This window comes from Macaca nemestrina, chromosome 1, assembly GCF_043159975.1.
Source record: "Macaca nemestrina isolate mMacNem1 chromosome 1, mMacNem.hap1, whole genome shotgun sequence".
NCBI lineage: Eukaryota > Metazoa > Chordata > Mammalia > Primates > Cercopithecidae > Macaca > Macaca nemestrina.
In genome coordinates this window covers 132,933,213-133,509,928 of record NC_092125.1, presented here as the reverse complement: position 1 = coordinate 133,509,928, position 576,716 = coordinate 132,933,213, and the positions used below count along the sequence as shown (strand labels likewise).

General features: G+C 38.5%; 9 protein-coding genes and 2 non-coding genes across 44 annotated transcripts in view; 5 read left to right on the top strand and 6 right to left on the bottom strand.

The window, feature by feature from the left end:
* The window catches only part of LOC105485457 (ferric chelate reductase 1), a 138,695-nt gene extending 21,277 nt beyond the window's left edge, over positions 1–117,418 (bottom strand). Inside the window, exons 1-11 of one of the 7 annotated variants that reach the window (XM_071073876.1) lie at positions 116,584–116,761; positions 46,871–47,049; positions 46,370–46,470; positions 21,011–21,115; positions 20,677–20,872; positions 19,441–19,577; positions 14,066–14,160; positions 12,678–12,825; positions 9,950–10,132; positions 2,124–2,222; positions 967–1,114 (exon numbers count right to left, since the gene is read on the bottom strand). In XM_071073876.1, the coding sequence (XP_070929977.1) occupies positions 967–1,114; positions 2,124–2,222; positions 9,950–10,132; positions 12,678–12,825; positions 14,066–14,160; positions 19,441–19,577; positions 20,677–20,872 (1,006 nt within the window). In that variant the 5' untranslated portion in view covers positions 21,011–21,115; positions 46,370–46,470; positions 46,871–47,049; positions 116,584–116,761. Of the gene's footprint in view, positions 1–966; positions 1,115–2,123; positions 2,223–9,949; positions 10,133–12,677; positions 12,826–14,065; positions 14,161–19,440; positions 19,578–20,676; positions 20,873–21,010; positions 21,116–36,563; positions 36,635–39,400; positions 39,456–46,369; positions 46,471–46,870; positions 47,310–116,583; positions 116,762–117,358 lie in introns of those variants that run through there. The other 6 variants (XR_011610339.1, XM_071073922.1, XM_071073951.1 and 3 more) reach the window with 6 other exon arrangements.
* On the bottom strand, positions 58,173–58,318 carry LOC112427364 (U4 spliceosomal RNA). The gene has a single exon (XR_003018890.1). It is a non-coding gene; the product is annotated as a U4 spliceosomal RNA (small nuclear RNA).
* LOC105485456 (amylo-alpha-1,6-glucosidase and 4-alpha-glucanotransferase) lies at positions 116,950–188,353 on the top strand. Of its 5 annotated transcripts, XR_011610240.1 has the most exons (35): positions 116,950–117,183; positions 117,744–117,893; positions 126,421–126,631; positions 127,179–127,345; positions 129,744–129,947; positions 135,786–135,967; positions 136,144–136,255; positions 140,002–140,125; positions 140,470–140,572; positions 140,677–140,774; positions 141,785–141,924; positions 142,970–143,157; positions 145,388–145,511; positions 146,097–146,260; positions 146,538–146,639; positions 146,753–146,908; positions 147,002–147,152; positions 149,565–149,689; positions 149,784–149,896; positions 150,009–150,143; positions 153,455–153,585; positions 156,623–156,759; positions 157,006–157,139; positions 157,831–158,006; positions 161,985–162,087; positions 165,962–166,187; positions 168,003–168,114; positions 175,052–175,187; positions 176,760–176,872; positions 177,866–178,077; positions 179,732–179,829; positions 180,765–180,852; positions 180,970–181,103; positions 183,392–183,536; positions 185,870–188,353. XR_011610240.1 is itself a non-coding variant. In XM_011747818.3 (34 exons), exons 2-34 carry the CDS (start codon positions 117,812–117,814, stop codon positions 185,985–185,987), a joined length of 4,599 nt encoding a protein of 1,532 aa, XP_011746120.2. In that variant the 5' UTR covers positions 116,951–117,183; positions 117,744–117,811; the 3' UTR covers positions 185,988–188,353. The 5 variants fall into 5 exon arrangements, 4 of the variants coding, with proteins under 4 accessions (XP_011746120.2, XP_011746122.2, XP_011746121.2 ...); XM_011747818.3 differs by lacking the exon at positions 183,392–183,536 and having other exon boundaries at positions 116,951–117,183; XM_011747820.3 differs by lacking the exon at positions 183,392–183,536 and having other exon boundaries at positions 116,951–117,386.
* A 55,511-nt stretch (positions 188,354–243,864) lies between these two features.
* On the top strand, positions 243,865–308,248 carry LOC105485465 (solute carrier family 35 member A3). Of its 5 annotated transcripts, none has more exons than XM_011747843.3 (8): positions 243,865–243,997; positions 264,435–264,639; positions 270,093–270,247; positions 277,209–277,331; positions 281,777–281,945; positions 286,839–286,957; positions 289,252–289,385; positions 299,446–299,887. In XM_011747843.3, exons 2-8 carry the CDS (start codon positions 264,453–264,455, stop codon positions 299,570–299,572), a joined length of 1,014 nt encoding a protein of 337 aa, XP_011746145.1. In that variant the 5' UTR covers positions 243,865–243,997; positions 264,435–264,452; the 3' UTR covers positions 299,573–299,887. The 5 variants fall into 5 exon arrangements, with proteins under 5 accessions (XP_011746145.1, XP_011746140.1, XP_011746141.1 ...); XM_011747838.2 differs by lacking the exon at positions 243,865–243,997 and adding an exon at positions 244,120–244,483 and having other exon boundaries at positions 299,446–307,922; XM_011747839.3 differs by lacking the exons at positions 243,865–243,997; positions 299,446–299,887 and adding exons at positions 244,121–244,483; positions 308,143–308,248.
* On the bottom strand, positions 271,477–271,579 carry LOC112427367 (U6 spliceosomal RNA). Its single transcript, XR_003018892.1, has one exon. It is a non-coding gene; the product is annotated as a U6 spliceosomal RNA (small nuclear RNA).
* A 1,050-nt stretch (positions 308,249–309,298) lies between the features above and the next one.
* On the top strand, positions 309,299–356,906 carry LOC105485463 (major facilitator superfamily domain containing 14A). The gene is made up of 12 exons (XM_011747836.3): positions 309,299–309,521; positions 322,922–323,017; positions 331,849–331,911; positions 333,321–333,448; positions 335,271–335,385; positions 340,469–340,687; positions 340,963–341,076; positions 342,109–342,180; positions 350,351–350,463; positions 351,631–351,728; positions 353,685–353,848; positions 355,163–356,906. Exons 1-12 carry the CDS (start codon positions 309,438–309,440, stop codon positions 355,367–355,369), a joined length of 1,473 nt encoding a protein of 490 aa, XP_011746138.1. The 5' UTR covers positions 309,299–309,437; the 3' UTR covers positions 355,370–356,906.
* A 144-nt stretch (positions 356,907–357,050) lies between these two features.
* LOC105485462 (SAS-6 centriolar assembly protein) lies at positions 357,051–405,382 on the bottom strand. Of its 5 annotated transcripts, none has more exons than XM_011747832.3 (18): positions 405,143–405,382; positions 399,054–399,172; positions 398,278–398,338; positions 395,658–395,737; positions 394,859–394,963; positions 393,834–394,005; positions 393,163–393,228; positions 391,779–391,898; positions 385,821–386,012; positions 383,335–383,529; positions 383,153–383,242; positions 382,899–383,078; positions 382,452–382,533; positions 381,295–381,431; positions 378,792–378,920; positions 361,231–361,328; positions 358,672–358,766; positions 357,051–358,571 (listed from the first exon to the last, which is right to left on the bottom strand). In XM_011747832.3, exons 1-18 carry the CDS (start codon positions 405,161–405,163, stop codon positions 358,465–358,467), a joined length of 2,049 nt encoding a protein of 682 aa, XP_011746134.3. In that variant the 5' UTR covers positions 405,164–405,382; the 3' UTR covers positions 357,051–358,464. The 5 variants fall into 5 exon arrangements, with proteins under 5 accessions (XP_011746134.3, XP_024649743.2, XP_011746135.2 ...); XM_024793975.2 differs by having other exon boundaries at positions 358,672–358,763; positions 405,143–405,309; XM_011747833.3 differs by lacking the exon at positions 399,054–399,172 and having other exon boundaries at positions 405,143–405,332.
* Positions 405,379–421,386, top strand: LOC105485461 (tRNA methyltransferase 13 homolog). Of its 4 annotated transcripts, XM_011747830.3 has the most exons (11): positions 405,379–405,707; positions 409,137–409,183; positions 409,280–409,346; positions 411,889–411,951; positions 412,420–412,489; positions 412,646–412,752; positions 413,091–413,258; positions 415,374–415,446; positions 416,308–416,382; positions 420,221–420,653; positions 420,950–421,386. In XM_011747830.3, exons 1-11 carry the CDS (start codon positions 405,561–405,563, stop codon positions 421,143–421,145), a joined length of 1,446 nt encoding a protein of 481 aa, XP_011746132.2. In that variant the 5' UTR covers positions 405,379–405,560; the 3' UTR covers positions 421,146–421,386. The 4 variants fall into 4 exon arrangements, with proteins under 4 accessions (XP_011746132.2, XP_070929268.1, XP_070929239.1 ...); XM_071073167.1 differs by lacking the exon at positions 420,221–420,653; XM_071073138.1 differs by lacking the exon at positions 420,950–421,386 and having other exon boundaries at positions 420,420–420,614.
* Positions 421,224–440,816, bottom strand: LOC105485460 (leucine rich repeat containing 39). Of its 2 annotated transcripts, none has more exons than XM_011747827.3 (8): positions 440,698–440,816; positions 432,471–432,576; positions 431,293–431,449; positions 430,549–430,685; positions 428,488–428,633; positions 427,367–427,519; positions 424,709–424,848; positions 421,224–421,420 (listed from the first exon to the last, which is right to left on the bottom strand). In XM_011747827.3, the coding sequence occupies exons 1-8, from the start codon at positions 440,808–440,810 to the stop codon at positions 421,365–421,367; spliced, it is 1,008 nt and encodes a 335-aa protein (XP_011746129.1). In that variant the 5' UTR covers positions 440,811–440,816; the 3' UTR covers positions 421,224–421,364. The 2 variants fall into 2 exon arrangements, with proteins under 2 accessions (XP_011746129.1, XP_070929676.1); XM_071073575.1 differs by lacking the exon at positions 421,224–421,420 and adding an exon at positions 421,427–421,749.
* LOC105485459 (dihydrolipoamide branched chain transacylase E2) lies at positions 440,713–538,608 on the bottom strand. Of its 10 annotated transcripts, none has more exons than XM_071072866.1 (16): positions 538,473–538,608; positions 538,269–538,386; positions 522,886–522,963; positions 513,752–513,875; positions 507,898–507,973; positions 503,171–503,352; positions 490,953–491,074; positions 487,961–488,177; positions 486,805–486,971; positions 483,943–484,020; positions 479,712–479,903; positions 479,490–479,561; positions 469,431–469,639; positions 452,208–452,324; positions 445,287–445,330; positions 440,713–440,890 (listed from the first exon to the last, which is right to left on the bottom strand). In XM_071072866.1, exons 2-13 carry the CDS (start codon positions 538,365–538,367, stop codon positions 469,472–469,474), a joined length of 1,575 nt encoding a protein of 524 aa, XP_070928967.1. In that variant the 5' UTR covers positions 538,368–538,386; positions 538,473–538,608; the 3' UTR covers positions 440,713–440,890; positions 445,287–445,330; positions 452,208–452,324; positions 469,431–469,471. The 10 variants fall into 10 exon arrangements, with proteins under 10 accessions (XP_070928967.1, XP_070928995.1, XP_070928883.1 ...); XM_071072894.1 differs by having other exon boundaries at positions 538,298–538,386; XM_071072782.1 differs by lacking the exon at positions 538,473–538,608 and adding an exon at positions 537,513–537,681 and having other exon boundaries at positions 538,267–538,386.
* A 56-nt stretch (positions 538,609–538,664) lies between these two features.
* LOC105485466 (RNA 3'-terminal phosphate cyclase) lies at positions 538,665–565,251 on the top strand. Of its 3 annotated transcripts, XM_011747847.3 has the most exons (11): positions 538,665–538,890; positions 538,994–539,094; positions 540,939–541,082; positions 543,778–543,901; positions 546,639–546,697; positions 548,064–548,205; positions 548,839–548,963; positions 550,501–550,559; positions 557,656–557,750; positions 559,206–559,310; positions 563,536–565,251. In XM_011747847.3, the coding sequence occupies exons 1-11, from the start codon at positions 538,846–538,848 to the stop codon at positions 563,635–563,637; spliced, it is 1,101 nt and encodes a 366-aa protein (XP_011746149.1). In that variant the 5' UTR covers positions 538,665–538,845; the 3' UTR covers positions 563,638–565,251. The 3 variants fall into 3 exon arrangements, with proteins under 3 accessions (XP_011746149.1, XP_011746151.1, XP_011746150.1); XM_011747849.2 differs by lacking the exon at positions 538,665–538,890 and having other exon boundaries at positions 538,996–539,094; positions 540,924–541,082; positions 563,536–563,924; XM_011747848.2 differs by lacking the exon at positions 538,665–538,890 and having other exon boundaries at positions 538,998–539,094; positions 540,861–541,082; positions 563,536–563,924.
* The last annotated feature ends 11,465 nt before the right edge of the window (positions 565,252–576,716 follow it).

Sequence of the window (576,716 nt, the reverse complement as noted above, 5' to 3'; positions counted from 1 at the left end):
ATCCTGCTTCAAAACTTTTTGAGAGTCTGCTTTACCAAGATTAAAAAGTCTTAAACACATGATAGAATTGTAGGCTTTTCACAGTTTGCCTGTATCACATTTCCTGTTCTTCCTTTCCTTTACCCCATCCCTGTCTCTCTACTGTAGACATCTACCTTCTCACCATTTTCAAAGTGGGCTGTATTCTCAAAGTTCTGGCGCAGTGTTATCTCCTAAGAGATGAGTCATTAAATACGACATTGGCGTTTCCTGCAGTTCCTCAAAAACCATTAGCCAAGACCTCAAACAAAATCGAATTATTCCTATTAATATGTGTTGCAATATCCACCAGGGTAGCCTTCTTGAGAATAAAGATTCAGACTCATAAAACTACATTAGGCTGTACTTGGCATCAGTCATGTAGAAAGATGTGAGACAGGAAACATACCACACCCAGGGCAGTGGGAGGCATTCTCCCCTCAATGGGAGGTCTCACAGCAGCTTACTCAGCTGTCCAGGAGCTATTCTCTCTTTCCCCTCCCCACCTCCCTAGAGAAAGCTCAGGTCTAAGGATTTGAGATTCATATTGGGCAAGTTTCCCCACAGGAGCCAATATCTCTTGCAACAACCCCAAAGGTACCGTTTCTAGGTCCCCTGCAATGTTAATCTACTATCACTACACTCAGGGAAGCCCAAATAAATGGCTTCTTATTAGGTATTTATAGTTCTTCTGGTCACACGCATTTTACTAATCAGAAGCCATTTTGATCATGAGCAGTGTTGTCTCATAACACAGTGGACACTCTACCTCTAGTTTCCAGCAAAATTTTTCTTCCTTTATCCAGTTTCTGGCAAATTTTGACATTTATAGGGAAGTGTGTGCCTTAAAAATGGGCAATTACAGTAGTTTTTCCAAAAATGGGGGAAAGAGAGGGAAGAAGAGAGAAAAAGAAAATACTTGAAAAGACAGCTTGACAATATACTTACCATCATTAGCTGCACCATCTGCTAGAAATATATAATAGCTTGTGTTTAGATCAAATCTATTCTTAACTCCAGGAAGGGTAATGTTTCTTCTAAAAGAACACTGCATAACACCATCCACCAACCTCCAAGCCATATCCTCAAGGGTATCCTATAAACACACACAATGGGTCTTCTCAGCACTTTCCAAAGATTTGCTAAAAATAAGATATGATCAAAATCCTGCCCTGTTCAGTTTCCTTTCTCTAGATCATATGTGCATGCTTTGTCTGCAGTGTCATTGTTTTTCCACTTCCGCTTTGAAGAGAACAAGAAACATTTTCTCCCAGTTTATTTGTCTTTATCCCATTTGGCAAAAAGGAAAAATATTATTTTTACTTTGAGCCAGAACCCCACAATTCCTCTACCTAGGTTAGAAATTTTAGCAGATGTACTAACTCCATCTGGCCACGAGTATACAATCAAAAACACTGAAAAAAACAGTTAACGAGTACTACCTTAGTGGCCAAAATGCAACATGTAACTGGGGAGAAGTTCAAACCAGCCATGGGAGTCAGCCCCATGGGAAAGCTGTGCACAGTTATGTCATTGAATGACAGCTACTGCTCAGTCAGAGCTCATTTGCTCTGTCATTAAGTGATAGCTACTGCTCTTTCAGAGCTCATTTGCTTGTCAACTGTCCTGCAAAAAGGACACTTTTGTACCAGAAATAGCCCACCTTCAATACACATGCCAACGAAGGGCACTTAAGACAACTGTCCAAGGCATCTCCAGCCTTCGCCAAATGTGCTCCTCTTTCTCACTAGTCAAGAAATTTTGTCACTAATGTCATCCTCTTCTTAGAAACCTGTCTGTAAGCTTTTGAAAGGAAGCTGATGCCCTGACCATCTTAATAAACCACAAAGTACTTTTTTGTGAGATAACAACCAAAAGGATGGAAGTGACACAAGCAAGAATTCATGTTTTCCTACAAGAGAAACTTCTGAAGTGTAGAAAAGTTTCTCAGAGATCATTACGAGAGGAGCCCTGCTGGCAGGCCCCCGCTCAGGCTAGGTGTAACTGTGGGGGTTGGAGGCGATCTAGTAGCACAGCCACGCCAGTGATAGCCACACAGCCGGAAAGCGAGTCTCAGGTGGAGGTTCCAGAATTTTCACACCTACCCTGGAGTCCATTACAGGGTGACTTCGCCCCGTTAAATGGGAAGGCTGGATGTACACAGTCTGATCTTCATGAATACACAGATATGCATCATCATCACCCTGAAAAACAATTGTGAATGAGAAAAAAAAAAGTTCAAAGGAATTTCAGCATTTTATTTTCTTTTTATAAAAAAGTACCTCAGGAAACCAAGTATTATTTGATGCTTTTAAAACATAATTTATTGAATCGTGAATGATGCTATGAATTCTAGAGAATTGGTTGTCTAATTTGCGAGTTGCAAATAATTTTGCTATAATACAAAAGGAATAGAATTTCAGTGTAAAATAATAGATTAAGATAGATATATAACGTTTATATGTTCATAAACCCATCACTAATCGAACACCACTTTAATATTTTCATGTATATGCATCCAAACCTATTTGTATTATACCTATTTTTTCCTTCCCTAATGGGAAAATACAGAGTTCTGTTATCTTTTTTCAATTAACTTACCATAACCAATATTCCAAATATTTATTTATTTATAAACATCTATATCCTACACACTTTAATGACCAAATACACCGCATTGTACTGGATATTTTTTGGTAACTTCTAAGATGGAAGACACTGTAAAGAAATATTGCTACACAGTGTACATATTCAATAGATTTAATGCTATATAACTGAGGTAAAAATACCTGTACTCAAGGAGGAATTAGTCTACCTCTTACCTATCCTTTAGTCTCCAAGAATCCTTAACTCTGAAAGTTAGATCTTATTCTTTAAAGTGATAATCAAGCCAGGCATAGTGACTCACACCCATAATTCAAGCACTTTGGGAGGCCAAGGCAGGAGGATTTCTTGAAGCCAGGAGTTAGAGATCAGCCTGGGCAATATGGTGAGACTTCGTCCTAGAAAAAATTTTTTTAAAATCAGCCAAGCATGGTGATGCATGCCTGTGGTCCCAGCTACTCAGAAGGCTAAGGCAGGAGAATCACTTGAGCCCAGAAGGTCAAGTCTGCAGAGTGCCATGATCATGCCACTGCACACCAGCCTGGGCAACTGAGGGAGACCTTGTCTCCAAAATATAGAAATAAAATAGAATAAAATAAAGTGATAATCAAAAAACAGACTGTCAATTAATAGGGGAAAAAAGAATGAAAAAGAATACCAAAAAAAGAAGCAGACTGTAACTTCAAAGTACATTTAAACAATGGTACAAAGGAATAATCTTGATTTTAAGTTATTGTCCATGGTTTGGTCTTTCACTTGGTTTCTCCATAAACTATCTAACAAGGTTCTTTATGTGGGTTAGTCATCCAGTTCCTTATACAAGGTCCAAGACTACCCGGTTATAACAAATCTTGTTATAAATTCCAATATTAGATTCTAACATATTTCTATACTTTCAGATTCAACTTTATTTTTAAATGTTCCACTTTTGAAAACTCTCAAGGATATACTCTTAGCAAAGCAATTATGTACTGTTACACATATTACAGTAAAATCAGAATTAGCCCAATTCAAGATAAGAAATTTGGAGCAATCATGACTTAAACCAGGAGTCAACAAACTATGGCCTGCAAATCAAATTCAACCTAGAGCTTGTTTCTATACAGCTCATAGTTTAAGAATGACTTCTACATAATTAAGTGGTGAAAAGAAGAATATTTCATGACAAATGAAAATACATCAAACTGAAATTCAATGTACATGTTTCATTGGAACACAGCCACATTTATTCATATACATATCATCTATGGCTGCTTTTATACTACAACAGAGTTTAGTAGCTACAACAGAGGCCATATTGCCCACAAACTCTAAAATAGTTACTATCTGGTCCTTATAGAAAACGTTTTCTGAACCCTGATTTATTTTTTATTTTTTAAAAAAGTAGAGATGGATTCTCGCCCTGTTGCCCAGGCTGGTCTTGAAATCTTGGGCTTAAGCAATCCTCCTGCCTCAGCTGCCCAAAGTGATGAGATTACAGGTGTGAGCCACCATGCTAGGCCTGAACCCTGATTTAAACAATGCATATTTTCTAGAATATCATGAATGAGACATAGAAATTCTTGTTACATAAAAAAATTAATACAAATAATGATTGATTTGAGGCAAACTGAGGATAAGAAAGCAAATAAAATCAATACAAGTAGACCTCCCAAATAATGGAGAAGATGATGGGGATAGAGAGCAGGTAACTCTCAGTCCTCACTATTCCAAATGAAGAGTAAGTGAAGGTGCTACTGCAACCTCAGGCTCCAGGCAGTTCTAGAAACCTCAAGTTTGAAAGCATAAAAGTACACCATATAAGAACTTCCACCAAATCCCTGGATTTTAATGAAGCTCTCTCCCCAGTTTCCTCTCTCAAGTCAAGCATTTAGAGAGCATCCTATGAGAAAACATTATGCTGGACACTGTGGGAGAAACAAAGATGACTTTGTTATAAGAATATGGCTCTCACAACCTAAAGCTATGTTTTAATGAGGCAGACAGATAGAATAAGTGACACAAAAAGACAAATTATGTATGGCCAGAGAATTGAAAATGGCTTACCAGAAAAGAGAGTAATTAAGCAGACCTTAGAAGATAAAACATATTTATAGGAGGACAAGGTAAAGATGATATTAAAGGAAAGGTTTTCCAAGTTGAAGAACTTCTAGGACCAATGATATAGAAATATGAAAATTTTAAGAAACAGCTAGTTTTGCTAGCTAAAATACGTAAAGGATAAAAAGAAAGCTCTAAGGCTGAAAATTCCAGAAGTATTCCCAAAGTAGTGAGTACCATGCTTTAAGAAAAAGAATAGCTTTTCTATAATTACTGAAGTTTTGCCAAAGGTTTGGAGGGATATTTTTGAGACAATTTTTTTTCTTTTCCTTTTTTTTTTTTTTTTTTTTTTTTTGAGACAGGATCTTGCTCTGTCACCCAGGCTGGAATGCAGTGGTGCAAATACAGCTTACTGCAGCTTTGACCTCCTGGGATCAAGTGATCCTCCCACTTCAGCCTCCCAAGTATCTGGGACCACAGGTGCATGCCACCAAGCCCAGCTAATTTTTTATGAATTTTTTGTAGAGATGAGGGTCTCGCCATGTTGCCCAGGCTCATCTTGAATTCCTGGGCTCAAGCAATCCTTCCACCACAGTCTCCCAAAGTGCTGGGATTATAGGCATAAGCCGCCACGCCCAGCCAAGACGATCTTAAATGTGGCTTGGGGAGAAAATTCCAATGGCTGTATGAAGGATGAAATGGAAGAAGAAATCATGGAAGCAAGGGGACTAATGACAGGTTACTGGAGCAGTCCAGGAAGCAGACAGTACAGCTACAAGCCAAATCAGAGATAGTGACAATGCAATAAAGAGAATGAAAGAGGTGTGTCAAAGATAAAATCAGAAGTACCTGGGAGATCAGTAGCAATGAACATATTAGTACCCAAATCTTGATTTCTAGATACTATTCCTACTAAAAGGAAATAAAGTCCTTTTGAGAAATGATGAAATGCATGAAAGTATGAATGGAGAACATTTTGTTACACCAGAAACAAAGATACGCTCAAAAGTGGTAGAGACATCAAAAGGGCACAGAAGCCTGCTTGAAAGGGCTCCCATTGGCCACATTTGGGTCAATATGACCCTCTAAAAGAATGAATAGTGGTAACGAACTACAACACAATGGACAAAAGAAACCCATTAGTCCATAGTGTTACTATAAAAGGGAAGGGTAAGTGCAGAGAAAAAAAAACTCGTATTTTCATAAAAACGTCAGCTAAGAAGTAAGTTAGATGATCAGTATTTTGCAACCACAAATGTAACAACTGATTCATACGAGAAACATCAATAAATGCAAAAACCTAGTTACAGGCTATTGGGGAACAGAATATTCATACAGACTCAAAGTATCATCCCACATATTACTTATTACAAAAAGAAAATGGACTTCATGGTACAGAAATCTGACAGACACCAGTGATCAAACATAGTATCATCAATAATAGAACAATTGGACATTATGAAACTTTCGAAATAATGCACTGATGTGGAAATAATATCCCTTATGTAGCATTTGTGCCAAAAAGTCTTAACACAAATCTATTATATAAATTGTAGAATATTCTACAAATAACTGGCCTGAATTTAATTTATAAAAAGGAAAAAGGATAAAATAACTGTTCTGAAGTAAAGGAGATCCAAGAGATATAACAACTAAATGCCCTGAGTAATAACTGATTGGATCCTGAATAAGAAATATTTTTAAAAAACAAAGGACTTTATTGGGACAACTGGGAAAACTGGAATACAGATTGTATGTTACATAAAAGTATTATATCATTATTAAATTTTCTTAATGTGATAAAAATATTGCGGTAATTGTAGAATGCCCATGTTCTTAGGAGACACATGTTGAAAACCTTAGAGATGAAATGTCATGATTATCTATAATTTACTTTCAAATAATTCAAGACAAAAATATGTATTTATATACACCACATAAATCAACTGAGATAGATGGAAATAGACAAAGTGGCAAATCTAGGTGAAGGACTTATGGGTGTTCATTGTACTATCTTTTTAACTTTTATTGAGGTTTAAAACTTTTCAAAACAAAAAGTTGGAAATGGCAGGAGGAAGGATCTGAGAGATGGATGAAAGGAAGGAATCCAAGTCACAACCAACATTTCTCTGAATACCAGAGAAGATGCTGGCAGCAGTAAATGAGGTGTTTATAAACTGCCTAGGACAGCACCCAACAAGAAGCAAGCCATCGACAATGGTAGCTGCTTTCCTGACATTGCTGATCACCAAGAATGGGGAAGACAAGGAGACATCAGGAGGCATAATAAAAAGTTCAGTCTTTTAGATGTTGCTTTGTGCTGTCCAGGAACACACATCTGGATGAGACCAGCCTGCAGCTGGAAATCAAAGTCTGGAGTCCAAGGGAGTTCAGGATTGGGGACATCCTGGAATTGGGGCATGGAGAGATCATGTATGGAGTAAGATGATAAAGCACAGTGGAAGGAGAAGGAAGGAAGCTAATAATGTGCATACTTGATAGACTTTACATTATTTAACAAAATATCTCAAATAGGAAAGAGGCATGTACAGTACATCTTCAATTAAAGTCATAGGCAAGTTCTTGAAAACTGTGACTTTAAGCAAAACAACATACAACATGGCCAATATTTTTTTCCTCATCAATGTCATAACAAAACGATATTGAAGGAAATGATATTATTCAAGGGACTGCTGTATGTAGCCTCACTTAAAGTTAGAGGCTCCAAGAACCTATTGACGACATTAAGTAAGGACTTATTGTACTTGGAAATTCGGTTAAAATTCACACATTAGCAAGTCATTATTATCAGAAATAGGGTAAATTACACATTTTGATTTTAGTGATGAGGTCTATCATACCAAAATAATTGCTAACATTAATTTACAAGCCAAATTGAAAATGGGTATAATTTGGTTATCGAATGAGTATTCGTGACATCAGATACCTTCAGTATTTAAATTTACATTATACACTCCAAAGGAACAGCAGGTCACAAAAATACCCGAAAGTTTCAAAAGTATAACCAAAAATAGAAATAACCACTTAAAAAATATATTTTGAGGATGATTCATTTCCCCCAAGTTAGGCAAACAGGTGTACAGATTATTTTAATCATTAAACAGGATTGCTCTGTAAATCAACTGCACCTGCGTAATTAAGTCTTTTTTGTAAACATTTTTGATGAGTACTATACTGGAAACAGATAAGATTTCTAAGTAAGATAAATATATCTTGAATTAGAGATAAATGCTTTTGTGCCATCAATGCCTACAATTTAGAACAGAATAACTGACCTACCTGTGGGCTACTCATTACCATACTGAATGCAGTAATAGTCTTTCCCTCTTGCTTACAGGTTTTATGTAACCAGTAAAAGGAAATGTATCCATACACTATGGCATGAATTTTGGCTATAAAGTGACTGGAATAAGTTGGGTGTTTGGTTTGTTTTTTTTTTTTTTTAAGTGACTAGAGCATATATCTAAATGAGTGCTGTAACTCAGAGATGAACCTTAATTAAAATATACATTCATTCAACAGGTTAATCCTTTTTGGACTCATTTTCAGAATTTCCTTTCTAGCCAATTTTATCACATTCACATGACAGCAGCACTACCACCACCTATCATTATTGCTTTATAGTCACACTTTATTTTTAACTCAACCTCATTCACCTTATATACTAAATGTAGTTCATTTTTACCAACACTAAGAATATCCAAAAGAACATGCTACAGGTCTGATGGCAATCACAAAAGGAAGTGGGGAAAATGTTTTGAACAATCACCGCATCAGCTGAGCAAGTATAAAATTCCCTATACAAGCAACTTGGAATGGGAAGGTTTCATTATTTCTTATGTTATTTTTTTAAGTACATGATATCTTTTGTATCTCATAGACTTAAGGTATATCTTTTGTTGAATGAAAGAGGATGGCAAGTGCATTCCAGAGGTGTCTAGCGAAATACGTAGGTCATGCATACATACTGAAATGGTATCCTATTAAAGAAAGTTAGTTACATCCAGTGTCCTACAATACTTGCAAACGCTGCTCCAGGACCAATGTGATCAAGAGTATTTTCAGGATAAGCATTAGTTCTTCTATTACAGCCATGTCAGAGTTCCTTTTCTTTTTCTGAAATATGATTCCCTAAAGAGGTGGTGTTAAGTTTAAATCCTGATAAGAAGAAAACCCTCAGGACAAGACCCCTTGCCTGTGTTAATAAGGGGCTTTCTCCATTTCTGGTCCTCCCTATGCCCCAGGCCCACTCTGCTTGAACAGGACTTATATGTGTCCTGGCCACAATACTCTTCCTGCTTCCTAGGAAACCAAGGTGCTTATGCGGGCCTCTGCTCTTCCACACCACAGCACAAGGCTGCCACCTACAGAATCACTGAATCCATTTCAGCACTACCCAGGGTGAGTGAGAATCTGCTTAAAATAAATGCTGCCTTCTGCTGATTTGACAAAGGAGCCTACTGTAATACATGCCACCTGGATATACAAGTTTAATTCTCTGTTTAGGAAATGCACTGATGACTACTAAAATAGGACACCAAGAGCAGGAACACATGCTTTAGTTCTGGCCACGTGAATAAATAATTCTGGTTTGAAAAGCATTACAAAAAACACGACATTTTGAGTAGAAAAACTTTTCTTAACTGTATTTCCTGCTTTATCGCAAAGAGATAGACATATAAAATAGCAAATACACTGGAAATAAAATGATCTTCCTAACTTTCCTTAGGACAGCCTGTTCTTGGAAGTAATTGTCAAACTGTTAAAATCACACAGTACTCAAAGCTGTTTAACTTAGAATCTGTTCTAAGTTAGTTTCTCCTTTCTTATTCCACCCTTACGTATGATCATTTGACCCTGGAACAAACACCTTCAGTGATTCTCCTTTTGGTTTTTGGGGGGTTCTTTTGGATTTTTTTTTTTTTTTTTTTTTTTTTTTTTGAGATGGAGTCTCGCTCTGTCACCCAGGCTGGAGTGCACTGGCGCAATCTTGGCTCACTGCAACCTCTGCCTCCCAGGTTCAAGTGATTCTCCTGCCTCAGCCCCCCAAGCAGCTGGGATTACAGGCACCCGCCATGACGCCTGGCTAATTTTTGTATTTTTAGTAGAGATGGGGTTTCACCATCTCGGCCAGGCTGGTCTTGAATTCCTGACCTCGCAATCCACCCTCCTCAGCCTCCCAAAGTGCTCGGATTACAGGCATGAGTCACTGCGCCCAGCCGTGATTCTCCTTTTGTTACCACTTATGTAAGTGAGAGGTACCAACCATCCATTGGTCATGAGACAATGCAAAGGATAAATAGCCTTTACTGGGGCCACTCATTTCAACCATCACCGATTGGTCATCTCTTGTGAAGGATAAGAAGACACAGGAAGCCTCCTTCTCTGGGTCACAGTTCAAAGGACTCCTAATACAGAACTTCTTGTTCCCACAATCTGAGGCACTGAACTAGAAAAATGACAGAGGAAAAAAAATCTTAATTATCAAACAAGCAGTTCATTGGCAATGACAGAAGAATAACTACCTTCAAGTACGGGTAGCTCCCAAATTAACGAGAATACCTTTCAATAATAAGCATTCAAATGGAAACAAAAGACACATCCCAAATTAAAAATGATCGGAGCAGTAGTTAGGTTATGAACTTTTAAACTTAATTAATTTTAATTAAAATTTGGAAAACACACACTTGTTGGACTGTAATTGTTCAAGACTATTAAAGCTCCTGTAATACACAAAACATTTCACATTAAGTATGTTTTGGAGCAAAGTTTCTGATAAGTTTTGAGAAATTTTTGAGGTAATATTTCAGTCCCTAAGACTTAAATGACACTAACATTCCTGCCTAAAGGGTATCCTCTAATTCTCAGAGATGAAGTTTTAAAAAGCAACAAACAAAACTTAGCAAGTTATTATATTTAGATTGTGGATTCTGCTTCTAGAAATCAGATTCAAATTTCATACTAAAATTATATAAGAAAAAAATGGTTGCCCCAATTTACCAGCATTCCAAATAACCGTAGTGATTTATTGGGGGAGAAATTAGCAACAATCAGATGACTTAATCCAGAGCTTCTTGATAAGGAAAATAAGACAAAGAGTCTTAGGAAAAAACAAACAGCTGTATAATCAGACTTTGTTGGAATGAGCTGTGACAGTAAATCTCAGAAGAGATCTAAACATTATATAACTAGAGTTCATGGAAATGTAAAGCCAGATCATACTAGGGTGAAGAGAACAAGCCACTGGGGACTAAGAAACTTGGACTTTGATCTCTGCTCTCCCCTTCCCTACATCATGTTTGCCAAAGGACTTGTTCTCTCAGGATCCCTGAACCTTCAACTACACAACAGGAAAACTGTAAGAAATAGACCCTAAGGTATCTTCCAGCTCTAAACATGCTATAATCCTTTGACTTTGAATGAACTTCCCTATAATTAGAGATTATAAACATGGCACAAAGACACAATAAATGTTCCAACAAGAGCTTTTTATTGAATATATGGAAAGATAACAATAATGTCAACCGATTCCTACTGGGAAGCCCAGGTCCAAATTGACTGTGTATTTCCCTAAAGCAGCTTTTAATTAAATAAAGCATTAAGCCTAAACTGAGAGCTAGTACAAATAACAGATCTAATTGCATGGTCAAACAAAAGTACAACAATCATAATAATGTAATTAAACATAGTGCTCATATGCTATAAAATGTTGAAGAGAAGAAAAATAAAATAAGGAGCAAAGTGCATTACTTTGTCTTCTCTATGCGAATAAAAAGGTACAAAAGGATAATAAAAAGAAGGAAAAAGTAAAGGAACTAATGTTTACCGAATATCTATTAAATGCAAGACACAGTTCTAGAAAACGTGCATTCATTATTTTGTTTAATTCTTACAGTGATATTAAGAGCTAAATATTATTACGTCTCTTTCTCTAGGTGAGGAAACTGAGACTGAAAATTAAGTAATTTGCCCAAAGACACACAAAAATTAAGCAAGTCAGTATTTAGGCCCTCATTTATTCTTTCAACTGAAACAACCTGCCTCAACATGTTTTTTTGTTTGTTTGTTTTTTGTTGTATCCACTTCTGAATTAAGAAGTCTAACTTATCAGAATTTCCTGCAGTAAAATCCTTCTTCCTAATGTTTCTAATATGCATAACACTTTCCAAGATATTTCTTGTCAATCATAAATCTTTCGAATCGGAGGGCCTAGATGAAATTATAACTGATGAATTTACAAGAGATTTTCTGTTGTTCAGCATATACAATTCCCTAGGACTCTTTGACCTTAATGAAATGAGATCTAAGAGTTATATCACCACTTTAAGAATCTCCTCCAAATCTTGTCTAAATTTAACTTAAGCTCTTTGTTTGATATCTGGCTGTGTTTAAAAGAAGAAAAAAAAGAAAGAAAGAAAAAAAAAAAAAACTATTGCTTCATCAGAGTTATTTTCAAATGAAAACATATCCACTACCAGTAGAGACTACAGGTGAATGTCATGACCACACCTTGAACATGCAGGGTCTTGCTTTCCTTTCATTCTAACCTATAAGTCATAAGGTTGCAATGAAGGCTTCCTTCAGATTCCTACAGAGGACCCAAAAACATGCTACCACTATGCAGCACAGCTTCTTCTCTGCGCACTTCACCACACAAAGTACACAGAACCACAATTTCCAACCACAAATTTACCTCTTTGCTCACATAGAGAAAACTAAGTACAGCACTTTACTCCTATGTAATGTCTTATTTTGTTTACCTTCTCTTCTGTATTTTATAACATATGGACATTATATTTGGCTACATATTATTTAGATTGCATTTAATGAAGCTATAAAAATGTTACTTAAGCTGGGCACAGTGGCTCACACCTGTAATCCTAAACACCTTGTGACTCCAAGGTAGGAGCATCACTTGAGTTCAGGAGTTCGAGACTGGCCTGGGCAACATGGTGAAACCCCATCTCTACAGAGAAAATAAAATTGTTACTTACTGGTTTGGTTAAGTGGGAAGCTGGAGGTAATGTTGGCAAAGGTACTATTGTAGCTTTAGGTGTTGTGAAAGGAAATGCGTTTGGTTGTGAAATTATAGGACCAGGAATCTTCACCCAGTAGATTTTGTACTTCTCAACAACTGTGACTCTGAAATGCAATACCAGTGAGATTAGAACCCTCATTGTGTCCTGTCACAATCAGATCAAAACATTAAAGGAAAAAAAAAGAGAGACTAAACTAGAAAAACATGACTTACTACCTAACAGGACTATTAATTTTGTCTGAGGCAAATCTTTAACCACTCTCCTCCACCCCATCACTTGATGAATTTGTATTGCTTTCTCTCCCTCTGTCCCTCTTTTCTTACTTGTCTGTTTTGGGGGCATATTCCAATAGCCATGATGTCAGACCCAGGGACAAAACTGCACAGATTTCTATTTCCTGGCATATGAAGAACATATTACTACTCATTTCAGAGTGCAGTATTCAATTCTTCCAAAGGGCATGTGTAGCAAGCAACTACAGCAAGAAGCTGTAACAGAGGCTGCATCGGTAACCATCGGCTTTCACTGGGGTCACATCCCCTTTTTCACATTCCACCTAACATACCGGGGCAGAGTTGTGCTACTGTGTGTTGGGGACCTATGCACAAAGTGAAGAAAACAGATATATCACGATAGCAATCCTTCTCTTAAAATATATGTCCATATCACCACTCAGGAATCATTACAAGGCATTATAACATTCCATTTCCCCTTGTATGTAGGATAAGGAAGAAGTACTGTTTTAATTCTACTGAGTTTCATAACTCTGAGAGGCACGCAGTCTTTTCTGAGAGTCTAATCTGCAAGTTGTAACACTGCAAAAGAGTCATCCAAATTTCAGGACTTCCATTTGTATTCTCATGCTAATACAGGAGCAAGTCTAATAGTAGTGTTATATAACATAAAGACTCAAGTATTAATTGATAGCTCTTGTTAGGATTAAGGCCTTGCAAGATTTCATTCACTCAACAAATGTCTATTAAGTGCCTATTTGGTGCCAGGTCCTGTGCTAGGTGCTAAGTATACACTGGTAAAAAGCAAAACAAACTCCTACATCAGGAAGGGGGTGTTATTACTATACCAAAACTCTCCTACATGGGTGAATGTCCAATAGGTACAGAAAATGATACATACTAATTATGGTTTCAGTTATACTAATAGTTACAGAGTTGTAAACTCTTTTTTTTTTTTTTTTTTTTTTAAGAGATGGGGTTTCACCACGTTGCCCAGGCCAGTCTCAAAGCCCGGGGCTCAAGTGATCCACTGCCTTGGCCTCCCAAAGTGCTGCGATTATAGGCAGAAGCCACCATGACTTGCCCAGAATTATAAACTCTTATACTCACAGAAACTGTGTGTGATTTGGAGCACTGCTTGGAGCATTCCAGTAGACTTTAACTTCTGTTTTTTTAGATGCACTTCTGTGACTCACAGCTGATCCCTGAAATAAAAAGGAAAAGAGCTACCATTCAGTCACTCAATAGCTCAGCATGGGAACTTCTATCATTTTGCAAAGTAATTTATCGTTGCATGACATAAGCATTCTGGTGAGGACTATTTTATTTAGAAGAAGGACTTGGCCGGGTGCGGTGGCTCACCCCTGTAATCCCAGCACTTTGGGAGGCTGAGGCGGGCGGATCACGAGGTCAGTAGATCGAGACCATCCTGGCTAACACGATGAAACCCCATCTCTACTAAAAATACAAAAAATTAGCCAGGCATGGTGGTGGGTGCTTGTAGTCCCAGCTACTCGGGAGGCTGAGGTAGGAGAATGGTGTGAACCCGGGAGGCAGAGCTTGCGGTGAGCAGAGATCGCACCACTGCACTCCAGCCTGGGAGACAGAGCGAGACTCCGTCTCAAAAAAAAGAAAAAGAAGGATTCAGGCACTCCATAAATGAAATGTTGATTGGTTGACAATATATTAGCAGCTGGCTCTGTGAATAAATGAGAGTCAACAGAAATCTAAGAACTGAAGAGAGTTGTGAACACTGGGTACGTTAACACTAGATAGAGCTTGCTCACTGTTTCATGTACATTATAAATTTATATCTCTTCCATTAATAGACGCAAATAGAATACAGAAGATTCATTGAAAGAGAAAAACCTCCTGCCTTCAAATACGTAGCATGATATTTTAGTAATTCTTTCTCTTGAACAATCTTGTTTCCCACTTTCATGCACCTGGCCAACTCCTACTCATTCTTTGAGGCCTCACTTGAAGATCACCTGCTCCAAGAAGCTCCCTCCCAGTTCCTTCCAGCCTGTGTGTGGCTCCCTCTGCTATGCTTCCCACTCACTGTGTATGGTTCTAACCAAAGTTATCACACAGTTCTACTTATATGTTCATAGATGTGCTTATACGTAAGGTAAGGAGTTCTTCAAGGAACAAGAGTAAGTCTTGTCCATCACCTGTCCCTCCCATTCAGGACCATTTTTGGTATAATAAATAAATGAATGAATGAATGAAAAAAATTAGACTCCTTTCATACTCTAGATCTCTGTCTTCAATATTAAAACCCTTCAAAAATTAATATAATAGAGCCAATATTAATATAAAACATCACAAGCTATAAATTCTTCAAACTACTTTACCTTTTATAGAGTGCTGATGTGTAAAAACATATTGCAAGTAAAATTAAGGAAAAAGTCTGATCGTTGTGAATCTATTTAGATGTTTACAATACATGGTTAATGTCATTTATCTTGCAACCACCACCTTATAGTGCAAAGACCCCCCAAAAAACTGACAGAGAACAATTTCAAGCTACAGTTGACCCTTGAACAACACAGGTTTGAATTGCATAGGTCCACTTATATGCAGATTTTTATTTCAATAAATATATTAGAAAAATGTTTGGAGGTTTTCAACAATTTGAAAAAACTCAGACAAACTGCATAGGCTAGAAATATTGAAAAAATTAAAAAGTTAGGTATGCCTTGAATGCACAAAATATGTAGGTATTAGTCTATTTTATCATTTACTACCATAAAATATACACACACCTATTACAAAAAGTTAAAATTTATCAAAACATACATACACAAACAGACCGCACATGTGCCATTCATAGCCCAGAGACATACAAACAAATGTAAAACTGCAGTATTAAATCATAACTGCGTAAAATTACGGTAGTTGGGACTACAAGCACGTGCCACCTTGCCCAGCTAATTTTTGTATTTTTTTATAGAGATGGGGTTTCGTCATGTTTACCAATCTGGTCTCAAACTCCTGAGCTCAAGCAATCCACCAGCCTCAGCCTCCCAAAGTGCTGAGATTAGAGGTATGAGCCACTGCACCCAGCTTTTATTGTGTTTTGTGCACTACTATAAACCTTGAATAACACCATGGGACCCACATGAAGTGCCACTAGTGATGCGGTAAGTGTTCCCAAGAAGCACAGAAAACTTGTGACATTACAAGAAAAAGTTGAATTGCTTGATATATACTGTAGATTAAGGTCTGCTGCTGCAGTTGCCTGCCATATCAAGATAAATGAATCCAGTATAAGAATCATTGCAAAAAAAAAAAGAAAAGAAAAGAAAATTCGTGAAGCTGTCACTGCAGCTATGCCAACAGATGCAAAAACCTCACACTTTTTGTGAAAGACCTTTTCATCTCATATCGGAAATGCAGCTTTTATGCAGGTGAAGAATTGCTATAAGAAGGGGATACTTATAGACTAATATTATTCAAGAAAAAGCAAAGTCATTATGTGACAACTTAAAGCAAAAGGAAGGTGAAGGGTCTAAAGCTGGAGAATTTAATGCCAGCAAAGCATAGTTTGACAATTTTAGAAAAAATGTTTGGCCTTTAAAATGTCAAGATAACAAGAGAAGCAGCTTCTATTGACCAAGAGGCAGCAGGCAAGTTCCCAGGCATCATTAAGAAAACCATTGATGATACCACCCTGGCTAACACGGTGAAACACTATCTCTACTAAAAATACAAAAGGCCGGGCACAGTGGCTCATGCCTGTAATCCCAGCACTCTGGGAGACCGAGTGGGCGGATCACCTGAAGTCAGGAGTTCAAGACCAGACTGGTCAACATGGAGAAACCCCATCTCTACTACAAATACAAAATTAGCCAGGCGTGGTGGCACATGCCTGTAATCCCAGCTACTCAGGAGGCTGAGGCAGGAGAATCGCTTGAACCCAGTAAGTGGAGTTTGCAGTAAGCCAAGATCCCACCATTATACTCCAGCCTGGGCAACAAGAGTGACACTCCGTCCGAAAATAATAATAGTAATACAAAAAATTAGTCGGGCATGGTGGCGGGCACCTGTAGTCCCAGCTACTCGAGGCTGAAGCAGGAGAATGGCGTAAACCCAGGAGGTGGAGCTTGCAGTGAGCCCAGATCGTGCCACGACACTCCAGCCTGGGCGACAGAGCAAGACTCCATCTCAAAAAAAGAAAATCATTGAGGAGAAAGTGTATCTGCTTGAACAGGTTTTTAATGCAGACAAAGGTGCCCGATTTTGGAAATAAATGCCACAAAGGGCACTTATTAGTAAAGAAGAGAAGCAAGCACCAGGATTTAAGGCAAGAAGGAGCAGGCTATCTTTACTGTTTTGTGCAAATACAGTCAGTTTATGATCAGGACTGCTCTTACCTATAAAGCTGCTAGCTGCTAATCCCCAAGCCTTGAAGGGAAAAGATAAACATCAGCTGCCAGTGTTTTGGTTGTAACTATAAGAAGTACTGGACAATGAGAAACCTGTCTGGATTGGCTCCATGGACGTTTTACCTCTGAAGACAAGAAGCACCTTGCCAGTAAAAGACTGTCTTTTAAAGGTTGTTTTGGCCAGGCATGGTGGGTCATGTATGTAATCCCAGTGCTTTGGGAGACTGAGGCGGGTGGATCACTTGAGGTCAGGAGTTCAAGACCAGCCTGGCCAACATGATGAAACCCCATTTCTACCAAAAATACAAAAATTAGCCATGCATGGTGGTGGGTGCCTATAATCCCAGCTACTCAGGAGGCTGAGGCAGGAGAATCACTTGAACCCAGGAGGCAAAGCCTGCAGTGAGCTGAGATCGTGCCACTGCACTCCAGCCTAGATGACAGAGCAAGACTCTGCCTCTAACTACATAAATAAATAAATAAATAAACAAATAAAGGTTCTATTGATATTTGATATAGTTTGGATATTTGTCCCCACCCAACTCTCATGTTAAATTGCAATCCCCAATGTTGCAGGTGGGAACTGGTGGGAGGTGTCTGGGTCAGGAGAACAGATTCCTCATGGCTTGATGCTGTTCCTCAGGATAGTGAGCAAGATCTGGTTGTTGTAAGATATGGCATCTCCCCCCCACCTCCACCAGCTCTGTCTCTTGCTCTTGCTTTCACCATGTGAAGTGCCTGTTCCCGCTTCAGCTTCTGCTGTGAGTAAAAGGCCATGAGGCCTCCCTAAGGCCTCCCCAGAAGCTGAGCAGATGCCAGTGCCATGCTTGTACAGCCTGCAGAACAGTGAGCCAATTAAGTCTCTTTCCTTATTAAATTACCTAGTCTTAGACACTTCTTTTAGAAACACAGGAACAGCCTAATACAATATCAGACAATGCCCCTGCTACCCAGAACCCCATGAGCTCATCACCGAAGCCACTGAAGTGGCCTCCTTGCCTCCAAATACAATGTCTCTAACTCAGTCCCTAGCTCAGGAAGTCTTAAGGACATTTAAGGCTCTTTACACACAGTACTCGATGGAAAGGATTGTCAATGCTATGGAAGAGAATGCTGATAGAACATCATGAAAGTCGGGAAGGATTACACCATTGAAGACACTATCATTGTTATAGAAAAAGCCAAGAGAGCCATCAAGCCTAAAACAATAAATTCCTGCTGGAGAAACACTGTATTAAGATTTTGTGCATGACTTTAAAAGATTTACAGAGCCAATCAAGGAATCATAAAAGGGACTGTGGATATGGCAAAAAAGGTGGGGGATGGAGGGTTTCAAGATATGAATCTTCAAGAAATTCAAGAGCTAATAGTCACCACAACAGAAGAATTAACAGAAGACAACTTGATGGTGAGTGTTTCCAAACCAGTGCCAGATGACAATGAGGACTATGGAGAAGAAGCAGTTCCAGAAAACAAACTGACATTAGACAACCTGGCAGAAGGGTTCAAATTATCCAACACTGCTTTTGCCTTCTTCTACAACATGGACCCTCCTATGATACAGCACTGAAACTAAAGCAAAGCAGGGAAGAATTGGTACCACATAGAAACATTTTTAAGAAAATGAAAAAACAAGTCAGACAGAAATTACAATGTATTTCCATAAAGTTACACCAGTGTGGCGCCTCTCCTGCCTCCCCTTTCACCTCCTCCACCTACCCCAAGACAGCAAGACCAGCCCCTCCTCTTCCTTCTCATCTTCAGCCCATTCAACATGAAGGCAATGAGAATAAAAACCTTTATGATGATCCACTTCCATTTAATGAATAGTAAATATATTTTCTCTTATTTTCTTAATAAGATTTTTCTCTTGTCTAGTTTACTTTATTGTAAGAATACAGCGTATAACACATATAAATACAAAATACGTGTTAACCAACTATTTGTTATCAGTAAGGCTTCTGGTCAACAATAGGCTATTTGTAGTTAAGTTTGTGGGGAGTCAAAAGTTATACACAGAATTCCAATTTCCCCAGGGGTGGGGTCAGCACCTGTAACCTCTACATTGTTCAAGGATCAACTCTAAACACAAACCTGTATATCTTCACAAGTCAAAAGTTGTGACACTTCACTGTCAATCAATGTGAAGGAGCCAACAGGAGGGCCATTCAGATCCTCAGCATTACGCGCTTCTAGGAGAAAGCCTTTAAATGGATGCCCTGACAAAGTAACTGAGAAAAAGACAAAAGGATTGGTTAAAAAGCTTAGCAATATCAAAAAGAAAATGTTTAGAGGTCGTACATTACAATTAGAATGAGGTGTATGTATGCAAAACTACTCCTGGAGAGAAAAGAGTCATCCTATAGGCAAAGAAGCTCTAAACTGTGTTCCATAAGATGTTCACTCCGTGAGCCATTCCGCAAAGAGAAGAGAAAAACAGGTGATGGTCCAGGGGCAGTCCATAAGGCTAAGTTAGTTTATACCTATTGGGTACTATGCTTATCACCCGAGTGATGAAATAATCTGTACACCAAACCCTCGTGACATGGAATTTACCTATAAACAAACCTGCACATGTACCCCTGAACCCAAAATAAAAGTTTAAAAAAAAATGTTTACTTGACCTCATTAGGGGAAAAAACATGAGGTGTTTTCTTTTGAATTCCAGTATTTAATACAGTGTCTGGCTCATAGTGACACTCAATAAATTCTTACTGAATTTAAAAAAAAAAGAAAAACACTAGATGAAAGTAAATACTTGTTTCTTTGCTGCAAATTTCTTAGGGTATTTAATATCCTACTGTACAGTGTGAACTCTAAGGTATATTATATATCACACAGAATATTCCAAACTTACTTTTCTATATACTCTCTATGTAACAGAGTACCTATCAACATTTTGCATTTCTAGAGCTGCAAAAAATAAAGTTTGCAAAATGCTGTTACAGATTTATCTTTAATAATCAGCCTACATTTTACCAGAGAAATTAGAGAATTATTCTTAAAATTATATGATGTTAAGAAGGACAAGGGTTTATATATTTTAAACAAGATAAAATAAACTTTATTTTTCTCTTCTCTTGAAGTAATAGCACAATTAATAAAAACAGTAAATAATGACAAAAACTTATTTTAAAGCCTGTTCTGGAGGGGGAATACACAGACTACTTAAGTAATATAGTTATCTGGAACCAAAAATAAGAAGTATGATAGTATCTTACAAAAGAAAACAGATTTAAATGAAATAGTCAAAATCAAATAATAATAAAGATTCAATAAACAGTAAAAGAGTGAAATCCAAAATGTAAACAGTTAATCCCAGCCCGGTACCTTCAATCTGATCTCCTGGTCTGAATGTCATCTGACTCACGGAAATGTCATGAACAAGAACAGACTGTGGACTATGACCATGTTCAGGAATCATTCCATGGCATGACTGTGTTACTTTTCCATTGGGATAATTAGCCACATAACTAATGTGCAACAGAAGTATGCAGGTACCAAGAGTAAATCCAGAAACTGCCATCTCAAAAAGAAGATTAAAAGCCCATTATTGTCATATATAATTAAAGTAAAATATAAAAGCTTTTACACCACAGGACTATAATTCTAGATAACTACTTGCTTTCTGTGTTCAGCAAACCAAAGCATATTCTCAACATACCTGATAAAAAGAAAGTGATATGTGAAGTTTCACCTGAATTTCAATCTCAGCTCTACAAATTACCGTGAGACTTTGGGCAAATAGTTTAATCTTCCACTTCCTTACCTGAAAAGTAAGGAAACAAAGACCCTCTTTTCAATGTTTTTTATTTTTTGTTTTTAATTAAGACAGAGATCTCGCTCTGTTGCCCAAGCTGGAGTGCAGTGGTGCGATCTTGGCTCACTGCAACCTCCACCTCCCGGGTTCAAGTGATTCTCCTGCCTCAGCCTCCCTAGTAGCTGGGAATACAGGCATGCGCCACCACACCTGGCTAATTTTTGAATGTTAGTAGAGACGGAATTACACCAAGCTGGTCTCGAACTCCTAACCTTAGGTGATCCTCCCACCTTGGCCTCCGAAAGTTCTGGGATTACAGGCACGAGACACTGTGCCTGGCCCAATGTTGTTTAAATAAAAATGAAAATATAGCTCAAACTCTGACAAGGACGATAATAAATAATAACTTTCATTATTATCAATTGGAAATAATAAACTAGTCAATAAAAGCAAAAAGTTTTACTCCACCTCATCCTAGAAAGCTTAAAGAACAAAGAAGAAATGTTTCTTCTGGATTTAAATATCATCACCCGAATAAATCTATGATAAGACTTTTCCCAACTTCCTATTAAACTGATCATGATGACTGGATGGATAATTTAATTTGCAATACTGAAAACTGAGGATAACAGAGAACCAATTGGTAGAGATAATATTTCTACTACCTGTAGCCCAGATACTTCTGAATTAAGAAACACAATTGTCAGCCCACACAATCTTCTTCCCTCCCACGGCTCCAATTTTCCTCTTACCATCTGGATAATAGAAAACCAGCTACTTTACCTCAGTCCCACCCTCTTGTAGCCCAGATCAGCCACTTTGCCTGATGCATGTATTCAAAACCTGCAAATCACAGGACTCAATAAGGGGGGAGGTGATGAGCAGTGACACGTTGCATGGCAGTAAATAAAGTTAACACCATGGACAGGTTAAAGATGGGAAATGCCTAAAGGCAGTTAATTATTTATAGAAAATGAGTTTTCTATATCATATATCTGGTCATAGACAAAAATAATAGCAGCCTTAGAATCACTAGAAAAAATTATTGTGTTTTTAGTTCTGTCAATCAGGAGCAAATATTTAACTGCAGCCTAACTTGCTGGGGTTTTATCAGAGTCTATACGACCTGGAGGAGGGGAAATACCCAATTCCTGCCCACATTAGCCATCCTGTTTCACCTAAGTGGGGGAAGAACCTTGAAGCAGTTGTGAGGTTCACACTTCAGGGGCATAAGCTCACTAAAAGACTGAGGTCTATTCATGGGGCTACAGAGAACAGTTCTCCTCCTCCCACTCCTTACCACCACATCATTAAAGGCCTATTTACAGCAGTTCCTTTTACCCACTGCATCATGTCCAGTTATTAAGAACAAATTACAAGGCATACTGAAAGTCAGAAAACACAATTTGAAGAAACAGGGCAAGCCTCAGAACCAGACTTAGATATGATGGAGATGTTGGAATTATTAGACCAGGAATTTAAAACATTATGATTAAGATACTAAATGCTTTAATGGATAAAGTAGATGGTACATAAGAACAAATGCACAGAGATGGAAATTCTCAGAACCAAAAAGAAATGCTAGAGATCAAAAACACTTTAAAAGAAGTGAAGTATGGGCTTATGGGTAGACTGGACATATCTGAGATAAGAATCTCTTAGCTTGAAGATATCTTAATAGAAAAATACCAAACTGAAAAGAAAAAACAAAAAGACTGAAAAAAAGAGAACAGATCCAAGAACTGTGGAACTACAAAAGCTACAACATACATGGAATAGGAATTTCAGAAGGAGAAGAGGGAAGGAAACAGGAGAATTATTTGAAACAATAATGACTGAGAATTTCCCCCAAACTATTATCAGACACACAATACCAAGTGGGATAAATACAAAAAAAAAAAAAAAATCCTACATCTAGGTATATATGATGGTTAATTTATATGTCAACTTGACTGGGCTGAGGGATGTTCTAATAGCTGATAAAATACTGGAGTGTCTATGAGTGTATTTCTGAAAGAAGTTAGCATCTCAATCAGGAAACTGGGTAACAAAGATCACCTCACCAAAGCGGGTAAGTATCATCTAATCCTCTGAGGGCCTAAATGGAATAAAAAAGCAGAAGACGAGGGAATTACTCTTTCTTCTTGATCTGAGATATCCCTCCTCTTGCACTCAAACATCAAGGCTCCTGGTCCTGGGGTCTTAAAACCATAGGACTTACACCAGCAATCCTTTCCCCAACCCAAGGCCCTCAGACCTGACCAGGAGGTACACTATGGGCTGACCTGGTTCTTAGGCCTTTGGGCTTACACTGAACTACCCCAGCAGCTTTCCTGGTTCTCCAGCTTGTAGACAGCAGATTTTGAGACTCGTGGGCTTTCAGAATCACAAGTCAATTTCCATAATAAATATCTATAATAAATATAAATAAAATCTTATTTTATTCTGTCACTTTGGAAAACCCTGATTAATATGGCATATCATTTTCAAACTACAGAAATCTAAGTTTTTTTTCAAATCCTGAAAGAAGCCAGAGGAAAAAGATAGGAACAAAGATAAGAACTATATCTGACTTTTGCTCAGAAACCACACAAGCAAGAAGAGAGTAGGGTGAAATATTTAAAGTGTTGAGAGAAAATTTAAAGTGTTGAGAGAAAAGTATAGACTTCTATACCCCAAGAAATTATCTCTCAAAAGTGAAGAAGAAATATGAAGACTTTCTCAGACAAACAAAAATTGAGGGAATGTGTTGCCAGTAAGACCTATCTTGCAAGAAAAGTGAAAAGAAATTCTTAAGAGGAAAGGAAAACAATAAAGGTCAGAAATTCAGATCTACATAAAGAAAGAAGAGCATTGGAGAAGAAATAAGTCAAGGTAAAGTAAAAATGCTTTTCTTCCACTTAATCTAACATGAAAGTTTGTTTGAAATAATAATACTTATAATTCTCTGTAGATGCTTATGTATGCTTATTTTCATATGCTTCTATATCAGCAAAATAAATGACAAGATATAAGGGATGGTGAGATAGAGCAGGGACCTCTCTCTTAGGGACCTACCTCTCTCAGCCTTCATAGAATTAAAGAAAGGTAGGACCTTGCTCTGGACTAGACTTTGGCTTAAGGAAATGTGATTGGTTTGCTCTTCTATCCAGACCACTAAAACGTTCTCCATATCAACAATAAGGCTGTTTTGCCTTCTTATCATTCGTATGTTCACTGGAGTAACCATTTTCTTCAAGAACTTCCTGTTTGCATTTACAACTTGGCTGACTGGAACAAGAGGCCTAATTTTCAGCCAGTCTGGGCTTTTGACATGCCTTCCTCACTAAGCTTAATCATTTCCAGCTTTTGATTGAAAGTGAAAGACATATGACTCTTCCTTTCACTTGAATACTGACAGGCCATTACAGGGTTTTTTGTTTTTGTTTTTGTTTTTGTTTTTGTTTTGTTTTCTGAGACAGAGTCTGGCTCTGTGGCCCAGGCTGGAGTGCAGTGGCGCCATTTCGGCTCACTGCAAGCTCCGCCTCCCGGGTTCATGCCATTCTCCTGCCTCAGCGTCCCGAGTGTCTGGGACTACAGGCGCCTGCCACCTCGCCCTGCTAATTTTTGTGTATTTTTAGTAGAGACAGGGTTTCATCGTGTTAGCCAGGATGATCTCGATCTCCTGACCTCGTGATCCACTCACCTCGGCCTCCCAAAGTGCTGGGATTACAGGCGTGAGCCACCCCGCCCGGCCTATAGAGTTCTTAATTGGCCCAATTTCAATATTGTTGTGCCTCAGGGAATAGGGAGGCCTGAGGAGGAGAGAGATTGAAGAATAGCCAGTTGGTAGAGCAGTCGGAAGACACACAGTTATCAATTAAATTTGCCATCTTATACGGGTGCAGTTTGTGTCTCTACAAAACAATAGAAACATCAAAGATCACTGATCACAGATCACCATAACAGATAATGAAAAAGTTTATAAACTTACAAAAGTGTGGCCAAGCGTGGTGGCTCACACCTGTAATTCCAGCATTTTGGGAGGATCACTTGAGCCCAGTAGTTCAAGACCGGCCTGGGCAATATAATGAGATCCCCATCTCTATTTTTTAATTAAAAATAAAAATAACAAATAATAAATAACAAAATAGAAATTTACCGAAATGTGACATAGAGACACAAAGTGAGCACGTGCTGCTGGAAAAATGGTGCCGACAGACTTGCTCAACGAGGAGTTGCCACAAGCCTTCAATTTGTAGCCAGGCACAGGACAAGGGGGCTGGCCTCCAAACCCTGGGCTCAAGGGAACCTCACCCCTATTATCCCAACACTTTGAGAGGCTGGGGATGAAGGATCCCTTGAGTTCAGGAGTTCGAGACCAGCCTGGGCAACATGGTGAGACCTCATCTCTACAAAAAAATTTAAAAATTAGCTGGCTGTTGTGGCACATGCCTATGACCCCAGTCACTTAAGAGGCTAAGGCAGGAGGATCCTTTGAGCCCAAAAATTCAAGGTGGCAGTGAGCTATGATCACACCACTGCACTCCACCCTAGGTAATAAAGCAAGACCTCTGTCTCAATTAAAAAAAAAAAAAAAAAAAGGCAGGGTGCGGTGGCTCATGCCTATAATCCCAGCACTTTGGGAGGGAAGGGCAGGAAGATTGCTTGAGCCCAGGATTTCGAAACCAGCCTGGCTGGGCAACATAACAAGACCCTTTTTCTTTTTTTAATGATTTTATACTTTTTTTATAATTTAATTTTTTTAAAAAAGACAAACCTTCAATTTGTAAAAAAACACAATATCTGCAAAGCACAATAAAGTGAAGTGCCATAAAACAAGCTATCCCTGGCCGGGCACGGTGGCTTACGCCTATAATCCCAGCACTTTGGGAGGCCAAGGAGGGTGGATCACGAGATCAAGAGATCGAGACCATCCTGGCTAACTGGTGAAACCCCGGGTCTACTAAAAAAATACAAAAAAATTAGCTGGGCCTTGTGGGTGGGCGCCTGTAGTCCCAGCTACTCAGGAGGCTGAGGCAAGAGAATGGCGTGAACCCGGGAGGCGGAGCTTGCAGTGAGCCTTGATCATGCCACTGCACTCCAGCCTGGGTGACAGAGCAAGACTCTGGGAAAAAAAAAAAAAAAAGAGCCGTCCCTCTATATTACTAATCACTTTAAATGTCAATTGTCTAAATGTAGCAATTAAAAGACAGATTGTCAAAGTGGATCAGGAAGCAGAACCTATTACATGTTTTCTACAGGATACCCACTTTAAATATAAAGACACATTTACTTTTAATAGATTAAAATGGATAGAGAAAAATATACTATGTTAACACTAATTTAAAGAAAGCAGGAGTAGCTACATTAATTTCAGACAGCAGACTTCAAACCAAGGAAATTTATCAGAGATAAAGAGAGCTTTACCTGATAATAAAAGGGTCAGTTCTCCAAGAAGACATAACAATCCTGAATGTGTATGCACCTAACAATACAGCACCAAAATAAGTGAGGCAAAAACTAATAGAACTATATGGAGAAATAGATGAATCCACTATTAGAAATGGACAGATCCGGCCGGGCGCGGTGGCTCAAGCCTGTAATCCCAGCACTTTGGGAGGCCGAGACGGGCGGATCACGAGGTCGGGAGATCGAGACCATCCTGGTTAACACGGTGAAACCCCGTCTCTACTAAAAAAAATACAAAAAACTAGCCGGGCGAGGTGGCGGGCGCCTGTAGTCCCAGCTACTCGGGAGGCTGAGGCAGGAGAATGGCGTGAACCCGGGAGGCGGAGCTTGCAGTGAGCTGAGATCCGGCCACTGCACTCCAGCCTGGGTGACAGAGCGAGACTCCGTCTCAAAAAAAAAAAAAAAAAAGAAATGGACAGATCCAGGCTGGGTACCGTGGCTCACGCCTATAATCCCAGCACTTTGCTAGGCCAAGGTGGGAAGATCACATGAGACCAGGAGTTCGAGACCAGCCTGGGCAACATAATGAGACTGTCTGTAAAAACAAACAAACAAATAAATAAGTAAATAAATAGTTGGGTGCAGTGGACTACACAAGTAGTCTCAAATACTCAAGAGGCTTAGGAGGAAGGATGACTTGAACAGAGGAGTTCAAGGTTGCAGTAAGCTATGGTCACACCACACCACTGCGCTCCTGCCTGAGCAACAGAGAGTGAGACCTTGTCTCAAAGACAGAGAGAGAGAGAGAAAGAAATGCACAGATCCAGAAGGCAGAAAATCATTAAGGACATGGGTGAATTCAACAACATCAGTCAACTGGATATAATGGATATCTGTAGACTATTTCAGCCAACAACAGAATACACATTCTTCTCAAGCTCACATGGAATGTTCACCAAGATAGACTACATTCTGGGCCATAAGATACAACTCAATAAATTTAAGAGAATAAATTTGTGGGATGCAGCAAAAGCAGTGCTTAAGGGGAAATTTACAGCATTAAACGCATATATAGTTACATAAACAAATCCCTCACTAAATTAAACTACAGGAATTCCTGTTAAACCCCAGATATTGTGCTGGGAGATACACACTTTAACCAGCCCTGCACCTAATGCCAGGAGCTGCTAAGTAAACAGCATAGGGTCCAAGAGTACCATATACCCCACTATTTAGCAAACATGAAAGCTGGGGAGAATTCTTTTCATTTAAGGAGGAATGAAAGAAACAAATGAGCCAACTGAGAACTTTTGAAAAATATCTACAACATAAAAGGAGCTTAAGATTTCTCCGTGGAGAAAAAAATAATAATAATAATGGTTGATTATTATAGGAAACAGAATATTTAAGGAAATAACTGCAGCCAGGTACAGCAGTTCACACCTATAATCCCAACACTTTGGGAGACAAAGGCAGGAGAATTGCTTGAAGCCAGGAGTTTGAGACCAGCCTGGGCAACAAGGGAGACCCCGTCTCTCCAGAAATTAAAAAATAATAATAATAATAATCAGGCACAGTGGCATGCCTGTAGTCTCAGCTACTCAAGAGGTTGAGGTGGGAGGTGGGCTCCTTGAACCCAAGAGATCAAACCTGCAGTGAGCTATGATTGTGACACTGCACTCCAGCCTGGGGTTGGAGGGAGACAGAGAGAAAGGGAGGGAGGAACAGAGAGAGGGAGGAAAGGAAGAGAAGGAACATCACTATTTAATCGACTTCATCATTATTAAGAAGATTAAATGTAGTCATGTGCCACTTACCTAAAGAATGGTATAGTGAAAATAGTTACTTCAGTTTAACAAATATTTATTTGGCACTAACTTTCTGTCAGTGAAAATGGAAAAAAAAAAACAAAAACAAAAACTTGATATGGAGTCTCTGCTATGCACTAAACAGCTGAACAGCATCAACCAAGTCACTAAATCTGTTTCATCAGTTGGAAATACACCAAGTGAACCAGAAGAAATTCAAGGCCACCTTCAATTCTACTATTGTATGATTTTAGAAAAGCAAAGTGGAAAAGCATATTGGGAATTACTTGAGCAAGAAGTATAAGACAAAAAAGGGAAGTGACTAAGACACCACCACCCATCATCGATTAGGAAAATATAACAAGGTCAGAGAGGAACCTGTACAATGGCAACTTCTTTATCCTCTGTCAAATGCTGACTGTTCAAGGTAAAGTTCTATTTTCATTATAATAGCTAATTATGGTTTTCCAGTTAATGTTTTAAAGTACAACTATTTTTCAAACGGATACATTAATTCATTAGTCAACCTATACTAACAGATCACATAATTATGACAGAATAGGAGTTAATCATGGAAACATTTAACTTAAAATTATAGATTGTCAACAATGAGCTATTACATTATGAAATCATCCTTTAAGCACAGAAAGGACTCCTACCAATTATGTGTGATTTTCTTAAATTAATATTCACATTCTATTGTCTATACAAAATAGAAGATAAAACAAAAAAGATTTATTTTGTCCACCCAAGACAGAGATTTATTATTTTAGAAGACTAAAAGAGCAGTTATCCTGATTCTCTAAATAAAATATTCCCAAACGTGATGAGATTTATACAGTTTTCTTTCTTACCTGAAAGACAAGTGCTTAGTAAAAGGGTATGATGACTGCTTACACCATGTTCTACATATATCTCACATAAAGATAAAACCTCAAAGCAAGTATATTTTTTATTATGTAAATATAAAATTCTTGTACTTAGATGAAAATGTAATTATTATTTGATTGTGGGCCACAGGAGCAAGTGATGTTAATCATGAGACTATATTTATTACAAAGTAAAAATTCAGACAAAACTAGAATTCAATCAAAAATATTTAGATGTAGGAAAGTCATTGGAAAAAGGAGTATGTGTTAACAAAAGACTTTTTAAAATAAATCGGTCATTAAACGTCTTAGTATTGTGCAACTCTAAGAACATGTGAGAATAAGAAAAAAGGAGGAAAACTATCTTTTAAAACCATGTCAGATGATTAAGCTAGCAAATAGTGAATCATGTCTAGTTATATTGCATTCAAGTTCTAGCTCTTGTTAGTCATTTATTTTAAATTAAAGCATCAAAGGAGTTCAAAAGTTGACATGCATACAAAAAAACTGTGGGAACTCAGCCCAGTTACACCCACCCTACATTACCTAAGATATGAGTGAAGCATGTACTGAGTCTTAATTAATGCATAGGTATGAAGCAGCAAGGAATTCTTAATTATGAAGAATGAGATGCAAAAAAGCAAAAACTTAGCCAAAATAATTCACTATAAAATATCTACATAATTTAGAAAAGGGTGTCTTTTTTTTTTTTGCAATATATAGTGGTTTTAATTTTTGTTTACTACATCCAAAGTAAGAAATATTTTTACATTATAGCCCAACAAACATTTCATGAAACATTATTTACCTTTACTACTTGTTATAGATGTATATGTTTCCTATTTCTTCCTTTTTTGTTTTATGCTGGTTACACCCTACTGCATTGTTTCACAATCTACCAATGGATCTTAACCTGCAATCTGATGAACATTACTTTATGGCATGCATAGACCCTTAAGTTTCAGCCTTGAATCAAATTCTAAATTAGGAGTATCAAGAATTTTAGTAAAAAAGAAAAGTTCTCAGAATCAAAGGAACAAACAGGCTAAGCAACAGGGAAAATTTTTGGAGATAGGAGCTGGATTTATCAAAAGGAAAATGCCTTATTCTCACTTCATTCCACTTGTGAGTCTGGACAAAAAGTATAAATATGGCTCATATATCAGCATTCTCACAGTAATCTTCTGTATGATAAAGGTTGTTGTTTAACTACCCATAATATAAAAATGCAGCAATCCTTAAGTCACTTGGAAGCTCCTTTCAGAATTTCCATTGGTTGCAAATGTTTAAGGTAAATAGCCGCTTCCAACTAAATACTGTTTTCATTTTATTTTATTATGAGAAATACAATGGCATTATTTTCTTTTATTTTGGCACAAGTGCAATACATTTTAATTAATTTATGTCTTAAACATGCTTTTATTTCTAGGCTTTTGGCCTGAAAACAGAACCACCATTTATAATATTTGGAAACCAAAAAGTATATAGGACAGGTTTTAATCAACTTAGAAATATATTTTGCCAGGCTAAGGACAATGCCTGGGAGAGAAAAAAAAAAAAGAAAACACAGAATCACAGAAACAGTCTATTGTCTGTGCCTTTCTCCCAAGATGACTTTGAGGACTTCAACATCTAAAGGGGAAAAGTGGGCTGGAGGGGAAAGTGGGCTTGGAACATGTCATTCACATGTTCCAAGACAAAATGAGCAGGTAGGGGAATAGTCAAGTATGTATTGGCTTATGCTCAGTAAGCTGGCACTTTACGTAAGATAAGGTAACTATCTTGTGGAGATATCTAACCTTTTATCTGTAGCTCTCTTCTTTGAAACAAAAGGAAAGGCAGTTGCTTGCATGACTCAGCTTTCAGCTTAATTTCTTCCTCTTGGCATAATGAACTGAGGTCAAGTTTTTGGTTTTCTTTCACATATTGCTTCTATTAGAAAATGAAATTGAAATTCCAAACTGAGTGAGAAACTAATCTGGTGTTGCAGGAAGCCAGGGACCCCAAATGCAGGGACCAGCTGGGGCCATGGCAGAGGAACATAAATTGTGAAGATTTCATTTTAATATGGATATTTATCAGTTCCCAAATAATACTTTTATAATTTCTTACACCTGTCTTTAATCTCTTAATCCTGTTATCTTCATAAACTGAGGATGTACGTCACCTCAGGACCACTGTGATAATTGTGTTAACTGTACAAATTGATTGTAAAACACGTGTGTTTGAGCAATATGAAATCAGTGCATCTTGAAAAAGAACAGAATAACAATGATTTTTATGGAACAAGGGAAGACAACCATAAGGTCTGACTGCCTGTGGAGTCAGGCAAAAAGAGCCAGATTTTTCTTCTTGCAGAGAGCCTATAAACGGAAGTGCAAGTAGGGAAAATATAGCTAAATTCTTATCCTAGCAAGGAATATTAATATTAATACCCTGGGAAAGGAATACATTCCTGGGGGGAGGTCTATAAACGGCCACTCTGGGAATACCTGTTTTATGTGGTTGAGATAAGGACTGAGATACGCCCTGGTCTCCTGCAGTACCCTCAGGCTTACTAGGGTGGGGAAAAACTCCACCCTGGTAAATCTGTGGTCAGACCAGTTCTCTGCTCTTGAACCCTGTTTTCTGTTGTTTAAGATGTTTATCAAGACAATAGGTGCACTGCTGAACATAGATCCTTATCAGCAGTTCTGCTTTTGCCTTTTGTCCTGTTCCCTCAGAAGCATGTGATCTTTGTTAGACCCTTATTAGTAGTTCTGCTTTTTGCCCTTTGAAGCATGTGATCTTTGTACCTACTCCCTGTTCTTACATCCCCTCCCATTTTGAAACCCTTAATGAAAACTTGCTGGTTTTGAGACTCAGGCGGGCATCACGGTCCTACAGATAGGTGATGTCACCCCCCGCAGCCCAGCTGTAAAATTCCTCTCTTTATACTGTCCCTCTTTATTTCTCAGCTGGCCGACACTTATGGAAAATATAAAGAACCTATGTTGAAATATTGGGGGTGGGTTCCCCCAATAATCTGGGGACAGTGTAAATTTGTTAGCTCAGCATTTCATCTAGGATTTGGGGCAAACCTGGTGAGCTTAGCACTGTCACCAAAAACCTAGACTGAGGATAGAGGTGGAAATAGGTGTTCACCTGTTGAGTTGCAGAATTAGGTAGGAAGACTTTTAGAAAAATAGGTAAAACCACAGAAGGATAAGGAGATTGATAGAGTCAGCAAGTTAAGACTAAGCACAAGATATATACAGACAGCAATAAAACTTTTGGGACAAAGGGAAAGAAAAGGATTGTAGTTTTATCGTAGAGTTGAAGGAAAGGAGACATAGAAAAAGAGGAAAAGAAATGAACACTTGGTGATGACCTGGCAGTTAGAGACCACGTCTGATGGAATCTTTATAAGCAGCAGATTTCTCTTCATATTAGAGATGAGGAAACTGAGGTTAAGGAATATACCCTAAATCACGCATACTTAGGATTTGAACCAAAATCTAACTGCAATAGCCATGTTCTTTTCACTCTTCATCACTGTTCCCTGTTTAGAGAGAAGGTGAAAAGTAAACAGGTCCAGCAAGGATCCATGTTTCACAGGGACAAACAATGTGAGTGGGGAGCTATTGGGACAAAGGTTGAAATCTAAGTTCACCTACCTAATTCAGAATGTTAAATCTGCTTTATAAGAGACTGAATAGCAATGTAGAGATTTATTTCACAGAACTAAAGCTCCAGAAAGAATGAATGTAAAGATCCATAGATGCCTGAAAACATAAGTTGTGAATAAGTGGTAATTGCCACTATTTATAACATCACTATTAACTTTCCATCTCCTCAATATGTACTAATTTTTTCTGAAAACTACTGGGCTTAGATAAACTGAGATTTTTGCATGTTTCTTGCATCTGTATTTGATTTGTTCAAACGTAAAATATTTCAGAAAATATGCTCCTTTTCTTTCTAGTAATTTAATTTTACCTACATAGAAAACTTCTACACCAAAAACTAAGATGACTTTGATAGCTGAATCTCAAATTATAGGGAAATTGAAAAATAGGTCAAGTATTTCCACTTCCCCAGATAAAAATGTTTCAGACTCCATTTTCACAGAAGGAAGTGAAGAAAAAATGATTTTTTTTAATTAACAATCAGCGTTATGACATTTTCAGAGAAGGTTCTAAAAGACAAAGGGCATAAAAGTGGCACATTCAATACCAGTTTAAGATCTGTCAGATCTGACAACTTAAGATGGTAGGAAATACTTCTTTTCTTTTTTCTTTTTGTTTTTTTTTTTGGGGGGGGGGACAGAGTCTCACTCTGTCACCCAGGCTGCAGTACCATGGTGTGATCTCAGATCACTGCAACCTCTGCCTCCCAGGTTCAAGCAATTCTCCTGCCTCAGCCTCCCAAGTAGCTGGGATTAATTGCAGGCACCTGCCACCATGCCCGGCTAATTTTTGTATTTTTAGTAGAGACGGGGTTTCACCATGTTGGCCAGGCTGGTCTTGAACTCCTGACCTCAGGTGATACACCTGCCTTGGCCTCCCAAAGTGCTGGGATTATAGGAATGAGCCACCATGCCTGGTCAGTAGGAAAGACTTCTGAAAAATATTTTAGAGTTTGAGTGAAAGTAAGACAAAGTAAGGGGAAAGGAAGAAAAAAACACTCGAAAAAAAAGTAATTTGAAACTCTACAATCTAATCCTAGTTTCTCTAATCACAGCACCATCAGCAAGTAATCTTTCAATTTTCTTTTTAATTTTGTTTTGGGGGGATGGGGGGAGGGTCTCATCTCACTCTGGCACCCAGGATAGAGAGCAGTGGTGCGATCTCTCAGCTCACTACAACCTCCACGTATCAGACTCAAGCAATCCTCCCACCTCACCCTCCGAGTAGCTGGGACCACAGGTGCATACCACCACGCCCAGCTAATTTTTAAATTTTTTTGTAGAGACAGGGTCTCACTATGTCACCCAGGCTGGTCTTGATCTCCTGAGCTCAAGCAATCCTCCCGCTCGGCCTCCCAAAGTCTTAGGATTACAGACGTAAGCCACCTCACCTGACCAATTTTTCCATTTTCTTTATTAATTTTCTGGAAACATGATTGGAAACAAATATCTTATTACATGATATACAGGTTTCATTTGAATCACTCCATGTAGCCCTCACAATAATTCTTTCCTTAAAATAAAATTCAGAGCTAAGTGGAATGGCCCCTTCTCTAAAGACCCAAAACTAAGAGATAAAACAATAGCAAATACTATTAACCTATAATTTAATAATGTTATTATTTATTAAGTGCCTGCTCTATTCCAGTCATTACAGTCCTGCTTTACATGTATGAATGCTAATCCTTGGAAGAAACATACAAGGGTTTTTGTTGTTGTTGTTGTTGTTGTTGTTTTTTACTGGTATGGAAACTGAAGCTCACAGAGCTTATAAAAATAAATAGTGCCTATGATCACACTGGGACAGAAATTTTAAAACTGCATTTCATTATAGTAATTCAGAGGTATGGAAGAAATAATAGTAGAAGAGCTAACAATTACTAAGGGCTTACAACATATTAGACATCATGTCAAGGACTTAGTATGCATTCCTCACAACAACCTAGGGAGCTATGGGAGGTATTATTGTCCCCATATGTAAAATAGGAGTTACAGAAAATGAGAGGTGAAAAGTATGGCCTCTGGCCTACTTTGTGAGGTTTTGATCACCAAACTATCCATAGCTTCAAATCAGACCCTTAAGGCTGACATGGTAAGTAAATAAGGCATTATGGAGAAAGAGGGATTCTGAATAAGCATGATTTGAATTGGAGCAATGGGAGAATCAAAGGTAGAAAGAAAAAAGTGAGAATGGACTTCTGGGGGGACTGCTCTCTCCGCAGAAACTCCATAAGCGTCAGTTTTTCCTAATAAAGTTTATCACGTTTTTCTGCCACATTTTTTGGAGGCAGTAAGGAAGTCTAACTAGAACAGAAATCAAATGTCAGAAATAGTCATTGTAAAAATATTTTAATGAAGTCTGGTTCCTCTTTTACGTCTCTTTCATGAAGATATCCTTCTCCAAGACTTTTTCACTCGGCTTTTTTTTGTCTTTTTTTTTCTTTTTTTTTTTCTTTTTTCTCTTTTTTGCCCTATTTCTCTGTAGGATCATCACTTCCACAGCCTCAATTATAACCTCTAGGATAGTATTTCTTAAATCTTTCAATTGCTCCACCCCACAGCTCTACAATGCTGTGACACAGATTTCCAACTGGGTATGGACTTCTGTTTAGATGACGAAAAACTTAATTTGTCTGAAGTGGAATTCGTTTTTTCCTCCAGACTAGTTCTTGAACCTCACTTTCCTAATGTGATGGTGGTCTGTCAACACATTTCTCATCAGCAGGATTTCAAACCCTGAACTCTCAGGATTGGATTCCAAACACTCTTTTGGTCCCCAACTTGCACCCAAGCTCTGCAGATTCTACCTCCACCAATTCTGCACTCTACCTATCCCTCTTGCAACTCTCTTCTACTTTCCATTCTATTACATTTGTCTACTGTTTTCCTTTCTGCCACCACCTCCAAGCATGAAGACTTCCTTACCTTCACCCAGATTAATAAAACACTTTCAATTGGTCTCCCTGTTTCTGTATCTCCTTAACACAGGATTATTTTCCTAAGGTACAATTCTCATTATATCTCTCCTCTCCCCACAAAACACTCGGTGGCTTCCCAAGAATTATTAGATTAAGGAGCAAAGGCACTCAACACTTAATGTTTTATACTTTTCTGCACAACCCAAATTTCAAGGACTTTTTTTCCCTATACTGTAATAACAATGTGCCGTCTGCTATTCCAGAAATAAGCTTCTCTTGTTTCTCCTGAAGTTTTGCCTTCTAAATGGGACCCCTATTTTTCCGCTAAATGGGACATTTATTTTTACATGGACAGGAATTTGGCCAAATTCCTGTCCATGTAAAAATAAAGGTTACACTGAAAAATAAGATACAAAAATCTCTGTACACTATCCCAAACTAGGTAGAATTGTGTATTCCCCATTATTTCACATAATACGCAAAAGAGTAATAATATCTGATATAAGCAAGGATGTGAAGAAACGAGCACTCTCATACACAGGGACAATGGTAAACTGTCACATTTTTAGATGTTAACAATATCTTAGTAAATTAAAAATGTTTATCCTCTGACCTGAAAATTTCATTTCTAGAAATGTATCTTACAGGCTGGGCGCCGTGGCTGCCGCCTGTAATCCCAGCGCTTTGGGAAGCCGAGGCGGGGGCGGATCACCTAAGGTTGGAAGTTCGAGACCAGCCTGACCAATGTGGAGAATCCCCATCTCTACTAAATATACAAAAGTAGCCGGGCTTGGGGGTGCATACCTGTAATCCCAGCTACTCAAGAGGCTGAGGCAGGAGAATCGCTTGAACCCAGGAGGCGGAGGATGAGGTGAGCCAAGATGGCACCATTGCGCCCCAGCCTAGGCAACAAGAGTGAAATGCTGTCTCAAAAAAAAAAAAAAAGAAATGCATCTTACAGGAAAACCCATACAGTTATGCAAGGATAATTTCCAGTAGCAAAAATGTTGGATAATTTAAGTGGTTACAAAAATAAACTACACTATACCCAAATTATATAACACTTGCTAACCATTAACAAGAATGAAATAGAGTAAAAAGATAACAAATACATCAGCTAATAATTATTGAGTGCATTCTAGGAGGTAGGCATTGTTTTAAGTACTTTTCAAGTATCATTTCACAAAAATCCCAAGACATGAATCTGCATGTTCTTAAGAAGATACATGCTCGTGCTCCACTGAGGAATCAAAACAAGAAAACTGCAAAATGATATGGAATGTACCAAAATATACATAACTTAAAAGGAAAAGAAAAAAAAAAACCTTTATACATGCTTCCGATTGTTCTCAACAGTGTTTACTGCTTAGGATGGTATGTGTTTTCAGGATGGGAAGAGGAGTGGACTTCCTTTCTTTAATCCACTTTATAATGTGCATTTTTTTAAAGGATGTAGTGTTTTATAATTTTAAATAACACTACAAAGTATGTATATGTAAAGACCGTACAGAAACTGATGTGAAGGTGGTTAGATTTTTTCTTTTTTCTATTTTCAAACGTTCTATGTTATTTTTACTATTTTTGTTTGTTTTGATAAAGAAGACCTTTACTCCTCTTTCAAGATCCATTTAAAATGCCATCAACTACTGTCCTATGATACAATGAAGTGTATGGACTTTGAAATATCACAGACTTAGGTTTGAATCTGTCCATTGATGTAATCCAGTAGGCACCACCATAGTGACCCTGGACAAATTATTTAACCTTACTGAGTCTTAGTTTTCTCACTTGTTAGAGACAATGCCACCAATATCAACGGCTTGCATGAGGATTAAATAAAATACTATCTCCAAAATATCTAGCACAATGACCACCATTAACAAAGTCTCCCGTATAAAATTGTCTTCCTTTCTTGGAATCTTGCCTAATTCCACCAACCTAAAATAACCGTTCACCCCAAAAGCGTTAGTTTTTCCTAATAAATTTTATCATGTTTTTCTGCCACGTTGGGTGACTTGTCTTGTGGTAAACCTCTGGATATCAGTAAAGATGTCCTACACATTGATCTCCATTCATTCTGACTAGCAGACAACCTTCAAAACAGTACTCATACAATGTGATTGTTACGTGAATTTTGAGAAAATCTGACATTAAAAAAGCAGACAGGTGTGAAACAGAGAGTACACTTCACCAAAAAAATCAACATGCTGGCTAACTAAATGAAGAATTAAAACTCACTTCTCCAACCTAACAAAACCATCTTTTAAAAGGTCTTTGTTTTCAATAAGCTGATAGATCAAATTAAGCCCCCCACTTCAGTTCTATCCCAGTATAATACTCAAATCTTACCACTTTTTTAAAAACACAGAAGTGGCTGGGCGCGGTGGCTCACGCCTGTAATCCCAGCACTTTGGCAGGCCGAGGCGGGAGGATGACTTGACCTTGGGAGTTCAAAACCAGACTGACCAACATGGAGAAACCCCCTCTCTACTAAAAATACAAAATTAGCCGGGTGTGGAGGCGCCTGCCTGTAATCCCAGCTACTCAGGAGGCTGAGGCAGGAGAATTGCTTGAACCAGGGAGGCAGAGGTTGCAGTGAGCCGAAATCCCGCCGTTACACTCCAGCCTGGGCAACAAGATCAACACTCCGTCTAAAAAATAAATAAATAAATAGGGCGGGCGCGGTGGCTCACATCTGTAATCCCAGCACTTTGGGAGGCCGAGCCGGGCGGATCAGGAGATCAGGAGATTGAGACCATCCTGGCTAACACAGTGAAGCCCCGTCTCTACTAAAAATACAAAAAATTAGCCCGGCGTGGTGGCGGGCGCCTGTAATCCCAGCTACTCGGGAAACTGAGGCAGAAGAATGGCGTGAACCCGGGAGGCGGAGCTTGCAGTGAGCCGAGATCGCGCCACTGCACTCCAGCCTGGGCGACAGAGCGAGACTCCGTCTCAAAAATAAACAAACAAATAAATAAAATTAAAATGCAGAAGCAAATGAAAATATCTGAACTGAAAAGTTTAGCTATATTAAGAAATATTCCTAATAACACATTTACAATTTGAAAAATCCCCTTTCCCCTTTAGGGCAGCAAGACAAGCACACACAAACGTTTAAGTGCAGCCATAACTCCTTGCCACCCTGGAGTCTTTCTGAAATTTTAACGACGCTCCAGGGTTAGGGAGTTGGGGGGTAAGGGGACTAAAAGTTCTAGGTAAAAAGACACTTTAAAAACCAAATAAGGCTCTAAGTATCCCTGATATAGGTAACCATGCCATTAGCTTTAAATATGAAACAGAGTTCCCATAGTTTTAAATTTAAAATTAAAAACACAAAACTCCTACAAGAATAAAGTCGATGATTTTCAGGATCCCAAACACTTCTCTACTTATAAACACCCATTTCTTGGAATTAAAGCTTGTTAGTCAAAGTCACGGGACATAATAACCTAACTCGTTAGTGAACACTCATTAGCTCAATTCAAGCTCCAGAACATAGTTTGGGAATAGAGCACCCGTTCTGCCTGGCCGACTGCCCTGGTCAGCACAGGCGCTGGCTCTCCAGTCTGTAGCTAAGCTGGATTTGATTTTTAACGCTTTGCAAAGAGCTCTGAATTTAAGGAAAAAGACGTGACACTCACCTTGAGAAGCGAAGGCAGCCTAACCAACTTCCGGTTTTGTTACAACTTGTATCACATTTCAGCAGCTGGGTGGAGCCAGTTAAGCCGTAAGCCAAAAGGGAACCTTTCCCAAACTAAGCTACAGAACTTGATTTGCAAGACCAGTGCTAGTTTTAGGACTCCATTTCTGAGAATTTAGAATACTGTTTTACACAAAGGGACACTATTTGCCAACCAGTACTTATTTAGCCACAAAATTATGATTTTTGTCTTTCATTGCAAAACTATACCTGTCCTATAATAGTGCTAAGCAAAAGCAAATTAACTTTTAAAAAGTGGGGAAAGATCAGATTGCATAGAACTGAAACCTTTCTGAAGTGTGAATGATATAATGCAAAATAAATCTTTTATTTTGCAAACCCTGAAATTTAGGAGTTTTGTTTTCTTTCTTTTTAAGCCTTTAATCTGTTTCACAAGACTCTTTTGCAAAAGAAAAATTTTAGGGCTAGGAAAAGACAATGGAATTGAATTTTTTTAAATCTTTTTTTATTTTGTTTTTTGTTTTTCTGTTTTTTACTTTGTTTCTTCTCTTTAATGTAATTGAAAATTTTTTTTTTTTTTTTTTTTTTTTTTTTTTTTTTTTTTGAGACGGAGTCTCGCTCTGTAGCCCAGGCTGGAGTGCAGTGGCCGGATCTCAGCTCACTGCAAGCTCCGCCTCCCGGGTTCACGCCATTCTCCGGCCTCAGCCTCCCGAGTAGCTGGGACTACAGGCGCCCGCCACCTCGCCCGGCTAGTTTTTGTATTTCTTAGTAGAGACGGGGTTTCACCGTGTTAGCCAGGATGGTCTCGATCTCCTGACCTCGTGATCCGCCCATCTCGGCCTCCCAAAGTGCTGGGATTACAGGCTTGAGCCACCGCGCCCGGCCAATGTAATTGAAAATATTAAACATTCCATTTCAGACCTTGAGTGACATTGTAATTGCCCAGTGGGTTCACCTTGCCCGCTGTCTAGACAGAGTTGATTTATCAAGATAGGGGAATTGTAATGGAGAAAGAGTAATTCACGCGGAGCTGGCTGTGCAGGAGACCGGAATCTTTTGTTTTGTTTGTTTGTTTGTTTTGTTTGAGATGGAGTCTCCGTCTGTCGCCCAGGCTGGAGTGCGGTGGCGTGATCTCAGTTCACTGCAGCCTCCCCCTCCCGGGTTCAAACGATTCTCCTACCTCAGCCTCCCGAGTAGCTGGGACTACAGTCGCCCGTCACCACGCCCAGCTAATTTTTGTATTTTAGCAGAGACGGGGTTTCACCATGTTGACCAGGCTAGTTTTGAACTCCTGACCTTAAGTGATCCACCTGCCTCAGCCTCCCAAAGCGCTGAGATTACAGACATGAGCCATGGCGCCCAGCCCAGAGTTTTATTATTACTCAACATAGTCTCCTCAGGATTGGGAGATCAGAATTTTTAAAGATAATTTAGCGGGTAGGGGCTTGGGAAGTGGGAGTGCTGATTGGTCAGGTTGGAGATGGAATCACGGGGGGTCGAAGTCAGGTTTTCTTGCTGTCTTCTGTTCCTGGGTGGGATGGCAGAATGGGTGAGCCCGATTACCGGTCTGGGTGGTATCAGCTGATCCACCGAGTCCAGGGTCTGCAAAATATCTCAAGCACTGATCTTAGGTTTTCCAATAGTGATGTTATCCCCAGGAGCAATTAGGGGAGGTTTAGACTCTTGGAGCTAGAGGCTGCATGACCCCTAAACCACAATTTCTAATGTTGTAGCTAATTTGTTGGTCCTGCAAAAGCAGACTGGTCCCCAGGCAAGAAGGGGGTCCATTCAGGAAAGGGCTATTACCAATTTTGTTTCAGAGTCAAAACATGAACTGGATTCCATCCCAAAATTAGTTTGGCCTATGCCCAGAAATGAATAAGGACAGCTTAAAAGATTAGAAGCAAGATGGAGTCAGTTAGGTCTGATCTCATTTATTGTCATAATTTCCTCAGTTATAAACTTTTTGCAAAGGCACTTTCAACACATGCAGACTGGAAAATAGATTATGACCCATGCCTTGACCTGTGAGTGCTGGTTATCAATCAACACCAGTAAATTCTTGAAACCATTTTTAAAGAGAGAACAGAGAAAGCAACACCATCACATTACTCTTTCTCTTAAAGAACTAGTCACAATTAACAAAAGCCCCTCTCTACAGGATTTTAAAGAGAGGCTTTAAATAAAGATGACCCAGAGTTGGTTTGCTATCCTAAAGCTGCTGGGAACATGAATAGTTTTAAACTAAGTCAGCTGATCTTCAGTTCTTCAAAGCCTCAAGTGGTGAAATAGCCTTCTGCAGATAACAGACCCTTTCCAGGAACTGTCCCCATTGCATGCCAAAAGTATGATATGTCTATAAAACAAGAACTCTTCGACTGTATTGTCAGAATCCTACATCCTAAAGCACTCTTGTGGTACGACATAGTGGGAAGAACTGAATGGAGAGAGAGGCTACCTCTGTCTAAAACAACCAAGCTCAGTGGCTCACACCTGTAATCCCAACACTTTGGGAGGCCGAGTGGGGTGGATCACAAGACTAGGAGGTCAAGACCAGCCTGGCCAAGATGATGAAAACCTGTCTGTACTAAAAATACAAAAATTCGCTGGATGTGGTGGCACATACCTGTAATCCCCGCTACTCAGGAGGCTGAGGCAGGAGAATTGCTTGAACCCAGGTGGCAGAGGTTGCAGTGAGCAGAGATCACACCACTGCACTCCAGCCTGGCCAATAGAGCAAGACTCCATCTCAATCAATCAATAGATAAATAAATAAAACACCACCCTTTCTAAGCCTACCATTTCTCTCCATGTCCCCAGCTATAATTCCACCTTATCATTCCCTTCCAGATCACCTCTACCAGACTCTTCATCAACTCGTCAGTTGTCACAAAGGAGACCAATTTTATTAAAATCAGTTTAGTGGAGCTTAGATCCTAGGAAGTTAAAGCTACCCTACTGGTTACCACTCTCACGCCTCTATATCAGCAGTTCTCAAACTTTTCTTATTTCAGGGTTCCTTCACAACTTTCAAAGATTATTATGTACATCAGAGATGTTTCTTTGTGTGGGTGATATCTATGAATATTTTTTGTATTAAAAATTAACAGAAAAAGTTAAATATTCATAAATTTGTTTTTAAGTGACAATAATAGTTACATGTTAACACAGTATCTTTTCTGTTGCTTATATGATTGTTTTTCAACAATAAAAAATTTAATGAAAATGTATAGCACTTGACTAGTCTAAAAAAAGAAAAGAAAAAGTATCATTGTTTAAACTGTTACAAATCTCTTTAATGTGTGGCTTAATAGAAGACAGTAGGATTCTCATATCTGCCTCTGCATTCAATCTTTTGTGACATAATGTAACACCTCAGGTAGCCACTGGAAAACTCCACTGTATATTCATGAGAAAATGAGAATGAAGAAGGCAAATAAAGTATAGCAAGAACAATAATTATCATTTATTGAACACCCATTTTAACCAAAGCACATATAGTATCCTATCTATTATGAACATCCTACAGCTGAGAATGTTAAGGACCTGCGTGGCTAAGTAAATTGCTGAAAATTAGACAGAGAAGTGGTAGACAGGATCCTAAGTCAGAACCACTGTCTCCACTGAGCGCCACTGCCAAGTCTGAATGAGGTCTGATGGACTAAACTTAGGAACTTCCCTTCCCTATTATACTCAGCATTTCAAACAAGTTTACATTCAAAGAGAACATCTCCAGTTGATTAGACACAGCCTCAACTCAATACATCCAAAACCCACCATCTAAAATAAACTCATTCTCACTTGGCCTTTAATTATGTTCATCTCACCCAAACAGCCAAATTCACCCCCTCTTCTCCATCTCCACTGCCACTATTCTGTTTTCTGTCCTGGACTGTAGTCTCAACTGAACTATCGTCATTATCTACTAAGTGCTTCCAGTTTCTCATAAACCTAATTAGCTATCCCACATAATATGGGATAACTAATCTTTCTTTTTTTTTTTTTTTTTTTTGAGACAGAGTCTCACCCTGTCACCCAGGCTAGAGTGCAATGGCACAATCTCAGCTCACTGCAACCTCCACTTCCTTGGCTCAAGCAATTCTCCTGCCTCATCCTCCTGAGTAGCTGGGATTACAGGTGCGCACCACCACATCCAATAATTTTTGTATTTTTAGTACAGACTGGGTTTCACCGTGTTGGCCAGGCTGGTCTCAAACTCCTGACATCAGGTGATCTGCCCACATCAGCCTCCCACAGTGCTGGGATTACAGGCATGAACCACTGTGCCCTGCCTGGGAGAGCTAATCTTTCTCAAGTATAACTCACATCTTGTAATTCCTATGCTCAAAAAAATCTTTATTTACCTACTTATTACTTATTACTGCATAAATGAATGTCCAGATTCCACAGACAGACACTGTGCCAAACCTCTATCGATTCCAGTGGGGATGGCAGCAGGTTCAAGAGGGTGACAAAGAGACCCAGAGCCAGAAAATGAGATATGGGGTTTTACTGGGGGCTTACACACAGGGGAGAATTCAGTGGCAGTAAGCTGGAAAGGATAACTCCATGGACCAGTGGCAGCAGGATGGACAGGACAGCGGCTACAGGCTGGACAGAAGAACCTCAACCAATTGCAAAAAGCATGCAGTTTATATGGCATTTTCACTTAGCACCTTCCCCTAACAACTTCCACCTGCCAATCTTCATTCAGCCCAAAACTTGGGGCCTCAATCCCCTGGACGGCCTGTGTTCCACAGGATGGACATGGGGCACAGATGTTCCTCATAGACAGGGAACAAATCTGCAGGTTTGCCACTCTCAGATTCCCTAGCTCGGAACTCTGAATACACATTCAGGTGAGTCTGCGATACGGGGTCATTCTCAGGGTACGCTTAAGTTACTGCTATCAGGTTGCATTTACCAAATAACAGAGGGCCAAATGAAATAATTTCTGTAAAGCACAGTGCTTGGCACAAAAATAACTATTTGATAAATAGAAGTCAATAGCAAAAAAGTTTTCATGGTGGCTTTTTAAATGAAATGTCCCTTCTTTGCAGTGCTATAAATAATACATTGTTCCAAAATTATCCATGGACTTCTGACCAAACTCTGGTCAGTAAATCCATGTTTTACTTTCTGACAACATAAAGCCATTCTCAACATTCAATTAGTGGTAGTAACATTCATCTTCATATTTTTCTTACCCACCAGTTCAAGGTCACCTTACATTATGCTTCTCTAAACACTACCCAATCCTTACTCAAAGTAATGTGACCTCCCTATAATAACAGATCTGAAGAATATCCGCCCCTTCATCCTCACCCCTAGCTACAGCTGTCTGTGTCTTCCAGAAAGAGCTAACCTTATTACTGAAACCCAGTTTTGAATAATCTGGATAGAACTAAACTCTTCAAAATATTTTGTCCACCTAAAAAAAAAAAGACACTAGAGAAAATTGTCTCTAACTGTGTTGGGTTTACTCAAAAATAGAAATAAGGATTATATTCTGGAATGTATGAAATGGCAAGCCATCAGTGCCTTTGGCTTGGGAAGGGTAAGGGAAGCTATTATTAGCAAAAACGATTTACATAAACTGCTTAGAAACAGTTCATTGTTTCCAGAGGCAGAGTTATTGTCATTTCTTTGGTAGAGATGACATTACTGGGCAAGTGTTCTTCCAAGATCATCTTATCTGAATTCCTGCAGGCCTAAAGAATGCCTAACGATAAACTATCAAAGCAGGAGATGTATGAAGGACAGAAAGTGTTTTTAGAAAGTTCTTGGAAACAGTTCTTATCTCAGACATGTAAGCATGAACCTCCTTTTTGGGGGGCAGGCTTTCTGGTCCTATTTTGTCTGAGTATGACAAAAGTGATTTCACCCTGGTATCTGCAACTTTCACAATTTTCACCATTTTTTAAAAAATTATAAAGTCAGTTGGAGATTATCTGAAGTCATAAAAGTCTACTCCAATGCAAATACATAGAAGATAGCTCTTTGGTGGGATAGGATGTGGCCTTCCATTTATTATTTTCAAGTGAGATATTTCTGGCCTGGTATGGTGGTTCATGCCTGTAATCCCAGCACTTTGGGAGGCGGAGGCAAGCAGGTCACTTGAGGTCAAGAGTTCAAGACAAGCCTGGCCAATGTGGTGAAATCCCGTCTCTACTAAAAATACAAAAATTAGCCGGGCATGGTGGGGGTTGCCTGTAATCCCAGCTACTTGGAAGGCTGAGGCAGGAGAATCGCTTGAACCCAGGAGGTGGAGGTTGCAATGAGCAGAGATTGAGCCACGCACTCCAGCCTGGGTGACAGAGGGAGACTTTAACTCAAAGAGAGAGAGAGAGAGAGAGAGAGAGAGATGTCTTTGTTCTAAGAGACTGTCCTTTGCATTACTGTCCTTTGCATTACAGAATATATAAGCATCCCTAATCCTAGCTATGAAATCCCAAAAGCCCTCTTCTTCCCCATAGTGGTAATAAAAAAAATAAAAGGGCAACAACACATTTCCAAAGTTGTGACCAGAAGCAAGAATAATGCCTCATTCCACTCTGTAAGGCTTTGATTAGATAGATGACTCTGGGTCCTAATGGAACAAAGCATTTTGCTTTCGAAGAAAATAAATGCCAAGATAGAAAATAACTAGAACACTATCTCTTCCTAGTGAAGAATAGTGCAGCTTCTTCAAGTTGACACAAAACTTCAAAAGAAGCTTGACTTAAAATAAGTCTAAAAAGGCAGAGGTATGTAGTGAAAAGAGCATTAGATCATTCTGGAGAAATCACTTATCGTCTCTATTTTTGTTACCAGAACAGTAAAGATGAGGAGTTACAACCAGAACTGTGTATTCTCTAAGTTCCCATCCAAATTCTGAATGCAGGTTTCCCATGGACAAGAAGAGACAGAAAATAAGTCAGACTTTCTGGGCGGGTGTGGTGACCCGTACCTGTAGTCCCAGCTGTTCCAAGGGGCTGAGGCAGAGGAATCACTTGAGCCCAGGAGACTGCACCACTGCACTCCAACCTGGGTGACACAGCAAGATTCTGTCTTAAAAAAAAAAAAAAAAGAAAAAAGATTGAGAAAGATTGAGAGGCACTACATTCAATATATATTTTGTCAAGCACCTACTATATGGCAGATCCTGCTAGGCCCTACTTGTATAAAGTGGTTCCACATCTACACTAATATAGTGTGATTTCCTAGGTGGGTAATATATGAATAGATGATTGAGAGACTGATAATTACCTAATAGATAAATAACCTGATAAATACACAGTTCTCTTTGCTTTCCAGATATCTGACCTGAGCATACTCTTTGTCCAATATCCAAGAGTGTATGTTTTATGAAGGTGAGTTCATTTTGTACTTGCATAAGCACACATACTCTCACAGCTTCAACTATCATGTTGATATTAATAAACACCCAATATATAATTACAACACTTACCTTTTATATATTAGTAAATGCAAGTACTGTTTTCCTAATGGCTTTCAAGGCAGTTGAACATCTCTCCATTCAAAAACTGAATTCACTATATTTTCTCTTCTCTCAACATGTGCGGTAGATTGAATGATGGCCCCCAGAAAGATATCCACATCTAAATCTCTGGAACCTATGAATGTTACCTAATAGCAAAAAAGGACTTTGCAGATATTCTTAAATTAGGACCTTGAGATTAAAAAATTATTCTGGATTATCCAGGTGGGCCCTAAATGCAATCACAAGTGCCCTTAAGAAAGAAAGGCAGAGGGAGATTACACATGGTTGCAGTTTATGATAATCATCATTAAGAATAGGCGGCCAGGTGCGGTGCCTCATGCCTGTAATCCCAGCACTTTGGGAGGCCCAGGAGGGTGGATCACCTTAGGTTGGGAGTTTGAGACCAACCTGACCAACATGGAAAAACCCTACCTCTACTAAAAATACAAAATTAGCCTGGTCTGGTGGTGGGTGCCTGTAATCCCAGCTACTCCGGAAGCGGAGGCAGGAGAATCACTTGAAGCCTGGAGGCGGAGGTTGCAGTGAGCCTAGATCGCGCCATTGCACTCCAGCCTGGGTAACAAGAGCAAGATTCTGTCTCAAAAAAAAAAAAAAAAAAAAAAAAAAACTGGAAGAGGCAAGAAAAAATTCTGAAAATTCTGCCCTAGAGTCTCTGGAGGAGTATGTTTTCACTGACACGTTAACTGTGGCCCAGTGATACTGTCTGTGAACTTCTGGCCTCCAGAAGTGTGAGAATTTAGTTTCTGTTGTATTAGCCACCAAGTTTATACCAATTTGTTACAGCAGCCTCAGGAAACTAGTAACTTCTCTTTCTAATTTCTCCTTGTTTATCAATCAGTGGTACCCATTCTTTTCAACACTCAAACTAAAACTAGAAATAATTTTCCATTTTTTATCCTTTTCATAGCTTATAGCTCTGAGTTTTTCGGCCAGGAGCCACAGCCCATTTATCAGTGGATTGTAAAATCTTTAATGAGTATACCCAAAAGAATTGAAAGCACAGTCTCAAAGAAAGATTTGTACACCCATGTTCATAGCAGCATTATTCACAATAGCTAAAACATGAAGGCAACCCAAGCGTCTAATAGAAAAATAAGTAAAATATAGTAAATATATACAATGAAACATTAGCCTTAAAAAAGAAATTCTGACATATACTACATGAATGAGCCTTAAAGATAGTCACAGAAAGACAAATACTGTATGACTCCACTTACATAATGTTGTTAAAGGAGTCGAAATCATAAAGTAGAACAGTGGTTTCCTGAGGCTGGGGGGACAGAGAAATAGGGAATTGTTGTTTAACGGATAGTTTCAGTTTTACAAGATGAAAAGTGTTCTGGAAATGGATGGTGGTGATGAATACACAATATCATGAATGTGCTGAGTATCACTGAATTATACACTTAAAAAATGGTTAGGATGGTAAATGTTATGTTACGTGGATTTTACCACAATTTTAAAAAATCTTTAGTGAATCACCACCAAAAACATTTTAGTAAAATAGAAAAGAAAATGTCAGAGTGTGTTATATATGATAAGGGTAAATAAACTTTTTCTAATTGTATCTGTGAGTAGATATGTCCTGATTTATGAAATAAACTGGATGACAGCCCAAAATCTTGAAACAAACTGCTTTTAATATCTCATCAAGTCAATTATCAATCCATTTCTTCTTTCTCAATACTCACACGCAAGTGTTTTCCCCACTTATTGATTTTAAGCAGGGCGATGTGGTGCTGTGGAATCAGATGACCCAGGATTTGAAGATAAACTCCATCCCTAACTTTGTGACCTGGGGGTCTCTGAATCTGTTTCGTCAGAGTAAAATGAATATCATGTTACTCTCCTCATAATGCTGCTGTGAGGATTAATTGAGATAATAAATGTAAAGTGCTTAGTTCAATGCCTGCAGATAAAAATTGTTCGAGAAAAGATATGCACTATAATTATCTATGCTCTAAATCTTTAGACTATAGCGGTAACTTTCTAACTAATCTAACTTCATCTCTCATCACTCCCATCAACCGTGTCCACAATGGCCCAACCTCAGTTTAATCTTCCTAAAAGATTGCTTTTATCAATAATGTACTGTGATTTATCATGGTTTGTACAGTGATATCTGTACTCTGTCTGGCATTCAAAGCACTCCACAGTCACACTTTGAGCATTCTTACTGCATTTCCAGCTGGTACAGCTAACTCAGTCTATTAAACACTCATTTTCATCTTTTCCCCTTTGCTCATGCTGTTCCCTTATCTCCTTTCTTTTCTTTTTTTCAACTATCCAGACACTGTTGAGAATCTCCTTTCTTTCCACCTATTTAATACCAAACATTCTTCAAGGTTTAGCAAAAAAGTCACAATTTATCTATGGAATTTTCTGGCAATTTAAACTAATACTAGTTCTGCCATGTAAAAAATGACTTCATGCTTTCTGAAATCAAATTAACTCAGGCTGAAATCCCAGCTCTGCTCAATAATAGCTGGTTGACTTCAGGCAAGTTTCTTAACCCCCTAATTTTACTTCATTCACTTGTATAAAAAAGATGATACATAAGTGGGGTTGTTGTGATTATCTCATGACAGAATATTTCATCACACTAGCACTGGAGTGACCTCAAAGACTTGCTCATAACACAATCTTTAATGTCTTAAACACAATCTTTAATGTCTTATATCAAAGTGAGAAAATACACATTACATGAGTTGCCATTCCCACACTCGAGCAGCCATCATTGATTACTTGCAATACTCTTTATTACTGACCCTAGACATGGTGTCAGAACTCTTCTCAATCCACCAAACAGTCAATAACAATGGATGAAAATTCAGCCACTCTAAGCAATCACTGGGGCAGTCACTCTGTCATTACTTTCAACTTCCCTTTTTAGAAACTGGAAAAATAGATGCTAAATAGAAGGCCTTACCTTAATTTAAGTGGCAGAAACATAGAAAGCTCCTTCTTTTATTTTTTACCTCTCTTCAAATTCTGTTTGAATGTCAGTTCATTTTAAAGCCAGATTTATTGACTATAATGAAAGGATGGCAGACATGTTTTATCCTCTTTAATTATGTAATTTTCTTTTGTGGCATTTTAATTAAGTACGAGACAATATTAATGCTTTGTGATTATGTGCCACAGAGATGGTAACACTGGTCAAAGTAAAAATATTAAAAGGTTGACTCAACTCTGCCAAATAATAAAATCTCTGTCAATTACCTATAGACATAACATAAAATCAAAAGTTGTGATAATGATCAGTGGCTTTTACTATTTCCCATCAGTTAGGGTCATACTACATTCAAATTTCTATCATTTCTCTTATTTAATCTATAAAGCAAATAAGAAATAAAAGTCAAGGAAAAGAGTAAAATAGCTCTTAGATCTATTCAGTAATAACCTAATTTTTTTATTTACCAAATTTTAACAATAAAAAGGTACCATTTACTATAGAATTTTTGCTTTAGCAGCTCTTGAGCTACGTGACTTATTTAAATGTCATTTATTTACAGCATGGCTCAAGTGCCAATCTGTTAAGTGACAACCGTTAATATATACAAAAGTAAAGTAGTCTCAATACTGAAAGAAACTGTACTCTCACAAGCAGATTGAGAATAGATTTAATGATTGAGTAAAAAGTCAGTTTATTTTATTTTTTTTCTATTTTGTTTTCTTTTATTTATTTTTTATTTTTATTTTTATTTACTTATTTATTTTTGAGTTAGAGTTTTGCTCTTGTTGCACAGGCTGGAATGCAATGGCGTGATCTCAGCTCACTGCAACATCCGCCTTCTGGGTTCAAACAATTCTCCTGCCTCAGCCTCTCGAGTCACTGGGATTACAGGCACCTGCTACCATGCCCAGCTAATTTTTGTTATTTTTAGTAGAGACAGGGTTCGCCATGTTGGCCAGGCTGGTCTCAAACTCCTGACCTCAGGTGACCACCCGCCTCTGCCTCCCAAAGTGCTGGGATTACAGGCATGAGCCACTGTGCCCAGCCAAAAGTCAGTTTACTATGCACAAAATATTATATAGTCAGGGTAACGTTTATCATGAAAGCTGATCGCTTATCTAACCATTTTTTTCAAGAATCCTTTTTCTCCACTGGGTAAACTTTCAAAGTTGTAGGATTTAAACTTTAACAAATATAAAGCATAAAGATAAATAAGACAAGGTCCACCTTTCAGGAGCTCCTAGTTTAGCAGGACAGACAGAAATCTAATTAAATCATCAGTGTAAATGGTGTGCCACTTGCTGTGGAAGATTGTATAAGAACGTATGGAAGCTGAGAAAGCAATTCCCAGATGCTTGCATGAGTCTGCACAGAGAAGAAAACACAAGATGGGTGTCTCCTAGCAGACTAGCAGGACAAGGGCATCCTAGACAGGAAAAATGAGACAAGAAACACCAGTTACTTCACAGAGGTATAAACAGCATCATGCATTTTGGGAATGGGAAATAATCCTAGAATATGAGTGAATCACAGGGAACATGAGTCCTACCCTTCAGCACACCAGAGGAAGCAGAAGTTTGTCTTACCCTATAGTGTCCCAAAGTTGAATGTAGGAGTAAAAGTCTTTAAAATTTCCATGAAAACTGACAGCAGATACCAAACATGGTATCCTGACAAGGCAACAATATCAAAACAAAAAGAGCAAATCTAAATTTGGTCATTAATCAAAGCAACCATTGGGAAGACATGCATGGAAATAAGTGGCCAAAATAAGGAACCCTGAGAACCAAGAACAGCTGGAGTAAGCAATAATGGAACAGGATAGAAGCGAGGGTCCAGATGCATTCTGGGATGGCACACAGAAGTCTTCAGTGACTTTTTATGCAACAGTGGGCTGGCCATGGACCAGTCAAAACCTCCTAATAAGATAAAATGGAATGAACAATAAATTTAAAAATTTTTAAATTAGAAAATAATGTTTTGAAGATAAAATGAACACTACCCATTCCACAAAATTCCCAGATTCTCCTAAAATGTTCAGTGCAATTTTTTTTGTCTTCTCCCTTCTTTTTTTTTTTTTTTTTTTTTTTTTTTAAGACAGGGTCTCACTCTGTCACCCAGGCTGGAGTGCAGTGGTGTGATCGCAGTTCACTGCAACCTCCGTTTCCCAGACTCAAGCCATCCTCCTGTCTCAGTCTCCTAAGTAGCTGGGATTACAGACGTGTGCCACCACACCCAGCTAATTTCTATATTTTTAGTAGAGATGGGCTTTTGCCATGTTGGCCAGGCTGGTCTCAAACTTATGGGCTCAAGTGATCCAACCACTCAGCCTCCTAAAGTGCTGGGATTACAGGTGTGAGCCACCAAGCCCGGCCTTTAAATTATTTTTTAATTCGATGGGTACTATATCTAGACATTTTTATTGTAAAAAATTGAAACAGAGTAAATTTTAAAAGTAATTTACCACCCAATCCCAAATTATTTCCCAAAAAAACAATTATTGTTATCAGTGTGCTACCTCCTAAGCATTTGTGTTTTATGTACTTGCAAAAACATACAGCTTTGGTTTTGTAACATCAGTAGCATCATTCTCTGCATGTTACTCTTCATTTTTTTTCACGTAATGATATATTGTCAAAGAATAACTCAGAGACCTTTAATTATTTTGCATGCTTTTTATTTCTTACATGAGGAAGATAGACATTAGACTGTCAAGGGACAAAGGCAAAAAACAGGACTTATAAGAAAAATGGGAAAGCAAATAAAACTGTAGGCAGTCTGGGAATAGTGCACCCTTTTCTCCATTTTTGGTGTAAGCTCTTTCACCAGCAATTAGCTAAAAGACCACTCTGGACAGTCTGCCATTGAACAAGTTGGCTAGGGTCAATGGAGAAAATAATTTCAGTAGTTTATGGATTCTCCCGAAAACCTTGAGAGCCCTTGAGGAACTTACAGGAGCAGCTGTTTCTCTGTGAGGTCTGCTGTGTCTGTCCATTGTCTCCCTACCCCTACCTACTCTCCAAGAACTACTTCTGCACCATTTCCTGCATCCCAATTTCTTCATCTCCCCTAATACTCAGCACCACCAAGGTCAGGAACCTTAGGTTCTCTTTGATTCCTCCTTCGAGGCTGCCCATTACGGACTATATATTTGTGATCTGCCAAAATTCATATGTTGAAAACCTAACTCCCAGTGGGATGGTATTATGAGGTAGAGGCTTTGGGAGGTAATTAGGTTTAGATAAGGTCTCGAGGGTAGAGCCCCCAAGATGGGATTAGTGCCCTTACAAGAAGAGAAAGAGACGAGAGCTGTTCTATCCTGGCCATGTGATGATATGAGAAGGTGGCTGTCCACAAGCCAGGAAGCACTCCCTCATTAGACACTGAATCTGGCAGCACCTTGATCTTGGACTTCCCAGACTCCAGGACTGTGACCAATAAATGTTTCTTATTTAAGCCATTTAGCCTATGGTATTATTACAGCAGCCTAAACTGATGGAGACAGCCCCATTAGCTAAAATATCTTCACACCTATTCTCCTAAATATTTCTCTAATCTTTCCTCTCCTAGTTAGGTTTTCATCATTATTTGCCTAAAGAATTATAACAGTGTCCTAATTAGTTTTCCTGCTTCTCAATTTTTTCCCCTTCAAATCCATCCTCTGTCCAGCTGTCAGATCTACTTACCCAGAAATTGAAATAAGACTATACCCACTCATCAGCTTAAAATCTTTAATAGGTCCCAGGGGCCTAATGAACATTATGCATTAAAACCTTGTTAAAATGGCAAAGCCTTCCAAGAACTGGGTCTCCAATCTCATCTTTCCACAGTCCCTGCCTCACATTTTATGCTCCAGTAACACTCAACTGCTTATAATCCATTGTGCTATTTTTTAAGCCAATGCCTCTCCTAATGCCATCCCCTTCGCCTGGAATTCAGACTCTCATCCATCCTTCTCTGTCAATGAAAGAGCCCAAATCAACAGTTAAAATAGTCACTCACATGTAGTAAGCTCTTTCCGGGAATTGGTATGGTTGTACAGGGTTTTCTGATCACTCACTCCTTCTTTTCCTTTAATTCTTTTTTCCTGATAGAAATCTTTCTCCAAAAAAAGGCAAAAAAAAAAAAATTCAGTAAGAGCCTATAAATATTGAAACTATTGGAATAATCTAAAAACTCTCAGCCCATGTCTAGGAGAATTTGAAGGACTCAGTGTCATAGACAGTGTTCCCAAACTTGATCTTACAGAGCATCACCAGGATGGATTCAGTATCCAGGGTGCATGCATGAAGATGACACTGAAGTAGGCAGTAGAGAGAGGTAGGAAAAAATGAGGAAGACAGACTAGAAACGACTGAGAACTCCAAAATGCCCATTTGATGCTAGCTCTGCATGGACTGGGAGGCAACCTGAGAGGAAATAAATAATGTTTTCCACCATTCTCTGGGCTACACGAGTGTGCCTCAACACTGGCTAGTATTAAGATTGTTTTCTTAACAATGACAGCTGCAACCCTTCCAGACATCACAGGGCATTCAGAGGATTACATGCCTATTGTCACATAGATTCAATGCATCAAAGTGCTCACTTGCCACTGCAGCAGCAAAGCCAACTATATTCTTGTGTCCTTAACCTGCAATTTTACACTTAGCACCTCCTTGTATAACCAAAATATGTGTGGATCATTTGCACCCACCTCCTGCCCTTTACTTCCTAACTTCTGCCTTTGAGATGCTATAGGATTTTGTTCTACCACTTTTCACATTAAAAAAAAAAAAAAACCTAGTTAGCCAGGCTTTCGGGTTCATGCTTTCCATGTCTCTTCAACTATTCATTCCTCATTTATTCCATCTCCCTTGCACTTTTGGCACTACAAATGAACTTCTCTTTCCCTTTTGTCAATTCCTTTGTCATCCTCCAAAAGGTCATAAAATAAAAATATTCTGAGGTTGGAGGTCATCAAACTCATTGGCAAAACATGGAAAAACATGGCCCAGTGGAGGAAAGTATGGAGAAGTTTTGTTTTGCTTTAAGAGACAGGGTCTCACTCTGTCACCCAGGCTGGAGTGTGTAGCATGATCATAGCTCACTGCAGCCTCAAACTCCTGAGCTCAAGGGATCCTCCCACTTCAACCTCCTGAGTAGCTGGGACTACAGGCATGTGCCACTGTTACCAGATGGAAGGTCTTGCCTGTGAGTTGTCCAGGTTCTTGGCATGTTGAACAAAGAATTGAATAAAGTGCACACAGCAACAAAAGAAGCAATGAAGATGAACAAAATAACAAAACAATGGAGTAACAATGGCACAGATTTATCGAAGAAGCAACAGTACAATTCACAGAGCGGGAGCAGGCTCAAGCAAGCAGCTCAAGAACCTCCCCCCCACCCCCGATTGCAATGGTCCCCAGGGTTTTTGTAAAGCTAAAAGAATTTCGTAACACCCCTAGGTGCTCTTTAGAAGCCTCCCATTGGTTACACCCCATGAAGGACTGGCCTGAGACCAACCAGAGGCTGAAGTGGAGACTTGGCCTGCAGTCAATTAGAAGCTGAAGTGGAAACTTCTGTCTCGTTATCACAGGAGTGCTGATGTGGCCTGTATGCTGCCTAATTTTGCCTAGAACTGTCTGCACCTGCTGTTCCTTTGCTTATGCCTTAACCCTTAGTTGCCCTAATTCCATATTCTGCCTCATTACCATGCCCAGCTGATTTATTTTTATTTTTTTAGAGCTAGGGTCTTGCTATGTTGCCCAGGCTGGTCTTGAACTCCTGGCCTCAAGTAATTCTCCTGTCTCAGCCTCCCAAAGAACTGGGATTACAGGCATTGAGTCACCGCACCCAGCCAAGAAGATTTTATGAACCCCATAGCTTAGTCCATCTACCTAACTACCTCAACACACACACATGCTCCACCTTCTCTCAGCAAATTAGATGAGATTAATGTTAGGCAGGAGTCCACTCCTTCAACTATCTACCTCCACCCCTGCAAGGTATTTATATCTACATCTAGTTTGTAAGAAAAAGATGTCCCTACTGCAGTTTCAGACCAACTTTTGCATCTATTTTCTTGCTATGATGACATAGTTGTTCCATCTACCTCTTCTATCTATCCTTGGGGAACCCAAGCACCAATCAAACTAAACTGCTTTCAATTCCCCAAATGTGCAAGCTCTATCATGCGTTGGTATCTTTGTTCACACTGCTCCCCTTCCTTCAATGACACCCTCCTAACCCCCACATTGAATGCTGCTCAACCCATGAGTCAGGGTCCAATTCAAAAATCATCTTCTCTATAAAGTCTTCCATGAAACTTCCAGTAGGATCAGCCATTCCTCCCTTGTTTCCCACTACACCCTGTGCACTCTCCATCCTGTCATCTATGACTTTTTCCTGCACTTATTGTTTTACATGTCTCCTCCCATTATTCTTTATATTTTTTAATTAAAAAAAATAATAGAGACAGGGTCTCATTAATGTTGCCCAGGCTGGTCTCAAACTCCTGACTCAAGTGATTCTCCCATCTTGGCCTCCCAAGACAACAGTAGTGCTCATACTACAGATGTGAGCCTCCATGACTAGCCCCATTATTTTTTTAAATGTAGAACATTTTTATATTGCCTTTATTTGCTTTTGTATTGATAGCAGTGTCTAGCACATAGTAGGCATTTAAATGCTGGTTGCATGAATGAATGATAAAACAAAAGAATATCCTTTACCAAAACAATACATGTATGATTTTTAAAAAGAGATAGAAGAATAGCACTTGACTTGTATGAACCTCACATTTTCCACAACCACCCCTCCAGTTCCCAAGTTTGGGAGCATAATAAGCAGCACTTGAGGCAGGGTCCTGTGGCTCATGCCTGTAATCTCAGCACTTTGGGAGACCAAAGAAGGGAACTGCTTGAGGCCAGAGGTTTGAGACCAGCCTGAACAACATAGCAAGACCCCTGACCCTGTCTCTACAAAAAAAAAAAAAAGCAAATTAGCCAGCATGGTGGTGCATACCTGTAGTCCTAACACGGTAGAGGGATCACTTGAGCCCAAAAGTTTGAGGTTGCAGTGAGCTACGATCGCCACTGTACTCCAGCCTGGTTGACAGAGCAAGATCCTGTCTTGAAAAAAGCACTTGAGGGATAAAAAGAAGTAGAAATAAAAGCAAGTGATAGTGTGGGAATTAGACAAGCCAGTCATACAAATGACATGAATGGCATGTCCCTAATAAAAGTAACAAAAGCAGCATAAGACTGTGACACTGCACCTGGCCACATCCGCACATATGACTTGTGTAAGGTAGGGACGAAATGCTTCCTTAGGAGACTAAGAATTCAGACTTGCTAGTTTACTTTGCCTTGTTTTACCTTGGTAAAAAATCAAGATCTAATGATCTGATTTTTCTATTTCTTGGCAAATCTAGTTTGGCTTTTTTTTTTTTTTAAGACAGGGTCTCACTCTGTTTCCAGGCTGGAGTGCAGTGGTGCAATCACAGCTCACTTGCAGCCTCGACCTCCTAGGCTTAAGCCATCCTCCCACCTCAGCCACCCAAGTAGCTGGGACTTAGGCACGCAGCACCATGCCCAGCTAATTTATTATTATTATTATTTGTAGAGACGAGGTCTTGCTATGTTGCCCAGACTGGTCCTGAACTCCTGGGCTCAAGCAATCCACCTGCCTCAGCCTCCCAAAGTGCTAGGATTACAGGTGTGAGCCACTGCATTCAGCCTAAATCTAGTTTGGCTTCTAGCATACTAAAAATCAGAGTTGGTTTTTTTTTCATATTCCAATCCTAGCCTGGTTTTGTTTCTCCTTCTTTCATCAGTCACCTGACACTCTCACTCCAGTCTCTTCCCTGTCATCAGCCAACAACAGGGCTGAGTACTGATCATACCAGTTATCTAGGTGCTTAGGAAAGCTGTTTGGTAACCAAACACTTTCAGCTGCCTTCTCCAGGTCTAAACAGCTAACAGACTGTTTTTTTGCTGTCCCTGAAGGGCCAAGTTTGCTCTTCTCTGCCCTATAATGAGGTATTTTAAGATGCTGGCAATAATTCTCTAAAACAGAGCATTGGATAAATTCTTGAATTGAATTACTGATAACTTTACCCCACTGAGGTCAAGGAAAGCAACAACCAGCACTATTTCTCTTAACGCTGATCAGCATGAAAAGTTGGTAAATGCAGAGATAGAAAACTTGAGAAAAATAGAACATGTTTTTCTCAAGACCATGTTATGTTAAAGTTTCTAGCCAAGGAAGAGGCCACATTTCTTTTTTTGTTTGTTTGTTCAGTCTCCATATAGACTGTCAAATTCAAAAATTGCCGATGCCGACTACATTTTTAGTTTTCATGGAGGGGTATTGGGAAAAGTTTTCAATTAGCAATAATCACACCTTTGATAAACCTCATTGGCTACGATACTATGATACTGCCCCTGCACAAAACTACAGATCACATTTCTTTTTCTTTTCTTTTCTTTCTTTTTTTAAAAAAACAAATATGCTATTTTATTCTAAGGGAATATTTCTGTGGTTTCTGCCAGGGGAAAACCCAAAAGTGGTTGCAAACCACAAAAGAATAGAAAGAATGATTTGGATATTTCTCTTTTTGTTTTCTTGATGTTTTCTCCTCACCTGAGGGGAAAAAAAAAAAAGTAATTTTACGAAATTTTAGAAGATACTTTTTTTTTTTTTTTTTTGAGACAGGGTTTTGCTCTGTCACCCAGGCTAGCATGCAGGGGCACAATCAGAGCTCACTGCAGCCTCCACCTCCCAGGCTCAAGAAATCCTCCCACCTCAGCCTCCCAAGTAGCTGGACCACAGGCACACACCACCATCCCCAACTAATTTTTAAATTTTTTATTGAGACAGGTTATCACTATTTTACCCAGGCTGGTCTTGAACTCCCATACTCAAGCAGTCCTCCTGCCTCAGCCCCCTAAAGTGCTGGGATTACAGGCCTGAGCCACTGTGTCCAGCCAGTTTTAGTAAAATTCAAAAAGCAAATAATAGGCACACAGATCAAAAGTTACATTTATGTGGAATGACCAATAATCAATATCTTCTCTTATGAATAAATTTAGTGTTCTGGGCTACTCTATGGACTAACAGGCAAATAAAATCCCGATGCAGTCATTGATCAGTGTATTGGTTGTTCTCAGCTAAAAGATACTGACACTTTTTTCTTTCTGGTATTTTATAACAATTTATCTACTATGCTAACAATATTTGTTTTTTCATACAACTACAGAAAGGGAAAATGTTAGTGTTTAGACAAACCATAAAATTCATATAGTGGGAACTATTTCATATGATGTTTCTGAATAGTTTATTGGCAGACTTATCAGACAATCCAATTATTTGTTCTTCATATCAAACAACGTATGGAATAAGTTTTCCAGTCAGAAATAACAAACAGATGGAATTAATTACATAGAATTGGGGCAAATTTACTTTTTTCATTCAGTTCATGGTAACAAAAATGAGATTTGTTACAGGCAGAGACAGAACCACCAAGTACACAATGTCAAAAGTACTTTTTCATTTTTATTTTACTTAAGTGCCTTTCATCTGCTAAAAAAAAAAAAAAAAAAAAAAAACAACAACAACAAAAAAAAAAACCCTGCCACCCCCACCTAAAAATTAAGACATCTTGAAAAGTCTCTTAAAATTAAAATGTCTAAGAGGTTTTATGATATCTCTAAATTTTGTCATAGAGTCAAATTAACCTCAGCTAAAGCAGTTTCATGATTGGCCAACATCATAAAAGCTTTCATTCAAAATTTTGTGGGGGCTGGGCACAGTGTAATCCCAGCACTTTGGGAGGCCAAGGCAGGAGGATCACCTAAGGTTAGGTGTTCGAGACGAGCCTGGCCAACATGGCGAAACCCCGTCTCTACTAAAAACACAAAAATTAGCTGGGCATGGTGAACGCCTGTAATCTCAACTACTTGGGAGGCTGAGGCAGGAGAATCGCTTGAACCCGGGAGGCAGAAGTTGCAGTAAGCCGAGATCGCACCACTGCACTCCAGCCTGGGCGACAGAGCGAGACTCCATCTCAAAAAAAAAAAAAAAAAAAAAAAGAAAAAGAAAAAGAAAAGAAAATTGCAGGGAAGAAACTGAAAATAGAGATGAGAGAAATGGACTGATATGCCACACACGTCTATGACTTGCAATAGAGACCACGTTTCTTAATTATATTTTTATTCTACTTTTGAAGGGCCTATTTAAAAAGGTTTGGCCCAATGGTTGTCAAAGTGTAGTCCCCCAACCAGTAACATCAATATTTCTAGGGAACTTGTTAGACATGTCGTTTTTGAGGCTCACCTCCGTCTTCCTGACTCAGGAACTCTGGGGTGGGACCTAGTAATCTTTTTAAGGAGCCCATCAGGGATTCTGGGGATTCTGGGGTAAGTAAAGTCTGGAGAAAAGATTGATATGCGTCCATGCACAAAGACTCTCAGGCAGCAGCTTCCAGGTTCACAAGAACCACCTGGTGCTTTTGTTTTCGGTTTTGTTCTCCAACAAGCCTTTTGTACTCCTAATCCTGTGCTTGTTTAAGTGCAGGTTCCTGGGCTTCTCCCCAAGAGAATCTGATCCAGTAGGTCTGGAGTGGGCCCAGAAATCTCATTTTAAGACACTAGCTGGGTAATTCTGATGCAGGTGGTCCACAGAGGACTCTGGGAAGCCCTACTTATTGGTCAGCTCTTAGTCCATAATATAGTTTGGGACTAACTATATATATTATAATATTAATAGAATTTGACACAATTGACCACACCTGCCTCCTGGAAGCACCTTCTGCTCACTATTCTCTCTAGGTATTATGCCTGCCTTACAGAACACTTAATCTCAGTTTCCATTACTGAATTTACCTGTTCTTCCCAACCTGTAAATACTAGTGTCTCCTAAGGCACACTCTTCATACCTATTCTCTTTTCCATCCATGCTCACTTCCTTTTTTTTTTTTTTTTTTTTTTTTTGAGACAGAGTTGGCTCTGTCACTCAGGTTGGAGTGAAATGGTGCAATCTTGGCTCACTGTACCCTCTGCCTCCCTGGCTCAAGTCATCCTCCCACCACCTCAGCCTCCCAAGTAGCTGGGACTACAGGTGTGCACCACCACGCCCAGCTAATGTTTGTATTTTTTATAGAGATAGAGTTTGGCTATGTTGCCCAGGTTGGTCTCCAACTCCTAGGCTCAAGTGATCCACCCAGCTCAGTATCCCAAAGTGCTGGGATTACAGGCGTGAGCCACCGTGCCTGGCCCATGCTCACTTCCTAAGTGCCAATGACACAAACGTATTTAATATATCTCAAGAAATATGTACCAAACAGATACCTATACTTGGATATTTTAATGACATCTAAAATTTAATATGTCCAACACTGAATTCTTGCTTTCCACCTTTCACAGCTGTTCTACCCCTCTCTCTCAATAATTTTCCCATCCCCACAGATACCACCACCAGTTTCTTCTAGTTTCTCAGGCTAAAACCCTAGAAATCATTCTTTTTTTATTCCACTTTTATATTCTCACTCCAAATTCAACCCTTTAGCAAATTTTTTTAGCTCTCTCTCTCCCTTTAAAATTTGTCCTAAATCAGACCAGGTCCAGTGGCTCACGCCTGTAATCCCAGTATTTGGGGAGGCCAAGGCCAGTGGACTGCTTGAGTCCAGGACTTTGAGACCAACCTGGGCGATATGGTGAAACGTCATCTCTACAAAAAAAAAAAAAAATCAAAAAGTTGCCAGACATGGTGGCACCTACCTGTAGTCCCAGCTACTCTGGAGCCTGAAGTGGGAGGATTGCTTAAGCCCAGGAGGTGGAGGTTGCAACGAGCTGAGCTTGCGCCACTGTACTCCAGCCTGCGCAACAGAGACCCCATCTCAAAAACAAAAACAAAAATATGTCCTAAATCTGTCTATTTCTAACCTTTTTCACCACTGCCACTCTATTCCAAGCCACTAGTATTTCCTCCCTAGACAACTGTGATAGCCCTCTAATTGGTCTCCCTGATCTTCTCTTGCATGATAGGTTACATGCCCCTTCTAAATTTACAGCATGTCATTGCTCTGCTCAACACCCTCTACTAGCTTCCCAGCTCACTTGAATATAATCCAAAGTTCTTATCATGACCTATGCATGATCCAGCTCCTGCCCCATTCCCAAACTCAGCACTACCATGCTCTGCCTTACTCTGTTCTCCAACCTTTCTGCCCTCCTTGCTCTTCCTCTATCAAGACAAACACATTTCCACGACAGGGTCTTTGCACTAGATGCTTCTTCTTCCTAGAATCTACCGTTGCCACCCTCGCCCCTACACCAGATATTTGTACCCTCCTCATTCTGTTTCTACTCAAGTATGATACCCAGGAGACCCTCCTGACTACTTGGATCGGCAAGGGTTCAACTAGAGAAATAGAACCAGTAGGAGATACATATTAAAAAGTTGATTGCAAGGAATTGGCTTACATGATTGTGGGGGCTAGCTGGGCGAGTCTGAAATCCAAAGGCTAGGCTGTCAAGAAGTGTAGGCTGAAACTCTTATGTGCAGGCTGAAGCTGCTGTCCGGAGCTGGAATTTCCTCTTCTTCAAGGAAGCCTCAGCTTTGCTCTTAACTGATTGACTCAGGCCCACACAGATTACCTAGGATGATCTCCCTTTCTTGATGCCACCTGATTATGGTCTTTGATTATCTCTACAAAATATCTTCATAGCAACACCTAGATCTGTGTCTGATTGAATAACTGAGGACTGCAGCCCGGAGAAGTTGACAGATAAAACTGACCGTCACAGTATTATATTTAAAATAGAGTTCCTTATATCTCTCTACCCCTCTACCTTGCTTTACTTTCTTCACAGAATTTATCACTTCCTGACATCATTTTTATATGTTTATTTCTTTATTTATGTATTAGCTACATCACCTACTATAATGTAAGGTTCACCAGGAAAATAATTGTGTCTTTTGATTGATTTAACTAATATTTATTAGAATAATCTACTTTTGGACATACACACACACATATCTTGGGTCACTTTTCCAATTTTTAATTTTTAAAAGTAATTTTGGTTTTTCCAATCTAGTTTTTCTGTTAGATTTTGATATCAGACTTATAGAGATATAATTCTATGTTGAGTAAAATGTGCCCTTTTAAATGTACAGCTCTATGAATTCTGAAAGCACATGCAGTCCGTAACCACCATGACCAAGACATAGAGCATTTCCACCTCCCTAAACATTTCCTTCGTGCCCCTTTGTAGTCAACCCTTGCTTCACCTCGTCTGTAGAAACCACTTGTATTAGTTTGCTAGGACTGCCATAACCAAATACCACAGACTGAGTGGTTTACCTAACATAAATGTATCACTTCACAATTCTGGAGTCTAGAAGTCCAAAATGAAGGTCTTGGCAGGGTTAGTTCCTGGTTCCATACTCTGAGGAGTATGAGGGAAGGATCTTCTTTTCCCGGCCTCTCCCCTTGCCTTGTAGATGGTTGTCTCTTTGCACCATCTTCCCTCTATGCATATCTCTGTCCAAATTTCCCTCTTTTATAAGGATATCAATCATGATGAATTACGGCCCATCCTAGTGAACTCATTTTAACCTGATTAGCTCTGTAAAGGCCCTATATCCAAATAAGGTCACATTCTGAGGTACCATATGTTAAGTTAGGACTTCAACACATGAATTTTGGAGCAACACAATTTAATCCATAACACCACTGATCTGTTTTTCTCCATGTAGATTTATCTTTTCCAGACTATCCTACGAATGGAATCATTTATGTGGCCTTTTGCATCTATCTTCTTTCACTTCACATAATGCCTAAGAGATTCATCCAAGATGCCTGTGTCAGAAGTTCATTCCTTGCTGAGTAATATTCCATTGGAGGTATTCCAGTTTGTTTATCCATTCACCAGCTGAAGGCCATTTGGGTTGTTTCCAGTTTAGAGCAGTTATGAATAAAGCCACTATAAACATTCACATACTGGTTTTGTGTGCACATATGTTTTCATTTTTTTTTTTTTTTTTTTTTTGAGACAGAGTCTCGCTCTGTCACCCAGGCTGGAGTGCAGTGGCCCAATCTCGGCTCACTGCAAGCTCTGCCTCCCGAGTTCACGCCATTCTCCTGCCTCAGCCTCACGTGTAGCTGGGACTACAGGTGCCCGCCACCGCACCCGGCTAATTTTTGTTTTGTATTTTTAGTAGAGATGGGGTTTCACCATGTCAGCCAGGATGGTCTCGATCTCCTGACCTTGTGATCCGCCCGTCTCGGCCTCCCAAAGTGCTGGGATTACAGGCTTGAGCCACCGCGCCCGGCCTGTTTTCATTCTTTTTAAGTAAATACCTAGGAATGTGATTATAAGTTTTGTTTAAAATTTTAAGAAACTACCAAGTTATTTTCCAAAGTGCATCATTGCTCATTCCAACCAATGTGTGAGGACTTAGTTATGAAAATTATACTTTATGACATCATTCAATAATTTAAGGATATTACTTCAGTACTGCAGAAACAATGGAAGGCAGGAGGTATGGTTTTAAAAAATAGCTTATCTCTTTAACAAAGAGCTTATCTGCCTATGCTACCTCATCCCAAGAAAAGCTCTTGGTAAACACATTATTCTAAGAGAAACAGAGAGACTCTTCTAACTGAAGCAAGTTGTTTTTTAAAAAACATATTTAATCTTAAAATTTTTTATCAAAATCAAATCTGTACATAGTTTATTTTAAAATCAAATAATAAAGAAGGATGTGTAATAAAAATTAATTGTTCTGTGTTCCTCTGTCCTCTACCACCAGTCCCTGAACCTGGAGGCAAATCTTTTACATATGTCTGTTTTAGTTCTTCTGGTGGCTACTTCCATTTCTCTTAATAATATACCCTTCCTACTATCTTTTTATATGATACCTTCCTTCAGGTTTTTTTTTTTTTAATTTCCTGCTACTTTCCCCTGCTCATCTCCACTCTTTTTATGTTCATGTCACTATGTTTAGTTTCAGTATTGTCTACTTTTTAAACTTAATATAATACTCACTCTTTCTTTCCTTCCTTCTTTCCTTCCTTTCTTCTTTCTTCTTCCTTCCTCCTTCCTTCCTCTTTCCTTCCTCCTCCCTCCCTCCCTCCCTCTCTCTCTCTCTCTTTCTCTCTTTCTCTTTTTCTCTCCTTCTCTCTTTCTTTCTTTCTTGAAACAGAGTCCTACTCTGTTTCCCAGGCTGAAGTGAGTGACGCCATCACAGCTCACTGTAGCCTTCACCTCCCGGGCTCCCACCTATGCCTCCCAAGTAGCTGGGACTACAGGTGTGCACTACCACACTCAGTTATTTTTTGTATTTTTAGTAGAATTGGGGTTCGCCATGTTGCCCAGGTTGGTTTCGAACTGCCACGCTCAAGCAATCTGCCTGCCTCAGCCTCCCAGAGAGCTAGGATTACAGGCATGAGCCACCATGCCTGGCTCCAAACTTCTTTTTATTAATAATTATCTCATATATATATATTATCCTTTGAATTTTTCCTACACAAGATTAGGATAATAGGGCTGGTCCAAGTGCAGTGGTGTTTACAACTAATTAATCACAGATTTCTTTGTCCCTTCTCCACTCCCACTGGTTCACTTGGCTAGCCTTTAAAAAATAATAAAAATTAAAAATAAAGTTTAAAATAAATAAAAAGAAGATTAGGATAATAGGACCTCCAACATTCTATTTACATTCCCTTCTTATCTTCTGTCAATAACTCCCATATGGGCCAGGTGGATAACATTCATATTCTATTCTGTAACCATAACTATATCATCCATGTTTTGCCTATAAATTGATTTCAAAGTTGAAACTATCAACAGGACTTATATTATGATTATTGACTATTTTAATACTGTTCAATGAAGACTGGTAAGAAGATTAGTAAAGGCTTGCCTGTTAAGGAATGTTTAAAGTACAAAACTAAGGAAGATATCTGCCTAAGAGAGGCAGGTGGCAATTAAAAGATGGCAGTGGAAAATAGAACTTTTCAATACCTGTTTTCTTCTCTCTTGAAGAAAATGATTTTGAAAGTGAAGAGACTAAAACAGACTTGATCAGGGGAGAAAAAAGGAACAAGAAAGAGGGTGAGGAGCAACCTCTGTATACCCAGTCCCAGTTATTTCTAGTCACTGACGTCCTTCACCTGAAGCCTTGGTCTTCCTCAGTTTATAAAGCAGCTCTCAACAGAGAATGTGTCATACGATAGATTCAAACAGAGGTGCCCTAAAAAGACTGTCAAAAATATGTCCTTAAAGGTAGAGATCAAGGCCTTCAAATGATGTACAGAACAAATGGTCTGGTTCATTAAAATTACTTGGATTTAAACTCATTTCATTTTTTTCATGTTTATTTGTTCATTGACTGTCTCCCTTATACACTATGCAACATGCCTCTATTTAAATGTGAGCTTCAAAAGAGCAGAGGCATTGTTAGTCTTGTTTTCACTGTGCCCAGAATAGTGAACCACTAAGAGAAGTGTTTCATTCACTTTCTCTGGATCATTTCTGTTGGCATACAAACTGCTGTTTATCTCCACAAAATTTTCCTTGATTCTATTTCCTGTACCTGCAACTGCCCCATCACCACCACTTTTTTTTTCCTCTTTGTTGTGGCAAAATAAAAGAATTGCTTATATTCCTGGCCAGGCGCAGTAGCTCACGCCTGTAATCCCAGCACTTTGGGAGGCTGAGGCAGGCGGATCACTTGACGTCAGGAGTTCGAGACCAGCCTGGCCAACATGGTGAAACCCCTGAAACCCCATCTCTACTAAAAATGTAAACATTAGCTGGGCGTGGTGGCGCATGCCTGTAGTCCCAGCTACTCCGGAGGCTGAGGCAACAGAATTGCTTGAACCCAGGAGGCAGAAGTTGCAGCGAGCAGAGATCGTGCCATTGCACTCCAGCCTGGGTGACAGAGCGAGACTCTGTCTCAAATTAAAAAAAAAAAAAAAAAAAAAAAAGAATTGCTTATATTCTTTGTATTAATCTGCTCTAGCTGCTATAACAAAATACCATAGACTGGGTGGCTAAAACGACAGGAATTTTTTCTCACAATACTGAAGGCTGAGAAGTCCAAGATGAAGGTGTTGATTTGGTTTCTCGTGAGGATTCTCTCTCCTGGCTTGTAGATGGCCACCTTCTTGCTGTGTCTTCATATGGCCTTTCCTCAGTGTGTACCCTAGGAGATACCTTTCTCTTTTTCTATTCTTATAAGGCCACTAATCCCATCATGAGAACCCACACTTATGACCAAATCTAACTCTAATTGCCTCCCAAAGTCCCCATTTCCAAATAACATCACAGAGGAGGTTAGGGCTTCAACATATGAACCTGGGTGAGACACTAATATTCAGCCCATGACATTCCACGTATGGCCTCCAGAAATGCATGTCCTTATTGTATGCAAAATAAGCCATCCTGATAGCCCCAAAGTCTTTATTATTATTATTATTATACTTTAAGTTCTGGGTTACATGTGCAGAACGTGCAGTTTTGTTACACAGGTATACATGTGCCATGGTGGTTTGCCACACCCATCACCCCGTCACATACATTAAGTATTTCTCCTAATGTTATCCCTCCCCTAGCCCTCCAACCCCCACAGGCCCGGGTGTGTCATGTTCCCCTCCCTGTGTCCATGTGTTCTTGTTGTTCATCTCCCACTTATGAGTGAGAACATGCAGTGTTTGGTTTTCTGATCTTCCAATAGTTTGCTGAGAATGATGGTTTCCAGCTTCATCCACGTCCCTGCAAAGGACAGGAACTCATCCTTTTTATGGCTGTATATTATTCCATGGTGTATATGTGCCACATTTTCTTAATCCAGTCTATCATTGATGGACATTTGGGTTGGTTCCAAGTCTTTGCTTTTGTGAATAGTGCTGCAATAAACATGTGTGCATGTGTCTTTATTGTAGAATGATTTATAATCCTTTGGGTGTATGCCCAGTAATGGGATGGCTGGGTCAAATGGTATTTCTAGCTCTAGATCCTTGAGGAATCACCACACTGTCTTCCACAATGGTTGAACTAATTTATACTCCTACCAACAGTGTAAAAGCGTTCCTATTTCTCCACAACCTCTCCAGCATCTGTTGTTTCCTGACTTTTTAATGATCGCCATTCTAACTGGCATGAGATGGTATCTCATTGTGGTTTGGATTTGCATTTCTCTAATGACCAGTGATGACAAGCGTTTTTTCATATGTCTGTTGGCTGCATAAATGTCTTCTTTTGATAAGTGTCTATTCATATCCTTTGCCCATTTTTTGATGCAGTTGTTTGCTTTTTTCTTGCAAATTTGTTTATGTTCTTTGTAGATTCTGAATATTAGCCCTTTGTCAGATGGATAGATTGCAAAAATTTTCTCCCATTCTGTAGGTGGCCTGTTCACTCTGATGATAGTTTCTTTTGCTGCACAGAAGCTCTTTAGTTTAATTAGATCCCATTTGTCAATTTTGGCTTTTGTTGCCATTGCTTTTGGTATTTTAGACATGAAGTCTTTGCCCATGCCTATGTCCTGAATGCTACTGCCCAGGTTTTCTTCTAGGATTTTTATGGTCCTAGGTCTTATGTTTAAGTCTTTGATCCATCTAGAGTTGATTTTTGTATAAGGCATAAGGAAGGGGTCCAGTTTCAGTTTTCTGCATTTAACTAGCCAGTTTTCCCAACACCATTTATTAAATAGGGAATCTTTTCCCCATTACTTGTGTGTGTCAGGTCTGTCAAAGATCAGATGGTTGTAGATGTGTGGTGTTATTTCTGAGGCCTCTGTTCTGTTCCATTGGTCTATACATCTGTCTTGGTACCAGTACCATGCTGTTTCGGTTACTGCAGCCTTGTAGTAAAGTGTGAAGTCTGGTAGCGTGATGCCTCCACCTTTGTTCTTCTTGCCCAGGACTGCCTTGGCTATGTGGGCTCTTTTCGGATTCCATATGAACTTTAAATTAGTTTTTTCCAATTCTGTGAAGAAAGTCAGTGGTAGCTTGATGGCGATATAAATTACTTTGGGCAGTAAGGCCATTTTCATTATACTGATTCTTCCTATCCATGAGCATGGAATGTTTTTCCCTTTGTTTGTGTCCTCTCTTATTTTGTTGAGCAGTGGTTTGTAGTTCTCCTTGAAGAGGTCCTTCACATCCCTTGTAAGTTGTTTTCCTAGGTATTTTATTGCCTTTGCAGCAGTTGTGAATGGAAGTTCACTCACAGTTTGGCTTGTTATTGGTGTATAGGAATGCTTGTGATTTTTGCACATTGATTTTGTATCCTGAGAATTTGCTGAAGTTGCTTATCAGCTTAAGGAGATTTGGGGCTGAGACGATGGGGTTTTCTAAACATACAATCATGTCATCTGCAAACAGAGACAATTGGACTTCCTCTCTTCCTATTTGAATACGCTTTATTTCTTTCTTTTGCCTGATTGCTCTGGCCAGAACTTTCAATACTATGTTGAATAGGAGTGGTGAGAAGAAGGGGCATCCTTGTCTTGTGCCAGTTTTCAAAGGGAATGCTTCCAGTTTTTGCCCATTCAGTATGATACTGGCTGTGGGTTTGTCATAAATAGCTCTAATTATTTTGAGATACGTTCCACCGATACCTACTTTATTGAGAGTTTTTAGCATGAAAGGCTGCTAAATTTTGTTTAAGGCCTTTTCTGCATCTATTGAGATAATCATCATGTTTTTTGTCATTGGTTCTGTTTATGTGATGGATTACGTTTATTGATTTGTGTATGTTGAACCAGCCTTGCATCCCAGGGATGAAGCCAACTTGATCATGGTGGATAAGCTTTTTGATGTGCTGCTGAATTCAGTTTGCCAGTATTTTATTGAGAATTTTTGCATCGATGTTCTTCAGGGATGTTGGCCTGAAATTCTCTTTTTTTTGGTTGTGTCTCTGCCAGGCTTTAGTGTCAGGATGATGCTGGCCTCATAAAATGAGTTAGGGAGGATTCCCTCTTTTTCTATTGATCAGAATAGTTTCAGAAGGAATGGTACCAGCTCCTCTTTGTACCTCTGGTAGAATTTGGCGGTGAATCCATCTGGTCCTGGACTTTTTTTGGTTGGTAGGCTATCAATTATTGCCTTAATTTCAGGACCTGTTATTGGTCTATTCAGAGATTCAGCTTCTTCCTTGTTTAGTCTTGGGAGGGTGTTTGTGTCCAGGAATGTATCCATTTCTTATAGATTTTCTAGTTTATTTGTGTAGAGGTGTTTACAGTATTATCTGATGGTAGTTTGTATTTCTGTGGGATCAGTGGTGATATCCCCTTTATCATTTTTTATTGTGTCTATTTGATTCTTCTCTCTTTCCTTCTTTATTAGTCTTGCTAGTGGTCTAATTATTTTGTTGATCTTTTCGAAAAACCAGCCCCTGGATTCATTGATTTTTTGAAGGTTTTTTTGTGTCTCTATCTCCTTCAGTCCTGCTCTGATCTTAGTTAGTTCTTATCTTCTGCTAGCTTTTAAATTTCTTTGCTCTTGTTTCTCTAGTTCTTTTCATGTGATGTTAGGGTGTTGATTTCAGATCTCTCTTACTTTCTCTTGTGGGCATTTAGTGCTATAAATTTTCCTCTATACACTGCTTTAAATGTGTCCCAGAGATTCATACCAGAATCTTTGTCTCATTGGCTTCAAAGAACATCTTTATTTCTGCCTTCATTTCGTTATTTACCCAGTAGTCATTCAGGAGCAGGTTGTTCAGTTTCCATGTAGTTGTGCGGTTTTGAGTGAGATTCTTAATCCTGAGTTCTAATTTGATTGCACTGTGGTCTGAGCAACTGTTATGATTTCCGTTGTTTTACATTTGCTGAGGAGTGTTTTACTTCCAACTATGTGGTCAATTTTAGAATAAGTGTGATGTAGTGCTGAGAATAATGTATATTCTGTTGATTTGGGGTGGAGAGTTCTGTAGATGTCTATTAGATCTGCTTGGTCCAGAGCTGAGTTCAAGTTCTGGATATCCTTGTTAATTTGCTGTCTCATTGATCTGTCTAATATCGACAGTGGGGTGTTAAAGTCTCTCATTATTATTGTATAGGAGTCTAAGTCTCTTTGTAGGTCTCTAAGAACTTGCTTTGTGAATCTGGATGCTCCTGTATTGGGTGCACATATATTTAGGATAGTTAGCTCTTCTTGTTGAATTGATCCCTTTACCATTATGTAATGGCCTTCTTTGTCTCTTTTCATCTTTGTTGGTTTAAAGTGTGTTTTATCAGAGACCAGGATTGCAACCCATGCTTCTATTTATTTTTTTTATTATTATTATTTTTTGCTTTCCATTTGCTTGGTAGATCTTCCTCCATCCCTTTATTTTAAGCCTATGTGTGTCTTTGCACATGAGATGGGTCTCCTGAATACAGCACACTGGTGAGTCTTGACTGTTTATCCAACTTGCCAGTCTGTGTCTTTTAATTGGGGCACTTAGCCCATTTACATTTAAGATTAATATTGTTATGTGTGAATTTGATCCTGTCATTATGGTGCTAGCTGGTTATTTTGCCCGTTAAATTGATGCAGTTTCTTCATAGCATCGATGGTCTTTACAATTTTTGCAGTGGCTGGTACTGGTTGTTCCTTTCCATGTTTAGTGCTTCCTTCAGGAGCTCTTGTAAGGCAGGCCTGGTGGTAACAAAATCTCTCAGCATTTGCTTGTCTGTAAAGGATTTTATTTCTCCTTCAATTATGAAGCTTAGTTTGGCTGGATATGAAATTCTGGGTTGAAAATTATTCTCTTTAAGAATGTTGAATATTGGCCCCCACTCTCTTCTGGCTTGTAGGGTTTCTGCAGAGAGATCCATCCACTGTAAGTCTGATGGGCTTCCCTTTGTGGGTAATCCAACCTTTCTCTCTGGCTGCCCTTAACATTTTTTCCTTCATTTCAACCTGGTGAATCTGACAATTACATGTCTTGGGGTTGCCGTTCTCAAGGAGTATCTTCGTGGTGTTCTCTGTATTACCTGAATTTGAATGTTGGCCTGCCTTGGTAGGCTGGGGAAGTTCTCCTAGATAATACCCTGAAGAGTGTTTTCTAACTTGGTTCCATTCTCCCTGTCACTTTCAGGTACACCTGAAACAAACATAGATTTGGTATCAAACATAGATTTGGTCGTTCACTTAGTCCCATATTTCTTGGAGGCTTTGTTCATTTCTTTTCACTTTTTTCTCTAATCTTGTCTTCTCCCTTTAATTTCATTAATTTGATGTTCAATCACTGATATCCTTTCTTCCACTTGATTGAATCGGCTATTGAAGCTTGTATATGCTTCACAAAGTTCTCATACTGTGATTTTCAGCTCCATCAGGTCATTTAAGCTCTTTTCCACATTGGTAATTCTAGTTAGCCATTCATCTAACCTTTTTTTCACAGTTTTTAGCTTCCTTGTGATGAGTTACAACATGCTCCTTTAGCTCAGAGAAGTTTGTTATTGCCAACCTTCTGAAGCCTACTTCTGTCAACTCATCAAACTCATTCTCCATCTAGTTTTTTTCCCTTCCTGGTGAGAAATTGTGTTCATTTGGAGAAGAGGTGTTTTAGTTTTTGGAATTTTCAGCCTTTCTCCTCTGGTTTCTCCCTATCTTTGTGGTCTTATCTACCTTTGGTCTTTGATGTTGGTGGCCTACCAATGGGGTTTTGGTGTGGATGTCCTTTTTCTTGATGTTGATGCTATTCCTTTCTGTTTGTTAGTTTTCCTTCTAACAGACAGGCCCCTTAGTTGCAAGTCCACTTCAGACCCTGTTTGCCTGGGTATCACCAGGTATCACCAGTGAAGGCTGCAGAACAGAAAATATTGCTGCTTGATCCTTCCTCTGAAAGCTTCATCCCAGAGGGGCACCTGCCTGTTTGAGGTGTCTATTGGCCCCTACTGGGAGGTGTCTCCCAGTCAGGCTACACGGGGGTCAGGGACCCACTTAAGAAGGCAGTCTGTCTGTTATCGGAGTTCGAACACCATGCTGGGAGAACCTCTGCTCTCTTCAGAGCTGTCAGGCAGGGACATTTAAGTATGGAGAAGCTGTCTGCTGCCTTTTGTTCAGATATGCCCTGCCCCCAGAGGTGGAATTTAGAGAGGCAGTAGGGCTTGCTGAGCTGTGGTGGGCTCTGCCCATTTTGAGCTTCCTTGCCACTTTGTTTACACTGTGAACATAGAACCGCCTACTCAAGTCTCAGCAATGGTGGACGCCCCCCTACCCACCAAGCTCCCCCTTCACAGGTCCATCTCAGACAGCTGCGCTAGCAGCAAGCAAAGGTCCCTGGGTGTGGGATACGCCAAGCCAGGCACAGGAGGGGATCTCCTGTTCTGCTAGTTGCGAAGACCATGGGAAAAGTTCCGTATTTGGGCAGATGTGTACCGCTCCTCCAGGTACAGTCACCCATGGTTTCCCTTGGCTAAGAAAGGGAAATCCCCCAACCTCTTGTGCTTCCCGGGTGAGGCGATGCCCTGCCCTGCTTCAGCTTACCCTCCTTCGGCTGCACCCACTGTCTAACCAGTACCAATGAGATGAACCAGGTACCTCAGTTGGAAATGCAGAAATCACCCATCTTCTGCATCGATCTTGCTGGGAGCTGTAGACCAGAGCTGTTGCTATTCAGCCATCTTGGAAGCAACCAGCACCCCTAAAGTCTTAATGCATTCCAGTTTCAACTCTAAAGTCTAACATTTAAAGTCTCATCTTTTTTCTTAATAAGGTTTTCTTTAACTTTTGCTTTAAGTTCAGAGGTACATGTGCAGGTTTGTTATTAAAATCTCTCTAAAAATCATCTAAATTGGATATGGCTGAGACTTGAGATGTAATTCATTATCAGGCAAAATTTTTCTCCAGATATGAACCTTTGAAACCAAATAAGCTATCTACTTCCAAAATACAATAGTGGGACAGACACAGGATAAGCATTCCCATTCCAAAAGAAGAAGTAGGGAAGAAGGAAAGGTAGTTGGTTTCAAGCCAGTTCAAAACCTAACAAGGTGAATTCCATCAGATATTAAGCCCTGAGAATAATCCTCTTCGATGCTCTGCCTTCTAGGCCTGGTGATGTGTGGGTGAGAGAGTCATCCTTTTAAGGCTGTACATGGTGGTCTTGGCCCCACAGCTCTGCAGAGAGTTCCTGGCTCCCAGAGGCCATCTGGCCTTTTAAAACTGAGATGGTGACCATGATAATCTCTGAATTGCCTTTGGGGTAATTTTTCTCTGTCTTTGAACAGTGCACTTTTATACCCAGATAGCTCTATCGTCTTGTCTTAACAAATCCAAGAAGTCAAATATCCTTTCTTCATTTTGTGTAACCTCCATCCCCAGTTCAAGCTGACCATGCTTCTCCTCCTATAATCTCATAAACTCTTTATTGAGTGAAAGTCCAGCCACACCCTTGATGTTCCTTTCAGAACATTTTTTGTAATATCTATAGGCTGAATTTTCCAAATATTTAAGATCTAGTTTCTTGTTGCTTAACAATCCTTTCTTCAGTTCATCTCTGTCCTCTCATATGTTACTATAAACAGTCAGGAGGAACTAAGATACTCCTTTAACACTTTGCTTAGAAATATTCTCAGCGAAATATCCAGTTTCATTGCTTACCAATTCTACTTTCCGAAAAAACACTAGAACACAAACACAATTCAGTAAGGTTCTTTCCCTCTTTATAACAAGTATTGCCTCTCCTTCAGGTTCCTACATGATCTTCGTCACCATTTGAGACTTCACAAGAATCACTCTTAATATCTATATTTATAGTATGCACCTTAAAGCTCTTCCAGCCTCTACCCATTACCCAGTTCCAAAGCGACTTCCACGGGTTTAAGCATCTGTTACAGTAGCACCTCACTTCTCAGTACCAAAATCTGTATTAGTCTGGGTTATCCATAGAAACAGAACTGCTAAGAGATATAAATAGATAGATATAAAGAGGCTTATAAGAAATTGGGCCAGGTGCAGTGGCTCACAGCTGTAATCCCAGCACTTTGAGAGGTCGAGGTGGGTGGATCACTTGAGGTCAAGAGTTCAAGACCAGCCTGGTCAACATGGTGAAACCCCATCTCTACTAAAAATACAAAAATCAGCTGTGACATTCATCTCTGGTCCCAGCTACTCAGGAGGCTGAGGCAGGAGAATCACTTGAACCTGGGGGGCAGAGGTTGCAGTGAGTCAAGATTGTGCCACTGCACTCCAGCCTAGGCAACAGAGGAAGACTCAAAAAAAAAAGAAATTGGGTCATGTGATTATGAAGACAGATATCCCAAGATCTATAGTCAGGACAAAGGAGAGCCAATGGTATGAGTACCAGTCTAAGTATCAGTCCACAGTCTGACATCCCAGTTTGAAGATCATCAGGCAGGGAGAGAATCCTGCCTTACTCAGCCCTGTGTTCCATTCAGGCCTTCAGTGGATTTGCATGAGACCCACCCACATTGGGGAAGACAATCTGCTTTATTCAGTCTACCAATTCAAATGTTAATCTTGGCCAGGTGCGGTGGCTCCTGCCTGTCATCCCAGCACTTTGGGATTGAGGTGTGTAGAGGCCAGGAGTTCAAGACCAGCCTGGGCAACATGGCAAAACCTTGTCTCTACTAAAAAATACAAAAAAAAAAAAAAAAAATTTGCTGGGCGTCGTGGCACATGCCTGGATCCCAGCTACTAGGGAGGATGAGGTGGGAGGATCACCTGAGCCCTGGAAGTCGAGGCTGTAGTGAGCTGAGATCATGTGCCACTGCAGTCTGGCCTGAACAATGAAAGCGAGACCCTTTTGCCCAAAATAATAATAATAATAATAATAATAATAAAATAAAATAAACTGTGACTCCTATGGTCCAGTCAAGTTGACACATAAAATTAACCATCACATCCCCTGACTCCAATTCTCCTCCCATACTCAGTTAAATCCACCCACATACATGTCTGTCCTCACTACTTCATGGAAACTACTTTAGTTGAAGGAGTCTTGCACTTTGATCTAGAACTTTGATCTAACAATGCCCTCTGCTTCGTTAAATTAAAATTGCTTATCTTACTTGACAAATTAGGAGGATTTGACACCATCGATGATCTCCTCTTGACATATTTCATTTGACTCTCAGGACCCCACACTTTTAGTGTGAACCTGAAATCATGCTGGTTCATCTTTCTCATCCTTTGCTGGCTCCTCAATTTTTCCATGACTTCTTAATATTAGGATAGCTTTAGTTCTTGAACATTTCTTCTTGTTACACTTTTTCCGTCGAAAATTATATTTACTCTCTTGACTGTAAGCAAATCTGTATATCCACAACTCTTAAAGATATCTTTAGCCCCAACTTCTCTGCTCAGCTCTCTACTCCTTTATGCTATTACCTCTAATAGATTTCTCAACCTCAGAATGTCCAAAATTGACCTCTTAATTGCCCCTACCTCCAAATCGGCTCCACTCACAGCCTTCTCCAACTCAGGTTACAACTTAATTTCATCTTACTTGATTTCTTGGTGGCACTGGATACTATTACTCACTCCAGGTTTTCTGACACTTACTTTCTCAGCTTTGGTATATCCACTTTCTCCTAGCTTTCTCCCAATGGCTCTGACATCCTGTACTCAGGCTCCCACATGGACTTCTTCTTATACTCTAAAATTTTAGGCTTTAAACATTAATGTTTCTCAGACTTCCACTCTCAACTCTATTTCTCCAACCACCCATTCTCCAAGCTAGAAACCTGACATTATTCATGGTCTTCTCTTTTCATTTAGCCTCCATGTTTTATTGATCAATTCTGATCAAAAATTCCTCCATAATTATTCACATTCTTTCACGATTTTCTATTCCCACTACCACTATCTTAATTTAGTTTCTCATTGCTTCTTACCTCCTGACTTATCTCCCTGCCTCTAATCTTAACCCTCTCGATCCATCCACAACACAACAATGGCTATATCCTTCTAAAATACAAATCATCATATAAAATATTTGCCTGTTTAAAATAGCAATCATATTTTAAATCTTCTGTTTTCATGATCAAGTCCAAGCTCTATATAACATATCACTCAAAACCTGTGGAATATGAACCCTGCTTACCTCTCTGGCATCATCTGCCACTTGCACACACACACATTCTTTGCTCCCACCACTCAAAATTGTTTGCAGTGCCCCATGATGTTTCAGGCAGCTTCATGTCTCCAGATTGTCCCACCTAATGTTTCCTCCGAGTTCTCCGTCATCTTTCATCTAGCCAATTATTCCTTCCTGTCCTTCAAAACACAGCTCCATTACCATCTCCTCAGTTGATGAGTTAGGCTTATCTGCTTTCCACTTGAGACTGTAAGATCATTATGGGCCAGATCTATGTCTTACTAGACCTTATGACTCCTCCGCTTAGCCAACAAAAAGCAGTTGTATGGCTAATTGATTAATAACCTGTCCACATCTTTGAATCTCCAACCTTAAACCCAACTACTGCTCCACATAAATTAGCACATGCTGGGTCTTTGGATAGGTCAGTCTTTGCCCCTCCTTCCACCCCCAGTTTTGCCTTTTCCATGTCTGTCTTAGTGCTCTAAGGATTTACCTGAGTCCCATCTTTCTATGAGGCTAATAAAAGATGGAGGAATATATCGGGAGTTCAGTCTTTCCAGTGACTAGGATCTAAATCTAGGTTTAATATCCAAAGTGCCCTGGGCATATGTGTTTCCATAAGTAATCTGGCTGTGCTAGCCTCTGTCCCTGTTTTGTTGACCCCGTTTGTGCACCTGGGCTTTAGCCTGGGCCTCCCTTCCTACTATTCTACAGAAACTTTAGAGACATACCATGATAACTTTTGTAGCCTGTTCTAAGCTTTTTCTCTGGGATATGAGATCTTCTTTCTCACACCTCAGTCAGTGGCTGGAGTACTCATGACCAAAAGGATTTTTTGAAACCACAATGACACCTCATCTGAATTCAAATATCGCCTCTGGTCTAAGTCTTCCACGCCTTATTGAACAATGGAGTTTTCTCTAGGCTGAGATGCCAAACCAGAGGTGGGGGAAAGGTGGAGAATAAAGACTGAAGTATCAGAAGATGGCAGCATGGGCAAGTTCATGCTGAGGAATAGTCTGGTTTAGGGTCAAATACTGCAGCATACTATACTTCGGACAGCAAGTTACCCATCAAGAGTTATTTCCATAGATTGATTGATTCTGCACAGAACTACACAGAACTACTGTATTAGTTTGTTCTCACACTGCTATGAAGAAATACATGAGACTGAGTAATTTATAAAGGAAAGTTTCATGAGAAAAACAAATGGTAATTACTAGGAGCAGTTTGGTCCATAAATAACTGATCACTCTAGGTTAACCTCTTTTATATTAACCTCTTTATTCAAACTAGTTTCTCAGAAGCATGCCATTGACATAGTACAATTGGCCATCCAATTCCATTTATTGAGTTTTATGTCTTTTTAAAACTCCTGGTTTTATTTTGGGATCAAGTTGAATGTCTGTGATGAGGAGAGTAAATCCCCGTCTCCACCCCTGCCTTTTGGCACCACTATGATGCTCTTACACAAGTGTTCCATTCAAATGAAACATTTTTTTAAATTAAGAAAGCAGATTACATATGCAGGCCCCACAAAACTTTCTTTGTATGAGGAGTTGAGATAGCTCCTGAAAGAGAACTTATTTTAAAGAAATCAGGCACAACCTGATTCAGTAACAGAGCCTTGTTGGGAGAGGAGGGAAAATTCTGAACACAGAATGGTGTTTGACAATTACATTTATTTATAAAAACAGTCCACAAGGACTTATATTGCAGTCCTAGGAAGAGGGGAATGATGTAAGTAAAACCAAAGAACTGTGTATTAATTATTGCTGTGTAACAAATTACCACACATTTAATGGCTGAAAACAGTATACATTTACAGATGCTCCTCAACTTACAATGGGGTTACATCTCAATAAGCCCACCATAAGTTGAAAATATCGTAAGTCAAAAATGCATTAAATATATCTAACTTACCAAACAGCATAGCTTAGCCTAGCCTACCTTAAACATGCTTGGAACACTTACATTAGCCCACTATCAGGCCAAATCATCTGGAAACACAGTACACTGTAGAGTACCAGTTGTTTACCCTTCTGATTGTGTGGCTGACTGGGAGCTGTGGCTTGCTGCTACTGCCCAGCATGGAGAGAGAATATCATACTGTATATCAATAGCCTGTGAAAATATCAAAATTCGAAATACAGTTTCTACTGAATATTTATGTCCTTTGTCCCATCATGAAGTCGCAAAATCATTAAGCTGAACCACAGTAAGTCAAGGACTGTCTGTATAAGCTCACAGAATCCAGGTATAACTTAACTGGGTCCTCTCCTTCAAGAGAGATTGCAACTGTCTCTTGAAGCTGCAATCAAGGTGCTGGCCAGGGCTGTAATCTCCTCTGAAAGCTCAACTGAAGAGGATGATCTGCTTCCAAGTACATATGGTTGTTAGCAATATACGATTCCCTATGTTCTGTTGGACAGAGAGCCTCAATTTCTTGCAGCTGACAGCCAGCAGCCACACTCAGTCTCTTTTCACTGAGTCTCCCTAGCATGGCTGCTCACTTCATGCATGCAAACCCAGAAGGTGATCAAGAGAGTCTGCTAGCATGTAAATTAGTGCAACCACTATGGAGAACAGTTTGGTGGTTCCTCAAAAAACTAAAAATTGAGTTACCATATGATCCAGCAATCCCATTGCTGGGTATACCCCAAAGAAAGGAAGTCAGTATATTGAAGAGATATCTGCACCCCAATGTTTGTTGCAGCACTGTTTACAATAGCAAAGATTTGGACAACCTAAATGTCCACCAACAGAAGAATGGATAAAGAATATGTTATACATATACACAATGGAGTACTATTCAGCCATAAAAAATAATGAGATCCCATCACTTACCACAACATGGATGGAAATGGAGATCATTTTACTAAGTGAAATAAGCCAGGCACACAAAGACAAACAGTGCATGTTTTTGCTTATTTGTGGGATATAAAAATAAAAACAGTTGAACTTATGGACATAGAAAGTAAAAGGACAGTTACCAGAGGTTGGAAAGGATAGTACGGGGGACAGGGAGAAGGTTGGCATGGCTAATGGGTACAAGAAAATAGAGAGAATGAATAAGACCTATTTGATAGCAGAACAGAGTGACTATAGTTAATAATAACTAAGTTGCACATTTTAAAATAACTCAAAGAGTGTAAATGGATTGTTTGTTACTCAAAGAATAAATGCTTGAGGGGATGGATACCCTATTCTCCATGACGTGGTTATATCACATTGCATCCTGTAATCAAAACATCTCATGCACCCCATAAATATATACACCTACTATACCCACAAAAATTCAAAAAAAAAAAAAAACTAAAAAAGAGAGTCTGTTAGCAATACAGAAGTTACAATACTGTCTAGTGTAATCACGGTGTGACATCCCATCACCTCAGCCATATTCTGTTGGTTAAAAGCTAGTCACAGGTCTCATCCACACTCCGGTGAGGGGATTACATAAGGCATGAATATCAAGGACAGAGACTCATGGAGCCCATTTTAGAATCTTTCTGCCTCAAACTGGTTCATAAAAGCTCTGAGTATCAGCAGCATGCTTTAGTAGAGCATAACATAAGAGAAGAAGAAAGTATTTAGTAGTGGAATCTTGTTGTGAATGTAAGAGCACAGAGAACCTAGAGGGACTTGGGAACAATCTGAGGCTGAAGGATACTAAAACAAACTAGAATTCCTTGTATTTTTGCTTCGGACCAGCCTTAAAAGGGAAACACAAGGTTAAAGTCAATAAATGTAAGTAACCACATGGTGGCAGTAGAGGCCAAGAAATTGTAAGTGTTACGTGAAACTGAGGGCACGGAAGAGCAAGTTTATCTCCCTATATGGCAACCTGCGTTTTCCTTTCTGTCTGGCTGCTGGAAGAAAAGGGGGAGGTAACTAGAATCTTTCCACACACTTATCCCTGAAGCACTATCCATAAAGTATTACCACGGAAGAGTGAGGACATAGAGAGATCACTGTATCCCTCCCCCAATTCCTAGAAGAGTAGTAAGGGTCTTAAGGCGGGAGAATGAGACCTCCTGAAATACTTATGAAGACTTCCCTTATCAAGTACTCACAGCCACATGTTTCAGAGTGGCATTAATTAAAACAATGTCATACTTGGTCTGCTGTGAAGTCAGTCTAGTTCAGAGTTGATACCACTGGGGAAATCCCAGGGGGAAAGAAGTGTCAAATAAAAGAAGGAATATTATTTCTACAAATGAGAGACATGAAGGATAAAGGCTTAACACCATATAGGCATGACTCATATATATATATACAACACATACACACACAGTGCATATATTCACACGTACCCTGTACAGAATTTCATAATTAGCATTACCCAGTCAGAGTCACTAGATCTGGCATTAATAAAAGAGGAGGTAATTCAACAGAATTGAGTGCTCCAAAGAAGTTTTATTATGAGAGATTTTATTTTCTGAGTTTATGTATAAACTGAGAAATCTTAATAAGACTTTTTCTGATTGTCTTATGTCTTCTTAATTAGTCCATATCCAAAGGGGTTAATACCTGGCACTGTTCAAATTTGTTTAATCCTGAGATATTCTACAAAGGCAGTTTGGTTTTACAAAAGTGAAAGTTCCTTACATGTTTAGGTTTTCTTTTTTACATAGACAGGGTCTCACTATGTTGCCCAGGTTGGTCTCAAACTCCTGGACTCAAGCTATCCTCCCACCTCAACCTCCCAAAGTGCTGGGATTACAGGCACCGACCTACTGTGTCCAGCTAGGTTCTTTTTCTAGGTAATATAACATTCTCTTTTGCTAATAGATAGGCCAAAGAGTTTGAAAGTGCCTCATCAAATCTAAAACGGTTGTGGTTGTTTTATATAAATGACAATGGTCCAGTAGTTGGCTAGTTTCGGAGGGTTGGCAAATTTCTTTCTTTCTTTTTTTTTTTTTTTTCTGAGATAGGGTCTCACTCTGTCACACACGATGGAGTGCAGTGGTATGAACACAGCTCACTGTAGCCTCTATCTCCCAAGCTCAAGTGATTCTCCCGCCTCAGGCCCACAGGTAGCTGGGACCAAAGGTGCAATCCTCCCACCTCAGCCCCTCCAAGTAGCTGGGACTACAGGCATGCGCCACCAAGCCCAGCTAATTTTTGTATTTTTGTAGAGACCATGTTCCACCATGTTGCCCAGGCTGGTCTCCAACTCCTGAGCTCAGGCAATCTGCCCAACTCAGCTCCCCAAAGTGCTGGGATTACAGGTGTGAGCCACCGTTTCTGCCCAAGGGTTGGTAAATTTTTAACATTATCTTTTGCCAACTATATACCCATACAAATCACAATAATATGTAATCACCTGAGGAGTTAATTTGAGCAAAGATCTGAATCAATTGAAAAGGTGAGCTATGTAGAAATATGGGGAAAAGATTATTCTAGAATGAGAAAACAGCAAGAGCATGTTTGTTACATTCAAGGAACAGCAACATGGCCAACCTGCTTGGAGTGCAATGAGAATGGGATCATTTGCTAGACTCCACAGAGAAAATTTTTAAAATAAGAAATAAAAATTTAAAAAAGAAAAGGAAAGAGTGGTGGGTGATGAGGTCAGAGGGAGAAGTAGAACCAGATTGTGTAGAGCCTTGCAAGTCACACCAAGGGCTCTGGATTTTACTCTACATGTGATGAAAACCAGTGGAGTTTTCTGAGCACAATTCATAGTTTTAAGAGGTAACAATAAAAGACATATTCTTTTTTTTTTTAGGTTTGAAAAAGGAAAGTTTATTAGAAAGGAAGAACACTGCAAAAGGATACAGGGGGGTGCCTCAGCAAGAGAACCAAGTATGCCCCTGATGTATTCTAAATCTTACACAAAATGTATGTGATATCTATGATTCGTACTTATTTGAAGAACTGGACAAGCGAAGAGGTCTGAATTACAATACATTTGTAGGAAGAACTGACAGAACTGGATGAATTCAATGTGAAAATGGGAGATGGAAAAATCAAGAATTATTTCAAGGTTTAGAATTGCTATGGTCTGAATATTTGCGTGCCCTCACCGCCTGCCAATTTACATATTGAAACTTAATTCAACTCCCAATGTGATAGTATTAGGAGGTGAGGCTTTTAGGGGGTGATTAGGTCCTTCAGGATAAGAGATTAATCCCATTTGTGCCACTTGACAAATGGAATTAGTGTCCTTGTAAAACAGGCTGCCTTGCCCTTTCTACCGTGTGAGGACACAGGAAGGAGGTGCCATTTATGAACTAGGAATGTGCCCTCATCAGACACAAAATCTGCTGGCGCCTTAATCTGAGACTTCCCAGCCTGCAGAATTGTAAGAAATAAATTTCTGTTGTTTATAAGCCACCCAGTTTTTGGTATTTTGTTCTAGCAGCCCAAATGGACTAAGATAAGGGAGATGGGGAGGGAGTGGAGCATGTTAGGGAGCATATCAAGATATGGTTTCAGACAAGTCAAACTTAAGATGCCCAGGGAGTTAAGAGTCATGTCAGACCTAGAATCAGCAGAACTTGGTGACTAGCTAGATTGGAGTTAGCAAGGAGAAGAAAAGTCTCTTGAGCTTGCTATGTTTGTCTCTTAGATGAACCATTCCTAATACCTTCAGGTTTCATCCAGGCCCATAACCAATACAACCAGGACTGAAAGTCTCCATACTATGACAAACTCAGAATATTTTCCCACAATAATTGTAATATGTTGAGTAAATGCACCTGGTGCATTTTTAGCTATAACTTCTTATTTAACTAAATCAAAAACAGTCATTGGAGAGGACATTGTTCGCCTTTCAGTTGATAGTCACCATGTCCTTTGCATTATATAGCTAAAAAACAAAACTGTTCAAATCACTGCCATCCTAGTTACTTCAGAATTGTTGTGGACTCTGAGTGGATATTGGGTGTAATAAGTATTGAGCAATAACTACTGAGTAATAACAATGAGCAATTATTTCAAGCCTGTCACTCATCATAGTGAGAGGATGACCAAAAGGAAAAATGGTTTCTGCTAGATGACCTTACAATCCAGTTCAGAGATCAAGAATAACAGGAAGCAATTAGAAAACAAAGCTGGACATCTGTGGCATTCACTACAAGTTAGAGTACATAGAGGGGAAAGGATAGCATGAGATGGAGAAGTTAATAAGGGCTTCATGAAGGAAGTATTCCTTGAATTCGACATTGCACATGGATAGACAAAGAGATAGGTAGTTTATTTTAGACAAAAGCATGCAAAAACATTAACTTGGAAGGTACTGGAGTTGTGAGGAGATGGTTCTGACTAGAAAAAAAGAGTTATGTTTTTGAGGACACAGAGCAATAAAGATAAATGGCAGAAGTACAAAAGTATAGACAGTCCCCAACTGGCAAACAGCTCACAATTACAAATGTACTCCAGCTTCTTTAATATCATGCACACATACAAATACCTCATGCCTGGCCAGGCATGGTGGTTCACGCCTGTAATCCCAGCACTTTGGGAGGCTGAGGCGGGCGGATCACGAGGTCAGGAGATCAAGACCATCCTGGCTAACACGGTGAAACCCTGTCTCTACTAAAAATACAAAAAATTAGCCCAGTGTGGTGGCGGGCACCTGTAGTACCAGCTACCGAGAGGCTGAGGCAGGAGAATGGCATGAACCCAGGAGGCGGAGCGTGCAGTGAGCCGAGATCATGCTACAGCACTCCAGCCTGGGCGACAGAGTGAGACTCCATCTCAAAAAAAAAACTCATGCTCAAGCTGATGACCTTGTTTTTTACCTCACTGAGAAACTCGAAGGAATCCAAAGAGAAAAACAACCTTTTCCCCCAAACTACCAGCATTTGCACCTACCAGCATTTGCACCCTGGCATTCTGCCTTCTCTCCTATCCTCAGCATAAACTGTAGGTGTCCTATCTAAGGCTAATCCCTCTACTTGTACACCAAGTTCCTTCAACCTCGCCTATTCAAGGGCATTGTCCCAGCAACTCCCCCTCCGTGGATTTCTTGTATTTGCCCCTCCAGATCCATTTTCTACCCTGCTGTATGCCTGAATCGACATGCTCCCCTGGTCTCTGGCTTCCAAACTGTTTTGGTCAATGAGAAGGACTGGGGATCCCAGGAAAGGGCTGGCGACGTGTGGGAAGAAGCGAAGTGAAGTTGGAGCATTTATTTTTCCAGCTCCATCCCGGTGGGCTGGCTGAGTTCATCCACCAAATGGTACAAGCAGGCCCCTCCATACAGCGCTCCCATTCCAAGTTCTGGAATCCTTTCCCTTTCCCTCGTCACTTCATGCTGAAAGGTGGTGTTGATGCCAAACTGTAACTAACCCCAGGGCACTGCGCTAATCATTTCCTTACACTACAACCACAGTTTTATATAATAAATAGTCCTTCTTAAAACTCTCCTCAAAACTTTCCTCAATGGCTAGGCGCGACGGCTCACATCTGTAATCCTAGCATTTTGGAAGGCTAAGCTGGGTGGATAGCTTGAGCTCAGGAGTTCGAGACCAACATAGTGAAACCCTGTCTCTACTAAAAAATACAAAAATTAGCTGGGCGTGGTGGTGTGTGCCTGTAATCCCAGCTACTCAGTAGGCTGAGGTGGGAGAATCACCTGAGCCTGGGAAGTTGAGGTTGCAGTGAGCCGAGATCTGTGCACCCAACCTGGGTGACAGAGCCAAACCCTGTCTAAAAAAACAAAAAAAAACAAAAATAAAAACTCTCCTTAAATTACCCAATTTGCAGGCACCATCTGCTTCTCGCCAGGACCTAGACTGATATATTCTCCTTTCCTCTCCTACATCATAAATTTTCCCGTTCTACTGATGTCACTCCCATCAGTAAATAGATGTGCTGTTATTTCTCCCATATTAAAAACAAAGATGGTCCTAACCCCATTATCCTGGTTCAGGTGCCACATCATTTCTCTGCTCTAACTTACAGCAAATCTCCTTTTAAGAGTTATCTTACTAGTAGACTTAGTAGAAACCTGTCAGGTTCTTCCTCACCTGTCCAGCTTTCGGTTCTTCTTCAAACTTGCTCCATCTGTAATTTTCCTCATCTCGTTTAATGGCAATCCCATATATCCAATTTCTGGGGCTAAAAATTTGGAGTCATGCTTGACTCCTCTGTCTTTCTCACTTTCAATCCATTAAGAAGTCCCGTTGGCTCTACCTTTGAAATACAACCCAGAATTTGACCCCTTTTCACTACCTCTGCCGTTACCATCCCAGTCAAATGCACCATGATCTCACCTGGATTCTTGCAACAGGTCCCAACTAGTCTCCCTGATTATGTATTTTCCTCCTATGGACTTCTGTCAACGAAGTAGCCACAATGACAGTGTTAAAATGCAAATCAGATCAGGTCACTTATCTGTTCAAAAGGCCCTAGTGGTGCCCTCTTTCACGCCTAGTAAAAGCAGTCTTTCCAATTGTCTACAAAGCTCTATACAATCAGACCCTTGTTTCATCTCTTACTTCTCTCTTATTCTTCTCCAGCCACAGTGGTTGCTCAAACACATTTGTTATGCTCTTGCCTCAGTACTTTGTACTGGCCCAATTCCATTTCCTGGTGCACTCTTCCCTGAGATCTTTCAAAAGCCTATGAGAGAGGTAATTTTATTATACCCATTTTATAGAGGAAGAAATGGAGGCCTACAAGGGTTAAATAGCTTTTATCTGAACCCTGGTGGTATGATCTATAGGTCACTAATTCACAAGCCCTGCCTATGCAAATTAATGTCTTATGAGGAGACAAAAGCAACTCAGAAGATATAGAAATATTGCAGGAAACAGAAAGAATTTTTTTTTTTTAAATCAAAGACATAGGAGAAAATATTCACTAAAAAAAAGAATAGGTGAATATGAATAAGGAATAAACGAGGACTTTTTTTAATTTTTAAGACAGAGTCTCGCTCTGTCACCAGGCTGGAGTAAAGTGGTACGATCTCAGCTCATTGCAACCTCTGCCTCCCGGGGTCAAGTGATTCTCCCTTCTCAGCCTCCCAAGTAGCCGAGACTACAGGCACATGCCACCACGCCCAGATAATTTTTTTTATTTTTAGTAGAGACGGGTTTTCACCATGTTGGCCAGGATGATCTCAATCTCTTGACCTCATGATTTGCCCCTCTCGGCCTCCCAAAGTGCTGGGGATTACAGGCATGAGCCACCACACCCAGCCAACAAGGACTTTTAAAAATTCTTGAAATTAAAAATATAAGAGTCAAAAGAAAGATTTAAGTAAAAACTATGAAAGATAAAGTTGAAAGAAAGAAAAATACCTTCAAATGAACAGAACGAAAAGACAAGCAGATGGAATATATGGAAAAACCAGTAAGAGATTTAGAGGACTTAAATAGAGAATCAAATATTTGATTAGTAGGAGCTGGGTGAGAGAAAGAGAAAATGTAGATGAAGCATATTCTCAAAATAATAATACAAGAAAATTTCTCAATACCAAAATATATTAATCTCCAGATTAACAAGAAAATGTCCCAATACCAAAGTGTATTAATCTCCAAATTAAAATTGGCCCACCAAGTTCCCACTACAGTGAATGGTCTCCCGGTAGAAATAGAACAGAATAGATTTCTTAGATAGAATATATTTCTTAGAACAGTCTTACCAGCAACCTGTCATTGAGAACCAACTCAAATAAAGGCAGTCTTCTTTTGGCCTATTAGAGGCTGAGGACCACAGCACCTCCTCCAGATTGGGTACATCATCAGTTGGTTCAGTGGCCACCAGAAAAGTTCTGAGCTCCTCCTCTTCACCTGTCTTCCATGCATCTTCCAGAGAAGCCTCAAGAACTGGGTCCTCCCCAGTTGAATACATTAAGAGATTGCCCTTTCTTCCTTTAGATATACTATGCCACAGTCACCTCGAGCCCCACAGTCCTGGGCTAACCAAGAGAGACTCTCTCAGAAATCTCTAGACTAAGAAATAGGCAGAGTCTCTATATTCTTATTTACCCAAACTCCAGGGGACACAAGCCAAGCTCTTCCCAAAATTTCGTTACCATACTTTCAGCTCCAAGGCAGACCTACTGGTTCTGCACCTCAGCAAGAATTCATCCGAGAAATAGGATGCCCCCTCCCAATTTTTGCAGGCTTACCAATATTAACTCTTAGAACAAGCACACCATTACCTGTATGTGTGTGTGCACACGCACACATGCATGCACACGCATACTTTACATTAGAGCAACTCTGCCTCCCAATACTGCTTTCACTCCCCACTAATTTTGCCTCTGAAGAATCCCACCCCTCCACTCTCCTTAAGCCCCCAATCCCTAAAGGAAGAAAAGGACAAGCCGTTATCATATCCAGCTGGAGAGGACCCAGTTCTTGAGGCTCCCAAGGAAGGAACATGGAACACGATAAAGAGTAGGAGTCCAGAAGTTCGCCTTGGCCACTGACCAACCGATGGGGCTGAGTTGGTGGCTCTCTTAAGAGTGTGGAGAACTAAGTGCCTCTGGGCCTCACATCTGTACTTTAGTTGTTATTCTGGGACAACAGGAAAACTCTCACTTAGCAACCACCGTGTTACACCTCGGATCCTATTACACTGAGTTTAACCCAGGAGACCAGCCAGGTGAAGGCCCTCATGAAGGCTGTGGGGCAGCCTAGAGAGTGATCTGTCCTGAGTGGAGCAGAGGAAAGAGGGTTCTAGGAGAGAGGTCTCCGGGAACAAAATGGTGACAGGGGAGGGACTGGAATTATTTAAAGATAAGTTTGCCAAATATGATGCAGTGTATTTGGGAAACATGTGTTTAAAACTAACTCTACAGACTTTTCAGAAATAAATTTGCCATAAGTTGGATATGATCTAGGAGGAGGTAAGTAAAGAGAGGCCAAATATACAAGTGGAATGCATGCCTTTCACTCCCCCTTCAGAGTGGTCTTAGCATTACCTAGATAAGTGAGTGCCCTACCATCACTTGGTTTTATCATTACTAGCATTATTCCTTTTGCTGTACTGTGCTCCCAGAATAAGAGGAAATAGAAGATAACCTTGGAATGGTTTTTGGTGGTGTGGTGGGGTGGAGGGGGATTGTTTGTTTTGTTGTTTTTTGCTCTGCAAAATAATACAAATACATTTAACACAGAATGATGCATAACTAAGAATTCATTCTCATTTTAGCAAAGTCAGCAACCCCTCTTAGTACATCTGTGGGAAGGAAAATTTTACTCAAGGGAACTTGAGACCTTTTTCAAAGAAAGAAATCAGTACCCTACTCCCTTTTCTCTGAGATTTGGAGTTAGGGAGCTTGGGCTGTGTGTATTTAGGCTGGTTACAGTGAAAGTCAATGAGTTTTCTGAAATAAAGTTATTGCAACAGCATAAAGAGGGGACCAATGCTCAGCGCCGAGCCCCAGAACTGAGCCAAGGGAGAGAAACTATGATTTTTGGAATCCATGAGGCAGTGTATGGTGGAATCTACCCTAATCCAGCCCACCTGAGGGTAAATATGCACTCAGGAGAAGTCACTGCATGCTATTTCAAAGATTTGATTACTGAAGTCTAATCTGTAGGACCCAGGCTTACTACAACAGAAAGTCCATAAGTAATAAATTCCAGAATCCAAACTGAACCTGCTCTCCTGGATAGATTTGAATAGATTCAAATCCTGGAAAACTGGTTGGGGGAAGAAATAAAAAGAGCCATGAGTCTCGAGTTATGGTCAGTTTGGATAGACCCTTTTTCACTAAGAGTAACACCAAGAAAACATGATTGCTTATCCTTAAAAATCACCTACTGTAGGTGCTCCAGCCTCCTTGACAGGGGATTTCAACCCAGTTATGCAGGGAAGACACTCCAAACTGAGGACGAGGAGTCTCTAGTGTAGACACTTCAACAAGATAACATCAAGGCAGTCTAGATCAATCACAACATCACTCTTACTTGCTCCTAAGTACTGGTAATAAGTACACAGGATTCCTGGAAAAACAAAAGAAGGGCATTGAGGGAAATAGATCAGAACTGCTGCCAGTGTAGGCTCGTAGATTCCAGTGGTCTGTGTCCCGTAGCACTAAAGGGAACTATTTCCACTTCAAACTATAAAAGCGTTCACCTCAAGTATTTTGTTTTGTATATTAGGGTTTGAAAAGAGAGTTTCACCACTAAAAATAACTCAGCCAACATAGTGTTCTTCCACACCCTCAGGCAGCCTCCATCATTTGATACAGCTGTCTGTTCAAGTCTGCCAACAGGACAGTTAAAAATAGATGGTCAGTCTCCTTTAAGGGTGTTGCATAATTGATTTATATAGTTTTCCATATTCATTTTGCTAGATTAGTTGTCTCTAAACATTTTTGCTTGTGCTCCATTAACAGACATTGGAAAAATTCATGTATCCTTCATAAATGTTCAAAGTTGACCACTTAATATTTTTAATATGTTTAGATAATTGAAAGGTTTATTTGTCCATGGGGTAATATTAGCTTATGGCTAAAATCAGTCAGGATTTAGCTATTCCTGTTTTTCATTTATATCTATAGCACTAAAAAACCTTGTTCTAATACGTAAGTAAATGAGATTAGAAATTTTGTTAGCAATGCCAATCAATTCTTTAAACCTTTCAAGTTAAATGACAAATAACATATAGTGATCAATTGTCAAAGATCTTTAGACGACCATCTATTCAAGGTCAACTTAAATTTTGATAAAAGCAATGAATTAGAAACCATCTGACTTATAAATGTGTTTATTACTCTGTCATTTGAATCATTCATTTTCAGAGTTTCTAGGAAGTATATGTGAAAGATTATATCAGCATTTACCAAATGACTATTAATTTGTTTGTCTTTCACCTTGTTATAGCACTAAAATCAGATGAAACGGGTATAAGTACAATCTCTTGAATTATAAATCGTGTATTTTCGGTCAGGCACAGTGATTTACACCTGTAATCCCAGCACTTTCGGAGGCCAAGGCGAGAGGATCGCTTAAGCTCGGGAGTTCAAGACCAGCCTGGGTGACATGGTGAAACCCTGTCTCTACCAAAAATACAAAAATTAGCTGGCCATGGTGGTGCACACCCGTAGTCCCAGCTACTCAGGAGGCTGAGGTGGGAGGATGGTTTGAGCCCAGGGGGTAGAGGTTGCAGTGAGCCAAGATCATACCACTGCACTCCAGCCTGAGCAACAGAGTCAGATCCTATCTCAAAATAAATAAATAAATAAAAATTAAAATTTTTTAAAAAAAGAAATTGTACGTTTTCATATTTTTCCTATTGGATGTGAACAAAGACTATACATATTTTGCATCTGATAATATTAGTATCTGGGAGTGGGGAATTAATCTTAATTTAATACAACTGGTTTTCTAAAGTTTAGGGCACTATATCATAGGTTATATTTTTTGATATTTTGTTCCACATCTCATATATATTAGTGTAGATCCTGTTTTTAAGAGCGTGATATCATGAAAAGCAATGATAAGAGAAACAGGCCAGACTCAGTGGCTTACACACCTGTAATCCGAGCACTTTGGGAGGACAAGGCAGGCGTATTGCTTGAGCCCAGGAGTTCAAGACCAGCCTAGGCAATATAGTAAGACCCCTATCTCTATAAAAAAAATAGAAAGAAATTATCCAAGCTTGGTGGCACACACCTGTAGCCCCAGCTACTTACATGGCTAAGGTGGGAAGATGGCTTGGGCCCAGAAAGTTGAGGCTGCAGTGAGCCGTGATTATGCCATTGCATTCCAGCCTGAGCAACAGAGTGAGACTGTGTCCAAAAAAAAAAAGAAAGAAAGAAAAGAAGGAAAGAAAGAAAGAAAAGAAATGAAAAGAAAAGAAAACAAAAGAAAAACAGACAAAGAGAAAGAGCAACAGAGAAAAGGTATCAGGCCCAGGGATGGATTTTAGTTTTTTCAGCCTGAAGCCTATATAATTTGAGGTGCAGACCTCTTACAGAAAAATAATACAACATTATGAATAAAAAAATTAGGTATGTTTTCTCAGGAGAAAACAGTGGGATAAAAGAAAAAAATTAAGTGTGAAAGTAAATATTTAATAGGAGAACAAAATCTCAACAAATTATAGAATTTTAAAAGATAAATTCTACAAACATCATATAACTCAGAAAAATTATATAACAATGATGTTCATTAATACATCTATGACACTTCTTTTATAATTTTTGACTGGACACTTTTAATCACCACTTCAAATGGTAATGACTTTCTACATCATTTTCTCTGAGGAAAATAGAAAGCTAATCGAGACTTTTCTTCTGCATAGGTGATGTATTTTCATTTTATTATTGATAGTTTAGACAAGCTTCTGTTTCATCATTATTGGTAACTAGTGGTTAAGCCACATCTGTCATTTCCTCCCAGTTTCTAGTCAGGAAGTGCTTTTTGCCAGAGCAACTCTCAGAGACTCCAGCCCATTGATTGACAAGGCTACTGTTATGGTACCTGGGCCAGTCCTTCCAAGTCCTTCCTGTCCCCCATTCTCATTCACCTAAGTGAATGTTGCTCTGATATGACTCTCTTAAGTGTAACTCATGGTTTGGTAATAGTGGGAGTATGACAGGTGAGGTAGTCAGGCAAAAACTGTCATCACTCCAACTAGTGAATTCAGTTATCCCCCAAAGTATGAAATTACCCCATTTCTAATATTATGTTTCATCCTTAACAGACATTCGTATCAGTCATGGAAAGACAATGGCCTAGAAGGGTATATGTGCTATGATTAAAAGAGGCTTCTTCAACACCACTATTTTAATTTTTTTCTGAAGTTTTTTAATACTAAAGGGGAATGCATCATAGAAAATTTCAAATGGTGGCCGGGTGCGGTGGCTCACTCCTGTAATCGCAACACTTCAGGAGGCCAAGGTGAGAGGGTCATTTGAGGTCAGGAGTTTGAGACCAGCCTGGCCAACATGGTGAAGCCCTGTCCCTATTAAAAATACAAAAATTAGCCAGGCATGGTGGTGCATGCCTGTAGTCTCAGCTACCGGGAAGCTGAGGCAGGAGAATCACTTGAAACCGGGAGGCAGAGGTTGCAGTGAGTCGAGATCACGCCACCACACTCCAGCTTGGGCGACAGAGCAAGACTCTGTCTCAAAAAAAAAGAAAGAAAATTTTGAATGAATAAGAGGTATCCCTTTCTTTTGACAAGAGAATGGTAACAGTGAAAAAGAATTTGGGCAAGGGGAAAGGAGAAACAACATTAATGTGTGTTCTCTAGTTCTCTTGTTCTCTGAGCCAATAATACTTTTCTCTGTACTGAGCCTACGTCAATACAGCTACTTGTGTTATTCAAATCTTCTATGTCTTTCATACATTTCCTCTGCTTAACCTACCTTGAATTATTCCACTGTGACTGTGGATTTGTCCATTTCTCTCTACAGTTCTATTTATATAATTTTTGGTTTGTAAATATTGAGGATATTTTACTATGTAATCAAGTTTAGAACTGTTACATATTTCTGGGGAATTGAATCTTACCATAGTACTTGTCTCATTACATTGTAATTATTAGTTTATTTGTATGTTTCACCCATTAGAGTGCTGGCTTATTAAGGAAGGGCTGATGTTTGACTCACTGGTGAATACCTTGGTACCACTAGTACAGATCAGGTTCTCATCAACTCCTGGCTGTTAATATAGCCCCCTAACCAGACCAGTACTAAGCTGCCAATTTCACACACTTAAAGGCCCTGTCAGATTAAATCTTCCTAGAAAGTAATTCTGATCATAGCACTCTTTTTAAAAATAGTAGGTTCCTGTTGTTCACAGAATAAAACACAAACTCCACAGCTTTTCATTCATCTTCCTCAAAGACTTGAAATCACCCTATTTTTCACTCACTTTCTTCTCATATCTAGGAGGTCAATCAAACTGAAATCCCCACTACTCCCACACAGATCCTGCATTCCTTCTGCTGTCCCCACATAATATCCAAATCCTAGTATAATTTTCCATCCCACTCTGCACGTCCAAACCCTTCAGAGCCAGTCTTAAAAGTCTCCTCCTTTGAAAGCTTTCAGCATTTTCACCCAAATTGAAATATTCTCTCCTTCTTTCGAATAGTGTTATGGGCTGAACGTGTCCTCTCCAAAAATGCTATGTTGACTGTATTCAGAGACAGGGCCTGTGAGGAAGTGATAAATGTTAAATGAGGTCATAAGGATGGGGATCTAATCAGACAGGTCTGGTGTCCTTATAAGAAAATAAAGAAACACCAGACTTCTCTCTCTCTGTCATGTGATGACACAGTGAGAAAGCAGCCATCTGCAAGCCAGGAAGTCAGCACTTGCTAGGAATCAAATTGACTGGCAGCCTGATCTTGGACTTCCCAGCCTCCAGAACCATGAGAAATAATTTTTTGTTGTTTAAGCCACAAAGTCTGTAGTATTTTGTTATGGCAGCCTGAGTTGACTAATACAAATAGAAATACAGTACTGTTTTGTCAATATTTCTTCAGGGCTTTAGATCTGGCAAGCTATTTGTCAAATTATTAATGTCAAAAAATTCTTGCAGCCAGGTGCGTTGGATCACGCCTATAATCCCAACACTTTTGGAGGCCGAAGCAGGTGGATCATTTGAGCTCAGGAGTTTGAGATCAGCTTGGGAAAATGGTGAAACTCCATCTCTACCAAAAATACAAAAATTAGCTAAGCATGGTGGTGTGTGCCTGTGGTGCCAGATACTCAGGGTGGCTGAGGTGGAAAGATTGCTGGAGCCCCAGAAGTCAAGGCTGCAGTGAGCCAGGATCATGCCACTGCACTCCAGCCTGGGTGACAGGCCAAGACCCTCTCTCATAAAGAAATATATACAAAAATAATTCTTAATAATTCAAAGAATGTAGTAACCTCAGTGCCAGAAAAATATTCTTATGTGCATATTTGCAGAGTCAGGTTTTCTTGTCAGATTAATATTTATTTGGTATCATGTCATCATAAAATTGAGTTCTTGAGAGTTTACAAGATCTTTTGTAACATATTGTTTTATTTACTTATTTTCCCCTCTTAAGCATATACTCATATATTTTCAAAGCTAAAATGATTCATTGTTATATAATCCTGAACTTCCAAGATGAAGATGTTTGTTTTTATTGTGTTATGAAAAAATTGTATCTACTTTTTATGTATTTAATACAGGAATTTAAATTTGAATATATTCTTCCAATTTGTAATAGTTTAACTCAAAGACTCTGACTTCACTCATTCTCTTTTAATCAACTCAACCAACATAAAATATTGTTTGAATTCTCCTAGAATTAGGAAATCTATTTCCTAGCATAATCTGTACAAATAAAAATAGTGACTATATCTACATTCAGAATGTCTGTCCTGGAAAGAAATGAAATATAAGAAAAAAAAAATAGTGACTATAGCAAGGTTGTACAACTAAAAATAGTATAGTAGAATCATTTTTTAACTTATTTTCAAAGGGCAGAAGAAGAGAATACCAGCATTTAAATGTCAGTTGGGAGTGGATAAACCTACAAATGAAATTTTTGTAAGAGAGAGAGAGAACAATCCAAAAGGTAAGAAGAAAATTAAGAGAATGTTGTCATTGGAGGTAAGAGAAAATGTTTCAAGAAAGAAGAGGTTGTGGGGCCGGATGCAGTGGCTCATGCCTGTAATTCCAACACTTTGGGAGGCCGAAGCGGATGGGTCACGAGGTCAAGAGATCGAGATCATCCTGGCCAACATGGTGAAACCCCGTCTCTACTAAAAATACAAAAATTAGCCAGGTGTAGTGGCGGGTGCCTGTAGTCCCAGCTATTTGGGAGGCCGAGGCAGGAGGATCACTTGAATCCAGGAGGTGGAGGTTGCAGTGAGCTAAGATTGTGCCTCTAAACTCCAGCCTAGGCAACATAGAGACTTTGTTGAAAGAAAGCAAGAAAGCAAGAAAGAGAAGGAAGGAAGGAGATTGACAATGTCAGATGCCAATGAGATATTAAGATGAGAAATGGGATTTAACAATGTGAAAGTCATTACTAACCTTAGCAGAAGTTGTTACAAAAGACTGAGCAATGGTTCTCAACCAGGGGTGATTTTGCCCTGCAGGGGTCATTTGGCAATGCCTGAAGACATTATTGGTTGTCACTACTGGGGAGAGAGGACTGCTACTGGCATGGAGTGGATAAAGTCCAGGGGTACCCTCCTTCTCTGACATAATAAGGGAGAGAGACAGCTTAGGCCACACAAAGGACCTGTCACAGGTCCTTTGATTCTCCCACCGTTCCCATGAAGCGGAATGCAGGGGCCAGGATCATCTGATGGAGACTCAGTCTAGTATTCCAGGGAAGGGGCGCCACCCCACTGCTGCTCTCCTTTCTCACAGAGCAAGTATTTATCAGAAGAGATCATCAGACAACTTGAATGCTCGGAAGTCTGGGTTGGCAGTTAGCTAGTTGGAGGAGGCGACTGAAAGCTAGCTGTCTAGCACCCAAGAACAGTGGGGACCATGGGAAGTTGTGGCTCCTGCAAGAGGGTGAAATAATGTCATCAGTTTTCTAGGAAGTTGAGTTTAAGCATGGCTTCTTCAACCAGTCGAAGATAATTCCTGGTTCTAGGTAGTCCATTGGTTCAGATAACCAAGAGTGAGCTATGGGAGGCACTTTCAGACAATGCCACTCCATGTTATGAAATTCTGTATATCATTCAATAAACGACATTTAGAATAGCTTGTTGTACGTATATTTCAGCAAACTTCTCTCATTTTATTTCTTCATCACCCTGTGTGGTTTTTAGAGAAAATTAAGAAACAAAGGATGTGGCTTCAAATTGAAGAGGATTCTTATGAAACAAACCATAATGTTGTTGACACTTACCAACTAAAATGGTTTAAGCTTAACTTACAGAGAATATTTCTAAATGTGACTTCTGATACATAAGCAAAAATAGCATATATAAATACCTACATTCCAAAATGGTGACATGCTCCATGAGGGATTTTTTTTCCTTTTATAACAAAGATGGTGGGGGTGGGGCGGAATAGAAAACAAAGCTAAAAAAACAGAAAGGAGAAAATGCCCAAAAGAGATTTTTTTCCCTTAATTGGCTTGGAGTGGTAGAATAAAATAACAGAAGACCTATGGCTAAGACAGAAAATATAGCTACTGCTGGAAGAGATGAAATTTCTAAAGTCCTAAAATTTCTATTATGTTGTGAAAAGTCAAACAAAACAAAAAGTTGGACTTGACAGAAAGCTACCAAGTAGTCTTTGTCTGTGGCATTTTTTATTTAAAAGGTACTCTGAAGCTGCCTAAAAATATGCAATATTGAAATTAATGGGCAACTTGCCTTTTCTGATAGAATTCAACAATAAACAGAACTTCAATATAACAATGTTCTTAAGGGAGATGCCATGGGGGGAAAAATAGTCGTCAGGTTGATAATAGAGCAAATGTGTCCCTTGAAAGCTAAAGGTAATGCTTTGCCTCCAAAAAATAAAAATCATCTAGGAGAAAGAGGTAAATGATACAGGGAATGCAAAAGAAAAGAAGCCCTCCTTCTCTGACATAATAAGGGAGAGAGACAGCTTAGGCCACACAAAGTTATAGTTTTAGAATGTTGAAAGTATTCAAGTGAATTGGCTATCTAATGGTCTACAGATCTGAGACAAGTAGGAAGTAAAGAATCCCAAAAAAGCACTTGAGGCACAATGGCATGACAAGTGCTTCTCAAACTTGAGTGTACTTACAAATCATCCAGAGATCTTGTTACAATGCACACTCTGATTCAGCAGGTCTCACACTAGGCCTGAGATTCTGCATTTCTAACAAGTTCCCAGATGACACCAATACTGCTGGTCCTTGGGTCACACTTTGAATAGCAAAGTATTGATGACTCCTCACTTAACATAGCATCCACGGAACCCAAATAGCAAATCTCCACATATTTGTTCAGTCATAGAAACGTGCAGACCTACATAAGATTAGTATATTGGTGGCATGGGAAAACAGAGCTTGCTACCTTTACCTATGAGTCATTGAATTAATTTTTGCTCATGCCAATCAAACCTACTAACATAACACTGTCATGAGAATACCTGTGCTATTTTTCAGATAGTCCTAGAAGCACTGATAAAGCAGTACATGTTCACCTGGCAACATGCCATGAAAATATACGTGGCGATTATTATAAAATGCAGTAGCTCATATTTTACACAGGTAACATGTGGAAACTTCACAGTTATAAATCTGTGGACTTACTTGAGCAGAACATCTCATTTAAGTCTCAGGTAAAGCACATGCCTTGTAAGTTAAACCATGTGCTCAAGTGCCAATAGAGCAGTTTCTTGCTCCCTGCTCACTTGTATTCTGTCCAGCAGGGAGAATTAAAGATATGTGATCAGCAGATGAAGGTCTGCCAATGAGAACCATGTCTAGGATATGTTTTAAAATCTACAATTGGTCTGTTTTCCCTGTGTCTCACATCGAGGTAATATTCCCCAGCCTATTAAATAGCAGCAGTCTCCTTCCTAAACCCCAAACCCAATTTCCTCTGTTTCTCCAGCTACTCCAGGCCTGATTTGTGTTCCAATTCTGCAACTAAGGTTAGAGCCTGGTGGAGAATGCTAGATAATACAATAGAGAATCCTAGGCAATATGACTTCCGGGATCCTGATATTATGTCTGGTCCTTGTAGCCCCTTCCCAACCTCCTCACTGTAGGATCTCTTTGTATCTATGACCTTGGTCTAACTCCAACCCCAAGAACAAATATGCTGCCATTCAACTAAAAGTAGTGCTATTTAAGGCTACTACTATGTCTCACCCAATGAGACTGAATCCTGCCTACTTATGTCAGCCTGGATGCAATCCATGCCATCTCTGAAATGGTGCTGTTTTATTCTACAAAAAATCAGTCATATTGCCTAACCTGTCCCCTTCATCTTTATGTGATTCCATAATACCCTGTACATATGAAAATTATAAATTGGTTCCCACAATATTCATACAACAAAAACATCCCATTACTTTCCTAAATATTTCTCAGAATTGCTGAGATATTCCATTTTTGGATCCAAGTTCATGGTACCTGAAATGAAGAGATGGACACAAGATACCTGGGGGGCTAGAACTAAACATTATTGCTTTGAGAGTGGTGATGAAAATCCCTGTGGCTGAGCCTCCAGTTAATGGACAGAACAGCTGTAAAGAGCATCCCTAAGCTTGCCAGAAGCACTGCCTGATCCACATGTAGGACAAGCACATAACAGGAGTATTATGTTGCAGAAAGTACAACGCCATCCCATCCTAGCCAGAGAAATTAGACAAGAGAAGGAAATAAAGGGCAACAAAACCTGTAAGGAGGAAGTCAAACTGTCACAGTTATATGATCATATATATACAAAACCCTAAGGACTCATTCAAAAAGCTCCTAAGCTGGGCATAGTGGCTCATGCCTATAATATCATCACTTTAGGAAGCCAAGGCAGGTGGATTGCTTGAGCTCAGGAATTTGAGACCAGCTTGGGCAACATGGTGAAACCCCATCTCTACCAAAAATACAAAAAAATTAGCCGGGCATGGTGGTGCATGCCTGTAGTTCCAGTTACTCAGGAGACTGAGGTGGGAGAATCGCTTGAGCCCAGGGGGCGGAGGTTGCAGTGAGCCAAGATCACACCACTGCACTCCAGCCTGGGCAATAGAGCAAAACTCCATCTCAAAAATAAATAAATAAATAACTTAAAAAAAAAAATTCTCCTAGATCTGATAAATGGATTCAGTAAAGTTTCAGTATACAAAAATCAATGTTCACAAATCAGTAGCACTGCTATATGCCAACAATGGCCAAGCTGAGAATCAAATCAAGAACTCAATCCCTTTTACAACAGTTGCAAAATAAAAAAAAATAAAATAAAATAAAATAAAATAAAATAAAATACTTAGGAATATACCTAATCAAGGAGGTGAAAGATCTCTACGAGGAAAACTATAAAACACTACTGAAAGAAATCCATTGATGACACAAACAAGTGGAAACATATCCCATGCTCATGTATCAGGATGACTATATGGCCAAAAGCAATCTACAGATTTAATGCAATTCCCATCAAAATACCATTATCATTCTTTACAGAACTAGAAAAAAATCCTAAATTCATATGGAACCAAAAAAGAGCCCACATATTCATAGCAAGACTAAGCAAAAAGGACAAATCTGGATGCCTCACATTACTTGACTTAAAACTATACTACAAGGCTATAGTCACCAAAACAGCATGGTATTGTATAAAAATAGGCACATAGACCAATGGAACAGAATAGAGAACCCAGAAACAAAGTCAAATACTTACAGCCAACTGATCTTAGACAAAGCAAGCATAATGTAAGGTGGGGAAAGGATATCCTTTTCAACAAAGGGTGCCGAGATAATTGGCAAGCCATACACAGAAGAATGAAACTGGATCTTCATCTCTCACTTTATACAAAAATCAACTCAAGGTGGATCAAGGCTTAAATCTAAGACCTGAAACCATAAAATTCTAGAAGATAACACTGGAAAAACCCTCCTGGATGTTGGCTTAGGCAAAGACTTCATGAGAAAGAACTCAAAAGCAAATGCAGCAAAAACAAAGATAGATGAAACTTAATTAAACTAAAAAGCTCTATACAGCAAAAGAAATAATCAGCAGAGTAAACATGCAACCCACAGAATGGGAGAAAATATTCACAAACTATGCATCCAACAAAGTACTAATACCCAGAATCTACAAGGAACTCAAACAAACCAGCAAGAGAAAGCAAATAATCTCATCGAAAAGCGGGCAAAGAACGAGAATAGAAAATTCTCAAAAGAAGATATACAAATGGCCAAAAAACATATAAAAAATGTTCAACATCACTTATTATTAGGGAAATGCAAATTAAAACCACAATGAGATACCATCTTACTCCTGCAAGAATGGCCATAATTAAAAAATAAAAAAATAATAGATGTTAGTGTGGATGTGGTGAAAAATAAACACTTTCACACTGCTAGTGGGAATATAAACTAGTACAACCACTGTGGAAAACAGCATGGAGATTCCTTAAAGGACTAGATGTAGAACTACCATTTGATCCAGCAATCCCTCTACTGGGTATCTACCCAAGGAAACGAAGTCATTATAAAGAAAGGATACTTGCACATGCATGTTTATAGCAGCACAATTTGCAATTGCAAAAATATGGAACCAGCCCAAATGCCCATCAACCAGTGTGATGTAGGCCGGGTGTGGTGGCTCATGCCTGTAATCCCAGCACTTTGGGAGGCTGGGGAAGGCGGATCACCTGAGGTCAGGAGTTTGAGACCTGCCTGGCCAACATGGTGAAACCCCGCCTCTACTATAAATACAAAAATTAGCTGGGCGCAGTGGCGGACACCTGTAATCCCAGCTACTCCAGAGGCTGAGGCAGGAGAATCATTTGAACCTGGGAGGCAGAGGTTGCAGTGAGCCAAGACCATGCCATTGTACTTTAGCCTGGGCAACAGAGCAAGACTCTGTCTCAAAACAAAACAAAACAAATAAAAGAAAGTGTGATGTAGGCCGGGCACAGTGGCTCACGCCTGTAATCCCAGCATTTTGGGAGGCCAAGGCAGGCAGATCACCTGAAGTTGGGAGTTTGAGACCAGCCTGACCAACAGGGACAAACCGCATCTCTACAAAAAATACAAAATTAGCCAGGCGTGGTGGCACATGCCTGTAATCCCAGCTACTTGGGAGGCTTAGGCAGGAGAATTGCTTGAACTGGGGAGGCAAAGGTTGCAGTGAGCCGAGATCGCACCATTGCACTCCATTCCAGCCTGGGCAACAAGAACGAAACTTCATCTCAAAAGAAAAAAAAAAAGAAAAAGAAAAAGAAAGGGTGATACACACACACACACGCACGCACGCACGCACACCATGGAATACTACTCAACCCTGAAAAGGAACAAAATAATGGCATTCACATCAACATGGATGGAGTTGGAGACCATTATTCTAAGTGAAGTAACTCAGGAAAGGAAAACCAAACATCATATGTTCTCACTTAGAAGTGGGAGCTTAGCTGGGCGTGGTGGCGGGCGCCTGTAGTCCCAGCTACTTGGGAGGCTGAGGCAGGAGAACGGGGTGAACCCAGGAGGCGGAGCTTGCAGTGAGCCGAGATTGCGCCACTGCACTCCAGTCTGGGTGACAGAGTGAGACTCCGTGGCCCCCCCAAAAAAAACAAAACAAAAAACCAAAACAAACAAAACAAAACAAAACAAAAAAGAAGTGGGAGCTAAGCTATGAGGACACAAAGGTGCAAGAATGATAAAATGGACTTTGAGGACTTTAGTGGAAGTTTGGGAGGGCAGTGAGGGGTAAAAGACTACACGCTGGGTACAGTGTACACTGCTTGGGTGACTGGTTCACCAAAATCTCAAAAATCATCACTAAAGAACTTACCCATGTAACCAAAACAACCTGTTCCTCCCAAACTATTGAAATAAAATAAAATAAAATAAAAATAAAGTACAATGCAATAATGGACTAAAGATCAGAACTCTCTCCTACATTTTTGGTTCCATGTGGGTCCCCCAGGATTCCTATAACTTCTATGGGAAAGGGAGACCTGCTAGGAGTCTCAACATCCCCAAAACCTTTTCTCATCCCATGACTACTTACATCACTGAATAAGGGCAAGTCAGTGAGGGCATGCCAGTGCTTCCTTGATATTCTGCCCAGCAAGCAGCTATCTCATGGACTAGGTTGCCCAAAAGCCCTTCAAGTCTTCCTAAAATGCAGTATCATCAGCACTGTGTCTAGCACAAATTCCTCTGATTTCCGAAGTATGGCTAGTACCTCACTGTACATTCTACTCATGATGTAGATTTTCTCTTATTTATCCATTCTCTATTAGAGATCATCGTATTGATACAAAAGTAAGGCTCTGAGAGTGGCTGACCTACACAGCTAGTCGGTGGCTCAGCAGGGTCTGCAATCATCTTTCCTGATATGCACCCAAGTGATCTTTTAATGTCACCATACCTTCTAAACGGTACAGAATTATGAACACAAGAATGTTGCTTGATATTTTGATTTTAGTTTTACTATTAAGATATAACATGAGAGAACTAGAAAGTATCTCAAATTTTTATGACTTTTAAAGTTTTATTTTACAACATAAAAAATTATTTTATAATATCAAAAGCCTTGAGAAGGAAAGAGATAAGTTAAGGGCCAGGTGCAGTGGCTCACCCGGCAGCCGGATCGCCTGAGGTTGGGAATTGGAGACCAGCCTGACCAACACGGCAAAACCCTGTCTCTACTAAAAAATACAAAAATTAGCCAGGAGTGGTGACAGGTGCCTGTAATCCCAGCAACACAGGAGGCTGACGCAAGAGAATTGGTTGAACCTGGGAGGTGGAGGTTGCAGTGAGCCGAGGTCACACCACTGCACTCCAGCCTGGGCAACAGAGCAAGATTCTGTCAAAAAAAAAAAGGAAAGAGATAAGTCAAGATGTATCCTACAGAATAGATTAAATAAAAATGGCATGATTTACAAAATGAGTTCAAAGGCTAAATTTTGAACTGGTTCCGAATTTAAAGTATATTTCATACATTTGTACTTCGAAATACCATTATTATCCAATTTAAGCTTCACATCTTTTTAATATGTAGCCTTATTATGTTTGATTCTCTATATAAATTATTTCCAGTAAAATACTTTTTTAAAAATAGAAAATAAAAACATATTAGTATTTTTCGTGTAACCAATGAAGTATTTACCTTGTCAGAACATGTATTCTATGTTCATGGAATAAACTTTCCAAGTGCTGATGAATTTAATTTAATGTTCTGTTGAGTTTTTACTATGTTGCATTTAAGATATACAAACCTTTTACCACTGTGTAAGCAGGAAAATGACTCTCACAGTCACTGTAAATTGAGAAGAGGGCTTTTTTTAAACCTTAGGTAGTTAAAATAGATTGGCCTTTGTAGTTACACCACTGACCTTTCCCCTAAGTTTACTTGATCGGCAGTGGAATAGTTTTTTCAAGTGCTCTGGAAAGTTAGGTTGCGTTGGTCATCAAACTGAGAATCTATACAGGTATCACTCATAGATTATACTTCATCTATTTTTATTTTTACACAATGTACTGTGTGATGATCTATATGAAATAATGACCTGCGTGGAGAGGTTAGACAAATTACTTTTATTTTCCAATTCAGACTTTAATTACTGGTTAGCCATGTACCCTCAGACAATCTATCAACTTAATTCTTAAGAAGTGAATAATGCATGAGTCTATATAGCTTTGGAAAAAGAAAGCAATCAATTATGACATGGAGTACATGAGAGTACAGTCCTTTCTTAATACCAAACTCTAAACTTTTCAACTCAACAATACTTTGTCAAATGTCATAACTGCTCACTTTTGCACTATTTGTAGAACTTGAATGTTTTCATATTTATACTTCACAGTAAATTAACTGTATGGAAGTTACTGAGTTTGATGTACTCTCTTTTGGGAAAAGGAGAGAGAAGAAAGGGCAAGAGATACACTGTTCTTGGATTCCTTCTCAAGACGTTATTAAGTGTTTTCTATACCACAGGCAATGTTCTAGGTGCTGGGGATTCCGGAGAAAAGATATTCTCTCCTCTCAATAAGCTCACCTTCTAGTAGGACAGACATTTAATTATTAGGTCAGGATACCTGATGCATTCTTAGGAATTCTTACACTCTGAGAGCTTTGTTTTGAGAGGTTTGTTTTCCACCCTTCTAAGCTGGGCAAAGGACACACAAAATCAGCTGTCAAATCAATTCCTATTCAAAACTGAAGAAAAAAAAAAGCCTAACCAAACTTAATGAGAAGAGGGCTGCTTTTGAAAAGACAGTAAATGCATCATGGTTAGCATCATACAAATCATAAATTTTCCATGCTGCTATGAGATATAGCAAATTCAAGCCCCTTAGCCTTTCCTGTGATACTTCAAAAAGGAAAAGTAAATGTGTATTCTTTAAAAAATAAAGAGGCTGGGCACTATAGCTCACGCCTATATTCCCAGCATTTTGGGAGGCCGAGGCGGGCAGATCATTTGAGGTCAGGAGTTCAAGACCAACCTGGCCAACATGGTGAAACCCTGTCTCTACTAAAAATATAAAAATTAGACAGGCGTGGTGGCACACACCTGTAGTCCCAGCTACTCAGGAGGCTGAGGCAAGAGAATCACTTGAACCCGGAGGCAGAGGTTGCAGTGAGCCGAGATCATGCCACTGCATGCCTGGGCAACAGAGTAAGACTCTGTCTCAAAAAAAAAAAATTTAAACATAAAAAATAAAGAATTATCTCAATTGATGCAGAAAAAGCTTTTGACAAAATTCAACATCCTTTCATGATACAAACACTCAGCAAACTAGAAGAAACCTACCTCAACATAATAAAAGCCGCATGTAAAAAAATCTACAGCAAACATCATATTCAATAGTGAAAGACTGAAAGCTTTTCTTCTAAGGTCAGGAACAAAGCAAGGATAACCACTTTCACCACTTCTATTCAACATACTGAAAGTCCTAACCATAACAATTGATCAAGACAAATAAATAAAAGGCATCCAAATTGAAAAGGAACAAGTAAAATTATCTCTGTTCACAGATATGATATGTAGGAAACTCTAAAGATACCCCACACACACACACAAACTGTTAGAATAAATGAATTCAGCAAAGCAGCAGGATACAAAGTCAATGCACAAAAATCAGTTGCATTTTGATACACTACCAATGAACAATCTGAAAGGAAATTAAGAAAACAATTCTATTTAAAATAGTATTTAAAAACTTAGTAATTAACTAAACCGAGAAGAGACTTGTACGCTGAAAACGATAAAACATTGCTAAAAGAAATTAAGAAAGACACAAATAAATGGAAAACCATCCCATGGTTCATGGATTAGAAGGCTTAATATTGTCAAAATGTCAGTACTACCCAAAGTGATCTACAGATTCAATGCAATCCCTATCAAAATCCTGGTAACCTTTTTTTTTACAGAAATAGAAAAATCAGTTTTAATATTCATATGGAATCTTAAGGGACCCTGAATAGCCAAAACAATCTTGAAAAAGAACAAAATTGGAGGACTCACATTTCCTGATTTTAAAACTTACTACAAAACTTTGGTAATTAACAGTGTGGTTGGTACTGGCATAAAGACAGATATATAGATAAACAAATGAAATAGAATAGAGAGCCCAGAAATAAACCCCAATATATATAGTCAAATGTTTTCCAACAACAGTACCAAGACCATTCAGGGGAAAGGACACTCTTTTCAACAAATAGTGCTGGGAAAACTGAATAGCCACAAGCAAAATAATGAAAATGGACTGTTACCTAACCCCATATACAAAAATTAATTCAAAATGAATCAAAGACCTAACGAAAGAGCTAAAACGATATAATTCCTAGAAGAAAATATAGGGCAAAACCTTCATGATACTGAATTTGGCAATGAATATGACACCAAAGACACAGGCAAAAAGCAAATAGATAAATTGGATTTCATTAAAATGTAAAACTTTTGTGCATCAAAGGACACTATCAATATCTTGAAAAGACAGCCTACAGAATGGGAGAAAATATTTTAAAATTATACATCTGATAAGGGATTAATATCTACAATATGTAATGAACTAACCTAAAACTCAACAACAACAACAGAAATTCAAAAGTGGGCAAAGGACTTAAATAGACACATCTCCAAAAGATATACAAATGGCCAGTAAGCACATAAAAAAATGTTCAACATCGCTACCCATTAGGGAAATGCAAATCAAAAACACAATGAAATACCATCTCACATCTACCAGGATGGCTACTATAAAAAACAAAAAATAGAAAACAAGTGTTGGTAAGGATGTGGAGAAATTGAAATCTTTGTGCACTGTTGATGGGAAGATAAAATGTTACAGCCACTGTGGAACACATTATGGTGGTTACTCAAAAAGTTAAAAATAGAATTACTATATGATCCAGCAATTCTACCTCTGGGTATGTACTCAAAAGAATGAAAAGTATGATCTCAAAGAGATCATTGTCTGCCCATTGATATGGTTTGGCTGTGTCCCCACCCAAATCTCATCTTGAATTTCCACATGTTGTGAGAGAGACCTAGTGGGTGGTAATTGAATCATAGCGGCGGGTCTTTCCCTACTGTTCTCGTGTTGGTGAATAAGTCTCACAAGATCTGATGGTTCTGTAAGGGGAAGTTTCCCTGCACAAGCTCTTTCTTTGCCTACCACCATCCATGTAAGATGTGACTTGCTCCTCCTTGCCTTCCACCATGATTGTGAGGCCTCCCCAGCCACGTGGAACTGTAAGTCCATTAAACCTCTTTCCTGTATAAATTACCCAGTCTCAGGTGTGTCTTCATCAGCAGTGTGAAAACAAACTAATACACTCACGTTCCTAACAGCATTATTCATAAGAGCCAAGAGCAAACCACATGTCCATTAACAGATGACTAAATGTGGTATGTACATACAATGGAATATTAGGCAGCCTTAAAAAAGTAATCTTAGACCAGGCATGGTGGTTTATGCCTGTAATCTCTGCACTTTGGGAGGCCCAGGTGGGAGGATTGCTTGAGTCCAGGAGTTTGAGACAGGCCTGGCAACATAATGAGAACTCATCTCAACAAAATAAATAAATAAAAATAAACAAAATTAGCTAGGCATGGTGGCATGAGCCTACAGTCCCAGCTATTCGGGAGGCTGAGGTGGGAGGATCACTTGAGCCTGGAAGGATGAGGCTTCAGTGAGTCAAGATCATGCCACTGCACTCCCCGCTAGGCAATAGAGTGAGACCCTGTCCAGAAAGAAGGAAGGAAGGAAGGAAGGAAGGAAGGAAGGAAGGAAGGAAGGAAGGAAGGAAGGAAGGGAGGGGAAAGAGAGAAAGAGAAAAAGACTATCACATGCTACAACATGCATGAACCTCAATATTTTGCTAAGTGAAATAAATCAGTAACAAAAACTACTGTATGATTTTATTATATGAGGTACCTAGGGTCATCAACATCATAGAGACAGAAAGGAGCAGTTGCCAGGAGTCTGGGAGCAGGGGAATGGCACATTATTGTTTCTGATATATGAAGTTAATATTTCTAAAGATCTTATTTGCCTTTGCAACATGCAAGACTTTCTCCATTCAGCCTAAGACACCCATCTGTCTCTGCAGGAGATTTGGATTGTTATAGAAAAAATGCATAGAGAAAGGAGAGTTAATGTTTAACACCTGACATTCAAAATAGGATTTTGCAGCAAGACTATGAGCATTTTTGAGAAACAAAAATATTTCTAAGGGAAACCCATTCTCTTAAGAAAGGGTTTGAAAGATTGTAAACATGAAAAACCTAAAGAAAAGAGAAGGAGGTGAAAGAAACGGTCTGATGCGTCATGATAGAAGCAAGTCAGATAGGTTGAGGGGATTACTAGATTATAAATTCCATGCAGGCAAGAATTTTTGTGTGTTTTAATCATTACTGTATCCCCAGTGCATAGAACAGTGCTCAGTACACAGCAGACACAGTATTTACTGAATGCACACAGGGCTTTTTCTTCTGCTCCCTGTTCTGAACTCTGGTTGTAGAATGCTATGCTAGGCAAAAAGGGTTGGGGGGAGGGGGTCCAAAAAGAGGGATCCTAGAATGATTAAGAGGGTAAAGCAAGGAGATCAGTTACGGATAGGACCTGGGTTTCAGTCCCAGTACACATTTTATGGATCCACCATGACAGAGGTGAGGTCATTCCAGTAAAGGCTTATGAAATGGATGTCTTGGGTCTTGGACCAGGCGGAATACATTTTAGATACTCAGAGAAGGGTCTGCAGTGAAAGTAGGATCAAGAAAGGCTGAGACAGTAGGGGAGGAGGGTGCCTTTAGACTCCGGCCAAGCCAAGAAAGAATGACCAGGAAGTTATCAGCTACAGACATCAATAGCTTGTGCCAACAGGATAACCAGGAACAGGACTAGACAGACATACATTAGGTGATGCCAGCCCCTGCACAACAACCAGTTTCAAGGTCACAGAGTTCAGCTCCCCCAGTGCAACCAGTTCATGTAAGATCCTGCTCCTTGTACTAGACATCTCTTAGAACAAAGTAGAGAGAGAAAGGGGCGTCGAAACGATAGAAAAATGATTTCAAAGAGACTGGGTTAAAGACATTATTTAAATAATTCACTCAGAATTAGTTTCCAATCAGATTAGACTAAAACTATTTTTGTTTTCCCATACCTGCCTAACAGTTAGGAAATGGTAAAGGAAATTGGAGAAGCTTTTAAGAATAAAATATACTTTCTTCCTTTCTCTGCCATCGTGGTGTGTGCTTGACTCTGCTTTTTGCCATGTCTTCTCACAAGACTTTCAGGATTAAGCATTTCCTGGTCAAGAAACAAAAGCAAAATCATCCCATCCCCCAGTGGATCCAGATGAAAACTGGTAAATCAGGTAGAACTCCAAAAGGAGACACTGGAGAAGAACAAAGCTGGGTCTGTAAGGAATTACACACGAGATGGCACACATATTTATGCTGTGTCAAGGTCACAACCATCTTACCATATCAAGCTGAAAATGTCACCACTATCTGGACAGTTGGACATGTTTTATCGGGAATGTAATTTTTTCTCTGTGTATGTGCTGTTTGTGCACTGGTAGGCCAGATTCAGCAATAAATATGTGAGACCTTTCATTTCAAACAAACAAAAAGAACAAAATATACTTTTCTTAGTATATCAAAGTAGTGTAGATAGTTTTATAATTCTGTTCTCCAGAGACAGAAAACACAGTCCCTGTCTTAAGAAATCTAGTGGGATAATGAGTTATTACACAACATGGCACAATATATCCATAGCAAAGGAGCTCCAGGGAGCACCTAACATAGACCCATGGGAGGGAGGGCACAGCAGGCAGAGATTTCCTGAAGGATGTCTGAGATGCTAGAGTCTTACATTAGCAAGAATATCCTAGAATCAAGAAAACAGACTCACTGTTGGCATAGCCATATACAAAGTCAACAACATTCCAATTCAATTTCTAAAACCGTATTGATTACCAGGCCATGGACGTAGCATCAGTGCCTCAGATGTAGGGTTTACTGAACAGAATCACTGAGGATGCAATTGAAGTCACATTCTTTCACTTGTTCACTGTGATCTTAAACAAGTTACTTAACTTTGGGGACTCAGTTTCCTTGTCTTTATAGTGGGGGTAAATAATAGTGTTGTTCTGGAAATTGAGTTAACTTAGAACAGTACCTGGCACCTCTTAAAAGCTCATTAATATTAGTTGTTACCATTTATAGAGCATGTATTAATTTTCGAAACATGTCAGACATTTTATGTTTGCGATTCTTGGTAGATAAATTAACAGCTGAGGGATTAGTGCCTAAAAGAGGTTAAATGGCTTATATTATGTTTGATGACAGTACTTTTCCCTAATTCCTGTTTTCTTTGAAGAGAGAGTGTCCCAAAACAGTATCTTGGATTTTCTTTGTCCTTTAACTCGCTCCATTCCTGAGGAGGAAAAGTGACTTCTCTGGTTGGGAAATTGGGGAAGAATAACTGTGAGCTTGGCTCACCTCTATCCCTCTTCCTTTTAGGAGTGACCATGAAATGACCAAGCACGATTCTTCCAGTCCTTCTGTGACTGGGAGAGGAAGTTGGCCCAGTTCTAGAGTTTAGTTCTAGCAAACTCATTTATCTGTCAGGTCTAAAGCATCATTCTCCAACAGGACTTTTTTTTTTTTTCAATGTGGTCACGCTCATTAAATAATCAGTTTCTCCCCCGCCTCCCCCCATCCCTTGGAGACATTCCTCCAAGAGCCTTCCATTCTCCTGCTGCAAACTGTGTCACTTTGATAACAATTAAATTTTAAAATAAAATACCACGCAAACTGTGTCAGAGACTACTAGTCGTCTACCAAAATTATTCCCTCTTTCCTGAACAACAAAACCTGGGTTTTAGCTAGTCTCATTGCTGCCTACATAAAGGTTACATTTGCATGTACCTTGGGATTAAGTTTTAATTAACATGAGACAAGCAGAAATGTACAGTATTTTCAATAATTATCCTTAAAGGAAGAAGGTTCGCCCTTCTTTTTCTCTTCCTCCATCCTGATGCCTGAATTTGGATATGACAGCTGGAGTTCTGGAAGCCTTGTTGTATAATGAAGATGAGATCCACAACACAAAACGGAGGAAGCTATGGGCTGAAAGGAGCCTGGGTTCCTGATAACATTACAGAGCTGCCCCACCAGCTTCGAAGAGCTTACCTCTAGGCCTTTTTTTTTTTTTTTTTGAGACAGAGTCTCGCACTGTCGCCCAGGCTGGAGGGCAGTAGCATGATCCCGGCTCACTGCAGCCTCTGCCTCCTGGGTTCAAGGAATTCTCCTGCCTCAGCCTCCCAAGTAGCTGAGATTACAGGGGCACGCGCCACCAGGCCTGGCTAATTTTTGTATTTTTAATACAGACAAAGTTTCACCATGTGGGCCAGGCTGTTCTCAAATTCCTAACCTCCAGTTATCTGCCCGCCTAGGCCTTCCAAAGTGCTGGGATTACAGGCGTGAGCCACTGGGCCCAGCATCCTCTATACTTGTATGTGAGAGAAAAATAAACTTATCTCTTGTTTAAGCCACTGGGGTGTGTGTGTGTGTGTGTGTGTGTGTGTGTGTGTGTGTGTGTGTGTTCCTGCCATCTGCAGCTGAGGTAATGCTAATAAATACAGCAAATCAGCTTGAAGTCCCCCTTTCCCGGTCTTTTCTCTTCAACTAGACTGCCAACCCTAAGCCCTCATTTATGGAAACTCTGGAGCTCACAATTTTAAGAAGCAGCTAAATTTACTCGCAAGAGTAAAATGATTTTGTTTTTAAATTCAGGCCAAACAACATTTTAAAAGATCTACTCTAAGAAAAAAGGAAACATCACCACCAAAAAAAAGCCTCTTGAGTGTCCTCCTGTCATGCATTCAAAGCATTCCATATATTGTTCTTGATTAATTTATTATATCAATGATCAGGAATTTTTAAAGGACTTTTCCTATGCAAACTCTAAGAGCTCAAGTTTTGTTTTGAATAGAAATACAACTATATTGATCACTCTTTATGTACATCTCAATACATTTTCTAATAAATATTTATTGTATACTGACTAATCCTCATTTCATTCCCCAATTTCCCAACCAGAGATATCACTTTTCCTCCTCAGGAATGGAGCGAGTTAAAGGGCAAAGAAAATCCAAGATATTGTTTTGGGACACTCTCTCTTCAAAGAAAACAGGAATTAGGGACAAGTACTTTTGTCAAACATAATAGAACTCATTTAACCTCTTAGGCACTAATTCCTCAGCTGTTATTCATCTACCAAGGATCACAAAAACAAAATGTCTGAAATTCTTAGGTTCCACCTTTCCTCTGTTTTCTAATTTGGGCTGAAACACTGGGCTCTGACTTTGCTCTCTAAATTCACTCTTACATCCCCTCTTCACAAAGTAAGAAACTTTCTGAAACCTTTGGCCTCTGCCATGCACTGGGAATCTCCTCTTCATCTGATTTGTCTGACTACCATCTTTAACCCAGCAAGGACAACTAGATGTAACCCCTTCTTTAAAAAAAAAAAAAAAAAAAATTATTAAAAGTCTACCATATGCTAAGTGCTAGAATAGATGCTTCAAATGCTTTCATTTTTTCATCTAATCTTCACGCCAAACTTGCAAGCGAGATCTTGTTCTCTCCATTTTATGGGTGAATCAACTGTGATTCAGAGTGATTAAAACGAATCCAAGGTTTGTTTGCCTCTGAAGTCTGTTTTCTATCTCATTTTAAAAAGATCTCTCTCCAATTTTCCATACCTCTATATCATTATATTCAAGTCTTCCACTTCAACTTCAACTCTATTTCTTTTCCCAGCTTCCCTTTTGCTTCTCACTGACTGTATCTGGATATTTCAAAAGTACAGAATAAATGGTTCAATTCGGAAGGGATTCTGAAAACAGAACTCCGAATTTTACAAAGTAAAATTATGACATGATAATAATGGTGCACTATGAAATAAAGTGCACAGAAAATGCCAAAGAATATAAAAACCAAATATAAGGCAGCCCCATCCATTTCAGATCCACAAGGTCACAGGATTAGGACCTAATTATAAATAATAACCCAAATAACTCTTTTCCTTTCAGAAAGCATACACGCATACACACAACCCTGGAGAAAGTCTTTTCCAACTACAGTCCTCCTCCCACTCCCCAAATGCATTAACATCAATGTTTTAGAAAGCACTAGAGTCACTGCCAAATAGTTGAGGTTATCCATCAGATGTTCCTCAAGGCGAGCCTTCTCCTGACAACTACAGCATGAGATTATTGTGTATATATAGATCACTGTCATGCACAGGACAGGCACACGACAAATGTGCATTAAAACGAAGGCTGCACATGGCACCACTGTAGCCCTAGGCTGCAAATTCATTGGCATTCCAAGAACTTCACAAATAGCACAATAATGTGACTTTTTAAAAATGGACACTATGTAGCTTGTGTAAAATTAATCTTAGAGGCACATCATATTAATCATGGTTCCATTACTTAACAGTCTTCATTTTCATTCAAAATATGAAATTTCCAAGATTAAGATCATTTGGATTTACAAATCTTGTAAAATTCAAGCATTTGTATGAGAATAAATCACTACTAAAGGAATTGATGTCATCGATCTCTTTTACTTCTTATGTCTAATTGCAACACTGGGCATTAAAGTGAGAGTTTTACTGGAGGAAGGACAGCAGGAAAGGCTAATTTTGGAGCCCCGGAAAACAGTGATCAACAGGAGGGCAGTGTAATGAGACAGTCATAGGAGAGACTGAAAGTGGGAGGGGGCATGAAAAGGGAGAACTTGAAGACAAACGTAAATGTGATCTGTTTTCACAACATGGTCAGGGCCTCACTCTGCTAACATTTGTTTGTACACTAGTACTTAGTCTCTATCAGGCACAATTTTAAGCCCTCATTTACTTAACAATAGATACTACTTTCATCCCCATTTTACAGTTGGAAAAACCAAAGCCCAAAGAGGTTGAGTACCATCCAAAGCTTCACAGCTAGTTAGTGGCAGAGCTAGGATTCAACACCAGGCACCACTTCATAATCATGAATTATCATTTTACACAGCATGCAATCTAGAACAATCACTTTCAATCTTGTTTTTAACCATAATCCTTCCAGTAAGAATATATGACTCAGTACACCAAAACATAAGTAACAGACACAGAAGCTTTGTGAAATAATATTTTTACCAAATGTAATGCATTTGGTAATCCCAGCTACTGGGGATGGATGAGGAAGGCTGAGGGAGGAGGTTGAGGCTGCAGTGAGCCATGATTGCATCATTGTACTTCAGCCTGGGTGACAACAAGACCCTGTTTCAACAAGTAAAATAAAATAAAATAATATAACTTTTTTTATTGGTTGTATGTTGAAACGATGTCTTGGATATATTGAGTTAAGTAAATTATATTGCTAAAATTAATTTTACCTTTTTCAAACCTTTTTTTTTTTTTTTTTTGAGACAGTCTCACTCTGTCATCCACGCTGGAGTGCAGTGACATGATCTGGGTTCACTGCAACCTCCACCTCCCAGGTTGAAGCGATCCTCCTGCCTCAGCCTCTGGAGTAGTTGGGACTACAGATATGTGCCACCACGCCTGGCTAGTTTTTGTATTTAAAAAACTTTTTTGATGTGGCTACTTGAAAATTTTAAATGACCTATGTGGAACTTAATATTTCTATTGGACAGTGCTTTCTGGTCATTCAGGCCAAAAACTTTGGAATCATCCTTGACTCCTTTCTCCACTAGTCAATTCTGTAGGCTCTACCTTCAAAATAGTCCAGAATTCAGCACCTGCTATACCACCTGCTATACCACCTCCCTCCCATCCCCCCAACCCTCCCCCCACACACAAAACACACACAAGTCATTTTCTCTTGCTTGGATAACTAAAATCGCTTTCTAACTGGTCTTCTTGCTTCCTTCCTTGCTACACTCTACAGTTTATTCAACTATTTACCATAAAGTTGCAGAGCGATCCTTTTAAAAGGTCAGATTATGTCACTCCTCTGTTCAAAATCTCCATGGCTCTTTTTCCAAAGTTTAAAAGCCCAAGTCCTTGCAATGGCCTACAAAGCCTTATAAGATCTGGTCACCTGCCCGTGCTCCTGACCCCCTCTCCTGCCCCATCTGTCTGTCCTAATCTCTTACCACTCTCTTCTTCACTCAACTATGGTGACCTTCTTCGGTTCACCAAGTATGCTCCTGCCTCATGGTCTTTGTACTTCCTATACCTCTACATGTAACCCTCTACCTTAGACATCCTCTTCCTTCTTTCTCTCAGTTTGGCATCACTTTACTAAACGTTGTATTTAGAAATACAAACCTCTCTCTGCTTACTCTTCCACACTTTCCCCTTCTTATTCTATATAGGATATAATACATCCTTATTATATAGGATATATCATAGCCTATATAGAATAAGAAGGGGAAAGTGTGGAATAAATTATACAGGATATAATATATCCTGTATAATTAAATAAATTATAATTTATCTGTCTCCCACCAATAAAATGTAGGAGTTCTCTGAGGGCAGTGACTGTTTTATTGCTGCATTCCCAGCACTTTATGTGCCTGGAAAATAATAGGGGCCAGAAAATGAGCTGTGGGTTCCCAAAGTCAGTTACGGACCATTTGCAATTAGCCATTCTCAGAAATCTACAAAACAAACAAATACTTCAGTATGGGTTTTTTTTAACCTATACCCTCTTTAGACCTACAGTCATACCACAATAAAAAATGCAAGAATCTTCTCCACACCCCACAAGGCTTAGTTAACCAAATCTTCTGTCCATTTTCTCATGACCATTAGGAACCCTCCAAAAGCCTTGTTAGATGGGTTTTCCTTTACCCTCAGGCATTAAATCTCCTTAACCATCTGCAAAAAGTTCTGTGTTACTGGCCTAACAGAAGTGCAACTTAATCTCAGATGATCTCCAGGTCTATCTAGGGTAACTTAGGTACACGCAGCTATGTATCAGTAGGTTCTAGACACCGTTAAGTATCAGTGGTGTTTGCATGATCGATGGTTTGCAGACTGGCCATACCTTACCTACTGTATCCGCATTCAGGAACATGTGTCCTGTCTGTTAGCACTAGAAATGATGGACATGTGTTGGATGGAATGTCAAGGCTGTAGCCAGGACTCTTATTTTATTTTATTTTATTTTATTTTATTTTATTTTATTGAGACAGAGTCTAGCTCTGTTGCCAGGCTGGAGTGCAGTGGCGCGGTCTCGGCTCACTGCAACCTCCGCCTCCTGGGTTCGAGCAATTCTCCTGCCTCAGCCTCCCGAGTAGCTGGGACCACAGGCACCCGCCACCGTGCCCGGCTAATTTTTTTTTTTTTTTTTTTTTTTTTTTTTTAGTAGAGACAGGGTTTCACCAACGTGGCCAGGCTGGTCTTGAACTCCTGACCTCGTAATCAACCCGCGTTGGCCTCCAAAAGTGCTGGGATTACAGGCGTGAGCCACCGTGCCCGGCCGGGACTCTTATTTTAGACACTTAGAAATCAGGGCTCTGAGAACTTAGGCCAAGTAAAAATTATCAAAACAAAGAAATATATCACGCGGTGGTACAAAAGTCACCAGAAGCCAGTCGTTTGCCCCTCACCATTCAGCCCTTCCCACCAAAAAATCCTACTGTGCAGCTCCACCTAGCTCGCAGCCTGGTACCGCGGGATTTTCATGTGCAACTGTGAGCTCGCAGGTTGTTAAAGGAAGGCCGCGCCTTGGCCGCCGCACCCTCCCCGTGGCGAGGAGAAAATGCGGCTCCCGGCCTCGGCCGCAGCGGGATCCAGGTCTCTGGGCCCGGAGCCGACTGAGACAGTGCGGTGACCACGCTCTCGCGAGACTAGCGGTCGGGGCGAGCGGGTCGAGCCTCCCGGAAATGGGCCAGCGGACTAGTCCGCTCCCACCTGGAGCGAGTGTGAGCACGGCCCGGTAGGGTCCCAGGTGTGCCCCGGACCCCGCGCGAGGCGGAGTCGCTGAGACGCCACTTGCTCCTCACCCAGCCTCCTCGGCCCTGCCCCAGCCGCCCGCCGCCCCTCCCTTTGCCCTTCAAGGTGCCCGGCCCTCCTTGGGCTGCGGCTTCTGTGCGCGGCTGGGCAGCCAGCCTTTCCCCTTCTGTTTCTCCTGGTCCCCTCCCCCGACCGTAGCACCAGAGTCGCGGGTCCTGCAGTGCCCCAGAAGTCGCACGTATAACTCTCTCGGCGTAAGTGCTAGGAATGCCGCTGGCCTCGCGGGGAAGCGCATTCTTTCTATCTATAGCTCGCTCTGTACATCTTCTGTCTACGGCAACTATTCCAGAGGCAACAACTGCTTCCCTCTGTTCTCATCTCCCCATTGGTGGCTGACGACCCGAATTTGGGAATGGGGAGATCGCCCACCTGTTATCTTTGAGCAGACTAATCTCTTGTAAGCTGAAGTGCCATTCGGAGTCTCCAGAGCCCTGTGGCTTGGGGCTGGGAATGTCCCCCTGACCTCAGGCTTTCCTGAATGTGTTGCTTTTCTCTGAGAATGCTCTAGGTTTTTAATTTTTTTAATTGTAAGAATCTATAATACAGCATTTTTATTTCGGTTTTATTCGTTGTGCTCAAAGGCAGGAAACAAGTATTAATTTGCCTTCTCGAATCTTATTAGTTATAAGATTCGTTCTCTTTCGTTGCTTTGCTAGGCATAAAACACACTTCGAACATGTAAGTGCCGCTGTCAGCTCTGGAGAGTTTAAGGCAATAGTTATGTTCGATATTTTAATTCCTTTTTGTTTCATAGGGGTAACTCATTCGACTGTGGAGTTCTTTTAATTCTTCTGAAAGATTTCAAATCCTCCAGAAGCCAAAATGGGGCACAGTAAACAGATTCGAATTTTACTTCTGAACGAAATGGAGAAGCTGGAAAAGACCCTCTTCAGACTTGAACAAGGTCAGTAGCAAGTTGTTTGACTTGCTCATTTGCATCTTTTAAACTTTTAATTCATTGGCAGTCCTGTTAATTTTTTTAAAGGTTTAAGATAAATATTATTTCCAAGATCTAAAACTTGCTTTGTACAAAGATGGTGCTGTGTTCTTCATGTATCACTAATGAATGTTGATTTAAATTAAAACTATTTTATATCCCTCATGTTAGGATAAGGATAAAATAGCTCACTTTTCTCTGCATACTAATTCCCACTTAAGATTGAAGTTAAATATGTGATCAGAAGATTGACCATATCATTTCTAATAACATTTACTATTAAAACTTGATAAATTACTTCGTATGTAATTTTGCTTTGGGTATGTGTGTAGTTTAGCCTTTATATAGCTCTGCCTCTTTTCCTTTGTTGAGCCTTTGAATTGACAAAATAGATTACAGCAAAAAGTATAGTAAACTATTGCTTATGTATATCAAAAACCTCTCAAATGTGGAGAAGGTAAAAACTGAAAATATTTTCTTACCAAATAAAAAGTGCAATAGCTCATCTGGTTATGTTGAAATATAGTTGATCTGTATTTAAAAGATCAAATTACTTTTCTACAAGACTAGTTAATAGATGTTTTATTTTCTTCACCTTTGTAATTTTTCAACATTGAAGAAGTGTAATATATGAAAAATGCAATCACCCTTATTAATGTACCAAATGGATGTTGATAGTCATAAACCCTTCGAAGGAATTTTTTAGTTTCCCTAATGTTTTAAGAGTTAAATTTTTGGGAAAAAAAATGTCACACATACAATGTGTTATCTTCATGCCAAATCCGTGTCTTTTTCCAACTTTGGCATTTAAAATCACTGAGTACCTACTCCATTTTTGGCTTTCCTGACTCTGCACTTTTCTGGTTTTGATTTTTTTTTTTTCCCCTACCCTGTTGTGTATTCTTGTCAACTTGGTGTCTCTTACTGGGCTCTCTTCCTTTCACTTTTTAATTAATTATGGGTATCTGCTAGGAATTCTTTCTTTTTCTGTTCTCCTTCAAAGAATTAGTTACACAGTCTCATGGCCTCAACTGTTGCCTCTCTGCTGACGACTCCTTTTGGAGGAAAGGCCTTGAGCTTGCTTCTTCTTGGAAGCTTTCAGTGTTTGATGACAAGGATAGAGAGCCAGAATTCTCCTGGCTCTGCGGCTAACAAGCTGACTTGGGGCAAGTTACATTAATTCGGAGCGTTCATTTCTTTTTTTTTCTTTTCTCTTTTTCTGAAACAGGGTCTTACTCTCTTGCCCAAGCTGAGTGCTGTGGCATGATCACGGCTCACTGTGGCCTCGACTTCCTAGGCTCAGGCAATTCTCCTGCCTCAGCCTCCCAAGTATCTGGTACGACAGGCATGCACCACTATGCCCAGCTAATTTTTTTTTTTTTTTTTTTTTTGTAGACTGGGTCTCACTGTGTTGCCCAGGTTGATTTTGAACTCCTGGTCTCAAGCAACCCTCCATCCTTGGCCTCTCAAAGTACTGGGATTACAAGCATAAGCCACCGGACGTGGCCCCAATTCTGAGCATTAATTTATTAGTGAAATGAAAGTGGTAATGTCTGTTCTACCTTTCTAGGTTTTGAGACTCAAAATTAATAATACATGAATTTCTAGTGACAAAGCCCTAAATAAATATAAGGCATTTATATGAATCACTCCATGTATTCCCACCCTGGACCTTGGCTTCAACCTGATATTATGCAATAGAATAGCATTAGGATAGCTCAACTTGGATATGCTTAAATCTGGCATGTCCAAAAATATCCCCTCCCCATTCTCAATCCTTTATTTCTCAGCTTCCCTGTTTATTTCGTGGCATCTCCATTTTTATAGTTCCCAGGGTAGAAACCTTATATTCTTCTTTGACGATTTCTTCTTTTTTCCTGCAGTCTCTTTTTAAGCTTGCAATTTCTTTCCAAATATCCCTGATTGCCTGTCTGTTCTATATGGCTGAATATAGATGCCAGAATAATCTTATGCAGTCTCTTCTCTTTTTATTAAGTGGTATGTATAAAATCAAATTTAAATACTTCTGTCTGACTTCCAAGACATTCTGTAATGAGACTACACCTTCCTTAACCAAGATTGTATCTCATTATTCTCCATCATTAATGTTATAGATCTTTACAGTTGCCCAAGTCATCCATATCAATTCCCTTCTCAGCAGCTTTTCTCATGCGTGTCCTTATACCGCTGCTCCCATCAGATTCCTTTATATCTGTTAAATCCCATTTGACATCAGTCTATGTGTTGCCTAAGTTTCAACTTTCAGCTAGAATTCTACCTCCTTTGTGAAGTCTTTCCCTAATTTTTCACTGTCTGCTTCCTTTGACTTCCAACTACACAATGAGCACAGAACTATTAAGTGCTGAATAATGAAGCAGTGTCTAAAAGCTTGTTAGTCTTACAGTGTCAGACTAGGGTTTAAAATCTGTGAGAATTGATGAGGACAGGTGACTCACACTTGTAATCTCAGTGCTTTGGGAGGCTGAGGCTGGAGGATCACTTGAGGCCAGGAGTTCATGGTCAGCTTGGACAACATAGTAAGACTTTATCTCTACAAAAAAAGAAACAAAATTAGCTAGGCATGATGGTGCTTGGCTGTGGTCCCCAGCAACTTAGGAGGGTGAGGCAGAAGGATCTCTTGAGCCCAGGAGTTAAAGGCTGTAGTGAGCTATGATCCCAACATTGCCCTCCAGCCTGGGTGACAGAGTGAGACCCTGTCTTTAAAAAACAAAAATAAAAGGCCTTGGTGCGGTGGCTCACACCTATAATCCCAGCACTTTGGGAGGCCAAGGCAGGTGGGTCACCTGAGGTCAGGATTTCGAGACCATCCAACCTGGTCAACATGGTGAAGCCCCGTCTCTACTAAAAATACAAAAATTAGCCAGGTGTGGTAGCACATGCCTGTAATCCCATCTACTTGGAAGGCTGAGGCAGGAGAATCGCTTGAACCTGGGATGCAGAGGTTGCAGTGAGCCGAGATCACGCCATTGCACTCCAGCCTGGGCAACAAGAGCAAAACTCTGTCTTAAAAAATATATAAAACAAAAAAAATAAAATAAAATAAAAATTCTGTGAGGATAAGGACAACCTTACAAATCTAGTGCAGTGTACAACAGTTAAATACTTGTTGATTTATTACTAAGACTCTAGTTAAAACTAACAAAAATTATAAATTCAGCTAACTTATTTGAAGAGGGAAATGTGAAGAATTTATGAAAAAAGAATGATGTGGTTGACTTTATAACTCTGGTTAAAACCAGTAAATATGTCCAAATGTTATAAATGAGAATATGTCACCTATTTTTGCAGTAATGGTGTGATCATATTATTTTAGAAGATAATTTGAAATGTGAAAGATGAGTTGAAGAGAAGGGACATTGGAGACAAGAAGCATTGAGAAAGCTATTTTAAAAACACATCTGGTTAAAGAAAAGGGTTTAACAGTCTGAGTTGAAAAAGAGAGGACAAGGCCAGGCGCAGTAACTCACACCTGTAATCTTGGCACTTTAGGAGGCCAAGGCAGGCGGATCACCTGAGTTCAGGAGTTTGAGACCTGCCTGGCCAACATGGTGAAACTCTGTCTCTCCTAAAAATACAAAAATTAGCCGGGCATGGTGGTGGGTGCCTATAATCCCAGCTACTCAGGAGGCTGAGGCAGGAGAATCGCTGGAATCCAGGAGGCAGAGGTTGCAGTAAGCCGAGATCATGCCACTGCACTCCAGCCTGGGCAACAGAGCGAGACTCCGACTCAAAAAAAAAGAAAAGAAAAAGAGAGGACAAAGTATGAGTTATTTTAAAGTTCAGAGGACTTGGTAACCAATCAAATGTGAAGAAAAACTGGCAATTTTTGGCTCTTTCATATTTAATTGGTCACCAAAGCCCTCGTATTTCTTTCCTTCTCTCTTTTCTACAAGAAGGAATTCCTCCTCGTTTTTAAGACTGATATTTCTATAGATTCTTCCAATTCAGCAAGTACAAGACTAAATAATGATCTTTCCTAGACAAAATCATAACTTTTTCTTTTATTTCCTATCTCATTTAGTGGTAGAATAATGAATAAAATCAGACCCGACACGGTGGCTTACTCCTGTAATACCGCACTTTGGGAGGCCGAGGTGGGTGGTTCACCTGAGATCAGGAGTTCAAGACCAGCCTGGGCAACATGGTGAAACCCCATCTCTACCAAAAATACAAAAATTAGCTGGGTGTGGTGACATGCGCCTGTAGTCCTAGCTATTCAGGAGGCTGAGGCAGGAGAATCACTTGAACCCAGGAGGCAGAGGTTGCAGAGAGCCAAGATCATGCCACTGTACTCTAGCCTGGGCAACAGAGCGAGACTCAGTCTCAAAAAAAAAAAAAAAAAAAAAGAGTGAACAAAATAAGTACTTCCCAAATCTGAAATTCTTCCATCTTTTAAATAGGTTGATGAAATTTATAATTTTTACTATTTTTTAAAGAAAACATTTATACATAAAGGTTCTTTGATTAGATTGAGTTTCTATAAATTGAGTGGAGGGGAAAAGATAGAACATATTTATTTACAATAATAGTTTAATCCCTCATCATGCTAGTTGCCTACAAGAGAGATATGGCTAATACAAGTAAAGTATCCTAGCGTTAGTATGAGGAATAAGATAGCCACACCATGTACTGCTATGACCTCAGCTAATTTTAACAAACTTAGTCATGGAATCTGACCTACTCTAGGTCCTCTGATGTTTCCTTTACTGTATATAAAAATTTTAGTTTCAGTGATTTGCATTAGAGGTCTACAGAGTGGCTGTGTATCCCTCGGGGTATGTGCTGATATATCTATTGGGCTACAGAAGGAAAATGTAACATCTATCCCTCCCTCCCTCCCTCCCTCCCTCCCTTCCTTCCTTCCTTCCTTCCTTCCTTCTTCCCTTTCTTTTATTTTCTTTCTACCTATTTTAGTTTTTCAGTCTGTGTTAACAACATTGAATTATGTTAATATATGAATTACACTCTCAGTTTGTATGTCAGGTAAGTTATAAACAAAAAAGGCATACTCAGAAGATAACGTAGGGGTTATAGGTCTGGAAGGGGTTGACAATCACACCCTCATTTGTTTGCAGTATGTTGCCATGAATTGCACTTTTACTTAAGCTAGGTTAAGTAGCTTTACAGGTTATATTATCTTAAATAACGGAGTCTCTATATTACTTCATAAGGAGAAGTAGAGTAACCAAGAATAGTTCTTTTACCTCACAGAAGTGATCAAACTTAAAAGATGAGTTAGAAAGTGTTTGAGATTTGTCCTTTTCAGGAATAGCAAGTAGTCTTAGATAGTATGATACTTAGAAAATATTTTCAGAAAAAATAATAACTCTTTGATGTAAACATGAGTGAGAAAGTTAAGTGCTTTTTTGAAGGAAATTGATGCGGCGGAGCAGAGTTTGGCACATATTTTCCTGTAAAAGTTCAGATCGCAAATCTTTGTAGCTCTTCAGGCAATGCATTCCCTATTGCAGCAACTCGACTCCTATTGTAGCAGGAAAGCAGCCATAGGCAAACATACATGAATGGATGTAGCTGTGTTCCAGTAAAACTTCATTTACAGAAATGGGGATTGGGCTGGATATACTTTGCCAGCCCTTGCTATAGCGAAAGCATTTTGAATATATATTTTTAGAAATGCTTCTTCCATCATTGTATGATTTTACCCAAAATAAACAGAACTTGAAATCTTTGAATCACTTTATTATAAAATATTAAAATCAAGACTTTTTAAGGTAATGAAATTTATTTAGTTACATTGTTTTCACTGAGAGATATTATCAGTATTAATTTTTAGTGAGAACTAAATAAAGTATATTATTTATTTCATTTATATCTTATTAAGTTAACTTTTGTGTTTGGTAATTTACATAATCTATTAGAACATATATATTATAGAAATAAAGGACTTAGTTTGGGAATTATTGGGGTTTTTTCCTGAAGGTAGAGCACTGATCCAAATACTATTTTGGAGATTTTAGATGAGTTTTAACCTTTGCACTGCAAATTCTCTGAATCCTTGTGTAATTGTAAAAACAATATTTGTATAAACTTAATGGGGACAGGTTGTACACATATACCCAGACAGCTAATCTCTGCTATTTGTACTTGTTCAAAATGACACTATTTCTCCTAATGATAAATTTAGTCATTCTTGTGAGATGTAAATGTTTATGCTTCTCAGTCACTAAATATTTTAGTTCATGTTTTAATTCTTTGTGTAATTATTTCTTAGTCTATCCCTTCATAATTGTAACTCTAATTTTAGAATGATTTCCCCAATTATAAAATTATGAAAATGTATAAAAAGCATTTTTTCTGTGTTTTGTTTTTAAAAAATTAGGATTATACTATCTAAACAATGTTGTAACCTGCCTTTTTCCCCTATTTGTAGTAGTAGTATGGTATACGTACTCTACCTCCCTGCCTACTGCCACGTTTCAGCCATGCTTTTTTCCAGAAGATATTTTAAAAGCTCTACATAAATATGTAAAATGTAACAAAATAAAATAAATTAAAAGTAGTTATTATTATTGCTTTTTTTAATGGAGTCTTACTGTGTCACCCATGCTGGAGTGCAGTCGCGTGATCTTGGCTCACTGCAACCTCTGCCTCCTGGGTTGAAGCAATTCTCCTGCCTCAGCCTCCTAAGTAGCTGGGATTACAGGTGGACACCACCACACCCAGCTATTTTTGCATTGTTAGTAGAGACAGGGTTTTGCCATGTTGGTCAGGCTGGTCTCAAACTTCTGACCTCAGGTGATCCTCCTGCCTCGGCCTCCCAGAGTGTTGGGATTACAGGCGTGAGCTATTGTATCTGGCCAAATATCTTTTGATAACATGATTTGTAATGGCTTTATAATATGCCAACTTGTAGATTTACCATAATTTATTTAATCATTGCGAATCATTAGATATTTAGGTTGTTGTCAGTTTATTTAATTTCAATAATTGAGGCTGTGATAAATATCTTTATACATAATCGCTGTTTATATCACTGATACTTTTCTCAAAAAATCTATATAAAATTCCTAGATCAAAAAATATAAACATTCTTAATATATTAATGCCAAATTATATTATAGAAAAAGTACTTGTAGTTGCTTAGAGAAGAAATTCTTAGTTTCATTATACAGCATTCTCTTAGTGTCTCTTACTGAAGTATTTTCTTCACAGAAAATATTCCTGTTAGTATATCCTCTTTTATTACTTTGTTGGATGTTTAATAAATCAAGGATTATAAATTATAAATAATATATATTAAATATATAAAAGTTTTTTTCCTCTCAAAGAAATTCCTTAGATATTAAAGATTTTACTCAGTGCAACTAAACTTCCCTGCCTCATCAGTTATTATTGCCCATTACTAATTGAAAGTTATATTCATATTTAACATTTATATGTATTATATTTCTAATAGACTTGACCATAGTATTTTCATATTCTAATAATTGTAAAGGAAGTTTAAAGTCTGCTTTAAACCAACCAAAATGTTTCTTTCACAGTACAGTTTTAACTGTAATGTGCTTATTTGTTTTCTCTTATGGCAAAATACTTGCAGCACAATGCACAAGTCTAAGGTATGTTTTTTAAAAAATAACCTAACTTGGGCAAAAGTAGAAGTAAATGCATTGGCTCTCAGGATTACAAGAACAGCTTTAAGAGCTAAACCATGAAGCATAGGGATATAGGCAGTAGTGTGTTGGAGGTGCTTATGCTGGCTCACAAGAGCTGATTGTGCACATCCCTTCCCACTTCCACGTTCAATGTTGTCGTGTTGGTAGCTTAAGATTGTCCACGTCAGGATTATTTCCACCAGAAAGTCAGCAAACACTCCAAGTCAGAGGTTCCCACCACCCTAGTCAGTTGCTAAATCTTTATTAGCACATCACTGGACTTGAGCAGACATCAATCAGGTTCAGTTGCCTTCAGAACTCCTGTTAGAATCCTGAATTCTGCCTCTATAGAGGTTGACTTCTGTCAGTGAAGACTAGCTTTCTCAGTATAGTGAGATAATTGTCCCATGGCAGCTCCCAAGTTTTACATACTATCACATACTTTCTGACACCATAGAGAAACCAGCTTTCTCTGTTGCAGTTAGAAAAATACTAGAGAAGGCCTCTCCTCAGATGCCCACCATTGGGTACTTAATTCAGGGTTGAGGATGGGGGATCATGGTAAATGGGGTTGTATAAAAATTTGCACATCCCAGAGTTGCTATGTGAATGGGATTGAGTTTCCAGGGGAAGGAGAAAGAGACATTACAGAGCAGACAGCTCTATGATGTTTACTATACTTGCTAAAATATGAAATTCAGCTAAATTGGAATACAAAGTAGTGCCAAAACAGCATTAGGTTTGTGGAGTTATGTTAAACATAATTGAAAAATCAAGATTTTTTAAATAAAACATGTATATTTTCAATCATGGTAATTTAAGTCCTACAATGAGTTTATTAAAATGTGCTTTTTATTTAGGGTTTGAACTACAGTTCCGATTAGGCCCAACTTTACAGGGAAAAGCAGTTACCGTGTTTACAAATTACCCATTTCCTGGAGAAACATTTAATAGACAAAAATTCCGTTCTCTGAATTGGGAAAATCCAACAGAAAGAGAAGATGATTCTGATAAATACTGTAAACTTAATCTGCAACAATCTGGTTCATTTCAGTATTATTTCCTTCAAGGGTAAGTCAGGTGTTTTGTTTGCGAGAAAAAAAAAGTTAATTTATTCTGTAATTTGAAGTTACCTAACTTGTAAATGTTACTGTATGAACCATGGCAGTGCAATTTTTACAATGCTTCCTTGAGATGCAAATAGAATATTCTTTGATTTCTAGGAGGTAATTGTATGGCCCATTGCAGAGCTAAAGTATCATGTAAATGTATTTTAAGTAACATCTTAAAAACTGTAGTCATTTCATGCAATCTGATTATAGGTTGCTGTTTATTTGCATGCCATTGTTATTACTGATAGGTTTTAGTATACTTATTTTTCATGAAACCAACATTATTGGATATTTTGTGTATTATACATGTAATTATGTAGATTGTGAAAGGGTAAAAGTAGCTTTTCCATTAAGTTTTGTTGCAACTTTTAAAATGATTTTATGTGCTTAGAAATAAATATATTTTATTTGGGACAATTAACCTTTTAGTTAGAGTCAGACTATATTATATGAGGATTATTTTTCTATCAATGACTGAAAAGTTTTTGTTTTGTTTTTTCCCTTAGAAATGAGAAAAGTGGTGGAGGTTACATAGTTGTGGACCCCATTTTACGTGTTGGTGCTGATAATCATATGCTACCCTTGGACTGTGTTACTCTTCAGACATTTTTAGCTAAGTGTTTGGGACCTTTTGATGAATGGGAAAGCAGACTTAGGGTTGCAAAAGAATCAGGTAATGTCAGCTTGCTTTTTCTTATTTAAAAAAATAAATGTAATTATCCTCTGTGATACAGATTTCAAAAGTTTTGTGTATTAGTTCATTCTCTCATTGCTATAAAGAACTACCTGAGACTGGGTAATTGATAAAGAAAAGAGGTTTGACTCACAGTTCTGCAGGCTGTACAGGAAGCATGGCTGGAAAGGCCTCAAGAAACTTCCAGTCATGGCAGAAGGCAGAGGGGAAGCAGGCACGTCTTACATGGCTAGAGAAGGAGGAAGAGAACAAACCAGGAGGTCCTACATGCTTTTTTTTTTTTTTTTTTTTTTTTTTTTTTTTTTTGGAGACGGCAGTCTCGCTCTGTCGCCCAGGCTGGAGTGCAGTGGCCGGATCTCAGCTCACTGCAAGCTCCGCCTCCCGGGTTCACGCCCTTCTCCTGCCTCAGCCTCCCGAGTAGCTGGGATTACAGGCGCCCGCCACCTCGCCCGGCTAGTTTTTTTGTATTTTGTAGTAGAGACGGGGTTTCACCGTGTTAGCCAGGATGGTCTCGATCTCCTGACCTTGTGATCCGCCCGTTTCAGCCTCCCAAAGTGCTGGGATTACAGGCTTGAGCCACCGCGCCCGGCCTCCTACATGCTTTTAAACAACCAGATCTTGTGAAAACTCACTCACTATCATGAGAACAAGGGGGAAATCCACCAGCTTTCTCTCACCAGGCCCTTCCTGCAACACTGGGGATTACAATTTGAAGTGAGATTTGGGCAGGGACACAAATCCAAACCATATCTTTTTGCCTCTACGTTTAATTTTGTTTCTTATTATATTTGGTAATATAAGTAGATAGAACCATATTTTAAAAAAAATTTTTTTTTTTTTGAGATGGAGTCTTGCCCTGTCACCTAGGCTGGAGTGCAATGGCGTGATCTTGGCTCACTGCAACCTCCACCTCCTGGGTTCAAATGATTCTCCCGCCTCAGCCTCCTGAGTAGCTGGGATTACAGGTGCCCACTGCCAAGCCCAGCTCATTTTTGTATTTTTAGTAGAGACGGGGTTTCACCATGTTGGCCAGGCTGGTCTCAAACTTCTGACCTCGTGATCCACCTGCCTCGGCCTCCCAAAGTGCTGGGATTATAGACATGAACCACTGCACCCAGCCCATATTAAATTTTGGATACTTAACCATTTTTAACCTATAAAAATGGCAAATTTTGTGGTTCATCTTAAGAAATGAAAGAACTCCATAATGAAATAATTATCATTTCTAGGACTTTACCATATAAAAATCAGAAGTAAGCTATTGAAAAGTGAAGGAAAATGTGTTATCATTATATATCATTTTAATTCAACAAGCATTGCTTAACCATCTTTTATGTAGAAGACATATGCTATCATCCATATCAAGAGCAAAATGAAACTTAAGTTGTATTTTGCTCTTAAGCAAAGGGCAAGATTAATTTTTTCTTTTCTTTGTTTTTTTTTTGTTTGTTTTTTTTTTTTTTTTTTTTTTTTTTTGAGACAGGGTCTGACTCTGTCACCCAGGCTGGAGTGCAGTGGTGCAATCTCAGCTCACTGCAGCCTCCTGGGTTCAAGTAATTCCTGTGTTGCAGCCTCCCTAGTAGCTGGGATTACAGGCATGCACCACCACGCCTGGCTAATTTTTGTATTTTTAGTAGAGATGGGGTTTCACCATGTTGCCCAGGCTGGTCTCAAACTTCTGACCTCAAGTGATATGCCCACCTCAGCTTCCCAAGGTGCTGGGATTACAGGCATGAACCACCGTGCCCAGCCATATATATATATTTTAAGACAAGGTCTCACTCTGTCACCCAGACTGGAGTGCAGTGGCCTGATCTATTTTTTGTAGAGACAAAAGTCGCACTGTGTTGCCCAGGCTGGTCTTGAATTCCTGGGCTCAAGCAGTCCTCTTGCCTTGGCCTCCCAAAGTGCTGGAATTACAGGTGCAAGCCACTGCACCTGATCTCAATTTTAATTTTCTGCTTTTAAATTGAATAATATATGAAGAAAGGAATGAGAAGTTCACTGACATAACTAAAACAATACAAGTACTATGGAACATTAAAAGTAGCTGAAAGACATATGTTGATATACTCGTAGAGGATAGATTTACTACACGTAAGTATATACATTTTCTAATAGGCAGTATGTGTGAATTTTTTCAAATATTACCTCATTATCTCTGTCTTGTATATAAGGACACTGATATCTTGAAAGATTTAAATAAACTTGCTTAAAGTCTGTTAAACTCTTGGTATTGGAACCCAAGTGTTTGACTTCTTTTTTAGTAGCATGCTTGCCTTGCTATTTATAATTAAGAAAGTTTAAATTTATATTTTCTTCATTTTAGGCTGGTTTTGTTTGTTTGTTTTTACAGTGGTTTTTATTTGTTTTGCAGGCTACAACATGATTCATTTTACCCCATTGCAGACTCTTGGACTATCTAGGTCATCCTACTCCCTTGCCAATCAGTTAGAATTAAATCCTGACTTTTCAAGACCTAATAGAAAGTATACCTGGAATGATGTTGGACAGCTAGTGGAAAAATTAAAAAAGGAATGGAATATTATTTGTATTACTGATGTTGTCTACAATCATACTGGTATGAGCTTCATTGACTGCCTTTATTAATTTTGATGAGAATTTATACACACACACATACACACACAAACAGGAGAAGGGAAGGGAGGAAAGAAAGGGAAAGGAAAGGGGCTAACATAAATTTTAAAAACACAAATGATGATTAGGTGTCCTTCCATTTAAAAAATTAGTATTTTTCCTTTCAAAGAAAACATTCTTAATTGAGGATAAAGTCAATATATAAGTATCTTGCATCTGATGTTTATAAATACAGGAGAGTGATCATAGAAGGAACATAATGATCACATATTTCAACTTAGAGTACAGTAGTCCCCCCTTATTCACAGTTTTGCTTTCTGAGGTTTCAGTTACCTGCAGTCAGTCACATTTCAAAAATATTGAATAATTCCAGAAATAAGCAATTTGTAAGTTTTAATTTTCATGCTGTTTTAAGTAACATGATGAACTCCCATGCCATCCTGCTCTCTCCCACCTGGAATGTGACTCATCCCTTTGTCCAGTGCATCCATGCTGTAAACACTACCTGCCCACGAGTCACTTAATAGCCTGCTCAGTTATCAGATCAAAAAAACAAAATATCAAAAAATATATATGTAGGGTTTGATACTATCTATAGTTTAACACATTGACTTGGAGTCTTGGAAGGTATCCTTTAAGGATAAGAGGGGACTACTCTGTTAATACTTTCTCAGGTAACACATGGATCCTATATTAGCAGGAGCTCTAGTACTATAGTGCTATAGCATATATTAAAAAACTAAATGACTTCTATTATTTGGAGAGAAACTTATTAGTAAACTCTCAGAAGGTGTATCTGGAAATTATGTCTTCTACATGTTAAAAGAGCTTATTAAAGTTAGTCTGTTTTGGTTCCCAAGATTCCTTAGTGATATATAATTCTATTAAAATATATCAGATTTTTCCAGCTAGCGATCCTTGAGGAAATGGTTCCTCCCCTCACCTGTCAGAGGAGCTGAGCCTGGCCTGGCCTAGCCTGACAAGGCCTGGCCTAGCCTGACAAAGCCTGGCCATGAGCAGCTTTGGGTTTAACCCAGTTTACCTTACAAATGTTATCTTGGATGTATGCTACAATGTAGAAAAGTTTGGAAAACACTGTTTTGCATATGTAAAGAAAAAGAATTCTAGTTGGTACAAACATTTAAAAGATATAATCTGCTGTTTCATAAAACAGTTCTCCAAGTAACCATAGGAACTATGAAGATATTTAAAAGCTTATATATCTGGTTCATCAATATAAATAAAAATCTCTAATCATAATGGCAAAGTTAGGTAAAGAAATAGGTACATTCTAAAATTTGGTGTTTCTGCATGTACCTAGAAACCAAGCCTCCAATTCTACAGTGAAAACTTTGCAATACCCAAGAACTCAGTATTCTTCACGTGAATATTTGACATTATTAAGCCAGGTGCTGTCGCTTGCACCTGTAATCCCAGCTACTTGAGAGGCTGAAGTGCGAGGATCACTTGAGGCCAGGAGTTTGAAACCAGCCTTAGCAACATAATGAGACCCCATCTCTTACAAAATAATGTAAAAAAATTAAAGGAAAATTTGACAGTCTTGATAATCACTTTGAGATCTGTAATATTATTGAAATCAAATTTATCAAACCACATAATGGCATTTTATGAGTTACAAATTGTATGAGTTAGGATATGGCTTAAGCAGCTGTAACAGAAAAATATAGGGACTAACAGCTAAAATTGTATTTATTTCTTACTAAAAGATTAAATAGGCATTCCTGGACTAGAATGGTAGTTCAGTGGTGATAGGGAACTAATTTCTCTCATGTTGCTCAGCAGTCTCCAACACTTTGCTTCAAATTCTTAGTCAGATATGGCTATTCCAGCTCATGCTACCACATTCTCCCCAGTGGAAATGGGGAAAGGGCAGGCCTGTCTTTTCGGTATGATATGATATATATTACCGTGTTCACATTGCGTCACAGGAATTTGTCTCTTGCCATACCTACCTTAAAGGAGACCTGCAATGTAGTCTTGAATTTGTCAGCTATGTGTAAAGTTGAACCTTGGGAATTTTATTACTAAAGAAAGAATGGGAGAATAAAATTGAGTACAGCAGCAGTCTCTGCCACAAACTATATTTCTGAGACATTTGAGAGGTTCTATGCAACGTACAAGAAGTAAACCTTGCCACAGCCTTACTTGAAAAGTGTTGCAAATCATAATATCCTTTCTGTGAAACAAGTTTTCTTTTAAAAAAAAAAAGTATTATCTAGCAGAATTCAGCCTCCAGAATGGTTATGTGAAGTCTTCACACACTTTATGCAGTGAAACAACCCTAACTGGTGAAAATTATTTGAAGACAATCACTTAAATCCCCTGGAAATTGTCCTATGGACATTTAGCATATGGAGAAACATACGAAAATCTATTACATCTTTTTTTTTTTTTTTTTTTTTTTTTTGAGACGGAGTCTCGCTCTGTCGCCCAGGCTGGAGTGCAGTGGCCGGATCTCAGCTCACTGCAAGCTCCGCCTCCCGGGTTCACACCATTCTCCTGCCTCAGCCTCCCGAGTAGCTGGGACTACAGGCGCCTGCCACCTCGCCTGGCTAGTTTTTTGTATTTTTTAGTAGAGACGGGATTTCATCGTGTTAGCCAGGATGGTCTCGATCTCCTGACCTCGTGATCCACCCGTCTCGGCCTCCCAAAGTGCTGGGATTACAGGCTTGAGCCACCGCGCCCGGCGAAAATCTATTACATCTTAATAAGAACAAGTATCCTTGGTGATTGAACCAAGACCTGCTCCATTATCTTACACAGATGCCTCTGTTATGGAAGCTCTATCACAGGCGCACCACTCCTGGTAGGTGTGGTCAAGAGGAGACATTCTCTCCTCCCAACTTCCAGCCTGGGGTTACAGTTCCACCCTAAGAGGCACAGTCTATGAGTGTTTCTAATTCTCCCTGCCGGCCCTGTCTTGCAGAAGTTCTTTTTTTTTTCTCTTTTTTTTTTTTTTTTTTTTTTTTGAGACAGAGTCTCCTTCTGTCACCCAGGCTGGAGTGCAGTGGTGCAATCTCAGCTCACTGCAGCCTCCACCTCCCGGGTTCAAGTGATTCTCATGCCTCAGCCTCCCGAGTAGTTGGTATTACAGGTATGAGCCACCACGCCTAGCTAATTTTTATATTTTTAGTAGAGATGGAGTCCCGTCATATTGGCCAGGTTTGTCTCAAACTCCTGACCTCAGGTGATCCACCCCGCCTTGGCTTCCCAAAGTGCTGGGATTACAGGGGTGAGGCACCGCACCCGGCCATGTTGCAGAAGTTCTATTCAAGTAGGTAGGTGGAGAAAAATCTCCCTTTCTCCACCCAGCCCCTACTTGCAGAGCTGACATCCTTTCCCAGATGTAGCAGGCCAAGAACACTGGGAACCCAGTTGCCCTGGAAAAGGTCTTGGTTCAAATGCCAAGAATGTTTCTCCTTATGCTGAATGCCCTAGGATAATTTCCAGGGACTAAATGATTGTTTTTAAAATATTTTCACCAGTCAAATTGTTTTGCTGGGGACAGTGTTTGTTGAGTTTCTTCCTGTATCACTCCAAAAGTCCACATTTATTTTTTAATGTTGATGTGTGTTAAAATATAGTTTGGAGTTTGACTCTTCTTTCATGTAGAATTAGAAAAAAATATTTTCACTACCTGTTGTTTAGAATTCTTTCATTTTACAGTTGATTTTTGTTTCCAAATATTGAGAAAAGAAACAGTTTTAGGATTTTGCTATTTTAAAAATTGGGGATGGATGGAGTGGCTCACACCAGTAATCCCAGCACTTTGGGAGGCCGTGGCGGATGGGTCACCTGAGGTCATGAATTCGAGACCTGCCTGGACAATATGGTGAAAACCCATCTCTACTAAAAATACAAAAATTAGCCGGGCATGGTGCTGGGTACCTGTAATCCCAGCTACTCCAGAGGATGAGGCAGAAGAATCACTTGAACCAAAGAGGTGGAGGTTACAGTGAGCCGAGATTGTGCCACTGTACTCCAGCCTGGGTGACAAAGCAAGACTCTGTCTCAAAAAAAAAGAAAAATTCAAATTAGCAGGGTGTGTTGGCATACACTTGTCGTCCTGACTACTTGGGAGGCTGAGGCAGGAGGATCACTTGAGCTCAAGGCTACAGTGAGCTATGGTTGCACCACTGCACTCCTGCACTCCTGGGTGATAGAGAAAGACCCTGTCTCAAAACTAAATGAATGAATGAGGGCAGCATTGGTATTTATTCTCTTTTTTTTTGAGACAGGGTCTCATTCTATATGTCACCCAGGCTGTAGTGCAGTGGTACCATCTCAGTTCACTGCAGCCTCCACTTATTGGGCTCAAGCAGCCCTCCCACCTTAACCTCCTGAGTAGCTGGGACTTTAGGCACATGCCACCATGCTGAGCTAATTTTTAAAAGATTTTGTAGAGATGAGGTCTCACTATGTTGCCCAGGCTGTCTCCAGCTCCTGGGCTCAAGTGATACTCCCTCCTCGACCTCCCAAAGTGCTGGGATTACAGGCGTGAGCCAGCGCACCTAGCCCCAGTATTTATTCTTTATAAGTGAAAATCCTATTTGGATATAAGTTATTACTACATTTTGTGTTTTTGAAAAATACCTTGAATTTCAGTGATTGTGTTGATGAATCTCGGAGGAACTATCTTGATGCAAGTTTTGAGAATTACCAGTTTAACTTTTATTACAACTTCTCTGCTCCTTACATAGCCTCTCTTCATCTGAGTGTTTATTATGGGTATGAATAAATACTAAGTAAATAAATGATTTAATAAACAAATGACTGAAACTAGAAATAATAATGATTGTAAAATTATATAAGAGTGCTCAGCTGAGTGAATGAAGCATGAACACGTGCATCTCAGCAGCAGAGCAATGTGGTTAAGATTGCACATTCTGAAAAAGGACTTGGCCAAGTTAATTCCTGACTGTATGACTTGGGCTGAGTTACTTAACTCTCCATGCTTCAGTTCCTCATTTGTTAAGAGAACTTAACAGTACATCCTAATTTGTGTGGTAGGAAGTGAGGAATAATAAATTGGCGTATTTAACTGCTTAGAACAATTTCTGGTATGTGGTAAATATTCAGTAATTGTTACTACTTTTTGTTTTATGTACATTAATCACTCATGCTCTTCAATATGAATTCAGGGATAATTAGTCCATTTTAAAGATCAAACAAATTCCATGTAACTTTCTTTTTTTATTTTAAAATTAAAACAAATTATCTTTTTTTAAATAAGTAGATACAGGGTTTCACTTTGTTGCCCAAGCTGGTCTTGAACTCCTGCAGGCTATCCTACTTCCACTCCCACAAAGTGCTGGGGTTGAGCCACCATGCCTGGCCAAAACAAATTATCTTCAATGCTGTAAATATTTGGAATACTTTGCCAAACTCTTGATTCTGATTCTGAACTGTAAGCTAGATTCATATTCCTTGAGCATATTTCTTTTAGCACTTTCTCAGCCTCGCTTTTATCCAACTTATCAAAACAACATATTTCATTAATGCTTTAGGATTAGCCATACAAAAGTATTACCTATGAGAGAGTTGCTTTTTGTTGCATCGGATTTTCTAAGCAGAATTAAAGTTTAAAAAAAAAAAAAAAAGTATGGTGAAGCGAATGATAGGATACCATAACCAAAGAAAAAATGTTTCCTATAACAGTATCATTGTAAAATACTGATATCTAATATAGAAAAAAATGAGTGGTGGTAGATGTTTCTATTTTATTTCACCTCTAAACTTAACATAGATACAGTTTCAATTTAATTATGAGATACTCCTTTGTGTCTCCTTTTTCCTTCAGCTGCTAATAGTAAATGGATCCAGGAACATCCAGAATGTGCCTATAATCTTGTGAATTCTCCACACTTAAAACCTGCCTGGGTTTTAGACAGAGCACTTTGGCATTTTTCCTGTGATGTTGCAGAAGGGAAATACAAAGAAAAGGGAATACCTGCTTTGATTGAAAATGATCACCATATGAATGTCAGTATGTACAGAGGAGTATCACACTAAAACAGAAAAAATTTCTAAAGTACACATTAAATATATGTTTGAAAATTACTTACAATCTGTATTTTAATATGATAAACAGTATTTGGTTAAATGATTTGAAATAAATATATGTATATATGTGTTTTTTAACTATTGACATTTTTCAGTCCATCCGAAAAATGATTTGGGAGGATATTTTTCCAAAGCTTAAACTCTGGGAATTTTTCCAAGTAGACGTCAACAAAGCAGTTGAGCAATTTAGAAGACTTCTTACACAAGGTAAAGGATATATGCTAGAATGTTCCTATCAATTTTAAGAAATTTAATATTATAAAGGGAAAACTCTTTTGCGTAATGTCGTTATTAAATATGTCATTGTATGATATTTGTGTTATTGTTGATATTATAAAACTGTGATTCTGTAAGCTGAGAGTTAGCAGAGACATCTAAAGGGCACGTCATAATAACACATAACACAATTATTTCCCCTGGGTACTGTATCTTACTGTTAGTTCCATAGAATGCTCAGAATTCTGTGGAACCCAGTATATAGTTATTAAATGTATGAATGGGAAGTAGGTAGAACAGGTTATTTCAACTGAGAATGGCTTGAAACAAGTTTTGAAACTGAGAGATGTGATAGTCTCCTGTTGTCTATAGTAAGAATCTTAACTGACATAGAGGGGCTTCCAGCTGATTTTCCCCACTATTAAGGCCACCTAACCACTAGTGATACTGAAGCCAGATATTGGTGAGATAACAAAAGGTAACGAAGTGAGTCTTCTGTTAAGGACACAACTAATCAAGAAGGTAATGTGCCCCCAACAAAATAGGGTAGGAAAAAATAGGTGAAATGAGAAAGTAGGGTTTGTAGGAGACAAATTAAAAAGGATTATTAAGAGCTATCTGCATTTCATGTAGGACAACCTAGCAGTGAGGATTTGGAGAAGATCTTAAAATAAATATTTTTTTCTCTTCCAGAAAACAGAACTAGAGTAGGACTCAGAAATAGTGCCTTTGAAATAGAATGAGCTCTAGGATCCTCAGTCAGCTTCATATATCAACTTTTGCAATTGTGTAACACCTTAGTACAGGAATTTTTAATATTAACCTTTTTCCTGTTTCATTTTACTAAAGGGCCTCTGTCTTCCCTTCCCCCAGTAAGCTGTATTATTTACATGAAATAATATGTGCTCATTATAAAGAGAAAAAGCCCAATAGTTCGAATGTGTAAGAAAATAGAATGTATGACCTCCTCTCTCCCAAAACCCACATCTCAGCTACTACATATTGTTTCTTGTATTTAAGACTCTTCTTGAAAAAAATTCAATTTGATATATAATTGTATGTAATTCTATATATGGTATGTGTATAAGTTTTATATTTATATTATTTTTACACATGCAAATAAGACTAGAACATAAACCGTCAACAACTTGTTCTTTTAGTTGACAATATAAATTTATAGCTAATTATTTCTTTTAACCTCTGTATAGCAATATGCTGTTTTTAAAGTACTTGAATTTATTTAGCCTTTTTGATAGGTTGTTTCCAGATTTTTCATTTTTCATTCATTCATTCAATGCATATTCATTGAACCACCTACTGCTGTGTGCTAGACATTCCTCCAGGCATGAGGATTCAGTGGTAAACAGAACAAAGTCCTTTCCCTGGATAAACTTCCAGTCTCATAAGCTGTACTTGCAGAAAATACGTCCCCGTACATGTTATGTTTACTTGCTTACGTGAGTCAATCTGAAGGATAAATTGTTAAACATGGAATTATTGAGTCAAAGGGTATATAGATTTCAAATATAATAAATTTATTTTCACAGCAAGTTATACCAACTTAATATTATCACTAACGTTAGATATCATTAACCTTTATCATGTTTGTCAATGAGGCGAAACATAACCTTATTTTAATTTACATTTCTTTCTTTTATTTATTTTTTTTGAGATGGAGTCTCGCTTTGTCACCAGGCTAGAGTGCAGTGGTGTGATCTCAGCTCACTGCAACCTCCACCTCCCAGGTTCAAGTGATTCTCCTGCCTCAGCCTCCCAAGTAACTGAAACTACAGGCATGCGCCACCACACCCAGCTAATTTTTATATTTTTAGTAGAGACAGGGTTTCACCATGTTGGCCAGAATGGTCTCGATCTCTTGACCTCATGATCCGCCTGCCTCGGCCTCCCAGAGTGCTGGGATTACAGGCGTGAGCCACCGTGCCCAGCCTTTTAAGTTACATTTATTTGCTTATTAATGAAGTATATTTTTACATGTTAATTAGCTATTTATATTTCTTCCATTAATTGCCGTTAATGTTTCTTCTCATTTTTCTATTGAGTTGTCAGTTTTTTATATTGACATTATTATTGATTATTACACAGGCCTCAAATATATCCTCCTAGGATGCTCTTGATCTTTCAACTCTTGTTTATGGTGACATTTTTTTTCAATGTAGTCAAACTTTTCAATTTCTGATGGCTTCCAATTTTATATCATGCTTAGAAAAGACCTTCCATCAACATTCTCTTTTCTTCTAATTTGTATTTTTACATTTGAGTATTTAATATACCTGAAATTTATTTTTGTATATTATATAAAGAAGATATTTAACTTGATCTGTATTTTTAAAATTATATTGAGTTGAAAATCCATCCTTTTATACTGATTGGAAGTACCACCGTAATACTTCATAGTGTATGGTAATATACAAAATATACATCTGTTGTCTGTGCTCTTCCACTGATCCATCTCTTTTATTCTATCAATACTAAAGACTAAATACTAAATACTAAAGTTTATACTGATGGCATAGCTTTTTCTGTTTTTCAAACATTTCATTTCTTGGCAGTGTTCTTTTTTTTTTTTTTTTTTTTTTTTTTTTTTTTGAGATGGAGTTTCACTCTTATTGCCTAGGCTGAAGTGCAGTGGCGTGATCTCCGCTCACTGCAACTTCCACTTCCTGAATTCAAGCGATTTTCCTGCCTCAGCCTCCCGAGTAGCTGGGATTACAGGCATGTGCCACTACACCCAGCGAATTCTGTATTTTTAGTAGAGATGGGGTTTCTCCATGTTGGTCTCGAACTGGCTGGTCTCGAACTCCTGACCTCAGGTGATCCGCCTGCCTCAGCCTCCCAAAATGCTGGGATTACAGGTGTTAGCCATCATGCCCGCGGCAGTTTTCATATATTTACTCTTGCAGATGAACCTTAGAAACTGGATTTTAAGAATCGATTTGTATTTTATGCTGTTTTGTGAGGCGAACATGAATAACCACTACACTATGGAAACCCATTATTTTATGTTTTTTGTGTTTTTATAAGCCATTTCAAAGTCTCTTTGGAATAAGCCAGATAGAAATTAATTAGTTAATATAAAATCAAGTTCAATGGAGGCAATCCTGTACCAATTCTTAATTTTATTACAAACAAGTGCCAGAAAAAGAGTGAAAATTTCCCCAAAAACTATTTATTTCCCTTTTAATTTTTAAGTTATTATCTAAGGAATATGGTTGATGAAAAGGGAAAGAAAGTATTAAGCCTGTGTGCTTCTTTTAGAGAATACAAAGAAAGTCAGGTTGTTAATAAGACTTTAGGAAGCAAACTTTGAAAGCAATCTTGAAAAAGAACTCCTAATGTTAGAATATTGGTAGCACATGGGAGGAAAACACGTTCCACTAAAGTCCTTAATGTGTTTAAAAAAAAAAAAGAATAGAATAAGTGAATGCTGACGTAGGCAGAAAAGTGGTGCTGGGATTGAATTGATAGGAATCTTTGTGTCTTTCTTTTATGTTATTTTTGTGTCTCTGTGTTTCTTTCTCCACACGCCTCGTGTGTGTGTGTGTGTCTGTGTGTGTGTGTGTACACACACAGCAAGATGAGGAGAGGAGGTAGAACGATACTTGTGAAATACTTGTTTTATTTTCAATGAAAAAATTATAGGCCCCAAATTAGAAAATAGTAACAGTTATAATCTTTGTGGATAGTTGCATTTAAGATACCATCTTTTTTTCTTTTAGAAAATAGGAGAGTAACCAAGTCTGATCCAAACCAACATCTTAAGATTATTCAAGATCCTGAATACAGACGGTTTGGCTGTACTGTAGATATGAACATTGCACTAACGACTTTCATACCACATGAGTATGTAATGTGTTTTTTTCTGTGAAATAAAGAATATTACTTATAAACCTTTATGGCTAGTATGATTTTCATACTACTTATTAAAAATGCTTAATAGAAAATGAAATAAAGTAATTCACTGTAATTCTACTATTTCAGCACATGACATTTTCCCACTTTTTCTGTGCGTTGGCCATGTTTCTATATTTGTGTATAAACATTTTTACAATTGAAAAACATCATCAGCCATAATTGAAATCCTGATGAATATATTTAAGGTTTCTGTGACCTTTGTTAGGAAGTTTTTAAATGTAGAATCTGTAAAGCCATTAAATACTATATCTGCATTTCTCCATCTGCTCTAGCAATGGGCCAGCAGCAATTGAAGAATGCTGTAATTGGTTTCGTAAGAGAATTGAGGAATTAAATTCAGAGAAGCATCGACTCATTAACTATCATCAGGAACAGGTTTTACTTATTTTTGAACTCCTGCTTTTCCTTGCATCTTATTACTATTTTTTTGTTGTCTTGATGATGATGATGATGATCTAACACAATTTAATGTTTTTCAGGCAGTTAATTGCCTTTTGGGAAATGTGTTTTATGAACGACTGGCTGGCCATGGTCCAAAACTAGGACCTGTCACTAGAAAGCATCCTTTAGTTACCAGGTGTTGCATTTTTGTTGTTGTTTTTTTTTCTTATTGATGGTTGAACATTGAAAATTGTATTTAACATCTGAAATTAACCTAAATGTTTTCTTTAACATGTGACTTCAGTACATTTCTTAAATTGAAATAGAAGTTTTGATTTGGACATAGGCTTAATATTAACTCATTTTATTAGGCAAATATTTTGTTAGAGAAACTGTCATCAGTATGAACCAATTTATAGTTATCATTTACTTTAATGTTTCTGGAGGACTGCATACTTAGTGATAAATTCAATATTAATCAATTTAAGCAAGCATCTAGCTCCTTACTTTGTAAGTGACATGAAGCATAGGTTGGGCAACTAGAGTGTAGTAAAAGCCTTTGCATAACTTTACTTAAGAGTCTTTTTTTAAAACGTCTTTGCAAAGTAACATCAATGCCTCAATTATTTTTTTTTTTTTCTTTGAGATGGAGTCTCGTTGTGTCACCCAGGCTGGAGTGCAGTGGCGCGATCTCAGCTCACTGCAACCTCTGCCTCCCGGGTTCAAGCGATTCTCCTGCCTCAGCCACCCAAGTAGCCAGGCTACAGGGGTGCACCACCATGCCCAGCTAATTTTTGTAGTTTTAGTAGAAACGGGGTTTCCCCATGTTGGCCAGGCTGGTCTCAAACTCCTGACCTCAGGTAATCTGCCTGCCTCAGCCTCCCAAAGTTCTGGGATTGCATTCATGAGCCACCATGCCTGGCTACCTCAATGATTTTTTAAAATAGTTTTATGAAGTTTTAAACATTATTTTAAATGTTAGCCAGCTATCCTGTTGTGTTAACTCCCTATTTCTCACATTCTACTAGATTTACTCAAAAAGTCTATTGAAGATTCTTGACCTATGTTGAACTTTTTTTCTATAAATAGCATCAAACTAATTTTATTCTATTCATTAGAGAAGAAGTTTAGTTTTAATGTTGCAAATTCATATTCTCTCCAAGGAGTTTCTTTGTATGGATTTAATATTTAATTATATTTTCATAGGTATTTTACTTTCCCATTTGAAGAAATGGACTTCTCCGTGGAAGAATCTATGATTCATCTCCCAAATAAAGCTTGTTTTCTGATGGCACACAACGGATGGGTAATGGGAGATGATCCTCTTCGAAACTTTGCTGAACCAGGTATATAATTTTTAACTTCTCTATGAATAGGGAAAGAATAGTTCATGGCAAGGTCAAGATAAAATCTGCTTTATTGATTTTCTTCCCCATTATTCTATTGGTTTTTAAACTATTTCACCAATAAAGGTACCAAAGGTACATACAATTTGAGAAAGAAAACATGGAGTCAACAAATAAAAAAGTTCATCTTCTTTCCTCTCCTTTGCCTTCCTACCTTTTATCCTCTCAAACGGAATAACTTTTATGTATCTATTTTCTATACTGTGGGTCTATGTAAGCTTTTATTTGGACAAAATATTATTGCATTTTTACAAACAAGTTTGAAACCACTGCTATTACAAATACATTGCCATAAGAGAGATTTTCACTCATTGGCCAGAGGTATTAAGACATTTCAGTGGCAATTAAACTAGAACCTAATGGTTTGAGGTCCCCCCTCACTCTTAGTGTCTTGTTTTTCTATAGCTATTTCATTACCAGGAAGAATGTTGCAGGAGCTCATTGATATATTTATTTTTTAACATTTCAAAACTAGAAGTCTATTTTAGTGACATCAGAATTTATTCAGAAATCTTATGCTTTTTTTTAAGAGTATAAATTTGGGTGTAAGTATCTCTGCCCTCTTTTTTCTAGCCATTCTAAACAAAATCAAGCCATTCTGCTGTATGCCATGGATCTAATATAACCTGTTGCCGAAAATAAGTAGGAGGTGGAAATGGAGCTTTAAATGTCTTGGTAGAACTATGGTTTTGAAAGGCCTATGATATTAACATTTCTGTTTTCCCTTATGAAGTGACTTGGGTTTTTGAAATTGAGGACACATTTTTAGAAGAAACTATAAGCTAGAGTTTTTTCAGAGTAGCTATGAGAAATAAATTATTATTAATTTTTTAAAACATTATCTCATACCACTTTAGATACAATTTTAACCAATATATCATTCGTGGCAGAAATGATCAAAGCAATTTAAAAATCAGTGTTTCCATGAAGTAATTGTTTTCATTTTATTTCTTGAACTATTGAAAGCAATCTCTTTTCTGAACAGGCTCAGAAGTTTACCTAAGGAGAGAACTTATTTGCTGGGGAGACAGTGTTAAATTGCGCTATGGGAATAAACCAGAGGACTGTCCTTTTCTCTGGGCACACATGAAAAAATACACTGAAATAACTGCAACTTATTTCCAGGGAGTACGTCTTGATAACTGCCACTCAACACCTCTTCATGTAGCTGAGGTACAGAAAAACAATTTATCTACATTAAGAAAAGAAATTCAGTGTTCTTTCCTAGCTTTCCTTAAGTAGACTATGCAGGTAAATGTTTCCTTTTGCTAGTTGGACACTGACATTGATTTGGTGGTAGTGTTTATCACTATTGCATAATTAACATAATTCTAACAATCTTTTGATGCAGTTGTTATGGAATACCGGGCTACAAAATATTTAACTAGTTAATTTTAAAATTTTAATTTAGGGAAGTTGATCATATTGTTTCTGATAATATGGAGCGCTATTGTAAATACATGAAATGTGTTTACAATACATAAAATGTATATTGGCTACTGTAAATACATAAATGTTAATTTTTCTTATTTTTAGGTTGCTTTCAATATATTTAGAAGTGACTGTGAAGGTGAATAGCTTATTACACATTATAGTGGTGTGCATCTGTAGTGCCAGCTACTCATGAGGCTGAGGCAAGAGAATCACTTGAACCCAGGAGGCGAGGGTTGCAGTGAACTGAGATCACACCACTGCACTCCAGCGTAGCGACACAGTGAGACTCTGTCTAAAAAAATAAATAAATAAAATAAAATTTTAAAAAAATTAACGTTATAGCATATTGAAGCCAGTCTAGCCTCATCGATTTAATTTTTATTATTTATAAAAATATAAGTGTAAACATAAACATTGTCTATTCCTCTTTGAGCTCTTTACAATAACTTCTGAACAATGCCAATACTTACAATATTACCTTCTATCTAATACAACTTTGTAATTAAACTCATAATTTTCATCCTGCTTATAAGATTTTTTTTAATTTATTAGTTTTAGAAACCCTACAGTAGCACTGCTTGTAAGATTTTTGATAGCTTCCTAGTGACCGGTGTCACCTAGGTGTTCTTTGGAAATGTGTGTTTACCTGAAAAATATCTTATTTGTATGATATTAAAGCAGTATTATAATGTATATGTTTCAAGTCCTGTGATGAAAAATTGATTTGATTTGGAGGGATTTAGTGAACATTAGTTAAGCTGATAGAACATTGTCTAGTTCCAAAAAATGACGGCTTTATTTTATTGTGCTTTTAGCAACAGCAAAAAAAAAAAAATGCTTCTAAGATTATTATATGGCAGAAAAGAATGTTCAAACTTAATTTTAAATTACAAAACTAGGATTCTACTTGTTAGCTGAGAGAATTTCAAGTATTTTATTAATCTTTGTGCAAATGTTATGTTTAACAGTTTGGAACCTATCTGATTTTTTATTATAAACCAGTGTTTATAATAAACAGCTAGGTAGATAGCACCAGTGTTAAATATAAATCACACAAGTAGAAATTGTAAGGTATGAGAGTTTTTAAGAGTTTTATCATCATCTGTAGGAGAAACTGGCTTCAATCTGGTCAGGCAGACCTAATCTTTCCAACAGCTACGTAATTCATCAGGGAATTTGTGAATAATTGTTTAGTCAACCACCTGGAAATTAAGTCTGATTAAAGTTTTAAAAATAAGCACATAGGCCCTGGCACAGTGGCTCACGTCTGTAATCCCAGCACTTTTAGGCCAAGGCAGGCGGATCACCTGAGGTTGGAAGTTTGCGACCAGCCTGACCAACGTGGAGAAACCCTGTCTCTACTAAAAATACAAAATTAGCTGGGTGTGGTGGCACATGCTTGTAATCCCAGCTACTCAGGAGGCTGAGGCGGGAGAATCGCTTGAACCTGGAGGCAGAAGTTGTGGTGAGCTCAGATCACGCCATTGCACTCCAGCCTGGGCAACAAGAAAGAAACTCGGTCTCAAAAATAAATTAGATAGATAGATAGATAGATAGATAGATAGATAGATAGATAGATAGATAGATAGATAGATAGATAGATAAGCAAACAGGGAGAAAGCCTAACAGAATTGTAGTGTTATGATTTACATTTAGTAATATGAAACTAACATTTTTCTTCTTCTTTTTCTCTCTCATGTCTCAATATCTTTGCAAAATCTAATCTTCCTTTTTAACTGTTTTCTTCTCTTTATAAATTCTCTTGTTTCTATGTGTTTTGGTATGTTTGATATTTTCTTACATATGTACAATGAAATTTTATTTGGAAATTCTTCTTGAATTTCCATTTTATCTTGCTGCATATTTTTCTATGTGAAATCCATGCCTCCTTTTGTCTCCTTCCTTCCTCCTATCTTGCTTTTCTCTTTGTTACATTTATTTGTTACATTTGTCGCTGTGCTTTTTACAGTACATGTTGGATGCTGCTAGGAATTTGCAACCCAATTTATATGTAGTAGCTGAACTGTTCACAGGAAGTGAAGATCTGGACAATATCTTTGTTACTAGACTGGGCATTAGTTCCTTAATAAGAGGTAGGCTTGTTGGAGTGTATTTCCCATCTAAAACTTTAGCTTTTGTTTAAGTAGATTAAAGGATTTAATAGCTTCATATGCAATGCTTAATAATTTTTTAACACAGTTAATGTTCTTTTAAATAGTTTGTATGACATATTCTAATATGACTCATTCTATTTTTATCAGTATAAATTTCTGCTTGGGGGTAAGGTACCTCATTTCAAATTGAAAGACCAGTAGGATGAACTGAAGACTCACTAACAAAACCATTTTTTGTTGCTGAAAATACGTAAACCTGTTTTTCATCTTCTACTGGGAGATATGATGTAAAGTTTAGATGTTTTACACTGAATTTTGTGTGGCTTACATCCCAGTAAACAACGTATGTTCCCTTTTCCTTACATGAGCCATTTCTCCAGTTAAGTTACGGGGAAAACTTTTTTGTCACTTAAACTAGTAGACATTTGTTTAAATCCTTAAAGCAGTTTTTTTTTTATAATGTTGATGTGGTCTGTATTTTGAAAATCATTTATGATAAGAAATCTAACCTCTTCCTGGACATAAATAATGAAGATTGTTAAAATATTCTGTAATGCTCTGCAGAGGCAATGAGTGCATATAATAGTCATGAAGAGGGCAGATTAGTTTACCGATATGGAGGAGAACCTGTTGGATCCTTTGTTCAGCCCTGTTTGAGGCCTTTAATGCCAGCTATTGCACATGCCTTGTTTATGGATATTACCCATGATAATGAGTGTCCTATTGTGGTAAGCACCTCATCTTTTTCATGTACTTATTTTGCTGAATGCTTTGATACTTAACTCTCTAACACTTGGTCACAATCATTTCTATATACTTCAAACTAGTGTCTTAGATTTATAACTGATTTATAATACATAGTTTTCAGAATGTTTTGCTTGTTTAAAAGCAAATTAATTTACCTTATGAATTTATTTATGTAATTATCCTTTTACTTCATTATGCTATAGAATGGCATTTTGCATTTGAAAGAAAGCAAACTTTTGCTTTGTTGTTGTCTTCTAGCATAGATCAGCATATGATGCTCTTCCAAGTACTACAATTGTTTCTATGGCGTGTTGTGCTAGTGGAAGTACAAGAGGCTATGATGAATTAGTGCCTCATCAGGTTTGTTTATATGTTGTTTTTTAAAACCTACATGGCCAATAACTTTGGGCATTTTTATCAAAAAAATTCATTATAATTAAAATGTATCCATGCTAAATTTTACCTTTGTCTAGATTTCAGTGGTTTCTGAGGAACGGTTTTACACTAAGTGGAATCCTGAAGCATTGCCTTCAAATACAGGTGAAGTTAATTTCCAAAGCGGCATTATTGCAGCCAGGTGTGCTATCAATAAGCTTCATCAGGAGCTTGGAGCCAAGGGTTTTATTCAGGCAAGAAATTATTAAATTTGTTTCTTCAGGTTCAATTTCAGAGTAAGTCTTTCCAGTTTGAAAGCTAATCTAGGTGCTCTTTCTGCTTCTCAGGTGTATGTGGATCAAGTTGATGAAGACATAGTGGCAGTGACAAGACACTCACCTAGCATCCATCAGTCTGTTGTGGCTGTATCTAGAACTGCTTTCAGGAATCCCAAGACTTCATTTTACAGCAAGGAAGTGCCTCAGATGTGCATCCCTGGTAATGCAATCTGAAAATTGTTATTGTATTTGTATTATATCATTATATTAAATTATACTATAACATTATAGTTACATATCATATATATATCATATATATTATAACACAGTGCTACTGTGGATGTACTTGAGAAAAAGAATTTAAACTTTTGCCAGGCATGATGGCTCACACCTATAATCCCAACACTTCAGGAGGCTGAGGCAGGCAGATCACTTGAATTCAGGAGTTCAAGACCAGCCTCAGCATTATGGTAAAACTCTGTCTCTATCAAAAAAAGTACAAAAAATTAGGTGGACATGGTGGCAAATGCCTGTAGTCTCAGCTACTCCTGAGGCTGAGGTGGGAGGATTGCTTGAGCCCAGGAGGCAGTGGTTGCAGTGAGTCCAGATCCCACCACTGCACTCTAGCCTGGGTGATAGAGTGAGACCCTGTCTCAAAAAAAAAAAAAAAAAGAAAGAAATTTTTGGCAACTTATATTTTTACTGGGTGGAACAAAACCTAGACAGAAATACTTTCAAATATTAACATTTTTTGAGTTGTGAAATATTTTTGTTTATATTTTATTTCCTAATTTGTGTAAAATGAACATTTATTTCTCTTCTAGCAGAACAATATATATATTTGTGTTAGTGTATATGTATATACATGTATAAATATATGTCTTTGTGTATATGCACAGACATACATACAAATATATAAACTAAAATGGCAAATAATATAACCTTATGTTTAAGGCTTTTCATAATCCATCCTCATCTACAATCCTAGCCCTATGTCAGTCCACTATTTCAGCCAAATAGGTATTTTTACTTCTTCCCAAATACTATGTGAATTGTCTGGATCTTTCAAGGTCTCAAGTTGCACCTTCTTTGTTCAGTGATCTCTCTTTCTTCGGAACATACAGCAATTATAGTCTCTATGTACTCCCTTGGCATAGAGAGTCAAAAATTATAAAATACATCCCTGAGGTGTGTCCTCAATATTACTTGATTTTTTTCTGGATATGTGTATTTCATTGTCTTACTATTATATGTGGTATAGCATACCGTGCTCCTGTTCATGCAGCAGCTGTCAAAGTTTGTTGATTGATTGACCAAATGAAAATTCCCAGAAAAATCATCATATTCTATATTGGTTGCTAGTTGCTGAGTATGCATAGTTCCTGTTTTTAAAAATTATCAACCTGAATACCTAAAAGTTTCTTTAATTGTTCACAAATTTATATTCACTATCCTTATCTGATCTTTGCTAATGTACATATTTAGTTTTATAGGACAACAATCACAATGTACAATATTATCTCTGGTTTTGTTTTGGTCACGGATCATTCCTAAAACATTTCCTCTTGTCAGTCCACAAAATTGTGATTATTGTTTTGTTAAATGTTTCATACATTGTTGTTATGCCGTTTTTAATATTCTTTAGTATGTTTAGTAGTGTTTTAAATATACACTAAGGATAATTGTTTTTTCTTTTAAGCAATTTTCTTAGTGTATATTTACAGAGGTAGAATTTCTAGATCAAAAGGTTCTGTTACCTATTGCCAGATTAATGACCTAAAGCTTAAGTTATTTAAAGTAAGGTTGTAATTTTATATAATCCATTGACCCTGCAGTTCTATCCCTAGGTATATATCTGGGAAATTTTCATACATTTCCATTTGAAGATATGCACAAGAATATTTATTGCAACATTGTTTATAATAGAGAAAAATTAGAGACAACCGTAATAGAACAGATGTATTTTGGTATATTCATACAGTAGAATATTATTTGACATTTGAAGTAAATGTGCTAGAGCTGATGTAGCAGTGTGAATGAATCTAAAAAATACATTGTTGACCAGTAAAAAGCAAGTTGCAAATATATGTAATTTGAATTCATTTTAATAAAACTTGGAAATAGGGAAAATAATATATGTTGTTTAAGGAAACAGGCATGTGTAGTGAAAATGCCAGGAATAGTGAGCACCAAACTGAATTGAGGTTACCTCTGAAAGTGAAGAATGGGTACACGGACGCTTTACTTGTATTTGTAAATTTTTCTTTAAGTGAGGAAGTGGAACCTGGGTTTTTAATTTTTTTTTTGTATCTGAAATATTCCAATTTTTTAAAAAATGTATGCCTTTCAAGTGATTTTTTTTTTCTGCTCAAAATTAGGTAGTTGTTCGCCAGAGCTAAGCTATTATTTTGATACATCTCTACTTCAAAAAAAGCTTTGTTAACTAAGTCGTAATTTTTTTTTTTTAATGTAAAATGCACCTTGGTTAGAATCATCTACTTTCAGACTTCTAAAAAAAATTAACTGATATTTTCTTTTCAACTTTAAGTTAAATGATTTGAAACCACTTTAGCCTTCCTAATTTTGATGATTCCATATGAAATTTTGTTAAAATGTTTTTATATATTCCTAGGCAAAATTGAAGAAGTAGTTCTTGAAGCTAGAACTATTGAGAGAAATACGAAACCTTATAGGAAGGATGAGAATTCAATCAATGGAATGCCAGATATCACAGTAGAAATTAGAGAACATATTCAGGTATTTAGGACTCTCATCTTACTACTATGTTTAGCATTTTAAGGACATTAGAACTATTTGTTGAATGGATTTTTTTAATGTAATTTTTTTCAAGCTTAATGAAAGTAAAATTGTTAAACAAGCTGGAGTTGCCACAAAAGGGCCCAATGAATATATTCAAGAAATAGAATTTGAAAACTTGTCTCCAGGAAGCGTTATTATATTCAGGTATGTTAACTGAGCTCAAACTGTTGACTTATATTTAAAATAGTTTGCATATCCTGTTAAATTTGAATAAATTACTCCTAAAAATTAACCACTTTTTAATTAACTTTTTCAGAGTTAGTCTTGATCCACACGCACAAGTCGCTGTTGGAATTCTTCGAAATCATCTGACCCAATTCAGTCCTCACTTTAAATCTGGGAGCCTAGCTGTTGACAATTCAGATCCTATATTAAAAATTCCCTTTGCTTCGTAAGTATGCCTTGTTTGATAGAGATTTGCCACTTTAATAAGTGAGTTACCACTAGACTGAATTAAGCAGTTTTAAGGGTCGTCTATATCCTTGCTACTCAAAGTACCGTCCAAGGACCAGCAGTGTCAGCATCACCTGTTGTTAACATTTTACCGTATTGCTTTATAATTTGTGTGTGTACCTGCATGTGTATTCTCTCTATAGATATAGATACACACATGCCTACATGCATACATACACACACACATGCATCTCTCTGTACACACACACACACAATTTATCCAAAGTATTTGAGATTAAGTTGCATACCTCATAGCCTTTACCACATCATTTTTAAAAAATGTCAACATATGATTCTACTTTATGGCTTTACTGTAATTTATTTAAACAGTTTCCATTTTTGGATATCTAGATTGCTTCTAATTATTCCCTATTAGTATGTCTTTGTACATTCATCCTTAGTTATTCCCTTTCTAGATGTCACTGCATACTACAGAAGAATATCAGTTTTGAGGTTTAGACCTGGGTTAAACTTTAGCTTCATTACTGTCAGTATGATCTTGGATAATTTGTTTAGAACTTTCATCATCTCAGTCTCCCATCTGGAAAATTTTGTAAGAATTAAATAGGATAACACATATAAAGCACTTAACACAATGCTTGGCACATAGTAAATGCTCATAGTTTGTCATCATTAGTACTAGTATAAATTTTCAGAAATGGAATTTTTGGGTTAGACGAGGGGTCCCCAACCACTGGGCCACGGACCAGTACTGGTCCATGGCCCATTAGGAACCAGGCCGCATAGCAGGAAGTGAGTGGCAGGTGAGCTTTATCTGTATTTACAGCTGCGCCCCATCACTCGCATTACGGCCTGAACTCCGCCTCCTGTCAGATCAGTGGCTGCATTAAATTCTCATAGGGGCGTGAACCCTATTGTGAATTGTCCATGCAAGGGATTTAGATTGCATGCTGCCTATGAGAATCTAATGCCTGATGATCTTTCACTGTTTCCCATCACCCCCATATGGCACTGTCTAGTTGCAGGAAAACAAGCTTAGGGATCCCACTGACTCCACATTATGATGAGTTGTATAGTTATTTCACTATATATTACAATATAATGATAGTAGAAATAAAGTACACAATAAATGTAATGCACTTGAATCATTCCAAAACCACACTCCCTCACCCTCAGTCCATGAAAAAGTGTCTTCTGTGAAACCAGTCCCTGGTGCCAAAAAGGTTAAGGACCATTGGGTTAGACTATATCCATATGTTTGAGGCTTTTAATACATACTGCCAAATTGCCTCCAGAAAGATTATATTAATTAATACTTTCAGCTCTATCCAAGAATTTCCATCATTACCAATACCAATATATTATACCACAATATAATATAGTGTTTAAGGGCATCGAGTATAGAACCAGACTAACTGGGTTTGAATTCCATTGCAGACTCTTATTAGCTATAAGAAGTAAGACCTGGCTGAGTGCAGTGGCTCACTCCTATAATCTCAGCACTTTGGTAGGCCAAAAGGATTAGGCCAAGGATTTGGTAGGCCAAGGATTACTTGAGCCCAGGAGTTTAAGACCAGCCTGGGCAACATAGTGAAACCCTATCTCTAAAAACTGTTTTTAAAAAATTAGCTGGGAGTTGTGGCATACACCTGTGGTCACAGCTGCTCAGGAAGCTGAAGTAGGAGCATCAGCATCAGTTGAGCCCAGGAGGTCTAGGCTGCAATGAGCCATGATTGTGCCACTGCTCTCCAGCCTGGGCAACAGAGCAAGACCCCTGTCTCTAGAAAAAAAGAGACCTTTGAGAATTTATGATAGACATAATTATAGCACCTTTCTTCCAGAGTTGTGAGGATTACTTGAGTAAAACACAATAGTTTTTGACACATAGTGATTGATAAGTGTTAGCTGTTACTAATCAAACTGGTATATATAAAATAGTTAAAAATAACATCTCATATAATTTAAATATTAGTTAAGCTAAATATTTTGTTCATTGGCCATTTGTATTTGTTGAAGTGTAGTTTTATGTATTACTCCATTTTGCTATTGTGTTCAGCTTTTTTTGTTGTTTTGTAAGACTTTATTGTTAAGGATATTAACTCTTAATTCAAACTATTCTTAATAAAGTAGTTGCATTCTTAACCAAAAAATCTGTGATGAAGCAGCTTTGTGTTGGGTGAACTGCTTGTAAAATGCATGTTCCTCCTCAGACCTGCTCAGATTATTCTGGAGCAAGGCCAAAAAATTTGCAGTTTTATAAGATCCCCAAGTAATTTTTAGGCAAGGAGTCCACTGGCTGTGTGTTGAAAAATATTGCCCTAGAATGGAGTTGATACTGAGGCTTCTGAATGATTTGACTCAGGCCTGACTCACAAACTAGCTCTGAGGAGGAAAGCTGAGATGGAGAGAACAAAGCACAGATGACAATGATTTTCTAAATTGAGCCAGAACTAAAAGAGAAAGAAGAATATACATTCAAGTGGATATGTGTTCACATAAAATGGCAGTCATGTAAAATGAAATTACCTGAGCATCTATTATAGAAGCACAGGAAAATACAGTTTCAGCTGTATTCAGGTGTGGTCAGTTATACAGTCTTACTGCTGACCAAACAAAGGGAAATCAAGGCCATGATAGTCAGTCTTCCCTCTAACAGTTATCAGGAGGCATCTTAATCTGAGAAAATCCTGGTTTCTTGAATAAACAAGCTGAGAGGCAGTGCAGCCTTAGAGAAGAGAAGAGAAGAGGAGGGACGTGGAGAATAGTATAAAGGCAGAGAGCACATGATTTCCTAGGCAGTTAACTGACTTTTTATTATTCCTTTAGTGATCTTCTGATAAGTATTCTTAGTATACAATAACTAGCATAAAAAGTTCTTGATGTCTCACTTAGGGAAATATAAAGGAGGGAAATCAGATAAGAACACATAAATAAATAATAGAAGGAAGGAAAACACTAAGTCCAAACTAGAAAGGCTAAAAAAACAAATTTATAAGATCAAGGATATAGAAGCCAAAATATTTTCCCAGCATACTTCTAATCAATACAATTTGGTACTTGATTATTTCCTTGGTTTGGAAGTATTGTTGCTTCTAATTGAATCTTTTGCATAATTTGTCCTTTAATAATTACTTATAATGTATGACTGTAATGTTTATTTGAATGCTGAGTTCCTAAAACATATACTGCTAAGACATTTTATGATTATAATTCAGATTATCTTCTTTTGTTTCTATTGACAACAAGCGAAACTTCAATATATGGTTATCTTTATTTTCCAATTCTTAGTATTGCCTCCAAATTAACTTTGGCTGAGCTAAATCAGATCCTTTACCGATGTGAATCAGAAGAAAAGGAAGATGGTGGAGGGTGCTATGACATACCAAACTGGTCAGCCCTTAAATATGCAGGTCTTCAAGGTAAGCAAATAGAAGGACAGCTGAGCTTTGTGTTTTTCTTTTAGGGTAGTCTGGTGTCTTCTTTACAGGCGATAGAGTATATAGGCTCAGAGTATGCCTGCTTGGGTTGCAATTATGGCTTTGCTCCTACTCATTGATTGACCTTTGGCAAGTAATATACCCTCTCTGTGCACCAATTTCTGCCTCTATAAAATTTGAATAATATTATCTAATTTAGAAGGTTTTTGTGAGGATTAGTGAGATCATTCACATAAAACACTGAAAACAGGATGTAACACAAAGTAATTACCCAGTAAATTTTACCTAGAATTACTAGTTCTATCTCTTTCCTTAAGGTCTGTGTAGCTCTTTATGTATACTTGGACCTTAATTAATGTTTCTTGGCCTGGTTTATTATATAAGAAGAAACAGAATATGCTTGTTTGGGCCCCAAGTGAGATTAGGTTGTAAATATAATCCATTCACCTTTTTTTAAATCTAATGGGAAATATTGCATATTTGTTTTATCTTGTAAAGAGAACTTACAGTAAAACATAGAGTAGTTGTAAGATGAGTTAAAGGAATTAAATATTTATCAGTTTAATTCATCTAGTTGGTAATATTTCCTTAGATGTTTAAGAAATTTGCTTTATCACACCTGTATTCCTAGTTCATATAGTTTTCCACTTATGCCTTTTGTTCAACTCTTTCTTTGTCCATCTAACCCATCTTTAAGGACTAATTTAATTCTTGCATCTTTCATAAAAGCTTCTTTAACTATTGCTTTTTACAGTAATTTCTTTGTCCTCCAGATACCCATTGCATTTATTTTCTATACCTCTTACTTGGCCCTTGAAATATATTGCCTTGTTTTGGTAATTAGTATAATGATTTTTGTGAATCTTTATCATTGTGATTAAGAAACAGGCTTTAAAACCAGATTTCCTGTGTTACACTGACTAGCTTTATAACCTGAAGTAAATGCGCTATGGCTTAGTCTTCTCATCTGCAGAGTGGTACCTACCACAGGGATTATGGTTAGGATTAATGAATTAATACATGTGAACAGCTCACTAGATGACACCTAGTTTATAATAAGTAATTGGAAATTTCTAGCCTTAAAACCACACTAAGTAAGTAGGCTGCATACCTTGAGAAAGAAGAATTAAGTTTTATCTTTTTTATGCTTCTTGTTTTTTAGCTTTTGTATTTCCTACAAAACCAAGCACATAAGCAGTTCTCAATAAACTTTTTTGAGACTTTTTGAACTTAACGATATTTTTTTTCTAAAATATTCTCATTTTTAACACAAAATGTTTTGTCCTGTAAGAAAGAAGTATATGTGAGCCAGACATGGTGGCTCCCGCCTGTAATCTCATGCTTTGGGAGGCCAGAGCAGGAGGATCACTTGAGCTGGAGAGAGGTTTGAGGCTACAGTGAACTATGATCATGCCACTGCCCTCTAGCGTGGGTGACAGAGCAAGACTGTGTCTCAAAAAATAAATAAATTTATTTAATTAATTTTTAAAAGATGTGTATATGTTACCAGATTTAAGTAATTATCTGCTTCATTTTCACTCTGAGTTGTTAAACTACTTCTAGTTCACTAAAAAGACCAAATTTGTGTGTTCTCTTTTTCTAGCCTTTATCTTTCTTATAGTTCAGTTTGCTTCTTTGCTAATTCTCCTTGTCTTTCTAATGAAATGATTCTTCTTATCTTTTCTAAATAGAATTGCCCTTACCTGTTTATTTTTTGCTGCTTTATACTAATCCTTTTCCCCTCTGATCGTTTAATATTTTCAGCAACCCACATATTTCCAGCAGGCTGCTAATAGGAGCCTCAGGTTAAATCAGATTTAACTACTTTGTTGACCTTTCTTTCCCCTAAACAAAATGTATTTCCCTCCTTATAATATGGTATATCTAGTCATGTTGGAATCCAGGAGTCCATTTTGGATCTGCGCCTTTCATCCTCAATATCCAATCAGTCATTATGATTTGTGGATTCTTTTCCATATTCTGTTGGGTACACCATATCCTTTTTATTTCCAGTTTTCACTGTATTCTAGGACTAAGTCCTATAAACAAAACCAACTAACCAATTTTCCAAATCTTGTTACCTCATCTGCAAATCATTCCATTTCATTGGTCATCATCAGATCTGTTTCTAAAACACTGTTTTCCTTATGTCCTTCCATTATTCCACAGTGAGACCAAAATTTACCGAGCATTATCTGCTGTCCATGAAAATGCTAGGGCATATGTAGAATATTATTTTATAGTCTTGTTTCCCAACATCTTTATGTTTTAAGTATATGTCTATATATGTGTGTGTATATATATATGTGTGTACATATATGTTTCCCAACATCTTTATGTTTTAAGTATATGTATATATATGTGTGCGTGTATATATATGTGTGTATATATATGTTTCCCAACATCTTTATGTTTTAAGTATATGTGTATATATGTATGTGTATATATATACATACACACACACACCTCACTTTGATATTTCACTTAGTTCTAAGTACCTCCCGTTAAATTTCAACAATTCCTTCCAAAGTATACTTTACTCTTATTATCTCCATAGGTGTTCTTGCTCCCTCTGAAACCAGTTCTATGATTTCCTTAAATCTAGCCTGAATATTGATGAACCCACTACTTTTCAACATGAAAAAACATAGGCTTATCACTTTTCTTTCTTGAGATGCTTTTGGGCAGGGAAGCCATGCCAGTTACCCTTGAATATTATAACATTAAAATCCAAAAGAATAAGACCAGTCCCAGAAGCTATGAATCCTGAAAAGCTCTTTATATCTCTTGTGACAGTGGTCTCCTTCAGTATGCCTTTGTAACTTGGCTCAAGCCAATATTGTCACACTTATCTTCAACTATATTAAGCGCTGTTGGGGACTGGATAGCCCTTGTGTCTGCCTCTAATACGTATTCACCCCAAATCACTAGAATAGACACTAGCAGAGTAGGGACTAGAGGATATACGAACAAATTGATGCTACCAATAGTACAGCATGACATGTCTCTGCATTTTCAGGTTTAATGTCTGTATTGGCAGAAATAAGACCAAAGAATGACTTGGGGCATCCTTTTTGTAATAATTTGAGATCTGGAGATTGGATGATTGACTATGTCAGTAACCGGCTTATTTCACGATCAGGAACTATTGCTGAAGTAAGTAGAACTATATTATAGTCCCAAAAAAATCAAGGACATAATAATAAATATTACCATGTTATATATAATATTTAGATTGTTTTCTAACCTGAACTGTTTTCCTCCTTTCTTCATCATCTTTCAGTACTAGTAAATGGAAATAGGGTTTATAGATTACTAAAGTTGCATGTTTAGATTTACCTCTATAAACACACCTAGCCTATACACATACCAAATTAACTTTCAAATTTATTTTTATAATAGGTTGGTAAATGGTTGCAGGCTATGTTCTTCTACCTGAAGCAGATCCCACGTTACCTTATCCCATGTTACTTTGATGCTATATTAATTGGTGCATATACCACTCTTCTGGATATAGCATGGAAGCAGATGTCAAGGTACATCCAACAAAACTTGAATAAATGGGCATATCTGTGTAGAAACTATATACAGAGTCACTTCATACATGTTCTTAAAAAACCAAACCATGAAGAACTGTCATAGAACTGAAAAGGCTTGTAGGTGGATAGTAAATTTATTAGAATCCTTTAGTCTGTGTGGCATATAAAAACAAGCTTGAATATTATAAAATCTGTTCTAAAAGCTAATAAAATATATTGATAAGAGTATTGTTTTATATTGTTTCTGTGTATTCATGGACTTACTGAGTTAATTGATAAAATTTCTGAAACATACATGTATAATTTTTCTAATTTTTCATCAAGAGGAAAAAATTCCACTATTATTATGAATGAAATTTGCCTTTAATGATGAATTTTCCTAAAATGGAACCACAAATTTAAGCGTACTAGTGAGAGCCACCAAATTGATTAGGACATAATTTCAGAAGAACAAACTTTCATTTCTGCCATTTGTTTTACAACCATCTGTGGACTGTAAGCCAGCTAAAATAATGGGTGAAATGAAAGCAGTTTTGAAATCTAACCAAATTTTAAAAAATTTTAACTAATATGACCATTGTTACAGATTGTATAGAAAAATCATTTGAAAGAAAGAAACCAAGTAAAATAAAACTGCTAAAAATTTTTATATTTCTACAAGTAATTAATTCCATCACTTTTGTTACAGCTTTGTTCAGAATGGTTCAACCTTTGTGAAACACCTTTCACTGGGTTCAGTTCAACTGTGTGGAGTAGGAAAATTCCCTTCCCTGCCAATTCTTTCACCTGCACTAACGGATGTACCTTATAGATTAAATGAGATCACAAAAGAAAAGGAGCAATGTTGTGTTTCTCTAGCTGCAGGTAAGGAATTATGTACAAGGTTAAAATATGTAAATCAGTAGTATTCACAGGAGAAAAGTTACAGGAAAATGATTATTTTTAAAAACCTTGTAACGTTACTTAAGATTTTATTTTACCGCTTAGTACATTTCATAGATTTTCACTCATAAAAATAGTGACTATGCATACTGTTTAATTATAACTGTGCACCAGGCATTTATGTGTGTTTTTTATGGCTAGCTGATTCTTTTCTTCATGTTTCTATTTTTCCAACTCTTGACATTCTGTGTTTTTTTTAAATCAAATTTATTTTACTACCTTCTTTTCTATATTTTTCCCCAATTTTAAAAAATAAACCCAACCTTGTAATTATCAAGAGATCATGTAAAGGTCCCTATAAATTATAAAACAGATGTTAAATAATTTTTTTCATGGGTCTAATTGCAATCAAATGCTTTCAACATTTGAATCAATATACTTTATTCCAAGAAGATTTAAAACCTGAATCAAGTAACAAATTCAAGTAAGCAAAATAGACTAAAGGACAGGCTTTTGTTTTCTTTTTAATACATTTCAAGCATATTTCTAGAAAGTACTTAGTATTTGAGACAACTGAAGTTTAGAACTTTCCAAACTAAACTGAAAAATACCAAGTTACAGGAAGAAAGAAGTAGTGTTATCTGTGTAATTCCCTCTTTTACCCTTAAATTTGCAGCTACTTAGACCAGATAAAAAGACTTAGTGATACCCAACAGCTAAAATAAAAATTACCTTTCCATTAAAAATGTTCATGAAACATTCATAAAACGCTGTTTTAGTTCTGTAATTGTGTTTTTAGATTTTCACTTGACTGTTTGATCTCCTGGTATCCGTTGTTCCCTCATGAATCCATGCAGATGCTCGTGAAACAACCTTAGCCAGAGGGGCAAAAGAAACACTGATGTAAATAACTTGGTTTTAAAGCCTACTTTTTAGAAGCCTGTTACAAAAAGTAGTAATTTCAACCTTTTTGATTGTGTACTGCTGTTGTTAAACATCTTCAAAACATACACTTTAAACAATATACTGATATAAGCTGTTACATCTGACATGCTTATCAGGTGTGATATAAAACAAAAACTAAAAAATTAAGTTGATAAGCAAATACAGGTAAAAGTGTGATATTTGCTTCTAGCATCCCAAGGGAGTGTTTGCCTACTCTTTACTTGCAAAAAACAGGACTGTATTCAGATTTGCAGATAGGTTTTTTGGGGTTCATTTTAAACTGATTGGGAATGTCTTCCTTTGGTTATAGTATTGCAACAACAATTAAAAACAATGGCTCATACCTGTAATCCCAACACTTTGGGAGGCTGAGGCGGGAGGATCACTTGAGGCAGGGAGTTCAAGACCAGCCTGAACAACATAGCAAGACCCCATCTTTACCAAAATAAAATTAAAAATTAGCCAGGCATGGTGGTATGTGCCTGTAGCCCTAGCTACTCAGGAGGCTGGGGCAGGAGAATCCCTTGAGCCAAGGAGTTTGAGGCTGCAGTGAGCTGTGATCACACCCCTGCACTGCAGCCTGGGTGGGAGGAGACCCTTTCTCAAAAAAACAAAAAAAATTTGTAGCCTGTTCTAATAATTGACAAATTAGAAATCACTTAGAAGATATGAAATCTATTAGTTGTGTACTCTTACAGGTCAAAAAGTTAATACAAACATTTCCATATATCAGTGCTAGAGATTTTATAGTTTTGACTTTTTCACAAAGACAGACTGCATATATTTTTGGATATACTGATTCAGACTCACCTTTGAGTCTACCTATATTCATGTTTCATACATGGAATTAAATGGATCAGACTACTAGGAAGTGTCCTTATGGCACAGAGTGCTATCTATATGTTAGCTGCTGTCATTGCTATCATCAAAATTATGTATATATCATCCATATATAAACTATACATATTAACCATAAGTAAATAATACACAGTGTATTTGGGGAAATTTTGTACCATCATTTTGGAGACCACATAGGTAGGAAAAAGGTCTAATTCTTATCTTTCTTAATGGAAGAAACTAACATCTAATTTCCAATAAACAGAAACTTAAATTGTGAAGTACACTCGGGAATTGCCAAAACTTTCTTTTAGTCAAATTCTTTCACTTTTCAATTTACATATTAATATTGGTTTTTTATTTCAGTTATCAAATATTTATAGGGATATATTATATACAGTTACAATTTTCAATGAATACATACTTGTTGGTGAACAAGGTAGATGAGATTTCTACTCATAGGTCTTATTTCCTACTGGGAAGATACATTCATTCAACAGGGAGCAAACAAGATAATTTTCAAATAGCGTTAAGTGCTTTGAAGTTAGTTATAAATGAATGCTGTGTATATTTTATTTGTCCTCAGTTTCCCCAACCAAAATATGTGTGATATTTGTGCTTTAGCATAATTTTTTTTCTTTTGAGACGGAGTTTCACTCTTTTTGCCCAGGCTGCGTGCAATGGTGTGATCTCGGCTCACTGCAACCTCCACCTCCCGGGTTCAAGCAATTCTCCTGCCTCAGCCACCCAAGTAGCTGGGATTACAGGTGCCCACTACCATGCCTGGCTAATTTTTTGTATTTTTAGTAGAGACGGGGTTTCACCATGTTGGCCAGGCTGGTCTCAAACTCCTGACCTTAGTGTTTTATAAGAAACCAAACTCAATCTTTAAGTAAAATTTTAGATTGCACCATTAATCATACTATTTTATCTTGTATATAAAAGCTCCAATTACCTAGAATGTTCAAGTTATTTGGCACATTAAATCCTTGTTTTTGTCTGTAAAATTAATTTTTAAGTGACAAGTAAAATTGTACATATTGTATACAGAATATAACACTTTTTTTTTTTTTTTTTTTTTTGAGACGGAGTCTCGCTGTGTCGCCCAGGCTGGAGTGCAGTGGCCGGATCTCAGCTCACTGCAAGCTCTGCCTCCCGGGTTTTTACGCCATTCTCCTGCCTCAGCCTCCCGAGTAGCCGGGACTACAGGCGCCCGCCACCTCGCCCGGCTAGTTTTTTGTATTTTTTAGTAGAGACGGGGTTTCACCGTGTTAGCCAGGATGGTCTCGAACTCCTGACCTCGTGATCCGCCCGTCTCGGCCTCCCAAAGTGCTGGGATTACAGGCTTGAGCCACCGCGCCCGGCCATAACACTTTTAAGTTATTTTAAATTAGTGGGAAATTTGATAATAAATGTTGACTCAAGTGATAGATCAATAAGTATACTTAATTAGGTATCATTAAGTTAATAATTTCATATTTTGATTTATTTATTATCCTTAAGTTCAAGGTAGCGTCTTTTTAAATATATAATTAATATTTAGTGTTTATGTGTTAAGTATTTGATCTCCGATTTTACTCTTTAAATTTAATTTATAAAAGAAAGTTTGGCCAGGTACAGTGACTCATGCCTATAATCCTAGCACTTTGGGAGAGCAAGTTGGGCAGATCACTTGAGCTCAGGAGTTCAAGACCACCCTAGGCAACATGGCAAAACCTCATTCTCTACAAAAAGTATGAAGACTAGCCAGGCACAGTGGTGTCCACCAGTACTCCCAGCGACTTGGGAGGCTGTGGTGGGAGGATGGCTTGAGCCTAGGAGGTGGAGGTTACGGTGACCCAAGATTGTGCCACTGCACTCCAGCCTGGACAACAGAGCCAGACCCTCTCTCAGAAAGAAGAAAAGTTTACCTGTGTATTCACACCTCAATTTAGATAAGTATCCCTCTATAGCAGTGGTTCTTAATCTTATTTAGGTCATAGATTCCTTTAGGAATCTGATAAGAGGATGGAATCTCATTTGACAAAAGTTAGCACAAATAATTTTAGATGGTTTTAGAGGATTTGCAGGTACCTGTCTTGTACCCCCGGTTTAGAGGAACTGTTCTATAGTAATGGAGTTCATAGGTTTGTGTGTATTATTCTGGTTAACGTATTATTTTGTTGTGTTTTCCGTTAGGCTTACCTCATTTTTCTTCTGGTATTTTCCGCTGCTGGGGAAGGGATACTTTTATTGCACTTAGAGGCATACTGCTGATTACTGGACGCTATGTAGAAGCCAGGTAGGAGATCCTCTAAAGTGTTGTACTGCAAGTTTATGTCTGAATGTCTTTTACGTGTTCTTCAAGCTTTCCTTCTTACCCATCTTTTCTCAACATTTGGTAGCTGTATTTTCTTTAGGTATTTTTTATTTTGTTTTTGTATGTTCACTTAATAGGATCATAAAATTTCAAAGGGGTGAAAATCTTTGAAGTCACTAAGTTCTAGTCCTTCATATTACAAGACAGGTTATCTTTAGCATTAGCTAATTTATTTCAACAAAACTAAAAATGTTATAACATTTTTATGCCTTCTATAGTGAAGGCATTGCTAGTCTTTCAGTCTTGCAGAATTATAATATCAAGTTTTCCTCTATTTGTTGTCAAGCCTTGTAACCTTGTTTTATGTTTTCTAGACTTAAAATGGTTTATTTTTGTTTTTGTTTTTTGTTTTTTATTTTTGAGACAGAGCCTCGCACTGTCGCCCAGGCTGGAGTGCAGCGGCACAATCTCGGCTCACTGCAACCTCTGCCTCTGCCTCCGCCTCCCAGGTTCAAGCCATTCTGCTGCCTCAGCCTCCTGAGTAGCTGGGATTACAGGCGCCCGCCACCACGCCCGGCTAATTTTTGTATTTCTAGTAGTGATGGGGTTTCGCTGTGTTGGTTAGGCTGGTCTTAAACTCCCGACCTCATGATTCGCCTGCCTCGGCCTCCCAAAGTGCTAGGATTACAGGAGTGAGCCACCATGCCCGGCCGTAAAATGGTATTTTTTTAATGTCACAATAATATGAATGAACTTATTGGAGGTTGAAAGGAAAGCGCTACAGCAGTGCCACTCAAAATGCGTTCCACACATCAGTAGTGTCACCCTCACCTGAGAGCTTTTAGAAATGCAGATTCTTGGACCCTATGCCAGGCCTCCCAAATCCAAACCTGCACATAGAGAGAGTAGGGTTGTTGGGCAGAAATCTGTGTTTTCACAAGGTCTCTGGATGATTATCAACAAGCTAAGGCTGAAGTTTGAAAGCACAGGTCTAAAAGTTAAAACTTTTAGCAAAAAGGCATTTATATGATACCTTGTTTTGATACCATCAGGAAAATAACTGAAATTTGTGTCCTTACATGCCAAAATTTTATTTTTGATACTTTTAAAACTGAAGTTTTTAGGTGGGCATCTGAAATGAATTGATTTTTGCTAGTCGGATATAAGACCTTTTCTTACTATCATTATGGAGCTATAGAAATTTAGGAAGCTGTTTGCTTCTTCCCTAAATGCCCCTGAATTACTAATTTAGAAGAAGGAAATGGAACATCAGCATTCAGCGTAGTATAGTGATTAAGAACTCCGGCTTTAGACCAGACTGCTAGCTTCTAATCCTGGTTCCAAACTACCAGCTGACAAATTACCTCACTGGGTACTTGTGAGGATCAAATGAACACATACAGTTAAGGTGTCTCGAATAATATCTGCCACATGCTGAACATTTCATAACTGTTAGTTTTTATCATTATTAATATTGTTTAGGCTCCCAATTATCACTTCTATGCAATATCACAAATTTCCGCTGCTTAATTTTACATAGGACTGTCTAGATTATTGGTTAGCAAACTATGGCCTATCGCCTGTTTTGTATGGCCTGTGAGCAAAGAATAACTTTTACCTCTTTTTTTTTTTCTTTTGAAACAGACTCTCGCTCTGTCGCCCAGGCTGGAGTGCAGTGGTGCGATCTTGGCTCGCTGCAAGCTCCACCTCCCGGGTTGACGCCATTCTCCTGCCTCAGCCTCCCAAGTAGCTGGGACTACAGGCGCCCACCACCATGCCTGGCTAATTTTTTGTATTTTTAGTAGAGACCGGGTTTCACCATGTTAGCCAGGATGGTCTCGATCTCCTGACCTTGTGATCTGCCTGCCTCAGCTCCCAAAGTGCTGAGATTACAGGCGTGAGCCACTGCACCCAACCAGAATAACTTTTACCTTTTTAAAAGGTCATTTAAAAGAAGAAGAAAGCATATGCTACAGAATTCATATATGTCTCACAAAGCCTAAAATACTATATGGCCCTTTATAGAAAAGGTTTGCCTACCCCTGATCTAGAGGTGATTCCCGGAGAATAATATATTATCCCAGAGGATATTTGTTAGGGTAGTGCTAGCTGCCGTAAATTATAAACACTTAAAATCTTAATGGCTTTTCACAAATCAGATTTATTTCTTGCTTGTAGTCATAGATGCATGCTCAGTAAGCAGCCTTCCACATACTGATTCATGGAAGCAGGTTTCTTCCAGCTTGAGGATCTATCAGTTTCCATGGCTTCTGGGGCCTCTCCAGGAGGCAAGCAGAGAGGGAAAGAGAGCTGGGAGAACACACCTCTTCTCCATACACTTACCATGCATCAGTTCTGGCCACAACCAACTGTAAGATTGGTTGCGAATTGTAGGAAATTCGTTTTAGTGGACATATACCTCTACCTCAGATGGTTCTACTTCCTCCCTCTACAGAAGTCATCATGAATCAGAGGTCATTTTGTTAAAGCGTACAAGGCTGTTCTAGATGGTTAAGATTGCTAGCACTATGGCCCGGTGTGGTGGTTCACACCTGTAATTATAGCACTTTGGGAGGCTGAGGTGGGCAGATTGCTTGAGTCCACGAGTTCAAGACCAGCCTGGGCAACAGGGTCTCTTAAAAAAAAATACATATATATATACACACACACACACACATGTATACATACATACATATATACACACACACATACACACACACTATCCTGACCTTTTATTGAAAGTGTCACTGTCTATACTAATATTTTTGTTCTTTATAAATAAAAAGTTTCCCATTGCATTACTGTTTAAAAAATGGGCATTAAATTGAGACATAGAATTAATAAAAATTTCTGAATGGTTTAGCCAAAAAGCAGTAAGACCTAGACATTTTAAATGACATTTCCAAGGTCACACAGATGGCAAAGCTAGGATTTAGACTTCAGCCTTCTTATTTCTTAATTTCATGCTGTTTCTAGAGTGCCATGCTGTCTTACAAACTAAATTTTGATTTGGTATATAATAGTAAAATAATGCTTTAAAACATAAACTGTCTTCTACCAGTTTGTTTTCTTTCTCTCTCTTTCTTTCTTTCTTTCTTTCTTTCTTTTCCTCCCTCCCTTCCTCCTTCCCTCTATCCCTCTCTCCCTCCTTCCTTCCTTCCTTCCTTCCTTCCTTTCTTTTTTTTTTTTTTTTGATAGAGTCTCGCTCTGTCGCCCATACTGGAGTACACTGGCACAATCTCAGCTCACTGCAACCTCTGCCTCCCAGGTTCAGGCAATTTTCCTGCCTCAGCCTTCTGAGTAGCTGAGACTACAGGCATGCACCACCATTCCCAGCTAATTTTTGTATTTTTAGTAGAGACAGGGTTTCACCATGTTGACCAGGCTGGTCTCAAACTCCTGACCTCAGGTGTTCCGCCAGCCTTGGCCTCCCAAAGTGCTGAGATTACAGGTGTAAGCCACCATGCCCGGCCAGTTTGTTTTCTTATATGTTTGTTTTACTCTTGGTTTCTGCTATTTAAAATAATAAAGTTCATGTTTAATAGTTACTTCAATTTTGAAATACCATAGACTTCAAAAGTAGAATCTGGAGCTATGAGGTACCTTAAAAATCACCCAGTCCAACCTCACATGAAAAAACTGTATCAGAGAGGGAGTCACACAGATTGTTAGCATAAAATTCTAGGCTAGAATCAAGGTTCCTGACTTTAATTCAGTACTTACTCTATCATGTTATGACTACTTTCTACATGAAAATATAAAGAAATAGGTCAAGAGAGAAAATGCATTCAAAGTATAGTCACCGAAAGTGACTGTTTTGTTTTCATTTCTGATCCACTTAATTCTGTTGTTTTAGGAATATTATTTTAGCATTTGCTGGTACCCTGAGGCATGGTCTCATTCCTAATCTACTGGGTGAAGGAACTTATGCCAGATACAATTGTCGGGATGCTGTGTGGTGGTGGCTGCAGTGTATCCAGGATTACTGTAAAATGGTTCCAAATGGTCTAGACATTCTCAAGTGTCCAGTTTCCAGAATGTATCCTACAGATGATTCTACTCCTTTGCCTGCTGGCACACTGGTAAAGATATTTCTTAAAATAATTTTTTTCTGAAAAATGACTTTTAGTTTCTAATGTAAAAATAAGTGTAATTAAGAATCCAAATCTTAAGAATTTTTCAAATGTCAGTATTGATTTGGCACCTGCTGGTACTGTAAGTGATTCGTCTTTGCCTAAAGAACTTTGCAACATGGTAGAAGAACTGATGATGTGTACATAAATATGGCCATTGCAATAGAGTGTAGAGGAAGTATTGTGTAGTCTCTTAAAAGAAAGAGAAGCTCCAGTAAGTAGGTCTCAGGGAGAACCTTAGAAAGTAGCTAAAGTTTCACCTAAATGAGCCATAAAAGGTGAGTAGGACTTTAGGAGAGATGGGGAAGGTTGTTGGGAGACATTAAAGATGAAAAGAAGCCGGGTGTGTGGCAGACACCTGTAATCTCAGCTTCTCAGGAGGCTGAGGCAGGAGGATCACTTGAGGCCAGGAGTATGAGTCCAGCCTAGGCAACATAGCAAAACTCAGTCTCTTAAAAAAAAAAAAGAAGAAGAAGAAGAAGAAAGGAATAATAAGGTCGCATAGTGGATTGAAGCACAGTCTGGGGGACATAGTACTTATCGTGCTTTTATAAGAGCCTAGGCTCTTATAAAATACTTTTTGTGAAAAAGTCAATCTGGTTTGGCTTTTTGTGTACGATATCTGCAGGGTGGTAAGAGATTATGGAAAGGGTGAGCCAGGTTATGGAGAGCCTTGACTACCAATCCAGGGAGCTTAAAGATTATCTTATGAACAGTGAAGAATGGATAGACATTTTTGAGTGTTTATTTCCCCAATCAAGAATGAACAATAATGCTATACTTTTGCTACTTCTGATAGGCCTTTATATGAATAGTTTGGTATATATGACTGGGGGGTGGGGAGGGGTAGTAGCTGTGTAAGCTACTTCAGGGCTAGCATATATTTGTGTCCTCATGATATTTATTTATATCATGAAGTACTCAAAGAACATTTGTCCAAAATTTTTTTTTATTTGTCCTCTGTTATCGACGGACATTTCCGTTACAATGAATATAGAGGTTCATGCTATCAGGCAGGTAATTATTTTACACATAAGTATTTGTTTTCTCACAGTTTATCCAAAAGTATTTATTCACAGCTTTATAATTTTTATAATTACTAGTAGAATTTTTATATTGTAGAGTTTTGGTTTTATTCAGAGTCTTTAAAATGAAACATAATAAACAAGTAAGGACTCTAAACATTTTGCTTCTATTTAATATTCTTTACGTTATTTTTAAAAATATAATTGTATATTTTCCCAGGTGTCATCCTGAGCATCACATTTATTGTTTATATGGGTAAAGAAATTGACTTACGAATTCTTTACATTCACTGGGGTATTTTCCAAAGTCATTATGGATCTTCAAATTTGAGAGTTCCCCTTTAGCACATAATTTATCCCCATTACCTATGTATGCAGATGAGCAAGAATAGCAATGCCAATTTAAAATTCAGAAGCTGGATAACAAGCTAGGTTCATTTATTAGCTGAACAGATCTCTTTAATAGAAACTGTACAAGCTCTCTAGATTCATTTTTGTATATCAACAGATTATTTTATGTCACAGACATGAATAGTCAAAACTACTGATGTTAAATATTAGTATGCTCATCTGTATTATTTGGTATATAGGAGCTGCTTCTTCCCTGGCCTCACCCAATTCCTATTTCTCACTCCAAATGAAACTATATATTTTCACATTACTTCAGTTGTCAGATTTGGGGGAAAATAAGAAAAATGTAATTTTGAACAGAGGTAACACCCAATTATGTCTCAAACAGGATCAGCCATTGTTTGAAGTCATACAGGAAGCAATGCAAAGACACATGCAGGGCATACAGTTCCGAGAAAGGAATGCTGGTCCCAAGATAGATCGAAACATGAAGGATGAAGGTACAGAACTTTAACTAAAATAGTACACATTTATCGAGATGATGAAATTAAACCTTGTAATTGCTCACTTAATAAATATTTATTTGTAAGCCAAACCTCACAGTATAATGATGAAAAAGATTAACATAGTTCCTGATCTCACCAAGTTTGTAGTTTCTAGAGGAAAGATAAAATTTTATGTCTTTTGTCAGCCAATTTGAAAGATAATTTTGGTGGTTTCATTTATAACTATAATGATCACCATGAACTGAACTGCATGCTTACTATGTGCTAGGCATTGTGGTGACTACTTTACCTATGTTATTACCATTTAACACTCCCCAAAACATTGGGAATGAGTGATATTGTTTCCATTTTTACTAAATGAAGACTGAAGCAGAGTAGCTTGCCCAGAGTCACATAGCTACTAAGTGGTAGAGGTAGACTTTACTCATGGTCTGTCTCAAGAGCCTAGGCACTTATAAAATACTTTTTGTAAAAAGGTTTGTTTGTATGTCGTATTAAAATAAATGTGCTTTTCTAACTTCTCTTGAGTTTGTAATGTTCCTCATCTCATGGCACACTATCATTGCTGCCAATGCAAGGCTAATAGTAATTTATTTCATTTTATTCCCCATTCCCCTTAGTCATTCCAATGGTTTATTGTATATTATTTTGTAAAACATGCGTTGTTTTATGTTCATGTGGGTTTTTTAAACTTTATAATTTTGAAAGATTAGACTCATAAGAAGTTGAAAAAATGATACATAGTATGCCATGAACTCTTCACCCAGTACAGTATCAAAATCAGGAGATTGACATCAGTATATTTTCAACTTTTACCAGTTTTTACATTCACATGTGTGTGTATGTGTATGTGTAGATGAGTGCAATTTGACCCCATGTATAGCTTCATGTTGCCACTGCCATAATCAAGATACAGAACTGGTCCATCACCATAAAGATCTTTGTGTACCCTTTTGTGGTCACACCTAACCACTCCACCCCCAACCCTGGTCTCTGGCAGCTACTAATCTGTTCTGCGACTCTATAGTTTTGTCATTTTGAGAATGTTATATGAATGAAACCATATACTATATAACCTTTTGAGATTGATTTTTTTCACTGTGCATAATACCCTTAAGATCCATTCAAGTTGTTGCATTTATCAATAGTTTATTCCTTTTTATTGCTGAGTAGTATTCCCTTTTATGCATATACCAGTACTTATTTAACCATTCATCCAAACCATTCATCCATTGAAGGACATTTGGGTTGTTTTCATGTTTTAGCTAATACAAGTAAAGCTACTATGAATATTCATGTACAAGTTTTTGTGGGACACATAGGTTTTCATTTTTTCTGGGATAAATGTCCAAGAATGGAATTGGTTCATATAGTAAGTATATGTTTTGTTTTAGAAGAAACTGCCAAACTATTTTCCAGAGTATTTTACCATTTTAATAAATGGTGGTACCCCTTTCTTTTAAGCTGTTCTGATCGCTTCATGACCACTACCAACTGTGTGTGGTGGGGTGGGGGCGGTCTGAGATGGAGTCTCGCTCTGTCCCCCAGCTGGAGTGCAGTGGCGCAATCTCAGCTCACTGCAATCTCCGCCTCCTGGGTTCAAACAATTCTTGTACTTCAGAGTAGCTGGACTAGAGGTGCATGCCACCACACCTGGCTAATTGTTTGTATTCTTTGTTGTTGTTGTTGTTGTTTTAGTAGAGATGAGGTTTCACCATGTTTTGGCCAGGCTGGACATTGTGGTTTTAATTTGCATTTCCCTAATGGCTAATGGTGTGGAATATCTTTTCATGTGCTCATTTGCCATCCATCTTCCCTCTTTGCTGAAATGTCGGTTCACATATTTTGCACATTGTCTCTTTCTTTATTATTTTTCAGAGACAGGGTCCCACTCTGTCACCAAAACTGGATGGTAGTGGTGCAGTCATACCTCACTCAACCTCTAATTCCTGGGTTTAAGCAGTCCTCCTGCCTCAGACTGCCAAGTAGCTGAGACTACACGTGTGCACCACTGAACCTGGCTAATTTCTTTTTTAAATTGTTTTGTAGAGATGGGGGTCTCCCTATGTTCCCCAGGCTTGTCTTGAATTCCTGACCTCAAGCAATCCCCCTGCCTTGGCTTCCCAAAGTGCTGGGATTATAGGCATGAGCCACTGAGCCCAATCCATTTTATAATTGTATAATTGGAGTGCTCTTTTTTTGTCGTTGTTGTTATTGTTGTTGTTTTACTATTTTTTTTTATTGTGGTAAAATAGACATAATGTATATTTACCATTTTACCATAACAGTTACAATTTTAGCCATTTTAAGTGTACAGTTCAGTGGCTTTAAGTACAGTCACATTGTTGTGCAACCATCATCACTGTCCACCTCCAGAACTTTGTCATCATTCCTAATTGAAACAGTAACTCCTCATTATCTCCTTCCCCAGCCCCTGGAACCACTATCCTACTTTCTGTCTCTATAAATTCCATTATCCTAGGGACCTCATATAAGTGGAATCATACAGTCTTTGCCCTTTTGTACCTGGCTTATTTCACTTAGCATAATTATATTTTTATCAATACATAAGAGTTGTACATACTTAGCATAATTCTTTTGAAGTTCAGCCATGTTGTAGCAGATGTCAGAATTTTATTCCTTTTTTTGTCCTTTTTGTGATAAAAAACACATAACTTTAAATTTACCTTAGCCATTTTCAAATGTACAATTCAGTAGTGTTAAGTATATTAACATTGTTGTGGAACAGATCGCTAGAACTTTTTTACCTTGCAAAACAAACTCGATACTCATGAAATACTAGTTCTTCCTCCTCCATCCCCACTCTTCCCGTGCCTTAGTAACCACCTTTCTACTTTCTGTCCCTATGATTTTGACTACTTTAGATACTTTATATGAATGAAATCATGCAGTATTTGTTCTTTTGTGACTGAATTTTTCCACTTAGCATAATGCCAAGGTTCATCCATCTCATAGCATGTGACAGGATTCCCTTATTTTTCAAAGTGCATAATATTCCATTGTGTGCATACATTTTCTTCATTCATTCATTGTCAATGGGCATTTTATTGTTTCCATCTCTTGGCTCTTGTGAATAATGCTGCAGTTAACATGCGTATGCAAATATCTCTTCAATATCCTGCTTTCATTTTTATGTATATATACTCAAAGTGGAATGCTAGATCGTATGTTATTCTATTTCTATTTTTGAGAAACTTCTATAATATTCTCCATAATGGCTGCAATATTTACATTCCCACAACTATTCGAATTTCTCTGCATCTTTGCTAACACCTGGTATTTTCTGTTCTTTTGATAGTGACCATCCTAATGGGCGTGAGGTGATATCTCATTCTGGTTTTGATTTGCATTTCCCTAATGATTAGAAGTGTTAAGCATCTTTTTATATGTTTGTTTGCCAATTATGGGTCTTCTTTGGAGAATTGTCTATTCAAGCACTTTGCCCATTTTTTAATTGGTTTTTGGTTTTTTGGTTATTGACTTGTAGAAGTTTCTTATATATTCTGGATATTAACCTCTTATCATACATATAAGAATTTCTTTCCTTTTTAATATATTCCATTGTATGTACATACCACATTTTGTGTTTCCATTCATCTGTCAATGGACGTTTGGGTTGTCTCCACCTTTTGGCTATTGGGAATAATGCTGCTGTGAACATTGGTGTACAAATAGCTGTTTGAGTCCCTGCTTTCAATTCTTTTGGGTATATACCTAGAAGAGAACTTGCTGGATCATGTGATAATTGTTTGTTGACCTTTTTGAGGAACTACCACATTGTCTTCCACAGTGGCTGTGCCATTTTACACTCTTACTGATAGTAAACAGTCTTCTGTTCCTCTATATCCTCACCAATACTTTTCTGGTTTTGCTTGGTTTTTTTCTCCCCCCCACTAGTAGCCATCCTAGTGGCTATGAGGTGGTATCTCATGGTTTTGATTTGCATTTCCTTAATGATTTCTTAGTGATGTTGAGCATCTCTTCATGTGCTTATAGGCATACATATATCTTCTTTGGAGAAATGTCTATTCACATCCTTTGAAATTTAGGGAATGAAATGAGTTCTTTTGTTACTGAGGTGCAGGGTGCTTTGTATATTCTGGGTGTGAAACACTTATTAGATATGGTTTGCAAATATTTTCTCCCATATTATGGGTTGTCTGTTCACTGTCTTAAAAGTATCCTTTGATAAACAAGTTTCTGATTTTGATTAAGTCCAGTTTATCTACTTTTGTTACCTGTGCCTATTGTATCATATGCAAAGAAGCCTCATCAAATTCAGTGTCATGAAGCTTTTGCCATACATTTTTGTCTAATAATTTTATAGTTTTAACTCTTATGTTTAGGTCTTTGATCCACATTGAGTTAGTTTTTGTATACGATATTAAATCCAAGTCAATTTTTTTTACATGTGAATATCCAGTTTACTCAGCTCTGTTTGCCAAAAAAAAAAAAAAAAAAAACAGCTGTCCCTTCCCCACTGAATGGTCTTGGCACCCTTGTCAAAAAACGTTTGACTATATATACAGGGTTTATTTCTGGGTTCTCTGTTCCATAGACCTCTGTGTCTGTCTTTATGACAGAACCACACTGTTTTGATTAGTGTAGCTTTTTAGTAAGTTTTGAAATGAAGCATGAGTCTTCTAACTTTGTTCTTTTTCTAGATTGTTTTGGCTATTCAAGTTCCCTGGAAATTCCATATTTATTTTAAGATGGAGTTTTCTGTTTCTACAAAGCATCATTCTCTTTGGAGCATTTTTATGATACCTCCCTTAAGCTTTTCTGTCAGATATTTCCAACATCTGAGTCACCTCAGTGTTGTCACCTGTTAATTGCCTTTTCTCATTCAGGTTGTGATTTTCCTAATTCTTGGCCTGATAAGTAGTTTTTCATGTTTTCCTAGGCCTTTGGATATTATGTTATAGGACACTGGATCCTGTGAAATCTTTCATTTTACCAAGTAGCCGTTATTTGAGTTTAGTATGCAGCTTCTGGCCCACTCTTGTGGGCTGTGGTTTCAATGACAATTTAATATTTAGCAAGGTTATTCTGGTCTACTTCATTCATGGGCTATCAGGAGGCCACTCAGGAAACCTGAGTGGAATTTCACACTATGTAGTTTACTTCTCTTCTCTTTGGGTGTGTTAATTCTCATCTGTTTCACATGTAGATTGGTCAGAGTCTGCCCAGGCCTTCCTATACAGCTTTAAAGCATCGTTTTTGCAGCTTCCTCCTCTTCAGATCTTCCCTGAAATCTCTAGTTGGAGTGTGAGGGGCACCCCATCACTGCTGGGCAGGGCATGGAAATCCAGACTCTCCACTCAGTCTCTGCTGGCAGCATGCTGTCAGGAGAAGGGAGCACTGTCCCTAACGACCTGCTCCCACCCGGGGTAGGAGTCCATACTCCCCACCCAGTTTGTGCTAACATCATGCAGCAGGGGTGGGAAACACCCTGGGCTGCCTGCTGCCGCCCGAAGGCCACCTACTGCTGCCAGGTTGGGAGTGGAAGTTCAGACTCCCCAGATTCCCCTCGTAGTGTCCGCGGGTACCACGCTGCTGAGGAAGGGGAGCACTGCCTTGAGCCATCTGCTACCCCCAGGTAGGGGATAGGAGTCCAGGCTTCCACTCAGTCTCCACTGACATTCCAGGGAGAAAGGACATCCATGGTATTTGCTGGCATAGGGTGTTGTCATAAAGGTTTCTCTCTGGTTAGGGTCCCTCTTTCCTTTTCCTTTGGCTGGAATCAATTGGTTTTTCTTGGAACTTTTTGTCATTACCTGTTGAAGGTTGCAGGTTGCTTTTCCAAGGCAACATCTCACCCATACTGGTATATATGGAGAATAAAAAAAAAGAAAAAAAACCCGGGGAACTCACCACTATGACATTCCTCAAGTCTTGAGGTTTCTAGCCAATCTGCCTTCCTCTTTACACTTTTAGAGTCCTCTTATGACAGTCCACTATATTACGCTCAGGGATTTTCATTGTTCTTAAGAGAGGAAGATCAGGGAAAAATGAGTCTTCTCCCTTTTTTCATACCAGAAGTTTTTGTACTTTGTGTACTTATGTGTGTTTGAGTATGTGTAAATTACTTAAGCTATATATTACATAGCATATATTCAGTGTACTATAATGTGTCCTATAATCAATAATTTATGTTTTGAAATTATACACAGATATTAGATATACCAGTATTATCTATGATTAAACTTTTACAAAAATGTTATCTCACTATATATGTCCTTTTGCAACTTGTTTTATTCAACCATTTTGTTTTGGAGATTTATCTTTTTTGTATAAATTTAAGGAGTACAAGGGCAGTTTTGTTACATGGATGTGTTGGGCAAGGGTGAAGTCTGGGCTTTTAGTGTAACCATCACCCAAATAATGCACATTGTACCCATTAAGTAGTTTCTCATCTGTCACTGTCATCTCACCCTTCTGAGTCTCTGGTGTCTATTATTCCACACTCTATGTCCATGTACATATATTATTTAGCTCTGACATCCATTTTGATACATGTAAATCCAGTTCATTAATTTCAAATGTTATAGAGAGTTTCCCATTGTATGAATAAACTACAGTGTTTATCCATTCCTCTACTGAGCAGTTATTTTTTGTGAATGCAAGCAATGTGGCAGTGAATATCCTCGTACACATCTCCATGTGCACGTAAATAAGGGTTTCTCTAGAATATATATAGAAATGAAATTCCTATGTGGTAGAATATGCATATCTCCAACTTTGTGCTTTGTATATTCTGGATACAAAATCGTAGGATATCACCAAACTGAGCTTCAGAGTGGTTGTCCTAGTTTATTATTTTTAAAATTTTGTAAATGTTTTAAAATATTTATATATACTCTATATAATACTTATAAAAATTTTGTTTTATACGTGTTTTGTTTTTTAGGTTTTAATATAACTGCAGGAGTTGATGAAGAAACAGGATTTGTTTATGGAGGAAATCGTTTCAATTGTGGCACATGGATGGATAAAATGGGAGAAAGTGACAGAGCTAGAAACACAGGAATCCCAGCCACACCAAGGTAATGTTAATTTTATAGTGCTGTGTAATTATACCCTTTTTTAAAAAAGCACATACTTGTGGAGTCTTTTATTCTGTTAACTATGAACTCTTTATATTAAGTCAATCAAAATGCCCCTGCCTTCCTCCCTTCATCTCCCCATTGTCCATGCACACAATCCTCTTGATATAAGTTATCAAGTAACACTATCTGTTCTTTTCTGTAAGTGCTCGTGGATTGATTCTCTACAAGCACCTCAAAGGAAAGATTTCTGTTTCATTATCCCAGTGGTTAAGACATTTTCGTAACCTGAACTGCTTATTGATGTAAACATTTCATTATGCCCATCTTTTGCAAACATGGAAAACAACCAATTGTTCCGTCTTTTATGAAATTCTTTCACTTTCTGAACCTTTTTTCCTCCTAATTTTTTAAATCTTTTTTCCTAGTGTTTGTCATTTAAGAAGTTTTTATGATTTCAAATGCTTAACATCAGATGCTATTAAAATAGCTTTTAATATTACTATTACCCAAATAATGTACTTTGTACCCATTAAGTAATGTCTATTAAAAGAGCTTCTGATACTGTATTAAGCTGAGAAGTTAATTTCTTATTCTAATTTTTTTTTTTTTTTTTTGAAAGAGAGCCTCACTCTGTTGCCCAAGCTATAGTGCAGTAGCACAAATCATGGCTCACTGCAGCCTCTGCCTCCCAGATATAAGCAATTCTCCTGTCTCAGCCTTCCAAGGACCTGGGACTATAGGTGCTCACTACCACACAGGCTAATTTTTGTATTTTTAGTGGAGACAAGGTTTCACCATGTTGGCCAGGCTGATCTCAAACTTTTGACCTTAAATGATCCACCCGCCTCAGCCTCCCAGAGTGCTGGGATTACAGGAATGAGCCACTGCACTCAGCCTCTTATTCTAAGTTTTATCTTCAGTAAGAATTGTCCAAAAAATTTAATAGTTGTGGACTGGGTGTGGTAGCTGACGCCTGTAATCTCAACACTTTGGGAGGTTGGGAGGTTGAGGTGGAAGGATAGCTTGAACCCAGGAGTTCAAAACCAGCTTGGGCAACATAGTGAGGCCCCCATCTCTACAAAAAAAAATTAATAAATAAGTTACTATCTTTACATGCTTTACCAATTTTTAAAAATTATTTATTTTGGTACATTAGATCTTGTACTTCCCTTTTATTTTTTTTAAAAATGAGCTTTCAGATTAATGTGTCTGCCTTCCCTCATTTTCTCCAGCCCTATTTTTCGTGTTTGCTATCTTTTCTCTAGTACCTTATCCCAATATTCAGATTCCTTAGTCCTACCTTTTCCAACTTCCATCTTCTTTTATTCCACAATTCCCATTCTACATCATAGAATTTTTAAAAAACATGTGAGGATGACAGACAATGGCAAAACACTGAGAGGAAAAAATGTTTAATGATATAGTACACATTCCTATAGAGTAAGGATTTTTTAATAGTTTTCATAATATGTTAGTTATATGATTCATTACAATTGTTTACTGAATGCCCTTTAAATAGTACTTAAAGGACTCCAACTTAGAGAATAAAAATATGTTTTTTAATTTTAGAGATGGGTCTGCTGTGGAAATTGTGGGACTGAGTAAATCTGCTGTTCGCTGGTTGCTGGAATTATCCAAAAAAAATATTTTCCCTTATCATGAAGTCACAGTAAAAAGACATGGTAAGATGGTTATTTACAAAGAACCTTCAAATGTACTATGCATATTCTCAACCTATGTAATCATTTGATTCAATCAGCTAATATTGGGAAACCCTTAAAATTAAGAAGAAAGAAAATTCATTTACTAGTGTGAAAATTGTAACAATTCTAGTTGGACCATATTTTTAGCAACTTTGAACTGAGATAAGAAAGCAGCATAGCTATTGCCTTTATTGTGCTTGTCTTTTTCCTCAGTGTGACTGAACAAGTTGCATTTCTGTGAGCAATTTTGCAATCTTTACATGTCTTTTTCTAGAATAGTGCTGTCCAAAATAATGTGAACCACATACGTAATTTTAAATTTTATAGTACCCACATTTTAAAAAGTAGAAAGAAACAGGTTAAATTGGTTACAAGATATTTTATTAAATCAGCCAGGTACAGTGGCTCATGCCTGTAATCGCTACACTTTGGGAGGCCAAGGCAGGTGTATCACTTGAGCTAAGGAATTTGAGACCATCCTGGGCAACATGAAGCCTCATGTCTACAAGAAATACAAAAATTAGCAGGGTGTGGTTATGTAAGGCTGTAGTCCCAGCTACTTGAGAGGCTGAGGGGGGAGGATGGCTTGAGCCCAGGAAGCAGAGGTTGTGGTGAGCCAAGTTCATATTACTGCACTCCAGCTTGGGTGGACAATGCCAGACCCTGTCTTAAAAAAAAAAAAAAGGCATTTTATTTAACTCAGTGTACGTATATAAAATATTGTTTCAACATGTAATCAATATAAAATTATTCATAAGCTATTTTATGTTCTTTTTAGTGGTGCTACATCTTCATAATCCAGCTTATATTTTACATTTATAACACATCTCAATTCAGTCTGGCCACATTTTCCAAAAGTGGATAATTCATTGCCTTGTAGTAGATAAAAATAAACTATTACTGTTTGTCTGTAACTAGATGTGTGAATTGTTTTGAATGATTAAAACTACCATGTCTTATGTCATTTTTCAGGAAAGGTTGTAAAGGTCTCATATGATGAGTGGAACAGAAAAATACAAGACAACTTTGAAAAGCTATTTCATGTTTCAGAAGACCCTTCAGATTTAAATGAAAAGCATCCAAATCTGGTTCACAAACGTGGCATATACAAAGATAGTTATGGAGCTTCAAGTCCCTGGTGTGACTATCAGCTCAGGCCTAATTTTACTATAGCAATGGTTGTGGTAGGTGATCCGTTTGTAAAAACATTTCAGAAAATGATGTGCTAGCGTTTGCTTGGTTCCTTATTCCCATTTGTTTTCGAATTCACTTAATGGCTAAAAAGTAGTATATTGCTTACTAGCTAGTTTTAAATAGTCTTTTCTAATTCATCAGGTATTATGCGTATCACCTTTGACCTGTAACATTCAGTATCCAAGAACAGAGAATAATGGATGATGACTGATGAAGTGCTTCCTAGAGTTTTTCACATTCAGAGCACACATAGAAGATGATATTTGTGGCCAGATGCAGTGGCTCACACCTGTCATCCCATTTTGGGGACCAAAGCAGGAGGATCACTTGAGCCCAGGAGTTTGAGACCAGCCTGGATATCATAATGAGGCCCCACCTCCATATTTAAAAAAAAAGAAAAGAAAAGAAAATGATATTTGTATAGCACAATAGGCTACATGGAGGAGGCTGCTTGTGCTAGATCCAGCTACTTCAGTTAGCCTCAGGCCCCACCCAGCTGCCCTGAAAGCTGAGGGTCTCTGTATCCTACACACCTGTGCTCTAACCAGTGCCTCAGCACACTAGTTAGAAAGCCCTCAACTAGTGAACTAAAGTGGATAGCTTCAATTAACATCCTGTTTTCTTTGTTGCATTGCTGCAATTAGTTTTGTCTAGCAAAGAATTCTAGATTCTCTCCTTTTTTAAATCTATACTTTAGTCTAAAAATAAACTATAAGGAAGTAAAATAGAGAAGGTATGTGTTCTTCTATGCCTGCCTAGCTGTTTTCACATTGTCAAAAAGAGTACCAAACCTAGTACTCTAAATTATAGTAGAATGAAAAGTATAAAAGTACACAAAGGTAGCTTTGGTTCAGTGTGCACTTGATTTTATTTAACCATTGAAATGAATGCATATTCTTGGTCAACAATGCTTTCTCTCTTCTTTGTATCTCAAGTAAATTTACTCATGCTATTGGAGTAAAAGTTCTGTATTTATTTATGGCCCCAGAAGCAAAAAATGGGTATCAGATGTACTTAAAGAAAGCTATTACAAACTCGACGAAGAATGAATTACATACATTTAAGTGTGTGCTGTCTGGGTTCAGTGACTCATGCCTGTAATTCCAACACTTTGGGAGGCTGAGGTGGGAGGATTGCTTGAGCTCAGGAGTTCAAGATCAGCCTGGGCAACACAGTGAGACTTCATCTCCACAAAAATTTAAAAAATATATTAGCCTGTAGTCCCAGCTGCTCAGGAGGCTGAGGCTAATCGCCTGATCCCAGGAGATTGAGGCTGCACTGAGCTCTGATCTCGCCACTGCACTCCAGCCTGGTGACAGAGGGAGACCCTGTCTCCAAAGGGGTTAAAATAAAAGTGTGTTCTGCCTTCAGTGTAGCTGTGGCAACTTCCTTTTAGAGCTGAGTAACTTTCTTGAGGTGACAGAGAAATAATCACCTCTAAAAGCTATCCTAACTTCTATGGCCAAAAACAGTCCTTCTAAGTCAGGCTCATAGGATTAGATCTGGTTAGGTATCTACACTCAAATTCTGACCCTCACTGTATTTTAAGTAATTTTTTTTCAAGTTTATGAATAGTTTCTGTGGGTAGGAACTAATTGTTCTGTGATCTTAAAAATTTATATATTTGTTTTTGGCATTCACTAGGCCCCTGAGCTCTTTACTACAGCAAAAGCATGGAAAGCTTTGGAGATTGCAGAAAAAAAATTGCTTGGTCCCCTTGGCATGAAAACTTTAGATCCAGAGTAAGTTGGAATATAAGTATTAAGAATGTTGTTGATATTATATTTAATCCAAATACATTGACATCAACCGTACTTTTTTTTTTTTTTTTAAGCCAGGGCAAAAATTTTTGTAGAGATGCCATCTCTACAAAAATAAAAATTAAAAACAAATTATCTAGGAGAGATTGTGTACACCTGTAGTCCTAGCTACTCAGGAGGCTATGGCAGGAGTATCAGTTGAGCCAGGAGATCAAGGCTATAGTGAGCTATGATGGCACCACTGCACTTCAGCCTGCTTGACAGAATGAGACACTGTATTAAAACACACATGCACGCACACGCACACCAAAACCCACAATTAAAGCTTACTCTTGTGGCCAGCTCTCCAAAAAAAGAAAAGTAACAAATGGAGTATAGACAACTGTGTTTTAACTTCTATGTATTATAATAAAGCAATATGTATATTCAGTTGCTATTTGTAACCTGATAATAAGCCAATTTTAATTTTTAAATAATTTTATGGAGAAGCTTAAAAACTACCTTTCCAATCTATAATTAATAAAACCATGTCTTTAATTTTTACTAATTCAAATTATTCTATGTATATTTCAATTATTAGACAGGCCTCCATATATTAGAGGCCTAGGAAATAGTTGACTTCAAACCAACCCATATTTAGTGCCAGGCTAGCTTCTTTTAAGGCAAGATACCAGAATATTTTACAGTTTTTATATTAACCAGTATTTGTTAATCATTTTTAACACATGATTAAAGTCCTGTGAACTCAGTATGTACTAATTTAAGGTTAGATAAATGATGCACTAATGCTGAGCTTATTCTGTAGATTAGAAGACAAAATAATTAATTTCTCTTACCTTTGTTATTGAAATTTTTCAATGCTTTCTCTGTAATATCTGATCATCTTTTATTTAACTTAAATTTTAATCATTTTGCAGTGATATGGTTTACTGTGGAATTTATGACAATGCATTAGACAATGACAACTACAATCTTGCAAAAGGTTTCAATTATCACCAAGGACCTGTAAGAATTTCGTTTATCTTCTGAGTTTCAGTTTAAATTATTTTTCAAGTAATTTTTAGACATTTATGGGTTTTTTTTTTTTTTTTTTTGTCTTTACTTTTGAATAATCTTTTTTAGGAGTGGCTGTGGCCTATTGGATATTTTCTTCGTGCAAAATTATATTTTTCCAGATTGATGGGCCCGGAGACTACTGCAAAGACTATAGTTTTGGTTAAAAATGTTCTTTCCCGACACTATGTTCATCTTGAGAGGTAAGTCATCAGCAGCATGTAATTTCCATAACTAGTGTTTAGTCGGTTTACTAGCTATTAGGTAAATTACAGTTTCTTAGAATTGATTTCTATATGCCCTAGGTATCCCAATGAAAAGTGAAGCCTTTATTCTTTAACATGACAAATTCTGTTATATCATTTTCACTTTCTCTTATTTTAGGTTATTTATTTTAAGTTGAGGTCTTGATATTGTGTGATTTATACATGTGGAATTTTGATTTTTTTAATTTTCCTGATGTTTTTGGATATGGTTAGCACAGGATAAATATAAAAATTTAAGGTACTCACCCTGGGCCTTTTGAGTTAATTGATTTAAAGATATATCAAGAAATAGTTTTCAGAAATGCTTTCATTATAGTTAAAATATCAGAGTTGGTCTTTTGCCTGTTATTTCAAAAACCATTTTTCACTTCCTTGTCCTAATTATTAGCAAATAGACAGTGTCAGAGTTACATATCTTTATAAGATAGTATAAATTCAGAGGGTATCTTAATTTCCCAAATTTTATATTATACAGAAGTATATCTATGTTCTATTCCTCAAATTATGAATAAGCAGCACAAATTTCATCTCCTTTCTTACAAGCACATAAGGGACTTCTGTGCATTTCATATTAATAGAGTCACTCCTGGTTTCTTTTGTTTGGTTGTCACCATGGTATAGATTTTATCATCCTTTTAACCTATTTATGTCTTTGTATCTAAAGTGGATTTCTTGTACATAGCAGCATGTAATCGGGTCTTGCTCTCCTGTAGCATGACAGTTTCTGCTTTTGGAATATTTAGACCATTTACATTTAAGGTGATTACTGAAATTGTGAAATTTAAGTGTTTGTTGTCTATTTATTCTGTCTGTTTTTTGTTAGCTTTTTCCTCTTTTTGTGCTTCTTTTGCATTGAATATTATTTCATTTTAATCTCCTTTGTTGGCTAATTAGATATAATTCTTGTTTATTTAAAATGGTTGCTTTAGGTTTATAGTATATGTCTTTATAGTTTACCTTCCAGTGATTTACCACTTCAAGTAAGGTATAAAGAACCTTAAAATAGTATAGTTTCATTTTTCCTCTCCCGGCCTATGTGCTTATTATTGTCATCCATTTTGCTTTTACATGTTATAACCCCCCACACTACATGGCTACTACTTTTGTTTAGGCCGTCAGTTATTTTTTAATGATCTTTAAATAATACATTAAAAAGTCTAATTACTCTTGTAGTTGCCATTTTCAGTGCTCTTCATATTTTTGTGATGTTCTGTATTTCCATCTTGTATCATTTTCCTTCTACCCGAAGGACTTTCTCCATCATGTCTTTGTAGTGTTTGCCTCCTCATGATGAGTTCTTTCAATTCTTGTAAGTGTAAAAACAGATGTGTTTTGCCTTTATTTTAAAGATATTTTCACTGAGTATAGAATTCAAAGTTAAGCTTTCTCTCTTTCATACTTTAAAGTGGTTACATCGTTTTGATAAGAAATCTGCTAACATTTTTATGTCTAACCTACCATCACATCCATCCTGGTGTTTTTCATTTCACACATTGTAGTTTTCATTTCTCTTATCTGGGTCGTCTTTATATCTTCCATGTCTGTTTAATGTTTTGAACATTTCTGGGTTGCTTTTGCTTGTGAGTATTCTCTTTATTATGGGTCAGATCACCCTGCTTCTTTGCCTGGTAGTTTTTGTTTTTTGATTTTTGAAGAGACAGCGGTCTTGCTATGTTGCCCAGGCTAGTCTTAAACTCCTAGGCTCAAGCAGTCCTCCCACCTCGGCCTCCTGAAGTGCTGAGATTACAGGCATGAGCCACCACACCCAGCCATTTGCCTGGTTATTTTTTATTAGATACCAGATGTGCATTTTACCTTGTTGGGTGCTAGATTTTTGGTGTTTCTATAAATGTTTTTGAGCTTTGTTTTGGAATGCAGTGAAATTACTTGGAAATAGTTTGATCCTTTCCGGTCTTGATTTTAAGCTTATTAGACCTGACCGGAATAGGATTTGGTCTAGGAATAATTATTCTCTATTAGTGAATCAAGACCTATCTGTGTTCTCTAGCCTGTATTTCAAAAATTATGACGTTTTCAAATCTGCCTGATGGGAACAAGCAAGTGTTCCCAACACTATGTGAGTGCCATGTACTGCTTCTTCTCATCCTTTTGGATGGTTCTTTCCTTGTTCTTTGGTTGTTTCCTCTTGTGAATTTGCTGGTTGGTACACTACAGATACTTGAGTGGGACCCTCTGCATATCTTCAGAGTTCTCTCTTTGTACAGCTCCCTCCTCTCTAGTACTCTATCCTGCAAATTGTAGCTGCTTTATAGTGTTCCTGGATTCTCAGTTCAACTCAAGGAAGTCTGCCAGGCTCCACCTGTGTTCCCCCTCTCTGTGCCAAATCCCGGAAATTCTCAAGGCAGTAAGGTATGGTAATCATAGGGTTTGCTTCATTTGTTTCTCATTCCTCAAGGATCACTATTTGTTGCCTAATGTCTAATGTCTTAATGTCCAGTTCTTCATTTGTATCAGACAGGAGGGAAATTTCTGTCCATACTACTTCCTGTTTGTCATGTATGGAAGTCCTTCCTTGCTTTCTGGCCCAGCAAGGTTTTCAAGACTCATCTTTTGCTTTCACTACCCCAGCCTGGAATTGGGCAATTCTCTAAGGAGCCCTTGCTCTTTATAGTGAAAAATGTTATTTAGAAGCTAGATCGGAACGCATGGTGTATTGATTATTACTATGCCCCCCAGTAGATAGGGCTAGGGAATATATAATAATAATGCATAAATATAGGTAAATACATACACATGTATCTTCATTTCAATGTATCCTATGTATATTGAAAACCTGAGTTTACACCAGTTCCAATCTATTGCTCACTGTTTAATTCTATTTTTCTCCCTCTCTGTATTTGTAATTCCGTTTTCCAACAATGAATAACCTACTTCCCACATTGGGCTGTCACCACCACATACAGTCTGCTCACCCAGCTTCGGCCTGATACCCCACACTAAGTCGCCTGTATGTGTGGAGCCCTCCTGACACCACTTGGTTTCTAACTGCCCACTCGGGACCACTCTCACCCTTGGTGAACTCCCTCTTCATACCTCTTGAACTCTAACATCCTGCTCTATACTACCTATTACCCTTTCCTCTCCATTTGTGGTCACCTGCCATGCTCTGTCCCACCTCATGACTTCAGGATGAATTTTTCAGGAAAGCAAGGGAAAAGGGACTTCCTTATATTTGTATGGACACATTCCATGTCCTAGTGTCCAAGTCTAATTATGGGCAGCATATTCATGGTTTTGTAACCTCATTTTGTTTTTTAATTTTGGTAGTCTGTTAGTTTGCTAGAGCTGCAGTAACAGAGCACTACAAACTGAGTGACTTAAATAATAGAAATTGTTAAACAGCAGAATATTGTCTCAGAGTTCTAGAGGCCAGAAATCTGAAAAATCAAGGCATGGACAGAGCCATCCTCCCTCTGAAGGCATTAGGGAAAGGTCTCTTCCAGCCCTCTCTCTTAGCTGCTGATAATCCTGTGGCTTGTGGCAGCAAAACTCCAATCTTCATGTGGCATTATCTTAACTAATTACATCTGCAGTGACCCAGTTTCCAAACAGGTTCACATTCTGAGGTACTGGGGGCTAGGACTTCAACATACAAATTCTGTGGAAATACAATTCAACACATTACAGATGCCCAGTTATCCAGCTTCAGTCATTTGGCATTTTACTCTGATTTAGCTTGAATACTTGGAAACATACATTTTCTATATTTTCCAGGTTTCTATGACTTTTTTTTTAAATATAGTACCCAGCTGATATTAGTTATTATCCAAAATACCCTATTTTACCTAATGGGGTTATTTTTTCCCATTCTTACTATGAAATATTTGATGCCCACTGAAGCGTGTATGTAATATAGCCCTGAGTTACAAACCATAATAATGAAACAAGTCTGTTCCCACGACCCAACTTAAAAATGAAACATTACAGATTTCTGTACTTTTTAAATTCGTGTTTCATTTTTAAGGGATTACATTGAAATTAACAATAAATTTGATGTACTAACATCACTGTGTTCTGATAGGGAGGGCTGGAACAAGTTATTTAACCTCTGTAAATCTCTCTTACCTCTCTATAGATAGGAATACTTATGGTGCCTACCTTATAGGGTTACTGTGAACATTAAATGAGATAATATATGTAAAGCAGTTAGTATTAGAATATAAAGGCATAATAAATACTAAGTTTATTATTCAGTAGAATGAGAAATTGATTGGCATTTTTTTTCTTTAAGTAGAAAGTACTCTGGAATGGCATTTCCCCCCTAATCGTAGTTCTTAGTGTTTCTTCATTACTTTTAGTTTTACAGTTTTATCAAGATCACACATGACACATCTGCATAATTACAATTTGAGTCTCATAAACTTACTCCAAAAGGAATAAAATTATGCCTGAGAGAGTATTTATCTCTATATTTATATGTAGCTTGTAATGGTAGTTTCTTCTATGTTTTTAATACATAAAGGGATTCCTTGTATTTAAAAGTCTCAAATTCCAAAGATGGAATGTCAAAGAATAATTTCAGTCTAAATTCATTTGTATGTCTTTAGGATATTGTTTTATTTTGTAGCAAATGACTACATATGATTATTTTCTGCACTAGAAGGCAAAAATCACCAGGTCTTGCCTATTTTGTTAATATGTATTAAATCATGTCTTTGTAAAATGTCTTTTTTTTCATTCAGATCCCCTTGGAAAGGACTTCCAGAACTGACCAATGAGAATGCCCAATACTGTCCTTTCAGCTGTGAAACACAAGCCTGGTCAATTTCTACTATTCTTGAGACACTTTATGATTTATAGTTGATTACAGATATTAAGTATGCAATTACTTGTGTTATAGGAAGCAAGGCCATCATATGTAAATGCCTTATATGCACAAGCTCAAGTCATTTTAAAAATCTCATTTATTATAATATTGATGCTCAATTAGGTAAGATTGTAAAAGCATTGATTTTTTTTAATGTACAGAGTAGATTTCAATTTGAATCAGAAAGAAATATCATTACCAATGAAATGTGTTTGAGTTCAGTAAGAATTCTTCAAATGCCTAGAAATCCAGAGTTTGAAAAAGAAATATCATGTAATCTTCTATTTGTACATAAATAAAAATAAAATATGAAAATATAATGAAAGAAATGGAAAGATAGCTTTTAACTGTGGTATATATAATCTTCAGTAACAATACATACTGAATAGGCTGTGGTTCATTAATATTATCACCACTTACTATAGTATTCTTAATACAATGCTCACTGCATTTAATAAATATTTAATAAATGGTGAATGATAGAAGTTTCCACCTACAATATATGTTCCTAAATGGAGCACAGATGTTCAAACTGCTTTCATTTTTTCACTGATATATTCATTTGTGTGTAATATAATGAATGCCAACAGTATATTTTATATGATTTACTTATGTGGGGAAACAGACAAAGCATTAGGAAATTTATTTCCTGAAAACAGTTTTGTAAAATTAGTATTGAGTTCTAGTTTACTATTATAAGATAGCTTACATTTTCAAAATGGAAATTGTTGGTCATATTTCTAGAATTGTAAAGAAAAAGAAAAAAGGATGTTATATTAGTTTTCTAAAACTCAACTACCTTTAGTTCATGTTCAAAAATCTATTGCTAGATCATAGTAGATACTGGTTTTCTATTAACTCAGAACCTACATTGACAAGTTTAACATTGAGAAGAATCTTAACAAAAATATGGGTATTAATTCAGTATATATCTTAAATTCAGTAAAATCATTGGAAATTTTTCATGTTAACTTATTTTAAGATACCTTAAAAATCTTAAAGTCACAAAAGGAAAAAGGTTTTTAACGTTTATATGAGTTCACATTTTTTAATAGAACTTATTTCCTAGATAGAACTTTTTTACTGTTTTTTACTGTTTTCTTAAGAAAACAGTTAAATCATTGTGCGTTCAATTGGAAAAAAGTAGTTGCAAGAATTCTTTCATTGCTATATAATATTCAGTGGCTCATTTATAGCTAATAAAATAATGGTGTTTTAAAATAATGCTACTTTAAAAGTAGCATTTTTTAACTTAAAAACCTTAACTATGACTAAGAAATAAAACTAAAGGAGAAAACCAGCAAATAAAACTTCTGGGCAGCAAAAATTTACAAATGCTTCAGATGTCAAATACCCATTCTTGAAAGCTCATGTAATTTACTTTATGATTATCTGCCTGCTCCTCTTCAAAGCTGACCTTGCTTTAGAAATAGTTTTAACTAGTTTAGTTTTCTGGTTTCCAAAACTGAAACAGATTAAATCCTACAAATTTAAGGACAGTTGTGACAGTAATCTGACCACTGTCTATAAACACACTGGTTTCCAAATCTCCCTTTCTTCTTCAGTTCCTTCCTTGCTCAATATATAACCTTCTCTAAACTGTGCAGGTAAAAGGAATGACTTTCCTTGAGAGAACCATTAGTTCATCAAAGGTTTATGTAGTTTTGTTGCTCTACCCTAACTTTGATATTAAGGGAGGTAAGAAAGGTAACAGAAAACCAGCATATTTAAGCCAAAGCACGAAGTAATCACTGACAGTTAAATGTGACCAAAATAATTAAAATTCACAATTTTTTAAATGTAGTCATTTTGGGTTATCTCTAGTAAGGCAAATACCCACGTTGGTAAATTTTTAGGATATTGTGTTGCACTAGAAAACTAAGTAGTTCATCTTTCTAATGAGGAAGATTAATGAAAGAACATTATTATATTCTGCATGGTATATTTTAAAGTTTAAGAAGGCATGTTAAACATTATTTCCTCTATGGTAGTTAAAATACAAAATTAGATTTTTAAAAGGTGTCATTTGACTAAAGAACGTTTAGGTAGAATGCATCATACTTGAGTGATGCTGGATAAGGTATTATTATATTTCAACAATGGACTATGCCTTGGTTTTTCACTAATCAAAATCAAAATTACTCTTTAACATGAGAAATGAATTTGCCAGTTTAGTATGCTGTGGTATTTTAATAACTTTTCTAAGATAATTGGGAAAACATGAGACTGGTCATATTTATGAATATTGTAACATGTGAATTGTAATCCATTTCTGATATGTCTTGAACTACTCTGTCTAGTGGGCAAATGTCATTGTTATCTCTGTGTGTTAAGAAAATAAAAGTATTTTCTAAAGGTCTATATTTTGCTTTCATTCATAGCCATTGCGCCCAGCTAATTTTTTGTTTTTTACTTATTTTTTATTTTGTAGAGACAGGATTCTACACTATGTTCCCTAGGTTGGTCTCAGCCTCCTGGCCTTAAGTGATCCTCCTGGCTCAGCCTCCCAGAGGCAATTAATTTGTCAGTGCTGACCAGAGCCATTTATTCAGTGCTTGCCTACTTTAGGTGCTTACCTTTTTGCAGGAGGCAGAGAGCAGGAAGAACTTTATACTGTTTGGATTATTTATTTCATTAGGCATGTTGAAAGGAGCAAAATCAACTTCCAATTTATAAATCTGTTAGAAACTATACACTTCTTTTCTGGTGACAATGGGCCTCCTGGAAAAATAAAAATAATTTTTTTAAATAAATAAAAATAAGCTGTGCACTTTCCTGGTACTTCTTGAAACCTTTTACTCAAGTGTGAATTTTTTATTTACTTTTGATCAACTTACTAACAGTAAACACTACAGGCCAGAAGACATAATATATATACGTACCTCCTAAAGTAGCCAAATTTTTTTTTTACTTTTCATTATATTACTGAATAATATACGTATTTATAGAAAAGCATCTAATGACCAACGTTGATCAATTTGGTTTTTGCCTTAGCTACTGTTGGTTTCTTTTTACTGCAGATATGTATATCTTCATCTTCAGATAAAAGATATTAACCTAAAAATCCCAACCTGTAACTATCACAGCAAACTTGCCAAAATTATTTATATAGAACCTCAGTGTGCCAATATAATAAACTCATGGAATTTGCTTAGTAGCTGTTGGTTTCCCTGCAACAACCCCCGCCACCACCCGCCAATTTGTATGAGCCTTGAATTATAGAGTAGTGCTAATACTTTGTCATTCCGGCTGTAGTTATGTTGGTTAGAGCACGGTTTTTCGTTTGTTTGTTTTGTTTTTGTTTTTTTAAAGAGAGTCTTGCTTTGCTGCCCAAGCCTGATTACATACAGCTCATTACAGCCTCAACCTCCTGGGCTCAAACTGTCCTCCCACCTCAGCATCCCAAGTAGCTAGGATGACAGGCGTGCAACTACTGCACCCACCTAATTTTTGCATTTGTTTTGTAGAGATGGGGGCCACACTGTGTTGTCTAGGCTGGTCTCAACCTCCTGGGCTCAAGCAGTCCTCCCATCTCATCCCACCTCAGCCTCCCAAAGTGCTGATGATAAGCGTGACCATTTCTGGCCAGTTTTTTCTTTAATCAGATCTTTCAGCACTTGCCTCCACCTTTATAATCTCTTCTGTCTCTTCAATGTTTATGTCAGTCTCAATAACCACCACTGTTTCTATTTCCTTCTAGTTTTATTTTTTATAAGTGCATCTGGTATGAGGTGAGACATTACTTAGGTTTTTTTTCCAAATTGTTAAATCCCAAACTTATAAGTTGAGTATGATTGATGGGAAGTCCTTTTTTAATCTTGAATTATTCTTTAATGGTAGGGTCTACTAGAATACACTGTTTTCTGTGCCCATTCACCTATCTCACTATTCTAGTTGTTGTTTTAATATTTGTTAGAGCGTTTTCTCACCACCTTTCTGTCTCATCAGTTCCCTAGACTTCTTTTTCAGAATCTTATTTACTCCCACTTATTCTTTATATGTATTTTTCCAAATCCAAAAACTATGCTCTTAGCATTTTTACTAAACATGCCCTCATACTATTGATAACAACAGACATATTGGCATTATTTAATCTTATCTTAAAACATAAGCTATTTATTTAAAAATTTTTAGCTTGTTGGAATTCTTCCTAATTTTTGATTCTTCCTAATTTAATGATTGCTGTGACCCATTTTGGTTCAATTTGATGGTCAATTGGTCAGAATAGAAAATTCAGATTCAAGAAACATTAATGGAGCCCCTACTATGTAAGGAATTTTACATTGGAGGTATTATATCCCTTTTGTAAATCAGAACATTGATAATCTTACCATAAATCACATAGCAGATAAATTGTTGGACCCAAGACTCAAACTCTGATTTTCCTATCACAAATTGTCTTACACAAACCCTCAAGATTGCTGTCTTCTGTGCTTGCCCTCCTGCTTCCTCCCTCCGTCAACCCATAGGACCCACTGTTGCTATTATCAGTTTGCCATGGAAAGCATTAGGTCTGTTCCGCTTGAGCCTAGGTATACTTCTTTATTATTACCTGGCCAAAATTCTCGTATCTGCAGCCGTCTGCACTAATAGGATAACCCATGTGTTCCTGGCTAAATGTGTAGACTCAGTGACAAGCATGGGCTTGGTTATACAAATAGGATAAATTTGCAAATGTAAGTATCTTATCAAGGAAGGTGAAACAGAAAAGTCAGAGACAACAGGAAGTGTTAATAATTAAGAGAAGGCCAACTGGTTAAAGTTGGTCCAAAGGAATTTCGGTCAAAAGGCAGGGCCCGTGCCCATGCATTTTTAACACCAAAGGGAACAAGCTATGGAAATTTTCTAAAAAATATGGCACTTAATTCTGCAAGTGTTCAATGTTAATATATTTATTGTAACTGATATATTTTCAAAGTACAAAACTGAGCACTAAGTCTTATTAGATATCTTTTTTATCACATCAAGGAGCAGTACTCCAAAAATGATTTATCTTGGCTCCCACATCACATTCAATGGATCACAAAGTCTTGTCGCTTTTACCTGACTGCAGATTTCTACTCATACTCTTTATCTTGTGCATAGATTAACATAATAATCTTTAAATTGATGACAATTTACTCTATCCCTCATAGAGCTATGAGGAAAACCTTTCTTGAACACTGATACTGTCTATTAGTGGTCAGAGGACATTGAGGATTTGCTATGATTCGGCCTCAGTCTCTTTCCAGTCCTATTGTTATAGTGTCTCCTTGCTTTTCCCAAAGCTGATTACTTGCCTCCCTGAACCTTTGCTTCTTCAATTGCAAAAACAGTGACTATAACATCTGTGGGTAGTAAGAATTCATGAGGGCAACCCATAGTATATTTAAGTTTCACTGCCTATAATAGAACCTAAATAATAATGGTCTACATAAGATAGATGTCAAGGGTGTGCACCCCAGAGCTGATATGATGGTTCCGTTGTCATCAAGAACCAAAGCTAGCATTTAATGACAGAATACTCAAGAACTTCTCAAATATTTCTTTTAATATGAGCTCACTGTCTCTTAGATGTTATAAGCAGGGGTAGACAATAATCTGTTTACTTTTTGTAATGTTTTTAGAGGCAGTCTCACTCTGTCACCCAGACTGGAATGCAGTAGTATGATCATAGTTTACTACAGCCTCCAACTCCTAGGCTCAAGTGATCCTCCTGCCTCAGCCTCTCAGAGAGCTGGCACTACAGGCATGTGCCACCAAGCCTGGTTAATTTTTAATATATTGTAGATATAAGGCCTCACTGTGTTGCCCAGGCTGGCCTCAAACTCCGGAACTCAAGCGACCCTCTAGCCTCAGCCTCCCAAAGTGTTGGGATTACAGGCATGAGCCACTGCACCAGCCTATTTGTTTATTTTAACCATAGGGGAAACAACTCAAAGTTTACATCATCTAAATTGATGGCAAATTTTAAGGCTTGGCTAAAATCACAAATTTTCTCATCTAAAAAAAAAATTCTAATTTTATACTTAAACTCTAAAGAAGCAGAAGAGCTATTACTGAAGTCTTTACTAATAAAGCAAGATAGAATTTTACAGGAATTTTTGTTGGTTTTGGTTTGGTTGATTTTAATTCTACTTTGGTCTTTCTCATCATTGGACAACGTGGGGAAGTGTATTTCAGACAAATAAATGAACTAGTTTGCAATAAATAGAGTGTGACTGTTTGATAGACTTCCCTTCTTTCTGAATGTCTACAAAAGATCAGCTTTTTTATTTTCTTTAAGCAACTTCAAAGCACTAACTCTTAGACCTAGAGATCTGTTTCCTTTTTTTTTTTTTTTTTTTTTGAGATACAGTCTCACTGTTTTTCCTAGGCTGGTCTTGAATGCCTGAGCTCAAGCAATCCTCCTGCCTCAGCCTCTCTCAGCCTCCAGAGTAGCTGGGATTGCAGGCACACAACCCACATCTGGCTAGAGATCTATTTCTCTTAGAGATTCACTTACTGGAATTCAGCTCTGCATACTCAGAAATAAGCAAATATATGCTTCCCTCGGGGGTCTTCATTTCTGTGTGTTTCTCATGATGTCATAGTTCCACTGAGCCAATTGTGAGTCTAGTGTTTAAAAATATGCCATTTCCATAAGACACAGTTCCCCAAGCCAGTGCTTCCCACCCTTTACATGTTACAGAACACATTTAAAAAGATAAGCTTGGACTGAGTGTGGTGGCTCACACCTGTAATCCCAGCACTCTGACTTAAGGGGATAGTTTATCAGTTTTCAGCCTATAAATTTCTTTTGTTGTTTTGTTTGTTTTCTTTCAGTGAATGGAATATAAATTTCTTATGGAATGTTTAAGTATAATTGCTTTCCTAGAGAAAAAGAAATTGTGTTTTGAAACATAACATATGCATCGTTAAAGAACAACAATTAAGTGAACAGCATGAACCCACCACAGAGTTGAAAAGGAAAACAAATAGCCTGCCCCTATTTTAGACAATACTACAGCCATGCAAAGATAGTAGCTTTTTATTTCAGGAATTCCTGTCTAGGAAGATGAGACTGTAAACCAACTAAAACAGCTTGCTCACCAGTATTTTTCTGATAATTATCTTGCTCATCAAGATTTATTTTAAAACACTTGCCTCATTTTGTCCACCAATACAAAGCTATTATTTTTAAACTCTGCCTAATCCCAACCAGCTCCACCTTGCAATAGCTGCCTTAAAAATCACCCAGCTATGTCCCAACACTCTTTAAATACCATACCCTGACTTACCCCTTCTGAGAAAATATTAAGATTTTGTTAAGATGGTGTTTTTCCTTGCAGCAATATGTAAGGCATGATCAACAGATTTTTCTGGAGGTATTTTATGGGAGATTTTTACAGAGCTTTAGAAGACAACCTTACCAGTATCACTAAAGTGCACTGCCTACCCCTCCAAATTAGATTCCTCTCTGCCACTGGTGGATTCTCCCTCCTGATTTTATGTTAGTCATTTTCCTAATTATCTCTGTAGTGTTATATATGTATATCTTAATATACGATTTAGTTTTGCCTGTTTTAACCGTTATATATTTGGAATTCCATTATTTCTAATCTTTTTTAACTTAATTTTTGTAACATATTATGTTCCTGAGATTTATTCCCATTGATGAGTGCAGCTTGTGGCTCATTTTTCTTCTCTGCCATAGTTGATTCCATTGTTTGAATAAGCCACAATTTATACATCCATTCAAACGATTCTCTATAACAAAATAACACCAATTTTAGTCTCTTTTTTTAAATTTAAAAATAAATTTTCCAATATCTTTCCTTCTTAATAGAGATGGGTTTCACTATGTTGCCCAGGCTGGTCTCGAACTCCAGGCCTCAAGGGATCCCCTCCCCCCCAACCTCGACCTCCCAAAGTGCTGGGATTACAGACATGAGCCACCACGCCTGGCCAGATTTAGGCGCTACAGTTCTTTTGTTCACAATATGTGGCATGTTACCCAAAATAAAGAAATGTTTGAAGAGAAAAGCAACTGTGATAGATAATCAAAAGAAAAAACAGACAAGGGAAGCAGATCAAAATGATGCACTCGCAGAGGTTAGCTGATAGACCTTTTCAAATAAGATTATAGACATGTTAAAAAATAGAAGAAGGAAATCCTGGTTTACACCTGTAATCCCAACACTTTAGGAGGCAAAAGCAGGAGGACTGCTTGAAGCCAGGAGTTCAAGACCAGCCTGAGCAACATAGGGAGACCCTGTCTCTAAATTAGTAAATAAAGGAAAACACAGAGAATTCCAAAAGAGAATTGGAATCTATATAAAAGAATCAAAAAGACATTCTAGAACTGAAAAATATTTATCTGAAATAAAGAACTTATAGGGTAGTTTTAACAGCAGACTGAGCGCTTGAACTCATGAAATCAAAGGCCAATCAATTAAAAATATCGAAACTAAAGCAAAGAGAGAAAAATAATGGAAAGAACCAAGCGCCACTTGTGAGACACACAGGACAGTGTCAAACAGTCGCACACACTTGTAATTGGAGTCTCAGAATCAAGGAAAATGATAACAATGACTGAGAGTTTTTGAAAACTGTTTATTGCTCACATTTTACCCCATCTGTCTTATTTTCTTAATTCTTCCTCTTCACACACACCCAGAGTACAGTTAACTCCAGTAAATTTAACATTGCTGAAACTTTAATCAAATACACCTCCTATATCCAGTGTTGTCAGTTCACTGAATAATGTCCTCCATAGCTTATTTTCCCATCGAGTACAGAGTTCAGTTAAGATCAGGTGTGGCATGTAATTGTCATCTCTTTAGTTCCCTTTAATCAGGAATATTTCCACAATATTTCTGTGTCATTTATGACATTTTTGAAGAAAAACAGTTACCGAACCTCTTACTAAAAGAATATTCTTCATTTTGGGTTTATATGAAACATTCAGAAAGGCAAATACACAGACACAAAAAGCAGATTAATGGTTACCTGGGGTTTAGAATGAGAAGGAATGAGGGAGTGACTGCGGTGGGGCATAAGCTTTTTTGTGAGGATGATTGAAATGTTCTGAGATTATATTTTGGTGTTTGTTGCATAACTTTGAAAATTGACTAAAAATTGGCCGGGCGCGGTGGCTCAAGCCTGTAATCCCAGCACTTTGGGAGGCCGAGGCGGGCGGATCACAAGGTCAGGAGATCGAGACCACAGTGAAACCCCGTCTCTACTAAAAATACAAAAAATTAGCCGGGCGCGGTGGCGGGCGCCTGTAGTCCCAGCTACTCAGGAGGCTGAGGCAGGAGAATGGCGGGAACCCGGGAGGCGGAGCTTGCAGTGAGCCGAGATCGCGCCACTGCACTTCAGCCTGGGCAACAGCGTGAGACTCCGTCTCAAAAAAAAAAAAAAAAAAAAAAAAGAAAATTGACTAAAAATCATTCATGTATATACTTTAAATGGGTGAACTTTTTGGTAAGGAAATTATATTTCTTTTTTTTTTTTTTTTTTTTTTTTTTGAGACAGAGTCTCGCTCTGTCGCCCAGGCTGGAGTGCAGTGGCGCGATCTCAGCTCACTGCAAGCTCCGCCTCCCGGGTTCACGCCATTCTCCTGCCTCAGCCTCCCGAGTAGCTGGGACTACAGGTGCCCACAACCGCGCCCGGCTAATTTTTTGTATTTTTTTTAGTAGAGACGGGGTTTCACCGTGGTCTCGATCTCCTGACCTTGTGATCCGCCCGCCTCGGCCTCCCAAAGTGCTGGGATTACAGGCTTGAGCCACCGCGCCCGGCCGGAAATTATATTTCAATCAAACTATTTTTTTAAAGTTAGATGCAGGAGAAGAAAAATTCAGAAAAACTATGATTAATATCCTCTGAGGTATAGGAAGAGATACTGCATTCAGGAAACAAGAACAGGATGCTGTTGCTAAAAAAGGAACACCTGGGGACATACAAATCGGTCTTAGATATTGAAAACTCCAGCAGAAAGCAATACAATTTTATACAATAAAGTTCAAGAACTTTCCCAGAGGAGCCAGGGTGACGTTGAAGGAAGATCTCAAGGTGACAACTGTACAGTGGACCTAGAGATCAACCAGTGCCGATTGGAGCCGCCCAGGGAAGAGGGTTCTCTAAGTCATTAAAATTGACGGGATACCTAGCACTTTGGAACTTTTAAGAGGATTCCTAGGTAAAGAAGTAGGGCTGGCCGGTTGGCTCATGCCTGTAATCCCAGCACTTTGGGAGGCCAAGGTGGGAGGATCACAAGGTCAGGAGATCGAGACCATCCTGGCTAACACACTGAAACCCCGTCTCTACTAAAAAATACAAAAAACTAGCCGGGCGTGGTGGCGGGCGCCTGTAGTCCCAGCTACTCGGGAGGCTGAGGCAGGAGAATGGCGTGAACCCGTGAGGCTGAGCTTGCAGTGAGCAGAGATCGCACTACTGCACTCCAGCCTGGGCTACAGAGCGAGACTCCGTCTCAAAAAAAAAAAAGAAGTAGGGCTAGATCGTTCCTAAGTACTTAGAAAACTAAGCAAGCAATAACAAAAATAGATATTCAACAACAGAGAAAACAACGTTTTGCAGAAAAGGAAAGGTAATTAAAGTATACCATATGGCTCAGCTGTTCATAAAACTTAAAAGAGTTATTAATACCATAAGTGGTGAATTTTTATGATAGCAAAGTTATGATGAAGTTATACTGACTGGACTGGGGATGGAAAATGTGTTTGTGGTAGAGGCTAGGAGGAATGGGAAGGTATGTGTGAAAGATAATTAAATGGACATCTTCCATAAAAGTCAATAAGTAACGCCTAAAATTTAAAAAAAAAAAAAAAACAAGAAATAGCAATATAAGCATATTACGTAGCAACATGGAGGTAACACCCAAAACAATCAGTTCAGATATGAAACGGTTGGAAGAACACGAAAGATCAGTAGAAGCTGGGGCTGACTGGGTGAACTGGTATTTGGGGAACAAAACTTACAGATAGATCTCTTAATGCTATAGGCAAGGAAGCTTTGATGGAAATAAAAAAATAGGCCAGGTACAGTGGCTCACGCCTGTAATCCCAACACTTTGGGAGGCAAAAGGCAGGTGGATTGCTTGAGGTTAGGAGTTTGAGACCAGCCTGGGCAACATGGTGAAACCCCATCTCTACTAAAAATACAAAAATTAGCCAGGTGCCTGTGGCACAGGCCTGTGATCCCAGCTACGTGAGAGGCTGAAACACAAAAATCGCTTGAACCTGGGAGGCAGAGTTTGCAGTGAGCCAAGATCATGCCACTGCATTTCAGCCTGGGCAACAGAACGAGACTCTGCCTCCAAATAAATAAATAAATAAATAAAAATTTAAAATAAGATTATATGAAATTAAAAATGGAACCTAGGGAAGAAAAAAGAAACACTGTATTAGTGAAATACAGGGACATTTCTGCCTTCAAGACATCTGGCTCTGGCGATTGTTCTTAGGAAGCCAAAGAGATGTATATTTGTATTAAATTATGTACATCGAGGGTGCTTTTAATAAAAAGATCCAGTAACAGAAAATTACTAATGTCTTCATTTCTGAAATGATATTCATAGTCCAGGAAACTTCCATTTCATGAGCAGGTGAAGAAGAGGAACCCACAAAGGAGACAAAATCTTTCTGAGTTTTAGATTTCCCTCTGCAAGGTAGGAACACAGACACTCACTTTATAATATTGCCAAAAGGATTTCCTTCTTTGCCAAGTTTTAAGTTCCCAAATTTTATCTTCTTCACTTCATTTTAGAAGAGAATGAGAGAAAGAAAAGGCGGTGAATGGCAGTGTACTGGTGCCTGGTGAGACATTCTCCTTTTTAACTAAGTAGTATTCCTTTCTACTTTTTCCTTCCTCAAATCCAGATCCTTGAAGATAGGAATCCAGCATTAACAACGATCAAGCCCTCCAGGTGAGTCTAATTAACAGTTAGGGTTGCGACCACTGCATCAATGGAAATCAGAATTCTGAAGCCAACAAATTTGACTACCAAAAGAAATCAAATATTTTCTGTCATCTTGCCTTTTTTGCCTTTTATACAAAATGTTTACAAACCTGTGATCATATACAGATACAATTTCATACCCAGACACTGATTTTGTTGGAACCGAACTGTCGATTCCCTCCTGGGCAGGGGTCGCCGCGAAGGATCACCGACACAAGATTTACAGCAGAGAGTTATTTATTACTAGCGCGCTAGGGTCCCAAGCTCTAAGTTGGCCCTGGGACCCCGACTGCTTGTTACAGGCTGTTTATATAGGCAAACACAAGTTCAAACACAGCTTAGGGCGCGAAATTCAAACAAAGCTTTAGGCGCGTGGTAATTGGGTCTGTCTATGGCCTGAGCAAGGTGTCTTGTTCTAATTGGTTAGAGCAGGACCTTATGAGGTTTTTTTCCTGGAGTTGTTGATTCCGGGAACTTCGAGGCAGGGTGGGACCCCCGGAATTGGCAGGGTGGGACCCCATGAGGTTGTTTCCCGGAATTGGCAGGGTGGGACCCTATCAGGGTGGGACCCTATCAAGGCAGGGTGGGACCCTATCCAGAGCCACCTGGTGTTAATTTTTTTAAGTTCTTTTTTTATGAGGCCTAGTTTCTAAGTTTTATGCGGCCTAGTTTCAATTTTCAACAGGTATACAACTATTTCATTATATATCATATGAGAATTAATTTGTTCTAAGGGAAAAGTTCCAGGTGTAACCCTTCTAGCTTTGTGTTCATGTACATGAAAACTGAGGTTCACAAGAATTAAGTGACTTACCGATAAAATGAATATCATATCTTAGGAATCTTGAGATATGAGAATGAATACTCTCATATCTCAGAAAAGGAACAGTCACAGGAATCTAAGAATTAAGTGAAACAATCTGTCTAAAAATGCCAATTTAAAAATAGCATGCATATAAGATGGATTATTCCATTAGAATGGTGATTCTCCACCAGGTGTGGTGACTCATGACTGTAATTCCAGCACTTTGGGAGGCCAAGCTGAGAATCCCTTGAGGCTAGGAGTTCAAGACCAGCCTGAGCAACATCACTAGACCCTGTCTCAAAAAATTTTTTTAAATTAGCCAGGTGTGGTGACATTTTCCTGCAGTTCTAGCTGCTCAGAAGCCTGCGGCTGGAGGATTGCTTAAGCCCAGTATTTAAAGATTATAGAAAGGTATGCTCACACCACTGCACTCCAACCTGGGTGACAGAGCAAGACCCTATCTCTATCAATAAAACAAAATTAATAAATTGCCTCTCTGGAGAGGTTTACCAATATCCGGAGACAATTTTAATTGTCACAACAGAAGAGTGCTACTTGCCTCTAGTGTGTTGCTAAACATCCTGCACAGCATAGGACAGGCGCTCACAACAAAAAATTATTGCAGCCCAAAATGCCAATAGTAATGAGGTTGAGAAACCCTGTACTACAATACATTAATATTTAAAACCCAAAATTAGTGACTTTTATATCTCAATATTACCTTTAGCATCTGCAAAATTATCTCTATCTTTCGGTACAACTGTGGGGAAAAGAAAGACAGATCAGACTGTTACTGTGTCTATATAGAAAGAAGTAGACATAAGAGACTCCATTTTGTTCTGTATTTGAGACGCTGTTGAGATATGAGAACGAATACTCTCATATCTCAGGAAAGGAACAGTCATTCCTCAGGAAAGGAACAGATCTGTGACCCTACCCCCAACCTTGTCCTTGCAAGAGACAGGTGCTGTGGTGACTCAAGGTTTGGGCCGTACAGGATGTGCTTTGTTAAACAAGTGCCTGAAGGCAGTATGCTTGTGAAAAGTCATCACCATTCTCTTAATCTCAAGTACCCAGGGACACGTACACTGCCAAAGGTCGCAGGGACCTCTGCCTAGGAAAGCTAGGTATTGTCCAAGGTTTCTCCCCATGTGATAGTCTGAAATATGGCCTCGTGGGAAGGGAAAGACCTAATCGTCCCCCAGCCTGACACCCGTGAAGGGTCTGTGCTGAGGAGGACTACTATAAGAGGAAAGAAGGCCTCTTGGCAGTTGAGATAGAGAAAAGCATCTGTCTCCTGCCCATCCCTGAGCAATGGAACATCTCCGTGTAAAAACACGATTGTATGTTCCGTTTACTGAGAAAGGAGAAAACCGCCTTAGGGCTGAAGGTGGGACGTGCTAGCAGCAATACTGCTCTTTATGAACTAAAAAGTTTTATGGAGATGTTTGCATATGCATATCAAGGCACAGCACTTTTCTTTAAATAAAGATCTCTGTCACAGAGATCTTTTTTTTTTTTTTTTTTTTTTTTTTTTGAGACGGAGTCTTGCTCTGTCGCCCAGGCTGTAGTGCAGTGGCGCGATCTCGGCTCACTGCAAGCTCCGCCTCCCGGGTTCACGCCATTCTCCTGCCTCAGCCTCCCGAGTAGCTGGGACTACAGGCGCCCACAACCGCGCCCGGCTAATTTTTTGTATCTTTAGTAGAGACGGGGTTTCACTGTGGTCTCGATCTCCTGACCTTGTGATCCGCCCGCCTCGGCCTCCCAAAGTGCTGGGATTACAGGCGTGAGCCACCGCGCCCGGCTGTCACAGAGATCTTTATTCATATGTCTTACTGCTGACCTTCTCCCTACGATGATCCTATTATCCTGCCACTTCCCTTTTTCTAAGATGGTAAAGATAACGATCAATAAATACTGAGGGAACTCAGTGCCTGCGCAGGTCCTCTGTATGCTGAGCGCCGGTCCCCTGGGCCCACTTTATCTTTCTCTATACTTTGTCTCTCTGTCTCATTTCTTTTCTCAAGTCTCTCGTTCCACCTAACGAGAAACGCCCACAGGTGTGGAGGGGCAGGCCACCCCTTCAACAACGAATATTCACCATATTAATAATTGGCTAAATAATTTGTTATATTGAAAACAAAAAGACATGGCTTTGAAGCAGCAGCAAGAGTTTAAGTTTGGTTTAAAGCATCAAAAGGGCCACTACTCTTTTTAAGAAGTTTCCTGGTTAGAATTTACTGAAAACTAATATATTTTTCTTCACATGTAGCTCTAAGACTCATCCTATTCTTGAATGCTTTACTAAAGTACTGACTCTCATTCATCTACCACCTAATGACATGACATAAATGATTCAGAATGCCCTTATGATAGAGGCAGGAGGCAGACAAGTGCCTTAGCAGATAGGGACAGGTCCTCAGTGAAACCCTACCTCCAAGTGGAAGACAGTTTAAAGCCTGAAAACCAAGCTACAAGTCAAATCCATGGACCAGATTGAGAACCTGTCTTCCCGTTTGACATGCTTTTCTCTGATCCCCAAGCTTCACCTAATTTACATATACCTACCCTTTCCTAATTGGTTTTCTACACTGCCATGCTCACCTTTGAGTGGTGCCTTTCTTTGCATACTCACAAACCAATCAGCATGCACTCCCTTATTCTGAGCCCATAAAAGTCCCAGACTCAGCCACACTGGGAGAGAAACCACGTGACTGCAAGTGTGGGAGACCACCCCCATGTCCCCTCCCGACTGAAAGCTTTTCCATCACTCAATACAAAATTCTTGCCCACCCTTTTCATCCTTCAAATTGTCAGTGTATCTTCATTCTTCTTGGATGCAGAAGAAGAGCTCAGGAATGGCCTAATGTGGGTATGAGTCATAACACAAGCAGGCCAAGTGGGCAGAGTGCCTCCAGCAACAGGCAAAAGGCCAAGCAAGGCCCAGGCAGTCGGGGGCAGCACCAACTGTGGAGGTCCTCAGTCAGCAAAGTGGCTGAGAAAAATCCTGCATCACTTAGAAATGGAGTACACTTTATATGGAACACTGGAGGTCAAACTGCCAAATCCATCAAACCATTCAACAGGCCTGTGAGAGCCACAACATCAAACCCAAGACTACTACACAATCTATTGTCCGGACAAAAGTAAGTACGATGGTGGAAAGGCTACATGCTGTGTGTTAAAGACTGCTTCCTGATCTAACATGTTTAAAATTCCAAAAATTGTTCATAGGTGCTACATTTTATTGATATTTAACTTGAAAATGCATTTGCCAGCTGGTTGTCATAACTTCCTTCCTATCCAGCCAAGTAGATTAGGAATATTTTGTGTAATCTACTATTTTAAAATAGATAACAAGACCTCTTTTCTCTTCTTTATAATCCTATTAAAGTATTCCTATATGTAATTTAGAAATAAGCAATCTATCCTATTTAGGAATAACTAAGTTGTTTTTATAAAACCCTATTATCTTTTTTATCTGACCCTCCATTTCTTCCTTGCTTTCCATACTTCCTTTCCCTTTTTTTTTCCACGTTTTTTCCCTCTCCTGGTTTCCTTCTCCTGGTTTATCTCCTGATACCCTGATTCCCTGAGAATATACCTTATTCTTACCAGAGGAATTGTAGACATTGTATCATCTCAGCTATATTCACAGCTAAAAAAAAAATAAAAATAAAAATAAAAAAAATAACAAACAGCTGTGAGTTAAAGACACTCATTCTAAACTCCTTGGATGAAACTTCGAAAATAATCATTCCAGTGACAAAGCAACCAGAGTATTTGTTTAATATCTTCACTTTTGAAAGAACTCTGAGTGATTTTTCACTACATTCCATCAGGATCTAACACTGTAATTCTCAGATGTTACATGAGATGTATTATTGTGTGAAGCAATTCCATTTTATAATAATCTATTATTATTCCCATTGTTGCTGTAGGGAGAAAAACCTTCAGCAAAAAACATTCTAAACCTGCTTCAGTAGCAAGCATTCTGTCAAGTAAATATTTTAACTGTTTGTTTATCTAAATTATTAAAGTGCTGTGTGTTCTAAGTTGTTGAACCAAAATGACTTTTTTGGTTCCAACTATATATAATTCAAGGTTTATTGCAATTGTGGGTTTTAACAGTTAACAGTTTTTTTGAAACATCAGAGCACAGATAGAGAAAATTCTCCACTGGTACTATATGCAATCTTTGTTGTTAGATAAACTCAGACTATACCAGTAGAAATACTTGGAATAGATGTTTTACCCTTGGTACTTTATTTCACTCTCCTTCACCTTGTAATGATTCTCATGGTAGAGCGAGTAGGGGAGGGAGATATTTCTCAGAATAACTAAGATAGGCCTCCAAAAGAAAGCCAGATATGATTATAGAACAATTTGAGTACAAATTAGAAAACTAAAAATGCTAAAGATAATAACAAAATAGTTCAAAAATAATCAAGAAAGCCTGAAATTCTAAACTTAAATTCTCAAGTAGAGTTTTGAGTTGGGTTACTGCTATTTAATTATCTGCTGTTTAAAAGTTGAAAGATATCTGAAAATCTCATTTAAAGAAAGATCTGAAGATGTCTAATAATCTTTCTTTAGTAATTTTTCAGTGATGTATATTTCTTCAGCAAGTTATGCTAAATTTCATTCTCTCTGGAATAAAAATACAGTTAAGGGAAAAAACGGACAAAGCAAAAGTTATCTGTAAAGGTAGTGAATAGTCATTTATGCTTAGAAATTATAAAAATAAGCTATTAGCATTCCTAACTTTGTTGACAAATGATTTAATTTGCTAAATGTTCTACTCTTTCTTGTTTTTAGCAGTTAGTCCTTCTTGCACTATTATTAGTTCATCTTCCAGTAAATGGTTATTCCTAATGATGGAAACGATACTCATCTGGGAAGTAATACAAGAGATATTCTCTTGTACACAAATTCTTATATGAAGAAAGGTAATGATCAGCTTTAACAATCAGAGGTAGGAATAAGTGAGTAAATGATGTTAGCTTTGGTTCAATGGAACAAGCTGAAGTGAACTGAACTGCATGGCTCTATTTCTGAAGTCCTGACGACCCAGTAGGGTAAAATATTTTATTTCACCAGTATTAAAATATTTAATACTACCCCAGGGGTAGGCCGTGTGGTCTATTTTTGCGACAACTGAAACTTTCCTAGGCAATGCCAGAATATGATAACCACTAATTTGAAAGTTTTAACCATTGAAAGAGCTAACGTTAGCCCGGGCGTGGTGGCTCACGCCTGTAATCCCAGCACTTTGGGAGGCCGAGACGGGCGGATCACGAGGTCAGGAGATCGAGACCATCCTGGCTAACACGGTGAAACCCCGTCTCTACTAAAAATACAAAAAATTAGCCGGGTGCGGTGGTGGGCGCCTGTAGTCCCAGCTACTCTGGAGGCTGAGACAGGAGAATGGCATGAACCCGGGAGACAGAGCTTGCAGCGAGCCAAGATTGCGGCACTGCACTCCAGCCTGGGCAACAGAGCGAGACTCCGTCTCAAAAAAAAAAAAAAAAAAAAAAAAAAAAAAAGAGCTAACGTTTATTTCTGTGCTATTTATAAAAAGAAAAATGTTTAAGGAAATCATGAATTTATTTTCCATATGGTAAGGACTAGTTACAAATTCAAACCTCGCATATCAGGACTGCTTGGCAAAACTCAAAGCCTCATTTAATACAAAATGTATGGACTTGGCTGGGCACGGTGGCTCATTCCTGTAGTCCCAGCACTTTGGGAAGCCGAGGCGGGTGGATCACGAGGTCAGGAGATCCAGACCATCCTGGCTAGCACGGTGAAACCCCGTCTCTACTAAAAATACAAAAAAAATTGGCCAGGTGTGGTGGCGGGCACCTGTAGTCCCAGCTACTCAGGAGGCTGAGGCAGGAGAGTGGTGTGAACCCGGGAGGCAGAGCTTGCAGTGAGCCAAGATCGCGCCACTGTACTCCAGCCTGGGCGACAGAGCGAGAGTCCGTCTCGGGGGGGGGGAAGAAAAGTATGGAGTTTAACTTCTTCTTGAAAATTATTCAGTATTCTACTCTCTTTTTCACTGTTTATTAATAGTTGGGCTTTCCCTGGACCTGTAGACCAGATCTCTTTACTACATTCTCTCACAGGGCTCTGAAACTTCACTGGAGCATTTTTATGGTTGTAGTTCTACATTAGTCATTATTTGAAACCCAGCATGGAACACTGCCTAGAATATAGCAAGTACTCAATGATTACTTGAAAAAATTAATGAGTTAATATTTACTGAGTTTAAGAAATTGGGCCTGGTGTGGTGGCTCACACCTGTAATCCCAGCACTTTGGGAGGCAGAGGCAGGAGGATCACTTGAGATCAGGAGTTCGAGACCAGCCTGGCCAACATTGTGAAACTCCGTCTCTACTAAAAATACAAAAATTAGCTGGGCGTGGTGGTGTATCCCTATAGTCCCAGCTACTTTGGAGGCTGAGACAGGAGAATCACTTAAAGCTGGGAGGTGGAGGTTGCAGTGAGCTAAGATGATGCCACTGCACTCCAGGAACGGCAACAGAGCGAAACTCCATCTCAAAAAAAAAAAAAAAAAAAAAAAAAAAAAGTTTTTGAATAAATTCTAGCACTTCGGGAGGCTGAGACGAGAGGATCTCTTGAACCCAGGAGTTCAAGACCAGCCTGGGTAACATGGCAAGACCTCATCTCTACAAAAAAAAAAGAAAAAAAATTAGGTAGGCATGGTGGCATGTGCCTGTATTCCCAGCCTCTCGGGAGGCTGAGGTGGGAGGATTGCTTGAGCCTGGGAGGTAGAGGCTGCAGTGAGCAATGGTCATGCCACTCTACTCCAGCCTGGGGACGGAGCAAGACCCTGTCATAAAATAAAATAGTAGAGAGATGTTTCCAATCTAGAATAACTTTACAAAAAGAAAAGAAGAGAAATTGAATAACCATTTTATGGCTTACTATGCTCTTAAGGCACAGAGATGGAATTTTGTGTCCAATTTTATTTTACTCATTTTATTTTTTTTTTAGAGGGAGTCTGGCTCTGTCGCCCAGGCTGGAGTGCAGTGGCGCGATCTCAGCTCACTGCAAGCTCCGCCTCCTGGGTTCACGCCATTCTCCTGCCTCAGCCTCCCGAGAAGCTGAGACTACAGGCGCCCGCCACCACGCCCAGCTAAGTTTTTGTATTTTTAGTAGAGACGGGGTTTCACCGTGTAAGCCAGGATGGTCTCGATCTCCTGACCTCGTGATCCGCCCGCCTCGCCTCCCGAAGTGTGGGGATTACAGGCGTGAGCCACTGCGCGCGGCCGTGTCCAATTTTATTTTAACACAAAATCTAAAACTAGGGAAAAATGCAAGGAGATTAAAAATAAAGATTAGGCTAGGAGTGGTGGCTCACTCAGGGGTGTCCAAGGGAGACAGTACAGTCATGGGTTCTTAGTTTCTGTTTCTGGTTGAGGCAGTAAAGCCCCTTCCTCATCCCTGTTTCCTCCTTATCATTAGAGGCAGAAACCAACCCATGGCCTCAGGCTACTAAAAGCCTAAAACAAAACAAAACAGAACACGGACACCACCACCACCACCAACAAAAGAAGGCAGGTTAAACAAGATTGCTACACTTTGGAAGGCCAAAGCAGGAGGATCATTTGAGCCAAGGAGTTCAAAATCAGCCTGGTCAACACAAGAAGACCCCATCTCTACAAAAAATAAAAATAAATTAGGCCGGGTGCAGTGGCTTATGCCTGTGATCCCAGCACTTTGGGAGGCAGAGGTGGACGGATCACCTGAGGTCAGGAATTCGAGACCAGCCTGGCCAACATGATGAAATCCCTGTCTCTACTAACAGAAAACACAAAAAAATAGCCAGGTGTGGTGGCACAGGCCTGTAATCCCAGCTACTTGGGAGGCTGAGGCAGGAGAATCACTTGAACCCACTAGGTGGAGGCTGCAGTGGGCTGAGATCGCGCCACTGCACTCCAGCCCGGGTGACAAACCCAGACTCTGCCTCAAAAATAAACCAAATAATAATAAATTAGCCCGGCAAGGTGGCACACGCCTGTAGTCCCAGCTACTTGGAAGGCTGAGGTGGAAGGATCACCTGAGCCCAGGAAGTTGAGGCTGCAGTGAGCCATGATCGTGCCACTGCAGTCTAGTGTGGGTAACAGGGTAAGACCTGTCTCAAAAAATAATAATAAAAATAAAAAAGAATAGTGGCTTTCTTTGTGGAATGGGAAGTGATTAGAAGAGGGCATGAGAGAAGTTTCTGGAAGCTGGAATGTTATGTTTATTTTTCTTTGTGTTTTCATTTTTGCTGTTGTTTTATTTCTCGATGAGGTGCTATTTGTACGTGTAAGATCAGTTGTGAAAAATACCTGAGCTGCACTTTTCTGTGTGTAGGTTAGAATTCAATTTTTAAAAAAATATCTTACTGTCCCCCAATAAAAATCTGTTTTGGACCCCTTGCATAAGTTCAATAGTAACTAAACTTTTCTTTTTAATTTTTTTTTTTTTTTGAGACGGAGTTTTGCTCTTGTTGCCCAGGCTGGAGTGCAATGGCACAATCTCGGCTCACTGCAACCTCCGCCTCCCAGGTTCAAGCAATTCTCCTGCCTCAGCCTCCCGAGTAGCTGGGATTACAGGCATGTGCCACCACACCCGGCTAATTTTGTATTCTTAGTAGAGACGGGGTTTCTCCATGTTGGGCAGGCTGGTCTTGAACTCCCAACTTCAGGTGATCCACCCACCTCGGCCTCCCAAAGTGCTGGGATTACAGGCGTGAGCCACTGCCCCCAGCTCCTTCTTTTTTTTTTTTTAAAGTAGAAATGAGGTCTCACTATGTTGCCTAGGCTGCTCTAGAATTCCTGGCCTCAAAGGATCCTCCTGCCTCAGCCTCCTAAAGTGGGAGGATTACAGGTGTAAGCCACCGTGCCTGGCCTGAACTTGTATTTTCTACTTTACTATTTCAGGTTTTAGAGACTTACTATCTGCAATGTGTAGCCTTTTAAAAATGTTTTGTTAAATTTATCCTTTCAGGATTATTACTTGGATTTGATTAGTAGGCTTGTGTGTATCATAATTTTATTTACAGAATTAGCTTAATGATTTCATAGGCTTCTAGAATACCCCCAATCTTTCTTTTCATCTCCAATCAGTTCTCTCTTCCATATCTTTTTACACCCTTCTAAGCCTTATCCAATGTTACATAGATATTTAGACAGACATATCCTGATGCCTGGCTTAGCAATCTTTTCCCTGTATCTCCACAGCATCAGAAAAGAGCTGAGTGCCTCCAGGGAACTTCCTTGATTCAAGTGCTACCATTGCCATCTGGCTCCCCAGTTGTTTGAACCAAGGTATAAATTCAACCCTATGGCAGAGAAGTCAGAGAATCGACAGGAGTTAGAATTCACTTCAAAATAGTATACATATTTATGGAAAGTATTTGACTCCTATGGCACAGGTCATTCTTTTTGTATTCTAAAGGGAATTATTCAATTAAAAGGCATGTAGGCTGGGAGCGGTGGCACATGCTTATAATCCCAACACTTTGGGAGGCCAAGGTGGGAGGATCACTTGAGCCTAGGAGTTTGAGACCAACCCTGGCAACATGGTGAGACCCTGTCTTTTAAAATCAATAAATAATAAATAAAATGCACGTAATCATTTAATCTAGAATGTCACACACGCAAAGAAGCCCTCTTTGAAAACTTAGATACAATCAGGGCTTTTTAGAAACTTTTTGCCAGGCTCTTAAACTTATGATTCATTTAAAAAGAAGTCCCTAGGCTGGGCGCAGTGGCTCATGCCTGTAATCCCAGCACTCTAGGAGGCCAAGGTGGGCAGATCATGAGGTCAAGAGATCGAGACCATCCTGGCCAACATGGTGAAACCCTGTCTTTACTAAAAATACAAAAATTGGCTGGGCACTGTGGCTCATGCCTGTAATCCCAGTACTTTGGGACGCTGAGGTGGGTGGATCACCTGAGGCTGGGAGTTTGAGACCAGCCTGACCAACATGGAGAAACCCCATCTCTACTAAACATACAAAATTAGCCGGGCATGGTGGCACAAGCCTGTAACCCCCGCTACTCAGGAGGCTGAGGGAGGAGAATCGCGTGAACCCTGGAGGCAGAGGTTGTGGTGAGCTAAGATAGTGCCATTGCACTCCAGCCTGGATAACAAGAGTGGAACTCCATCTCAAAAATATATATATATATTTTTTTCTCAGAAATGAAAATTTCCTTTCCTTTGGACAAATATTGACCATATTTCTTTTTTCTTTTTTCTTTTTTTTTTTTTTTTGAGACAGGGTCTTGCTCTGTTGCCCAGGCTGGAGTACAGTGGCACAATCATAGCTCAATGTAGCCTCAAACTCCTGGGCTCAAGTGATCCTCCTGCCTCAGCCTCCTGATAGCTAGGACTATAGGCACATGTCATCATTTCTAGCTAGTATTTTTTTATTTTTTATTTTTTTGTAGAAATGGGGTCTTGCTTTGTTGCTCAGGCTGGTCGCAAACTCCTGGACTCAAGCAATTCTCTTGTTTCAGCTTCCCAAATCACTGGGATGTTAGGCATGACCTACTGCGCCTGGCCATGTGGGTGTTTTTGAATAATAAATGTAAAGAAACTCCAAATCAAGCATTACTTTTATATTCATGACATTGAGATTTGTATATAAAAGAAAACAGTTACAGATTATCATATAGATATTTGTTTCCCCTCATTTCTCCTTAATTGGGGATCTCAGGTCATTATGATTCAAAATTCAAAACATGGGAAAAACAGACAGACTTATCCTTAGAAGTTAAGTTGATCTATATAAATGTAGACAAGTGAAGACTTTCCCCCTCTCCCTCTAAGAATTCAATAACTTAGCCTCTGAAACATACTAACAACAGGCAGATTAATATAAGAAAAAGTATAGAAATTGATTACGTGTGTATCAGGAATCAATCAGGAAGAAAAGTACCTGAAAAACCAGGGAAATGTATGAGCTTTTATACCCTCTTAATAGGCAAGAAGGAAGCCAGGGATGTAGCCAATTTCAGGCAGAGTAAATGACTTTGGGAAAAGACGAATGGCCCTTAGAAGAATAGATGATCATTTGCAACATTTATCTGAGTGTGGTGTGGGCTTCTAGTCTCTTCTCTTGTGATTGAGATAAACTTCACTGGTTGATGAAACTCCTCGAGAGTTTCACTGATGGAGAATCGATGACAAATTGAGTTCCTTTGCACGATCTATCTTTAGACAGATAAGGGGAGTTGAGGGAAAGCCTCTCCCTGCATTTGCTGTTTTTCAAGTGTCTTCAGCTGAAAGTAATACACCAAAGCACCATATTTTGGGGTGGCATTTCCTAAACCCCTCCATAAAGAATTGGAGAAGATTGAGAAAATAGAGAGCAGAGTTGCTGTGGAGTTAGATGCTAAGGGTAATCAGGCTGGCTTCACTTGACCCCACCCAGCCACCCCGATTAGATGAAAGTTTTTGTCTTCTCTCAATTCTCTGAGTCTTGCTGTCTGGGATCAGCATTCAGAACAAGTGTTCAGTAATATTTCTCTGAAGGAAAATGAAATTCACAGGTCATGGTCAAACTCTAACCATTAGCACGAGATGCAACAAAAAAAAAATGCTGACAATTCAGTTTAAGTCCCTGTAAAATAAACTTGCACACTGAAGAGTGGCAGGATATGCCACCCCAAAATATGCCAGCTTGGCATAAGGATTATTTTGAAAGGTGCAGCAAGAATAGTGATTGATTATATAGGCTCTTTTGAAGTCTGCTTTGCTGGAAGTCTTAATAAAGAATCTCAGATTGGAGTTTTTAAAGCCCCTCAAGTATAGGAAGCCACACCAAGGACTCACCAACAGATGTCTCTTCTCAAGGTTCCCCAAATATTCTGAGGTTCCTGAGCCTGCCAGAAAGTGATCTATCTCCCCAGTAAGGTTAGGAACCCCGTAGGCAAGGTAAAAAGCCAGTTTTTTTCCAAGGGGCTTTATTGGCTCCATAAAGTCAACCTTAATTCCTTAAAACTGTCTGTCTTATCTGGGGTTTTCTTTGTTTCTTTGTTTGTTTTTTGAAACTCACTCTGTCGCCCAGGCTGGAATGCAATGGCACAATCTCAGCTCGCTGCAACCTCTGCCTCCCGGGTTCAAGTGATTCTCCTGCCTCAGCCTCCCGAGTAGCTGGGACTATAGATACGCACCACCATGCCCAACTAATTTTTGTGTTTTTAGTAGAGACAGGGTTTCACCATAATGGCCAGGGTGATCTGAAACTCCTGACCTGGTGATCTGCCCTCCTCGCCCTCCCAAAGTGCTGGGATTATAGGTGGGAGCTACTGCCCTCGGCCTGTGGTATCTGTTTTTAAGCATATCATTCACAAATGTGACGTCTGAGTCAAAGCCTTGGTAATATAACTACTTCCATTTGTGCCTTGTTGCAAGGAGAAAAAGTTCTTATTGAACTTATGTGAATAACCATGTTGTCAAGAGAATAAGAATGTTTGATAAGAGATTCTGATTCTGGAAGGATCAGGTATGGAGAAAAAGATAAATGTTTTGTTTTGTTTTTCATTTAAAAGTGTATAACCTACCAAATTGCAGTAAGTTACAGATGATTGAAGAAAGTAAGAGAAAAGGGTTTCTTTAAATCTGGAAAATGGTCAGGTGTGGTGGCTTACACCTGTAATACTAGTACTATGGGAGACTGAGGTGGGAGGATCACTTGAGGCCAGGAGTCTAAAACTGGGCAACAAAGTGAGATTTTGTCACTACAAAAAAATTAAAAAATTAGCCAGGTATGGTGGCACACTCCTATAGTCCTAGCCACTTGAAAGGCTGAGTGGGGAGGATGGCTTGATTCCGGGAGGTCCAGGTTACAGTGAGCAGTGATTGCTCTACTGCACTTCAGCCTGGGTGAAAGGGGAATCCCTGTATTTAAAAAAATAATAATAATAAAGTGTTGAAGAACCAGAAATATTTCAAACAAAATATCATAGATATTATAATCATCCTCATCAGTTCATTTAATCCCATGTAACTAATTTTTGTTGTTGTTGTTGTTGAGGCAGTCTTGCTCTGTCGCCCAGGCTGGAGTGCAGTGGTGCGATCACAGCTCCATGCAACCTCTGCCTCCCAGGTTCAAGCAATTCTCGCATCTCAGCCTCTCGAGTAGCTGGGATTACGGACACCCATCACCTTGCCTGGATAATTTTTGTATTTTTAGTAGAGGTGGTGTTTCACTATGTTGGCCAGGCTGGTCTCCAACTCCTGGCCTCATGTGATTCACCCACCTAGGCCCCCAAATTGCTGGGATTACAGGCGTGAGCCAACGCGCCGGGCCCCCGTGTAACTAATTCTTGTTTTACTTGATCTTGGTTTAACAGTCTTATAAATCAATCGGTTTCTTTATTAGTGTTTTGAAAATTACTACCTACTCCAGTGGTATGCCTTAAAGTTTTCAGAAATCTGTGCTTGTCAGAGTCTTTTCCACGAATCTTTTGAAAAGAAAATACATTCAAATTATAGGTGTTTGCAGGAATTATAGGAAGGCATCATAGTAAAACAAATTAACTGTCTGCAGAAGACAAAAGACTTAAAATATTGACACTTTAAGACCTAATGAGACTTCATAATAATGCAATTGACAAGAAAATCTGGTTATTTTTGTGACATATCATTTTAAGATAACTAGAATTATGACTTATACGAGGACATATCAAATTTCCAGGAATTGTATGCATTTCTGGAAGACATATTAATAATATATACCTATATAATTATAGCATAAAGGAGGTTAAGCATCACTTCTTATTTGACAATGCTTCCCATTTGCTTAAACTTATCAAGTAAGCTTGATTAGCTTAAGATCTTTCTTTTAATAAGAAGAGAACAAACCTGGGCAACAAAGCGAGATTCTATGTCTACAAAAAAATTTAAAAATTAGCTGGGCATGGTGGTATGCACCTGTAGTCCCTAGGTGCTTGGGAGGCTGAGGCAGGAAGATCACTTGAACCTAGGAGTTTGAAGCTGCAGTGAGTTGTGATCATACCACTGCACTCCAACCTGGGCAACAGAGTGAGATCCTGTTTCACACAAAAAAAGGGCCGGGCACAGTGGCTCATGCCTGTAATCCCAGCACTTTGGGAGGCCAAGGCAGGAGGATTGCCTGAGCTCAGGAGTTTTTTTTTTTTTAATTAATTAATTTATTTATTTATTATTATTATTATTATACTTTAAGTTCTAGGGTACATGTGCATAACATGCAGGTTTGTTACATATGTATACTTGTGCCATGTTGGTGTGCTGCACCCATCAACTCGTCATTTACATCAGGTATAACTCCCAATGCAATCCCTCCCCCCTCCCCCCTCCCCCCGAGCTCAGGAGTTTTAGACCAGTGTGGGCAACACAGTGAGACATTGTCTCTGCAGAAAATTTCAAAAATAATAATAATAAAGAAAAAAAGAAATGTTTTTTTAAAAAGAACAATTTTTTCTGAGATTTTCCAGGGGCCCTCAAAATCCCAGTTATTAATAGTTTGAGGTCAAAATTTAGATTTTGATTTTGGGAAGTTTGTAGAAAATGTTAAAGTTTACAGACTTGTTTAAAATAGAATCACAGGTCACTGTGAAAAAATACTTAGTTATCATTTAATCAAAGTGGCAATTGAAAGACTTCAAAGGCAAAATACAGAAAACTGTAGCTGTAGAAAAAAATCTTACCTCTTTTAATAGAGAATGCTATTTTTTTTAAGTAATCAAAGATTTAATAAAGACAACATGAAACATAGAAAATTACTTTGATAATGACTGGTGAGGTGGGCACACCTGTAATCCCAGCACTTTGCGAGGCCCTGCAGGGGCGGATCACCCGAGGTCAGGAGTTCGAGACCAGCCTGGCCAACATGGTGAAACCCCATCTCTACTAAAAATACAAAAATTAACCAGGCATGGTGGTATGCGCCTGTAATCCCAGCTACTCCAGAGGCTGAGCCAGGAGAATTGCTTGAACCTTCTGGGAGGCAGAGCTTGCAGTGAGCCATGAGCACGTCACTGCACTCTGGCCTGGGTGACAGACTAAGACTCAGTCTCAAAAAAAAATAGCAAATTACTTTGATAAGACAAAAAAAATCTTTGTTTTCTAGGCAGATTATTTAAAAGGTAAAGAAAACCTTTTACAATGTTTTACCAAGAATAGATCAATACTACAAGAAATCTTTGTCATTTTAACAGAGAAGACCAATTTTTAGTTTTGCATTAGTGTATAGTATTTTGATATTGAGTCATTTCAGACCCTTTATAATAAGTTCATTCAATGTTAGCCAACTTGACCACACAAGATTCTGTCTTCCCAATTTTCTATATCAAGTTTTGTCCTTCATTCTCCTTTTACATTCTGAAAAATTTAAATAATCTCCAAGCTAGAAAAAAAATTCTTTCTTTAACAAACACACATTTTCATACCCCATACCTTTTCTTACCAAAAATACATCCTACTTTTCTTGTATACAAAGTTGTTTTCCCTATTATCTCTAGAAGTTTTAATTGCATATATTAATTAGAATTTTTCTTTTTCTTTTCATTTTTTTGAGACAGGGTCTCACTCTGTCACCCAGGCTGGAGTGCAGTGGTGCAGTCATGGCTCACTACAACCTTGAGCTCCCAGTTTCAAGCGATCTTCCCACCTCAGCCTCCTGAGTAGCTAGGACTATTAGTACATGCCACAAAGCCTGGATAATTTTTTTTAAATTTTGTAGATACAGGGTACCACTATACTGCCTAATTAAAATTCTTAACCCTTAGTAAACCTAATTTCTAGTGAAAACTAGGAAGTAAGCAATTGTGAACTGTCTGGCACATACTGTATAACACTCTATAGACTGGCAAATTTATGAATATATAATTTCAAAATTTCCCATAGCGCTATTTTTCAATATTGCACAGGACATATTTACCAACAGACCCCACTTCTGTAATAAGAAGCCAAAAGTTCATAAATTTAAACCTGTGTTTGGCAATTAATATTTTAGTATTTTATCTTATTTGTAAATGGCCTACTCAATGAATATCCACAATTTAACTTAACAAAACTCTAAGGGTATATGTTACCAAATAGATTTGGGAAACTGTTTTTCAGTAGATATATTATAAAACATAGTGTTTAGAGGTTTATTTATAAACTTATCCTGCTTACATTACTTAATTGATTTTTTTTAACAATTACATTTGGATTATTCATGAAAATTTCACGAGACAGTAGACAAATCTCAAGTTATTTTCCTGTTAACTATTTTTATACCACACGTATTTTCAGGTTAAGCAAGCATCATGAAAGCAAAAATCAGCCTGGGTAATATAGTGAGAACTTGTCTCTACAAAATAAAAAATTAGCCAAGTATGTTGGCATGTGCCTGTAGTTCCAGCTACTTGGGAGGCTCTAGTGGGAGGATCGCTTGAGCCCAGAGGGAAGAGGCTGCAGCAAGCCAAGATTGAACCACTGCACTCCAGCCTGGGTAACAGTGAGAAACCCTGTCTCAAAAAAAAATTAAAAATATAAAAGCAAAAACCTAAAAGTTAATACAAGAGTTTTTGTTTTAATGATATGTTTGACATACATGAAGTAATAGGTAATATATTTTTACTTGTACTTTTTGTGCTTAGATTCAATTTATGATTTTTATAATTTTAAATATTTGCTATAGAAAACATAAGCTCAGGCCAGGCTCAGTGGCTCACACTATAATCCCCACACTTTGGGAGGCTGAGTAGCAGGAAGAATAAATAATATGAACAACCAATGGAGTAATATACCTGTGGATGAGGATGTAGAAGGGTGTAGGATAATAACCACTGCACCAGCCAAACTGATAACAAATGTCAAGTTGCCTTTTAGGTATAACAAAACCAAAAATTGCAAGTCATGCAGCCCAGGCATATGTTGGGAGAAAAGCTGAGTGTTGGGAGAAGCTGAGGCAGGGCTTGCATGTCTGACATAATGTAAAAGAGTCGTGGAATACGTCCGGGGTCCAGGATCTAAAGCTCCTTGTGGCCTTTACAACAAGCTGTGTGCTGAAGGGTGGAAGGCTACCCTGACGCACCATAATCTAAGCCTAGGGCATAAAATCGCTTGTGGCTTGGATAGAACCCAGGGCTTGTGGCTCTGGAATGTGTCTAGACTTGCTGGCTCCTTGCTCCTTGCTCTCCCAGGATTGACTGTATCTTGATTTAAAAGAATCTGCTCTCCATTATCTCAAGTAGTAGAGCAAATGCTAAACCATCACAGCTGTAAATCATGTGCTTAATGCAACACTCCCTTTTGACTCCCACATTCTCACCACCTGTTTCTTTGTTTGATCACCAATAAATAGTTTGGGCTTCCAAAGCTTGGGGTCTTCACAGCCTCCACATTCTGATGGCTCTCTGGACCCCCTTTCTCTCTCAAACTGTCTTTTCTCATTCCTTTGACTCTGTTGGACTTTCTCACCCCACGACCTGGTGTTGTGTCTGATCACCCCAACTGGCATATACAACAGAAAAAGCTTTGACCTCTAACAACACCTGGAACCAACAATTCCTCCCCTCAGAACTTGCCTGCAATCTGACAGGTTTTCAGAAGTGAGGAGTCTGCTGACCTGAAAGATCCAGGGCTAAAATCTGCCTCAACATGCTTTACTGTAAATGGTCAAACTTGAAGCCCCCCGGTCGAATCCTGCCAAGCCAACATTCCCAAATCCCATCCCTTGCCTTCTGATCTCATAAAACTTGCCCCAGACTCCAAAGTGGGGGGCAGATTTGAGCCTGTCTTTTTGTTGCCAGTTCTACAATAAAGCCTTTCTTTTCTCAAAAGCTGGTGCCATAGTTATCAGCTTCTGTGAGCATCAAGCAGTGAGCCCATTTGCTCCATAACAGATCATAGCATATAGAGGTAATAACCACTAAGAAAGGAGAGAAAGTACAGAGCAGTGAGGATGCACAATGCATGAGTTAGTGAAGGGTGTTATTTTAAGCCTTTGCATCCACAAATGCACTCACCATCTCACAAGGTGAAAGCAGGGTGTTGGTCAGGCTATAGTTCTCAAATAGGACTTGAGGAAATTTTCCAAACCCATTCTGGTTGTTAGCAAAATTCAGTTTCTAGCAGCTAAAAGACTAAGTCCCCCAGTCCCCGACTGGCAATCAAATGAGGGCCACTCTCAGCTCCTAGTCCTTCTGTAGTTTCTTGCTATATGACCCCCATAGACAATTTACAACATAGATGTTTGTTGTCTTTCAGGCCACCCAGAGCACATCGCTCTGATCTCCTCTTTTGTGACTAGCCAGGGAAAAGTTTCTGCTTTTAAAGGGCTCACCTGATTAGATGAGGCCCAGTGAGGACATTTTCCTGTTATTTTGTTGGATTTTTTGTTTGTTTGTTCGTTGTTTTTTGAGACAAGGTAATGCTATGTTGCCCAGGCTGTTCTCACATTCCTGGGCTCAAGGGATCCTCCTACCTCAGCCTCCCAAGGAGCTGGGATGACAGGTGTACACCACCATGCCTGGCTATAAAAGATGGAATCAGTGTTACTGATTTCTCTTCACTATCTTAAAGTCAACTGATAGGGACCTTAAACACATCTGCAAAATCCCTTTTGCTATTGTGAAAAACAAAAATTGGACAAGTAAGGATATTAATTTGAATTTACTCAGGCTATTGCAATAGGTAGAGTATCCCGAATCCAAAGATTGGAGTATCTCAGCAGGTGATTTTGCCTTAGAGTTTCAGAGAGAATGGTAATCAAATTTCAGGTGAAGTGATTTACAGTAGAGTGTTTTTGCAAGCAGGGGTAGTATCAGTTGGTTAGCTGAACAGAAAGTGTTTTTCTCTGTGTTAGCTAGTTTTTCCAGGGGACAAACGATTCTAATTTCAGTAATCACGAGCCAAGAAACAAGAAGTTGAGGGTCTGTGTTTGGCCTTGTCAGCAAATTCATGCAAGATGGGAAAGGTCTCTGTTTGTCCCTGACACAGGTAAATGGTGGAGTTATCTTCAACTGTTATGGGAGAAATGAGAAAGAGTGGAAAGTGAGTCCTATCTAAGTCATATGAAGAAAGGCGGTTATTTGCGGTAAGTCCTTTCCTGGAACGCAAAGGTTGGAGGGATTTCTTAACTATTGCTGTTCTCCAAGAGCACACGACTCAGGTGAAGTTTAACATGGTCAGTCTTTGGTGAGAATAAACCTGGGTGGGACCAAGCAAGGGCTAAGAAACAGTCTCTTGAGAACTCTCGCTGGTGCCATTCCTGTAAAAATCAGTTGAATTACCTATTGAGAGGTGGTTTAAAAAAGCCAGCTGTTTCAAAGTCCTGGATGCCAAGCATCTTAAAGAAGATGCCTAAAATGAAAAAGAGAAATATTAATATGAAAAGATGTTTTAAAGTAATAGCCTCAGAAGTTGAACCTGAGGGTAACCAATCCAGTGGATTCCAAGAGGTTGGTAAAACTCATTGAGTTTCTTGAGGCTAAAATGTTGATGCTCTTGGTGACGTCCACAGTCTTAGCTACCTTTTATGTAAAGGCATGCATAACCAGTGTTTTGCCAAACTTCTTTACTGGTCCTGAGAGTCACTTGTCCAGAAAGAAATTCATACTGGCCAGGTGCAGTGGCTCACGTCTGTAATCCCAGCACTTTGGGAGGCAGAGGCGGGCAGATCACCTGAGGTCAGGAGTTTGAGACCAGCCTGATCAACATGACCAACCCTGTCTCTACTAAAAAATACAAAATTAGTCAAGCGTGTTGGTGCATGCCTGTAATCCCAACTACTCGGGAGGCTGAGGCAGAAGAATCACTTTAACCCAGGAGGCAGAGGTTGCTGTGAGCCAAGATCGCGCCATTGCACTCCAGCTTAGGCAACAAGAGCGAAACTCCTTCGCAAAGAAAATAAATCCATACATGATCTACTATGGTGATGAGTCCTGGAGTCCTTCAAGATTTATAGGAAGTCATTGGTCTTTAGCTCACAGAACTTCCTAAAATTCCAAAGAAAAAGACCCAGTGCAGCACCTGAAAAGGATTTAACTGGTCAAGTTTTAGTTCTTGGTGGTGCTGCGTCACACAGAAGGGGGAAAATTTGGAAAGCTTTGTTTAGAGGGTTGTAGCCAGATATTGAAGAACACTGGAAGAATTGAGCATTGGGTAATTGTTGATAATTTGTGCAAGGTAACAGGATCCAGTCCAAATTACAGGCATGTACCCAAACTGATTTTTTCCACAAAAAGTATATAAAGTTTGGGGAAGGAAGTAACTTAAATCTCTACCAGAGAAGATAGAGTTTGCATATCCATCAGTTACCTACAATTTACAAGGAGGGCAAATAACTCAAAGGCAATGAACAGGGCTAGAGTCTGATAACACTATTGCAAGTCAGGACTAGAGTCAGAAAGATGGGGTATGGTGCTATAGTTTTCCATTGAAACAGAAAGTATCTCTCCAGTCACTCCTCTTTTAATCAAAGATGATCTTGAAGATTATCCTTGAACACAAAGATGGTCTCATTAGATTTGACCTGATTATTTACACAGGTGCTACAAAAATTGTAATGTACCGGAGTCCTTCTTAAATGTACTTTGCTGAAAGAAGAAATGTCACATTAAACTTTTAAAAACTTTTTGAGCTAGAAAGCCAAGCCAAGAACTCACCATCAAATTTCACCTGTAATGCCTAAAAATTTGGGCGAATTCCTCACTTCTCAAAGTCCATGAAATATCCTAATGTTCACAGTCCTGCCAGGAAATGACAATCTTTACTCACTCTGTAAACCAGATAAGAGTCCAGTTTTCCTAGGTATGCTTTGTAAGCATTACCTCCATAAAATTAACCATAGTTCCTTAAAAGTGTCAGATCATATCTGATTAAGTAATCATTCTCAAATATGACATTTCAAGGAAGACATTTGTTGCATAACCAATGTTGGCAATTAAATCCTGTTAACAAGGAAGATGGACTCATTGAAATTGTAAAAATAATTATATTGCAATGAAAATAAAAATACTCAGTAAAGCCTAGATGTGGTGGCTTACACCTGTAATCCCAGCACTTTGGGAGGCAGAGGTGGGCAGATCACTTGAGACCAGGAATTCAAGACCAGCCTGGCCAACATGGCGAAGCCCCATCTCCACTAAAAATAATTAGCCAGGCGTGGTGGTGTATACCTGTAATCCCAGCTACTCGGGAGGCTGAGGCATGAGAATCACTTGAACCTGGGAGGTGAAGGTTGCAGTGAGCTGAGATGGTGCCACCACACTCCAGCCTGGGTGAGAGAGTGAGACTCTGTCTCCAAAAGAGAAAAAAAAAATAATAATAATCAGTGACAGTTTCCAAAGTCTGGAGAAATCAGGCAAAGAGAGAAATATAAATATTTCATTTCTAGTTACAAAAGTGTAATTTAATCAATTATTTTGAGTGGCAGATAGCTTACGAGGAGAGAGAAAGGCGTTCCTTATGTTCAGAAAATATAACATTAAACATCAACAATATTCCAAATGAAAGCCACAACTATCCATCAGCTTATGGAGTCCTCTGTAAGTAATTCTTGTTCCACTCACTCTTGAGTTAGAAGTCTCAGAAATCTATCTACTTCTGAACCACAGTTCTGGAAATTCTGACTCAGTCCACCGGTATAAATTCAAAATTGTTTATGTAATGCCATCAGAACAGCCTGTGTCCAAGAGTACCTGGACACAGCGCTCCTTTTTCACAGGGCTCTGAAACAGTCCATCTTTGTTGATTCACTCTGGCCACAGCTATTGCAAGCGCTTCACAGAAGCATCAGAGTAAAACAAAAAACTGTCTATAGATGACAAAAGGCCTTTCCCTTTCTCCTCCCCTCCCCTCCCCTCCCCTCCCCTCCCCTCCCCTTTCCTTTCTTTGACAGGGTCTCATTCTGTCACCCAGGCTAGAGTGCAGAGGCACAATCTCAGCTCACTGCAACCTCCACCTCCTGGGCTCAAGTCATCCACCTAACTCAGCCTCCTGCGTAGCTGGGACTACAGGTGCACGCCACTAGGCCCAGCTAATTTTTTGTATTTTTTGTAGAGAAGAGGTCTCACCATATTTCCCAGGCTGGTCTTCAACTCCTGGGCTCAAGCGATCCACCCACCTTGGCCTCCAAAAGTGCTGGGATTACATGCTTGAGCCACTGGGCCCGGCTGATGACAAAAGGCTTTAAATGGCTAGTAATAGTTATTACTAATAACTTTCCAAAGTAAAAGATCTGATGAGAGTTTATTATAAGAATAGTGCAACTAGCAAAGAAATGTTTCCATGTCATACAAAAATGAAATGTCAATCCAAAAAAGTTTTAGACAAAATATCTATAAACATAATGATTAATCCTATTTTCAAAGAAGAGTAGATAATACATCTACATTTTGAAAATAAGTGAATGTAATCTTCACAGAGGAAAAAATTATTCAAATATAACATATAATAATCCTGAGACACAATATACCATGGATATACTAAACATACAGTTAGACTACACCGAGAATATATCAGGTTTATCAAGGAAAGAGACTCAGAAAATCTTGAGTAGATCCTAAACATCTGAATTTGATAAATCTTTATAGGTTAATGATAATGAATCCCCAGTTGAAAACCTCTGGACGGCCAGGCGCGGTGGCTCAAGCTTGTAATCCCAGCACTCTGGGAGGCCGAGACGGGCGGATCACGAGGTAGGAGATCGAGACCATCCTGGCTAACACGGTGAAACCCCGTCTCTACTAAAAAAAAAAAATACAAAAAACTAGCCGGGCGTGGTGGCGGGCGCCTGTAATCCCAGCTACTCGGGAGGCTGAGGCGGGAGACTGGCGTAAATGCGGGAGGCGGAGCTTGTAGTGAGCTGAGATCTGGCCACTGCACTCCAGCCTGGGCGACAGAGCGATACTCTGTCTCAAAAAAGAAAAAAAAAAAAGAAAACCTCTGGACAAGAGGATGCTAGATTCAAATTAAAGTTGCAACTAACAACATCTTTTAAAAATAACTCAAAATATGACCAGTGTCATACGGGTTTTTTTGTCTAATGTCTTGGCAAAACAGCACTAAGACTCTGATAAGTGGAAATGTAACATGGATGGTGAGGACATTGACAAATCTCTATGAACTTCTTATATAACACACAGTTTCTGAAGTATTTATATTAATAGCATTTTATGATCAAGACCATCCTGACTAACACGGTGAAACCCCTTCTCTACTAAAAAATACAAAAAGAATAGCTGGATGTGGTGGCAGGCGCCTGTAGTCCCAGCTACTTGGGAGGCTGAGGCAGAAGAAGAGCCATGAACCTGGGAGGCAGAGCTTGCAGTGAGCCGAGATCATGCCACTGCACTCCAGCCTGGACAACAGAGCGAGACTCTGTCTCAAAAAAAAAATATATATATATAGAGAGAGAGAGAGAGAGAGAGAGAACACTTACTCATACAAATTTATCACCGCTTCTGGTTTGATAACTTTTCCCAAGGAACTCATCAATTGTAACAAATTAAATAAACCCTTTTTATAAGATGAAAAACAAATTCCTTGTGATTTTTCAGAGGCCTTCTGGAATATCGGTTTTAGGAGCAAAATATACTATTTAGGACTTTATGTTGGGAAGGCAAAATATCAAAAGTTGTCAGGAGGTTTGAACAGTTGATTAAATAGGATCGTGGGTTACTGGGAAATAACACTTGGCTGCCTATTTAATCATGTGACAGCAAAATGACATTAAAGAATTTTAAAGGTGGGGCACAGTGGCTCACACCTGTAATCCCTACACTTTTGGAGGCCAATGCAAAAGGATCACTTGAGGCCAGGAATTTGAGACCAGCCTGGGCAATATAGCAAGACCCCATCTCTACAAAGTTTTTAAAAAATTAGATGGGCATGGTTGTGCACACCTGCAGTCCCAGCTACTTGAGAGGCTGAGGCAGGAGGATGGCTTAAAGCCCAGGAATGTGAGGTGGCAGTGAACTATGATTGCATCACTGCACTCCGGCCTGGGCATCAGAGAGACCCTGTTTCTAAAACAATAAAATAAAATAGGCCGGGCGCAATGACTCATGCCTGTAATCCCAGCACTTTGGGAGTCCAAGGCGGGCAGATCACGAGGTCAGGAGATGGAGACCATCCTGGCCAACATGGTGAAACCCCATCTCTACTAAATATACAAAAAAAAAAAACCCCAAAAATTAGCTGGGTGTGGTGGCATCCCAGCTACTTTGGAGGCTGAGGCATGAAAATCGCTTGAACCTGGGAGGCAGAGGTGGCAGTGAGCTGAGATCGCACCACTGCACTCCAGCCTGGCAACAGAGTGAGACTCCGTCTCAAAAATAAAATAAAATAAAACAAAATAAAATAAATATTTAAAGTATACATAGATGATAACACAATTGAAAAGGACCTTGGTTCTTCTTTCAAAAGTGGGTAGACTTTTCTCTTAAATAATTATCTTAAATAATCAAGGACATGATAAACTCAACATAAAGCACAGAAGATTATTTTGATAAAATACAGAATCTTTGTTCTGTAGATTACTCAGAAGGTAAGAAAAATCTCTTATAACTGAGACAGACCAGGGACCTCCTTTAGGGGCCGCTGCCCACTGTCCCTCTTCCCCCAGGCATGGAAATATAAAAAAAACTTGAGTTACTTCAAGGGATATTCTGGGCACCCTGCTAGCCTTGAAAAGTAAATGAGCAACCTGATAAGCAAGAAGGTAATAGCTTTAAACAATAGCCAAGGAAGTTAGAGCCACAAGATGTTTGGTGCCCTATGGAAACTAAAGATAATATATTAACATTTGTTCTTGAGTTGTTTTTCAGAAACCTGGACCCCCACCAAATAGAAAGTCCATACTGCTGACATGTAGAACTCAGATAAGAGGGAACTGAGGACTGAACTCTAACCACTGTTCTTTGTTCTAAATTTCTTCTTGAGGGGCCTGGAGAGTCACACCCACAGGCCAGATCTTAACATTCTTTTCTCCTGACCCCAAGTTTTTAGACAAAGCCTGGCTTCCTTAACCAATTGCAAATCAAAGAATCTTGGAAACCACCTGTATTAGTCTTTTCTCACCCTGCTATAAAGAATTGCCCGAGACTGGGTAATTTATAAAGGAAATAGGTTTAATTGATGCACAGTTCCACAGGGCTGAGGAGGCCTCATGAAACTTAAAATTATGGTGGAAGGGGATGCAAACACATCCTTCTTCGCATGATGGCAGGAAAAAGAAGTGCTGAGCAAAGGAGGAAAAGTTCCTTATAAAACCATCAGATCGGCCATGCGTGGTCGCTCATGTCTGTAATCTCAACACTTTGGGAGGCCGAGGTGGGCAGATCACCTGAGGTCAGCAGTTCAAGACCAGCCTGGCCAACATGCAAAACCCCATATCTACTAAAAATACAAAAATATTAGCTGGGCATGGTGTTGTGCACCTGTAATCCCAGCTACTAGGGAGGCTGAGGCAGGACAATCACTTGAATCCGGGAGGCAGAGATTGCAGTGAACTGAGATCACGCTGTTGCATTCCAGCACCTGAGTGACAGGAGTGAAACATCATCTCAAAACAAAACAAAACAAAAAATCAGATCTCATGAAAACTCACTCACTATCATGAGAACAGCATGGGGGGACCACACGCATGATCTAATCACCTTCCACGAGGTCCCTCCCCCAACATATAGGGATTACAATTCAAGATGAGATTTGGATGGGGACACAGTGCCAGACCATATCACCACCTGTGACCTCTAAGGCCATGCTTCAATATATCTTACCTTTTAAGGCCAAACTAATGTATAACCTCCACATATTGGTATACAATTTTGCCTGTAACTTCTGCTTTTCTGAAACTTACCCTTCCTTTAAAAATCCTTGGGTTTAGTCCAGTAAAGAAGTTGGGTCGTAAGTGTCAGCTGCCCAATTCTCCTTGCTTTGTGCCCTGCAAATAAACATCCTCCTTTTTCTCACTGCAAATCTTTGTGTAGACTGGCTTCCCTGTACCAGGTGAGTGGATCCAGGTTTAGTTTGGTTTTACAAACATTCTACTAACACAGCCAAGTAATCCAAGAAGACTTTGTAAAATTTTTTTTTTTTTTTTTTTTTGAGATGGAGTCTTGCTCTGTTGCCCAGACGGGAGTGCGGTGGCGCAATCTTGGCTCACTGAAAACTCCACCTCCCGGGTTCAAGCAATTCTCCTGCCTCAGCCTCCTGAGTAGCTGGGACTACAGGTGCCCGCCACCACGCCCAGCTAATTTTTTGTATTTTAGTAGAGATAGGGTTTCACCGTGTTGCCCAGGCTGATCTCAAACTCCTGAGCTCAGGCAATCTGCCCATCTCGGCCTCCCAAAGAACTAGGATTACAGGCGTGAGCCACTACGCCCAGCCAACTTTGTAGTTTTAACAGAAAGAAAACCAAATTCAAGTTCTATGTAAGTATTATATTTTATACTAAGCCTTTTTCTAATAATCTTATAAATAAATTCATCAAATGTAGCCAGCTTTGACCACCACAAAATTTCCTTTCTGGGAATCTTCCATGACTTTCTATATCCATTCAGATTTTTTCCTATACTTTATGTCTTCTCATTCTGGAACAAAGTCATTTGACTTCAGCACAAAACTACTTACAAAACTACCTTTTTTCCTTAACAAAAATCCATCCCCATATACTTTGCATAGAAAGTTGTTTTTCTCTGCCTCTATTTGCTCCTAGTAGAGTCTCATTCACATACATTGATTATAACTTGTAACGACAGGACTTACATTTTACACGGAAAACTAGTAGGTAAATAATTGCAGCTGTTTTTGTAACACATCAGCATTTTTAGCAGACCAGCAAAGCTTATACATCTTACAACTTTATAGTGATACAAATCCCTAACTCACAAAAATGAGTATATTAACAGATCCAAGTATATAGCCTCTCAGTATTATATCAAGGAATATAAATGTTAAAAATATATAAACACAGCCATAAAAAAAGAATGAAATCATGTCCTTTGCAGGAACATGGATGCAGCTGGAGGCCATTATCCTAAGCAAATTTTGCAGGAATACGAAATCAAATACCACATGTTCTCATTTATAATTCAGAGCTAAGCATTGGGTAGCTGTGGACATAAGAAAGGGAAGAGCTCGGTGCAGTGGCTCACGCTGTAATCCCAGCACTTTGGGAGGCCGAAGGTGAGGGGTGGTGGATCACGAGGTCAGGAGTTCGAGACCAGCCTGGCCAACACAGTGAAACCCCATCTCTACTAAAAATACAAAAATTAGCCGGGCGTGGTGGCATGTGCCTCTAGTCCCAGCTACTTGGGAGGCTGAGGCAGGAGAATTGCTTGAAACCGGAAGGCAGAGATTGTGGTGAGCCAAGATCATGCCATTACACTCCAGACTGGGCAACAGAGCGAGACTTGTCTAAAAAAAACACAAAAAATGAGAACAATAGACACTGGGACTACTAGAAGGGAGAGAGAGGGAGGAGAGAAAAGGCTGAAAAACTACGTATGAGGTCCTATGCTCCCCACCTTGGTGATGGCATCATTCGCACCCCAAACCTTAATGTCCCACAATATACCCATTTAACAAACCCACACATGTGTACCCTGAATCAAAAATAACAGTTGAAATTATATATATATAAACTTAAAGTTATACTTTTTTTTTTTTTTTTTTTTTTTTTGAGACGGAGTCTCGCTGTGTCTCCCAGGCTGGAGTGCAGTGGCATGATCTCGGCTCACTGCAAGCTCCGCCTCCCGGGTTCACGCCATTCTCCCGCCTCAGCCTCCCAAGTAGCTGAGACTACAGGCGCCCGCCACCACGCCCGGCTAGTTTTTTGTATTTTTAGTAGAGACGGGGTTTCACCATGTTAGCCAGGATAGTCTTGATCTCCTGACCTCGTGATCCACCCGCCTCGGCCTCCCAAAGTGCTGGGATTACAGGCTTGAGCCACCGCGCCCGGCCTAAAGTTATACTTTTAATGTTTCAGTAGCTTATCTTAGAAATGAGCTTGGCCGGGCTTGGGGGCTCACCCCTGTAATCCCAGCACTGTGGGAGGCCAAGGCAGGAGGATCACCTGAGGTCAAGAGTTCAAGACCATCCTGGCCAACATGATGAAACCCTGTCTCTACTAAAAATACAAAAAATTAGTCAGGTGTGGTGGCATGTGCCTGTGGTCCCAGCTACTGGGAAGGCTGAGGCAGGAGAATCACTTGAACCCAGGAGACAGAGGTTGCAGTGAGGCGAGATCGTGCTACTGCACTCCCGCCTGGGATACAAGTGTGAAACTCCATCTCAAAAAAAAAAAGAAAGAAAAAAGAAAAAGAAAGAAATGATCTTGATATTTTGTGAATATCCATTAACTAATTCAGTTTAGCATCAACTCAAGATTTTTAGTTACCAAAAGATCTTAGAAACTATTTCTGAACTGACATACTACCAAATATAATTACTGCTGAAATAAGGTTTGCCAGAATAATGATTTAATTTGATTAAACACAAATTTACAATTTTCACAATCTTAAACCTCTAGTAGATTATAATGCTAGCTTATTTTTTTCTTTATTATCTCTTTAAAATCCAGATCCTGCACAATGTGCTAGCTTATTTGATCTGTAAACCTGTATAGGTTTAGGAAAAGCATACTCAATTAGAATAAAAATGTATGCCTGTATTATACTTAATATAGATAACCAGAAGACATGCTGTTTTTATTAAATCCACAATATTAAATAGCCTCATCTGCCAAATATTCACATAAATAATGTGAACTTAAATTCTTAAACCATTTAAATTAGTCTCTATGAAAGTACATTTTTATAGCCCATTGAAATTGTTGGAAAGTCAATCCCCTAAATTTCTGGCAATTTCAAGAATTATATAAGCCTTATTTATCTCTAAATCAATCTGAATAGAACGCTTTTAAGATATTTTATCATCTAATTTGATAATACTGGGAGTCACAGGACACAGAGGACACAGACAAATGCCTAGACAAATAGGGGTGGGTCCCCGGTGAAACCCCACCTCCAAGTCAAGGACAGTTTAAAGCCTGAAAGCCAAGCTACAAGTCAAATCTCTTAGCTGAACTGAGAACCTGTCTTCTTATTTGGCACACTTTCCTCTGATTGATCCCCACCCTTTACCTATTTTACATTTATCTACCGTTTCCTAATTGGTTTTCTCCACTGTCATGCCCACCTTTGAGTGGTGTCTTCGTTTTAACCTTTTTTACATACTCACAAACCAATCAGCATGCACTCCCCATTCTAAGCCCATAAAAAGCCCAGGACCCAGCCACACTGGGAGAGAAAAACCACCCAACTGCGGGGGTGGGGGACCACGCTCCAGCCCCTGCGTCCCCTCTCTGCTGATAACTGTTCCATGGCTCTATCGCCCAGGCCAGAGTGTAGTGGTGCAATCTTGGCTCACCGCAACCTCAGCCTCCCAGTTCAAGTGATGCCTCAGCCACAAGAGTAGCTGGGATTTCAGATGCTTACCACCATGCCTGGGTAATTTTTGTATTTTTAGTAGAGACAGGGTTTCACCATGTTGGCCAAGCTGGTCTCAAACTCCTGACCTCAAGTGATCTACCCACCTCAGCCTCCCAAAGTGCTGGGATTACAGGCCTGAGCCACTGTGCACCACCACTGATCTGCTCTTGGTCTCTAATAATTTTGCCTTTTCCTGGGTGTCATATGATAGAATCATACAGTATTCCATTGTACAGATGTATCACAGTTTGTTTATTCATTCACCCATTGAAAAACATTTCACTTGTTTCCAAGTTTCAGCAATTATGAATAATGTTGCTATAATCATTCATGCACAGGATTTGTGTGAACGTAAGTTTTCAGTTCTCTTGAGTAAACACCTATAAGCCAAATTGCTGAGTCATTTAAGTGTATGTTTAACTTTATAAGAAACTGAACAATATTCAGAGTAGCTGTGTGATATTATATAATAATGTATGATAAGTTACTTTGCATCCTTGTCAGCACTTGGTATTGTCAGTTTTTTGTTTGGCCATTCTAATAGGTATGTAAGAGCATATTATTGTGATTTTTAATTTGCATTTGCCTAATGACTAATGACGTTGACCATCTTTTCCCATACTTATTTGTCATCTGTATCTCCTTTGGGGAGGAATCTGTTCAAAACCTTTGCCTTTTATTTATTTATTTAGAGACAGAGTCTCTGTTGCCCAGGCTGGAGTGCAGTGACATAATCATGGCTCACTGCAGCTTCAACCTCCTGGGCTCAAGCAATCCTGCAACCTCAGTCTTCTAAGTAACTGAGGCCACAACGGCACACCACGTGTCTGGCAATTTTTTTTATTTTATGTAGAGCTGGGGGCCTCGCTATGTGGCTGAGGCTGGCCTGAAACTTCTGGCCTCAAGTGATCCTCCTGCCTAAGCCTCCCAAAGTGCTCGTATCATAGGTGTAAGCCACAGCCCTCAGCCTCAGTTTTTAAAATCGAGTTTTTTTCCTGGCCTCAGAAGATCTTCCTGCCTCGGCCTCCCAAAGTGCTGGAATTATAGGCGTGAATTACCTTGCCCAGCCTATAATGATTCTTAAAATTGAGTAGTGTGTGTTCTCCAACCTTGTTCTTCTAATTTTTTTTTTTTTTTTTTTTTTTTTGAGACGGAGTCTCACTCTGTCGCCCAGGCTGGAGTGCTGTGGTGCAATCTCGGCTCACTGCAAGCTCTGCCTGCCAGGTTCAAGCGATTCTTCTACCTCAGCCTCCCCAGTAGCTGGGACTACAGGCATCTGCCACCACACCCAGCTAATTTTTGTATTTTTAGTAGAGATGAGAGTGTACCATATTGGCCAGGCTGGTCGCGAACTCCTGACCTTGTGATCCACCCCCTTCGGCCTCCCAAAGTGCTGGGATTATAGGCATGAGCCACCGCACCCAGCCTATAATGATTCTTAAAATTGAGTAGTGTGCATCCTCCAACCTCGTTCTTCTAATATTTTTTTCTGCACTAATTTAATTCTCCTGCTCCAATGATATGAATGTTATACTATTTGATATCACCCCACAGTTCCCTGAGTCTCTGTTCAGTTTTTTTTTCAATTTTTTTTTTTTTTGTGGTCCAGATTGGATAATTTCTATTGCTCTTCAGGTTTATAGCTCCTTTCCTCTTTTCCATTCTGCTATCAAGCTATTATTATCAGAGCCTAGGTCTGATAATTCTAACATCTGAGTCATCTTGGGCTGGGATTTGCTGCTTTTTTCCACCATGAGTTGCTGCAATTTTCCTGTTTTTGTTTCTGTTGTTTTTTTCTATTGTTGAGCAATTTTGTATTGTATTCAGGATGTTTTTATTATTATGTTATGAGACTCTAAGTCCTGTTAAAATCCTCTAAGGAATGTTGGATTTTTTTCTTTGTTTTGGTTTAGCAGATAGTTGTCTCAGTTACGTTCAGGCCAAAGTCTAGCCTGCCTTCTATGGACCATGGAACATAATTTCAGTTTTCAAGCTTTTGCAGAATATTTTAATCTGTTCTATGTATGTTTCCCCCAGGGGCGAAATGGGACCTGGGTGGGGGTCTACACCACACACCAGTGTTCAAAGCCCTTGGTCTTGAAGTAGTTTAGGATATGCCACCTCAAAATATTTCACTTTGGTATATTGATTATTTTGAGGTGAAGACACTTAAAAAACAACAAATGCAGAGAGAAGCTTTCTCTGAACTCCCTGTATCTGACTAAAGACAGATATTCCAAAAGGAACTCAATTGTCATCAGTCCCTTTCCCAGGAGTTTCATCAACAGAAAAGACTGACTCATAATAGGAAAGCAGACTAGATACTATCCCCAGACAAGCTTTGTCAGAAACTGTCATATCTCCCGTCTATTATTCCAAGAGCCCATCATTCATCTTTATTTTTTATTTTTATTTTTTGAGACAGGGTTTCACTCTCATCGCTCAGACTGGAGTGCAGTGACACAATCTCGGCTCACTGTAACCTCTGCCTCCTGGACTCAAGCCATCCTCCCACCTCAGCCTCCTAAGTAGCTGGGACTACAGATGCTTGCCACCACACCAGGCTAATTTTTGAATTTTTTGTAGAGACAGGGTTTCACCATATTGCCCAAGGTGGTCTCAAACTCATGAGCTCAAGTGACCCTCCCGCCTCGGCCTCTCAAAGCACTGGGATTATAGGTGTGAGCCACACCTGGTCCATTCATCTTTCCTAAAAATCATTTAATCTCCCCAAAATGTCCACATCTCTCCTGCCCTTTCCCTTGTGATGATGATAGATAAGCTTTCAAATCTCACTGCTTTTGGGATATTTGCTTTTTTTTCCCCTGTGATACTCCCACGGACATAATAAATTAGCATACCTTTTCTCCTGTTAATCACCTGTTGTCAGTTTGTATCCTAGACCTAGTTATTGATCCTAGGTGGGTAAAGGGAAAGTCTTTCCCTCCCTTACAGTCTTCTATTTCAGATAAGTTTTTCCCACAAACACCTTGGGAGTGATCCTAAGACTTCAACCCTCTTTGAAGTCCTCTTCTCCAAAATCTCCATAATATTCTCTGGCTCCCAGAGCTCCTTCTCCTGGTTCTCTGGCCCAAATGCCTGGTTTTTAGTCTTCCTATACTGTCAGACACCTCCCACAACTGGATCCATCTCTGCTGAATGTTTGTGTCCCCTCCGCAAAATTCGTAAGTTAGAACTTATTCCCCAATTACTATGAGGAGGTAGGGTCTTTAGGAAGTGATTAGAAGGTAGAGCCCTCAGGAACAGGATTAATGCCCTTTAGAAGAGGCTTGAGGGAGTCCCTTTGCCCCTTCCACCAGGTGAGGACATGGAAGACACCACCTATGAGGAACAGGCCCTCACCAGACACTGAATCAGCTGGTGCCTTGATCTTGTACTTCCTAGGCTCCAGAGCTCTGAGCTGTAGGTTCTGCTGTTTATAAATTCCCCAGTCTGGCCAGGCACGGTGGCTCACATCTATAATCCTAGCACTTTGGGAGGCTGAGGTGGGTGGATTACCTGAGGTCAGGAGTTCAAGACCAGCCTGGTCAACATGGTGAAACCCCATCTCTACTAAAAATACAAAAAATAGGCCGGGCGCGGTGGCTCAAGCCTGTAATCCCAGCACTTTGGGAGGCCGAGACGGGCGGATCACGAGGTCAGGAGATCGAGACCATCCTGGCTAACACGATGAAACCCCGTCTCTACTAAAAAAATACAAAAAACTAGCCGGGCGAGGTGGCGGGCGCCTGTAGTCCCAGCTACTCGGGAGCCTGAGGCAGGAGAATGGCGTGAACCCGGGAGGCGGAGCTTGCAGTGAGCTGAGATCCGGCCACTGCACTCCAGCCTGGGCAACAGAGCGAGACTCTGTCTCAAAAAAAAAAAAAATACAAAAAATACAAAAAATGAGCTGGGCGTGGTGACGTGCACCTGTAATCCCAGCTACTGGGAAGGCTGAGGCAAGAGAATATCTTTTTTTTTTTTTTTTTTTTTTTTGAGACGGAGTCTCGCTCTGTCGCCCAGGCTGGAGTGCAGTGGCTGGATCTCAGCTCACTACAAGCTCCGCCTCCCGGGTTCACGCCATTCTCCTGCCTCAGCCTCCCGAGTAGCTGGGACTACAGGCGCCCACCACCTCGCCCAGCTAGTTTTTTGTATTTTTTTTAGTAGAGACGGGGTTTCACCGTGTTAGCCAGGATGGTCTCGATCTCCCGACCTCGTGATCTGCCCGTCTCGGCCTCCCAAAGTGCTGGGATTACAGGCTTGAGCCACCGCGCCCGGCCAAGAGAATATCTTGAACCGGGAGGCAGATGTTGCACTGAGCTGAGATTACGCCATTGCACACCAGCCTAGGCAACAAGGGCAAAACTCTGTCTCAAAAAAATAAAATAAAAATAAATAAATTCCCCAGTCTAAGGTAATTTGTTACAACAGCAAAAGTGGACTAAGACAATCTCCAGGCAAATCAGCAAGCTCAGCTGCTGATAGAGTCACCACTCATAGGGAGAAGGCAGCTTTAGAACTGGAGCCCTACAGAGCCAATAAAAGAAAACAGAATAGTTCCTCATTTGTCAGAGGCGCCTCTTTCCAGTTTTCTTTTTAAAGATAGAGATACTCTCTTGGTGTTCCTTTTGCAACGTTCCAGAATTTTTCTTGCTTTGAGATAGTAGAGGGAAAAATATATGAAACTCACCATTTTGTTGGTTTTTCTCTGAGTTTTAATTTCTTACCCAATTTATCTTCTATTATTTTCTTTATTACCTTTATTATTTATTTTACTAATCTCAATTATTTGTTTCATATGTTCTCTCCAGAATTTTTGCTGTATTCTCTGGGAGAAATGGCATGGAATATGTTTATGTCATCTTTTTTTTTTTTTTTTTGAGACAGGGTCTCACTCTGTCACCTGCTGGAGTGCAGTGGCATGATTTGGTTTACTGCAGCCTCTACATCCTGGGCTCAAGTGATCCTCCCACCTCAGCCTCCCAGATAACTGGGACTATAGCTGTGAGCTGCCATGCCTGGCTAATTTTTGTATTTTTTGTAGAGATGAGGATTCACCATGTTACCCACTGGTCTTGACTCCTGTGTTCAAGTGATCTGCCCATTTTAGCCTCCCAAAGTTCTGGAATTATGGGCATGAGTCACCTCACCTGGCCTGTTTTACATATTTTAGGGAAGTAGAAGTTACAGGCTAAGTCATAAATCAATATATGGAGGTTATACATTGCTTTGGCCTAAAAAGGCAGAATATCTTGAAGTGAGGGTTTACAGGTCATAGGTATCTTCAGAGATTCTTTAATTTGCAATTGATTAAAGGAGTAAAGCTTTGTCTAAAATTTGGGACCAGGTGCAGTGGCTCACACATGTAATTCCAGTGCTGTGGGAGGTTCAGGTGGAAGGATCACTTGAGTCCAAGAGTTTGAGACCAGCCTGGCCAACACAGCAAGATCCCATTTCTACTATAAAAAAAATAAATAAAACAAAATGGTACAGCTGTTTTGAAAAACAGTTTGACTGTTCCTCAAAGATTAAATGTACTGAATGGAAATAAGAAGACAGCTCAGGTGGGGCAGCGCGTGCCTGTAATCCCAGCACTTTGTTAGGCCAAGGCTGGCAGATCATTTTGTTACCGGGGGTCCTTGCTCCCAGAGCTCCCAAGATGGTGGCGGGCCACTTCCAAGACGGTGGCAAACCTCGTGTTCTCTGACCCAGGGTTCTTGGCCTCACGGATTCCAAGGAATAGAACCTTGGGCCTTGTGGTGAGTGTTATAGCTCTATTAGAAGCTGTGGGTCATGGAAGAGAACCGTGGAACCCAGTGACTAGTGTTCAGCACCATTAGGACGAACCCAGGCACTTAGCCGTGCAGGAACGATGGTAAGCCTTTAGCCGGATCAGGAGTGGCAATGGGTGCCTCACTGGATCAGGAGCACAGCAGACACCCTGCCGGATCTGGAGGGATGGAAGTCAGCGGCAGGTCTGCTGTGGTGGCAAACAGCAGTGGTGGAGGGCGAGCAAAAGCTCAGCTGGAGCCATTAACAAACAGACCAGAAGAGTGCAGTTGCAAGATTTAATAGAGTGAAATAGAGTGAAAACAGAGCTCCGGTATAAGGGGAGGGGACCCAAAGGGGGTTGCCCTTGCGGACTTGAATGCCTGGGTTTATATCCTGATCCTTGTCCCTCCCGCTGTGCTCTCAGGCAATAGATGATTGGCTATTTCTTTACCTCCTGTTTTTGCCTAATTAGCATTTTAGTGAGCTCTCTGATTGCTGGGGTCTGGGCTAATTTGCAAGTCCCGTGATTAAAGGTGGATGCTGTCACCTTCCCAGCTAAGCTTAGGGATTCTTAGCCTAGGAAATCCAGCTAGTCCTGTCTCTCAATTTGAGGACTGGCGTTCAAGACCAACCTGGGCAACACAGCGAAACTCTGTCTCTGCAAAAGAATCCAAAAATCAGCCAGGCATTCTGGTGAGTGTCTGTAGTCGGAGCTACTTTGAAGACTGAGGTGAGAGGATCAGGTAAGTCCAGGAGGTCAAGGCTGTAGTGAGCCATGATTCTGCCACTGTTCTCCAGCCTGGGTAACAGCGCAAGACCCTGTCTCAAAAAACAAAACAAAACAAAATTTAAGAAGAAGATAAAATGAAAAAAAAAAAATCTTAAAAAAGAATTAGGCTGGGTGTGGTAGCTTGCGTCTGTGATCCCAACACTTTGGGAGGCTGAGGTGAGAGGATCGCTTGAGCCCAAAAGTTCAAGATCAACCTGGGCAACACAGTGAGACCCCATCTCTATATAATTTTTAAATCTAATGTATTATTTTTTAAAGACAGAGTCTCTGTCACCTAGGCTGGAGTGCAGTGGCATGATCTTGACTCACTGCAGCCTCCACCTCCCGGGCTCAAGTGATGCGCCCACCTCAGCCTCCCAAGTAGCTGGAACTACAGGTACACACCACCACACCTGGCTACTTTTTTTGGGTTTTTTTTGTAGAGACAGGGTTTCACTATGTTGCCCAGGCTGGCCTTGAACTCCTGATCTGCCCACCTTGGCCTCCCAAAGTGCTAGGATTACAGGTATGAGCCACTTTGCTTAGCCTCTATTTTTTAAATATTAATTAAAAAAAAAAAAAAAAAGGCCAGGAGTTTGAGACCAGCCTGGGCAATATTGGGAGACCTTATCACTACTAAACATAAAAAAAATTAGCCAGGCATGGTGGTGCATACCTGTAGGTCTAGCTACTTAAGAGAATGAAGCTGTAAGATCACTTGAGCCCAGGAGTTTGAGGTGGCCGTGAGCTATGAGATCATGCCACTGCACTACAGCCTAGGCAACAGAGCCACAACTTGCCTCTAAAAATAATAATAATAATAATAATAATATTACCATATAACTCAGCATTCCTCTCCACTTATATACATGGAGGAATTGAAAACAAGGACTTGGCTGGGCACGGTGGCTCATTCCTGTAATCCCAGCGCTTTGGGAAGCCAAGGTGGGATATCAATTGAGGTCAGGAGTTCAAGACCAGCATGGCCAATATGGCAAAACCCAGTCTCTACTAAAAATACAAAAATTAGCCAGGTGTAGTGGCATGTGTCTGTAGTCCTGGGTACTTGGGAGGCTGAGGCAGGAGAATCACTTGAACCCAGGAGGCAGAAGTTGCAGTGAGTCAAGATCGTGCCACTGCATTCCAGCCTGGGCAATAGAGCGAGACTCTGTCTCAAAAACAAAAACAAAAACAAAAAACACAAGGACTTAAACAGATAAAATACTTGTACATAAATGTTCATAGCAGCATTATTCATAACACCCAAAAAGTAGAAACAACTCAAATGTCTCCTGATGGATGAAGGGATAAATAAAATGTAGTATATCCATAAAATGGGTATTGTTCAGCCAGAAGAAGGAATAAGTTCTGATACAGATTACAATATGGATGAACCTTGAAAACATGGTGCTAAAAGAAAGAAGCTAAATAAAAAAAGGACAAATATTGTATGATAACACATATAAAATATCTAGAACAGGCAATCACAGAAAGTATATTACAGGGAAGAGACGTGGCGAGTCATTGGGAAAAAATGAGAGTAGTCAATGAACAGAGCTGACTGCTCAGTGGCAACACATTGTGAAGTCCTACTATCCTGGGTGTAGGTAATATTAAATAGTTCTTCAATTAGATGCTAATTCTGCCCTCTAGAAGGGGGTTCCCAATTCATTGTTCTTTATATTCCTTGATTTGACCTTCTGGGAGAGAGTTCTTCCTTTATTATATTTTTTAGTTATATGTGAAGAGCGTATTGGAGAACATGCACTCTTTGGAGGCTAACCAGTATCCTGGGCTAATTCCCTGTGTATAGAGGGCTGTAGGCCAAAGATGCATGTTAAGTTTTGTCTAGGCTCTTGGCTCCTTTGGCAATACAATTATCTTATAAACGTTACTGGTTTCTTATCTCTTAGATTCCAATCAGCTTCATTTGCCAATAGCCATACCACAGTTCTTTCCTTGGCATGTCTCCATTTATCTGGCCACTTAATTCCAGATACCTTGAGCCTATCAAGCTTGGTGGGAGACCAACACCTTTATTCCCTGTTTATTAAGCCATTTCATCTAATTGAAAGGACTTACTGGGTGATATCTCAATGCATTTAGAGATTTTAAAGATAAGTATGACAGGGATAGTTTTGATTTGATTTTTTAAAATTATTATTAAAGGCTTCCATTAGAAAAGTATTTGCCATTGTCAACTCTGCCAGTTCCTGAATTTCTATGTTGTCTTTATTCCTTTCCATTCCTGCTAACAAATCAGTAAATTATTTTTTGGGTATTTCTCTTTCATGAAGTGTCTTTCAAATACATCAAACATTAACCTACACATGCTATTAACATTTTATTTTCTAGTCTCTTGCACTGGAGCTATAAACTTACTATGTTTATTATTTAACTTTTAAGTAATTGCAGGTCACAGTTTTATCAAATATTCCATAGCACACCATGGGTTATCATTCTTCCAGCTGCTAAAATCAGTTTGCTTGCCCCCATCACTTGGCCCCTAAGTCAAAGTCACAAAAGTCATGTTTTTGTTAATATACATCCATCTCTGGCCATAAGTTTTTGTATTAATCTATGTATGCTAGGTTTTGTCAATTTTTTTTTCAACTCCCAAGTGCTTGGAAATTGGCAGAATCTTAATGTGACCTCAAAGGAAGACACTGAGGCAAAATTCATATAAGTAGAGAGTTTATTTGGGCCAAGCTTGAGGATTGCAACTCAGGAGTACAGATTCAAGTTGCCCTGAACATACCCTCTGATTAGCAGCAGTTACAAATGGATTTTTAAAGGAAAAGAAGAGGCAGCTCCTGACTTGTTTACCAAGAATTTACATTAAAATAACCAAAGCTATTGATAGGCTATACATTGTTGTTGTTGTTTTGCATCATAAATTCTGGCAACACAAAGATGATGGCTGAGGCAGCTAGTCAGGAACAAAATGACTTTAAACAATTGTCCCCAAGCATGGATGTGGAGTGGGAGTTGGAGGATGGAAGGCAAGAATGATCAAAGTCCCATGCTCTTGTCACTTTGGGACTGCATACCTCCCAAAGCTCAGACTGCCCTGAGCTATTTTTCTTTTCTCATTGGTAACATAAAATAATAAAAATGTATTTCTTGTTCATGCTGTATGTTTACTGCAGGTTACACATCTCCTAATTCTAGGATACAGTCTGATGATGAAGCATTCATGATGCTGCACATTGCCAGACTCAAAAGCAGAGAGAAAGAGGATTCTAAACAGTCATAAATTGGCAATTCAATGCCCTGGCCCGGAGGTAATTGGCCAGAACTGGACATGTGGTCTCACTCAACCACAAGAGAGTCTAACAGTGCGACCTACTTTAAGAAGAGCCCTGCAGGTTGAGACTGGGAAATAGTTGGTGAACAGCACAATCCAATTGCATACGGACTTCATAATCAAATGTACACTAGGACTGGTAAATAGAGGCCCAACTTTACTAGAGTTGTAGCCCCCATTCCCAGATTTAAGACGTCCCTTTAACAGCACAAGTGCATACTATACATACTGTGCACTTTTTCCTAGTCTTCCACAAAGGAAGCTGTGGTGATTTTATCAGGTAACTGTGTTAGATACAGGGGAATCTCCAAGGCATTAATTTACATTTAACCCTGACTCTGAGATGAAACCAATTCATTGATTCCCAAATAGACTTTAGAGCATCAAGTGATAACTGAAGCTTTGATCAACAAGCCCCATAGGGCAGCAATCATGCAGGGTAGTTTCTCCACTTTCTGAATGTACAGAGGGAGGAGAGGGCCTCACCTCCGTGAAATCTCCTGGGCCCCTGACTCGAAAAGTAACTCTACTATAGGAAAAAACCAGAAGCCTCTGAAATACTCCTCCTCAGAAATGAAAAGTAAGTTTTATTTCAAACCTATCAGATCCATGTTCTAGAGAATGCTAAACTCTATAGATCCATCTCAAAATCAAAGGACCATGTTCATATTGACAGTTGAGCTCTTATAATGGAAGTAACCTCATTCAAGTCTTCTTAGAAGTAAACGATGGACAAGTAGATAATCTTTGTCAATCCTTTCCAGTTTTGTTAACACATAGGTTTCTTTTTCCCTCTGAAGAACTAACAAGAAAAAGCCAGATTCAATTACTGTGATTTGGCAGCTTGAAACAACAAACTGGTTTTTCCTGCTCCTGAGCTGTAATTTCAGTCAAATAGTTTTAAAAGTTATGATGGCATAGGAACAAAATATTTGGTAAGTGACACCTGGAAACCTGCGGTTTAATTCTCTAAGCACTGAAATTTTTTTTCAGTATTTCAACCATTTTGAGCAGAAATTCTTTAAAAATGTCTATCAACATAGTCCCTGCGCTCTTTCTTTCTTGTTTGTTGTCTTTTCTTTATTTTCTTCTGGGTTTTCTAACAACCTCTCACCTTTATCCTTTAAAGTCTACCAGCTTGGCACTGTCTGAAGATACTGATCTAGAGAATGTCACTTTGTGTGCATAAAGTTTGCAGTGTCAACTGCACTAAACATAATTTGATCTGGCCTTCATTTCTCTGGGGCATCATAGGGAATCCCAGTTATTGTACAATATCACAATGCATTTATGCGTTCAATAGGGTTGCCACATTTAGCAAATAAAATTACAGGATATCCAGCTAAATAAGAATTTCTGATAATCAATGAATTTTTTAAAGTATATCGCAAATATTCCATATTTCATTGCTTATTTGAAATTTAAATTTAACAAGGCCTCTGTTGCTATTATTATTATTATTATTATTTTAGACAGAGTTTACCCTCTTGTTGCCCAGGCTGGAGTGCAATGGCGTGATCCTTGGCTCACTGCAACCTCCGCCTCCCGGGTTTAAGCAATTCTCCTGCCTCAGCCTCCCAAGTAGCTGGGATTACAGGCATGTGCCAGCATGCCCAGCTAATTTTTTTTATTTTTAATAGAGATGGGGTTTCTCCATGTTAGTTAGGCTGGTCTCGAACTCCCAAACTCAGGTGATCTGCCCGCCTAGGCCTCCCAAAGTGTTGGGATTACTGGCGTGAGCCACCGCACCAGGTGAAGGCCTCTGTATTTTATCTGACAATTCTAATTAGGTACCAATTGAGATACATAGTCCTATTTGGCCCTGGCTGCCTTTAGACTAATATCTTGTTATCATTTGTCTGTCTTCATGGTGCCAAAATTTCACCTGTAAGATCTGCTATGATAGAGAAGCCAAAGCTAGTCCTCCGGGCCAGTGTCCCAGATTGCTGTTTTTCTCTCTTTCTTCATGTTCATCTCTTTTCTTCACTGATAATTCTTATCTCTATTGCTACTTTTTCTGTCTGCCAACTTTCTCTTCTGTCTCATTTTTTTCTTCCTATGGCAGCTAAGCGTCATGTTTTAAAATATGGACTTTAAAGGGAGACAAATAAGGATTTAAATCCCAACTTATTTTTCAGTAGATGTGGGGACTTCAGAAAGTTACCTGTCTGTAAACCTCAGTTGCTCTTTCTATAAAATACGATACTAATGCTTACTTTTTAAGGCTGCTGTGAGAGTTAAATGAGAAAATACAGGCAAATCCCTCAAGGGTAATATGATTGTTCTTATTAAAAGAGCTGCAGACCTTGGGTACTGACTTGAATTGTTGGATGTCCAGACTTGCAGTTCAGGCTCAGCTGACATTCTTGCCCTGGGGAGATTTTGTAGCTTCCCCTTCACCCTCTGAAGGTTGGCTAAATAATCAACGGACAAAAGTCAGATTAATAACAGAAGAGGCAGGCTGGGCACAGTGGCTCGTGCCTGTAATCCCAATACTGCAGGCTGAGGCAAGAAGATCACTGGAGCTCAGGAGTTTGAGACCAGCCTGCACAAAATAGTGGGAACCCATCTCTACAAAAAGTAAAAAAAAATGTTAGCCAGGAATGGTGGCATGTGCCTGTAGTCTCAGCTACTCAGGAGGCTGAGGCAGGAGGATTGCTTAAGCGGGAGGCTGAGGCAGGAGGATCACTGAAGCCTTGGAGGTCAAGGCTACAGTGAGCCATAATCATGCGACTACACTCCTTCTAGAGCGAGACCCTAACTCCAAAAAAAAAAAAAAAAAAAAAAAAGAAAGAAAAGAAAAAAGAAAAAAGGCATAGAAATTTATTGGTGTGGGCCGGGCGCGTTGGCTCAAGCCTGTAATCCCAGCACTTTGGGAGGCCGAGACGGGCGGATCACGAGGTCAGGAGATCGAGACCATCCTGGCTAACACGGTGAAACCCCGTCTCTACTAAAAAATACAAAAAACTAGCCGGGCGAGGTGGCGGGCGCCTGTAGTCCCAGCTATTCGGGAGGCTGAGGCAGGAGAATGGCGTAAACCCGGGAGGCGGAGCTTGCAGTGAGCCGAGATCGCGCCACTGCACTCCAGCCTGGGTGACAGAGCCAGACTCCGTCTCAAAAAAAAAAAAAAAAAGAAATTTATTGGTGTGTATGAGGAGAAATCACAGGGTGATTAGTCTTATCCCCTACATAGTACACAAGGGTATATACCATCTTTAGAAAGAATGAGAGTTTCAAGCATGGCCAAAAGTAGATTATGGTGGTAAATCAGGTTATAGTGGCAAAACAAGTTACAGGAGGGAGAGAAGCAGAGGTCTGACTAGCAAAGGTGGGTAGCAGCCCTCAGAGAGAACAGATGGTGGAAGTTTCTTTCAGACCTTTAAAGGTGTCAGAATCTCAGTTAATCTTTCCTAGATCTGGACAAGGAAGGGCCTCAGAGAAAGCCTGGCTACATTAACGCAGATTCTCAACAGATGCAAATCTGTCCTACAAGAGACAGTTTTGCAGGGCTACTGGGCTACTTTTCTTTTTTTGAGACAGGGTCTGGCTCTATCAGCCCGGCTGGAGTATAGTAACATGATCATGACTTAATGTGGCCTTGAACTCCTGGGATCAAGCGATCATCCCACCTCAGCTTCCCTTATGAGTAGCTAGAACTAAAGGCATGTACCATTATGACAGGCACAAGTTTAAATTTTTGTTTTTTGTAGTGATGGGGTCTCAATATGTTGGTCAGGCTGGTCGCAATCTCCTGGGCTCAAGCAATCCGCCTGCCTCAGCCTCCCAAAGTCTTGGGATTACAAGCATGAGCCACCACATCTGGCATGCTTCTGATTGCAGGCCCTCTAAACAGTCATCTCAAAGTATGTCAAAGAAGTATATTTTGGGGTGAAATATTTTGATTTCCTTCAAAGCCATTGTAGGGTTAATAATTGGCCTAATTTCAATATTGCTGTGTATTGGGAAATAGGGAGGTCCAAGGGGGAGAAGGGTGGGGAAACGGGCAGTTGTTGGAGTAGTCAGAATACACATAACATTTATCAATTAAATTTGTCTTCCTATATGAGTGCAGTACGTGGCACCTGTATTAGTCCATTTTCATGGTGATGATAAAGACGTACCCGAGACTGGAAAGAAAAAGAGGTTTAATTGGACCTACAGTTTCCACATGGCTGGGGAGGCCTCAGAATCATGGCGGGAGGTGAAAGGTATTTCTTACATGGCTGTGGCAAGAGAAAAATGAGGAAGAAGCAATAGTGGAAACCCCTGATAAACCTATCGAATTTCATGAGACTTACTCACTATCATGAGAATAGCACAGGAAAGACTGGCCCTCATGATTCAATTATCTCCCCCTAGGTCTCTCCCTCAACACATGGGAATTCTGGGAGATACAATTCAAGTTGAGATTTGGGTGGGGACACAGCCAAACCGTAACAGTACCCCAAAACAATTACCATAGTAACATCAAAAATCATTGATCACAAAGCACTATACCAGATATAATGATGAACAAATTTAAATATTGCAAAAATTATTGAATATTATGTGACACAGAGACACAAAGTGAGCACATGCTGTTGGAAATATGGCACCAATAGATGTGCTTGAGGCAAGGTTGTCACAAACCTTCAATTTGTAAAAACAAATAAACAAACAAAAAAGCAAAGAAAAGCAATGTCTGTTAAGAGCAACAAAGCAAATCACAATAAAACGAGGCATGTTGTTATCATCATCTAACAGGCACATTTTGGTTTCAAAAAAACTGGACATATATTAAGATCTAATATGTATTTTACTGTCCAGGAATTTTCTCAAGATTGTATTGCAGAAAATTTTAAAGCCAGTTATTCTACTCTAACACAGTTATTTATTTTTCTTCAATCTCACTTTTTTTCTAAGTATGTCTCTCTTGGACATGGTTTTAATAATTTACAATATAAAGAGACATAGGCTGAATTTATGGCAGCACTGAGTTAACAAAAAGAGATAATCCTGTTCGCTTATTTGATAACCCAGCTGAACCTGAAGTACTGATTTCAGCCTGTTCATCACCTGAATGGGCTGCAGTGGTTAGAGGGTTTCCAACACAGCCATTGGAAGACTTTAAAAAGGTAATGCTGTAATCCATGTAGCCAGGAAGGGGTAGGTCCCTTATAACTCTGTAATCCTCTGGGCCCTGCTTTCTTTTTCCTCTCCTGATTGATGACACCAGGCCCATTGGTGGTATAACTCTGGGTTTCCCTCAGTCTCAAGATCTCAGTCAGGGTGGGAGAAGTGGAAGAACAAGCCTTCTTGCAGACCACTGGTTGATTGGCAGCCTTTGCCATAGCTAATCTGGTTTGTTTTCAGGTCAGTGACAGTCACTTTTAGGAGCGGGTTCGTTTGCTTTCAAAATCCATTTCCCCGTTCCTCTCAGGGTTCTTTGCCCCAAAGGACTTTGCCCTTTCTTTCTCAGTGGACACCTTGGCACCTTCTGCAAACAGACAGTCCCGCAGAGGCCTTCGACGAGTGTCACTCTATCTGTCTCGCGCTCCTAAGAGAGGTGTAGCAGAAAGCAGTGCCCCAGGCCTCCACGCGACGGTGAAGCAGGAACCAGGGGCTGCCAGCAGAGCAGCCCAGGTGCGTCGCCTTAGGGACGGAGCTGCCAAGTGCCGAGCTGGGGCTGCCAGAGCCGAGCCGGGAACGGCATTTGCCAGAGCCGAGGCGGAAGCCGGAGCATTTGGGGGACGGGACCGCGGGAACCCGGAAACGCCTGGGCTGCACCGAGCTGGCGGTGGCTACGGCGACGGGAGACGGCGGCGCTGCGGGTCAGCGGTCGCGTTGGACCCAGCGGACTCGGCAGCCTGGGGCGCCCGGCGGAGCTGAACCGCGGCCCGCGGTGGTGGGCTCAGCCGGTCGAGCTGCGCGGGAGGTGAGTCCTGAGCGCACCTGGGGAGGGGCAGGAGCCAGGAGGCCAGCGGCTGCGGGGTGGCCCGGGCAGCTCCTGGAGGAGGAGGAGGAGGAAGAGGAGGCATGCGAGGGGGCTGATGTGAAGTCTGCAGGGGTGAAGGGGACGGTATCGAAGACCTGAAATACAGTGCTAGCTAAATAGGGTTGGGAGCAGATGAGGTGACACGTTGTAACTCCGACGGACGACGTGCGGAATGTGCTGGGTGGAGGAGGAAAAAAGGCCCGAGGAGAGGGGTGTGTCAAGCGAATGAAGACGGCAGTGTGTGCCTCAGCGCCTGGGGCGTGCGGAGCTAGTGACGGCTGGGCCCGGCTGGGGTCACATCCCTTCAGTGAACATCCCATGAGCTCTCACTCGGTGTTGAGCCCTGTGGTAGGCACAGATGCACCCGACCAGCACCTGGAGCTCAAGAAGCCGCAGGAACTTAAAGAAATGGAAAGGCTGCCCTTGGTAAGGCTAGTAAGAACACAAGGACTGTTTGAGGCGGGGTGAAATTCTCATCAGAACAGGTGTGTGGGTGCATTGCTTTATCGTAAAAGACGATCTTTTATTATGTTCTCTTAAATGCAGTATTTGAAAATTAAGTCTTTTTGTTTTTGAAGTCATCTTTCGGCTTTAGTAGTTAAAGGTGAAATTTGGTGCAGTTTCTTACTTGGTGTTCTTATTCACTTTCACTGGTAAACTCAGGGTGTTTCAAGGGAATGACTTGTAAACTTAAAATTTCTGATGCTAACTTTCCTCCCAACTGTTGATTCTATCTCTTCAGCATCTCAAATTTAGTTCTCCCCTTTTTCATTCCCACTACCTCTCTGCTAAATATGCTCGGCTTTCCTCTTCTTACTTGCGCTAGAGCAGTAACTTCCAAACTGGACTTGTCCTCAGCCTGGCGCCTTTCCAGTTACTTGCCTCCAAATTACTTTTAAAGCCAAAGATCTTATGCCTTTCTTTTTTTGGTTATTCCTTCCTCAGAAATACGCAGTGATTCTCGATCGGCTTCAGAATAAAATGTAAATTATTTAGGGAGGCATTTAATACACTTTATATTATTTAGGGAGGCTTCAAATTTTTCCTTCAAAATTTCAGTCTGACTATGGCTCCAGTAAAATCAATATGATCCTTTAATTCTTTTTTCCTTTTATTCTGTTAAACAAATATTACTTTTTCCCACATATCCTATTTTTTAGCCAAACTGTAGTAGTTAATTAGATGTCCAGTTTCTGAACATGCTATATGCCTATCTGCCTTGGTCTTTGCTTTTATCCTTTCTTCCTACAAAGAAGAAACAAACAAGGAAGGCCTTCCTTGCTGTCTTTGTAGAAATTCTACTTATTCTTCAATTCCTTAAATGCCACCTCTTTCTTATGCAGCTTTCTGAAATCTGCCAAATCCAGTTCATTCTTTTTTTCTTTTTCTTTTTCTCTTCTTTTGAGACAGAGTTTTGCTCTTGTTGCCCAGGCTGGAGTGCAATGGTGTGATCTTGGCTCCCTGCAACCTCCGCTTCCAGGGTTAGGGCAATTCTCCTGCCTCAGCCTCCCGAAGTAGCTGGGATTACAAGTGCCCACCACCATGCCCAGCTAATTATTTTGTATTTTTAGTTGAGATGGGGTTTCACCATGTTGGCCAGGCTGGTCTTGAACTCCTGACCTCAGGTGATCCACTTGCCTTGACCTCCCAAAGTGTTGGGATTACAGGCGTGAGCCACCACGCCCAGCCCATTTTTTTTCTTCATGTGTGCTGGGCTTTATAAATCTTATAATACTTGTTAAATTTGCATTGTACTGTGGTTATTTGAGAGTTCTATTGTCCCTACTATAATGTAAGCTTCCTAAGGAAAGCATTTGTGCTTACTACTTTTTTTTTTTTTTTGAGATGGAGTCTTGCTCTGTCACTCAGGCTGGAGTGCAGTGGCATGACCCTCTCACCTCACTGCCACCTCTGCCTCCCAGGTTTAAGAGATTCTTCTGCCTCAGCCTCTCAAGTAGCTGGGACTACAGTACAGGTGTGCATCACCATGCCTGGCTAATTTTTGTATTTTTAGTAGAGACGGGGTTTTGCCATGTTGGCCAGGCTGGTTTCAAACTCCTGGCCTCAAGTGATCCACCCACCTCACCTCCTAAAGTGCCAAAATTACAGGCATGAACCACTGCACCCAGCCTGTACTTACTACATTTTTAAAGCACTTTAGTACTTGAACACATCATAATGTGTTAGACTCTTAAATATTTGTTACATTAATCATGTAGTGAAACAGTCTCTTATTGTGCTCCTGGAGACAAGATGAGCTCTTGAGTTGTTATAGAAACTTACTGTGGATTTAATATGTGAAAATGCTTTTCTGTTCTATGTTTTAGTACCTCATTTGATCCTGGTAATAAATTGTTGGGGTAGCATAGTTATTATCACCACTATTTTATAGATAAGAATATTAAAGTTCAGACAGACCAAATAGTTTGCCCTGGGTCTTACATACACTCCTTAGGCTGCCTCAATTGTATTTGAAATTGATATAATTTGTGTCCTGAAACATGTGCCTTTTACTCAGTAGAAATTCAACATGTTGAACGAGTAATTGGATAAGTTATAGAATCAATGGAAAGAATCTCATTTGAAAGCCTAAACTTGTTCAGTAGCCATGAAGTATAACTTTTGAGCTTTTCCTTTCCTGAGAAGTATAGAGAGTGAAGTTTCTTTTTGATGTTAATCAACTGTGGATTTGTGTGTGTGTGTGTGTGTGTGTGTGTGTGTGTGTGTGTGTCTGTAAGTGCCAGACATTTAGAGTAAGTTATAGACCTGTCTGGGTAACTGAAATAGCTTGAACATCATCAGACTGACAGTTAATAATGTCATTCATGAGTATAAATTTATTATTAAGTAAGATTCAGGTGAATATGAATTGGTAGCTTAACATTAGATTTTAATCCTCACAAAAGCAATGTATTCTTAAGTATGTTCAACTTAATTATCTCTATTAATGGAGTGTAGTGGTTATATATTTTTAATCATTGTTTCTTTAATGTATCTTGTTATATAAATCTGAGTGTTTAATATATAAGTGTGAAAATGACTTTAGAAGGTACAATGTTGCTTAGCTTCTCTATCCAGATTGCCTGACCAGAACTCTTTCTAGTTTATCATCCATGTTGGAGATACCATCTAAAATGAAACCAAAGAGCCAGTTTAAGATATGTTACTGTACTTAGAGATAAGAAGTTTGATTGAAAAGGTATGCTAGGTCACAAAGCATAGTAGAAATTAGAATTAAGATGAAGCTGAAACTGGGCCGGGCACGGTGGCTCATGCCTATAATCCCAGCACTTTGGGAGGCCGAGGCAGGCAGATCACAAGGTCAGGAATTTGAGACCAGCCTGACCAGCATGGTGAAACCCTGTCTCTACTAAAAATACAAAAAATTAGCCAGGCATGGTGGTGGACGCCTGTAGTCCCAGCTACTCGGGAGGCTGAGGCAGGACAATGGCTTGAACCCGGGAGGCAGAGGTTGCAGTGAGCCGAGATCGCACCATTGCACTCCAGTCTGGGCAACAGAGCGAGACTGCATCGAAAAAAAAAAAAAAAAATTGAAGCTGAAACTTTGAGGTCATGTCAGATAAAATGCTAAGAAACAAGCTCATTCCACAAAGTATCTACATAGGACTTTATATCTACCCAGAGCCTAGTTTTTTCTGTAAAAGTTATATAAGAAGTTTTTTTCTAAATTCATATATGCTATAAAACCAATTTCAAACAGCATTTCTAATAGTATTTTCTATCATGAATAGGTTTTATAAAGGTATTCAATGAATAAGGCATTGTAGTATAATAATCACTTTATTTTATTTATATTCCTTAATCATAACCACCCACAAAATACATACTATTATTTATCACCATTTTATAGATAAGGGAAAGGAGGGACAGAGAGATTAAATAATTTGCTGTACTTATTAAGTTGTAGAGACAGAATGTGAACTCAGTCTGAGACCAAAGGCATACTTTTATATACTATGGTGACTGACCCTCTAATACCTGGATGTGCTTTTTTGTTTTTTAAATAATTTTTTTGTAGAGATGAAGTCTTACTATGTTGGCTTGGCTGGTCTTGAACTGCTGGCCTCAAGCGATCCTCCCACTATGGCCTCTGAAAGTGCTGAGATTACCGGTGTGATCAGTCCATAGACATGCTTAAACATAGGCTTTACTGCAAAGACTATGGGTTTTGACTGAAATAAATCGTGGTTCATGTCTGAGCTCTGACAAGTTATGCAAGACAAGCTATACACTTAATATATCAGAACCTGTGTTTCTTAATTTGTAAAATGAATACCTCCTTTTACAGATTAAATGAGATCTAAATGAGATAATACCTGTAAATCACCTAGTACAATGCCTGATATACTGTAGGTATTCAAGATTCTTTTACTGTTTTTACTTCTCTCATGAAATACAGTTATTACAGTTATTAGAAAACATTTAATGCAAACCAGTTTTGACCTGCATTTTTCTTTCTTTCTTTTTTTTTGAGACAGGGTCTCACTGTCACCTTGGCTGGAGTACAGAGGCGCAATCTTAGCTCACTGCAACTTCTACCGCCCTGGCTCAAGTGATCTCCCACTTTAGCCTCCCGAGTAGGTGGAACTACTGGCATGTGCCACCATACCTGGCTAATTTTTGTATTTTTTGTAGAGACAGCTTTCACCATGTTGCCCAGGCTGGTCTCAGACTTCTGGGCTCAACTGATCCGCCCACCTCAGCCTCCCAAAGTGTTGGAATTGCGGACCTGAGCCACCATGTCCAGCTCCTGCATTTGTCTTTTATGTTATTACACAGAGTTATGAAGAGATCATTCTCCCACAACAAATATTGTGGAGTTTATTTATTGTTTTATAAATTCAACACAGAGTAAATGCTTAATATATGACAGGTGCTGGTATGGAGAAGCAGGAAATACAGTTAATAGAAGAAGGAAATGTATATCATTTGTCAATAAATTGGTCTGATAAAATTTATGAGTGCTATTATAAAAGGTTTACACAAAATGGCATGAGAGTATAGTAGACGGAAGGATTCAGTCTGCTTGGAAGACATATGAAACTTCACTGAAACTTATATTTTGAGTACTGTAAGATATGTAGAGGTTCTACAAATACAGAAGGGAGAAGAGGTGTTTAAAAAGAGGAATATTTGTTCAGTGAATGCATGAAAGAACAAGATTGAGACATGCAATTGTTTATTGCAGGAAATGTAGGTTGGGACCAGATTATGAGGGCTCTTTTATGTGAAGGAGTTTGGACTCTATCCTCTTTTGTAAGAAGTCAGTTAAACTTTACAAACAGGGCAAGGGACAGTGACTCATGCCTGTAATCCCAGCACTTGGGGAGGCCTAGGTGAGAGGATCACTTGAGGGCAGGAGTTTGAGACCAGCATGGGCAATGAAGCAAGACCCTAGCTCTACAAAAAATAAAAAAATCATGTGGTAGCATGCGCTTGTAGGTCCAGCTACTTGGGAGGCTGAGGCAGAAGGATTGCCTGAGCCCGGTAGGTTGAGGCTGCAGCGAGCCGTGATCACAGCACTGCACTCCAGCCTGGGTGACAGAGTCAGACTTGGTCTCAAAAAAACCCCAAAAAAACCAGAAACGGAAGAGATGTGATCAGACCTACGTCTTATTAAGATATCTGCTATATGGAGCCTAGATTAGAGTTGAGAGCGTCTGAAGCTTGCCCTCTTCAGTTAGGCAGAGTTACATGAGACTTGAACAGTAAATGTAGAACAAACATAATTAATATATATTTATATTCTCTGTAGCTTAAGCTTATAGTATGTGTAAACTTCTAAGACTGTAGGTTTACCAGGAACTGGTTGCAATTTCATGTTTAGGAAAGGTGTTGTTTAAAAAAACAAAACTATACAGCATTTGGATTCGAATATTGGAATCTTGTTCTCAAGGGAAAGTGGTAATCTAACATTAATTATTTAAACATAATCAGCAGCTAGAATTTTTTGAAGTTTGAAAAGCTTTGACAACAAAGGAAGACAAGTCATTCTACTGTAAAGGCACATGCACTGTAAGTTTATCACAGCACTATTCACAATAGCAGACATAGAATCAATCTAGATGCCCAACAGTGGTGAACTGGACATAAAAATACGGTACATATACACCCTGGAATACTATGCAGCTATAAAACAATGAGAACATGGCCTTTGCAGCAACATGGATGGAGCTGAAGGCCATTATTCTAAACAAATTAATGCAGGAACAGAAAACCAAATACTGCGTGTTCTCAGTTATAAGTAGGAGCTAAACATTGAGTACATATGGACACAAAGAAGGGGACACAGTAGACATTGAGGTCTATTTAAGGGTGCAGGGTTGGAGGGGGGTAAGGATTGAAAAACTACCTATTGGGCATTATGCTGATTACCTGGGTGACAAAATTATCTATACACCAAACCCCCATGACACACAATTTACCCATGTAACAAACATGCATACCTACCTCTTACCTTCAATCTAAAATAAAAGTTGGGAAAAAAAAGAATGTTTAACAGTTCGTCAGACCACAAATCCATAAAAATTGCTTATTCTATGTTGTTTCAGTTAAATTATCTTCACGTTAAATTTTTAAAAATTTAATCCAAATTTAATATAACTGAGTTGAAATCTGATTGTCAGCAAGGCCTCACTCCATCTGGTTGCTCTGGGAGAGCATCCATTCCTTTCCTCTTCCAGCTTCTGGCAGCTGCCAGTATTCCTTTGCTTGTGCCTGCATCACTCTAATATTCAAGGACAGCATCATCAAATCTCTCTCTGCTTCATCTTCATATTGCATTCTTCTCTTGTGTATCTGTATTCTCCTTTTCTTTTATTTCTTTATTTCTTTTTTTTTTTTTTTTGAGACGGAGTCTCGCTCTGTCGCCCAGGCTGGAGTGCAGTGGCGCGATCTCGGCTCACTGCAAGCTCCGCCTCCCGGGTTCACGCCATTCTCCTGCCTCAACCTCCCGAGTAGCTGGGACTACAGGCGCCCACCACCGTGCCTGGCTAATTTTTTGTATTTTTAGTAGAGATGGGGTTTCACCGTGTTAGCCAGAATGGTCTCAATCTCCTCCATCTCGTGATCTGCCCGCCTTGGCTTCCCAAAGTGCTGGGATTACAGGTGTGAGTCATGGTGCCCAGCATCCTCTTCTTTTTAAAAATATTTTTCCAGACCGGGTGCAGTGGCTCACATCTGTAATCCCAGCACTTTGAGGGGCCGAGGTGGGTGAATCACCTGAGGTCAGGAGTTCAAGAGCACCCTGGCCAACATGGTGAAATCCCATCTCTAGTAGAAATACAAAAATCAGCCAGGCATGGTGGTGAAAGTCTGTAATCCCAGCTAGTCGGGAGACTGAGGCAGAAGAATTGCTTGAACCCAGGAGGCAGAGGTTGCAATGAGCTGAGATCACACCATTGCACTCCAGCCTGGGCAACAGAGCAAGACTCCATCTCAGAATATATATATTCCAGCTTTATTGAAGTGTTTATATATATACATATTAATTAAATATTTGATGGCTGATTTCCATCTGGAGAATTGTGTGATAACTGTATTTTTTTTAACTTCTATCCCCAATCTTCTTAGTTTTGAATCTTTACTAATGATTAGTGCCTGTAGACCCTACCTGACTTTTACACAAGTCTCTGTTCTTTGTAGAATATCTTTAACTGTTGTAAGTGGTGGGAAGTGACCATAACAGAATGAGGTAGAGCAGAATTGCATGCGATTGTGGGGAAATGGGAGGGTGGGAAGGAGTAAGTCCATTTTTGCATGGCAGCACACATTGAAAGGAGATCTTAGAGATATTAAGTAGTTTTGTTTTCCAAATCAATGCATTTCTGTAAAGAGTACAATAGTGCTGAACGATTTTTATCTGAATATTAGAATGCAAATAGGTTTTATATTTGCATAGGTAAAGAAATATCTGAATACTCTTGGTTTTATTTGAATCTAGGAATGGAAATTTTGCAGCCTATGAAAGAACAAGTTAAAATGGATACTACTGTAACTTATGTACAGGTGATATTTTCTTAGTAAACAGTTACCTGACACCTTGAGGAAGAAAGAAAAGGAGAAAAAATGAAAAGTTGTTTAACTTAGAATGTGATAGGAGCCTGTAAGTTATAAAGAGTTGGTTAAATATTATTGAGCAAGATTTTGCTTTTTTTAAGCACTTAAGAGGGAACTAATTTAGGGGAGGCTATTGTTTCTTTCATAAAAATTGAGTTTATTATATCTGTAGTGTAAATTACTTTCTACTCAGTTCTTTCACTTATATAAAAAATGTTTTTGAATCTTCCACAAGATTATTATGGATTTCAAGTACAAGTATAGATTTCTTCTTGAGTACTGTATCTACTTCTGAGATAGTTAGAAAAGAATATGTACAAATACCAGTGTCAAAAGTCAACTGTGATGAATTTTGTCATTATTTAGCTTGTAATAATAGGTTATAGGTTTTTTTTTTGTTGTTGTTTGTTTGTTTGTTTGTTTTTTTGAGACAGAGTCTCGCTCTGTCCCCCAGGCTGGAGTGCAGTGGCTGGATCTCAGCTCACTGCAAGCTCCGCCTACCGGGTTCACTCCATTCTCCGGTCTCAGCCTCCGGAGTAGCTGGGACTACAGGCGCCCGCCATCTCGCCCGGCTAGTTTTTTGTATTTTTTAGTAGAGACGGGTTTTCACCGGGTTAGCCAGGATGGTCTCGATCTCCTGACCTCGTGATTCGCCCGTCTTGGCCTCCCAAAGTGCTGGGATTACAGGCTTGAGCCACTGCGCCCGGCCTTTTTTTTCTTTTTTGAGATGGAGTCTCACTCTGTCGCCCAGGCTGGAGTGCAGTGGCGCGATCTCGGCTCACTGCAAGCTCCGCCTCCCGGGTTCACGCCATTCTCCTGCCTCAGCCTCCTGAGTAGCTGGGACCACAGGCGCCCGCCACCGCGCCCGGCTAATTTTTTGTATTTTTAGTAGAGACGGGGTTTCACCGTGGTCTCGATCTCCTGACCTTGTGATCCGCCCGCCTCGGCCTCCCAAAGTGTTAGGATTACAGGCGTGAGCCACCGCGCCCAGCTAGGTTATAGTTTTAAAGTTTCGGCATCATGGAAGATAATGGACAAAAAATTTCAACTGAGCTCAGCATTTCTGTATGTATTTGCTTTTTTCTGTTGATTTACTTGGAAAAACCTTAAATGTTTGTTTTTTACCCTAATACTTGTCTCTGACCAGTGTATAATGTGACATATTTGCATAGCACTTTGTAACTTGTGTGTTTTCATATATACTCTCTTATGTCATTAACCTCTAGTAGACTGATATTGTTACTAAGGGAGTATAGTGTAAAATGTAGAGTAAAATGTAAATAGAGCTTACTCTAAAAATCATAACTTAGGAATTTAGCCCTTGTTTTTATAATAGAAGGAAAATTGACTTATAGAATATCTAAGATACTAGGTAGTCTAAAATGTATATGAATTTTATTTTATTATTTATTTATTTATTTTTGAGACAGAGTCTTGCTGTGTTGCCCAGGCTGGAGTGTAGCGGTGGGATTTTGGCTCACTGCAACCTCTGCCTCCCGGGTTCAAGAAATTCTTGTGGCCTCAGCCTCCTGAGTAGCTGGGATTACAGGTGTGTGCCACCATGCCTGGCTAATTTTTGTATTTTTAGTAGAGACGGGTTTTTGCCATGTTGACCAGGCTTGGCTCGAACTCCTGGCCTCGAGTGATCTGCTCACCTCAGCCTCCCAAAGTGCTGGGATTACAGACATGAGCCACTACACCCAGCCTGTATATGAATTTTAGTACTGTTTTATTTTTTATTATTATTATTATTTTTTGAGACGGAGTCTCGCTCTGTCACCCAGGCTGGAGTGCAGTGGCCGGATCTCAGCTCACTGCAAGCTCCGCCTCCCAGGTTCACGCCATTCTCCTGCCTCAGCCTCCTGAGTAGCTGGGACTACAGGCGCCCGCCACCTCGCCCGGCTAAGTTTTTGTATTTTTAGTAGAGACGGGGTTTCACTGTGTTAGTCAGGATGGTCTCGATCTCCTGACCTCATGATCCGCCCGTCTCGGCCTCCCAAAGTGCTGGGATTACAGGCTTGAGCCACCGTGCCCGGCCTTTTAGTACTGTTTTAAAACATTGACTAAACATTTAGTTTTTTAGGACTTTTAGTGGCTGGAGACATATCAGCAAAATACAGATACTGTCTCAGAATGGTAAGCTTTATACACAGACTGAAAAAGTATACAGACTATACATTGGTGAGCCACTGGAAGTAAGTCTGTAGTAATACTGATTTTAGGATTTACCTACAAGGATGTATTCTTGCCTCCCTCCCTCCCTCCCTCCTCCCTCTTCCCTCCTCCTCCCTTCCTTCCTTCCTTCCTGTCTTCCTTCCTTCCTTCCTTCCTTCCTTCCTTCCGTCCGTCCGTCCGTCCGTCCGCCCGTCCGTCCGTCCGTCTCGCTGTGTTGCCTAGGCTGGAGTGCAGTGGCACAATCTCAGCTCACTGCAACCTCCGCCCCTTGGGTTCAAGCAATTCTCGTGCTTCAACCTCCTGAGTAGCTGGGATTACAGGTGCACACCACTGCACCCAGCTAATTTTTTGTATTTTTAGTAGAGACAGGGTTTCACCATGTTGCCCAGGCTGGTCTTGAACTCCTGAGCTCAGGCAATCCACCCGCCTCAGCCTCCCAAAGTGCTGGGATTACAGGTGTGAGCCACCACACCTGGCCTGTATTCTATTTTTGAAAAGATGAATATAAATTATTAGTATATGGTGTTTTGAATATTTTAGAACTCGGTATAGATCTGTAATGCAATTAATGAAGATATAAATAATGTATCAGTATCTCATTAATTTGGGGATGGCGTGGGTAGTAAGTGTGCATTAATGAAGCATATACATTATGTAATGTATGTTTCAAAATATTTAGACTTGTAGAGTAACTCATAATTGGCTGATAAAACTTTGTAAAGCAAGGATCTTTGGGAGGTGCTTTAATAAAAATGAAGGTAACTGGCATATCACATATATTTAAACTATAGATTTTAGTGTGTTTGAAAATCTTCTTCTCTTAAGAGTATAAAATAATTACTGAAAATATCTTTGAACATGAAATAAGCTAATATTTTTTGTATAAAATGCAAAAGTAAATTCTAACCAAGCCATCATCCAAACTCATTAAATCCAAATGAATGGAGTTTAGATGAATGAAATTTTCTTGTATATTTCCCCCCAAGAGGTGAGAAGAGATTTAAAAATAATAAAACTCAACTTTATAAATATCAAACATCCAAAAATTTAGAGGAGAATTAGTGATTAGAAAGCAAGTTCAAGATCTATTATTAATTAGGGTGACAAACAAAACTCTGAAATATTTTTTGTGCACAGGACTGTAAAGGATTTATAGAAGTACTAGCAATGTGATTGCTGTATCAAATCAGTGTGATTGTAATGTCTACACTCATACACAAAGATTATAATTATGTATCATAATAATTATGTAAGTTGATTATTATACGTTATATTTTACTATATAGATATACTCAAAGTTTACAATTTACAAACTTATGTGGAACTTTTAGGAGAAAAAGTTTAAATTAGATTAATAGAATCGTGTGTGTGTGTGTGTGTGTATGTGTGTGTGTGTGTGTGTTTCAGAACTGGAGGGGAGTGGGATGAAGAGAAGTTGGAAAATGGCTACAAAAATACCGTTGGGGGCCACGCGCGGTGGCTCATGCCTATAATCCCGCCACTTTGGGAGGCCGAGGCGGGCGGATCACGAGGTCAGGAGATTGATATCAACCTGACCAAGATGGTGAAACCCCGTCTCTACTAAAAATACAAAAAATTAGCCAGGCATGGTGGCGGGTGCCTGTAATCCCAGCTACTCAGAAGGCGGAGGCAGGAGAATCTCTTGTTTTTCTAATGTTATCTTCTAGAATTTTTACGGTTTCAGGTCTTAGATTTAAGTCCTTGATCCACCTTGAGTTGATTTTTGTATAAGGTGAGAGAGGAGGATCCAGTTTCATTTTTCTACATGTGGCTTGCCAGTTATCCCAGCACCATTCGTTGAATAGGGTGTCCTTTCCCCACTCTATGTTTTTGTTTGCTTTGTTGAAGATCAGTTGGCTGTAAGTATTTGGCTTTATTTCTGGGTTCTCTATTCTGTTCCATTGGTCTATGTGCCTATTTTTATAACAGTACCATGCTGTTTTAGTGACTATGGCCTTATAGTATAATTTGAAGTCAGGTAATGTGATACCTGACTTCACAGATTTGTTCTTTTTGCTTAGTCTTGCTTTGGCTATGCAGGTTCTTTTTTGGTTCCATGTGAATTTTAGGATTGTTTTCTAGTTCTATGAAGAATGATGCTGGCATTTTGATGGGAATTGCATTTAATTTGTAGATTGCTTTTGGCAGTATGGTCATTTTCACAATATTGATTCTACCCATCCATGAGTGTGGGATGTATTTCCATTTATATGTGTCATGTATGATTTCTTTCAGCAGTGTTTTGTAGTTTTCCTTGTAGAGGTCTTTCACCTCCTGGGTTAGGTATATTCCTAAGTATTTTATTTTATTGGTTTGCAGCTATTATAAAAGGGATTGAGTTGTTTATCTGATTCTCTGCTTGGTCACTGTTGGTGTATAGCAGAGCTACAGATTTGTATACATTACTTTTGTATCCTGAAACTTTGCTGAATTCATTTATCAGTTTTTTGGATGAGTCTTTAGGATTTTCTAAGTATATAATCATATTATCAGCAAACAGCCACAGTTTGACTTCCTTTTTATCAATTTGGATGCCTGATTATTTTCATTTTGAGTTTATTCTACTATTAGGCAGAATAGTAAGTTAAATTTTCATTCTTTATAGGTAATCTGTTGCAAATGATCATTTGTTTGCATATATTCTACTTTTCTTTTTTTTTTTTTTTGAGACAAAGTCTCACTCTGTCACTCAGGCTGGAGTGCAGTGGTGCCACCATGGTTCACTGCAGCCTCGACTTCCCGGGCTCAAGTGATCCTCCAACTTCAGCCTCCTGAGTAGCTGGGACTACAGGCATGCACCACCATGCCCAGATAATTTTTGTATTTTTTTAAGAGAGACACGGTTTTGCCATGTTGCATAGGCTAGCCTCTAACTCCTGGGCTCAAGTGATCCGCCTACCCCGGCACCTGGCCATATTCTACTTTTCAACTTTTAAAAACATACATTATAATAAATAGCATTAATAATAACTGTATTATTATGGTGAATGTTTATATTGATGTTTGGAAATGGAAATGCAAAATTTTCAAAGTGTATCCTGGGTTAGAAGCTGACCTTTAAATTTTATTTTATTTTATTTTATTTTATTTTTTGAGACAGGGCCTCTCTTTGTTACTCAGGCTGGAGTGCAGTGGTACATGATCTTGGCTCACTGCAGCTTTGACTTCCCGAACTCAAGGGATCCTTACTCCTCAGACCTCAATATCTGGGACCACATGCACAGGCCACCACGCCCAGCTAATTTTTGTATTTTTTGTAGAGACAAGTTTTCACCATTTTGACCAGACTGATTTCTAACTCTGGAGTCAAGTGATCTGCACACCTGGGCCTCCCAAAGTGCTGGGTTTACAAGCCTGAGCCACCACACCTGGTCTCAATTTTCAACTTGAAAAGAAGTTAGAGCATTGCTGTTATAATAGGGACATTATGGTCTTGTTTGCACAGAATAAACAAAAGACTTCCTTGAACAGATATGAAATCATTGTTTGACATTTTCCGGGAGAATTAGATGCCTCTGCCAAATGTAAGTTGCTGGAAATTTATTCTCTTCCATATAGAGGTAAAGGCACCAGAATGTCCTGGAATTTTACAATAGCATGTAGTGGGAGCCAGAGAGCCTGATATAAGCTATCTGGTGTCTCCAGTTACTAGTAGTGACCTTGAATAAATCATCTACTTCTTTATTCACTATTTTCTTCATTTTAAAGTGAAGAAATTGTGTTAGATTATTTCTAAAACATATTACACCTCTAAAATGCTATAATTTTATATCACATTGGACAAAATTGAGATAGATGATTAAGAAGTCTATGTATTCTTTCCTCTAAGCTTGATCCTTTCTTTGTAACAGAGATATATTATTCGATTTTTGTCTCTGAAAGTGAAATTAAATGCTTAAGATCATTTTTTCCAATAATTATAATCTATATATATTTAATGGTGAATATACATATTTTAACATTAAAAATTTTATTCTTATATTCATGGTGCTGCATTGTTCGTGTTTGGAGCATATTCAGTTGAGGGTAGGAATTGCTGAATTTAGTAAGCTAGACTTAATGCTTTTAGGAATAGATCTCTGTAACTATGGTACTTAGCCTAATGTAGGTATGAAATAATGACTGTTGAATCTGTTTGAATATATTATATGTATTATAATAATTAGGAGTTAAGGATCATATCTATACAACCATACCTAAACCATGGTAGCTTGGCTGTAGCAACCTGGTAGCTTGATAGCTTGGGTTGTGAGAGCTCTAAAGAGATATACTATAAACAGGGTTCACATTTGAAAAAATTTAGGTAGAAGTTGGACTCATGGAAAAGATAGAGGTGGGGTGAAGAATAGACTAACAGAATGTCCTTAGAATTAATCCAAAGAAATCTGATTTAGAGCCAAAGTTGTGAAGAAAGCCTGGTGAGGAATGCTATTATTTGGTATATCCTCAATCTTTAATTTTTAAAAATCAACTTTATTGAGTTGTAATTTACATACAGTAAAGTACCATTGAATTATTCAATGTACCCATTGAATAAAATGAACCACTGAACTTGTGAATTGTAGATTAAAAAAAAGAAAATCTACAATTCAGTGAATTCTGATAAATTCAACCTCATAACCACCACACAGTATTTCTACCACTACCAAAAATTCTTTGCTGTCTCTTTGCAGTCAACCCTCAACCCCAGCCCCTGTCTATAGGTAACCATAAATTTGCATCTGTCAGTGTAGTTTAATTTTGCCTTTTCTAGAATTTTATATAAATGGAAAGATAAAGTATGCAGTATACTGTTTTGTTTAAATTTTTTGGCTTAGTATGTTTTTTACTTTTTGGGGGTGCTTTAGTGTGGCAGTATTTTATTCCTTTTTATAGCTGAGCATTATTCCATTGTATGGATATACCACATAGGATCATTTATTCAAATATCGATGGGCATTTGGAGTATTTAATTTCTGATGTTACAAATAAAGCTCCTGTAAATATTCATGTACAAATATTGTTGTGAACATGCATTTGCAAATTTCTTGGGTACATCTAAGAGTGGAATTGCCAGGTCATATGAAAAGATTATGTTATTGTTTTCTTCCTTCTCTTCCTTCCCTTGCTTTTGTCCCTCCTCTCCTCTCCTCTTCCCTTCCCTCTCCTACCCCCTTCTCCCTTTCCCTCCTCTCCCCTCCTTCCCTTTCTTCCCTTCCTTTCCTACCTTCCCTTTCTTACCTCTCTTTCTGCTCTTGGTTTCCTCTCCCCTCTGCTTCCCCTCCTCTCCCCTCCCCTTCTGTCCTCTCTCCTATCCTCTTTTTGTTTTTATTTGAGAGGGTCTTGCTCTGTTGCTCAGGCTAGAATACAGCAGTTCAATCGTAGCTCACTATAACCTCAAACCTCCTGGGCTCAAACCATCCTCCTGCCTCAGCCTCCTGAGTAGATGGGACTACATGCATGTAGCACCAAACCCAGCTAATTTTTTAATTTTTTTGTAGAGATGGGGTCTCAATATGTTGCCCAGGCTGGTCTCAAACTCTGGCCTTAAGTGATCCTCCAGCCTCAGCCTCCCAAAGTGCTGTTTTCTTTTCATAAGGAATTAATAAACTTTTTCAAAGTGGTTGTACCATTTTACAGTTTTCACTAGCAATGTTGAGGGCTGTTTGCTCTAAATCCCCTTTAATTCTTAGTTGTATCAGTTTTTAAAATTTAGCCAGTCTAATAGGTACATAGTGGTATCTCATTGTGGTCTGAATTTGTATTTCTCTAATGACTGTGATGTTGAACACCTTTTCCTATGCCTATTAGTCACTCATTTGTCTTTATTGATAAAATATCTTTCTTTTTTTTTTTTTTTTTTTTTTTGAGATGGAGTGTTACTCTTGTTGCTCACACTGGAGTACAATGGCACAATCTTGGCTCCCTGCAGCCGCCATCTCCCGGGTTCAAGCGATTCTCCTGCCTCAGCCTCCTGAGTAGTTGGGATTACAGGCACCCGCGAGCATGCCCAGCTAATTTTTGTATTTTTAGTAGAGATGGGATTTCATCATGTTGGCCAGGCTATTCTTGAACTCCTGACCTCAGGTGATCCACCCACCTTGGCCTCCCAAAGTGCTGGGATTACAGGCGTGAGCCACCGCACCCGGCTGGTAAAATATCTTTTTGCCTATTTTTAAATTGGATTGTCAGTCTTTGATTTATTGTATTATTAAAGTTCTGTATATATTCTGGATATATTGTCAGATCCATGTATTGAGAATATTTTCTCCCATAATGTAGTTTGCCTTTCATGTTATTTTATAGTATCTTTGGAAGAGCAGTCTTTGATTTATTATTGTTTTATTTTATTGAGGCAGAGTCTTGCTCTGTCACCCAGGCTGTAGTGTGGTGGCATGAACATGGCTCACTGCAGCCCTGACCTTCTGGGCTCAATTGATCCTCCTGCCTCAGCTTCTTGCATGCTGGGACCACAGGTGCATGCCACCATGCCTAGCTAATTTTTTGTAGAACTGGGGTTTCACTTTGTTGTCCAGGCTGGTCTTGAACTTCTGGGCACAAGTGATGCTTCTGCCTCAGCCTCTCAAAGTGCTGGGATCACAGGTGTAAGCCACTGCACCTGGCTCATTTTTTAATTTTAATGCGTCCAATTTATCAATTTTTTTCATTTATGGTTTGTGCTTTTTGTATCCTAAGAACTCTTGGCCTATCTCTACATGATTACAGTTTTTTTCCTATGCTTTCTTATTGAATATTTATAGTTTCAGCTTTTGTAATGGCTATATGATCCATTTCTAGTTAATATTTGGTATGAGAAAGTTAGGGGTAGAAAGCTATTTTTAAAAAAATGCATATATCTGGTGGGGCACAGTGGCTCACGCCTGTAATCCCAGCACTTTGGGAGACTGAGGCAGGCAGATCATGAGGTCAGGAGATCGAGAGACCATCCTGGCCAACATGGTGAAACCCCGTCTCTACTAAAAATACAAAAATTAGCTGGGCATGGTGGTGTGTGCTTGTAATCCCAGCTACTTGGGAGGCTGAGACAAGAGATTTGCCTGAACCAGGGAGTCAGAGGTTTCAGTGACCTGAGATCGTACCACTGCACTCCGGCCTGATGATAGAGCGAGACTCCGTCTCAAAAATAAATAAATAAAAATAAATAAATAAATAAAAATACATATATCTCATTATTCCAGTCCAGAACTATTTGTTGAAAAGACTGTTCCTTATTTTTGTACCATTGTCAAATATTGTTTGACAATATTTATGTGTGGTTTAATAGACTGAATATTTGTGCTCTTCCCTCTGTCCCCTGCCTCCCCAAATTCACATGTTGAAATCCTAACTCTCAGTATGATGGTGTTAAGAAGTAGGGCCTATGGGAGGTAATTAGGTCATGAAAGTGGAGCCCTCATGAATGAGATTAGTGCCTTTATAAAAAGAGACCGCCGAGAACTCTCTATTTTCTGCCATGTGAGGATACAATGAGAAGACAGACATCTGTGAACCCAGAAGAGAGGCCTCACTAGAACCCAGTGATGCCAGCACTCTGATCTTGGACTTCCAGCCTGCAGAACTGTGAGAAATAAATTGCTGTGTTTATAAGCCACCCAGTCTATGATACTTCGTTATAGCAGCCTAAGCTCATGAGACATATGGATCTAAATCTGGACTATATTCTGTTCCATTGATCTATGCTTCTGTCCTCATGCAAATACCAGATTTTGTTTTTTTGTTTTGAGACGGTGTCTCGCTCTTTTGCCCAGGCAGGAGTGCAGTGGCGCAATCTCAGCTCACTGCAACCTCCGCCTCCAGGGTTCAATCAATTCTCCTGCCTCAGCTTCCCGAGTAGCTGGGATTACAGGCGCCTGCCACCATGCCCGGCTGATTTTTTGTATTTTTAGTAGAGACGAGCTTTCATTATGTTGGCCAGGCTGGTCTCGAACTCCCGACCTCGTGATCTGCCTGCCTTGGCCTCCCAAAGTGCTGGGATTACAGGCGTGAGCCACCACGCCCAGCCACCAGTTTTGATTACTATAGTTTTATAGTAAGTCTGGAAGTTTGGTAGCTTAAGGCTTTCAATTTTGTTTTTCTTTTTCAAAATTGTTTTGGTAGTCTAGGTCCTTTGTATTTCCATATGATTTTAAAATAAGCTTGCTTGGTTTTTGTTTGTTTGTTTACCAAAAATGTCTACAGAGATTTTGTTCAGAATTGAATTGAATCTTCAGTTAAATCTATGACAAAGGATGTGATCTTCACTAGGAAAGCAGTCAGGTATTACACACTCTGCATTCAAGTAAGATCTGGTAGATTTCTTTTTTTTTTTCTGAGATGGAGTCTTGCTCTGCCGCCAGGCTGGAGTGCAGTGGCGTGATCTCGGCTCACTGCAACCTCCACCTCCCAAGTTCAAGCTATTCTCCTGCCTCAGCCTCCCGAGCAACTGGGACTACAGTTACAGCTGCATGCCACCATGCCTAGCTAATTTTTGTATTTTTAGTAGACACGAGATTTCACCATGTTGGCCAGGATTGTCTTGATCTCTTGACCTCATGATCCGCCTGCCTCAGCCTCCCAAAGTGCTGGGATTACAGGTGTGAGCCACTGCACTCGGCCAGGTAGATCATTTTTATGTCTACCACGGTAATGGTGGTTGATAGTATTCAGATTTTCTGTATTCTTACTGGGTTTTCTTTTTTGTTGTTATTTTATTAATTACTGAGAAAAGTAGGGTAAAAATCTTTAATTATGACTGCATTTACCTGTTTTCCCCTTTAGTTATGTTAGTTTTTGTGTTATGTATTTTGAAGGTATGTTATTAGGCACATATATATTTAAAATGATTATATTTTTTTAATGTATTGACCCTTTTATCATGATGAAATGTCCTTCTTTGATTCCAAAAATAAATCTTATGTAACCCATTTTGGCTGATATTAATAAAGTTTCTTTAATTTTTTTAGTTATTTTTTTCTTGATGTGTCTTTTTTTGTCCTTTTGCTTTTTAACCTACATATGTCTTAATATTAAAAGTGAGTCTCCAGGAGTAATACTGAATTGCTTTAGGGAAAATATAGGGATTTTGAATTAGTATCATTGGGGGAAGCTGGGTGAAGGGTACATGTGAACTCCTGTACTATTTTTTAAACTATATGAGTCTAAAATTATTTTAAGTCTTCATAGTTGCTTGTTGTTGCATTTTTAAGATAGCTTGCTTGAAATTCTTTTCTGACCATTGCAACAACTGTGTCATCTCCGCATTGTTGTCTGTTGGTTGTCCTTACTCATGCAAGCTGAGACCTTTTTTCTTTGTTGGTATAATAAATATACTTACTTTGGATTGTTTCCTGAACTTTTTGCATATTATATTGTGAAACTCTTTCCTATTTAAATCTTCTATGTTAATGGACAGCCACTGAGGAGGGAGGAAAAGTACTGCTTCCTTGAAAACATTTGCCTTCTATAGGGCAGCAATGGTCAGCAGGGCTCTGTCCCACAGTTTCTGTGGCTGTAACCCCTAGTGGGAGGGGGAAGGGCCACCACCTCTGCTCTCATTGGTTCAAGATGAGGATGGTCAGTTAAGTTCTTTCTTGCTGATTACACAGTAACCAGTTGAAAAGATTTTGTTCTGAAAGACTCTTGCCTTCTCAGGCCTTTGGTTAGAGAAAGTACGTTTTTCTTGGGACTTTTGTTGTTGTTGTTGTTCATGCCTTTGAGCAGTTTCAGGTTGTGGGCTGCTGAAGCACCCAAAGTAGGTTACATCTGTAGCAAAAAAAATCTCTAGAGAATTCACTGCTGAGTCATCCCTCAAGATCTGATGTCTCTGGCCAATTTACCTTATTTTCTTCACCTTTCAGAGTCAGTAGTTGCTTTTTGTTTCCAATTCAAGGTTTTTGATTGTAATTAGCAGAAAGAATAAGGTGGAGTGTGCTTACTCCATCTTGTCTGGGACAAGAAGTCTCTTGGTTTGTTTTTTTTTTCTTTTTTTTATTTATTCCTTTTGGTGGCAGGTGGAGGAGAGACCTGCAGGCCCTCTCCCTTCTCCCTCTTGGTGTTTTTTAATACACTAGTTTTCATATGTTGTTATCTTATTTATTTGCCCTGTTTTTTTTTTGTTTTTCAGGTAAATGAAGATAAAACAATGTCCGCCAACCTAAAATACCTTTCCCTGGGAATTTTGGTCTTTCAGACTACCAGTTTGGTTCTAACAATGCGTTATTCTAGAACTTTAAAAGAAGAAGGACCTCGTTATCTATCTTCAACAGCAGTGGTTGTTGCTGAACTTTTGAAGATAATGGCCTGCATTTTATTAGTCTACAAAGACAGCAGTAGGTATCTAGGTTTTTTGTTTTTAATCAATGCAGTTTATTTAGTTTACATATATATATTGGTAACTACACATTTGCACTCTTGCACTGTGGAATGGCCTAGTATGAAGAACATTTCAATATTTTAAAATTTTTCTTAAGACATTTTAAGTCTAGTAATAAAACCATTTTATTTTAATCTATATCATAATTCATATCTTCTGGTTAATTCTATAAATATAAAATAGTTTTTTGCATTTATAATAATTTGAGAGTAAGAGTAAGTTTTATAAATCTGTTACTGTTAGAACTTTAGAAGAATCATAATTTTTTTACTAATGTAAACAACTATTTTATTTGCTTTATTGATTAGTCCAGCAGTGACTAAGTTTATGTAGTTTTTAAAAACAGTTCTATCGAGATAATTCATGAGCCATGTAATTTATGTGTTTAAAGTATATTATTTAATGGTTTTTTGGTATATTTCAATTCTGATTTTTTAAACCTGTGGTAAAGTATATACATATAACATAAAATTTGCCATCTTAACTATTTGTAGTGTACACTTCATTGTCATTACTTTTACAATGTTGTGCAACAATGACCACTATCCATTTCTAAAATGTTTTTAGCACTTTAAACAAAAACTTTGTAACTGTTAACTAATAATCCCCATTCTCCTTTACTCACAGCCCTTAGTAACCTCTGATTCACTTTCTGGCTCTATGAATTTGCCTATTTTAAGTGTTTCATGTAAGTAGAATCATACATTTGTCCTTTTAGGTCTGGCACTTAGCAAAATGTTTTCAAGATTTATTCATGTTTTAACATGTATCAGAAATGTATTCCTTTTTATGGCTGAATAACATTCTATTGTATGGACATAGCACATTTTGTTTATTCATCCATGTGTTGATGGACACTTAGGTTGTTTCCACCTTTTGGCTATCGTGAATAATACTGAAAAAAACTGAGTAATGCTTCGGTAGATATACAAGGATCTGTTTGAGTCCCTGTTTCCATTCCTTTGGGTATGCATTTAGGAGTGGAATTGCTGGGTCATATGGTAATTCTATGTTTAACTTTTTAAGGAATCATCAAACTGTTTTTCATAGCAACTGGACCATTTTACATCTCCACCAGCAAAGTACAAGGGTTCCTGTTTCTTCACATCTTCACCAGCACTTAATATTTTGTTGTTGTTTTTTTAAATAGCCATTCTAATAGTTGTAAAGTATTACCTCACTGTGGTTTTGACTTGTGTTTCTCTAGTAACTAATGATGATGAATTTTTATGTGTTTTTTTTTTTGGCTTTTTGTGTCCATCCTTCCTCCCTCCCTCCCTCCCTCCCTCCTTTCCTTTCTTTCTTTTTGACTGAGTCTCACTATGTCGCCTAGGCTGGAGTACAATGGCATGATCTTGGCTCACTGTAACCTCCACCTCCCAGGTTCAAGTGATTCTCATGCCTCAGCCTCCCGAGTAGCTGTGATTACAGGGGCGTGCTACCAAACCTTGCTACTTTTTGTATTTTTAGTAGAGACAGGATTTCACCAGGTTGGCCAGGCTGGTCTTGAGCTCCTGACCTCAGGTGATCCGCCTACCTCGGCCTCCCATAGTGCTGGGATTATAGGCATGAGCCACCACACCTGGTCCTTTTTGTGTATTTTCTTTCAAACTACATCTGACATGACTTGTTAAAAGATTGAATATGTGAAAGTCAGAAGAAAGGAGGGATCCAGTTTGAGGAATAATTGCTGGGTTTTTAGATTAAACTATTGGGTGAATGGGTGCTGCAATTAATGATATATAGAAATAGGTTTGGGGGAAAATTAAAGCTGCTTTTTGCATCATATTAAGTTTCAGACAGCTATAAGCATTCCCATTGAGATGTCAAATAGTAGAGTCTATGCATATGGAACTCAAGAATTTGTCAGTTTACCTTTTGCTTTGAAGCCAAGGATTGAATGAGATCACCTAGTGTATACTAGAAGAAGAGAAGGCCAAAGACTGAGCTCTGTTGCATTCCCAATATTTAGAGGTCAGATTCCACAGGAGGAATCAGCAAATGAAGATTGAAGGAAAATAAAAAGATAAATGGAAACGTAATAGCCAAGCTGAGATAGTAGTGTTTTTGCTGCTAAGGTATAGATGAGCAGAAGTATTCACTGCATTTAACATTGTGGAGCCAAAGATATCTTTGACACAAACAGTTGCATTGTAGAAAGACGTGGTGAAAATGTGGTAAAACCAACTTTCAGTGAACCAAAGCATCTATAGACACACCATACAGAAAAATAGATTCCAGGTGAATTAAAGATTGACATTTAAAAAGCAAAACTTTATGACCTTACTATTGTGAATGATTTCAAACTACATATAAAAGGTACAAATAAGACATAAAAGAAAACATAGATAATTTAGGGTATATTAAATTGAAAAACATCTGTAAATCAAATCAAGTAAGAAGACAAGTCACAAATTCAGAGAAGATATTTATATCACTTGTAACCACCAATAATTAATATCCAGAATTACAATTACTCAGACAACTCAATCACAGTTAATAGAAACTTAATAGAAAAGGGGGCAAAGGATACATACAGGTAATTCACAGAAGAAGAAACCTGCATGGCAGATACATATATAAAAAGATGCTCAACTTCACTAGCAATCAAGGAAATCAGATTAAAACCACAGGACACAATTTCACTGCCCTCAAATTGGCAAAAATAGAAAGTCTTAATACCAGGAATTGGTGATTATTTAAAAATTGAATTTAAAAAATTAAAAAATAATCAGGTTCGGTGCACACCTATAGTCCCAGTTACTTGGGAGGCTGAGGCAGGAGGGTTGCTTAAGTTTGGGAGTTGGGATCTAGCCTGGGTAACATAGCAAGACCCCCATCTCAAAAAATAAAATAACATAAAATTAAGGTAATATTTTAGTTTTCTGGTAAAACTAAGAAAAAAACCTTTTGGTAACTTTTATCTTAGTTAAGAATTGTTCAATTATTATTTTGGGGTGAGGAGAGGGTGAGTACCACGTAGTAATTTTAAAGTTTTTTTTTATTTCAAAAAACTTTTCATAATTAAACTATTCTTATTTTATATTGAGAGAAAAATTTGTCTAAAGTGTCATTATTGGTAAATAATTCTAGGGTTCCTTAGAATTTCTCATTTTTTTGAGGAGTTTATGTATGTATCTCTAAAAGATCTTTGGCCATTTTTCATGACTGATACCATAAAATTGGCCAGTTCAAAGTTCATTTTCAATCCCTTTCTCCCTTTCTTGGCTCTAATGTGGAGGAAATAAAGGAAATGGCTTCCCGGCTTCCTTGCAGCTATGGATAGTTATGCAACACAATTCTGTTCAATGAGAACCAAGAAGATACCTGCTAAGCTGCTGTTTCCTCTCCTTTTTTTTTTGCTGCCTGAAACAAGAACTAGAGATGCAGCAGTACTTTGATGACTTTGTTGCAATAATCATGTATACAACAGATGAAAAGCATGAAGATTAAAAAGCCAAAATATATACAGTTATATATGTTTTATATATAGTTTTTTATATATACACACATATATATATGTGTGTGTGTATATATATATGGATCTTAGAATAGTGCTTAGCTGATATTATCACATACCAGGAACATTTTGGTTTCCAAAAATTGGACATATATTAAGATCTTTTATATATATATATATATATATATATATATATATACACACACACACACACATACATATATATATATATATATAAACCATCCAGGAATTTTTTTATCAAGGTTATATCACAGAAATTTTTAAAGCCTGTTATTCTACTCTAATGCAGTTATTTTGTTTTTCTGCTATGCCTTTTTTGTAAGTGTACCTCTCTTGGACATAATTTTAATAATTTGCCATATGAAGAGACACAGGCTTAATTTGTAGCAGCCTTGTATTAACAAGAAAGAGATAATCCTGCTCTCTCTTTGATAATCCACCTGAACCTAGAATATTCATTTCAGCCTGTTTATCGCCAGAATGAGCTGCAGTGGTTAGAGGATTTCCAACGCAGATACTGGAAGGTCTTTAAAAGATAATGCTGTATGAGAGATTCATGGAACCAAGAAAGAGTTGGTTCCTCATAACTCCGAAATCCTCTGGCCCCAGCTTTCTCTTTTTTTCCTCTCCTGGTTGACGGCACCTAGACCCGTTAGTGGCACCACGTTGAATTTTCTTCAGTCTCAATGTCGCAGTCAGGGTGGGAGAAGTGGCAGAACAAGCCTTCTTCCAGACCACTGGTTGGCAGCCTGTGCTAGAGCTCATCTGGTTTGTTTTCAAGCCAGTGACAGTCACTTTTTTTTTTTTTTTTTTTTTGAGATGGGGATCTTGTTCTTTTGCTCAGGCTGAAGTGCAGTTATGCAATCATAGCTTGCTGCTACTTCAAATTCCTGGGCTCAATTGATCCTCCTGCCTCAGCCTCCTGGATAGCTGGGACTACAGGTGCATGCCACAACACCCAGCTAATTAAAAACTTTTTTTATTTTTTATTTTTTTTATTTTAAGAGACAGGTTCTCATTATGTTGATCAAGCTGGTCTTGAACTCCTGGCCTCAAGCAATCCTGTCACTTTGACCTCCCAGGACGCTGGCTAATTACAGACATGAGCCACTGTGCCCAGCCTGACTGACAGTCACTTTTAGGAGTGGGTTCATTTGCTTCCAGGATCCACCTTCCCACTTTTCTTAGAGTCCTTTGTCCACCCCAGGGACTTTTCCCCTCCTTTCATAGCTAGACACTGTGGCAGTCTTTGCAACTTGCTTGGTGCAGGGTTGCCACAAACTTTCAATTTGGAAGAAAATGCAATATTTGAAAAGGGTAATAAAATGAAGCATAATTAAACGAGGTATGCTTACAGAGAGTACACCTGGGTCCCTGAGTCTCTATAAAAGCTTTGGATCTGGACTCATCCTATGTGAGACAAATCCCTATGGGTTGAACTAGTGTTAGTTGGGTTTTCTGTTGTTTGCAACCAAACCCGATCCCTAACTGATTTACCTTCTTTTTATGAATAAAATCTTCACAATTACTAACTGGCATGAATGGCTGGTGATAAACAAAATGCACAAAATACAAGTTTTTATAACATTGCTATAATAAACTAAGAATGCTTGGTTGACAAATTAAAACTTTGAGCTTTTGGCTGTCAGAAATAAGTGTTTGTATGTGTTTGTATATTATATATATGTAGATATATATAAGATAAATTTGATTATATATCAGAATAAAAGAATATGAGGTTTCTTAATACATTATAATATTTAACATTTAAAAAATCAGCATCATAAAGATATATTTTAGTCCTAAAAGAATCTTGACATGTAGCTCAATTTTCTTTTTCTATAGGTGAGAAAATTGAGATCTTGAGAGCAGATATGTAACTTATTCAGAGTTACTTAATTACTGATTTTTCTCATATTATTTTCTAGAATGTAGTCTAAGAGCACTGAATCGAGTACTACATGATGAAATTCTTAATAAACCTATGGAAACACTTAAACTTGCTATTCCATCAGGGATCTATACTCTTCAGAATAATTTACTGTATGTGGCACTATCAAATCTAGATGCAGCTACTTATCAGGTACTTAAAATACATTTCTTTCTTTTTTTAAAAAACTTTTTTTCTTATACATAATAATTGTATATATTTATGGGGTACATGTGATATTTTGATACATGCATCCAACGTGTAATGATCAAATCAGGGTATTTAGGATATTCATCTCCGCAAACATTTATCATTTCTTTGTGTTGGGAACATTTCAGATCTTCTCTTCTAGTTATTTTGAAATTTTGAGTAAATTATTTTTAACCGTAGTCACCTTCCTATGCTAACACTAGAACTTATTCCTTCTATCTAACTCAATTTTTGTACCCATTAACCAATCTCTCTTTATTCCTCCCCCTGCCCTTGTATCTTTCCCATCCTCTGGTAGCTATCATTCTACTCTCTACCTCCATGAGACCCTCCCATTTTTTTTTCCCTTTTTTTCCTTTTTTTTTAGCTTCCACATGTGAGTGAAAATATGATATTTGTCTTTCTGTGCCTGGGTTGTTTCACTTAACATAATGACCTCCAGTTGCATCCTTGTTGTTGCAAATGACAGGATCTCATTCTTGTTATATCTGAATAGTATTTCTTTATGCATTTATCCATTGATGGACACTTAGGTTGAGTTCATGTCTTAGCTATTGTGAACAATGCTGCAATAAATATAGGACTAGAGGTATCCCTTTGATATATTGATTTCCTTTCCTTTGGATAAATACCCAGTAGTGGGATTGCTGGATTGTCTGGTAGTTCTATTTTAAGTTTTTTGAGAATGCTTTGTGCTGTTTTCCATAGAGGCTGTACTAATTTACATTCTCAGCAGCAGTGTACAAGAGCTCCTTTTTCTCCACATACTCACCAGCACTGGTTATTTTTTGTCTTTTTGATAATAGTTATTCTAACAAGGGGTAGGATGCTATGTCGCTGTGGTCTTGATTTGCATTTCCCTGATGACTAGTGATGTTGAGCATTTTTTCATATACCTGTTGGCTACTTGTATGTCTTCTTTTGAGAAATGATTATTGAGGTCCTTTGCTCACTTTTTAATGGGATTATTTGTTCTTATGCTCTGGAGTTCTTTATATATTATGGATATTAGTTTCTTGTCAGATGATTAGTGCAAATATTTTCTCCCATTCTACAGATTGTCTCTTTATTGTTTTCTTTGCTTTGCAGAAGTTCTTTAGTTTAATATAGTTCCATTATTCTATTTTTGTTTTCATTGCCTGTGCTTTTTTTCTTATGTATTGTATATTTTTAAAAATATGGAACACTTCATGAATTTGTTTGTCATGCTTATGCAGGGGCCATGTTAATCTTCTCTGTATGATTCCAATTTTAGTATATGTGCTGCTGAAGCAAGCTCTGTCTGTGTTTTTGAAATAACAGCCATAAAATCTGCCTTGACCAATGTCCTGAAACATTTCTCCTCTGTTTCTTCTAGTAGTCATTTTATAGTTTTCAGTCTTATGTTTAAGTCTTTAATTCATTTTAAGTTTTTTTTTTAATATGGTGAGAGATGGGATCTAGTGTTCTTTTTCTTCATACTCATATCCAATTTTCTCAGCGTCATTTATTGAAGAGGATGTCCTTTTTCTATTGTATGCTCCTGGCACCTTCATCAAAAATCAGTTGGCTGTAAACTTGTAAATGTATTTTGGGATTCTCTATTTTGTTCCATTGGTCTTTGTACCTGTTATTAAACAAATTCCATAGTCTTGTATACTATAGCCTTGTAGTATATTTTGAAGTCATAGTGTGATGCCTCTAGCTTTGTTCTTTTTGCTCAGGGTTGCTTTGGCTATTATTCAGGGTCTTTGTGGTTCCATGTGAATTTTAGGATTGTTTTTTTCTGTTTCTTTGAAGAGTGTCATTGGTATTTTTATGGGGATTGTCCTGAATCCATAGATCGTTTTTGGTAATACAGTGATTTTAACAATATTCTTTTAATCCACAAGCATGGGATATCTTCCCATTTGTGTCCTCTTCCATTTCTTTCATCTGTGTTTTGTAGTTTTTCTTGTAGAGATCTTTTACTACTTTGGTTAAATTTATTCCTAGAATTTTTTTTTTTTTTTTTTTTTGTAGCTATTGGAAATAAGATTGCTTTCTTTATTTCTTTTTCAGTTAGCTTGTTATTGGTTTATAGAAATGCTACTGATTTTCGTATGTTGATTTTGTATCCTGCAACAACTGAATTTGTTTATCAGCTCTTTAAGAGTTTTTTAATGGAATCTTTAGGGTCCTCTGTATATAAGATCATGTCATTTGCAAAGAGGGACAATTTGACTTCCTCTTTTCCAGTTTGGATGCCTTTTCTCTCTTTTGCCCTATTTTGTTCCAGTTTTTAAAGGAAAGCCTTCCAGCTTTTCCCCATTCAGTATGATATTAGTTGTGTGTTTGTCATATATGGCCTTTATTATGTTGAGATATGTTCCTAGGAATATTTTAAATTTTATCAAATGCTTTTTCTGCATCTAGTGAGATGATCATAAGGTTTTTATTCTTTATTCTGTTGATATGATGTATTACATTTATTGATTTTGCATATATGTTAAACCATCTTTGCATCCTTGGGATAAATCCTACTTGATTATGGTAAACAATCTTTTTTATGTGCTCTTGGAATCAATTTGCTAGTATTAATATATAGTTCAGGATTTTTGGGTTCTGTATTGTTCTATTCAGGAATATTTAACTGTAGTTTTCTTTTTTGTTGCGTGCTTGTCTGGTTGTGGTATCAGGGTAATGCTGGCCTCACAGGATGAGTTAGGAAGAATTCCCTTCATTTGATTTTTTTGGAATACTTTGAGGAGAATTGGTGTTAGTTCTTCTTTATAAGGTCAGTAGAATTCAGAAGTGGAGTTGTCCAGTCCTGGACTTTCGTTTTCTGGGAGGCTTTTTAAGTGCTGATTGAATCTTGTTACTTGTTATTGGTCTGTTTAGGTTTTTAATTTCTTCTTTGTTCAATCTTGGTAGGTTGTATCAGTCTCGGAATCGATCCATGTCTTGTAGGTTTTTCAGTTTGCTAGTATGTAGTTGTTCATAATAGTCTCTAATGATCATTTGTATTTCTGTGGTATCGTCTGTACTGTCTCCTTTTTTGTTTATAATTTTATTTAGGTCTTCCCTCTTTTTTTCTTGGTTAGTTTGTAGTTTATTGATTTTACTTATTTTTTCACGAAACCAATTTTTCTTTTATTTCATCCTTCGTATTTTTTAGTCTCTATTTCATTTAGTTCTGCCTGATCTTTTGTTGTTGTTGTTTGTTTGAGACAGTCTCACTTTGTTGCCCACACTGGAGTGCCATGGCGCAGTCTTAGCTTACTGCAGCCTCAACCTCCTGGGCTCAAGAAATCCTCCCACCTCAGCCTCCTGAATAGCTGAGAATATAGGTGTGTGCTACCATGCCTGGTTAATTTTTTTTTTTTTTTTGGTAGAGACAGGGTCTTATTATGTTGCCCAGGTTGGTCTTGAACTTCTGGCCTCAAGTGATCCGCCTGGCCTCCCAAGGTGCTGGGATTATAGCTATGAGCCACCATGCCTGGCCTGCCCATCTTTATTCTTTCTTTCCTTGTTTTAGTTTTGGGTTTGGTTTATTCTTGCTTTTCTAGCTTCTCGAGGTACATTAGGTTGTTTATGTGAATCTTTCTAATTTGTTGACATAGGCATTTATTGCTGTAAACTTCCCTTTTGTCACTGCTTTTACTGTATCTCATAGGTTTTGGTATGTTGTGTTCCAATTTATATTTGTTTTTAAGAAATTTTTCTAGACTGGGCACAGTGGCTCATGCCCGTAATCCCAGCACATCAGGAGGCCAAGGCGAGTGGATCACCTGAGGTCAGGAGTTTGAGACCAGCCTGGCCAACATGGTAAAACGCTGTCTCTACTAAAAATACAAAAATTAGCCAGGCATGGTGTCGGGTACCTGTAATCCCAGCTACTCAGGAGGCTGAGGTAGGAGAATTGCTTGAACCCAGGAGGTGGAGCTTGCCATGAGCTGAGATCATGCCATTGCACTCAACGGCGTGGGCAACAAGATTGAAACTTCATCTGAAAAAAAAAAAGAAAAGGAAAAAAAGAAAATTTTCTGTTTTGATCTGAAAAGATACTTGATATGACTTCAACTTTAAAAAATTTGTTGAGACTTGTGGCCTAATATATATTCTATTCTGGAGAATGCTGCATGTGCTGATGAGAAGCATGTGCATTCTGCAACTGTTAGATGAAGTGTTTTGTGAATATCTGGGAGTTCCGTTAGGTATAAAGTGTAGTTTAAATGCTCTAACATTTTTGTTGTTGATTTTCTTTCTAGATGATGTCTGTGCAATACTGAGAGTGGGGTTGTGAAGTCCCCAGTTGTTACTGTATTGGAGTCTATCTCTCTCTTTAGAGCTACCAATATTTGCTTAATATATCTAGGTGCTGCAGTGTTGGGTGTATATATATTTAGAATTGCTCTACAGTCTTGTTGAATTGATCCCTTTATCATTATATAATTACCTCTTTGTCTGTTTCTACCGTTTTTGACCTAAAGTCTATTTTACATAGGTATAGCTATTTCTGCTCATTTTTTGTTTCTTTTTGCAGGGAATATCTCTCTACCCCTTTATTTTCAGTTTATGTTTGTCTTTACAGGTGAACTGCATTTCTTGTAGGTAGTGTGTAGTTAACTTATGGTTTTTTAAGTCCATTTTGCCAGTCCATATCTTTTATGTGGGAAATTTATTTACATTCACAGTTATTATTGATACATGGAAATTATTCCTGTCATTTTGTCAGTTGTTTTCTGGTTGGTTTTCTGTAGTGTTAATGTTTGACTCCTTTCTCTTTGTCATTTGTGTATCTGGTTTTCCAGTGAGTTTTATACTTTCATGTGTTTTTATCATGGTAGATACTGACCTTGAAGTGCAGGACTCCTGTAAGCACTTTCTTTGTTTATTTTTGAGACAAGATCTGGCTCTATCACCCAAGCTAGAGTGCAGGGGCACAGTCTCGGCTCACTGCAACTTCTGCTTCCCAGGCTAAAGCCATCTTCCCTCAGCCTCCCAAGTAGCTGGGATTACCGGTACACACCACCATGCCTGGCTAACTTCCGTATTTTTTTAGAGACGAGGTTTCGTCATGTTTCCCAGTCTGGTCTCAAACTTCTGAGCTTAGGAGATCTGCCTGCGTCAGCCTCCCGAAGTGTTGGGATTACAGGCACCTGGTCTAGGCATTTCTTTTTCTTTTTTCTTTTCTTTTTTCTTTTTTTTTTTTTTGAGACAGAGTCTCGCTCTGTCGCCCAGGCTGGAGTGCAGTGGCACGATCTTGGCTCACTGCAAGCTCCTCCTCCAGGTTCACCCCATTCTTCTGCCTCAGCCTCGGGAGTAGCTGGGACTACAGGCGCCCGCCACCACGCCCGGCTAATTATTTGTATTTTTAGTAGAGACGGGGTTTCGCCGTGTTAGCCAGGATGGTCTCGATCTCCTGACCTCGTGATCTGCCCGTCTCGGCCTCCCAAAGTGCTGGGATTACAGGCTTGAGCCACCGCGCCCGGCCTGAAATTCTTTATTCTGTTTCATCTAGTCTAACACTGAAGCTCTTGATTGGATTTTTTATTTCATTTATTGAATTCTTTAGTTCTGTGATTTTTGTTTAGTTCTTTTTTATGATATCTCTTTGTTGAATACCTCATTTAGATGATGAATTGTTCTCCTATTTTGTTTATATTGTCCGCTTATGTTCTCTTGTATCTCACTAAACTTTCTAGATATCATTATGTTGAATTCTTTTCAGACCTTTCATATTTTCTTTTCATTGGGATGTGTTACTGGAGAATTATTGTGTCCCTTTGGAGGTGTCGTATTTCCTTGCTTTCTCATGTTTCTTGTGTCTTTACATTGATACCTTTGCATCTGGTATAACAGTACCTTCTTCCAGTTTTGTAGATAGCTTTCATAGGGAAAGACATTTTCCTACAGATATATGCATAACATTGGTCAGGTAGGGTGCTTTGGCTTTGATCCTGGGTGTGTGCAATAATATGTAGTCTCTATATGATTTCTTTGGCTATAATCAATGTCAGTGGGGTCTGTCTGGTTCCTCAGTGGCTTCAACTGAAGTTGTTAGTGGGGACTGTGGCAAGGCTTTGCTGGGGGTGGGGATGCCAGGCAGGCTCCAGTGGTGGCAGTGATGGACCAGGTATGCTGGTTCTTGGGTCCCCAGGAGGTGTATGCAGATACTAGCAGTGGTAGGTTCAGGTGGCTGGGCCTTGGGCCTCCCAGCAGCTTGTTTTAGTGCTGCTGGAGGCAGCAGTGGGCTGGGCTGGTGGGTGGGTCTTCCAGTTCTTGAGTGGCATGTGTGGCATTGGCAGTAGCAGGAGCAACAGTAGGCCAATCTTGGGTCCCCAAGTGGTGTACATGAGTGCCAGTGGTGAAAGCATAGGGCTAGGCAATCCATTGTTCAGGTCCCCAGTTTGTGTGCGTGGGTGGGTGCCAGCAGTGGTAGCAACAGGTTGTTCAGGTCAGTCGCTAGCCCCCAGGAGGCATGCATGGGCAGTAAACAGAGCAGGCTCATTTTCAAGTCCCTGGAGGCCTATGCAAGCAGTGGTGGGTGGGGCAGGCTTGTCCTCAGGCCCCTGGGTGGTCTGCACAGGTGCTGTCTGTGGCAGGTGGGGCAAGTTGATACCCAGGCTCCTAGATTACATGATTGTGTACCTGCAAGAGTGGCAGTGGCTGTGGAGATAATTTTGTCTTTGCTTGCCTGTTGCAACCGAATTTACAATAAGAAAGTTTAATTCATTTTGCATTATTGCCTAAAGTGTCCAAAGCTCTCTGGTACATAGTACAGATTCCTGAGACTGGCATTAACTGAAGCTTTAGATCCCAGTTCCCAGCCAGGTGCAACCACCAGGCATGCTGCCATAGTCCTTAAAATACATTTCTAATAGTACTCTTAAGGAACAAACAAACAAGCAAACATTAATACTATTACTGTTTTCTTTTTCAGGTCACATATCAGTTGAAAATTCTTACAACAGCATTATTTTCTGTGTCTATGCTTAGTAAAAAATTGGGTGTATACCAGTGGCTGTCCCTAGTAATTTTGATGACAGGAGTTGCTTTTGTGCAGGTAACTATTCAAGATAAGTATTTTTTTATCTTTATCGTGGTTTCAAACCCTTATTTATTTTGTGTAGAGAATATGGTTCTATTGCTTGTTGAAACCAGCAAATGTTATTCACCACAACTAACATATGTTTTGAGGGCTTCCTTTGTGTGACATACTACATTGGGAGTGTAAGTAATACAGAGGAATTAATCAAAATAAAATTATATTACCTACAGAAATGAACATTCTAATTAGGGAAATAAGACACTGCATTTTAAAGAAATGCAGTTGATTTTTGCTGGATATCTGTAGCATTTGAGATTATTAGCCACTCCCTTTTTATTTTCTATCAGCTTCACGACACCATTTTTTCCTGGTTCTTTTATCTTTCTAATGATTCCTTGTTGGTTTTCTTCATAGGGATCTCTTCTGTGAGACTCCCTTTAAATACTGGGGTTGCTTGCAGGTTTGTTATTTCTTCTAAGGTATACTTTTATTTTTGGAGATTTCATCTATTCTGGGGGGGTGTTAATTTTAATTTTTTTTTTAATTTTAAAAAATTTTATGAGGGGTGGATCACGAGGTCAGGAGATCGAGACCATCCTGGCTAACATGGTGAAACCCCGTCTCTACTGAAAAATACAAAAAACTAGCCGGGCGAGGTGGTGGGCGCCTGTAGTCCCAGCTACTCGGGAGGCTGAGGCAGGAGAATGGTGTGAACCCGGGAGGCGGAGCTTGTAGTGAGCCGAGATCCAGCCACTGCACCCCAGCCTGGGTGACACAGCGAGACTCCGTCTCAAAAAAAAAAAAAGAAAATTTATATAGAGACGGGGTCTCACTATGTTTCCCAGGCTAGTCTCAAACTTATGGGCTGAAGTGATCATTCTGCCTCGGCCTTCCAAAGTGTTAGATGTGAGCCACCGTACTTGATCTTATTATTTATTATGATGATGATTATTTTTAGTCCTCAGTGATACTTGTTCTGATGGAAGGTTTTATTAATACTTATATCCTGATAATTCCTCAGTTCATGTCATCACTTTCCCTGAAGTGTGGTGTTCATATCGTGAATAAATTTTTAATTTTTTTTTTTGAGATGGAGTCTTGCTTTGTCCTAGGTTGGAAGGCAGTGGTACAATCTCAGCTCAATGCAACCTCCACCTCCCGGGTTCAAGCGATTTTCCTGCCTCAGCCTTCCAAGTAGCTGGGATTACAGGTGCCTGCCACCACACCTGGCTAATTTTTTGTGTTTTTTAGTAGAGATGGGCCTTCACTATGTTGGCCAGGCTGGTCTCGAACTCCTGACCTCGTGATCCACCCGCCTCGGCCTCCTAAAGTGCTGGGATTACAGGCATGAGCCAATGTGCCCAGGCTAATATTTTAAATATTTATTTTAAATGAGTATTACAAAAGTATAAGTGGCGTATCAAATTCATATTTTCATAAATATTGCTTAGGGTAAGCTAAAGTAGGCATTGTTTCAAACAGTAAGGTATTTTAAATTAGAAAGTTATTAATAGTTCAGGTGGAACATGAGTTTGACAAAACCATGAAAATGATAGGCAAATAACTGAAGCTTCAGGAACATAGACCTATAGGATAAAGCTCAGAGTGATTAGTGTGACACATTGAACCTTCTGAAATGTACCTACAGTTCCAGACTCATTTCTGCTGCTGCATACTTCACACTCTGAATTGCTACAACTGAGCTGCTTGTAGGGGCTATTTTGCACAGCTGAGCATTTATCCATTCTTTCTCTTGTGCCTACAATGCCTTCTCCCCTTTCTTTGCCTGGCTAACTCCTACCTTTAAGACTCAGCTGAGGCATAACATCACAGGCATAACATTTATGCCTTCTTCTCTACCACCATAGTACTTTGTACATATCTTTTCCGAAGTACTTATATTATAGGTAATTGCTCATTTGTATGTCTGTTTACCCCTACAACTTAAATTCCTAGAAGGCAGCAGCTGTGTTTCACTGCTCCTTCCATTCATAGTGCCTAATTAGCAAGACTCAAAACACAGTTTAAGATCAGGAAAAACAAATGATATTTGTTTTTACATGATTAGTTGTCAACTGATTTTATAGCCTGTAAGTACAGATGACTCCTGGGAAATCTTCAAGGATGATATTGGAGTTAAATTAGGTGTTGAAAGGTAATAATTATAATGAAATTTGCATACTGAGTACTTATGTGCCAGGTGCCCCACTTGGTGGTTATCCTTTATAATCTCATGTTATACCCAACTGTTTAAGGTAGATATGTTATTCTTCCCAACTTACAAAGGAGTTATTGAGACTCAGAGAGGTTAATGAAATTGCTTATGATCCCAATCTAGTAGTGGCAGAGCCAGAACCAAATCTTTTCACTATTTGTGTTTTAGTAGGTTGGAAACAGCAGAAAAAGTATTACATAAAAGGTATGTTTAAAAAAAAATACAGATGTTGATCTGTGGATAAGCACAAGATAAGTTAAGGAGTGATAATAGTCTTCTTTGATTGGAACAAATAATTGACAAAGATATGGTGAGAGATGAAATTACAAAATACAGATTGGTCCTAGATTATATGTGGTCTTCAGTATTGAGCCAGGAGCTTAGGCTTGACTGCTTTTGGCTGTAAGGCCTCACTGGAGAGTTGGAAGGGAGAGAGGCATATCAGAGAACTCCTATAGGCATGCAGGTAGATTGGTGGGAAGAAAGACCGAAGGAATGGAGAGGAATTAGAAAGCATGACAATGACCTAAACTGTCAGGTTAATGGGATTGGAATGTCCCACAGCAGTGATGTAAGAGTTGTTCCAAGGGAAGAATCAGTATGAGTGTTAGACTAATAAATATCATAGAGAATGGAGAGCAAGGAGATCAAGAAACTTAAGTTTGAATAGTGGCATTTTTAATAGATACAAAGGTATCAAAAGGTATGTTTGCTTTGAAGAGGGATGGGTACATTTTAGTCACATTGGCTTTGAGAAGTTTCTGGATAGCAGCAACTGAAAATTTTGGACTTGAGCTCAGAAGAGATGCCAGTGCTTCTGTGAATCAGCTCTCCAGGGTAGAGGGGATTCCTATAAATATGCTGTAGCACTACACTGTCCAATAGGGTAGCCACAAGCTATATGTAGCTATTTAAATTTAATTAGTTAAAATTAAATAAAAATTTCAGTTCCTTGGTCACACTACCCACATTTCAAGTTCTCAGTAGCCACTTAAAGATAGTGATGACCCTATTGAGGGTGAAGATACAGAACATTTCCATCATCGAAAGGGTCTGATGACTAGAATAAATATAAAGATTAGAGAAGAGAACACGGAAAAGAGCAGGTCATTTCAAGAGGTAAGGAATGAGTAGTCAGTAGTGTTAATTCTGTGGTGAAGGCAAGCTGAATAGAGAATGAACAATTTTATTATTAAAAATTAGTTAACATATTGATTGAAAAGTCTTTGGTAGCTATGAAAAGTACAGTTTCAGAAGGAAAAATGGCTTTAAGAAGTCCAGCTAGGTTGGATGTGGTGGCTCACACACACCCACAATCCTAGCACTTTGGGAGGCCAAGGCAGGCAGATTGCTTGAGCCCAGGAGTTTGAGACCATCCTGGGCAACATGACAAAACCCTGTCTCTACAAAAAATACAGAAATTAACTGAGTGTGGTTGTGTGCAGCTGTAGTCCCAGCTACTGGGGAAGGTAAGGTGGATCATCTGAGCCCAGGGAGGTTGAGGCTGCAGTGAGCTGTTATCATGCACTGCACTCCAGTTGGGGTGACAGAGTGAGACCATGTCGCAAAAAAAGAAGTCCAACTAATAGAAGATCAAACTGAGGAAGGAAGAAATAGATGCAAAAGAAAATTTAACAGTAGTTATAGGATATCAATTGATTAGATTAAGGGTAACATCTAAGCCGGGGGTACCATCCCTGGTGCAATGATCCTGGAGTCCCTTCCAACACATTTCATTTTCCAGTGTCTTGTACTCAGAGTTTTCCTTCACTGTCTGATGGACTATCTTTTCCTGACAGTGTTTGGGGTTCACCTCCCAACAGCTTCCCTTTATTATGCTTGATTTAGCACACCACTTTTCAGCTGATCTCTACTTTTGCTGATACAGCAGATGGGGATGTGAGATTCTCCTCCTTTCTTCTACCTATATTTGAGATGGTGCTTTTTAATAAATTAAACTTTAAGGAATTATCTCAGGGTAACATTGGTCTCTGTAAGAGATGAAATGTAAAATATTTATTATTTCTAAGTTACTTTTTGAAATTATAAGTTGTAATAGTAATATATTATCACTGTGAGGAAAAAAATCAAATGATTGTAAGGTTTTATGTTTAAAGCTCTCCTTTGCAATCCCAAAAATGATATTGGTTGCATTTTTAAGTTATGGTCTAAGAGTGGGCTCTCAATATGTTTATGTAAAATGTTATAGGAATTAAACTGCAATTTTACTTTTCTTCTTATTTAGTGGCCCTCAGATTCTCAGCTTGACTCTAAGGAACTGTCAGCTGGTTCTCAGTTTGTAGGACTCATGGCAGTTCTCACAGCATGTTTTTCAAGTGGCTTTGCTGGGGTTTACTTTGAGAAAATCTTAAAAGAAACAAAACAATCAGTTTGGATAAGGAATATTCAGCTTGGTAAGTTTTAAATGTTTTCTCATATTATTTTTAAAAGTGATTATATTGTTATATTTAAAGATGTCTATACATCTTTAAGTAAATGAGCCTTGCATAAAATCTGCTATTGATCCAAATATCTGGCAATGTTCTTGTCTTTTAAAACATTTTAGTTTAAATGAACACCTTTTATTTAAGAATATGAAAAACTTAGATCTGTGACATAAAGGTATACGTAGCCCATATCTGTCTTCACTATTTAGAGGCTTAGTAACTTTATCCTTGGTTGCCACTTCTTTCCCAGAAGGTTTTGCAAATAGCTTACATATTTTATTCCTGGAAAGGATGATTAAGATAATTAAGGAAGTTTGAAATGATGATTTTTTTGTCTCTGTTTTAAGATCTTTTTTTTTTTTTTTTTGAGATGGGATGTCGCTCTTTTTGCCCAGGCTGGAGTGCAATGGCACGATCTGAGCTCACTGCTCGGGTTCAAGTGATTTTCTTGCCTCCGCCTCCAGAGTAGCTGGGACTACAGGTGCCCACCACCACGCCTAGCTAATTTTTGTATTTTTAGTAGAGACAGAGTTTTACCATGTTGGCCAGGCTGGTCTTGAACTCCTGACCTCAGGTGATCCACCCAAAAGCGCTATAGTCCCAAAGCGCACTGGGACTATAGGCATGAGCCACCGTGCCTGGCCTCTGTTTTAAAATCTTATGTGCTGTTTTATTTTAAAATGTTATGTTTTAGCTCTTAAATACTGCAGCATTTTTCTAACTGAAGGTAAATAGTTTAAAAGAAAAAAATCTCTTATATTGAAGCCTTTGAACAAATATTTAAACTTCTCTTAGTATTGTAATATTTAAATCCCCCTACGAAGATTCCAGCATTTAGTATTCCTGGCATACATTCATTTTGGGTGATGTCATATAGAACTGCCCATGTGAAAAGCAGCTCATCTGAAAATCAACACATTCTATTTTAAGCTTTTGTCCTTGTGACTTTGAGGTTTACCTTTGAAACCACTATTTTTTTTTTTTCTGTCCATATACCATTTTATACATGAGGAAACTAAAGTGCAGAGAGGTTAAATAACTTGTCCAAGCTCACATTACTGGTAAGTAATGCACTCAGTATTTGAATTCAGGTAGTGTGGCTCTGTTGCACCATGTCTATCTTGATCAGCAGTCATACAGGCCCCTCTAGGCCCTAAATTGTCTGTACTCCTAATGGCCTATATTTTATGTCAAATCTTCCAAATTTTATTACAGTTCATCCTTCCACCTGTTTTCAAGTAATGTAATAACAGATTGCACCTTCATTTTAATCACATAGGATTTCTTTAAGTTTCTCTGCAAAATTTGTAGAAATGTGTCTTTTTTTTTTCATAAGAACATTCAAGGTAAATATTTTTAAAGCAAAATTTTATTAGCTTCTTTCGTTTGTCTAGAGAAAGTAAGCTCACAGGCATGAAAAGCATTAAGCAGTTTAATTCAATCTTTCAGAAATAATGTGTCTATAGCAGAGGGGTTAAGAATACTTAGTTTTGAAATCAGACCACTCAAATCCTGGTTTCATCACTTACCACCTATGTGACCTTAGGGAAGTTACTTCTTTCTCTGCTTCGCTTTCCTCATCTGCAAAATGTTCTAAATTTTACTACCTATCTCATATATTACTATGAGGATTAAATGAAATTACTATATGTGAAGTGTTTAGAATAAAGTGTCTAGGCCAGGTGTGGTGGCTCACACCTGTAATCCCAGCACTTTGGAAGGCTGAGGCTGGCGGATCACTTGAGGTCAGGAGTTCAAGACCAGCCTGGCCAACATGATGAGACCCCATTTCTACTAAAAATACAAAAATTAGCCAGGCATGGTGGTGGGCACCTGTAATCCCAGCTACTCTGGAGGCTGAGGCAGGACAATCGCTTGAACCTGGGAGGCAGAGGTTACAGTGAGTCAAGAATAAAGTATCTTACGTATAGTAAGCACTAATAAATGTCAACTATTTATATAAAATACAATATCAGAGAAAAAGAAATAATCAAGGTTTGTGTGATTTGCCTAAACTTTTCTTGAATTGTAAGATAAAAATGGAAGACATATCAGAATTCATGGTTCTAATGTGCTTCATGGATTTCTTATTATTTGGTGACCTCATAAGCTCTAATGCTCATAGAAAAAAAATGGTAACAGGCTTAACGTTTTTGAAAAGATACTTAAATAATTGCTTATTACAATTCAAAATTATAAGAACAAATTAAAACAATGTAATAGCATTTTTCAAACATCAAATTGTCAAAGATTAACATGATAAGATCCAATTTTAGCTAGAGAATAGAGAAGCAGGAACTCTATTACCTATTGTTCCTAGGAGTATAGATTGATATAACCATGTTGGATTTCAATTTGGGAATATTTGGTATATTTGCTAAAATTTTAAATATGTGTAGGCTGTAACGTAAGAATTCCAAGTCTGGATAAGGATCTATCCTATAAGAGCACAAAGATAAGTAGTGTGAGCACCAGTAGTGTGAGCTTGGGCAAGTTATGTAACCTCTTTATGCTTTAGTTTCTTCATCTATAAAATAGACATCTACCTCATAGTGTTGTATATCAGTTAACATACAGGAAGCACTTAGAATAATTCCTGTTACATGCTGATACATACATATTTGCTATTATAATCCATACAAAGGAATATTATGCAACTGTTAGAATGCAGTAGACCTGTTTATGCTGACATGTATGACATGTATGTATCCTTCTATAATGTATACTTTTTTGGTAATTACAAAGTCTTACTTTCATAAATTAAAAAACTTTACTGGATGTGGTGGCTTGTGCTTCTAATCCCAGATACTTGGGAGGCTGAGATGGGAGGATTGCTTGAGAACCAGGAGTTTGAGATCTGAGCAACATAGTGAGACCCTGTTTCTTAAAAAAAATATATATATGTGTAAGGCTGGATGCGGTGGCTCACGCCTGTAATCCCAGCACTTTGAGAGGCTGAGGAAGGTGGATTGTTTGAGCTTAGGAATTGGAGACCAGCCCGAGCAACACTACAAAACTCTGTACAGAAAACAATAACAAAAAAAAAAAAAAAAATTAGCCAGGTGTGGTAGCATGTGCCCGTGGTCCAAGCTACTTGGGAGGCTGAGGTGGGAGGATCGCGTGAGTCCAAGAAGTCAAGGCTGCAGTGAGTTGTGATTGTGCCTCTGCACTCCAGCCTGCTGAGTGAGAGAGTAAAATCCTATCTCAAAATATACATATTATATATATTATATATAAAACTCTTCTGATGGTATTTTTTACGTGTGTGTGTATATATATACACACGTACATATTTTATATATATAATACCATCATATAAAATACCATCAGATGTGTTTTGGCAATTATATGCCAGCATTAATTTCATGTTTGAAATTAGACATTAAAAGGATAGAGCTGACTTAAATGGAATTTTAGAGCATTTCACATCCTTTTCACTTCCTTTCTATTGTGGAATACTTTGATTAGTTATGACTTCATTTTTAAAAATTGCTTTACCCTTGCACTCTTTAACTGCATATATTTCAAAGGCTACCCATAAAAAGCGGTCCCTGTCAGCATGAATTTCTTTATTTATAGCCTAGCAATGCTTCCGGGAGTCTCTTATTCCAATAGTCATGTGATAGACTGTTTTTGAGGTGAGATTCAACATGAACAAGACAGTTTCTGCTCTTACCAAGTTGACTTTCTCTAACAGTGAAGCTTCAGTAACACAGAATCTAATGTTTTCTATGACTGTTTCTTAGCTGTGATTTTTTGGGTATTAATTATTAGTTATACTTTCAAAACAAAACTTTATTTATTTACTTTCTAGAGACAGTCTCGCTGTTTTGCTCAGACTGGAATGCAGTGGTAGAATCATAGCTCACTGTAACCTCAAACTTCTGGGCTCAAGTGATCGTCCCACCTCAGCCACCTGATTAGCTAGGACTACAGGCGTGCACCACCACACCTAGCTAATTTTAAAATTTTTTGGTAGAGATAGAGTCTTGCTTCATTGCCTGGGCGGGTCTTAAACTCCTGGGCTCAAATGATTCTCCTGCTTTGCCCTCCCATAGTGCTGGGATTTCAGGCGTGAGCCACTGTGCCCACTCTCGAAACTTCTTAATAAGGAAAAATGTTGTACTCCCTGCCTGAGCTTTTATATTTGTATGTACCAATGTGAATATATGAAAATCTAGATCTAGCAAGAGGAAGGTGGAAGAACAGTGACATATTCCAAATGTGAGCAATTTGCACATATTTGAATGGGCTAGCCATATAATCATCTAATTTGTGCATTGTATTATTTTAGTGCTCCAAAGTTGATAATGTCTGTTATTTTTTATATTCTGTCTTTGTCTTTTTACATTTGTATGTCTTTGTCTTATAGTCATAAACTAAGTATACTTTTGTTAAGTATACAAAACCAAGTAAAGATTTTTTAAAAAATCTAATTTTGGCTGGGCGTGTGCCTCACACCTGTAATCCTAGCACTCTGTGAGGCCGAGGCAGGTGGATCACGAGGTCAGGAGATCGAGACCATCCTGGCTAACACAGTGAAACCCCGTCTCTATTAAAAATACAAAAAATTAGCCAGGCGTGGTGGCAAGCACCTGTAGTCCCAGCTATTCAGGAGGCTGAGGCAGGAGAATTGCTTGAACCTGGGAGGCGGAGGTTACAGTGAGCCGAGATCACACCACTGCACTCCAGCCTGGAACAGAGCAAGACTCCATCTCAAAAAAAAAAAAAAAAAAGAAAGTAATCTAATTTTATCAAAAAGAAAAAGTTAAGTATAAAATTATTTGGAATGTCAGTGGAAAAGATATTTCTCTTCAGAAAAACTAAATGATACATCATGTAGACTTTACTTTTTTTTAGGTTTCTTTGGAAGTATATTTGGATTAATGGGTGTATACATTTATGATGGAGAACTGGTATCAAAGAATGGATTTTTTCAGGGATATAACCGACTGACCTGGATAGTAGTTGTTCTTCAGGTAAAGCATTTAAAGTCTTAGATTTAATGTTAATAAACTCTATTTTAATATAGAGAATCAAAGTAGCTCCTGATATGCTGATGTGAGGGGAAAAGGTCACTACTGTTAGTGCTCTCGTATCTAGTTTATTCAAGGAAGTTAGAATAGAAGTGATCTTAATGCTGTAATGAAATCTTATTTTGAAAAGGGATCTTTAATGAACTTTGTGGTATTTAAATGTAACATAATGAAAATACGGGTTTAAGAATAAAAGACCTGAAGGTTAAGGCAAATATAACTTTGGATTTTTCTATAAGTCTTATCATTGTGCAGGAAGTCTGGGTCAGCCATTAAGACCCAAGAAGCAGATCTGGATATTTAATTGTGACAATTCATAGCCTCATATTGTAGTTACATATTGGAAAACGTCTGTCAAATTCAGTTTATATATAGCTTGGAATTGTTCAAGGGTTGAGTAATTAATTACATCTTTAAAAAATACATATGGAGAATTCTAGAGGATATAAAAATGAAGACACAAGTCACTATCCTTAGAGCCTCCTATTCTTCTAGAGATATTTGAAGCCTAAGAAGCAAGGCTCCAGAAAGGAAGGTGAAGGTGGCAAAGGATAGTTGTGTTTTTTTTATTTTTATTTTTTTGAGACGGAGTCTCGCTCTGTCGCCCGGGTTGGAGTGCAGTGGCCGGATCTCAGCTCACTGCAAGCTCCGCCTCCCGGGTTTACGCCATTCTCCTGCCTCAGCCTCCCGAGTAGCTGGGATTACAGGCACAGGCGCCCGCCAACTCACCCGGCTAGTTTTTTTTTTTTTGTATTTCTTAGTAGAGACGGGGTTTCACCGTGTTAGCCAGGATGGTCTCGATCTCCTGACCTCGTGATCCACCCATCTCGGCCTCCCAAAGTGCTGGGATTACAGGCTTGAGCAACCGCGCCCGGCCAGGATAGTTGTGTTTTAAAAGCAGGTAGGATACTTCTATTTTTATTTGTTTATTTGTTCATTTTTTTGGAGATGGAGTCTAGCTCTGTCACCAGGCTGGAGTGTAGTGGCGCGATCTTGTGTCACTGCAAACTCCTCTTCCCAGGTTCAAGTGATTGTCCTGCCTTAGCCTCCTGAGTAGCTGGGATTACAGGCATGTGCCACCACGCCCAGCTAATTTTTGTATTTTTAGTAGAGACGGGGTTTCATCATGTTAGCCAGGATGATCTTGATCTCCTGACCTCGTGATCCACCCACCTTGACCTCCCAAAGTGCTGGGATTACAGGCGTGAGCCACCGCGCCCAGCCAGATACTTCTATTTTTAAGATAGCAGAAAAGGAGACAAGGATAAGTGAAAATTTGAAAAAAATAATTAAAAGAAAATTTGAAGCGGAGATAGGGTGAGTCAAGAGAGTTTATGTATGATGTATCTTATTCCAGCAAAGAGAAGAAGCCCCCTTCCCTTAAAAAGGGGCTGAAGATATGAGAAAAATAAAAAATGTTTGGTATAACTGGTATGAAGGATTCAATAGGGAGTAAACAGATGAATGACAACATTGCCAAAAAATATTGGGACTGAAACATTAATTTGTAGTAAGCTCAACTGGCATAATTTATGACTTTCTCTAAATAAAGCTTCCATCATAGAAGAGGTGTTTTGAAAGTTGTTATAGTAGGTAACCCAGATTTGGAAAATGTTAAGTAGTCTTTGGCAGAAAGCAGAACTGTGTAGTATAGTAAAACCTCATTATTAAAGTAGCTACAATTGGGAATTTGAGAGGGATTAGGTAGAAAGTTCTTTCTACAGTCTTAAAGAAAGAGCACAATTAAAATTGTGCCTTAGAAAACTTAATCTGACAGTAATAAAAGGTGGAATTGAACGGGGAGAAACTATAGGAAAAAAGTCAAATTAAGAGGTTATTGAAAGGCTGTAAAATGACTCTGATTACTAATTTTACTCAAAAGTAAAAATATTTCACTATTTAAAGTGACTAGTCCTCTCACGTTTGTCCAAACAAGTGATGTTTAATTACTAAATTGGATAATGAGAGACATTTTATTTGCAATATGGTCAAACTCCATTATAACAAACTGCAGATTATCCTGGTAGTTACTTTTATTAAATGCCTTTTGAAATAAGAGGGCTATTGAACAAAACCTGTAAGTCTATTTGTTGTGAGAGATGTTTAAAATCAATCCCTTACTATAATGGGATTGAATTTATAGGACAAAAGCTTAAAGCTTTATTAAATAATGAAATTGTTTTGAAATGCAGTTTTATATGTGTGTTTTAAAAAATATTTTTTTAAAACTTCTGCAGGCACTTGGAGGCCTTGTAATAGCTGCTGTTATTAAGTATGCAGATAATATTTTAAAAGGATTTGCAACCTCTTTATCGATAATATTATCAACATTGATCTCCTATTTTTGGCTTCAAGATTTTGTGCCAACCAGGTAAAATATTATTTTCTATTTTTTTAATCCCCAAAAGTATATAGAAAAATTAGAATTCTCCGTAAGGTGATCTGATAAATTTGAAGAAGCATTGAAATATAATTTTAAAAATTTATTTAACTATGTTTTAAAAATATTTCAAATTAAAGTCATGAAATAAAGTCTTCTTCTGAAAAGTTTTTTATACAAATTTGGCTGGCCAGAATTTTCCCAATAAATAGATGTGAATATTTTCCCTGCAAAGTAAAAAAAAGTGATATAAAAAAGTTAATAAGTCATATAAAGTCATAAAAATAAGTCATGTAATGACATTTTTAAAATACGGAATTTACATGACTTCCTTGAAGAAGACAGTTTATATAGAGAATGTGGCTCATGAGGAAACTCAATTAGGTGGTAGCAGGAAGAGCAGACTGGAAAGGAATTGCAGGAGGAGTTATAAGTGAGGAAGGAGACCCAGGACTCTGTAGTTTTATGGATGCTAAGGGAGGAGATAGCATCAGGAAAAATTGAGTGTAATGAATATCCATTACAGACAGCATTGAAAATTCTAGTATTTTGTTTAATTTATAATCCCAGACTAGTGGGAAATTTTAATTGTTTCCAGGACACCACTCTTGGTTTTCCTCCAACTTTACTCTTCTCCTGATTTTCTCAACCTCTAAACTTTGGAATCTCCCAAGGATCTTTTATTTATTTATTACTTTATTATTTATATGTTTATATTTTTGAGACAGGATCTCAGTTTGTCACCCAGATTGCAGTGTAGTGGCATGGTCATAGCTCACTGCAGCTTCAAACCCCTGGGCTCAAGCAATCCTCCTGCCTCAGCCTCCCGGGTAGCTGGGACTACAGATGTGCTTTGTTGCCCAGGCTGATCTTGAACTTCTTACCTTAAGCAATCTTCCCACCTCTGCCTCTCAGAGTGGTGGGATTATAGTCATATGCCACTGCGCCGAACTCATTTGTGTTTTTGAGAATGAAATAGGATTATGGATGGAATTTGGCACTATAAAAATATAATATCCTTTTTATATTTTTATATTGAACTTTGATGGTTTTAATTATTTTCTAGCAATCTAGACAATAGGTCTGGAACATACATGTTGAGATTTGTAGTTCTTATGAGATAAAAATTTAAAAGCATTTCTGTTTTCAGCTTTGTATGGAAATGAATCACTTAGCTAGTGAGACTTAGACTAACAATGAACACTTATATCTTAATTTTGTAACCTTAATCGTATTCCCTGTTCATAAGATGAGGAAATCATATGTTTTAATGTACTTTGAGAATGTTTGCACCTTGCAGATTTTTAGATTTTACTTTAAAAATCATACCTTTTTTTTTTTTTTTAAAGAACCTTATGTAAGGCTGAGGTAATTAAATCTTTGAATTATGCAGAGAATAAACAAATAAATGAACAAGTAAGCCAACAGAGGGACAAAAGAGTAGTAGTTTGGCAATGAGATATATGCCTGCCCGTAAATTCATGTTTCTGAGGAAGTATATAAGGTTTGTTGGGTTGAAGATAGAAAGAGAAAAGACAATGATACTGCCATTATTGAATGAATGAACGAACGAATGAATGAATGAATGAATGAATGAATGAATGAATGAATGAATATTTTGAGAATATGCTCAGGACACTCAGCCAGATGGAGAAGATGGATTCTTTTTCCTAAAATAGGTAACTAAGCCCTCTGTCTTTATGCATCTTACCTTTGTGGATAATACATTTTCAGTAATAAATCTAGTGACATTTTCTCAATCTTCATTCAATTCTATCCTAAATGTAATAATATATTTGCCTTTAGCCTCATTCCACCTCCTGAAACTGGGTTGGTTGTTTGTTTGGCTTCTCTGAAATGGTATGCCTATACTTGCCTTTCTGATTGTCCCTTTGGTAGCTTGTCAATCCTTGCTCCCTCTCTCGGCCATCTCATCCACTGCCATGTCATATCTGTCTTCTCTAGGAAGATAAGTTCAAATTTCACCTAAACTCTAGATCCCTTTATTCTATTGACTGTTAGACATCTCCATTGATACAATATCACCATTACCCACTTCCCTAAATTATTTTTCTTGTGCTTGTTATTTTGCTTATTGGTGTTACCATTCTTCCATTTAGGGTTGCTTATTCTTTTATCAAAAGTTTATTAAGTGTCTACTATGTGCCTGCTGGCCACTGTGCTAGCTCCTGGAAAAGGAGTGCATGAATGAGACACAATTTGTTGTCTTCAAGGTCATCAAGGTTTGGTGACCATCAAGTGATTGCAAAGACAGATGTGAATAAATGAATTATAACAGTATGTTCAATGCAACAATGGAAGTATACATGTAATAATTCTGTTAGAGGGGGCTCAGATCCTTGAAGTAATCATTACATTCTGATAGTTTTTTCCTAATATATATATTTTTTTCTGGGACAATTTTCTCTCTCAGAACCATCTAAAAATTGCTGGCTTGAGAAACAGGTGTTTCCTGACATTATTAGGTATTCAAGTAGATCCTGCTAAAGATATTATAGAAAGGATTCCTGCAGTGGATGCAAAGGTAGACCATAGAATCTTTCAGTTGAGCATGAACTTTCAGTCCATGCCATTCCAAAGTTCCAGAAAGCTAAGAATAGTTCATAATGACTAATGAAGACAGTGTCTAGTAATTAATAATTACCAAATATTAATGTGGTAGCAATTTCTTCAAGATACATTATAGGATGTTTTATGTTATCCTAATAACTTTATATGTATAACTGCAAGTCTTTTGAAGAGTTAACCATTTGCATCAAGTCAAATCTAGTTATAAATCATAACAGATAATTACTGAGCTCCCTGTATATGCTAGGCACTGTGGGTACCACAGTGAATGAAGAGCACGTGGTTGAGCAGGGGAGTGGACTTATGCATCATTTAATGGCAGTGTGGTAAGTGTTATGCTAGGGGAGTTCTGCCTAGGGGAGTGAGTCTTGGAGACATTAGACCTGAATTATGAATAAGGATTTTCTAAGAAGCAAAGAAACTGTGGACAGAAGGAATAGTATCTCTAAAGACACTGTCAAGAAGGTGTATGTTGTGTTCACTGAGTGGAGTGGCTGAATTATAGATTGGGTGGCATGAAGTGGGGAGGATGAGTTTGGAGGGACCATATTATGAAGGGCCTTTTAATAATGATTAGTAATTATTTTTCATTTACAGACAATTAAAAAAAAAACAGGAGCATGGCTTTGGATTATTAGTAGAAACTTTAAATCCAAAACTAGCTTATGTCTCTATAATAGCATTTTAAAAAATGTACACATTAAAAGTTAAGATTGCACTTTGGGAGGCTGAGGCAGGCAGATCACTTGAGGTCAGGAGTTCGAGACCAGCCTGGCCAACATGGTGAAACCCTGTCTCTACTAAAAATACAAAAAATTAGCGGCGGGTGGTGGTGCACAGCGGTAATCCCAGCTACTTGGGAGGCTGAGGCAGGAGAATTGCTTGAACCTGGAAGGCGGAGGTTGCAGTGAGCCAAGATCACACCACCGCACTCCAACCTGGGTGACAGAAGAGACTCCATCTCAAAAAAATAAATAAAAGTTAAGATTCAGGCCGGTCACAGTGGCTCATGCCTGTAATCACAGCATGTTGGGAGTCTGAGGCAGATCACTTGAGCCCAGGAGTTCAAGATCAGCTTGGGTAACAAAGTGAAACCTCGGCTCTACAAAAAATAGAAAAGTTAGCCAGGTGTGGTGGTTTGCACCTGTAGTCCCAGCTACTTAGGAGACTGAGCTGAGAGGATTGCTTGAACCCTGGAGGTCGAGGCTGCAGTGAGCCATGATGACAGCACTGCACTCCAGAGCCTGAGTGACAGAGTGAGACCCTGTCTTTAAAAAAAAAAAAAAAAAAAGTTAATATTTGTAGTCTAGTCTAGTTCACATATCCAGTCTTCATTTCCAGTGTATCGTAAGGTAGACTGTATCTATAGATACATAGGATAAAGAGGAAACCAAGAACTCCCTGCATTTAATGTAATTCCTTTTGTAAAGCATCCTATAAAAATTGGTCCTGAGTTTTGCTTATTACTATCTTGGATTTTAAACTAAACTTTACCTTGGTTTAACATGACAGAATAAAATTTTCCTTTCATATGTTCAACTGAAGAATTAAGACCTTTTGTTATTGAATGTATTGTATACAAAATCCCTATTAAGGTGAAATACAGAAGTTAAAATATCTTTGTTTTAGAAGACAGTATAGTGCAGTGGACGAGAGTACAGGCTGTAGAGTTAGACATACCTGAGTTTGAATCCTCTTGAAGTTATGGGGCTTTAGACAAGTTCTTTAAATTCTTTAAAACTGTTTCCTCATGTGTAAAAAGTGAATACTAGTACATCTTCATAGAGTTGCTGTGAGAACTCAATGAAATAATGCATATAAAGCACTTAGCCAGATACCTGGAATGTAGTAGGTACTCAAGATTTGTTAGCTGTGTTACTGGAACATTTTTCCCCAAATTATAATTATTTTTATAGTAAAGAAATAGAAGGAACTTATTCTGCTTTTAATCTGATTTTCTCTTTTTTATTTTGTCTTCGTCTTATTCAGTGTCTTTTTCCTTGGAGCCATCCTTGTAATAACAGCTACTTTTTTATATGGTTATGATCCCAAACCTGCAGGAAATCCCACTAAAGCATAGTTGTATACTATCTTTAACTGGTTTTTCACGATGGTGCACTAGGAATCTCGACATTAATCTTGCACAGAGGACTTCTACAGAGTCTGTGAAGATATCATCATGCTGAATCTGATCATACTGTTTTTTTAAAAGTTTAAGGATAAAATATGTGTATATGTAACAAAACACATTGCATCTAGAAATCAGAACTTGAAAGTATTTCCAGGGATTAGAATTAGAAGGAATATTAGAGAAAACTTGAAATCTGAGTTTAAAAAGATTTTACCTTTTTGATTGCTGCAGAAATGTCCTATGCACTCTTTGCAAGAGCACACAACAGATGTCAGATATCAATTTTTGCAAATTAGATTTAATGTTATTAAGTGTTTTTATCTTACTCTTTCTGTACAGATATATCAAATCACATGAAATATTTAAAGTTTGAAAATTATAATTACCTATAAAGCTGTGAAAAAATAGAAGTATAATTTGAAAAAACATTTCACTTATCAGAGATTTTTATATTTATACAAAAGATTACTAAATGAAGGATGGCTAAATGTTTTTTGTTCAATTACATAAAAATTAATAAAGTAATATTCTGGGTCTGATTTGTCAGAGAATAAATATCATATCTAAATTTAATGTAGAGATACATACTATTTCTCCATATGAATTTTAAGATATTTTAGTGCTTCAAGACTGCTGAAAGCAATCCAGTTGCTCCTGTGCTAGCCAGAGAATTTTATAGTAATGGGAGGTTAGCCCCTAATCTCTTCATTGCATTTCATTTCTGTAAATCAGATTAAATCCTTAATATTATTTTAAATTAAAATTTGTAATTGCCATTAAATTTTCAAAATGTAATTTAAAAGGATTAAATACTCATTTAATAATTTGAAATAATTATTGTATCATATCTACATTTGGAGAGTTTTGAATTATCAAGCATATACTGTATATAGTTAGAAAGTTATTAAATGAACATTTTACTCATTGATCTGTAAAAACTTCTTTACAACTGTTGACAAAAAGAACATTCAAACAAATAATAGTACAGATGTCAGTGACTGAGACCAAAATGACTTTTCTTGGAGACATTCCAGATTGCCATATTACATTATTTTAAACAGCGCTATAACTTTAAATCCAAAGCTGCTCGGAAGAATTTTTTAGGTCTCTCATAAGCCTGTTCTTCCCTGATCACACAAGTGGAAGAGGTAGCCAAATTTTGAATTCCCCTTCTGTGTTCCCACAAGAGCTGCTGAGAAGGCCGGGTGCAGTGACTCACGCCTGTAATCCCAGCACTTTGGGAGGCCGAGGCAGGTGGATTACAAGGTCAAAAGATTGAGACTAACCTGACCAACATGGTGAAACCTCGTCTCTACCAAAAATACAAAAATTAGCTGGGCATGGTGGTACGTGCCTGTAATCCCAGCTACTCGGGAGGCTGAGGCAGGAGAATCGCTTGAACCCGGGAGGCAGAGGTTGCAGTAAGCGGAGATTGTGCCACTGGCACTCCAACTTGGGTGACAGAGTGAGACTCTGTCTCAAAAAAAAAAAAAAAAAAAAAAAAAAAAAAGCTACTGAGAAGGAGCCACCATTTTGCTTTAAAATAGTGGTTTTTTTTCCTTTTTAATGAACACTGGAGCTGAGGATTCAGATTACATGAGTTATTTAATAAGTTGGTTAAAGGGAGAGAGAATATATTATAAATGGTAAGATTTGGTGAGCAAAAATGCTTTCTATAATTTGAATATGGGTTTAATTTAATTATTAACTATAGACAGAATTACTTACTGAGTATAAGAAGTATTTTACTGGCTGGGCGCTGTGGCTCACACCTGTAATCTCAGCAATTTGGGAGGCCGAGGTGGGTGGATCACAAGGTCAGGAATTCGAGACCAGCCTGGCCAGCATGGTGAAACCCTGTCTCTACCAATAATACAAAAATTAGCTGGGCATGGTGGTGCACGCCTGTAGTCCTAGCTACTCAGGAGGCTGAGGCAGGAGAATTTCTTGAACACACCAGTTGGAAGTTGCAGTAAGCCAAGATCGCTCCACTGCACTCCAGCCTGGATGACAGCAAGACTCTGTCTCACAAAAAAAAAAAAAAAGAAATATATATATATGTTTACATACACACACACCCACAGTATGAATGAAAAAAGTAAAATACTTTTTTTTTTTTTTTTTTTGAGACAGAGTCTCACTTTGTCGCCAGGCTAGAGTGCTGTGGCCCGATCTCGGCTCACGGCAACCTCCCACTCCCTGGTTCAAGGGATTCTCCTGCCTCAGCCCCTGAGTAGCTGGAATTACAGACGTGAGACACTGTCCCCGGCCTACACTGTATATATTTTTAAAGACTGTTCTAATAGATATAAAAACTGTAAAAAATAAGTATTTTTATATAGCTCTCATGGATTTTATTAAACAGAATTTGACTCAAAAATACTATGTTGCATACTGTTGGGTACACTTGCCTAACGTGAACTGGCAGTGTTACCTTGCTTTTGCAGTAATAATCTACAGATTGCAGGGCTCATCAATTCCATCCAAAGTTTAAAAGCATTTAAAATTACCAAATCTTTAAAATCACTTTGGTGGTGATTCCAAATTGGTACCAAGCAAACTTTGTGGATTCCCAACATGATTTTCACTAACCACCCTTTAGAATTTGCTTAATAAGTTCACCACATTTTGAACATGGTAGTTTTAGATTGCAATAATATTCAGACTTACATTATTACTTACTGCTACGTAAAATCTAAATCCTGCAAATGCACAGAATTCAAGATGAAATATGATTTATGTTTAACGCACATTGAAGTATTGGTTGGGTACTTAAATGTATTAATGCAGTGTGCATTCACATTTAATCAGGTTTAGTCTGTTTCTATTTTAATAATTTAAAAAACTTATACAAGTAAATTAGATATTAGACATGTTACAGTGGTAACACATTTTTAGGTGTCAAAACGCAGTTTTCAAAATTTCTAATGAAAGTTATAAAAATGTAAACAAGAATTGTAAAAATGGACAAAGTAGTCAAGTATATTTTCAAAGCACGATTTTATTGGGCAGGCATAATTTATATTTTGCTTTTCTAGTGGGTTTGAAAATGTTTATTAGAGATTGGGCTATGTGGTTTATAATTTTTAATTCATAAAAAAGTAATCATACATGAGAAGGTAGACCTATGCCCTAGGATCATGTCACATATACAGATAATGCCATTTCCTTATGTGTGTGATGTGTATTTTGATGACCTCCACAGGCCTCACTGTATCAAGCTTTTATAATGATGACTCCCATCATTATTTAAATTCCTATACTTTTTGTTTGTTATCACGCAACTACTTTGTTCAATGTGAAAATGTGCTAACTCATGGGAGAAGAGTGCCAATCGATAGTTCTTTTAAAAGTTAAGAATATGGTATTTGGGAAGAAAAGTTTGAAATGCAACAGATGGATGTTTCAACACAGCAGTATTATATTATCAATTCTTTAATAAGTGATTTTAGAGATGTTATAGGCTACTTTTATGGTGGAATATATAGTTTAGAGATGCAAAACTTAAATGTTTACATCAATTTATATTGAATGTCATAATTTCATGGAAGGAAAGGTAGCTTAATATTTAGATTCTAAGGAGATATAATCTGAAAGAAAACTGGTTATATTCTCTACACTTACTGTAATACTGATTATTCTTACATATCAAATTATTGAACTTTTAAAATTTCATTGTACAGTCATTAAACTGAGTTGGGTTTTTTCTTAAAGGGTTTAGCATCGCTCATTTGATTTACACATTCACATTATAATATTTAATTATCATGGGTGAATACGTTACATAAAAAAGGTTTATAAAAGTTATTTATGCTATATTGAAAGTCATCTTATGAATCTCCAGGTTATTTAAAGTAGTTACAGGAGCAGAGAACAAGCACCTTTATCAAAATCTGGTCCTATGTGCCTTGCTTTACCAAATACCTGATTTTTCTGGAGGGTGTTCCTGTAATTCACAACTTTAGACACATGGGCAAAATTAGGATGTTTTAAGAATAAATACATGTCTATTTTTTTGGTTGTTTCAACATTAGCTCTTTAAATTCATTAACAAAATTAAAATAGGTATATTACAAAAGCATAAACATTTGTGAACAGTGCTTACTTAAATTGTGATACTATTGCTCCATCACTGAACTTTTTGAAACTTTAACAATTGTATAAAACTGTGTTTGTTGTTTCATTTGTAATTACAAAATATAATTTACTGTAATTTAAAAACTTTTTAAAATAATTTGGATCCTGACTTTGTCTATATCTGTATTTCATTTGTTTAGAAAGATTCTTTTGGGTTTGAGAATGTAATTTGTATATTTAAATTTTTTATGGACATAATTGAAAGGAATGTATAAACTGGTCTTTTGTTAAATGGTTTTTAATTGATAAACTTCTCTTGTCATTTTTGGTATCCAGCTATTACCTATTTAATAGATTTATTGAAATAGATTATTTTCATAAAGAACTCTATACAAATCTTTTTCTATATTTCCTTATTTTCCTATTTACCTGTGTCTGTGACCTAACCTATGAATTTGTCTTCTCTCTTTATATATCAGAAATGAGTTGCTGATCTTTTTCTCTAGCTCTGTAGTACCTCTATCACTATCACATGTGATCTTTCATCCTTTTATCTAGCCCATACTGTAGCATGAAAGACTGGGTTGGCCAAGTGCAGTGGCTCCTTCCTGTAATCCCGACACTTTAGGAAGCCAAGGCAGAAGAATCGCTTGAGCCCATGAATTTGAGGCCAGCCTGGGCAACATAGGGAGACCTTGTTTCTACAAAAAATCTTAAAAATAAAAGTAGCCAGGTATGTTGGCATGCACCTGTGGGGCCAGCTTCTCAGGAGGCTGAGGCAGAAGGATTGCTTGAGCCCAGCAAGTTGATGCTGCAGTAAACCATGATGACACTACTGGACTCTCGCCTGAGTGACAGTGAGACTGTCTCAAAAAACAAAAACTGAAACAACAAAAAAAGAAATATTGGGTTTATTTAAACTAGTTAGAATTTATGTTAATAACAGCCTAACATTTTTTGTTTTAAATATCTCTAGGCTAGCCTCAAGGTTAAGTAATTATAGAAGTTTGGTATATATTTTCTTCATAATTTGGATATAATTGCTTCAATTGTGACCGTCAATGGAATGCATGGAGATAAATTGTGTTAATATACAGGATTTTAGTCCTGTCTCTACTGCTGAAGTAACCTTACACAAAATACTTTGTAAAAAACCACTAAAGTGCCAGCATTTTAAAAATGTTTATTTTTCTTTGGTAACCTCTCATGAAAAGCACTAACTAAAAATGTTTAATAATCTTTTTTGTATTACAGTACTTCTTTTGTTGGAAATATATCACAATCCTCAAGTTCCAGTGCTACGCAAAAATATAATCTGAATCTTATAGATAATACGACCTTTTTTTTTTTTTTTGAGATGGCATCTCGCTCTGTCACCTAGGCTGCAGTGGTATGATCTTGGCTCACTGGAGGAACCTCCACCTGCCGGGTTCAAGCAATTCTGCCTCACCCTCCATAGTAACTGGGATTACAGGCCACGCCACCACGCCCAATTAATTTTTGTGTTTTTAGTAGAGATGGGGTTTCACCATGTTGGCCAGGCTGGTCTCAAACTCCTGACCTCAGGTGATCTGCCTGCCTCGGCCTCACAAAGTGCTGGGTTTACAGGCATGAGCCACTGCACCCAGCCAATACTGCCTTTCAAAAGAGACTGATAGTGACTAGCATTAGTAATCATACTGGTGGGGGTGGGCTTTTTTGGGGGTTTTTTGGGGGTTTTTTTTTGAGACAAGGTCTTCCTCCCATCGCCTAGGCTGGAGTGCGGTGACACAATCTTGGCTCACTGCAGCCTTGACAGAGCTCAAGCGATGCTCCCAGGAGCCTCAGTCCCCCAAGCAGCTGAGAATACAGGTGCGCGCCACCATGCCCAGCTAATTTTTGTATTGTTTTGTAGAGGTGGGGTTTTGCCATGTTGCCCAGATTGGTCTCAAACTCTTGAGCTTCAGTGATCTGCCTGCCTTGGCCTCCCAAAGTGTTGGGATTACAGGCGTGAGCGACCACACCCAGCCCATACTGGTCTTTCTTACAGTTTTTAAAAAGAGAATTCCTTTAAGGCAGGACTGATTACATATACACTCTAGAAAAGAAAACAGCAAGGAAGAAATAAATTGCCCTCAATTACCAAAGATTTGAGCTTCTACTATGGCTGAGAGTGTTTTGGTCATTGCAAATTCTGGGGTTTCCCAAGTTCACCCTCAATTCTGGCTAGAAAGATAAAACTTACTGAAAGCTGTTACACTCACAGTCATATTTATTACAGAGAAAGGAAATACAAATTAAAACCAGCCAAAGGAAGTGACACATAAAATAGAGTCTAGGAGTGGTCCAAACTTGAGCCTGTTGGTGTCCTTTTCGTGTAGAGTCACGGAAGGTGTTATCTGCTCCTGACCACAATGTTTGACAGTACACACATAGCATTGCCATTCAGGGAAGCTCACCTAAGCTTTGGTGTCCAGATTTTTATTGTGGCTCTATTAGTTGGCATGGTTGATTTTTTTTGCCCATGTAGTTGTCCTCTCTTTCCCACGTCTGCCCCTCCCTGGAGATCTGGTTGACATCAAGACTTCAGGGCCTCACCAGAGGTTATCTCCTTAGCATAAACTGTCAAGTGTTGCCTGAGGAACCCACAATGAATAAAGATATTCCTATCATTGAGAACTCCCAAAGACTTACACCAGAGCTTTCTTTGGATGGGCCAAATTTCTTACTACACAAAGATCATTCATCTCTATACACATCCTTCTGTATTGATGAGGATGATACAATCAACAACAATTCTTTTCAGAGACTTTTAATTTTTTTTTTTTTTTTTTTTTGAGATGGAGTCTCGCTCTGTCACCCAGGCTGGAGTTCAGTGGCGCAATCTCAGCTCACTGCAACCTCTGCCTCCTGGGTTCGAGCAATTCTCCTACCTCAGCCTCCCAAGTAGCTGGGATTACAGCTATCTACCACCACGCCCAGCTAATTTTTTTGTATTTTTAGTAAAGACAGGGTTTCACCACGTTGGCCAGGCTGGTCTCGAACTCCTGACCTCAGGTGATCTGCCTGCCTTGGCCTCCCAAAGTGCTGGGATTACAGGCATGAGCCACCACACCAAGCCCAGAGACTTTTAATTTATATATTTTCATTTTTAATTTTAGAATATCTGTCAAATTATTCTGAACATAACATGAATCTAGTGTGGAAAAATGTTTATAATCAGATACTGTGTTAAGAACATATATATACATATACAGAGAGCACAGAATTGTCATTTAGTTTTCAGTTCTTATGTATAATAACAACTTTATAAATGCTGGACTATTTTAAAGGACGAAATTAAAACATGGTTTATAAATGTTTTACCTGTACTGTATATTAATAAACAATTTTGAACTAATTTTAAATTAAGCATTACCTATCACCATTATAAGGAAGAGCTAAAACCTGATGCCAATTGTTATTTTGGCTCACAGTAGGACTTCACGAGTGTTAGGATCACATTTTCCTCCCTTGGACCTGAGAATCAGGTGTTTTTCGTTGATGCATTTATTTTCATTCATTCATTTAGGATTTCTAAAATGTTAGAGGTAATTTGTTTAAAACAAATAACATGGTGTTCTTTTGGAAATATACAGTTTATCTTAGATATACACTTTCCTCTTTTGAAAGGTAGAATTCACTGCAGGTTTAAAAGAATAATGAATGTTCTTAGAGTGTTTTGTGATAATCACTGAAAATTCACTTGTTAAAATATACTTAAAGCTTGTCCAACGCACGGCCCACAGGCTGCATGCAGCCCAGGATGACTTTGAATGTGGCCCAACACAAATTTGTAAACTTTCTTAAAACAGTATGAGATTTTTTTGCAATTTTTTTAAAGCTCATCAGCTATCACTAGTGTTACTGTATTTTATATGTGGCCTAAGACAATTCTTCTTCCAGGGTGACCCAGGGAAGCTGAGAGATTGGACACCCCAGCTTTAAATGTAGAGTATTTAAGACGTTCAGTTAAACGTACTAAATCAGACTTGTGTGATTTATACACAAAATCTGTGTGTGTGTGTGTGTGTTTGCTCTTTTAAAAGATAACACATGTACAAACATGATTTCAAATAATTGACGGTTTTTCCCTTTCGGCTAAAGTTTTATTTTATTTTATTCTGCTTGGATAGCAAATATAGCATTTTAAAATGATGATGCTAAGTGCTTTTTTAATATATGCATGCTGCTTCAATAGGTCTTTTAAATATAGCCAAGGCGGGGTAATATTTCCTGAGTGATGATAGAATTATAGAAAATCATGAAAGATGTGTGCCCATGTTTCATTTTATAACTTTAAAACCTGCCACTTATTTTGGATGTTATATATACCTAATACCTCAAATTTCCATTATTTCATATTATTTTTCTCCATTTCCCTCATGTGTCAAGTTTCATTTTGTTTTCAATATTTTGTTTTTATAATATTGCCATTTTAATGGCTTCAATCATGCTATGACAAATTGTGCCAATTTAGCTTTAAAACACTAATGGGCTACCTCCATGAACTCACACGTGCGGCACTGTTAAAGAACTTTTTTTAAAATTAAATTTTCTCCAGCTTTTCATTTTGCAGCATACAAAACAGTTGAAAGGCTGGTATACCACCTAAATCCAACCATTATTAACATTTTGCCACACTAGCTTTATCTCTGTGGGTACACTTTACCCCTACATACTCCAGCATGCATGACCTAAAGATACGGACATCTTAATTAACCTCAGTGCCCTTATGGCACCTAAGAAAAATTAATACAGGTCACTTCATCTAAGTTCAAATTCAAATACAGTTGCCCCTCTGTAAATGTGGGGGATTGGTTCCGGAACCCCCACCTCGTGTATACCAAAATCTGGGTACACTCAAGTCCTTAGGGGGAAACTGCGTATAAGAAAGTCCGCCCTCCCTATGGGCGGGTTTCACACCCCGCAAATACTGTGTTTTCCATCTGCATTTGGCTGAAAAGAATCTGCATGTAAGTGGACCCACGCAGTTCACATCTGTTGTTCAGGAGTCAACTGTATTCCCAATTGTCTCAAAAATGATTTTTTATAGCTTTTTTGTTTTGGGACCAGGGTAAAATCAAGGTTAATGCTTTGTATTTGACTGTCTCTTTTGGTCTAGAAGTCTCCTTCCTGCACCACCACCCACCCCTCAAGGGCTTTTTTATACCAAGAGACTGAACATGCTACCTCTAATGACTTTTCTCCCCATGATAGTACTCTGAAGGACCAAAGTTACTTTGCTCCTATTATGTGGTTTGATTTGTTCCCTTTATTTCTTTATGTCCTTTGAACTGGAAGTCAAGTCTATAGGTTTGATTACCTTCAAGCTAAATGTATTGGGTAAAAATATTTCATAGATTTTATATTGTATCATATTAAAAGACACAGATAATCTCATTATTAATGTTGGTAATTATTTGGTTAAGATGATGACTACCCCATTGTAAAGGTTATTGTAAAGTTCTCCCTGTTGTAAAGGTCATTTTTTCACCCTTAGTAATCTGTGGAGTAACGTTTTAGCACCAGGGGAATATTCTGTTTCCCAATGGCTTTAGCATCAGTTGATGATTCTTCACTGAATAATTTATTACACTGGGGTGCAAAATGGTGAATAATTTTTTTTAGTGCTCTGAATTTCTTCTACATTGATTAGTTTATATTCTTTTTTTAAAATAAAAAAAAAGTTTATTTCCCTCCTGTTTCTCCAATACCCCTCTTTACAAAAAAAGACTATGTCTTCATGAATTAAAAAAAAATTACTAAATATATTATAGCCAATCAGTTACAGTTCTTTTTGATGCTCACATATATTGTGAGCCTCTAGCCCATGGAAGTCACAGCAAGCTAGCTCTTGTGTTTTCTAAACATGACCACATTAGTCTTTTAGTCCTTATTTGCTTCAGGCACAATAAATCTGAGGCTTACCTTGTATTTGTCTTGTTCCAAATCTGGATTATCAGCTGATTCTCCAAGGAGCCCTATACCTTTTAAGAGGAGTGGGATTTATTTTATTTTTTCTTTGGAATCTTTCTAGCCAGTGAATGGAATTTATTATAGAATCCATTGTTACTGAGCTGTCATTTTTCTAGGCTATTTTAGTGGACATAGCTAGGAAATAATACAATTTTAAAAGATCATGAATTCAAATGAATATTTACAGTTAATATTTAGCAACATGGCCAGGTGCAGTGGCTCATGCCTGTAATTCCAGCACTTTGGGAGTCTGAGGTGGGAGGATCACTTAAGGCCAGGGGTTCAAGACGAGCCTGGGCAACAAAGTGAGATCCTATCTCTACAAAAAAATAAAAGATAAATTTTTTTCAAAAAGTTATATATGAAAAGCATACTCCGAAAAAGTCTAGCTGTCATACCTATCTCTCCATTCCTAACCGTCTCTTATAAGTAATTATTATAAGTAATTATTTTCTTAGTTTTCCAATTTACCTTTCATGTGTTTCTTTTTAAAAAGCAAACAGATACGTATATTGCTATACTTACTGTGCCTCTTTCACAACATGGGGTCTTTATAAAATTTCTTTGGATGTTTAGAAAGGTTTGTATGTTCTAATTTATGCTGATAACATTTTATATAATGCATTTAGAGTCCCCAATTTGCTTTGCGCCTCTACTATTTAATTCGACACCTTTAAATGATGTTCTTTGACTCTTACCTAATTATCTATGTGACAGTCAGTGAATATATTATCTCTTCATATATTTTGTAATTATCTTATTTCTATTTGATTAGAACATAGAATGTTTATACATTATTAAAATTTTTAAAAAATATATTTAATACCCTACTGATACTTACCTGAAGTCTCTCCAGTCAACTCTTGGCTGGATGAAGCTCTTCTGTATCTGTAGAGTATTCGAGGAGGGCTTGTAAGTACTGCACAATATTCTCTGAGTTGTGACATGTTTACAATTTCTTCTGGAGCCTAGATACTTGAAGTATAGCTTGGCCACATAGAAAATCCTTGACAAACATTTCCTTTTCTTGAGTTTGTCTGAATTTGTGCTTCACTGTTGGGTTGCTTGATGTTACTAACAAGAAGTGTGGCACCACTTGACTTTTTTCCGTTTTGGAAATGACATTTTGTTTGTTGTTGATTTTTTACCTAGAGGCCCAGATAATTTTTTCTATATTATTTTATCTCGATCCTTTCTATCTCATTTTTGTTCTCATAGCTGTTTTATTCTTCTTCTCTGTGTTTCTTTCTTTTATTTGTATCTCTCAGTTACCCTGTGATTTAGTTTTCATTTTTAGATGATTTTATCTTTTCACTATATTGCCTATGTTTGTTCAACTCTCATTTTACATCTTACTATTGAGTTTTAAAATTTTTATTTGCTGTGTTCTTTTATATGTGCAATTACTTAATTATATTCATGTTGGAGCGTTGTATATTATTTGCCTCTGCTTCATATTTTCTAGAGGGTAGTATTTTCTATTGATTGAAAAGTTTTCATTTTCTGTTTTTTATAATAGCCTTGTATGGATTTTTGGTGGCTTTTCTATTCATGATTAAATGTGTAGGATTTTCTTGAATAAGCAATAACAGGTGGTTCTATAGAATGGAGGGTAGAAGGGATGTGGGTGACTTACTCAGTTTTTCAGTTAAAGAGGACCCTCTTCTGTTAGCATGGTGAAGTGCAGTTTCTTTAATAAATTGTGCACAGTGGGGGTGGGATTTGGATTCTGTGATGCAATCTTGTTTCTTTAGGAATCTTACTTTTGGCCACTTGCCCTTCTTTCCAAGGAATCCCACTCCCTTTTCAAGGTGCCACATGAACTGTTTTCATGAACTTTCCAAACATTGGTTTCTGCTTGTTTCTAAGCCTGATTCTTGGCCTTCTCATTAATTTTCAAAACTGCCAGTATCCTTCCAAATAATTCCCTTTTGCTTACGTTGCGAGTACTAGTTTGTTAGCCAGTGTTAGTTTCTGTTGATCCTAACCAAATAACCCTAACTGACATATCAGTCTCTTAGCGCAAAGTTTGTGAATACGGTCATCCCTCCATATGAGGAGGGGAGTGGGAACTCGTTGTGGGACTTCCATGGATATCAAAATCAGTGGATGCTCAAGTCCCTTACATAAAATGGCATAGTATTTGGTTATCATCCTCCACATACATCATCTCTAGATTATTTATAGTACTTAATACCATGTAATGTTGTGTAGTCATACTGTATTTTTCACTTGTATTTCTGCTGTTGTTTTGTGGGATTTTAAAAAAATATTTTTATTCCGAGGATAGTTGAATCCACAGAAGAATACTGAGGGCCAGCTGTATTCACAACCCAAATCACATACAAAGCCACAAGTTCATACACAATATGCCTATTAGAACAGGACTGATCTCTCTTGTTTATCATTGCAGCCTTTCTAGCACAAAGCCTGGGACATTCTGGACATTTAGTATGTGTTAAATTTCTCTTACTACATTATTTCCAACAGTATTTACTGCAATCTGCAATTACCTTCCTTTTGTTTTGTAACTGTGTCCTCCACTAGAATGTAAGCTCTATGCAGATAAATACCGTCTCATTTATTGATGTATCCCTGGCATCTAACAAAACACTGACAAACATAGGCACCCAGTAAATTTCTTTTCAATGACTGAACAATAACCAGTTCATAAGGCTGGTAAAATTGGTATAGCTAGATAAAGTATGATTTTGAGGGGCTATGAAAATCAAAGTAACCACACAATAAATTATCAGCCCTCTACTTCCATTCAAAACAAGCTCCTGGGAATTGAATTATGAAATCTGTCATATTACTTTCTCTGAAGAACTTCAGTTGGATGTCAACTAAAAAGTTGCAGGCGAGGTGTGGTGGCTCAAACCTATAATCCCAGCACTTTGGGAGAAGCGAGTATCTCTTGAGGCCAGGTTTGAAACCAGCCTGGTCAACATAGCCAGACTCTGTCTTTACAAAAGAAAAATGAAAATTAGCCAGGCATAGTGGTATGCATTTGTAGTCCCACATACTTGAGAGGCTAAGGCAGAAGGATCATTTGAGCCCAGGCATTCGAGGCTGCAGGGGGCCATGATGGCACCACTGTACTCCAGCCTGGGTGACAGAGTAAGACCCTGTCTCAAAAAATAGTAATAATAGGCCACACATGGTGGCTCACACCTGTAATCCCAGCACTTTGGGAGGCTGAGGCGGGCAGATCACCTGAGGTCAGGAGTTCAAGCCTGGCCAACATGGTGAAATTCCATCTCTACTAAAAATAGAAAAAAAAATTAGCCAGGTGTGGTAATGGGGACCTGTAATCCCAGCTACTCGGGAGGCTAAGGCAGGAGAATCACTTGAACCTGGGAGCTGGAGGTTGCAGTAAGCCAAGATGGCACTATTGCACTGCAGCCTGGGTGACAAGAGCAAAACTCTGTCTCAAAAAATAAATAATTTAAAACAGTTTCAACATGAGAATACATGTTTTAAAACAAGTATACTAAATATACTTATTGACTGGAAAATATAACTAGAAGTGTCTATCAGGCTATAAAGTGCCTTTCTTCTCCCTTCCATGGAAATTAGTTTTTTTCCATTTTCAGTCAGTATGAAAATACAAGGAACAGGAAATTCAATCAAATTTACTTTTTAACATTTTATTTGGAAATAATTTCAAACTTACAGAAAAGTTGCAAAAAGAGTACAAAGAACTCATACATTCGTTTACTCTGTTTTTCCTTTTACCCTATACGTTAGTAATTTATAGCTGTGTAACAACCCCAAAGCTTAGTGGCTTACACCAAGTACTTTCATCTTACACTGTTTCTGAGTCAGGATTCCAGGAGTGGCTAAGCTGGGTGGTCCTAGCTCCAAGCCTCTCATGAAGTTGTAGTCAGCTAAAGGCTTGACCAAGGTTGGAGGATCTACTTCCAAAGTGACTCACTCCGTGGCATTTGGTAGGAGGCTACATACAGTTCCTGGACAACTGGATCGCTCCACAGGCTGCTTGAGTGTCCCGAAAACATGGAAGCAGGCTTCCCCAGGCTCCAAGCCCCAAAATGAATGAAAAAGAGACCTGCAAAGAGGCAGTGCCTTTTATGACCTAGACTCTGAAGTCAATACTGTCACTTCTGTTTTGATCTATCAAGAGCCACGAAGCCTAGTCTACACTCAAGGGGAGGGGAATTAGAGTCCATCTCTTCCAGGGAGGAGTATCATTGAATCTGTGAACATATCTTAGAACTACCATACCTAGCTTCAGTACTTTTAAACATTTGCCATTTTGCTTGGTCCCTCTCTTTTCCCCACCTATATATACATACCCATACATGCTACTCCCTAACCATTTGAGAGGAGGGAGCATGCGTTGTATCCCTATCCCTTGTGTTTCGCTCTTAAACGATATTCTATTATACAACACGGTAGTTATCAATATCTAATTTTAACATTGTGATACTTTAAAGTCCACTTCCACTTGTGTAAATTGCCCTAACAATGTTCCCATCAAATTTATTTATTTTTAAACAATACAGTAAAAACGTAGAGGGTTACACAGTGTGACATCGGTCACATATATATATATATATATATATTTTTTTTTTTTTTTTTGGTAGAGAATAAAAAAAGGTCCCGGGTCTAGGGAGGTAAACAAGCGTGAGCTAAGTTCTAGCGGGGGTCCCTGAGCACCAAAAGGACAAGACAGTTTCTGAAACACTACCTTATCTTTATCTTTTAAGTTATCCATTACTTATGGAAAATGATTTCTTTTTTACTGCTCCCTTCGGTTCCTGTCTAGATTAGAACACAGCTGGAGATTGTGCTAATAGCTTAGGACGTCTGTTTCCGTGAGCAGGTAACAACTTTTTGAAACAAATTCCCTCATCCGCTGAAGAAGGGGGACAGTAACGGCCCCTATCGCCCAGAACCGTTGTGAGGATTTAGCTAGCTGGTGACGCCGACGCACGGAGTTGTACAGGTAGCCAGCAGCACCCACAGCCGCAGCTACTCTACCCGCTCCGCAACTGTAGAGCTGGCCGGCAGGCGAGCGGGCGGGGCGGCATCACGTGGACGGGGCGGGGCGCGCTAGTCGGCTGATCGCACGATTGTGACGCGCCGCCGGAGGCAGGCCGGGCCCTCAAGATGGCGGCGGGCGCCAGGAGCGGCTCGGCCCGGCAGCAGTAGTGGGACGGCACTAGCCGCTGGGGCCGGCCGCCCCGGGAGTGGCTGCAGCAGCGCCCGGAATCGAGGATGGTAAAATGACCCAGGGGAAGAAGAAGAAACGGGCCGCGAACCGCAGTATTATGCTGGCCAAGAAGATCATCATTAAGGACGGAGGCACGGTGAGCTGAGTTCCGCGCCGGCAAGCGTCCCTCGGGGCCCCCATCCGGTCTTTCCTTCAGACCCCAACACTGCCGTCTCTAGGCGCCCCGGTCCCCCCGCCTTCCCCCACCCTGTCCCCGGTGCCGGTGCCTCGGGCTCGCGGACCTGCATGCCGCCGTTCCGGGAATCGTCCTCCCCTCCTCGGGCCTGCGGCGTCCGGGGCCCGTCCTCTTTCTCTCCCGCACCTGCCGCCCTCTGCTCCGGCCGCCTCTGCAGGCCCTGCGGCCTCGAACCCCACGTGCGCCTCCGCCGCGGCTCCCCCGGCGGCCCGCCCGACCGCCGCGCCCCTTGTCGCCGCAGCCTCGCCTCGCATCACCCGCCAGGCCCCGCGGAGCCGTCGCCGCGCCTGTCAAGGGGCTGGGAACCATCCCTGCTCTCCCATATGTTGCTAACCGGGTAGCGTCTGGCACTGGGATCCCGCTGCGGCCCCGTAGTACGTTCGCTTTCTGTTACCACGTCTGTGCGTCGGTGCTTCGGCTCTGGGCTGCTTACAGTAAACCCTGTCCGGAGGTGGGCTTCCCTCTCTTCCCGGAGTCGGAAGCGTGACGGCAGACACCTGGGGCCTACATTCGAACCCGCTACTTTTCAAAGAAAAGTCATCACTCTGTGCCCTACGATTAAAAGTACTAGAATCAATCATGGCCTAAGGATCAGAGGAAGACGCTTTGAAAGGAAGAAAGGTTTGCTTTTTAGAAACAGTTGTCATCACAGTAAACTTTGTGCAGTGTGCTGTAGTTAACCAGCAGGGGACGTAGGATTTTTAATTGAAAAAAAAACAAAAAAAACCTCCAAAACTATGCTTTTTATGCTAACATCTCTCAGTTGCTACACTCTGTCGTCTTTGTTGCATCTGCTGATACCGCGTTCTGAAATAGAATGGAAAGGTGATATATATGTTTCACTTACCTGAAGTGTGCAGAAATGGTTCCATTAATTCCATTTCTGTTTATATCTTATTGGAGCCCTGATCAACTGCTAGCACAGTACTAAATATGTATATAAGTAGGCCACCATTGAGGATTTGCTGAATTCAGCTGAAAAACATAACAAAATTGTATGACATTTCAGAACACGGCCCAGTCAATATGCGAAAGTTTAGAAAACTTGGGACATATGTAATGACTTCAGAATATATTTTTAGTTTAACTGTAACATTTATTACATGTTATAGCGTTGACATTTATTGAAAAAACAAACTTGGAAATTCCTCAGGTTCTTTTTATTGAACTTCATTAATTAAAACATTACTTTAATTAGATCTGTTATGAAGAGTCATAGTTCTTTTGACCAAGTAGTTAAGAACTATGTGGGGAGAAAAATACTGTTGCCTTTGTCAACTTTTAGAAAGATACAGTATTTTACATTCTTCATAAAATCTACAAAATAGTGAAAATGAAGGATTGTATTTTGTAAGACCAAGTGATATTTAAGATCAGTATTTTTTGCAAAATGTAAGAAGGAAACTGATTAAGAAACACAGCTTCCTTTTCCTTGAAAAGTTCAGTTTTGTTACCTTTCTTTTGGGTTTTATTTGATTTACTTTACAGCAGATGCTCTCTTTCCAAATCCTGTGAGTTTTGGAAAGGATTGTTTTTGAACTTTCTTGTCCTGTTATTAAGGTTGTAATTCTTAGCCTGCTTTGGGACACAAAATAAAATGTTTGCACCAGCAGTAGGTTTCACATAGAACAAGGGAAGACTTTCCTTGAGGGCTGTGAACATGGGGCTATTATCATTCTCATCTTTATACACTTAATATTTCATTATCTATTCTAAGAGCACTGGGCATTCCTTTAGAATAGGGGCTTTGTTTTTTATGTTTGAATCCCACAGGGCCTAGTATGTGAATTTTAAAGTGATAAAAACACTTATGTTTTGTACTAGCACATTCATACATGAATTTTTATTGTAATTTTGTTTATTCATATACATAATTAGAGGATATATTTCAATAAATGTCAGAGGAATATTTTGCATTATTTGTATTTTAATCCATCCCAGCTTTAAATTTAAAAAATACAACTATTGCAATCAAGAAATTATTGTAAAGTGGTAGTTGCTTGTCTACCTCCCTACTTACAACAGGTCAGACTGCTATTATGAACTTTTTTTTTTTTTTTGAGACGGAGTCTCACTCTGTTGCCCAGGCTGGAGGAGTGCAGTGGCACGATCTCATCTTACTGTAACCTCCGCCTCTTGGGTTCAAGTGATTCTCCTGCCTCAGCCTTCCGAGTAGCTGGGACTACAGGCACGTGCCACCACACCTGGTTAATTTTTTACATTTTCAGTAGAGATGGGGTTTCACCATATTGGCCAGGCTGGTCTTGAACTCCTGACCTCATGATTTACCCACCTAGGCCTCCCAAAGTGCAGGGATTACAGGTGTGAGCCACCGTGCCCAGACTGAACATTTTTTAAGAAAGGGAAAAAAATTGTCATTTGATATTCTGTTCTTGTGTGTTTTTTAATTCATCGTATCATAGAATATTTTAGTGCTATTGCCATTGACCTCAGAGTTTCAGAGTTTTTACAAAGTTCCACCAGTAGGTAGATTCATTCAGTCAGATGTCTGAGGCTCTATGGTCGGTACGTGACAGGTTGTGAACAGTATTTCACATACCTGGTCAATGGTACTGATTTGATCCCCTTCTAATTTCTTGTCAACAATGTTAATAAAATTCTTTCCCATTGTCCTGCTAATGACATATATATAAGCCTATTTGGCCAGTTTAAACATTTATAAACAAAACTAGTAAGAGTTGTTAATGATTTGTCTGAAAATTAGAGCAAATTTGTAGTTTTTAGTGGTTGAAGAAATAAATCTTTCTAAATGAGCCAGATTAATTGTAAGTTACTAATTTTTTTTATTGAAATTGTATTTCATTCAACTGAATGAAAAGCCAGGCCAGGATAAAACTAACAATAGGCTACCTATGTGAGCAGACAAAATTAAGATAAATTACATTAAGGTGTGTGATTCTATATTAGGCGTTTTTAACCTGGGTCTGTTCACCCTGAAGTTTTCAAAATTTTCTTTTGGCTATACATATTTTTTGGAAGAGTCCCAAAAAGTCCATACTTCCCAAAAGTTTAAGAGCAATTGTTCTGTTTGAAAACAGAGTGAGTGAAGAATAAGTTCCACAGATTATATTCAGTAAATATTTAATCATATACTGTATACTACTTCACTGATGATAGTAACCATATTAGTGAATTTGCTTTTAAAGCATCCATATATAGAAATAGTTTTTAGGCCAGGGGCAGTGGCTCACGCCTGTAATCCCAGCACTTTGGGAGGCCAGCGTGGGCGGATCACTTGAGGGCAGGAGTCTGAGACTCGCCTGGCCAACATGGTAAAACCCCGTCTTTACCGAAATTACAAAAATGAGCCAGGTGTGGTGGTGTGCGCCTGTAATCCCAGCTACCTAGGAGGCCAAGGCATAGAGAATCACTTGAACCTGGGAGGCTGAAATTGCAGTGAGCTGAGATCATGCCACTGCATTCCAGCCTGGGTGATGGAGTGAAACTGTCTTTAAAAAAAAAAAGTTTTTAGTTACAAGTTTTAATGTATGTAACATTCAGTGTAGGTATTTAAGACAGCTGAAATAAAAATACCTTCTGACATTTTCGAATACTAGAATTCTGTTTTGTTTTATTAAAGCATTACCACTTGTTTTTAAGCATAGCTGTTAGAGGCTAAGAGCTAAAGAGTTATTTACATTATTCAAATTGAATTTTCCTTATCTTTTAAAATGCTCATTTTAAAATATGATCTTTATTGTTTTGTCAATACAATTGTGAGACTACATCTCTGACAAAGTGGAAAATGTATAGTTCTTTCAGAAGTTAATTGGTAAAATGACTTTAAAGATTTGATAGAAAGTAAGGCATGTGTGAATTGCATGGTTGGAAGTACCTGAAAAAAGTAAAATTGATATATCATTTGAAAATGAAATGCATATCCCTGGATAAGCAGAGCACCAGATTTTTTTTTTTTTCTTGGCATCCCTGATTTTCATTAAATAGGAATCAGCAACCATTTCAAAAGCGGGACCCAAGCTCTGACCTTCTGCACTCTTCACCTGCAAGGATGGCTGAAGTAGTGGCAGGAAAGCTCACCGGGATGTAGGACCTTTGTAGACCCAGAGAGTTGTTAAACAGCCTTTGGTTGCTAGCATGCGAGCAATGAGAAGGGCCTGTGGTGCTTTTCTTTTTCTTTCTTTTTTTTTTTTTTTGAGACAGGGTTTTGCTCTTGTTGCCCAGGCTGGAGTGCAATGGCGCGATCTTGGCTCACTGCAACCTCCGCCTCCCTGGTTCAAGCAATTCTTCTGCCTCAGCCTCCTGAATAGCTGGGATTACAGGCATGTGCCATTATGCTCGGCTAATTTTTGTATTTTTTTAATAGAAACAGGGTTTTACCATGTTGGCCAGCCTCGTCTCAAACTCTTGACTTCGGGTGATCCACCTGCCTCAGTCTTCCAAAGTGGGATTACAGGTGTGAGCCACTGCACCCAGCCCCGTGGTGCTTTTCAAAAAGCCTAGAAACATCAGGGTGTTTATATTGTCTTTGGCAGGTGTGTGGCAGGCAGCATCATGAATTACTTAACTTGAAGTTAGAAGACTTACATACCAACATAATCAGACCATCTGCAGAAATTCTCCTACAGTTGAAATGTAACTCCTTTGCAGCTACTGAAAGTTTAAAGTTTAAGTAAAAAAAGAATAGCTTTCTTCAGGTAACATTCTGACAAGTCTGTATGATTTAAAAGTTTCGATTATAAAGAACTCTGGTTGTCTTTTAGCATTATTTTAAATTGAAAGTGTGAAAGTAACAGTGGACAGTTTCAGCCAGGGTACATCAAGAAGAGATGAATATGGATATAATATAGCTCTCAAAATTTCCAGTACTTTGTAACAAAGAAATATCTCTCCCATTGCCCTGCTTTTTAAAAAAAAAAATACATATTTTTTCCTTCCAGTCATGGGAAACTCAATGGAATGGTTCAGGAGGGACAAGTATATGCAGCATACCTGTCTTTTTCCATTCAAGTTTTACTTTATTTTTAAAATTTAATATTTTTAAAAATATTTCAATAGTTATGGGGTACAGGTGGGTTTTGGTTACATGGATACGTTTTTTAGTGGCGATTTCTGAGATTTTAGTGTACCTGTCACCTGACCAGTGTATACTGCCCCAGTATATATAGTCTTTTTTCCCTCTCAAGCTTCCCCCCATCCTCAAAGTCCATTCTATCACTCTTATGCCTTTGCGTCCTCATAGCTGAACTCTCACTTGTAAGTGAGAACATATGACATTTGGTTTTCCATTCCTGAATTACTCACTTAGAATAATGGCCTCCAGTTCCATCCAAGTTTCTGCAAAAGACACTATTTCATTCCTTTTTATGGCCAAGTATTCAATGGTGTTCATGTACCACATTTTCTTTATCTGCTTGTTGGTCATTGGGCACTTGAGTTGGTTCCGTATCTTTGCAGTTGTGAATTGTGCTGCTGTAAACATGCATGTACATGTGTCTTTTTCGTATAATGACGTCTTTTACTTTGGGTGGGTACCCAGTATTGGGATTGCTGGATCAAACAGTAGTTCTACTTTTAGTTCTTTAAGGAATCTCCATACTGTTTTCCATAGTGGTTGTAGTAGTTTACATTCCCAACAGCAGTGTGAAAGTATTCACTTGTCACCACATCCACACCATCTATTATTTTTTGATTTTTAAATTATGGCCATTCTTGCGGGAGTAAATGATATCTCATTGTGGTTTTAATTTGCATTTCCCTGATAATTGGTGATGCTGAGCATCTTTTCATATGTTTGTTGGCTGATTTTATGTCTTTTGAAAAATACCTATTCGTATCTTTTGCCTACTTTTGATGGGATTGTTTTTTTCTTGCTGATTTGAGTTTCTTGTAGATTCTGGATACTAGTCCTTTGTCAGATGCATAGTTCATAAATATTTTCTCCCACTCTATGGGTTGTCTGTTTACTCTGCTGATTTTTTTTTTTTTTTTTTTTGAGATGGAATTTTGCTCTTATTCCCCAGGCTGGAGTGCAATGGCACGATCTTGGCTCCCTGCAACCTCTGCCTCCCAGGTTCAAGCCATTCTCCTGCCTCAGCCTCCCAAGTAGCTGGGATTACAGGCACACACCACCACGCCTGGCTAACATTTTTGTATTTTTAGTAGGGATGAGTTTTCACTATGTTGGTCAGGCTGGACTCAAACTACTGACCTCAGGTGATCCACCCACCTTAGCCTCCCAAGGTGCTGGGATTACAGGCATGCCTGGCCGGCTATAAGTATTTTGCTTTATTTCTGGGTTATCTGTTGTGTTCCATTGATCTTCATGCCTATTTTTATACCAGTACCATGCTGTTTTGTTAACTATAGCCTTTTGTATAATTTAAAGTTGGGTAATGTGATACCTCCAGATTTGTTTTTTGCTTAGTCTTGCTTTGGCTATGTGGGCTCTTTTTTGGTTCCATATGAATTTTAGGATTGTTTTTTCTTGTTCTGTGAAGTATGATGCTGGTATTTTGATGGGAATTGCATTGAATCTATAGATTGTTTTGGTTAGTATGGTCATTTTCACAATGTAGATTCTTCCCATCCATGAGCATGGGATGTGTTTCCCTTTGCATCATCTATGATTTCTTTTAACAGTGTTTTGTAGTTTTCCTTGTAAAGATCTTTCACTTCCTTGGTTAAGTATATTCCTAGGTGGGTTTTTTTTGTTTTTGTTTTTGTTTTTGTTTTTTTTTGCAGCTATTGTAAAAGGAATTGAGTTCTTGATTTGATTCTCAGCTTGGTTGTTGTTGGAATATAGCAGTGCTACTGATTTATGTCATTGATTTTTGTATCCTGAGACTTTACTGAATTCGTTTATCAGATCTAGGAGCTTTTTGGATGAGTCATTAGGGTTTTCTAGGTATACAATCATATCATTGGCAAGCAGTGACAGTTTGATTTCCTGTTTTCCAATTTGCATGCTCGTTGTTCCTTTCTCTTGTCTGATTACTCTGGCTAGGACTTCTAAATTTTTTTAATTACTATGGGTACAAAGTAGATATAGATATTTCTGGGGTACCTCTGATATTTTGATACAAGCATATGTTGATACAGGTATACAGTGTATAATAAATCAGGGATACTGTGGTATCCATTACCTCAAACATATATCATTTCTTTGTGTTAGGAACATGCCAGTTCCACTTTTAGTTATTTTATTTTATTTTTTATTTTTTGAGACGGAGTCTCACTCTGTCACCTAGGCTGGAGTGCAGTGGCGCAATCTCAACTCACTGCAACCTCTGCCTCCCGGGTTCAAGCAATTCTCCTGCCTCAGTCTCCTGAGTAGCTGGACTCAAACTACTGACCTCAGGTGATCCACCCACCTTGGCCTCCCAAGGTGCTGGGATTACAGGCATGCCTGGCCGGCTATAAGTATTTTGCTTTATTTTTGGGTTATCTGTTCTGTTCCATTAGTCTTCATGCCCATTTTTTCTTGGGATTACAGGTGTGCGCCACCATGCCTGGCTAATTTTTATATTTTTAGTAGAGACGGGGTTTCACCATGTTGGGCAGGATGGTCTTGAACTCCTGACCTCATGACCCGCCTGCCTCGGCCTCTCCAAAGTGCTGGGGTTACAGGCGTGAGCCACCGTGCCTGGCCTAGTTATTTTAAAATAGACAATAAATAATTTTTTACTATAGTCACAGTGCTGTGTTCTTAAATACCAGATCTTACTCTTTTTTTTTCTTTTCCTCACACTACACCTATTCCTTCTATCCAACTATATTTTTGCACCCACTTTATCCCTGCCTCCCTGCTATTTTCCCAGCCTCTGGTAACCATTCTAACTCCGTATCTCCATGAGATCAGCTTTTTAAGTTTTTACTTCCTGCATGTGAGTGAGAATATGCAAAATTTGTCTTTATGTGCCTGACTTATTTCACTGAACATAATGTCTTCCATTTCCATCCATGTTGTTGCAAATGACAGAATTTCATTCTTTTTATGGCTAAATAATATTGCATTGTATATATGTACCTCATTTTCTCTCTCTTTTTTTAAATTAGAGATGAGATCTTGCTATGTTGCCCAGGCTGGTCTCAAACTCCTGGCCTCAAGTATTCCTCCTGCCTCAGCCTCCCAAAGTGCTGGGATTACAGGTGTGAGCCACTATGCCTGTCCTGTTTCTTCTTTTTTTTAAACCTCCTTTTTCTTTTCAGCACACAGACTTTTTTTAAATGTGTACCACACTTTCTTTGTCCATTCATCCATTTATGGACACTTAGGTTGATTCCAGATCTTGGCTGTTTTGAATAGTGCTACAATAGACATGGGAGTACAGATACCTCTTGTTTATATTGATTTCCTTTCTTTTGGATACATAACCAGGAGTGGGATTGCTGGATCATATGATAGTTCTATTTTTAGGTTTTTAAAGGAACCTCCATACTGTTCTCCATAGTTGCTGGGGATTTACATGCTCACCAACAGTGCATGAGAGGTCCCCTTTCTTTACGTCCTTGCCAGCATTTGTTATTGCCTGTCTTTTGGATATAAGCCATTTTGACTGGGATGAGATGATAGCTCATAATTTTGATTTGCGTTTGTTTGGTGCTCAATGATGGTTGAGCATTTTTTCATATACCTGTTGGTCATTTGTATGTCAATCTCTATTTAGGTCTTACACCCCTCTAAAAATCTATATATAGATTTTTGTTTTTATAGAACTTGTTTGAGCTCCATATATATTCTGGTTATTAATCCCTTGTTACAGTGATAGTTTGCAAATATTTTCTCCCATTCTGTGGGTTGTCTCTTTGCTTTGTTGATCGTTTCCTTTGCTGTGCAGCTTTTTAACTTCGTGTGTTCCTCCTTGTGCCTCTTTGCTTTGGTGGCCTGTGCTTTTCAGGTATTAAGAAATCTAGGCTGGGTGCGGTGACTCACGCCTGTAATCCCAGTACTTTGGGAGGCTGAGGAGGGTGGATCACCTGAGGTCAGGAGTTTGAGACCAGCCTGGCCAACATGGTGAAACCCTGTCTCTACTAAAAATACAAAAATTAGCTGGGCGTGGTGGCAGGCATCTGTAATCCCAGTTACTTGGGAGGCTGAGGCAGGAGAATTGCTTGACCCCGCGAGGTGGAGGTTGCAGTGAGCTGAGATTGCACTACTGTACTCCAGCCTGGGTGACAGAGTGAGACTCTGGTGGAATATTTAGGGTTCTTCTAAAAAAAAAAAAAAAAAGAAAGAAAGAAAGAAAAAAAAAAAAAATATATATATATATATATATATATATATATTTGTTCAGACTGATGTCCTAGAATGTATTCCCAGTGTTTTCTTCTAGTCATTTTGTGGTTTCAGGTCTTAGATTTAAGCCTTTAATCCATTTTGATTTGATTGTTGTATATCACAAGAGATAGGGGTATAATTTTATTCTTCTGTATATGGATATCCACTTTTCCCAGCACCATTTAAGAGACTGTCCTTTACCCAATGTATATTTTGGTGCTGTTGTCAAAAATGAGTTGACTGTAAATACATGGATTTATTTCTGGGTTCTCTGTTGTGCTCTATTGTCTATGTATCTGTTTTTATACCAGTACTGTGCTGTTTTGGTTACTATCACTTCATAGTATAATTTGAAGTGAAGTAATGTGATGCCTCCAGCCTGGTTTTTTTTTTTTTTTTTTTTTTGGAGACAGTCTAGCTCTGCTGCCTAAGCTGGAGTGCAGTGGTGCAATCTTGGCTCACTGCAACCCCCACCTTCCTGGTTCAAGCGATTCTCCTGCCTCAGTCTGCCGAGTAACTGGGATTACACCACCATGCCTGGCTGATTTTTGTATTTTTAGTAGAGACGGGGTTTCACTCTCATGACCAGGCTGGTCTCGAACTCCTGACCTCAGGTGATCTGCCCTCCTTGGCCTCCCACAGTGTTGGGATTATAGGCGTGAGCCACTGTGCCCGGCTTCCAGCCTTGTTCTTTTTGCTCAGGATTGTTTTGGCTGTTCTGACTCTTGTGGTTCCATATAAGTTTTAGGATTTAAAAGAAAAAATTCTGTGAGGAATGTCATTTGTAGTTTGATAGTAACTGCATCGAATCTGTAGATTGCTTTTGGTAGTATTAAAATTTTGACAGTATTGATTCTTCCAATTTATGAACGTGAAATATCTTCCCATTTGTGTGTGTGTCCTCTTCAATTCCTGTCGTCAATGTTCTGTAGTCTACATTATAGACATCTTTCACTTCTTTAAGTTTATTCTTAGGTATTTCATTTGTAGCTATTGTAAGTGGGATTACTTTCTTGATTTCTTTTTCAGATATTTGCTGTTGGCATATAGAGATGGTACTGATATTTGTGTCCTGCAACTTTAATGAATTTGCTTCCATTCTGATAGTTTTTGGTGGAATATTTAGGGTTCTCTCTATATAAAGTCATGTCATCTGCAAAGAGGGACAAGTTTGATTTCCTCTTTTCTAATTTGGATGCCTTTTATTTCTTACTCTTGCCTAATTGCTCTAGTTGGTTCTTTCCAGTCAAGAGTGACGAAAGTGGGCATCTTTGTCTTGTTCCAGATCTTTGAGGAAAGGCTTTCAGGTTTTCCTTGTTCAGCATGATAGCTCTGTGTCTGTCATATATGGCTTTTATCGTATTGATGTATGTTCCTTCTATACCATTTTTGAGAGTTTTTATCATGAATCAGTGTTGAATTTTAGTAAATGCTTTTTCACCATCAATTGAAATGATCATTTTTTTTGGCTTCATTCTTTTGAAATGATGTTATCACCTTGATAGATTTATGTATGTTGGACTATCCTTGCATACCTGGAAGAATCCCACTTGAACATAATGAATGATTTTTTTTGTTTTTAATTTTTTTGAGACAGAGTTTCGCTCTTGTTACCCAGGCTGGAGTGCAATGGCGCAATCTTGGCTCACTGCAGCTTCCACCTCCTGTGTTTAAGTGATTCTCCCACCTCAGCCTCCTGAGTAGCTGGGATTACAGGCATGCGCCACCACGCGTGGCTAATTTTGTATTTTTAGTGGAGACGGGGTTTCTCCACGTTGGTCAGGCTGGTCTCGAACTCCTGACCTCAGGCGATCTGCCCGCCTTGGCCTCCCAAAGTGCTGGGATTACAGGCGTGAGCCAGCGCGCCTGGCCGATGAATGACATTTTTTTAAATCTCCTTCCTGAAGGAGGTTTGCTAGTATTTGTTGAGGATTTTTGCTTCAATGTTCATCAGAGATATTGTCCCATAGTTTATTTTGTTGTTCTCTATGCTAGTTTTAGGTAATTTTTCTCTTAAATAAACAAAGCATTTTCCTCCTAAAGTGCAAGAATGCTTATTGGAAAGAAAAGATATGGAAAATTCAGAATAGCATAGTAAACAATGTTATATCACTTAAAATCATTACCCAGTATAAATTTTATTTACATTGAGGTCAGTTTGTATTGTTTTTCAGAGTTGAAATTATCCTACCTATAGAATTTTATATCCTACTTTGATTTTTAAAAAATTAGCATGCTTTAAGCCCTGAGAAGTTATACCAAGCTTTCTGATACTGTCTGGGTATATGTGGTGATGAACATGGCAAACAAAACAGGTTTAAAGCTTATCAAATCTGTGGCCAATTTTTTTTTCCCCCCAGAGTCTCACTGTGTCACCCAGGCTGGGATGCAGTGGTGCAGTGTCAACTCACTGCAACCTCTGCCTCCCAGGTTCAACCAATTCTCCTGCGTCAGCCTTTCTGAGTAGCTGGGATTATAGGCACACGCAATCACGCCCAGCTAATTTTTGTATTTTTAGTAAAGACGGGGTTTTGCCATGTTAGCCAGGCTGGTCTCGAACCCTTGACCTCAAGTAATCTGCCCCCCTCGGCCTCCCAAAGTGCTGGGATTACAGGCATGAGCCACCATGCCTGGCCTCCTGTGGCCATTTTTTGACCTTGTATTACTGTGCTTGTTCCATTTGATACCTCCTCCTTCCTAAAACTGCTCCATTGTCATCTGTGACACTGTATTCTCTTCATTCTCCTGATGTTTTTCTCACTGTTCCTTTTATCTTCCTCTTTTCTTTATCAAAGAAGAAAAAACTTCATTCTTTTCCTCTGCCTGCTACTTAAAATGTTGGCGCTTCTTGGGATTCTGTCTCAGCTCACTGCTGTTTTCACATTTGACACTCCTGATAATCTCATCCACTCTGGTGGTTTCAGATATCACATTTGCTGCTAATTGTTTTAATCAGTGCTCAGAGACAATACAAATGTTTCAAGTAAAGAGGGCAGTTTTATAGATAGGACCTGAAATAAAGCTGAGCCTCGTGGGGGAAAGTGCTGGGAAGCCACCAGCTTTAACTGCTAGACAACCAAGGTAAACACTTGGAAGTTGTTCTTGATTCTCTCTTCTGCTATTTATCAAGCTCCTCCTAATTTCAAATCCTGAATCCTTAATCCGTTCCCTTCCCTCCAGCATTCGTACTGTGCCACTGTTTTATGCCCTCATCTCTTGTTTGAGCTGATTCAAATAGCTTCCTTTTAGATGCACTTTGCTCCTCCATTTTATCCTTTAGGAAATCACCGGAGTCATTAATACTGAAGTGATTCTTAAGACATCTCTGGCAGCAGTATAAACTTAATTTTGTGTTTTCTTTCTCATGTATATCAAATCCCAAATCTCTTACATACTTTCCCTGGGGATTGTTCTGCTTTTGAGCCATGTTGATAACGTGTTTATATTTTTGCTACTTGCTGCATTTATGGTTTTTTTTTTTTTTTTTTGGTTACATCTTTGCCAGAATAATCTTAAAACTTACATCTGATTATGTCAGTCTTAATATCTTTTAGTGGCCCCCCATAGCCTTCAGAATTAAATATAGACTCCTTAGCATGGAAGCTGGTCTTTGAGTACCTGTAGCTCATCTTTCAGTACACCCAACAAGCAGCCCATGCACTGGTTGTACTGAACTCGGTACATGAGACCCATAATGCCTCAAGCCTTGGAACCTTTGTACAGGCTGAGCCGTCTTTCCCACCCTATACCTCCGCCTGTCTAACTCTGTTGTGTCCTTTCAGACTTCCTCCTGGAAGTCTGATATTCCCATCTCCCAAGCTCCCTTGGACTCTCTATGTTCCAGCTGAATACTGTGCTTATGCTAATGAATTTCGTTGTTGCCTTGTCCCTCTGACTTTGAAGCCAGAGGCAGTGAGTACAGATGTTTGACACAGTGCCCAGTACATATATGTTCTTAATATTTGTTGACTATTGCATCGTTGTTATTGTTAATAATTATAGAATGTGTTGTTAACTTTTTAAAAAATCTTGTTTTTTATAGCCTCAAGGAATAGGTTCTCCTAGTGTTTATCATGCGGTTATCGTCATCTTTTTGGAGTTTTTTGCTTGGGGACTATTGACAGCACCCACCTTGGTGGTAAGTAATCTTTTAAATTATTTAACGCTGACTCCAAAATCTCTTTTGTTTCAGTTTTGGAGGAAAATGTGGCCCTTTTTCCTCTGCATGGTTAATTCTCCCACCGGTATTGTTCAGTATTCACCAGTATTTTACTGGTTGTCTTTTCCAACCGTTAACTCTCCCTTACCTTTTTTTTTGGTGGGGGAGGGGGGCAGTGGCGTGGAGGTGTGTGAATTTGGACTTGTCACTGGGCACGTTCAAGCAGAGGCCCTGTCGCTACTCTGAGTAAAATGGAAGAGATTCTTAAACTGACAGGTTTAGAAAAGATGATGTCTGTGACCTGCATGACTCGGCATAATTACTTTGAGGTTCATTTATGCAGCTGTATTTTACAAAAACAAGTTTCTGTTCATGTGGGCTAAGTACCTAGAAGGGCTATTCTTTAATAGATCTAAGCTGATTTTACCCAAATTCTCCCAGGTTTGAAACCTTAGAAAAGACCTCCCTGCCAGACCAAACAACTCAGAAGATAGCCAGTTTTCTTATATTGGTGTAGATAAGGGGAATGGAATGAGGGAAGGACTATCTATGGTAAATATCTATACCATCTTGAAAGGAGTAATTAGGATATGCTCTATATATAGTTTACCAAATCTTAGCGGAATAGAGTTTTAAAGTAATATACTATGTTTTCATGAGATTGTTCATATTATACAAAAAACATTTTTATAAAAAAGGTTACTTAATAGAAAAGTTATTTAAGTAGATTGACCTAGTCTAAGAATATTTACAGTGCCTATTTCTTGATATATTTATTGACAGCTGCGTAATCGTTACTATCTACACATAAAATATTGATGTTTAACAGTTGCTCATGCCTGTAATCCCAGCATTTTGGGAGGCTGGGCAGGGGCGGATCGCTCGAACTCAGCAGTTGAGACCAGCCTGGGCAACATGATGAAACCCTGTCTCTACAAAAAATGCTAAAATTAGTTGTGTGCGGTGGCATAGGTTTGTAGTTCTAGCTACTCGGGAGGCTAAAGTGGGAGAATCACTTGAGCCCAGGAGGCGGAGGTTGTAGTGACCCAATATCACGCCACTGCACTCCAACCTGGGCGACGGGAGTGAAACCTTGTCTCAAAAAAAAAAAAAAAAAAAAAAGTCGGCCACAGTGGCTCACGCCTGTAATCCCAGTACTTTGGGAAGTTGAGGCAGGCGGATCACAAGATCAAGAGATCGAGACCATCCTGGCCAACATGGTGAAACCCCAACATGGTGAAACCCCGTCTCTGCTAAAAATACACAATTTAGCTGTGCATGATGGTGCGCGCCTGTTGTAAACCCAGGTACTTGGGAGGCTGAGGTAGGAGAATCTCTTGAACCCGGGAAGCGGAGGTTGCAGTGAGCAGAGATCGTGCCACTGCCCTCCAGCCTGGAGACAGAGTGAGACTCTGTCTCAAAAAAAAAAAAAAAAAAAAAAAGTCATTTTGAATATATAGAGCATATTTATGAGTATTGCTATAAAAAAATCAAAGGGTGTTTTGGTTTTTTTTTTTTTAGTTTACTAATTTCAGATAGAAATCTTTAAAAAATTAATTTACACATTTCCTGGCTTCGTAATCCAAGTAGAGTGATTTGGAACTTCCTCAGATGATGCAAGTTGGTTATGACATTCATAACTTCATTGAATTGTAATAGCCTGTTTGTTGTCAAGGGTTACTGAAGTGCTGTAATAACTTTGTGGACTCATGACTTTACATTAGCTTTCCTAGTGTGCCAGCATGCTTTTTATAAGTTGTCAATTTAACATATAAATCTGTCTGGTAGATCATCACTCCTACCATTTAAAGTACTTGAGCTTTGTAATAGTAAACAGTCCACGTGTATTTATGTTATGATGGATCCAGGCACAGTCCTTTAATGTATTCAAAGTGGACTATGTTAGGCACGGCCCTAACGTATTCCACTTTGAATACGTTATCATTTTTAACCCTCACAACCACCTTATCAGTGAGATATTAGCCTCATAATACAGATGAGGAAGCCGGGGCTTAGAAAAGTTAAGCAATGTGATTGCTACTCTGACAGTAAGCTGCAGTGTTGGTATTTGCACCTAGGCTTCCTTGACTCCTCCAGTGGTCAGTCTTTTGGGGAATGCAGGTAGTAACTGGTTTGTACCGATGTTTTAGCTGGTTGAGGTTATGAGGCAGCCCAACCATTAGCTAAGTAGGGTGATCAAAATGTGGATGAGCTGTTAGCAAGCTGTGAAAAAAAGCATTTTGTGATGTTTCCATAATTTGTTATCAGTATTTCAAGTGTATATAGCTATTTTTAAAATTTGCTTCTCGTTTACATTTTTTTAGGTATGTCATCTTCTGTGTAATTTTGGTACATTTTTTTCTTAGTTGGACAAAGGGAGGCTATCTTTTTTAAGAACAAGAAAGGGGTCCCCTTAATTAGAAAGGCTTGTTTATTCATTTTTCATAGACTAATGTTGTGCTTAATATATTCCTTTTTTTTTTTCTTGAGACGGAGTCTCGCTTTGTCACCAGGCTGGAGTGCAGAGGCACAATCTTGGCTTACTACAACCCCCGCCTCCCAGGTTCAAGCAATTCTCCTGCCTCAGCCTCCCTAGTAGCTGGGACTACAGGCACGTGCCACCATGCCCAGCTAATTTTTGTACTTTTAGTAGAGATGGGGTTTCACCATGTTGACCAGAATGGTCTCGATCTCTTAACCTCGTGATCTGCCCGCCTTGGCCTCCCGAAGTGCTGGCATTACAGGTGTGAGCCACTGTGCCTGGCCAATGTATTCTTATTTTCTTTAATTTTTCTGTGTTTTCTTATTTTATTGTATTTATTTATTTTGAGACCGAGTCTCACTCTGTTGCCCAGGCTGGAGTGCAGTGGTGCAACCTTGGCTCACTGCAACCTCCACCTCCCAGGTTCAAGCAATTCTCCTACCTTAGCCTCCCAAGTAGCTGGGACTATAGGCACGTGCCACCATGCCAGGCTAATTTTTGTATTTTTAGTAGAGACAGGGTTTCACCACATTGGCCAGGCTCGTCTTGAACTCCTGACCTCAGGTGATCCCCCTGCCTCGGCCTCCCAAAGTGCTGGGATTATAGGCGTGAGCCACCATGTCCAGCCTGGCGTATCTACTTTTTAGAAGTTACCCTGTTACGTATTTAGTATATGTCACTAATTAAGAACAATGTATTAATTCAGTGTGGGCTTTTTAAAAAGGTTTTACTCATTTCAAGGCTTTTTGCTTACAAATTTTGTTTTTTGTTGTTGTTGGCTTTGTTGGCAGCCTTTCTTTTGGGCTCCAGTATTCCTCCCACTCTTCCCCAGCATTGTGTATGAGAGGTGTGTAAAGAGGTGGGTTTCAGGGTAAAAGAAGGCTCTCCTCTTAAAAGTCTGTTAATCTTTAAACATTTCATTTCTGTTTTATGTGTTTTGAAACTGATTATAAATGGTGCATGCCACAAGAGTCAAAGTTTTTAACATTCATTTTAAAAGGAAATGAGGATGAAGACGTAATTTGTATTTTAAGTCAGTATCTTTCATTTCCCCGTCCCTCCCTCAAAAGTTATAGTTTGTTTCAGCATTTCAGATTTCAAAGATATTCTTTAAAGTATTTTTTAAAATCAGATAACCAGTTTTAGACATATTAATTTTGAATGTCTGGCTTGGGATTTATGATAGCCTTAATTTCTTAATTTTTAAAACTAATGTGACATTTTAAGACAAAAAAAAAAACTGTATGTTGCAATTATCTTTCACTTTTAAGCTCTTATAGAACAGTCAAAAAACAAAAGCTGTGTTTTATGGAAGACCTGCCGAGGGGAAGATGGTGAGCCTCTACCAACAAGGGGATTTAGCTAAAAAGAATTTTGTACTGACAAGTATTTTTAAAGATTGAAGTCTAACACTTTTAAGAGGATATGAATATATAGTTTGTCATAGTAGATGTTCTGTCAGAATCAGTGTTCATTGCTTGATTATGTAACATATTAGCTAAGTAATGAGAATGACAGTAGGTGTAAGGATCTGTAATGCCAAGGAGCGGATTTACCGTTTTTGTTTCTTTTTTTTTTCATTGAGACGGAGTCTTAATCTATCATCCAGGTTGGAGTGCAATGGCATGATCTCAGCTCACTGCAACCTCCGCCTCCAAGGTTCAAGAGATTCTCCTGCCTCAGCCTCCCCAGTAGCTGGAATTACAGGTGCGCGTCACCACACCCAGCTAATTATTTTTTTTATTGTTTTTTTTTTGAGACAGAGTCTCACTCTGTCGCCTAGGCTGGAATGCAGTGTCGCCGTCTCGGCTCACTGCAACCTTCGCTTCCCAGGTTCAAGCAGTTCTCTGGCTCAGCCTCCCAGGTACGTGGGATTACAGGCACCTGCCACTATGCCCGGCCAATTTTTTTTATTTTTGGTAGAGATAGGGTTTCACCATCTTGGTCAGGCTGGTCTTGCACTCCTTACCTTGTGATCCACCCACCTCGGCCCCCCAAAGTGCTGGGATTACAGGCGTGAGCCACCACCCCATCCAATTTTTTGTTTTTTAGTAGAGACGGGATTTCACCTTGTTGGCCAGGGTGGTCTCAAACTCCTGACCTCAAATAATCCTCCCACCTCGGCCTCCCAAAGTGCTGGGATTACGGGCGTGAGCCACTGTGCCTGGCTGGCTTTACCCTTTTGACAGCCCTATGGCTCTGGAAATAATAGGCCAGTGTGTTTGATGATTCAAGCTGTTAGATGCACAGTCCATGTTACGGAACACTCAAAATCCACTAGCATCTCTTCTACCTAGATGGTTTCGCGTCCTTGGCTACAGAAACAGCCCCAAAGCGTTTAACATTTTAAGGATTATTTACTTTCAACATTTTTAAAGTTAAAAAAAAGTTAAGATCTATAAAATTTATTGGAAAAATGTTACATTTTCTCTCTTCACCTCTAAAGACCAGTGCTAAAGAATCCTGACATCAAAAATCTTTACAACATTTGAATTACTTGTTATATTTGTCTGTTAAAATTTTATTAGAAATTGTATGGCCCCAAAGGAGAAATTGCTTTGGAGAAGAAAGGTAGCAGAGGAACAGTTTGGAAGGATTGGGGGTTGACTAGATAAAGAAAGGGAAGAAACATTCAAAATTGAAGGGATGTCATATATAAAATATGAATATTGGAAAGTATAGAATATTTCAGAAACAGCGAGGAGAACAGATTGATTGGAATGGAATATAGCTTGGCAAAGTGAATCATTAGCGATAAGATCTAGCATAGTATAAAACTTCTTATAGACGTTTATAATGTTCTTCATTCTTTCTAACACCAAACCTGTTCTTCATACCTAGAAAGATTTGGCTTGCAGTAGGCCCTTTGTGATTATTGAAAGAAAAGCATAATACATTTGAGTCCCATAAAAAGTTTGAGATACTAGTTTAAGGAGTTTAAATCTTATCCTTTAGCACAAGGACTGGCAAAATATGGCTAGAGGACTAAATCTTTTTTGCACTCTTTTTTTTTTTTGTAGTTGCTTCTGGTAGCTTTCTCTCTCTCTCTCTCTGTGTGTGTGTGTGTGTTTATATTCCTTTTCACAAGTATGTTAAATTGAACTTTTTCCTAATTGTCACTTAGCTACTTAGTTAATGCGTGCAGTAGAACTCTAAAAAGAACTAGGAGTTTCTCAAAGACCTCCCAATAATTCTTTTCAATTAGAGAGGGCATGCCATTTTTCCTTTTTTATTTTTAAATAACATGTTTTATTTTTGTGGGTACATAGTAGGGTATTACATTTATGGGGTACATGAGATATTTTGATACAGGCATACAGATGTAATAATTACACCAGGGTAAATGGGGTATCCATCATTTCAAGCATTTACTGTTTCTTTGTGTTGTAAACAGTCCAATTTTAGGTTTTGTTTTGTTTTGTTTTGTTTTTTGTTTTTCTGAGACGGAGCCTTGCTCTGTCACCAGGCTGGAGTGCAATGGTGCAATCTTGGCTCACTGCAACCTCTGCCTCCTGGGTTCAAGTGATTCTTTTGTCTCAGCCTCCCAAGTAGCTGGGATTACAGGCATGAGCCACCACACCCAGCTAATTTTTGTATTTTTAGTAGAGATGGGGTTTCACCATGTTGATCAGGATGGTCTCTATCTCTTGACCTTGTGATCCGTCCGCCTCGGCCTCCCAAGGTGCCGGGATTACAGGTGTGAACCACCACGCCTGGCCCAATTTTAGTTATTTTAAAATGTAGAGTAAATGATGACTATAGTCAACCTGTTAGCCTATTAAGTACTAGATCTTATTCTATTTTTTTGTGCCCATTAACCGTCCCCTCCTTCCCCCATTACCCTTCCCAGCCTCTGGTAACCATCATTCTGCTCTATCACCATCAGTTCAATTGTTGTAATTTTTAGCTCTCACAAATAAGTGAGAACATGTGAAGTTTCTCTTTCTGTGCCTGGCTTATTTCTCTCAACATAATGACCTCCAGTTCCATCCATATTGTTGCAAATGACAGGATCTCATTCTTTTTCTGTGTGTATAAGTACCACATTTTCTTTATCCTTCCATTCATCTGTTAATGGACACTTAGATTGCTTCCAAAGCTTAGCTATTAAGAATAGTGCTGCATACAGAAATTAGCCAGGCGTGGTAGGGCACGCTGTAATCCCAGTTACTCAGGAGGCTGAGGCAGGAGAATCACTTGGACCTGGGAGGCGGAGGTTGCAGTGAGCCGAGATAACGCCATCTCACTCCAGCCTGGGCGACAAGAGCGTAACTCCGTCTCAAACAAACAAAGGAATAGTGCTGCAGTAAACATAGGAGTACAGATATCTCTTTGACATACTGATTTCCTTTTTTTGAGGGTGGGCGGGGGGATATATACCTAGCAGTGAGATTGCTGGATCATATGGTAGCTCTATTTTTAGGTTTTTTGAGGAACCTTCCAACTGTTTTCCATAGTGATTGTACTAATTTACATTCCCACCGTGTACGAGTGTTCCCTTTTCTCCACATCCTTGCCTATCTTTTGGGTAAAAGCCATTTTTAACTGGGGTGAGATGATACTTCACTGTAGTTTTGATTTTCATTTCTCTGATGATCAGTGATGGTTGAGCATTTTTTCGTATACCTATTGGTCACTTGTATGTCTTCTTTTGAGAAATGTCTATTCAGTTCTTTTGCCTATTTTTAAAAATCAGATTATTAGATTCTTAGATTCTTTTCTGATAGAATTATTTGAGCCCCTTATATATTTTCGTTATTAATCCCTTGTCAGATGGATAGTTTGCAGATATTTTCTCCTATACTGTGGGTTGTCTCTTCACTTTCTTGTTTGCTTTGCTGTGCAGCTTTAAACTTGATGTGATCCCATTTGTCCATTTTCACTTTGGCTGCCTGTGGTCGTGGAGTATTATCAAGAAATCTTTGCCCAGTCCAGGGTCCTGGAGATCACATACTATTTTTATAAATAAAATTTTATTGGAACACAGTCAAACCCATTCATTTACATACAGTCGACTTTTTTCATTTCTTCCCTAAGAAAGGGTATCGCTCTGTTGTTGAGGATGGAGTGCAGTGGCATGATCTTGGCTCACTGCAACCTTAGCCCTCCGGGTTTAAGTGATTCTCCTGCCTCAGCCTCCCGAGTAGCTGGGATTGCAGGCACCCGCCATCATGCCTGGCTAATTTTTGTATTTTTAGTAGAGATGAGGTTTCGCCATGTTGGCCAGGCTGGTCTCGAACTCCCACCTCAGGTGATCCATCTGCCTCTTCCTCCCAAAGTGTTGGGATTACAGGCGTGAGCCACCACACCTGGCCTCTAATTTTATTTTTACTTACAATGAGCACATTTTTGTTAAATTTCTTGCTATTGGCAGAAGAAGAATCACTGAAGAAAGGGGAGCGACTCTGATCCCTCTAAAGGTTCTTCTTGCAACATGTCAGAAAGTATATTTAGCATAATGTTTCTTCTTAAAGGGAAGACCTTCCCTACCTTTCTTGTTACCCACATTCCCATTCTCTATTGTTTTTACTGAGAGATAGCATTGGATAATGGAAGCATTAGTTTCTAAGTCAAACAGGAACTCAGTTGCCTCATCTGTAAAGTGATAATATTATCTAATTCACAATGTTGGGATTAAATAAGAGTACATATAGGCTGTAAAAATGGTAGCTGCTGTTTATTTTTCCAATTGCCTGGAATTGCCTTTTCAGTTGATGCATTCCAATGGTTCTCTTGCTGCCCACTGCAAAAAAAAAACGATACCACATGATTTGAGAACAAGCCTTGCAAAGGATAGAATAACTTGTTATACATTTTCATAGGTTGGGATTTTTTTCTTATTTTATAGAATCTTTCTTGATCTACTTTGTGGCAATTAAAAATTCCTTATTAATTTTCCCAATCTCCTATCCTAGATAATATATCCATCTGAAAGAGAAATATAAGTCAATTATGTTGAGGAAGCATCATAGCATAGTGAGTAAAAGCATAGGCTTTCAAGTCTGATCTCCTAGGTTCAGTTTCAGCTTTGCCATTTACTTGCTGAATGTAGTCTTAGACAAGATGTTTAACCTCTGCATATCAGTTTTCTGATAGGGTTGTTATGAGGGATTAAATGAGATAATATATGTAAAGTGCCCAATTTAGTGCCCTGTGACATAGTAAGTACTGTATAAATAGATGATTATTAATGGTCATATGCATGTCATGCAAATCTGAATATGTAAAATAGATTGTAGTATGAAAGGATGTTCAAAAAGGTAAATATGGAAATTTTATTAAGACTGAAATATAGCATGTTATTTTTATTTTGGTTTTTTTTCTTTAGGTATTACATGAAACCTTCCCTAAACATACATTTCTGATGAATGGCTTAATTCAAGGAGTAAAGGTAGGATCAGTCATACATATATACACACACACAGACAGATGAACATACATAAATACTTATGTATCTATAACTATGCCAATATATGTTTATTGATTAACAACTTAATTTTTATAATTAGATGGAGTATATTGTGAGAGATATCTTAATACTTTCTAGACTTGAGTTTTAAATTCGATCTAACTACAGTATCACCAATTGTGTAAAATAATAAACCACATCATAACAGATTCCCTGTTTTTATGTTGACATTTTAATTCCAGAGATCTCAATGATTTTGTAAGACTACAGATTGAAGAGGAAAAAAACTATACTCAAAACCCCCCATCAATACAAAACTGTATCAGTAGGGTAAAGAGTTAGTTATTATATGAATTCTTTGCTCTTTTTCTTTTTCTTTTTCTTCCTTTTTTTTTTTTTTTTGGAGGCAGAGTCTCACACTGTCACCCAGGCTGGAGTGCAAGTGGCATGATCTCAGCTCACTGCAACCTCTCTACCTCCCAGGTTCAAGCGATTCTTCTGCCTCAGCCTCCTAAGTAGCTGGGACCACAGGCGTGTGCCACCACACCCAGCTAATTTTTTGTATTTTTAGTAGAGACAGGGTTTTGCCATGTTGGCCAGGCTGGTCTCGAACTCCTGACCTAAGTGATTTACCCTTGACCTCACAAAGCGTTGAGATTATTGGTGCAAGCCACCATGCCCCGCTCAGATTCTTTACTCTTTTTTTTTTTTTTTTTTTTTTGAGACGGAGTCTCGCTCTGTCGCCCAGGCTGGAGTGCAGTGGCGCGATCTCGGCTCACTGCAAGCTCCGCCTCCCGGGTTCACGCCATTCTCCTGCCTCAGCCTCCCGAGTAGCTGGGACTACAGGCGCCCACAACCGCGCCCGGCTAATTTTTTGTATTTTTAGTAGAGACGGGGTTTCACCGTGGTCTCGATCTCCTGACCTTGTGATCCGCCCGCCTCGGCCTCCCAAAGTGCTGGGATTACAGGCGTGAGCCACCGCGCCCGGCCTGATTCTTTACTCTTGATTCAGTTTGACAAACAAATTTTCTAAACAGATAATTAGTCTGTTGATACACACACACACACATGCACGTACATACATACATATGTATATATACATACATACACAGGAAATTAGCATATGGAATTGCTATTGTGGATTTATTGTGATTGAGAATTTATTAGAGCAGTTCGTATTTAATACCCACCTGGAGCCCTACAGATGATTTTAAACTGTCTTGGGAAATTTTAAAATTATGTGTAGATAAGCAATTCATTATTTATTTAAAAGTTTGTGATATATTTACTTTAGAAGCAAAGTTGTTGAAAATTTTTCTATAGGAGTAAAATTATTTTTGGTTCATGTTTGTAGATGTGTGGTTTTCATTTTTTTCATTTAATTCTTTTAGGGTTTGTTGTCATTCCTTAGTGCCCCGCTTATTGGTGCTCTTTCTGATGTTTGGGGCCGAAAATCCTTCTTGCTGCTAACAGTATTTTTCACATGTGCCCCAATTCCTTTAATGAAGATCAGCCCATGGTACGTGCACATTTGGATTATAGCAACTAAATATCACTTTCAGTTATTGTTTTCTTAATGTTCCTTTATTTCTTTCACTTGGGCGATCTTGGTTATGAGGTTTTAATTTTATTTTTCTAATACATTTATTCTTTCACACAGATAAGAAGGCTTCTAAAAATATAGTAGGTAATAGTTCATAAAGATTTTAGAAATAGATGACACTGTTGGAGGCATCTAGACTTTTGGCTAACTTAATTTTGGATTCCAGAACCCAAATTTCAAAAATATTTTGGGGACTGGATAGGATTGCTAACTTTTTTTCTTGTATAGAATGTTAAAAAACAGACGCAAAGTTTGTCATTATCTATATTAGTTAGGAATAGATTTTGCTACATATCAAAACCCAAAATAATAGTTGCTTAAAAATCAAGTTTATTTCTCTTTTCATGTGAAAAAACACCTGCAGTTGAGCAGTCTGGAGCTGGTGTGGCAGTTCCAGTGGAGCAGACTTTTTCTGTCTTGCTGTTCTTCCATCCTTATCTCTCACCTCATTCAACAAAGTGGCTTCTTGAGCTCCAGCCATCAAGTCATAATACTGAGAGCAAGGTGGAAGGAGTTGCTAAGAAGAGCACATCGCCTTCTTTTAAGGAAACTTTACAGAATTCCCATCCCATCTCTGCTTGCATTTCTTTGGTCAGATTTCAGGGATATGCTGCTCCTAGTTACAAGAGGCTGGACTCAAGGCCACCTTGATTAAAATCAGTTTTTTTTTTTTTTCATTCAGGAGGCAAGGGAAGGAAAGCCAACAAAAAGGGAATAATTGTCCTAAAGTCAGAGCCCAATTTGGTTGTAGATTTATTCTGACTAATGTTCTTTTTACTCCACTTAGTATTAATGTTAGTTAGTTCTACATCATGGATGGGCTTTATTTCCATGGTGTTATCTACAACGGCCCACAGGTTTATGTGGGGCAGGATCTTCTTCTCGTAGATGAGGTACAACTCTAATAGACCAAGCCTTTGATGAAGGCCGCTCATGCACATGAAATCTTACCAAAGATTGAACATAGAATGAACAAAGAATTTGCTGTGTTAAGTGGTGTGTTAGAAAAATTTTAGTAATCATAGTCTTGGTGAAATGATATTTTGAAAGTTCATCATGATCATATATGATTTTCAGAAACTAAACATCAGTATTACAATAGAAACTTCTTATTCCCAGCTAGATATTTTGGAATTATTTATAGCAAAATATAATTTGCTTTTTAAATATTTTGTTCACTCTTTATAGTAACTGTCTATTCTCAGTTTTATTAACACTGGACACTGCCATATAGGTTTTTTCTTTGTGAAACTGAGTTATTTATTTTGCCAGCATTTGAAAAGCTAAAGATAACTTATGGAAAACATTTAGTTACTATATAGAGGCTCAAGATAAATATGAAGAAACTTGTTCCTCAGTCTTGTTTACTGGATTTTGTTTTTTGTCTAGTGATGAAAAACAGTAATGGATGGATTATAATATACTTTAGTTTGCTGCTGTTTTTGGCAGTAAAAACAAAACCACTTAACAATTCAATAGTTGGTCAAAAGATTTGCCTGAATACATGATCTAATTTTAAGTATTCCTGTAGAGTAACTGAGTTGCTATTGAAGAGCTCCTTGTAGCCCTATGTTTTCATAATATCTGTGGCTTATGTTTATGGAAGAGTTAATCCATGAACTATCCTAGTAAGCTGTTGACTGACATGAGCTGCTCTTACTCTTAATTAACTTATAAAAATGAAAGATTAAAATAATGGTAATTGCTCTAACCATTTCTTGTTGTCTTTCATTCCTAGGTGGTACTTTGCTGTTATCTCTGTTTCCGGGGTTTTTGCAGTGACTTTTTCTGTGGTATTTGCATATGTAGCAGATATAACTCAAGAGCATGAAAGAAGTATGGCTTATGGACTGGTATGTGTGTTTATTCTGTACCTTTTGTACCTGCTGAGAAATGCCTTGTTTTTAAGGTAGATATAAGGAGTGCAAACCTTTGCATTATAAGATATTTGCATAAAATATATTTTGTAATAAAATCGTTCATTAGACTACATTTAAAATTTTTTTGTACTGTGAGGCTATGTAAGTTTTGATACTTTTCATTCAGGAGATATGAGTCACATATCAGAATTGAAATTATAGTATATTTTACCTTGTAGAGTTCTTTTTAACAGCATCCTAAAAATAACAATTATTTAGTATGTCAAGAGTTTAAAAAAGTCACTACTCAATGTCTAATCTAGAATACAACAGGCTAACATCTAGCTCAGGGATCTGCAAACCTTTTTTTGTGGCTTTGTGGGCCACATATAGTCTCTGTCCCATTCTTTTGTTTTTGCATGTGTATTTATATTGATCAACTCTGTAAGAACGTAAGAACCACTTAGCCAGATTTTAGCCATAGTGGTAGTTTGCCAACTCCTTAACACTCTTTTGGCAAACTAAATTATGGCAGTATAATCTGTCATCTATCAAATCTAGGAATTAAAGGAAAAAAGCCTACTAATAGAATGACTACTATAGGCACAATAATAGATCACTACTGAATAGCCTGAAATAGGACAGTGATGCATTTCAGTAAATGTGAGACAAATACCTTTTGATAAATAAGGACCGAATATTGTGTTGGGCTGAATTAGTTTTAAAAGGGACTGATTTCTGATTCAAAGGACATTATAATGAAGAATCATAAGATTTATGGGACGGAAACACCTATAGAGAGAAACTTAGAAAAAGAACTAATGATTTCTGGCCTGTTTGGTGACTCACACCTGTAATCTCAGCACTTTGGGAGGCCAAGGCAGGCAGATCACTTGAGATCAGGAGTTCGAGACCAGCCTGGCCAACATGGTGAAACCTTGTCTCTATTAAAAAAAAAAAAAAAAAAGTAAAAAGAAAAAACTAATAATTTCAGTTGTAAATTTGGAACATTAAATGATATGAGACTGGATAGCCAGGATTTTTAAAAAATCATCTAAGCTATGATTTACATACCATAAAATTTATCCTTTTTGTGAGTATAGTTCAGTGAATTTTAGTAAATTTATACAGTTGTGCAAACAACACCGTAACCCAATTTGGGGTTTGTTTTTTGACTGAAATAATTTATTTTCCCATAGCCAAAGTTTTGAAATTAACAATTTTCAATCTGGAGGTTCTGTGTATTAAGACATGTTCTGGAAAAAAAAAAAAAAAGGAAACTTAAATCTTCTAGAAATAATATGGATGCAGAAAAAACATGGGGAAGTGGCCGAACACAGTGGCATATGCCTGTAATACCACTGGTTTGGGAGACCAAGGCAGGAGGATTGCTTGAGGCCAGGAGTTTGAGGCTGCAGCTCTGATCATGCCACTACACTCCAGTCTGGGGTACAGAGCGAGACCTTGTCTCTTAAAAAAAAAAAGTTGGAGGGCCGAGTGCAGTGGCTTGTAATCCCAGCACTTTGGGAGGCTGAGGCAGGAGGATTGTTTGAGCCCAGGAGTTTGAGACTAGCCTGGGCAACAGAGTGAGACCCCATCTATACAGAAACTTTAAAAATTAGCCAGGTGTGGTGGTATGTGCCTGTAGTCCCAGCTACTTGGGCGGCTTAGGTGAGAGGATCACTTGAGCCTGAGAGGTTGAGGTTGCAGTGAGCTGTGATCGCACCACTGCACTCCAGCATGAGCCACAGAGTGAGACCTGTCTGAAAAAAAGGGGGTTGGGGGGTATAGGGTGACCCTTTGGTCTTTTTTCTGAGCAGAAAGGAATGGCTACCAAGTGGGGAGAATTGAGAAGGGAAATGACATGAAACAACTGTACTCTGACTTTTGCTCACTGTATCGCAAATGTGATCTCTGTAAGTGCCCTCAAATGTTTTCAGTGACCCTCATAGTGAGAACCATTATCCCTTTCCCCACAGTTGTGCCAGAGCCCTGCTGAGATCTGGGTCCCTCTGAAACCACACCAGGGCTGCAATAACAAAATGACCACCACATGTGAATATATATATCTATATGTATGTGTGTGTGTGTGTATTTTTGTTGTTGTTTTGTTTTTTGTTGAGATGGAGTCTCACTGTGTCACCCAGGCTGGAGTGCAGTGGTGCGATCTTGGCTCACTGCAACCTCTGCCTCCTAGGTTCAAATGATTCTCCTGCCTCAGCCTCCAAAGCAGCTGAGACCACAGGCGTGATCCACCATGCCCAGCTAATTTTTTTCTTCTTGAGACAGGGTCTCACTCTCTTGCCCACGGTGGAGTGCAGTGGTGCCGTTACAGCTCACTGCAGCCTCTCTCTCCCTCTGCCTCCCTGCCTCAAGTGATCCTTCCACCTCAGCCTCCCGAGTAGCTGGGACGACTAATTTTTGTATGTTTTGTAGTGATGGAGTTTCACCATGTTGCCCAGGATGGTCTCAAACTCCTAAACTCAAGTGATCCACCCATCTCAGCCTCCCAAAGTGCTGGAATTACAGGCGTGAGCCACTGCACCTGGCCAGTAGTTTTTTTAAATTGCTGTGTAGTATATTCTTATCCATTCACAAGTTGATGGACATTTGATTAATAGCTAGATGTTTGAAATTACTATAATTTTATGTATTTGTTCAAATAATTGACCTTTGAAAATTGAATTGCTTGCCTTAAGCAATAGAGTTGCAAGTAAGCATTCTTGTGAAGTTTAAGTTCTCCATCCAAAAGTCAAAAATGGCATAGAAACAGAATAAAATTCCAACATTAATCTCCAATTATGTTTTAAAAGAATATGATCCTTTTTCCTTTCCTTCTCTTCCCTCTCTTTCCTTTGTCCTTCCCTTCCCCCTCCCCTCCCCTCCCCTCCCCTTTCCACTTTTCACTTTCACTTTCCCCTTTCCTTTTCACTTTCACGTTTCTCCTTTCCCTTCCCTTTTCTCTTTCCTTTCCCCTCCCCTTTTCCCTTTCCCTTCCCTTCCCTTTTCCCTTTCCTTTCCCTTCCCTTTTCCCTTTCCTTTCCCTTCCCTTTTCCCTTTCCTTTCCCTTCCCTTTTCCCTTTCCTTTCCCTTCCCCTTTTGCCTTTCCCTTCCCCTTTTCCCTTTCCTTTCCTTTCCCCTTCCCTTCTTTTTTCTTTTTCTTTCCTTTTCTTTTCCCTTCCCCTTTCCCCTTTTCCTTACCTTTCCCTTTTTTAACCCTTTCCTTCCCCTTTTCTCTTCCCTCTCCCCTTTTCCTTTCTCCTCCTCTCCGCTCCTCTTCTTTCCCTTTTCCCTTTGCTTTCCTTTCCTCTTTCCTTTCGAGACAGGGTGTTACTATGTTGCCCAGACTGGACTCACTCTTGGGATCAAGTGATCTCCCACCTCAGCCTCCTGAGTAGCTGGGAATATAGGCAGGTGCCACTTCACCTAAGAGTGCTATTTTTAGGAATTGTTACCTGCTGTCACATCTGCTAATTTGTAGGCTGTTGTCCAGTAGGCTAGAAATGTCTGAGGTTAACAGGTTTGCTCTGCTTGTGTCCTTTTCAGCTTTAATCTTCATCTTCACCAGGCTTAAAAAATAGACTTCCTCAGAGTTTTAGAGATGTTCTTAATTTATCTATGATTTCATTCTTCCTAATCCTGCCAACTAAAAAGATTACCAAGTTCAGTTTTGTTCCAGGGCTTAACATATTATTGATGAGAAGAGGAACCTCAAAGTCTTTAAGCTTTATTTCAGCTAGCCCTTCAGTATGTATCAAGATAAAAGTTCATTTAATTTTAATATTGGAAAAGTCACAATGAAATTGGATTTCCTTAGTGCAGTGGGTTTTAGACTCCTTTCACAGAGAGCCCTTACGGGTTTATGGAGATGCCCTAAAGCAAGCTTGTCCAACCCGTGGCCCACAGCCTGCACACATGGCCCAACAGAAATTCATAAACTTGCTTAAAACATTATGCGATTTTTTTTTTCTTTAAGCTCATCAGCTATTGTTAGTGTTAGTGTATTTTATGTGTGGCCCAGGGAAGCCAAAAAATTGGACACCCCTCCCCTAAGGACTAGCAGGACTGGCAGTCAAGGAGGGGCGTTTGTGCAGTGCCCAGGCCCTCAACCCTTCCTCAACTAAAAAGAGTTAAACAGTTTAAATAGAGGTGGGGTCTTGCTCTGTTGCCCAGGCTGGTCACAGACTTCTGGCTTCAAGCAGTCCTCCCACCTTGGCCTCCCCAAGTGCTGAGATTACAGGCATGAGCCACCACACCCAATCTTCTTAAACAATCTGTTTTACTTATGAATTTGCCAATAGGATTTATTGGAACAGAGGGCTTCAAGGCTTAGAAGTTTGAAGACAGTGTCCTGAGAGGCTATCATTTATTTTTGAGATGGCGTCTCACTCTGTCACCATGGCTGGAGTGCAGTGGTGCTGTCATGGCTCACTGCAACCTCCGCCTTTCTGGCTCAAAGGAATTCTGCCACCTCAGCCTCTGAAGCAGCTGGGTGCACACCACCATGCCTAGCTAATTTTTCTTTTTTTTTTTTTTGTACAGACAGGATTTCTCCATGTTACCCAGGCTGTTTTTAGGCAAGAATCTAATTCTTTACTTTTCCTGTCAAAGGAGAGAGTATAAGAAAAGTGGGGCCAGGCTTGGTGTCTCATACCTATACACCTAGCACTTTCAGAGGCTGAGGTGGGAGGATCGCTTGAGCTCAGGAGTTCAAGACTAGCCTGGGCAACATAGACTTCCATCTCTATAAAAAATACACAGAATTAGCTGGGCATAGTGGTGTGTGCCTGTAGCCCCATCAGGAGATCTTCGGGCAGGAAGATCTCTTGGGCCTGAGAGATCAAGACTACTGTGAGCCATGATGGCACCACTGCACTCCAGCCTGGCGACAGAGCAAGACCCAGCTCCACCCTCTTGCCCCCACAAAAAAAAAAAAGATAAATGACACAGGTAGGAAGAGGAAAGGGAGGGTGTGCAACAGAAGTTCTGACATAAATCAAGATTATGAAAGGAGTTATGTGGTGTTGAAGAAAAAAGGTAGCCTGACTAATCTCTATCTATCCTTAATTTATTGCAGGTTTCAGCAACATTTGCTGCAAGTTTAGTCACCAGTCCTGCAATTGGAGCTTATCTTGGACGAGTATATGGGGACAGCTTGGTGGTGGTCTTAGCTACGGCAATAGCTTTGCTAGATATTTGTTTTATCCTTGTTGCTGTGCCAGAGTCGTTGCCTGAGAAGATGCGGCCAGCATCCTGGGGAGCACCCATTTCCTGGGAACAAGCTGACCCTTTTGCGGTAAGTTTATACCTTTTCCTTCTTGATAAAAAAGTGCACGATTCAGTGCAGCATTAATATTTTGTTGTGGATATTTCTTTTGGGAAAACATCTTGGGTTTTTCTTTTAACATTTTGAAATGTTTTTCAGAATAGTTTGGGGAATATGAAATAAACTAAAAAGGACAACTAGTTGTCCTCGCGTACACTGCCAAAAGGAATCTCTGCGTATTCTTAAGAGCAGTTCAGTGGTTTTGACATAAAACCTTATATCAATCAGTCTTTTTCTTGTTCTAGTCCTTAAAAAAAGTCGGCCAAGATTCCATAGTGCTGCTCATCTGCATCACGGTGTTTCTCTCCTACCTTCCAGAGGCGGGCCAATATTCCAGCTTTTTTCTATACCTCAGACAGGTAAAATCCGCTTCTACTGAGGGGGACTTTTCCTTCATTGTCCAGTGCTTTATAAAAATACTGAATCTTGAGAGAACTATAATAGAAGTGGCCTTTAAAGATGAATATCATTGGGCTTGGCATAGTGACCCACGCCTGTAATCTGAGCACTTTGGGAGGCCAAGGTGGGCAGATCACCTGAGGTCAGGAGATCGAGACCAGCCTGGCCAACATGGCAAAACCCTGTGTCTACTAAAAATACAAAAACTAGCCAGGCGTAGTGGCAGGCACCTGTAATCCCAGCAACTTGGGAGGCTGAGGCAGGAGAATCACTTGAACCCGGGAGGCGGAGGCTGCAGTGAGCCGAGATTGCGCCATTGCACTCAGCCTGGGTAACAAGAGCAAAACTCTGTCTCAAAATTAAAAAAAAAAAAAAAAAAAAAAGAATACCATTTAGTCCACTAGACTTAACCTCCTGTTCCGTGTGGCTGATGTTCCTTGTGCATTTCTTATGGGAGTATTTGGTATATTAAGATTTTGACTTATTTCTGTCTAAGAAAGATAGTTTTCCCTGTCCATATAGGTGGTTTGAGTTTATTTGTTGGTTGTAGAAGTGATGGGATGATTTAACCCCTTCACCTGCTCCAGCTTCTTTGTGATTTGGAGCATATGTAAGTAGAGCAACTAGCCAAAATGAGAGCAAAAACGAGTTTTTTTCTCCTTGACACTAGTCTCACTAGACAGAAATCAAGCCTTTAACCAATACATGTAAAATGCACAAAATACTGCAATATTTATTTGTAAAATGATTCTGAGTTCTTGATAAGTATCTCCAATGTAGTATATCCACACTGAGGGACCCACCATGGATAAGTAGGCATTTTTAGTATGTTAAGATTTGTTGTATTTCCTCTGAGGAATTCTTTGTTTATAAATGAATTACATTTATTTTTTTCTGGCCCATTTAATGTTAATGTACAAGTAGCTGCATTAGTTTTCTATCTGGTATACATTTGTATTCATTAATGTTACCTTTTCTGGAAACCCTTCTAGATAATGAAATTTTCACCAGAAAGTGTTGCAGCGTTTATAGCAGTCCTTGGCATTCTTTCCATTATTGCACAGGTGAGTTTCTTTTTTTAGTTAGAGTGATGTCGTAGAGTGAGCCTGGCTGGCCATCCAGACTAGGGCCTCATCTAGTGATGGTATCTGGGTGGAATCAACAACATCAGGAGTCTGAGGTTGATAGGTTCAGAAATTCAGTTTGTTTGTTGATCAAATTTTTGGGACTGACATATATTAATGTAGGATATATAAATGTAAAAGCTAGTTTATTGATGTATACTAGGATATATGCCTGGATGAAGTTAGAAGTTTCGTGTCTGTTAGTCCTTGCCCTATTTATTCACTCATTCAACAGATACTTACTGCATACCTACCGTGTGTCAGGCACTGGGGATACAGCAGTGAACTTAACTAAATTCTTGCTCTTGTAGAGTTTACATTCTGGTGGGATAAGACAGAAAACAAAAACACCAATGTAAACATATCAGGTGTATTGAGAACAGAGAAAAAAGCTAAGGGTCATATAGAGAGTGACTTGGGGGAAAGGTCTTAAGGCACAGGGGGCATGGTTGAGAAGACTTTGCTAATGCAAGGTGACATTTGAGCAGAGACCCAAAGGTATGAGGAGCAAGCTGTAGGATTATCTGGAAGAAGAGAATTCTAAACAGTACAAACAAAGTTCTCAGGAGAGACTGGAGCTGGCCTGTGTAAGAAACAACAGGGGGCCAGTGCGGCTCCCGTTGAGTGAACAGTTGAGAGCATTTTAGAAACTGAAGTCCAAGAGGTAGTGAGGGACCAGATCACGGGGGACTTGCAGGTCCTCATAAGACTTGAGTAAGATAGGAAGTCATTGGTGGGTTCTGAGCAGCAGAATGACATGAAAGTGTGTATCTTGGCAGCTCAGTTGGGAAACAGTTGTTGTGTAATGAATAAGATATTAATCAACACAGGAATTTGGATTTTCTGAGGAGATACTTCATCCTGGCTTCCAAACAATTTCTGTTGAATAATAAGAGTACCAGTTTTCTCTGGTGGCCTCCATAATTCCCCAACATCACAGAACGTCGTCCTCCTTTCTGTGAAAAAGCCCCGCCCCCTTTCTTGCTATTTGGCTTTCTGTTTCCGAGACTCTATGAAGATAATCTAGTCTAAGTTAATACTTTTTCTCACCTTAGATGTAATCTACTAGATTGCAACTTAATTTTATTCTAGGGTATTTTTAATTGATTCTTGGATGGTTCACCATTTTTCGAGTAGGGTTCCTTCTGCAGATCTCATGATTCATTCTGTTTTGGTGGGTTTAACAACAAATTTCAAATTTAAATCCCATATGCCACCCCAAGCCTCTGCACATACATATACTTGGTGTTGAGTATTAGTACTATTTCTGGCTTCAGGTTTGTCCTGAGAATCATCAGTCTGGAAAAACAATGCATTTAAGTATTCATTCCTAGCCATGAGAAAAGTGCTTTTCAACTTTGGGGGAAAATATACTGTAGCCTTTATATAAAAATGGCTTTAAAAAAAGTTTTTGAGGTCAGGTGCGGTGGTTCATGTCTGTAGGCCCAGCACTTTGGGTGGCCAAGATGGGGGACTACTTGAGCCCAGGAGTTCAAGACCAGCTGAAGCAACTTGGCAAAACCCCATCTCTACCAAAAAAAAAAAAAAAAAAAAAAGCCCAGTGTGGTGGTGTGTGCCTGTAATCCCAGCTACTCAGGAAGCTGAGATGGGAGGATTGCTTCATCCTGGGAGGTCGAGGGTGCGGTGAGCCACACTTGTGCCATGGTACTCCAGTATGGGCAACAGAATGAGACCGTGTCTCAAAAAAAAAAAAAAAAAAAGTGTAAGGAAAATACACAGTATGTGTAGAACTTGATGAATTATCAAAGATTAACCCAACCTTGCAACGGATGTAATCAGCCTGGTCATGAGTATCTTTTTCATACATTGCCGACGTTAGATTTGCTAACATTTTGTTTCAGATTTAGATGAAGAGAGCAGACTAATACTGTAATGACACGTAAGAGATTGATAGCTATAAGGTCTTAGTTCTGTTTCTTACTTAAATGACCATGGGAGCTGTATGCATCTAATAAATTTAGTCAGTGACACTGCAGACCGAGTGATGAGTGCAAGGTGCTTTTGAGAGTATTTTTTCTCTGTTCAGCAGATGGCACCTGGCACTAGGTTACAAGATGAAAGACAGTCTCTGAGAGTGCAGAATCTGGCAGGGCAGACAGGTAAAGAAAGGAGAGGGATGTAGCTGGATTTGTATTGGAAAGATAAGTGCAGCAGCAGAGACCTGACGACAGTAAGACCCAAAGGTGCAAGCAACCCTCTAACCACCATTGCTGATACAGCATGACAGTCACAGTCCGTGAGGAACAAGGTCCTTAAGTGACCATTTAGGTATCGGTGCTTATAGAGAAGTAAGAATCAACACTTTATATCATTATATATGAACTACTACATTATTACATGTGTAGCCTCAAAGGTGGAAGAATGATCTTGTATTCTCGTTTATGCAGAAATAATATACAATTGAGAATGACTTGTCCCCTGTTGACCTCCCAAACCACTGAAAAACCAATGTATTTCTCCTTCCTCTCCAGCAGCAGGGAGCTGCTGATAGCTCTCCAGTTACGCCTGTTTGCTGTATTTCTTACCCATGTGCTTTTGTTCCTGCTATTCTTTCTGCCTCCCCTTCCTCCACCCTAAGTATCCCTTTTCTGGGTTCCCATGCTAATGTGGGCATATCTCTATCATTGTACAGAATACACTGTAGTAGAGATTTTATCTCTGTTTATTGCCTTACTTTGTCAGCTCTAGCGGACCTCTGAGTAGATCATGAGGTCAGGATTGTATTATATTCATTTTTGTCACCCTGGCACCCTGAATTGCCAGGAGTTGCTAAACTAAATGTCATTGTTTTTTTCATAATGTTTAAAAAAAAAAAAAAACTTTAAAAATTAATAGTAAACACTTTAAAGTTGGGAAGTGTTATGTGAAATTATGGTTATGCAGCTTCTCTCCCAAAATGATTAGATCTGGTAACTAGGTGTGGGCCAACCTTCCAGCGAGAGCCAAGTAGTTGCTGTCCCCTTTGGAACCTTTTCTTTCTGGTTTGCCGGCAGCCCTGTTGCTTCCTGGGCACCAGTAGGTATATGAGTTCCTAACACTTGCACTAAGTAAGTGTTTACATGAGAACATTGATATAGTTAGTTCTACACATTTCTTTTTTCTCTTGTGCTTTCCTATCCAGCCCTCTCTATGGGGGTGACTCCCACACTACACCTCCAGTCCAGTCCCCGAGCTTGTATGTGACACATTGGCTGGGTATCTCAGTCTTAACATGGCCAAAATTAAAATCTGGGTTCTATCCCCTGCCTGCCACCCCTATGCTCCTCATCTCATTCAGTGGCTTTACCACCACCTGGTTTTGGGGGCCAGAGAGAGACCTTAGCAACATTCATGAATCCTTTCTCCCTAGCCTACATTCAGCCCATCAAATGATACTTCCTATCACCTCTGTCTCCAAAATACATCTCGAATCAGAGCGTTTCTGATATTCTCCATTGGTAGGAACCCAATCTGAGCCGTGGCCGTATCCTCCATCTGGTCTCTCTGCCTCCATCTTGCCTCACTATAGTTCATTCTGCACTTGGCAGAGTAATTTTTGTAAAATGGAAATTTAATCGCATCTTGCCTATTTAAAACTTACTTTCCTTTGCAACCAGAATAAAATCTAGACTCCTTATTGTGTCATTTTCCTCCACTCTCCACATGGTTGAGTGTGTTCTGTTTCAGTCCAGGGCCTTTGCACTTGCTGTCAGCCTTGCTTGCGGTGTTCTCTTTCCCCAGATCTTCACATAACTACCGCTCTCCCCTTCTTCAACTCGCACTTCAGAAAGGCCTTCCCTGGATCCTGGTTTAAGCAGCATCTTCGTCACGCTGCCCTATTTTATTTTGTTCATAGTAGCTACAACCTGGAATATCTTGTTAAATAAGCGGGCTCATGTCCATCTTTCCTCCACGAGAAGATAGTCCGTGTGTGGATACTTTGGATACTTTGACTTACCCTTGTGTCTTCAGGCCAAGAATAAGAGTTGGTCTTATTAGGAATTTGGCAAATATTTGTTAACAGACTAACCAAAGTTGATGTTAGTGTTAGCTGTTTAATCAGCTGTGCCATCTTGCTTAAGTCATTTAACCTTTGGGACTCGGTGCTGTCATCTTCAAAATGAGAGTTAAATTAAGGGACACCAAAATTTTTTTCTGTTCAAGAACACTGTATATGTTAAGTATTTTGTTTCATTATTAATATTATTGAGTTGAGAATATTATAACATTTAGAATTATGCATGTTTTCCATAAACATTTATTTTTATTTTTATTTTTATTTTTTTTTTTGAGACAGAGTCTCGCTATGTCGCCCAGGCTGGAGTGCAGTGGCCGGATCTCAGTTCACTGCAAGCTCGGCCTCCCGGGTTTACGCCATTCTCCTGCCTCAGCCTCCCGAGTAGCTGGGACTACAGGCGCCCGCCACCTCGTCCGGCTAGTTTTTTTTTTTTTTTTTTTTTTTTGAGACGGAGTCTCACGCTGTTGCCCAGGCTGGAGTGCAGTGGCGCGATCTCGGCTCACTGCAAGCTCCGCCTCCTGGGTTCACGCCATTCTCCTGCCTCAGCCTCCTGAGTAGCTGGGACTACAGGCACCCGCCACCGCGCCCGGCTAATTTTTTGTATTTTTAGTAGAGACGGGGTTTCACTGTGGTCTCGATCTCCTGACCTTGTGATCCGCCCACCTCGGCCTCCCAAAGTGCTGGGATTACAGGCTTGAGCCACCGCGCCCGGCCTCCATAAACATTTATTAAGAACTTACTGGGTGCTGGGGATATAAATGTAAATAAGAGAAAAGTTCCTGCTTTCAAGAAGAAAATCAGTGTTCCCAGTTAGAGTGTTATAAGTATCAGTGTCTTTTAGGGCTTTGGGTCACAAGATGGGCTGTAGGGGAGAGTCCAAGAGGAGGTTTTCACAGCAGTGGGCCTGCTGCAATAATTCTGCACATAGGATGTTACCCCAGGCAAGGGGGATTGGTGTATCTGAATTGTTTCCAATTTTAATGACTCATCTCATGGCCTTAAGAAAATATATTCTTCTCCAGGCGCCGTGGCCCACACCTGTATTCTCAGCACTTTGAGAGGCCAAGGTGGGTGAATCACCTGAGGTCAGGAGTTCGAGACCAGCCTGGCCAACATGGTGAAACCTCATCTCTGCTAAAAATGCCAAAAAAAAAAAAAAAAAAAAATTTTAGCTGGGCATGGTGGCACGTGCCTGTAATCCCAGCTACTTGGGAGGCTGAGGCAGGAGAATCACTTGAACCTAGAAGGTGGAGGTTGCAGTGAGCCAACATTGCGCCACTGCACTCCAGCCTGGGCAACAAGAGCGAAACTCCATCTTGGGGAAAAAAGTGGGGGGTGAAGACTGGGCGCGGTGGCTCATGCCTGAGATCCCAGCACTTTGGGAGGCCGAGGCAGGTGAATCACAAGGTCAGGAGTTTGAAACCAGCCTGACCAATATAGTGAAACCCCGTCTTTACTAAAAATACAAAAATTAGCGGGTGCGCTGGCGGGCGCCTGTAGTCCCAGCTTCTTGGGAGGCTGAGGCAGGAAAATTGCTTGAACCCTGGAGGCGGAGGTTGCAGTGAGCTGAGATCATGCCATTGCACTCCAGCCTGGGCAACAGAGCGAGACTCCATCTCTGGAAAAAAGAAGAAAAGAAAAGAAAATATATTCTCCAGTTAATGTAATCTATCAAATGGAAATGGGGCTAATAATGCATTCTGAGCCTTTTTTTTTAATTGAACTGGGATTTATTCTTTGAGAACAGCTTTCCACAAAGGGAAAGATACTCATTTCTGTAGATAATTACTTACTGGCTAGATGCGTTGGTTGAAGGGCTGTGAAATGACTGCATTTTATAAGTACTTTTTGGTAATATGAATGATCTATGCTTGAGAAGTCTCAGCTTTCTTAGGCCAGCATTCTTGAAAGAGCACGTGCTCCAGGGGACACGGCTGGCCCATGCCATCCCGTTCCCACTGAGCTGGGAGTTGATGCTCAGCCTTCTTCACTGCCCTGTCTCTTGGCTGAAGTGCCAGGGATTTCATCATAAGTGAAATCTATTTTTTAGCAGCGTTTCTTCCTTGAGTGCTCATCATCATCTCAGTGAATAATGAGAACAAATGTTTTCTGCTCTGTGAGTTCCTAGAGCCATATAAAGAATCCCAGCTTTTTAGATGAAAGTGCTACCTTCAGGGATGTTCTTGAAAGTAGTTTCCCAGAAGTTCTTCGACTTTGCATTATAGTTCCCTGTTCTTCTGAGACAGTTGGAGGCCACAGAGCTTTGGGTATACTTACAGTTTCCTTTTTCATAATTAATTGAAAGCCAGTCTCTGATATATTCCACAAATAAAATCATTTTTAATTATTTCTAACCCTAATTTGAATCCTAATCATTTCTAATCTTTCTGATTCTTTTTTATAATATTGGCCGCCAGTTCCCACCCACAAGCCATGGGAAGCATGTGATTTACTACCTTAGAAGAAAGCAACATGATCACATAGATTGCATTTGATTGGGGGCAATAAAAATGGAAAATATTTAGCATACTTATCAGACTGGAAAATAATGGCTTTAGAGTGAAAGGGTGAACAAAATTTTTTTTTTTTTTTTTTTTTTTTTTTTTTTTTTGAGATTGTCTCTTGTCACCCAGGCTGGAGTGCAGTGGTGTGATCATGGCTCCCTGCAGCCTCGACCTCCTGGTCTCGAGTGATCCTCTGGACTCAGCCTCCTGAGTAGCTGGGACCACAGGCGTGTGCCACCAGCCTGGCTAGTTTTTCAACTTTTTGTAGAGATGTGGTCTCCCTATGTTGTCCAGGCTGGTCTCAAACTCCTGGGTTCAAGCAGTCGTCCCACCTCAGTCCTCCAAAGTGCTGGGATTACAGACATGAGCCACTGTGCCTAGCCTAAATGTTTCTTTCAGTTGAAGTTTTTCTCAGCTAACTGCTGGCTCTGGGCGAGTTTCCTTTTCTGGTTTGGTTGCTGAAGAATGTAATTCTACAAGGGAGCAATGCCTTGTGGAACTCAATCTTATACTCACATGATTTAAGTGAAAGTCTTACAGAAGAAAGCTTTGCGTTCTAATTGCCCAGAATTCCTTCAAAGAGTCATTTGCTTTTCACTGGCATATTTGTGATTAAATTCTTAAATGGCCATCTCAATTTAAAGAATTCAAAACTTACATTTTATGGGTTTTAAAGTGTCAGCCCATCATAAAATAGTGACTTCCTGTATTATTTTTACTTCTTTGTCTATGGACTTACTAGCTATCTTATGTAATATATTAAAAACTTTAGTTAGAATAGCAAAAAAAAATTTTCTAATGTTCCCAAATCACTGCTGAATTTCTGTTAACTTTGAAAGGAAAAGGAGGCACAAGAAAACCCACCCACTGATAATATTGTTTATTAACTCTGACTGTTGCCAGGCACAATTCTAAGAACTTAATGTAAATATATCTCATTTAATTCACATGACAAGGTTTTGAAATAGGTGCTGTTATCCCCATTTGGAAAGAGACAAAAGTGAGCCTCAAAGTCAAGTGACTTGCTCAGAGCCACACAAAGCCAAGATTATGATCCAGGCTGTTTTTCTAAAGTCTGCTGTTAATTAGTATACTGTATTTCTCCCAAATCAAACTTATTTACTGTTTATAAAAGACATCATGGTTTCAACAATAGATTAACTTAGGTAAATAATATATGGGTAATCATTGTTCTATGTTAGTTTTTCTTTAGTTGTAGAAATAAGCATTTTAGACTAACTTGGACCTAAACAAGCTTTAAGGCTATTACATAATGGGGATCTCCAAATCATTAGAACTTTTGACCCTTCCATTTTCAACTACTGATTTAAGTGGTCCTCAGTAGAAATGTACTGAATAGGAAGTTTTATCTTTCAGTTTTCTAACTCTCTCTCAGTCTGGATCTGTGTCAGCAGAGGTACTTTTCATCTGCTGATGTGACCTGGACCAGTGATCTCAGACATATTCAGGGCAATTATTGCTGAAAATCAGCCAAATTGTAGAAAAGTACCAATAGTCCTTTTATAGTATAGATTGAAAGAAGTCACTTTTTAAAACTTTATTCCGATAAATCTTTTTTTTTTTTCAGACCATAGTCTTGAGTTTACTTATGAGGTCAATTGGAAATAAGAACACCATTTTATTGGGTCTAGGATTTCAAATATTACAGTTGGCATGGTATGGCTTTGGTTCAGAACCTTGGTAAGTATAAATATTTTAATATTAATAGTTTTAATTTTGGTGTTAGCCCTTCTGTTTTTATTTGCTTCTCAACTGAGCGGTAGACTGTAATCCGTCTCATACTATGCTTTTTATCTTTCAAAATGTGTCTAAGTCTGCCAATTGTATATATATTCTCCTAGAATGACTTGAGGATTAAAAAGGTGACCTTTTGTAGCAAAATGACAGGCTGAATTTTTGAATGAGATTATATAGCTTTTGAATCTTTAAGGAGCATTTAATCTAAATCAGTCTGTTACTAGGAAAAAGTATGTAATCCCACAGCAACAAGGCCCTGAACGTTATTTACATTTTTTGCTTTTCCGGTTAGGAAAAAGAAAGTTGTATAACCAGTGATCATTACTGATAGCAAACCAGAAGTGAAAACAATCCAGTTGTTTTGGTGCCAGCTTCATGCTGTGTCTCAGCTTTTCCTCCCAGTCGGATTTCCTGCAGGGGGGTTGAGTAGTGGTGCTTGTCAGGCTGCCCACGTAGATAGTGTTATTGTGCTCAGGCATTACAGCACTGGGCTCCATGGTTTGCACTAATATTTCAGACAGCTCGCTGCCTCGTCTCTGTTTGGACTTGGATAGGAGTAAGCATCAAGAGTGTGACTGTTTGTTTTCCAGACTAGCCTTTGCAAAGAGGTGCTCACAATTGGGATTACCTAAAACATTTCTTTTAAACATCAAGCCAGGAACATCCAAGTTACTTGTTCTTTACAATTGAAGGATTAGATCAAATCAGCGATATCTTCACACTGAATCACAAATCCATAAGAACTTTGCTAAAGACTTGTTGGCTTCATGTGTTTGGAAATATTTGATGATGTTTCTTCATCTGTATCATACATTATCCTCAATATAACCTCTCAGCTGCCTGTAGAAATAATACCCAGCACATTTTACAGTTTGGAACATGATACCCCGATTTTACATGACACCCTCACAGCACTCTTGTGAATTAAGTTGCTGCCTTTGTATACAGGGTTAGACTGTTAAGCGACTTGCCCATAGTCACCTAGTAAGCAAGTTCAGTTCTCCTTTTCTCTACAGCCATTTCACAGTAAGAATGAGTTAAGTATGTAGTTTGACTTTCAGGTACAGTGGAGAAGAAGTTACTGTTTTGGTTTTGCTGCTTTCATTGCAGGATGATGTGGGCTGCTGGGGCAGTAGCGGCCATGTCTAGCATCACCTTTCCTGCCGTCAGTGCACTTGTTTCGCGAACTGCTGATGCTGATCAACAGGGTGAGTTGATGGGAACCAGCGATAATTATTTAAAAGTACAGAATGTTCTAATCCTGTGTTCTGTCTCCTGTGTACTGAACGTAAGTATATCTTCAGGGTAGAGAATTTTAAAATTGCTTTTGATATAAACAGGAAAAGCAGATTCTAGAGTATTTATCCTTAGGTAGATACATATTCCCTTTTCTCTCACTTAGAATATGTGGCTTATCTGTTCTGTTCTTAGAAAATTTACCGATGAGACTGGGCATGGTGGCTCATACCTGTAATCCCAACACTTCAAGAGGCTGAGGTGGGCAGATTTGAGTTCAGGAGTTGGAGACCAGCCTGGACAACATAGGGAAGCCCCATCACTAAAATGCAAAAATTAGCTGGGCAGGGTGACGCACGCCTGTAGTCCCAGTTACTTGGGAGGCTGAGGTAGGAGGATCACTTGAGCCTCAGAGGCGGAGGTTGCAGTGAGCCAAAATCAGGCCACTGAACTCCAGCCTGGGCAACAGAGTGAGAGACCTTGAAAGACCTGTCTCAAAAAAATTTCCTGATGAAGGTTGGCCACAGAATATTAACTAAACATTAAGTTTTTGCTGTGTTGTGCTAGACACCTTGTGGGATATATTCATAGACCTTTTATGAATGTTGTCCCAGCTACTTGGGAAGCTGAGGCAGGAGGATTACTTGAGCTCAGGAGTTTGAAGCTAGCCCAGGCAACATAGCAAGACTCCCATCTCTAATAAAAAAAGAAAAATCTTACAGTTTCAGTCATCTAAAGATATGTAACATAGCAAACATTTTTAATGTCATATGCTTTTTTTTTTTTGTTGGGAGCATTTAATTCTTGGGATGCCAACAGATGAGGAATAGTTCTTTGAAAAGGATGTTTTTTTCTAGTCATAAGGATAAAAGGGGCACTGCAAAACAGTGGCAGTTGTCACTTGGTTGATAAATGAGGAAGAAAAGGCCTATGGCCAAAGCAAGTTGCGTTTTAAATTAGAGAAAAGATCCAAAAGAGAAACAAAAATGCTATAAAAACAGTGTTGCCAGGCACGGTGGCTCATGCTTATAATCCCAGCACTTTGGGAGGCCAAGGTGGATCACCTAAGGTCAGGAGTTCGAGATCAGCCTGGCCAACATGGTGAAACCTCGTCTCTACTAATAAAGTACAAAAAAGTTTAGCCAGGCGTGGCGGCAGGCACCTGTAATCCCAGCTACTCAGGAGGCTGAGGCAGGAGAATCACTTGAACCCTGGAGGCGGAGGTTGCAGTGAGCCGAGATCACACCATTGCCCTCCAGCCTGGGCTACAAGAGTTTAACTCCATCTCAAAAAAAAAAAAAAAAAAAAAAAAAAACCAAAGTGTGATTTTGGCTGGGCACAGTGGCTCACGCCTGTAATCCCAACACTTTGGTAGGCTGAGGCAGGAGGATCACTTGAGTCCAGGAGTTCACCACCACCCTAGGCAACAAAGTGAGACCTCATCTCTACAAAAAGTACAAAAATTAGCCAGGCATTTGAGCCCAGGAAGTTGAGGCTGCAGTGAGCCAAGTTTGCGCCACTGCACTCCAGCCAGGGTAACCCTCCCACTTTATTTTTGACTACAAGGGGTCTTCAGTAGTTGCTTGGGGACAGAGAAATTTTAACATTCGTAGTTGTGAAATCGTGACTGCTTTTTAACCAGCCATGTGTTGAAGGCTGTAATCTAGGGCATAAAGTGGTTTTGCCCACTTGTTTCTATGTTAGACCTATACACCTACATCCAGGCTCATGTTTGCATAGGACAGCTTACTGCACTTTGTAGAGCTGATAGCTTCTAAATATTAATAGTTTCTAATGACATTGCCGTAAATTGCTAGTGTCTGATAAGAACCTTGATTTTAGATTAAGTGATTTCATATTTGTACTGGTTCTAGGGTAGGGGAAAAAATATGTAGTTTACTAAGTGATAATTTGTTTAAACAATGTAGGTGTCGTTCAAGGAATGATAACAGGAATTCGAGGATTATGCAATGGTCTGGGACCGGCCCTCTATGGATTCATTTTCTACATATTCCATGTGGAACTTAAAGAACTGCCAATAACAGGAACAGACTTGGGAACAAACACAAGCCCTCAGCACCACTTTGAACAGGTAATTCTCATTCACATGATCAAATTGTAGAGTTCATTTGGCTAGATTAAAAGATACTGGTTTTTGGTCATGAAAACTTTTATGTGAGATTCTATTTGAGACTGAATAAAATGCTTAAAAACCAGAGTTTAAGGGACTGTGTTCTTCACATACCGCCTTGTGAAAATTGGCTGTGCGTATTTTTTTTCCGCTTGAGAATGAAAAATTTTAAACAACCTAATTTGTCAATGGCATATGTAACAAACCATTTCTCTATACTACTAGTCTCTTTTGAAACTTGTCTAATGTCACAGTTCCGTATAACTGACTTTTCATACAAAAGGCAGGCTTATGTGCTGGTAAATACCTTTGTTCACTTGTTTGCTATATTTCCCTCCTTTCAGCTGAAAATTAATGCCAAACAGTGCTGATCATTTTGTTAGCAGCTCATCAGTTTCCTGGCTTATTTAGTAGAGTCTGCACTAATCTTCCAACCCACTAAGACTACTTTTAAATAAAAGAATGTTTGTGGGCCATATACAAATTAAAACTGGCAGTGCAAGCTTCTGCTAAGAATGAATGTAATTTTGGGCTAAACGTTTTTTTTACTTTCAGTCATTTGAAATTATAATTACCTTCTTGAAACAAAGAAGTGGTCATTTATTCTGCTACCATAGTAAATACTGTATGCTACCTGATTTTGTTTTTTAGTTTTTTTGTTGTTTTTGAGACAGTCTCACTCTGTCACACAGGCTGGAATGCAGTGGCACAATCTTGGCTCCCTGCAACCTCCACCTCCCGAGTTCAAGCAATTCTTGTAACATCAGCCTCCCGGGTAGCTGGGATTACAGGCATATGCCACCATGCCTGGCTAATTTTTTTGTATTTTTAGTAGAGATGAGGTTTCACCATGTTGGTCAGGCTGGTCTCGAACTCCTGACCTCAAGTGATCTGCCTGCCTCAGCCTCCCAAAGTGCTGGGATTACAGGCTTGAGCCACCACGCACAGCCTGATTTTATTTTTGAGATCTTTCTATAAATGTTTTCCCCTTGGACTAACAAATTAATCATAGAACATCTGTGTTCACATTTTGTGCTGAAAGTAATGATATAATATTTTTGCATAGTCTTATTTTGCCAGTTATTCCCAGAATTTTATAGAGAATGTGATAGTATCTCTTTTCTCCTAAAAAGGGGATGCCTTTTATATTTATGGCTTTAATAAAGAGAAGAGCAATTAGCTTGTAATTCGTAAGTTAATACTAAAAGGTATGCAGTTTCTCCTTATGAGTAAAAGTACTTGTGTAAAAATCCTAATTACTTTATTCTTCCTCAGAATTCCATCATCCCTGGCCCTCCCTTCCTATTTGGAGCCTGTTCAGTACTGCTGGCTCTGCTTGTTGCCTTGTTTATTCCGGAACATACCAATTTAAGCTTAAGGTCCAGCAGTTGGAGAAAGCACTGTGGCAGTCACAGCCATCCTCATAGTACACAAGCGCCAGGAGAGGCCAAAGAACCTTTACTCCAGGACACAAATGTGTGACGACTGAAATCAGGAAGATTTTTCTATCAGCACCCAGGTCTTAGTTTTCACCTCTAGTTCTGGATATACATTCCATTTCCATCCACAGTGTACTTTAAGATTGTCTTAAGAACTGTATCTGCATGAACTCCGTGGGAACTAAAGGAAGTGGGAACTTAAAGAACCGGACAGTTTTCCAAAGATGTTACAATTTCTTTTGAAAAACCTTTTGTTTATTAGCACCAATTTCTTGCCACTAAGCTGTTTGTTTTATTAAAAACTATATATGTAACTTCTTAGATATTAGCAAATGTCTCTGCTACCATTTCCTTAAGGTGTTGAGCTTTAACTCTATGCTGACTCAGTGAGACAGAGTAGGTAGTATGGTTGTGGACCTATTTGTTTTAACATTGTAAAATTTTGAGTCAGATTTTAATATTGTAAAATCTTGGGTCAAATAATTCAAAGCCTTAATGCAGATGCACTAAAACAAAGAAATGGTAAATGAATTGTTTGCATTTAAAAAAAACTCTTAAGAAAACTGTACTAAATCTGAATCATGTTTCAAGCTTGTTTGCAGTACTTTTAAACATTATTCACTACTGTTTTTGAAGTGAGAAAGTATCAGCCATTTAGAATTTAAATTGGGGTGTTTAGAGCCTGTAAATCTAAATGCTGGCTCAAATTTGTTCCCCAGCTACTTCTTATACCACTATTCTTTTAATGTTTGCATAATCATAAGCACCTCAACACTTGAATACATAATCTAAAAATTATATAGTAAAGCTGGTAGCCTTGAAAATGTCAATGTGATATCTATATGTAGATAAATATATATAGTGGCCTTTCAGGACTGTCACAGTAACACTTTATTTACAGAGCTAATGTTTGTCCTAAATTTTCAGGACCCTAGAGGAGAGCTTTATACAATTACTGATGTGAATTTCTCTAAAGTGTATATTTTTGTGTCCAGTTATATTATTTAAAAAAGTGTTACTTTGTAAAAATTGTATATAAAGTACTGTATAGTTTACACTGTTTTCATCTTGTGTGTGGTTATTGCTTAATGCTTTTTAAACTTGGAACACTCACTATGGTTAAATAAGGTCTTAAAAGAAATGTAAATATTCTGTTAATAAAGTTAAATATTTTAATGATTTTTTTTTTTAAAAAAAGTCTTGATCTGTGAGTTCCTATAGGGCCTGTTTGGCTTTGTTACCATACTCATTTTTACAGTAACAAATCAAAGCATTATTCATTCTTTGCATCCATTTCTTTTCCCTCACTAAAAAATACTCTTCAAGGAAGACAAGAGGAAAGAAATAAAAATGCAGTAAGTATGCAGATTACCTTTGAAGTACTTGACTTTCAAAGTGTAGATGCTGTATAAATAGTTTATTAACAAAGCTCGGAGTTTACAGAAATAACATTAAATGCAACACTTTGATTATTAACACATGTACAATTTTACACTGCAAAACAATTGCAACTAAAAGTTTAAGAGGTAGAGCAAAGAACACACTTGGAAGTGTATATACATTTAATACAAAAAAATTTGCAAGATGATAGCATGTATCTTTTTGAAAATTCAACTTTCTTTGTGTATATATATGCAAAGAGATAGATATCTATATTTAAAAAAAGAGAGCTACCTGTATGTCATGCATCACATCCAAAACCTGTCACAATATTTTATATATATTACATAGTATTTACAACAAAGCCCCTTCCAAAATCACCAAGAGGCTTCTTTCCAGAATAGCAAGTGCTTTCAAGTGACTGTACCAAGTATTCTCACTAATACAGTAGTATATTTAAATGGGGGGGCAGGGGGAGTATCACTGCCTAATATTAGTTACTGAATTTTCAGATTAGATCCATAGTTTAGTTTAAGACACTTTCAATTGCCAGTAGTTTCAAGATACTGGCTTCATAAAAAAAATTAGCAAAGATTCTTACCATGGAACTCAGTAACATTATTATATCATTAATAACTTGAAATGTTTCTTCATCTGTATAATAAAGTATTTGAAACTAATTTTAAAATTACCACATGAGCATTAGTACTTTACAAACATTGATTTGGAAGACTCTAGCGAATGCTACCAGGTATTGTTTGTCAATAAGAAAACAAAATGAGGCCCTATGATTCTGGGTGAATTTTTAAAAAATCAATTTTTCCAAAGGAACAATTCTTAAAACTTTTAGTTACAGGGAAGAGAAGAAAATTGTACCTTCTAACAGTTATTTGTTTTGCATAGTTTATTAACATTGAAATCAACCCAAGTTGATACTACAAAAATAAATGAATCATTCATGATATAGATTTAGTAGTAGTACCAAGTTTTAAAATTCCACTGATAGAGATTTAACTGCATAATAAAACTACAAATTGAGAAAAACTAGATGAGTATAAACATTTAGGAAGCACTAAAGTTTTAAAAAACTTTTCAGCTCAAATGACTAAAGCACTTAATCTGGTCACAAATACACTGTCCAAATTTTTTAAAGTATATCAAGTTTATTTGATTCATCAGTAGCAAATTTAAATGTTTCAAGGAAAATATGCTACGAAGGCTTAATTCATTTCAGTTATTTAAGGTAAATCTAGGACTTTTCCCTTTAAATGTCATCAATAATATAGATATCTCAGGAGGTAATCATTTTCCCTCAAAATTTTCAGGTGTTGAATTTAAAAGTTTTGCTTTACCAATGAAAGTGATAAAATGAATTAGCATTCTTTGGTTGCATACTATGAGGTTATGAGCAGGTTTTAGTTGACCCAGATTTTCAATATGATTGAAATCTCCCTTATAAGGATCAACTCTTTCCTTAGAACTGAATTTCTAAAGAATAGCTTAATAAAATACATATTATTATTCTATAAAACACCATGTTCACAAACCAAAAAATGTCATTTACTCACAAGCTTTACCAATCCCCAAGTACAAATCTGTTCCTATAAACTGCCATAAAAGATAGCAGTACTTAAAAGATCCAGTTCAACAGCTCAAGTAAAATTTGAAACTTGCTATTTTAGGATTTGATTCATGTTGACATATTTTTAAGCACCTGAGTTTCTAAAATATCAGAAAAAGGAAAACATGACACTAGAATTAACTGTTTGGTAGCTGCCCAGGGAAATATGCTGAAGATGCCAAGGGGAGCACTGTGGGTTTGGAAGACACCTGTAATGCTCCTATAGTGCCATCTCTCTGATGGTCTGCAAATGAGGACAAAAAGAAGTTAGTGGTATTCATTAAGTCTTCATACATTACATTTAATTAAACTAGAGAGTACAAAATCCAGAAATCCCTGCTCACCTGAATTACTAAATAGGTTCTGGCTGAGTCCGCGTAAAGGAATGCTATCTTCCCTTTTCTTCAGGTATTTGGATTCCAACCCTAAATTTTCACTACTTAAAAAGAAAATGGCAATTATTTAACAGTCTTTATTAATTTTGAAGGTTTATCTCATATATATACATATGCAAGATAATGTAACTAAGTTCTATTTATAGCTTAGCTTTGTTCAGAACACATTCTTCACTGGTTTCTTAAGCAAATGGTAATTTTATACATAAACCAAAGTATCCTCAGTAAATAGTAGATTATAATAAAATCTTAAGAGCTGGGATAAAGATGGTGGGAAAAATGAAAATTCTACAAGTGCTGTAAAAATTTAAATACTAGCACATAAGTGATACATGACAGAAAAATACATGCCTTGAGAGTAACACCATTAATTTCTAACTCATATTTAAAATAAGATTTTTTTCCTCTGACCAAAAGCTCTTCAAAATTTTCTAGTGCTTCAAAGTAGTCATGACCAAATATTAATACACATTCCACAATAATAAATTCTGGTCAAATTAATACAAATGAGAAAATCGGGGGGAGAAAGAAGGGCATTTCTGTATGTTTCCCCTTTCTACCACTGCCATCTTTTCTAAATCTGTCCAGTGTTAATGGTTTCCCTAGTACTACTTGTAAAAAGTTAAAGGCTCTTGCAAAACAATGAGAATAAATCAGTCCTTAAAATTAAATGATGGCTGCTCTTGACCCAATTTTCAGAAAATAAGTGGGTGAATAGATTTTTTTTCTATTTTATTTTTTTCTTTAACGTTTGATACCTGGTGCCACTTTTTGCTAGCTGACAAAATAACCAGAAAAAAGTCAAAATCACTGAACAGTCCTAATTTTATGGACAGATGGTTATGTTTGACTTCATACTACAAATATGATTGTCATATTCTCTGCTAGTAAAACTGCTCTATAATTTTTTTTTTTTTTTTTTGAGACAGGTTCTTGCTTTGTGGCTCAGTTTGGAGTGCAGTGATGTGACTGATCATAGCTTACTACAGACTCCAACTCCCAGGCTCAAGTGATCCCTCAGCCTCCCAAGCAGCTGGGACTACAAGCATGTACCACATTGTCTGGCTTTTTTTTTTTTTTTTTTTTTTTCTTTTGAGGCAGGGCCCCCAGGCTGGAGTGCAGTGGCAGGATCATGGCTCACTGCAGTCTCAAACCTCCCAGACTCAAGTGATCCTCCTGCCTCAGCCTCCTGAGTAGCTGGGACTACGGGTGTACGTACACCACTATGCCTGGCCTATGATGAATTAAATATACTAAACATTATGATATGCTACCATTAACAGGAATTCAGGGTACTCTCCCTGTGAACAAGTGAATTTTGATCTTTTTAAAAAATAGAGGCTCACAAATACTTTTTAAAATTATTTTTTCTATTTATTTTTTTGAGACAGAGTCTCGCTCTATTGCCCAGGATAGAATGCAGTGGTGCAACCGGCTCACTGCAACTTCTTGCCTCCTGGGTTGAAGCGATTCTCATGCCTCAGCCTCCTGAGTAACTGAGATTACAGGTGCCCACCACACCCGGCTAATTTTTGTATTTTTAGTAGAGATGGGATTTCACCATGTTGGCCAGGCTGGTCTTGAACTCCTGGCCTCAAGTGATCCACCCACCTTGGCCTCCCAAAGTGTTGGGATTACAGGCGTGAGACACTGTGACCAGCCACAAACATTATTAACTATTTTAACACATCATGATCCAATGAATAAAAGCTGAGAGCTGGGGATGGAACCCTCTTTGAGCTATGTTAGTAATTTAGTTTGTAATGTAGAACTGGGATGGTGATAGCTCATGATAATGAGTATTGGCAGACAGGCCTTAAAGTCATTAAATTTAATAAATAACTATATTAGTAATAATAAATTACAAACATGAAGTCTACCCAGAGAGAAAAGTTTGTCTGTATGAGTGGTTTGATTTAACCACAAGTTACTGAATCAACAGACTTCACTATGTAAACCCTGTTTAAAACCTAGGGTTGCAAAATGGCGTTAAAGCTTATTTATGTTATCTATATGAAAATCTCACAAACCTTTTTACTCATTCTCTGCATATTTCTAGCATATTAACTAGCTGGTATTTTAGATTAGATTACACTGAAAGCAATAAATCAGAAAAATGGAGAGCTTCCAGGGGCAGACATAGCCATATAAGAAAACAAAAACAGCTGACCATGAGGAATTTTTAAAAATTTCTGTGAATATATCTGAGAATATCTGAAAGACCAGTCTTCAGTTATGTAGGAAAATCTCTTTCAACAAACAAAATTTTACTATCTAAGCATATCCCACATTAAAAAAAAATGAGTAGACTGTTGGAGGAGGAAACAGAAAAAATAGGAGAAATCTCTTTTTTATAGCTAAGAGTGATTCAACTTAAATTCCACTGATCAGTAACTTGCAATGTCTCAGGTAGACAGGTGGGTATCACAGCTCTCAAGCACTGAGAAAAATTCTTTAAGATGGCCTTCAAAATTGCAAACATTAAAGTTTATGTCATTAAGTACTTACTTTTCCTTATCAGTTGAGCAAGGCATACTAATAGTTGCTCCTGACTGAACGTCTCCTAGTGATGCATTTGGTTTTGTAAACTGCAAATTAAACTGAACCTGTGAGAAGGAAAAACATCTCATGTAACTGAGTTATATAGAATTAGACAGTTTTGGGCAGAGGAGGGGTTTGAAACAGAGCCTTGCTCTGTTGCTTAGGCAGGAGTAGAGTGGCACAATCATGGCTCACTGCAGTCCCCAATCTCCTGGGCTCAAGTGATCCTCCCACCTCAGCCTTACTTAGCTGAGACTACAGGTACACACCACAAAGTCTGGCTAATTTTTTATTTCTTGTAGAGACGGGGTTTCACTATGCTGCCCAGGCGAGTCTCAAACTCCTTGTCTCAGCCTCCCCAAATCATGGGATTACAGGGATGAGCCACCATTCCCAGGGTGAATGAGACAGTTCTATATTGAGATGGGTGGTTAAATTTGTTTTCTGATAAATCTATACATAAAAATGCAGGCTTTGGCTAAGTGTGGTGGCTCATGCCTATAATTCCAGCACTTCGGGTGGGTCACTTGAGTTCAGGAGTTCGAGACTAGCCTGGGCAACACAGACTCCATCTCTACTAAATAAATAAGCCGGGGTGATGGCACGCATCTGTGGTCCCAGCTACTCTGGAAGCTGAAATGAGAGGACTGCTTGAGCCCAGGAGGTTGAGGGTGCATGAGCCAAAAACATGTCACTGCACTCCAGCCTGGTGACAGAATGAGATCTTGTCTCAAAAAAAAAAAAAAAAAAAAAAAAAAAAAAACCCAAAAACAAAAAAACCAAAACAAACAGTTTTCACCTATATTTTATAACACAAGCACATGCTATTGACAAGAGTTAATAAAAGGAAGCCTAATTCTCTTTTTTCTTTTCCTTTTTTGAGACAGGATTTCATTCTCTTGCCCAGGCTAATTTTTGTATTTTTCTGTAGAGATGGGATTTCACCATGTTACCCAAGCTGGTCTCGAACTCCTGGGCTCAAGGGATCCTCCCAGCTTGGCCTCCCAAAATGCTGGGACTACAGGCTCACATGAGCCACCTGCCCAACCGAGAAGCCTACTTCTCTTTACGTAAAAAAGTAAATACCTGTCATACAAGCAAAATGAATTACAAAATGATTCTTTTACCAATTATTTTCAAACAAGAATATGAACATTAATACATTAAAATAAATGTTAGTGTTAAAAGTAACCAAGGATCACAATAATGCATTTACCTCATATATTCTGAAAATTCTTCCCCTTTCAAGACTTTCAAAGCCTATTTATTTAAAGATTCTAAATGAGGGCTTGGAATCTGAATTTTAAAGTCATCAAAAGTAATCAAGTATCTATGCAAAAATCCAAAATAAAGTAACGCATATAAGATGTAGTTTATTTAAAGTAATAATGTACTAAGGAATTCCTGTTATATCAGAAAGGTATAAATCTACAGGAAATCTATAAATATAAATCAATAGATCAAAGAAAAAATTCATGACTACTCTGATACAAAAAGAAAAGACATAAGAAAGTACACATCAGTTTTTGGTAAAACTCAAAATAGGAATAGATGGATACTAAATATGATAAAATTATAAAGCTATATGCTACTTCACTTGGCTATCAAGGTTGAATACCATCAAGATACCAGTTCTCCCTACATTAATCTACCCGTAACAGCATTACACACAAATAGGATATTTTTAATCAAGAGAGCTGATTCTAATATTCTTTATTTTTAAAAAACATGCAATAAGAGGGAGGCAAATTAAGAAAAGATACCAGTACTAATACTAATATAGCTTCTAGCCACCAATCATAAACAATTAGGAAACTGAGCAAAATAAATGAAGAGAATATTCGCAGATACAAGACTACAGACAAGATGTGATCTCCAAGATGTGATCCCTACAACTGATTCAAACTTTCTAACTGGCAACCCCTTCTTGACAGCAGATGCAGAGGGAGAACATAATTGCTAAATTGAGGAGATTAAGTTAGAGTTTAGGGAGATTGGACCGCTGGAGGTTGTAGGGCTGAATTCTGATGAGAAGGGAGCTATACAAAGAACAATCTCCAGATACCTGCCTGTCAATGTCCTTTAGTCTCTACTGTTCTAGGCGTATGCATAGGGTAAAACTCATCGAGGCTGGATAAATAAACGAGCATTTTTTTTTTTTTTATGAGACGGAGTCTCGCTCTGTAGCCAGGGTGGAGTACAGTGGTGCAATCTCGGCTCACTGCAACCTCGGCCTCCCGGGTTCAAGAGATTCTCCTGCCTCAGCCTCTTGAGTAGCTGGTGGGACTACAGGCATGCGCCACCATACCCAGCTAATTTTTGTATTTTTAGTAGAGATGGGGTTTCCCCATGTTGTCAGTATGGTCTCGATCTCGACCTTGTGATCTGCTCGCCTCAGTCTCCCAAAGTGCTGGGATTACAGGCTTGAGCCACTGCATCCATCACTAAAGGAGCATTTCAAGCTTTGAAATACAGCTGAACTAACCCTCAAGTAGAAGTTACTTTAGATGCATGCTATTAATGCTAAAGAAAAAAACCAAAAATGCTAAAAGGAATCAAAGTGATCCACAAGTAATCTACTCTTGAGCAGGCACAGTGGCTCACACCTGAAATTGTAGTGCTTTGGGAGGCCAAAGTGGGAGGATCACTTGAGGCCAGGAGTTCAAGGCCAGCCTCAGCAACATAATGAGACTCCATCACTACAAAAAATTTTTTAAATTAGGTAGGTATGGGAGTGCACACCTGTAGTCCCAGATATATGGGAGGCTGAGTTAGGAGGATCACTTAAGCCCTGGAGTTTGGTTTTACAGTGAGTTATGATCACATCACTGCACTCCATACTGGGCAACAGAGCAAGACCCTGTCTCAAGAAAAAAAACAGCCTGCCATGCTTTAAAGAAATATAAAATCCAGACAATCAACAATGTAACACTCACAATGTTCCACTTATCAAAAATTACAAAGATCACAATAAGATGTCATACTCAGAAGAAAAATTAGCCAACAGAAACAGATTCAGAAATGGCAGAAACTATAGACCAGGGACACAAATGTAATTGTATAAGAACTTAATGGAAATAAAAAGTATGAGAAAAGTGAAGATATAAAAAAGAGTGCAATGAAAATTCTAGACACAAAATAGTCAATAAAATGAAAATTTCTCACTGGATAGATTAACAGCAAATTATATACTGCAGAAGAAAAGAAAAGACTAATAAACTTTAAGACACAGCATCAGAATCTACATAAAATGAAACAAATAATGAAATAAATAAACTAAGTCTCCCTGGGACAATATCATGTAATCAACCATGTATAACTGGAGTACCAAGAAGGAACACCAAAAAAGAGAACAAAACAGAAAAAGAAATGTGAATAATGACTAGAATTTCCTAAACTGATAAAAACTACAAACCCACCTATTTAAGAACTTCATGAAAACCCGTTAGACATGATACACAAACTCCACACCAAAGCATAATTAACTTGTTGAAAATTAATGATAAAGAGAAAATTTAAAAGCACCCAGAGAAAAAGGTCACTTCATATAAAGGAAACATTATAAACATGACTACTGACATCTTGCCAGAAAGTATTCAATCCAGGCAACAATGGAATAACATCTTCAAAATACAGACAGGAAAAAAACTTGTCAACCTAAAGTTCTATATTCAGAGAAAATGAAGTCAAAATAACAACATTATGAGACAAAAGAAGAATTAATTCCCCACAGACCTGCATTGTAAGAAGCCTTAAAAATCTGTACTATAAGAGATCTTAGTTATTGAGGAGAAAGGAAAATACCAGATGAAAATTTAGATCTACATAAAGGAAAAAAGAGTGTAAATAGTAATGTATGGGTTAACCAAGGAGACTTTTCCTCATTGTTTAATGTCTTTTAAATATACTTGATTGTTTAAAGAAAAAAAAAGTAGAGCTTATAACAAAGATAGAAGTAAAATTTTAACAACAGTAGCAAAAAGATAGGAAGAAATGGGAGTATATTATTGTAACAGTCTTATTTTACACGGGAAGTAGTAAAATATTTGAAGGTAGATGATGAAATTGTATATTGTAAACCAGAGTAAACAAACACAAAGAAAATAAAAGCCAAGAGTAAATATAAAATGAAAAACGAAATGAAATGCACAAAACTAACTGGAAAGAAGGCAGGAAAAAAGAAAAGGGAGACAAGAAACAGGACATATAGAAAACAAATCATAATATGGAAAAACTTATGCATTACATTTTAAATTGTTTAAGAATGTCAGAATGGATAAAAATGAGTCAATTACAAATATCTAAAAGAAATCACATTTAAAGACACAGGCTGGAAAATAAAAAAAATAGAAAATGATACTTCATGTAAATACTAGGCATAAGAGAGCCAGAATACAATATTAATATCAAGGTAGATTCATTTTCTGCTGAGATATGAAAAAAGAAACTCCTAAGGATCAAAGAGTGAGGAAAATCCCTTTCTTTTCATTTTTCCCTATGTTCTTTCCTGCTCCAACCCCCAGGCTACTATATGGAAGCAGAAGTGCCAGAGTGGCAACAGTGGCAAGGTGGTAACTAAAACTTTGAAGGAGGAGAATCATCTTCCTACCAAAGGCACTGTGGTCTCATTAACAGGGGAAATATCCTCACTACTTTTCTCCTCTCTTTGTCCTCTTGCTGCTTGATAACAGATGCAGATACAATTACAGGAACTGCATAGCACGGAAGGGGCCTGTATTTTCTAGCCAGAAAACCAGGAAGGGGGACCCTAAGGACATGGATAATTCTGAGGAAATCATGGAGAGAAAACTCAAGGGAGAAATCCTATAAGGTGGTATATAAACTCTTAGGCTCGCTTATGAGCTGTACAAATCTGACCCTGATCAGCATACCAAAGGCTTTGGGAACTGACTATGGGGTTAACTACTGCCAAAGTCACAGAATAGCACACTTGAGACAGATCCAAACAGCATGACACGACAAAGTCTTTAAAACTTGAACTGACAGCCAGGCATGGTGGCTCACACATGTAATCCCAGAATTTTGGGAGGCTGAGGTGGGCGGATCACATGAGGCCAGGAGTTTGAGACCAGCCTGACCAACATGGTGAAACCCCATCTCTACTAAAAATACAAAAATTAGCTGGGCCTGCTGGTGCACATCTGTAATCCCAGCTACTTGGAAGGCTGAGGCACAAGAATTGCTTGAACCCAAAATTGCAGTGAGCCGAGATTGCGCCACTATCCTCTAGCCTGGGTGACACAGTGAAACTCTGTCTTTACAAAAAAATTGAACTGAAGAATCACAACCTAAAGAAGGCTAATCAGAACTTGAACCTAACAAGACTGTTTGCTTAAAAAAAAAAACAAAAACACATTCTCCTTAGGATTTAAATAAGATCTGGGATCTCGTAATATTCTAATGTCCAGGATACAATCCAAAATCACTCAATAGAGAACTAGGGAAATGTAAGCAACTCATAAGGGAAAAGATAAACCATGAAGTGAACCCCAAGATGACACAATTACTGGAATTATCAGGAAACCACTTCAAATCACCCATTATAACCGTGCTCTAATAACACTGCTCAAATGTTCAAATGAATGTAAAAAAGTCTCAGCAAAAAAAAAAAAAAAAAAAAAAGAAAATGAAATGGAAATTTTAGAACAGAAATAATCGCTGAATGGGCTTGATAGTAGAATGGACAGAGAAAAGAATAAACTTGAAGGCGGATCAACAGAAATAATCAAATCTGAAAAACAGAAAAAATAAGAATGGAAGAACAGAAAGTTGTGGACCCTTAGGAAAATAAAGATTTACATTCATGTCTTTTGAGTCCTAAAAGAAAGAAGAATGTTCTGCAGAAAAAAATATTTGACTACATGGGAGGCTGAGGTGGGAAGACTGCTTGATCCTGGGAGGTCAAGGCTGCCACGAGTTCTGTTCATGCCACTGCACTCCAGCCTGAGCTACAAAGCGAGACCCTGTCTCAAAAAAAAAAAAAAAAGAAGAAGAAGAAATAATGGCTGAATATGTCAAAAATTTGGGAAAAGATTTACCAAGCTTAGTAAACCCCCAAAAGGATAAAGTGAAATGAGTTCGAAATCCATGCCCAGACATATCATTGTTAAACTGCGAAAAACTAAAAAAAAAATAAATCTTAAAAGCAGGCAGAGAAAATGATGCACTAGTTATAGGAGAACAATTCAAATTTACTGCTAATTTCTCACTGGAAATCATGGAATCCTAAAAGAAGCAGAACAACAGTTTTAAAGTGCTTAAGGAAAAGGATTATGAATACAGAATGTTATATCCAGAGAAAATATCATTCAGGAAAGAAGGTAAAAGGCATTCCCAGGGGAAGAAAAAGAATTGACAGAAGACTTCCTCTAATAGAAATGCTAATGAATGTTCTATCATTCAGGGAAATTATACTGTAGAAGAACTTAGAATACCAGGAATGAAGGAAAAGAATAACAAGAACAACAGAAATGGTAAACACTGAGTAATATAATGAACTAGTCTTCTCCACTCCAGAGTTTGCTTTTTGTTTTTTTGGGTTTTTTTTGTTTTTATTATACTTTAAGTTCTAGGGTACATGTGCACAATGTGCAGGTTTGTTATATATGTATACATGTGACATGCTGGTGTGCTGCACCCATTAACTCGTCATTTACATTAGGTATATCTCCTAATGCTATCCCTCCCCCTCCCCCCTCCCCACAATAGGCCCCGGTGTGTGATGTTCCCCTTCCTGTGTCCAAGTGATCTCATTGTTCAATTTCCACCTATGAGTGAGAACATGCGGTGTTTGATTTTCTGTTCTTGGAGATAGTTTGCTGAGAATGATGGTTTCCAGCGGCCTCCATGTCCCTACAAAGGACACAAACTCATCCTTTTTTATGGCTGCATAGTATTCCATGGTGTGTATGTGCCACATTTTCTTAATCCAGTCTGTCACTGATGGACATTTGGGTTGATTCCAAGTCTTTGCTATTGTGTATAGTGCTGCAATAAACATACGTGTGCATGTGTCTTTAAAGGAGCGTGATTTATAATCCTTTGGGTATATACCCAGTAATGGGAAGGCTGGGTCAAATGGTATTTCTAGTTTTAGATCCTTGAGGAATCACCACACTGTTTCCCACAATGATTGAGACGGAGTCTCGCTGTGTCGCCCAGACTAGAGTGCAGAGTCACAATCTCGGCTCACTGCAACCTCCACCTCCCGGGTTCAAGTGATTTGCCTGCCTTAGCCTTCCGAGTAGCCGAGACTACAGGCGCCCACCACCACGCCCAGCTCATTTTTTGTATTTTTAGTAGAGATGGGGTTTCACTGTGTTAACCAAGGTGGTCTCAATCTCCTGATCTTGTGATCTGCCTGCCTCGGCCTCCCAATGTGCTGGGATTGTAGGTGTAAGGGACCACACCCAGCCCACTCCAGAGTTTTAAATATGTATAATGGATGATGGCAAAAATTTTAGATTGTCTGATAATGTTTCCAATGTATGTAAATATAATACTTATGAAATATGAAAACATAAGGGGGGAAAAGGCAAAGGGACTGTATGGTGGCAAGGTATGTATATTCTACTTTAAGTGATAAGATATTAATTCTACACACTATGAAAAATATGTACATTATAAATGCCTGGAGCAACCACTAAAATAAAAATCATACAAAGAGATATATTTAAAGAACACTATCCCAACAAAAACAGAACACTATTTTTTTTTTTTTTTTTTTTTTGTGAGACCTCTCACTCTGTTGCCCCGGACAGAGCAGAGTGGTGCAAACACGGCTCAGTGCCACCTTCACCTCCTGGGCTCAAGTGATCCTCCCACCTCCGCCTCCCCAGTAGCTGGGACCACAGGTGTATCTGACCACGCCTGGCCAAAATAATATTTTCTAATTTCCCTCAAATCTTCCATATATCTTTCTGTTATAGATTTCTAGTTTAATTCCAGACTGGTTTAGAACTAAGGACATAGTCTATCTTGGATAGTGTTCCATATGTACTTGAAAAGAATAGGGCTGGGTGTCGTGGCTCATGCCTGTAATCCCCACACTCTGGTAGGCCAAGGCAGGCAGATCACTTGAGCCCAGGAGTTTGAGATCAGCATGGGAAACATGGCAAAACCCTGTCTCTCCAAAAAAACCACAAAAATTAGCCAGGTGTGGCGGTGTGCACCTGTAGTCCCAACTACTCAGGAGGCTGAGGTGGGAGAATCACATAAGCCCAGGAGGTTGAGGCTGTAGGGAGCTGCGATCATGCTACCGCATCCCAGTCTGGGGGACACAGTAGACCCTGTCTCAAAAAAAAAGAAAAGAAAAAGAAAAAAAAATATTTTGAACTTAATGAAAATGAAAATACACATACCAAAATTTGTGAAATGCAGTTAAAGCAAGACTGAATAACACGTATAGCATTAAATGTTTAGATTAACATAAAACTCTTAGAACATAATCTTCTACCTTAAGAAAGTGAGAAAAGGAGCCAAACAAACTCAAAGCAGTTAGAAGGGAAAAAATATTAAAGTGGAGAAATCAGTAAATTGAAAAACCAATGAAACCGTCAGTCAGTTCCCTGAAAAGATCCATGAAACTGGTAACCTCTTACCAAACTGATTTTTCAAAGAGACAAGGCAAAAATCATCATTATAAGTAATGAAAGAGAGGATGTTACAACAGAGTCTATAGACATTAAAAAGATAATGGAATACTACAAACAACTCTTCACACATAGCTTAAAATTTAGATTAAATGATTTAATCCTGTGAAAGTCACAAACTATTGAAACTGGCCCAAGAAGAAATAAATAACCCAAATATTCTATAGCTATTGAAAAAAATTAATTCACAGCTGAAAAAAACTTCCGGCAAAAAAATTTCCAGACCCAGATGATTTCACTGGAAAATTCTACCAAACATTTAAAGAAAATATAAAGCAACTCTATACAATATATGCCAGAAAATAAAAGAGAAAAGATACTTTCCTGCTCATTTTATGAGGCCATTATTGTCCTGATTTAAATTTTTTAAAGACAGTACATGAAAAGTAAACTACAGGCCAATATCCTTTATGAACATGAACACAAAATCAAACTATCAGAAAATTAACTCCAAACTGGGTGTGGGGGCTCATGCCTGTAATCCCAGCACTTTGGGAGGCCGAGGCGGGCATATCACTCACCTCTGACCTTGAGGTCAGAAGTTCAAGACCAGCCTGGCCAACATGGCGAAACCCTGTCTCTATTAAAAATACAAAAATTAGCTGGTGCAGTGCCAGTCGCCTGTAGTCCCAGCTACTCGGGAGGCTGAGGCAGGAGAATTGCTGGAACCCAGGAGGCAGAGGTTGCAGGGAGCCGAGATCACGCCACTGCATTCCAGCCAGGGCGACAGAGAGAGACTCTATCTCCATAAAAAAAAAAAAAAAAAAAAAAAAAAAAAACCGAAAAAAAAAAAAAGAATATTAACTCCAGCAATACATGAAAAGAATACACCATGACCAGGTGAAGTTTATCCCAAGAATGAAAGACTAATATAATCTTAAACAATCAATACAATCTGTTAACTGATAAAAGATAAGCCACATAACTATATCAATTGAAAAAGCATTTGACAAAATTTAACATCCATTCATGATAAAAGCTCTTAGCAAACTAGGAATAGAACTTCCTTATTCTGAAAAATGGCCATCTAGCAAAAACCTACAGCTAATATGCTTATGATGAAAGACTGAATGCTCTGCCCTGAAGCTCAGGAACAAGGCCAGAATGTCTGCTCTCACATTTATTTAAACTGCACTATAGGCTGGGCGCAGTGGCCTACACCTGTAATCCCAGCACTTTTTTGGAGGTCGTAGCAGGTGGATCACTTGAGTTCAGGAGCTCAAGACCAGCCTGGGCAACATGGCAAAACCCTGTCTCTAACAAAATTACAAAAAATTAGCTGGGTACGGTGGCATGCGCCTGTGGTCCCAGCTACTAGGGAGGCTGAGGTAGGATGATCACCTGAGCCGGGGAGGCAGAAGTTGAAGTGAGCCAAGAGTGCGACACTGCACTCCATGCTAGGTGACACTAAGACTCTGTTGCAAAAAAAACATAAATAAAAATAAATTGTACTATCGGTTCCAGCCATTACAATAAGGCAAGAAAAATAAATAAAAAGCAACCACATTGGAAAGAAAGAAGTAAAACTGTCATTATTTTCAGATAACATAACTGTCTATGTGGAAAATCCTACAGAATTTACCAAAAACCACTAATGAGTGTAATAAATGAGTTTAGTAAGGTTTCAAGATACAAGATCAACATACAAAAATGACATTTCTACACATCAATATTCTGAAAAATAAATAATTATACCCACAATAGCATCTAGAAGAATAAAACACGTAAGAATAAATTCAACAGAAGAAATTCAAGACTTATACACTGAAAATTACAAAACGTTACTGAGAGGAAGTGAAGATCTAAATAAATGGAAAGAGTCTTATTATTCATGGATTGGAAGATAAAAGACTGTCAAAACAGCCTCTCTTTGAAAACTGACCTATAAATTCCTTGTACAACTATCAAAATCCAAACAAACCATTTTGCAGAAATTGACAAGGTGACCAAACATTTTTGTGAAAATGAAAAAGATCTAAAACAATTTTGAAAAGGAAGAAGAGAGTCTGGAGATTTTCAACACTTTTAATATAAAGTCATAGTAATTAAAATGCTGTGATATTGGCACAGGATAGGTATAAAGATCAACGAAACAGAATTGAGAATCCTGAAATAAATCCTTATATGGTCAACTGATTTTTAACAAAGGTGCTTAGACAATTCAACAGAGAAAAAGACTTTCCATAAATGGTACTAAGAACTGCATATCCACAGCGGGGAGGAAAAATGAACTTAGATCCTTACTTCAAGCCATGCACACAAATTTTTTCAAAATGGATCACAGATCTAAATGTAACAGCTAAAACTATAAAACTTGTAGAAAAAAACAAAGGAGATAATGTTTTCAACCTGTGGTTGGACAGAGTTCTTATAATAAACAACTCCAAAAGCAAGATCCACAAAAGAAAACAGTTTGATAAATTGCATTCCATCAAATATTAAAAACTTTTGTGTTTCAAAAGACACATTAAGAAAATGAAAAGGGAAGCCACTGGGAGAAAATATTTGCTAATCATATACTTAATAAAGGACTTGTATCCAGAATATACAAAGAACTCTTACAATTCAATAAAAAGACAACCTTGTTTAGCAATGGTCAAAAGATTCAAATAGATATATCACCAAAGTAATTATATTGATGTTAAATAAGCACATGAATAGAGATACTCAACTTCATTAGGTTTTAGGAAAATGCAAACTAAAATCACAATGAGGGGCCAGGTGTGGTGGCTGATGCCTGTAATCCCAGCACTTTGGGAGGCCAAGGTGGGGGATCACTTGAGGTCAGGAGTTCAAAACCAGCCTGGCCAACATGGTGAAACTCTGTCTCTACTAAAAAATACAAAAATTAGCTGGACGTGGGGGCGTGCACCTGTAACCCCAGCTACCAGGGAGGCTGAGGCACAAGAATCGCTTGAACCCTGAAGGTGGAGGTTACAGTGAGCTGAGATTGCACCACTGCACTCCAGCCTGGGCAACAGTGCAAGACTCTGTCTCAATAAAAAATAAATAAATAAATAAATAAAATCACAATGAGGTACTTCTATGCATGTATTAGAATGGCTAAAATTAAACAACTGACTATACCAACTGTTGGAAGGATGCAGAACAACCTGAACTCTCAGACTGCTGGTGGTAAATGGTAAAACCACTTTGGAAACATTTGGTAGTTTCTTAAAAATCAAACATATGCCACCAGTCACTCCATTCCTAGGTACTCACCCACAATAAATACAAAGACTTGCACACATATGTTCACAGCAGCTTAATCTGTAATATCCAAAAACTTAAAACAACTCAAATGTCCATCAACTGATGAATGAACAAATTGTGGCATATCAATGCAATGAAGTACTACTGAGCAATTAAAAGAAAAGAACTACTGATACACATTACAGCCTGGATGAACATCAAACACGGTATACTGAGTGAAAAGGAAGGACACGGCCAGGCATGGTGGCTCACGCCTATAATTCCAGCACTTTGGGAGGTTGAGGTAGGCAGATAACTTGAGCCCAGGAATTCGAAACCAGCCTGAGCAACATGGCGAAACTCCATCTCTACAAAAAATGCAAAAAATGGTACCTGGGCACGGTAGCACACAGCTGTAGTCCCAGCTACTCAGGAGGCTGAGATAGGAGGATCACCTAAGCGCAGGGAGGTCGAGGCTGCAATGAGCCATGATTGTGCCACTGCACTCCATCCTGGATGACAGAATGAGATCTTATCTCAAAAAAAAGAGAAATTTTTAAAAAACTACATGTTGTATGATTCTACTCTCATGAAATACAGAAAATCTAATTTTATAGTGACAGTTGATCAGTAGTTGCCTAGGGCGAGGAGGAGGAGTAGGGATAAACTGCAAACAGGCACTAGGGCACTTTTAGGGTAATGTAAACGTTCTACTATTGAACTGTGGTATAGTTTCACAACTCTATAAGCTGACTAAAATTACGGAACTAATCTTCAAGTGGAAGGATTTCATGGTATGTAAAGTCTACCTTAATAACCTTTAAATTTTTAAAAAGGAAGTATAATGAAGAATAAAAACAAACCCAAAACAACAAAATAGCACATTAAAAACAACGGCAAACTAGTGTCCAGAATATGTAAAGAACACTTATAAAACCATTTTATAAATGTTAAACCTCCCAAACAAAAAAACAGATAAAAGAAAGAGCCAGGCACAATGATGCGTGCCTGTAGTCCCAGCTACTCAGGAGGCTGAGCCAGGAGGATCAGGTGAGCCCAGCAGTTCGAAGTCAGCCTGGGCAACACAGGGAGACTTCCATCACTAAAACAAACAAATGAAAAACAAAAAATGAATAAACAGGAGTTTTACAGAATAGGAAACATAACCTATAAATATATAAAAAGATGTTTCTCACTTTAATCAAGAAAATGTTAATTAACATCACAATAAGATACTATTTTAGTCACCAGATATGCAAAAATGCCTTTGACACAGTTACTTCTAACAATGTATCCTATAAATCTATTCGTACCAGGCCACCAAGATGTATGTACAAAAATATTTTCTGGAGCACTGCATGAGCATCTGGATTGAAAAAAACCTAATCATCCATAAACAGAGTATTAGTGAATTATAGTACATCCATATACTGGAATACTATGAAGTCATTAAAAAGAAACAAAAACTTACATTGTGATACACTGCAGTTACCTATTCCATAATGCCATAAACGAAAAAAGCAAGGCACAGAACAATTGGCAAGTACTATTTATGTTTATATATAAAAACACTCATACATTTGAATATATATACTTATACATGCACATACATATGGTCTTATATACGCTTTGAATATTTCTGGAATATATCACAAGAAATTCCTAACAGTATTTTTCTCTGAGAAGAGGACTGGGGATCACAGTAGGCACTTTTAGATAGTACATCCTCTTGTACCTTTGGAAGCTTCCCATACTTACACATTACTTTTAAAAACAGTTAATACCAAATAAATGAAAAATTAATTTAAACCTCTAGGTGAATTAGATAGTTAATCAAACTGAATAATGCTATCTGTAGACAAAATCTGTCTCTGAATACCCACTGTGGGCCAAACACTATCAAGACAAAGAAAGTGAGGCAACAGGGCCTTGGGCAGCCTGCAGTCACACACAAATGTTAGAGATCTGTACTGGATGACACTGAGAGAGAACAAGCATTTCAGCACCTACAATTATAGAATGTCAGGAGGATAAGACATTCCTTCAGAGAAAATAAAAATGTAAAGGTTCCTATAGAAACTCAAACACTAGAGAATAAAGCCAAAAGAGACCTTAGAGTAATTCCGAGTAATTTGTCAACAGGTCCACATTGGCCAACTGACAAGTTCATCACTGAGAATCAAGAGATGCCTAGGACCCAGGGAGCCCAGGACCAGCCATCAGCCACCACCAGTGGATGCTGGGAACAACCTTCAGCATCCACTCTGTGCTTGGGATGGGGGTTCCCCAAACCAGCTTAAAATAGTCTCTAGCTCTGCCTGCCCTATGGGAGCTGATAAACTGAGTCACATTTCCATTCTGTAGAAGACTCAGTGAAAAAGGATGGCTGTTTCTCCTCAGGTCAAGGGTTAGAATGAAAAACTGGAGCTCACTCAAAATAATGCTGTGTATTACTGTGTCTCCTCTCCACTCCACTACTACTTTGTAGTTCATGACCATTGTGTATGGCATTTCCAGACTTTGTTTCTTGGTCCTTAACAGTAAACAGAATTGTCTCCCTAAGCCTTTCAACCAGATTAAAAGAAAAAAGATAAATCAATCATCTGGCCCCTTTCTCATTGTGGAAAATCCCTCACATACTTCTAAATCTCCTTTATGAAAGCTTGACGTTGAAGATCAAGAATTTAACCCAAGCTGGGCACAGAGGCTCACACCTGTAATGCCACCACTTAGGAGGCCGAGGCCGAGGCGGTGGATCACTTGAGGTCAGGAGTTAGAGATCAGCCTGACCAACATGGTGAAACCCTGTCTCTACTAAAAATACAAAAATTAGCCAGGTGTGGTGGCGCACACCTGTAATCTCAGCTACTCAGGAGGCTGAGGCATGAGAATCGCTTGAACCTGGGAGGTGGAGGTTGCAGTGAGCTAAGATCATGCCACTGCACTCCAGCCTTGGTGACAGAGTGAGACTCTGTCACAAAAATAAATGAATAAATGAATGAATGAATAAACAGTTTAGTTTGAAACACATTACAATTTACTATCTACTGGTGTTTCACCACAAAATGTAAGCACCATAGGTCAGGGGATTTGTCTTGTTCACTGCTGTCATCTCCTGCAACTAAAACTATGCCTGGACACGGCAGATAGTAGACATTCATTAAATACTTGTTCAATGAATGAATCTTTGGCTATCATTGTATTCAAAAATAAAAGAGAAAAAACAAGTAGTTTTGTGTATCTTGCTTTAAAATTGTCAAGTATTTGTCAGAACAGCACAATCTTGTTAAATATTCTCACATATTCTTTAAGCATTATTTTGTTTCTTGCCAAATTTCTCATGTTATTTTACATTCCCACAGTTAAACATCTCCTTGAATGTATTCAGTCTTGACAGTAACATTTTAAGGCATCAGGAAGATCACAGGTTCAATGTCAAAAATAAAAGGGTGATTTTTAAAACCTGCAATTCAAAAGTACATGTTTTAATCAACATAGCTGCTAGCACAAAACTACCTAGATCAATGATCACCAAAGTAGGTGGTGTTTGAGCAGGGGAAGACAAAGTAGGCAGTAATTAGGACCATTCATTGAGGTCTGAGAAGAAAATCTTACAACTTTCATTTACAACTATTTTTAGTCTCATTCTTTAATTTCTATTTTTGAATAACTTTATTATTAATAATGTAACATTTATGGAGTACTTATCATGAATCAGGTACTATTCTAAGCAAATGCATTAATTCACTTAATAATTCAGTAAGGTAGAGAAAATTATCACTCCATTTTATAAGTGTGAAAACTGAAGTGTAAGAATTGAATGCTGTTTGTTTTTCAGTGGCTTGATCAACTTCACATTGACAGAGGCAGGTTTTAAATCCTAACATCAGATTTCGCTCTCTTAACCAATAATTACACGGCATATAATATAGTATTTCAGTAGCATATGCATAAATTCACAAATAAATACACATTAATGTATTCGAGATGAGAGCGTAAATTGTTCTGTTTATTTTAGGGTTTTTTTCCCCTGTTAGGAATACATAATCAAAAGAACATGGAGATCATTGATACAGGAAACACTGAAAGTCTTGCTCCTGTATTTAAGAACATATTTATTATAATGATTCCTCTGATTCCCCAAGACCTATAAGAATGGTAGTATTATTTTATAAGTCATCCTTAGTCCCACCAAGTAAGCAACTGTCTCTAGTAGCACTTGTCCTCATTTTGAACATTATATATATATATTCCTGGAAAGTTGTTTAAAATAAAAAACAACTGTGAATTCACTTACAATTCTAAAGAAAAAAAATGATCCCAAGATGCAACCACACTTGAGTATACTGATACTGATAATAAAACAATAGCATTCCTTTGAACACACATATCTAATTCTCCTTAATAAGCAATCCAAGAAGAGCCAATGATATGCATCTAAGTACCCTTTACATAACAGTATTTCAGGCATAAAAACTCAGGCTTAATTCTCATTTCACTGAGAATTCTTCATAGCTCCTGGCGATAATAAGGCTTTGGCTAAAAACAGCACATGTCTGAGCAACACAGCCAACTTATTTTTAGAGCAGCCCAGACCTAATTTGATAGAGTTTATAATACCAGTTTCAAAGTCCTCAATTTTATCTTTTATAAAATATTTTTTCATAAATGTTTATTTGTCTCATTATTTAAGAAAAAATAAACCTGGACCTGAAGTTAGCAATGAAAATAAAAGGAGTGACTGATCTGGGTGGATTAAACTATTGTGAAAACAAAATTATAATACATATAAAAACAATATATAAATATAAGATAATAATAACAATTAGGAAAAAGAACTCAAGTAGGTAGAAGAAAGCCTTAACAAATAAATCAAGGGTTGGGGGGACTGCTAGTCATATCTGAGATAATGTTGTCAGAACTAAATTTTAGAATTTGATTTAAGCCTGCCCTACCAGACCTTTAAATTCTAGCAATGGACTCCAAATCACAGCTAAGACTCCAACAGTATGAAGTCAGAAATCCTGGTCAGGCTTGAGAGCTGTAGGAGATACAAGTAGAAGAATGAGTAAAAATGGAAAGGCTGGCCAGGCATGGTGGCTCAGGCCTGCAATCCCAGCACTTTGGGAGGCCAAGGCAGGAGGATCACTTGAGGCCAGGAGTTCGAGACCAGCCTGGCGAACATGGTGAAACCTCACCTCTACTAAAATTGCAAAAAAATTAGCCAGGTGTAGCGGTGCATGCCTGTAATCCCAGCTATTCAGCAGGCTGAGGCACAAGAATCATTGAACCCAGGAGGCAGATGTTGCAGTGAGCTGAGATTATACCACTGTACTCCAGCCTGGACAGCACAGCACGATTCTGCCTCCAAAAATAAAAAAAAAACCAAAAACAAAAACAAAAAGGAGAGGTTGAGTAGAAATAAGTGAGGTTTAAACAGATTGATGTCAAGATTTTATACATTACAGTGACTCAAGAAATATATAGTGCATATATTTCCTGTAGACATAGATACTAGATATTCAGTAATATATTTATCTAATACACTACCTACTACTAAACAACTGACCAAAGAATAAATGAACTTTTAAAAGATGTGAAATGTTTGTATGCTAATAGGTTGCTATATTTTTTCCCAGAACAAGTATTAGTTAATTTAGCTACCTTTGTTCCTGAACCAGGGTGGCTGGTATTTTTGGCAGATATCGAATGAGGGAAGGTATTCTGGAATGCAAATGCAGAGGAGACAGGATAACCAATCCCACAGGTTGGGTAAGTCAGTCTACCATCAACCTAAAAATAAAAACATAAAGATGATTAAAGATGACAAATTAATTCTAAATATTATTTGTTCAGCAGGTGGCATTAGTATCTATCATAATAACTAATAATTAAGAGCACTATCTCAGAGGCCAGTCTTGTTTATCACACCACAAAACTCTGCTTTATTATCTACCATGGGGCTACGATAACTTTGAACTAGAGGGCTTTTCAAAGCAGCTGTGCAAGCTTGGATAAAACAAACTACTGGGCCTACTTTTATACTAAGTTAAAGCCAAGCTTCTGAACCAACTTGTTTCACTCTAAGTCTCCTAAAAAAGCAGGGAATGGGGGAGTCTGGAGATCAATAGGCCAGTCAGAGATAAAATAAAAATAATTTTCTGTCAGACAGCACAAAAACAAAATTAGTGTTCTTAAACGGACTGAGACAATAATTGGTTTTGCCACTAATTTTCAATATACTGGTACCACACATTAACCAACGTTATGAAAACAAAGTTTATTTTTATATTGAGGCCAGTGGTAACACAAATCTTGAGAAGCATTTGTGCACACTAACGGATGCATACAAAAAAACACCTTTCACACAGCTATCACCAGTCATTCAAATTTTAAGCCAGTCAAAAAATTTTTTTTAAGTTTGTAATTCAGCCCGAGGCACTTCTTTCTGCACCTTTCTCCAATTTAACAGCAATCTTTCCCCTTCTTTAGACATCCAGTACTCTGACTTACCAGAGTAGATTAGGTTAAAAATTCAATTAGGAATCTGAAGTTTAAACCTTCTGCCAGTGTCCTGCAGCCAAACACCAGGGAACGCATGTGTAGATATACAAGCTAGATTTATTGCTCCTTGCAACAAGGGAAACTGCACACCATGAAGAAAAATGGGTATCTCCAAAAGTGATACCATGGGTATCTTCTTTTCAAGTTCCCTTAAAAGGGACTTATTTATTGGATTTAGGCACATGTTAGGTGATTTAAGAAAAAGTTTAAGTGGTGCTTTACTGTGGATTGGAAGCTACTGGGAAAAGGGGATAAATGTATGACTGGGTATCTGAATAAATCCTATCTAATAAGGCAAGAGGAATGTATTAAGGTCAAAGCTGTAATTAAAGCAGCAGCAGCCATTCATGTTAGCCAGGATATGAGGCTTATGGACTACATTTGTGATTCAGAAATGTTCATATTTTTGTATTCAGGCATGATTATGAAACAGTCTTGTTTTTGTATTGACAGAGTCACAGAGTAACCGTGCCTGATGTTAATATTACATGAAATTGTTGTGTTCAACAGGAGAGCCCCAAGGCCTATGTGTGGATGCTAGGCAAGCTCCTAACAGCATCTAGGCCTAACTATCAGATAGTACCAAACCACCTCTGAATGTAAGAAGCTGCTTTTCTTATTCTCCCTTTTTTCTTTTTCTTTTTTCTTTTTGAGACAGAGTCTTACTCTGTCGCCCAAGGCTGGGGTACAGTGGCGCGATCTTGGCTCACGGCAACCTCTACCTCCTGGGTTCAAGCGGTTCTCCTGCCTCAGTCTCCCGAGTAGCTGGGATTATATGCATGCACTGCTGCACCCAGCTGAATTTTGTATTTTTAGTAGAGAGAGGGTTTCATCACGTTGCCCAGGCTGGTCTTGAACTCCTGACCTCAGGTGATCCACCCACCTCAGCCTCCCACCCAAAGTGCTGGGATTTCAGGCATGAGCCATCGTGCCCAGTCTTTTCTCTCGGCGGGGGGGGAAGCACGGCTGGGAACAGTGGCTCACACCTGTAATCCCAGCACTTTGAGAAGCTGAAATGGGAGGATTGCCTAAGCCCAGGAGGTCAAGGCTGCCATTAGCCATGATTACACCACTGCACTCCAGCCTAGGCAACAGAGCGAGGCCTTGTCTCAAAAAAGAAACAAATCTGGTAATGGGAACTAGAAAGCTTATATCTCATAACCAGTTTCTTGTAGAATCTAAAGGTGACAAGCCTGCTAACAGGACTTTTTTCTTTTTTACTTTCTTTTCTTTTTCTGATAGAATTCAGTTTATGCTTAAGCCTAAACCCTGAATTCTCTCTTCTCGAAGTCTCCTAAATGTTTTACATTGTGTGTTCTCAAGTTTTTCAGTATATTTGGTATTGCTTTAGTTAGCACTGAAAGATTTCAATATCTAGTCAAGACTTACAAAGAAGTGTCCTCTTGAAACTCGGCCTCTTTGTTCAGAGCAAGTGTGCCTTTGTTCCACCTCCAGGGTCAACTTAATTTCAGTGCTAATAATTGTAGGACTCCACTTTGTATTGGTACCAGCACCTTAAATCATGGAAACTTCCTAACAATCTGGAAATATTTTTGTTTCAGGAAATTCACTAAGATCATTCACATCTTGTTTTAAATCTTACCACATTCAGGTTAGGAGAAATTCCACTTCTGATTGTGTTGCTGCTAGAATGTGCAGGCGGAGTAGTAGAAGGTCCCAATACATCTTGCTTTCTCACTAGCTGATTTTCATTTAGTTCTTTATTTAACCACGTGATTACTTGAATAAAAGAATAAGAGGCAAGGTAAAGAATTTTCACTGTTTTTATTTTTCTAATCATCTTAAACATTTAAAAATTATACTAAGATTTTTTAATTATAAGTTTTTATAACTACCTGACATCACAGGAGAGCAATATAGGTTCACCTACATTTTTGTCATTAAAGTTTCTTATTTTAGAAGCTGCCACATAGGACTATTATATTACTCTCCAAAGCACATATTTCTACTAGTCAAGCAATTCTTTGAAAGATTTCACTTCTAGAATATCTTACAGTTTACTTAAAATTCACAATCTTATGTATGATACCCCATAGTATAAACTGAGAAAATGTTAGTTAAAATCTTAATTTTATGTTTTGGTTTCAAATAATTCATATTGTTATCATTAGGTAAACATAGCAATTTTAAAAAGGAGTAATGAAGAATTTAAACAATAAATTACAGTCAACATTTTAAACAGTTTTAATTGTGGATTACTGACATATGGGATATGGTTTTCTTTATAAAGATGATTAACTCTTTTACTGGGCAGATGATATAAATTTATAGAAAAGGCATTAAGACACATATTTAAAGCAGAAATTACTTATATATTGGACAATGTCTAAATTTATAATACCTACATTTTTATGAATTCAAATAAAATTTTCAGGTTAAGAATAAAACTATAGCCAAGCACGATGGCTAACACCTGTAAACCTAAACATAGCAATCTGGGAGGCCGAGGTGGGTGGATCACTTGAGCTCAGGAGTTTGAGACCAGCCTGGGCAACATGATAAAACCTTGTCTCTACAAAAAAACCCCACAAAATTAGCTGAGTGTGGTGCTGCACACCTTAGCCCCAGCTACTTGGGGGGCTGAGGTGGGAGGATAACTTGAACCAAAGTAGTGGAGGCTGCAGTGAGCTGAGATCGTGCCACTGCACTCCAGCCTGGGTGACAGAGTGAGACTGTGTCTCAAAAAAATAAAAGAATAAAACTACAAACCTAATTTACATTAACATGTAACATACTTACACTTTTCATTATTTTTTAGAAGTTGTTTGCTTTCTTCAAGTTTTTTAACTGTAGCTTCTAATTGTTCCTGTAATTTGCATACCTGAAATATATCAATCATCACAATAAGTCAAGCAAAACAAAGGTTAAATAAAAACTGAAGAATGTATTATTAACTAAATAAATGGTTACCACTAATATTATTAAATAAGCATAAAGGAATTAGCTCAATTATGTAATAAAATATTTACGTGTGTATACAAACACAGACATATATGAGCAATCAAGGTATCTGAATCATGATAACTAACTTTCCAAACTGAAAGTTATTAACATCTACTGAATCTAGTCATGTTCTTTTGTTGAAAAAAAAGGCCACAGCCATTTGTTAATGTAACAAAGCATAAATTTTAAAAATAAATGAGGAAAAAATATAGTTACAACACAAAAATTTAAAATATTAACTACCTCTTGCTCTTTAATTCGAAGAGACTGTTCAACATCTTGTAATTCCTTTTGTTCCTTTTGTAATTTTTCCTCCTTCTCAGCCAGGAGTTTTTCTTGCTGAATAGTAACTGTATTCTTCAATTTCAACTTACCCATTAAAGTTTTCAGATCCCCCTGTAACTTCTTGATAATTTCATTTGCCTATAAAAGAACTTCATATGTATATTTCTATGTAATCCAATGAAACATTATTCTATAAAATCTTTAAAACAAACCTTTAGAAGTTCTGCAGATAATGATTTTATTGTAGCTTCAAGCTTTCCTAGTTGTACTTGATTTTTCTCACCATTTTCTTCTAAAACCACCTGATATATTTTTTAAAAACATGAATAATTAGGGCATTTGTGTTTACTTATAAATGTGATCATAAATTTCTGAGAAAAATTTAAAAGTAGACCTTTTGTTCCTGGATTGTATCAAATGCTTCTTTTGTTCTTAAAACAAGCTGGTCCTTATCCTTGATTTCCTGTTCTAAAACTGCCACTTTTGTTTGTAGCTGATTAACATGCTTTTCTTTCTCGTGGCATTCAGCATCTAGTGTAGAATTCTCTCTTCGCAAAGAGAGGACTTCTTGCTTAGTCCGCTGCAGCTCCTAGAATGGAAAAAGAAAGAAATTATGCATTATGAAAAAGGGAAGTTGCCTTATCGGGTTATTTATAATTAAGATGTCTAACATATTAAAAAAAAGTCTTTAATAATTTTAAAGTTTTAGTACAGATTTTTTTTTAAAACATGAATGTCTTTCTAATGGTATAGTAGCACATATCTGGAATATAATTGTAAAATATTCTACTATCTGATTCAATCAGATCAAGGGAAAATAAAATAATTCTAATTTATGAATAAATTACAGTAACTTTAAAACTTTTAACAATAATTTTCTGATGTCTCCACAACTGATTCCGAGGGTAACCAAGGGTGAGAGCCACAATCTAGAATTAACATTTTTCTTTGTTGCTTACATGCACAGATTTTTTTTTAAAGGCTGATACTCTCCAGTTTATAATCTACCTTCTTCACATATTACAAATATCTTTCCATGTCAATAAATGTTAACATTTCCAGATCTCTCTGTTCACTCTTTCAAGCAAAATAAACTACAATTGTTCATTAAAAATAGATTTTTAAAAAATCTACAACAGATCTCTTCCCAATCAGCTAATATTAACCCAAAGGCTGCTGGTATATGAAGTCCAGGATATAGTATTCCTAGATAGTTTTAGTTCTCAACAAAAGTTTCTAAAAATAATTATATGGTATTGTGACTATAGTGGTTTTAGGAGCACAAACTTTAGTTTCAAACAAAATTCAAATCCTGGCTCTTCTACTGTGTGATCTTGGTAATTACTGAAACTCCCTAAATTAAATCTCAGTTCCCTCATTTGTAAAACAGAAATAACAAATACTTAATAAATTATTTCATTTAACCTTCATAAAAATTCTTATGTAAAATGCCTAGCATTTTGGTTGGCACACAGTAAAACTCAATAAATGGTAGTAATTGTTATTTTTAGGGCACTACTGCCTAAAAAGTCTAACTTAAAACAGATAACTGAATACTCAGCGGTTAAAAAAAAAAAGATCCAAGAACTAACAATTTGCAAGTCTTATTAAAATCCTGGAGGAAATATTTTTATTAGATCATATAAAAATCAACATAATGAGGTTCTGTTTATATAATGACCAGTTCCAGGGCTGAGAATGATGAAATCAGAGGATTACACTGAAGCATTTAGACTACCAACGTACCATGAAGTTTCCAGTGCTTTACAACCAGTGTGAAGAGTGTATGCAGGAAAAACTGAAGACATCTATTGTTGGGGCAAAACAATATGAGGATCTGAACACAAAATTGGTAAAGCTTTAGAGCTTCTAAGCATGAGACTGGTAAAATAGAGTTTGAAGTCCTGTGAGCTAGAATTAACACTGGTAACTTTGGTATTTACATATAGACAAAAAAAACTACATATATTTTCTAATAATTCATATGACAATAACGTATAATGCTACAAAGAAGCCTGTAATCAATGCCAAAGCAACAACAAATGTGGCACTATGGCAAGATTTAAAAAATTTCTGTGGGGCTTAATACCTAGGTGATGAGTTGATAGGTGCAGCAAACCACCATGGCACATGTTTACCTATGCAACTAACCTGCATATTCTGTACATGTATCCCGGACCTTAAATAAAATAAATAAAATAAAAAATGAAAATTTCTCTGTTGCCTGAAAGAACAAGGTAGTACTAAAGACAGGCAAATAATAGATGAGTTCTAATCCTTGTTCTTCCACTCATTGGCTATGCGACCTTAGGCAACTTATTTAACCTTTCTGTACCTTAGTTTCATCATGTGTAAAATGGGGCTAATAATAGTTCCTACCTTAAAGAATTGTTATAACAATAAAATGAGTTAATATATGTAAAGTACTTCAAACAGTACCTAACACAGAGAATGCTCAGTAAGGATTAACTATTATCTTTACCATTACCATTATTACTAGACACTGAATTTCATATAATTGTTTATGTTAAGTAGGCTGAGGAAAAAAAAAAACCCAGCCCTGTCAACACAGTACCCTATGAAATATAGGTGCTGTTACTATTAAAAATACATTAATAAATCTGACAGCTGTGCCAGTAATCTGCTTTCAAGACCCTAACTAAAAATATTCAAGTTTACCTCAGTTCTGTTATGAATTAGGCTTTTTATCAAATTTCAAATTCTCAATTTTCTTCGCATTGTCTGAATGGATTACCCTAACACCACAAGAGAACTCTACAGGGCATCCAGAGGAACACCACCCACACAAGTAACCACATTAAAATAACCAAATCAAAACGTTCTTTTAAACTGGGGGAGAAAAAAACCAACATTCAATACCTCTTCAACACCAGAAAGTTTTGCTTTAAGTTCTCTAATAGTGGAGTCTCCTTTATATTTTCTTTCAGTTAAGTCTTTATTAGCTGCTTCTAACTCAGACAGTCTGTTTTGTAGCTGGTGGATATTTTGTTGATGGAGGATTTCTAAATCTTTTTTCTGTTGTTCATGTTGCCGTTGATATTGAACCTGTGCCTATTATATAATAAAAATACAGTACCAAAATTCAAAGAAAAAAATCAGAAATACAAATACAGAAAGATTTGAACAAAAAAAAATTGTAATTTATTTTTTATTTTTGTAAAATGAGCAAGGTTGGTTCATTAGTCCAATTCATCTTTACCAACAATAAAATTTGAATATGGTTATAACAGTGCAATATCTACTGCCTGTCTGAATCCTATCACAAACCTATCTTAGTACCATTTTTGTTAACGAACACTATCAAATCCTAAATATCTTTGGAAAATAAAGCATATTTTTGTGGTTATCAAAGCTATACATGCTCTTAAGGGCAAAAAGGAAACACAACCCATAATCACATCCAGAAATCACTCCTAATATTTAGGAGTACTCTCTTCCAATCATTTATATACTTATATTGACATCCACATAAACACACAATACACATATTAAATTTAATGAATATCAAGCTATTTATACAATTTAATCACACGTTATTCCCTTAGCATTTGCACCTTCTCACATCATTAAAAAATTCTTTGTAAAGTCTTTAATAGCTACACAACATTCCATCCATGGCTACTCCATAATTCATTTAACTTCTGCCCTATTATGGACATTTAGTTTCCAATTTTTCACAATTATAAATAAAATGATTGATTTTTTTGTACAGACATACATCTAAAATTCAGATTTCTTTATGATCAATTATAGAATAAAGAATATGAACAAATACAAAGCTTGATATAAGTTCCAAAACTATCCCAGAGAAGTTATACCCATTCAAAATTCTTAGCACTAGTATAGGGGAGTCTGTCTCTCATAAAATACCTTAGGAATTTTTACATTACTACTTCAGGAATTTCCTCATTTTTAGAAAGCTGAAAAAGAGAGGAGAAGGAGCAAAGAGATAAAACAGGAAGAAGTCCATATAAAATTGAAAATGCAATCTTGGAAGAAAACATTGAAGAAGCAATCAAGAAGAAAAATCAGAGCAAACTGGTAAAGATGCTAACTGTAACTGTCTAAGAAAGTAATCAAAGACACTAAAGACAATAGAGGCCAAAAGCAATGAAAATAAAGAACAGGTTTTTACTCCAGTGAACATCAGAACCTTGGAGATTTTTGTTTAAAAAAAAAAGTGTGAGAACTAGGATTATAAAGTTTACATTTTCTACTTTGTTCACTTCTGAATCATTTCAATATTTTTAGAAAGAAAATACATTAAAAAATTTCCATTCTGGAGGAAAAAAAATAATCACTGGAGGAACAGTTTCAGACTAATAAAGTCCAACAGAAAAGGAGAATTTGTAGAGGTGAAAGCAATATTTTTCAAATGAATACTCTATAGAGGCTTACATCAGAAAAGCACACAGTAGTTTTGGAAGAATATTACATAAGAAAAATGTTTTGGGAATGGAATTATAATGATATGAATGGGAAAACAAAAATTAATAAAAAATTCTATGAAGTGAAGAAATATAGAAGTCAGAATTAAGAAAATAATATGAGAAATAGAAGGATGATGGGTGATTCTATATGTTGCTAGAACTTTCCTCACAGGAAAAACGCTTCTACAAAGAAATTAGTGTAGAAACAAGATTACTCGGTATATTTTTTTAAATGGAGGTATAAAGAAAACATGAGAAATAAGTGTAAACATAAAGAAAAATTAAAAATGCAGGAATCAAATTTGCCTTTTTAAAATGCCGTAAAGATAACACAGATTTAATGTCCACTTGAATAGGTAAGTGACAAATATAGATAATACATTATTCCCTATAACATTTGTAGAAACCATCAGTAATAACAGAAGGCAGTTTACCTGCCTCGACAGATTTCTATATAGTCACAAAATTGGCCTAGTTTGAGTAACAGCACCCTATGGCAGTGGTTATCAAAGTATGGTCCTCTGAACAGAATAATCAGTATCAGCTAAGAACCTATCAGGAAATCGAGTTCTTGGACTCCACCCCTGACTAACCATATCAAAGACTCTGGAGATGAAGCCCAGCAATCTGCATTCTAATGCACCCTTCAAATGATTCTCATGCACACTAAAGTTTTACATTATCTGTTAGCAGGAAGAGAAGTGTTGACCTGGTTATAAAGTCCCAAAGGACTGCCTGACAATCCTATTAGAAAGTGCAATATAGAAATACAAACAAATCCTTCAGTCACTCTGGAGTTTTAAACAAATGCCCTCATGAAGAAACTTTTAGATCTAACTTATTTCCATGGACAATAGACAAGGAGTACTCCAAAATGAGGGAGGGATAGAGTGGAGTAGAGGTTGAAAAACTACTTATTGGGCACTATGTTCACTATTTGGATGATGAGTTCAATAGAAGCCCAAACTCTAGCATTATGCAATATACCCAGAAACAAACTTGCACATGTACCCCTGAATCTAACAACATCATCAAGAAGAACAAGAGGAACACAACTTGCTTGAAAATCAAGCCAAAAAAAAAAAAAAAAAGGTAGTAAACAGAAATTAGTGAAATGGGGGAGGGGGGAAACAGTGCAGAATTAATTAATGAAATGAACAACTGGTTCTTCGAAAACACTAAACAATAGAAAAACCATGTGGTCGCATTAAACAAAACAAATTAAGAACATAAGAGAAATAGTATGGAGATTTTAAAAATCACAAGACAATATGCACGATATTATACTAATATATTTAAACACACAGATAGTAGCCACGTACAATGGCACACACCAGTAGTCCCTGCTACTCTAGAGGAGCTGAGGCAGGAGGATTGCCTAAACCTAGGAGTCTGAGTCCAGCCTGGGCAACATAGCAATACCTCATCTTCAAAAAAAATAATAATAATAAATTTTAAAAATAAAAACACATAGATGAAACACATGGCTTTTAAAGAAAATATAAATTAGCAAAACTCAAGAAAAAAGAGAAAATTTAAACAGACCAATAATCACGGAGAAAACTGGAAAAGAAAAAGATAAATGCTTCAACTAGGTGCGTGATCCAAATGGTGTTAAATGGCTAATTGTATCAGGCCCTCAAGGTACAGATTAATTCCCTGTTACTTCACTGTTTCAAAGAATAAAGAAAATTGAAAAATGTTCTTATTCATTTCATGAGGCTAGCATAATTCTAATACCATAGTCTATAACCCACAATTGCAATAAGCAAACTATGATGTGCAGGAAAAAGATAATCTCAGACCAAGGTCACTTATGAATATAAATACAAACATCCTGGGCCAGGCGTGGTGGTTCACGCCACTAATCCCAGCACTTCAGGAGGCCAAGGCGGATGGATCATTTGAGGCCAGGAGATGGAGACCAGCCTGACCAACATAGTGAGACTCCATCTCTTAAAAAAAAAAAAAAAAAAAAAAAAAAAAATAGCTAGGCCTAGTGGCCTGTACCACTACTCCAAAGACTGAGGTGGGAGGATCGCTTGAGCCCCGAAGGTTCCGGATGCAGTGAGCTGTGACCACACCTCACTGCACTCCAGCCTGGGCAACAGAGCAAGACTCTGTCTCTAAAAACAAATAAATAAAAATACAAAAATCCCAAGTTAAATAATAGCAAATTGATACAATAGTTCATTAAAAATCACTATGACTATGTAAGTATTATTCTAAGAATGCAAAGATGATTCCACCTTTGGAAACCTATTGTTATAATTTATTACACTATTAAAGGGGAAAAATGACACAATTATTTGGTTAGATCCCAAAACTCATTTTATCTGACTTAGCGCTCTTTGAATTAAAATTCTTAGGTAGCAAGTAAGAAAAGAAAACCCTCTCTCTCAAATGCAAAGCAAACATCATATTTAATGGTGAGATATTTTAGTTATTTACCAAAAAAGACTGGAACAAGATGAAAATTTCACTATTAATTCAGTACTTTTCTGTACAAGAAAAAAAAAGGACACTAATCATAGGAAAAGAAAAATTACTATTTTTTATAGTTTATATATCTACCTGGAAAACATAAGATAATCAATTTCAAAACTCTTAGTATGTAAATTCAGTAAGGTGGTTGGATATGACATTAATATACACTACTGATAAACAATTACAAATTTAACCACAGTGGTATTAGTAGGGAGTGGATGGTCTCATTTATGCAGTAAAAATCTGTAAAGTCCCTAGACAAAAACATTGTTTAACAAGGCTGCAAAAGAAAAAGAGAAAAGAGAAAAAGGGAGAGAGATAAAGAGTAAAAAAGTCTGTTTTCAACAAATAAGACCTTAATAAATGAAGAGCTATATCTCTCCACTGAACGAGAAAATGAGATTAGTTCTTAACAACAGTCCAAAGACAAGCCCAAGTACATAAAGAAATTTAGTATGTGATAAAGGTAGTACCGGGCACAGTGGCTCATGCCAGTAATCTCAGCACTTTGGGAAGCCGAGGGAGGAGGATCACTTGAGGCCAGGAGTTCAAGACCAGCCTGGGCAACATAGCGAAACCCCATCTCTACAAAAAAAATTTTTAAATCAGCCAGTGTGGTGACACATGCCTGTAGTCCCAGCTACTCGGGAGGCTGAGGCAGGAGAACGGCGTGAACCCAGGAAGTGGAGCTTGCAGTGAGCCAAGATCGCACCACTGCGCTCCAGCCTTGGAGAGAGCATGGGACTCCATCTCAAAAAAAAATAAATAAATAAAAATAAAAAATAAAAATGCTTATCTTCACAAAAAATATAAGAAATATAAACTAAAACTAGTACTACCTTAAGATCAGGTGGCAAATATTAAGAATTAAGAAGGCAGCAGGGCACAGTGGCTCATGCCTATAATCCCAGCACTTTGGAAGGCCGAGGTGGGTAGATCATCTAAGGTTGGGAGTTCAAGACCAGCCTGACAAACATGGAGAAACCCCATCTCTACTAAAAATACAAAATTAGCTGGGCATGGTGGCACATGCCTGTAATCCCAGCTACTTGGGAGGCTGAGGCAGGAGAATCACTTGAACCCGGGAGGCGGAGGTTGCAGTGAGTCGAGACTGTGCCATTGCACTCCAGCCTGGGCAACAAAAGCAAAACTCCGTCTCAAAAAAAAAAAAAAAAAAAAAAAAGAAAGAAAGAATTAAGAAGGTTCAAAAGAAAGAAAGAATTAAGAAGGTTCCCCATGTCAAGAATATGGGGAAATAAGTATCCTTATACACTACCTTATCTTTGGGATTTCATTTGGTTTAACCTTTTTGGGTGGCAAATTTGCAGTGTCCATCAATATTTTATATAGGTATGTTGCAGTTTCACTTCTAGAAACTAAGAGTGCTTGTTGCAGTATTGCTTAAAATAACCAAAATTTTGAAGCATTTAAAAATGACCACCATTCGGGTAAGTAGTTAAATAATTTAAGTTAACCCAAAATGAATACTCTACAGTCACTAAAAAGGAATATCTTAACTGATATAGAATGGTATCATATTAAGTGAAGAAAAAGTTACAATCAATATATCCAACAAGACCCCATTAGTATAGAACAAAACCAAAAACCCATAAATGGGCACATATATAAACAACATAATTTACAGTTATATGTTTATAAGCAAATATTTATAAATTGCATATTATTTACATATACATAGAGAAAAGTCTAAAAAAAATACATCAAAATGTTTATAGATTATCTCTGGGTACTAAGACTTTGAAAGATATAACTTTTATTTTCATTTTATATACTTCTGCAATGTTTGGAAAATTTAAAGCAAGCATTTATTACTTTCAAAATTAACAAAATGACCAACAGCAATAAAAGATATTTTTTCAGTTTCCTTTAATGTTCTTACCTGCAAGGCTTTTTCCTTTTCATTTGTCAGTTCCTGAGAATGCTTGTTTGTCAAGGCTGCTGTATGTGATGCCCATTCATTCCGTAACTTATCTAATTCTTGGTTTTTTTCTGCTAATGTCTACATTAGAGTTTAACACAAAACATTAAGATAGTCTCCTTAATATGTAATACTTCTGATTAGAATATACCAATATTTACAAGGATATTAAAGAAAACAAAATTATAGCTTTTCAGGACATGTTCAAAGCCTTTTCCTACACAAAATTTTTTAATTTTAGGAAATCAACATCAGAATAAAAACAATCTTAGACCCAAAACAGCCCACAGGTCAAGATAAACTATCTTTTAATTAAAGCTTTTAATTAAATCTGGCTCTTTACCACCCAATAAAGAGGGGTAGGGGGAAGCAAGTTGATTACAAGGAACAGTTCACTTACATATAAAACCCAGTAACATGGCCCTGTGGGCCACATTGTGCAGGGGTATTTTCTGCATGAGGCCATGCAGATTATCAGATACCGATATGGTTAGGATGTCTGTCCCCTCCAAGTCTCATGTTCAAACGTAATCCCCAACAGTAGAGGCAGGGCCTGTGGAAGGTGATTGGATCATAGGAACAGTCCCTCATGAATGGTTCAGTACCATTCCCTTGGTGGTAAGTGAGTTGTCACCCCGTTAGTTCATACGAGATCTGGTTGTTCAAAAGCATGTGGTACTTCCTTCCTCCCACTCTCACCATGTGACACACCTGCTCCTCTTTGCCTTCAGCCATGACTGTAAACTTCCTCAGGCCCCCATTAGAAGCCAAGCAGATGTTGGCGCCATGCTTGTACAGCCTACAGAACTATGAGCCAATTCAATTTATTTTCTTTATAAATTACCCAGCTTCAGATAGTTCTTCAAACCAAAGCAAGAACAAGCTAAAACAGATACTCTTGGCCTTCAATTTCATGGACTAGGGCAGAAATATTGTAGCTATAACTAAAATGATGCTAACCCTGTCAGAGGAATTAATTCTATACACAGCAAAGAAAGGGAAAGGTTTAGAGCATAGGAACTGAAAAGTCATTTAGGCCAGAGGAATGAGGCGATAAGTGGGGGAGTGGAGAACCAATATGTTACAGAAATATACACATCTTATTTAATGAAGACTCGAGGGAACATATCGGGGATACAGAAATGTTTGTGTGAAGTCAAGTATGTACAAGAGAAAGTATCAGATTAAGATAATTAAGTGGTAGCTGAAGGGTGGCAAAGAGGAGAGGAAATTCAATGGAAGCATGATTTGCAAGAAAATACATAAAAGCTTGGAACTGAGTCAAGGAAGCAATTCAGCGCCAATATCTGGATGACTTACAAAGACAAAGTGAAATTCGAATTACCTTTTGTGTAAAGTCCAGTTGCCTAGTAGCATCATCTAGTGATTGCATCAATGATAATTTTTCTTCCTATTCATAAAAATAACAAAATTACACAGTTTACAATGTAATCATCTACAGCCATGCTACTCAAAGTATAGCATCAGCATCATCCTGAAGCCTGTTAGAAATGCAGATTCTTAGGCTCCATCTCAGACCTAAATCATTTTAACAAGATCCCCAGATAATTTAAAGTTTGAGATGCACTGATATATAGCATTTGACTAGAAAGATTCTAAAAACTCAAGCAGCATCCCTATGTTGTTTCCTTGTGCCATATAGCACTTTGTAATTGTCAAGACATTTCCACATATCTTATCTCATTTAAGATTGGCTACATAGGGTAGCTACTTCCATACACGTCTACCGGCTGATGAAACCATGACAGAAGAGTTTAAGTGACCTGTCCAAAATCATACATGATTGATAAAAACTCTGGGACCTAAGCTTCTCAATTCCTGGTCCAGATCCATCCCCACTATACCCTGACTAAATAAAAAACAGTAAAATAAATTCATTATATCATAAAACTTTATTCAGAAAGCAAAAATTTATGGCACCGTATCTCTTCAACAATTTATCAAAGACCATTGATACTTATTTTGTTAAAACAATAACTTAAATTTAAATCTTACCTTGCTACATTTCAAACAGCCTGCTAGAAATTTCTTTATCTCCACATCATTTCCAGGTAAAAGTTTTAGTGAGAGGTGAGTAAGATGCTTAAAAGGATTTGTCTCTACCACATTTAAAAATACAGGTGAGTTATCCAAAATAGCTGCTGGAGAAACTAACTGTAGCAAAAACCTGTGAAAAGAAAATGTTACATTATAACACACTTAGGCGATAGTAAAAATCTCTCACTGAATCAGAAGCTTCTCTACTTAGAAAGCTCAGGAAAGGGAGCACATTGAAATAATAGGGGCCAATATGAAAGGACTCCCAATCGTAAAAGATAAGATAAATTGGGCAAAAAAAAGATTGACTGAAACATAGTGACTATATAAAAGTCCATGAGTTCATGAGAAACAAATGAGAGAAAGCAAAAACTAAAAACAAAAATTCACTGAGTGCCAGAAAAGTAGACTACCAGCTCTTTACTCTAAAATATTGACAACTTAAATGCAAGAATTAAGCATTTATCCTTTATGAATTTTCTGAGTAATCAAATAGCCCTAATTGCTGAGGAAAAGTTCTTCTTTATAGAATAATTATACTTAATATAGAAAAAATGATAGAAAAGCATCATTTTGTTCTTCCTAATGAAATAACTGATTCAACAACAATCATCATCTGATAAAGCCAATAAGTAAAAGGTTGATGGTGAACTTTACAATAAAGGAATCAGGCATTAGCACCATACACACATACAATCTTAGTCTTCCCTTTTTCCAAGTTCATTATATAAAAAACAAATATTTGATGCTGCCAAATATTTCGGATAACTTTAGTGCCTCTGTCAAGACATGAAAATTAAGAAATATTTCTGATTTTAATCAAGATGCCTTAAAATCTGAGATTTAATGGAGGCCTAACCCCACTTCTGAAAATAAACAGGGATATTCATAATAAACGGAAAAGATTTTGCCATCAACTTGTGTTTCAAAGAAGAGTCTGTCTTGAATTAAATTTAATAATGTAGTGTTCTCATGCAACTTACCTTGGAATTTCTTTGGCATGTTCTTGAGTACATTGCTGAAGGAGATCTATAAATTTTTGTGGGAAAGCTAAGAAGTCTACCAGAAGACCTTGCTGGAATTTTAAACTATACAGAAGAAAGGAAAAAAAATTTTTTTTTAATTTAATTACTTTGTTTTGGTTTTTGAGACAGAGTCTCGCTCTGTCACCCAGGTTGGAGTGAAGTGGTGCAATCTTGGCTCACTGCAACCTCTGCCTCCCAGGTTCAAGAATTCTCCTGCCTTAGCCTCCCAAGTAGCTGGGATTACAGGCATGTGCCACCACACCCGGCTAATTTTTGTATTTTTAGTTAAGACAGGGTTTCACTATGTTGGTCAGACTAGTCTCGAACTCCTGACCTCATGATACGCCCTCTTTGGCCACCTAAAGTGCTGGGATTACAGGCGTGAGGCACCGCGCCCAGCCAATTACTATCATTAATTATAATTAGCATCCTGAAGGATTCTTTTTTTTATTTACTAATCTTTGTTATAATCAAGAACTAAGCTAAGGAACTCTGATTTTCACAGAATTTATTCAATAGGAAAAAAATCAATAAATTCAGCAAAAGCTTCAAACTTCACAAGTGTTTTAAGCAGAATTCTAATAACCCACAAAATGTTTATTTTCCAAAACACCCTAAGTAAATATAGTACAAATAGCCCAATATTCCCAAAGTAACTAAATCTAACATGTAGGTATGTGTTTAAAGAGAACAGTACCAATAAAACTTAGAAACTTATTCTTTCATTAAATATAAGATCAGAAAAAAATTCAGTTACCTTTGAAAATCTTCCTCAGATATAACAAGGTTATATAAAAAAAATGGATCCGTGTCATCAGTCAGACGAATAACTAAGTCCTGAAAGAAAGTTTGTTGTTTTTAAATGTTTTTACTAGATCTGGCTTTTTGAGTAATTTCTTCCTTCTCAGAAGTAAAAAAATCCAACAACATCAGTGTATCATAGTTATATTGCAGACAGCTTTGTTTTTTAGTGCTGCTGATTTTTTATTAGTCTTTACAGAGTTAGAATCTTAAATAGGGGTAGACATTCTGCTCTTCGAGAGCCACATGGAGGTGTGTAAAAGTTAAGTAAGTGCTAGGAGTTGAAAGTTTAGGAATATCCTCCTATCAGAGGCTTGGGAAAATTTAGACCCAGTCCTTGCTACACCGTAACATGATGACAAAAATTTTCTTTACCACTGAACATACCACATTCAATTTTATTTTTAGTTTCCCTTAAAATTAACTGGTATAGCATTTCAAAAGTGGCAAATATATCAGCAGAACTGACAATAATCCACACTAGAAAAAAGAAAGCTTCTGTCTCTCAGAAGACAGGGGTATCAGGTAATACATTGCCAGGTTTCTTCCAAAGGGCCTATTCTCTCCTAAACCAGGTGGCCACTGACATGGAATCCCATCTGTTTTCAGTCTCAAATGAAGTAGGCACCTTTCATAAAGACCACTTTCCAGGTAGCTAAGTGTACATAGTGTGGGAGATCATCGTAACAGCTAGAGCTCACAAAAAGTACACCAAAATTACGTACCAGAGAACACTGGTGAAACAAAAACAGCATTAGTTACAAGATGAGGTAAAACTAATAAAGAACTGGGCATTAAGGTTAATAACACATTTGAAATAAAATCTCTACTCATAGCTACTACAGAAATGCTAAGATCCTAGAAAAATCTAAACCACTTATGCACAAAGCTAGAAAATGAAGAAGTATAGCAGGCATAAGGAATAACATGTAAGAAGTATAATATATAATCTCCACCCTGGAAAACTAGTAATTTAGGCACCTACTCTGCCTCAGAATGCCTTGTTCTTAAGCAGCTTCTATTTAAGTACTTCCTGAAATTCACCCAGGAGGCTACTCAAAAAACCAAAGGTAATACTAATACTACTAGGTCCCTGAACGTGTTCAGGGAAAGCTATGGCACACAGAAAACAGATGCTATAGTTCAGTGTTTTTTTTGACATGGGGTCTCGCTCTGTCGCCCAGTCTGGGTTGCAGTGGCACTATCACAGCTCACTGCAGCCTCAACCTCCCAGGCTCAAGTGATCCTTCCAGCTCAGCCTCTCAAGTAGCTGGAACTACAGGAGTATGCACCACCTTCAGCTAATTTGTGTATTTTTTTGTAGAGATGGGATTTCACCATGTTGCCTACATTGGTCTCAAACTCCTGGCTCAAGCAATCTGGCTTCAGCCTTCTAAAGTGCTAGGATTACAGGTGTGAGGCACTGCCCTTGGCACAGATGCTGTATTTCTTAGTCCTCTGTTCCATTGGTCCCCAACCTTTTTGGCACTAGAAACTAGTTTTGTAGAAGACAATTTTTCCAAGAACTAGGGGGTGAAGGATGGTTTCAGGATGAAACGTCCACCTCAGATCAGGCATTAGATTCTCATAAGGAGCATACAGCTGAGATCCCTTGCATGTACAGTTCGCAATAGGGTTTACACTCCTATGAGACTCTAATGCCACCGCTGATCTGACAGGATCGTAGGAGGTAACAATCTCTTGCCCACCTGCCACTCACCTCCTGCTGTGCAGCCCGGCTCCTAACAGGCCACAGACAGTAACCAGTAAGTGGCCAGGGGGTTGGGGACCCCTGCTCTATTCTATATCCTTAGTTCTGTTAATGACTCACACTTTTGAAGGTTATATGAGACTGATACTCTAAATGCATCTCTTCAAAACATAAAGTAAAAGAGTCACAAATATCTCCCCAAAGTATTTTGGTTTACTGTTTTTACATTTACACCATGAAATGCCAATTCTATAAGGCAGCAGTGTGTGTGTGTGCGCGCGCGCACATATGACCAACAGCAATAAAAGATATTTTACGTGTGTGTGTGTGTGTGTGTGTGTGTGTATGCAACTTATAAGTGCACTGGGCAAATCTAAGGAGACTGTCACCCCAACCCCCAATTCTTCATGTATGTTTTAGAAAGATATAGTATAGGCCGGATCACGAGGTCAAGAGATCGAGACCATCCTGGCCAACACGGTGAAACCCCGTCTCTATTAAAAATACAAAAATTAGCTGGGCGTGGTGGTGCACGCCTGTAGTCCCAGCTACTCAGGAGGCTGAGGCAAGAGAATTGTTTGAACCCGGGAAGCGAGTGAGCCGAGATCATGCCACAGCACTCCAGCCTGGCAACAGAGCAAGACTACATCTCAAAAAAAAAAAGCAAAAAAAGAAATACATAGTATAATTATCCTTCAGTTGTTTTCTCAGTAGATTCCACCACCCTTGATTTGCAACAGTTACAAAATAGCCCAAAATTTAAAAGCAAAATAAATGCAATTAAAAGATGTCACATTCTTAAAGAACAAAACTAATTATCTACAATGTGCCTAAATGATATTTCAAAAAAGAACTAAATACCAACCTTTCTGTGAACTGGATTAGAAACTGATTGTAGTTCAATGCTCATTCTTATACTTACTCTCCTGTATGAAAAGACATACCCAACCATCAGAAACATTCACATGAAATGAGTTATCACCATCTTTTGTATTAACTAAAGTTTTCAGTCTTAAGCGACAAGACTTTCCACAGATGTTCTCTAACTTACAAAGAGAAGTTTGAAAAGCACACTGGATTTAAAGCTTAATGTCTTGTTGTTCCACTAGTGAGTAATCTAGCAGTGTTTAACCTAAAACTAAATTTTTCTCACTTGTAATATGGGGATATTGTGAGGAATAAATAAAATAAACACTGTGGAGAGCCTAGCACTAGCCTGATATATGACTTTGCTGCCCTGATTATAAAATAACATCTACTGAAAGACAAACCATCAATTTAGTAACTTTTCAACTGTAAAATGCGGACGTTTTGAGGACTAAATGAGGTAACAACCTCATATATCCTTACTGCCCTGATTCTAAAATAACATCTAGAAAGACAAACCACCAATTTAGTAACAACTTTTCACATTAAAAAATTACCATGTCAAGTGATTAAACTGATTTATGAGAGACTGATTCCATTTTAAAAACTTAGTATGTGGCCTGTCGCGGTGGCTCACATCTGTAATCCTGGCACTTTGGGTGGCTGAAGCAGGCAGATCACTTGAGGTCAAGAGTTGGAAACCAGCCTGTTCAACATGGCAAAACCTCCTCTCTACAAAAAATACAAAAACCAGCCAGGAGTAGTGGCACCCACCTGTAGTCCCAGCTATTTGGGAAGCTGAGGTGGGAGAAATGCTGGAACCTGGTAGGCAGAGGCTGCAGTGAGCCAAGACTGCACCACCGCACACCAGGTCTGGGCAACAGAGTGAGACCCTGTCTCAAAAAAAAAAAAAAAATTAAAATTAAAACTTAATATGTGAAGTAATATTAGAATGCTTTGAATGTTTAAAATCAAGGAAATAACCTATTCCCTACACTTACGCATACAAAAACGTATTTTCACATCCACGAATTAAATCTGTTTAATATATTCTTTATGTAATATATCCATAGAAGTACTATCAACAAGTTTATTACACCTATCCTTGAGTAAAGTAACTCTAAGCCCTGAGAGAGAGAGACCAGTGTTCCACATCCTATGCTGTATCTTAGAGAATCCAGAATTGGACAGAGGTATATAAGTGAAAGTGCTCATAAACATTAATCAAATAGAGCACAAATGTTTATATAATTCAGGAAATAAAGGGAGAAATTAGTAAAAAATATCTATGCACAAGTACTTCTCAAACTATTCTACCAGAATTAAATAACAATGGCTTTTCTTTGATGTGCAGATAGAAAAAAAAGTAAACTAACAAATAGAATTTGTTCAATTTTAAGTTTTTCTTCTAAGGACTTCTTTTAAACCTTTTCCACACTATTGCTTATCTATTACACAAGTAAAAAGTATAAACAGCAATTGAGTATTGATAGAAAAATCTGGAAACAGTTGACCAAGGCTAGATTCAACTGTTTAGATTTTTTAATGCTGACTTGTAATTTTATATGGGCTTAAAATGTGTCATTTTGGTTAAGTTTCTTGTTGAACATTGGTTGCTAAATCTCCATTTGTACAATAAGGTTAAATGTTACCTCATAACTTTTATCTGTTTTCTGAAAAGGAACAAGAAGCACTAATTTACACCACAGAGAGGAAGAATTATTTTCAAAACAAGAGAATACACTGTTCCTATTTTTCTAGTATCTAAAGCAACATATGTGAAACAGATCAGAGTGTTACTCCAATTCCATTTAAGCTTTCCCGAGCTGGGCACAGTGCCTCCCACCTGTAATACTGGCTACTTCAGAGGCTGAGGCAGGAGGATAGCTTAAGCCCAGGGGTTCAAGTCCAGTCTGGACAACACAGCAAGATTAAGCTTTCTTGAGGGGGGAAAGAAAAACTCAGTTTCCTAACTTGTAAGATAAGAGGATTCAACTAGAAGGTTTGTGAGAACCTTTTTAGCTCTACATCATTATGTTTGGTTTTCATCTTCTGAAGTCTTCTCTAGTATAAATGCCATAGTGGTATGATACTGCAGTTGATGTTTAACTTTTTATGATGCTTTACGTTTTATTTATTTTTATTTTACTTATTTGTTTTTTGAGACAGTCTCGCTCTGTCGCCCAGGAGCACTCCAGCCTGGGCCCAGGCTGGTGTGATCTTGGCTCACTGCAACCTCCGTCTCCCAGGTTCAAACAATTCTCCTGCCTCAGCCTCCTGAGTAGCTTAGATTACAGGGGCACACCACTGCACCTGGCTAATTTTTGTATTTTTAGTAGAGATGGGGTTTCGCCGTGTTGGCCAGGCTGGTCTCAAACTCCTGACCTCAAGTGATCTGCCCACCTCAGCCTCCCAAAGTGATGGTATTACAGGCGTGAGCCACCGCACCTAGCAGGTGCTTTACGGTTTTAAAAGTCCTGTCATACTTCATACATCTGCAAAAAGTACAAGAAGAGTCCATTTATTAAAATGTTTACATAATCCTGGAAGAGTTACACTACTGTGACAATTTACCAATCATATTAATGATATTGTTGCATATATTCCAAATGCCTATATACATTAGATGTTGAAAGTAAAAAGGGAAGGCCTATAAGTTAAACGTATTCCCCATGCTTAGTTAAAAAACATCCCTAGAAATATGCTATAGAAAAATACAAGCTTTCAGAGGATATGCTAACTAAAATCACAAATCTTATTTTTTCCCTTATAATGGAAATGTCATAAGAGCAATATAAAACAATAAAAACTCAATAAAATGTTATTTCTCATCTCAATAGATGTCATACTCTGAACAAAGCATAAATCTACATAACATCCTCCCTGACATTAGATTTAGCTATGAGTTCTTTTAAATAAAAAGTATGCTAAACATCAGGCATGCTTTAGCAGAAATGGATTCTAGGCCATCTCTGCCACCCAGTAACTGTGACCTTAAACTATCAATCAAACAAATAAAAGGTACTTTAAGCCAGGTATTGTATCAGGTGCTAGGGATACAAACAGAAATAAACATGGTCCAGGGGCCTGGCGCAGAGGCTCACATCCGTAATCCCAGCACTTTGGGAAGCTGAGGTGGGAGGATCGTTTGAGGCCAAGAGTTCAAGACCGGCATGGGCAACATAGCAAAATCCTATCTCTACAAAAAATTTCTAAAATGAGACAGGCATGGTGGTACATGCCTGTAGTTTCAGCTACTCTGAGGGCTGAAGCAGGAGGAGAGCTTAAGCCCGAGGGTTTGAGATTACAGTTAGCCACGATTATGCCACAACACTCTAGCCTGGGCAACAGAATGACAGCCTCTCTTTACAAAAAAAAAAAAAAAAAAAGAAAAATAATTTTTGGGCATAGGATGACAGAAACAAAAAAAAAAAACATAGTTTCTGTCCTCAAATTGAGATAAGATTAATGACTTTTCCCTAGATTTGCTTCTGATTGCATTTTAGGGAGGGAAGGGTTACCAACACTTACTGAGTACCTGCCAGGTATTTTACATATACCATCTTATTTAACAATAATCTTGGTAAGTAAATATTATCTGTTTTACAAAAGAAGAACTTAATGCCCAAATAATGGTTTAAGGTCACATTACAGAGCCCAAATGAAAACTCAGATCTTTCACCTACGCCACACTAATACATGAACAATGGCAATTCATTTCAACTTAGGCAACTTTGAAGGGTCCTTATAGTGAAAGGATTTAAGACACACCTGAAAGTTATGAAAGAAAAAAGCATTTGAAGCACAAAGAACAGCAGGGGTAATAGTACAGAGTATCAGGCATGTTCAGAAGGTAACAAGAATGCTTGTAAGACTTTTATATTGGAGAGATAAGCTTAGGACACAAAATTGAAAAGGCAGATTAGTGTTAAATCATGGGCATCAAAATTTTGCGTAATTTTACACCAGATGAAGTTCCCTGATCATTACCACTGTCCTCAACTGAATTTCCTTCTTCTCTGACTTTAGTGTACTTATATTACTTCAAGCATTTGTAACACATTAACACCTAAAATTTAGTGAACATTTATTATGCTCTAGTCACTGCTGTAAGCACTTTATATGTAATAATTCATTCCATTATCATAATACCATGAAGTAGGTACTGTTATTACCATCAGCTTAAAGATGAGACACAGAGAGGGAAATTGTACAAGATCAGTCAATAAGTGGCAGAACTGGGACTCAAACCCAGGCAATCTGGCTCCAGAGCCTGAATTCCTAATCCGTGCTATGGTGCTTGTCCAAGGAAAATCTTTTTATTTCCCCTATTAAAATGTGAGTTCCCTGAGGGACAGAATGAAAACAGGTTTTTGTTGGCTTTTGTTGTTGTTGGGGATGGGGCGGGGGGCTGCATATTTACATCCTCCACATGCAGGACAGTTCCTGAGACACAGTAGACATTTGCCAATATTTGTTGAGCTGAACTGGCCTCAAATACTCAACCAAGGCGTCTGGGCTGGGTGTGGTGGCTCATGCCTATAATCCCTGCATTTTGGGAGGTTGGGATGAGACGATCACTTGAGCCCAGGCATTCAAGACCAGCCTGGGCAACACAGGGAGACCCTGTCTCTATTAAATTAAAAAAAAAACAACAGTCAGGCGTGGTGGTATGTGCCTGTAATTGCAGCTACTAAGGAGGCTAAGGTTGGTGAACCCTTGGGTCCGGGAGGTCAAGGCCGCAGTTAGCTGTAATTGTGCTACCATACTCCAGTCTGGGCAACCGTGAGACTCTGTCTAGGAAAAAAAAAAACAAGAGAGAGAGTCTGGGGTGTTCTTTCTATAGGTCAAGGATCACCAAATTATTCTGTAAAGGGCCAGATAGCAAATATTTTAGGCTTTGCAGGCCATAAGGTCTCTGTCACAATTACTCACCTCTGCCCTTCCTGTGCAAAAGCAGCTACAATTTGTAAACAAATGAGCATGGTTGTGTTTCAAGAAAAGTTTATTTACGGAAACAATGAGACATCTGGCCCATGTGCTCCAGTTTGCTGACCCCTACTATACAGATAATAGGAATATATTAAAGGTTTCTAAGCAGGGAAATTGAGTTTTAAGATTAACTGTGATGGCAATGTAACCAGAAAGAGACCATCTAGGAGTTTCCATATTGAAACCAAAGTCATGGCCCCCTTTATCTTTCTATAATCATTCTAAAACAGTGTTGTCCAATGGAGATACAATGCAAGCCACAAACGTGAGCCAGATACGTAATTTTAATTTTTTTCATTTCCTTTTTTTTTTTTCAGAGACAGGGTCTCACTCTGTCACCCAGGCTGGAGTACAGTGGCGCAATCACAGCTCACTGTAACCTCAAGCTTAGGCTCAAGCAATCCTCCCGCCTTGGCCTCCTAAAAGTGCTGGGACCACAGGTGTGAGCCACCACACCTAGCCTACTTTTAAATTTTCTAGAAGTTACATTTAAAAAAAAACTTTTAAAAGCAGGTGAATTAGTATATACTATATACTAATATATAATAGTATAACAATACATTATTACTGTTAATAATACATTGTATTTAACCTAATATACCCAAAAATATTGCCATTTAACACATAATATAAAAACTGAGATATTTTACATTCTTTTTTCATAGTAAGTCTTAAAAATCCAACGTGCATTTTCAAACGTAAAGCACAACAATTCAGATAAGCCCCATTTCAAGTGTCTAATAACCACATGTGGCTAGTGGTTACCATACTGGACAGCATTAAAAGAATGATCAACTAAACCTACAGATCTCCATATGCAGCTGCTGGTTTTGGTACCATCTCCTCGACCGGCTTGCCACTGATTTTTGACCGAATTCTGAACTATTTGTACCACAGTTTGACATTACCGGCAACTCAATAAGGCAATGTCTTCATTTCATTTTTTATGTTACATTTATACACCACTTAGTTTTCACATACGATTTCACACCTGATCCTCATTACAAACACGTGAATACGCACGTTATATCAGTTTTACAAATGAGGAAAGAACGTTCAAAGAAAAAAGAGACAACTATTGAGTGTTGGAACTGAGAAAAAAAATTAAGTCTCCTGACCTCTGGTCAACTCTATTTACGCCCCAACAAAACCACCTCCTTAATCAAAGTTGAACTTCTCTGTGCGACTGGTCTTTATTTCCTCCAGTGATTGTAAACTCCATGAAAAACAGGACTGTTTTTCCTGACCACTGTATTCCCAGTGCCCAGCAAGGTGTTTTACAAGGAGCCAATATTTACTGAATGAATTAATTAATGACGTTTCTGATTTTCTCATTGTTAGTCGGTTAAATGTAATTTACTTTTTTTTTAAAGCAACTGATGTGAAGAGCCAAAGTACGCCACCAAATTGGTAGGTTTTTAAAAGTTGAATCTTACTGCCAACATACTCTCAAAAGAGAACGGGGAGAAAAGGCTCCGAGCCAAGGCCTGAGTTCTAGCGCTGACCCTGCCATGAATTGGCTGTGAGGCCTCACGTAATTTTTTTTTAACTTCTCTGGGCCAGAGTTCTTATCTGTCAAAAGGGAAGAGTAGGGCTATAATCTTCACGATTCCGTCCACAGCTAGGGTTTTTGACTTTAACTTGATGTGTGCCGGCTTCCTATTTCCTCACACCCCTCCTCCAGACCCCTCTGCAACGGCCGACTTGTCGAGAGAGGTAACCACTGGGCCCTCTGGGTTCCCTATCCGCTTCCTGGGGGGGCCGACTCGACACCTAGGTGCAAGGCGGAGCCCACTGGCCGGAACCGCCATCTTTCCCCATTGGCCTGACCCCAACCGCCACCCGCGGGCACTGGATGACGCGCTCCTTACCTCTCCTCGCAGTCTTTGCATTTCACCTGCAACGGGACTAGTTGGTGGAACAGAACTTGGCTCATGTTGGCTCGCTGTCCCGGCTGGTGTGCGGAAAAGCCCAACAGGCCCGGCCCTCGGACCTAGCCCGAGAGGCGTCCGGGTCCTGATAGAGTTTGAGTTTGGCGCTCGGCTTCTGCGGAGGAGGCGGGGAGAGTGAAACGAGGGAAAGACGTAAGAGACTTGGCCCTCGCCAGCCACCATCGGATTCTTCCGGTTCTGTGGAGGATAAGGGGAAGACGGTTGTGGTAGTTCCGGGCATTAACTTGTGTGGCGGGAGCTGAGGCAGCCATGTTTGTTAAGGGAAGGGGACCCGAAGGAAGCTGACAACTTTTCTTCTGGTTGCCGGGTGCTGGACAACCGAAGTGAGCCCTGAATTATGGCGACCTCCGCGTCGTCGCCGCACGCGACTGGTTTTCCAGCTGAGGGTAGATGCGGTTACTATGTGGAAAAGAAGAAACGGTTCTGCAGGATGGTGGTGGCCGCAGGGAAAAGATTTTGTGGTGAACACGCTGGAGCCGCGGAGGTGTGGTATCGCCCTACTCTCTCCAGAGTCGGAAATAAGTATCCTGGTCCTGTCGGTGCTGGAACCCGGCCCCTCCCCTCTTTGACAGGTTTCTGCTTGTGTCCCCCGGATCCTCCAGCTTTCACTTTAGTAAACCCAGTTTTGCCCTCCTTGCCGACCGATTATGAGTTCTAGTGATGAGAAATGTTTTAGTTTACCAAGCAAAGCGCCGGCAGTGACCCATTTATCTTGATCTTAACTCATGGTAATGCTAGGTTTTAATTTTACCCCAAGCTACCGCTCCGTCTCCCTGCTGGAAAGTGGTAGTTTAGAAAAAGCAGTGATTGAAGTCCCGAAGGTTTCACTAGTTGTGTTCTAATTGTTATTTCGTGAAAGAGAAGCACTTCTCGTGAATGCGGTTGGAAAAAACTTTCTTTTAAAAATTTAGACTTGAGGCCCGGCGCGGAGGCTCACGCCTGTAATCTCAGCACTTAGGAAGGCCGAGGCGGGCGGATGACTTGAGGTCAGGAGCTCGAGACCAGCCTGGCCAACACGGTGACATTTCTCTCTCTACTAAAAATAAGATCAGCTGGGCGTGGTGGCGCGCGCCTGTAACCCCAGCTACTCGGGAGGCCGAGGCAGGAGAATCGCTTGAACCCAGGAGGTGGAGGTGGCAATAAGCCAAGATCACGCCACTGCATTCCAGCCTGGGTGACAGCCAGACTGAATCTCAAAAAAGAAAAAAAAACATGTTTTTTTCGACTTACAGTTTTTAAGAATGCAACTTCGCTGGAATAGGAAGGAAAGATTTTTAAATATATACGAATTGACCTTTTACAACTGAAAACAAAGCATACAATTTTGTTTGATAATAGTTATGCATATAAATGTACTATAACACTGTATATTTGTATGTATGTATATTACTTTAGGATATATGTGAGATGGGAAAATAAAAACCAGAGGAGCAAAATGCTGATAGGAAGAGAGCATGTCTAATAGAACTATAAAGAATAAACCAAAGCGATCAGCATCTGATTTCATGCTTCTGAATGTCCAGTATTATTTGCATTATTTTATTTCTTAAGGAGTTTATTCTTCTAGACAATATCCAGTGCAGATCAGTCCCCTGACCCCCTTCATCTGCCACTCCCTATCGTAGTTATAGCCTACTTCCTATTTTGTTTTGACTGGCATTTACCAAAAGTGAAGCATACTGAAAAAAGGACATTCTTGTTATGGAATATGGGAGACGTGACTTGCTGTGGGAACTCTGAATTATGCCCATAGTCGTATTAACTGGTCTTGAGGGGACTGGCAAACATCCGTTGTTGAAGAATGAGAGTTATGATAGGAGAATGATTTAGACTCCACCTTATCCAGATATATGGAAGATGAATACAAATGGTGATGATAGTAGAATACGAATAAATCCTTACAAGCCGATCAGTATTCCTAGAGAGGAACGACATATTGTCGTTAGCCCCTTGAAGAGAGACTGCAAAACATCAAGTGGAAACACTTTTCATGACTACTATCTGGTTTTAAATTGTGGCTATCCTCCTGAATCTGTAATTTATGATATAACTGAATGTTGTGTTTCCATCTTTTTTTCTAAGTGTCATATGTAGCTGTGATGACACCACTTTAACTCATTTTTACGCAGTGGTTCTCGACAGGGATTGATTTTGTTCCCAGTGGACACTTGGCAAAATGAAGACATTTTGGTTGTCAAACTGAAGAGTATCACTGACATCTAATGGATAGAGACCAGAAATGCTGCTAAACCTCCTACAAATCACGGGACACCCCCTGCACTCACCCCCTCAAAAGAATCACCAGCCCAAAACATCAGTAGTGCCAAGATTCAGAATTCCTGTTTCTAAATTCAACTAATAAATTTTAAATGTGCTTTTTTTCCCCCTATGCTATGGTTAGGCTTTGGGGGTTAGAAGAGTCTTTTACATGGAGGTTAGGATTTAAAGCCAGCAATAAGGAAGAAATAATAACACAGTTTATTGAATATACAATATTTTCCAAAAAAATGAAAATTTCTTAGTTTTCCCATGAAATTCAGTGTGAATAGCTTCATGGACATGCTGAGAGTCACGTTCAAACAGAAATAAATTTTTAAAAGAATAATAATAACAGACACTTAGTCGCCACTTACTTTATGGCCAGCACTGTGCTAGGCAGTTTTGTTTCGTTTTTTTAACTATTAGCTCACTTAATTTGTTCAAACCTTAGGAGGTAAGACATATTTTTGTTCTCACCTTTCAGATGAGGCAGTAAGCCTACCTAACTAAGGTCATAGGGATCGTAGCCGGTAGATAGAGCTGGGTATCATACCTAGGCAGTCTGGCTGGCCTGTGTTCTTAACTGTTATACGATCCCTATTTATACAGATTCATGTGGAATATTGGGTAGAATTGCCAATATTACCAATTTTCCTTTTTTCCCAGTTCATATAGTCATGTGGCACATAATGACATTTCACTCAACAACAGACCACATATATGATAGTGGTCCCATAAGGTTATAATACTGTATTTTTACTGTACCTTTTCTATGTTTAGATATACAAATACTTATATTGTGTTATAATTGCCTACAGTATTTAGTATGGTAACATGCTGTACAGGTTTGCAGCCTAGTAGCAATAGGCTATACTATATGGGCTAGGTGTACAGTAGGCTATACTATCCAGGTTTGTGTTACTATACTGTATGATGTTTTCACAATGACAAAATCACCTAAAGATACATTTCTCAGAATGTATTCCCTGTCATTAAGTGATGTAACTTAGGAATGAGTAGGATGTAACTGATACTAAAAAGTTGCAAAGCCAGTAAAATACATCTTAAAATCCATATGTCAATGGGCAGCATTTTCCAAAAAATGATAAGTCTGTGAGGTGATGCATGTTAATTAAGCTTGATTTAGCCATTCCACAATGTATACATATTTCAAAACATCATGTTGTATTAAAACCATACATATATACTAGTGTATATTATTTTATTGCCATAAAAATCACAATTACTTTCGCACCAACCTAATATGTGATAAATATATACAACTATTTGTCAATTAAAATAAAATGAAATAGGTAGCATTTTTTTGGTTCTTGGTTGTGCAGAAAATAGTCATGCATATAATAGTTGATGCTATCCTAGATTTCAGACACCATATGTAGGCCTTCTCTATAACCTGTTTGAAGCTATAGACCCTTGTTTGTCCAAAGCAGTATTTGTTCATAGATATTTAAGCCAGCTACACTGGAGAGTTTTTGTTAAACTCTTGGGACCTGATTTTGCCAACTTTTCATTATGTCCTTTTAAGGTTTCCTTACTTTGTTTTGAGATTGCAGAGACACTGAAGTTATATCTGGTATCTGTAAGCAATCAACTTGATATTTTATTTAAATAAATGTATCTCTTAATTTATTAGGAAGAAGATGCTCGGAAAAGAATCCTGTGTCCTTTAGATCCAAAACAGTAAGTATGGATCAGATACGGGGTTTTTTTTGTGTGTGTGCTGGAAACAGTAATTGGCGCAAATCTCATTTGAAATAATTTTCTTTTTAAATTTAGCACAGTATATGAAGATCAACTAGCAAAGCATTTGAAAAAATGTAATTCAAGAGAGAAACCAAAACCTGTAAGTGTTTGATCAGTAAAATTGAATGGTGAAATGTGGTATGTAATGCCTTGGTGGATGCTGCACATGGAATGGACTTGTTTCATAGCTGAGGAACCCAAGCTCAGGAAATACAATTTTTTATTTAAAGAGATAGGGTCTCACTCTTTCACCAAGGCTGGAGTGCAGTGGCATGATCATAGCTCACTGCAGCCTTGAACTCCTGGACTCAAGCAATCCTCCCACCTCAGCCTCATGGGTAGCTGGGACTATAGGCAAATGACACCACACCTGGCTTATTTTTTTTATTTTTTTTATAGAGACAGGGTTCTCTCTGTGTTGCCCAGGCTGGTCTCGATCTGCTTATGTCAAGCAATACTCCTGCCTCAGCCTCCCAAAGTGCTAGGATTATAGGCATGAGCCACCAAATCCAGCCAAGAAATACAAATATTTTTAAATTGGATAGTAGGCAAACCTGCCTGACTTTTGTTGCATAAGTAGATATTTATTTATTACACTGTACAATAAGGGCTGCCGTGCGATCCAGGAAGAGACACCATTTCTGTCTTCCAAGGGTGCTTGGCATACAACCTCCCTTGAAAAGGTAGTCTGGGAAAAAAGGTAATCAGTGCCTCTGCTTCTAAGACTCGTAGAAAATTGAGAGACTTATGGGAGGATGTCTTGCAATAGCACCTCTCAGTTACTTTGACAAGATACTCCCATACATTTCCAAATGCCTGCCAATTGAGAACCACTGGGCCAGATGGCATAAGTTTAGAAAGTATTTTTACATTAAGATGGTGTAGAAGAAAAATGATGACCCTCACCACCACCACCTACTTGGGACATAGCCCCTCTAATAGAAAGAGAGAACATTGGCTTTGTTTGCAAATATCTTCCTTACCTAAGTTCCAGGTTTCAGTTAAAGCAAGCAAGTTTAATAGGTGTTCTGAGAAAAGTTTGAGAGAATAAATAAATTTATTAAAAATGGAACCCCTTGGGTGAGTTTCACTGCATACCAGCACACAGTGGCAAGGAAATAGAGAAAAGCAGTGGAATGATGAGACAGAGAAAGAAATGCAAAGCAGTATTTATCTGGTTCACTATGTAGAGTAGGACACTTGGCACCCAGGTAAAGGCATATCACTATTCTGCTTTACTTTGGAAAACTAGTGAGCAATGTTTAAAAATTTTGTATACTAATTAAAAGTTAGTTGGTTATAAATTTCTCCAGTATAAATAGTTTTCACATTTAAAAATCTACTCTACAACATAAGTTACCTGGAACACTTTTGGCAACCATTTTGAACTAAGAGTACATCAAATTCTAATACTTAACAGCTAGTTTTCTATTATAGTTTTATTTCAGTTATCCAGTAAAACATTGTAATTCCTGCAGGCTTCACTCATTCCACTCAATCACCAGTTTCCATTGCTAGCAACACACATTCTGTGTGTATAGGTAAAGCTAGCAACACACGAGCAGGATGTTACCTTTCTGCCTCTGTTACCTTTCTGCCTCCATGTAACAAAAGTCCATTTAACTACACATAACATAATGTTCCCAAGAATTATTTTCACTTTTGAAACGGGATTTGTAGAAACAGTACTGTTTCATTCATCTAGATCTACACCGTTCAGTATGCTAGCCACTAGCCACATATGACTATTTAAATTTGAATTAAAACTAAATAAAATTAAAAATCTAATGTCTCAGTCACACTAGCCATATTTCAGTGGCTACCATATTGGCCAGAGCAGATGTAGAACATTTCCATCATTGCAGAAAGTTCTGTTGGAAAGTGATAATACAGATCCTTACCTAGAATCTGTATTTCTGAAGCCAGACTAGAAAGATTTCATTATCTGTGTTTGTTTGCTTGTTTGTTTGTTTGTTTGTTTGTTTGTTTTAGAGACAGGGTCTTGCTATATTGCCCAGGCTGGTCTCAAATTCCTGGGTTCAAGAGATCCTTCTGCCTTGGCCTCCCAAAGTGCTAGGATTACAGGCCTGAGCTACTATGCCTGGCCTCATTATGTTAATTTAAATAACTAGTGTGATGGGACATTTATATTTTCAAGTTTTAATTAATATTTTAAAATAGAAGAAATCAGACTTATTGTTATAATATGTATGTCTTTCTGTTTTTGGTCATGCTGCATGTCTGATAAGCAGCATTATGTAGTTAGTACTTTGCTGTTTTTGCTTTAGCACTATAAGACAAAATTGTTACAGTTCTAGTGTATACAGTCTAGGCTGTAAAACTTTTAATAAATGTTACAAATGAATTTCTTTAAACTGTAAGTGCATATTCAGATAACCACCTCACTAGAATATAAGATCCATGAACACCTTTTTGTCTCTTTTGTTGTCTACTGTGGTGGAGGGCCCAATACCTAAAGCAAACTAGGGACTTGAGTAAGTACTCAATAATGATTTAATGAAGAAATGAAGGGAGGAAGGGAGGATGGCAGGTGCAGAGCAGGGGATAAAGGGAAGAATCAGTATTTTAGTTTAATGTTTGTGAGCTTCACATTATTAACAGTTCTTTTTGTTTTTGTTAAGGATTTCTATATTCAAGATATTAATGCAGGCTTAAAAGATGAAACAGAAATATCTGAACAATTAGTAAGTACATTGACTTAATATTTAATTTTAAAAGGTATTTATAAGCTCTTTTCATGATGTGAATAAGCCATGTTCTAATTTTTGTTTCAAGCAAATCTGTTTTTAATTTACAGTGCATTTTCCTATAGACTCAATATTGTTAGAGATGGTTAGTTCCCAGACTAGCTCATGCCCCATAGCAAAACAAGCTACAATATGGCCCTGAGTCCCCTTTGATTCTTGAACCCTTCTGAGCCTAGACTTGTTCTTGACCTTGAGGAAGTTAGGAGAATTAAAGTAGCACAGCAAAGATGGAGTAGAAATTTAGCAGTTGGACAATTCTGATGGCAGCTTAGGGAAAAGGCTTGATAGAGAGAAGAGCCTAAGCTGTCATGGGAATTGCCCAATTGGTAAACCTCTACTCAGTCTCTGTCATGCTACTTTAAAGCAATTTTTGGCTACATTATTTAGTTTTATTTTTGTATATAGGTTCCAATTTCTTCTCTATCTGAAGAGCAGTTGGAAAAGTTAATTAAGAAATTGAGAAAAGCAAGTGAAGGTAAGACTGCCTAAAGTTGCAAGTTCAATTATTTTAGAGTAATTAGGTGGTATATGAGTTGATACCATTCTAGTTTAAAGTATGTTACTACTGTTGTTCAGAATCCTACAATTACGTGTTTGGCTGCTTAAGCTGTTGTGCTTATATTTGGCACAGGTTTGAATTCTACACTTAAAGATCATATTATGTCCCATCCAGCATTACATGATGCACTTAATGACCCTAAAAATGGTGATTCTGCAGCCAAGCACCTGAAACAGCAGGTATGTTTAGGCTATAGTAACTACTAAACATGGCCTTTGTTCATTTGTTGAAAGTGTTTTAAATGTAATTATTAATAAGATTTTATTTTGTTTACCTTTCAGGATGCCAAATATTTCCATTTCAAAAAATACATAGAAACATATATAAAAAAATGAGGGCATGGATATGATTCTGAGTACCATATATTAAATATTTAAGAGCAAGAGAGAAAAATTTTAAGTCAAGTAGAAATTATCAATGTAAAACATCTGCCTTATGTAGAAATTACCTTGCTCTTTTCCCATTTGAACAAAATGTGTTTGCTCTAGTTTATAAAATAATCTTGTGAAGTTTGCAGGCTTCTATTTTAGGTAACATTGAAAAATTAAAGTTACTTGGTCCGAGAAGATGCTTTGTTGAGTTTGGAGCGGGAAAGGGAAAATTATCTCATTGGGTTGATATTGCCTTAAAAGATGCTGAAAAAGTTCACTTCATCCTAGTAGAAAAGGTGACCACAAGATTCAAGGTGAGTGAAACCATTGCTCTATGTTAGTAACCAAATTTTGTTTTCATTTTTTGTATTCAGGAAAAAGCGATAGAAACATTTCTTAAAAGAAAGGAAAGGAATTTTTTAAATCTGTTTGTTGTAGCTTTTTATTAGTTCCAATTGTATTGATAACTCAAACTGAAGGTGAATTTTTTTAGTCTAAGTTTTGATAGTCTGTTGATCTGAATTCTTAAAATTATTTGCAGAGACAGGAAAATATATAGAAAGAGCCAAGCTCAAGCTAGGAGTTAAAAGTCTTGGGTTCTACTCCTATCTTTACCACTTGCCATTCATTCATTAAACAATTTTTGAGCATACTGCCAGGCCCCACCCAGGCTGAAGTACAATGGCAGGACCTTGGCTCACTGCAGCCTTGACCTCCTCAGCTCATATAATCCTCCCATTTGAGCCTCATGAGTAGCTGGGACTACAGTCACGCACCACCATGCCCAGCTAATTTTTAAAAATTTTTTGTGGAGACAGGGTCTCACTTTGTTGCCCAGGCTGGTCTCGAACTCCTGGGCTCAAGCCCTCCTCCCACCTTAGCCTCCCGAAGTGCTGGGATTATAAGCGTGAGCCACTGTGCCCAGCCACTCTATTACTTATATTTAGAAAAGAGACCCAGGCAAATACATAAATTACTATAGTAAAGTGTTAAAATACGAGAAAGGTCTGCACAGAGTACAGCATGGTTTCAAAGACAGGAGTGACAAGTTTTATTGCAGGGAAGAGATGGAGAATGACTACGCAGAGAAGGTGATGCTTGAACTAAATCTTGAAAGGTGAATTGGTGTTTGTTAGAGAGTTTGAGAAGCATTCTAGGAAGCAAGAACAATGTAACCAAATACATGAAATAATGTGGAAACATTCCTGTTTAATGGAAGTACATGTTGCAAAGTAGAGTTCAGCAATGATGAGACTGGAGAGCATGGCTAGCCTATAGAAGATCTCATATTTTATGCTAAGGAAGGAGTTTGACTATGCTGCTGTCTGGTGGGGGTACAATAGAAAAAAGATTTAGTTCTTGGCTTTGAAGAAGCTTATGTCTAGTGGAGTAGACATATAAATATTTGTGTTCAGTATGCTAAGTGTGTTTTGATAGTGGTAAGTACCCAATCCTATGGGAGCACGAAGATAGAGCAGCAACTTTTCAGTCTAGTGTGGGTCATAGAAGTTTTCGTAGAAGTGACAGTTGAGATGAGATTGAAATAATATATAAGAGTTGGTAAAGTAGAAGGGAATTTTTCAAAGTTTATCCTAGCAGCACCATTAAAACTGTATTAGAAGAGTCTGACACTTGAAGTAGAGAGATTAATAATAAAGATAATTTTTGTCCAACAATCCAAGTAAGAGAGAGGCCAGAGCTAAATCTATTGCATTGGGATGGAGAGGAGAGCAACAGTATGAGAAATGTGAAGATGTTGGAAGCCACAAGAGTTGGTGATTTATTAGTAATTGAATATGAGAGATAAGGAGTAATTTTGGGTAGAATTTTTATGACTTAGGTGACTAAATGGTGTTCTTTCCTGAGATAAGGAATAAAGGGGGAGCAAGAGGAAGGAGGGTTTTGGAGACAGAAATAATGAGTTCAGTTCTGGATGTGCCCAGTTTGCTGGTGAAATAGAGCTTTCTAGTTCACAACTGAGTATGTGTCTGATGCTCATTGGAGAGGCCTGAGCCACAAATGTAGATCAGTAGGTCATGGGCACATAGGTATAGGTTAGAATGGTTGTGATCTTTCAGGAGAGCAAGAGGAGGAACAAACCAAAAATAGTATATGAAGAGTGACAAAGATAAAAGAGCTAGTAGACAATCTTACATAAATGACTTAAGATCTGTGAACTTCAGTTCCTTTGTCAGTGAATTGGGAATTTTTAGGGTTAAAGGAAATGATGTCTATGTTTACATAATTGATAAACATTTTCAAATCTTTTTTAAAAGTGTAATATTTTGAAGTTCTCATCAAAGAATGTACAGTCTTCATTTTTAAATATATTCTGTTGCTCTGAATTTTGAAAACAAAAATCTTTTTATTTTCATAAATCCTTTTTAAACGTAAGAAGTCATTATTACAATAATGTTCTGTTTGTGCAGGTGGATGGAAAACACAGAAAGAAAAATTCAGTGTTTGAAAGACTTCAAATTGATATTCAACACTTGTGTTTGAGTAAGTTGTGTAACTTTCCATTGCTCTACAAATAAATCATAACTGTTTCAAACTCTGAGGTTGCTTAGAAATCCAATCATGCAGAACGGTGCTTCAGAGAAAACAGTCAAATCAATCCATTGTTAATATAGAATGTTTTATATAGTGTGTAAATAGATGTAAATTGAATTAAGGTTGAGAATTTTTAAAATTTTCAGTATCAAGTGGAAATGAAGTGTTAGGGAAGAGTTTAAAAGTTTTTATAATATGTACTTATGTTGTTTCTTTGTCCTGTTTAAATTTTTTTGAGTCCGTTCAAACTATAAACTAGCCTTCTGCCTGCAGTTAACATGACTTTACCTAAACCATTAAAGAAAATGAGGTATTTCTCTGCCTAGCTAATGTGTAAAAGATACTTCCTAAAATTTTAAATTGTACAAGAGAAAAGAAGTCATCACTGTGGAATTCACATTCCATACACAAAACACACACAGACACATACACACACAAACACTCCTCAACTTCTGTAGTGCCCTTTTTATACCTTTTCTATTTTTCAGATTATCCAAAGAAAATAATGCAAACATATCTTCACAACCTCTTCCATTCACTAATTTTAATCCAGCCATGAAAAGCAACCCAGCATTTGTATAGAAATCACTGTATTTAAAATTATTTAACTGAATATATTAACTTTCTGATATTATGAACCCTAAACAAGTTCTTATGTTCTATGTTGTGTTCCATAAAGTGAGAATTTTTTCTTTGAGTCTCTTTCAGGCTAAAATTCAGAGACTCTAATTAGTTATTTCTTTTGGAAGGCCACAATAATATGTACTTTCTTTCACTAGACAGTTAACTTAATTCTCATTTCCATTTCAGACAAGATTCCTGTGCTAAGAGAAGGAAAACTACCTGTGGTAGGAATTGGAAAGCATCTGTGTGGTATGGCAACAGGTATGTAAACATACTAATAGTGTTTACATTAATGCATTAAGTTTTGACCTAACCTGGCCCCAACCATTTCAGTGGCCTCTTTTGAATAGATATCTTATGTTTACAACTCATTAATCTTTATAGAGCACTGGCTCTGTGCTTTATTAGATGCATAGCTTTCCTATTTATCTGCTCATTTTGGCCATTTTGCAGGATGAATTAAGAGTTTTGTATGTAAATACTGCATCACATTAGACTTTAAAGTTCTTTGGGTTAAATTTCAACCAGAAAAAGAAATTAAGACCATTTATGGAAACTGTATTTTTCCACCCAGAAGCTACTGATTTTTTGTAGAATAGTTCCTTAGGAAGAACTCAGAAACCTCTCCCATTAAAAGACTATTGTGTTTCAGGATTCTGGGGAAAAAGAAAAAAATAAATGTTAGACAAAAAAAAATTCTAAGATGTCTTGTCTTAGCACTTTGATCCATCAGATCTAGCATGGTAAAGTGGAGACAGCATGTGCTTTAGAATCAGATAGTCTAGCCATCAGCTCTGTTGTGTAACCTTGTCAAATTACTTAACCTTTCTGAGCTTTGGTTACCTCATCTATAAAACAGAGATACTAATATATTAATAATTCACCGGGTTGCATGTAAAGTGTCTGGCACATAATAGTGCTCCATAAATGTTAATTATTGTTACATCATCTTCCTAACTTTTGCTAGTTTCATCATCTACCCATATGGGTAACTTGGAGTGTCCATAGATAATACTCATATTGGCTGGAAATGGCATTGAGTACTATATATTTGTGTTGGCCTTCATAGTTTTTAAGACTACAGTAATGTACAACATAACGATGATTTGGTCAGCAGTGGACTCATATATGACAGTGGTTCTATAAAATTATACCATATTTTTACTGTACCTTTTCTGTATTTAGATACACAAATACTTACCATTGTGTTACAATCGCCTACGGTGTTCAGTAACATGCTGTACAGGTTTGTAGCCTAGGAACAATAGGCTGTGCCATACACCCTAGGTGTGTAGTAGGCTACACTATACCATCTAGGTCTGTGTAGTACACTCTGATGTTCCCACAATGATGAAATCGCCTAACGCATTTCTCAAAACATATACCAATGGTTAAGCAGTGCATGACTGTACTTTCACATACCTTATCTCATTTAAGCCTTATTAAAGTCTTCTAAAGTAAACCAGTTCCATCCTGGGGATAGGAGGGAGTACACTCTTTTGACCTACAGTGGCCATTTCTCATGTTCCATGTAATTTTTTTACCCTTGATTCACTGTATCTGAATCCTCCTTTCATCTCTGCCACAGTTGCTGCCCTTCTTGAAATTCCATTTTCTTCTCTTTTGCGATACTCTTATTTCCTGGTTCTTCCCCTACATCTATGCCATTCTTTCTGTTTATTTCACAGTCTCCTTCCACTTCTGTCCTTTAAATATTTAATATTCAGGCTAGGCACAGTGACTTATGCCTGGAAAACCAACACTGGAGTCTGAAGTGAGATGATTGCTTGAGGCTAGGAGTTCAAGATTAGCTTGGGCAACATAGCAAGATCCCATCTCTACAGAAAATTTAGAAATTTGCTGGGCATGATAGCTTGTGCATGTAGTCCCAGCTATTCAGGAGGCTGAGGTGGGAGAATCACTTGAGCCTAGGAGTCTGAGTCTGCAGTGAACTGGGATAGCGCCACTGCACTGCAGCCTGGGTGACAGAGCAAGACCCTATCTCAATTGGTCAATCAATCTCAGACCCATCTGCTACACAACTAATGTGTCTTTCTCTTTAAACTCTTCAGTACTTACTGATATAGTCCGAACTCTTTGACATAACGTTTTCGTCTCAATCTGGCTTCAGCCTTCCTCTCTTTTTTGCATTCCCTGTCTCCTACTTTGCTGTTCAGCAACATCAAACCCTGGGTGCTCTTCCATATACTATACTATTTCTACTATATCTGGAATTTCACCCCCATTCACCCATTCACCCAAACAAAACAACTGGTCAGTTTTTACTCATCCTTCACCTCCGTTGTCACCACTTTCAGGGAGCTCCCTTAAATAAGATATGCCTCCTGGGTGTTATCATAATACCCTCTGCATAATTTTACCTTGTTGTATTTTAATTATCTGTTTATATATCTAATTCTTCCACCATGCTCTGAATTTTTTGAGTATATGGCATACTAGTACAATGCTTTCTATATAACAGGAACACAGTGAATATTGGAATGAATGAATAATCTTGGCTACCAATTTGCTGTGTTTCCTTGTCCCTTTCTGTGTATGTGGCTTTGTCCTTTAAGCTCTCTATGACAGATGAATTGAGATAAATTGCTAAAGCTCCTTCTAATTCTGAAATAACTTAATTCTTTTTTTTTTTCTTTGAGATGAAGTCTCACTCTGTCACCCAGGCTGGAGTGCAGTGGCACAATCTCGCCTCACTGCAACCTCCACCTCCCAGGTTCAAGCAATTCTCCTGCCTCAGCCTCCCAAACTGCTGGGACTACAGGCTCGTGCCACCACGCCTGGCTAATTTTTGTATTTTTAGCAAAGACGGGATTTCACCATGTTAGCCAGGAAGGTCTCCATCTCCTGACCTCGTGATCTGCCCGCCTTGGCCTCCCAAAGTGCTGGAATTACAGGCGTGAGTCACTGCGGCTGGCCTGAAACCACTTAATTCTTTTAATAATTTATCTGGTTATTCACATTTCTGAAAATCACTTACTTAAGTCAGATATGAATAAAACAATGACTAAATGTATTTTGTCAGAAAATAATAGTTTATGAAATAATAGATTAGCTATCACTTTCTCCAAAGAATGGGTTTCTAATGTTTGACTTAAATTCATATATTGAATGCAATTTACTAGTGAAATATCAGATCATTTAATAGTCACTTGTTTTATCTTAGGGTAATACAATTTTAAAATATGTATATGTTTTTGATTGAACAGACACAACATGACAATCTAATGATTAAGACAGAAGATGTGGGTCCTACATTTGGGGTCTTTCCAATATTGTCAACAATGTAGGAGTTTTTGATGGGAAATAGCCATAGTCATCAAAAATCCATTTATTTAGTTTTAAAATATACTAAAATGTTTTCATTGTAATGTAGAGTACATCTCCCTCTTAAGTTTGTGTATATTAATCATTGCATCCTCAATGCTTCGCACATGAAAGGCATTCAGTAAATGTTTGTTAAATAAATGAATAAATACAGTTAGGCTACTCAGTGAGGCCTACTTTCCAGATTCTGTTCTGACTCCTCTTTCAACTCTTCAGTTCATCACTATTTGCTATGAGCCTCTTCAAGACAAGCATCTTGACTTAGCATCAACCTAAACAGATTTGTCTGCCCTTCCTTCCTCCTCCCTCCCTCCCTCTTCCTTTCTTCCCTCCCTCGCTCCCTCCCTCCCTTCCTTCCTTCCTTCCTTTTTTTCCTTTCTTAAACTAGAATGTAAGTGTAAGTGAATAAAGTTTTCCTGTACAAGTCATTTCCTCAGCTAAGGTAGGAAAAGTGAGAGACAATTCAGGGAGCTGGGTAAAAGTTCTTCAAATTGTAGATCTTAAGCTTCAGATAGCTTTATTGGAAATTAGGCTTTACGCAGAATAAATCATTAAAGAAACTGAGAAGATAGTAAGAAGAGCAAATTTGAACAAAGTTGATAATTCACCATATAATTATTGCAAATATAAAGCTGAGTAGGTTTTTGCTGTTTCTATTGTTGGGTTTTTAAAAACAGTACTGCTTAATAAATGTAAAAAATATTTATTTTTAAAGATGATGTGGTTTCGGGGGGCCACATAATTGTGTTTGCAGATCTTGCATTACGATGTTTGATTGAAACCTATGCTGCCAGTTTTGAGGAAAGGAATGAAGAACCTTTAGCCAAACGCATAAAGAATGATAAAACAGAAAAAGAAATTTACACTTTGGCCAAGGAAGGAAATGCAAAAAATGTCCCAGAGAAGTGGAACCCTGTGGCTGGCATTGTTATTGCACTCTGTTGTCACCACAGGTGTGATTGGAGACATTATGTGGGCAAAGAATATTTCAGGGCTCTAGGCCTTGGAGCAGTGGAATTCCACTATTTCCAGCGAATGAGTAGTTGGGCAACTTGTGGGATGCGGAAAACATCTTTGGAAACCTCAAATAGTACCACAAAGAGACAAGATAATCAGAATGATGATAGTGAAGAGCATGATGATGGAGGATACAGAATCACAGATGATGGCGCTAATAGTTTGCCTGGGTAAGAGACTACTTTTGTAATGTATGACACTAAAGGAGAAATATTGTATTATACTGTACTTTAGATGACTATTATCAACAATTCATGAAAATGTATAATCTAATTTTAGAATAAGCTAAAATATACACATCTCTTATTGTGGTCATAAATATAATGTGTCTTGGAAGCATGGGATAAAGTACTTAGTACATTACGGGTTAGTTAACATTCTCTCAATAAATGGAAGTGACAAAAATAATTTTTTATAAACTTTTACAAAATTTTAACAATGTTTTGTATGTGTTTATTCAATTTAGGCTTCTTAGTGTTGAAGAAAAGAAGAAAATAGGGCATCTTTGTAAATTGCTGATTGACCAAGGTCGAATCCAGTATTTGCAGCAGAAGGGATTCAGTCCTGCTTTGCAGTACTATACAGACCCTCTGGTGTCTTTGGAAAATGTTTTGTTAACTGCTTTACCAAATCATTCTTCATCACCAGAAACAACTGCTTAATGGAAAAGAAATTTGAGCATCATCTGTCTTCCACCAAAAAAAATTTTTAATTATATTTTTATATTAAAAAATATATACTTTAAATAGCAAATAATATGAACTTTAAAAAATGCTGTGGCCTCATTAAACTTTGGTAATAGCTTTTCTTTTTACTTCAGAAATCCAAACATTAGAGAATTCACCAAAGTAATCCTCTTTAGAAGGGCATCTTGAATTATATTATCCATCCGTATTTATGGAGATTGGTAAAGTAGTTGAACCGTTGACTTGGTGATCTGAAACATACATGTCAACACATAATTAGCATATTTCTGTTTGTATTAATTTTGGAAATTTATCTTCCTTTGATTTTATTTAATATTTTTTATTTCTCAAGTTCAAGAGGTAGTGATTGATTGTAACAAGGGCCAATCTGAGAATTTGACTTGTATGTGGACATTTTTCCCTACAGACCTGAAAAGCACAATTATGATTTTCTCAAATGCAAACAATTCGGAGATGTTCACAATTAATAAACACAATTAATGAAGTCACCTTCAAATTTCCAGAACCATACATGTATATATTGTCAGAATCTGTCCATGACAAACACAAAACTTAAGAGCTATTTTCAAAGAAAAAAGATTATTTCACTTAATTATTTTGTTGGATAATTATCTAGTTAGAACTTCCAAAAAGATACTTACAAACATAATTTACAAATTTGAAATAACTTCTGGAGTTGATTAGCTATTCATATCTTTTATCAGGTCATTTTTTACATATATAGGCACAAACAATAAGTATGTTCTCTTCTGTTTGGGAAAATAATTTGGAATAAAGTAGAAATTAGATAATGAAACTAAAAACCTCAAATTTAGGCCTTATTTAACACATGACTGGTTTCTATGCACAAGAAAATATTAAACCAAACATATGGTAGGACTGTTACTCTCTTCTGCATCTTATCCCTATTTTGTTTCTGCCTTTATTTGTAAAAATTGTCTTAATTTATGGTACATTTGCCAAGACAAAAGTTCAGAATTACTAATTTTAGATATTATGATATTCTGAGGTAACTATTTTTATCCTGTAGTTCTATGATTACATGATTTGTAAATAAGAAGCCTAACCAATTTAAAATTCCTGACTTTAGTCTCATATATCTTGTCAGACTGCCTCGGTTCAAATTCCAACCCTACCATCTTTGAGTTGTGCGACCTTGGGCATGCCACTTAATCTCTTTGTGCCTCAATTTTCTCCTCTTAAAATGGGGATGATGATGATAACAATAATACCTACCTCACAAGGTTGTTGTGAGTATCAAATGAGATAACACAAGTAAAATGCATAGAACAGTTCCAAGCACAGAGTAATTCAGTAAATATTAACTGGAAATAGTAGTGGTAGTAACTCGTGAATCTATTTTTAATAACATAATAGGCTTTGATTGTATTATCTCTTTAAGTCGTTAACTTTTTTTTCCTTGTTATAAGTTTTATGTCAAATGCTATTAAAGTAAGGTAGTTTGTTTTTTAAGTTAGTTACCCATGTCCCCAATCAAGGGAACCTAAATGAAGATATTATATCATTAAATAATTAACCTTTTTTTTATTGTGTCAAGCAATACTAATTTGTGTCATAAAATTTGTTTTGCATCATTCAACAATTTATGCCCAGAAATAAACAATATTCTACAACAGGCATAATCGCATTTATGTTTCATAAAATATTCATACACATCCAAGAATTATCATACGGAAACAGTTCTGTGGCCCATTTAGCTTAATGGTATGTTTCTGACAATGGCATCAAGTACCTTAACGGAAGATAAGTTTGTCCTTCAACATGCCAGCCTTAGGTCAGGATTATTGTTTTCCTAACTGTTAATTTGTCTTCACATATCATGAGAAAGTGACTATGTGGGATAATGCATACAGCTATTTCTTGTCCTGCACAATTTTCAGATTCAACAAACCTCTTCTTGAACTTTAGATTCGCCTATACAATTACCACAACTTGCATGTTCCACAAGTGCATCAAATTTACTGCTAAGGGCCAGGTGCGGTGGGTTACGCCTGTAATCCCAGCACTTTGGGAGGCCAAGGCAGGTGAATCACCTGAGGTCAGGAGTTCGAGACCAGCCTGACCAATATGGTGAAACCCTGTCTCTACTAAAAATACAAAATTAGCTGGGCATGGTGGCGCATACCTGTAATCTCAGCTACTCAGGAGGCTGAGGCAGGAGAATTGCTTGAACCTGGGAGGCGGAGGTTGCCAAGTGAGCCGAGATTGTGCCATTGCACTCCAGCTTGGGCAGCCAGAGAGAAACTCCTCAAAATAAAAATGACTGCCAAAATTAGAAATCATCTTCTGCCTCTACCACCTGATTCTACTCGCCAACCCATCTTCTGTACTTCAATCTCCATCTTAGCATCACCATCTGTCCAGTCGCTCTCTAAACCAAAAACATTCATTATAAACTCCCTTTTCTCATCTTCATTCAATTACCAATTCTGTCTCCTAATCGTCTTTTATGTATTCTCTCTCTGCTTTCCAAAACTAGGTCACAATTAGGACTTTTTTGCCTGTCTCCCCAATCTGTCTCCATGTTATTGCATCTATGACCTTGCTACAATAAATCTAATCACCATTTTCTAAACATCCTCCACTGAATGTTAGTAAAAATTATTTCCTCTAGCTGAAAAACTCTGTCATTGTCTTCTCGGTTATACTCATTTTTCAAACTAACTAGTTGTTGCATTAAGTTGAACTAAAATCTGCCTTTTAAGTTAAAAACTCCTAACATTTTACAATTAGAAGACCATGATTTCTATTACTATTGTTTCATTGTTTTTATTAACAAATAATTGTGTACTTTGTCCTCTTCCCCTGATCTTGGTTTAGCTTAAAGCCCCTCCTTGATTAAAAAAAGTGGTGTAATTCAAAATTATGAGAGACTAAGTGATTGAAATCTCTATATCAAAACCTCACACTTCGTTGATTAAAATCTGTATTCTCAGCCAGACATGGTGGCATGCACTGATAGCCCCAGTTACTCCAGAGGCTGAGGTGGGATGATCTCTTCAGTCCAGGAGTTCAAGGCCAACAGTGAGCTATGATTGTGCCTTTGAATAGCCACTGCACTCCAGCCTGGGCAAAATGGGCAAAATAGTAAGACCTCATCTCTTTAAAAAACAAAACAAAACAAAACACTGTGTTATCTTAATATTTGTGGAATGACAGGGAAGATCAGTTCATGGTCAAACTGCTATGTGTGGCAAGCTGGTAGAATGAGGTAGCAAAGCTTTAAGAATCACATCTTCACTCACTTGGTTTTACTTCATATGCTTAGCCAAAGGATTTATTTCCTTCCCCCACTTTAAAGACTTTGAATATCTTTACAACCCCTCTCTCCATTTCACTTTTTTTCTTCCCACAATATTGACTAAGAGAACAGAATTTGACAGAAAACTTAAGATGGAATAAGAAATATATAAAGGAATTAATCAAAAGGCAGCAGTTAGTGATATACACATTACCAAAAAAGAACATTGAATCTGTGTTATATACAAATCTTATACCTGCTCTTCTCTGTGACTCTTGTATGTATGTGTGCATAAACTGAAGGCCGAATAATTCCCGTTCCTCTTCTTCATCTGTGCCTTCACTGGGAAGAAGTGATACTTCCAATTTCAGTGGGTTGTCTCTGAAGTTGACAAACCTAGCAGTTCATCAAAAACCAGTATTTTTATAGGTGTCATGGAAGTGTACATTTATTTCCCTGGAGAAAGGTCAAATGATAATATACTAAATTAGTTTTTTAACTGGTTTCAATAATTGAACACCTTGGTGAGATGTGATATATCTCAAGAATCTATGTTTTTTTTTTTTCCTAAGAGAAAAAAACACTAGCTTTAGACAACTTACTTTCAAAGCTTATAAAAGCAACTAGTTAGTCTAGTTGCACAGGCTGGAGTGTAGTGGCATCATCTGGACTCATGGCACCCTCCACCTCCTGGGTTCAAGTGATTCTAGTGTCTCAGCCTCCCAAGTAGCTGGTACTAGAGGCTCACACGCATGACACCCGGACAATTTTTGTATTTTTAGTAGAGAGAGGGTTTCACCCATATTGGGCAGGCTGGTCTTGAACTCCTGGCCTCAAGTGATCTGCCTGTCTTAGCCTCCTAAAGTGCTGGGATTACAGGCGTGAGCCACTGCACCCAGCCTACAGCATATATTTCATGCAATACAGCTTAACTTCTAAGAGCAATGTTAACATATCTTAAATATAAAATTAGTGCTATGAACTTAGTTTCTGCATATTTTATATACCTTCATCTTACTTATCATTGTGTCTTCACCACCCAGTACAAGGCAGGTAGTTGCTGAACAAGTGAATAAATGAATTATTTGGTTATGGAAGTTTTGGGTTTTAGTGGGTATTCTCTTATTCTCAATTGTCAGAAGATTAAGCTTTGGAAGAAAAATGCTTGAGGGAGCTTTCAAGATGGGTTAAAACTTAAAATGTCACATCTGAAACAGTAAAAAATCCTAGAAGAAATCCTAGGAAAAACTCTTCTGGACATTGGCCTAGGCAAAGAATTTATGATGAAGACCTCAAAAGCAAACACAACAAAACCAAAAATAGACAAATGAGATTTAATTAGAAAAACTTCTGCACAGCAAAAGAAATAATCAACAGAGTTAATAGACAACCTACAGAATGGGAAAAATATATGTAAATTATACATCTGACAAAGAACTAATATCCAGAATCTACAAAGAACTCAAACAACTCAACAAGAATAAAAATAACCCCACAAGCGGGCAAAGGATATGAAAAGATATTTCTCAAAAGAAGAAATATAAGCAACCTAAAATAATCTAAAATAATTTTTAAAGAGAAAAAATACTTGACAGAGTTTTGATACTACTTAGTAAAAAGTTATATCTAGTGGTTATTTGTTTGTTTTTGTTTTTTGTTTTTAAGAAATAGTCTCTGTTTCCCAAGCTGGAGTGCAGTGTCGCAATCTTGGCTCACTGCAACCTCAAACTCCTGGGCTCAAGCAATCCTCCAGCCTCAGCCTCCCGAGTAGCTGTTATAGGCATGTACCACCACTCCCGACTAATATATCTGCTTTCTATCAGTAACATAATTGTGTCCATTTGTACTTATTTAGGAAATAAACACTTTTACGCTTTTGATTTTTATGTTGCGAATGAAGTTTTTTTAGCTGTATAATTTTCATGAATTTGTCACCAACAGAGGACCTTTATTTTTTTTTAGGTTGGTATTATAACATGTATTAAAATAATGCTGTGGGTTAATAGAAACAGCAAAGAACCAAAGAACTAAAAGGCAAGCTATGTAAAATCCCAACTAAAACCCAAAAATGTCTAATGTATTCATTCGTTAGCTAGCTAAAAGCCCAAAAAAGACGACACCCAATATAATAAAGTACTGCAAAACAATTGGCAATTTTCAGTTATCAAAATTGTGGATTTTGCATTTTGTATCCTTTTCTCAATCAAGAAAAAAATTATTTTTGAATGTTATATAACATACTTGTAAAACAAGATAGAAAAATACACTCTAAACTTGTAACAATGGCTGTAAATATTTTATCTTACATGTTTCTCATAGGCAATAGGTTGGTTATGGTACGTACATAGCATGAAACTAAGATGACAAAAATACATGTCAGCTGTACGATAACATACAAGTGACACTCCCATCTACCCATGCTAAAAAATTATATAATACTGTCAAAAAGAAGTCTTAAAACTACATATTTTAATAAGAAATTCAATAAAGAATGATAATACTGAGAACTAAGGCATTCAGAGATTTCAAGTCATGCTTTTTTCAGTTGATTCAAAATTTTGTCAACCAAGTTTTCTAAAGTTTGTTCAGAGCCAACATTACCATGTCACACATTTATTATTTCATACATTTACTTTCTTTCCCATAAAAGACCTTTGATAAACATCTAAAATGGAGGACATTTCTTAAAGCTGATAAATCCCAAACTGCTTTAGTTTTAAGGATTCTTTCTTGAATAGACCAGTGTTATATGAATCCTATTCATCAAATTGTAGAATTTCAACATTGGAAAAGATTTTTTAAATATCCATTCATGTAAATAACAACTGAAATTTATTAATAACAATCTCTCTACATTACTTTTTTCTGCAGCCAGAAAGCAAGGTTTTTCAGTTTTGTGCCTACAACTTTTTACCTCAGATTTGCCATTTCTTCCATGCATACTGGAATATCTTGCAGTTTATTGTTGCTGAGAACAAGAGTACCCAGATTTTTCATATTGCGGATTGTTTCAGGCAAGCATGTTATTTCATTTCGTTGCAGCCATAATGTATGTAGATTTTGCATTCTGAAAAATTAAGGTTTCTGCAATTAATTACGTATAATATGAAAACATTGGTTTTGGAGTTTTAAAAAATAATTTTAAGAGGCAGGGGTCTCATCATGTTGCCCAGGATGGCCTTGAACTCCTGAGCTCAGGCTACCCTCCCACCCTCAGCCTCCTAAAGTGCCGGGATTACAGGCGTGAGCCACTGCACCCAGCCTTTGGTTCTTATGTTAAAATCAAATGTCTTTTACAACATATTTAACCAGTATACTTACTGAGTTAACTGACATCACATTACCTGGTTATTAGAGAAACTGCATCAGGAAGTTCATCTCTACAGTACAACTCTTACATCGTATGGCAATAGAAATGAAATCAAATCAACATATTCTAGAATTCTTTCACTATTCTCATAGGATTTCTTGAAGAAGAACTGCTGTAAATGTTACCTAATCTGAGTTAGAGTCTTAAGAGAACAATCAAATGATTAATATGCCCATTTATAGCAAAGCAGTATGCATAATGCTTAACATCATGGACTCTGGGTCCAGGCTGCCTAGGTTCAAATCCTAGCTTGCCCACTTACTAACTTGAGCAAGTTAGCTAACATCTCTGTCATTAGTTTCTTCATCCGCTTGTAAAGTGCATAGAAGTGCTTGGCATATACTAAGCAAGGTGGTTATTGTGGCATATTCTTGTTAATTTCTCAAAGTCAGCCAGTTTTGGCCAGGCGTGGTGGCTCATGCATGTAATCCCAGAACTTTGGAAGGCAGAGGCAGGTGGATCACTTGAAAAAAGCCAGTTTTTTCTTCTTCCCAAACCCTTTTACTTACTTGGAACAAATGAAAATATTCTGTTAAAACAGTGTATTTCAAACTAGTTGGACCTACTGTGATTGATTATGCTCGAGATCCCATTTGTCTTGCTTAGTTTTTTTCATAAGAGGTTTCAAGACATTTATCATTAGCATAAAGAGTTATTTCTTTTACCTTTCTATAGTATCAGGAAGTTGTTCAAGTTTGTTGCTTCCCATGTCTAGCCACTCAAGGGCAGGCATGTTCAACACAGCAAGAGGGATTGTAGTAAAATGGTTCATACTCAGATCAAGGTGAGTAAGTTTTAGCAGATTGCTGAGCTGAAGAAGAAAGCAAAATTTTTCAAAATAAATGCCCACAATGTAAACTACTAAAAGACTCACGTCAGTAAAGGCAATATTTCACATCCAGGAATGTTCACATTTTACTTGGGCTTTATTTAGTCATAGTAGTCCACAACAAATTAAAAATAAATATAAAGCTAAATAACCTCCAGGGAAGTGTAAAACTCTCATAGAAAGTTCACCTATTCAAAGAAAGTTTATCTTTCATAATCACCAGGTTCCAGGGTTTATAGAATGTGCCTGGCAAAACCTTTTTTTCGCTGAGAGTAAGCACCCATTATCATGTTTTCCTTTGATCCAGTAGTTGAGAATTGTATGGGAAAACTCAAAATTTAACTTCCAAATAATAGTGGTGGAGGAAAGAGGTAGCTCATGCCTATAATCCTAGCATTTTGGTAGGCAAATTGGTAGTTAGGAGGATCACTTCAGTCCAGGAGTTTGAAACGAACCTGGGCAACATAGTGAGACCCTGTCTCTACAAAATAATTTAAAAATTAGCCGGGGATTGTGGCACAAGCCTTTGGTCCCAGCTACTTAGGAGGCTGAAGTGGGAGAATTGCTTGGGCCCAGGAGGTTGAGGCTGCAGTGAGCCAGAATCACACCACTGTACTCCAACCTGGGTAAAAGAGTGAGACCCTGTCTCAAAAAAAAGACTGGTTAATAGATTGTACAAAATCACATAGCTTTTATAATGATGGGGCCAACCCAGAAACAAAACACATGAGTCAGAAATAAAGTATTTATTGACCCTCTTGTATGTGTAAGAAATTATCCATATTATCATTTTTATTATATGCAAAATGGTATTGTTTCACTGTGTCCCCACCCAAATCTCATCTTGAATTGTAGCTCCCATAATTCCCATGTGTTGTGGGAGGGACCTGGTGGGAGACAATTGAATCATGGGGGTGGTTTCCCCCATACTGTTCTTGTAGGAGTGAATAAGCCTCATGAGATCTGATAGTTTTATAAGGGGTTTCCCTTTGCACTTGGTTCTCATTCTCTCTTGCCACCATGTAAGACGTGCCTTTTGCCTTCTGCCATGATTGTGAGGTCTCCCCAGCCACGTGAAACTGAGTCCATTAAACCTCTTTTTCTTTATTAATTACCCAGTCTTGAGTATGTCTTTATCAGCAGTATGAGAACAGATTAATACACAAGGGTATACATTTCATGAAATTGAACTATTAGAAGATATAATGTATATGTATATACTATGTTTCATTTGCAAGAGCAACAATTGTTGGTGACAAGTTTGCTGTTTTGGAAGAGAAGTCTGATATACTAATTAAGATAAAGTGGGAGAAGGGAATAGTCTATTTTATTTTATTATTTTTCTTAACTTTTATCTTGTAGAGTCATTGTTTTCAAAACCAAAGCCCCATGGAAACTTCTTCACTGATCCTAAGAGCATTAAATATTTTCAAAAAGTAATACAAATGTCTTTATTTTTATATGATCAATTTGGTTTGACCAATAACAAGACATCATACCAAATCAAAGTTTGAAAGCATTCCAGTCTTATTGCTATCACCACATTGTCTGTGCTTTATGATAACCATTTATTAATTAAAAAAGCATTTAAGTAATCACTACAACCTAGGCTCTGCCCTCAATTCTGAGACTATAATACAACTCTCACCCTGGTGTTCAAGGAGATCACAGTTTAACAAATGATGTCAGTACTGTGATAATAATAAAAGTATCTTTTACACTAAATCTTTCTCCAATTAAAAACCTGCATTATACTTATGGAAATGGTTTTCCCTAAATATTTTTTCTGAAATACATAGAATTTTCTCATTAGTTTTATTATTGTTAACAACCACACATTGAGAGGTCAACTACTGCAGATGGAAAATACAGTCATAAGCATTTATATCTTTCTAACCTCTTGTGGAAGATCACATATATCTCTGTTAACAGCCAGTTCTAGTTTCTCCAAGCTGGCACAATTACTTAGTTCCTTGGGGACAGTCTTGATTTTGTTGTAGCTAAGAATCAGTTCCTGAAGTCTAGTAAGCAGTCCTATAAAAAAAAATATACAATAGAGAGGAGTTGGATATAAAATAATGTTTATAGTTATTAAGGTGTTACAGCATAACTTACTTGCCAGTTTTGTATTGGCAAATTTGGAGTTCTTAGTTTCTTCCCTTTTCCCAGTCTGTGTCCTGTCCCTTCTTCAAACAAGGGACAAATTTATCCATGCAATAGGAAAAAAAAAAAAAAATCCCAACTATTTTCATTTTGTTTCATCTACACAAAATCCTGAGAAATTTTCTATTCAGATTTTTTTTTCCCATTTGAGGAATCTTGTTTTCTTTACTGCCTTCAACCTGTTGAAGGCTATTGAAGCTATTCCTAAGAGAAATAGCTGAGCTGACAATACTGTATGGAGAATCTACAGGATATTTCCAAAGAGGCTTTTCTCTCATTGAAATCTCATCTTGAATCACCTCAGTAAATCCAAAAACTTGAATCCTCTAGAAGCTTCAATTTAGACTAAATGTTTAAAATTTCTCAAGGTTGAGGGCTGTATAAAGAGGTCTTTATTCCATGTATCCAAAAAAATCTTAATAAAAAGTACATCTGCAGGTGGATAAAATAGCACAGGAATAAAAATAATCTTTCTTACCAATCCCTGGAGGTATCTCTGAAATTGTATTTCGAGATAAATCTAACACAATGAGGTTCTGGAATCTTCCAATGAATTCAGGTATTTTCAGCAAACCTGTTCTATGAAGTTGCCATTCCTGTAGTTGATTCAGTTTCAGCAGAGAAGAAGGGAGGGTCTACAGTAAAAGAAATGATAGTTGTTGTATATTACTTAAATTGTTTTAGTATCACACCACCCTGAAATGTGATATTTGACTTATATAAGCACTTTGGAATATTTGGAATTTGTTTTCCTTAATGGGTTACTTTTCCAGGTGCTTTGTGTGACTTCCAAGTTTTAAGATCTTTACCTTTTTTTTTTTTTTGGCTAAACCTTCAAACCCCAATCATGATAGAATAAACAGAAATATTTTGATCAATAATGTAGACACATAGCAGTATGTCCTGATGATTCTGTTATACAGTATTAGGCTTTCCTTAAGTACATATATGTTATTGAAAATGAGAGTATCCAAAAAAATCATTTCAATCAATAATTCAAACTGTTTTTCCACTTCTGTTTTGAAATATATGAATATTTTAAAAGATTTATTTTTTAATTTGAGAATTTTAAGAGTTTCAACTATTCTGAACCCTGTACCTTTTCCCTTTCAGCCTAAAATAACCAGTAGAGAATATAAAGGAGCTAACTCTGACAAACAGTGACATAAAACATAAAAATAAACATGGACCCAAGGGTTAGAAGCTCTTGTAAAAATTAGAGTATGCCTAGTATAATTAAACTGTGAGTTTGTGTGTAAGGGGGAGAAAGAATATGAGTGAGGCGGTAGACCCAATGAAAATACTAATATTTCCATTCCGTAAAGTTTTAACTGAGCATTTCTTTGGAAAAGCAATATTATTTTTATTAGGCAGATGGTTATCTTTTTTATGGGAAATGAGAAGTTGCTATAAAACAGATTAATAGGAGAAATATTACAAATGATTTAAGTTTAGGCAGGGTTGAAGCAAACAACTTTTGCAAAATAATTGTGAAGTTGTGTTTCTTTTCAGTTGCTCATGTTGCTCAAATTCATTTGGTGTATTATTAAAATTAGTTTCTAACTATTCTAGTCTCAATTACAGTCTCAGAATCATTCTCTCAACTGACTCACAAAATGCAAAATATGGAAAATCAAATATTCTGTAAAAGCTTACCTTCCATTCCTCTTTTTCTATCTTCAAAATGACTCTTCCATCTTCCCTGGTGACCTTTTCTCTTAGCTTGGTTAAGCTTACTCGTTCTTCCCAGATCCGCACTAGCCTAGGGGACCAGGAAATCATTTTAGTTCGTAGACAATTACATAGGTGACATTCACTTTATATATATATATATATATATTTTGAGATGGAGTTTCACTCTTTTGCCCAGGCTGGAGTACAGTGGCCTGAATGATTTCGGCTCACTGCAACCTCCACCTTCCAGTTTCAAGTGATTCTCCTGCCTCAGCCTCCCCAGGATTACAGGCACCCGCCAGCACACCCGGCTAATTTTTTTTATTTTTAGTAGAGATGGGTTTTCACCATGTTGGCCAGGCTGGTCTCAAACTCCTGACCTCGTGATCCACCAGCTTCGGCCTGCCAAAGTGTTGGGATTCCAGGCGTGGGCCACTGCATCCAGCCACTTTTATATATATATATATTTTAAATGACCAATCAAAAACAACCATTTGACTATTGGTACCTGGAAATCAGACAAGATCTTATTTTGCAAGAATTATAAATATGATTAGTACCACAAATGCCCTATTTTTAACTTTTTTAAGTATCATAACTCTATAAATTTTATTAATAATAACTTTTTTGAGATCTGATACACATACCATAAAAATTACTTTTTTCAGTACACAATTCAGTAAATTTTGGTATATTCACAGTTTGTGCAACTATCATCACTATCTCATACCAAAGCATTGTATCACTCAAAAAGGAAACTCCATACCCATTAGCAGTCACTCTCCATTCTTCCCTCTCATACCTCTTGGTAATCACTAATCTACTTTTTGTATATGGATTTTCCTATTCTGGACACTTTATTTAAATGGGACCATACAATATGTATCTTTTGTGTCTGCTTCTTTCACTTAGCATCGTTTTGTTCAAAGTTCATTCATGCTGTAGCATGTATTAGTACTTCATTCTTTTTTATGGCAGAATGATTCCACTGTATGGATCTAACACATTTTGTTTACCAATTCATCAACTGATGGACATTGGGTTAATTCCACTACTGGCTATTTGGAATAATGCTGCTATGAATATTGATGTGCAAATTTTTGTGTGACCATGTTTTCAGTTTTCTTGGGTACATTCCTAGGAGTAGAATTGCTGAGTCATATGGTAACTTTATGTTTAACATTTTTCTTTTTTTGAGACAAAATCTCGCTCTGTCATCCAGGCATGAGTGCAGTGGCACCATCACGGCCCACTGTAGCATCAACCTCCCAGGCACAAGTGATCCTCCCACTTCAGCCTCCTGAGAAGCTGGGACTACAGGCATGCTCCACCATGCCCAGCTAATTTTTGTATTATTTGTGGAGGCAGGGTTTTGCCATGTTGCCCAGCCTGGTCTCAAACTCCTAAACTCAAGCAATCCGCCTGCCTTGGCCTCCCAAAGTACTGGGATTACAGGCATGAATGACAGCACCTGGCTATGTTTAACATTTTCAGAAACTGCCAAGCTGTTTCCAAAATGGCTGCACCATTTTACATTCCCACCAGTGGCATATTAAGGTTCTGATTTCTTCACATCCTCACCAATATTTGCTATTGTACCTCTTTTTTATTATAGTCATCTAGTGGGTGTGAATGGTATCTGATTGGGGGTTATTTGCATTTTCCTGGTGAGTAATCAATAGATATTTAATAGGTTTTGTAAGGGCTTACAAAGAATACAGTTCAACTTCAGAATTCAATTTCATCTTACTACATGTTAATTTTATCTAGTCTTTATTTTTTACATATAAAAATGTATAAAATATTTGTCATTCTGAAGCACATTCCTATTGATTTTTGATCTACTGCAAACATAAGAATGATCTCAAACTAGAAAAATGCAAACTAGAAACTGGAAAACCGGCCAGGCACGGTGGCTCATGCCTGTAATCCCAGCACTTTGGGATGCTAAGGCGGGTGGATCACCTGAGGTCAGGAGTTCGAAACCAGTCTGGCCAACATAGTGAAACCCCATCTCTACTAAGAATACAAAAATTAGCCGGGTGTGGTGATGCATGCCCGGAGTCCCTGCTACTAGGGAGGATAAGGCAGGAGAATTGCTTGAACCTGGGATGCGAATGTTGCAGTGAGCCAAGATTGTGCCACTGCACTCCAGCCTGGGGGACAGAGTGAGACTCTGTCTCAAAAAAAAAAAAAAAAAAAAGAAAAGAAAAGAAATGAAAACCTTTTGCAAAAAGCTATTTCTATCCCAGAAAATTATTCACGCATGAAAAAGAGAGTAAGTTTAGAATCGAACATTTTGAAATTTTAGCCTGTTAAAAGGATACATAATAAATATAAGCAGTCCTCAAAACATGAAGTTTAACTAATTTGAATATTTGTTTGCCAGAAATCTATTGACACCTGAGAGTTAATACATATTTTTAGCAGTTTTGCATATTGACTGATCTTCAGTAAGGATTTTATTTTGATGAACAGAAAGCCAAAAGTAAACAAAATGTTGAATTTGCTGTCTTTACGTATTTGTAAAATACTTTGGGCTTGTAAAATACTTCTCTTAGTAGCTGTGTATTTTAATCTATCACTTGCCTAAAATTTAACTAATCTGCTAACAGGTGCCCTGTGGCAGTGGGATATGTGTGGGCTTCTGATCTAAACAACTAAGCTTCCCATAGATATGGATAACTAAAAAAAAAATGTATAATGTCAGCTATTCAATTATATCACTTATATAAAAATAGAACTATTCAAACAATGGGCTTAATGGTTATTAATTAGTTATTACTAAGAAAGAAGTGAAATCAGAGCAAGATTTAGTAACAAGTAAATTAGGAATCTGATTCCTTGACCTTTAACTTAAGGAATTAATCAAGTAATCATTATAGCCAAGTACTAGACATTGGAGATACAAAAAGCTCTGTCCTTACTGAGTTGACAGTCAGGCTATTATTAGAAAAATCTATTTCCATCTCTGTAATGATCCCTAAATTCTTTCTGGTTCTGTATTTTTATGATCTAAGTCCAGAATGTACCATTTATTAATTTGGTTACCTTGGGCAAGACATCCCCCATCTGTGGGCCTTACCTATAAAATGTGAGGTTATAATTAAATGATATCTGTGTATTTTCTAGCTCAAATATTCTATAATTCCTATGCAGTTTTTTTCAAAAAAAAAAAAAAAAAAAAGAGACAGGCCATCACTATGTTGCCCAGTCTGGTCTCGAACAATCCTCCTGCTCAAGCAGTCCTCCCGCCTCAGCCTCCCAAAGCACTGGGATTACAGTTGTGAAACTGCTTATTTTAATCTTGATATTCTTTCATGTCTCTAATCGAAATTTTATAACTCTTCTAAAACCCTTTTGAGGCAGCACGTGGTGGCTCACACTTGTAATCCCAACACTTTGTGAGGCCAAAGCAGGTGGATCACTTGAGGTTAGGAGTTCGAGACCAGCCTGGCCAATGTGGTAAAACTGCATCTCCACTAAAAATACACAAATTAGATGGGTGTGGTGGTGTGCGCTTGTAATCCCAGCTACTCAGGAGGCTGAGGCAGGAGAATCACTTGAACCCAGGAGGCAGAGGTTGCAGTAAGCCAAGATTGTGCCACTACACGCCAGCCTAGGTGACAGATTGAGACTCTGTCTCTAAAATAAAATAAAATAAAATAAAATAAAATAAAATAAAACCCTATTATTGTAGAATAAGGCCTTTTTCCAATATTGTCACACCAACTGTTACCTAAGTACTTGATTTTTTCAAGGAGCTTGGCATCAAAAGGGAGAAAGGACAATTTCTGTTTAAACTGTAGGCTTTTTTTTTTCTTTCATTGTTTAGCTAAAGCTTTAGCCACTTTTAGCTGAAAGAAGAAGCATTAGATTACATTCTTACCCTTCTAACCCCTTGCCTGTGTACTGACCACTTTCAAATCTTCTGCTTCTTTTGTCTACTTCCTTGCTACTCAGTGTGATTTGCAGAACAGCAGCATTATTGTCTCCTGGGAGCTTGTTAGAAATCCAGACTCTTGGTCCTACTCCAGACTTACTAACCCAGAAGCTATTTTAATAAGATCCCTATGGGATTCCTACATAGACACGTTTGAGAAACACTGCTCTATTTCAGAGCAGAGTAAAAAAGAAGGGACATTTCTTTGGGTTACCTTTGGTCAGTTTAAATTTTCTATGAATTTTCCAATTACTCTTTTCTCTGGTAATCAGCTCTCTGTCTCACTTTAAAAGGTCTCTCAGATTCTTACCATTTTGCATCAGTTATGGTTGTTTATTTATTAATTTTTTTTTTTTTTTTTAATGAGACAGTGTCTCACGCCCAGGCTGGAGTGCAATGTGTGTGACTGTGACTTACTGCAGCCTTGATCTCCAGGGCTCAGTCGATCCTCCCGCCCCTCTGCCTCCCAAGTAATGGGGACTACAGGTGCATGCCACCATGCCCAGCTAACTTTTTGTTTTAGAGATAAGGTCTTGCTATGTTGCCCAGTCTGGTCTCAAACTCCTCGGGCTTAAGAGATCCTCCTACCTCAGCCTGCCAAAGTGCTCGGATTACAGGCACAAGCCACCATATCTGGCAAATTATTTATTTAATCATATTACAGGTTTTAAACCTAACCTTTGATCTCTATATAATTTACTTTTGAAGTAGTTTATACTTAATTTTAACCATAATCCAAGCTTTATAATATTGTACAATGATTTTACAATGAAATTGCTTTAAGATTAAGGGAAAGGTGCTTTGAAAAACATTACACAAATTCCATGCAATGTTTCTAAAAGTAGAAGCTGATTTTCGTCTAACTTAACTTTCAGAGATTACATTTTGCTAAGAGAGAATCCTCCTCCCTAATCATAAAATAGATGATGCCAAAAAAAGAACAAGCAGTAAGGCAGTAAGGGTGGGCAAGACTGCACACTCATTATTCTTATATAGAGAACTTCTGAAATTTCTGAAATTAAGTGATTCTTAATTAATTACAAAGATCCCTTTTATCAAAACTTTAGTCAGGCTCCTCATCCTCTTCTTGACCAGGCTTGACCTTGGGCTTCCCTCTCTATCCTTGTAGAATCCACCTTGAACACGAATCTTGCTATGTCTGCACACTTACTAAAAACTAAGTGGGAAAAATTATTCCTCCCTGTCCAGATCTTTTGTTTTTACAGATATTTAGCAACACAAATCATTGCTTATCAGTAGCTTCTTGTCCCCCACCCTTGTTTACTGGAAGAATACCAATTGATTCCAAGTCCAGGTGTTTACAAAGTAATCCAGGTGATATGGTTTGGCTGTGTCCCCACCCAAATCTCATCTTGAATTGTGGCTTCCATAATTCCCACGTGTTGTGGGAGGGTCCCAGTGGGAGATAATTGAATCATGGGGGCAGTTTCCCTTATACTGTTCTCATGGTAATGAGTAAGTTTCCCAAGATCTGATGGTTTTATAAGAGGTTTCTCTCCCTTCCTTTCCTTCCTTCCTTCCTTCCTTCCTTCCTTCCTTCCTTCCTTCCTTCCTTCCTTCCTTCCTTCCTTCCTTCCTTCCTTCCTTCCTTCCTTCCTTCCTTTCTTTCTTCTCTCTCTTTCTCTCTTTCTCTCTTTCTCTCTTTTGATGGACTTTCACTCTTGTTGCCCAGCCTGGAGTGCAATGGTGCAGTCTTGGCTCACTGCAACCTCTGCCTCCCGGGTTCAATCAATTCTCCTGCCTCAGGCTCCCAAGTAGCTGGAATTACAGGCACACACCACCACTCATGGCTAATTTTTTTGTATTTAGTAGAGACGGGGTTTCACCATGTTGGTCAGACTGGTCTAAAACTCCTGACCTCAGGTGATCCACCCACGTCGCCCCACAAAGTGCTGGGATTACAGGTATGAGCCACCATGCCTGGCTGAGGATTCCCCTTTCTTTTGGTTCTCATTCTCTCTTTGCCGACTGCCATGTAAGATGTCCCTTTGCTCTTCCTATGTCTTCCACGATTGTGAGGCCTCCCCAGCCATGTGGAACTAAGAGTCAATTAAACCTCTTTACTTTATAAATTACCCAGTCTCAGGTATGTCTTTATCAGCAGTGTGAAAATGGACTAAAATAGTAAATTGGAACCGGTAGAGTGGGGCACTGCTGTAAAGATACCCAAAAATGTGGAAATGACTTTGGAACTGGGTAACAGGCAGAGGTTGGAACAGCTGGATGGCTCAGAAGAAGAAAGGAAAATGTGGGAAAGTTTGGAACTTCCTAGAGACTTGTTCAATGGCTTTGACCAAAATGCTGATAATGATTTGGACAATGAAATCCAGGCTGAGGTGATCGCAGATGGAGATGAGGAACTTGTTGGGAACTGGAATAAAGGTGACTCTTGCTATGTTTTAGCAAAGAGAATGGCAGCATTTTGCCCCTGCCCTAGAGATCTGTGGAACTTTGAACTTAAAGAAGTTCCACTATCTGGTGGAAGACATTTCTAAACAGCAAAGCATTCAAGAGGTGACTTGGGTGCTGTTAAAAGCATTCCGTTTTAAAAGGGAAACAGAGCATAAAAGTTCAGAAAATTTGCAGCCTGAGGATGTGATAGAAAAAGAAAAAGCCATTTTCTGAGGAGAAATTCAAGCTGGCTGGAGAAATTCGCATAAGTAATGAGGAGCCTAATGTTAATTGCCAAGACAATGGTCTTATAAGAGGTTTACCCTTTCACTTGGTTCTCATTCTCTCTTTGCCAGCTGCCATGTAAGATGTCCCTTTGCTCTTCCTTCATCTTCCACCATGATTGTGAGGCCTCCCCAGCCTTGTGGAACTGTGAGTCAGTTAAGCCTCTTTCCTTTATAAATTACCCAGTTTCAGGTATGTCTTTATCAGCAGCATGAAAATGGACTAATACACAATGTTTCAGACTGTTCACTAGGGATGAATCTTAATTTGTCTAAACCAATCAGTCTCATTCCCCTAGAAGGTAACTGGGTTAGATGTGTACAACTGATCCAATTCTGGCCAATGAGAGGTGAAGGAGAGGTTTGTTGGGAACCCTCTGTGAAAGATTTCCTTACTCTTAAAGAAGAAATAGAAAAAAATAGTTTCCACTTTTCTGAAAACATAATGATGATTGGCTGTGATGCCTGGAAGTGCACCAGTCATCCTGTAACACTGAAGGAAGCTAATCTGAGGATCAAACTGACACAGGAATTAACAGTGGAAGGTGAAAAAAAAAAGTTGACTTTTAAAAGATGTTGAGGCTTTGCATTGACTATCTTCAGAACAGCCTCACTTCCCTATCACTTAAGCCATCTTTAGTTGAATTTTCTGTTATTTGCTAACTGACATTGGCAAATAACATTTGCCTCATGGCTGGGCATGGTGGCCCAATGCCTGTAATCCCAGCACTTTGGGAGGCTGAGGTGGGTGGATCACCTGAGGTCAGGAGTTCAAGACCAGCCTGGCCAACATGGCGAAACCCCATCTCAACTAAGAATACAAAAATTAGCCGGGTGTGGTGGCATGTACCTGTAATCCCAGCTACTTGGAAGGCTGAGGCAGAGAGAATCACTTGAATCTGGGACGTGGAGGTTGCAGTGAGCTGAGATCATTCCATTGCACTCCAGCCTGGGCAACAGAGTGAGACTCCATTTCAAAAATAATAATGATAATAATAGAAAGAGACAATGAATGAGAATTGTACGGAACTATATGAATCTATAAGGAAAGGGACTATTTTTGCAGGATTAGTATAATACTTTTGGGAGACATCCAATCAGGAAAGTAGGTAAGATAAAATGAAGGCAGAGGAAATGACAGTCAAATAAATATAGCCCAGATCAAGGAATCAAGTGATCGAGCAGCTCTGGCTAGAACACATGACTATTCAAATAAATGAGAATCTCCTGTACCTTCTACTGCCAAATGTTGTTTTAGATCCTAGGGCATGTTAATGCTGAACATACAATCCTGAAAATTACACTGTATGATACTAGTCAAACTTTGATGAATGTTAAACAGAGTACTATGAGGGTATAAGATAGCTACTATTTTCATATTTGTATTTTTTGTGACTCCTAGCACATAGACAAATTTAATTGAGTCAGCTGTTTTTTTTAAGTATATTTTGAGTTTTCAGTAAATGAAATTCTATATCAAATTCAATAATAGGCATTTAGAATGCTCTTTTTAATGGTGATGATAATGTTAATTTCACTAATTCAAAATAATAAATATGTTTTAGCATACTTGTGTTGAAATTCCTTCTCTCGCTTCAGGTCTTCATTGTGTTTCTTTATTCTTTTTTCCCAAACTTCCTTTACAGCATTGACAGCCCCAGTACAAACCACATTTTCTGTCATGATTTCTCCACATTGTCATAGAGTCACCAACTTCATTAGGTCTTGAATAGCTGAATCACAGATACCATTTCAGAAAGGACCTAATTGTATCAGAGAAAAAAGCAATGTTTCAGACTGTTCATTGAGTACCATAATGATCATAATAGCTAATATTTATAGAGCACATTCCATGCTCCAAAAACTATTTTATATACTTTACATGCCATATCATACTTAAAAATTCTCATAAAATACTGTAATATAGGTACTTGTATTGACTAATATATAGATGAGAAAATTAAGCTTTAAAGAAGATGAACAATTTTCTTCGGGTCTCATATCTAATATATGATTCCTTTGTTACTATATAGTTCACAATAATGAAAAACTGCGACAAGTCTTCATGTCCAAATATAGGGAAAATGGCTAAATAATGGAGATTTTTAAAAAGACTGGGATCTTGAGACATCAATCTAATCAGGACACCATATGCACAAGTGGAAATTCAGTTAAATGATAACATATAGGGATTGTTTCCTTTTGTGTAAAATAAATTGCAAATGGACAGATGCAGTATTAAGGATTTTGACCTGAATCTCAGAAATGAGAGGAAAATACTCAATAATAGGAGAATGGTTATGTAAATTATGGTAGGTACATTTTAATGGAATATCCTATGGCCTTAAAATAATCGTATTGATTTTTTACCAAATTAGCAATAATCAAAGAATGTGATTCACAATTATTTGAATTATTTCCTTTCAAATTCAGGAATACAAAGACGTCCACAATCACTTCTATTCAATGTTATAGGAAAACCATAATGGAAGTAAAGTAAATAGAAAGTAATGTAGTTGGAAAAGAAAGCAATAAAATTTGCAACAACATAGGGAAACAGACACTTATCTGCATCAGTGGTGATATTACTATATTCTGCATGGAGAGAAACTTGGTAATATTTATCAAACTCACAAATGCTCATCCACGCTTCTAGCAATTTATCTGAAGTTATTCGCAGTGTTTTTCATAACAGCAAAATATTGGAAACAATCTAACATTTCATCAGTAAACTATAGTCTACCCGTATCATGGGAAATTATATAGCTCAAAAAAAGGAAAAGTATATTCATATATTATATATTCATATGCCATGATCTCCAAAATATATAGCTATCCCACAGTTTATCCATTCTAATGAATGTGAATATTTGGGTCCCAGAGCTTTGCTATTATAAGCAATACTTTTTCTAAAATTATTGTTTTTATCTTCTTGGTGTTCAAGTAGAATTATTTCTATTGGGTACATATCTAGAATTAGAATTGCTGGATCATAGTGTATGTAAATGTTCCAATTTATAAGACAGAGCCAAATTGTTTTCCAAATTGATTGTGCCCATTTATACTCTTACTACCACTGTATAAAGGTCCCCGTTGATATACATCCACTGCTGCATAAAGCAATATCCCAGGGTGGTCATAATCTGTACTTCCCTGATGATTAAGTCTTCCAAGTTAATATACAAAGGTTGTCCAGTTAAAGAAAAGACAAAATCCTGAGTATTGTTTATGAGAGGCACACCTAAAAAAATAGAGATAGAGAAAAGTGGACAGTACAAGAACAGGAAAAGATCCACTCCTAGGTGTATACCCACAAGAAATGAAAACATACGTTCTCACAAAATCCTTTATATGAATGTTGATAGAAACAGTATTCATAATAGGTAAAAAGTGGTAACAACACAAATGGCCATCTACTGATGAATGGATAAACAAGATGTGGTATATCCATACAATGGAATGTTATTTAGCCATAAAAATGAATGAAGTATAGATATATGCCACAGCATAAATAAACTTTTAATAAAATTATGCTAAGTGAAAGAAGTGAGGCACAAAAGACCACATATATGATCTCATTTATATGAAATGTCCAGAATAGGCAAATCTATAGATTCAAAAAGTAGCTTTATGGTACCCAGGAGATTTGTAGAGGGGGAAATAGGGAGTGACTGCTAACTGTACAGTTTTTTGGGTGATGAAAATATTCTAGAATTAGTGGTGATGATTGTACAACTCTTCAATAAAACTACCAAGCTGTACACTGAAAGAGAGAATTTATATATGAATCATATTTCAATTAACTTTTTCTTTTTTTATATCTTCATTTCTTTCCTTTCTTCCTTCCTCCTTCCCTCCCTCCGTCCTTTTCTTCTTTCCTTCTTTGCTCTTTTGAGACAGCGTCTCACTCTATCACCTAGGCTTGAATACATTGGTGGGATATGACTCACTGCAGCCTTGATCCCTGGGCTTAAGTGATCCTCCTGCCTCAGCCTCTCAGGTAGCTAGAAGCATAGGCATGTGCCACCAGGTCTGGCTAATCAATTACATTTTTTCAGATATACTATGCAAACACTAAGCAGAAGAAGGCTATATCAATATATTAATAGCAGACAAAATGGACTTTAGGCACAAATACTTTATAGATATAAAAGATCAATCATAGCATAATAAAAGATTCAATCCACAAGAAATATAAAAAAACTTTAAATTATATGCCTCTAATAACATGGCTTCCAAATACAAAGGAAAATTGACAGAACTAAAGGGAAAAATCAAGGAATCCAGAATCGAAGTGGGAGATTTTAACCATTCTTTCAGCAACTGATTGCACAAGCAGTCTAAAACTTAGGAAGAATACTGAAGATTTGAACCACACAATGAATAAACTTACTTAAATGATAAATAAAGAACTATATCCTACAATGACAGAATACATTATGCTTTAAAAAACACATGAAAGAGTCACAGAAAAAAAATCTCATATTGGAGTCATACAGCAAGTCTCAGTCAATTTCAAGGGATTAAAGTAGCATAAAGTTTTTTTTCTAATCAAAATATAAACTTGCTAGAAATCAATAATGAAAAGATACCTGGGAAAAAAAAGCCTATATTCTTTCAGCTAAAGAAACATGCTTTTTAAAGTTTCTTTCCTTTTTTTTTTTGAGACATGGTCTTGTTCTGTTGCATAGGCTGGAGTGCAGAGGTGCAATCTCAGCTCACTGCAGCTTCAAACTCCAGGACTTAAGTAGTCCTCCTGCGTCGGCCTTCCAAGTAGCTGGGATTACAGATGTGTGCAACCATGCCCCAGCTGTTGTTTTTTTTAATTTTATTTTTTTGTAAAGACAGGGGTCTTGCTATGTTGCCCGGGCTGGTCTCAAACTCCTGGGCTCAAATGATCCTCCCACCTCAGCCTCCCAAAGTGCTGGGATTACAGGCGTGAGCTACTGCATCCATACACGAAACACACTTCTAAATAACCTATAGTCAAAGAAGCTATCATCATGAAATTAGAAGGCATTTTGAACTGAATTAACAAAAATACCACAAATCAAAATGTATGCAATACAGGTAATGTAGTAGAGGGAAATTTCTAGCCTTAAGTATACATTTTAGAAGAAATTAGGCTAAAAAATTTACATCCATCTCAAGAAGCTAGATAATGCAAAACAAACACAAAGAAAACAGAAGAAAGGGTATATTATAGATAAGCACATACATGTATAAAATTTTAAAATGACACAATAGAATATAATAATAATCAAAAATCTCTCCACAAACAAAATGCTGGTCCTAGAGATGCCTTCAATGGCAAATTCTACCAAGCATTTGAGGGGTAAAAATAACACTAATCATAGCATGAACTCTTCCTGAGAACAGAAAAGAAATACTCCCCAATTCAGATTATGAGATTAGCATACCCTTGATACCAAACCCTAAGAATGGTAATTCTAGAAAGAAAAATACAGGCTAATCTCACTAGCAAATATATTATGGAGAAAAGTCCTAAACCATATACTGGCAAACCATATCTGGCAATGTAGGAAAAAGAAAATACTGGCCAGGCGCAGTGGCTCACGCATGTAATTCCAGCACTTTGGGAGGCCAAGGTGGGCAGATCACTTGAGGTCAGGCATTCAAGACCAGCCTGGACAACATGGTGAAACCCTGTCTCTACTAAAAAAAAATACAACAAAGGCCAGGCGTAGTGGCTCATGCCTATAATCCTAGCACTTTGAGAGGCCAAGGCAGGCAGATTGCATGAACTCAGGAGTTCGAGACCAGCATAGGCAACACAGTGAAATCCCGTCTCTACTAAAATACAAAAAAATTAGGAGGTTGCAGCCAGCCAAGATCATGCCACTGCACTCCAGCCTGGGTGATGCAGTGAGAATCTGTCTCCAAAAAAAAAAAGAAAAGAAAAAATACAAAAATTAGCCAGGTGTGGTGGCATGCACCTGTAATCCTAACTACTTGGGAGGCTGAAGTGGGAGAATCGCTTGAACCCAAGAGGCAGAGGTTGCAGTGAGCTGAGATGGCAGCACTGCACTCCCACCGGGGCAACAGAGCCAGACTCTGTCTCAAAACAAACAAACAAAAAAAGAAGACACATTATAGCCATGTTGGGTTTATTCCAGAGATTAAGGTTTGTTTGCTTACCTTTGTTTGAGAAATCAATTAATGTAATATTCTGAAGTAATAGACTAGGAGAGAAAAAAAAATGATCATTCCAATAGATGTAGAAAATTATTAAAATTTAATATCATGTGATTAAAAACAAGTCTTAACATACTATAAGTAGAAGATAATTTCTTTAACCTAACCAAGTATATCTAACAAAAATCTGCAGCAATCATACTTGATAGTGTAACATTGAAAGCCCTTCATTTAAAATTAGAAAAAGATGTCTGCTGTCACTACTTCCATTCAATACTGTATGATGGCTCTACCCTTTGCATAAAAGCAAGAAAAAGAAATAAAAGGCTTAAAGTTTGAAAAGGAATAAAAAACAAAAGGACATTTTTCATGAGTACAATTATGAACTAGAAAATCCAAGAGAATCTACAACTAAATATATAGAATTTAGCAAGATTTCTGGCAAGTCAATATTTTGAAAAATCAAGTATGTGTCCTATATTCCAGCAGAAAATTGATATTAAATTCTTAAAATATACTGTTTTTTTTTTTTTTTTTTTTTTTTTGAGATGGAGTCTCGCTCTGTCACCCAGGCTGGAGCGCAGTGGCACAATCTCAGCTTACTGCAAGCTCTGCCTCCTGGTTTCATGCCATTCTCCTACCTCAGCCTCCTGAGTAGCTGGGACTACAGGTGCCCGCCACCATGCCTGGCTAATTTTTTTGTATTTTTTTAGTAGAGACGGGATTTCACCATGTTAGCCAGGCTGGTCTCAATCTCCTGACCTCGTGATCCACCCTCTTTAGCCTCCCAAAATGCTGAGATTACAGGCATGAGCCACTGCACCTGGCCAAAAATATACTATTTTCAATAGCATAAAAATCAAATTCTTAATAAACAGGATGTGTAAAACCTCTATACAGAAAACTAAAAATCGGAGTGAAATTAAAGAAGACCTAAATAAATGAAGAGATATACATCATATTCATTGATTGAAAGACTCAATCTGTAAAAATGTCAATTTTCCCCACATTGAACTATAATCAGTCTCAATACAAATTTCATTTGGAGAAGGAGAGGAGCAATTTGACAATCAGTTTCTAATTTTTAATGACAGTTCTTAAGATACAAAATAGCCCAGACAGGCTTGCCAAAGAAAACTGGAGTGGGAGGATTTATTCTACATTCATCAAAATCTCTTTTAAAGCTATACTACTAGATAATGTTATTGGTGCAACAGACAAACATCAGTGTACCTGAATAAGGAACCCCAGAAACAGACTCATATACATATAGGCACTGCAGAACATTGTGTATTGGAAGAACCTGCCCCCAATATTTCAATGTAGGTTTTTTCTATTTTCCCTAAGTGTCGGCCGGTCTGAGAAATAAAGAGAAAGAGTACAAAGAGAGGAATTTTACAGCTGGGCTGCCGGGGGTGACATCACATATTGGTAGGTCTGTGATACCCACCTGAGCTGCAAAACCAGCAGGTTTTTATTAAGGACTTCAAAAGGGGAGGGGATGTATGAACAGTGAGTAGGTCACAAAGATCACATGCTTCTGAGGCCAATAAAGATCACAAGGCAAAGGGCAAAGCAAAGATCCCAAGGCAAAGGGCGAAATCAAAAACTCCTGATAAGGGTCTATATTCAGCTGTGCATGTATTGTCTTGATAAACATCTTAAACAACAGAAAACAGGGTTCGAGAGCAGATAACTGGTCTGACCTCAAATTCACCAGGGTGGGGTTTTTCCCCACCCTAATGAGCCTGAGGGTACTGCGGGAGACGAGGGTGTATTTCATTCCTTATCTCAACTGCATAAGACAGACACTCCCAGAGTGGCCGTTTATAGACCTCCCCACAGGAATGCATTCTTTTTTAGGGTCTTAATATTATATTCCTTACTAGGAACAGAATTTAGTGATATCTCTACTACTTGCACGTCCATTTATAGGTTCTCTGCAAGAAGAAAAATATGGCTCTATTCTTCCTGTCCCGCAGGCAGTCAGACCATATGGTTATCTTCCCTCGTTCCCTGAGAAATCGCTGTTATTCTGTCCCTTTTCAAGGTGCACTGATTTCATATTGTTCAAACACACATTTTACAATCAAGTTGTACAACAGTGGTCCTGAGGTGACGTACATTCTCAGCTTATGAAGATAACAGGATTAAGAGATTAAAGTAAGACAGGCGTAAGAAATTATAAGAGTATTATTTGGGAACTGATAAATGTCCAGGAAAGCTTCACAATTTATGTTCAGAGATTGAAGTAAAGACAGGCATAAGAAATTATAAGAGTATTATTAGGGAAGTGATAAATGTCCATGAAATCTTCACAATTTATGTTCCTCTGCCACGGTTCTAGCTGGTCACTCCATTTGGGGTCCCTGACTTCCTGCAACAATTGTAGAAATTTTTTTTTTCAGACAGGGTCTGGTTCTGTTGCCCAAGCTGGAGAGCAGTGGCATGATCTTGGCTCACTGCAACCTCCACCTCCTGGGATCAAGCCATTCTCCCACCTCAGCCTCCCACGTAGCTGGGACTACAGGTGCACACCATGACACCCGGCTAATTTATGTATTTTTTGTAGAGATGAGGTATTACCATGTTGCCCAGGCTGGTCTTGAACTCCTGGGCTCAAGTAATCTGCCTTCCTTGGCCTCCCAAAGTGCTGGGATTACAGGTGTAAGCCACCACACCTGGCCATGGAAACAATTTTTTAAGATAAATTATATTGGGACTGTTGAATATCTGTATATTACCAAAATTAATTCCATGTGAATTATAGATTTAAAAGTGAAAGTAGAAAAATAAAACATTTAGGTGACAATATAGGACTTATCTTGATGTCCTTAAAGTAGAGAACACTTTTTAAAACAGAATACAAACCATATCCATAAAGGAAAAGATTGTTATATAGTTTGAATATATGTTTCCACCAAATCTCATGTTGAACTGTAATCCCCAGCGTTGGAGGTGGGGCTAGGTAGGAGGTGATTGGATCATGGAGGAGGATCCCTCATGGCATGGTGCTGTCCTTGAAACAGTGAGTTCTTGCAAGATCTGGTTCTTTAAGTGTGTGGCACCTCCACCGGCTCCCTCTTTTGCTCCTGCTCTGGTCTTGTGGGATGCAGGCTTCTCCCTTCGCCTTCCACCAGGATTGAAAGCTCCCTGAGGCTTCACTAGAAGCCAACCAGATGCCAGCACCATGCTTCCTGTAAAGCCTGCAGGACCATGAGCCAATTAAACCTCTTTTCTTTATAATTTACCCAGTTTCAGGTATTTTTTTGTTTGTTTTGTGGGTTTTTTTTTTTTCTTGAGACAGGCCCTTACTCTGCTACCAAGGCTGGAGTGTTGTGGCACAATCATGGCTTATGGTAGCCTTGATTTCCTGGGGCCCCTCTGCCTCAGCCTTCAGAATAGTTGGGACTACAGGAGAGAAACAGTGTGCCAGCTTTTTTTTTTTTTTTTTTTAATTTTTTGTAGTGACAGGATCTCTCCACATTCTCCGGGCTGGTCTTGAACTCCTGGGCTCAAGTGAACCACCTGCATTGGCCTCCAGAAGTGCTAGTGCTAGGATCACAGACATGAGCTGCTGTGCCTGGCCAGGTATTTCTTTTTTCTTTTTTTTTTTTTGAGACGAAGTCTCGCTCTGTCACCTGGGCTGGAGTGCAGTGGTGCGATCTCGGCTCACTGCAAGCTCCGCCTTCTGGGTTCACACCATTCTCCTGCCTCAGCCTCCTGCGTAGCTGGGACTATAGGCTCCTGCCACTGCGCCTGGCTAATTTTTTGTATTTTTAGTAGAAACCGGGTTTCACCATGGTCTCGATCTCCTGACCTCGTGATCTGCCTGCCTCGGCCTTCCAAAGTGCTGGGATTACAGGTGAGAGCCACTGTGCCTGGCCCTGGCCGGGTATTTCTTTATAGCAATGCAAGAACAGCCTAACACAGATTGATAAAGTGGGCTACATTACAATTAAGAACTTATTGAAAGACATCACTTAGAAAATAAAAGGAATACCATGTACATTAGTAGGGGAAGATATTGGCAATATTTGTAACCACCAATGGACTACATCTAGATTATATAACAAACCCCTAAAAATCAACTCAAAAAGGTGACAAAAAATACAATTGAACAGGAAATTTTCAAACAATAAAATCCAAATGGTAGAACTTGCCCTGTGGATAAAAAAAAATCCAGCTGACCAAAAACATATGAAGTTGTGCTCCACCTTAATAAAAACATAATAAGATACCAATGAACATCTGTCAGAGTGGCTAAAATTCAAAAGGCTGACTATACCAAGTGTTGAAGAGAATTTGACTTACAGAAATCCTCACGCATTCCTGGTATATTGGTGAAATTGTAAATTAGTATTAACTATTTTGAAATACTTATGTACTAATATTGAAGATAAGCACAGCTTATGATCCAGCAATTCCATTCAAAGGTATATACCTAGAGGAAGGGAGTCTCCACCAGGAAACATGAATAAGGCTGTTCCCAGCAATGTTTTTCAAGATAGTTTAAAAAATTAAAAATAAAGTAAAACAATGTTTTAAAAGCAATAGCTGGGCATGGTGGCTCATGCCTGTAATCCCAGCAGTTTGGGAGACTGAGGTGGGTGGACTGCTTGAGGTCAGGAGTTCAAGACCAGCCTGACCAACATGGTGAAACCCCATCTCTACTAAAAAAATATAAAATTAGCTGGGTGTGGTGGCACATGCCTGTAATCCCAGCTACTTGGGAGGCTTGAGGCAGGAGAATCACTTCAACCCGGGAGGCAGAGGTTGTAGTGAGCTGAGATCACACCATTGCACTCCAGACCGGGCAACAAGAATGAAATTGTCTTAAGAAAATGTGGCACATATACACCATGGAATACTATGCAGCCATAAAAAAGGATGAGTTTGTGTCCTTTGTAGGGACATGGATGCAGCTGGAAACCATCATTCTTAGCAAACTATCACAAGAACAGAAAACCAAACACCGCATGTTCTCACTCATAGGTGGGAACTGAACAATGAGATCACTTGGACTCGGGAAGGGGAACATCACACACCGGGGCCTATCATGGGGAGGGGGGAGGGGGGAGGGATTGCATTGGGAGTTATACCTGATGTAAATGACGAGTTGATGGGTGCTGACGAGTTGATGGGTGCAGCACACCAACATGGCACAAGTATACATATGTAACAAACCTGCACGTTATGCACATGTACCCTAGAACTTAAAGTAGAATAATAATAAATAAATTAAAAAAAAAAAAGCAATGGCAGTAGTCATCCATTGAATTATAAAAATAGCTAGAATTAAGGGGGAAAAACTGTGTGACATTGGAGATATGGTGAAAAGATGAAATTTCTTCTCCCAGTAAGCAAAAAGAAAGGCAGTCAGAAATTGTGTTGAGGAAGACACTGTACAAGAAAACCACAGTCTATATATAAAGCCAACAAAATGTGGCATGATTTTTTAGCAACTATTGAAGTGGAGGAAAGGAGAATCTATTTTAACATTCTTCTTTGGTACAATGAATATAACATTGATACTGAGAAGGAAATGTTGGCTCTACAGAAAACAGAAATTACATAGTAAAGCCTATGTGTTGGTCTTAAACTTTTGAAATAAATTAATCTATAAAAAAGTAAGGAAGACTTATTGAGGGTTACAGAGCAGAATATTAATGCCTTATATCTTGAAAACATAAAAGTGACAGTACTTTTAACAGAATGTGGAAGAAGGAAATGAGGAAAAGAAGTAAATGATAGGAACACCGATATCCACATCTTCAAAGTGGGGAATCAACAGATACTGTCCGTACCTTATGGAACAAGAAATAAAGTTTAAAGTATTTGCTTAAAGTTATTAAGGTAATCAAGAGAGAAGCTAAAAATAGGGATATAACCCTATGGCAGTGTTAAGGGAACTTAATCCCCACCTCTTATAATGAAGCTCCACAGACAATGTTTAAAGTTGATTAAAAAATAGCATGCAATTGTCTTTGAAAAAGAAATATGGAGATAAGCACTGAAAACTGAATTCCAAAATGGTTAAAATGATTACTTCTAGAGAGGGCTGGTGATAGAGAGGAATTGGATAGATAATATTGCTTTTCATTATTAACCTCTTCTAAATTATTGATTTTTTAAACTAATATTATGTAGTATATATGTGTGTGAGACAGACAAAGAACTATATTACAGAAAAAAGTTTAAAATTTCAAGATTAAAAAATAATTGGCATATGCAGGACATTGTTGAGAAAATCTCTAAGCAAGGCATGCTGAACTTACTCAGGAACAGAATGCGAGATCTCTTTGCTGTGAAGAAACCTTGGGATACATACTGGTAATCCAACTTCCTGAGCATATCGCAATCAATTTACAATTTATTGTCTCTGATTTAAGAAAGTTTGAAGTTTTTGCTAAATACTCAAATAATAAAAATATTTTTAAAATCCCAAGTATCTACACTTATACATGTATTTTACTAGACATGCAAAACGATTCATCCATTTGCGAATTCAATTCCTCATTTGCCATTAAATGTTGCTAATCCATCAGTTTTCCTATAACGATCAATTTCCCCTAGGGAAACACAAGTCAATAATGATGTATTTCTTCCTCCAGCACAGGATTGTGCTCTCTACTTTGATTATTACCATAACAGAAAAAAGCACATAGTGTGGCAAGTGAGGTAAGCATAGCAAAAGAATCGCAGAAGAATTGTTTCTTACTTCTGTGGAAATCTATCTTCCAGAGGAGCACAGTTATACGAGTGACCATGAACACCCCGCAGAAAACTTTTAAATTCTATTCCAGTTCGTTTGGACATTCCAACCAATACAGACACAGTAGAGGTATCAGCAGCAAGCTATTTATATGTGAAGAATAAAGGAAAAATATTTTTGAAAAATACTCACCATTGTCAAATACTTACCAATATCGGTAGATGCTGAAGCTCACATAACCAAAATTAGTGACTATCAGTTAAGAGTAGATTGCAGGGGGAAATTTTTTTTCAATGTGGCTCCAAATGATTAAAATCCCCAGTCAGCTGTAACCAAGTGAAATGTAATGTCAGCCTAGTTCTAATTTTAGTTCCTGGACAAAGCTGAGAATAGAAAGAATCACATGAGGCTTCTTTGCGAAGGATCAGCTGATAATGTATGTGAGTGCATTCTGTGGACTGCAAAACCATACTACAGACATTATAAAACTATCAGGCATAACTATTTCTAAGATCCTGAAAAATAATGCCTATTCAAACTCCTTCTACTTTTCACAACTTAATCATTTCACAGAATTTAATGCATCTATTCCATCCAAGTAGAGAAACTTGGAATATGTTGATGTATGCCATAACAGAAATTATACCCAGTAAACCATAGATCTGCATAAGTTTGAGCTAAAGACCCAGATGCTTTAGAAAAAGAAAAAATAAAGGTGTGGATAAGCATGAGTAACAGAGGAGCCCCAAACTTCTGCTGTACCTGGACTTCAAATTAAATTACCTCTCACTTCGATCTCTTCAGTTTTCATAGATAGGACTTAATTCCAGGTTCTTAAAAAATAAACTATATCTTTATTTTGAATTTATAATATATACACATGGAACAAAATTCAAAAGCTCAATCTCCACTGTCTCCATCCCCCACCCCTTCCACCATCCCTGCCTCCAGTAGGGAGGTTCTCTTCAAGTTCTCTTCTCTGAAGGCAACCACTATTGCCAGTTCTTTGTGTACCCTTACAAAGATGGTCTGTGAATTTACAAGCTTAAATATACCTATATCCCTTAAAAGTAACACAGATGTGAAGGCATGAACACCTACAAAAATGGTAGCATACTATATACATTGTTCTATACTGTCTTTTCTTCACTTAGGATATCTTGGAAACTGTTTCATATTAGTATATTTAGAGCAGCGTCATTCTTTTTAATGGCCACATAGTAGTTTAGCATGTAGGTGGGTCATAATTTACATAGTCATTTGGACATCTCAGCAATATTGGTGCTTTACAAATTTATGCCTGATTATCTCACAGAAATTCTCTAACACTTCTATAACGAATTAAGTTCTAAGAGTTGTGGGACTGCTCAAGATCACAGAAAGAGTAAAGAAGCCATGGCCACAATTGAAACTCTAACTTCCCTGTCCCAAGAGTGTACACCACCCAACACATATGGAGTGCTTGGATATGTTCATAAGTAAAAATCAAGATCTCACACCTGTAGTCCCAGCACTTTGAGAGGCCAAGATGGTAGGATCACTTGAACCCAGGAGCTGGAGACCAGCCTGAGCAACAGAGCGAGACGTTGTCTCTACCAAAAAAAAAAAAAAAAAAGTTAAAGTAGCCAGGCATGGTGGTCCTGTCTCCATAAAAAGAAAAAAAAAAAGAAAAAGAAAACTAGCCAGGTGTAGTGGTGTGTTCCTGTAGTCTCAGCTACTTGGGAGACTGAGGTGGGAGGATATTTTGAGCCAGGGAGGTCAAGCTGTGATGGTGCCACTGCACTCCAGCCTGGGCAACAGAGCCTTCCTTGTCTGAAGAAAAAAAAAAGAGAGAGAGAGAGATCCAGGGAGTTTTGATTCAGTTAAAAAGAACAATATATTGTTACTCTGGAGAAAATTTAGATTTCTTTCTGCCTTGGCACTACCTACAATTAAATTTTAATTTGACAGTATTTCTAGAGAACTCACAAATTTCAAGGCATCTCTCTTCTCCTTCCCTTATCTACTTCTTATTTCCCATCCCCATGGAGTGACTTACACTAAAGACAGGTCAGGGAGGATAGAGAAAGTGAATAGATGCCTGAGCTATTTATGAGGCAAATTAGCCAGAATTTTGGTGACTTTAGAGGGATATAGAGAGTGAATGTGAAGGAAGAGACAGGCACTACATAATGAATATCTGTCATTTATAACTGTCCAAAATCTTTTGAATATCCTCCGCATTTTTATAATCCCCCACATCATGAATCCTACCTTTCCAAGTTAGAATTTGAAGGGGGAAAAAAAAAATCCCAGCCTCCCTTGCTACTGGAATGGGGTATGTGACTAATTTTACACACTACTAAGTTTCCACTAATTATATACACCAACAAAAGGCTCTGTTGGGTGACTCGTGTCGCTAGTGTCCATTTTTGCTGGCATGGGTAGCAGCAAAGACAGTATATTCTGGGGTTTGTTTTGGCAGCAAGAGTTGCCTAACCTCAGCAGATGTAGCTGGTTCTGGGGTCAGCAGCAGCAACCCCCTTACTAGGCAAGTACTGTAACGTAGTTCTGGAATTCTGACAAAGTCTACGACATGGATGATTCTTGAGGACATTATGGTAAGTAAGCCAGTTACAAAAGGACAAATAAAAAAAATTATGGAGATAGATGGTGGTGATGGTTGCACAATATTATGAATGTGTTTAATACCACTGAACTGTACACTTGAAAATGGTCAAGATGGTAAATTTAATGTTATGTGTATTTTACCACATAGAATACACTCTATGTTGTTCTCACCATGGCAAAATCACCAAATGAGGCTTTTCTCAGGAGGTATCCCCATCATTAAGTGGTGAATGACAATATTCTGGATATTAATCTCTTATTAGATACAGTACTTGCAAATATTTTATCCCATTCTGTGGGTTGCCTTTTTACTCTCTTAATAGTGTCTTTTGATGCACAAATTTAAAAAATTTTATGATATCCAGTCTATCTTTTTTTAAGAGATAGGGTCTCACTCTGTTTCCCAGGCTGAAATGCAGTGGCGCAATTGTAGCTCACTGTAACCTCGAACCCCGGCCTCAAGCAATCCTCCCACTTCTGCCTCCCAAAGTACTGAGATTACAGGCCTGATCCACCTCACCCAGTCTATTTTTTTTTTCTTTTGTGGCCTATGCTTTTGGTGTCTTATCCAATACATCATTGCCAAATCTAATGTTGTGCAGCTTTTCACCTATGTTTACTTCTTAGAGTTTTATAGTTTTGGATCTTACATTTAGGTCTTTGATCTGTTTTGAGTTAATTTTTATACATGATATTGGGTAAGGGTCTGTCTTAGTCTGCTCAGGCTGCTATAAAAAATTTTTTTGAAATAGGTAGTTTGGACTGTGCGTGGTGGCTCATGCCTGTAATCCCAGCACTTTGGGAGGCCGAGGCGGGTGGATCACGAAGTCAGGAGATCGAGACCGTCTTTGATAACACAGTGAAACCCCATCTGTACTAAAATACAAAAAAATTAGCCAGGCATGGCGGCGGGTGCCTGTAGTCCCAGCTATTCAGGAGGCTGAGGCAGGAGAATGATGTGAACCCGGGAGGTAGAGCTTGCAGTGAGCTGAGATCACGCCACTGCACTCCAGCCTGGGTGACAGGACGAGACTCGTCTCAAAAAAAAAAAAAAAAAAAAAAAAAAGAAATAGGTAGTTTGTCTGTTTCCCCAAAGCCTCCCCCAAGTCCCTGGTAACCATCATATTCTCTACTTCTATGAGTTCAATTTTTTTAGATCCCACATATAGGTGAAATTAAGTGGTATATTTGTGTTTCTGTTCCTGGCTTATTTCACTTAATATAATGTCTTCCACATTTATTCATGTTGTTGCTAGTGACAGGATTTCTTCCTTTTTCAAGGCCGAATAACACTCCATTGTGTATATATGCATTTTCTTTATCCTTTCATCTATTGATGAACACTTAGGTTCATTTCATCTTGGCTAGTGTGAATAATGCTGCAATAAGCATCAGGGTGCAGCTATCTGTTTGACATACTGATTTCCTTTACTTTGGATATGTACTTAGTACGGGATTAATGAATCCTATAGTAGTTTTTCCATTTTTAATTTTTTTAGTAACCTCCATACTGTTTTTCACACAGGCTGTACTAATTTACATTCCCACCAACAATGTGCAAGGGTCTCCTTTTCTCCACATCCTCTCCAACACGTGTTATCTTTTGTCTTTTTGATAACAGTCATTCTAACAGGTGTGAGGTGATAGCTCACTGTGATTTTAATTAGCATTTCTCTGAGGATCGTTGATTTGAGGTACTTTTTCATGTACCTGTTGGATATTTTTATGTCTTCTTTGGAGAAATGTCTACTCAGATCCTTGGCCAATTTTTAAATTGGGTTCTTTGTTTTCTCATTGCTGAGTTGTTTGAGTGTCTTTTTTTTATTATTATTATATTCACCCCTTATTGGATGTATGATTTGCAGATAGGTTGTCTCTTCACTCTGTTGATTGTGTCCTCAACCATGCAAGAGATTTTTAGTTTGATGTAATCCCATTTGTCAATGTTTGTTTTTGTTGCCTGTGCTTCTGGATTTGTGTCAAAAAAAAAAAAATCATTGCCCAGATGAATGTCATGGAGCTTTTCTTCTACGGTTTCTTCTAGTGGTTTTACAGTTTTAGGCCTTATATTTAAGTCTTTAATTCATTTATAGCTTATTTTTTAATGTAGCATGAAATATTAGTTTTATTCCCCTGCATATGGATATCCAGTTGTCCCAAAACCATTGAGTGAAGAGAGTGTTCTTTGCTAATTGTGTGTTCTTGGCACCTTTGTCAAAAATCAGTTGACTATTGGCTGGGCATATTGGCTCATTCCTGTAATCCAAGCACATTGCGAGACTGAGATGTGTGGACTGCTTGAGGTCAGGAGTGTGAAACCAACCTGGGCAACATAGCAAGCCCCTGCCTCTACAAAAAATAAAAATAAAAAAAGTTTTAATTAGCTGGGCATGATGGGGCACACCTGTAACCTTAGCTATTCAGGAAGGTGAGGCAGGAGGATCCTTTGAGCCCAAGAGCTCAAGGCTGCAGTAGGCTATGATAGCATCACTGCATTTCAGCCTGGGTGACAAAGGGAGACCCTATCTCAAAACAAATAAACAAAACATCAATTGACCATAAATGTATGAATTTATTTCTGGGCCTTCTATTCTGTTCTATTGGTCTGTGTCTGTTTTATGCCAGTACCATACTGTTTTACCTATTTGTATTTTGAGAGACAGGGTCTCACTGTGTTGCCCAGGTTGGTGTTGAACTCCTGGGCTCCAGCAGTCCTCCTGTCTTAGCCTCCCTAGTAGCTGGGACTACAGGCATGTGCCTCTGCACCTGGCTATCATGCTGTTTTCTTGCAGCCTTTCTTGAGGCAGGATCTCACTGTGTTGCCCAGGATAGAGTGCAGTGGTACAATCAGAACTCTTTGCAATCTAGACCTCCCAGGCCCAAGCAATCCTCCCACCTCAGTCTCCTGAGTAGCTGGGGCCACAGGCACACGCCACCATACCCAGCATTTTAAAACTTTTTTGCAGAGACAGGTTCTGCCTGTGTTGCCCAGGCTGGTCTTGAACTCCTGGGCTCAAGCAATCCTCCTGCCTCAGCCTCCCAAAGTGTTGTGATTATAGGCATGGGTCACTGTGTCCAGCCTTATCATGCTGTTTTGATTACTGTAGCGGTGTGGTATATTTTGAAGTCAGGTAGTATCAACACCCCAGCTTTGTTCTTTTTGTTCAAGATTGCTTTGGCTATTTGAAGTCTTTTGCGGTTCCACATAAACTTTAGGATTGTTTATTCTATTTCTGTGAAAACTGTCATTAGGATTTTGATAGAGATTGCATTGAATCTGTAGATCACTTTGGGTAGGATGGACACTTGAACAATATTAATTCTTCCAATCTATGAACATGGGATATCTTTTCGTTTATGTCTTCAATTTTTTTCATCAATGTTTTATAGTTTGCAGTGGACAGATCTTTCGCCTCTGTAGTTGAATTTATTTCTAAGTTTTTTTTTCTTTCTAGCTATTGTAAAAGATTTTTTAATTTCCTTTTTGGATAGTGTTACCGGAGGTCCTTGCTCCCAGAGCTCCCAAGATGGTGGCGAGCCACTTCTAAGATGGTGGCAAACCTCGTGTTCTCTGATCTGGGGTTCTTGGTCTCAGGGATTCCAAGGAATGGAATCTTGGGCCATGTGGTGTTATAGGCTCTATTAGAAGCCGTGGGTCACGGATGAGAACCGTGGAACCCAGTGACTAGTGTTCAGCTCAATTAGGATGAACCCAGGCACTTAGCCCTGCAGGAAAAATAGCAAGCCTTTAGCCCGATAGGGAGCAGCAATGGGCGCCTCGCTAGATCAGGAGCACATCGGACACCCTGCTGGATCCTGAGGGATGGAAATCAGCAGCGGGTCTGGGACGGCGGCAAACAGCAGTGGTGGACGGCCAGCGAAAGCTTAGCTGGAGCCATAACGGACAGGTACCAGAAGAGTGCAGCTGCAAGATTTAATAGAGTGAAAACAGAGCTACCATATAAGGGGAGGGGACCCAAAGGGGGTTGCCTTTGCCAGCTCAAATGCCTGGATTTATATCCTAATCCTTGTCCCTCCCGCTGTGCTCTCAGGCAATAGATGATTGGCTATTTCTTTACCTCCTGTTTTTACCTAATTAGCATTTTAGTGAGCTCTCTGATTGGTCAGGTGTGGGCTAAGTTGCAAGCCCTGTTTTTAAAGGTAGATGTGGTCACCTTCCTAGCTAGGCTTAGGGATTCTTAGTCGGCCTAGGAAATCCAGCTAGTCCTGTCTCTCAATAGTTTGTTGTTAGTGTATAGAAACACAACTGATTTTTGTATGTTAATTTTATATCCTGCAAGTTTACTGACTTTGTTTATTAGTTCTAACAGTTTTGTTTTGTTTTTTTGGTGCAGTCTTTAGAGTTTTTTAATATATAAGGTCATGTCATCTGTAAACAGGGACAATTTAACATTTTCCTTTCCAATTTGTATGCCTTTTATTTCTTTATCTGGCCTAATTGCTTTGGCTAAAACTTACAGTATATTGAGTAGAAGTGACAGGTGTGGGCATCTGATATGGTTTGGCTGTGTCCCCACCCAAATCTCATATCAAATTGTAATTAGAATTGTAATCCCCACATGTCAAGGGAGGGACTTGGTGGGAGGCGATTGGATCATGGGGGAGGTTTCCCCCATGCTGTTCTTGTGATAATGAGTGAGTTCTCACAAGATCTGGTTGTTTGATAAGTGTCTGGTGCTTTCCCCTTCTTGCTCTCTCTCTTGCCTGCTGCCATGTAAGACAAGCTTTGCTTCCCCTTTGTCTTCTGCTATGATTGTAAGTTTCCTGAGGCCTCTCCAGCCATGAAGAACTGTGCATCAATTGAGCCTCTTTTGGTAGTATCTTTATAGCAGTGAGAGAACAGATTAATACAGCATACTTGTCTTGTTCCTGATCTTATAGAAAAAACTTTCCAGTTTTCACCATTGAGTATAATGTTGGCTGTGGGTTTGTCACATCTGATCTTTCTTGTGTTGAGGTACATTCCTTCTATACCTAATTTGCTGAGTTTTTAAAATGAAAGGGTGCTGAATTGTGTCAAATATTTTTTTACATCTATTGAAATGATCAAATAGTTCTTTTAGTGTATTAACGTGGTGTATCACATTTATAGATTCGTGTACATTGATCCATCCTTACATCTGAGATACAATGGGTAGTTTCTTTTTCTTTTCCTTTTTTTTTTTTTCAGACAGAGTCTCACCCAGGCTGGAGTGCAGTGGTGTGATCACGCACTGCAACCTCCACCTCCTGGGCCCAAGTAGTCCTCTGACCTCAGCCTCCTGAGTAGCTGGGACTACAGGCATGCACCACCATGCCCAACTAATTTCTTTTTTTGTATTTTTGATAGAGTTGGGGTTTCACTATATTGCCCAGGCTGGTCTCAAACTCCTGAGCTTAAGCAATCCATCAGCCTCAGCCTGCAGAATGCTGGGATTACAGGCATAAGCCACTGCACCCAGCCAAGACTGGATAATTTCTAAATGATAGAATTTATTGCTCATAGTTCTGGAGGCTGGGAAGTCCCAGATCAAGGCACCAGCAGATTTGGTGTTTGGTGAGGGTGTATTCCTCACAGGTAGTACTTTCTCCCTGTATCCTCATAGGTGAAACAAGCTCCTTCAGGGCCTCTTTTATAAGGGCACTAATCCCATTTACGAAGGCAATGTCCTTATGATCTAATTATCTCCCCAAAGCCCCACTTCTTAATACATCACCTTGGGGATTAGGTTTCAACATATGAATTAATCGGGGGGACACAACATTCAGACCATCGCAGGGTCCTACTTCATTCTTTTGTATTCTTCATTCTAGTGTTCCTAGTACCACTTGCTGAAAAGACTGTCCTTTCCCCTTTCACAAGAGCATGAATTGTCTCGGCACCCTTGTCAGAAAGACATTTGACCATATATGTGAAGGTTTATTTCTGGGCCTCTATTCTATTCCATTGGTCTTTATGTCTGTCTTTATGCCAGTACTACACTGTTGTGAACACCGATATTCTTTTATGTGGAAATCTTCCAGGTAAGGTTGGGTGGATGGAGGTGTGTGTGTCTGTGTGTCTATGCAAGGAAAACTCTTAAATAACAGACTGTACACTTGCCGAATGTTAATGGGTCATTCTTCTCCATATTTGGAGATTTATATTGGAAAGTTATGGCTATATCCTAACTTGCACCACTTGGTCTCACAAAACAGAGACTATTTCTAAGGAGAGGTCGGAAATGCTGGTGGACACCCAATGTCTTTCCCCTGGACCTTAAACTCTGATTCCAGTCAGTCACATATGACTTCTGCTGCATTTGCCCAGTTTCAATCTTTTTTTTTTTTTTTTTTTTTTCTGAGACAGAGTCTCTCTCTGTTACCCAGGCCGGAGTGCAGTGGTGCCATCTGGGCTCACTGCAACCTTCAACTCCTGGGTTCAAGCGATTTTCCTGCCTCAGCCTCCCAAGTAGCTGGGATTACAGGCACCCACCATGCCCAGCTAATTTTTGTATTTTTTAGCAGAGATAGTGTTTCACCATGTTGGCCAGGCTGGTCTCAAACTCCTGACCTCAAGTGATCTGCCCACCTCAGCCTCCCAAAGTGCTGGGATTACAGGCATAAGCCCGGCCCAGTTTCAATCTTTTAATACCTTAAATATTTAAGTTAGTAAAATTGCTAAGAAAAATTGTTCATTTTAAGTGCAAATTATTCCCTTTTCTTTTTTCTATTATTAAATATGTATTTTATGAATAAAAAGTTAATGTTTTTAACTAGGAATTAAAATGTACTTCTGATTTTTAGGCTTGTTTTGTGCCAGTTGTCATTTTTCACACACACACATGCACACACCCCACCATCACCACCACCACCATCATTTCTGTAAACCAATCAACAGTAGAGACACTAGAGACTATTATGTGAAAACCGTTTATTCTATAGCCTACTGGGAATTGGCTAGAAGTTAGACGGACATTGGAAATGACTTTTAAATCTTCATTTGAGAAAAAGCATGCCATGAGTCTAAATAACCAATGTCATTTAGCAAACAAAATACAAGTGAACAAAACACGATTTCTCTGATGAATGAAGTGGTTGCCATAGTTTTTCCCAATATGTAAAGATAGTTCTCATAAGAAATATACCACCTAAGCAGTAGTGATCAGAATATTATGCAAACTTATTGGGGGTAATTTAAATTCCAAATCAGAAGAATAGAAGACATAAAAGTCTTTCTTCAAAAGAAAAACAAAACAAAAAACAAGACCCGTTCTATGTCAAATGATACAGAAATGGCACTGGCTTCCTTTATGTTGACTGAGATACTTTTTACTGCAGAGCAAATTAAAAAGATATGCTCACCCCACTTTTATTTATTTATTTATTTATTTATTTATTTATTTTTTGAGACGGAGTCTCACTCTGTCACCCAAGCTGGAGTGCAGTGGCCGGATCTCAGCTCACTGCAAGCTCCACCTCCCGGGTTCACGCCATTCTCCTGCCTCAGCCTCCCGAGTAGCTGGGACTACAGGCGTCCACCACCTCGCCCGGCTAGTTTTTTTTGTATTTTTTTAGTAGAGACGGGGTTTCACCATGTTAGCCAGGATGGTCTCGATCTCCTGACCTTGTGATCCGCCCGTCTCGGCCTCCCAAAGTGCTGGGATTACAGGCTTGAGCCACCGCGCCCGGCCCCTCCCACTTTTATTTTTATGCACTACTTTTAGTTCTGTGGAAATGAAAGCTATACTGAATTTAAAACTTTTTACACACATAATCCTGTGCAAATTTTGTAATCCTTTGTTTGACAGATATTAACCCAACTTTCTAATATATTTTGTATATGTTTCTTTTTGTTTGAGACAAAGTCTCACTCTGTCACTCAGGCTGGAGGGCAGTGGTGCAATCACAGTTCACTGCAGCTTCCACCTCCTGGGCACAGGTGATCTCACCTCAGCTTCCCAGGTAGCTGGGACCACAGGCGTGCACCACCATGCCCGGCTAACTTTTTGTGTGTGTATATATATATACATTTTTTTTTTTTGTAGAGATGAGGTTTTACCATGTTGCCCACATTGGATATTTTGTATACATTTCAAAAGGCAACTACAAAAATTGGTTTTTCATATTTCTACAAATATTGTACAGAATGTTTAATATCTTGTAAATATGGAAGCTGTGACAAATTTTTGTACTTAGAAAGTATGACAATCTGAAAATCAACATTTTACAGAAATGACACCATTCTGTTGAAACTGGAGTATACTGCACTTATATATCATTATTTCTAATATACACCTAATTATTAGAGAAATTAGTGCACTAAAGGACAGTGGTGGTTTTTAAAAATGATATCTTTGCTGTGGCAAGTTTGTCCTGCTCTGACCAAAGCAACATTTGAACCAACAGGCCCTTCTAATCTTACGCCAGCAGCACAATGGGATCGAGGCCAGGTTCTTGTGCAATTTGTGAAACCTTTGGTTTGCAGAGTTGTTAGCGTAGTGGCTTGGCTCATCAGTTCTGAGCATTTGAATACCTCATGTTTCAAACTGTTAGTCCTGTTCTGATTTATATTCATCCCTGCCATTCCTATTAACTTAATTACACCTGCCCACAACTTAATTTACTTGCCTTTGTTACTACAGTTTGAACTCCAGCTACATTTTTCTAAGAAATTAAATTGCTAGGTTTTTATAGCTGACTGCACTCTTCCAACTTCTCTACAGACTTTATGGTCTTTTTGGACTTTGCTTTTTAGCACATGTTGGGAACTGTTATGAAGTTTTCTTGCAGCACACTTGAAGTTAAATAGCTTTTTCCAAGTTTAATACAGTTTGATGGCTCTTCTTGGGGTGTAGATGGGTGGGGGCACTTGCATTGCCCGTTGGAGGAGACTCTGCCTTCTGCTCAGCCAAAAATCAGTGTGAATCCCTTTCTTTGACTGTTCATCTTTCTCCATACCAAACCTAAATTCTTGATCTTCCACCTGTTCTCATTTCTTCTGTCCTATCTCTTGTTAAGACTCACAACAGCTGTTCCCCATGCTTTGCATTGTAACATTCCACATGGTACTCCATAAAAGCCTGATATAGATGACCTCTCTATAACAGAACTGCAATTATTCTTGTCATGCTTCAGTTATTTCTGTGGCTCTCCTCTGGAGTGTCTCCAAATTCTCCTGCTCAGTTTTAGCAAGCTGGCCTGGAGTTCTCTCACAGGGTCTGGCTAGCATATTAATTTGCTTGTGGTTAAAAGCCTTTGTGCTCAGTACTGAGATGGTCACATAATGAATTTTCATTTCCATTTTATTCTGAACTTGCAAACTTCAGAGATTCATACTATCTTCAGTGTTTAAATGGTAATGCCTTTTGTAAAATAAAGGACGCTGCAGGCCAGGCATGGTGGTGCATGCCTGTAATCCCAGCGCTTTGTGAGGCGGAGGCACGCAGATCACTTGAGGCCAGGAGTTCAAGACCAGCCTGGCCAACACGGCGAAACCCCGTCTCTGCTAAAAATAGAAAAATTAGCCAGGCATGATGATGCATGCCTGTAATCCCAGCTACTCGGGAGTCTGAGGAATGAGCATTGTTTGAACCCAGGAGATGGAGGTTGCAGAGCGCGGAGCCGAGATCATGCCACTGCACTCTAGTCGGGGTGACAGAGTGAGACTTTGCCTCAAAAAAATTTTAAAGCCTGTGGTTATTTTGATGGGATAGCAAGGATAATATGAATCATGTTAGGTTTGGCATAAATAGTTCATAGTTGACCTGGTCTGTGTGACTGTCTGAGGTGAGTCATCTGATGACCTTGACATGCTAAAGCATTGGAATGAATGTCTATAGATCGGACAGAGGTGGGTTCAGAGAACTATTTAGGAGACATCTGGGTAGGAGTTGTGGCCAACAATGATGACAGGTGAGCAGTGGGGAAAAAAGCCAGGATTGCAAGGAGTTAAAGATCACCCATTCAAGAAGTCTGGCAGAAGGAGCAACCCAGGAAATGTATTCATTTAGTGGCAGTCCGAGGTAACAATATAAGAAAAGCATTCTGAGTCTTCTTTTAGGCAAACTGAAATTTGCCATTAGAGAAGAAGGGAGTTCTTTGTCTTTTGTTTGTTTTAGGGACTATTTAAAAAATAAGAACATTTCCGTCTTATGAGTTAAGGCAGCACTATCCAATAGAATTTTCTGTGTTGATGGAAATAGTCTACATCTGTGCTATCCAAGTATGGCGCTATAAGCCACATGTAGCTATTTAAATTTAAATTTAAATTAATTAGTGTGACTACTGAGCAATTGAAACGTGGCTAGTATATCTGAGTTGAATTTTGATTAATTAAAATTTAAATTTAAATAGCTACATGTGGCTGGAGTCTACCGCATTAGACACCTCAGAGTTCAAGTTTTACTAACGAGACTAGCAGATTAATGTCAAAATATTAATGTCTTAAAACAATAAAAGTGTATTATTCAACTGTATCACATCCAACCCAATCAGGGCTAGGGTGTAGGAAGGACAGCATTCTGCTCTGTCTAGTCATTTGGAACACTGGCTCCTTCTCTCTTGTGTGGTGCCATCTTCAACCTTGAAGGGTGCATGTTGGAGGGGAAGAGACAGAATGTGAAGAATCTCTTGAGAAGTGTTATGGGCCATGTCTGGAAATGGCCTACATTACTTCAACCCATATACCCATATGCTAATAGTTACAAATAAATGACATGGCCCTACCTAACTGCAGGCTGAAAGAAAAGGAACCAGGTTTATGGACACATAACATTACCCTGCCACACTGAAATTTGCAGAGTTCTGGGATCAGGTTCTAATACCTCCTCCATAAGGAAATGGAAATAAATTTTAATCAGTGTGCTAAGGGAGTAAATCTGGTTCAGTTCTGGATGTGAGGAAGAGACTGAAGGATCAAAGTGGGGCAATGGGGTTCAACACAGGGCAGGGATCAGGAGGAAGAGATGGAATAAATAATAGAGGGCAGAAAAAAGTTGGTATTTGCTGATGGAGAACCACTTCTCGGAAAGAGAAACAAAAAGAAACAAAGTGTGAGAATAGAAATTTTGAGGTGAAAAGGAGAGAAATTCAAGGTTCTTAGGTTAAATCACTTTGTCTGCACTGAGGTTATTTGCTTATTATGACAAGCCTTTGGAAGATGTTTGGATAGGTGCTTAAAATTAGAAGAAAAGACCCAAACAGGTACTGTAAAGAATGCCTTGGGCATGCATTGTAGAATCTGGAAGGTATTTGTTTCAGACTAATCTGGTAATCCAGATATTTCACAGAAAGTGTCATGTAAATTCAAATATGTATCTTCTTTTTCTCTTGATAAATATCCCTATGGTAAGCCATGGAGTTCTGTTAATCTTCTGTTTGACCAAATAACTAGGCTTGGAAATTTTAACTTAACCTTTTTCCTTTTACCACAATTAAGGTGCCAGTATAAGAGTAGAGCATTAAAGTTAGTAAGTATATTATCATGCAACCATTTTAAGAAAAATCAGATGAATAGAGAATACTGAAACTAGTAATTCGTATTTTGACAGCATCAGTTGAACTGTCAGCACAGCATGAAGTTTGAGAGTAGAATTATTTCTCAAATTAACATTGAACTTAAACCGGGAAGAAAATACAAATGTTCTTTGTTGGAGAAATTATAAAATCTTGGAATTGCAACAAACAGCCTCACAGTTTAGTAGTATCTTGTGTATTTGCCTTCCACTCCTTACTCTACTGCTACCTCAGCTTCCTCTCTATCCATGTCATTAAAGAACTCTCTTAGAAAAATTCATAATTTAACATGAACTGAGGTGGGATGGGGTGGGAAGGCAATGCCTCACTTTACATAGTTCATTTCCTTTTTAATCTGCCCAGAAAAAATTTCTCCCAGATTCCCATTCTCGATTCATGTAGTTGAATGAGGATGGCTGACTCCTAGGCTCCAAAGGTGACCATAAGACTCAAGTGTGGACAGAGTATTCTATTCTCCTGCCCACAATGACAGGCACATGAACCAAGAAAGACAAATCAAAAGCTGTCCTGGATATGTGTGTGTGTGTGTATGTGTGTGTGCGTGCCTGTGTGTATGTATGTGTGTATATATATACATATATATATATATATAGAGAGAGAGAGAGAGAGTCTTGCTCCGTTGCCCAGGCTGGAGTGCAATGGCACAATCTCAGCTCATGGTATGGTAGATGTTTAATGTTTGAATGTATAATAAATGCATACAATGGAATACTATGCAGGCATTTATTTATTTATTTATTTTGAGACAGAGTCTCGCTCTATCATCCAGGCTGGAGTGCAGTGGCGCGATCTTGGCTCACTGCAACCTCCGCCTCTGGTTCAAGCAATTCTCCTGCCTCAGCCTCCTGAGTAGCTGGGACTACAGGTGCCCGCCACCATGCCTGGCTGATTTTTGTATTTACAATAGAGATGAGGTTTCACCATATTGGCCAGGCTGGTCTCGAACTCCTGACCTTGTGATCCACCTGCCTTGGCCTCCCAAAGTGGTAGGATTACAGGCGTGAGCCACCACACCCAGCCTATGCAGCCATTTAAAGCATGATAATGTGGAATTGTTTATTGACATGTAAGGTTACCCATAATATAATGTTATATTTTAAAAATCAAATAATAAAATAGTAGCTATACTATGATCCTGTTTTAATAAAAAAGAATAGCCATATATACAGATACATACATCAAAATGTTAATAGTGGTAAGATTATGAATGATTTTTTATTTTATTGGTTAACTCTTTGTATTATCTGAAATTTTACAATAACAGCATTTATTTGACCTATTTTTTTTTTTTTAAGAGACCAGGTCTCACTCTGTCACCCACACCGGAGGATAGTGGCACAATGACAGCTCACTACAGCTTTGAACTCCTGGGCTCAATTGATCCTCCTGTCTCAGCTTCCTGAGTAGCTGGGACTACAGATGCACACCACCACACATGGCTAAGTTTTTTTTTTTTGGAGACAAAGTGTTGCTCTGTTGCCCAGTCTGGAGTGCAGTGGTGTGATCTCTGCTCACTGTAACCTCCGCCTCTCGGGCTCAAGCAATTCTCCTGCCTCAGCCTCCCAAGTAGCTGGGACTACAGGCGTGCGCCGCAAGGCCCAGGTAATTTTTTGTATTTTTACAAAACCGTAGAGACGGGATTTCACCATGTTGGCCAGGGTGGTCTTGAACTCCAGATCTCAGGTGATCTGCCCGCCTTGGCCTCCCAAAGTGCTGGAATTACAGGCGTGAGCCACCAGGCTAATTAAAAAAAAAATTTTTTTTGAGATGGGATCTCACTATGTTGCCCAGGCTGGTCTCAAATTCCTGGCCTCAAGTGATCCTCCTGCTTTGGCCTCTCCTATAACTGGGATTACAATTACAAGTCATCACACCTGGCTGATGTATTCTTTCCTGATTTAAAAATTATTTCCATTTTGAGAAAAACCAAGTAGATACTAAAACAACCTTTTTTCTGTCACAAAACTTCACTTAAACAACTAATTTTGGCATACAGTTTTCAACTGGACAATATTAGAAACAACATGGATTTCCGAATGCAAATGGAAATGTTGGATACATTAATCTTGATGCTATTTCTGATTAAAGTAGACCTTTAGCAAAATGATCATTATCAAACCTTCATTTCTATATAAAATTTCGTATTTTTTATATCCATAATTACTATTAGATTCTTCCTTCTCCTCTTATTTACATTCTTACCCAGGATATGAAGAATGGAAGAGACCTTAATTTCTTATCCTATTTTTTAGCTAAAAGTTAAAAGGAAGTAGATTTCTGAAATTAAAAAAAAAAAAAGAAATGTCAGTGGCTGCTACCTTTAAAGTACCTTCCTTACATGAGGGAAGTTTGCAAAGGTGAAGGTCTTTCCCAAGAAAATACCAAACCATTACCAAAAATCTAAAAGTATATCCATTTTAAACGAACACCTTTAATAGACTGGTTATAAAACTATAATTGGACATTTTTAAGGCCAGTTTATACTTTTCCCTTTTCAAAGACATTAATTAATATAAATAAGACATTTACAGATGATGTTCTCTATACAGAGCCAGACTATACTCTTGGATATCTCCAAAGAGAAGTATAATTGCACTTATTTTATACAACAATTAGCATAACAGGGAAATGGGAAATATTTTTGCATATAAATTCCATTTCTTAAGTATAATTAAAAAGTGTCATTAAGAGTCAGTTAAAAAAAATAGGGCATATACTGTCTGTATATGGCTACCTGTCTTTTAGTAACATTAATTTTGTTTTTTTTTGTTTTTGAGACAGAGTCTTGCTCTGTTGCCCAGGATGAAGTGTAATGGCACGATCTCAGCTCACTGCAACCTCCACCTCCCAGGTTCAAGCGATTCTCCTGCCTCAGCCTCCCGAGTAGCTGGGATTATAGGCACCCACCACCATACCTGGCTAATTTTTATATTTTTAGTAGAGGCGGGGTTTCACCATGTTGGCCAGGCTGGTCTCGAACTCCTAACCTCAGGTGATCTGCCCACCTCGGCCTCCCAAAGTGCCGGGATTACAGGCGTGAGCCACCACGCCCTGCCTAATTTTGTTAATCTTGCCAGTTTCAAGTCATTGACACAAAAATGTCAGCACCGTATTAAGAAGTCACACTCTGACCTATAAAATGTGACAGCCCCAGGAGAACTATTACCCCATTATTCATTTTCAGTAAAAAGTCTAATAGAACAGTGACAAATATTGTACCTTAGATCCTTAATCATACGATACAAATCATTTACAATACAAATTGTAAAGATGAACATGTGCTGGCACAGCTAGGGTTTACATACTCTTTGGAAGCTCAAAAAGTTCAAGAATGTCTTATCGGTCTTCATTTCAGATCTAGTAGCATAAAAGCCGGGTTTTCTAAGTAGGATTTCCACAAATTAGAGAAGCGTGACATTGTAGCACCATCAATAACTCTGTGATCAGCTGACCAGCTCACATTCACTATCTGTGCCTTATATACTTCTCCTTTCTGGTTAAATCGGGGAATGGCCTAGAAATGAAAAAAAGAAAAAAAAAAAAAACAAAGAGTAAACCCTCACTTGCTCAAAGCTCAAGCTCTAACAATGGTGTAAGATCAAGCAAACCCTTCTTCCTACAGTAGAGAAAAAAATGGGCATCCCCAATGACTTTTGAAAATGCTGACTCCTATTCTTCCCATCTTCGAGTATGTGCCTGGAGCTTTCAGAAGTTCTCCAAGGTACTTCCTATCCCTTGTACAATTCCTGTACCTACATTCATTAACTTTCATCTCAGATTTCAAATATTTAATAATTTTTTACTGTATACCCACTATGTGCCAAGTACTCTTCTGGGCTCTGGGGAGAGACAGACAATTAAATAAGGCTTCCTCACTGAAGGCAGTGAGGAAACAAGCCATTCTCAAGCTCCCCTGACCACTGAGTTGGCCAGGAAGAAGACAGAGGACAACAACATGCTTGTGTTCTTCGTGGATGTTAAAGCCAGTAAGCACCAGATCAAACACGCTGTGAAGAAGCTCTATGACACTGATGGGGCCAAGGTCAACACTGTGGTCAGGCCTGATGGAGAGAGGAAGGCATATATTCTGTTGGCTCCTGATTACAATGCTTTGGATGTTGCCAACAAAATTGGGATCACCTAAAATGAGCCCAGCTGGCTAATTCTAAATATGTATCTTTTCACTGTTAAAAAAAAAAGATAGACAAAATATAAGCCCCAACTGATTATTAGATTCAATAGACATAAAATCATGCTGTCAAACTGCTATAAAAGTTTCTAAGCCCTACTCTGTTTTTCTATACTGATCTCCTCATGGCTGGGACACAACAGTCACAGCCAGATGTGGATCCCTGATGACACTAAGTAGCATCTGTGTAAAGCCATGTAGGCCACTGCAACTACTTGTCTTTGATTCTGAATGAGATGAGAAGCCCTTAGAAGTGTCTGAGCAGATTGGCCATTCACTGAAAGAGGACGACTTTAGGAGGAGCAGGTCTGATGGGGGTGGGGGGCAGTGGGGAAACGAGCAGGAGCTCAGTTTTAGACATGCTAAAATTCAAGATGCCTTTACACATCCAAGCAAGATATAAGAGTTTAAAGCTCAAAAGTGAGGTCCGGTCTAGAGATATAAACCTGGGAGTCATCAGTGTATAAATGGTATTGAAAGATCAGATAAAGAAAAGGGGTGAGAACTGAATCCTGGGGTGCTTCAATGTGTAGAGATTGGAAACATTAGGAGGTATGGGTAAAGGAGACTTAGAGAGAATAGGCAGTGACATAGGAGGAAAACCAAAATGGCCAGGTATGCTGCAAGTCAACATTAAGAATGTTTTCCAAAGAGGTTGGATTGATCAGTCATCTCAAGGTCAACTAGTAGGTCGTCAACTAGTAGGTCAAGGAAAACAAATACTGAGAATTGAGTAACATGGAAGGCTTAATGACTTAAATAATTGAGCAAGAAGGAATTAAATTCTATAATGAAAACAAAATAGCAAAGGAAAGATGATACAAAGGGAGAAAGGAATTAAATACTATTTGTCCCTATCCAACAAATATTATTTTAAGTGATGAATAAGATTTCTTCTCTCAGAACTATGCTTCATGGCTTGAAAAAACCAGGATAAAATGATTTTGTAAAAATATATCTATTGAACAGATATTTATAAATCAAATATTCTTTTGTTCATAGCAGCATTATTCATGAGAGCCAAAAAATGGAAATAATCCAAATATTCATTGACGGATGAATGGATAAACAAAACACGGCATATATTTATATAAAATAGTATATTATTTACCCTTAAAAATTAATGAAATTCTGATACATGCTACAACATGAATGAACCCTGAGCCAGATACAAAAGGACAAATACTGTATTGATTCCACTTACATGAGGTACCTAAAATAGTCCAATTAATCCATAGAGACAGAAAATAGAATGGTGGTTACCAAAGGCTTGGGAAATGGAGAGATTATTCAGTAAGTGCAGAGTTTCAGTTTGGGATAATGAAAAAGTTCTGGAGACAGATGTGGTGATGGTGGCAAACAATGTAAATGTACTTAATGCCACTGAACAATATACTTAAAAATGGTTTAAATGGTCAAGTTATGTTTATATATTTTACAATTATATACATATACACCTATAATTCAGAGGATAAATCTCTTTAAGGAAAGAGAACACAAAATTTTGTCAAACAGGTATAATGGTTTGGAAACTTCAGGAAGCCAGAATTTTTTGAGAATCAAATGTTGAATTCTTGTTGGAAAAGAGAATGAGTGATAGAAGTTATCACTCAGAGAACTCCTGATTTGGAAAGAATAGTGACATACTGTGTGTTTTTGGTTTTTTCTCCCTATCTCCTCTGCTTGCCAGAAGGGTAAGTGGATGCCAGAAAGGGGGAATGACTTAGATGCTAATTTACTATCTGCTAGAAAGCAAATCAAAGGCTGAAGGGAAGCATTTGTAAGGGTTCCAACACGCCAGGAATAAACTCATGAGGACAAGTCCCACAGACGTTCAACATGGAAGCATTGTAAGTACAGAAAAGAAAGGCTCTTCTTAAAATACACTCTCCCTAATGTAGTGACAATGACATTTAATAAACATGGTATTGAAGTGGTATCCAGGAGCATATTTGCCTCAGTGGTCCTCAACCCTGAATTAATAGGGGTACCCAAGTCCCATCCCCCAAAATTCCAATTCAGTTGGTAGAGGGGAAGCTTGGCCATAATTTTTTTTCAAGCTCCCATATGATTCTAACATGTAGCCAGGGTTAAGAATCATTGCAACCCTTATTCTAAGTCCGTGTCTTCTAAACCACTGTCACCTATCACCTTTTCGTACTCATTTGGGTTCCTGTTCAAAATTTAAGTTCTGAGGGTTCCGCCCCTAAGGTAAAGAAATCTGCACTTTTATCTAACACTCCCAATGATTCCTGAGCAAAGAATGCTCTAAATGAGTCTCACTTTGTTTAAAATAACATTTTGAATTAGTTTTCTATTATTCTTTGGTATAATGAAATAAAGATATTTTGATAGAAGTAGACTGGCTATATTTGTGATTATTCATAAAGACTCAATATCTGTGCCTGGCATAATCCACAATGGTTGATCTATACAGAAACAACCCAGATCGCCACCATTTATTACACATAGAGGTAGCCACCAGAAGTGCAGGCCTAGCTCTTAGGAAGAAATAATAGGTTTTTGGATTCCTGGGCAAGATGGCCGAACAGGAACAGCTCTGGTCTGCAGCTCCCAGTGAGACCAAGGCAGAAGATGGGTGATTTCTGCATTTCTAACTGAGGTACCCAGTTCGACTCATTGGGACTGGTTAGACAGTGGGGTGCAGCCCATGGAGGGCCAGCGGAAGCAGGATGGGGCGTCACCTCACCTGGGAAATGCAAGGGGTCAGGGAACTACCTCCCCTAGCCAAGGGAAGCCATGAGGGACCCTGCTGTAAGAGATGATGCTATCCAGCCCAGATACTGTGCTTTTCCCATGGTCTTTGCATCCCACAGACCAGGATATTCCCTGGGATGCCTACACCACAAGGGCCCTGAGTTTCAAGCACAAAACTGGGAGGCTGTTTGGGCAGACACCAGGCTAGTTGCCTTTTTTTTTTTTTTTTCCAACCCCAGTGGTGCCTGGAACACCAGTGCGACAGAACTGTACACTACCCTGGAAAGGTGGCTGAAGCCAAGGAGCCAAGTGGTCTTGCTCAGTGGATTCCACCCCCACAGAGCCCAGCAGGCTAAGAGCTGCTGGCTTGAAATTCTCGCTGCCAGCACAGCAGTCTGAAGTTGACCTGGGACGCTCGAGCTTGGTGGGCAGAGGGGCATCCACCATTACTGAGGCTTGAGTAGGTGGTTTTCCCCTCACAGTGTAAACAAAGCCACAGGGAAGTTTGAACTGGGCAGAGCCCACAGAAGCTCGCAAAGCCACTGTTAACCAGACTGCCTCTCTAGATTCCTCCTCTCTGGGCAGGCATCTCTGAAAGAAAGGCAGCAGCCTCAGTCAGGTGCTTATAGATAAAACTCCCATCTCCCTGGGACAGAGCACCTGGGGGAAGAGGCGGCTATGGGCATAGCTTCAGCAGAATTAAACCTTCCTGCCTGCCGGCTGTAAAAAGAGCAGTGGATCTCCCAGCGCAGCACTTGAGTTCTGCTAAGGGACAGACTGCCTCCTCAAGTGGGTCCCTGACCCCATTCCTCCTGAAGGGGAGACACCTCCCAGCAGGGGTTGACAGACACCTCATACAGGAGAGCTCTCGCTGGCATCTGGCAGGTGCCCCTCTGGGATGAAGCTTCCAGAGGAAAGAGCAGGCAGCAATCTTTGCTGTTCTACAGCCTCCACTGGTGATACCCAGGCAAACAGGGTCTGGAGTGGACCCCCAGCAAACTCCAGCAGATCTGCAGAAGAGGGGCCTGACTGTTAGAAGGAAAACTAACCAACAGAAAGCAATAGCATCAACATCAACAAAACGGACGACCATGCAAAAACTCCATCCGAAGGTCACCAACAGCAAAGACCAAAGGTAGATAAATCCACAAAGATGAGGAAAAACCAGTGCAAAAAGGCTGAAAATACCAAAAACCAGAACACCTCTTCTCCAAAGGATCACAACTCCTTGCCAGCAAGAGAACAAAACTGGACAGAGAATGAGTTTGATGAATCGACACAAGTAGGCTTCAGAAGATGGGTAATAACAAACTCCTCCGAGCTAGGGGAGCATGTTCTAACCCGTGCAAGGAAGCTAAGATCCTTGATAAAAGGTTAGAGGAACTGCTAACTAGAATAACCAGTTTAGAGAAGAACATAAATGACCTGATGGAGCTGAAAAACACAGCACAAGAACTTTGTGAAGCATACACAAGTATCAATAGCCGAATCGATCAAGCGGAAGAAAGGATATCAGAGATTGAAGATCAACTTAATGAAATAAAGCGTGAAGACAAGATTAGAGAAAAAAGAATGAGAAGGAACAAACAAAACCTCCAAGAAATATGAGACTATGTGAAAAAGACCAAAACTGCATTTGATTGGTGTACCTGAAAGTGATAGGGAGAATGGAACCAAGTTGGAAAACACACTTCAGTATACTATTCAGGAAAACTTCCCCAACTTAGCAAGACAGGCCAACATTCAAATTCAGGAAATACAGAAAACACTACAAAGATATTCCTCGAGAAGAGCAACCCCAAGACCCATAATCGTCAGATTCACCAAGGTTGAAATGAAGGAAAAAATTGTTGAGGGCAACCAGAGAGAAAGGTCGGGTTACCCACAAAGGGAAGCCCATCAGACTAACAGTGGATCTCTCTGCAGAAACCCTACAAGCCAGAAGAGAGTGGGGGCCAATATTCAACATTCTTAAAGAAAAGAATTTTCAACCCAGAATTTCATATCCAGCCAAACTAAGCTTCATAAATGAATAATAAAATCTTTTACAGACAAGCAAATGTTGAGGAATTTTGTCACCACCAGGCCTGCCTTATAAGAGCTCCTGAAGGAAGCACTAAATAGGGAAAGGAAAAACCAGTACCGGCCACTGCAAAAGCAACCCAAAATGTAAAGACCATCGACACTATGAAGAAACTGCATCAACTAACGGGCAAAATAACCAGCTATCATCATAATGACAGGATCAAATTTGCACATAACAATATTAACTTCAAATGTAAATGGCCTAAATGCCCCAATTAAAAGACACAGACTGGCAAATTGGATAAAGAGTCAAGACCCATCGACGTTCTGTATTCAGGAGATCCATCTCATGTGCAAAGATACACATAGGCTCAAAATAAAGGGATGGAGGAAGATTTACCAAGCAAATGGAAAGCAAAAAAAAAAAAAAAAAAAAAAAAGCAGGGGTCGCAATCCTAGTCTCTGATAAAACAGACCTTAAACCAACACAGATAACAAAGAAGGGCATTACATAATGTTAAAGGGATCAATGCAACAAGAAGAGCTAACTATCCTAAATATATATGGACCCAATACAGGAGCATCCAGATTCATAAAGCAAGTTCTTAGAGACCTGCAAAGAGACTGAGACTCCCACACAATAATAGTGGGACACTTTAACACCTCACTGTCAATATTAGACAGATCAACCAGACAGAAAATTAACATGGACCTTCAGGACTTGAACTCAGCTCTGGACCAAGTGGACCTAATAGACATCTACAGAACTCTCCACCCCAAATCAACAGAAGATATATATTCTTCTCAGCACCACATCGCACTTATTCTAAAATCGAACACACAATTGGAAGTAAAACTCTCCTCAGCAAATGCAAAAGAATGGAAACAATAACAAGCAGTCTCTCAAACCACAGTGCAATCAAATTAGAACTCAGGATTAAGAAACTCACTCAAAACCACACAACTACATGGAAACCAAACAACCTGCTCCTGAATGACTGCTGGGTAAATAACGAAATGAAGGCAGAAATAAAGATGTTCTTTGAAACCAATGAGAACAAAGACACAATGTACCAGAATCTCTGAGACACAGCTAAAGCATGTGTAGAGGGAAATTTATAGCACTAAATATCCACAGAAGAAAGCGGGAAAAATCTAAAATCAACACCCTAAAATCAAATTTAAAAGAATTAGAGAAGCAAGAGCAAACACATTCAAAAGCTAGCAGAAGACAAGAAATAACCAAGATCAGAGAAGAACTGAAGGAGATAGAGACACAAAAAACCCTTCAAAAAAAATCAATGAATCCAGGAGCTGTTTTTTTTTTTTTTTTGAAAAGATTAACAAAATAGATAGACTGCTAGCTGGATTAATAAAGAACAAAAGAGAGAAGAATCAAATAGACACAATAAAAAATGATAAAGAGGATATCACCACTGATCCCACAGAAATACAAACTACCATCAGAGAATACTATAAACATCTCTTCACACATAAACTAGAAAATCTAGAAGAAATGGATAAATTGCTGGATGCATACACTCTCCCAAGACTAAATCAGGAAAAAGTTGACTCCCTGAATAGACCAATAACAAGTTCTGAAATTGAGGTAGTAATTAACAGCCTACCAACCAAAAAAAGCCCAGGACTAGACAGATTAACAGCCAAATTCTACCAGAGGTACAAAGAGGAGCTGGTACCATTTCTTCTGAAACTATTACAAACAATAGAAAAAGAGGGAATCCTCCCTCACTCATTTTATGAGGCCAGCATCATCCTGATACCAAAAGCTGGCAGAGACACACACACAAAGAAAATTTCAGGCCAATATCCCTGATGAACACTGATGCAAAAATCCTCAACAAAATACTGGCAAACCAAATCCAGCAGCACATTACAAAGCTTATCCATCACAATCAAGTAAGCTTCATCCCTGGGATGCAAGGCTGGTTCAACATATGCAAATCAATAAACATAATCCATTACATAAACAGAACCAATGACAAAAACCACATGATTATCTCAATTGATGCAGAAAAGGCCTTTGATAAAATTCAACACCGCTTCATGCTAAAAACACTCAATAAACTAGGTATTGATGGAACATATCTCAAAATAATAAGAGCTATTTATGATAAACCCACAGCCAATATCATACTGAATGGGCAAAAGCTGGAAGCACTCCCTTTGAAAATCGGCACAAGACAAGGATGCCCTCTCTCTTATCACTCCTATTCAACATAGTATTGGAAGTTCTGGCCAGGGCAATCAGGCAAGAGAAAGAAATAAAGCGTATTCTATAGGAAGAGAGGAAGTCAAATTAACTCTGTCTGCAGATGACATGATTGTATATTTAGAAAACCCCATCAGTTCAGTCCAAAATCTCCTTAAGCTGATAAGCAACTTCAGCAAAGTCTCAGGATACAAAATCAATGCGCAAAAATCACAGCATTCCTATACATCAATAACAGACAAACAGTGAGCCAAATCATGAGGAAACTCCCATTCACAATTGCTACAAAGAGAATAAAATACCTAGGAATACAACTTACAAGGGATGTGAGGAACCTCTACAAGGAGAACTACAAACCACTGCTCAAAGAAATACAAGGGGACACAAACACATGGAAAAACATTCCATGCTCATGGATAGGAAGAATCAATATTGTGAAAATGGCCAAACTGCCCAAAGTCATTTATAGATTCAATGCTATTCCATCAAGTGACCACTAACTTTCTTCACAGAATTAGAAAAAACTACTTTAAATTTCACATGGAACCAAAAAAGAGTCCACATAGCCAAGATAATCCTAAACAAAAAGAACAAAGCTGGAGGCATCATGCTACCTGACCTCAAACTATACTACGAGGCTACAGTAACCAAAACAGCATGGTACTGGTACCAAAATAGAGAGATAAACCAATGGAACCGAACAGAGGCCTCAGAAATAACACCACACATCTACAACCCGTCTGATCTTTGACAAACCTGATGAAAACAAGAAATGGGGAAAGGATTCCCTATTTAATAAATGGTGTTGGGACAACTGGCTAGCCATATGCAGAAAACTGAAACTGGACCCCTTCCTTACACCTTATACAAAAATTAACTCAAGATGGATTAAAGACTGAAATGTAAGACCTAAAACCATAAAAACCCTAGAGGAAAACCTATTCAGGACATAGGCATGGGCAAAGACTTCATGACTAAAACACCAAAAGCAATTGCAACAAAAGCCAAAATTGACAAATCAGATCTAATTAAACTAAAGAGCTTCTGCACAGCAAAAGAAACTATCATCAGAGAGAACAGGCAACCTATAGAATGGGAGAACAATTTTGTAATCTATCCATCTGACAAACGGCTAATATCCAGAATCTACAAGGAACTTAAACAAATTTACACGAAAAAAAACAAACAACCCATCTTAAAGTGGGCAAAGGATATGAACAGGCACTTTTCAAAAGAAGACATTTATGTAGCCAACAAACATGTGAAAAAAAGCTCATCATCACTGGCCATTAGAGAAATGCAAATCAAAACTACAATGAAATACCACGCCAGTTACAATGGTGATCATTAAAAAGGCAGGAAATAACAGATGCTGGAGAGAAGGTGGATAAACAGAAATGCTTTTACATTGTTGATGGGAGTGTAAATGAGTTCAACCATTGTGGAAGACAGTGTGGCGATTCCTGAAGGATCTAGAACCAGAAATACCATTTGACCCAGAAATACCATTTGACCCAGCAATCCCATTACTGAGTATATACCCAAAGGATTATAAATCATGCTACTATAAAGACACATGAACACGTATGTTTACCGCAGCACTATTCACAATAGCAAAGACTTGGAACCAACCCAAATGCCCATCAATGTTAGACTGGATAAAGAAAATGTGGCACATATACACCATGGAATACTATGCAGCCACAAAAAAGAGTGAGCTCATGTCCTTTGCAGGGACATGGATGAAGCTGGAAACCATCATTCTCAGCAAACTAACACGGGAACAGAAAACCAAACACTTCATGTTCTCACTCATAAGTGGGAGTTGAACAATGAGAACACATGGACAGAGGGTGGAGAATATCACACACTGGGGACCTGTCACATGGTGGGGGGCTAGGGAAGGGATAGCATTAGGAGAAATACTTAATGTAGATGACGGGTTGATGGGTGCAGCAAACCACCTTGGCATGTGTATACCTATGTAACAAACCTGCACATTCTGCACATGTATCCCAGAACTTAAAGTAAAAAAAAAAAAAAAAAAAAGAAAGAAAAAAGAAATAATGGACTTTCTAAGGTAAACTCAGAAACTTAAACCTACAAAATGAGGGGGAAACCTTAGAAATGGTTACTCTTCATTGTGTTGAGTCCCTGAATTTGCTTAAACTCCATTTTTCAGTTATCTAATACATGTACCTTAATTGATCCAAGGGCCCCAATGGCTACTTCAGGTGGCAATATCACTGGTTTGGTATAGGTACCACCAATCTATTTTAAAAAAAAAAAAAAAAAAAAAGGAGAGTATTACAAGTTAGGATTTTTCAGGGAACAAATGCCAAGTGACATTTTCTATTTTTAATTAAGCATATGATCAGAAATCTTAAGCAATGGTTTATGTATTTCAACATTATTACTCACTGATCCAATGTTGGAAAGAGTAAATGTTCCTCCTGTAAGATCAGTGGTGCTGAGCTGACCCACAGAGCCCAATTTCTGGAGGCGGTTCAGTTCAGTGGCGATGTCAAATATAGAGCAGATCTGAACATTTTTCACATTAGGGACAATCAAACCCTGCTCAGTATCCATTGCTATCCCAATGTTATGAGAAGCCTAAAAAATAAAAAATTATACAGTAGGGCTTTTAATGAATAAGCTAACAGCAAAGAAAGGATCAACCTTCACTGTCATCTAGAAACCACTACCAAAACTCATTTTTACCAAATTGGTAGTGATTTAAACGAAATAATTTAAAAATAATTTTTAAAAGATTTTTTGGGCTAGGTGCAGTGGCTCACGCCTGTAATCCCAGCACTCTGGGAGGCCAAGGTGGCTGGATTACCTGAGGTAATGAGTTCAAGACCAGCCTGGCCAACAGGGTGACACCCCATCTCTACTAAAAATACAAAAATTAGCAAGGTAGCACAGGCGTGTGATCCCAGCTACTCAGGAGGCTGAGGCATGAGAATCGCTCAAACCCGGGAGGTGGAGGTTGCAGTGGGCCGAGATTGTACCACTGTAATCTAGCCTGGGAGACAGAGTAAGACTCTGTCTAAAAAAAGATAATGTTTTTGTTGATAAGAATGTAGGCAATAAGCTATTTCCCAACACTGTCAGTGCAAATGTAACTGGTACAGGTTGAGCATCCCTAGTTCAAATATCTGAAATCTGAAATGCTCCAACATCTGAAACTTCTGAGGGCTGAAATGTCATGTCATGTAGCCAATTTCCTTGAAAACTGATTTATCACCCTGAGTCAAGATCCATCTTCAGAATTCTCTATACTGACAAATACAGAAATGTAAAGTTTTTATTTTCGATTTATTGGATGGATTAAGCATCTCAGCATTCCTTACTATGTGATAAAATACATATATAATAAAAAGTATATTCAATATTTTGTCCTTAAACATTATGCTGCATAGTTGTTGAAACAGTTCTCATTTTGTAATATTTAACCATATCAGAGCCCATCAATTAAAAAAAACAAAACAAAACAAAACAAAAAAACAGAAAAATGCAGCCATTGTTCTGGCAGGGCATAGTGGCTCGTGCCTATAATCCCAACACTTTGGGAGACTGATGCAGAAGGATTGCTTGAGGCCAGGAGTTCAAGACCAGCCTGGGCAACGTAGCAAGACTCCATCGCTACAAAAAAATTTTTTTTAATTAGCTGAGTATTATGGCACATGCCTGTAGTCTCAACTACTTGGGAGGCTGAAGTGGGAGGATCATTTGACCCCAAGAGTTTTAGGTTACAATAAGCTATGATTATGCATGGGTGACAGAGCAAAACCCTGTGTCAAAAAAAGAAAAAAAGAAAACTGTGTGGCCGGGCACAGTGGCTCACGCCTGTAATCCCAGCGCTTTGGGAGGCTGAGGCAGGTGGATCACGAGGTCAGGAGATCAAGACCAGCCTGGCTAACACAGTGAAACCCTGTCTCTACTAAAAATACAAAAAGAAATTAGCCGGGTGTGGTGGCGGGCGCCTGTAGTCCCAGCTACCCGAGAGGCTGAGGCAGGAGAATGGTGTGAACCCAGGAGGCGGAGCTTGCAGTGAGCCGAGATCACGCCACTGCACTCCAGCCCGGGCTACAGAGAAAGACTCCGTCTCAAAAAAAGAAAAAAAAAATTGTTTCATGTATAAAAATGTTAAAAATATTGTATAAAATTACCCTTAGGCGATGTGTATGAGGGGTAAATGAAACATAAGTGAATTTCATGTTTGGACTTGGGTCCTATCCTCAAGATGTCTCCTTTGTATATGCAAATATCCCATAATCCAAAAAAAGTCTTAAATCCAAAACACTTCTGGTCCCAAGCATTTCAGGTAACAGATACTTAACCTGTATAGACTTTTTGGAGAACATATGACAATATGTACCAACATTTATAAAAATTTGTGTTAAGGAACTAAATGCAGAAGTATGTAGGGATACACAGGGATGTTGAGTACACACTGTTTATTAGTTTGAGAAACTGCGAATAATCATAATGTTTATAAACAGGTCACTGGCTAAATAAATAACAAAGCTATATGTGTTGACACATAATGATGTTTACAATATAGTAAACGAAAAAGAAGAGGCTGGGCACAGTGGCTCATGCCTGTAACCCAGCACTTTGGGAGGCTGAGGTGGGTGAATCACTTGAGCCCAGGAGTCAGAGACCAGCCTGGGCAACATGGCAAGACCCCATTTCTACAAAAAAAAAACACAAAAATTAGCTGGGCATGGTGGCAGGTGCCTGTAGTCCCAGCTACTCAGAAGGCTGAGGTGGGAGGTGGAGGCTGCCGTGAGGTGATGATTGCACCACAGCATAGATATTCTCTATGGGAATACTTTAGACAGGCAACAGAGTGAGACCCTGTCTCAAAAACAAAAAAAAGAAAAAGAAACAGAAAAAAAGCAAGTTAAAGAAAATATTAACAATTCTATATCTTGTAAAAAGTATGTGAAAATGAAATCCTAGAAAGATGTATATCTCAACATAAACAGTGAGTTATCTTAGGGTCATGGAATTGAGGGTAAACATCTTTGTTTTCTTTTTTCTTTTCTTTCTTTTTTTTTTTTTTTGACAAAGGCAGGGTTTCACTTTGTCACCTAGGCTGGAGTGCAGTGGCAAGATCAGAACTCACTGCAATCTCCATCTCCTAGGTATCATATGATTCTCCTGCCTCAGCCTCCCAAGTAGCTAAAACTATAAGTATGCACTACCATGCCTGGCTAATTTTTTTTTTTCTGTAGAGATGGGGGCCTCCTCACTTTGTTGCCCATGCTGGTCTCGAATTCCTGGGCTCAAGCCATCCTCCTACCTCTGTCCCCCAAAGTGCTGGGATTATAGGCAGGAGCCACCACACCCAGCCAACATCATGATTTTCTTGACCGAAATTTTTGTGATAAGTATATACTTAATCAAGAGATATTAAAATTAAAATTAAAATTAATACAGTTGGCTGTATTAACCATATGGGAGCTGACCTCCCAGAATATCTAAGCTTACTTTCTAGTTGTACATTTCTTTTCTTTTTTTTTTTTTTTTAATTCTCTTTTTGAAATAGAGTTTTGCTCTTGTCGCCCATGCTGGAGTGCAGTGGCACAATCTTGGCTCACTGTAACCTCTGCCTCCTGGATTCAAACAATTCTCCCACCTCAGCCTCCTGAGTAGTTGGGACTATAGGCGCTGGCCACCACACCTGGCTAATTTTTGTATTTTTAGTAGAGACAGGGTTTCACCATGTTGTCCAGGCTGGTCTCAAACTCCTGACCTCACGTAATCCACCCGCCTTGGCCTCCCAAAGTACTGGGATTACAGGCGTGAGCCACTGTGCCCAGCCTCTGGCTGTACACGTCTAATGATAAGTAAACTTAAGGAAAAGCATCTCCAAAAGAGTTCTCGGTCTTAAGAAACTTTCACTCCTTACAGAAGAGTTTACTCAAATTGAATTCAAACTTTTATTACTTTTCTCACTTAAATTATTCTTAATCTCAAAATTCAAGGAATTTGCCAGGTGTAGTGGTTCATGCCTGTAATCCCAGCACTTTGGGAGGCTGAGGCAGGAGGATTGCTTGAGACCAGAAGTTCAACACCAGCCTGGGCAACATAATGAGACCACGTCTCTACAAAAAATTTAAAAATTAGTTGGGCATAGTGGCGCATGCCTATAGTCCCAGCTACACAGGAGGCTGGCGCAGAAGGATTGCTTGGGTCTGAGAGGTCGAGGTTGCAGTGAGCCACGATCATAACACTGCACTCCAAACTGGTGACAGAGTGAGACTCTGCCAATAATAATAATAATAATAATGATAAAAAATATTAAAATTCCAGGAATTCAATTTTGAAAGACTTGCTTCTTTTTGAGAGAGTAAGTAGAGCGGGTAACATAATCTGCCATACAGCTATATTTCCATTATTTTAAGCAGAAAACAAAAAAAAAGCTTAAAAATGGTTTTAAGAATCTTCATATCTAAACAGTATTATTAAACACAAAAACAACAACAAAGAATTAGACTTAAGTTTAATGTTTTACCCCATACCTTTAATTCTAGTCTAAAAAAGATCACTATTTAAAGTACAATAGAAGTCTCTCTAACCTACAAGCACATTTGCCCCATCTTCTATTAATAATAAGAACATTTTCTGCATAGCCAACCTTATATGTTATATTCTGGCAGTTTTCATCCACAGAAGCATTAAGGATAGGAAACTGTAGTAATCCCAAGGAAACAGCCTGTTTAACAGAAAAAGAATGCAATTTTAGCACTTTTAACTCAGAAAGGATAGGGAATTTGAAACAATAAGAGGTATAAAAGGAGGGAGAGAGAGAACTCTTATTTATGCTGAGTTTAATTTCAAGTCTACATGTACCTAGTCGCATTATTGCCAATGTTACCTTCAAGCAATGTAGAACTAGGTCACCCTAATCATTAAAGAATGAAAGATAGGTAGCTTGTAAACATCAAGGAGATTTTCAAAATAATGATGCAGACCAGCCAAAGTTCCAAAGAAAATGCCTAAATTCTAGGTGATTTCCTCACTGACATGTTGAATCTTAAGATTTCCATGAGAAGTAAACCTGTGGTTCAAAATTAGGAATCAAAACACAAAAAAGCAGGTAAGCTATTTCCCTGTGTGGAAAGAACACATAATAAGGATTTCAAAGCGCACTGACCATTAGATGCCAATTTGCTACTTGGTGTCCTTGGCCAGCTGAAGGGCAGAGATGGCCTGAACATTTACTTTACAGCTCAAGTCTCACTGAATAGCATTTACATTTTCCCTCTCTGCCGCCTTCTCCCTTTCTTTTTCCTTTTGTCATTTACTACCATTTCTCTCCTGTCCATATTCAGATTTCCCTAACTGTATCCAAATGTTCTTGATATCTGTTCCCCTGCCCATTCGGGATCTAATAATCAAGTTTCATATCTTACATGTGGTGGTCATGCATCGTATTAAATTTAAAAGATAGCAAAATAAAAATGCTTAAGATCATTCTTAAAAAGAATTCCCTTCCCCACTGCCCTTTTCTGGTCCCTGTTAAAGTTCTTTACATGCTTTGTGTTATTTTTCTCAGTGCATCAGGGGTCTTGATGGAAAAAAATCAAATTCTTGAACTAGAGAGTTAAGAAAAAAGTTTAAACATATAGAGACACTTCATAGTCATTAGTTTAATTAGGACAGGTTAAGAGAATAGATCAACTGAAGAAAAATACAACGAAAAGAATTGCTACGAGTTCCTTAATTTTTATGACTTGGAAGTTTTTTTCTTGTTTGTTTTTGAGACAGGGTCTTGCTTTGTCACCCAGGCTGGAGCGCAGTGGCATGATCTCAGCTCACTGTAGCCTCAACCTCCTTGGTTTGAGTGATCCTCCTGCCTCAGCCTCCTGAGTAGCTGGGACTACAGGTGTGTGCCACCATGCCCAGGTAACTTTTGTATGTTTTGTAGAGATGGGGTTTCACCATTCTGCCCAAGCTGTTCTTGAACTCCTGAGCTCAAGCAATCTGCCTGCCTTGACAGAACCCTTTCTTAGAAAAAAAAAAAAAAAAAAAGGGAGATAAAGGAGAACAGATTCTGTCTCATGAGGCTCAGTGCCCAGTAAGTGAGTAAGTGAAGAGAAAACTGAGTAAGCACTCACAATGCACTGAGATAAGTAACAGTGGGAAATAAGAGTATTTAATTCAAATAGTGACAGCCACAGAAGGAGTCTGTACCTGACCACAATTTGGGATTTATTTGCAGGTGTTTGATGGAGAAGAAGGGGCACTTCGAGTGGAATTGTGTATTCTAGCAATTATGGGTAGCTTCATATGAGGGAGTGAGATAAGAACGGAGAGGCAAGCAGCAGAGACTTAAAACACATTTGTATGCCACACTAAGGAGTATGGAAACTATCCTAAAGGCAATGAAAGGGAACCACTGAAAAGAATCAGAGAATATTACAATAATTTGATTTACAGAAGACCAGTCTTGGTGCAGTGTAGAGAAAGGACTGAACATGCTCGCATTAGAGACATCAGGATGTCCTTCAGAGTAGAACAGACCAGAATCTGAAAGAGCTTCTCCACCTGTTAGCTATAAGTCCTTAACAAGTTTCTCAACCTCTCTGAGCCCCAATTTCCTTAAATGGAAAGTGGGGACAGTAATATTTACATGTCAGGGTTACTTGAGAATTAAGAGATAATGTATACAGCATGCTTAGTATGGAGCCGGGCACATGGTAGCTGCTGCACAGTCACTAATGTGAGCTAGACTGTAAGCTGCTCAAGGTCAGCTGATGATCTTACTCCATTTTATACTGGTCCCAAGGCTTAGCACTAGAAATGATTCCCAGGAGCCTCAATATAAGTTTGTTGAATAAATGAAAATAAATATTAAATATATATCAGTGATATTGCAAAATTAATATCAAGTCTCATTTTAGTTCAAACCAGGACTTGGCTGGAGTGATCCTTTTAGGATTAAAGGCTTTACTTAACTGGCAGAATTGTCTCTACCTAGCTCAAAGATAAGTGGCTAAACATATGATATAGACATTTCAATTTTATAATTTCCTATTGAACAAAGAAATGGCACATTTTCTATTTGATGCTGTGAAAAGTAATATTTTTATTCAAGGCCACAGTCAACACATTGCATGTTGGCAAAGCAAAATTTAAATGTCCTACTTGGGGGGCCAGATGCGGTGGCTCATGCCTGAAATTCCAGCACTTTGGGAGTCCGAGGTGGGTGTGGATCACCTGAGGTCAGGAGTTCGAGACCAGACTGACCTACATGGTGAAACCATGTCTCTACTAAAAATACAAAATTAGCCAGGCATGGTGGCAGGTGCCTGTATTCCCAGCTACTTGGGAGGCTGAGGCAAGAGAATTATTTGAACCCGGGAGGCAGAGGTTGCAGTGAGCCAAGTTCGCGCCATTGCACTCCAGCCTGGTTGACAAGAGCAAAACTCTGTCTCAAAAAAACAAACAAATAAATGTCCTACTCAAGCTTTGTTTGAAATGAATGAAATCTCACCTTTAAGAAGAAAGGCATAAAGGAGAGTTTAATTCCACGAGCAAAAGCAATGGGTTTTAATTCTTCTCGGAGCTTAACCAGTTCAGTAAGGTCAACCTCATCACAATAACCAAAATGAGGTATCTTCAGGGCTGCAGACATAGTCTTGACCATTGCTTTCTGAAAGCCTGAAAAGCATTCAATTGTTATTCATTTATTTAAATTCTTAAATCTCTTCATCCTTTTTTTTTTTTTAAAGAAACTAAAATGGAAGGTTCTCTAATGTCCTTTACTCTCTCAGTTAAACCCTTCTTCTTACTACTCTCTTCATTACGTTACCTTACATTGAAAGTCACTAATTTCAAAGCTGGAACATTGACTGCATCATGACACTCAGTAGCAAATGCAATAACATAGCAGGTAACTGCATTAAATGCTGTGTTATATAAAAAATTCCAAAGAATGCAAGCCATGTATTTCCCTAACAGCTTTCCTGCAAAGCCACTCTTCTGGAAGTTAATCATTCCAAGAGTTTATAAATAACAAATCAGAACTAGTTATTTTGAAAGCTAACTACAAACAGTGAATGTTTAAAATATCCTGTGTGTCTTCAAACAGAGCAATTATCAGTATACAAGTTTATACTTCAAGAAACCTGCTAATGTATTCCTCTTCAGAAGTTAATGGTATACATAAATTGGAAGTGTTTCCCGGAAAAGCTGTTATTTCATCATTTAAAAATTATGGCCAGGCACGGTGAGTGGCTCATGCCTGTAATCTCTGCACTTTGGGAGTCCGAGGTCAGGAGTTCGAGACCAGCCCGGCCAACATGATGAAACCCTGTTTCTACTAAAAATACAAAAAATTAGCTGAGCATGGTGGCATGCACCTGTAATCCCAGATACTCAGGAGGCTGAGGCAGGAGAATCGCTTGAACCTGAGAGGCGGAGGCTGCAGTGAGCTGAGATCGTGCCACTGCACTCCAGTCTGGGCAACAAGAGCAAAAATCCGTATCAAAAACAAAAAAAATAAAAAAATAAATTATATGCTGACTGAGGTTGAACTTTCCCTTCAGTAAGACTTAAAAACACCATATTAGTAACGTATAGTTTACTGAGGTAGCTTCCCCCAAAATAAATGAACTATTGCCTTATATTATTGTTATTATTATCATTACCTTTTATGGGTTCTGTTTTGTCTTTGCCTGTGAATACTGGAGGTTTTGATACTGGTATAGGAATAGTCATGTCTTTTGGCTTTGGTGGAGGTGGCATAATTTCAGCTTTTGGTGAAGGAGGTAATATAGCTCCTGTCTGCTTTTCCAAATAGTTGAGGATATCTTCTTTAAGTATTCTGCCATCTTTTCCTGAGCCAACAACTTCACTCAGCTTAATCTAAAAAATGATATATTTTAATGCCAAAAATACAACTACTTAAAAATATCATTAAAGTTTCAAAATGGAATTTGATCAGTTGACGGTAAAATATATCTGTCCAATAAATTAGTAAAAAGAAATAACCTTTTCATTTTCTACTTAAGTAATCATTTATTACTTTGTATACACGGTTCACATGTGCGTGTGATAACCAATGGGTATCTATATTATATATAATCTAGAGCTATTTATGAAAACTTACTTTTTAAAACAAAATTTTGTAGAGACAGGGTCTCACTCTGTTGCCCTGGCTGGTCTTGAACTCCTAGCCTCAAGCCATCCTCTCAACTCAGCCTCCCAAATGTGCTGGAATTACAGGCGTGAGCCACTTTGCCCAGCTGAAAACTTACATTTTTATACTCAAGTATTTTAAAATCTCTTGCATAATTCTTACTCGACCTTTTCTATTCTTGGGGACTACATAAGAAGAGGGAGAGCTGAGAATTTAAGAGAAACTAAATGCTCTACCAAATTTAGACCAATGTTTCTGACGTTGGCTATCAGTTAAAAATGTAACAGCTTAGATGATCATAATACAAAAGCTCTCTCAAATGTTATTTTTCTAGTAGTTGCTTTGGAAAGATCAATACAAAACATTTAATTCTATTTAAATACAAACAAACATAAGAGCTTGGAATGATCTCCTCACATATAGTAGGTATTAATTTCTTAGGAATAGGCCCCATTTCATTTGTATTAGTGCATCTCTAAGGATGTCTAAAATAATAAAGGACTTTACTAAGGCAAACACTACGTGTGTAACAAATGGACTATGAAAATTTAAACAAATAATTTTTAGGCAGTTACAAACAACTGTAAATGCCACTGGTTCTTAATTTTAAACAACCTCAATTCATAAATATGCAAACTGAAAGAAAAAAGATGATTTCTGACAACTAAATCCAATATTTAATTTTTAGTAATCACACAAGCATTCTACCCAAGTATCCTATCCACATCTTGAGGGAGTGTTTTAGGAAAGTGAAATCATACATTTCTTCTATATATTCCTTTCTATATTATTATTATTATTATTATTATTATTATTATTATTATTTTTGAGACGGAGTCTCACTCTGTCGCCCGGGCTGGAGTGCAGTGGCACAATCTCAGCTCACTGCAAGCTCCACCTCCCGGGTTTACGCCATTCTCCTGCCTCAGCCTCCTGTGTAGCTGGGACTACAGGCGCCCGCCACCTCGCCCGGCTAGTTTTTTGTATTTTTTAGTGGAGACGGGGTTTCACCGTGTTAGCCAGGATGGTCTCGATCTCCTGACCTCGTGATCCGCCCGTCTCGGCCTCCCAAAGTGCTGGGATTACAGGCTTGAGCCACCGCGCCCGGCCCCTTCCTATATTATTAAGAAAAAAATTATTAAAATGCTTTATAGATTTCAAAGCAATACGTTAAATCATTATTTCATCGGATGCCCTTAATAACCTAGTGTTCCATGTTACTATATCTATTTTCTGCTATGCCAAATGGTCTTCATACTTAAACACATTTAAGGGTTACATAAAATTTCATCAAGGATACATAACATAATTTGACTTTGAACACGTATGCATCTTCTAATTTTTGGCTATATAAAATACAAGGAAGAATGTATCCTAGATTATTTTCTGGGAATTGTTCCCCTGTGGCAGGATAACTGGCTGAAAGAATATGAACATTTTAATGACTCTATTACATATTTCACAAAATATAAACTTTTATTTTTTTCCCACAGCAACCTTACTTTTCTCAAAAAGAGACAAAAAAAAAAAAGTCTCATTGTGGGGCACAGTGGAAAGTATTCAGGCTTCAGAACCAGAAAGATTTGTGTTCAAATTCCTAGTTCAGTTTACTTGGTTTTAGATAAGTTAATCAACCTTCCTGCAGGGTCCTTCTGAGGATTACAGATAATGTGTCTATAGTGTCTGGCACATATGTGCTCAAATAATGGAGGCAATGATTGTTGAGACTGTATGTAACGTCTAAGAGCACAGGTTTTGGAGTGATATAGACTCACTTTTGAATCCTAGCTCTGTTGCTGTGTTAGCTGTGTGACCTTAGACTAGTTACTTAAACCCTCCAAGTCTTAAAACAGCTCCTTATCTTACGGGGTTAAATGAGAATATGTAAATACCTATCCCAGTGCCAGGGAGCCACCCTGCCTGGCATTCCACCTTCCATTCAGTCAATGACTGGCAGAGGAAATACAAAAGGCGGACCTCCTTGCCTCAAAGCAGTAATTCTGTGGTTCTCCCCTTCACCCTCAGATCAGGCCGGAGTCTTTCTTTTTTTCCTTAGGACCATGGCAAGCTTTGGGACAGGCCAGATGATTGATACCATAACCATGTCTGGCCAGTTTCCCTTCTCTTCCCTTTCTTATCCTGCCTCCTTCATTCCCTTTACAGGTTTTCCCTCCTTCAAATTCCTATCTCGTGCTGTGCCTCTAGAATACCTGACCTAAGACCTGGTATTTACAAGTGCTCAATAAATGGTAGCTCTTACTGTTATTAGACTCCAAGAAAGAATAATAAAATCACACTGCTCAACTGACAGTAAGTAATAAGTTTACAACTTCTCTTTTCTCCCATGTATTTTTATGCAAGTATCATTTTTCAGTAGCAAATATTTTCATGTTTCCTTAATTTCACTGAGCCATTTCATCATGGGATAGTTGGCTAATTTTTCAGAGATACAAATGTACACTTTCTATACAATCTCAGACTTAAATATTAAGAGAACTTACATTGTTTTCCATTGCCAGACGGCGAACTGCAGGAGTTGCCAGTGTTTTTCGGCCCTTTATCTCTTGGTGTGTATGTTCATCATGGGACACTGCAGGAGTTTCAACAACATCTTCTTCTGAATCTGGTAACAAGGTAAAACTTAACTTCAGTTGAATTTTTTTTTTTTAAATCTTAGTGGCCTATAATATCTAAATAAATTCAAGTTATCGTCTAAATGTATAAAAGTTGAACTACTTCAGAACAGGAAAACACAACTATCCTAATGGTATGGGTTGAGTGGGGGCGTATGTGTGCTGGTACCTGGTACTTTTTAATTATTAGTATCTGGTGGATATGTCACTCCTGTTGAAATAATATAGCAGCTACAAGTTTAAAAAAGAGAGTTTTCCTCAAGAAATTTTAAAATGTGTTGTGGCTAGGTGCAGTGGCTTATGCCTGCAATCCCAGCAATTTGGGAGGTCAAGGCAGGCGGATCACCTGAGCCCAGGCATTCAAGACTAGCTGTGGCAACATAAGGAGACCCCATCTGTACAAAAAATTTAAAAATTAGCTAAGCTTGGTGGCACACGCCTGTGGTCCCAGCTACTCGGGAGACCAAGATGGAAGGATTGCTTGAGCCCAGGAGGTCAAGGGTGCAATGAGCTTGCATCACTGCACTCCAGCCTGGATGACAGTGAGACCCTGTCTCAAAAAAAAAACAAAAACAAAAAACAAAAAAAAAAAAACTGTATTTTGAACATTTTTCTAATGAAATTCTCATTTATATTTATAAGCAGTGTGGAATAAGGATCAAATGTAAGATAAATTACATGAAAGAATGGGCTTGGCACATGGCTCATGCCTGTAATCCCAATACTCTAGCAGGCCAAGGTGGGTGGATCACTTACTTGAGCCTAGGAGTTTAAGACCAGCCTGGGCAATAAAGTGAGACTCCCTGTCTCTACAAGTGAATTTTAAAAATTAGCTGGGTACGATAGCACACATGTGTGGTCCCAGCTACACAGGAAGCTGAGGAAGGAGAATCACTTAAGCCCAGGAAGTCGAGCCTGCAATGAGCCATGTTGGCACCTCTACACTCTAGGTTGGGTGAAAAAGTGAGACCCAGTCTCAAAAAAATCCGCACCAGACAAGAATCATAAAATCTTTGACAATCTTAAACACTTTCCTGAGATGACATAGTATTTAAAAGTTTGCTCTGCTTTGAATAGTTTAAGAAATGCGTGGTGGCTGGGCATGGTTGCTCACACCTGTAACCCGAACACTTTGGGAGGTAAAGGTGGGAGAACTGCTTGAGGCCAGGAGTTAAAGATCAGCCAGGGCAACACAGGGAGACCCTCTCTCTACAAAAAATTTAAAAATTAGCCAAGTGTGGTGGGGTGTGCCTGTAGTGTCAGCTACTCAGGAGGCTGAAGTGGGAGGATCACTTGGGCCCAAGAGGTAAAGGCTGCAATGAGTCATGATCGCACAACTGCACTCCAGCCTGGGTGACAGAGCAAGGCTGCCTCAAAAAGAAAAAGAAAAAGAAAAAAGAAAAAGAAAAAAGAACTGCTATGGCTAATGCTAATTTGGTTGTTTTATTCTCTAGTTCTGGGTTCTTGTAATTAGAAAAAGCATCTCAGGCTACTAGCATATATTTCTGCACGCAAAAGAAAAATGTTATTGAGAACATTTAATTGTCAAATTCTGCTGTTAGGAAATCAGTGATGTATATGTATAGCAGAATCAGTCTGAATTGGTAGATTAAAGACTGACAGAACTTCTGAAAATGAACAGACAACTGAATTTGCTTTGACAGTTTTGACATTCATTTCTAGGTAAATAAAAATCTTCTACTGCTACAACTGTAATAAGACAGTCTATTCATTCCTCTTTACTAGTCTATGAATTGGCCCAGTGGAGCTACAAAGAAATTCTCCTAAAGGTGAGGAAGGGAAGAGAAAAAACCCCAAAACTTGTATTGAGCACCTATTATGTGTCAAATACTGTGCTGCATATGCAGTATCTTAATTTACTTTTCATTCCGACTGTTTAAGATAGGTGTTATTAACCCCATTTTACAGACATTTTAAAAAGTGAGGTTTGACTGAACGGATTGGCTCAAGGTCAGACACCTAATAAATCTAATTGCTGAATTCAGTCCTGGGGCTGACTCAGTCTGTGCTGTTTCCATTAGTTCATGGACCTAGTACATTTTCTTTCTGGTCAAAGTAGCTAGAATACAACTCCTATAGTTCAAGGCATAATTTTGTTGAATTTTCAGAATCCCTGTATATTCCCTACATCTGTTAAAGTCATTGGAGAAATGAGTAAGAAAGATTAGCATGAGGAACCAAGATCCAAAGGAAAATCAGGGGATTCAATGGTAGGAACCCCAATATGGTAGGAACTCCAATGCTAACTTGGATAATGCATATTTGCTGAAGACAAGGTATAAATATCCAAATATATCATATACAAAAATTATTACATTATTTCCAAAAGGCCAAGTAATTTGTTGCTACTCACCTTTCTGGAAAACATTTTGTGATACATTAACTATAAAGTACTACCCTTTTAGAGTAAGTTGGGTGTAAATATAAGTGACAAACTTACTTGTGAGAAGTCACTCATGTATTACTTCTAATAGTCATGTAGTTGTTGGAAGAACGCTGTCTCTTAACCAAGTAATAAAATACCACCTTACTACACAGCACTTTAAATAATTTTCAAAGTGTTTTATTTTTTGCTTTTTTATTATTTTTTTAAAAATACAGACAGTGTCTCACTTCATTGCCCAGGCTCGTCTTGAACTTCTGGCTTCAAGTGATCCTCCTGCCTTGTCCTCCTTCAGTGTTTTTACACATATTTTTCCTCTGATTACAAAAAGGTTATGAGTATGCAGGACAGATTTCTTAAAGTTACCAATGTAGAAACGGACTCTAAGGGGGATGAAGTTGACCAAACTTGAATTTCACAAGTCTCCCCAGTTGATATGACTTTCATGTTTCTAGCATTACAATCTAATATGTGAGATTTTAGCCTTTGATGATTGATCTTCGGTTAGGGAATTAGAGTACAGTTAAAGCTTTAACTAATTTTAAGAAACAGCAAACGAACTCTGGTAAGTAAGCACTTTTTCTTATGAAGCCTGTCAATTTAGTGTTAAGGTAATTCCTCGTAGAAAGCAAATTTATAATAAAACCACATTATTTCAGGTTAACTAAATAAAAGAATAATATGAATTGATAAAACTGTGAAACTGCAATATTCTTAGGTATTTCTAAGAACAACATTAAGTGATCCAATTAATTCACTCAGCTAGGAGAAATTCTTTTAAGGAAAATGCTTTGAAATACTAAAGTATTCAAGTGTGTTTGGAAGACCTTTCTTCATTCAATTTATATTTCAACCAAATGTTTATAAATTGAAAATTAAGGACATCCAAACTGGACATTTCATTGCATTGTCTTTTTCATTTCAAATTATTAAAACAGTGAATTCAATCAATTTAATCTACAATAGGCTGTACAAAATGAACAGTTATAGCTACCAAGAGCACCCACTATGCCTAGCATTGAACCATGCAATTTATGTTACTGAATGTAATTTAGTTAGATGATATACTATATTCTTGGAATGGTTTTATGTCAAAGAGCTTTTCTTTAAAACATTTTATACTAATCCTGGTAAACATTTCAATATTATAAAATCTATGTATTTATAAACTAAACTGTGTTGCTGCAGCAGAATTTTGTAAATATGCATATGTACAGTATTAGAAAGTAAGTCCCATTGGTTTAGATGCAAAATGAAGCAGATATCCATCCTCTCTGAACTAAATTATCAGTGTAACAAAGTGGTTAGGAGCATGGGCTTTCACATTAAACAGAGCTGAGGTCAAATCCTAGCTCCACCACTTAGTAGCTATGTAATCATAGGCAGGTAATTTAACCTCTGAGTCTCAATGGTCCATGTGTCAAAAGCAGATATTACATTTGTTAAATGAGATGTATATATAGTATTAGCACAGAGAAACCAATCAACAATATATGTTGATGTTAAGGGGTAAATGCAATATAATGGCAGAATAATGTTAGTTTTATAAAGTATTCCCCTAAAGCTCACGTCCCTCTTTCTCCTCCTTTCACTGCCCCATGGTACCTCTCAATTAGGTATAGTAACTCTCCACTTATCTGGTGGTAGAGCATCCTGGCAACTTCATCTTAATAAAGCTTCATGGCCCAGAGTACCTAAAATAGGTGCCACACAGCCTCAGCATTAAAACCGTGCACTTGACCCAGAGGAAAGGTATTTAGACTGTTCATCAGCTCCTATTTGCCACTGTTAGCAAATACTTCTTAACAAACTTGGTTATATGTCTTCTCAGAAAGGAAGGTGAGTGATGACCTGGCACAATGACAATCTAAACAGGCTGAAAAACTAAAAATCAAATGCAGAATTGTATTGTTTATAGTATAATAGTGAATGTTCATAACGTGTCTTTGCATAAGCAAAAAAGCTTACTCAATATCCTCACTTTAAGAAGTAACATATATGAAGTTTTAAAAACAAAATTAATGATTTCTCTGAAAAAAAAGTTTTTGAAAAGTTTTGGTACAAAGAGCTCTAGTTGTTTAGAAAAGTGAGGAATCATTTTACTGTATTAAATAAATAGAGGGTACAGAAAGCATCTGTCACCACATCAGCCGTAAAGACAACTCGAGGTAACACAATTTAAACTGAGTTGGTTTTAGTTTTCTTTTGGTTTTGAGACAGGGTTTCCTCTGTTTGAGTAGACAGGACTACAGGGGTGTACTACCACACCCATCTAATTTTTTTGTTTGTTTTGTGTGTGTATTTTTTTTAAGAAACTGGGTCTTGCTCTGTCCCTGGGCTGGAATGCAGTGGCACAATTATAGCTCAATGCAGCCTCAAACTCCTGGGCTCAAGTGATCCTCCCACCTCAGCCTCCTGTATAGCTGGGACTACAGGTGTGCTCCACCACCCTTGGCTAATTTTTAAAAATTTTTGTAGAGATGAGGTTTTGCTGTGTTGCCCAGGCTAGTCTCAAACTCCTGGCTTCAAATCATCCTCCTACTTGGGCCTCCCAAAGTGCTCGAACTACAGGCATGAGTGACTGCACATGGTCTAAACCAAGTTTACAGTCGACAAGGCACTGAAACATGGAATAGCTTTGATATAATGGTGATAATGTTAAGTAACTAAAAAAAAAAAAAAAAAAAATTAAGTAACTGGATTTCAACTTGCAATTTTTAAAATAATATATACCTTCTTATATGTCACAGATACAAGTTGGCATAAGTGAGTCCAATAAACTGTTTTTAAGTAGAGGTCTGTCTATGGTCAAAGCACTCATAGATAGAACTTGGAGGTCACAAATACAGTTTCCCTCACCAAAATTACCATGACCCTCCAGCTTTGAAAAGCAGACTACGACTATGTTACAAAAGACAGTACTATAGAATATAATTGGCATTACAAGATAGGACTTAATTTCCAATACTACTATTAAGATGTCTAGTCCTGATCTCTTCTACCCTTCATGGCTCTATGCTGTAATAACTTTCCACCTGTAAAATGTTAATAATATAATTTATACTTCTAGAAGACTTTTGTTAATTTTTTATATAATTGGTTTTACTAGCATTAAGACAGAAAAAAACGTAAATTCAATATTACTACAAATTCTTGCTTAAGAAAATATATACATAAAATATTTAGAAATCTTTCTCATTTCCACAATTAAAATGAAGCATATATAAATTTCTCTCATTAAACTGAAGGTAATGTTCTATAGGCCTGCTTATTTGATACATGGGCTTATGCTTCATAGTTTATTATTACAATAAAAATATAAAAAACAAGTCCAAATGTAAAAGCAAAAAGGTACAGATGTGAAATAAAACTAGCATGCAAGATAATTGTTTAGAACATATTATGAATGGCAAATGAAATAGAATGGCTAGCAAGTTATCAGTTGTTTATGTAGAATATTGTCAGATAATTTCTACTGTAAATATAACCTATCTGATGTCATTAATTTTGTTCTAAGCTTTATTGAGATACAGCTGACACACAATAAACTGCACATACATAAAATATAAAGCCTGAGGCTCAGCACAGTGGCTTACGCCTGTAATCCCAGGACTTTGAGAGGCCAAGGCAGATGGATCACAAGGTCAGGAGATCGAGACTATCCTGGCCAACATGGTGAAACCCTGTCTCTACTAAAAACACAAAAATTAGCTGGGTGTGGTGGTATGCGCCTGCCTGTAATCCCAGCTACTCAGGAGGCTGAGGCAGGAGATTCACTTAAACCAGGGAGTCGGAGGTTGCAGTGAGCCAATATCATGCCACTGCACTCCAGCCTGGCGACAGAGTGAGACTCTGTCTCGGAAAAAAACAACAAAAAACAAAACAAACAAAAATATATATATATATAAAAACTGATAAGCTTTGAAATATGTATATACTCATAAAACATCACCATAATCAAGATAATGAACATGTCTATCACTTCCAGAAGTTTCGTCGTACCCCTTGGTAATCCCTCCTTCCCAACCCTTCCTACCCTGCATACTCCATCACCAGGCAACCACTCATTGCTTTTCTGTCATTACAGATTAGTTTGGATTTTCTAAAATTTTATGTACATGGAATCATAGAGCATGTTTTCTTTTGAAGGATGGGGTCTGGCTTCTTTCACTCAGCATAATTTCTTTAAGATTTATCATGTTACAGAAAATATTAATTTTTGTGAAAAAAATTCTCCAGAAAAAAACAGGCCCTCCACAAAATGTACTGTGATTTTATAATTTGCTATACCCAGACTTATTAAGTTGGATCTTACTTGAGATGTCAAAACAAACTAAAAACAAAACCAGCACCAGGTGTGGTGGCTCATGCCTATAATCCCAGCAGTTTGGGAGGCAGAGGCAGGCAGATCACTTGAGCCCAGTTCATGACCAGCCTGGCCAACATGGTGAAACCTCATCTCTACTAAAAATACAAAAATTAGCCAGGTGTGGTGGCACATGCCTGTAATCCCAGCTTCTCGGGTAGCTGAGGCAAGTGAATTGCTTGAACCCAGGAGGCAAAGGTTGCAGTGAGCTGAGATTGTGCCACTGCACTCCAGCCTGGGAGACAGAGTGAGACTTCATCTCAAAAAAAAGAAAAAAAAAAAAAATCAAAAGGCCAATTAGCTGGGCATGGAGTCCTAACTACTCGGGAAGTTAAGGTGCGAGGACTGCTTGTGCCCAGGAATTCAAGGCTGTAATGAGCTATGATCATGCTACTGCACTCTAGCTTGTACAACAGAGCAAGACCCCATGTCAGAAAACAAAACAAAACAAATAACAAATTCCGACTGTTTACTTGTTCATATAAATAACTTGCTTTTTTAGATGGCTTAAATTGGTATCTAATCTGGTTTCCAGCTTGGGCATTCTAATTTCATGACATCCATAGTACTGTTCAGCATCCTTACTTGTCTCAGTTTATGCCAAGAATGAAACACTCTTTCCTTTCTAAATCTGAATCAAAATAAAATAAAATAAAATAAAATCTGTGTTTATTTCAGGTAATTCTAAAGGTGAATTTTTTATTTTGTTTTGTTTTTCTTTAAACTTCTCTAAATCACAAAAGCATGCCTTTTTTTTTTTTTTTTTTTTTTTTTTTTTTTTTTTTTTTTTGGAGACAGGGTCCTGCTGTCACCCAGGCTAGAGTGCAGTGGCATTAACAGAGCTCACTAGCTCACTGTAGCCTCTGCCTCCTGGGCTCAAGTGATCCTCTCACCTCAGCCTCCCAAGTAGCTGGGACCACAGGTGCATGCCACCACACCTGGCTAATTTTTTTATTTTTTGTAGAAATGAGGTCTTGTTATGTTACCCAGGCTGGTCTCAAACTCCTGGGCTCAAGTGATCCTCCCACCTTAGCCTCCCAAAATGTTAGGATTACTGGCGTGAGCCACTGTGCCTAGCCAATAATGTCTTTCAAAAGACATTTAGAATCAAAGTAATACGAAGCACCCCTAATGCCCACATTATAGCCTCTTACTCATTCTATACTAATACTTAAAGGAACAAGAGCCCCTGAAGAAATGAATGATGCCAGGTGTGGGTGGGAAAAGTATGAGGTGAATCCCAGAACATCTTTTGTGCCAAAAGCAAGGAAGCTTTTAAAAGTTAACAGGACCGTGTTAATAGAACACATGGGAGCCAGCTTAAAGGGGTCACCACTATAACGGGTTTGAGCATCCAGAAGAATAATGACTGTAATCGATTAAACACATGAAATCAGTTGAAATACAGTCATGCATTGCTTAATGATGGGAGTATGCTCTGAGAAATGCATTGCTAGGTGATTTCACAATTATCCAAACTTGAGTGTGCACTTACACAAATCTAGATGGTGTAGCCTCCTACACACCTAGGCTATATGAAATAGCCCATTGCTCCCAGGTCACAAACCTGTGGAGCATGTTATTGTCCTGGATATTGTAGGTGACTATAACACAATGGTAAATATTTGTGTATTTAAACATATGTAAACATAAAAGAAGTAAAGATGTGTTATCATCTTATGGGACCACCGTTGTATATGCAGTCTGTTGTTGACCATAACATCATTATGCGACATGTGACCATACACTCACACACACACTGAGAATGCTGGAAAAATTAGTATCACCATTTGAAGTGACTACTAAAGGAACTCCTTACTTCGAGAACGAGTAAAGGGAAAGAATTAAGCATTTATTTTCTTTCCAGTAAGAACTGTATTTCATAGGAACTGTATTTCATACAGTTAGCATACAGATAGCCCCAACACAGACAGCCCCCACTGATAGAGGAGAAAGGTCCACTTGACAGAAGAACGCCAGCTAATAATGTTAAAGGAATGACAGAATCCCAAAATCATCATTCTACAACCACTAAAGAAATTATTGACCTAGGAAGGATCTCAAATGATATTAGAACCTACTTATTTAGTGTCAAAGCTAACACTACATACATAATTTTCTGGTTACAAAAGGGGAAAACACAACTCTACAATAGAGGGGTAAGGGTATCATTATCCTAGTTCAGTGTTTAAACTTAGCATCACTATGGCAGTCATCAGATGTTAAGTGTATCCTGATGTGAAGCAACATGAAGTACACAACATGATCTATGATGTGTTCCACCCAAAATATTTAACTTGAATTCAGCCTTTATTTTTTATTTTTTTGTTTTGTTTTGTTTTGGTTTTTTCTTTTGTTTGTTTGTTTTTGAGATAGAGTCTCGCTCTGTTGCCCAGGCTGGAGTGCAGTGGCGCAATCTTGGCTCACCACAACCTCTGCCTCCAGGGTTCAAGCAATTCTCCTGTCTCAGCCTCCCAAGTAAGTGAGATTACAGGCATGTGCCACCACACCCGGCTAATGTTTGCATTTTTAGTAGACCTGGGGTTTCACCATGTTGGCCAGCCAGGCTGGTCTCAAACTCCTGACCTCAAGTGATTCACCCACCCTGGTCTCCCAAAGTGCTGGAATTACAGGTGTGAGTCACTGAGCCCAGCCTCAATTCAGCCTTTAAAACTTAATTCCAGCTTATAGGAAATATAAGGACTAGAGGAACAAGTTAAATAACACCACAATGCAACAAGACAAATCCAAAAAGTCTGACATTCTGCAAAACAAAGGCAATCTCTTCAAATCAGTATCATGAAACAAAAGTAGAAGAGGATAAACTAGACTAAAAGAGACTTAAGAGATATAACAACTAGGTACAATGTATGGTCCTATATTGGATCCTAGTTAAAAAAAAAAAAATCAATTGAAATATCAAGGACATTTTGGGGATAATTCAGGAAATCTACATATGGTCTGTCGATCATATAAAATGGAAATAGGCCAATTGTGGAGGCTCATGCCTGTAATTCCAGCACTTTAGGAGGCTGCGGCCAGCAGATCACTTGCGGTCAGGAGTTCAAGACCAGCCTGGCCAATACGGTGAAACCCCATCTCTTTAAAAAAATACAAATATTAGCCAGGCACAGTGGCGCACACCTATAGTCCCAGTTACTCAGGAGGCTGAGATGGGAGAGTTGCTTGAACCTGGGAGGTGGAGGTTGCAGTGAGCTGAGATCACACCACTGTACTCCAGCCTGGGCGACAGAGCAAGACTCCGTCTCAAACAAACAAAAAAATAAAATTGAAATGTACTGTCATGAAAACATAGATGAACAAAGCAAACAGATTGGACTATAGCATATACAATATATTATTTTGGTTAAAAAAATACCTACATGTACACATATGACCTAGAAAAATGTCTGGAATGATATACACGAATGTATTGAGTGTGATTTGTGAACATTACAATTTTTCTTGTTGTTTTGGTTTTCTGTATTTTAGAACTTTCTGCAATGCACCCCTCCAGCTTTTATAATAATAAAAAGTAGTAGGAAGCCTTCAATAAATCATATTCTAGCTTTTAGAGGCAACATGTCATAGTAGAAAATATTCTGGACAAGGACTCAGGACATCTAAGTTCTAACTTTGGTCCTGTCACCAACCATTTTGCAAATTGTCCAACCTTTCTTTTTTTTTTTTCTTTTTTTTTTTAAGAGATGGAGTCTTGCTCTGTCGCCAGGCTGGAGTGCAGTGGCATGATCTCGGCTTACTGCAACCTGCGCCTCCCAGTTCAAGCGATTCTCCTGCCTCAGCCTCCCGAGTAGCTGGGACTACAGGCACACACCACCATGCCAGGCTAATTTTTGTATTTTTAGTAGAGACAGGGTTTCACCACGCTGGCCAGGACGATCTTGATCTCTTGACCTTGTGATCCACCCGCCTCAGCCTCCCAAAGTGCTGGGATTACAGGTGTGAGCCACCGAGCCCAGCCTGTCCAACCTTTCCAGTTGGGTTTAGTTTCTTCATCTGCTAAACTGGAATACTTCACAGAATAATAAATGTAAAAAAATTTTATAAATTATACAATGTGATTCTGGGAAAAAAAAGATTGTAATATTAGTTATTGTTCTACAGACTGCAGAACTAAGTGTCAGCCAGTCACTGTAATTCAATTACTCCTTCTAGACTTCTGAATTACACTGAGGTATCTTATCTCAGCACTTCCACGGTGGGAATGCTGGCCTAGGAGTTCTGTCACAGAACCTATTGTTCTTGCAGCCCCTAGTATCAAAACTGATTCCTAGATGATAAAACTTCGGTATACCACAATAGTGCTGTAAGGAACTTCTGAGTTAGCCAGCCAGCTGCCTACTACCACTGGGACTGCCAACTGTTTTAGCTTTCCTCTGTAACATTCTCATGATGAATTACCTTCTGACAGGACATCTACCACTTAAGTCCCATGGTTGTTGCTTCTTCTAAATGCTGGTATCTTTGCTTTCATTTTAATTTTCCTTCTTTTCTCTTCAACTTCTCTTGAAAAAGTATATAACCATCCCCAACAAGAGTGCTTTTTCTTTTTTCAACTTCTCTTGAAAAAGTTTATAACCATCCCCAACATGAGTGCTTTTTTTTTTTTTGTATCAGTGGCAAACAGAGCAATCCATTATGTTAGATTTCATCTTTAGATACTCCAATTTTTGTTCTTAGTGGCCAGTATTTATAGCCTTAATCTTTAATTACTGAGAGAGCTTGTTGCCTCTTTGAACACTAAGGTCTCCAGAAGGCAGGTCTTCAGGTAAATGAAGTGTTATTGTACACATTTTTAACATGGCAACTGGCCAAAAGATAATCATGACTCACAGAGAACCTTTTCAATTTTCCTGATTTGGGCTTCTAAAACTCCAACTCAAATCCTGTAAGTTATTAAAAGTCCATCCCCAACCTTCTTACCCCTCCAAAAGGAGTAACATCACTGACTTAGGTGGAACAGTACATAATGCCACCTGAATGTTTGAGTCATTCCCCAGAGGAGAAAGGATGGGACATCCTCCACCTTTTTTGCAACATCTCATCTCTTCCTTTTGCTATTGCCTTTTTCCCCCAACCTTTGGTTTTGTCTTATCCTATAATTCAGATTTCTATTTTGTGTTGAACTTGTTGCCTTTTTTCACACTGAAAAGATTACATTTCCCCAAGAGCCAAAAATAAATAGGAATAGAAAAAAACAAAAAATAAAAAACAAAGATCACTTTTAATTGGGACCCAATGACAAAAAGAGACCAATAATCAATTTGGTAAAAGAGATTAACAGACTTACAATACCTTTTAAAGCTTCCGTTTCTATGTCTACTAATGGCTTCCCCACATAGGCAATATCGTCTAGATTATAATAGAGTTTTTTAATGACTCCATCATAACGACTAGTGATGGTAACAGAAGCTTTATCACTTTGAACTTCACAGATGCTATCAAACTGAGACACTGTATCTCCTTCTTTTACATACCTAAAAGAAAAAGAAAGGAGACACTTTTACATAAACAATCATAAGTACAGATCATATTAAGGATGTAAATGCCATGCTGAGTTAGATCAGTATTCATCTAGCCTAGCATTTACTTTCAGATGGTGTACTAAGAAATGTTTCAGAGAAGACTATAATGACTTCCAGAGTCTCTTCAATGTATCTGCAAGAAATACTCAAAAAAATTTCAAGCAATCCATAGTCTATAATCCAAAAATTTAATTAAACTCTCAAGTTTTCTGTCTGACCCATTTATTAGAAAAATAAGTTCTAAAAATACATTTTTAAAGTGGTATTTCCTTCTATTGTCTTATATTACCCTTTTCCAAACTTTAAGGGATGCCCAATACTTCCAGAAACAAGTTTAAAAATTGATGTCCTCAATACATATCCTTTGTAATTTCATGAATTTTAGATAGGAGTTCTCCCAGTCTTTCTTTCTAAAATTATTTTAGCCTGTTCTTATATAAAGTCCTTCTAACCCCATAATCATTTTAGGTATACTTTACAGGCTTTTCTAGAGAGTCTTAGCAAACAAAACAGGAGGAATGGGACCAAACCTGAAATAATACATCTAATTTTGATTCTAATGGCATTCTTAATGTCTCTAGCACTTATTTCTGACTTATTGCCAGCAACAGATAATTGTTGTCATTCTTGCTTCTTGTCTTCCTATCCTAACCAGTCCTCAGCCTATGATAAAACAGCACCCATGACATAGAAACCAGGTTTAAAAGCACATACTTTCACTTCCAGAATGATGGATTAAAGACTTCTGAAAATCTGCTCTTCCATATGAACAACAAGCACAGTGACAAAAGTTGTTAAAAATCTATTTTTTCAGAATTTTGGAAATTAGAAAAAAGGCTTGCAACAACTAAGAAGGATGTATTCAGGAAAAAGGGCTGAGTTTTGTAGTATTTTAACTTGCCCAATTTCCATCCTCCTTTCCCTAGCACAGCAGGAGCCAAATCAGCAGCCTCGCAGCCACTGTAAGGGGAATACTAGGTTTGGATCACCACAAAAAGCAAAATCCCTGGAAAACTGGCACTACAGATGGTCTCTGACTTTTATAATTTTTCAACTTTATGATGGTGTAAAAACAATATGCCTTCAGTAGAAACAGTAATTTGAGCACCCATACAACCCTTCTGTTTTTCACTTTCAGTATTCAATAAACTGCAAAAGATATTCAATGGTTCTTTTTAAAATAGACTTTGTATTAGATGACTTTGCCCAAATGTGGGCTAAGGTACGTGTTCTAAGCATGTTTAAAGTAGGCTAGGCTAAACATTTTCAACTTAAGACATTTTAGTTTTGATGGGTTTATGACTTATCCCCATCATAAGTCAAGGAGCATCTGGGTGGTTGTTGTTGGTAGAGACAGGGTCTTTGCTATGTTGCCCCCGCTAGTCTGGAACTCCTGGCCTCAAGCAGTACTCCCATCTTGGACCCCCAAAGTGTTGGGATAACAGGCATGAGCCACCACACCTGGCCACATCTGTATTTTGTTTTATTTGTAACTGTTTGTAATTTTAAAAAACATCCTATCTGATTTACAAGACAACCACATTAAAGCAATACTTATAAAACTGTGTTGATGTGCTTTATGATGTTTAAAAATGGAATACTTTCAATATGGAGTGATAATTATTTGTTTTGTTTTGTTTTTTGAGACAGGATCTTGCTCTGTTGCCCAGACTGGAGTGCAGTGATGCGATCTCGGCTCACTGCAACCTCTGCATCCTGGGCTCAAGCCATCCTCTCACCTCAGCCTCCCAAGTAGCTGGCACTACACGCCTGTGCCACCATGCTGGGCTAATGGAATAATAATTCTAAAAAAGGAAAACAGGAATACGTATGACAAATAGCAAAAGGAAGGAAGAGGCGATAGAGCTATATTGGAGCAAAGTCTTTGTATTCCATTAAGTTTCTACTAATCCAAATTATAGTGTTTTAAATTAACATGTTAATTGTAATCCTCAGGGCAACCGCAAAGAAAATAACTTTAAAATATACACTAAAAAGTTTACATACTCCAATAAAAAGGCAAAGATTGGCAGAATAGATTCTAAAAAAATGCTCCAACTATATGCTAAGAAATATAATTTAAATTCAAGAACACAAATGGTAAAAAGTAAAAGGATCAAAAAAGGTATGTCACACAAGGCTAGGTGTGATGGCTAGCCTGTAATCTCAGGAGTTTGAGACCAGCCTGGGCTACAAAGCAAGACCCTGTCTCTCAAAAAAAAAAAAAAAAGAGAGAAAGCAAGCAAGCTAGAGTGGCTATACTATCAAATAGACTTTAAAACAAAAGAATATATAACATCTAAACTTGTTTTAGAAGTTTATCAAAGGATTTGTGAAATTTAAGTAGTTTTTTCTTTTTCCATACATTTGCTCTCACAAATTCTAAGAATAAATGAGGTTTTATTTAACCTTACCCAAAACCACACTCTTTCTGTTAAATTATGCTTCCTTACATATTCAAATTTCTATTCTCAGGCTCCATTTTATAGACTAGAATTCTGCCCTTTAGCATTTCAAGTGCAACACAATACGTATTTTTTCCTTAAATTATTTATGGATATTGTTTGAAATGCTTGTTCCTCAGTGCTGTAAAGAAATAGCACTTGAACATAAATGTAATTTACTCAGCAAGGCCATTTTTACTTCCTGCAGAAAGAGTACATTCAACAGCAGTTTTGCTACAAGAGTGCACCGAACAAAGAAGACAGGGTCATTTATAACCTGACACATCCAACCTACTGCTGTGTCCGGGGTTTCCACTGGCTGGAACGGGACCTCACATTCTGTATTTGTCCTGATTGGCTAGCAACTTAGAACTTTTTAAAAGAGGCAAAGGTAGAGGAGAACAAAGGAAGGAGGAAGTAACCTGTGGAATGCTGAGAAAGGTAAAAACACCTTCAAATAAGGAAGAGGAACAGGCTATGACCTAATGCTTGCTTGGGCCAGTATAAGCATGCCAGGGCAAATATTTAGGCTAAATTGTAGGAGCTAAGAACATAAAGTACATCGATTTCCTTATCATGGCTAGCAGATATTTAAGAATGTTAGCACAGGTCTTTGAATAAATTTTGCTTCTTAGAGAAGTTACTATTTATTCCTAATTAAATGAGGAAGAACGTCTTTGAAGAGGAACCTCTACTTTACATTTTACAATATTAAGTTAGGGAAAAAAAAACAGAATTCAAGAAAGCTATTAATATTTCTTAAAGAACTTCTGAAAAACTAATCAAATGATTAGTTTCTCATTAAAAGAGTTTTAAGAATTTTATTAGGAATAAAATAATTTCCCCTTCTAAGAGCCGTAAGCCCTATACTAAGCATATGGGTGTACAGAATAAGAGGTAGAAATTAAGAAATGGTTTTTTAAAACAATCAAAAAAAGCTGGGTGCAGTGGCTCATGCCTGTAATCCCAACACTTTGGAAGGCCCAGGTGGGAAGATCACTTGAGGCCAAGAGTTCAAGACCAGCATGGTCAACATAGTAAGACCCCATCTCTACCAAAAAAAAAAAAATTCTATAAAGATTTTTTACTACTGTCTTGGTCTTGAAAAGAAGGTATTATCAAATGCATTTCTTATACATGACATTATTTTGATCCTTTCAATGCTCCAGAGGTTGGCAGAGCAAGTACTGTTATCCACATATGACACATTAAGAGACCAAGTGAGTCACAGTTAGGACAGCTAATAAGTTTCAAGATCAGACTCTTATGATTTGAAGTCCATTGCTATTTCCATAATCCCACAATGCCAACAGAGACATAACCGTAAGGTATGTTTATGTTATTACAGTTCTCTTCTAACTTATAAAGCAATAACAATAAGTAAAGAATGTTTAAAGTAAAGAATGTTTAAAGTAAAGAAGTAAAAAATAAGTAAATAACAAGAAAAGAATGTTCAGGTGGTTGAACCAGATTCTTAAAAGGATCTTTAATGGTGTAAATCTAAGGTGGGAAGTAATCTATTTCTCATCTTAACTGCCACTTCTAACAACCTCTAAAACTGAGTTCGGTACCCAGAGGTGCTATTTTTCCAGAAGGTGAAATAAAGAAATGAGGTAGAGGATGAAAGGGTTTTGTTTCTTTCAGGCCCTTTTTTGGATAATTTTTCAATGTTTCAAAATTTATTTTTCAATTCGTGATTTTTGGTAAAATATTTTCATCTCTTCTAAACATGCAAGTAAACTGTATCAGGTAATGGTAAGTCAAACATACATTCTTACTAAAGTCATTTTCAGTACAGTGAAGAGAGCTCAGACTACCTGACAGTTTTAAATCACATTGAATAAAGTACCTTGATGTATGACAAATTCCTTCACCACTATATCATCAACACAAGGTAATTCTACCTTATTGCTTTTAAAAATGCATTATGTGTTTATAAAGACGTTTCTCAATTTAGATTCCAACTATCCATTAAATAAATAAAAATAAAAATAGTTATTTTTACTCAAATTATTTTTAAATTTACTTAAGAGATTTTTTCAGATTCACTTACCATTCTTTAACAGTTACTTCTCTAATCCCTTCTCCAATGTCTGAGAGCTTGAACTGAACAACCTGTCCACGGAGAGCTTCAAAGACAAATGAGAAACGATCTCATTAAGTATGTAACATATTACTAATATATACTTTCACATCTAAAATCAGAGAATGTTCTCAGGCAGAGGCAGAAATTCTTCCATCTTACAGACAGAAAAAACAGCATTTTATAATTTTTAAGAGCATAACCATTATTCATAACCATCAGAGATTTAAATAAATTATTTTACAACACAGACCTCCTGGCACTGCCACAGAACTTACATTTTCCAACTTCCAAAATGGTCTGTTATAGGGCTATAAAAGGCCCTACTAACAAATTAATTAAATTTTGAAACAATGTAATGAATAGAAAATAGAACAAAGATATACAAAGAGAAACCCAGCTAGATATCCTTGTTTTAAGTTATAAAACTATAGTAACATGAACAGATTTCTTTTGAATTTATATAACTATTCTTTCTCATTCTTAATGGCTAAAAATCAGGCAGTTCTATATCTAGCAAACTTGATGGAAACTTGTTTGTCCAAACTTATGTTCTGCCAACTTATCCCTAAGTCGTCTCTTTCCTCTTCCCATTTTTTACCCCTTTTCAAATTTCTACCCATCCCTCCTTTTTTAGAGACAGAGTCTCACTATGTTCCCCAGGCTGGAGTACAGTAGACATTCAAAGGTGCGTAAATGCATACTACAGCTTCAAACTCCTGGGCTCAAGCAATCCTCCTCCCTCCATCTCCTGAGGAAACTGGGACCACCCACCACACCCAGCTTCTATACCCTCTTTGTAATACTTAGATGCCAGTGATACTGTATAGTAATTATTCTCAAAAGAGAAAAGTATTTCTGGTCATTTGAAAGCATGTATGGACCCTCCCACTTTTCCAGGTTAACAAACGGCTCTGAACCTATTCAGGAATGCTCCTGTATCTTTAGACTGCTGTTAACCATATTTGCTTATAAAACATATAACAAATTAATTAGGGTTGTAAAATTTTCTTAAATATGGGGAGTTAAATTGGTAATAAAAACTAAAAAATACATTTTGGTTATGGAGGTATTAGGTACCTCTTACTTCCTCTCTAGCAAGTTGGGTCCTCTCACAGCTTGCTAATTGGAGTATAACCTGGCAACTTTCTGAATGGTTTAGCATTAAGAATCAAAAGCATTTAAAAAAAATTTTTTTAATCAACATTCTTGATTCCATAAGTAATTCCACTTGCTAAAAAATGGTTACTATAGGGTCATAATGACGAACTGGAAATCAATCTAAGTAACACAAAAACAAGAAAATACACTATGGCACCTCTATACAAAGCAATATGCAAGGAACAGCAAGAGCACGAAAATGTGATGGTTTATGGCAAGGTTAGAGAACAAACAGTTCTCTATAGCCAAAGATACAGTATATGGCAAGAAATCAGCCCAGATTTGAAAGACTTTGTGCACCATGCTAAAATATTTGAACTTCATCCTAAAGGTGATCAGGACCCAGTGGTAAGTTAACGTGGTCATAAATTCTTTACAGCTGTTCCCATCAGGAGGTGGAGTCTATTTTACCAGTTCTTAAATCTGTGCTGGGCTGTGACTTGCTTTGACAAATAGAATATAGCAGAAGTGAAGTGTGCAGGTTCGTGAGGCTAGGCCTCAAAAGTCCACACAGCTTCTCCCTTCTCCCTTTTGGAATGCTGCCCTAAAATCCTCATGGAAGGAAGTTGATCTAGTCTACTGGAGGATGAGACATCAGGAAAAGGAGACATGAGGTGCCCCTTCTGAAACCCAGCATGAATTGTCAGACACATGACAGAGACCATCTTGGATCTTCCAGCCCAAATGATCCTCTAGTCAAATACAGCCATATGAGGGAGCCCGGGCGTAACCAGCAAGGAAATCACCCAGCCAACCCACGGAATCCTGAGAAATGATCAGTCCTTGTTGCTTTAAGCCACTAAGTTGTGGGATTGTTTGTTATTCAGCAATAATTAACTGATATGGAATCTTATTTATAATATCAGATCGGCAACTTTAGGAGGTCTATAATTTTAGAAAAAAAAAATCTCTGGCAGGAGTGTGGTAGAAGGGGTCAGGGAGTGGGTGGCAGAGGCAAAACAAGGCAGGAGAAGCAGGAGGCTACTTCAGGTAAGAAGTAGAAGTATAGAATTTATTAATTTATTATTTTTTTAGAGACAGGGTCTCACTCTGTTGCCCAGGCTGGAGTGCAGTGGCACAATCAGCCCATGAAAACTTCAAGTTCCTGGGCTCAAGTGATCCTCCCACCTCAGCTAGGACTAGCAGTTGACTACAAGTGCATACCACCACACCCAAGTAATTTTTTAAAATTTTTTGTAGAGATGAGATCTCACTTTTTTGTGGCCCAGGCTGGTCTCGAACTCCTGGCCTCAAGCAAGCCTCCTGCCTCAGCTTCCCAAAGTGCTGGGATTACAGGTGTGAGCCACTCTGCCCAGCACAGAAGTATGTGATTTATATATTTATATACTTTTCAAAGCTGTTTGAAAAGAAGGCAGATTTAAGAAATACGTAAGATGAAAAATTAATAGGTTTTGATAATCAATCTGATGTGAGACTAGAGTCAGGATGACTCTAGGTTTCTAGCTTTCCTTCCTTCCTTCCTTCCTTCCTCCCTCCCTCCCTCCCTCCCTCAGGATGACTCTAGGTTTCTTTCTTTCTTTCTTTCCTTCCTTCCTTCCTCCCTCCCTCCCTCCCTCAGGATGACTCTAGGTTTCCTTCTTTCTTTCCTTCTTTCCTCCCTTCCTTCCTTCCTTCCTCCCTTCCTTCCTTCCTTCCTTCCTCCCTCCCTCCCTCCCTCCCTCAGGATGACACTAGGTTTCCTTCTTTCCTTCCTTCCTTCCTCCCTCCCTTCCTTCCTCCCTCCCTCCCTCCCTCCCTCTCTCCCTCCCTTCCTTCCTTTCTCCCTCCCTCCCTCAGGATGACTCTAGGTTTCCTTCTTTCCTTCCTTCCTTCCTTCCCTCCCTCCCTTTTCCTTCCTTCCTTCCTTCCCTCCCTCCCTCCCTTTTCCTTCCTTCCTTCCTTCCCTCCCTCCCTCCCTTTTCCTTCCTTCCTTCCTTTCTCCCTCCCTCCCTCCCTCCCTCCCTCAGGATGACTCTAGGTTTCCTTCTTTCCTTCCTTCCTTCCTTCCTTCCTTCCTTCCTTCCTTCCCTCCTTCTCTCCCTTTTCCTTCCTTCCCTCCCTCCCTCCCTTTTCCTTCCTTCCTTCCTTTCTTCCCTTCGTCCCTCCCTCCCGATGACTCTAGGTTTCTAGCTTCCCTCCCCTCCCTTTCCCTCCTGATCCCATCCCTTCCCTTCCCTTCCTCCTCCTCCTTCTCTTCTTTTTTCTTTTGTTTCCCCTCCCCTCTCCTTCCTTCCTTCCTTCCTCCCTCCCTCCCGCCCTGCCTCCCTCCCTCTCCCCTCCCCTCCTTTTCCCTCCCCTCCCCTCCTCTCCCCTCCTCTTCTCTTCTCTTCCCTTCCCTTCTCTTCTCTTTGACATGGTCTAACTCTGTTGCCCAGGCTGGACGGCAGTGGCATGATCACAGCTCACTGCGGCCTCAACCTCTGGGGCTCAGGTGATCCTCCTACCTCAGACTCCTGAGTAGCTGGGACTACAGGTGTGGACCAACATGCTCAGCTGACTTTCTAAATTTTTTTGTATAGACAGGGTCTCACATCAATGGTTAAGCTAGGCTAGTCTAGCTTAATGATTTACTGAGTTAGGAAATATCAGAAGGAAAAGAGATTTGTAGAAGACTGAGTTTTGGGGACAATGGAATGGAGATGTTTTGTTAGCAGTTGGTGAGAGATCTGAGTTACAGCTACAGATTCGGAAGTGTTCAATGAGGTGAGAGTTGAAGGCATGTGTGTAGACGTAGTACAAGAAGAGAGGGCAAAGGATGGGATTCTATGAGAAACTGAAGTTTAAAACAGAAGCAGAAGAAGAGGAACCTTAATAAGTGTCCAGAGAAAGCAGTATTAGTATATGTAAGCAGTATTAGCATACGTAAGCAGTATTAGTATACCTAAGCAGTATTAGAATATGTAAATATTTTACATATTCTAATTTATTTAATCCACCCAAGTATAAGGATCTTTGTTTTGTGTACCGATATATACCAAGCACCTAGAGCAGTGCCTTGGAACACAGGTGATCAATAAATATTAATTGTTGAACGAATGAATTCTCACAAGAATACAATTAGCTAAATACCATGATTACTCCCATTTCCCAGATGGTGAAACTTGCTCGAAGTTGCACTGCTAGTAATTTGTAGACCTGGAATCCAAGTAGCCTGGAACTGGTGTATCCAGGAACCCAAAGCTCGTAAGTGTTTACAGACTGGACCAGGAAGTTGAAGTATTTACTGGAATGACCTCTATTTTCTCCGGGAAGTAACAAAAAAAGATCAACTTTAAAAAATGGAAATGTTTGTAAAAGTAGTGAAGGTAAAGTTTACATATCTTAGGCTACAGTGGAGGATGACATAGAAAAAGCATGGAAGATGACTGGGAACAGTGGCTCACACCTGTAATCCCATCACTTTGAGAGGCGAGACCTTGTCTCAAAAAAAAAAAGAAAAGAAAGAAAGAAAGAAAGAAAAGGCATGGAAGGCCGGGTACAGGGCTCATGCCTGTAATCATGGCACTTCGAGAGGCAGAGGCGGGAGGATCTCTTGAATCCAGGAGTTTTAGACCAGCCTGGACACTGTGACAACACCCTGATAAATAAACAAAGTAGCCAGGTGTAGTGATGCACTCCTGTAGTCCCAGCTACTCAGGAGGTTGAGGCAGGAGGATCATTTGAGCCCATGAGTTTGAGGTTACAGTGAGCTATGATTGTGCCACTGCACTCCAGCCTGAGTGCAGACAGAGTGAGGTCCTGCCTCAAAAAAAAACAAAAACGAAAACAAAAACAAAAACAAAAAAACAAACAGCATGGAAAGGCTGACTTGGGGTCTGCCTGGAATTCCCCCATTTTTCATTGCCAGCACGAACTAAGCTCCCATGTATCTGTCAAAAACTTAATGGTGTAACAAAAGTCTAGGGTTCTTTACCAGGGTTCTAAATAGAACATCAGGAAAAAAACAGTTCTTATGCCCTTGCCAAATCTAATACTTAATCCTTCAAGTTCCTTACAGAGGGTAGAAAAAGCTGGGGAAAAGGTAAGTAAATGGTAAAAGTCAGGGAACTTTCTATTTAGGACTAAATCAGGCTGGTTTCATCACACCATGTTCACATGATAGATTAAGTGCTTCCTTCAACAAACAATACCACAATATGTACAACAACACAAAGATACTTCTATTGTCAACAATTTACCTTGACTGAGAAAGTCATATCAATGCTGACTATTGCACTTAGATGAGCCAGATGATAAATAGATGGCCCAACACAACCCATTCCCAACATTATAAAGACACAAGTGCTGGGTGAGATAAGTTAATGCCTGCAATCCCAGCTCTTTAAGAAGCTGAGGCAGGAGTATCACTTGAGCCCAGGATTTCAGGTTATAGTGAGCTGTGATTGTACCACTGCACTCCAACCTGGGCAACAGAGTGAGATCCTGTCTCTAAAAAAATTTTTCTTTTAAAAAGGGGTACCGGTGTTAAGGAAAGTATGTAAAAAAGAGGGATGAGAAAAAAGAAAGTGAGAATTGGGAAAATGTGGGGAGATGGGAAGGGCCCGGCTAGAAATACAGAGTCAACTTTTTTTTAGTTTAAAAAGTCTCAATCAACTACTAAAAAATATTACTGAATGAGGTACAAAACATTATTTTATACGTGTTATTTTGAAATCATACTTACCAGCAGTTGTTTTCAGGAAGTGATGTGGATGACTATACTTGAATGAAGGATAACCAAAGAAACACACATAATTTGGCTTCAAAACATGAACATTACCACATGTTTGAAAATAGCGAACACAAATCTACAGATGAGAAAACAAAAAGTAAAACCATTTATAAACGATTACACTGGCTTATCTCTAAGTATAAACTGAATTTCAATTCTATTCTAAAAGTAGAACCATTATCACAATAGAAATATGATATCCTTAGATTTAGATTTGTTACATTTATGATCCTTGCTCAAAATTCCTTCTGAAAGTAAAGACATTTTAACAGTGTATTCTGTATAAATACATCAGCTTATAGGTATGCTTCAATCATTGGACTTCCTGAACTAAAACTACTAAAGAATTCTAAAGTAACAGTTAGCATCTAAAAACAATGAAACACTTGTATAGTATGATACCCTCAAGTTTACTTATAGTAACTTACAGATGACTGTTTAGCATTCACTATTTTACATAGTACCTTAGTATACTATTATTTAAAAACCTCTTATAGAAATCAGTAGGCCCAAAAGTATTCAACTCTACATATTAAAACCTAAGTGTCTGAAAGGTATTGTGTGTGTGTGTGTGTGTGTGTGTGTGTACGTGTGTGTGTGTATTTGAGACAGGGTCTCACTCTGTTGCCTGGTCTGGAGTGCAGTGGTGCGATCACAGCTCACTGAAGCCTCGACCTTCTAGGCTCAAGGGCTCCTCCCACCTCAGTCTTCCAAGTATCTGGGACCACAGGTGCATGCCACCCCACCCAATTAATTTTGTTTATTATTTGTAGAGATAAGGTCTCACTATGTTGCCCAGGCTGGACTTGAAGTTCTGAGCTCAAGCAATCTTCCCGTCTCAGCCTCCCAAAGTGCTAGAATTACAGGTGCGAGCCACCACGCCAGGCCATAATATCTTATTTTGAAAGTTAATATTTTAATACTATTAATACCTAACTACATCACACTGTAAACATAAACTACAGAAATGTATTTACTTATTTAATTTTAAAACCCTGAGCTTACTTCTCTGCAGAAATTTCTAACCTTCTTAGCATAAGAATACTGATAAGTGAAACTTATTCATGTATGTGACAGAGTCACTTTTACTTTAAAAAAAAAAATCATGTACATTAGTGGTGATTCGCTCTTAAAAGCTATGTTATAATAAACATTATATAGTACAGTTATGTTTTAATACGTATTTATAAACTAGAATTTTTGTTTTATTCTGATAGTAAATAACATAAAATTAAAAGTTTGGTTTCCCGACAAGAACAATACATTTAAATTCATATGTTTTACTTTAAATTTCAAGCTATTACTGATTTCTGAAGGCAAAGAAAAACTGAAGATCCCTTTCCTAAAACATAAATAATCTTAAATCATTCATCTTAACTTTAGAGATCACCCTAAATCAACTAATCCTTATAATATCTACATTTTATTCTTATTAACATTAATATTCAGGAAATACAAAGCCTAACTAAAATAATTAAAATTGATAGCTTAAAACTAGAAGACAATGAAAGAATTCTCTTTCCCAAACATTTCCATTTTGTTTGTCCTTGCTTTCTCCTTCAGCTCCCATAATCCTGACTCTTGGTCAATAATCAAATCAAAGGAGTGAATCAACCTGTTTCATCAGACATAAAACTTAGGGACAATAAAGGAAAGTTTTGAAGTATATAGATCCACCTTCATTTAAATAAAATTGTTGATATTTTTAAAACGTTTGAAAGAAAATTAAACTATTAGAAGGTCTTACCTTCAACAACAACACAACTCCTGTTGAGCTATTCATGGGTCGGGGCAGCACAAACCACCAAGCTTAACATTTATCGAGTGCCTCCCAAGTGCTGAGTACTTTCAAAGCCTTTTCAGACAGACCAGGCACGGTGGCTCTTGCCTGTAATCCCAGCACTTTGGGAGGCTGAGGTGAGTGGATCGCTTGAGGTCAAGAGTTCAAGACCAGCCTAGCCAACATGACGAGACCCCCTCTTTACTAAAAATACAAAAATTAGCTGGACGTGGTGGCACACACCTGTAGTCCCAGCTACTCGTGAGGCTGAGGCACAAGAATCACTTGAACCTGGGAGGTGGAGGTTGCAATGAGCCAAGATCACACCACTGCACTTCAGCCTAGGTGACAGAGAGAGACCTTGTCTCCAAAAGAAAAATAGTCTTTTCAGACATCATCTTTTTTGTTGTTGTTTTTTATTTTGAGATGGAGTTTTGCTCTGTCACCCAGGCTGGAGTGCAGTGGCACAATCTCAGCTTACTGCAACCTCTGCCTCCTAGCTTCAAGCGATTCTTGTGCCTCAGCCTCCCAAGTAGCTGGGACTACAGGCATGTGCCACCATGTCCAGCTAAACTTTTTTTTTGTATTTTAGTAGAGATGGGGTTTCATTATGTTTCCCAGGGTGATCTCGAACTCCTCAGCTTAGGCAATCCGCCCACCTTGGCCTCTCAAAGTACTAGGATTACAGACATGAGTCATGATGCCCAACCCAGACATTTTTATATCTTACAATTTCCCTGTGGAACATACACGTTAACCCTCTTCAACACACAGGAAACTGATGGGAAAGGTGAAGTAATTTGTCCAAGGTCACACAGCAAATAAGTGGAACAATCAAGCTCTGAAGCTAAGTAAATTTGATGTCAAAGACCCTAGAAGCAGGAGAAATAATCCCTAATTTCAAAGAGTTTACAACCTATGTGAGAAAATAAACACACACACACACACACACACAAAAACATACTCAAGCATGGACATGCATGCTCTAACTTTTTGTAATAAGAGACATAACCTTCTTCAATATAATCCATAGGTTCACAAAAAAAAAAGAGGCACAGGCAGTAAGTGATAAAGGAGTTTAAGTAGGCCGGGCATGGTGGCTCACGCCTGTAATCTCATTGCACTCCAGCCTAGGCAACAAGAGCAAAACTCTGTCTCAAAAAAAAAAAAAAAAAAAGGAGTTTAAGTAAAGGGGTCTGGTGGGTTTTTTTTCACATTAGTGTGACCTGGGAAGGCTTCTTGGGGGAAGATTTAAGCTGCACTGTGCATAATAAGCCTCCATAATAAAAGAGCAGAAGGGCACTTTTAAGGCAGAGGAAACAGCATAAATAAACTACAGCAGAAATTTACTTAGCATATCTGCTGGGACACTGAGCAGCTTGATTTGGTTTGACCAAAGGTATAAAAGAGAGCAGTGGAAATAGCTCAAGGAGGAAATGGTTGATGACTATAATATCAGTATAAGGAGTTTGAGCTCATACATTATGGGTTATTGAAGAAAAAGGATTAGGATATTAGTAGTGGTTTACTGAATAGATTACAACAGATAAAATCTGGAGAGAAAGGGAGAAGTCAAGAAACTATTACATACCAAAATTATCAAAAAAGGATCTTTTTTTAAAAAAGAAACTATTACCATATTCCTCTCTTATCTCCTTATGGGCAGTAGACACGTTCAAGACCCCCCCCCCGAATACTGAATCCTACATATTCTACATATACCATGTTTTTCTTATACATACATACCTATGATAAAGTTTAATTTATAAATCAGACACAGTAAGAAAGTAATAACTAACATCATAAAATAGAAAAATTATGATAATATACTTTAATAAAGGTTTTATGAATGTGGTCTCTCTCTCAAAATATCTTACTATACTGTGCTCACCTATTTTCAGACTGCAGTCGACTATGGGTAACTGAGACCGCAAGTAAGAAGAAGAGAGTACTGTATAGTATCTGAAGGGAAGAGTACTGTGTAGTATCTGAGACGCAAAGCAACAGGCTCCTGACTGAGGTAATTAACAGTAGAAAAAGAAAAAAAGCAACAAAAGTACCATAGGCAGTATATGATTAATATAATAGTAATTGAATGGCTATGAGGAGAAGGCTAAAAGCACTGTGAAGTTGCTGAATAGACGGATTAACAGGCAAGAGGAAAGAGGAGAAAAAACAATTTTTCAAGCTAGAATTCTAAATTTTTTTTCTAGAAGCAGACTATTAGACTAGTAAATTATATTTTTAAATTTTCTTCAGAGACAGGGTTGGCAGGGCGCAGTGGCTCACACCTGTAATACCATCTCTAAAAATAATAATAAAATAAAGACAGCGTCTCACTTTTTTGCCCAGGATGGTCTTAAACTCCTGGGCTCAAGCAATCCTCCTGTCTCAGTCTCCCAGAATGCTAGGATTACAGGTGTGAGCCACCACACCCAGCTAGACTAGTAAATTAAGCATAAGGATTTAAACCTCCAATTTTAAAAAGGCATGCTTATAGAATTACCAGTTTTATATATTTTATATTTGAAGCAATTCTAAATTCATGTACGAACAATACTAAAGACACCTAATTCTATGGGGACCATCTGTACCAATTTGCCTGAGGTGACACCCAATTCACCCCTAGTAATTCAAGGCAATTATTAATAACACCATTTTCATTCTCAAATATATCCTGGTTGAACAACTACACATGTAGTCTAACTCTTAATGCAATTGTTTGACTAAAATAGGTCTTTCCTTGATTTTAAAAAATAATTCAGCCAGGTGTAGTGGCTCATGCCCGTAATCCCAACATTTTGGGAGGTCAAAGTGGAAGGATCACTTGAGCCCAGGAGTTCAAGACCATTCTGGGAAATGTAGTGAGACCTTGTTTACTAAAAATCAAAATAATTAGCCAGGTGTGGTGGTGAATGCCTGTAGTCCCAGCTACTTGGGAGGCTGAGGAAGGAGGACCACTTGAGCCCAGGAGGTCAAGGCTACAGTGAGCCAAGATCATGCCACCACACTCCAGCCTGGGCAACAGAGCAAGAACCTGTCTCAAAAATAATAATGAATAAAATAAAAAATTAGGCCAGGCACAGTGGCTCACGCCCATAATCCCAACACTTTGGGAGACTGAGGCAGGCAGATCACGAGGTCAAGAGATCAAGACCATCCTGGCCAACATGGTGAAACCCCATCTCTATTAAAAATACAAAAATTAGCTGGGCGTGGTGGCACGTGCCTGTAGTCCCAGCTACTCAGGAGGCTGAGGCAGCAGAATCGCTTGAACCCAGGAGGCGGAGGTTGCGTTGAGCTGATACTGCGCCACTGCATTCCAGCCTGGCAACAGAGTGAGACTCCGTCTCAAAAAATATAAAAATAAAAAATTAATAATTCAATATCACAACCAGGACAGAAAAACATAAAGGGAAATAAAACTATTCACCAAAGTAGCATATTAAGGAAATATTTAATAATAATTCAATAGGCAGCTGTTAAGCACTCCTAAAGTCAGACATTGTACTGGACTTGGAAATGCAAAGCTAAATAAGATGCAATATATAGTTCCTGAATTCAAATTGCTTACACTTTACTACAGGAAGACAGACACAACAGAAAAATTCCAAATGGCATGATTAATCAAGAGTCAAATGCATGATGTCCTAGGGAAATGTAAAACACAACATTATAAAGCTATTTTAATAATTTACTGCAGGGGTAAGAGCTGTTTTTGCTTACAACTTTTTACAAAAGTTTAAAAGCCTGACTTTTTTCTACTGAGTCGTTTAAAAAATATTTATGAGCACCTACAATGTGCCAGGCACTTGGGATTATACAGACAACAAAACAGATGCAATTTCTTCCCTTATAGAATGCACAGTCCAGTGAAAGGTAAAGGTAAACAGGTGATTATAACACGTGCTATAATGAAGGAAATAGAGTGTGTTAAGGGAACCTAGCTGGAGAAAGTTATGTTGAAGTAAGACCTGAGGGATGAGTAGGAGTAACCCAGGGGATGAGGGATGTTGCGATGCGGCCACCGGGGAGTAAGGCAAGAGTCTTTAAAGCAGAGGAAATACAAGTGCAAAGGTCTGGAGTAAAGGTCTGGAGTTGAGAGAGAAAGCACAGTGTGTGTGCAATTAACTCAAGTTGTTCAACAGAGTTCTAGTGTAGTTTAGTGTGTAATAAGGGTGGAGAAGTGTCAGAGTTGGGGGTAGGATGGGTAGGTTTTGGTAAGGAATGAGGTCTAAGAGACTAGAAAAGTCCAGATCATAAAATGCCTCATAGTCATTTGAATTTTGGACATTTTGCTGAAGGCAGTTTTAAGCAAGAAAATGACATTATCAAATGTCTCTTACTTTATAAGATCACTCTGGCTACACTATGGAGAATGGGTTGGAAAAATGACAAGACCACTGGAGGCATATAATCCAGTTAAGAAGGGCCAAGAAATCTCCAGTTGAGGGCAGGGTGAAAAAATCATGACTAGATTTCTTCAGAGAGAATTACAGGCTCAAATCAAGAGAAACTGGGCCAGGGCAGTGGCTCATGCCTGTAATCCCAGCACTTTGGGAGGCCAAGGTGGGAGGATGACCTGAGGTCAGGAATTCAAGACCAGCCTGGCCAACATGGCAAAACCCTGTCTCTACTAAAATTACAAAAATTAACCAGGCATGGCGGTGCGTGCCTGTAGTCCCAGCTACTTGGGTGGCTGAGGCAGGAGAATCGCTTGAACCCGGGAGGTGGAGGTTGCATTAAGCCGAGATTGAACCACTGCACTCCAGCCTGGGCAACAGATCAAGACTCCTCCCCAAAAAAACAAAAACAAAAACAAAAATTAAGAGACACTGGTTTGAGGGTTCAGTTCTAGAGCCTGGGGAGTCTGACCTGCTTTGAAGCTTTATGGCAGACATTGTGAGAAGACTAAAGACAAGCTTTTCTGCTGGGCATGATGGCTTACGCTGTAATCCCAGCACTTTGGGAGGCCAAGGCAGGTGGATCACTTGAGGTCAGGAGTTCGAGACCAGCCTGGCCAACATAGTGAAACCCCGTCTCTACCAAAAATACAAAAATTATCTGGGCATGATGGCATGTGCCTGTAGTCCCAGCTATTTGGGAGGCTGAGGCAGAAGAATCACTTGAACCTGGGAGGAGGAGGTTGCAGTGAGCCAAGATCGCACCACTACACTCTAGCCTGGGTGACAGAGAGAGACTCCATCTCAAAAAACAAAAAAAAAAGAAAGAAAAAAAGAAAAAAACAAACAAACAAAACACACAAGTGTTTCTAAGCTCCCTTGTGCTAGCAGTGGCCATGTAACACTGTTCTGGTCAATGAGACTGGAACCTCGTCCTCTTCCTCCTTCCTGCCTTGAACATAAAATAAGAAGTTGTAGCAGCCCTCTTGTAAACAGTAGGAAAAGGACAAATGAACTACTAGGGAAATGACGACATTGATAATCGTAAGCCACTGAACGCGAGCTGACATCTAATTGGGGATGCTCTGTATGCACGGATAATTTCCTGTTTATTGGTTGGGTTTTTAATTGCAGCTGGATAACATCACATACATATGAAACTGGAGATTTCCAGGACAGTAGGATATATGGGTTTGGAGTAGACCTGGTTGGAAGACTGGGGAACTTTTGAACTCATCAGCATAGATGGTAACTATATCCAAAGAGTGGATGGGATAACCCAGAAAGTGGGAAAAGTGCAGAGGGCCAAAGTCAGAGCCCTTTAGAAAGAGCAATATTTAAAAGGTGGGTAGGGAAAGAGGATATTAGGATGAAGTGGCCAAATATGAAGAAAGAATAATATTGGGAGACTGGTGTCACAGAAAACAAGAATGGAAAGCTCTAGAAAGAAGAGAGACCAATATATGTAAGTGTTGCTGAGAAGAGCTTTCTTCTCCTGGTTATCTCTTACTTATCCTTCTTAAATCTCAAGTCATACAGTATCCTCTGGGAACTCCTCTGACCCCCAAGTCCGCCATAGGTGTCTACTCCTGTGTGTTCCTGTAGTTCTAGGCACTTGTTCCATCACAGTACTTCTCATGCTGGCTTGTAATTTCTTAATATCTGTCTCCCTCTCCTTTGTCCTCCACCACAAGGTTGTAATCTCTTGAGAAGGAAGATATGATGTCTATTTCATATTTGTATCTCCAGTGCCTAACACAGTACCTGGTACATAGCAGGCTCTTGAAAGTTTTTGTAAGATCGGGGTCACCAAGGCAGGAACATCTAGGGAAAGGGAGAGGGGGCAGGAAGAAGAAACACTAAGCAAATAGGGTGAAATAATATCATTACCGGGATGTGTCAGTGCTTGGTGCTAAGACTGGGAGAAAGAGAGGGAAGTGCAGGGGAGACGGTGGTGGGTCACAGCCTTGGTGACAAAAGGGTAGGAATGGTATGTGGTGCGGACGTAGAAGTACAAGCCAAAAGAGTGCAACACAAGCCGCTCAGTTATTCGGAAGCAGGGCCCCCTGGTGATATTCTATAACTTGAACGGCCTCTTCCTCTACACATTGTAAATTCCTTGAGGGCAGGGGTTGTGTTACCAGTGTTTGGCATACTGTGGGTACGCAATAAATGCTAAACGAATATATCTCTGGATCCACAGCGCCTATCACCAATGCCTGGCATCTGGAAGGGGCTCAATGAAACGCCAGCTGGGCCTCGGTGTACAGATGAAGCCGGAGGACGGCTGAGTCGTTGCAGAAGCGCTTCCAGGTAAGGGGAGGGAGTGGGTCTCCACTCCAGACTAGTCGACTCGCTCCGTTCTCTGCCCTTTATTTTGCATGCATCCCTTCACCTCTCCATCACGCGTGCCCTGGACGCCTGGCACCGGAGGAGAAAGAAACACACCACTCCTGGATGACTCCGGACAAATCACTCCTTCCCGGCCTCAGATCTGCCCAAACCCGCTTACCAGCTTCCCCGCATTCCTGCTCCAGGTTCTCAGCATACGGACTGCAGCCATCTTACCCCGGAAATGACAGCTGCGCCGCAAACCCGAGAGACTCTCCGCGGCGCGACCTATCAGAAGATGGGAGACGCTCCTCCCCCTGGGCGACCAATAGGGAGGGAAGAAACGAGCCTCCCACCCAACAGCCAACCAGGGAGTAGGGCGGGGCCTGAGCTAAAGCCTAAGGTTGGGGACCCCGCGAGGAGGGAAAAGAGCCTGGGGGATGGAGGCGGGGCAGAGGGCAGCCCAAATTTAACACTGCTGTGTAAATACGGATGCACCAGAGATAATCTTTTTAGTGTATGTGATGGGGGAAATAGAGAGTGTTAAGGAAACACAAAGGAAAGGTACTTACCTCAAGAAAGTTATGTTGCAGTGGGACCTGAGGGATGAGGTAGAAAACATTCCTCTTCTTCATTTGTAATGCAACCGCCTGAAGTACAGAAAATAGAATATATCTATATGTTGTAGCAAGGCTCTGGACAACTAGTTGTTTCACAAGTCCATACAGCAGTACTTTCCAATGACTGCCTTTTTTTTTACTCCCATTTAGTGTTTTTGATTACCAAAATTGGCTAATCATTTTTTTTCATGAAAGATGAACATTACCTAATGTCTAAAATAAACATGTTACCATCTTTCTTTTTACAGATGCTGTCAGATGCAGCTAACTAACATACGCAATACATGTCACAGACATATGATCTTGATTTACTTGTCTCTTGAAGAAATGTCAAATTCGGGTCAAGTAGAACTGGTAAAGAAAAGATCAGAACTTTCTTTTAAAAGGCAATCTTCCTCAGAGCAACTAGGAAACCAATTTCTGGAAATGTCCAGGATGACATTAGACTGTTACTGCTTCTTACATGGGAATGAAAATCTGCACAGATGTCTAAGGAATTACAGAGAAAAAAACTAGAACAAATACATTTTAAATCCTCAACATTGAAGATTAGTGGTTATGAAACAAAATCTCAGGTATTTCACAACTTCATTGTTTAATATGACCCAAACACTTTTTCTTCTCATTTGCCATTTTATGTATTACACACCTACACACATACACACACAAAATCACTACAAACAATAAATCTTATTATCTTTTCTGTTTGTTTGTTTGTCAGAGATAGGGTCTCTTGGGCCAGGCGTGGTGGCTCATGCTCATAATTCCAGCACTTTGGGAGGCTGAGGCAGGCAAATGGCTTCAGCTCAGAAGTTCAAGATGGGATCTCGTTCAGCTCAGAAGTTCAAGATGGGATCTCAGAAGTTCAAGATGTTGCCAGGCTGGTCTCAAAGTCCTGGTCTCAAGTGGCGATCTTCCCATCTCAGCCTCCCAAAGTCCTAGGATTACAGGCATGAGTCACTGGGCCCAGCCTAAATAGTTATCTTTATCAGAAAATCTGGACTAGTCAAAAGAATTTCAAGTTTTTACATTTCCTTAAAAATGTTTATAGACATTATCAATGTATTTGATAATCCCACAAGCATGTGTTTGTATAAAAAGCAGTGGCAGTTGTACCTTTGAAGTGAATCATCTCCCTTCCAAGGTGCTGCTGTACAACTTTCTTCCCCCTGATTTCCTTTTTAACTATACCTGCTCCTCAGAAGATAACTAGTTTATTTTCCTTTACCGTCTTTTTATCTCAATGGATTCTTGCTTCTATATTCAGTATGTGTCCTTATCTTTCATTCCAGCATCTGGAAAGAAATACACCATCTATTCCCTAGTTAATTCTTTTATTCGAGTTTGAAAGCAACAAAGACCCCATTTCTTCTCTTTTTTTAAATTTAAAAATGACCAGTTATGACCCACCAATTCCACTCCTGGATAGCTATGTAAGAGAAATGACAACAGTGTTCACACAAAGACTTGTATAGGAATAATCATAACAGCATAATAGCTATTCTAGAAATAGCCCAGATGTCCAGTAACAGGTGAATAAACAAAATGTGGTACATCCATATACTGAAATATTATTCATCCTTAAAAATGACTGAATTAGCAATAATTGCTATGACATGGATGAATGTGAAAAAAATATTATGCTAAGTAAAAGAATGCAAGCACAAAAAGTCACGTATTACATGATTCCATTTCAATTAAATGTCCAGAAAATGTTGATTTATAGAGATGAAAAACAGATAGTTTTAGTTTATATTAATTACATAAGATTATATTAGTATTATTAATTAATAAGGTTAGAATTAGAAAACAAATTAGCCTGGGGCTAGAGGTGGAAGGGGTAGTGATTGCAGAGGCAAGAGAGATTTTTTGTGTGTGTGGTGATGAAAGTTTCCTCTTGCCAGTTTGTGGCAATGATTGCATAATTCAAAAATCTTTGAAGTATACACTTAAGACAAGTGAATTTTATGGTATGTAAAGTATACCATAATAAAGCTGTTAAAACTGTGTTACATGGAAGAATAATGAACATATGAATAAAAACAAATACATAAGGCTGGGCGCGGTGGCTCATGCCTGTAATCCCAGCATGTTGGGAGGCGGAGGTGGGTGATGAGGTCAGGCGTTCAAGGCCAGCCTGGCCAACATGGTGAAACCCCGTCTCTACTAAAAATACAAAAATTAGCCAGGAATGGTGGCACGTGCCTGTCGTTCTAGCTAATTGGGAGGCTGAGGCAGGAGAATTTCTTGAATGTGGGAGGCAGAGGAGGTTGCGGTGAGCTGAGATTGTGCCACTGCACTCCAGCCTGGGCAACAGAGCAAGACTCCATCTCAAAACAAAACAAAACAAATACATACATCACATAATAATATAACAAAAACTCTTGAACCTACCACTCAACTTTAAGAAATAGAACCTACGGAAAAACACATCATGTAGGTTGTCTAAAAATAAAATACATTCTAAACTACAAAAAAAGAAATAGAATCTTTCCTGTTAGTGAAGATCACTGTCTGCTCCTTCCTTTACCTCTCCCCTCCATAAGCGTTACCTTGAATTGTGTTTATCATTCCCTCGTTTCTTCTAGAATTGATCACATATACATATATGGATGGATGCCTAGCAACATATTATTTACTTTTGCCTGTTTTTGAGTCTCATAAAAATGGTATCAAACTATATATATCTTTCTGTAACTAGTGTTTCCGACATGATTTATTTATCCATTCTCTACTGAGTGGATATTTGTGCTGTTTCTAGTTCTTTGCTATTACCATCAGTGCTGTTATGAACATTCTTGATCATTACTCCTGGTGCATGTTCTAGAGTTTCTTTAGCACAATGCTTCTCAGACATAAATGAGCATTCATAGCAACTGGGTATCTTGTTAACATGCAGATTCTAATTCAGTAAATGTGGGTAGACCTGACATTCTGCATTTCTAACAAGCTCCAGGTGATACAAATGCTATTGGTTAGCCAACTACACTTTGATTAGTAAGCTCAGGATAAATACCTAAAAATTGAATTGTTGAAACGGGGATTATGTTTATCTTCAAGTTTACTCTAGATAATATGAAATTGCTTTCCAGCGTGATTGTACAAACTACATGCCTAGCTGCTGTATGTTTATTGTTCCTCATGTGATAGTCAGATTTAAAATCTTCCCCCAATTTAGTAATTATAAAATGGTATTGTAATCTTAATTTGAATTTCTCTGATTATTAATAAAGTTCAGCATGTTTCTACATGTTTATTAGCCATTCTTAGAGTGCTTGCTCAATTGTTGATATTTCGAAGATGGGTTGTCTATGTTACTTTCTATAAATGTGGGACAGAATAAGATGAAACAATTTATCCTTAAGGAAATGACTGTGGGACTGGTACGGTGGCTCTGTAATCCCAGCACTTTGGAAGGCCAAGGTGGGAGGATCGCGTGAGCTCAGGAGTTTGTGACCAGTTTGGGCAACATGGCAAAACCCCATCTCTACAAAAAATTAGCTGGGGGTGGTGGCGCGTGTCTGTAGTCCCAAGGGACTGAGGCGAGAGGATCACTTGAGCTCTGGAGCTCGAGGCTGCAGTGAGTTATGATTGCATCACTGCACTCCAGCCTAGACAACAGGGCAAGACCCTATCTCAAAAAAAAAAAAAAAAAAGAACATGACTGTGGCTTCATTAAATTGACACCCTGCTCTATTCTATTCTGGAATTCTCCAGAAAGAGTGAAGTTTACCAAAACGCAACATGCTAATTAATGAAGGTCTTAGATTACTTGTTTGGCTCCTGGGTGTGACTTGACTGGTATCTGAGGATGACCTTCTGAATTCTAAGTGGTCAGGAGATAAATGTAGCCTAGAGTCAGCCCCTGCATTGACCATTACCCCAAAATGTACCAACATGTGCTTGCCTGAGCTACTGTAGTTTAACTATTTATGAATTTTTTGTATTTCTTAGTAGAGACGGGGTTTCACCGTGTTAGCCAGGATGGTCTCGATCTCCTGACCTCGTGATCCACCCGTCTCGGCCTCCCAAAGTGCTGGGATTACAGGCTTGAGCCACCGCGCCTGGCCTGAGGACTTTTCATAGCTTAAGTATTTAAATGCCATTACTTATTTAGAAACTGTTTCAATATATGCTTAGTCAACCATGTTAATATAGACTTGTATGTATTGTATATAATATCGATATATATTTTGTTTAATATGGATAGTTTGTAGTGATTCATTAAGAGTTTGAATTATATATAGATCTGCCTCTTTTTTGCCTATCATGGGCAAGTTTCAGTTTTCTTATGTACAAGATGAGACTGACATTGATAATACCTTCCCTACCATCTTCAATACACTTTCAGGGATATTTTGAGGGATCAAAGGAATTCAAGTATCTTGATACTACTTTGCATGATGAAAGAGTCTATATAAATACAGTATTAATATATTGGATGACTCATCAAGAAGACAAATAACAAATGTTGGCAAGGGTATAGGGAAAATGAAACCCTTGTATGTACACTGTTGGTGGCAATACTTGTAAACTGGTACAGTTTCATGGCTGAACAATACTTCACTGTATGTATTCTTTATTTTTGCTTGTGAAAATAGAAGTTCCTCAAGAAATTAAAAATAGAACTACCATATGATTCAACAATTCCTCTGTGAGCATAAACCCAAGGGAAATGAAATCATTAAGTTGTAAAGGTATCTGTAGCATTATTCACAATAGCTAGGATATGCGAACAACCTAAGTGTCTATTGATGAATGCACCAACAAAGGAAGTGTGGTTTATGTAAAAAAGAAAAAAATTTAAAATAAAATAAAATGCTTGTCCATGCTTTTTGCCCATTTTCCCTCTATAATGTATCTTTTTCTTGTTGTTTAGTTTAGGAGTTCCTTATATATTCTGGATTCTTCTAATCCTTTTAATATACAGGTGTTGCTAATACTTTCTTCCAGTTTGTGACATGTCTTTGCCTGCTTTTTTGAAAGCGTCCTTTGATGCACAGAGTTCTTAATTTTAATGTAGTTAAAATATATTCATCTTGTCTTTTTTTGAGGCAAGGCTTCACTCTGTCACCCAGACTGGAATGCAGAGTCATAATTACAGCTCACTACAGCCTTGAACTCGTGGACTCCAGCAGTCCTCTTGCTTCTGCCTTCCTAGTAGCTGAGACTACAGGTGCACACCACCACATGCAACTAAGTTTTTTTAAAAATTGTTTTGTAGAGACGGGGTCTCACCATGCTGCCCAGGCTGGTCTCAAACTTGTGGGATCAAGCGATCCTCCCACCTTGGCCTCCCAAAATGCTGGAATTTCAGGCTTGAGCCACCGTTCACAGGCCAAAAGTATTTATCTTTTATTTATAATTAGTGCTTTTTATGTCTTGAGAAATACATCCCACCTGGTGCAGTAGCTGATGCCTGTAATCCCAACACTCTGGGAGGCCGAAGCAAGTGGATTGCTTGAGTCCAGGAGTTCAAGACCAGCCTGGGCAGCATGGCAAGACCCCATCTCTACAAAAAGTACAAAAATTAGCTAGGCGTGGTGGCACATGCCTGTAGTCTCAGCTACTCTGGAGGCTGAGGTGGGAGGATTGCTTGAGCTTGGGTGGTTGAAGCTACAGTGAGCCATAATTGTGCCACTGCACTCCAGCCTATGTGACAGAGCAAGACCCTGTCTCCAAAAATAAAAAAAGGAAAAAGAAATACTTTACAATCCAAAGGTCCTAAAGGTAGTGTGTTATATTTCCTTCACATGTCTTTTCTTTTGCAATTTTAAAAATTGAGATAGCAATCACATACCTTAAATTCACCCTTTAAAAGTGTAAAATTTAGTGATTTTTTGGTATATTAAAGTTCTGCAACTATTACCACTATCTAATTCCAGAACATTTACATCACCCCTCGCCAGAATAAACCTCACACCCATTAGCAATCACTTCCCATTCTGAATGTACCCCCACAGCCCTTGACAACCACTAATCTATACTGTCTCCATAAATCTGCCTATTCTAGACATTTCATATACCTGGAATGATACAATATGTGGTCTCTTGTGACTGGCTTCTTCAGTTAGCTTCTTTCACTTACGTTCTCAAGGTTCATCTATATTACAGCATGTATCGTATCAGTGCTTCATTGTTTTTCATGGCTGAACAATACTTCATTGTATGGATATACTTTATTTTTTGTTTATATACATATCAGTTGATAGGCATTGTTAAAAATAAAAATAAAAGTAGGCCAGGCATGGTGGCTCACACCTGTAATCTCAGCAGTTTGGGAGGCTGAGGCGGGAGAATCACTTGAGCCCAGGAGTTGGAGACCAGCCTGAGCAACATGGCGAAACCCTGTCTCTACCAAAAATATGAAAATCAGCAAAGCATGGTGGCATGTGCCTATAGTCTCAGCTACTCAGGAGGCAGAGGTGGGAGGATTGTGTGAGCCCCAGGAGGTCAAAGTTGCTGTGAGCCGTGATCACATCACTGCACTCCAGCCTGGGTAACAAAGTGAGACCCTGTCTCCTGTCTCAATAAACAAATAAAAATAGAGCCACAGTTTAGATCTCTGAAGGCCAAACCACCCAATGTAACTAAAACTTAATCCATCCTGATTTCCCCTAACCCTAAAGATAAACAAAACATAAAGGTAAGCTTTTTGTCTGTATCAGTATGATTTTATGAAATTAAACTAATCAGCTATGATAAATCAGCTTAAACAGCTCAACATGTCTTTAAAAAAATGACAGCCAGTCATGAAAAAAGTTACAATGTTGCTTCCTGTATGCTCTATAAACTGTGCTGTAATTGCTATAAAATGAGACCTGGCTGGGCTAGGTGGCTCATGCCTGTAATATCAGCAATTTTGGAGGCCAAAACAAGAATATTGCTTGAGGCCAGGAGTTCAAGACCAGCCTGGGCTGTTAACATAGCAAGACCCTGTTTCTATTTATATAAATTTAAATTTTTTTTAAAATTGAGACTTCATGCCATTTTCCAGTTTGAGGTCTCTCCAGTTTGCAAACTGTCTTGTATGCACAATGAACTCTTAAAGTTATAACTTGATCTATTTTGACATTTGTGTTGTTTCCACTTTTTGGATCATGAATAATGCTACCATGAACATTCATGTACAAGCTTGTGTGGGGACATGTTTTCATTTCTCTTTGGTGAATATCTAGGAGTAGAACTGCTATTTAGGTTACATGGTAATACTATGCTTAACTTTTTGAGGAACTGCCAGAATATTTTCAAAAGGGGCTGCAACATTACATTTGTACTAGCACAGTGTATGAAGGTTCTGGTTTCTTCACATCCTTACCAACAGTGGTTATTGCCTGTCTTTTTTATTACAGCCATCCTGGTGGATGAGAAGTAGTATTTCATGGTGATTTTGATTTGCATTCCCTTAATAATTAATGACACTGAGCAACTTTTCATGTGCTTATTGGCCATTTGTTTATCTTCTTTGCAGAAATGTCTATTTAAATCATTTGCTTGTGTCTTTTTGTTTATAACTTTTTTTTTTTTTTTTTTTTTGAGACAGGGTGGTCTTGCTCTGTCGTCCAGGCTGGAGTGCAGTGTTGCAATCATAGCTCACTGCAGCTTCCAGCTTGTGGGCTCATGCTCAAGCCGTCTTCCTGCCGCAGCCTCCCAAGTAGCTGGGAAGATAGGCACATGCTAACATGCCTGGCCAATTTATTATTTTTTGTAGAGGCAGGGTCTTACTATGTTGCCCAGGCTAGTCTTGAACTTCTGGGCCCAAATGACCCATGTGCCCAGGCTTTTGCTTAACTTTTAAGAGTTCTTTGTATATTCTGGATCCTAGACTCTTACCATACAAAAGATTTATCTATTTTTTTTTAATTGTTTAAAATTTTTTGTAGAGACAGGGGTCTCTCTATGGTGCTCAGGGTGGTCTCAAACTCCTGGCCCCAAGGGATTCTCCTGCCCTGGCCTCCCAAAATGCCAGGAATACAGGGATGAGCTACCACACCTGGCCCACATATATGATTTTAAAATATTTTATCCCATTCTGTGGTTTGTCCTCCCACTTTCTTCATGGTATCCTCTTGCTAATAAATTTGGTATAAACAAAAATAAAGATAAAATAGTCTCTGAAGCACAAAAGTTTTTAATTTTAATTAAATTGAAGTTCGATTTATCTAATTTTTTCTTTAGCTGCTTGGGCTTTTGGTATCATAACGCAGAAAAAAAATGGGCTAATCCAAAGTCATGACAAATTACATCTAAGTTTTATTCTAAGAGTTTTATACACACTTTCAGGTCTTACATTTAGGTCTCTGATCCATTTTGAGTTAATTTTTGTATATGGTGTGAAACACTTAAATCTTTAAATCATCTTGAAATTTTTTTTGTGTATGGTGTAAGATAGAAATTCAATTTCATTTTTTCCTCATAGTTAACCCATCATTCCAGGGCCATAAATGGGAGTTCCTCTTTTCCCACGAATCTGCCATAGAAAATCTGTCTCTGGGTTCTGAGTAGTCTATTTGTCTGTCACCATCTCAGTTTCACATGATCTTACTTGAGCTTTATAGTAATTCTGGATTTATATAGGACAAGTAGGCTCCACCTCATTCATTTGTAAGTTATTCCTGCCCTTTTGGTCTTTCATATAAATTTGAGAATCAGTATGTCAGGATCCTTTAAAAAGTCGTGGTATTCATTTGATTGGAATTTCATTGAAACGGTATTTTCAATAATATGTCTAAAGGTTCCTTTTGGGTTTTCTATGTAGGCAGTCACATCATTAAGGTGACATCATAACTAAGGTGTTGTTTTTGCCTGTCCTATCTTATGTCTTTTTTCTTTCTTGTAGACTCTGGTAGGACTTCTTCCATCTCTTTTAAAAAAGCCATAATAGTGGGCATTCTTATCTGGTTAATAATCTTAAAAGGGAGGAGCCTAATATTTTACTACTAAACATGATGTTTGCTTGACTCCCAGTAGGGCTGAAAAAAGAAACGAAATTTGCTGTTGAATTTTTGAGATGCCATTTGTTATGGTTTGGCTCTGTGTCCTCACCCAAATCTCATGTCAAGTTGTAATCCCCAAATGTCAGGGGAGGGACCAGGTAGGAGGTGATTGGATCATGGGGAAATCCCTTGCTGTTCTTGTGATAGTGTGTTCTCATGAGATCTGGTTGTTTAAAAGTGTGTGGCAATCCCCCTACCTTGCCCCCACCTCCTCTCTCTCTCTCCTACCACCATGTAAGTACATGCCTTGCTTCTCCTTTGCCTTCTGCTATGATTACAAGTTTTCTGAGGCCTCCCCAGTCATGCAGAACTGTGAGTCAATTAAATCTCTTTTCTTTATAAATTACCTAGTTTCAGGTAGTTCTTTATAGCAGTGTGAAAATGGACTAATATACCATTAGTAACACTAAGGCAGTTTTATCCCTAGGTTTGCTTGATTTTGTTTTATCAAAATGGATTTTTTTTCCCCAAAAACCTTTTTCTGCATCTATTGGTGTGATCTTAGGTTTTTGATACATCAGCATATTTTTCCAATTTTAAATTGATCTTCAATCCCAACTTGGTTACAATGTGTTGTATTTTACAAACATTGTTGAATTTGGTTGTAAATATTTTGACTGAGACTGGTGCATCTAAATTAAAAATAAAGTCGACCTATAATTTTTCTTCCCCAAGTTGTCTTTGGTTTTAGCATCAAGATCATACTAGCCTTATAAAATGAACTGGAGAGGTATATGTCTTTTTCATATTACCTGGGAGAGTTTATATGAATTCAGAATGGTCTGCTCCTAGAAAACTTGGTACATTTGGCCAGTAACACCCTCTGGACCACCTTCCTGCCTCACTATCCTCCTAACTATTAGTTCAGTTAAATTTAATAGTGATAGTACATATAGGGCTTTCTATTAATATTATGATACTTCTCCTTCCAGTTCTTTTAATCACGTTTTTAATTGTCTCATTTATGTCATAAAGTCTTAAAGTTTTTACAGTTTGTTTCAACCAAGATCCAGATTACTACCATCTTTTTTTTTTTTTTTTCATGCAATCTATTTGTTGAAGAAAATGGGTTTATTTCTTCTAGAGTCAGTTTTGCTAAGTGGTATTTTTCAATAAATTTGTATATGTCATCTAAATTTTCAAGTTAATTGGCAGAAAGTTGTACAGAGTATTCCCCTGCTTTAAACCAAATCTCTGTTGCATCTATACTTATGTGCTCTGTTTTCTAATATTGTTTATTTGCACCTTTTTTTCTTGATCAGTCTTGTCATTTTATCAGTTTTTAAAATAAAGAGTCAACTTTGTTTTGTAATTTTAAAATTTCTGCTTTAATATTTAATATCTCATCTTTCTTTGGATTTATATTCCAAATTTTTTTACTTTTTTTTTTTTTTTTTTGAGACGGAGTCTCATTCTGTTGCCCAGGCTGGAGTACAGTGGTGTGGTCTCGGCTCATCACAACCTCTGCCTCCCGGGTTCAAGCGATTCTCCTGCCTCAGCCTCCTGAGTAGCTGGGATTACAGGCACCTGCCACTACACCTGGCTAATTTTTGTATTTTTAGTAGAGATGGGGTTTCCCCATATTGGCTAGGCTGGTCTTGAACTCATGACCTCGTGATCTGCCTGCCTTAGCCTCCCAAAGTGCTGGGATTACAGGCATGAGCCACTGTACCCGGCTCCAGTTCTTTTAACTTCTTAAAAGTCATTTTACTCATTAATTTTCAGCCTTTCTCTTTTCATTTTTTTCGTTTTTGTTTGTTTTTGTTTGTCTGTTTGTTTTTTGTTTTTTTTTTTTTTGCGATGGAGTCTTGCTTTTTTGCCCAGGCTGGAGTGCACTGGTACAACCTTGGCTCACTGCAACCTCTACCGCCCAGATTCAAGCAATCCTCCCACCTCAGCCTCCCGAGTAGCTGGGACTACAGGTGTGCACCACCACACCCAGCTAATTTTTGTATTTTTAGTAGACACGGGGTTTTCCCACATTGGCCAGGCTGGTCTCAAACTCCTGACCTCAAGTGATCTGCCCACCTCAGCCTCCCAAAGTGCTAGGATTACAGGCATGAGCCACTGTACTTGGCCCTTTCTCTTTTTCTAATAGTAATATTTAGTGACATAAACTTCTGTTAATTATGTACTAGTTTCATTACATTCATAGATTTTGATTCATAGAACTTTCACTCTTGTTTAAGTATTTTTATAATTTTCTATTATTTATTCTTTTATCCACGTATTATATAGAAGTGTTATACATTTTTTTAGTTGTTGTTTTAGTTGTCTTTTTAAGAATTAATTTCTAACATAATTGCCATTTTGGTCAGGGAAAAAACTGTATGATACAAAATCTTTGGTTTTTTTTTTTTAAACTTGCTTTATAGCTTTGTCTTTTTTTTTTTTTTTTTTTTGAGACAGGGTGTCACTTTGTCACCCAGGCTGTACTGCAGTGTCATGGTCATGGTTCACCGCAGCCTCAACCTCAACCTCCTGGGCTTGTGATCCTCCCACCTCAGCCTCCCAAGCAGCTGCAACCACAGGTGCATGCCATCACACCTGGCTAATTTTTTTGTGATTTTTGTAGAGACAGGGTCTCACTATGTTGCTCAGGCTGGTCTTGAACTCCTGGGCTCAAGTGATTATCCTGCCTTGGCCTCCCAAAGTGCTAGGATTATAGGCCACTTAACCTTGTCATTCTTTATAAAAATTTCATGAGTTCTGGAGGAAAACATGTAATACAAAATAATTGAAGGTTTTATATATATATATATGTAAATGACCAATTATGTATGTATATAATTGCCCTTAGATCAAGTTTATTAGTTGTTTTATTAGTTGTCTTGTCTTTCCTAAATTTTCATTTGCTTGATCTATAAATAATTGAGCTAAAATTTCACAATATGGTAGTGGATTTACCAGTTTCTTCAATTTCTGACTTACATACTTTGAAGCTATTTATTATACACAAAGGTTTGAATAACTATTTTCCTGGGGAACGCAATTTTTATTATTTTGTAGTGACTGTTTTTGGTCAACGATAATGCTTTTTGTATTAAAGTCTAATTTAATACAAAATATAGGTATACCACTAATATAGGTATACCACCTTTCTTTTTGTTGGCATTTATATGGTGTATCTTTTCCATCTTTTTATTTGCAACCCCTCACCATCCTTAATGTTTTTGGTGCATCTCGTGTAAATGGCACATTTTTTTCAACCAATCTCTGGCTTTTTCATTTTGTAAATTTGTGGGTATGTGTCTTCCAACAATCTCTGGCTTTTCATCAGCAAGTGTATTTACTTTCATTGCTACTATTGATACATATTAATTTATTTATACCTTGTTACTTTAGTGTTTTCTTTTCATTTTTTTTTTTAAATGCTCATTATGGTATTAGGTTTTTGTTCATTTAATCTGTATTTTCCCGTTAGCCCATTTTTTCCTTTGGCTGGATTAGAAGTTATACACTTACATGGTTATCCTTGAAACTTTACCTTGTGTACTTATATTAAAGTCTTGAATTATGTCAACTCTATTAATTGATATCCTAACTGCAAAGAGAGACCTTAGAATTCTTTGTCATCCACCTCTCATCTTACATACTTTTGTTGTCTGGTGTTATTTCATGTGATGTTTGCTTAGATTCAACTATGTGTTTACATTTTCTTTGCCCATCACTTCTTCTTAGACTCTCCTTCTGAAGTAATTTTTCTTTCTGAAGTACATCCTTTAGAAGTTCCTTTAGAAAGTGTAGATAGATGTTAAATTCATTTTCCATGTATCTGGAAATTATTTTATTTCTATACTTTAATTCTTGAAAGATGATTTTGCTGAGTACCCAATTCTAGGTTGAAGGTTATTTTCTGTCAGCATTCTGAATATACAATTCTACTCTTTCTGACTTCCATTGTTTTATTGAGGAATCAGTTATTGGTCTGTCATTTGTCATTAAAATAACCCAGGATTTAACCCAACTCTGCCACTTTATTGTTCTGTCATCTTGGCATGTCACTTCCAATTCCCTAGGCCTCAGTCTTTTGTTGACCAAAGAGAGATAAGAACACCAAACTCACAGCTTTGTTATGAACATTAAGACAGATCATGTATATGAAGGCACTACATAAGTGCTTATTATTACCACAGTGAGCTCATCTCTACATTATATTACTGTCTTGTTCTTTTTCCCCTACCACTGGAAGTAGTTAGAATGGGGCAAATGGGTCATAGCAAGGAATTCATAGCCAAAATTAGAAATAAAAAGGCAAGGCTTCTTCTGGGAAGGTTAAGTTTCTGTAATAGGACTCAAAGATGTGTTGTGGGAAGTCAGGGACCCTGAAAAGAGGGACCGGCTGGAGCCACAGCAGAGGAACAAAAATTGTGAAGATTTCATGGACCTTTATAAGTTTCCAAATAGTACTTTTATAATTTCTTATGCCTGTCTTTACTTTAATCTCTTAATCCTGTTATCTTCGTAAGCTAAGGAGGTACATCACCTCAGGACCACTGTGATAATTGTGTTAACTGTACAAATCGATTGTAAAACATATGTGTTTGAACAATATGAAATCAGTGCACCTTGAAAAAGAACAGAATAACAGCGATTTTTAGGGAACAAGGGAAGACATCCATAAGGTCTGCCTGCCTGAGGGGTTGGGCAAAAAGAACCATATTTTTCTTCTTGCAGAGAGCCATAAATGGATGTGCAAGTAGGAGAGATATTGCTAAATTCTTTTCCTAGCAAGGAATATTAATATCAGTACCCTGGGAAAGGAATGCATTCCTGGGGGGAGGTCTATAAATGGCCACTCTAGGAATGTCTGTCTTATGCAGTTGAGATAAGGACTGTGATATGCCCTGGTCTCCTGCAGTACCTTCAGGCTTACTAGGGTGGGGAAAAACTCTGCCCTGGTAAATTTGTGGTCAGACCAGTTCTCTGCTCTTGAACCCTGTTTTCTGTTAAGATATTTATCAAGACAATACATGCACCACTGAACATAGACCCTTATCAGCAGTTCTGCTTTTGCCCTTTGCCTTGTGATCTTTGTTGGACCCTTAACAGTAGTTCTGCTTTTGCCTTTTGTCCTGTTCCCTCAGAAGGATGTGATCTTCGCTAGGCCCTTACTAGTAGTTCTGCTTTTTGCCTTTTGAAGCATGTGATCTTTGTACCTACTCCCTGTTCTTACACTCCTTCCCCTTTTGAAACCCTTAATAAAAACTTGCTGGTCTGAGACTCAGGTGGGCATCACGGTCCTACCAATATGTGATGTCACCCTCAGTGGCCCAGCTGTAAAATTCATCTCTTTATACGGTCTCTCTTTATTTCTCAGTTGGCCGACACTTATGGAAAATAGAAAGAACCTACGTTGAAATATTGGGGGCGGGTTTCCCCAATAAAGATGTCAGATGGGGTACAGCTTTTTAATATTCCATCCCTACCATCATTCCCTTACTTCAACTTCTCATTATCTCTTGCTGGATAATTGCATCATTGGTGTTTCTCCCTTCAGGCTCTTAAGCCTCTTATTTACCCTCCTCATACTGCCAAAGCCTGCATTCTAAAATGCAAATTTATTACTTCTGTGATTAATACCTTATGGCAAATTCCAGATTTGGTTAAGTACATAGTCTGTGTGTTCCCTAAAACATTCTCTGTCGCAAAGCAGCACAGTGTTGGTGTGCACATCAGACCACCCAGGTTCATATCTTAGTCTTCTAGTTAAAATTGTGTGACCTTGTAGCAAATAGTTTAACACAGGAAGCTGTAAAACAGTAAAAACAGTAAGTACTTTATCACGATGTGAACGCATGCAGTGCACAACACCTAAGTGCTCAATAAATGTTGCCTGTTATTGTTAGAGAATATTATTAATATATTGTAATTGTCCCCATAATAAACTGTAAATAGATACAGTACATGTTAATTATTATTATTGAGGATGACATTGTAATTGATTACGTCTCAGTCTCTCCATTATACCTCCAATAACTTCGGGGGTAGACGCTGACTTACTCTTTTTGCTTCCCTAGAGGTTTACATGTTATTTGGTACTCAATTATGTAGGAACTGAGCCACAGGCAGAACCGAGAAGCTGGCTGTTGCTTCTGCCCTCGCCTGAGGTGAATTGTCAGCTGCACTGTTCCTCGGAGTCAAGGGCTCACCCTCACTCTCAAGCAAAATGGCATAACTTTGGCTTTTCAGAGTATTGAACTAGTGATTCTGCCTTGCCTGCCCCTCAAATAAATGGTGTGTCACCCTAGAAACAAAGATAACACACTCTGCATACACAAACACGCACTCAGCGAGGAACGAAAGGTTAAGACTATCAATGGAACAGGGCGCACACACTTCGAGAGACAGGTACAGTGAAAGCCAACCAGAGAGAAGGTGGTCGGTGCATCGCAGGGTCCCGATCTTTCTTGCATCTTCAGCTCTAAAAGTCGGCATCTCGGGGTATGCCAGCGTCCTCGAGAAAACAGATATAAACACATATTTACCCGCAAAACAGAGATAAAGCACAAGCCTGCGGGATAACTGGCGGAATTATCTTACAGTTGAGACTTTCTGCAACCTGCAGATTTTGCTGTGTCCAAGGCACAAGTCTTTCAGGGCTCCTGCGCACCTCAGCGACAGTCACCTCACCTCTCCGGCAGCTTCCTCGCCCTGACCGCGGCGTTCCCAGCGCGGCGCCTTTAAGCCGAACTATGCGCATGCGCACCCACTGCAGACCTGGGCGAACCCGGGGGTTCGTTTCAGCTGACTCCGGTGTCCCGAGAGGCGCCGCTTCTTCCGCTTTTTCGCCAGGATCCTGCAGCACCAGGCGTGAACCGAGATTTCTGAACTACTGGGCGGGAGCCAACGTCTCTTCTTTCTCCCGCTCCGGCGGAGGCTTTGTCGCTGCGGACTGGGCCCCAGGGTGCCCCCCATGGCGGGGCCGCGGGTAGAGGTCGATGGCAGCATCATGGAAGGGGTGAGTGCAGAGCGAAGCGGCCGGGGCTGCCGCCAGACTAAGGAGGGCAGCTCTCTCCACCGGTGTGCTTACGTCTCTTCTCCCTGTACCCCACCCTTTGTAGGGCGGCCAGATCCTGAGAGTCTCTACGGCCTTGAGCTGTCTCCTGGGCCTCCCCTTGCGGGTGCAGAAGATCCGAGCCGGCCGGAGCACGCCAGGCCTGAGGTAAATCTGGCTGGAGGGAGACTTGGGCTGTGAAGTTGGGGGATGCGGGGGGGCATCGGGCTGACGGGCTGGGGCATCGGGAGTCCGAGTGGTGGAACCCAGCAGGTCCCGGACGCAGGTATGGGCGATCCAGGGCGGGGACGCTCTGCCTGGGCGGTGGCCTGGGTTGTAAGAGCTTGAAAGCCTCGAGGGGTGAGTTTATAAATGGTTTCGAGTTTTCTCTGTTTGGCTAAAATAGTCTCATTTGCTAAAGAGCTAGCTTTTAAAATGTTTTCCCACCTCACCAGGCATTCCAAATATCCAAATAGCACGTATGAGCGGGCAAGATAGGGCAGAAATACTTGTGAGGCCAGAGGAAACCCTGTTTTTTTAACTAGTGCATTCTGTGCTCCTGCCAGTTTTAGAATCATAAAACAGTAAAGGATCCTGAGATGTGTTATTCCAGCTTTCGTTCATACCTCCAGAGAGCTGTTACGACCAGAATGATCTGTTGTGGAGAGGGAAACACCTTGACACTTGACCTTATTTCTTTTTTTTTTTTTTTTTTTTTTTGAGACAGAGTCTCGCTCTGTCGCCCAGGCTGGAGTGCAGTGGCGCAATCTCGGCTCACTGCAAGCTCCGCCTCCCGGGTTCACGCCATTCTCCTGCCTCAGCCTCCTGAGTAGCTGGGACTACAGGCGCCCGCCACCGCGCCCGGCTAATTTTTTGTATTTTTAGTAGAAACGGGGTTTCACCATGGTCTCGATCTCCTGACCTTGTGATCCGCCCGCCTCGGCCTCCCAAAGTGCTGGGATTACAGGCGTGAGCCACCGCGCCCGGCCGGCCTTATTTCTTCTGTCTGGGTAGCTGGGCATGCCACTAGTTGAGTTTCAGGTACATGCACCTGTTAGAAGAGGACCCAGGTTTGAAGCCGCACTGATTGCTTTGTATGTATTCTGTATTTATTACATTTTAATAAATCGGCGAGCTCAGTCTTTTGTCTACAGTTTTGAAATTACCAAAAGGCAATTACTGATATATGTTAATGTTAATTGCCTTTGTCATAGTTGTTTGCAGCCCTCCAGTTCACCAACAAGGGAATCCAATTCATTAGGCTGTAGGTGTTGTATTAGTTTGCTAGGGCTGCCATAACAAAATGCCACACACGGAGTGGGGCTTAAACAACAGAAATTTATTTCCACACAGTTCTGGAGGCTGGAAATCCAAGATCAAGGTCCTGACAAGGTTGGTTTCCTCTGAGAGCCATGAGAAAAGGATCTGCTCCAGGCCTGTGTTTTTGCCTGTTCACATGGTGGTTCCTCTGTGCACCTTACCCCTAGCGTCTCTGTATGTCCTAGTTTTTCTTTTTTTTTTTTTAAATAAGGTTACCAGTAAGATTGTATGATGGCCTTATTTTAACTTAATTATCTCTTTAAAGGCTCTATCTCCAAATATAGTCACATTCTGAGATGTGGAGGGTTAGAGTCTCAGCATATGAATTTAGGGGGGACATAGTTCAGCCCATACAGGCACCATAGATTATTCAGTCAAGTGCAAGCGAGACTGGTGGCGCTGAAATAACTATTAGTTTTCTTCTTTTGCACACTTCTAATTTGCAACAATATATCAGGGTATGTATTTATAGTTAGAAATAACTGGTCTTTAAGGAAGTGTTAAAATGATACCTACTAGCAGGTAGTCTAGGTGCGTAAAAACCCAGAAGGAAGCTGACACTGAAGATGTGGCACTTACTGTGGTTAGACCTTGCTGTTTTCTTGCCATTGCAGTTTTATAAATTTGTCATAAAATATGGGGATATAGGCAGTCTGAATGCACACGTTTTGATGCAGTATTATGACCTGAAGGCCTCAACATTTATCTGGACTGGAAATGATTCGAGATTTGTGTGATGGGCGACTGGAGGGGGCAGAAATTGGCTCAACAGAAATAACCTTTACACCAGAGAAGATCAAAGGTGGAATCCACACAGCAGATACCAAGACAGCAGGGTATGTATCACTTAACATTCCATTTAAGTAACCTGGATTTAAGTCCAGGTTTTGCCACTTTCTGGGCAAGTTGCTTAACGTCTATGAGCTTGTTTCCCTACTTTTATGTTTTATTTTTTTGAGACAAGGTATCCCTCTTGCCCAGGCTGGGGTGCAGTGGTGCAATCACTGCTCACTGTAAGCTGTAAATCCTGGGCCCAACAGGTCATCCCACCTCAGCCTCTGAGTAGCTGGGACCATAGGCACACACCGCCACGCCCAGCTAATTTTTGTATTGTTTGAAGAAACAAGGTTTCGCCATGTTTTTCAGCTGGTCTTGAATTCCTGAGCTCAAGCAATCCACCCACATTGGCTTCCCAAAGTTTGGGGATTACAAATGTGAGCCACCACACCTGTCCAATAAATATTTATTGAATTAATGAAATTCATTATTACTGATAGAGACGTCCCAGTTGAATACTTAAGCATCATTGTGTAAGTAAGTTAAATAAAGATCTGTCTTTTAGTAGGTAGGAGCCTATGTCGAATTCCCTTTCAAACTACTTATGAATATGATTGCTTTCACTTAACTTTAGAGAAGGGAGATAAGGGCTCATTTAGAAACAACCAGGCCAGGTGGGGTGGCTCATGCCTGTAGTCCCAGCACTTTGGGAGGCCGAGGTGGGTGGATCACTTGAGCTCATGAATTTGAGACCAGCCTGGGCAACATGGCAAAATCCCGTCTCTACACACAAAAAAATATATACACACACACACACACACACACACACACACACACGTATATACACATGTATATACACATATATACACACACACACACATATATATATATATATAAAATATATAAATTAGCTGGACATGGTGGTACATGTCAGTAGTCCCATCTACTTGGGAAGCTGAGGCTTGGCTTGAGCCTCGGAGGTGGAAGGTGCAGTGAGCCGAGATTGTGCCACTGCACTCCAGCCTGGGTAATGGAAGGAAACCCTGTCTCAAAGAAAAGCTAATGACCAAATGTTTCACTTTATAACATTCATCATGTTACATAACTATTTCTTGTGATTTCTCACATTATTTGACTATAAGGACCAAACAAGCAAGTAAAGCAAGCATTACTTCACTAAAACTTTTCCATGTGAAATATTTAGCTGTTAGTCTTTTTTTTTTTTTTTTTTTTTTTTTTTTTTGTCTCCCAGGCTGGAGTGCAATGGCATGATCATGGCTCACTGTAGCCTTGACCTCTCGGGCTCAGGCGATCCTCCCAAAGTGCTGAGACTACAGGTGTGCACCACAATGTCTGGTTAATTTTTAAATTTTTTGTAGAGACAGATTCTCACTATGTTGCCCAGACTGGTTTTGAACTCCTGGGCTCAAGTGATCATCCCACCTGCATCTCCCAAAGTGCTGGGATACAGGCATGAGCCACCACACCCAGCCAAGCTGTCACTCTTTATAAAGTATTATTCTTTTATTTTTATCTTATTTATTATACTTTAAGTTCTGGATACAGGTCCTGAATGTGCAGGTTTATCACATATGTACGCATGTACCATAGTGGTTTGTTGCACCCATCAACCGGTCATCTAGGTTTTAAGCCCTGCATGCATTAGGTATTTGTCCTAGTGCTCTCCCTCCCCTTGCCCCCCACCCTGCAACAAGCCCCGGTGTGTGATTTTCCCTTCCCTGCGTCCATGTGTTCTCATTGTTCAGCTCCCACTTATGAGTGAGAACATGCAGCGTTTGGTTTTCTGTTCCTGTATTAGCTTACTGAGAATGATGGTTTCCAGCTTCATCCATGTCCCTGCGTAGGACATGAACTCATTCTCTTTTATGGCTGCGTAAAATATTATTCTATCATATCATGAACTCCATAATGATAGGAACTATATCTTTTTTTTTTTTTTTTTTTTTTTTTTTGAGACGGAGTCTTGCTCTGTGCCCCAGGCTGGAGTGCAGTGGCCCGATCTCGGCTCACTGCAAGCTCCGCCCTCCCGGGTTCACGCCATTCTCCTGCCTCAGCCTCCCGAGTAGCTGGGACTACAGGCGCCCGCCACCTCGCCCGGCTAATTTTCTTGTATTTTTAGTAGATACGGGGTTTCACCGTGTTAGCCAGGATGGTCTCGATCTCCTGACCTCGTGATCCGCCCGTCTCGGCCTCCCAAAGTGCTGGGATTACAGGCTTGAGCCACCGCGCCCGGCCTAGGAACTATATCTTAACTTTACACCTGGAACAGTACCTTGTTATATAGTAACAACTCATATATAATCAATTCAGACCTTGACTATTTTGAAAGCATTTTCATAAACTGCTAGTTTCAAGAATTCTTTTGTAAAACTTTTGAAGAAGGTTTTATTTTAAATTTTTTTTCTTTTTTACTTTTTTGTAATATAAAGAAAAGTATCAGAACTTACCCAAGGTCACACAGCTAATGTGTTTAGTTGAAGATTCAGACCCAAGTTTGGTTATCATTTAATGCTGTTTTTTTCTATGGTGAAATACGGTCTTTCTTTAAAATTCAGGATTTTACTATTTAGACACTAAAATGGTTTTTAACTAGAAACTCAGTGGCATATACCTGCCTTCACAGTTGTCTGTGCTTCAGTTAGTAGTGATGAACAATAATATAGCTTATTTAAGAGTTTGAAAAGAAAATGCAGAAAAGAAAATGAAAATAAGCCCCTTCTGCCTTCTTCTTAGGAGTGTGTGCCTCTTGATGCAGGTCTCAATGCCGTGTGTTCTCTTTGCTGCTTCTCCATCAGAACTTCATTTGAAAGGTGGAACTAATGCCGAAATGGCACCACAGATTGATTATACAGTGATGGTAAGGGCTTTTGTTGTTGACAAACTAAGATCTCATACATGCTTCTGAGTCTCCATTCTCTATTTAAATATATCTTGAGTGTTTTTTTTGTGAGTTTCTTGTTTATCTCTTCATGGTGTCTTTTTTCTTGTTTATCTCTTCATGGCGTCTTTTCTTTCTTTCTTTTTGTTTTTGAGACAGTGCTGTCGCCAAGGCTGGAGTACGGTTGCATGATCACAGCTCACTGCAGACTCAACCTCCTGAGCTTAAACAGTCCTCCTATCGTGACCTCCTAAGTAGCTGGGACTACAGGCACATACCCAGCCAATTTTTTAAAAATTTTTTTGTAGAGTCGATGTCTCACTGTGTTGCCCAGGCTGGTCTTAAACTCCTGAGCTCAAAGGATCCTCCCACCTCAGCCTCCCAAATATGTCTAGTTCTGTTGCAGTAGGGGGTGGGGAATTATGTTTACTTTAAGTTTGTTGTTATATCTTAGAATAGTGTTTATAGTGAATTTTTTTTTTAAAAAACTCAGGTGTGGTGGCTCACACCTGTTATCCTAGCACTCTGAGAAGCTGAGGTAGGCAGATCCCTTGAGCTCAGGAATTCAAGACCAGCCTGGGCAACATGGTGAAATCCCATCTCTACAAAAAAATATATATAAATAAAAAACAAAAAACACCACACACAGAAAAATTAGCCAGGCATGGTGGTGCACACCTGTCCAAGCTACTCAGGAGGCTGAGGTGGGAGGATCACTTGAGGCTGGGAGGTCGAGTTTGCAGTGAGCTATGTTGGCACTTCATCCTGGGTGATAAAGCAAGATACTGTCTTTAAAAAAACAAAACAAAACAACACCTTGAGTGTGATAGAAATTATATCAATTGTGATGTGTTATTTTATAAATACAAGAATTATGATTTGGGGGAAAACTCAAACTTTTTTTTCCATTAAGCCCCTTCCATTCTAGGATCAAACATTTAAAAAATGATTTAAAAAATACTGGCGTGCTCATATAACTAGTGGGAGAGAAAAGTGGTATAATCTTTTTTTTTCTTCCAGATTTTTTAAAGTGTAATTTTCAGTTGAATCCATCCTTTTTAACATGCAGTTCTGTGATTTTTGACAGTGATATGATTCACAGTTATGAACCATCTGCCACAATCAAAATGTAGAATAGTTCCATTACTCTAAAAAATTCCCTTGTACGTTTTTGTAATGAGTCCTGAGTCTCAGCCCCTGGCAACTGCTGATCTGTTTTCTGTCATTGTTTTGCCTTTTGTTCAGAATATCATGTAAGGAATAATACTGTATGTAGGCTTTGAGTCTGGGTTTTTTGCTATCCATAATACATTTGAAATTCATCCATGTTGCTTATATCTGCAATGAAAACTTGAGTTGTGTTCTCGTATATGGATGTACCAGTTTGTGTATCCATTCATCTGTTGAAAGGCATTTGGGTGTTTCCAGATTTTGGCAATTATAAATTAAGTTACTGTTAACATTCATATGCAAGTTTTTGTGTGATTGTACATTTTCATTTCTCTTGGGTAAGGTTGTTACAATAAGCAAATGTCTAACTTTATAATACATAGCCAGGTTATTTTAGCTTCCGAAGTGGCCACTTTTTGCATTATTACCAGTACTATACGAGAGTTCCAGCTGAAGTGGGCACAATGGTGTGTGCCTATAGTCACAGCTCTTTAATACTTCGTAGGCTGAGGTGGGAGGGTCTCTTGAGTTTAAGCTGGAGTCTAGCCTGGGTAACATAGCGAGACCCCATCTCTAAAATAAAAATAAATATCAAATATTTTTATTTGATATTTCTGTATCATCCTAGCACTTGATATTTTCAGGTTTTTATTTGTTAAGTTTTTTCTGCCTTTAAAAAAACCCACAAAACAAGGTTAAAAACGTGCATACCTCTTGGATACGTAAGAGACAACCCAGAGAAATAAGTAAATCTCTAGAGTAAATCTCAAAGAGTTGCCTTAGACATCAGGCTTAAACACCATCTTTCTCTGAAATCTTGCCATTCTAATAGATGGTATAATCTTTTTAAAGTCAGTTCGATGGGATGTATAATAAAAATTAATCTCTCCCCACCTAGTAATTTGACTTCAAGGAAACTGCTCTAATTCAATATTGCAAAATGCAGCTAAAGATAAATGTTAAAGGTATTTGAACAGAGCATTATACACTGTAATTATCATTATATAAGATAGATCATTACCTAATAATGAAAAATTGGAGAACCGTTAAGTAAATTAGGCTAGGATGCCATGGAGGCATTCAGATTTTGTTTAGGAATAATTTCATGATGTCAGGAAAATGCATATGTTTATAATGTTAAAGCATTGTCTGTGGAATGAGATTTCAACTGTATAAAAAATTGAGATGGCAGAATGGAATGCTCTTCACCAATACCCCCTCATTTCTTAAATGTACTATATTGAGACGCATTAGGAAGTATTGGCCTTTGGAGTAGAATAACCACTGATATCAAGTATCCTAAGTTCTAGTTTTTTTTATTAGATAGACTTGCACAGCTCTGATTAAATAAATGTCAAACTTTTATATTTAGCTACATACCAGTTTTTTTCATTTGAAAAAATGGAACCAGCCTATATATTCTTATAACACCGTTTACCTATAGCATCCAATTACTAGCCAGCAAAGCACTTTTGTTTAATAAATACGCTTGTTAAATTAGTGAATATTGCTGATTAACCTAATGATAAAAACTGATTTTTTTCAGGTCTTCAAGCCAATTGTTGAAAAATTTGGTTTCAGATTTAATTGTGACATTAAAACAAGGTAAGTTGCTTATTTCTTAAATGTTAGGATCTATTACTTATGCTAAAAATAGTGGAAAAGTTAGACCCTTAGAGAACTGTCTTTCTGGTACCCACTTAATACATTGCATCTCTTGTAAGAAATAATTGTACTTTGAGGCTTAAAAATAATGAACAGCAGGGGCATGGGGACTTGAGAACAGCTACACATGATGGTTATTTATTTCTAGGGAAAATATTTTCAAGGGAATTTTCACACCGAGGTACCCTCATATCTAGTGTTATTTCATGCCCCAGCACAGCTGAAGTGCTCACTGTGTGTAGACAACTGGACTAAACACTGAGGGGTCATAAAAGGAATTCTCTTCCACAATGTGATCCAAATTGTTTTCCTAAGAAACACATTGGGCATTCAGGTTATTTCTCTTTAAGGCTTCCCTTCTGCCACATAATCACTAGGCCGTATTTCTTGGTGTGACATTTAAGCGCTTTGAAGTCTTGCCCTAACTTTTCCAACTTCTTCATCCCTCTCCTCCTTTCAACGTGTTATATATTCTAACAATATGTTTGCTTGTTATTCCTTAAATATGCTTTGTGCCTTTGGACTTCTGTGTCTTTGTTCATGTTATTCTTCCCCTGCTCTCCCAAAAGTTAGAAATCCTGTGTTTTTTTCAACGTGAAACTTATACTTCTTTATGACCTCTGATTGTACCTCAATCGGAATTCATATTTGTACCTATGTTGTAACCTTTCTTATAGCCTGACTTGTATTCTAGTAGATAGTGTATGGAGCCATCTCCCTACCAGATGTTGAGCTCTTTGACGGGAGGAGTACTGTCTTCTCACCATCTGCTGTAGAACAGATGACACCAATTAATTGAATTAAAACTTTTAAAGTGTTTTGCTACTTAAATATTCATCATATATTTATTTGAGTACCTACCATGTGCCAGACATTGTTTAAGGCACAGGAAAACAGTGGGAATGATATAGGTAAGTCTAGCCCTCAAGGAGCTTATATTCTACAACAGCACTGCCAAATAGAACTTTCTGCTTTGAGGGAAATGTCCCATATCTGTGCTGTCCAACATGGTAGTCACTAGCCAAATGTGACTATTGAGCACTTAAAATGTGGCTAATGCTGCTGGGGAGCTGATTTTTAAATTTTATTTAATTTTAATAGTTTCACATATCTCAAGGCTACCATATTGTACAGACAAAATTTTGTTTTTTAATGTGTAAAATTTTACAAAATACAGACCTAAAATATTTAGACCTTTCCATGGATTACATGTTTGGATATCATTGACATGTCATTTTATTGTAATACTGAGTTTTGTTTTTGTCATACAATCAGTTTATGTGGGCATTTGTTATACTTTTCATAGGGGATATTACCCAAAAGGGGGTGGTGAAGTGATCGTTCGAATGTCACCAGTTAAACAGTTGAACCCTATAAATTTAACTGACCGTGGCTGTGTGACTAAGATATATGGAAGAGCTTTCGTTGCTGGTGTTTTGCCATTTAAAGTAAGTTGTCTAGATGTTCTCAGAAATAAAATGTATGTGTGTCTTGATAAGTATTACGTCAATTAAATTTTGAAATTATTGAGAGAACTTAACATTTTTTTAAAGAAAGAAATCATGTCCTTTGTGGCAATATGACTGCAGCTGGAGGCCATTATCCTAAGCAAATTAATGTAGGAACAGAAAACCAAATACCACATGTTCTCATAAGTGGAAGCTATGCATTGAATACACATGGACGTAAAGATGGGAACACTGGGGACTGCTAATGGGAGGAGGGTGGAAGGGGAGTGAGGGTTGAAACACTGTCAGGTACTGTGTTCACTACCTAGGTGATGGGATCATTAACATACCAGATCTCAGCGACATGTAATTTACCCATGTAACAAACCTGCACATGTACCTCCTGAACCTAAAACAAAAGATGAAACATATATATTAATGGATACATTAATTAACAAAAATAAAGTTAATTTGCTTAAGCATTTTTAAAAATTCAGTACTCTCTTGAAAATCAAGTTATTAAGTAATGCATGTAAAAGCAACCAATTATTTTATATGTCTTTGAAGTATTGAAAACAATTTTCCAAATAATCAGTAATTGTTTTATTGTATTTTTCTGTCTTGCTAAAATAGGTAGCAAAAGATATGGCGGCGGCAGCAGTTAGATGCATCAGAAAGGAGATCCGGGATTTGTATGTTAACATCCAGCCTGTTCAAGAACCTAAAGACCAAGCATTTGGCAATGGAAATGGAATAATGTGAGACAATACTTTTTCCTACACATTAGTTGAGAGCCCCAAAATAATTCTCATTAAATTAAAGATTTGTAGGGTTTCTTGCTTAAGTTTATAGTTTTAAGAAGTTTCAATTTATGTATGTATGTATGTATATATGTATTTATTTATTTTCGAGGCAGAGTCTCGCTCTGTCGCCCAGGCCGGAGTGCAGTGGCACGATCTCGGCTCACTTCTAGCTCTGCCTTCCGGGTTCACGCCATTCTTCTGCTTCAACCTCCCAAGTAGCTGGGACTACAGGCGCCCACCAACACGCCTGGCTGTTTTTGTATTTTTGGTAGAGACGGGGTTTCACCGTGTTAGTCAGGATGGTCTTGATCTCCTAACCTCATGATCTGCCTGTCTCCGCCTCCCAAAGTGCTGGGATTACAGGCTTGAGCCACTGCGCCCGGCCTCAATTTGTATTTTTAAGGACATTCCTACCTAAAACACCAGTATGATAAATTAAGACAATTACTCTGAATTTGTTCCGAGGATGACTTGCCTTTTGTTACATTGTTACATTAAACTTAAATGTTTAATCAGAAGTTAGGCTTTAAAGCTAGTCCTGTGAGAATATTTCCAGTTGCATGAAATACTTTAAGTGTGAAATCAATTCACAAATAAATATAGCAAAGAGCTTTTTAAAAACAGACTAGAGGCCAGGCACCATGGCTTATGCCTGTAGTCCCAGCACTTTGGGAGGCTGAGGCGGGCAGATCACAAGGTCAAGATATCAAGACCAACCTGGCCAACATGGTGAAACCCTGTCTCTACTAAAAATACAAAAATTAGCTGGGCGTGGTGGTGCACACCTGTAGTCTTAGCTACTTGGGAGGCTGAGGCAGGAGAATTACTTAGACCTGGGAGGCGGATGTTGCAGTGAGCTGAGATCACGCCCCTGCACTCCAGCCTGGTGACAAAGCAAGACTCTGTCTCAGAAAAAACAAAAACAGACTAGAACTATTATGTTAATTCAGTTAGGAGTTGTAGATTTAAGTATTAGTACAAATTCTTTAACTGATTTTTTGAAGTATAAAAGTACCATTTTTGGATATTTAAGTTTCAAATCCTCTCATTCAGAATTTCCATTAAAAGGTTTAAAGTAAATGCTTGCTCTACTTATGATAATACTATCTAAAAACCATAGAACAATACCAAAGTCTCTGCATAATGACCTTTTTATTTAAGATAATTCTGAAACACTTTATAATACTGTGTGCCTGTGAAATGGTACTGCTTAGCACTAATGACATGGTAACTTGTTGGGGGGCATGGTAGACATTTCTTAACCTGTGAATTAGAATCTGGTGTGACTTCTGGTCAAGTGGTAAAGGATACTAGTGGTCTGATTAAGATAGACAATGCTAATCATGCCACCCTATATGAAGAATTTTTACTTTTGCAATTTGCTGCCCAGATTTTGTTCTGCCTATTTAATAGCCATTGTTCTCCTGTGTTGTATTTGCATAAATTTAGAATATTTATAGTAAAGGTAGTAATAACTTCTTTTCTTGCACAGAATTATTGCTGAGACCTCCACTGGCTGTTTGTTTGCTGGATCATCGCTTGGTAAACGAGGTAAGATAAATGAAGGGGGTCCATAGTTCCCAATGCTACTGGAAAATTCTTTAATCTCTCAGGATTGGAATGTTATAGAATGATGAATGACAAGTTTAAAAGGATGTAGTTAATTGATTCTCTTTTAGAGTCAATTACACTTTCAGACTTTCAGTCTTTCTCCCACCTTTATACTTTGAAAAATTTCAAACTTATGGAAAAGTTGAATGACTCGTTCAACTAGTCATCCATACAGCCTTCTCTTAGATTCACTAGTTATGAACATTTAGTTTGTTGTATATATTTCTGAGCCATTTCAATGTAAGTTGCAGGTGCCATGTCTCACCCCTGAATACTGCAGCATATATGTCCAAAGAACAATAAGTACACAATTATAATACCATTTTTACACCTGAAGAATTTGTCTGTTTTATTCTGACACACCAGATAGCTTCATACATAATGAATTGTTTCCAAAATATTATTTAGAGCGATGTGGGATTTTTTTTTTTTTTTTGAACACATAGCATTTGTTTCTCAAGTCTCTTTAGTCCCTCTTTTAATATAGAATCCTCCCATTACCTTTTTTTTTTTTTCTCATTTCATGATGCTGACATTTTTAAGAGTCCAGGCCACTTTCTCACAGAGTTTCCCACAATTTAAATTTGTCTGATTGTCTCACGATATATTCAGATTAAACATTTTAATTAAGAATACTACATAGGTGATTTTGTGTACATTCCACTGTATCACGGCAGGGGGCACATGATGTTAGTTTCTCCTTTATTGGTGAGGTTGTGTGTGATCACTTGGTTAAGGAGGTGTGTCCTGCAGATCTGTCTGCTATGAAGGTTCCTTTTACCTTTCTAATTAACTAGTGATCCAAGACAATACTTTGAGGCCATCTGATTACCTTGCTTCCATAACAGCTTTCATTCAGTGGTTTTAACATCTATTGATGATTCTTCTCTGCATCAGTTATTACATTGGTGATTTCAAAATTTCGAATATTTTTGTGAAAGGGAAATTTGTTTAAGGTTTGGCATATTAGAGAGAGAAGATACATACATGCATGTGTTTGTTAATATTTAAACTTTTACCAACCAGGCAACTTTTAGGTGAACTTCTAGTTGATTGCGTGGTCATTGATTGCTTTATTCCTACTTTTTTTTTTTTTTTTTTTTTTTTTTTTTTTTTTTTTTTTTGAGACGGAGTCTCACGCTGTTGCCCAGGCTGGAGTGCAGTGGCGCGATCTCGGCTCACTGCAAGCTCCGCCTTCCGGGTTCCCGCCATTCTCCTGCCTCAGCCTCCTGAGTAGCTGGGACTACAGGCGCCCACCACCGCGCCCGGCTAATTTTTTGTATTTTTAGTAGAGACGGTGTTTCACTGTGGTCTCGATCTCCTGACCTTGTGATCCGCCCGCCTCGGCCTCCCAAAGTGCTGGGATTACAGGCTTGAGCCACCGCGGCTTTATTCCTACTTTGTAGCATCTTTAAAAATGCTTACCAAGCTGGGCACAGTGGATTACACACACCTGTAATCCTAGCACTTTGGGAGACTGAGGTGGGAGGATCACTGAGACCAGAAGTTCAAGACGATCCTGGGCAACATAGTGAGACCTTGTCTTTGCAAAATAAATAAACAAATAAAAATGTTTACCCTAGCTATGCTGTTTAGCCACATTATTAGTACTATATGCAAAAAAAATTAGGAATTCCTCAGTTTGCTCAGTTGGTAAATCTAGAACTAGTTGGACATCAAATCTGATAAAGAGAATAAACAAAATCACCATTTCCAGTTGAACTCATACATAAATGAATTCTGTCTAAAACTGTACTATTCAAATTGTGGTTGGCAGACAGGCAAACTTGTCAGCATCAACTGGGAGTTTGTTAGAAATACAGATTTTTGGGCCTACCTGATGTATTGAATTGGAATCTGTGGGAGTGGGGCCAAGGAATCCATTTTAACAAACTTTCCAGGTACTTTTAATGTGTACTGAAGTTTGAGAAATAGTGATCTAAAATATGTATTTGGCATATACTAATTACTTATTAGGTGCAGTGAGGAATCAGTGTGGATACTGAGCCACTCCATGCACTATCTACAACAGTCTTTAGAAGCAAAGAGAATACAAATATAAAACGGAGACTAGGAGCAGACATATTACAAGCAATAAGTACTTAGCAGGCATTGGGAGAAGTGTGAGTTTGTTTGTATCACTGGTTACCAAATGTGCCAGGTACTGTGTACTAGGGATTCAGAAGTGATAGCTATGATTCCTGCCTCCTGGCTTATTCTGACAGAAGAAACAGACCAGTTCTATGATAGTGGTATCCCCAGGGTACCCTAGGAACACAAGATAAGAAAAGTGAATCCTTCTGGGGACTGCTTGACCCCAAATCTGGCTTCTGCCATTTAATGGTCCTCCAGTGGGTTCTGTGGGTAAATAGAAGTTGGCTGGATAGAGAAGTGAGAGCTAAGGAGGAAGGACAAAGAAATTTGACATACAAAAGTATTCTGGGTGAGGTGGCATGCAGCTGTAGTCCAGGCTGCTCGGGAGGCTGAAGCAGGATGATTGCTTGAGCCAGGAGTTTGACAACAACCTGGCCAACATGGCAAGATCCCATCTCTTAAAAACTTTTTTTTTTTTAAAATTAGCCCCACATGGTGGCTCACACCTATAGTCCCAGCTGCTCAGGAGGCTGAAGCGGGAGGATTGCTTGATCCTAAGAAGTTCAAGGCTGCAATGAGCTATGATTGCACCACTGCATTCCAGCCTGGGTAACAGAGTGAGACCCTGTCACCAAAAAAAATAGTGTTCTGTGTTTGAGTGAGCAACTGCAAGTGGATAATAGGCCTGGGTAGGGGAATGGAGAGAGATGACAACAGAAAGGTCGACAGGCCAGATTCTGAAAGGCTATACGTTATATCTAGGAGTTTACATTTAATCCTGAAATATAAAGCGTTTAAGGAGGGATGTGATATGAGAGTTTTTGAAAGATAATTCAGAGAAGTAGAAGAAAGCCATACTGGAGGTGGGAAGATAAGAGTTTATTACAATTCAGGTCAGAATGGTAAGGGCCTGCGCGAAGGAATGCTGGGCTAGGGAGGTGAGTATTTGCAAAAATGAATGGACAGTATTTGGTGGCCAGTTGGATGTGGGAAGTGAGGAAGGCAGTGTAAAGTATGATCTTCCAGATGTCTGGCTGAGGTAACTGGATATCTTTACCTCTTGTGAATATAGGAATATAGGGGGTAGAGTTAGTTTGCCAGGGTGGATGATAATTTTAAATGTGCTGCACTGAGATTGATCATGAAGGGATCATTACTTTATCAGTAATACATGGGATTTTTTACCAGGCCTGAAAAGAATTTTCTAATATTCTGTCAGCATTTTTTTCTCACTTTGTCACATGAAACAACTTGTACTTTGAAGTTGTCTTTGGATAAAACACTTGTAGAGTTCACAGTACTTATTTTTAGACTTAGGGTGTTAGGAGAGAATAAAGGAGAGAGCAACATGCCTGCTGAGATTGACTGACTCCCCCTGGTATCCTTCCTTGTTTCCTGTCATGGACATCAGTCAAATGAGATGTTGTTAGCGAATGCAAAAGTAACTTGTGGTCCTCTCAATCTAGCTTGTCTGTATATTAAGGATCTCAGAGAGAATATCATGACCTCCTTTATCCAGATCCCATTTCGTTTCTGATTTAAATTAACTAGAAAACTACTGGATTTAGGGGCTGGGCGTGGTAGCTCATGCCTGTAATCCCAGCATTTTGGGAGGCCAAGGTGAGCAGATCACTTGAGCCCGAGCACTCAAGACCAATCTGGGCAACATGGCAAAACCCTCTCTCTACAAAAAGTACAAAAATTACCTGAGCATGGTGGCATGTGCTTGTAGTCCCAGCTACTCCAAAGTCTGAGGCAGGAGGCGGGAGGATCACTCGAGCCCAGGAGGTGTAGGTTGCAGTGAGCCGCGATCACGCCACAGCACTCCAGCCTGGGTGACAGAGCAAGATCCTGTCTCAAAAAACAAAACAAAACTACCAGACCTTGAATCCTAATTTCTTAGGGTTATTACCAGAAGGAACATTGGCTGCTTGTCAATACCACCATAGGTGTTAGAGGTAGGAAGTTGTAACTAGTGATGCCTTTATCATTGTCTCAGTTACTAAAACCATTTTGATCTTAGTTTCCTTATTTGTTGAGCAAGAAGATTAACCTGGAGAATCTCCAAAATCCTTCTAACGATAACATTCTTCAATTTTATTTGAAAAAGGTGAGGTTTTGTTTTGTCTGAGAAAATCTCACTGTTTTAGACTGAGGCAGTGTGTTATGATAGAGAGCACTAAACTGAGAGTGAGAAGACCTAAATTTTAGTCCCATGTCCTGTCATTATCCTGCATAGTGACTCTGGGCTTTCCTTATCTGAAAAATGATACTGAACCATGATCATGATCTATGTTTAAGGATCCCTTCCAACTTTAAGTGATTGCATTATAGACAGAATGTGTTTTGTCTTTCCATTGCTGAGTATCTGTGTGATCTTTCATTACTCTTGTTTTACAGTTATATTCTTTACTATGGGAGTAAAATAATCTGCTAAAATGAATTGTGCCTCTGGTTAATCAATCTCTATTTCCTTTGTATAGAAATTGCCTCACTTACAGCAAGCACCTTCCTTCCTTCCCTCATTGTATGTGGTAATTCAGGGCATCTCTCTGTTTGTTTTTTGTTTTTTGTTTTTTTGAGATGGAATCTTGCTTTGTCACCCAGGCTGGAGTGCAGTGGCATGGTCTTGGCTCACCACAACCTCCACCTCCCAGGTTCAAGTGATTCTCATCCCTCAGACTCCCAAGTAGCTAAAACTATAATCGCATGCAACCATGCCTGGCTAATTTTTGTATTTTTACTAGAGATGGGGTTTCAGCTTGTTGGCCAGGCTGGTCTCGAATTCCTGGTCTCAAGTGATCTGCCCGCCTCGACCTCCCAAAGTGCTGGGACTATAGGCATGAGCCACCGCGCCTGGCCCAAATATTCTAAAATTTTTTAAAAATCCAAAATCTGGCGACCGGGCGCGGTGGCTCAAGCCTGTAATCCCAGCACTTTGGGAGGCCAAGACGGGCGGATCACGAGGTCAGGAGATCGAGACCATCCTGGCTAACACGGTGAAACCCCGTCTCTACTGAAAAATAAAACTAGCTGGGTGAGGTGGCGGGCGCCTGTAGTCCCAGCTATTCGGGAGGCTGAGGCAGGAGAATGGCGTGAATGCGGGAGGCGGAGCTTGCAATGAGCTGAGATCCGGCCACTGCACTCCAGCCTGGGCGACAGAGCGAGACTCCGTCTCAAAAACAAAACAAAAAACAAAAAAAAAACCAAATCCAAAATCTGAAACCTTCTAGTCCCAAGCATTTTGGAAAAGGGTTACTCAACCTGTGTTGTTATTAATAGCTTTTTATGTACTAATCTGGGTAAAAGATGCTTTATAAATATTATCTCTAATTTCTATAACAACTTTGCAACATAGTTATTATCATCTCCATCTTCTAGAAGAGGAAATGGCAGTGGCTAATAAGTCAAGATTCATAGCACATATTTCAAACTATTTCATTCAGTCATGTAAATACTTGCCCAATTGATAATATAAAGAAGGTAATTTATTAATATGACTACTATAAAGAAAAATAGAGTTGCTGGGCATGGCGGCGCATTCCTGGAGTTCTAGCACTTTGGGAGGCTGAAGCGGGAGGATCACTTGAGTTCAGGAGTTCGAGACCAGTCTGGGCAACGTCGTGGGACCTAGTCTCTAAACAATAAAAAAGATAAAGAAAACAAGAAAAACAAAGAAAAATAAAGTTAAAATTCTACAATTTCCACTTTGGGGAAAATGTTATATATAATCCAGTAAATTTGCAAATATAAAATAGAAACAAAACTAACCACATTTTCATTTTTTATAAGACGTTTTCATTTGCAGCCAAGAATTTTTTCATTTAGAGTAAATACCTTAAAATAATAATGTGGAATTCTACTACTTCTGACAGACTTATTTTGTATTCAGTGTTGTACCAAAGATTTGGGATATGTATGGAGAGAGAGGAAGTAGGGCAAGAGGGTAACTATTCTGACTTATATTTAAAATAAGCTAATACCTGTTCAAATCTTAGAGGAGATAAAACTCTGAAATATTTGATCTGATAATGTTATATGCTCTTTTTTACATAAAGTATAATTTCCTGACTTTTAAAAAATTCTTTGATTCTTTTTTTGTTTGAGATGGAGCCTCGCTGTGTCACTCAGTCTGAAGTGCAGTGGCGTAATCTCGGCTTACTGCAACCTCCACCTCCCAGGTTCAAGTGATTCCCTTGCCTTAGCCTCCCAAGCAGCTGGGATTACAGGCATGCACCACCACACCTGGCTAAATTTTGCATTTTTAGTAGAGACAGGATTTTGCCATTTTGGCCAGGCTGGTCTCAAACTCCTGACCTCAAGTGATCCACCCACCTCAGCTTCCCAAAGCACTGGGATTACAGGCATGAGCCACCACACTGGGCCAAATTATTTAATTCTGATGGAATTAACCTGTAGACTAATTGTAACGCGCACGCTTTTCTGGGATTTGGGAGGAGAGTTTGTCTGTTTGTTTGTTTGGTAGATGGCATCTTGCTACGTTGCCCAGGCCAGCCTCGAACTCCTGGCCTCAAGTGATCCTCCCACCTTAGCTTCTAAAGTCCTGGGATTACAGGCATGAGCCACCATGCCTGGCTGCAAGTTTTAAACTTTGAAATTGAGGCATAGCATTATAGGGTCATAACTTATTTGTAAACTGGCTTTATAAAGTAGTACATTTTAAATAGGACCGATGCAGCCAATATTTTCCTCCACTAGTACATTTAAAGGTATAAATATTTTCAGTGTTTGCGTATCCCAAACACCGAGAATATTAAATAACTAAAGATCTTATTCTAAAAGGTGCACTGAGTGGGTTTTTGAGGCCTAAAAATTGTATACCAGTGCTAACTGGGATATGTCAAACTTTTTGTCTCTTAGTAGTTAATTTAGTGTTTTTTTTTTGTTTTTTTGTTTTTTTTAATGTTGTGCTTACCTTTAGGTGTAAATGCAGACAAAGTTGGAATTGAAGCTGCTGAAATGCTATTAGCAAATCTTAGACATGGTGGTACTGTGGACGAGTATCTGCAAGACCAGGTAATGACACATTTAGGTTAAAAACCCTCTAACCTGCTAGATTTGAATATGTGGTAATTAGATTGAATATCAGTTTAAATAATTGACTTTCAGACACTAATTAGCAAGTCCTACTTCAGTAATTTAAAAAAATATTCTGGGATTTATAGTCCTCAAATTTCAGCCCTCATTTTACTTTACCTTTGCCTATCTACAGTGTTTTGCACAATTGATCACTCCTTCCTTCTTGAAGTATTTTCTTCCCTTGGTTTCTGAAATGTTGTTATCTTCCTACCTCACTGGCCATACATTCTAGTTTCCTTTGCTAGTTTATTGTTGTTTTCATCTTCTCAACACTTTTTTTTTTTTTTTTTTTTTTTTTTTGGTGAAGACAGAGTCTTGCTATGTTGCCCAGGCTGGTCTCAAACTCCTGGTTTCAAGTGATCCTCCTGCCTCAGCCTCCTGAGTAGCTAGGTCTACAGGCACATGCTGTTATGCCTAGCTAATTTAAAACTTTTTTTTGTTTTAATTTTTATAGAAACGAGGTCTCAGTATGTTGACCAGGCTAATCTTAAACTCTGGTGCCCAAGTGATCCTCCCACTTTAGCCTCCCAGAGTTTTGAGATTAAGGGCCGTGAGCCACTGTGCCCGGCCAACTTCTAAATTTTGATGAGCCCCTGGACTTCGGCTTATACTTGTTTTCTTTTTCTGTAGTTGCTCCCTCTCTTAGTTTGTCCGGTCTCATGGTTTAAGTACCGTCTTTATGCTGACAACTCTCAATTTTATATCTGAAGCCCAGGCCTTTCTTCTTAACTCCTTACTCATAATATCCCTTATGCCTGTCAGCACCTCCACTTGGACATGTCGCAGACCTCTCAAACGTAGCACGTTCACTCACAGTGAGAAATTATATTGAATATTTCCAAATATCTTTTTTATGGTCTTTTATCTTTATAGATTTTCCTTTCTACCATACTCTTGTCTCCTTAATCCCAAATCAGTAGTGTCCACATTTAGAAATATATTCCTCGAGATTTCTTGACCTGTTTCTTAAGACAGTTTCTGTTATTTCTAATCTCTTCCTTCTTGCTCAGGTCTACTTTAAACTCCCAATAAACTCCCAGTATTAGTCTGTCTATTCAGCTGTTAAAATGTAATTTTAGAGAGTAGAATATATACCAACTTGCAGAGATAGTTGGTCTAAGTATATATATTAATGTTCTGTATTTTACTTGTAAATATTAATTTTAAAAATTCTATGTAGAGAGCTGCTACCAAGCCTTTTTGTACCACTCACAGACTTAGGGTAACATAGGTTTTCTGTCATCTTCTGAGAACTTCTGGAAACCTAAAGAAATAGAAATTATTTTCTAGCAATTTTTATTTCTAGTAGTATTTTTATTATGGGCAGTGGTGGAATTATAACTCCAAATATTAATAAATATGTGAGATTTTTGTTTGTTCTTTTTTAAATAGCTGATTGTTTTCATGGCATTAGCCAATGGAGTTTCCAGAATAAAAACAGGACCAGTTACACTCCATACACAAACCGCTATACATTTTGCTGAACAAATAGCAAAGGTGAGTATTCTATCACAAAGGGAAATTGATATTTTGATTTTTATTCTAGCCAATTTTGGGTTAAATTTTAATAAATAGGAAACTTAATAGTAATCATAATTGCTATCCCTGTTTCCTGTTTGACAGGCACTGAGCTAATTTAGCAGTTTATCTCACCTGTCTTCCTCAGCATACCTATTTATTTTAGGTGGCTATTTATTATTATTATTCCCATTATAAATATGAGTAAAGTGAGGCAGAGAGAGTCATTACACTGTTCAAGGCCACATGGATTTTTAATGGCAGAGCTGAGCTTTGAGCAAACCTGGGAAAGCGTACTTCAAAGCCCATGTTATAATCACTGTGTGGTACTGCCGTACAGAGTAAGTAAAGATGTTTTGTTGTGAACTATGATATCAAATCACAAGGGATTCATAGTTGGCTGTAAAAAATTTATATAAAATTTTAGACATTTTATTTTCTTGATTCTATTGGTAGACTAGAATATTTGTGGAAACTCTAGTATTCACTGTCCTCTGAAATTTAGTAGAGTTGACATACAGTTTTTAATGAAGAAGGATTTATCATTGTATGAGCTCATATTCATACCTTTCTTAGAGGATTCTTTTTTTTTTCTTTTTCTTTTTTCTTTTTTTTTTTTGGTTTTTGAGACAGGGTCTCGCTCTGTTGCCCAGGCTGGAGTGCAATGGCATGATCTCGGCTCACTGCAACCTCTGCCTCCCAGGCTCAAGTGATTCTCCTGCCTCAGCCTTCCAAGTAGCTGGGATTACAGGCACATGCCACCACATCCAGCTAATTTTTGTATTTTTTGTAGAGACAAGGTTTCACCATGTTGCTCAGGCTGGTCTCAAACTTCGTAGCTCCAGGTGATCCGCCTGCCTTGGCCTCCCAAAGTGCTGGGATTACAGGTGTGAGCCACCGTGCTTGGCCTGGATTGTTAATTGAAAGAAACAATAGGTGTATTTCATCATGAAACTAATGTAATTTCTTTATAGGAAACAGAGGGGAAAAGCCTTCTCATAATTTCCCCTTGCCGGTAAAACCACTGTTGACATTTGGGTGTTTTCTTCTTCTCCGAAATTGTTTCCCTTTGTATTTTTTGCAGTTAATGCATACAGCTTCATTTCTTGCTTCTTTCAGTAACATGTAGCATATTTCCCATTTTGCTTATTCTTTATAATGTAATTTTATAATGAAATATAAAATTTATAACAATTTTATGAGGGAAGGTGCTAATCTTAAGCATTTTTATTATTATTTTTGAGACAGAGTCTCACACTGTTCCCCAGGCTGGATTGCAGTGGCACAAACCTCCTGGGCTCTCAAACGATCCTCCCACCTCAGCCTCCCATGTAGCTGGGGCTACAGGAGCATGCCACCATACCTGGCTAATTTTTTGATGTTTTGTAGAGATGGGGTCTTGCCACATTGCCCAGGCTGGTCTTGAACTCCTGGGCTCAAGCAATCCTCCAACCTTGATCTCCCAAAGTACTAGGATTACAGGTGTGAGCCAGCATGCCCAGCCCTAGCCTTAAGCATTTTTTAAAATGACAAAAGTAACATACTAATTTTAAAAATTAGTCATTACAGAAGTGTCCCAAACACAAAACCACTGTTGCTGCCCTACTCCTATTAGTATGATGATCCTTTTTCTTTTCTCTTTTTTTTTTTTCTTAAGATAGAGTCTTGCTCTGTTAGCCCAGGTTGGAGTGCAGTGGCACGATTTTGGCTCACGGCAACCTCTGCTTCCCAGGTTCAAGTGGTTCTCATGCCTCAGCCTCCAGAGTAGCTGGGATTACAGGCATGTGCCACCACGTCCAGCTAATTTTTGTACTTTTTAGCAGAGACAGGGTTTCACTATGTTGGCTAAGCTGGTCTCCAACTCGTGGCCTCAAGCGATCTGCCTGCCTCAGCCTCTCTAAGTGCAGGGATTACAGGCGTGAGCCACTGCGCCTGGACTCTTTTTTTTTTCTTTTGAGAGACAGGGTCTTGCTCTATTGCCTAGGCTGGATTGCAGTGGCAGTATCATAGCTCACTGCAGCCCTGAACTCCTGGGCTCAAGTGATCCTTTCATCTCAGCCTATCAAGTAGCTAGGACTGCAGATGTGCACCACCACACCCTGCTTTTTTTTTTTTCGCTTTTTTTTTTTTTTTTTGGAGACAGATCTCCCTGTGTTGCCCAGGCTGGTCCTGAACTCCTGGGCTCAAGTGATCCTTCCACCTCAGCTTCCCAAAGTGCCGTGATTACAGCTGTGAGCTGCTGCGCCCAGTTTGATTCTTAATTATATATACTTTTAATTGTTATTACATAGGTAAGTGTTTGCTGAATTGTAGGAAAGACTAATGGGAATTAAAGGCAAATTGTATTTGATGTCAAGAGTGTGAACTCTATTTTTATTCTACTTATGCTGTATTTATAACTGTTACTTGTCTGTCTCTCCTTATAGATTGATCTCCTTAATAGCAGAGATCAGGTTTTATTCATTATATTCTTTACTTTTTACAATACTTTACATGTAGTAGACACTTAGTTGTTACTTGAAATGTATACATAACGGAAAGTGCTATGAACCTGTGATAGCTCGTATCTTGCTCAGCTTTTTTGTGTATAACTGGGTGACTTGGGGCAAGTTTCTTATCTTTCTTTGTCTCAATGCAAATAGTTATCTGTAAAATCAGACTTAAGCTAGATAGGCCCGCTATGCTCCTTTCAGGTCTACATATTTGTAGTTTTAAGTAGGTTTATGTGTAGGCTAGAAATGATTTTCATAGCTGCTACTTGTGTTTCATATTTACATAATGTTTGTAATTAGAAAAATATATAAATGCATACATGTATATTACTAATTAATTTGGTTATCTAGCTCAGAATTCAGCGTTTATTCATTCAACAGTAATTTCAAATGTCCGCTCTGTGCCAGTACATTACCACAAAATGCCGAAAGTGAAAGAATTTTTGAACATTACTGTTCATTCAGTAAGGCCCCAGAGTGATGGTTTCCAAATTGTACTTCCAAGAATCCTAAGATTTTAGGCATGTTTGAAATCCTTTTGCCACAAACTTAACCTATTTAATTGTTTTTTGTTTTTTGTTTTTTTTTTTAAGACGTTGATGGGAGTTGTGGGGAGTCTTCCTGTGTTGCCCAGGCTGGCCTCCTGAACTGAGCTCAAGTGTCCTTCCACCTCAGAATAGCTGGGATTATAGGTGTGCACCACTGCACCTGGCTAGTTATTTTGATTCTGAATTTAGTTTTGTTAAAATGAATCATATTTGCTTTAAAAATAATGATGTTTTCAAAATGCAGTGATATGGGCCAGGCACAATGGGTCATGCCTGTAATCCCAGCACTTTAGGAAGCTGACGCAGGTGGATTACTTCAGCCTAGGAATTTGAGACCAGCCTGGCAACAAAGTGAGACCCTGTCTCTACAACAAAATTAAAAATTAGCCAGGCATGGTGGCGTGTGCCTGTGGTCCCAGCTACACTGGAGGCTGAGGCAGGAGGATCCTTTGAATCCAGGAAGTTGAGGCTGCAGTGAGCCGTGTTCATGCCACTGCACTGCAGCCTAGGTGACAGAGCAAGACTCTGTCTCATAAACAAAAAACAAACATACAAAAAATACAATGATACAGATAAAATATTTCAAAGCCAACTGTAGTTACCAAGTGAAAAATGTGATGTTAAGCCCCTTACATTAGAGATGAAGGAAGATGTTAATCACCACCACCGCCCCTCCTCCCCACATACCTTCTCTGAACTGGATCTTTTGAATGATATATTAGGGAAGTAAGTTAGCAAGAAAAGATGTAAAGAAATTAAAGAGTAATTTGTTACTTGACAAGATAAAAGTAGAAATGTTTTAGAAAAATTTTAGGGTGTAGGGAATACAGATGCATTGTAATTACCAGTTGAGGTTTCAAAGTTGATATTTACCTAAGCTGCACATCTGAGCTTTCTGATGCAGTGTGTATGGAAGGGGCCCAGGCATATATATTTGGACAAAACTCACGGGTATGTATACCTCTGAATAAGAACCCTGGTTGTACAATGAAATGTGTTATCTTTAGGCTATTGAATTTCTCATGAATCATTTGATCTTTGTGTCTCTGTAGGTTTTTTCAATAAAATGGGCTTGACATTAACTCTCTGCCTACGTAAGTTGGAGTTGTGGGCTCTTTCTCCATCTCTCTTTGTATTACTTATATACTCCTCTTTTGATTTCAGGCTAAATTTATTGTGAAGAAATCAGAAGATGAAGAAGATGCCTCTAAAGATACTTATATTATTGAATGCCAAGGAATTGGGATGACAAATCCAAATCTATAGAGTATTTGCCTCTTAAATGATACCTCACTGATGTATTGCACTATTTCATAAATACTATAAAATAATGACTAGGAAGTAACTTATTAAAGGATCTGACTTAAATTTGAAGATGAAGTACAGTGTTCTGGTTTGCTGAGAATGCTTCATCAAACTAATCTCACTTTGAATATCTCCTGAGAGATGGACAATGAAGTATCAGTCAGGTGGTGGATATGTGTGATAGCTGATTTCAATATTGAAGTATTGAAATAAAATATTCTTTACACCTGAAGTAAATACGTTTTTCTTTTTTATGTAATAAATTAAATCAGGGATATATATTTGATCTGTAATTTGGGTATAATTCTAATCTCCGCTGAAATCACATCTAAAGTATAATGAGGCAACTTTATGCAAATGTACTTGCTGTGACAACAATAACATTTTTTCCTTTTTTTTTTTTTTTTGAGACGGAGTCTCGCTCTGTCGCTCAGGCTGGGGTGCTGTGGCGCGATCTCCACTCACTGCAACCTCCGCCTCCCAGGTTCAAGCGATTCTACTGCCTCAGCCTCCTGAGTAGCTAGGATTACAGGCGCACACCACCATGCCCAGCTAATTTTTGTATTTTTAGTAGAGACAGGGTTTCACCATGTTGGTCAGGCTGGTTTTGAACTCCTGACCTCGTGATCTGCCCGCCTTGGCCTCCCAAAGTGGTGGGATTACAGGCGTGAGCCGGCGCACCCAGCAACAATAGCATTTAATAGACATTGTCTCATTCTAATGATATATACCTTCTACCTAGCGGGCACTTTGTACATATTTATCTTTTATTTACTTATTTATTTATTTTGAGACAAAGTCTCATTCTGTCGCCAGGCTGGAATGCAGTGGCGCGATCTCGGCTCACTGCAACCTCTGCCTTCTGGGTTCGAACGATTCTCCTGCCTCAGCCTCCTGAGTAGCTGGGACTACAGGCATTGCACCACCATGCCCAGATAATTTTTGTATTTTTAGTAGAGACAGGGTTTCACCATGTTGGGCAGGATGGTCTCGATCTCTTGACCTCGTGATCCACCCACCTCGGCCTCCCAAAGTGCTGGGATTACAGGCGTGAGCCACAGAGCCTGGCTGTAAATATTTATTGAATTTGAATCTGTTGAATATGTTTTGGAAGCCAAACAAGTAAAATTTTAACCTTAGTAGGTTTCACAGATTCATTCCCAGGTATGTTTTTGTTTGGCTTGTGGTATTAACAAATAACTGAGTGTCTTTCGAATGGAATGTGCTTTCATCATTCTCTGTTCCCTTACACCCAACATGCTTCCACATTTAGATGTTTTCCCGTTCCCGGCAGCAGTTGAGGTTGTGACTCGAAACCAGTTTGGTATGTCAGCTCAATGTGTTGTACTACAATATAGTGCATAATTCATTAAAACTTGGGTCTATCTTGGACCTTTTCTCATGGTGATTAAAACACAGTCCAAGATGTAGATCCAGAGGAAGCTCTATAATACATTCAGAAAGTCCTGAATTAGTCTGTACAGAACAGTAAAATGAAACAAGTTGCTCCACGTACATAGTCATTATTCTTACCGTTGTCTGTGATATCTCTGACCTTGGACAGTTGGGTTCAATTTGCTTTCATGATGATGATAGTGTTACTTGCTGTTTATGTTTTCACACAGTGGGTAAGTTTTCTAAGTTATTCATTTCTGTAATAGTTGAGCTATGAGATATCTTTCTATTTTAGAGTAAAGGTTTTTTAGAGAAATACTACACTTGTTCGAGGGATTGTGATAAATTTGGGGGTCTTCAGACTGAAATGATTTCTGTGCTTCTGATGAGGTGTGCCAGCAGTGTTAAGGAGGTAGGCTGGAGTGCAGAGATTTTGCCTCTGGGAGTGAGAGATTTAAGTTCAACAGTGTACATGGTGAGTTTATGATTAATCTTGGCTTGGATGTGTCCTTATTGAGTCTCAGCGATAAGTCCTACAAGTGACTTGAATTTCTATTTTCCCAAAAACTTCTATTCTTACGTCTGTTCTTTATCCAAAATTCCATTTCAGTATGTTTGTTTTAAGCTAACAAATGCAAGTAGTTCTGTTGATTTGACACTCTGTAGAACAGTCTTTTAAGAATATTCTTTAAACCAGTGGCCTTCAAACAGGGGTATTCCTACCACTTGAGTTTTACAAAGCTTTTCCATGAGCTTCAGGTTTTGCAGATGTCAGTAGTTTTTAGAGAATTGGTTTCCAAATTTTGCTACTTAAATGTGTACTTTCTTCTAAAATTGAGTTGCCTAAAGTCAAGGTAGGTCTTTGAAGTTTCTTTTTAGCATCTTTTTCACAATTGTCATTCTTCCTTTTTACATAAGAAGTTTATTTTTTACCAGTCTTAGTGCATTTTCCCAGAGTTATAAGAAAATCTCCAGGGTACCACATAAAGGGGCATTTTGAAATATTAGTCTCTGAAAAGCCCACTCAAACTAAGATATGAACCTGCATCTTATTTGTGTATTTTGTATGAGTTTAAATAAGGAGGAGAAAGCTTCATTGATATGAATATTTATTTATTCAGTGTTTCAATAGATAAACATTACATCTCTAAATAAAATTTTTTCTGATTACTAGGAGAACCATTTTTTTTAATTGCCAAAAGGCTATTAGAATGTTTAAATATTTTTCTTCTAAACTTTGGGAGTTTACTGCTTAGTAAAAGTTGTTACTTCATTGCTCTCTATTCATCCCTACCATGTGCAATGTGCTCTAGCTTCTATGATCTATCTTATATTATTGTATAGTTTACACAATTATTAATACATACATAGATGGTGTTTTTTGTTTTGTTTTGTTTTGTTTTTTGACACAGAGTCTTGCTCTGTTGCCAGGGTGGAGTGCAGTGGTGCGATCTCGGCTCACTGCAACCTCCGCCCCCCAGGTTCAAGCGATTCTCCTGCCTCAGCCTCCCGAGTAGCTGGGATTACAGGTGCACACAACCGCGCCCAGCTAATTTTTTTGTATTTTTAGTAGAGACAGGGTTTCACCTTGTTGGCCAGGATAGTCTCTATCTCTTGACTTCATGATCTGCCTGCCTCTGCCTCCCAAAGTCCTGGGATTACAGGTGTGAGCCACCGTGCCTGGCCTTAATACATACTTTTTAAGTCCTACACTTGGCTTGATAAACTTTTTGCTGTATGTTTCCATTGAACTCTGTGTCATCCCCGCAATTAACAATATTTGTACGTGATATATAATCTAATTTTTAAAAGCATTAATCTCAAAATATTTTCAATAAATTTTTATTTTTAGTGTTTAATATTTCAAAATGTGTATTTGTTATACTCAATTGTATAATATTGTAACTGTCAGAAGAAATCCTTTAATTTTTAAGAATCTTCGACTGGGCATGGTGGCTCAAGCCTGTAATCCCAGCACTTTGGGAGGTTGAGTCAGGCAGATCACCTGAGGGCAGGAGTTCGAGACCAGCCTGGCCAACATGGTGACCCCATCTCTACTAAAAATACAAAAATTAGCCAGGCATGGTGACACGTGCCTGTAATCCCAGCTACTTGGGAGACTGAAGCAGGGAGAATTGCTTTAATCAGGGATGCAGAGATTGCAGTGAGCCGAGATCATGCCACTGCACTCCAGCCTGGGTGACAGAGCAAGACTTGGAGGAAAAAAAAAAAAAAGTCCAGGCAGGGTGGTTTACGCCTGTAATCCCAGCACTTTGGAAGGCTGAGGCGGGTGGATAACCTGAAGTCAGGAATTTGAGACCAGCCTGGCTAACGTGGGGAAACCCCGTCTCTACTGTCTCTACTAAAAATGCAAAAAATAGCTGGGCATGGTGGCTGGTGCCTATAATCCCAGCTACTTAGGAGGCTGAGGCAGGAGAATCGCTTGAACCCAGGAGGCAGAGGTTGCAGTGAGCTGAGATCACACCACTCCATCCTGGGCAACAGAGCAAGACTCCATCTCAAAAAAACTTCACTGAAAAATTTTAAATAATGCAGATTAATACATAAAGATATACTAATATAACTGTGGGGAAAAAAATTAGCTAGTTGACTAAAATTTTAAAAAACGATACCTTTGTGGGAGAAGTGGAATTTTTTTTTTTTTAAATTTGAGATGATAGACATCAAACAGCCACTCCAGTAAATACATTTGAGAGTGGTGTCATTATTTATTTTTTTAAATTTTTTGAGACAGTATTTTGCTTTGTTGCCCAGAGTGAGTGCATGGCATGAGTTCAAGGCTCACTGCAGCCTCGACCTCTGGGGCTCAGGTGATTCTTCCACCTCAGCCTCCTGAGTAGCTGGGACTGCAGGCACATGCCACCATGCCCAGCTAACTTCTTGTATTTTTTTGTAGAGACGGGGTTTCACAATGTTCACCAAGCTGGTTTCCAACTCCTGTGTTCAAGCCACCCACGTTGGCCTCAGAGTGCTAGGATTACAGGCATGAGCCACTGTGCCCTGCCTGATTTTATTTAAAAATGGAAATATAACATGGAAATTAGATCATTTGCTATAGCTGTTGAAACTTATGATGAAAAATTTATGTCAACTTAAAAATGTATAAGGATAATAGTGTTTTAAAATTCTTTTTAGGAGGTTTATGATCATAATATTTGATGAGAACTGCATTCAATTATGATGAGAAAAGTAGAGTTGTTAATTCAATACCCTGTTTTTCTACAAATACAATGCTGTTCAGTAGAATCTCTACAGTGATGGAAATGTGCTCTATCTTCACTGTCCAATAAGGAACCCACTAGCCATATGTGGCTCTTGAACCTTGAAAAGTGGCTAGTGTAGGCCGGGCACGGTGGCTCACGCCTATAGTCCCAGCACTTTGGGAGGCCAAGTCGGGTGGATCACGAGGTCAGGGGTTCGAGACCAGCCTGGCCAACATAGTGAAACCCCATCTCTACTAAAAATACAAAAAATTAGCTGGGCATGGTGGCGGCACCTGTAATCCCAGTTACTCAGGAGGCTGAGACAGGAGAATGGCTTGAACCCGGGAGGCAGAGGTTGCAGTGAGCTGAGATCACACCATTGCACTCCAGCCTGGGCAACAGAGCAAGACTCCATCTCAAAAAAAAAAAAAAAAAAAAAAAGTGGCTAGTGTAACTGAGAGAATGAATTCTAATTTTATTTAATTGTAATTTAAATAGCCACGTGTATCTAGTGGCTATTGTACTCAACAGTGCAGATCTAGAAATTATTATAGATCTTTGTCTTTATTATTTTTTACTTGTATTTTTTAAACTTATAGGTTCAAGGGTACATGTGCAGGTTTGTTATAGGTAAACTCAGGTCATAGGGATTTGTTGCACAGGTTATTTCATTGCCCAGGTACTAAGCCTAGTATTACTCAATAGTTATTTTTTCTGATCCTCTCCCTCCTCTCAACCTCCACCTTCAAGTAGGCCCCAGTGTGTGTTGTTCCCCTCTTTGTGTCCCAGTGTTCTCATCATTTAGCTCTCACTTATAAGTGAGAATATGCAGTATTTGGTTTTCTCTTGCTATATTAGTTTGCTAAGAATAATGGCCTGCAGGTCCACAAAGAACATGATTTGTTCTTTTTTATGGCTGCATAGTATTCCATGGTATATATGTACCACATTTTCTTTATCCAGTCTGCCATTGATGGGCATTTAGGTTGATTCCATGTCTTTGCTATTGTGAAGAGTGCTGCAATGAACAATTTTTGAATTTTATATCTTCTTCTATACCATCATCTCTCTGTAATAGGTACTGAGAAGGAATCTTTCAGGAAAATCATTTGGAGTAGATGTTTGGCATTTAGTCATTTCCACATTGATGAGACCTATGCCCTACTCCACAGGAGAAAGCAGAATTGTAGTGAACTCTTCCAGTATCTCTTTTGGGCTACTTGTTCTTCAAAGGAGGGAGAGGAGTCCATAATCTGGTTGGTGAAAGCCTGACTTCCATCAGGAGACAGCCCCCTTCACTCCCTGCAACTGCTGCACTTCCTGCAGCAAGGACAGTAAGAAGGCTGGGTCTCCCACCCACCTTTCCCCCATGCTCCTTCATGAAAAGACACTTGTACATGGAATTTTTTAGACAGACCTGTGATCCTTTAGGCGGTGGCAGGGCAAGTTTACTCAGGATCTGCCTTGAAAATCTCCACTGACTGGGGCTAAGCCTAAATTTAAGGGGAGGCAGTAGGTGGCTCCACTTTGACTTCAGGTCCTAGCTCTCTCGTTTCCCAATCTAGCTTTACCAGAGAGCCTCTATTTTCAAAGTTATTTGTTCCTTGTATCTGTTCTTTCTTCTTCTTTTTTTTTTTTTATGGAGTCTCACTCTGTCACCCAGGCTGGAGTGGCATGATCTCGGCTCACTGCAACCTCTGCCTCCTGGGTTCAAGCAATTCCCCTACCTCAGCCTCCTAACGGATTACAGGCATGCACCACCATGCCTGGCTAATTTTTGTATTTTTGGTAGAGACGGGTTTTCACAATGTTGGCCAGGCTGGTCTCGAACTCCTTACCTCAGTGATGCACCTGCCTCGGCCTCCCAAAGTGCTGGGATTACAGGCATGAAGCCACCATGCCCGGCCCTCCTTGTATCTATCCTTTATTGATTAGAACCTAGAAGAAAGGAGGCGATTTTACTGCTAGTATAAAACATAAAGTGTCTTTTTAGGAAGAATAATTGTGAAAACATTGTTTTGGTGATCATTAAAATAATCAGACTCTTGTAGTGGTGGTGTTGATGGGGGTGGTGATGGTTGGTGGTTTCTTTTGGTTTGCTCTTTCCTTCACAGTAGAAAATTAGTGTGACATTTGGTTTTTGTCTGGGTTTTAATGTGTGCTGCTTCCGCAGCTCTGAGATGGAGCTGATCAGTAGGTATGCATGATGTGTTTTTTCAGTGATTCCTCTGGGCACAGAGGCATTTCCTAAAGGAGAGAAGGGGAGGGGGAAAAACACTCAGGGGCTCCTTACTACAAAGTTAATAAAAACTCCAAGTAAAGTCAGATTAAAATGAACATTAAAAGCAGTAGTGAAAGGGAAAGATTTGGTCTTTGTGGATGTTAATTGGGTAGGGCTGGGCAGGTATCCCATCACCTGGTGGAGATTTCAAATGACCGTTTTCTCTTTTGCCAGTAGTACCACCTTTTTCTTTCCTATCCTGACCCTAGCCAATGTCTTCTCTTGGCAGCAATGTGCTACCTTCCATTTAATACAGATGCTCCTCAACTTAGATGGGGTTATGTCCCAATAAACGCATCGTAAGTTGAAAATAAGTCAAAAATGCATTTAATATGTCTAACCTACTGAACATCATAGCTTAGCCTAGCCTACCTTAAACATACTCAGAACACTTACATCAGCCTTACAGTTTGGCAAAATCAGCTACTTTATAATAGCGTTGAATAGCCTCATGTAATTTATTGAATACCGTACTAAAAGTGAAAAACAGAATGGTATGTTGGTTGTTTGCCCTTGTGATTGTGTAACTGACAGAGCTGTGGCTTGTTGCTGCTGCCCAGCATCATGAGAGATATTGGACCATATATCACTAGCTGGAGGAAAAGGTAAAAATTCAAAATCTGAAGTGTGCTTTCCATTGAATATATATCGCTTTTGCACCACTGTGAAGTAAAAAATTGTAAGTTAGACCATTGTAAGTTAGGGACTGCGTGTATATCCAAAGGTCACGCAGTATACAACAGCTGTGTAGGATATCTCTGAGAGGACAGAACCTTCTGGACCACCTTGTAAAGCTCAATGACTTAAAGCCATTGGTGGCCAAATACATGCAAAGCACACACACTGGCCTGTAAGCGTTTAGAGAAATTGGAGTTCAGGAAGTGGAACCACTGGGGCAACAATTTCTGAGGCATAGGTGGGTCTGTCCTACCAAATCATTCATGGGGCTTATTTTGAGTTTTCTGCTATGTGTTTCATTGGTCCCCAAAGTCAGTCATGACCAAAATCCTGATTTTGATATTTCACTGGTTGTATGCCCATGAATCAGTCACGGTTCAGTCAAGAAAACAGAAACCGGCTGGGCGCGGTGGCTCAAGCCTGTAATCCCAGCACTTTGGGAGGCCGAGACGGGCGGATCACGAGGTCAGGAGATTGAGACCATCCTGGCTAACATGGTGAAACCCCGTCTCTACTAAAAAATACAAAAAAAAACTAGCCGGGCAAGGTGGCGGGCGCCTGTAGTCCCAGCTACTCGGGAGGCTGAGGCAGGAGAATGGCGTGAACCCGGGAGGCGGAGCTTGCAGTGAGCTGAGATCCTGCCACTGCACTCCAGCCTGGGCGACAGAGCAAGACTCTGTCTCACAAAAAAAAAAAAAAAAAAAGAAAACAGAAACCACATCTGTTATTGCAAACAAAGGTGGGATCCTACGTGAGAAACTGTTATGTAGTTGTTGGAAGGCTGAAAGAGGAATGAGAAGACACTGAGATAACCAAAGAGTAGTAAGTGCAAGCAGTTAACGCCCTCAGGGCTGGGGAAATAAAAGGTAAGAGTAGTGTTATCAGAGTGTAACCTGGCAGGTGCCCATGTGGTTTAGGTGGCATGACCCAGTTGGTGAGGGAGCACAGTGGGGCTAGTATTTCTGCTGTCAAGGGAGCACAGCAAGGGTGTTGCCAGGGCCGAAATGGTGCTAAAAGAAGCTCAGTGCCACAATTTGCTGCTGCTGCTGCTATGGAAGCAATCCTGATAAGAACTGGAAGCAGGGAAAGTCCTTTCTCCCTTTCTTCCTCTCTCTTTCAAAACTCCACTCAGGGTTTTCTTTTTGCAGAACCTAACCAGAAACCAAGTGGCAAGGGAGTCTGGAAATTACACTTTGCCCACCCAAACCTGAACCAGTTTTGAAAGGTGTGCTTGAAGCCGAGAGACAGTAAATAGCCAACAGAATCTATCCTTTTGGTCACTCAGCATCAATTTGTGTTTCTATCTTACGATAACGATAGTATCTTACTGCTTTTGCTTAGCCAGATACAACTGTCTTTTTTACAGACATTTCCATCCTCTTCCTAAAAAAGAGGGCCCAAAGTTCCAGGAGTCACTATGTCCATACCTGGGTGATGTCTGTTTTATGTAATCTCACCTAAATATTCTAACAGACTAAATTGTAGATAACAGTCCTGGTGTAAAATAAAGGGGGACAGTGAAGAGGAGGGGGAAAGTAAATACATGTCAATATATGCATAGTAAGCAAGGAAGAAAATTACATAATTATTACAGTCCTGTGTAGTCATATCTGCTGTATAGTCTGTTTCCTTTGCCATCAGGTGGCCCCGCAGCCAGTCAGAATTCTTTTCTGGTGGAGCTGATCCAGAACTTCACTTCCAAAGGGTCTAAATCTTAGTGTCTGTTTATGTGTTGCTATGGTTTTGCCTTAACTTTTGTTACTGAATTTGATAGTACCCAGAAGCACCTTAGAGAATGTCTTGGGCTCTAAACATAGTCTGCCGTATCTCCATTACTGTAGCAGCCACTCAATTTATCCCTAGTAATTGGGAGCAATTGCCCTGGCAAAAACAATGATCCCTCTTTTGTTCGTTATTTCAATAGCATGGAAGTCTCATCTTCCAATTCAGTGGAGCCATTGTTGTGACCTCTGATGAAAGCATTCCTTCTTTGAGAGCTAAAACTTCTAAACCAGCAGCAATCAAAGTTGCGGAAAGGAAAAGAAAATTTTGCTGGTTGGTAGTTAATGGTAATCGTGGAGGAGCCACTCCCACTTCCACTCCTTGATCCCTGTATTCTGGCTGTGGAAGAATTATTTATTTAATCTCTGTTTAATTATTTAATCTCTGTTTCCAAGAATTCCCTACATCCTATAGGATAAAGCCCTAACCTTTCAGAGTGTTCTCTCTCAACTGGCACTGTAACAGAAACTTCAGTAAGCTGTTTTATCAGCCCTGCTGCTTCTGAGAGATGTCACACATGGCAAGACCAATGAACTGTGGGCATGAGCTCATTGGTAAACTTCTTTAGCTGAGAAATGAGTTCCTTAATCACAAACAGTATTGTGTAGAACACCCATAAGCCCATAGATCATCATTATATTCAACTGTTGATACATAACAAATTACCACCAAATTTAGTAGCGTAAAACAATAATTAGGCTGGGCGTGGTGGCTCATACCTGTAATCCCAGCACTTCAGGAGGCCGAGGCAGTGGATCACTTGAGGTCAGGAGTTTGAAACTAACCTGGCCAACATGGTGAAAACCCATCTCTACTAAAAATACAAAAAAAAATTGGCTGGTCATGGTGGCAGACCCCTGTAATCCCAGCTGCTTGAAAGGCTGAGGCAGGATAATTGCTTGAACCTGGGAGGCAGAGGTTGCAGTGAGACAAGACCGCACCGGTGCACTCCAGCCTGGTCAACAAGAACAAAACTTTGTCTCAAAAATAAAATAAAATTATTATTTCACAGTTTCTGTTGATCAATCCAGGAGCAACATAGCTAGGTGGTTTTAGCTCATGGTATCTCATGAAGTTGCAACTAAGCCACTGGGCAGAGCTGCAGTCCTCTCAATTACTCGAATGGCGTTGAAGGATCTGCTTCTAACTTCACTCACATGGTCATTGGCAGGCTTCAGTTCCTCGAAGGTTAATGAATTGAGAGCTTCACTTTCTTGAATGCACATGGGTCTTTCCATAGGCCTTCTCACAACATGGCAGCTTGCTTCCTCTAGTACAAGTGATAGAGAGAGAGAGAGACCAAAAAGGCCTTCTCACAACAAGGCAGCTTCTTTCCTCTAGTACAAGTGAGAGAGAGAGAGAGAAGACCAAAAAGGCCTTTTCACAGCAAGGCAGCTTGCTTCCTCTAGTATAAGTGATGAGAGAGAAAGAGAGACCAAAATGGAAACCAAAGTCTTTTTTTTTTTTTGAGATGGAGTCTCGCTCTGTTGCCAGGCTGGAGTGTAGTGGCGTGATCTTGGCTCACTGCAGCCTCCACCTCCCGGGTTCAAGCGATTCTGCTGCCTCAGCCTCCTGAGTAGCTGGGATTATAGGCGCACCACCATGCCCAGCTAATTTTTGTATTTTTAGTGCAGATGGTGTTTCACCATGTTGGCAGGATGGTCTCAATCTCCTGACCTTGTGATCCGCCTGCCTTGACCTCCCAAAGTGCTGGGATTACAGGTGTGAGCCACCATGCCCGGCCCCAAAGTCTTTTTAATCTCAAAAGTGATATTCCATCACATCCACCATATTCTAATAATTAGAAGCAAGCCACTAGTCCAACTCGTACCTAAGGGGATGGGATTACTTAAAGGCATCAATAGCAGGAGGTGGAGATCCTTGGGGGCCATTTTAGAGCCTGCCTACAACAGTTATACCGGAAGAAGCACAGATCACTGGGGTTTTGGAATTGATAATTCTTTTCAGCAACAGATCTTGGTTTTCTACTGGGCCCTGGTAGAGACTAAACTTCTGGTCATGGGACATCTGGAGACCACATCCTGAACTACCCATGATGAACTGGAGGTTTTCTGAACCACCAAGATAGAACATTGGTTGAAGACATCAGCAATTCAACATCAAGTGAAAATGATATGAAGGAGATTCAGTGCAAACAGATCCTGAAGTCCTGAACAGGTAAGTGTGTTGCATGAGAGGTGGCATGGTTTCCTACAGCACCTATTCCTGCTACAGTGCCATCTCTCTACTAACTCATTGTGGGGAGTTCCCAGTCACCAGCTGACTGAGGAAGAAAAAGCTAAGGCCTGGTTTACAGATGGTTTTGTCCAATATATCTGGCATCAACTGGATGCAGATGGCTGCAGCATTATAACCGCATTCAGGGATGGCCTAGTAAAAGAGTGGTGATGGAAAATTCACCCAGTGGGCAGAACTCTGAGCAATACATTTAGTTGTCCACTCTGTGTAGATTAAGAGATGGTCAGAAGTACACATATTCTGATTCATGGACAGGGACTGAGAGTTTGGTTGAAATGTTGGGAACTCAGAAAAAAGGTTTTGGTAGATTGGTGACAAAGGTCACCAAAGGTTAGAGGAAGAGATAGGTGGACGACACTTTCAGGATAGAGTATAGAGCAAAAAAAAAAAAAATGTCCCACATGAATACTCAGCAAAGGGGATCCACTATAGAAGAGAATTTCAGTAATCAGGTGGATAGAATGACCTGCTCTGTGGATGTGTCAGCCTCTTTCTGCAGTTACCTTAATGCTTGCTCAGTGGCCCAGTGGAAGGGATCAAGATTATGCATGGTCTCAACATGTACTTCCCTCACCAAGCTTGGTGTGGCTACGCCCATTGCTAAGTGTCTACCTTGTCAACAACAGAGACTGAGATGGAGCCCTCTACACAGGATTTTTCCCCGGGAAAGAGGAGACGACTACCTCTTGGCAGGTTGACCACAATGGAGGAGGTAGCCGTTTGTCCTCTCTGAATAGCTTTATTCAGGATATAGATTTGTCTTCCCTGACTGCAATGCTTCTGCCAATGTGACTATCTGGGTACTAATGGGTGTTTTTATACAATATTGCTTCTGACCAAGGAGCTCATTTTTAAGTCGTCCTTATGTAAGGACAAAGCAGATCTCTAAAAAAAAAAAAAAAAAAAAAAGGAAGATAATATATCAACATGTTAAAAGTAGTTGTCAAATGGGCATCAGAGTAATATAAGTATTTTACTTTTTTATTTTGCAAATTATCGTGTGCCTGGAAAAATAAAATACAAAGGCAATTCAAGATAGTTTTAAAACTGCACCCCTGGGAAACTTAGTTCAGTTTCCCTAAGAAAAGATGGCTTGGCTGGGTGTAGAGGCTCACACCTATAATTCCAACACTTTGGGAGGCTGAGGCAGGCAGATCATTTGAGGTCAGGAGTTCAAGACTAGCCTGGCCAACATAGTGATACCCTGTCTCTACTAAAAATACAAAAATTAGTTGGGCATGGTGGCGCACACTTGTAATCCCAACTATTTGGGAGGCTGAGATGGGAGGATCGCTTGAACCCAGGAGGCGGAGGTTGCAGTGAGCTGAGATTACACTGTTGCACTCCAACCTGGGTGAAAGAGCAAGACTCCATATCAAAAAAAAGAAAAGATTGCTTGAGGCTACTCTGATATTTACTTA

Excerpts from the sequence above, each read along its gene's own strand:
- LOC105485456 (XM_011747818.3), top strand. The coding sequence starts at position 117,812 with ATGGGGCACAGTAAACAGATTCGAATTTTACTTCTGAACGAAATGGAG. Across the intron at positions 140,775-141,784 it reads AAGCATCCTTTAGTTACCAG|GTATTTTACTTTCCCATTTG; the intron begins GTGTTGCATTTT and ends ATATTTTCATAG. Across the intron at positions 156,760-157,005 it reads GATCAGGAACTATTGCTGAA|GTTGGTAAATGGTTGCAGGC; the intron begins GTAAGTAGAACT and ends TTTTTATAATAG.
- LOC105485465 (XM_011747838.2), top strand. The coding sequence starts at position 244,283 with ATGAAGACGGCAGTGTGTGCCTCAGCGCCTGGGGCGTGCGGAGCTAGT. Across the intron at positions 270,248-277,208 it reads TAGATGCAGCTACTTATCAG|GTCACATATCAGTTGAAAAT; the intron begins GTACTTAAAATA and ends TTTCTTTTTCAG. Across the intron at positions 281,946-286,838 it reads GATAAGGAATATTCAGCTTG|GTTTCTTTGGAAGTATATTT; the intron begins GTAAGTTTTAAA and ends ACTTTTTTTTAG.
- LOC105485463 (XM_011747836.3), top strand. The coding sequence starts at position 309,438 with ATGACCCAGGGGAAGAAGAAGAAACGGGCCGCGAACCGCAGTATTATG. Across the intron at positions 309,522-322,921 it reads TCATTAAGGACGGAGGCACG|CCTCAAGGAATAGGTTCTCC; the intron begins GTGAGCTGAGTT and ends TGTTTTTTATAG. Across the intron at positions 353,849-355,162 it reads CTCAGCACCACTTTGAACAG|AATTCCATCATCCCTGGCCC; the intron begins GTAATTCTCATT and ends ATTCTTCCTCAG.
- LOC105485462 (XM_011747832.3), bottom strand. The coding sequence starts at position 405,163 with ATGCAAAGACTGCGAGGAGAG. Across the intron at positions 394,006-394,858 it reads CATGCCAAAGAAATTCCAAG|GTTTTTGCTACAGTTAGTTT; the intron begins GTAAGTTGCATG and ends TTCTTTTCACAG. Across the intron at positions 358,767-361,230 it reads TGCTCAACTGATAAGGAAAA|TAGTGAAAATTTAGGGTTGG; the intron begins GTAAGTACTTAA and ends TTTCTTTTTAAG.
- LOC105485461 (XM_011747830.3), top strand. The coding sequence starts at position 405,561 with ATGGCGACCTCCGCGTCGTCGCCGCACGCGACTGGTTTTCCAGCTGAG. Across the intron at positions 411,952-412,419 it reads CAGAAATATCTGAACAATTA|GTTCCAATTTCTTCTCTATC; the intron begins GTAAGTACATTG and ends TTTTGTATATAG. Across the intron at positions 412,490-412,645 it reads ATTGAGAAAAGCAAGTGAAG|GTTTGAATTCTACACTTAAA; the intron begins GTAAGACTGCCT and ends TATTTGGCACAG.
- LOC105485460 (XM_071073575.1), bottom strand. The coding sequence starts at position 440,810 with ATGACAGAAAATGTGGTTTGTACTGGGGCTGTCAATGCTGTAAAGGAA. Across the intron at positions 430,686-431,292 it reads AGAGATACCTCCAGGGATTG|GACTGCTTACTAGACTTCAG; the intron begins GTAAGAAAGATT and ends TTTTTTTTATAG. Across the intron at positions 428,634-430,548 it reads TATGTGATCTTCCACAAGAG|CTCAGCAATCTGCTAAAACT; the intron begins GTTAGAAAGATA and ends TTTCTTCTTCAG.
- LOC105485459 (XM_071072782.1), bottom strand. The coding sequence starts at position 537,623 with ATGAACCTGGGTGGTCTGATGTGCACACCAACACTGTGCTGCTTTGCG. Across the intron at positions 491,075-503,170 it reads AGAAACGGAAGCTTTAAAAG|ATTCAGAAGAAGATGTTGTT; the intron begins GTATTGTAAGTC and ends CCTTGTTACCAG. Across the intron at positions 469,640-479,489 it reads GGGCCCTTGGATCAATTAAG|GCCATTCCCCGATTTAACCA; the intron begins GTACATGTATTA and ends TTTCATTTCTAG.
- LOC105485466 (XM_011747847.3), top strand. The coding sequence starts at position 538,846 with ATGGCGGGGCCGCGGGTAGAGGTCGATGGCAGCATCATGGAAGGG. Across the intron at positions 550,560-557,655 it reads ATCATCGCTTGGTAAACGAG|GTGTAAATGCAGACAAAGTT; the intron begins GTAAGATAAATG and ends GCTTACCTTTAG. Across the intron at positions 557,751-559,205 it reads ACGAGTATCTGCAAGACCAG|CTGATTGTTTTCATGGCATT; the intron begins GTAATGACACAT and ends TTTTTTAAATAG.